Source organism: Oryzias latipes, chromosome 2 (assembly GCF_053564925.1).
Source record: "Oryzias latipes strain Hd-rR chromosome 2, Olatipes_Hd-rR_3.1".
Lineage (NCBI taxonomy): Eukaryota > Metazoa > Chordata > Actinopteri > Beloniformes > Adrianichthyidae > Oryzias > Oryzias latipes.
The window spans coordinates 11,183,668-11,732,944 of record NC_136238.1 but is presented as its reverse complement, the minus strand read 5'-3'; the positions used below and the strand labels follow the sequence as shown (position 1 = coordinate 11,732,944).

The window sequence follows — 549,277 nt, the reverse complement described above, 5'->3', positions numbered from 1 at the left end:
AGGTCTCCCTTGAAAAAGAGCTGTAGTCTCAATGGAATTTCCTGGTAAAATAAAATAAATAAGAATCATCTTTCTCATAAACTTCATGAGCTCAGAGTAAATTACATCGGCCGTCTGGAGAAGCAGGCATGTGTGGAATCCCTGTAATTATCTGCGAAACCTTGACCGATTGTTGCGAAAAAAAGCAGCGACTCACTCCAATCTTCTCCGCAAAGTCATTCTGAGCCAAACAAAGTCAGCCGCTTTGCTGAGGTGCTTTGCAGAAGCAGGAAGAAAATACCACTTTACCCTTCACCTCCAAACACACAGTGTCACCCCCTCATCGCTTATTCACACACATCAGCAGCGGAAGATGAGGGTCAGGGACACGCGGGACCAAAGGGAGACATTGTGGAGAGCCGCTGGCCCTTCGGAAACAAACCCGGCGCATGTGATGCACAAACAGCAATGAAAGAAAGCTATCAGAAGAAGCAGCTGGATTGGTTGTGACAAGGCACTGATGGGATAGAAAGCTGCCACCAATATAGAAAGCCCTGCCATCAGCACTTCTGTGCCTTCAGGTAATGGGCAAATAACACAAATTCATTTCCTGGCTGATGCACTTACAGTGACAGTGAGGCAGTGATTTCTGTGAGAGTGCTTTCCTTTGTTACCTCGCTGTGCAACATGGGTTTGTCCAACCAAAAAGGTAAAAAAGAAAAAGGAAAAAGCCAGCTGCACCACTCAAACACAGTAGATAAACTACTTCTTGTCTTTCGCCTCATACATTAACCATGCCACAGGAATGGGAGAAAAAAAGTATGTTTCTTTCTAAACAAAACCTCCGCGGCTCTAAATCAAATAGCTGGGATTCACTTTTTGCCTCGGCAGATGGAAGTGAAGCTCTTTTCCGATCTGCTTCAACCAGCCGAGCCTCACTCAATTACCCGGTGGCATTTTGTGACCTTGCGCAAGACAGTAATGACCTGGCCATGTTGCCGAGCGCTTCTCCCCCCCTTTTTTTTTTCTCTTCCTTCCTTTTTTAAAGGGTACGGCAAGCCTCCATCGTGGCAGGAGTTGATTGATGCCTCAGGGGGGTGACCTCATGTTAACCACGAGGATGACAGAAAATCCATTCTTAAATCTCCATTTCAACACCTCATCTGGGTCTGAAGACACTGCCGTTCGCCTCACAGAATTCAGTTTAGACTTTTCTAAAAACCACTCAGCAAAGTAAAATCCCTTCTGTTTCAAAGGTAAATGCCAGATTGCAAACTAAAATGGTGTTCAATACTTGCTTAAGGTCTGAAAATATACAACCCACTAATTGCTTCCGGTAACCACGCTTACTGCTGCGTTCACATGTGAGGCATGTTCAAGAATGCGCTAAAAGCTGGATGGGGATTCTTCTTTTTTGATTTCCTTTTTCTACTGTGTAACCCTTGTGCTATCTTAGATGACCCCACCCTTCCATTGACGTGTTCTCCCTACCATGACAAAGGTGGATAAAGGTGGAAAGATTTCATGTAATCCATGGACACCAGTGAAGATCACAAATCATTGAAGAAAAAAGATTCAGCGCACTGTCTAGTGGGTCTAGATGACCCAACTCCCAACGTTAAAGTGCCTAGGATAGCACAAGGGTTAATAGAGCATGTCCACCACCTACAGTTGGAACAGGCCTAGTGCAAAATACCAAAGCGGTAAAAATCTGGTAAATCTTGCTCCAGGCTTATTCTTTCACTGTTCTAATCCGATATTTGAATTCTGGCCAGGTAAAAAACTGCAATTATAAATTTCTCCTCCATGATCAATTTTACAGTTGGCACTTTCGTGGATTAAAAAGGGACGGCATCCATACGTCGCTGCCAAATCCCAGTCCCTGATTGGTAAAAGTTTGACCTGATTTAAATTTCAACACCCTTTCAATGGTTGTGTACGTGGAGCACGAAAATGGTCTTGAAATGTAGCGACGTGCAAGAGCTTAAAGGCGGAAGCCCGAGATGCACATTTACATAGACTTTTCATTAGGGCTACTTATTGCCAAACATTGCTTAAGACTGAAGCAACCAAGAAGGTACTCTTTCAAAAGATTTCGGTTGGGTGTTATTGTAAATATGATAATTCGGCGAATGATTCTAACATGGCTAACGTTGGAATGTCAAAGTTGTAGATTTACTGTTAATAAAGTCTGACTGACAGGCAGACGTTTCTCTGACTCTCGTCTCGCATCATGGGCCTCATAGTTTGGTGCATCTTATATACAGTGGTGGACAATATTGTTGGTACCCCTCAGTTAAAGAAAGGAAGTCCTTAATGCTCACTGAAATGACTTAAAATGTTCAAAAGTAACAATAAATTAGCATTTATTGAAAATTAAATAATCAAAATCAGCCATTACTTTTGAGTTGTTGATTAAAAGAATTATTAAAAAAATCAAAAACTAATGAAATAGGGCTGGACAAAAATGATGGTACCCATAAGTTAATATTTTGTTGCACAACCTTTTGAGGAAATCACTGCAATTAAACGGTTTCTGTATTTGTCAATGAGCCTTCTGCACCTGTCCTCAGGTATTTTGGCCCACTCCTCATGAGCAAACTGCTCCAGTTGTCTCAGGTTTGACGGGTGTCTTCTCAATGGCAAATGGCATGTTTCAGCTCCTTCCACAGATGTTCAATGGGATTCAGATCTGGGCTCATAGATGGCCACTTCAGAATAGTCCAATGCTTTTCTCTTAGCCATTCTTGGGGTTTTTTGGCTGTGCGTTTTGGATCGTTGTCCTGTTGGAAGACCCATGACCATTTTTGAGTCTACCAACTTAGAGCTGATGTGCCTTACCAAAAAGCTCCAGTTTTGTCTCATCTGTCCAAAGGACATTTTCCCAGAAGCTTTGTGGCTTGTCAACATGCATTTTTGCAAATTCCAGTTTGCCTTTGTATGATTTCCTTTCAACAGTGGTGTCCTCCTTGGTCGTCTCCCATGAAGTCCACTATGGTTCAAACAACGACGAATGGTCGACGAATGATCTGACACATATGTACCTTGATCTAGGAGTTGACCTTTAATGTCTTTGGAGGTTGTTCTGGGGTCTTTGGAAACAGTTCCAACTATCCGTCTCCTCAATTTGTCATCAATTTTCCTCTTCCAGCCACGTCCAGGGAGGTTGGCTACTGTCCCGTGGGTCTTAAACTTCTGAATAATATGTGCCACTGTCATCACAGGAACTTCAAGCTGCTTAGAGATGGTTTTATAACCTTTACCTTTACGATGTTTGTCCATGATTTTGTTTCTACTGTCCTGGGACAATTTTCACCTTTGCTTTCTGTTGTCCATGTTCAGTGTGGTACACACCTTTCACCAAACAGCAACGTGACTATTTGTCTCCCTTTAAATAGGCAGACTGATTGATTATGGGTTTGAAAACAGCTGTGATGTCAATTAAAGGACATACCTGGGTTCATCATGACCCCATAGGCAATTAGTTCTCAGTCTTTTATGGAGGTACCATCATTTTTGTCCAGCCCTATTTAATTAGTTTTTAAAATATTTCTGTTAATCAACAACTCAAAAGTAATGGCTGATTTTGATTTTTTTAATTTTCAATAAATTTTAATTTATTGTTACTTTTGAACGTTTCAAGTCATTTCAGTGAGCATTGTGGACTTACTTCTTTAACTGAGGGGTACCAACAAGTTTGTCCACCACTGTATAATATAAGTGTGGAAATAGAAGTTCGGCAATGGCACCTTGTAACTCAGTGCGCCCTATAGTGCGAGAAATGTTGTTACAGCTGCATTGTTGCAAAAACTGCTTGATTATTGGCATATCCAAAACAATCACTGATTTATTTTAATTTTATTGGATCCTACCTTTGCCTAGTTGGTTGACCCAACTGATCCCGTCCAATCCAAGTTTTTGTTTTAAGGTGGGCGGAGCAAACCTCATTGAATCCCACTTGAGTTTTCATTTTTTGGTCATCAGAATCCAGTGAGTGACGTATGGAGGATTGCTTAACGCTTGAATGTCAATTTCAACCACATGTAGCATGTCATTAAAGTCCGAATTGTCTAGATTGGACACTATGTGGATGTTAAAGGAAATGGGTGACTTTGTTGGCCCTTGTGTTTACTTGGTGACTTGACCTTAGCCAATTTATTTGTTGAACAAGCTTCAATCTAGAAGTCTGGGATTTAACTTGCTTCTGACCAGTCTTCTTGTTTTTATTGCTCTGAAGTACCATAAAAGCATGATGCTACTACCACCATGCATTTCAACTAAAAAAACTTTTTTAATGCTCTAAAAAAGGTGGTTAAAGTATAAACTACAGTGTGCTAAAAATGCAGAAAAAAAAGTCAACTGGAGGTCAAGTTATTAACGCGTTTCACTCACTAAAAAACAAAAACTAAATGATGTGTACAAAACTCAAATGATTACAGTTAGGTTCATAATTACTTGCCAAATGAGTTTTTCTCAGTCAGACCACATTAAGGACTGTCGGATGCTCCCTTCGTCACATTACTGCACTCCAAATAGCTGCAGGCAACGTTCAAGTCAAAGCTAATGCCTTTATTGGAGGTGACGGCGACAGTAGATTGTCATTAAGGCGCATGCATGTGGCAGATGCTTACAGTACCAAGCCGAGTGCTGATATGTTTAATGAAGTGCGCCGGATGGACTCCATAATTCAAATGTCAGGTGCTTTAGTGTCAATCTGAGATTAAATTGCTGGGATGCTGCTCGATCTGTAGCTGTCAGGTTGGCGGGGCTACACTGACACCCTGAGGTTTCTGCATCACTCTTTCAGAACACACAGGAAGCCCGTTTTCCTATCAAAATGTATTTAATGTGAACAAATGTCACAATCTGAACACTTTTAATTAATTTAAGAACGGAATCATGTAAAATTTAGAAGACAATGAGATTACATGGGGCTTAAATCCAATCAAAACTGATGACATTAATTTATAGACACATAAAGGCACTATCAACACTCTCCCGTCTGCAGAGCACTTTAGTAGGATATCGTTTTCAGCTTCCCGGTGGGGAAAATGCCACTGTTCATTTAATTTGGAGCTCCCCGCGACGCTCCCCTCACGGGGGCACAAACAAAAGAGGCTCGGAGAAGAGCGGAAACTCAGATTTCATTAAATCAGTGGGAAACCAGAGAGCAATCACCGCTCAAGGCGGTTCCCTTTTTCTCACCCAGAGACGCAGAAATGAAGGAAAATGTGGGATTGATGGCATTATTTTGAGCACGAGTGAGGGATAATGCAGGAAAAGTCTAGTTATTTAGAGCCATGCATCACACATATCTGTCACCTTCTGTGGGGTTATAATGAAAAATAATAGAATTGTTTCTAACTGATGTCAGAGAATAGAACATAAAAACAAAGCAATATGTTTGTAAAGGAAGCAATTCAACTTATGAGAGGTAAAAACTACACATTTATGTCCTCTGCTTCTTTGTAATCACCTTTTTACTGCAAACATAAACAGCCTCAAATTCCAAACTTGAAGGAGTTTGTTAAATCTTGTATTCTCACTAAGTGAAGGTTTATTTTGGTTTTGCAGCTTGCTCCGACTGTCACTGGATGTGACAGCAGGCTGTGGAGCCCCCTGTGCTCCGCTGTGACACTCTGTCCACTCGCATCAGCAGCACCCAGCCCGTACGCCGGCTTGTCACGGTTCCGCCTCTAACCACCTGCCCAAGAACGGAGGAGGGAAAAAAAAAGCCTGGCAACACCTGGTCGCATCAGAAAACATCAGCAGCTAAACAGCCGCCGTTTTATGTGTCACAGGACAATAAGAATTCCACTTTCTGGGTGCAGAAATCCCAAAGAATTCAAGATTTTCCTGGGTAATTGTGGCATTGCTCACACATTTGAAAGGGTAGGGGCTTTCCAATTTTTTTCTTAAGATGTAGGAGGCCACCCCTTTAAAAAAAGGTTTTAAAAAGACAACAAGCGAAAGGGTTAGGAATGATTTTAAAACTACTAAATCTATTGTTTTGCTTCACTGATTGCTTCCTAAAGGCATCTTAGAATAAAATAGGAACGCAGGTGGCCCATACAACATTTTGAGATCGTAGACCTTTAACTCTCTAACGCAATTAACAGATGGTTGTGTAGAAACTTTTACAAAATCATTGACAATCTGCTGATTCTGTCGCACAGAAAAGTGGCTTTGCGTCAATATGCAACACTTTATATATTATATATTATATTGGTGGTGGGTTACATATCAGTGAAAAGCCGGGTCAGAATCGGCTGATTCACGCTGATCACATAAATTGTCAAAGATTTGCGGTATCTTCTGTGTTAAATGGTTAAGGATCATATAGACTGAGTTGCAACGTGACTTCCTGTTTAAAGCACATTTAAAGACCCCTCCAATCATGTTTCGATCTATTTATCGCAAAACGTTCCTAGTGGTCTTTTATTTACCATCATGGCATTTTCGCCAAAATCATAAAACCTGTGTTGTTTAATAGGACGCAGTTCCTGCAGAGCGTCAGAAACTCCCCTCTGTGTTGCATGCATTTCCTACCGTTGTGCAACCCCGCCCCCTCTTTCCCATCCCGTTCCTGAGTGCCCTCTGTTTACATGCTTTTTTGCTAGCTTACAGCCCATCACCCCCAACCTAACGTTAGCAGTGCAACAAAAATGGCAAGCAATATTAGGGGTTGTCCAGCCGTTCGTCTTTGAGCTAGATACCAACTCAGACGAGGAAAATGAAAACGTACATGGTTGCATCAAAGTGGGGCGGATCGGGAAGCTTGTGGCCCGCCCAAAGTATTTTCCACGTCACAAATACGATCGTTTTCAAATCGCACTTTTTCCTCTGGTCCTGATTCACCGTAACTTGAATAAAACAATCCCCAGAAATGCAATTTTATGCTTAACTTTCTTTGTACATGTCATGTGTCATCAGAACAATAACACAAAAACATGTTAAAAATCCCCAAAACGCCAGTTTAATCTAATTAAGTCTTTACAGGTAAGTCAGCTATCAATTTAGATCGGGACTTAGTGACCCCTCTCCCCTCGAATTCCAAACAGGAAGTACCTGCAGACGCCTAAATCCATAGCCTTATATGGAAAAATAAACAGGTGTTTCGATCTATCAGTCAGAATAACCATTCTTGCTCTGATAGCTTTTTTTCTTAACATATTCTTGCTAATCCTTTCTTTTTTTTTTGTATTTTTTCTTTAGTGCAAGTTAGGCAAGATATTAGGCACCAGACCAATCATCTGCCCTAAAGCATCACATCCCGAGGTTAAAAACCTCTAACGATACACACCGTGCTTGCTATTTGGTCATGCCTGTCGGCATCATTTCGTGATGCTTGGTGAAATGCAGGTCAGAGAATCTTCTCTGTGACAACAGAGACAATTCATGGAACATAAGTCTCTAATTTGCTGGTTCCAAATGAAGGGAGAACCACAGCAACGAGACAAAGCAGATGAAAACCTCAGCATAGTAGCAGCGGAAAACAAGTTTTCAACAAAAAAAAATCATAAAAGAGCAATTTTAACTATTGATATGATATGATTTTAGGACGATATATTCATAGAAGCAATATATTTATCGAACACTTTCATGCTTGCGATTAAGTCACAATAAAAGCCATCAAAACATGTAAATCTGTAAGATGCTTAGGTCCTCCACAGAAAGCATTTGGCCAGTGACTCAGCTAATCTGCTGGCTCAGTTTCACCAGTGAACATCCTCCGAGTTCTGAGCTGCAGTCTCGTAAATTTCAAAAAATGAGGCCAACACTCCCTGACTTAATCCTGATTGTCTTCAGGGAAATGAGCCACCCTGACAACTCTGAAAGTGAGAGATATTCAGCTGAAGTTTGTGGATCCAATGTTCCCCGGGGGTAGAAAGAGCGGTTTGGCTTTTTGTTCTGCCTGGAACTACACAGAACGTGCAAATCAAGAAAGCACCTCGAAGAGCCTAAAGCGACTGACTGATTGCTTTCAACATGAAAAGACCACAGCTGAACACCGTTAGCAAATATTTTGAAAACGCTACATTAAAAAAAAAGTACATTTTGTGACATTCTGCCTTCTGTTTTCAACCGCCATCCAAACCCCGCCTGCTTATGTTCTCTCCTGTAACAGGTGTTCATTCACAGCTTTGACTGTGTCTGCCCAGATTCCCTAAACACAAATTAACTTTAGATTAATTGCAAACACAATACCGTTTTTGCATTATCACCAATCTCATTGTTGAGAATGAGCTTTCTAATCCTGCTGCAAGCTGTCCAATTCTGGTAGCTGCAATAAAAGATTCTCCGCAAATACATCTGGCGTTAAAAGGATTACAAAACAGCATCATTCTTTTTTGTAAAAGATTTGTCAATCCCAGAACATGCGTTGAGCCTTAGTCACATGCACTGGCTTCAGGGGGTTGATCTGTATGGGTGCTGCCGTTTTGGGGTTTTCCGGGCCTGTGGAGATTTGGAAAGAGAACATTTTAAATGGTGCACAGGTGAGACTTGCAGTTCCCTTGAGGATCGTATGGCCACCTCATGGGACAGCTGGATCGCAAAGGATTCGTACAGCAAATACAAGCTGAACGGCACTTATGACATATGGGTGACGCTGCTGTACAACCGCCTTACGCCACACTCTGGTCATTAGTAAGGTGGGGGTACTTGTGTGCATTAACTCGTACAATAAATGCCCGGGGGACGCCTGTAGGATGCCCACACAAATTACACATTGAGCGCCTAGATTTTCTTAAACAGTCAGGATGCATGCAAGGAGCGTTCTGGTGGCGTATGCAAGGACTCCCTTAACAGTCAACAGTTCAAATATCTACAAGTAAATTGGATCTCCGTTGTTACTCCAAAAGTTAGAAGTTAAAGTTTAGAAAATCCATTTACTTTTTCACCATTTTTGGAAAAACAATCCCAATACATTTTCATTATGAGGGAAAATATGCAACAGTGATGTTTCAGTTTAAGACAAAGATTACCTCACCACACATAACCCTACCAGGTTGTTCCGGAAGCTGCTAAGAAATCCTGAGCTCAATGTGCAGCACAGAATTCAAACAATTGTTCATTTGCATTTAAACTCCAATGAGGAAACATGGTTTTTATCTGCATCACAAAGGGAAGAGAAGATGTTCATTTTCTCCCTTACACCATCGCACACAAACTGGTAAGCATCAAGGGCATAGTATTCAATAACTGAGGGTAAAGTGTGTATAGTCGTGCAGCCATGCTACCAAAAGGACTGTCTGTGCAACTGTGCCTCTGCACGGGGAGAGGGAATGTCATGTTTACACAATCTGACAAGCAAATCTATAGCAAAGGGAACAAAGAAGGGCGCAGCCATTGAAGTCTGCAGCTTCTGAGTTGAAAAAGATAAGTTGTGTTTAAAACGCATCATGGATATGACATTTCTGGGTCTTCACCAGCATGGAAAAATCAATCAGAAAAGTCATATCACAACTACTCGCTGTCTTTTTTCCATCCTACTCTGGACCAGAGCTAGAAGAACTCCTCTGTGGAAACTAATCAATAAATTACAACAACGCAATTTTGTTGTTTTAATGACAATAAAATAAGAATGAATCTTGAATCTTGAATCTAAAACAGTAGTCATAAGAGTATCAACACTGGACTAAAACTCGATTATTAAAGGGTTAAACAACTATTTCTCTATTTTGTCAAGTTTAATTAATTCTTTTATTTTTATTTTTATAATAACATATTGCTTAATCCACGCAATCCCATGCAAATCCCCCAAACGCTGGCTCTCCTCGGAGCCAAAGCTGAAATTGAACAGGAAATACACAGATACAGCAATTTTGATGATAAAACTGATTGAAATGATTGGAATTATACATGTAAATTGTGTATATAGCACAGGTTAGACGACACATTTATTTTATTATTAGTATACATTTCATGACTGCCTCACCTGCCAGTGCCAGTGCGTCTCTGATATGCTCTGTACTAATGACAAAACTTTAATCTCTTTTTTATTTTTATTTCAGCTCTGTAAAGCACTTTAAACACAAACTTTTTCGTGATTACATCGAATGCGTAAAGAAAACCCAGAGCTGTAAACATTTTTTCTCAGTTTGCGTCAGATGAGGTCAAGACTTAAGTCAAATGTGAAGCCAGTGTGTTGAGACAAAGAAATGTTGTTTTAGACTATGTGGCTGGGGTGTGAAGAAGGCAGCTGGATGAAGACAACCATGTGAGATATTGTTATGGATTTTCTTTCATGTTAATAAGAACAGATGATACCATTTTTTATGCTGACCAAGATCCCTCGGCATTTCTAGATGGTGGTCTGAAACAGCATGCAGCATATTAAATCAATTTAATCAGTTTAGTCAGTTTTTTCATTTAGTCAGTTTATTTTGCGAGTGCTAAATCTATTGGACTGCACTGTTTGCACAAAGTAATGAAAGACAGAACAGACTTTTTATGACAAACAAAGGCTGTCCTTCTGATTATTGATGACATGAATTTAATTGAGCTTGAAAAGAGTGTTTGAGTGGAGCTAAATCTGGTATTTTACAATATATAGGAGGCCAGACGCAGAGGAAAAACTAAACTCAACAGTCTTTAAAAACTCGAACCCACATAATTTTGTTAATTCGCCCTTCAGAAAACATAGGACTGTAATATTTCTCTTTATACGCCTCTGTCCAGGTTTTCCAGGTGTAGCAACCAGAAGGACAACGGGACATCGGAAAATGAATGGGTCAAACTGACATCCAGATCAAAGCTAGCAGACAAAGATCTTTCTTTAGGGCAGCACCAAAGGATGACGAAAGAAAGAATTAAAAATGTATGTAATGACAAGGCGGTCACGTTCACAATTAAATCTTTGCTTTGCTCAGAACACTCCGGGTTTTTGGTTAGTCCGACTTCTGAGGCAATGTTTATATCTTGATGCACTCCTCTGGCACGTTGGCCGTATTGTACTTTGTTGCATTTTGCTTCTGTGCACTTCTGTGTACTTCTGTGCTCGTCATAGTTTGTCCATAACGAACACCATGTTCGAGCACAAGGGTGTCCATCAATACACCTGGCATCAGGACACCCTAGGCAGGAGGTCAATGATCGACTTTGTAGTTGTTTCAGGCGACCTTTGGCCCTGTGTTTTGGACACTCAGGTGAAAAGAGGGGCGGAGCTGTCCACCGATCACTACCTGGTGGTGAGTTGGATTCACTGGCGGGGAAGGAGGCCGGAAAGACTTGGAAGACCCAAACGTACTGTGAGGGTCTGCTGGGAACGTCTGGCTGAGCCCTCCGTCAGGGAAGTCTTTAACTCCCACATCCGGGAGAACTTCAAACAGGTACCGGGGGAGGTTGGGGACATTGAGTCCGAGTGGACCATGTTTCCCACCTCCATTGTCTCTGCTGCTGCTCGGAGCTGTGGTTGCAAGGTCTCTGGTGCCTGTCGCGGCGGTAACCCCCGAACCCGGTGGTGGAGACCGGAAGTAAGGGATGCCGTTAAGCTGAAGAAGGAGTCCTACCTGGCCTGGCTGGCCTGCGGGACTCCAGAGGCAGCTGACAGATACCGGCAGTCTAAGCGAGCTGCGGCCCGAACTGTTGCGGAGGCGAAAACTCGGTCCTGGGAGGAGTTCGGTGAGGCCATGGAGAAGGACTATCGGTTGGCCTCGAAGAAATTCTGGCAAACCATCCGGCGACTCAGGAGGGGAAAGCAGTTCTCCACAGGCACCGTTTTCAGTGCAGGTGGGGAGCTGTTGACTTCGACTGGGGACATTGTCGGGCGGTGGAAGGAGTACTTCGAGGATCTCCTCAATCCCACTGACACGCCTTCTTTTGAAGAGTGAGGACTTTGGGGTGGGGCTGTCTATTACCCGGGCTGAAGTCACTGAGGTAGTCAACGAGCTCCTCGGTGGCAAGGCCCCGGGGGTGGATGAAGTCCGCCCTGAGCACCTCAAGTCTCTGGATGCTGTGGGAGTGTCTTGGCTGACACGTCTCTGCAGCATCGCGTGGCGGTCGGGAACCGTACCACTGGACTGGCAGACAGGGGTGGTGGTTCCCCTCTTTAAGAAGGGAGACCGGAGGGTGTGTTCCAACCATAGGGGAATTACACTCCTCAGCCTCCCTGGGAAAGTCTATGCCAGGGTACTGGAGAGGAGAGTTGAACCTCGGATTCAGGAACAACAGTGCGGTTTCCGTCCTGGTCGTCGAACAGTGGACCAGCTCTACACCCTATCTAGGGTGCTGGAGGGATTGTGGGAGTTCGCTCATCCAGTCCATATGTGTTTTGTGGATTTGGAGAAGGCGTTCGACCGCGTCCCCCGTGGCATCCTGTGGGGGGTGCTCTGGGAGAATGGGGTCCGGGGAGCCTTAGTGAGGGCTGTCCGGTCTCTGTATGACCGGAGTAGGAGCTTGGTCCGCATAGCCGGCAGTAAGTCAGACCTGTTCCCGGTCCACGTTGGACTCCGGCAGGGCTGCCCTTTATCACCGGTTCTGTTCATAGTTTTTATGGACAGAATTTCTAGGCGCAGCCAGGGGCCGGAAGGGATCTGGTTTGGGGACCACAGGATTTCCTCTTTGCTTTTTGCAGATGATGTAGTCCTGTTGGCTTCATCAAACCGGAGCCTCCAGCGTGCATTAGGGCGGTTTGTGGCCGAGTGTGAAGCGGCTGGGATGAGGGTCAGCACCGCTAAATCTGAGGCCATGGTCCTTGACCGGAGAAAGGTAGTTTGCCATCTCTCGGTGGGTGGAGTGTCCTTGCCCCAGGTGGAGGAGTTTAAATACCTTGGGGTCTTGTTCACGAGTGAGGGAAGATCGGAGCGTGAGATTGACAGGCGGATCGGAGCGGCATCCGTAGTTATGCGGTCGCTCTATCGGTCCGTCGTGGTGAAGAGAGAGCTGAGCCGAAAAGCAAAGCTCTCAATTTACCGGTCGATCTTCGTTCCAATACTCACCTATGGTCATGAGCTATGGGTCATGATCGAAAGAACGAGGTCCCAAATACAAGCGGCTGAAATGAGCTTCCTCCGTAGGGTGGCTGGGCGCTCCCTTAGAGATAGGGTGAGAAGCTCGTCGGAGTAGAACCGCTTCTCCTCCACATCGAAAGGAGCCAGCTGAGGTGGCTCGGGCATCTAGTCCGGTTGCCCCCTGGACGCCTCCCTGGAGAGGTGTTCAGGGCATGTCCCACTGGGCGGAGGCCCCGGGGAAGACCCAGGACACGCTGGAGAGACTACGTCTCTCGGCTGGCCCGGGAACGTCTCGGGGTCCCCCCAGAGGAGCTGGAGGAAGTGGCTGGGGTGAGGGAAGTCTGGGCATCTCTGCTCAGTCTGCTGCCCCCGCGATCCGGTCCCGGATAAGCGGAGGAAGATGGATGGATGGATGGATGCATTTTGCTTAAAAATTCAGAAAAATACCTGTTAATTGAAAGGGTAAAATCGTAAAAAAACAAAACTGATAACTTAGGTCTTACACAATACGCATTTATTTGTTTACTATCTAGTCAATTTAACTTGTCAAACTTGAAATGAGACACAAACACGAAACAAGTTAAATTTTATAGAGACAAAATGATTTGTGATCCCTCTGGGAGCCGTCACCTTAACGTGGTGGAAGGGTTTGAGAGCTTGGCTGATTCCAGGTGCTGATTTGTCTGGGACTAATGAGCCTGCTAGGGTCTCCCTTGGCAGACAGACCCTAGGTGACGAGCCAAAACAAGAGCGGTTCATAACCCCTTCACGAAAGGAAATAACTGAGATCCAGTTAGGTTGCCCGGACTGCCATCAGCAGAGATCCACTCTGGAGCCGGGTCTGAGGTTCAGGATAACCTGGTGGACGGGAGTCACAAGCCCTGGTTGGGTCTAGCCAAAAATGGCAACGCGGGATCACTCCCTCAAGGGCTCACCACTTCCAGGAAAACTCAAAAGGGGTCAGTGTGGTTTGGGTGGCAGTCCCCGATCATGGAACTTGAGCTTGTGCGGGACTTTGAAAGTCTCACCTCCACACACAGGAGGTTGGACTCTGCCACTTTGGAGTTGCTTATGGTGAGAGGTGGCGGGCTTGTGTAGGCTTACTCGTGAGCCCTCAGGTCAGCTTCTAAATGTTGGAGTTCACCTTGGTGGACGAAAGGGGTCGTGTCCTCCGCCATCGCATGGTGGATACACTGGAGGAAATAAGTATTTGATCCCTTGCTGGTTTTGAAAGTTTGCCAAATAAATGTATCTTTGTTCTTCACTGCCTCTCCATTTGCAAAATGTCAACAGGACCTGCACCCTTGAGAACATGTCATTCAACTACAGAAAGCTTCCTGACACATGCTGGGCATGTAGATGGGAAGCCCTGAAGGCCCTCAATAAGGTGATGGAGACTGTGGTGTAGATCATCACTGATCCAACAGTCCAAGAGCCTCCAGACACTGCAGCTGGTGATGTAAGAAAGTACGGTACCTTAATGCCATAGATGTTACTGCACTTGCCTCTGATGCACTGCAGAACCAGGGTATTGACCTGTCCATGACACTGTTGTTGGTAGAGTGATGGATACTTTGTCCAATCTTAGAACAGATGAATAGTTTTCCAAACTGTTCCACAATGCCACAGATTAAGCAGAGACGTCTGGGATTAGTAGTTCTACTTTCCCCTCTGGACAGAGAAGGCAGAGGAAGGTTCCCAAAAAGTAAAAACACAGATCTGCTGCAGCCACAGAGAGCCACTCCTTCATTTCAGTATAGACCTTTCATTGGAAGTGGTCGCTTGAGCTGGACCGGTGTGACCATAGCAACAGATTTCTTTGTCTAACCCTTTTACTTAACAAAAGAGCTTGGATACTAAATAGAACAAATTTGTTTTTTTTAGAAGTTAATTTGGAGTTTTTAGTCACAGAAGAAAATGTGTTTAGAAATGAATTAATTTTAGTATGTGCCCAATAATGTCAAATACTGGCAGTAGATAAAAGCTTGAGTCACAAACATTTGAAATTTATGTTTATAGCTCTTTTTTTTTTAATTCAGAAATGTACCATGCGTCCACCGGCTGCTATTACATCCATAAATTCAAGATGGCGAAGCACCGTTTTCAGAGGAAGTTTGTTTTTTAGGATGTTTAAGTACCTCACACCCCCCAATAACCCACATTTCCCTTGTATCTCTACTTCTTCCTTTAGAACTCCGCCAGTGTCAGACCGAGCTGAAAGGAAAGACATATGGAGAGGAAGGGAAAATGTGTGTTTAGAGAGGAACACATCCTGAACGGGGATAAACTCATCCACAAAAAATGCAGTTTGAGCAACAACAACAAAAGAAAATCTCTTTTTTTTAATCCACAGGAACAGATTTAGTTTCTTTCCAGGCAAACCCTAAAAGGTCAGCAAAGAATGTGTCAAAGCAAATAATTGAATCAATATTTTACCCGTACAGTTTAAAGACGATTACTATGCATCAGAGGTTTTGGTCTCGTCATTGGATAAATGGCATACTTTATTTTCCCCCTGAACAACTATTGATCACATGCTTCGGCAGACATCATTTCATGCGGAATGTGGCCAGACAGCTGGATTTGATCCCAGGAAGTAGACGCCCTGATTCCTGTAACACCCATTTATTTCTCTTAATGGAGTCCCTCAGGTCTCTGTCGGGTCTTCTCTTAGAGGATAGCGCCGAACATTAAAGATAATCAATCAGTTATTAAACACTTAAGGTTTGTCTGTGATCCATTAAGGTAAAAGCAAGGTTTGATGCAGCCTGAGCATGAAATTAAATTGATTCTAGAGTTGGGAGTGGAGCAATAAGGCTTCAAGTGGAAAAGCTAATTGACCAGAATAAAAAAAAAAAATTTTTTTTCCTCTAGAAAGTCTTGCTTTAGCCAAAAATCGTTAAAATAAGTTTTTTTGCACCACTGGGTTTTGTCAATAAAACCAGTCTACTAAACTGATGACGGTTAGAAACGTTTAGAAGTGCAGACATGCAGAGGGAGGTGGATGACACAAGAAGAGGGTTGTCTGGTCCTATAGATCCACGTGGACTTGAGGGACATGCAGATGAACAGATGGTTGTGTTGGTCCATTAGCGTAGCTTTACAGTAGAAAAGCCATTAGCTACTCTAGAGTAACAGCTGTGGTGGAGTAAGGCTAAATGTTAAATATGTACAAGCTCATTATGTGTGTTTGTGTCTAAAATTGCAGCAAAATGTGTCCTTTGAAGAAACTGTGTCTGATTGCTTCAATACTTTGCTGCTGTTGCTTTTAAAAGTTGCTGCTAGCTAGAGGTCATGAAACCAGTCGCAGCCCCACCTATTGGTCTGTAGTGGTGCAGCTTGTAGAGCTCATCCATTACCTCAGTAGGAAGGAACCATTGTTTTTTAGTGAGGTTTGATTGATCTGTCAATGACTTGCATGATTGCAAAGTTTATTGCCGCTTCCCCGTAGTTTGTTTTCAAAAGAATGGTAAGTTCTAAAAAAAAAAAAAAAAAAAAAAACACGGTTTAAATATTTGCACCCATTGAACCTCTGGTTGTCCAAACTGGACAGAGACCCAATTTGGTCCTTATTTAATTTTTCAATTTTAATTTCTTCATTTTAAACACAAATTAAACCCAACACAAGAGTTGAGAATAGACAGATATAACAAGGCAGTGTGCTTGAAAAGGACTGGGTAGAGAAATCCCCCTTTTTACAACACCTGATGTGGTGCAAATTTATATTTACAGTTTTTTTTATCCAAAACATTCATTATCTTGTTATTTTAGCTCTGCTGAAAATTTTATAAAAACAGATAATAATAATACAACGATTTCTGGCCACATTTTGACGGCGCCGGTTGACAGCAACCGCGGGTTTTCATCTGGCCCTGATCCATTATGATTTGATTAAAGAAGTACTAAGAAAGGCAGTTTTAATCCTCTACTCTTTTATATTTAACCTCCATCAGAACATGTTTAAAGCACCAAAAGCACAACTTTCATTGGAGTGAGTCTTTAAACCAACACAATTATTTACTGGCCTCATTAGGGACATTCTTTGGGGACTTTTTAAATGTCTTAAATCAAAGCGGCATATATAAAATTAATTTTAAATACTGGCAGCTGTAAATGGTCCGTAAAGATAACTGTTTAAAATATAATGAATTGATATGACTGGAACTGGAGAACTTGTCCAACCTTTTCAACACTGTAATAAGTACTCTATAAAAATGATTATATTTTAAAGCTACATAGATTATTCTATAAAAAATTATTTATAAATAAAGAAGCGGCTTGCTAATGTAATTAATATTGATGAGGAAAAGGGGGTGAGTTTATATAAATTTATTTTTTCTTCTCACTCCTTTTTTCTTTTTTTTATTTTATTTTATTTTATTGATTTATTTCAAGCATTGTAGTCAAAGCAATAAAGAATTTACACATATTTATCAAACTCATTACAGAAATGATGAAATGCATAGATTAAAAATACAGAAAATAAAACAAAAATGTCACTTAAATAACATTTGCTTAATTAAATACAGTGATAATTAACTGAGGTATAAGTAGAGTTTGATTTATTGCTTGAAAAGGAGTGGGAAGAAGCAAGCTTATATAATCCCACCCCTACTGAGTTCATTCATTTGATAGTTTTACAGTGTTTTAAATCCGTTTCTGATCAGATAGATTCTCTTGAAGTAACAAAATCCAGTGCCTAGAAATGATTTATGATCTTAAGAAAACATTCATTCATGATTTCAGTAAACAGTAACGGTACCGATATGTAATAATCACTGAATATCATTAGAACACATGATCACATTAAACTAATTATTATTGCTACACATTGCAGATCAAGTAAACAAAATCAATAACTTATTGATTGTAATTTAAACATTTCATTAATCATTATTACACATTACAATGTAACACTCATTGGTTGTAATTAAAAGAGCTTTGATTATTTCACCACAATCAAGTTCACACATGTATTTGGAATTATTCAAACACCTGTTGATCCTTAAATCCTCTTATCTTCATATCCTGAAATAAGAGTTTCTTTATACATTTTCTTGAATATTTGAATATTTGAACATTGTTTGAGCTCATTACTTAAACCGTTCCAAAGTTTAGTGCCGCACACCGACACACAGAAACTTTTCTTTGTGGTTCTTATCAATTTGATCTTGAAGTTCCTACATCCCCTCAGTCTGTAGCCTCCTTCATTTTCTAAGAACTGTTTTTGGATATTGAATGGTAACGATTTCCAACTGGCTCTGTATAAAAGTTGCGCAGTGTAAAATCCACGAGGTCATGCAGTTTTAAAAGTATTGATTGATAAAATAGATTGTTTCGAATATGTATAGTTGTATAATTGTTCATAACATATGTGTTCATTTTTTTTTTCTGTTAGTGTTTATAATAAAGTTATTTTTCTTTATTTTCTCTTTTTTTCAGATGTATGTTTTTTATATATATTGAAAATAAACTTGTTTCCATTCCATTCCATAAAAACCACAGAAACTGTAAAGAAAAAAAGAAAAAAGGCCATTTTTGTCAGCTAATCACTTCCAGCAGTCAATCCTTTGACATATATTTTAGATGATTGAATTTTCTCAGATCTGCTGATGTCCTCATCCCCAGAGCCTGCCAGAAAGGCCTGAATGAGTGTCGGTGGTTTCATTATCTGAAAACCATGAAAGAATTCAGTCCAGAATCCACACATAAATGCTTGAATTTAATCCATCTGGCCTGAGGGAGTGCTTTGTTTATCACCTGTTCTCGCTGAAAGATTTGCCCACAGGGTTCTGTATTAATCGAGTGCTGATTAAATGATGCAAGATGTTCCCTTTTCCCTTTGCTGAGCCGTGTCATAAATTTGCAGATGGTCGGGGCAAATCCCAAGAGTTTGCCTGGAAATGAGCAGAATGACAGCGGAGGTGCAATCCACCCTTCATTTAACTGCATTACAGTGCCGGGGCCCCACCTCCAGGGGACTTTGAATCATTTGTAACCTCGTTGAGTTCTGATTGCTGTTGGCTGTGGAGCTCTTCAGGGAGGACTAACCGGCAGATGTGCCGGGGGTTCTGGGTACTGGGATGTTTTTACACTGAGAGAAGCCTTCAATTTACTCCCAATTATTATCTCTAATGATTTTGGTTTGCCAGTTTCTGACGTTCAATCAACAATTTGCTAGGTTCGCATGTCCCATAATCTCCCATAATCCTTTGCAGTCAGAAGACCCAAAAAAACTGTTTTATGCATACGTGTCTGCTGTTGCCAAAAAAATCTGCCTTAAAAAGAAGACATCGCTCACCTTTGTGTTCAGTTATAAAGAAAAGCCTTGATATATTTTTGCCTCACTGGTGGCATCAACAGAGGATGGAGCACAAAGGAGTTGTACCCTTTTGTCTGTTTCACCTTGAACTAAGCGAGTACTGGTGGCAAATGGAGCTTAAAAGCTTCTGGGGAGGTTTTTAAGGTAGAAGATGAACTCGTCGCCCAGCAAGCTGCTGGGTCCTATCCAGTGCAACACGCAAAACTGTCTGAGGAGGGTTTCTAAGAACAAAAAAAAAGAAAAACCCTTCCATCTGTGATCCATCCTCAATCTGCAGCGTTGCTTGGAGATGACTGATAGGTGGAGAGTGCAGAGGCTGCACACTGCTGATAAGGGAGGTTTACACAACCTTGTGGACTCACCTCTAATCTCAGCGCCCAGTTTGATTCCAGAGGTTTATTTGTGTTGGTATCTTGGGCCACCAAACGTCGACTTCTTTCTCTTTGGAGTACGGATGCACAGATTTTATCGTGTCCGCTTTCAATAAAGGAGAGCAAAGACAAGAGATATTGAGCTTAACCTTTGAACCTTGAGACTGTAATAAATTAACAATCAAAGCCAAATAGTTGTGTTTATGTAGCCACAATTGTGACTTGATCAATGGGTCAATCAAAGGAAGTTATCAACTGACGTGAACATTCCTGTCCATAAGTCCTGGCAGTATAGCTCATCCCTCTTTTTAGTGTTTGTTTTGCTTCCTTTTTACAAAAGGTTGTGCAAATTACCTCTAAATAAAACTAGAAACTATTGAAAAAATAAAATATATAGGCTTATTCAAAACAAAGTCTGAAATACATATATCTTATTTTTCGCACTGTAGAGCGCACCGGAATGTAAAACACATTAAGGCAGACAAAAGAGTCAGAGATTAGTCCGTCAGTCAGTCACAATTTATTAACTGTGATGACAGAACATGCCTGTAACACGCTACATGTAAGATGCGTTGGCATATTCACAATACTTGTGACTTCCAGTGTTGCTTGTACCATATAAAAACCAAACTGATACAGCGGAAACGTTAAATGTGACTACACTAACTTTGTGACATAAAAAAACACACACACACAATCAGGCACCACAACACGTTAGCCGCATTACCGTATTCATATCTAGGGGGGAATCAGACTTGAAATATAGTTACATTTATTTTTCATTACATTTAGTTACATTTATAAGTTATATCTGGCCCTTTCGAGAACAACCACTAAGCTGATGTGTCTGTTTTGGTGGGTGAAACGAAGCCGGCTCTAGGTCGACGTCATGAAATGGGCGGCACCCACAAGGAGCGAAAGGCGGAGCCTCAGAGTCGTTAATAAACTGCCAAAACAACTAATATTTCATTTAAAATCTTCAAAGGCAACATATTATCATATCTACAGATATAGTTTACTCTAAGAGGCTCAAGAAAAGCATAAGATCTGATAAGTGTTGGTAATATTTCTCTAAATGTTTATGCTAATGACGGCAATTATGATGCATCTCCCCTGGATGGCACAACACCAGAAGAGTCTTCTTCTTTTTTTTTGTCCTCTGTGTGACGCTAAGCCTCCTGCCTCCTCGACAGAGACTATATGAGAATCTCTTCTGCTTGAATACATTACGGCGCATTACAACAGAAAAGAGCCACAGCAGGGATGTAATTGTGATTTAATAGCTTAAGACAGGAGATGGAGGCTTGATTAAGCAGCTAATCATGAACTTTTTTTTTTAATGCACAAATACTAGGTTTTAGTTCACCTTTGGTTGTTTACAAAACAACTGAATTTAGTATTTAAACAAAAAAACCGTGGGGTTAAAACGTTCATAAAATTTATAGCTCATCAAAGACAAAAGTTTTTATTTGTTTTTTTTTTAAAAAAGACAGTTTTTAAGGTAAATTGAGTTGTGGCTGAATAAAACAGACGCCCTGCAGGGATTCAGCTGAACACCAGGAGGGGTTGGCAACCGATCAGCTTCTTTGGCTCACTGTAGCATCAATGGCACAGTGGGGGGGGTGTGGGATGGGGGGGGGGGCATGCTAATCAAGGCAGGTGGGAGTCCTGCGAGCTTCTTCTTCAATAGCTGAAGTAAAAACACACGCAGCAGGTGGGGAGTCGCTCTCCGTTTCTTTAGAGCGTCACGCATGTAAATGATTTCGAGGAGCTCTGTGGCGTCTGTGATGCTGACTGTAGATCAGCTGTAACAGGCTCTGAGGCAGAGTCGACTGCAACCACATGGAATTAGCCCGAACCCGAGTGCCAGGGACAGGGACAAGAAAACAGAGGCAGCTGAGGGTAATAGTTAAGGGCAGGAAGGGGCAAATGGTAAAATATGGTCAGATTATATGCTCATTTGTCTTGTCAAAAAAGAAAAGAAAGGAATATGTAGGGGTTAGAGCAGTTACCTCTGAAGCAAACGGTTGTGGGGTTTGAGAGGGTTTTACATGTCTAGTAACAACAACTGGATGGCTCAGTTGTAGAAACCAGGGCTCACGCTATGCTTGTAGCCACAAGGAAGGCCCGAATCTTGGCCCCCCCCCGTGCCGGTCCCCAGCCCAGATAAAGTACGGGGTTGAGTCAGGCGTAAAAATCTCTGCCCAAACCCCCTGTGCGAATCAATGAAAGCTGCAGGGATGTGCCGAAAGGTGACCGAAACGTATTGACTAATGGTGTAATCACAAGCATGAAATTGTACCTTGAATTTGAACAGACTTGATTTCAAGCGTTACTTCATCTTGAACATGCGATGAGTTAGCATGTGTTGCTAACATTAGCAAAAACGACCAAAATCTCAAATAATTATTGGACTTTATACGTAAATGAATCAAGTCTAATTTGAATTAGATTTCTAACAGAACAGTGAATTCTTGAATTCTGGGGTGTCCAAACTTTTTGCAAAGGGAGCCAGATATGGTGTTTTAAAAACATACGAGATGAAATGAATTATTGAATGCTTTTTTTTAATGGGTTACTTTTCATTTCTGTACATAGAACATAAACAAACTTCAATACAAATTACTGTGAATTTCTGACTTTCTTAAAAATGCTGGGGGGGTCGCATATTATTGATTTTATGACAAGAGCTGGCATGCCGGTAGAGATGTAAACGCGGGCCACATTTGGCCTACGGGACAGACTTTGGACGTGCCTGCTTTCATTCATCAACTTTTTCACACTGACGATGTCACCAGTGGCGACTAATGACCCACACACTTTGACCTAATGTAAAGTGCAGTAGAAGACAGTTACAGTAGTCATAAGAATGCTAACGCTGCCTTGTAATAGGATTACAGTCCCACTCCGGTCATCCTTTGATCTATTTTTAAATTGTTCCCAGTGGTCTTTTAATTATGATGATGCCGTTTTTAGCCTAAATAAAAAAACTTGCATTGTTTTCAAGGACATAGTTTCTGCAGAGCGGCGTAGGGTGTAACAATGCGCTAAAATCTCAATTCGATTAGATTCAGAGTTTCATAGGGCTCGGTTCGATACGTTTCGGTTCGGTACTGCTGTTTAACAAATATGCCTGATATGAACTGCTATTTTATGAACTATTATTTTATTGTGTATGTTTTGCTGCCGGACTCCAGAATTTCTCCCTTGGGAGTTTAATAAAGTTTTTATCTATCTATCTAGATAGATATATAGATAGACCCTCAGAGCCGCCAGAGCGGGTTGATAATAGAACCAGCCTCTGTTCTTTTGGAGGAAAACTTTTTTAACCCGGCGAACTAAGCAACACATTCTGAACGCGCGCTCACACACACACTTGCGCTGCACGCTCTGCCCCCCCTCCTTCCTACAGGCGCGCGAGTGCAGAAACCATTGAGAGTCTCGGCGGAATACCGCAAGTAAAATTAGTACCACCTCGGCGCAAAGTTAATACATTTGGGGGGAAAAAATAAACAAACAAAAAAACAGAAACGGTACAAACGTGAACTGAACTGAAATGGCCATACCAAAGCAGTTCGGTCCAACTACATGTACAGTTACACCCCTACTAAGAAATGCAATTTTGTGCCTAATTTTCTTTAAATATGTCAGACATATGCCAAAAGAACATGGCAAGAACATCAAAACACCGTTTTCATTGGAGTGGCTCTTTATGGCCATGTTCAAATCAGGACGGGTTGGTCATCTAGCCACATTGTGCAAACAAAAGGCAAAATATTTCAGACTGTCATTCAGTTTTGTTTATCTCAACGCAAAGCCAACATTTATTTGCAGACAATATTGCTTGAAACAAGCTGTGACCAATGAGGAAAATGGAGATAAAGAAAATCGTCTTGTCCTGGCTTCACAGAACTTTAGTCAAATGTCAACCGAGTTGCCTCGTTGCCTTCCATCTTTATTTGTTCTAAGAACCTTACAAACCAAATGCAGGAGAACACTATAATATTTACCATAACAAGAAGGACAGAAATGAAGTCCTGGAAAAGTTAAGACTGCTGAAGTCATTGATTCCATGGAGCAAATAGAAGCCAAATTAAACCCAACAGATTGTTCAGAAATGTATGGCTCCAAAATGAGTCACATTTAGCTTCATATTTCAGCTGTATGATAGCCAGATGTCCAACATGACCATGAATTTGAACACATTTGTGTGGGACATTCAGACTTTAGGATAGACTTTATGCTTGAAAAATGACAGACAAACGAACTGATTGTTTATTGATCTCACAAAGATCCTTAGATATTACGTTTTTATTTGAGGCAGGCGCCCTGGACGCCCTAACATGCGTTGAATTAGTCAACATCCTGTAAAGCCCCCGCCCCTGCCAATTGAAAACGCCAAAGCAGGGAGCAGATGGCAAAAAACGTCGAGCTGCAGAAGGTCAGTGGTCTGCATGTCGCCCAGGGTAAAGATGGGACATATGGGAAACCAGATTGGGAAATAAAAAAGGGAGGACCGAACAGGAAAACGTTGTCAAAGTAAGAGCTTTGCATTTCAAGCTTTTTATTTTTATTTTTTTTAACGCCAAAGCCATGGAAACATTCGAATCCACCTCTCCTGCTGGCGAACAACACGAAACGGTGTTTTTCCCCACCAAAGAGTTCCACTGAGACGCATGAAAGGGGCTTTTTTTAAATTATTTTCCCTCTCTCCGTGGCTCCCACAGTCCCACTCCGAACACAAAACCCCCATGGAGAGAGGCACCAATCCAACAAGTTTGGCTGAAATGTGAGCTGATATCTTGATTGCAGGAACACTGGGGTGGGAAAGAGCTTTTCCACTGGTGTATGCAGTCCCTCACCTGCAGGAACAGTCGCTAAGCAGAAACAGAGCCACAGGGGAGCTTGTTTCAGGGAAAAAACAGAAAACTCCAATTTTGGGGTTGGTTCCTAAAGGATTTCACCACATTAAAAAAAAAAAAAATGTTTCCATTGTATTTGGCAAGAAAATGCGATGGGTGTTCATAAACAGCAGGAAGGACGGAATGACACAGCGAGAATAAAACAATGCAGAATTCTAAGGAGTATGGTGTCATTATTCGTCGGACATTTTTTAAATTATTTTATGTTTGAATTTATGATTTTTATCAAGTGTGCACAAAGCAGCAATTTTTAAGACATAATTAATCTTAAAAAAAGCATAAAAAGCTTTTAAATCAATGATATAAACCTTCAAATGATGCTGCAAAACTTTTAGGGATTTTTTAAAGTGTAATAGGCAGATAGATAACCGACATGTCAGATTTGGTGGAAAATAAACATAGTTTTTGTTAAACCACTTACAAAAAAGTAGTGAAATTTTGAAAAGTTGTTCCAAAAATTGCACTAAAAGTTATCAGAACTTGACAAAAGTGTCTTCTTCCAACACATTGAAAGCCATTTTCATCACAAATGCATTCAAAACTTGCTTTAGCGCCACTTCATTGATTGGATCTTTTCTACTTATCTTGTTACATTAACATCTCTAAACAATACTGGCAACTATGTACATACAAACACCACTTGCAACTATTGAGATTAACTTGTTCCAACGCTACAAAACATTTGTGTTTCATTCTACTTCACTAAATGTAGAATAAATGATTTCGTCTTGCAAAATAATACAACTGAAGTAAAGTAAAAGATAACATTGAAATATTTATAGATTAAAAGTATAATGGAGAAAAAAAAATCATGTTTTTTTCTCACAGTGAGACAGAAAACCAAAAGTTAGACACTTCCTTAACATAAAACAACATAAATTAGGGAAAAAGTCTAAATATTATTTAAAATTCTGTTAATATAAACTATTTTCCGTTTTTTTATGTCTTTACACCAAATATTAAAGAAACAGGCAATAAAAGTTGTAAAAAAAAGGTATTTGCAATTACATTTTTCCCTTACTTTAGTAAAAATGTAAATTAATATCTGTTTTTGTTGGTTTTTATAATACAGCAGATGCCTGTCAATTAGAATCCAACATTTTGACGATAAAAAAGCATTATTTGTTCGCCACCAATTGATAAATAAACAAACATTTAGAGCCTTTTAGGAAAACAAAAGTGCAAAAAAGGCTTGAAAAGGAAGAAATTCTAAGTGGCCTTTCCTCCTTGTGTCAGCATTTGGGATTAAGTCGCACCACTTCAGTCAGAACGAACTGAAAGCTGGTCATAAAGCCCAAGCTGTCTGAGCGTCTCAGATTCAGAACTGTTCCTCTCTTCATCCTCTTTTCTCAAGACCTTCTGCGTGAGCCCAGCGCCAGCTTTTTCAGTGAAAAAAGAAACAAGAAAAAAAAGCCCATTGTTTCACATTTAGCCAGTCTGTGTGTTACAGCTGTGTGTGACCGATTGTGTGAGGCAGGAGGACGGAGGAGGAAACAATGAGCCACCAGTTTAGACCTATTGATCTACACTGGCTTGTCTGTGTCCGTCCCATCTGGTCTTACAGGAAAATAGGGAAACAAGGGGGTGGCAGTGGGGTATCAGATTGAAATGCAGAGTGTGAGAACGCCCCGATCCCCCCCCCCCCCCAACAACTCCACATTCACCAGCATAAACAACAGAGTTCTGCTGCCTCCTCGTCTGAGCATATTTCTTAATCCGAATGGAGAAAGACTTTCCTTTGGTCCTCCTGTCAAAGCCTGTTAGCATCGATAAATGTCATGTCGCTTCTCCTGCTTTGCACTGAAAAGCAGGGGGGAAAAGGCTTAATATTAAAACTATCTATCAAAACTGTGCAAATAAGTGAAGGTTTAAGAGCTCTATGGACAAAGCAGTCAAAGGGAAAAAATCGAATCAAGCGTCAACATATCCTTGCAGGTTTACACGCCAAAGCACCCAGTTTGTCACCTGTCAGATTAGGGGTGCAGCAGGCAGGTGTAAACAGAAAAAAAGGACATTTAAGGTTGAAATATATCTTTCTGTGAAGCATTTTATGGCTTTGGGGGGATGAGCTGTCATAGTGCGATACTATACCGCTTCACAAGATAAATTATGAGTGGCGTGACGCCTCATTTCTCACACATAAATACTACAGTTGTGTTCCAGTCCTAAAAATGTCTCTACTAGCTATCCAGCTAGCAGTGACACACCATGCTAGCAGCTAAATGGCGCAAAACACTTGAAATTTAAAAAATGTGGCATGTTCTTGAGATGTGTCGTTGAATTTTTCATGACATTTTTTACAATTCGACAAGCTAACTTCTAATGTATGCTACATTTCACATTTTTCTTAACATATTGATTAAACTTCCCAGAACGATGTATCAAATTTACTCACATAGCAGCTTCATGAAGTAAAAAAAAAACCTTTAAGGAGGACTTCTTCTTGAGATTTAAACCTGTATTGGCTTCACAGCTTTATTTAAGGTAGCCCTAACATTTTCCCCAACAAGTGTTTAATATTAGCTCCTCCTTCTTTTGTATTTTTGGGACTTGGGTCTTACATTTACAAATATTGACTCAACAGGAAGATGAAAAAAATCAAGACTCGTATAATTTTTGTAAACCTAAACAAGACTTTTACGGTAGTTTTGTTTTTTCTTGTCTTTTTTTCTGGGACCATATACAAAAATGTGTTATTTTAAATAAAAGAAATGTTTTGTAGATAGTTGAGCTACAAGCTAATTTAATTTCCCAGCATGCCAACACAACGGGGGGAAAAAAGATCAATGTTTTAAAGAAACCTAAATGCAAAATAGTTTTTCTAAATATAGATATTTTTTTTAACCTTGGCAATTATATTGACAGAGTTTGAACACAGCTTGCAGAGGACCAAAAACATTCACCTATTTAATTTATTTTTTAATAAACGTATTAAAACGGTATAAAACGTATTCCCATTTTGTTGCTATAAGAAGAAATGTAATGTAAAAAAAGAAAAACGAATGCTACCATTGGGAGGGCTAAAAGGCTGACACCAGTTAAGTAGTGCTGTTAGAAGCTTATAGGATTGTTAAATTTAAAATTAAAAATGAATAGATAAATACATAAATAAATAAAGTATGTAATTCAGAAAGATTTACTTTAAAGTTAGTGTCAGAATTGATAACTTTGTTATGCTAGCTACAGCTACAAAAAAAACTCATAAGAGAATATATAATGCAACTAAACCATATCTATGGTAACTGATAAAATTGTAAACCTTTTGATTTTCATTGTTTTTAATATTGTTTCAAAAAACACAATAAAATAAAAATAAAAGTACCGGTAACAATCCTTTCAAAATAAAGGTTTCATTTTGAGCCAAAGCGAGGCGAATTTAAGTCCAGCATAACTGCTGCAATTTCAGAAACCAGCCTTGAGACAACAGTGGAAATAATATCCAAACTTAATGGATAAACTCATTTCACCTCCACAGACACGTTTGGCACGTCTGTACAAAATCAGACGTTATGCAGTTCACGCAGTCCTGCCAGGCTGCAGAAATACTGACTATATGCAAAGACTGTCAGCTAATGACAGAAAAGGTGAGGCCTTTCAGAGATTTGGTTGAGGTTGAGGTGTCAGCAGCTACAGAAAACTGTTGAAAAACATTTTCTTAATTTGCAAATAATAAAAAATGGATTTATGAAATTGTATTATTGTACATGAAGTAGGGACGGGGTTTACTCTGCAGCAACAGTCTCTTCTGCCGCTCTGCAGAAACTATGTGCGGACAGGTTTTTTGATTTTCCCCTAAAAATGACAATCCTAATTAAAAAACCATTGGGGACACTTTTATGATAGATGATAGATGGGTTACAAAACATATGTTCTATTTGGCAAATTTTAGACAGATTGAAAAAAAGCATCAAAAGATTTCATTGTTCAGCTAAAGAAGGAAAAGGAGAACTTTTTACAAACATCTTTTTTGACAAACACCCACAGGTTGAGCGTTCTGTCATCAGTTCCATTTGTTTTATAGACCCGACAGTCCTGTTTTCCTGCCGCTGACAGCCTAATACATCTCTGGGCTTATGCACGTGATGAAATCACCGGGTGATTTATTGGGTCGCCGGGCGAGGAAAGGCAGTTTCCATGCTCAGCAGCCCGGGGGAATTCTCCACGGCCTTCTCGCCTCTTTCTGCTTTTGGTGATACGGACTCTTCATCAGCAGACAAGTCTTTGCAGTCCTTTGTGTTGAATTCAGATCCTACAAAAATCTGATTTTCCCTGATATGTCAAGATAGTCGAGGACTCTTGTCCGTCTGAAATAAAGCAACAACTAAGTCAAGCAATTACTTCTTTATTCAAAGCTGTAATATGACTTTATATCATTTCCATGGTCAATGATTTAACCGAAAAAAAACTAGACTCCCCTCTTCAGTGAAAGAATGATTTAGGAATTACCTTGACATTTTGCCTTAAGTTTAGTTTTAATGGACCCTTAATTGAAAAATATATCTATAAAGTGTCATTAATCTACATTAACTAAGAAACACACACAGGCTCTAATCAAAGAAAGAGACAAAGATGTTTTCCTAATAATTTAATAGTCAGGTAAATTTTTTCAGTTTTTAGCCAAAACTCAGAAGATCCTAGTAGAATCAGAAGAAATCCAATTAGACAAAACATATTTCTTTTTACAACTCTTTCAGGTCCTCAAATGATGCATGTACTTCTACCTTTAGTCACATGTTTTCTCCCACTTTTGTTGAAGGATTATACCACAACAGCAAAGAATCCAGAGAAAAATCCGTTCCGAAAAACAGAAAAATCACAACACTAACTCTTCATTTCCTCTGCATTTATTCTAAAGGGAAAATATATAATTCAATAAATATTTTGGCAACACCATTGGCAAAGACAAATGCACAGACAGGGGGGGGGGGGACCACACATTTTGAAGAGGGGAATGGTGGCGCTGCAGAGTGAGGCAGCTGACCAAGCCAACGTTTGAATCTTATTTTGAAAAGTGCATCAATGAGTGATATTTGAACAGCTTAATTGCACCAAAACTCAAAGAAAAGAGTCTAGAAAAAGCCTTAAAAGAAAAATGGAAAAAAAAGGATTTACATTGAGAGAACAGTTCATTTTTTAGTATTCAAGGGGGAAACAACAAAAACAAAAAAGAAAAGACAATCACAGAAAACGGTCCATTTCATCCGTTTCAAATCCATGTGCATTGAATTAAACTTCACCGACTGAAATACAAACGTTGCTTGGAGATCTGCAGCTGGTGAGCTAAACTGTTGGTGCAAACGCCAAGAGTTTAAGCACAAATCCAGAAAATTTAGCGTCAAAGAGCCGATTCTGCCCTTCGAGGAACAGCCAAGCCGGCGGCACGGCAGTAATCCACCACAGTGCAGGGCGTCCCAGATTCTCCCAAATATTTTTTTTTTTTTCCATTTTTACTCAATGACCCATAAAGACGTCGAGTTGACAAACGTGCAAGCGGAAACGTCTCCTCAGAAAGGTTGGACTGGAAGCAGCCCTGGAGGTGTACAGAGGACGGGCGTCTGCACCACCACCACCACCACCACCACCACCACCCAACCGTCTACATCTGGACCAATCCACTTCCAGGGAAGCCATAGGCACAACAATGTTAAAATTCCAACACCAGTGAGCCCTTTGCTGTTAGTGCCAACATCAGCAGCATCGGTGGACAGATTTAAACTCATGTGTAGAAAAAGATCATTGGGGCACATTAAGGCCGTCCATGTTCATGGTAGGGGTAGGGGGGGGGGGGGGGGGGCCCTCTTTGGAGTCAAAACTGTCCTCGGGTAGAAAGCCGACACAGAACGTCAGGGTTGGATCCATCAGGATGAAGCTAAAGTAAGACGAACACTTTCACATTTTACAGACACGACGGGGAACTCGTCATCCGGCAGACGTGGGAGCAGAAGGAGGCGCAGGGAGGCGTGCGCCCCCGGCGGTGGGAGGTTCAGTTCCAAACCACAGTGATAAGTTGTTGAAAACTCTCTCGGATCAGAAAGCCTATGAGCAGCCAAAGAGAAATCTCCCCCCGTCTCTGAATCCAGACGTGGAAGCTTCCGGCGATGACATCACTGCTCCTCATTTCCTGTTGGAGGAAAGCCTCGGCGGCATCCGCCTCCCGCTGACTGACAGCTTCCTTCCGGGTGTGAGGAGCGGGACGCGTCGATTGCAGTGAGGCAAGTTTCCCTGGTGCACAACTTCCAGGTACAAGAGTCAAAGCTTTTTAAACCCCCAACTTCAGACAAATAAGGGACGAATGGCATGCAGGCTCCGCCCCCTTGCTTCCTGCTTGCACCGACAACCATCCTCGCCTGTAAACTGAGTCACATGACTGAGCAGCTTTTGGCTTTGTCCTTCCGCAGATCCGAGGCGACGGCCGCCAGGTCGGGCCTGCCGGGCATGTGCGAAATGCGCTTGTTGGCGCGCGCCGTCTTGCTGCGCTTCACGTTCTTGTTGCTTTTGTTGATGCAGGCCAGCGTGGCCACATGGAAAATGTCCCTGACGCTGTTTTCCGACTGCTGGGCCGAACACTCGATGTACGGCGCCGAGATCTGCTTCGCCATGCTGGAACCCTGAGGACGAGGTCAACGCATGACATCACAAAAAGCTACCGGACGACTCGGAAACAGAAAGGGGAGGAGTTATACCTGGTCGTAAGAAACCGGTGTCTGTCGGTGGGTGGAGAGCTCCACCAGTGTGCTCAGGTCAGTCCGCAGGTCCGACTTGCAGCCGACGAGCAGCATCTTTGTGTTGGGACAAAACTCCTGGATTTCTCCTTTCCACTGTTGAAAACAACAAAAGTTTGAACTTCAGACTCACACAGATCCTCCTTTGATCGATTGCAAAGGGGGTGGTCCTTTAACTCCAATTAGGACGTTATTAAGACATAGTTTCATTAGAAATTTGCTTCCAAAGTGTGGGCGGGACCGTTTGTGTGGAGCCACCCCGCCCCCACTTCCCCTCCTGCTAGCTTATAGCTTAGAGCCAGATGTCACAAACGCGGCCAATTCCAAGCGGCATTTTGTCGTCTGCTCCCAATTCTCAACGATTTGAATAAAGAAATGGTCAAAAGTGTAATTTTGAGCTCTTTTCTTAAATGTGTCCTCCATGATGAGAAAATTCCACACAAAAAAAGGTTATTTTCATCGGAGCGGAGCTTTAACATCTCCAAGACGAAACACTAATCGGTGAAATCTAATGATCTCAGAATTTAAGTGGAATTCATTATTTAGGTCACCTGCCCTCTAAGTACCGGGGTTAAAGCCGGCCCTTCCTCTTTTGAACCCCAGGGGGGGGCAAATAATCGCCCCAGTTTCCTCCCGGACAACAATAAACGCTCTGTAATCAATGGCATTTCCTTGTGGGATCTAATCCGGAGCTAATGCTCCTCCGGGACGGATCCAGTTTGGCGGCACGTGAGGAGGATAGCCTGTGGGGTCAAACGCCAGCGGCTGAGATCTGCAGCTCGCCGCATTCGATTAAAGACAATCTTCAAACAAGGCTCCTCATTGCCGCTTTGCACGCGGATGACGCAGGTTTTCAAACCCCCCCATCTGATCACTGGGTGCAAACTAAGATGATGCCGTATCGAGTTTGAGCTGCAAACAGTTCCGTCCCTCCGCGTCCCTCCCAGTTTTCTGTTGAGGCGGCAAATCGTGATCAGAGCGAGACGTCTGCACAACATCAATCAGTTTGAATTGAAAACCCGTCAGATTCCTGGAAAAATCCTTTTGAATCTTTTCCAGAAGCACCTAAAGGGGTCAGAGGTCATGCAGGGTCAACCATGGGGGGGGGGGGGGGGGGGGGGGGGGGGGCAAATACTTCCTCCTGTCATGAGGACTGATCACAAGACATCTCCAGATGTCAAAGCAAACATCACAAAGTCGTTTCTGCTTTAGCCAAAACCTTTCAAACAGTATTCCCATCCTGGAAGTTCTGATAGGAATCCTGTAATCGGCCCCTTAGACACCATCCAAATCTGTGTTTGAAACTCCGTTCTATCGGAAAAAAACAAAAAAGAGGGGCAACGGGCGAACAGAAGCCAACCTTTTTCAAGACGCTGTCGAGCGTTTCTGGCCGGCTGATGTCAAAGCAGATGAGGACGGCGTCCGAGTCGGGGTAGGAGAGGGGCCGGACGTTGTCGTAGTACGGAGACCCTGAAACCAAAACAGTAAAAACAGGTCATCCTTTCAGGTTTATGCAGGAAAACAAAAACAAAAAATAAGGTTTTTTAACTTTAGAAACGAGAAAAACAGCAAACATGTTTGACTTATGATTGCAGTTTAGCCACCAAGCAAGAAAACCAGAACGTTAGAAGAAAAATGTGCTGACTGCAGCAGGAGAAGTTGTTAGGAGGAAGGAGGGGGTTAGATCCTCAAATTGAAAGCATGTGAGGGAGACGCCCACCTCTCCTCCACATTGCAACATCTCCGGAGAGGAAGGGAAGGGAAGGGAAGGAAAGGGGGGGGGGCGCTAGCGTCACCTCCAGGTGGATCAGATGACGATGGGGTGAAGCCAGATGCTGAAAAATGCGGGGAATTTTGGCGTCTAGAAGGTTCCTCAGGGAAAACCTTACTCTAAACACGGCTGCAGCGAGAAACCAGGAATGTAGGAAGTCTGGAAAAGTCGGCGAGTCTAAACTAAACAGTCTGGATGAGAGACGACAGTCGACGTTCTACAGCGACAGGAAGACGAGGCTGAAGCTTCCTTCATCTGTAACCAGCAGACATAACCTCCACGACTGGTCGGGAAAAGGAGGGTTTCCAATTCAAAGTCACAAGAAAAGATCCACAAAAAAGTCAAAACTGCTAAATGATAGGAGTTCATCATGTTGGAGATGCTGGAAACATTTTCCAGATTAACTGGTTCCTCCAGAGCCGGTTTGATTCAAAATTCCCATTATTCATCTGCCGCAGAACGCTAAAGGAGCTGCAGCTGTTTCTTCTTGTCCAACCTATCGATAATCTGTTTTTGATTCTTTCTGCTGTTTAAACAGCATCAGATTCGGCCGTGCAGCAGAAAGGATCTCTGCTTTACATCATAGGCCAGTTTTTCACTGAAAATAAGGAATTAATCCTATCCGGATGCATCATCAGGATTTTGAGGTCTAGTTTTGTACACCTATAGGTGAATGTGGTTTTATATTGTTTAACAAAGACGAGCTTTATTTCTGCTTAAACCTACAGTTTAAAAAAATATATTTGTCTCAAAAAGTTTGAACTTAAATGTCTACCCTGCCTCAAACTAATTAAGTTTGTAACAAAAACAAAAGCATCAATGTATAAACTCCCTTGCTCTATAAGAAATGTTAGCATTTGTACAGAAATAAAAAAAATAAAAAAAACATTTTCAAGCAAAAATGGCCACATTTTTATGGCATTTATTATTTTTTACGGTCAAACTTGTCTCAAAGTTAAAATCTCTTTTGAAAACCTTAATGTTTAACATCGCAAAGGGTTAGCATCAAGTTGTACATTTGTGCTGTTCAACATTTCGGCCCAATGGGGGCGCTGTTGAGCACAAAAGAGTTAACCCTACAACACCAGAGATAACACACACTGTTAATACACCGCAACTTTTTGACCGTCTGAGTGTTGCTGCTTTTCTCTGTGTCGGAATCAGCCGATTTACGTCGATTGGGTAAATCAAGCTCCGCCCCGATTTAGTGTTGCGCATCAGCTGCTTTACTCCACTTCAGAATGACGTTAATTGCGTTGTAGAGTTGTTATAGTTGAAGGAATGTCAACACAGTTTATTCCAACAGGGTTAAATAAAAGTTTTTGCTTTGACCCAGTAAAGTTGATGTCGTACAGGCATTAAAAAATAATAATCTTGATCTAGTCGAACTAAACTCGTTAGATTTGCGATGTTGCTTTTCTGGTGTAGCACCTTGGCACAACCTCCACTGTTATATAGACAATGAATAATAAAAATGTAGATTTTACGTTTGTATATTTGAAGCTTTTAATGTTTTCTTAGCTGAGAAAAATAGACACTTTTATGGTCGTAAGATTTGTTTTGGAATTTCGAGTTCCTCTACTTTTTTCCCCCCGTCGAAAAGCCAGTACATGAACCATCACTGACAATGCTGGAAATGCAGAATTCTAGTTACTATTGTGCCAATAAATCATACCCACAATGCCTTTCAAGTCTAGGTGCTCCTAAGTTTTTGCTGCTTGTTTCCACATCGAATTCGTGCAAAAACATGTTGCAACTGTAATTCCTGCAAACTCCCGTTGATTTATTTTGTGGAAGATCCAGTCTAAGCTTCAAAGCCCTGGCATGTCTGCACACACTGCACTCAGTTTACATGGAGCCGAGACACGGCAATCACATGTTTTAAGGTCGCAGAGACAAAGACAGGAAAAGATGCATCAGGGATTGCTGCAGAATGTTGGCTACGTTTATGGATTTCAAGGAATTTTTAACAAGGAGCAGTCATTTCTGGTACTGTTACGACATGACAGCAGAGACCGGGCTGAGGTCATCGTCCTGTCAAATGGCAAGATGGAAAGGAAATCCCAGAGATAACACACAGAAAGACCCGGTGACCCCCCCCCCCCCCCCCATCTAATTAGCTCCTGTCATTGTTCTCGTAGGATCTCTAAATCTAGAAAGACAAACCCCCTTTTTTCCCCAAACTCCCACCTTCTCCCAGGAATAAATGGGCCTGCATTGTTCTACGTCCTGAAGGAACAACCGGACCAAACACGCTCCTGAAGAACCAGCAGCTGGCTTTCAGTGAGCCGAGATTCATTCACGACTTAATCCGAGATGATATTGCTGCAGCAATTCCCAGACGGGAAAAGTGTTCCTCAGCCCACGCAGAGATGAAATGAAGCGGCCGTCTGAAGGTATGGCAACAAGTGGGCGGGGTTTCAACGCACAGCCAGCACACTGCGTGGAAGCAGACACACGCACACACAGAGTCACGGAGAAGAACGAGTGCAAAGCATTCCTCTCAGACGAACTGCCAAGGACAAGAAGCAATTTTGTCTAGGATAAAACGGAGGCTGTTGCCATGGTTACGCCTGCAGCTGTAGAGAACTCCTTCATGTATTTTACTAAATTCAGGCAAAAATGTCTAAGCACGATGCCACTCTCCAAACGGATGGACGTGACGCGCCTGAACCAGCTAAAGGGCAGGTTGAACCGGAACAGCTGGAACATTCTAGTCATTTTGTGAGGTGCATCTCCAGACAGAGTCCCTGCAGTCTGCTTCCAAACGCAAATGCAACCTAAAAGAAAACTAGGTTCTGCAGTTCCCCATGTGACCACTAGAGGCCGGCTTTAAGAACGGAATGATTTACCCCAATTTCCCCATTTTAACCCTTGTGCTATCCTATGACCCCACCCTTACATTGACGTGTTCTCCCTACCATGACAAAGGTGGAAAGATGTCATGTAATCCATGGACACCAGTGAAGATCACAAATCATTGAAGAAAAAAGGTTCAGTCACTGTCTAGTGGGTCTAGATGACCCAACTCCCAACGTTAAAGTGCCTAGGATGGTAAATGGTAAATGGCGCATACTTATATAGCGCTTTCTACCTTCTTACGAAGGCCCAAAGCGCTTTACAGTCACAGGATAGCACAGGGGTTAAAAAAAAAGTCATAAATTAAACCAAAGTCAAAACTTGTATCTATACTGATGTTTTTTTTTAATTTCATTTGGCAAACTTCAGAAATCCCCCAGTAAAAACGAGGAAGTCAAGTTTCCACCAGCACTGCATTTTATGCAGAGTCATGGTACCATGTCTAATGCTACGTTCACATGGGGCTCGGTGTACAAGCGGACACTCCCAATCAAAAGTCTATGTAAATGCACGCATATGAGCGTTTCAGGCTTCTGTGTTCAAAACGCTTACGTTCACGCATCGCTATACAAGTTTTTTAAGTCAGTTTTCGGGCCATTGAAGCCGTTTAATCAGTTGAACTTTGACCAATCAGGGACTCTGATATGGTGGTGATGCAGCCTATAGATGGTGACCTTTCCAAAGCACGGAAATACCAACAGTTTGAGCATGGATCATGGAGGAAAATTTGATCCTTGTGGTTTGCACCCGGCCGCAAATGAGTCACTGAGTCTTTCATATATGGGATCTGAGCTGTGAAATAAAAAACGACTTCCATACTTTAAAAAGATTCATCCATTGAAATCGTCACTTTTTACAACTTTAAATGGTTCAAAAAAATGTCATAAAAAGGTCTCCAAGACTATACAAAGGCCAGCAAATCAACTTAGGGAAGATTAACCCCATTTCAGGTAAAATATTTGCGTATAAGTGAGTTCAGTGAGAACTTGTACACATAAGGTCCGTTTCTTGGTAGACAAGAATAGAAAAAAGGCTTCATTGCAAAGATCAGACGGTTTGTTTTCAGACGGGTTTTTGTGTCAGGTGTCACATCGACCCTAAACTTTCCACGACATCAGCGAGCAGGAAGTCTAATCTCACTGGATTCCCTTCAGTCGACGCATTTCATCCACCCCACTACCGGTCGACAAATTCCACCGTGATCCAATTTCCAGCCTTGGAAACGAGCTCGGCCTTCAGTGATCCGTGCTGCTCCTTTCACAGGCCGAGGATCAGGGTCCGCCGCGCACAATGGGGGTCTTTGTAAAGAAAGACGAAGGAACCTTAACTGAGGAATGCCAGACATGCGGCTCCAATTCGCTAAGACCCAGAAATGTGATCCAACGCAACAATGGTCGCCATAACAGACGTGGAGGAGCTCATCGGAGGGCACCAACAACTCAAACTGATCCAAAATAGCGGCAGCAGAAGGAGGAGTGCCCCTAAAGTGGATCATACCAACATGTCTATGGGTTCCATCGAAACCCTGAAATGACAAATGAAACTGTTTTAAGGTGCTTGACAGGACTAGCTTGTGAGTGTTCCCAGGAAAACTGTGTCGGATCGTTTCCAGAGGGCACGGCACCTTTGAGAAATCAATTCCTGTGGTTGCTGAGCTGCTGATGGGGTTTTATCGCAACATTTATGCTCTGAGGCTTTGGAAACTCTCCTAAAACGAGCAACAAGGAACTCCAATTACAGCCGAAGTACCGATTCACATCAGCATGTTTTCCAGGAAAATCCAAAAAAATAAATAAAAAAACTCTTTTAGCTCTCAGATTGCTCAAACAATAAGTTGCAAAACCCAAAAAGAAACCCTCACATCTGACTGTAGGAACATCTGCTTTGGATCAACATCCCTGCAGCGTCAAACACAGACCAGCATTCTGACAAAACCAGCATTTCAAACTCTGAAAGTCCAAACGCGTCGGCACGGTTACGACAGAGTCTATGGAAACAACAGTAAAGCATAAACAGGGAAGAGTTGTGCAACGAGTCAAACTATTATAGACATTTCAAAACTGGCAAACACTGACTCACATTTAGCCTCCCCTCAGAGCTGGATGATGCATTTAGGATCAGATTTAGCATAGATCTATAGAAACTTTGCTGCCTATTCCCTTTAAAACATAAAGACATACAGTTTAGAGAGGAAATTATTTGGCTACATCTCCTGTTTCCATGTCAACAAAAGAGTGGCAAGGCAAGAAGAATTAACCATTTATCAATTATCCCGTTTCCATGGCAACAAGAAACGCAAGCTTTTGTTTGTTTTTTTTTGCAAAAGTTTCTATTCACTTTCAAGATGCAGAAAACTTCTATTGAAAAAAGGTATGAGTGTAAATGAAGGAGGCATGAATAAGAGCCGCCTCATCATTCATTATGGAACCTATTTCCAAGGTCGCACAAAATGTAAAAGAACAATTTTACGGTTTAGGCATCTTAAACTGAAAGAAATAAGGAAGATACAATACGAGTCAGTGATTTCATCTTTTAGAAAATATATTTCTAAAAATTGCCAACTTGAGATACGACCACCAAGTCTTTCGAGATCAAAGAATTTGGCGTTAAAATCAAAGGAATAGCACCCTCAAGTGTGACATTTGCAAGTCAACATTTAAAGAAGTCCTATCGATAGGACTTTTTTGACGTTTCATTTAATATAGAGGTCTAGGCGTTAAAAAAAAAAAAAAAAAAAAAAAAAAAAACTCTAGTGGTTGCTTTGTGAAATACACCAATTTCGATTTAAACAGACTTCACTCCGGAAGTCAAACTGTGACGTTTTAAATAAAAAAATATTTTTACGTTAAAGTCAACAAAAGAGTGCCGAGTTGAACCAGAAGCGAACCTCATTTCAGAGTCTACACTGAGCAGCAAGACAAAATGAGCAACACTTGTCAAGTTTATCCGGCAATAACCACGTCAGGCTGTTCTTTACAGCTAGCGTCGACCGTTCCCGTTAACTAAAGGTCATAAATAATGAAGCTAATTTCAGCGTCTCGCATGCCAGCTGGAAGGACCTTCATCTGATGCATCTCCTGTGATCAACAGTAACGAGCCTGTTGGGCGTTTGCTAACTTTCCCTTCGGTCAGGAGGGGGCCTGAGGGTTGGTGCTCCTGTCCTGTTCAACCCCGGCGCCGTTGCTGCTGGTTGGGGCGTGCAAACATGAGTCAAAGTCCTCCTCGCCCTGCTATGACACCCCCTCCCCTCAGACAAATGGAGGGTCCAACAACTGGCAGGCGTTTACACTAAATGACGCAAATACCAAAACACACCACACCGCAACAAAGGATAGGTGCAGTTCCCGGCCTTGCTCAACCCTTCCCCCTCCCACAAGATTCGACACTGGAAACCAGCACCCATCAATCAAGGGGTGGTAGGGTTCTCTGTGCTTTGGGGGGGGGGGCCCTCGTGTGAAACTCATGAGCCGGTTCCCGTGTTCCAAGTTATTCCGACGCAATGTTTGGAATTCCAGACCAGGAACCCACAACAGCTGGCGGCCAACTTCTCCCCACCCATCCCTCTCTCCCACACGGTCACACCACATGCCTCTGCACACTTGCAGTGTGTGCCTCCATGGCGGCCAAACCTCTGTGATTCCAGACAAACACAGTGGAGATAAACACCTCTGGATCCCAGCAGTTTTAGGGGTGTTTTTTTTCTGGGGAAGGGGGGGTGCACAAACCTTAGATAAAAGGGCAAAAAGTGAACCAGTCAATGAAAAGTTGCACATTCTCAGAAAAGTGAGAAGAATTCCCCAAAATGAGTTGGAATACCAGCTGGGCCAAGTTTTTTGGTTTTGGTTCCTAGAGTCAGATCCGATGAATCATCCACTGAAATGTTTTTAATGCAAATAATCCAAAAATGGAGGTTTAAAAAAAAAAGAAAAATTGCATTTATTTTGTAAAACTCCCAGCATCCTCCACTAAAATGAGTCAGGGATTCATTTGATTATTGATAATTTAAAAAAAAAAAAACAATAAAGTTTGGTGTTTTAAATGTTTACCTGAAGTGTCCCACAAGCTGAGCTCGATCCTCTGGGTGTCGATCTCAAAACTGGCCGTGTAGTTTTCAAACACTGTGGGAACGTAACTCTGAAGGAAAAACACACAGAATTTGACGTTTTCCCCGTGATGCGTTCACGGGATCTTCGTGCCGTGAGTCTGCGGCGTCTCACCTCCGGGAAGCAGTCCTTGGCGAACACGTGAAGCAGCGCGGTCTTCCCGCACTGGCTGTCCCCCACCACCACTATCTTGCACTTCACACTCTGACTCGCATCCATGCTGGACTTCAGAGAGGACTTCTGGCCGGAGCGTCTCTCCTTCATTGAGTTACGATCACGGGAAATGGGTCCACAGCTGGGGGCCGTCTGTCAGCGGGGGAACTCCCTCCTCGCTGGCCTGGGAGACTGTCGGTGTCCGCGGGTATCTCCGTCTGTTCAGAGCCGGTAGAAACGCTTCGGTCTGGCTTTATACCGCCGCACGAGCCAATCAGAGAGGCGCTCTCCTGAACATGCCCCGCCCATCTGCGTCACTGCTGGGTTTGGAGCCCCCGTTGGAGGGAAAAACTCAAATTTGTAATGATATAAATATAAAATAAATAAAATGTGTGATTAAGACGAATGCTGACGTTTGGCTGAAGCTCTGACCAAAATATAGATATTCACTAAAACCAGGAGGTAACTTGTTTATGCCAAATAAGACATTGAATTAGCATTTTGCAAGTCGTGCAAACATAAAATAAATAAATAAAATAACCTACATAAAAGTACTGGCTGCTCTCGAACATTTGGCCAAATGCGAGACAAAGTTAATTTTGTTGATTTCCTTTGAGTATGGAAGAGGATAAGGAACATAATGGAAATAAAGTGGTGAGAAATTCTGAATTCTTTAAAAATGCTCAATTTAATTTCAGAATTCCAACCTAATCTTGGAATATTGATTTTAATCTTAAAATTCTGACTTAAAATTTAGCATTATAATTTTTTGTCTTTAAAATTCTAATTTAAAGACTTCAGGCTGCCATTGCCAACAAAGGGATTTCAACCAAATATTAGTAATGACCATTTTGTTTTCAGTTATTTCATTTGTCCAATTACTTACGAGCCCATGAAATGAAAGGATTGTGTTTAAAAAATGGCTTAGCTCCTGACTGTATATTACCCATGGTGCACTAAATAATTTTTTTATTTTATTAAATATGAGTCATTTTCCTGAGTTCTTTTCCAACCTGGAAGTAATAGACTCGATCTCTGAAGCACCGCCTCTCGCTCCGTGTGGGTTCCGCCCATTTCATGACATCATCCTACAACCGGCCTGGGCAGCCTGTCTGCATTTCGCCCGTAAACGTTTTGCAAATTAAATATTGAATTCTGAGGAAAAGAAGTCCAAATTTTGAGATTAAAGTCTGGACCTCAGAATTCTGTTTTTGTCCTGACTTTTTTTCCTAACAATTTTAACCCTAATCCTGAAATTCTGACTGTTTGTATTCCAAGATTAGAGTAGGAAACCTTGGAAACCAAATCAAAATTGTGAGAATTAAACTTAACAATCGGAGTCAACAATTCTAAGATTCTGACTTTAATTCTGTTTTTTTAAATTTAATTTCCAACTTTGATCTCCAAATTTGAAGAAAAAAAGTCAAAAATTTGAATCAAATCCCAGAACACAACATGTTTGAATTCTGAGATGAAAGCTATGATTCTTTAAAGGAAAAAAAAAATCTACTAATGCCTTTTTTTGTTCCCTATGGCTGTAATATTCTTTTGTATTTAAGCTTGGATTGAAAATATGGATTTCATGACAACAAAGTAAAAACAAATAAAAATAGTTTTGAAAAAGGCCAGGATGATAAAGTTGCAAAGGAAGTTTAAAACTTGATTTCTACCCTACCTACCGCATTAAAAAAGGGTTCTGTTGAAGAGTTAAAGCTGAAGCTACAGTTCTGATTTTTGAGATAATTTAGCATCAACTGTTCTTCTGTTGGTTTAAAAGTAGTTTTTTGATTTAAGGCCTAAAAAAAAAATCAAAATTAGACTTGAATAAGTCAAAAATGAACTTGATGAAAGCGACTTCTTGAGTTTCTCACGTGCGTCTGGATAAACCGTTTTCATTTGATCAGCTTAAGTTGTTCAATACTTTGTGTACAAACAGCAATTTCAGACCTGCATCACTAAATAACCCTCACTGTAAATGGTTCTTAAAGGCCGCAGCAGACGGAGAATTGAGCAGAAAAACAGTCGGACAGCATCCTCTCGCTCTACTTTCTGCCCTGCAGGAAAACAAAAGACCCACATGCAGTTTTCTTTTTGTTTCACTGCACAATCTATGAGCATGAACTTGGAGAACAATTAGAGCCAAAATAGGCAGACATCTCCAAATGGTGTTATTGGCAACCTATATGCACATCATCCCGAGTGTGAATAGAGACAGTTTTTCTTTTGTGAAATCCTTAAAATTTATTGGTATATTTGAGAAAACAACAGTTTTGGCCTCTATGACGTGATTAGACTTCAGGAGTTGCTGGCAGGCTTTTTTTTTTTTACAGTGAAACAGCTCCACCCTGCAGGCTGTGTAGTGGGAGTCCCGTCTGTTGTGAGGGAGCCTTGCCTTCAGGCCCTAATCCTGGGGAAAGGGAAGAGGGGCGGTGGGGGGATTTTACACTCTCACTCTGATACTTGGCTGGAATCTCTGTACCATATGCATTTGGCCTCATTCCAACTGATGGCATCACAGGGATCGTACCTGGTTTCGCGTGCAGAAGAGCGCCTCTCGGGCCGGAAAAGGGACTCCTACTTCTGTCCGTATGGGCACCAAGAAAGAGCTCACCAAAGCGCCCCGACAGAATCTCGCTCTCCATCCCAGCTTTGCTCAGCTTGTGCGACAGCGTGCTGCACAAAGTCCTGGCTGCTCTCAAACATTTGGTGGAAACCGAGACAACGACACACATACAAAGTGTAAATCTGTAGGGATGCAAGCAAAATATCCATCAATTTTCCAAACACGCTTACCGTATTTCACAAACTATTTGGCACACTGGACTATACACTCAAAAAAATATTCCGTAGATTTACCGAAAACCCTTGCGTCAAGCAGTTGCAGGCGACCACATTAAGTGATTGTTGTGAAGCGTGCTTGTATAGTATGAGCTAAGGAATCCCACAAGGATAAATATTCTAGTATTCTACTTAAGAGTGTAGCGTAATGTCTTGCCGAAATTGCTGAGTAATGCAAAATATTAAATGTATTAAGCAATATTTATGCCTGCATTTTTATAATATGTGAAAAATCAAAATAGCTTTGAAAAATCTCAAAATTCAAATTCAAATTCAAATTAATTTTATTTATAAAGCACCTTTTATGTCAAACAGACAGCTCAAAGTGCTTTCCATAAAAAACAAACAAGAATACAATAAAAACAAACCCCACATATGAAATAAAATCATTAAATAAGCCACTCATAATAAAACACACAAAAACAAGCACAAGTAAAAGAGAAATGACAGAGCTTAAGAAAAGATGCACTTTAGGAAAAGGAAAAACGGCCATAGTTTATTTTTTTTTGTGTAAGGCTCATCGTCAATAAATTGTCTATTTTCGAACGTATGCCGAATAGGCCCAACCAACCATAAAGCTACGTTCACGCCACCCTCGCCAACACGGCTTCAAGCAACCACTTTCAATGAAAAGTCTATAAAAGCAACTGTCTCTGACACACCTCCCTTCCTTCCTCTTCTTCTTTTCCGTCCAGTCCAACAAAAAACAAAAGGATACAAATGTAATCAATATCAATAAAGTTTAGCCTAAATTACAAAAGGGGTTTATTCAAATATGCACCTTGTGTGAAGATCCAGAACCCTCTATTGTAACAGTAAAATATGTCCAACACAAGAGGGTTTCAGCTCCTATCCGTCTGCTCAGCTGTTGGACAGAACAAGTTCAAAAAATAAAAATAAAATGCGCATTTCGGGCTTCCGCTTTCAACGCTCTCACGATCATGTGTGGCTACGCAAGTTTCTACAAGCATTTTAGGGCTCTGCGTACAAAACGTGCTGCCATTGAACGCGCTTTTGTTGAAGGTTGAACTTCGACCAATCAGGGACTCCGATTTTGAAGTCGTATACGGATGACGTTTCCTTTAATTCACGTCAGTGCCAGCCATTTGAAAATTGATCGTGGGGGAGGAAATAACAATTGAAGTTTGTGCCTGGACGGAATTCTATGAAGTCTTTCAGGAGTAGAGCTGTGAAAGAAAAATCCTGCAGCAAGATTTGCACCGCTTTGACATTTCACACCAAGTCTCTCCCAACTGTAGGAGGCGGACGTGCAATAGGAAATGGCAAAACAAGAAGAAGAAGAAGAATAAAAAGGAGCCCTTCCCTGCTTGTCTGGTGTGAACACCATGGGCTATTCGCGCATCACAGAATCCTGATAATCCATTTTACGGGAAAAAGCATGGACATCAAACGGCTCGTGGAACTGTAGTGCTGCAAACGCTGTATTCCCTGAACAGAAATGAGGGATCCACCTGTTTCTGCACTGCTGTCAGTTCCCTGCACAGTCGCTGCATTTACCCCACAGAAACAGACAATTGGAGGCAATTGTCTGTTTCTGCTCTGTTTTTTTGGGGCTCCTCGTGTCATTGTGAGGGGTTTCAGATGCTGAACCTCGATTGCGCTCTCTGTTCCTCCTGTATAAAACGACCCTTTGCTGTTTGTCACAGACAATAAGAGGAACTGCGTGGTGACAGTCTTTTATTTGTGTTTGCAGCAGCTAAAGTTGAAGAATCCGATGAATAAAATAGTGACAACCACATTTAAACTAAGCTTCCTTCCAGCATTTCCAGCAAACCTTAAATCAGCAGCAGTTATTTTGTTTCCACTGCTGTAAATCACATTCATTACTCATGATGAAAATACCTCGGAGACGTAAGACTGGACTTTCCTTTGATAAAACAACCTTTCAGTCGTGTCCAGGAGGTCTGGGTCAGCGAACGTCACTCTATTTCTGAAAGGTTCTCAATGCCGTAGGATTTGCCGTTTTAACGCAAACGTTCGCTTGGAAATGAAGACAAAGCAGATGGGAGGAAGGTGAGTCAGACATGACAGAAAGAACTCGTCAGGTGGTTCCTGCCAGTGTAGGTCGGTGGGTCCGAGTCCCTCAAGCTGCCCCAGAGTCATCTCTGTCTGCATCTATTCAGTCAGCGGAGCGCTGACATTTACCGCTGCAGTGAACGCAGCACCTTAAAAGGGGGATGGAAATACAAGTATGAATGAAGAGATGCACCCAACTATTTACTTGATGTCGATTAAAAATCAGGTTGCACCACGACCAAAGTTTGTTTTCTCAGTTCACTTCATTTGACAATTCCTCTAAATTGATATGGATCAACCAAAAACTGTATGTTTCTTCTGAAAAAACAATTTTATTTCAACTTATTTTCATTTTTACTCCACTTTAGACATGAGAATAAAGACCTATGTTTTCAGTTTTTCCTTCTTGGGTCTTCAGCAAGAGTTCTAGTTAGTTTTCATAAACTCTGAACCAAACTCAACACTGTGAATTTATCAGTATCAGGCAAATGCGGCCAGATTATAGAAAAAACAATAACAAATAAATGATGTAAAGTTTGAAAAAGAGTTTGCAACTTTGTCTTGTCATGTAAACTTGTGGGAAGATGTTGAGTAACTAGAAGGTACAATTACCCAATGGTACATACTGGGATCTCTCGTTTTTTGTTTTGTTTTTTAAATAAAAATGATAAAGATTTATACGCTTAAAAAATAACTTGTAATACGTGAAACCCTTCACTACGTACTTTTCTTTCTCGCTTAAACTCTCAAAGTTCCAACTTTTAGTGATGAGTGAGAGTGGTTACTAACTCGAATCAGTCAATGGCTCCAACATGCCGACGTTGGACGTCCGAACTGGCGACTGAATTGACTTCATTTCGTTGGAGCCAGAAGTTAGCCAGTGTTCTATGGGTGACGTCACACTGACTACCAGTTCTCGTATCCAGTCAGTGAATTTAACCAAAGATCTGCTGACGATCAAAGAGTTATGTAGATGTGGAAGCTGAATACAGTCTGTACAGGAGACACCTTACAGAGTAGATTGATTGGTGGTCTGCAGCCAATCAGGACATAGCACACAATGTGCTTTAAAATAAAAAAGAAAAGAAACCACAAAAGGTGAACCAGGAGACAGCGGATTCCTATATTTAGACAACTTTAAACTACCACTAATTTTCTAGTTAGTTCCTATAGGACTGCATAATGTTTTCCAGGTGATATAGTCCTCTCTCAAAAGCGCAATGTGAAACCACAACAAACCAGATTAAATTTTTCATCATTTCCCACCAAAAAATAAACCTAAAAAAGCAAACGTTTCTGTTATTATCCATTTCTGTTCATAGTGAGGTTTAGGAGTCCTGCTATGGAGCCTTGTTGTAGAGCTGAGAGCAGCAGGGGGGTCACAGCATGCAAGCGTTCCAGTTTGGGGTTCAGGAGATGCTATTTCACACTAGCTGAGCTGCAGCTGACCTTCCTGACACGTGTGTGTTGGTTTCTGTGTCATCATGTCCACATTTATTTCCCTGTGAAGAACAAACGCTAGAGGCCAAGGTCATCCTCCTTATCCGCAGAAGGTAATGTGAGTCCATCAAGGCAACATCATTAAAATACTAATTTATTATAATATAGACGGCCATTAACTGTTGGCACTTAGAGTGGTTAGAAGTGTCCAGATTTCCATCCCTGCCGGGCGCATTAACCTATGAATGACAGCAGCGCCTTGATTTGTCATGGAAGTGTAGAACATCCAGTTAAAATCATGGAACCTTTTAGGATAAGTTGGAAATGTAAGGGGTTAAGTTAAAAACAAAAGGCTTAAAATGAAAAATAAAGTTATATTGATTGTAAGGAATATGTGTCAAAATAAAATTCAATACGGGAATTCTTTGTAAGGTTTCTAACCTTCATAGTCATAGAAATGTGGTTTACTTCATGTTGTATTCTCATTTTGCTTACATTAGATCTATGCCGCAGTACGTTTTCACAACAGACTTGGTGTGATGAGGGTAAATCCAAGACGACTCTGTGTTTGTTCCCGATTCTGCAAGCTCTTTTTCATCATGTCAAGTCTTGGTTTCCAACAAAACCAAGACTTGACATGAAAAAAATCCAAAGGAAGGTTTTTAAATGTATTCACCTAATCAAACCAAATCTGTCACAGTGTCCTGATCTGAACATGTGAGATTTTTCCAGGATGAAGTGAGGTTTTCTCCACACAGGATGCTATACGTTAAAGCTTCTTTTTTGTTTTGATGTCCTAATTTCCAATAGCCACCTATTCCTAATGTCCAAAGAACTAAATGTCTTGTTTTCACTGAGCGGTCCGGTCCACTTTAGAATGGTCCAGGAAATTTAGGTGAGAATTTCCACTCAAAGTTCTAGTCAGCAAGCTTCATAGTCTGAGGCCTTATACAGAAAGAAAGTGAAAAATAACTCATTTCCTTTCAATTTTTCCTACACCACATGTTAACAATTTCTTTAAGGCAGGAAATCTTTTGAAACAAAAACAAAACATCCCTGCTTCACATCTCTGTATTCTAAATGTGATCTAGTACACGTCAACTGTGTCATGCCTGGTGTTTTCCAGCCATCAATTCATGTGGAAGTTCCTGCTTTGATCTTTCAAGGGATGTTGAAAGATTTTTTGTTTTTAGTTTAAATGTGAGTATTATTGCTGTGATGTCATGTTTACTTTTATCTGTTGGGAGACGCAGGTTTGGATGGTGAGGGATGTTTGCTGAGTGGTGCGATCATCAGAAGTCGTCATGAAGAAAGACGTTTCACCTTCTGTTCTCTATAAAGGCCTGTAAAAGTCCACTATGTCAACTGTAGTAGGCTGCTGGATGTGCGTTAAAAAGGGATATACCACAGGATAACTGCACGGTGAAAAAAGAATCATCATTTGGACAAAAACAAGGGGTAAGAGATGAACTTTCTCTCTGAACTGATGCTTTATTCAACCCATCGGGACGATCAGCATATATATATCGCTTCATATCGCCGGTTGTACGGCGCTATGAATCCAAATTGGGAAAAATCAAGTCCTTGATTCTTGTTTTTTTCCAATTTGGAACGAATTTTCAACAAAAAGCGGACTATTTGTTACGTGGTGTGGCACCACCGCTGCAGTCAAGATTCGGCGATATAAAGCGATGGATTGAATAAAGCATCAGTTGAGAGGGAAAGTTCACCTCCTACCGGTGTCACGGTTTCTGTTTCTTTGCCCTTGTGGTTTGTTTCCTTTTTGTTCTGTGATGTTTTGAGTTTCACTTCCTGTTTTATTTTGTAGGGTTTCCTGTTTCCTTGTTGTTTTGAGTTTTACCTTGCCCCATCAGTCCTGAGTGTTTCCACCTGTGTCTTGTTGCCTTGTATGTATTTAAGTCCTGTCTTTCCCTTCCTCCTGTGCTGGTCCATATTGTATTCTTCCCCGGTTTCGAGCTTAGTGCATTTTTAGAGTGTTTCGAGTTTCTAGCCTGCCGTATGCAGTGGTTTTGGTTTTGTCTTTAGTTTTGTTATTAAAACCCCGTTCTCCTGCAACCTCCTGCCTCCTCTCCGTCTCTGCGCTTGGGTACTTCCCTTACCCCCCCCCCCCCCCCCCCCCCTTTACAACCGGTTGCTTTTGTCCAAATGATGAAGCTAAAGGTTGTTTTAAAGAAGCCAGTGCAGTGATACAAAACACTTAAGCTAGGTGACCGGAACGTCTTTTTTCACCGTGCGGTTATCCTGTGGTATATGTAAGGGTTAATGGCCGACGAAGTGTGCGTTATTACCTTTTAACGCACGTCGAGGAAGCCTGAACCGTCCGACGCGATAAAAAGTAATAACGCACACTTCGAAGGCCATTAACCAGCTTATACCATGGTCACTTGCAAACGCAATACATATTAACCAGTTTTTAGTCCTTTATTCTTGTTTTATTTCCGATTTGGATCGCTTTTCTCACAAAAAGCGGACTATTTGTTATGTGATGCGGTGCATCGCCGCTGCAGTCAAGATTCGGCGATGTATATATGCTGATCTTTCTGATGGGTTGAATAAAGCATCAGTTCAGAGAGAAAGTTCTCCTCTTACCGCTTGTTTTTGTCCAAATGATGAAGCAAAAGGTCGTTTTAAAGAAGCCAGCCCAGTGATACAATAATTTAAGCTAGGTGACCGAAACTTCTTTTTTCACCGTGTGGTTATCAGGTTTTGACGCACACCCAGCAGCCAATCAGAATCGAGTATTCACCTGGACCATGGTATAAAAATAAATAGCCAACACATGAAATCCGTGAGGTACAACTTTAGAGGTTTTAAGGCTGAAAAGCCTCACTGCACACTTTATACACGTTTCTCAAACAGACACGAACATTTTCACGCTTTTCTCTCCAGTTTAGACTATCAAAGTTCTGACCTTCATCAAAAAATGACTGAAAATGAAAATTAAAATTGTGATCAAAGATTCCGTTAAATGTGGCAAATTGAACGCATTCTTTACAGGAGACACAGCGCGGAGGGGATTGATTGACAAGCTCAACAACCAATCAGAATGCAGAACATAGTGCACTTAAGAAAAAAGAAAAATGTTTGCAAAACATCAAGACCGCATGAGGTGAAGCACAACCTAGCAGAGAAACGCTGTTCATACAGTGGGTTTGTATGAAAAGTTGTGGTCATTCCTAATGAGATAGGGGTCTTAGAAATGCAAATAGGAAATGAATGGATACATGGGGTTAACCCTGTTGACATTCCTTCGTAACGGAAGACGAAGCAGAGAAAACCTTTCCAGTCAGGAAGTGCCCACACAATCAACGTAAACCAGCGGATTCTTTTGTGGACAAGAGCGGCTTGGCGCTGATTTCCACAGAATCAGCTAATTCTCGTTGATTGCGTAAATGGTAGATGAGTCTGTGCTATTTAGATGTTGCTGACAACATTTTCAGTGTTCACGGGTTAAAGGTGCCCCCCCCCCCCCCCCCTTTTAGTTCATCGTGAAGCTGCAAAACTCCACAGAGGAATTGACATTTCACCAAATAGTCTACTAATACTCAAACATCCTGTAAAACTAAAGCTTCTCCATAAAGGTGAACCGGCTGAATAATGCATCTCTAATAAGCTCTTTTTACTAACACATGGAATCCTCCTTTAATAAACAATTAGCTAAATGCCCTCTGATGAAGGTGCGCTCTCTAAAGGAAGACAGGCTGCAGACTCGATGGCCAGCTCACACAGATGGATGCACACAGCGTGCATCGAGCCTGCCCAACGACCGCCGTCAGTCGTTTGGTCCGTTCAAGCATGGCAACACTCTGCTGCCGTGAGGCGGGGAGCGTGCTCAGTCTGCGTGTTCACGTTCCAAGCAGGAATCACTCCAGCGATGACCTGATTCTTCAGGGAAGCAGAAGCTGAGTGTGTACATGAAGGTGGGCCTTCAGGGTTAATGACACACGAAATTATGCTTTTATTAGCATAAACCGCACAATGGAAAATTATCACATCTCTGGGATACAAGACAGGACCAAATACGGATTGGGTTCTTATGAAGATTGAAGGAAAAATATGAAATTCCCATGTCGGGTTGTGATGTTATCATGATTTATAAATGTGCACAACTAGCTTATAGCAGCTAATCAAGATGAAAAATGAGAAATGAAACGTTACATGTTTATTATGGTATTAGAAAATAATAAAATTGTTGTTTTTCTCTTGCTCTAGCCAGAGTCAGACGTTCTTATTGGTCCTCCTGTGTGACTCCCAAGGCTTCCCCTGTCCTGTCCTGTCCTTTGCCTTTGATGACCCATGAGGGGAAGTGGAGGTCTATGTGTACACCCCAGCTTTCTTAGAGGGACGTCGAAGATGTTTTCTTATTGAAACGTTTGATAATCACAGTTTTGACAATTGGGCTCTGGGTGTTTCTGTTTTTTCTGGCCAGAGGCCGGTGGAGGTTTTGTGGTCGGTTAAGAAGTCAGAACTCAGAGAAAAAAAGCCTCAATGCCTTACGCGCCCAACAGGGCAGAACGCGTACAGACAATAGCTAACAGCCTGGAAGAAAGAACACTGCTCAGGTTCTTTGGGCATAAAATAAGTAAGACCGCTCAAGGACGCATAGCTGGTAGACAGAAAACAAGTCTCCTAGTGCCAAGAACTACTATCTAATCAGACACTCCCTAGCTGAGGCTACCAAAAAATCCCCCACTCAAGTGGAGGAAGATGCTGGTCTTGGTTTCCTCTGCCTTCTTCACTCTGGTTTTGCCTAAACCCCCCCTACCCCCGTACAGATGTGTTTTTCTCCTTTCCTTCCACATGTATTTCTTTCCCCTGCTATGCAATTTCTTGTTGCAATGACAATAAAGGGAATTCAGAGCCAAAAACCTGACTAAAGCAAATAATGTAGTCTTAAGAGCAGCCTTTTAGAGTTGGTGCTGACAGGAGCCTCTCGTGTTGGTTCATCCACATATCACTGAGCTGCCACAGTGGGCTGTTGGTGAAAAAACATTCTTAAAACAACAATTTGAACCAAAATCACATCAGCTTTATGCAATTTCATAAAATCTGCACAAACTTTTGGCAAAACCTGAGCTAAAACTTGGATGGCACCGGTATTTTTGAAACCCAAACAACACTTTGATTTGTCAGATTTTGGTTTTATGGCTCACCAACACCATATAAGGCTGTCTCGTGTTTCTAGGGACTTTTCCACTCTCACAAAGTCAACAGAGAAAACTTTGAGCTTCATAATGAAACTTTAAGACACTTTTGCTGCCAACAACAGCAACCAGACAAGAAACAAGCCTTAAAAGTGTCTGGAATGATCTTTGACTTTAAATGTTTTGGGTCATTTTCTTCAAAGACCTGGGGCCTCATTTATAAAACTTTGCGTAGGATTTGCGTCAGAAGTGGCGTACGGATGAAACATAGGACGCACAGATTCGGATTTATAAAACCGTGTGCATGCACATCCTACGCATCTTTCCCTTAATAAATAACAACCAATTCTAAATGCAGCGCAGCTTTTGCGGCTTCATGACACGCCCATAGTTGCTCATAAATAGTCTGTGAAACGCCCACAAATGAATATTCATTGATTGGGAAACCATGGCAAACACCGAGAGGAAATCAAAAAAACACTGGTGTCAAGCCAGCCCTCTCTCATCGAACGGCTGTCAAGTGAGCCCTCTCGTAAAAACAGTGTGCCGCTTCCTTGCGTGCATTACGGTAACAGCAAAAAGTACTATTTTTTAAAAGTAAAAACATAGTGTAAAAACCTTCATTACATTTATATGTATAAAAAGCACGCCCCCCCCATAAAATATATATCTATACATATATTTAAAAGTCTGAGTTATTTCAAAATAAAACGCAATTAAAATCATGACTTGAATAGTAGCTATAATATTCACATGTCTAAGAAAAAAACTGCTAGTTTTCAGAGAGTCATTTCACTTCTCACTGATAGAGTTCCACCTAGTGATGTCACATAATAAGTTTCAGACAGATCTGATGTGGAATTTCAAAATAAAACCCAATTGAAATCTGCTAAAAATGTGTTTTTGCCAAATGTTCAAATGTGTCTTAGAAAAAAACTGCTAGTTTTCAGGGAGTCATTTCCCTTCTCACTGATAGTGTCCCACCTGGTGATGTCATTAAATAAGTTTCAGAGGGACCGTTTCTGTTGTAATTTTCGTTTGATTTTATGTTTGTTTCACTGCTGATCGATCAAACGGGTGTTCGTGTTGGCTGTTAATTGTAAGACTTGCTTTGTGAAGTCTTCATGTTATTTCTGAGAGGCAGTATTGTCATTTTCACTTTCACGTGTTTCTTCCATCTGCCGACGGTGTCGCCGTTTCTCATTTCACCCGTTTTTGTGCGTATGCCTGGGTCAGAGCTTGCGTGAAGGACCGCACATTTTCCCGTCAAGTTTGCTTTTTATGAATATCAACTATTGCGTAGAGAGTGGCGTACGCCTTCTTTTGTGCGTACGCAACGTTTATAAATGAGGCCCCTGAAGTTGTTACACACTAGTTAAACCAGGGAATGCGTCCTTTACTGGAATATTTTCTGAATTAGCTGCAGGAGCAGCAAAAGTAGCGGATAGCCTTTGGTTTCCACCTTGACCTTTTCCATTTTGGACCCAAAACCAGTTCTTGAGAACCTTACACCCATCGGCTAGCATCCTGTCGTATCTTTTTGACCATTGCTGGTTTGGTTTTAACTGAAAATGTTTTGCTTAGAGGTAACTTGATGGCTAAAAACATTCACTTAAGCTATAGTTAATGTATTACTAAAACTAAAAGTTAGAACAAAAACACACTGAGACATATAGTTTAACCGTACAGTACGATCATAACATACATTCTTGTGATGTAAGTTGTCGTTTTTTTCCTTTAGCCTCTTTATTAATAAACTTAATGTAGGAAACTTCTTTTTTTCTTGATAAAATAGACTCATCTAGGTCTGACAGTCGCCTCATCTGGAACCCAAACCGCCCTCATCTCGTCCTGATTGTCGGAAACGTGCGGCTGCTGTGCGCGGATGTGGTTCTTTTCACACGCAGGACCCACCACAGCTCGTTTGATGAGCGCAGCGACGCGACCTGCGGATCTGTGTGATGTGCAGATGAGGACGAAGGCAGCGGGGAAACGGCGTTGTCAGGCCTTTGAGATGGCAGCGCTGCGGCGGGGGGGACTTCAATGACAACACGGAAATCTGCCGTCAGATCTCAGACCCACAAAGGAGAGATAATGCAATATGAATGTCAGCCAAAGGGTCTTCAATTTGAATAATTACCAACTGATTTCACTGGTTGACGTGATAGTAAAGCTCATATTTAGCGTCTGTTTCGACATTTATTCTGGAAATTACATTTACCTCTTAGCCAGTATGAAAAGGTGAACGTGTAGAAGACTATTTTCTATACCTGGGATGTCCTGTGAGGGAAGGAAATGGCATCTATAATTAAAAGATATTCTCTTCAATCCCCCCCAAAATATCATAAATTAGATTTAAGATTAAACTAAATCAGCTTAGCTCTATTAAGAAGAAAAAAAAAGGCCTTCATATCCCTTTTTTCTGGCTAAAAATAGCAAACAACCAGGGCATGGCTCTGGCCCACATATGAGTTTCAGCAGACCTACATGAAAGAGCTGAAAGTTTCTGCAGGGCATTTGCTCTGCAGAAACTGCAGCTCAGTGTTTACAACTGATAACTGACGTCGCATTATAACTCTTTGTGTTGCACTTCCTTTGTTTGACAGCCCAAATATTGACCTGGAGCTGCTGGCGGTTTATTTTTTTAGGCGTCGGAAACAAGTTCATCAAAACAAAATCGGCATAACGGCACAGTTTAGTCGTTATTAGAGTCGTGTCTTTGCTTTTCGCAGCCTGAAGCCAAAGAAGAGTTTCCCCTTCAAGCTCAAAGTCAAAATTCTGCTAATTTCTATTTATGTTACTGCATTCATTATGTCCTCATTCTTGTTGTTATGAATTAATTATCGTCCTCATTAATACGCTTGACTTTCAATAAAGCTGCAGAAATGTGTGTGGGGGGGTGTTTGGTGTGTTTAAAAATGTATAAAGTTTCTACATTTTTTGACCAGTTAACGGCTTATAAATGAATAATTGAAATGTATGTTTATTACTTTAAAAAAACTACTTTTGTCCCATTTTGTTCTTCTTTAATATGTCTTTTTGTGACAATATCGAAGTAAGCTGCCCACCGTAGGGGTGAGAATTCCTCACAAATCGTTGATTTATAGTTTAGTTCATTTGTGAATTAATTGAAACGAAAGATCATTTCTGCACATTCTTTTGGTCTGCTTTCACACTTCAGTAGATAAAAGCGTTTTAAAACATTAAAATCTTTAACATTTTCAGCTCCAAACTGAAGGGAAAGGCAAAACCAACTGGATATTTAAAACTAAGAACCGGACGTGTGCCTGAGATTGTAAATGATTTATTTATTTGTGATGACAAAAGAATACAAAAATACTTCTGTAGCTTATGTACAAGTGCATGTTTAGAAATAATATCTTTTAATTGTAACTAGTTACTTTTACTTTAGGGCAAATACGTTACTAATTAAGTTACTTTTTGATGAAGTAGAGAGTAACTATAGCTCATTACTTTTGTCAAAGTGGTTTTGAATTTTGCTTTGTTCGTTTTTTTGTTGCAGTTAAAACAGCTGAATATTAGATTTGCTGTAGCTGTAACTGTTGTAGCAAAAGTATCGTCAGCTACTCACAGTATATATGTTGCAATGATCAGTTCTTTTTTTTTCCTCTAAAAATATTTGTACCCCTGGATGACTTTGATAACTTCCTGTTTAGTTTCTGTACCAACTATTTTGGCAACTGCTAACATCTGTGCGAATTTTCCACACAATACATAAAAATTGAACAATGAGGAGGTAAACATGAGTGGAGGAATCTTTTTTTTTTTTTTTCTAGTTTAAAACAGGTTCACAATCATCAAAATGATTTGTGGGATGCATGAAATTGAACAACAAAACCAGGAGGACCAATCACAGCTGCAGTTAGCCTGAAGCTAGTAGATTAATGTGAGGGAACAGGGGCGGAGCTAGAACATTTTGAACTAAACGGATCAAAAACACGTTTTCCCCCTTTTTTTTTTTTTAGTGTTGTCAATATCAAAACAACAGTTCTTTTAGCTGACGTACTATTACTAATGATTAAAGAATCTTGATTTGTTAATCTTTGTCAATAATGATACTAATATTGACTCAAGAATTGGGGGCAGCAGCCCCCCGTCCCCCCCTTAGCTCCGCTCCTGAATGGAAAAGGAAGAAAAAGATTCCAGTTTCTTCTCGTCGTTCCTGTATGTTGAGATGTTTTGGGATATTATCACAAACTTACCTCCAGTTTTTACAAATCTGTAAAATCAAACAATAGAACAAAGAGCTGTAAAAAACATTGCTGAATTCTTCTATTTACTTTTTTTTTTAATGCCTAGTGTTGAATGACACTTATAAAAGTTTTTTTTGGGGTGGGTGCTGCACTTTGCAAATTAAATTACAAAATTAATATGACTCTAAATAGCAAAGAAAACACAGAGCAGACGACTTAATGCCATTAAAAGTATTTCACGGTCCCTAAAATTCCATAAATACTGTGGATGTTCCACAGTGTGTCCATGTGAAAGAAGGAGCAGACAGGAGCACGCTCTCCTGGTTCCTGCAGAGGGTGGACCTCCCCACCGTCACTTGGTTGCGAAATAACTCTGCAGTGAATTACGAGCTACATCTTCCTGTCACTGGTTCTGGCGTGGATCAAAGCGGTCGGGCTGACGTGCAAATTATGAGTGCGTCTGACTCCAAGCCGTAGAGGCAGGTTGTTTTACGGCCTGATATCAAAGGCCGGCAGCATTTTTAGTCGTTCATAACAGTCCACAGAAGACAAGCCCTTCCTGGAGATAATGAATGTTTTTGGCAAAAAAAGAAAATGTTTCTCTAAATTTGACGATGAAATGTTTGATCATAACTGTACTTCTTTCCTCTGTCTTTCTTTTGTGTTTGCCATTTGTGATTGCATCTTCCTTTTCTTCTACAGACGCTCTAGTGAGTCTACGTTGTTTCTCTGTTGCTTTGCTGCTTAGGTGATTCATTTCTTCCTTCCTCTTAAGCAGAGGATCCCCTGATTTATTTTATTTCCCTTCTTCCTTGTTCAGCTTGCGTCCACTGTTCCGGAGTCTTCCTATTTTTCTGTATTTTTCCTGAATTTGGTTCTGCTGGATTCAGAACCGTCCAGAGGAAATGTTGTTCCACAATTGCTCTTTCATCTACTCAGTGTGGGGATTTTATCACTCGGAAGAAATGTTATAAATTTCTGGCTGAAACTATTTCAGATGACTAAGTTGAACTGGATTGTAAAGATCTGGAGTTTACTTTGAAGTGGATCAAGGCAATCCTTAATATTTTAGTGACTACAATGTGTTGTTCTGAACAAGTAACTATTGTGGTATCCATCCATCCATCCATCCGTCTGTCCATCCATCCAGCAGCAGTCTAAGCAGAGATGCCCAGACTTCCCTCACCCCGGCCACTTCCTCCAGCTCCTCTGGGGAGAACCCCGAGGCGTTCCCTGGCCAGCCAAGAGACGTAGTCTCTCCAGCGTGTTCTGGGTCTTCCCCGCAGCCTCCATCCAGTGGAACATGCCCGAAACACCTTCGCAGGGAGGCGTCCAGGAGGCATTCGGACCAGATGCCCGAGGCACCTCAACTGGCTCCTCTCGATGTGGAGGAGAGGCGGCTCTACTCCGAGCTCTCTCAGTTCAACCGCTTGTATTTGGGACCACGTTCTTTCGGTTATGAACCATAGGTGAATAGTGGAACAAATATCGACCAGTAAATGGAGAGGTTTGCTTTCTGGCTCAGCTCTCTCTTCACCACAACGGAACAGTACAGTGACTACATAACGGCGGACGCTGCATCAATCCACATGTCAATCTCCGACCTTCCCTCATTCCCAACATATTTATACTCCCCCACCTGGGGCAGGAGCACTCCACCCACCAAGAGATGGCAAACTACCTTTCTCCGGTCAAGAACCATGGTCTCAGATTAAGCTGTGCTGACCCTCATCCCAGCCGCTTCACACTCTGCTGCAAACTGCCCCAATGCATGCTGGGGGTCCTGGCTCCATAAAGCCAACAGGACAACATCATCTGCAAAGAGGAGAGAGGAAATCCTGTGGAGTCCAACATGCACCGGGAACGAGTCCGACTTACTGCTGGCCATGAAAACCAAACTCCTGCTCCAATTATCCAGAGACCGGACAGTCCTAAGCAAGGGTCCCTTTTGGTAATTAAAGGAAAAGCAGCACTAGAGACAATTATCACCAAAACAGTTGATAAAGACAAATATATGAGAAAGGATTGCAAAAAAGCGAATGAAGAGCTGCATCATTCAAAAAATGCAACCTTAAATACTAGGAAATATTAAAAATGTGTTATTGAACCAAAAAATGTTAAAACCCTTTTTTTCTAAGTGCTTTTACTCATATTTATCTACAATAGGTGCCAAGCTAACCTTGTAAATTATCAATTTGGCTTGAATTTAATTGTGGCATTTGCAAAGAATTGTGGGATTGGATTATCTGGTGTTTCTTCACTTTTTTTATTCACTGATCCCGACTGTCTTTGTCAGCAGAGGTGTTTAGTTATTTCATTTAGTTATTTCATTTTGATTCAAAAAATGGGGAATGAGACAGATTTTTGTTTTTTTCCTTCCGGTCACGTCTCAAAACAGATTCATAGTCTGGAATATGAGATCAAAACTTCGTAGGCAAAAATCACTCTGAGTGGCATCATTTACTTGATGCTTAGGCCAAAAAAAAGCAGCAGATTTAAAGAAAGAAAGTTTCCATGGTCTTAATTTTTATTTGGGGTTGTTAAACATTTCTCTTTTAGGCTAAAACCTTTATTGGAGTTTTAGCGTGTAATAAAAGAAAAAACAAATGCACTAGACTGTCCAAGCATCCCCTCCTGGGAAGGTCGCCCGGTTGGAGGTGCGATTGTGTCAAAAGCTGTGCCTCCGATAACGCAGCGTTCAGATGAGCAGTTCCCCTCTGGGGGTTTCCTCACAGACTGTTGAAAGGTGTAGCGGGGGTCACTCTGGGGCATTTGGGATGGAGTCAGTGTGATTCTGAGGTTGGACGGAGGTGGGGGGGGGGTTCACACCAGGTTCTCTTTGATCTGCTGAAACGCCTCGAGGACGGAGCAGCCTTCTCTGAGGTGGTGGTGGTGAAGGGCGGAGCAGGTGGGGAGAAGGAGGCCATTAAATGGGGGGCTCCTCATGGGGGAATGCAGAGCATAGCGGCACACGCTTGAGACGGAAAAATAAAACACGTTGACTTCATCTGATAGTTCATCTGATAAGATCTCAGATTTAATGACAAAGATCTGGTCCGGTTGAGGAACAGTTCATCAGCTAATAAAGATTTCAAAAGCCCATGTTGTGTCATGGTGCCTCTGTCAGACTCCTCCCCCTCCCCTCTCTGCTTGGGTCCTGATGCGACACAGCTGCGACCACTTACCTCATCACCTGCCTGCCTACTGAAGGAGCTCCAGGATCAGCATTCTTCGCCAGTCCGTTGCCCCTGATGGTGGTCAACATGATCGTCACGTTCTTTGCGCTTGTTTCAAGCCTGTGCCTAAAATCTTGCTCTTACCTCTCTCCAGGAATTCATTCCCACGAGTGGTCGCCTGAGTCTGCAGCCTTTCCAGAACACAGCCTCGTCATTGCCTCCTGTCAAGCCACGAGCCTTCAGCCCTTCACGAGCCGCGGTCGCAACCACCAGTGACGTCACGAGCCGACGTAAACCCTGCATCTTTGTCGTGGGTCGTCCCGGAGTCTGCCGCTTCACTAACAACCCTCTAAACCAAGATCTGAATATTAAACCCTTTTCAAACCATTACAGAACTCACCTGCGTCTTCTTCTGGGTCTCCTGGGTCCGTTTAGTTCCGTTAGCCATGACATGTTGAGGGATTTTCTGAATATTTGTTTGTCGATGAAGAAACCCAGGAAAAAGCTCAAATAAAATCATAAGAGAGATAAAATCATGCAGAAAAGTGGATTAAATATAAAGAATTTATTAATTTGCAAAAGCATATTAAAGACCCACACAAATTGTGTTTTTAACGTGTTCTTCTGGCATTTTCCTGATGATGGAGGACATAAATAAAAAATTAAGCATAAAATGTAATTTCTGAGCAGTTCTTTATTCAAACTGTTGTGATTCGGGAGCAGATTGCAAAATTTTTTTTGGATAAAGATCCTATTTGTGATGTAGAACCTACAATCTGCAGGCCACAAGCTTCCAGCTCTGCTCCACAATGGAGAGGGGAAAGGGGGGCGGGGTTGCTCTGTGCTAACGGTACCGCCCACAACTCAAAAGTGAATTTCGAATGAACTATTGCTGCTCTGCAGAAACTATATACTAGAAAACAACAGCTTGTTTCTGTTCTGGGCTAATGATTAGAATGCGTTTTTAAGTTAACCCTTTTACAATTACACTCAATAAAAAAAACAATAATAAAAAAAATCTTTAGCGTTAGCGTTGACATTCTTAAGACTAGCACAACTTTCCAATCGTTGGAGCAATGATGTCATTTCACGGAGAAAAGCGCCTTAACACCATGATGCAACATTTAAACCATTGAGGATTTGTGGTATATCAAATAACTTGAGTTATTTAGCTGTCGCCGGCGACAGCTCTGGTGTTAAAGGGTTAAAGGTAAAGAAGGTTGATGTTCATCTGCACAAAACCACCTGAATCTAACAAAGGTTGAGCACTCGTTGTTGCAAAAAATAGAAATGTTTTAGCATTTGAAACCATTTTAAGCCATTTTTACATTTTAAACAACCAAAATGGGTTTTGAACCTGCAATCTGCAAGTTTCTGGATGAATTTAAACGCTGGTTATTAGTAGCTTATAAGTAACCTACGATAGGTTACTTCCTATAAAGTAATATCATATGTTGTAGATCTGTGTTGAGGCCTTTTCTACTTTAAGACTCTACTATAAATCTGTGTTTTTGTCCTGGCTGCACTGTGTGATCAAATATTGTTTTGCAGAGAGATTCGAGGCGTTCCCTGCTGTTGCTTTGAAACCCAAAAAACAGCTTCTAGCATAGTTTGTATTTGAATTAGCCAGCGACCCTCCAGCAATAGAGATGCAGGCCTTTTGAACTGATAATAAAGTCTCTGTCTTGACTCTGGAGGGGCGGGGTTTCCAAAAATAACAGCAGGTTTGGATCCATTCGATCATGATCCTTTTTTAATTGTCCGCCGTCTTTCCATCATTTGTGTCAAAGACCCTTTGCCTTCAAGTCTAGGCCTTCCTGGTTGATGGTTTGATTTCAAACACAGAACCCAATCAGTTTGAAAGCCGTCGTGCCTGAAGGGCTTCAGATCAGACGTCCAGCATTGATTTTTTGCTCTTTCGTCTGAGCAGAACAGAAGTCAGCGGCTTCTCTGAGTTTTTATGACACACAACAAACAGGAACTGCGTTTATTTTTCCACTTGTTTCTAAATTAAATTTCATCTAAGTTTATAATACAGCGTGCTTTGAACTGTTCTCTTCTGTTCCTCATTGGGGGGTTAATTTCATTAAAAATATATTTGAAAGAGCTTTGATTAAATTATGCTTTTAAATAAGTCTTTTATGACATAATTAACATTTTTAAGGTTTATGTTAAAAGTTTGAAGCAAGTTTAAACAAATTGGTGTAAATGATACTCAATGAAATGTCTTTTTTTTATTATTTATCATTTTTGCAAGACAAATACTAATAAAGAAGACTTGATCTGTAATAATTGGATATTTCTGTCATTTAGGCGATAACCTAAAGTGTTCTGAAGGACCTAAATCTGGAACTCGAACCTCCAACTTCTGCCACCATCTTCAGCCCCAGACCATTTGTCCTCCCCATCTTTCTACGGAGGCCCTGATGTGCGAATCACAACAAATCACTCAACGCAAAAAAATACTAAATATCACAACAACAATTTAAAAAATCAAAACAAAATTCTGAAAACCGTTATGGATAAAAAAAAACAATTTACAAAAACCTAAAGTCATTTTCAGAAATCAAAATGAAAACTATGAAAATATGAAAACTAATGAGGAAGGCACTATGAGACATCAATGATTGGATGATGACGTTGAAGTAAAATTTAGCCCAAAACTGTGGAAGAGTTTATTGAGCAATCACCAAACGTTTGCAGTGGGTGTGGCCAGAAATCCACACAATTAAATCAAATCAAATCAATCTTTGTTTATAAAAGCGCAAGCTCGAAGCGCCTTACATTTAAAAACAAACACAAACACAGGTATTACAATGAAAACCGCAACCCACTTTTTACCCTCGCCCTCAGTTAACATACAACCCATGACCCCACAAACAATGAATACTTCTAAAAGAAATATCAGAATATATCGCCATGCTGGTCAACAAACATCATCCAACTAATGAAAACTACCGTATCTAGTTTTTTAACATTTGATTTCTGAAAATGTACTTTTGTTTTCTAAAATGTTTCCATGCTTCATTCTTTTTTAGAATAGTGCTTTTTTTGGGGGGGGAGGGGGGGGGATTACATTTTGTTTTTGGAAAATGTAACTTTTTTAAATCATTTGTTTTGCTTTTCAATTTGTCTTCAGGATCGTTCATCTGTTTTTGCATCGAGTCATTTGATGTTTTGCACCTTGGGGGCCACCGTACCTTTGTCTGCTGCAGACGTCGGCCAGCAGCAGACCTTGGCAGAAAGTGGCGTGTCCAACAGCGGGGACGTCTTTTCATCGCCATATTCAGGTCTGCTTTTGGATTTGGCCAACGAGGGATGAGAAGCTTTTTTTTTTTTTCCTTCAGACGTTTTACTGAAACGCTTCAGGTCTTCTTTTTAGTGCTGCGACCCATTTCTGGCAGAGCACTTAAAGTGGTGAAAATGTCCCAAGAAAAGCCTCAAAGTCTCCATTTTCCTCAGCTTACCAGTGTCTCACATTGACAGTTTCAGCCCCTCCCTCATTAAAACAAAGAGTTTATTCATTTTATGTTCCACATAAAAGTCTTTTTTATTTTCACTGTCAAAACAAATGCAGTATGGGAGGAGAAGCTGATGACGACATCACGCAGCGCACATGTGACATAGTTGCAAAGGGGCGGCAGAGACTTGGTGGTCTGAGGGCGCAGCTGGGAGGGGGAAATGTCACTTAAGTCTCTGGTTTGGGGTCTGGCTCCACTTACAGGGCTCCCATAAACTCAATAATGTTGTGCAGATGGAGACGCTTCGGCCGTGAGCACATAATATAGCAGGCGCGGTATGCGGGGAATGCTTTTGATCTGGGCTTTATGCAGCGGAGGGACGCTTTGATGATTTCTGCTGACATTTCCAGGAGACTTTAAAGACTGGAGAGCGCCTAATCAAATCCGTGTGCTTTCTCCATGTTCCAGGTTAGGTAGCATGAATGCGGTCGGCCTCTCCTGACACTTTTTTTTATTGCCTGGAGCTGAGGAGACTACAGGTCTAGGTTCTTTCGATATAAATAAAGGAGGTTTGTTTTATTCTTTCCATTTTTTTTACAATATTTTAAACTGCCACATTCTGATCTGAGAGGCCTTTTTCTGATTCTGCTTCAACGTGTCCTGCAGGGATTCATAAAAAGGCCTCAAAGCCATTTGATGACCTCAACTTGCTTCCTTTTTTTAAATGAAATTATATTCATTTGGCTGGAAAATCGCTGAAATGTCACTCCACCTTTTGCCTCGTTTACCATTTTGCAATCTGCAGAAATGCAAATGTGAGCCCTTTCAGCTTCCTCAACACTTCCCCGCAGCCATCAGCTCTCGCTCTGCAGCCGCAGCGCGTCCTCCTTCCCTCATTTACAACTGTTGCATATGCAGAAAGTGAAGATTCATTTAGCAGTTTGGGAGGAGGGGAGCCATTAAGATGTTGCAATTTCATATTCCGGACGTCGCTGCACTGCAAAGTGGACCCTCAATCAAATGAGTTTCTGCATCAGCTCTTCTTCAGAATTGAAATGCGACGCATTCAAAAGCTGCTTGGGCATGTTGCAGTTCTGGAGAGGAGTTCCTTTTTGGTTTTGTTAGCTTTGGATCTCAATTGCTGCCATGTTTCATGAAAAAACAGCCAATGAAAGCAGCCTAACGTTTGCGTTGTCATAGAGGATTTGAAGCGATCCCTTTGTGAAAATAGTTTGTGCGAAAGAAATTGGAATTATCTGATATGTTCCTTCTTGAAACCCATTTTTTTAATAAAAGGCACAAAAAAAGGAGAAACTACCTCATTAGGATATCAAAAGTATATATCTGGAATAAAATATCCTCAAACATCTATGAAATGCTGTTCTGCTGCTCCTGATTGCTATTGATAAAATGATACATTTTTGAATCTTTAAGAGAAAAATGATTGGAGTTTATCCTTGAAAAATTCCAGAAACATTGTGGTCTTTAACCTACGGTACCTCGTTGTTTACGTTCTGAAGCCTTCTGAAGCAGAGAAAAGCAGCTTTTGACATAACATAGTTGAGATATTTGAACACTTGATGCGCGGCTAAAGACGCTGCACCCACGGCCGACACTCAAATTGCCTCAAAGGACCTCCAATCGCGTCTGTACATTGACATGACATTGAAACTGGACGCCCCTTACACTTGATACGTTGCCGGTGACACCTAAATAAGACACGCTCTCTGACCTACGGTAACTGTCATGCCATCAACGTGAATCAATTGATTTTGACGCAGAGAAATGCGGCTTTACACTGACACGTTATACTTTAATGTACTTTTCTACACGTCAGAAACAGCTGATTTATGTTCATTGGGTAAACACTTCACTACCGTCAAGTGTTGCATGTCAGTGCAAAGCTGCTTCTCTCAGCTTTCAGAATCCGTTGGAACTACTTTAATTGCGTGAACGGTTGAAGAGTTGTAGTTGTAGAAGGAATGTCAACTCTGGAGCTAAAGCTCCAGTATTAAAGGGTTAAAGAAGCAGGAATTTTAGTAAAGCTGCATCCACTTTTACCCGCAAATCTAAAACCAGAACCGCCCAATCTGGCAACCCTGTTGGCCGGGAGAATTTACATTAATGAATATGAAATTTGGCCAAAATGAGCAAGAGATTTAAAAGTAAACCAGAGTCCTTTTGTAGATTTTTTGAAATTAGACATCTTTGAAACAAGACATCTTTCCAGGATAAAACAAAACAAGAATCAATTTTATCATTAATGAAATCACACTTCTTCTGCTGAAACACTTTAACTTTAGGACAATACCAGAAGAGATGGATGACTGTTTCAGGAGAATTGCAGCCAAAACTACAGAGTGTATCAATGTTTAATCTATTTCTATTTTGAACAAACATTTTAGCTGGGTGAATTCTGTAAGCAATTTATAAATGGCTTGTAAAGATCACCCCATATTTGGTCACGCTTTAGATTGGGGGGGCTGCAAAAAATTCAATAAACTGTTAATATATTTATTAATCCCATACAAGCAATTTATAATTAGCTTGTGAATAGGATTAACGAATGCTAATAAATGTCTTTATAAGCAGCTTGTTAATGTCTTATAAGTAGTTTATTAAGGAATATGTTAATGTATTTATAAACAGTTTGTTTAAACTTGTGAGTTGTAAGACATTTACAAATGCTATGCTTAATGTACTTATAAGCAATTTACTAAAACATTACTAATGCTTGTTAATGTCTTATAAATAGTTTATTAAGGACTTTTATTATAAAGCGTTAACGCTTTAGTTATGTCACATTATGAGCGATGTTGAAGTAGAAAAAGAGAAAAAAGCATTTCGAAGGATTGATTTTTAATTTTATTTTTGAGTCAATTGATGCAGTTACATTGTGAAAAACAAAAAAGCATTTCTGTTATTCCATTTTAATTGTAAAATCAGATATTTCCATTTAAATTTTGCTACACATTTACCAGAGAACTTTTTGAAAATGAAATGTCAAATACTAATTCTTTATTATTTTAATTAAGTGACAGAATAAGCGGTGTTGAAGTAGAAAAAGAAAAACTATTTTGGCGGAATGACTTTTCCTTTTAATTTTGATTCAACAAACGCAGCTTCATTTTAAAAAAGGAAGGTTTTGACTTTTATTTTTAATTATGCTACCGAAACGCTTCCATACTTTACAGAGTTTGCATCCGTGATGTAAAAAAACCAACAATTTTAAACTTTTCCTTCACTTTTTGCCTCAACAAATGTTGACCAGACCATCCCCTTCACCAGGCAGAGGCGACATCCGATCGTTTGAAGTCAACAAGCTTTCTTTGAAACAAAACGTTCAATATTTGTATTGAAAGACACCTAATCTTTATGTGGGCAGATTTGAAAACAACCCAGTGTGACCTCCACACGTTTGTTTACATGTTTGTCAGCTCTTCCGTGATCAAACACTCGTCACCTTCAGCGGCTGAACGATTTCTAAACTACAAACATACTTGACATGTACAGCTGGCACCATCTCATGTTTTTCTCTCCTCCTTCCATACTCAAACCTCCATTCCACTGAGGAGGGAAGGAATGGAGGACTTTGGAGGTTTTACTTAAACAGGGAGTCCTTTTTTTTAAATGCAATCTTCTTCCTAGATATGTACATTTTTTTCATGATGAAAGAGGATTTCCTGGATTTTCATTCTAATCATGACAGACAGTTTTTTTATAAAATGAATACTCAGCAGCTTCTAACGTGGCGCCGTTTCAGTAATGATTTCACGCTGTGACCTTTCACAAAGTCACAGATTTTACCCTCACCCTCGAGTCCTGTCATGGTCACCAAAGTATGAGTTATGACAGACATAAAATTACTATTTCAGGGGTTTCTCTCACATCTGTACGCAGTTACATTAGGACGGTACAACAAAAGCCCATGAGAGCCCCTTAAAGTAGCCCCTTATGCAGTGGTACGGCCAAGCTAGTTGTTACTCTGCTTTACCCGATATGGTACACACTGACCGTAAAGAAAGATGGGTAACAGGTGTGGTTCCTGCTTTCAACTGAGCTGAGGAAGAAATATAAGCCAAATATGACCAAACCGGACACTGGCCTTTCCAAAATTGGCCCGTAGGCGAGGCAAACAAAGCAAATAAGGAGGATATTCTTGGGTCACAGAACTCTGGTCTTTTTTTTTAATCAATCAATTCAATGTTTGATCTGTAGAACACTTATAAAAGCAGAGGCAACCAAAGTGCTGAACATACAATCAAACACACTAAACAACATCATAGAATAAAGCAATAATAACAATAAAACAATAAAATCAACAAGCTGGCCCACTAGATCTACGCGCTGGAGTTAAAAGCCTGAGTAAAAAGATACGTTTTTAAAAGGGACTTAAATAAACTGGCAAACCTCACAGAAAGAAATCTTTCAGTGTTTGGGAGCTACAGCTGTAAAGGCTCTGTCTCCCCGAGTCACAAGACAAGTCCTGGGAACCACTGAAAGCATTTGATCTTCAGATCTCAGGACTCGACGTGGACGATAAAGATGGAAAAGTTCAGAAAGATACTGACGTGCAAGACCATTCAAACATTTAAAAACCAGTTTCTGTCTAGTTGTTGTCTTTTCCACCTGTTTTGTTCACAAAAATGCATTTGTTTTTAAGGGGCGTCTGACAGAACTTGGTAGTTCCACCTTAAATGTTTTCTTTTCTCAAATGAGTGTGAAATGGTAGCTCTAATTTTAAAGCGACTTTTATGTGGCGAGCTCAGAAACCTGCGGCGACGAGGTTCAACAGGCAATCACAAACCCTCCTCACACCCCGCTGGCTGCGAGCTTTTTAAGACGGTCAGAGAAGAGGCCGATAATTAAACAGACGCTTCCTGGATGGAAAGGGAGACGGAGCAGCTGGGGAGTTAAGATGTGAGGAAACAAGGCGCAGGAGATGCTGGAAGGACAATTTCGCCATAATGCAGTTGATGCCACAGAGTCAGGGCTTTTAAGTTTTAACTCTTCAGTGTCCGTCTGTGAGACCATCAGGGGGATAAGGCACAAGTATGCAGGGAGGAGCGGTACCAGTTGATCAACCGGAAACATGATTGCAGGGAACGTGACACGTGACAACACGCTTAGGCACCACATTGATATGTAGCAGCACCTGATGAGAGGTTTCTGTGCCTCTTCACTCTGTCACGTCTGGCAAATTTGGAAAAATTTCTTTAAGATGCTAGCAGGGGAATCATTAGCATAATGAAAAACAGACCCAAAAAAAACTGTTAGCGTGGTGAAAATACAGTGTTAGCACACTGTAGCACATCAATTTCCCCATTTGAAGGTTTTCAATATTAGCAAAAAACATGACTTAACAGAGAAATTTGACATTTTGTCTATGTCTTGGTGGCGCAGTGATTAGCGCTCTTGCCTCACAGGAAGAAGGCCCCCGGTTCAATTCCCGGCGTGGTGACCTGAACCAGAGCAGACCTTTCTGTGTGGAGTTTGCATGTTCTCCCCGTGCATGTGTGGGTTTTCTCCGGCTTCGTTGGTTCATCTGAATTGTGTGAATGTGGACACTGTGACAGATTGGGGACCTGTCCATGGTGCCCCCTGCTTTTGCCCACAAGTGGCTGGGATAGGCTCCAGCAGCCCTGTGACCCCGAAAGGGAATAAAACGGAAGAAGATGAGTGAAAGACTCAGATCGTTAAAAAGCTATTTAATTTTAATTTAAAGAGTACACTTACCTTATTGAACACCTTGCTAATTCTGACCCAAGAACACACAAATTCAGCGAAGGACCACAATGTGATCACATCAAAAGTAATAAGACTCAAAAGTCCTGTTTTCACTGAGCGGTCCGCTGTTTTGAGCATTTCCATTATAAAATAGACTCATTGAGCCAGACTGGACTGTGCCACTTTTGGCCCCTCATTGGTTGTAGGCCTATAGTAAAATGGAACGGACTGGTCAGGGCAGAGCTACTGCTGAAACCCGTCCCCAAATACATCTCTGACCTTTTTTATAGATTTGACACGTCAAACAGAAAATGCTACGGCTTTACGCATGGTGCTAATTTTGGCATTCGCCTACTATTTTTAGCTGTTTTGACCAGAATGATTGATTGTGGACACAAAATCAAGAACCATTCACTGCCGGATCTCAAGAAAAAAAAAACCCTAATGCTTTTAATTGACTCCTCAGAGTGGCGTCTTCTCTTTGAAGAAGAAGGAAGGGCTTCAGGATTTGTGTGGAGAATTTTTTAACGACCCGTTTTCTGAAATGAAAAGTGACAGCCACAATCAACCGCTCAGTAGGATTGATTCAAATAGGTAAATTCATTGGCCTCATGTTTTATTATGATAGATCAGAACTTGTGTTTTGGAGTTTGCCGTCTCGTTATTTCCCAACAGCTAGCGCACAATAAGGAAGGAAAACATTTTACTGGTTTGTTTCCTGTCATTTCTCTCTCTCTGTCTTTCCATTCTACAGAGCAGCACAACAATGGGGGCGTGGGGGGGTTATATCTTTCTCTTCCTCCTCCTTCTGGCAGGGTGATGATCTGTAAAGGGAATCATTAAGACTTAATTTGTGACTGTGACGTACACACACACACACATTGCCTGGAGAGGTCCATCCATCACCGGCAACCACATTCATCACTGAGGAGCGGCGGCGATGCAGAGACTTCCTGCCTCTGTGGATGACCTCTGACCTTCAGCATGCGGGGAATCACCACAATCTTGTGTCGTGGGGCGGCGGCGTCTACGGAGCGGTTAGGACGCAGCGGGGGGAACGGGATGGAATTGTTATTTGTGTTTTATTGCGGTCATTTATATCCCTTTATGACAGATTTGTCTTCACTTGTGGGACGTTTTTCTGCATTTTGTCGTTTCTCACCTTCAATTTGTTCTTCCTATTTTGACTTTTGGTCTTTTCTTTTCCATTTCCTCTAGTTTTAGCCTCCATGAATGTTCTTTTAAATCCTTTTTGGGGTTTAAATTGTTTCTTACTGCAGTTTTGCATTTATGGTTTAAACCTGGCAGTCATCCTCTCCATTCCTTCCTCTGCCAGGGCAGCAGGTTTTCAGACTCCTGTCCCTTTTTATCCTGCTTTTTTTCCATCTAGCTATTATTCTTCTAGTGCTATTAGCTGGTTTTCATGCTACGGCATCTTTTGAAATTGCAGTTTCCTTTAAGAAAACTAAAGAATTAGGTGTTTGTTGTCATCGCAAGCTTATTTAAAAGGAAAAATGTAGATTTTTGTACGTCTGTATTCCACGATTAGCTATAGCTAAAAAAAAAAAGTTCATTTTTATTTGAGCAATTAAAGTCAATTTTGGACAAATAGATCAATGAAATCACATACTAATATTAGTATGAATTATTGCTTTGTTTAACTGAAGTCCAGAGTACACCACCTTTTCGTCTGAGCTCATATCATGATGCTGCCAATTGTTTCTGCTTTAAATAAATGTCGCATTGGTGGGTGGGGTGAGTACCTTATAGATAATTATGTATATTTGAAGTTTTTTACACATACTTATGCAAACCTCTTGTGTATTTGAGACCAATCCACAACTTAAATGATTATTTCATCATCTTGTATATTCCTTTTTCCGTTTCAGGGCAAACAGAATAAAGAGGGAGGGTGGATGTTAATAGAGGGCAGGACCAAAGAAAGGGTCACAGATGGAAAAAAAGAAACAATTTGTTACAAAATTTGGATTTTTATTTTCATAAAATGACACATTTGTGTTAATGTAACTTATCAGGGTTTTATTTGAATAGTATTTTCATTTGATGTGATACTGTATTCATCAAACACAGTAAGAAACTGAACCAAATGACAGAAAAATATCAGTTTAATTAGAAGTCTGTGAGCTAAATGTGACTTTTTGTCATTCAAACGTGATGTTGATGTTACTCCTCTCAGATTAGAGTTTCGCACGACTTCCTGTCGTTTTGGGAACATGACACTCACTATTGTTGTTTTTTTTTTAAGTAAACAGTATTGTGCATGTAACCTCCATTCTATATTGTCATAAATATTACTAGTTGTTGTTAGATTAGATTATTAATCCCACGAATGGGAAATTTCCTTGTCACAGTAGCATGTAGTTTGGCACAAGTATGTACAGACAGTAATTAACAAATACACATTTTTGAAACAATATATACAAAAATAACAGTCTTCTGAAATAATAAACAGGGAAAGAGATGTGCAGGAATATAGTCATCTGTATATTTACATTTTTTGTACAGTGGAATACAAAACTAAAACTAAAATTATTTGCCTAGGCTGAGGTTGAACAGCCTGATGGCAGCTGGGATGAAGGACCTGCAGTAGCGTTCCTTTTTGCATCATGGGTGCAGCAGTCTGCCATTGAAGGAGCTGCTGAGGTCTGAAATAGTCTGATACAGTGGGTGAGAGGGGTTGTCCATGATTGATGTCAGCTTGGCTAACATCCTCTTCTCACCCACCTCCTCCATGGAGTCCAGGGAGCAGTCCAGGACAGAGCCGGCCCGTCTGACCAGCTTGTTCAGTCTCTTCCTGTCTCTCTCCGAGCTTCTGCTGCTCCAGCAGACTACTGCATAAAAGGATGGCTGAAGCTACCACAGAGTCATAGAAAGTTAATCTATTATAATTTATTACATCGTCATGTTGCTGGCTCAGAATTATGATGCACAACCTGAATCATGTTACTTTTACCCTGCAGAAATAGAATAAAAAACCTAAAGTGACTAAAGCATTATTTAACATTCAGGTTCAGGGGCACAGCGACAAAAACTGACAGGTAATGGTTTATTATTTGGTAGACATTGGAGACACGATAAAGAGCAAAAATAAAATGACAAACACTCTAAGCCTGTTGGAAATACAGTACGTGGAAAAATGTCTGAGAATGTAAACCATTAATTTTTCTTAACTGATTTAGTGAGCGACCTTGGGAGCATTTCGGCCAGTCAACTCAGGCAGGCTTTTGCTTAGGCCACTCCCCTAGGGCGAGTCAGTTAATCAAATCACCTGTGCAGCATCCTATTTAAGTCCAGGTGTGTAAGTTGTTCATCCTTCTTTACTGCAGCACTGCGTTCTTTGCCCCACCCTCCTCCCCGGCCTCCACCTGTGAGCTCCATTAGGGGTAGTTATTACCCAAAAGTTTATGGAAATTTGTCTCATGGAATTGCACAGTCTTATGCCAAACTAAAGGAATGTGAAATGCCAACTAAAAGAATGTGTAATGCCAATCAAAAAGGAATGAGAAATGGCAACTTAGAGGAATGTGAAATGCTAACTTAGAGGAATGTGAAATGCTAACTTACAGGGATGGGAAATGTTTACTTGGAGGAATGGAAAATGTTTACTTGGAGGAATGCGAAATGCTTACTTGGAGGAATGCGAAATGCTAACTTGGAGGAATGCGAAATGCTAACTTGGAGGAATGCGAAATGCTAACTTGGAGGAATGTGAAATGCTAACTTGGAGGAATGCAAAATGCTAACTTGGAGGAATGCAAAATGCTAACTTAGAGAAATGTGAAATGCTAACTTAGAGAAATGTGAAATGCTAACTTAGAGGAATGTGAAATGCTAACTTACAGGAATGGGAAATGTTTACTTGGAGGAATGGGAAATGTTTACTTGGAGGAATGCAAAATGCTTACTTGGAGGAATGCAAAATGCTTACTTGGAGGAATGCGAAATGCTTACTTGGAGGAATGCGAAATGCTAACTTGGAGGAATGCGAAATAATAACTTGGAGGAATGCAAAATGCTAACTTAGAGGAATATGAATGCTAACTTAGAGGAATGTGAATGCTAACTTAAAGGAATTTGAATGCTAACTTAAAGAAAAGTGAATGCTAACTTAGAGGAAAGTGAATGCTAACATAAAGGAATGTCAAAGAATGTGAAAGCAAAAAAGAATGTGAAAGCAAAACTAAAAGATGTGAAAATAAATATTATTACTACTGCATGAGTTGTCTGACTGAAATTATTTAACGTCAGGCACAGTGAGAGTTTTGGTGCTCACAGGAAGCTTGATTGGGGGAAGAACTTTCCTCAGTCTATAAAAATTACCAGAATAACTTTGGAAAAAATCAAGAGATAAAACAAACAGAAAAGCTTTGTGCTTCATAGAGGCACATTACAACAGGACAGGTATACATTTTGTTTAAAAAAAATGAAATTTTTGTAAAAAACAATACCCAACAGGAAACTAGGCTCAGTAATGGCAAACTAAAAAGTGATGTAGCATGAGCAGAAAATATTATTTATGTCATCTTTACTGTGTTAATGCCTTCAGGTCACTCAGCTTTAAATAACCACAATTTGTACGGAAATTGAACCTGTGTGGAGAACAGTCTAGACTGCACTCAAAGGATCTGGAATACACCAACAATCAGAAACTAAATGGCTTAATTAAATGATTTCTTTAACCTTCTGTGTAAAGACAATACTAAAAGTAAAACGTTCCTGTTATCATTTACTTTTTTAATGCGGTCCAACCAACAGAAAAGAGTTGGATCCACAGAAACTATAGCTCATATTAAAGCAATAAATTACACCATCATCTGCATATTGAGGTACATAATCATGTTCAATTTAAGTACCTTGTTCTCATTTAGTCTGTGAATGTTTTTTTCTGAAGTGCTCGTATGTTTCAGCCCCACCTGAGACTCAGATTTGATCCCTGGATTGGAAGTACCCTTGATGTTCAGGAGCGTTCCGTGTCCGGGTGACGCGGAGGCCATTTTTTTTCCCTGAAAGACTCGTCATTTTAGGTGACCTCTCATGAAAGCCACACATTCAAAACGCTAATTACGCCTGGTTCATGATGGGTGCACGTGAGTGTGATGGAGAGCCTGTCACAGAAAAAAAATATTCATGCTTTCTGCTCGTTGACCCTCTTTTATGCCCCCCCCTCCACCCAAATAATGGGGGAAGGTTAAGACGTATCAAAGGGACAGCCTGTGAGGGAGGAGGCGGACCTGTGATGAAGGGTCTCTCCTGCAGAATCCCACCGTCCTTCTGGATGCTTTTGTTGTGATCAAGAGCTTCCCCTAACAACGCCCATCGCTGCAGGTCTCCAACCTCCTCTGTTACGTTCCTATGGTAACGAGCGGGAGAGGTGGCGTGGGTTCATTGTGGCGCAGCTTGTTTTTTTTTTGTTTTTTTTAAACAAACGGAATCAATTAGTGGATCTGCTGAACGACATGATCTGAAAGGTAAATCCCTCAACCAGGCAGTATCGAACATCACTTCTGCAGATCTGATAACACAGTGTGAGGAGATATGGGGGTTGTAATGGGACATCAATCGCTCGTCTTCCAGTCCTCACCCTGTTTGCCAAACCCATCCTCCATAATTGCTTCACTTCAACGCCTCGCTCCTTAAGAAGAAAGGCTCTTACTGCCCCCTGCTGTTCAGTTTGGGTACTTCCTGTCAAAGAATTAGGTTTTAACAACAAAAAAAATCCCTGCTCACTTGAGGTGATCAGAAGAGTTGGTCCACCACAGGAACTGGTTCTAAAGAGGTTCTGATTAACTAAATATCCAGAAATGTCATTTGTATTTTGTCCTCCAAAAACAAACGGAACAGGAAGGATGGTGAAGCCGGGCCGATGACTTTAATAGAAGATTCCTCGAGCAGGTAAAGAACATTTTGGTACAGGAAGGCTGCGTCCTCGCAGAATTTAGTCAGTTGTCTCTTAGAGCGCAGCTGCGTTTGGTCCAGAGAGATTTCATAAACTCTCAGGTTGGCGTGCTCAGACGTTATGAGAGTCTGGAGGTCCTTGGCGGCGTCTTTCCTCGATGACTCCTTGTCCCTCAGACGTATCCGCACCAGGCCGTTTCCCTCCACGTGCTCCTCCCAGACGTCCAAACCCGTCAGGCATCTGTCCAAGTGCTCTTTATGGAAGTTTTTAATGTACTTGAATGTGTACTCATCCACCCAAATGTCGTCTACGTCATCTGAGCGCCGCCCTCCGGCGCCTTTCGGGTCCCTCATTGGCGAACGGCCCCTCTCAGATGGCACGGGGCTGCTTGGCACTTTGGAATGTCCTTTGGTCCCGGCTGAAGGAGCATTGGTGAGTTTCTTTGGTTTTACTGACATTTCTTGCTCAGCAAAAAAGGACGCCGTCCTCGTCATAGTTTCTGCTCCTACCACCTCCCTACGGCTGGAGGGTAATCCATCCGTTCTACAGTTTGTGGACATTTCAAGCCTCCTATGAGCAGTCAGCTGTTCCACCACCTCCCCCACTGCACCCAAAGTCTCATCAGGAACTTGTAGCTTTGAGGAAAAGTTTGGGATGTTAACGTTTGAGTTGATACTAGCGCTTTGGGCTAAGGGTTTAAGGCTGTTGGCCCTCGCGGTGAGGTCTTCTCTCAGAGCCCTGACCGCATAGAAAGGCCCCTCAATGCTGACCTTACTCTGCTGGGGCAAACGCTGGAATCGTATCGATCTGTAAGTAGACTTAAGACGCGCTATCAACGAAGCGGGATCGTCAAAAACGGAGAGATCCACCGTGGCGCTGTTGACGTACAGAAACACCTGCAACACACAAACACAGCTGTGACCGCTCGGCCTCTAGGGACGGCGGCGGCAGATGTTTTTAACTCACGTCTGTGCTGAAGGGAAACACGGTGAGGGTGTAGACAGCAGGAAACTCCTCATCCTCCATCACTTGCTGTTCCTTTTCCACCACCTTTGCTGCATCTGCCAAAAGTTGGCACAAGTTTTCCTCAGTCTCAAACAGACTCCCAGTGACAACGCACACACGCAGGAAGGAAAAAAAACAAACAAAAAACTCTACGGATAACATGAAGAAAACAATTCACACAGCTCAGTGTACAAGTGGTCACCATGACGACACAAAAAGAAACAAACTGTGACAGAACTGCCTAATAAAATACACTAGATACAGTCTAATTGCATTTTATTGCATCAATTCAACAGTTTGTAAACTGAACACAGTATTTAACATGAGAGAGGCTGCATATTTCCGATTAAAAAAACACCAAGAATGTTTTGGTATCGCCTCCTAGTGGTGGGCAGAGCTATTATTTAGTAGTAATTGTTTTAAAATTGAATTATAATATTGGGACTTTGCCATAGTTTTGACAGAATAAACTATAAAGACAATTAATAGTAGAGCAAGACATAGAAATATTGTTTAGTTTTGGTTTATGCACTTTTACTTTAACATTTTGGAGTGTAAGCCCATTGAGATGACAGTTGTTAATATTGTGCTATATAAATAAAATAGAATTAATGATTCAAATGTAGTTGTAGGGCAAAAATATGCAAGATGTGTGAAGGAAAACTAAATCATGAAAAAGTTATCGTTTCTTTACTTTTCAAAACTTCACCGTTTTGCACAATATTATCTGCACAATCAATGGTGCATTCAAATCTAATTTCTAGTTTTACAGACGAAATTATCATCACTGAGGTGGTTTCTTCTTGTTAATATAAAAATGTTTGATGAAATGACTGTTAATGTGATTTTTATCAGTTTTTCTAAAGATTTTTGCTACACTTAAAGTTTTAGCTAAAATGCTAATTTTCCTATTTGTGACGTCACAACGCCCTGCAAATCTGAACTGTTATTTCGGTTCCGGCTCTAGATATCGATGAGTTAATTTCGATGTTCTTAAGTTTAGACTATTATTTTCTTAAATATATTTGTAAAACATTCGTTTTTACGTACACCTACTTAGTTTTCGTGTTAGCCGCGTGCTAGCTTACCTTCAGCTCGATCAAAAGTGACGAACGCGACTCCGTCCATGTCGGTGGGGTAGGTCACCCCCTCCACGTCCCCCCCTGCACTCCGTCGGCGGCTCTGGAAGTGGATAGTCAGCTTGTCGGCCATTCTACTGGGGGGTAGCGGTGCTGGGACACCGGATACGACCACCGTCCGGCGGCCATCCAACCACTGCTGCGCCCCCGCCATGACCGTGGTCCTCGAGCACGTCAAACGCCTCAACTCCGAGGAACCGCGCTTTTTTTTTCTCTTCTCCGCACGTGCGCCGTTGCTACAAACATTCGCCAGAGGTTTCACTTTCTATTTAAGCTGCAGTAACTACCACTGTCCGCTAGATGTCTCTGTTTCACCAGTTGTCATTGATACTTATAGGTTTATGACAAAATCTCCACAAAATATTGTTTTTGCTTAAAACTAGTTTAATAGATTTTTTAAAGAAATAACTAGTTATTTTTAAACCTGAAAAAATGCTGTCAGTCTGTGTGCAAACATTTAATTTAAAGAAAAAACGAAAAAAAAAAAAGAGAACAATTCACAGTATCCAATCACCCCACCCACCAAACAAAAAAGAGGAAGTGACATTGCATTTTTCTTGTGCATATAAACATTTTAATTTAATATATAAAACAAAGTGGCCTGGCCGAGTGCAACAAACAGGTATGAGGGGGTTAATAAAAGAAAATCCAGACCCGGTCCGACACCAATCAAATCTTCACGTTGATCGTCATTTCAGTGCAAATGCAACATTCACTGTGTTCAATGGTGACTTAAATAATTCAGGTAGTATATCCATTATTCAGTGTTTCGTGGTGCAGCTGCAGGATGGTTTCACCCGACAGGAGAGGGCTGCTTTGGATGCATCCCGTCTACGTTTGCTTGGTGCCGTCACCGCAGTGAGACGCAACTGAACTCCAGAACACAAAAGGTAGATTGTTGAGGGGGGGGGCGGGGCCTTTCAAAGCTCTCTGCACAAACTTTTTGGCCGGTGAAAAAAAAAAAAAAAAGAAACTAAAACAAAACTAAAAGTAAACATTCATTTTCAAACGTCTGCTCCCTTGTGGACAGAGACAGATCAGAGACAGATCTTAGCAGCGATGAGCCGGCCCGGTTGCAGCGGCGCGGCTCTCCTTTGTGTCTGCTTCTGAAATGAAAGGCAGCCCGGGGCCTGCTGTGAGTGTTGCGTTGGGAGGGGAGCGCGGCGGGCCGAGGATCTCCGCTGATGGTCCGAGGGCTCCTTCCGATCGATTCGCCCCCCCTTTTGTGCAGCGCTGCCAGGGGCCGCCGGGAGTCAGAGCAGCTGACCCCCCCCCCCTCCTCTCCGGAGGAGGTGTCACTTCCAGGAAGTGACTGCTCACTGCAGACACACATCACAGCGTCAATACAACAGTCGTCACGGGTGAGAGGAGTCAGAGCTGCGCCATCGGGAGGCTGAGATAACACGCGGCTGTTGGCTTTGAAGCTTAAAAATCCTTACTTGGACTTAGTTCTCGCTATAATAAAAAGTGATTATCAAGGAGGAATTGTTGACACCTGAACATCGCAAAGACCTTTGAAGTAATCAGCAGGTTTCGGTGGAGAAAGCAGGTGTGAACACTGCCTGGTCTGGATTTTATTCTGATTACGTCCACAAACCCAAAGGAAGGAAAAAGAAAAAAAACGTGATTTCACTCCGTCTGCTAAATCTGCCAGCCGACAGCTGGATTTCCGGGTGATGAATCGCTTCGCTGGATGCCAGATTTCACTTTTGGGGTGGAACGGCGGTCAGCTAAGCTCCAGCCTCCCTCCGGCCTTCCCGTTACCCGCTCCACTCACACTGAGATCTGAAGACAAAGGCTTTCTGCTGGCCTTCCTCCCTTGACTGCTTCGCCAAACTCCCAGAGGGCCCTGCAGAGAGGGCGGCGTGCATTCAGGATGGGGTTTGGAGGGGGGGGGAGAGGAGTTCTGGAAAAGGTACCTCTCTCACCTGGTGTTTGGTCACCATGTGAGTGGCGTGGATCAGCGGTCCTCTGATGGAGGGCTTGTACTGAACTGGTTGGCCCAGTAGGGAGTAATGCGCCTCACCTGGAAACAGACATAATTAGCACGACATCCAGCAGAAATTGCACACGTGACCCGTCGACTGTATAGGAAAACTGGACCAAGTGATGTCACCGTAGAAAACTGTTTGCCCCAACTAAATTCTGTTGTCCTTTTTTCGCGATACAGACATATTGGAACTAGACGACGTCTTGGTTCAAGTCAGTCTGATGATACATTCACCACCAGGCATGTGACGCATTTTTATCCTTCCAGATGCTAGTGCGTGTTGGAAAAGGCTTGGTGTGAAACCTTGAGGCAGTCCAAATCTTGCAAATATTTCTCAGCTCTATTCGTATGAAAGACTTGGTGTCACAGAATTCCGTCCGGTTTCTCCTTCATGATCAATTTTCAAATGGTTGGCACTTCCGTAAAATTAAAAGCGGACGCCGTCCATTTGCTACTTCCCATCAGAACTTTGACCTGGTTTCACTTTTGACGTGCGTTTGACGGCCGCGTGTTTTGTTTCGTGAAGGCCGACAATGGTTGTAAAAGCTGGTGTAGCTATGCATGAACGTGAGAGATTTGAATGGAGGAGTCCATAACGCGCCTTCGTACGCATTTACAGAGACTTTTCATTGCAAGTGGTGAACGTAGTTTGAGCCGACGTTTCTGTGACAACCACTCTCATCAATCAGGAGTGAGCTTGTTGGAAGTACACACCACGCGAAATCTGTCCAAACTAGTGAATGTTTGATGTGAGGCATCTGATTAGCCAGCATAATTTGAATAATTTGCACTATAAATAAAATAGGAAAAAAAAATTAATTATAACATGTTAAAAAAGTAGCAGACAAGAATAGTTATTCTGACAAATAGAATTACTGGGTAGTTTTTTCTTCCGACTTCCTGTTTGGAAGTCAGTGTGACTCAGTCCACTTCTCATATACAGTCAATGGCGTGACTCTGACCTTGTCCAGTGTGGCAGAAAGTAGGGGGCAGCTGGTGGGACACCACCGGGAAGCCCTTGATGCTGAGCGGCGGGCACGGCGAAGGCGTGAGCGCGGGGGACGAGGGCAGGCTGCTCTACACACAACACGCCAATGGTGATGAGAGAGCAGGCGAGGAAGAACACAAACACTTTCATTCAGGAAAATAAAAAAAAACCCTAAAACACAGCGTCATTCTGCTGCTCCAGTCGCTGCTTTAATGTAGCCTTCCATCCACATTAGTCCCACTAATGTACCATCACGCCCTGATGCAGACGACCATTTTCTCCTCATTTTCAGGTTTCGGCGGCGCCGGCTTCATTTGCTGAGCCTATTTAGGCCGACATTTAACCCGCCTGGAAGGAGCTGGACTCGAGGCGGCGGTTGGAGCCAAAGTAAATTAGCTCCTAAATTGCTTTCTAGTGGACGTTTTTGGCGCCGCCTTCCTGACGGGCAAGCGCCGTTAATTAACATTTCGGAGGCGCTGGGAGGACGCCTGTCGGGGCTTGTACCTGTGCGTTGCCGTCTGCGGGCGGGGGCATCTCTGCGGGCCTGCGGCCGCGCGGCTGTTCGGGCCCTGGCTGCTTGTGACCGGCAGGCTTCCTCTGGCAGGGGGAGGGGGCTCGGTGCTGCTGGTAGGGGGGCCCCGTCATTTGCAGCATCACCATGCCGCCGGGCGCCGGGGGCAACAGGCCTGCGCGCGCAGACAAAACGGGTTGAAGTGTTTGTTGACATTTTGTAAACGCGGGGAGCTTATTTATTCAAATGAGCTCATCAGCTCATTACTGGCAGTTAAAGCTCCTCTTCAGCACTTTTGCTCGGCTACACACCTCATCAGCGGAAACACCCTTAGCTGCTGACTAAGTACCCTTTAAGTGGAGCGATTGTTAAACTTAACCATTTTCCTACAAAACGAAAAAACAAAAACAAAAATCCCCCCTGCAGTGCTTTAATTACCACATGAATGTCAGTCATCAGCTGAAACTATGGAATATATTTCCATGTATTGATCTGTTTGCTTTCAGTTCAAACAAAGACGAGCCACTGATGAATTGTGGGGGGGGGGACCCTAATTCCAATAAGGAGATAAGGATTAAAATGACAGATTATGAAAGTGTTTTTACCATCTTTTCTGATGATGGAGGGCATCCATAAAGACAATTTAGGTTAAAGTTTATTTATTTTTTGAAATCGTTGTGAATCAAGGGCAGATGGAAAGCTATGGTTTGAAGAAAGAGCTTATTTGGGGACGTAGAAAATATGAATGGTGAAGGGAAGGGGGGCGGGGTTGCTCCACACCAAATGTCCCACCTAAAGAACTCCTGCCAGACACTATGTCAGAGAAAACAACAAAGGTTTTTAAATTTTGGCTAAAAGTGGCATAACTATAATTAAAAGATCACTTTTAGAACCCTTTTATGATTGACCAAAAGATGATCAGAATTGGGCTATAAAAAAAATTATGATTTTATTGTAATCGTATGTAAAGGGCTGATACATCTGTGATCATGTGACCCTTTGATCTTTGTCAAGCTTGTGTGAATCCAGTTTTTCAGCTTGGTACTAATGACTACTTTGCCAAAATCAATCAAACAAACAAAAAGAAAAATTGATGCCATTTAAAAAAAGGGGGTGGGGCATTTTTGGGTCTAAAATTAGGAGCCACAACCCCCCCATCTCAGCCTCCGATCATTAAAACTGCACATTTCTAACCACGTCTGCTTCTTTTCAGTTGTTTTACATGAAAGTGAACGGGATCGATTCTGTAATAAACCCCTAGTGGCGATACAGTGAAGTTCCTTGGCTCCACTTTTTAGCTCCAAAGAGGAAGTGGAAGTGTTGTGTCTCAGCAGAAATCCATCATAGAGAATTTTACTTCAAACGTTTTATTATTTGTAATAAAGTTCCCAGCAGAGAAAGTGTTGTGATAAAAATGTGTCTCATGTGTGTGATGTAGGTGTTGTGTATGACATCATCTTCCTTCTGCAGTTTGACTTCTCACTTACTTCAACGGTGAAGATCAGAGACTGTCTGCTGGTATCTTGTTAGTATCTTGAAAGCGTTTTCTTCCTCATTTTTGGGGTTTATTTTATTTTGACAGTCCTTAGTCAACATGAGCTCCTGACACTTCTAGTTGTCAATCACATATGTTTGTTTGGTCATCACAGTGAATGATTTGGTTGCTTTTTTTTTTTACAAATTCGGATTTCTGGGCTTAAACCTGTTATTATGAGTGCAGTGCATCCACAATGTCACAGCCAGGAGGTTTGTTTAATTCCAATTAAACCAGAGTGAAAGTTTTTAGACAAACACAGAAAAAAAATCACTTTTGCGGTTTGAGTTCAGCAACAGAAAAATAAGTACATTTTCACTAAAACAATCTAAATGAACTTAAACACACATTTTGAGTTAAATGAGGTTCATTAGTCTGTTCCAGATTACTCAGGAGGGCTTGGATATTTAATCCAGATTAAAAATGAATTCATTAGTGTCCTGTTGTTTCTGATGCGGACGGTTCTTGTGAATAAAGGCCTGTTCACACCGGGACGAATTTCGCCGGCGATTTTCGCCGACGTTTAACGCCTCGTGACTAAACAAAGGGCACCAATGTGAGTGTGCACACCGAGGCGAAAAAACGCCAAGCGCCAAAGAAAAACAAACGCCTCGGGTTCGTTTTTTTTTTTTCGACGCGTCGCGTCGAAATCTATTCGACCAATGAGAACGGCGCTTTTGCACACGTGTCTGGAACTTCTGAAGTTACAGTAAAACACAACTTGGGGGCGCTCAAACACAAAACTGCCTTGCTGAGCACACATACCAGCGAAGAAGATAGACGCCAAGTAGCGTCTACATTGCCGCGAAGAAATAATGACGGACATTCTAAAATATCCCCGAACCAAGCACCAGTTGGAGCTACTGATGCTTGAAATATTCATGTTTTCTTTGTATTATTCGGACAAGCGCGTAAATACTTGCTCTCTTCTTCTGAGTGAAAAGCGACTTTAAGAATCGTAAAGTTGCGCAGCGCCACCTTGTGTACAAGAGTATTTCTGTTTACATTAAGCGCCATCTAATGTCAGGGAAGGAAATTGCATGTTCGCTCGGCTCATCGTCAGCGAAAATCGCCTGGGTGTGAACACAAAAAACGTGGCGAAAAACGCTGGCGAATAACGCCTGGCGAATATTCGTCCCGGAGTGTACGGGCCTTAAGGCTCAAACATCTTGTTAAGTCCTAAATTTGAATCTGTGAAAATAATCTGACAGGTGCATGATGGGAAAGGTCGACTGAAAGCAGCGCCGCTCGTACCTGCGTACTGCTGACCGGGATGCTGCTGGGAGATGCAAGGGGAGGAGGTCTGGGAAAACTGGAGCTGCTCCATCACCGGTCCAGGGAGGAAGCTGACAGTGGAGCTGCGAAGGAGGACAAAAGGAATGAAGACTCTGAAAACCTGCAGAGCTCAGGGTGCCCGGTTATCGTCCCGTTCCTCCTTCTGAGGGTTGATTTAATTAAGCAGAAAAAGCTGATAAATGAAAGTTTGGCTGGAACCCTGGAGGAACACGCGCAGACATAAGGCGCATCCGCAGGAGGTGCGAGATCTTAGCGCTGCAGCTGGGCATTAAATGTGAGGCTCTACTTGAAGTCCATCTGGACGGTTGGCGCCGAGCTCCGTGAGCACGCCCCCTGCAAGGACTGGGATCCAGCTGGTGAAGAAGCAGGCTGCAGGTGGACAGTTGGTCCTCGTGGGAGAAGCCGGAGCCGTTCGAAGCGCTGCCGCATAAATCATCCGCCCCGCTAAAGGCGCCGGCTATCACAGCTGGGACGGCGAGAACGTGACCTCTCCCCTCCCGTGTGTGCGTGCATTGTTCTGGAGGAGGCGCTCGCCGCTCGGGACCCTGTAGTCTGCAGTGTCGGCGCTGATTGTACAAATTAATGGCACGTTGTGCTCTCCGTGAACCAGTTCTATCAGTCAGCTATAATGAGCGGCGCTCCGGCACTTCAGCGCAGCAGCAGAGGAGCGCCGCTAAAGCCTCAGCCAGACGCTCAAGATTCCTGGTAATAGCTTCATTTTTTTTTAAACCAATTTTTGTTTCTTGGCTTTAAAAACGGAAGAAACGTCTCAAAAAAACCTGAAATTTAGTTAAGACTGTCCCAATCCAGAAATTGGAACCGATCACATACTTTCTGACACAATCAGACGTTGAATCCCGATCAGGGATCGGATATTTATTTTATTCTCCTTATTACGATCAGTGCTGTGTGTTTCATGAATACTCTTCTACAGGTCTGCCTATCATGAACGGGTGGTGACACTTCACTGCTGTTTGAGCAGGGAGCGCGCTAAAACATTTGGCAAAGTCAGCAAGATTTCCACGGATTGGGACATCCGGGATCAATAAGCCCTTTAATGAACACTTTGAACTGCCAGCAAGCGTCTCTATTCACGATTTTTAAATCGATCCACGATTTAAAAAGCAAAAGATTGTTTTTAAGCTTTTGTTTCCATTTTTAATGAGAATTAGACAAGAAGATGTGAGTGAGAGACGGCCGCCAAGGGACCGTCTAAAAAGTTCAAGCTCTGGGAAAGGATATTAAAAAATAAATTAATAAATTCATCAATATTGCCTTAAATGCTACTGAAAAGAATAAATGGTTCCATTGTCATGAGATAGTCATGAATACTAATCATTCCAGTTCCATGTCTCTAGTTTTTAGGGAGTTTTAATGAAGATAAGAGTTCTATTGTTAAAAAATTTTGAATAGTATCCTAAAGCTACAGTCACCAAACTTTCTCACATGACAAATTATCACCTATTTTTACTAACTGATAGGCTCACGTGTTCATCGTTTTCCCACTGACAAGCGCTCTACCAGTATTTGCTTCTGACAGAACGCAGAAGGAGCAGCGCCGGTCTTGGAAGAGTTGTTCAAAAGAGACAAAAAAGATGAAGATTTCAATGGATTCAGTGATTTGATAGACTAGACACTTAATTCCTCTAGGATTTCATGAAGTTAAAAATGGTTATGGAGGTGAAATGTGCATATATTCAGTTGTTGTTGTTGTTATCTATTCCATTATCTGGTCCAATATGTTGTTAAATAATTTTTTCCCAAAAGTGCGACTTATACTCCAGTGCGACATGTATATGATTTTTTTTGCCTTTATTACGCAGTTTTTGGCATCTGCGACTTATATTCTAGAGCGACTTATAGTCCAGAAACTGCGTTAACTGTTTTTCCCAGTTAATAGTTGCACTATTTTAGCTTGACTGTTGAAGCTACTTCAGAGTTAAATGACAAAAGAAGGTTAATAAAATAAAAATAGGGATCAAACTGGACCTCTATATCTGGCTTTAAAAAAAAAAAAAAGTTTTATTAAAGTATCCGATTGGGACTATCAGCAATGTATTAACAGACCGTAATCAGATGGGGGACCAAAAAAAAACCTGAAAGGGACCATCCCTAAATTTCATCATCCAACACCCCAATGGACAGAATAGTTTGCTTATAACAAAATAATTCGTCATAGCGTCTTATTTTGAAGGACACTGAGACACACAGGAAGAGATATAAGCATACATAAATATAACATTGCTAAAATGTTAACTGCCCTTTAGTATAGACCTTGATCTGGGCTGTACTTACATTTGCGCCATAACAGCAGTCAAAGAATGCGTCAAAGAATACAAAAAGGTTTTAGACAATTCTACCAAATGGTGACACACACACACACACAAACACACACACAAAAAAAAGGTTCTTTCATTTTCAAATTAAAAATTGTGCTGGCTCAATGATGAATTCAGCGACCGGCGTCTTGCTTGGCCCATAACTCCACAGGAGTCGGGCTCTGAATGCGATAATTACGAAGGAAACCGCCCGGATAATAGTCTCACTTTTTACACATATTGAACACTCGCCGCGTAAATTAAAAGGTCAAATTTGAATTTCTGCAAAGCAGCAAACATCGTTTCTGCTCCGGCAGACTGAAGACCACAACTCAGTCCCCCACCCCCACCCCAGAGAATTTTGCCTGACCGCCTCATTTTCCTGCTCACAGCCAGACCCATCAATTACAGTCGGCTCTGGAGGGGTTTGAGGGGAATATGTGGAGCAGTGGTACCTCATGGTGGTGTGCTGGTTTGGGGGCAGCAGGCTGTAGCAGGGCTGCATGCCGGCGACCGGGGTGGGCTGGCAGGACACGAAGATGGGCTGCTGGTACGACTGCTGAGGAACAGAAGCAAAGCGGCTGGTTTCAATAAAGCATCTAACATTTTGAATCCACGTTTGTTTGGTTTCGAGCTCTTAATTTGAACATTTGTTTTCTGAATGAAAAGAATGCTGTAAAACACCTGATAGGACTGCATTGGGGGGTACGGGACCATCATGCCTTGCACCTGGTTGGCCATATTGCTTTGCTGGTTGCCGGTGAGAGCGAGGCCGGGCGCCGCCTGCATGCCCAGTACGGTCTGGTAGCTGGAGGCGGGGTTTGGCATCAGGGCTTGTTGTGCTGAGGAGAGACGAGAGGAAAGGCCTGACATGAAGCGGGATGATGGCAGAACCGGGACGACAAATCAAGACTCTGCAGCCGATTGGGTTCGCGAGAAACCAGAAAGTCAATACATTTGATTTAGCTGGCAGCCGCTTCAACCTGCGGCGCGAGCAGCAATCCACGGGGAACAAAAAAAAAAAAACTCTTCAATGAGACATCTCATTCCAACAGTACTTATTAAAAACCCATTTAGAGAGGGCCGAGACAATTATACTAAAGACGAAGGAAAGACGCGCTCCAAATGGCGGCGCCGGCTCCCGACCGCAGGCGAGAGGCAAATCAGACACTTAAATGTCAAGGTGACAAAAAGAGACATTTGGAAATACTTTCCCTGGTGACACACACACACACACACACACACACACACACACAGACACACAAAGCTAGCAGCTGACAAAAGGAGAGGACGTCCTTTTGTGAAGGTGTCTTTACAGGCGGCTGCTCTGGGAGACAAAAGTACAAGGAGACAATGAAAGAGAGGAACCAGCAGGCTGCGCTATTTTTACCCTCCTTCAGCCAGCGTGTAACGATATCACACGCCATTCCACTCCGGCGGGCTGCGGGCGCGGACGCCCGTAAGGTGATGGAAGTGAGGGGCGGGAAAAGAGACCGGTTCACTGTGAGATTCGTAGCGGCCTCTCAGACAGCGTCCCGGCCCCGCGTCCCGCCCCTTGGACACTTTTTCGCATCAAAGCGTGAACCGATTCTTCCACTGGCGGGCTGGCTTTACCCACAGAGCCTCGGCGCCTTCTGGAGTTAGCACAAAGTCGCACTTTTTCCTCGCCGCTTCCTTCAGAAATAATGGCCGTTCTTCGCCTTTGTGGGTCAGCTTCATTTGTCCGCGTCAGATTCCCGGTCTCCCAGCGGGGGACGCCACATTTGCGGCTTCCAGATGACAGAACTGTGCCGCAGCCATTTCCAGAGACATATGGGCGGCGCCGTGAGCTCGGGCCACAACTGGAAGAAGCTCCGTGCAGTTAAGGAGCGGCGTGCGTGTGTGTGTAACAGCTAACAACCTCAGGTCGTGTCGTGGGAGAGGAAGAAAGGAAAGGGAAACTCAATAAACTGGTGGATGACTCCCAGGGAGACGTCTGAACCGGCACGAGAAACAAAAACACGGTGGAAAAAGAGGAACGTTTGTCCTCGAGTTGAGCCGCGGCGGCCGGCGCCCTTTTGTGAGAAACCAAAGGGAGTCGTCCGAGAGCTCAAAGAGGAAACGTTTTTCCAAATATGAACCATGACAAGACGGCGAGGCCGAGCGTTCCCCCCCGAACAACACGAAGCGGCGGAGACTCTGACTCATTAAAAGCCGCTTTGATTCGTCTGCGGCTGGTTCAAAGCTCCCTCAGATCGTTTGTAGTTTCCGTTCGGAGCGGAACGCGGCGGGAGGAAGGAGAGGAACCCGCTGCCGTTTGCTCTCCAAGCGTGCGACTTTGAACTGGATTTAGACCAATCAAAGGAGCCATTAGGAAGCCGGCGTCTGTGTGGCGCGTGTGGGCTGCTGCCCCTCCGTCCTGACACAAATCGACCGTACCTTGTTGCTGGGGCAGGTTCTGGCTCTGCGGGCAGTTGTAGGGCGGGGGGTTGGTGGGGGGCCGGTAGTGCTGCTGCTGATGGGAGCAGTGTGGATGGTGGCCCGAGGCGCAGTAACACGAGGAAATCTGCTGGAGAAAGCAAAGATTTGTGAAGGGGAACCATCAGGAAAACAAAAATCGGGACGCCATGTCCCAGCACGAGTGTGGGAGGGGTGGGTCACCTGCTGCACCGGCTGCTGGATGTAGGTGTGCTGTTGGAGCAGCGGCTGGTTGAGCGGCGCTGCGGAGAACACCGCCGAGTTGGAGCTGGGGTAGGCGTGGTTGGGGGCTTGCCCCGGGAGTTGGACGGGCACGCCCCCTGATGGGCCCGCCACCATGTAGCCGGTCATCTGCTGCGGCGCGGCCCCCTGCAGGACCATGGGCGACGGGTGGGAGCCGTACATGGGGGGATAGTGCCGGCCTTCTGGGGTAGAGGCGGCGCCGTCCCCGGGCGGCTGCTGCGCCAGAGTCATGTGACTGAACTGGGCACTGAGGACTTCAGGCTGAAGGAAAGACACGTGTGTGGCGTGAAACACGACAAACCTCAACAGCTGGAGCTTTCACTGGATGAAAACTATAACTTTAAAGGTTTGATATTAAGGTGTGGTAAGACAAACGCCATATAAACGCCTCCATTTGACCCCCCACAGAGAACCGCAATGATTTATCAATGACCTCAGCTTAAAATTTTTTGCTGCCATTCTAATGTTTTAACATGGAAACTACCGTTATTTTTAACTCCTATTCAACAAAAAAATCATGCTAAATCCTAATTATTTTCCTTCTCTGAGGCTAAAGGCCAATTTGGTCCAAACACAACAAGGTTTAAACAAACTGCGTCCGATCTGTGTCCACTCTCGAGTGAATTATTCATCCGTGTCAGCGGCGAACGCTGGTCCGGGGGTCGTCTCTGACACGTTGTTGGAAAACTTGTGCTTTCAGTCATGGATTATGCAGCGCTAACATCTGGTGATGAATTAAATATTAATGGAACTTTCCAGAAGCATAATTAGCCGCAGAGGCATGTCTTTCGCTCAAACCAGGTCAGAAATGAGGTTAAGCGGATGCGTGATCTACATATGAGCGCAGAGCCTCCTGCTGAACCTTTTGCTGCAGAAAACCGCCCGGTGATGGGGGCAAAGTGCCTAAAAAGGGTTCAAAGTAGCAGTTCATGACTTTACTGTGCCCAGTTTTCCTTCTTTTGGAGTTTAATTCATTCATAAATCCAGTTTTAACAGGGTAAATGCTAAAACACATCTATCAAAGTGGAGCTCAGACTGCGGAGGTTTTGGATAATTCAAACAAAAGTGATGGAAAATCCTTCAACTACATGATTTAGGTGGAAAGGAAAAACGGAGGAAAGGGGTTCTGTACCACTGTGTATTGTTGGGTAGAACAGACGGGCAGGAACTGAGAAGAGTGAAGAGGAGGAGGAGGAGGAAGAGGATAGGAAATCGTTGGGTGGAAGGTCTCCGAGGACGGCTGGAGAGCAGCGCCGATCGGCTGAGGAGTCAGGAAGATGTAGAAAAGGACAGCAGATGACAAACGGGAAAACGCCGGGAGCTCCGATTGTGAGCTGACGTGGATCGCCCTGAATTCAACCACTTCACTTTTTAACTCTTAAATTGGTCAAATTGTGGGGGGAGGGGCTTGGCGTCAGCAGCCAATCGTGGCAGCTCCAGTCTCAGAGGGTTAGGAAACACTAGCAGATGAATTGAGTCTCCATGACTTAGAGGTTAGTAGTGTGGAGTCTTGAGGTGTTGAGACACTCACCTGGGGGTAAAAGTGTTGCTGGGGCGCAGCAGGGAGTGGCTGCGGTGGGCTTTTCCCTTGCTGCTGGAGCCGGCCGGCGGCCGGGGCAACGCCGGCCGGGTTATAAACCACGGCGCTGCCGTCGGGGTGGACGAAGGGCTTGCCTGAGAAAATGAAAATCATAAATTCAAATGTCCGGTCCTGAAGGCGGAGGACACTCTGCTCTGAGGAGAGCTTCCACCCCAAAAGGAACAACCCTGGACCCTCTGCACGACGGCGTGCTGCGCTCACGATACAACATTTACAGATCCGGCCCATCTGCTGGCTGCATCTCGATCTGTTCGCTTCAGTCTGACGACTCATTTGATAGACAGACAGAGCGAAACCTCGCGCCAAAATGCAGCTCTGCCTCAAACGCATGAATATTCATGGAAACCACAAATAAAGACTTTTCGCTGCATTTTCGTGTCTTAAAACCTAAAGCTGCCTCACGCACCTGTGTGTGGATTGAGCAGAACGCTGCCAGGAGGAATCCCTGAGGCTTCGAGCGGGAACACGTAGTAGTTGGTTGTGTCGGCGGCTGTTGGGTGAGGCGGGAGGCTTTTGGTGGCGTCCAAATGTGCGGCGCCTCTGCTGTCAGCGGCGGGGTGGATCAAGGGAGTGCTGTGGACACCGGGCCTGGACGAGGCCGGCGCCGGGAGAGGCAGCTGGGGGCGGGACAGCGAGCTGGAAGAGGAGCCGACGCTGCTGCAGGACTCGGAACCTGAAGGAAAGGGCAGGAGGCCGAGCGTCAGCTGCAGCCTGACCTTCACAGGAGAACCTCTAGGAGTCTGACAGCAGCATCCTCGGGGTTACTAGGGCTCTTTCCACCCAGTTACATGTCTAAGTGGTCTTCTGTTCTGGCTTCTAGTGGTTTTATTAAACTCAGAACATGGAAAGAGCTAAAACATGATTTTGTCTGAATCCTCGAACCTCACATTAGTTTCCGAAGAAAATTAAAAAGAAATTTCCAGACTATTAAGGGGTCACCGCCCTGAAATCTTTGTAAAAAAACAAAAAAAAACATATTTTATCCCTTAAAGACAGACAAATCCCTTTTTTTCTTTTTTACATTTCTGATGATGACATTTTAAGGAAAACTAAATATTTATTTATTCAAGTCATGAATCAAGAGCAGACAAAAACAAAAAGTTGTTCAAAAAAGATCGTATTTATGATGTTGAGGCTACAATGGGCGGGCTCCAAACTACCTGCTCCGCTCCATTCTGACGGATCCATTTGTGGAGTCTTTGTTTTTCTCGTCGGCGCTTAATTCTGGCTAAAACTGGACGGCTGGATAGCTCCGATTTGGCTCGCCATTTTTGTCGCACCTCTAATGTTAGGTTGGGATTGTGAGGGGCTGTAAGCTAGCGGTAGAGCGTGTAAATGATCTAAATTCCTTCCCTACGCCTACATTTAACCGTCCAAACGGAGAGAGATGGAAAAATTGTGTCTTTGAATTCGGACGGCACCACCCCTTGATGAAATCATCAATATTTGCCGGTCATCTACGTTCATAGCATCGGCTTTAAACCTTTGTAAAGTTCTAAAGTACATGTAGCCTTCTGTGCTTCAGAGCACAGCCACATGAGCGGTACCGCACTTACACCTTAAGAAAAAAACGTTTTTGGACAGCACTGCCCCTTTGAATGCTCTTTCAAATGGAGGAGTAGGGATCAGATTTGACCAAAGACTTCACAGCAATGGGAAGAGGGGGCTGGGTCTCTCCGCGCCACAATTCAAGGGTTTTAACGAACTACAGCCGCTCTGCAGGAACTATGCCCTAGTAAACAACAGCTGTTTTTTGTTTATTTTGACTAAAAACGGCATAAATCATAGTTAAAGACTTAAAGACTTAACGACTGCGGCTTTGACAGAAGCAGCAGAAAGAAAGAAAGAAAGCAGAGCAGGTCAGAGCTCAGCTCTGCCGCAGCCTGCAGAATTTGGGATGTCAGCCACTCGGGTTGCAAATGTTTCATAGTGTGGAGTAAGCAGTTGAGCTAACTTCATCTCAGCTGCACTTTGCTGCACTTACACTTCTACATTATGCAGCAGTGCCTCACTGCTGGCTGTCATTGTTCTGCAGCTGGCAGCGTTCTGTTTATTTGCTCTGCTCTGTTACTTAGTGTTGACAGCAGACCTGCTGCAGGACAGTAAACGTGGTCTGAGAGCCTGTGATAATGGAGGTGCAGGAGGGGACGCTCTTCTTCTCCTTGCCTGTTTTGGATAGCCTCCCGGTGCTCTTGCTGCTGGCCGTGCTGTCCCCTCGGATCAGGCCGGGCGAGATGCCGCTGAAGCTGCTGGCTTTGGTGATGGCGGGCCGCGGGGCGAGCCGGTTGGAGCTGTCAGAGCTGTCGGTGCTACTCCACGGCCGCGGCTCGCCGGGGCGTGGCAGTGTGTCTGTCTCGGAGCTGCTCTGCCTGCTGGCACCGGACTGACCGGCGCGTAACCTGGTGACCAAAGAATTCCCACTGGTCATCTATGATGCAGAATGACCATTTGTATTCGTTTCCTTCAGTGATTTGCATCTCAGCTTTAACCCTTAAGCTCTCTACACTCCAGGCATGTGATGCAGATTTAAGAACACGCTAAGCGCATGTTTAGCCCATGGTGCTAGCTTCAACTTTCAACGAGAGTTCAACGTCTGTGCGTATTTTTACGTAGAGCCCAAAAAAGGTCCTAAAAATTCGACTAGCTATACGTGAACATGAGTCGGAAATGCACGCTTACGTAAACTTTTCATTGAAAGTAGCAGCTTAAGCGCGTGTTGCCGACGGCACCTAAATCGGAGACCCGTCTACGCAAGTCTACGTAATCGCGCGTAAATGATTCTGAGGTCAAAGCTCTCGCATTCGCGCGTCGCTAAGCAACTTTTCAAGTCCCTCTTCGGGCTCCATGTAAAAAAACACGCAGCCACTGAACGCGTGTCAGAAGTTAAACCAGTTGAACTTAGATCAAGCTCCGTACACTCCATGGGTAGCATCTTTTTTCAGACTCGGAAGTGCCAGCTTTTTGGAATCTCATCATGGAGGACGAATTAGTAATTGTGGTTTGGATCAAGATTTTGATGCCGCTTTGACGTTTTGCACCAAGCCACCTCCAGTCCAATCTGAACAGCGTATGCCAAAACCCTGTTCAAGAAATCCCGTTCAGCGCGTTCTTGAAGGCCGTTCGCATGCCTGGTGTGAACCAACATGAGGGTTAACTGGCTCTGAAACGTCATGTCTCTTTCTCAGACGGCAGAAATTTGTCCTCAGATCAGCATAGCTGCTCGAGAGCGATTGAGAAGGGATTCCGATTGGAGCGTTTTTACTACTGAAGCGACGGGGGCGGACCCACCTGAACATTTGGCGCCTCTGCTGGGAACTCAGGCAGGAGTTTTCATCCAGAGCGCTGAAGGGAGGATGGAGACGTTAAAAACTCCAGACTCATTTTTCCTTATTTGCAGAGGAAATTGAAAAAAACAACAAAAGGTTGCACTCACCCTCTGTCGATTATGAAGTGGTCTCCCTGTGGGTGAAAGGAGAAACGACGTCAACTTTCAAACAAAAACCCACATCTTGACTTTAAAGTCGCGTCAGATTTTTTGGAAACCGGCATCAGCGGCTCGTAGCAGGAAATCAACTGAATTTGCACATGAATAGACGTGACACAAAGATTTGTGAAACGCCCCCCCCCCCCCCCCCCCCCTCCCCCGCCGCCCACACAAACAGCTCTCACATCATGTGCGAAAATCCTTTCTCGGGCTCTCTGGTACTCCTCCTCCCTCTCCTCCATCGATTTGCTCCTCTTGTCAGCTTTCAAGCGCATTCGAATCTGGCAAGGACACACGCAGACAGACAGGCTCGTCTTTAGCAGCTATGTCAGGGACGCCAGATTGTCCCACGCTCACAAACATGTCATAAATGAAAGAGACAGCTTGGTGAAGGGTGGGGTGGGTGGGTTTAACTAAAAGAAAAAAAAAGAAAAAAAGACAAATAAAAAAAACCCACCATGCTGTCGTCCCGATCAAAGCTGGAGTTGTCTCGTTTGAGAATGTAACGTTTCTGAAAATCGTCCACCCTGTCATCGCTGATGTGCTCGGAGAATTTCTGATCAGGTCTGTGGAGGAGGAGGAGGAGGAGATGGGGGGGGAAATCACAAAAGCTTCATTTACTGCAGAAGCTGACAGCAGCATATGTTAACCAGCCTCCTCATGGACGGATGGCAGCGCAGCATCCTCCTCCGCCGATGGGATGCCGGCCGACTCACATTCGAGTGTTGGTGGTTTTGTTGATCACCACCGATTTCCCGCTCGGGTCCACCTTGTGGTCCATGCCGAAGTACGCCGCCACGCGGTGCAGCAGCATTCTGTGGTAGGACGTCATGGGGGGGAACTTCCTCTTTTGGCTCCTGCAGAGACAACACCGTTTCTCCTTTTAGGCCAAACCTTTTCATTCGGTAAATGTTTTTTAAGCATCCAATGAAAGGCGTCCGACTTCAAACGACCCGCTTCAGTGTTTGTTGAGCGGAGGCTGAACGTCTTACTCGTTATTGCTGATGAAATCCAGGATGTCCTGTTCCAGCTTCAGTAGCATGATTCGATCCCTGAGGAGAGAAAAAAAAGACAAATCTGAGATCCGGGATTAGCAGAAGATCACGTTTGTTATTGGAACCGTCAAAATGAGCCGATCCAGATAATCTCAGAGCAAATGAATCCCAAAAACTTTAAAGGAGACAAGCGTCAACTCTTTTCTTTCAAATAAATTTTAATGGGGTGTTCCTGTCCTCAAACTGATTTAAACAGAAGTTAAATATGAAAGTTCTAAGAACCTTTTTACTTGTGTTTCACTTTTACCCAATGGCTGTAGAACATAGACAAAACTTGTGGTCGCAGATGTTTTTTATTTAGTTCTGATGCAAAAAGGCACAGACAGTTTGAACAACAAAAAAAAAAAACTGATCTGCACCTGTTTTGATGATCGTATGGAGGCGTGGCTTCTCTTCCACGGCTACACGGAGGAGTGACTTTAGCACATTGTAGCTAACATGTTAAGTCATGAAGTCCCATGACGTTCATTGGTTCAGGACATCACTGTACATGAGAATTGATTCTTAACTGATATAACAAGATAAAGGGAGCAACAGCCTGATTGATGCACCTTCAAGTTAGTTTTACTGTGAAGAAAGTACTTTTCCTCTATTTGAAAAGGAGCTTTTTAACAAAACGTTGTTTTGATATTTTCTGGCCCAAATCTTGTAAAATTGCAGTTAGGAGACACGACAGAAAAACAAATATATTAAAGAAACAAACCCCAATATGCAGGCACACATACATTGAACCCCTTTTAAAGTTCAACCACATAAATAAAAACATTTAAAAAAAATGTAACTTTTTTAAATTTTGTGTTGCAGTTTTACCCTTTTTATTTCCTTCTTTCGGTTACAGTATTTTTGGGCCATAAGATCCAGTGGATTTTAGGAGACATTAAGCAAAACACCCATTTACTTCTATTTGACTACACTACCCAGAATGCCTAGAGACGCCAAGAGTCAGGCAATTGGTCAGAGAGATTGATGGGAAGTTTTGTTGTTCTTCCTATTTAACCTGCAATAATCAGCTTTTGCAAAGAGAAGAAGTTTATTGACAATGACTCAACATAGTTCAGGTGTTAAACAATATTCTCGCTTTTTCAGTTCATTATGTTGAAGCACTGTATGTATCACTCCGCCAGGTAGCTGACTACAGTACCCATGATGCTCCAACAATCCATCAGGGCAGCTTTGTAGTTCATTTAAATCGTACTGAAACATCTGGACAGATTTTGAATTGCTGTGTACCACAGAAAACCAAGTTCCGGGTTAAAACAACCAAAATTCATACATAAAGTATATCCTCGATTTTTCAGAAAACCTTAGAATTTTAAGTGTGCCTTATAGTCCAAAAAATACGTCAAATAAACAGTCTAAAACTGGTTTTCAGGATGGTTTTAATGGAGCAGATTAACGGTTCTTGACGGACAACGAAAAGTCAACCGAAAGCGCGGTAGCTGAGCTCACCTGGGATTGCTTTTCAATGTGTTGACCAGGAATTCGTGGAGATCGATGCCAGTGGAATCGGTGTAGTCCTGACTGGAATCTGAACACAAAGAGACAACCGTCCTGACTCCTCACTTCACAGACACTTCATCCAAAACGTCCCCAAACAGAGGAACACAATTAGCGTTGACAACTTCATTTTTCTAAACGATTCTCTAAACATAAAAACATCCTTAGAAGGACGTTCCACACGGTTACCTCTTCAAATTAACAGTAAATGAGAAGTCAGAGGTGAACACGGTTGTGACGATTCAAGGAAAGAAAGAGGCGAAGACGAAAAGAGAAAAACGGGTGAAAAAAAAAGCAGCAGAAAGGACAGGAGCACCGGTGGGAGTCAGGGGAGGCTGCTCCCCCTCTGTGGGGGTCTGCCTTTTATAATTGGAGGCTGCCTCATCAGTGGTGTTGCTCCACAGAGGAAAGCAGACACCTTTGCAAGCCGGTGGGAATCTGTGTAATTGCTTCGCACCTTGAGCTTTTTCGCAATTAACTGAATCACACCAATTATCAACCCATAATGAGATATCATTGAAAAAAAAAAATGGAGAAGTACTTTTGGACAAAAGTGGAGGAGTCAGAAAGAAACGTCTGGAACCGCATGTCCTCGGTGTGTCCCTATGGGATGCAATCATTGGAGGCCTGTAATTTGCCCGGTGATAAGTATCATTAAAGCATCGGGCTTCGTCTCAGCTTCCGTGATGGCACCGCCAGTCCGTCAGGGTTGGGAAAAAAATAAACTCCCTTCCAGATCGGGAAGCAGAGAAATGTGGACCAACGAGGCCTGAGGCGCTTCTCACAGAAGGTGACACGTTGATGGAAAAGCTTCCACCGTCACCGCCGCCGCAGACACGGTCAAAAGTTTTTCTGACACCAAAACAACATCGGAGGAAACCTTTTGCAGAACAAACGCACCTCCTAATTGACGAAAAAGTCCAATCATAATTTGTGAAAAATCAAAATCTGACACCTCAGAAATAGACATTTAGCTGAACTAGAATGGATTTGACGGTAACGCTGCTTAAGGCACAATGCGATTTGACAAAAAAGAAAAAAATATATACATATCTTTCATCACAATCAGTTCCTATTGGGATTAAGCCAGAAAGGTCAAAGTGTCATTAAAACAATTAGAAAGATTGTTTTTACAATGTTCCATTCAATTGAACATTAAATTCCATTAAAAAAATGTATAAAACCAACTGAAAATATAAAAACCTGCTTTAAAGAAAAATATGATGAATATTTGTTTGTTTTTTTGCTAAACGTTCCCAAGTTTCTCTTAAAAGGCGAAAAGTTTTATTGGAATTTCACATTTTTGTGGATTTTTTTGACAAAAAAAGTCTTTATGAGGCACAAACACTAAATTTTCATGCTGATATAATTGACATTAAAACATTTTTAAGTTTTGCCTTAATGAAGGCAAAAAAATAAAACTTTTTTTTAAACTAAGAAAAAAAGCAAAAGGATTCCCCCCCCCCAATGAAAGGAAACTAAAATGGGTTTGACACCTAGGGGTCTCTGAGGGGTTTCCTTTCGTTTCTCACCTCTTGACAGCATTTTTCGCGGCGCTTTCTCAGGTTTGTGCACCTTGTCACAGCTGCTCTCCTCCTCAGCTTGGTCCTTTGCGCCTCGTTCTTCGTTTTCGAACGTTTTCTGTCAAGTGACAAAAAAAAAAAAAAAACCTAAAACTTGATCTATTCACGAAAACATCATTTTACAACTGTGTCCAAAATCTGAGATTCTGTTTGATGGACAAGATTTTAATTGAAAAGGCGGCTTCAATATGAAGCCTGTGACGGTGCTTCAGGTCTTGGGTTAATTAGACAGTGTCATGTGCAACAGAGGCCCCAGCCTGACACTTAATAAACCCTCCTGTTTTATCACCCGGAGCCGGGTCCCTGCCGGCGATAACGCGCCCAGAAATTCCAGATCACTATGACAATTAATCTTCCAGATTAGCTTGTTTTTATTAAACTATCTGAATAAAACATGAACCTCCGTCTAAAATTAAACATCACAGCACATTTCCTTCCATTATACAAAAACAAAACAGAACGGGTTGGGGGGGGTTACTGTAATCCCTCGCCAACTGTTGGGGAGTTTTTGAAATCGATAGTGTTGGAATCCGGCTGGAAGGACGCGTGATATCTATTTCAGACCGTTTTTAAGTGTGCACGCGGTTTTTCCTCGACTCTAAACTTTCAGATTCTGCTCTGCAGAGCTGAATCTGATTTGCAGAGGTCGGAAGGAAAAGCGGTGCCACCGCCGCCGCGCTGTAAGTGGATTAAACACAGGTCTGCGAACATCAGGGAGGCTGTGAGGGAGAGAAGATGCAACGGGGGTGAGAAGTGTGACCTGGCGGTAGAAGAGACGCTTGTAACCAAAAAGAAGGTCAAGAGTTTGATCCTTGTAACAGCTGTGGAGCAAGATAATGAAATGCCGCGTCTCCCCCGCGCTCCAAACGAGCAGAACGCATGTGAAAATGTAAAATGGAAATGAGGAAGCCACTAATTGCCTGAGCGGGAACCGGCGCAGTGGAAGTGACAGAGTGTTGCTGTGCGTCTTCGTCAAAGCAGCAAAGAAGAGGGAGAGCGTTTCTTCTCTTCCCTTTGGGCTGGAGCGCCGAGGTTCGCCGCTTAATGCCACCCTCGGCACGGAATAGCGCCGCGTTGATGTGCAGCTGTTGTGAGCCGCCTCATTTGTTTCCCGACATCCGTTTACCTCCAGATGAAAGGAGGAACAGCATGAAAAGGATGGTCGTGTGAATGCGTAATGAACGTGCTGTCAGTTGGAGACAAAAAAAAGGTGCGGCGAGTGCTTGGCGGCCCACCCCCGATTTGGAAGTGACAGCCAGGACACAATGAAGGGGCCAGATGCAGATTCTCAGGGAGCCTTTAGAGCCGAGACGGTACAGTCAAGAAGCCAACAATGGGACGTGTTCGTCTTCTGGTGCCTTACCGCGCCCCTCTAGGTGGGTTTGGCACTAAAGAAGTTTCCACTTGCGGGGGGAGGGGGTGCTGGGGTTATTTTCAATTAGAGCGCTCCGCGGCTCTGTGTAGCTGACGTGTGGAAATTGTAATTTCCTCGACATGATTGATGGCAGTAATACAGGCCGTCGTGTGTGTGCAGCCGACGCTGTGGGAATAACACCGCCCTGTGGTCATGGAGCTCAATGCTGACTGGCTGGAACAGATTCACCTGGGGTGGGTGGGTGGGTGTGTGTGTGTGTGCGTGCGAGTGCGTGTGTGTGTGGAAGCACGGCAGGAGTTGTGCAGATTGGTGTGTAATTGAGAACGTTAGTTTGGGGGGTGGGGGTGCCTGGAGGTATGGTGCAAAAGAAAGGTTGACTTAGCAAAGTAATGGCAGCTGGAGCTCTGTCGGTTTGGTTTTTGATGATTGGCGTTTCCAGGGCGCAGTCGGGTAGTTAATCAAAGCCGTCAGAGAAAAAGGTGTTTATAAAGCATCACAGGCTTATCTGCTACACCGTAATGGGATTAAATTATTAGTGCATTTAAGGTCAGTGCTTTTCAAATCACAATGAACAGGCTTTGGCTTTAAAAACAGAACACAAGTGTATCATCTGCGTAAATAGGTTCCACAAGGAAAATTAAATTATTTAACAAATTATTTCTAAAAAGCTTCAGATATGGGTCCAAATAAATTGCAACTTAAAAAGAAATAGGTTTGTAAGACAATCTAAGGTCAGTGCTTTAAAAAACAGAGCATGAGAGCATCATCTGCATAAAGGAGTTTTTAAACACATTAAAAAAATCTATAGAATTGGGTTCTAAAAGAATAAGTAAATATATTGAGTTTTAAATAAAGGGGTTGAAAGACAGTCCAAGGTCAGTGCTTTTAAAGAAAATGAACGGTCTTCAAAGATAAAAAATGAGTGCATCGTCTGCATAAATGAGTTCCAAAATAAAGAAAGAAGCATACAAAAGTATTTCAAAATATGTTCAGAAATGGGCTCAAACAATAAGTACATGAAATGTAACTAAGAATTGAAGAATACTTCAAAGTAAATAATTTGCTAAACAATGACTTTAAATCAGTTGAAAAAAAATCATGAATGTCTTCTAGATTTTGAAGCATTACGGCAGATAATAAAGACGTTAGCTTTGGAGCAATTGACAAATAGGCTAAAAAAGACAAATATCTGGAAATGTATGACATTATTGAAGCTATGATGGGTTTAAGGAGTTATATTTGCAACAATAAGAGTAGTTATGAAACAAATACTAAGGAAATAATATTTCTACCTCTAGCGAAGCGAAATTTGCACCAGCCTACATCATCTGGGAGTATAATAACTTGTGAGAGCATCAGTTAGTGTATTTGACCAAATACAGATGAGAGAAATGAACGGTACTTTTGAAAAGAAAGAAGTACTCAAAATTTAAAGCAAGAGAAATCGAAGGTTTGCAATAAACTCTTTGTTTAGTCGTTGATAAAAAAAAAAAAATTCTTGTAATTATAGGAGGAGAATATGTTTTGGATTTTTTGTATGATATTTAATAATGTGTTTCTCATTAAACAAGAACTCAATGTCAACACTACGTTTGGGAAATAACAGATAAAAACAAAACATATAAATAATCAAAAATAATAACAGATTTGTCAATTGCATATTTGAAGTACAGGACAAGATCGCTGCCAGAATCCTGAAAAACTTTAGCATCCATTAGTTATTATCCATTAACTATTATTTTTCAAAATCAAACTTTTTTGGTTATAAATACATGTCTCCCCTAACTTAGAACAAACTAAATAAAATGTCTAGTGATTTGTGGAATTACTACAATAAAAACTAAAGGAAAGCTCCTTTTAATCTTTAAAAAAAAAAAAAAAAAAAAAAAAAAAAATCAAGAATGCATTTAAAAGTATAGGAAATCTTGTATTTGATTAATCAAAACTCATTTAGTTGTTTTTTTTTAACAGTTAAACTTGCAATAAAAAGTCTGAATAAAGAAGATCTCTTAAGATTTTTGGCAGGTTTCTGTTTCTGCAGACTTGGCTTCTTATCAGAACCTCCATAGTAACCAGTTTAGTAGTGTTTGAGCACAGATTATGGGATGCCACGCTTGCATTAATGCAAAATTAGAGCTCAATAACAGAAGGAAGAACAGCCCAATTAAAGCCCCACCCCTTCTGATTATAATAACTTTCCGTGCACTGATTGTAATGTTCGGATGGAATTGGTTTCCACCAGCAGGTCTAGCACAACACAAGGTCAAAAAACACTCAGGCTGTGGGCGGGGAGCTTTACCTGCGGTGCTGCCGGAGGCTCGGGAATGGGGCAGGGCAAGGATTCTTCGCACACTGCCAAACTCCGCACGAGCTTTAGCCTGGTGCTGGACTAATGTGGGGGGGAGGATGCAGGTAGGTGGGCACAGTTAGAAACCATGCACACACACTCGGACAAAATGCTTCAACATCACAGCGACAAGCCGGAGTGAGACAGGAAAAGAAAAAGCAGCCGGGGAGCACGACCCATTCCTGCAGGCAAATGTTTCCCTTCTCGGCTGGCGCTTTCCAGCGACTGGGCCTTTTAAAAGTTTCAGACATTTCATAAAACTGACAAGTACAATTTCTAATGTTTTTGTCAATAAAATATCAGCGGCGGCGTGCACACCGACGCTGCTGCACCAAACTTCCCATCTCAGCTCCAGAAAAGAGACAAGTCTGAGCATCTGTGTGCAGCATGCAGGTCGAGCAAACCGTACCTTAGAGTGCTTCACCGGCTGGACAGGGGAGATGGGGTTGGGTGGGAAAGGTGGAGAAGCATTTTGAATCATTGTGCAAAAGCTTAAGTGACTCTGAATTCGCGAGAACAGAAATGAACTCCAAATGTCCAACAAAGCAAATCTGAAAGAACAGAACGTGTCACTTCCCTGGAGGAGGGACTCTTTTCTGCAGAGCTGCACAGGATTCTGCAGCGTCCTCCCACAAACAGGCTTCATAACAAACGGAAAGAAAGAAACAAGGTGGCACAGATTTGGATGGGGGGGGGGGGGGGGGGGTGTTCTGCTTCCTTCTGATCCATTTAGCTGTCATGTGAAGCAGGCTCTTAAGGTGATGTTGCTGGAAGCCGGGAGAGGCTGATCAACCATCCGTGCGCTTTATGCACCAGTGCATGTGTGTGTGTGTATGTGTGTGTAAACAGAAGGTTTCTCAGCAGCAGTGGAGGGGGGGAAAGCAGGGCGGGGCACGGCCGGGCGGGGGGGGTTGGGGGGGGGGGGGGGGGGGTTTATCTGGCAGCAGCCTGAATTGTACCGGTGCCCAGCTCTCTGCTTCCTGATTCCCGACATGAACCAACACACGTGTGCGCGCACACACACACACACACACACACACACAGCTTTGTCCTTCCTACCTGTCCTCTAAAATAAAAAAAATAATAAAATCAAAGTGAGCCTGCCCCCCACCCCCCACCTCTCCATTGCGGAGCTCCAGGCCAAATAACACCTATAAAAAATTGAAGAGGGCTTCTGTTTGCCTGCCTGTGACACGCTGCGCCCCGTTCTGTTTCAGGGTAATGTGGACGTAGAGGAGAGGGCGGGGGCGGCCAGGGACCGTGCGCGCACCGCTACACCGGCTAATTGAGCGGCGTGGGGGCCGGAGGGGAGCGAACAATGCCGGCAGGAGATAGAAGAAAAGGGGCGAAAGGAAAGGGCTGAAGTCAGCAGAAGTAGGGCGGCCAGCGGCCACATGTCCTGCTGCAGAGGACACCGCTCCACTCTGGAGGCAGATGGTGCCAAAGTCATTCCGACTTTCCTCTGCCGGAATGCTTTCCCGCATCCCAGCAGATTCCTCACCAACCACCCTCTGCCCCAAACGGACGCCAACAAATACGAATCAACTAGAATAGTGTCATAGAAAAGGGGAAATTAACCCAAAGGAGGTAGGTCCCCACTGTTGCTAGGTGGTTGCCAGGTAACACCTTACCCCTAATTTTTTTGGGGTAAAATTCCAAGATATCTGTCAGCCTTCACTGTTCAGACAGACAGACATGATATCAAAGGACTTTTCTTTGAATCATCCAAACCAATCGATCAATAGATTATCAATGTTTCCTTTTTCTAGTTTTATTTTGCCAACAGTCGGTTTTTTAGTGAATCTAGAGACCCGTAGGCTCTTATTTTAACTCTCTTCATGCAACGTTCCCCCCATGCTGGTGTCCCTCTGCTCGTCAGAGTAACTCAGATGAAGAAGTTGGTAGATAAGCCAGGATTTGAGCTCCGATTATCTGCCTGCCCTACTCGCCGGCGATCCCTGCCTCCAATCACAAGGCCAGATTGGCCTGAATGTTATTTTTAGTTCTTCACGTTTCCAAACTAAACTTCAACTCCTCCATTCAGCACCAGTTTTAGAGAAAATCTCCATTTTCTCACTAACGTTTTTTTTTTGTTGTTGATTGATCTGAACTGAATCCTCCACTTTATTGCCTCAAAATATGGAAATCTTTGCAGGGTTTTCATGGAGGGGGGGTTGAGCTGAAGCACCTGGGAGACTCCTCCTCAGTGTCACGGGTGACAGGAGATCCCCGAGGCGGTTGCTGTTTGACGTCTGCTGTCACCGAATTTTCATGGAAATGAGTGCAGAAAAGAGTCAAAATGTTTGCCGAGGCTGTCAGGCGTCTTCAGCTCCTTCTGGGTCCAGTCAGGTCATTAACCCACTTAGCCCCGAGGCACCCTGTAACCATGGCAACTGCGCCACTCGTGTAGGGAATCAAGTCTGAGCGGGTTAAAACACCGCTTGCAACTGACACTTCATGCTACTGGAGAGCACGGCTAGCTATTGTCTAAGTCTAAGTCTAGTATCTTGGTAACAGAAAACGGCTCTTTTACCTGCTTGTTGCTGCTGCCGTCGTGTTCGTCCCTGCAGCTTTGGCTCGGCTCTGACGCCTCAGAGTTGCTGGCGTTGTCTTTCGCAGATGTCAGCCTTTCAGCCGCCTCGGAAACCTTCATCGTTTCAGTATTTGCAATGTCGGACATTCTCATTGCAAAGTCTCAAAGGAAGACGACGGCAAACTAGAAGAACCTAAAAGACAAAAGGGCATCTTAAGAACAAAATGCAAAAAAATGCCCTAAATTTTACCCCATTAGAGTCAGTAATAACCCAAATAAAAGTATAGATTTGATCAGGTTGTAGCAGTTTTTTTAAAGCCTCTATCGGCACCAGTAGTGTAGGTTTCATGCGAGCTTGTTGAGAGGATTTGCATCATTAGCTCCTCTCCCAGCGAGCCGCACAGTGAAGTTCGGGTCAGAATAGCACAGTTTGGCCCATTAAGCCTTTGCTTTCCTTCTTGCCAAGAGTGTTGGCCAGATTGCAAAGCCGTGTTAGTGACATGACAGGAGAAACAGACCAGTGCACCAAGGTGGCTTCTCAATAAATCACTGTAGGGTTTAGCACTTTGAGTCCAAACACCAGGCACTTTGAAACCTTCAATATTTTTGGTTAAAAGCCCAACGGTAAAAATTCGAATCAGCCAGTCCGTGGGTTTAGATGTAGATTTAGTCCAACTTTACCAGTTTCCGTTGATCTGGGAATGCTTTCCACATGTTTAGAGCTGTTGAGAGGGATGTTTGACCAGTCTTCTACAAGATCTACAACCTAATACCTCATGGCGGAGCTGCTGTTGTGCCCAAAGGCTTCCACTTTATCTAATCACAGAGTGTTGTTGGTGTTTAAAGATATTAAGTTGAAGTATTGCTTTATTCAAATAGTGAATCAGAAGCAGATTTAAAAAATAAAATGCAATTTGACAAAGATTGTATATGTGATGTAGAAAATACAATCGGAGGGCAACAACCTCTCTTCTGGCGCATCCACTTGCAGACAAATGGATCCATGTTTGTCTTCATTTTCCTCGTCTGAGCTTGTTCAAAACTGTATGTCTGCATGGCTCCAATATTGATCGCCATTTCTGTTGCACCAATAATACTAGGTTGGGGGTTTGAGGAAGTGTAAGCTAGCAGTGAGCGTGTGAAAGAGGGCTTTCATCAATGTGAAGTGAGTCTCGCCCAACTCAGAAGCAAATTTTTTAATCAACTACTGTTGCTCTGCAGAGACTACATCCTAGAAAACAATTTTTTTTTTGTTCATTAACAGCAAAATAATAATCAAAAGAAGAATACATCAAAAGATGATCAGAGTGGGTCCTTAAGTGATTGAATGTATACACCTGTGTCCAAGAGACATTGAAACAGCAGAATAGCAGTGCATTTCTTTGTTGCAGGACTGCAAAAAACTATCCTTAAAATCTACCACCTGCGTGTTTTCCAGCTATTCCCGTCCCACTTGCTATTCATTACCTGGATCAGGTGTGTGTAGTCAATCAGAACCTGGAATCACCTGATCCAAGTCATCAGCAGCGAGTCGAGTATGGATTTCTGAAAGCCCTGACAAAAAAACTTAGGGATGCTTTTCCTCACAGCCTCCATTTCCAATTTGCCCTCAAAAGCTTTCTAGTCAGAAGCTGCTGCCACAACAATAAAAGACCCAGACTGTCTACAGGCGGCTCTAATTGTTTGGAAAATTTAGTCAAGCACAACTTGGCCAAGGAACAAGATGCAGAAACATCAGGTATTCCCTAAAGGAAGCTGGACTTGTAAGACGTTGGTGATCACAAGAGAATCCCTGCTACAAACATGCTCATTATAGGGGATTACACTAGAAATAATGTGCTCTATTGGTCGCTGAGATACACTTTTTAAGGAGACAGTTAAGATAATTTGGTTTCACTGGAATTATTTGGACTGAAATTACATTAAAAGTTTTTTTTTAATGTTTTTGCATTCTTTGAAGGGTCCCAAGAAAATTCCGAAATTAATAAAAAAAAAAAAAACACATTAAAAACAAATTATGTTCACTTGCATACAGATGTTTAGACCGGAATGAGCTCAGTTCTGCTAAGCGACGTCCTGGATGTGCCTGTGACTGTTAAACTGAAGGAAACAGGAAACTCATCTAAAAGCAGAAACGTGCTGCTTCATGGTCTTATCCCCCTTCCCCTCCTACTATCACCCTCCTTCCCCCCCTCTTTCTAACGTCCCTCTCTCTTCTTCCCCTCTTTCCTTTTCCGTCCGGTCCAACACCAAAGATCTTCAAACATGTTTGAAATTAATAAAGTTTGGCCTCAATTACAAAAGGGGTTTATTCAGACATACCTTTGGTTTGTCTGAAGATTAATAACCCCTCTTGTTAAAGTAAAATATGTCCAACACAAGAGGCCCTCAGCTCTCATCTGTTTGCCCAGCTGTTGGACAGGACAAGGTAAAAAAAATAAAAATAAAAAAAAAAAAAAATAAAAAAAAAAAAAAAAAAAATAAAAGCAGAAACGTGCTTCTTTTACCGGAGAATGACTCGACAAAAACATTTCCCAAATTTTAAACGTCAAGTTATTGTATAAAAAAGGAGAATTTCAGAGAACATCAAAGATCAGCTGAGAAATGTGTCGTAACTTACAGTAAAAGAGGGCTGGGTTGATACAATCGATTAATTGATCTCAATAGATTAATTTTCTGATCTTCGGTCTTTCCTTTTCCAGGTGACCTAACGCAAAACAGCAGTAAAGCCAAAGTCTGTTAGCTCGATGCTAACGTATAATAGAATTTCCCATAGGACAGCTAATGCTAATGCTCGGGTGACCTAAACATCCGTTGCTGACTAAGTGAATAGCTTTATACACTCACAGACATGGAAACTTTTTTAACAAAGTAACCATTTGTGGTCTAAAGCATCGCTTTTTTGCTAAATCTTCAGGAATAAATTGTAATGCTATGGCGCCAGCGCCACCTAGTGGCTCAACTGAAACGCCCTCCATGAGAGGCAGAACATGATGATCTGCACATTTTTGTTGTAGCTTCTCCTTTTGAGAAATCATGTAACACTGTGCGGTTTTAATCTCATCGGTTTATTCCTTCACTAATAGATTTTACAGTATGTGACCTGTATCAGATTAATATGAATATCTTCAAAACACATGTAGGTTATTATTGTAATTCTTTACAAATATGTCTAAACGTGTAAACCATGTAAATTCAAAATCGAACCGAGTGGTTCGAAACAATAGAAAATAAAAATTTAGGAGTCAAATCGATCCAGGCTTTGCTGAATCGTATCAAATCAGATTATTGGCGATAATCTATTCAGCCCTACTGTAAAATACTTTATGAAGTAAAACAATAACCCGCAGAGAGCAGCCTGAATCGTTATCACAGCATAAACACACGTTACCAACATTATTATTAATGGCTTTTAGTCTGAATGGATTCTTCCAAAATTAGTGCCGCCCGTGTCTGACAACGCGGAGAACCTCTGATGACAAAAGTCGGTGCATTTAAAGCGGGACAAAGAGAAGAGGAGAAGACGCAGCCCCGCGGTAATCAGTCACCGCTTTTCCGCGGCTCTGCCTCGTAGCTTTGCAGCTGTTCGGCTCCAGACAAAAGGCCCGACTGGACAGAACGCAGCGGGGTGCAGCTCGCTTCTGTGAGAAAACAGGTTGGGACTGCAGCCTCTCTTCTGCTGCTAAAAGGGTTTCAAAATGGCTGGAGGGAAAACATTTGCTGTTTCTATCAACTGTCAGCCAAGACACGGAACAATAAGCACTTAAATTCCAACAGGAACTGTTGTTTTTTTTTTTTTTTTTTCTTCTGTGCTTAAATAACATTACCGCCTGTGATCATGGAGCAGAAGTTGCACCTATGGTCACGTCCGTGTAGTGCCACGACCTTCCTTTGCAGAAGTCATAGTGCGAGTTCCTCCCGGTGACTGACTGTTATTATGCAGCTCCACGAGCAGATGCAGCAAAAGGGAGGGCAGACATCTGCTACATGAAAGCCATGATTAATAGGTTAATTAGGAATCCTTAAATTTACTCTGCAAATCAGAACTGGATCCGCATGTGGCGGCGCTGATGGGACTGGCCGTCCAGTGCCTTGGCGTCGTTGGCCGACACCAATCGGCACCCTGTCCTCTTTGATCTTTGGCACATGTAGGTCCAAAGAGGTGGAGCAGCTCTCCACATCATCCTGCTAACCCAACACTGTGAGGCTACAGGGTTAGCTAAAACCTGACGTAGCACTTGCACGCTTGGACTCTGAATTTCAATGACCTGTCAGAGGTTTTGACAAAAGCAACACTGGTATATATATATATATTTTACAATCTGAAGGAAAACAGCTTAATACTCCAGAGTGCCGTGCTCGTCTCTGAATATTTAGTGTCTGTTGTTGACATTTTGATGAGTGAAGTCTCCCGAGTCGCTCAGCTGAAGATTTACAATATTAGACTGATATTTTCCAGAGCCGGGCTCTTGTGATGGATGGCTATTTTGTCTCTCACCAGATCATTCATCCTCCCAAACACATTTTTATCATGGGACATGAGTATTGCTCTAAAATGTGGCTCCAGGACTTTGATGTATTCGTACTTCCCCGTCTGGTCCCTTGCGGCTGAAGTAATTGCAGCTCGAGCCTGCTCAGAATCCGTGATGTTCTGACTGCATAAGATCATCATTTGGTCTTTGGTGTTGTGTTAAGAATCTGGTGAGTCGCGAGGTGGTTCCTTTTAAGTCTGACAGTGTGTATGTTTAAGACTTCTTTAACTTCAGAAAACCGTTCTGTGTTCAAGATTCTGCCAGAAAGGGACAGAGATGTAAAGAGACGATGTTCCTCATCACAAAGTTTGACAGTGTCTCATTAAAAAAAAAAATAGTCAGAGAAATACGGCTTAACCTTTTAACCCCTTCATGCCTGAACTTAATGTCCAATTATATATAAAAAATAAAAAAAAAATTCTGCTCAAGGTGCTGTTAAATTAAGTCAAGGCATGTTGGGAATTATGACATATGACGTAAAGGGGTTATTTTTGGAGACATAGATTTAAACACTCTTTAAACTACTGTATCTAAAACCATTTATGCAATTAACGGAATTGCAAAGAATTCTGGAGCTGACAAAAGCAGCTTTGCGCCAATATGCAACACTTTATTGTAATATAGGCGTTTCTCTCTGCATCACAATCAGATGGTTTACGTCATTGTGTAAACACTTTACTACTGCACAGTTCACATTTACTGCTACAACTAACACTTTACTACGGTAAAGTGTTGCATATTGGCTTTTTTCAGCTTCAGCATCCGTACGATTTGTATGTTAAAACATAAACAGTTGAAGACTAACGATAGTTCAAAAAAACGTCAGCTATGTTCACGCTGCCGTCGGTAAAGCAAGTTAAAGCATCCACTTTCAATGAAAAGTCTATGTAAACGCGTGAAAGCCGCATTTCGGGCTCCTGTGTTAAAAACTCTCGCGCTCACGGTCGCTACGCAAGTTTCTGTGTCCATTTTCGGGCTTTATGTACAAAGCATGGGCCCAACAAACACACGTTTAAAGTTAAACCAGACTGGACTTTGACCAATCTCAGAATTGGATTTGGTATTGACGAATGAATGACGTCCTTTTCAATGAATGGAAGTAACAGCCGTTTGATAATTGACCATGGAGGAGAAATGAATAATTGCAGTTTGTTCCCAGCTGGAATTATAGGACACCAATTACTTCATATATCGGAATGGAGCTGTGAAAGTAAAAGCCTGGAACAAATTCATGAGATTTGCATCGCTTCGACATTTCACACCAAGCCTCTTCCAACTGTAAGTGGTGGACATGCACTAGTAAATAGAAGAAAAAGAAGCCCCTCCCTGCTTGTCTAGTGTGAACAACATATCCCAACATGTGTCACAAGCCCAGTGTGTGTGTAGCATTAAAGGGTTATTGAAATAGAAGCTTCAGCTTTAAAACTTTATAAACAAAAAGGTTTTAAGAAAAGAAAATCTATATTCAGTTATAAAACAAAATGTGCACACATGACCAAATCTGCTCAACCACAAATAGTTGGCTTTCTGTTCTTCGGTGTGTGGAACTGACAGTGGGATAGTTCTGTGGACTCTTTTTGAATTTACACCTTTATCCGGTTTGGTTGACCGTAGAATTTCAACCAAACCAACTGGTAATGCATAAGTTCTAAAAGTTCCTCGCTTGGGGGAGTTTTTCCAAAAGTGAACACCATCAAGGAATTTAAAAAAAAAAAAAAAAAAAAGCAAGAAGATGAAAAAAAAATGGTCTGACAATTATATCTTCATTACCACCCTCAATTCCACCAAACGCCATGGTTCTAATTGGGACAGTTTTCAACCTTTTAGTGATTTACACTTCCTCAACTTTTGAGTGATATTAGTTTTGTCTCTCTTTGCTGAGCTTAAATTCTTATCAGAGTTCACAGACTCTGTACCACACATCAACCAGATCACAGGTGGGATTTCACACCTGAACCGAACATCCCAAAGTGAAAGTACACTTTTTTTTATTTTAAAAAGAGCAAGTTTTTCCAGTTGAGTAAAAATTAAAACACACATTTCATTTGTTTTTTGTATGGCTAGCCTAGTGTGAGACGAATATAGATATTGGTCAACATTTCTAATATATTTCTAGTATGATTGATCGGATCTGTGAAGAAAACTACAACAATAAACAGCATTTGCCATAATTCGTATTAACACGTTCAACAGAGGGTTTTCAAGTTGAAGTGACTGTACACTATTTAACATTTACAATAAAGTAACTCCTTGGTTGTTGTCATATGGCATTATCACGTTATTTAAGTCATCAAACATATTTTAATTGCATTGTTACACACTAAATTTGCATCATCTGGGGATCACAACAATAAAGGTTTTTGCCATAACAATGAAATAAACATTCTACACCAAAAAAATGCAGACTGTTATTTTTAAAAGTGGTCTTTAATTTGTTTAAATCTCAGTTTATGCGCATTTTCTAACTAAGAGTTCAGTCAGCGACTAACAGGAGACGTACTTGTTGCGTAGCCAGTGGTGGTTGTGGCCGGTGATGTCAGAGAGGCGGAGCCTGATGATGCCATCCAAAACGTTGCCCATGCCTGCTTCAGCTGCTCTGCACAGCCAGCGGGGCCCCTGAGACCCTCATGACCCCTGGCGACCTGCGATGGGGAGAGGCGGTGTGTTAGCGCTTGCTGTGCTGGGAGAGGGGACAGGTCAGAGGTCGGATGTGGCGCGTCGCCGAGTTCACGTGGACTGACAGGATGTCAGCGAGTCCAAAGTTTTTTTGACTTGGAGGTAGAGGGCGAGGATTCTGTGCGGAGAGTGTTTATTTCTGGGTCTGTGCGTGCCTTCACACCATAAATAATGGATGAGCCCTGAGACTGGGAGTGAGGCTGAGGCAGCAGGAGAAGGCGCCCCTGCCAGCCTGGTAAAAACCCAAGCATTAGGAATTCGCAGAGCGGCGAGGAAAGACTGCATTTTTCCGCTCAGAAACACTCCGCCACTTGGCGGCACACACATACCGTCGCCAGACATCCTCTGGCAAATTTCTAATAATCTAAACAACACACTAAATCCAGCATTTAGTGGTTAGAAAACTGCCCAAAAATGGGAGCAACTGTGAGTGAATTACCTAATATCTATCCTTCTGCTTTAATGTAAAAATAAACCTAGAAGGATTTAAACAATGACAAAAATGTAAATGAAGGAAAACATTGTGTGACTGGCGGCTTCATCTGAAATGTAATCAGCTGATGATGATGTAACAGACTGATAGGTGACTCAAAAGTGATTCAACGACCGATCTGCTCATCACATCACTTGTGTTTTTCAACAGGCAATTTCTATCAAGCCATTTTGCACGGATTCTTTTTTTTTTTCTAGCTCCTGTAATCTCCATCTTGATGTTTACCCAAAGAGCTTGGGGTTCTGCTCCTATAAAATACAGAAATATATTTCTTTTCAGCTTTAACCCATCGACTTTCACGATGGGAGGCTGGATGTCGTGTAAGGATGCACATCAGTGTTTTCATGTCTTCTCCATGTCTCTTAGATGGTACATGTAAGGAATCATCATGCTCCTTCTCCTATCTGACAGCAGGAATAAAATCCCAACCACAGGAGCTCCTGGCCAACATCTGAGAAGGCATTATGTGGAAGTTCACTGGAGGTGGAAGTGGCGCCCGCGGAGTCCGACCGCCGCTCTGATGAGGGAATGACAGAGCAGACGGTCTGCAGTGACTGTCCCCCAAACGCATCTCCTCACAAGCTCCAGCCCTGCAGGAGACGCACACGATCTAGTGCAGAGGGGAACTTATGATGGGGAGTGGTTCGTTGGAGGTGAAATGATCGCAGAGAGCGCCGTTGCATCCCTTATCTGTTCTGCTCATCAACGCTCAAAATGCATACATCCTTAATAAAGCAAAACGCTTCATGACACTTCATGACAGAATTCTCCACACATACATTCTTGACAGAAATGACCACTCAAATAAAAACCCACTAAAGCACCATCGACTGGACTCAAGCCATTAAACGGTTCTCCAGTTCAAACCAATGACAAACTACTCAATCACCGCGAAGCATGAAAGCGCCGGGGCGATGGCGGCGCGAGCGCACACCTGTCTTGCTCCCAGAGCCTGACCTTTCCCCTCCCACACCTTCGCTGTGCTCAGCTGGCCGTGGATCGGGGCTCTTGTCCGGGTTATAACCAGCTCAAATGGAGGTGAGGGACCCTCAGTCGCTTCGATCTGCCACTCTAGCCGCCGCTCGATTCTCGGCCGAGCGTGAAGTGTCAGGGCGGGGAGCGGGAAAAGAACAAGCTGTCACCTTTGCTCGTTTCCTGCGATCGCGTTGGGGGGGGGGACAGCCGCCATGGATGGAAGAGCAGCACCTTTCTGCGTGGAGTCAATGAACAAATAAAAGAACCATGCTGAAGCGCTTCTCAGAGGGTCAGGAAAAAGAAAAAACAGAAAACTTGCGCTGAGCGATGGAAGATCCTCCACTTAGAGGATCTAAATCTGGGACACATTTTCAAAGGAAACAACATGTTCTGTCACATGCACCTTTTGTGATTTCATTATAAAGCATTAGGAAACAAGCAGCCACATGTTTCTCAGCGTTAGCATCAATTTCAGACTCCCAAACAAAGCCACAGACACATTTGGAGGACGCTGGCTCCTGCAGACTGCATGACACGTGCCCTGATGGAAAAAACCAGTCGTCTATTCCAGTAAATGAAGTCACTAAGCTCCTTCACTGCGATGGTGCCCCTTTCAAAATTGATTTCAGGGGTTTTGCTTAACTAGGCAACTAATGTCCCCGTTTTTTAGAACCGTTTCTGCCATCGCAAAGCGAATAAGAGCCCCTGACTGGGGTGGGATCTAATTAGAGCAGAAGAACGATTAGGGTCTAGCTGATAAAATTACAGCGCTTTCATCCTCCGCTTGCCTCAATTTCAGAGCAACCGAGGTGGCGTCAGTATAAAGAAGTGCATGTAACAGCTCCGACTGATTTAGCAGAGAAAACAGGCATAAATGAGCCCCTAATTGCGCTGCTCGCTCTGCCTTGCGGGTTGCAGACGGCGGTGCAGCGCAGCAGAGGTACAGCCAGCCTTAATAAATTAAATCCACAGCAGATCATGTAGGTAATCCATTATCTATCCCACAAGAGAGCTTCAAGGGAATATCAATCTAGGCAATTAGAGCGGAAAATAATAAACACAGAAAGCAGAATAAACGCAAGGCGTTCTGATTGTCTAGAAACTACAGAGAAGAACACGTTTAAGTCCATTTGGAAGAATCACCTGCAGAACAAACGGGGGAGAACGTGGGGGAGAACAACAGACACAGAAGCCGCTTATTGGACGATCTTAGTTAATTACCCCGAGAAACTCGCCAGGAGATTTCAGAAGCCATTAACGCAGCCCGACGAGATTTGAGGTTTTCTTACTTTAAGGCAGCAAAGGTGACGGATAAAACGCACAAATAGGAAAACAAAAACAGAATTATTTATCATCCGTTATCAGCTTTTGAAAACAACAGCTATTAACAGCAACCAAAAATAGATTAAAGTTTCTGAACCAAACAAAAAAAAAACGAAAGGAAGAAACGATAAAAGGAACGGAAGATGGACGTCTGCTCACAGGACATACCTGTGCGCCTGGCGGCTCTGCCCCCCATCCCTTCTGCTGAGCCACTGTTTAGCGTCCATCGTACAGGAGGCACAATCTGCTGGAGAGCAGGCTGGAGTTCCAGCTCGCTCCTCGGCAGCTGCCTGCTGCCTCCTGTACTCGTGCTCGACTGAGTGCGAGTGGAAGTCGGCGAGAGGGGGAGTGTAAAGGGAGAGTGGGTGTCACAAAGAGAGATAGAGAGGGGTGGAGAGAGAGAGACGGCAGCGAACACGAGTCTACCTGCCACAGCCCATCAAGCCAGCCAAGCCTTGGAGACAGCGCCAAATCAACAGCTGCCCCCCGCGTGATGTCAGAGCCTCAACAGCCAGTCGCTGCAGTCCAGGCCGGCTGGCACTACAGAGCGCCGACTGAACCAAAGTCACTGGCTAAATGGGGCTCTTCATTAGCTACTCTGCTTTAGGATGGAGGTGGGGGCAGCCCGGTGATGGATTGAGGAAGAGGAGAAACGGGCGGGTGAAAGTGGCAAGGAAGAAACGGGCAGTGAGGAGGTGAAAAGAAAGCAGGAGGAGCGCAGCGACGTGTCTGTGGCCAGATAGGTACTCAGAGAGCAGGTGGAGAGTCGATGGGGATGCGGTGGCTGCTGTGCGGCTGAGCTGGTAACTGGGCCACCTTCCCGATGAAGCTGGCACCCCGCTTCCCACACAAACGGAAAGCGGCTCCTACGCCTCAGATTTCACCTTTCAGGCCAACAAAAAAGATGAAATACTGCAATCGTGTGTATTGTTTTGATCCACTCTCTGCATGAGTGTGTGACCAGCCAACACTTTTCCCACCTTGACCACATTTGCATTGCACCACTTGGTGGATTTAACAGGAAATCAATGCAGAAAGCCTCATCAATTTCTAATCTGAACTCCAAACTTCATTAAAAGGCAGAGGGTTGTGTAACTGTACCGACGCATCACCGCGGAAACAACCGACTTTCAAAATTTGCGACCGACGCACCGGCCGCAAACCGCTCCCGCGCCCAGCCCAAGTCTAGCCTGCCATAATGTGATTGTTTTCCTTTATTCAGCCATTCAGACTTTCGCAGCAAACACAGTGGGTGGAAAAGTTCCTGCTGTCACTTAGCAACCGATGCCAGGCTGCGACAAACCACCAGATCCAATCCTGCCTCATAATTGTTCCATTCGTTATGCCAGGTCTCTGTAGAAATTATTTTTGTGCTTTTCTTAATCTCATGAAAAGGTCACCGATTGAACAAACAATTTGTGGACAGGCGGATGAATTATTTAATGGCCAAATATTACAGGAACGAGAGACCCCCCCCCACACACACACCCCCACCGCCCGCCCGGACGCCGATGAATAATTTAGTCCACTGGGCCACATCTTTGGTGAAAGCTATTACACCACAACCTCAGTGTGTGATAATGTCATCAGCTGTAAGTACGACCTAACCTGCATAATGAACGGTCAAAAGAGCACAAGTTGCAACGAGCTGAAACGCTGCCGGGGTGAAAACGTATGGAGAGAAATTAGACTCAGTTAGATTTGTGCGTGCGTAATTCTTGATTTGTGCGTAAATTAGGATTTGTGTATGTATATTCTTGCTTTGTGCGTGCGTAAATTAGGACTTGTGCATAAATTTGGATTTGTGCGTGATTTGTTACTCACATAATACGTTTTGTGTATAAGTTAAAAAAAATATAAAATGAAAAAAATACAAAATGCAATTTACGTATGCACAAATTAATATTACAACAGCTTGAAACTACTTACACACACACACATCTTTAAAAAACACGCATGAATCCCTTGTTACACACACACGAAGCCAAAGTTACGCACGGATCTACCGTGAGACTGTTTTCACGTCTCACAAATTCGTCTGTGAGTGTTGCGTTTAAATACCAGTGGAATGCTCGGTCATTTGACTTTTCCTATTGGCCTTCCCTTCTAAACGTATCCAGACAATGACTCAATCAATACATGAAGACAGTAGATGTTAGTGTTGAACATAGAGGCTACTTACTTCGGGGCGCTGACCACCGAGATGGGCCGCCATTCTTCCCGTGACTCTCTCAGTCTGACTGCCTTTGATTTTTCCGGAAGAAAAAAAACAGTGCCCCCTACTGGTCGTTCATGTTACGCATTTTGTATCAATTCGGTGTCTCGGAGAATAATATACTTTTAATATATATATTAGCGTTTAAAAGTGAACGTCATATTCTCAGATAATAATTTTTATTTTCCTTTAAAGTTTTTTTAAGCCCTGCTACACCCACTGAAGGAAATACGTTTAGAAGGGAAGGCTGATAGGAAAATTCTAATGACCGAGCATTCCACTGGTATTTAAACGCAGCACTTACGGACGAATTTGTGAGACGTGAAAACAGTCTCACGGTAGATCCGTGCGTAACTTTGGCTTCGTGTGTGCGTAACAAGGGATTCATGCGTGTTTTTCAAAGATGTGTGTGTGTAAGTAGTTTCAAGCTGTTGTAATCTTAATTTGTGCATACGCAAATTGAATTTTGTATTTTTTTCATTTTATATTTTTTTAACTTTTACACAAAACGTATTATGTGAGTAAAAAATCACGCACAAATCCAAATTTATGCACAAATCCTAATTTACGCACGCACAAAGCAAGAATATGCATACACAAATCCTAATTTACGCACAAATCAAGAATTACGCACGCACAAATCCGACTGAGTCTAATTTCTCTCCATAAAAACGTGGGGGCAAGCAAATTATTAGGACCTATTTTGAGCCTTGAAAGGCTTCAAAAATAAAGTATAAAGCGCACAGCATGTTGCTCTTCAATAGCACTGCAGACATTAACCCATTAGACCCCCGATAAAGCATATGGACAATGCAGCGTGTATGCACAGAGGCCACTTAAGGCCTAAATGGGTTAACGCATAATCACCAGCTAGAGGGAGCAAAACCGAGATCCACTCTTCACCTGCCAGGCTCCACTAGCCTCGTAATGAAAATTATACAGTCATGATGCCCGGCCTCATTGGTGGCTCGTCGCAGGCTCTCCCCGCCATAAGTGTCAATTTCTGTAAAGTCAATGAGGCGATCCTTGTCTGAGCCAGTGCATCAGTGATAGTGGTTATGGCTCCCTTATTATACTGTTTGAGTTATTGGGTTGTTGATTTATGGCGTTTGACAAGGACAAATTTAGGCCAAGGCAGATTTTAGAGCCCACTTTAAAGACTGAGTTTGTTACTGACTTGGACGCAAACAAACAAAAAGATCTGATATTATTCATAAATATAATGATTAGATATTTGTTCAGGGAAAGAGCAGGTACCACTGCTTTATTAATGACTGCACTTTAAATTCCTGCATTAACTCTTATATCCTGCTTGCTCCAGCCTCTGCTGTGGTCCCTTAAAACTGCGCAACGAAACAAGCCATTTATTCCCACAGCCATGGCCGGCCCTCCCTATACGCGAATTACGCAGCCGCGTAGGGCCCCCGTCATCACCAGGGCCCCGAAGTGGCGAAAAAAATGAAATAAAGAAAGACCCAAATCTGGCAACCCATTTCATAGAATTTCCGTACCAACGTGCGCCCTGAATCTTGTGCAAAAGAAACTTGCCTGCACTTTTGTGATCCCCCCTTCAACACACCTGAACCAATCTGGCAACCCAAATAAGGGCGTCACGCCCCTCTTAGCAACGATTGGTCAACATCATTCCATCTGAACCATACACAGCGTGCATTGACGAGCGCATTTTGTTTCAATAAAGTTGCGAAAAAGAAAAAAAAACGAGCACATTTTATCACACTGATCAAAACGACAAGAGAACTTCATGCCAGAGAGACTTTATCCATCAGGAGCTGAAAAAAGATTAAGAACTTCAACATCAATCTTAAGGTAAGTTTGGAGGATGTTGGAGCCATATTATCCTGCCTTTCTGTGCAGATGCGCAATTTACGTAAATACTAATCGATCCGAGGTGAAGATTGCACATAAACGACCCCGTTTGTCGTCATTTCCAATGGAAAACTGGAAAATAATTCTGATATCCAAGTTTCCAAGATCATGAGGTCGGACATGACCTTCCAAAACGGCTAATAGCAAAGAAAAGTAAATAATGATGATGGTATGGTGGCTGAAAAATGTTTTAACTCATGTCATAATCGTATTGTTTAATTGTTTTGCTAACACATATAGTGCGTTCTGCATTTTCCGGTTTATGTCATTAAAAAACTGCTGTTTATTATAGCAGGTCAGGTAGTCTGACTTTTTCAACATTGAATGTGTCTTAAAATCTTGCATTGGCATAAAATATGGAGAACCAAAACTGCCAAATACAAATAGGAAATAAATGTTCTCATTTATAAATGATAAACAAAATAAATGTACTTATTTTAAAATCATGAACGTAAAATAATAGATAAAGACGTGTATAAATGCTTGTATTTCCATTTATACTCAAATTAGTGTTCACATTTATTATTTATAAATAGGTACATTAATTTCTCATTTGTATTTTGCAGTTTTGATTCTACATAATGATGATGTTTTGCACAGTTCCGTCTCAGCCGACAGTTTCTTCTGCTCTCATAACGTATTGGAGGAGGTGCAGCGTCCACATCCCAAGATGTTCTTGTCATCACTAAGGATGGACTCTCAGGTAATTTTATAGCATGTAAAGTAGCTTGAAAAACAGTGTCTGCATAACCCCTTATATTTATAAACAGCAGCTGAAGAGAATGGAGTCCCAAGTTCTTCATAATTAAATTAATAAATATCACCTCATGCAAATAATCAAACAATAAATCTCTCATAAATGTATAAAAAGATCATGAAATTGTGAAAAACTGGCTTTTTATTGGCTTTATCAGTGATTATTCTATAATAATATTTCTTGTTTTTTAGCTGCAGAAGAAACTTCTGTCACCACATCTACTGTTGAAAGGGAAACATTTGACTGTTTTACTTTTCACTGTTTTCTTTTGTTGAAGTTCTGTATCTTATGTTCCAGAGGCTCCAAGAGAGACTATGGAAGAGGAGCAGACTGGATCCAAAATTCCACCAACCTCCAGTCCAGTTGGTCCAGCTGAATCACCAACCACACTCTCTGATCCAGTAAGAATGGATTTGGTGCAGAGAGGTCCTTTTCAGACTGAGAAAGACTATGACTTTCCAAAATCCCCCTCATTGAGCTGTTGTGTTCTTTATGTTGGATTTTTTTATCGTTATTTGATTTTCTGTTAAGTTGCTGTTTTAAATAAGTTGGAGTTTTGTGAATGTCATTTGTTGAGTGCCTAATGTTACATTAAAAAATATATATCTATATGCCTTTGTCATTCATATTTATTTCTTTGCATTTAAAATTTGTTGTGCACCACTAAATGTGCATCCAACATGCAGGCAATATACTGTATTCAATTCTTCGGCAGCAACAATAATTCACAAATGTATTAATGGAGATATTTCATTTATATTACAACAACAGTTGCGCTTTGTTGGTGCTGCAGATCAGTTAGAGGGCCCACAAATAAAATTTCGCTTAGGGCCCCCAGAAGACCAGGGCCGGCCCTGCCCACAGCAGCTTGATTTTTTTAAATTTATTTTTTTATTTCATGTTCTCAGGATACTTGGGGCTTAAATAACCCCAACATTAAAAAAATCGTATACACAAACGTTTACTGAAGTGCTAAAAATGTGCTTTTAAGGCATGTTTTGTTCGCTATTCCATTGCGCCAATCTCCCTTTACAAACGTAGTAGTTTCACTTTGTCTTCGTTTCTTCGACTCTACAAACCCAAATTACAAATTATAACACATCGACACTCTAGTATATCAATTTATCTTAGATTCGGCTTATGAAAAATATGATTTGAACTGCAATTAAACACTAAAAAACGACACTTATTAGGCCGGTGGAGTTGCATACATTAGCATACTTTCCGCTGCAGCTCAAGACAGTCGAAGCAGGCCTAAATGTTAATTAATTAAGTCCTATTTATATGAAAAGGTTGTTTTTTTTTTCATCAAAACGCCGAATTAAGCTACGACTTTCAGAGTTTAAATGCGCTTTAGATGGAGGTTTGTATTTGAAAAGGCAACTTAATAAGTCGGAGAGCGAGGTTAGTCGGTCGGTGCTAAGCTAACGACTCTTACCTGGCTAACGACCTAAAGCGGCCGGCAAAGGGTGCCGTGACAGCCGCAAAGTCAGGTTTGTCTGCCGACCCAGTGGCTAAAACTGACCGGGTTTTTTTTTTTTCGTGACGGTTGTGCGGGGGTTTTCTGACGTGGGCTTACCGCTTTGTTATAGGTGAACAGCCGTTGATCTGGCGGAGGGTGAAGGAAGCAGCCGCTGTTTGCGGCGGAGTGAAGGAGAGACACAGCGGGGCTGCTCGTGCGTCAGCGCCTCACGCTCGGCACGCGGGCTGTTAAAAATATGTCACGTCTGGACGTAGATTTTTTTTTTGGCGGCTTCTGACGGTGTCGTCATTTGTTTCGCATCGTCCCAGAGCGAAATGAAAGTTATTTCGTTGGTACTTTAAGACATGTTAGTGCAAATGTAGCTAGAATTATAAAGGCTGAGGGAAAGCGACGGAAACTTGAAGTCCCAGGCAGCTTTTTGATGTTTCAGCGGGTAGGAACCTGTTCGTTTTTTACAAACATACCCTCTTCGTGTTAAAACATGGCCGTCATCATAACATTGGCCCTTTAGACTAAAACATTTTTAACAAATCAACCTTTTTGTTATAACTTTACTCATTTTAAGAGCATTTTAAGTTCAAGCATGTGTCTTCTTTAACATTGAACACCACATTTATGAACTTTAACCTCATAGTTTCCTCCTCTTAACTTCTAACTACTTACTAAGCCCTATGTATTTTTGTTTTTGCACTTATTTTCATTGTAGTTGTTAAAATGTAACAGTTTTTCTCCTAATTTTGGTCTCTGCTGCTTTCCGTCAGCCATACAACTTCTTTTGGATGACGTCACAACTTGTTCTGCGTTTAAATTTTTGCGGCATAATCTGATTTCTTTTCTCCAGTATCTCAATAATCTCAATCTTTTTTTTTTTTTTTTTTTTACATATCAATACATACATATTTAAGATTGTCTTTGGCCATGCTAGCAGATATTTAAACTAAGAAAAACTGGCTGGTTTTGCAAAGTATTGCCTAGAAGGTAGGTTTTAACACAGAAAACCTGGACTTTTAAATATTTTTTTAAATTGTATTTTTATGTCTTTGTTTTCAATCGTTTATTTGGCTTCATAATGGACACTAAGAACACTTATTTTTTAAATCTGATTTAAGTAATCATATTTAGAGAGCTTTTTACTTTACATTCAACTATTTTTAATCTACAGCAAGATTCCAAACTTTCTAAAAATGACTTTGTGCTTCTCATATAATCACTGGACATAGACAAATAACCCTGGCCTCAAACTAATTACACTGATTGATGACAGGATTGAGAAAAGATGGCCCTAATTTAAGTTCTCGCTTGATTTTGTGAGATTATACTTTAAGGATGTATTTTGTTTTCTTTCTTTAATCTTTCCCTCTTTTCTGTTTTACATTTTATTGTCATATACAGCTGTAGTTTTTACACCTTTTCAACTTTCATCTGCATATCTGTATAATTAAAGTATTTTTATGGAATAAGTTGATTCCGATTTATATTTTAGTTTATTGTTGGTGTGCACATATGTGCAAAAATATTTTTAAATATGTAAAATTCAGTAGTACAGTATTTCCACAGGTTGAAGATGATAAAGAAAATATTTAGATTTTTGTTTTGTTTGTGGTTCTGGAATTTTGACTCATTGCAGTAAAACTATCAACCCTACAAGGAAAAAGTAAAAATGCTTTTAATTTTTCTGATAGATCTGTGGTGTGCTTTTTATGAAGGATGGTGTCTTCAGTATGGATAACAGCTGATAGCAGTGTTTACATCCGACATTTCTCTGATGGAAGTTCAGACGCTCCAAGGCCGCTTCGGAGTCGCACGCCTGGTTCCACATTGAGTCTGACTTTTAGTTAATATTGCATGAGACATATTAATACCCTTAAAGACCCACTCTGATTAAAAAAACAATTGTGTTCTTGGTGTTTTTAACATGTTCTTGTGACATTTCTCTGACGATGAAGGACATATTTAATGAATATTAAGCTTTACATATTATTTCTGAGTATTTTTTAATTAAAATTGCTGTGAATCAGGAACAGACAATAAAACGATGTTTGAAAAAGCTTGTAGTTCTTATGTACAAACTTCAATTCACTCCCTTCTGATGCATCCATTGCAAATGTTTGTGACATTAGGTTGGGGGTGTGAGGGGCTGTTAGCGAGTGGGTAAGTGCGTAAACAGAGAGCTCATAGTTATGGTTGACGGGGAGAGGGAATGGGGCTGCTTCTTGGTGCCAACAGTCCACAACTCAGAGGGGAATTTTTAATATACTCCTGCTGCTCTGCAGTAACTATGTCCTAAAAAATGACACAGATTTTTGGCTAAAAACGGCATAATCATAAATAAAAACCATTTTGAAAATAGATGAAAGGATGATCGGAGTGGGACTTTAAGAAGCTGGAAAAACGGTCACTTGCTAATAAAAATGTTATTTTTAGTGCAGCAACATCAGTAAAACATGGAGGATGTTTATGTTTGAGTGCATATGAATACAGTTTGATACATTTAACAGGACATCTTTCAATAATACTTCTGAGGGCCAGCCCTCTTGCTGTTTTACATCTTTTCTTGTATGTGTTGGGTGTTTATGAGGTTTTATTTATTTTTATTATTTTTACTATCTTTGCTATTTTGTTGTGTTTGTAGCAGGAAAAGTGCATACAAAATAAAGTTGAACTAAATTAAAATTTTAAATGCTAGAATTTGGGTTTAAGGTGGACATTTTTCTTCCCCGTCTTAGAAATAAATGTCCCCCCCCCCCCTGTTTTATTGTTAATTCTGTCTGTACCCAATTATGAGGATTACTTTGGGAACATTTATTAATGAAGTTTACCTTATTTTTCATTTTAAAAGTCCGATCCGCCCGAGGACCACTCACCGGTCGAGATGGCGGATGATGGCGGATCGAGCTCCTGCCGGGCTGGAAGATGGTCACAGCAACTGTCAGGACTTCCTAACAAGCTCCTGCAGCGTCTGATGCCCTTCCAAAGAGAGGGTGTGGAGTTCGCCTTGTCTCTGAACGGACGGTGAGCATCTCTGCAGCTCAGACACTCTTTGGAACGGGGTTTAGTTTGAAAACTGTTTGTTTTGTCCGTGAAGAGACTTTGTCAGGCTGCCAAACATAAAAAAGTATGTTTTGATGGCTATTTTTACACACCTTGTTACGAATATGTATTTTTTTTTTACATTTAAGAGCAGTTAAGGCGTCTTTCACAAACCCAATCATCTGCTCCCTAAGATTTTCAATCTTTTCAGATGTGTGCTTTAGCTGTTTCACTTAAAACACGATTTAGTCTTTTTAGAGCAAATCTGCAGTAAAGTACATTTAACACAGCACACAACAACACAATTTAAAGATTCTCAGTTCCTCTTTAGCTTAGCAGACATATGAACCGATAACCCCCAGCTGTATTTCACATTTGGATGGTATGAATTTAAATGACAATGACTTGTACCTCTTTGACACTTCTCTTCCCGCTTGAGCTAAATGTGAGCACAGGAAGAGCTTCATATTTGTTTGCAGTGTGGATATTTGTGCGTTTGGAATGAATTCTGTAGCCTGGTAACAGTCATGTATGCCGTACATATGTGTGGGAGGGAAGAAACGTGAGCAAAACATGCAAACCAAGACCGAGCAGCTCTGGCATGCATGCCGATGGAGGTCCAGACCTTAACCCTTTCTGAGACGTTCCATATTTTTACATGAAATCCGTATCAAATCAGGCTTTATTCATACAGCACTTGTCAAACAGCTCAAATGGTTAGCCATAGCAGGAAAAACTTGCCACAATGGCCATTTAAAGAAATGTAAAATAGGAAAACAGATAATTATTATGGGTTTTAAAAAATAAAAGCAAAAACTGACTGTTTAACCAAAAATAAAAGCCATGAGATGTTAAAATGAGATGAGTGTGGCCGGTTTTCATGGTTACTCCCACATTATTTAAGCGTTTTCGACATTTCTTATCAACAAAGGACAGTGGGGGTGACCTTATGGCTTATTTCTTTCACAACCAAAGACGAAGAGTTGCTCTGGAAGTCCCCTCTTCTTCACTCCGGATCAGGTTAAGGAGTTAAAGCTAACTGTGAAACCACAACAACCCAACAGTAAAGTTCCAGTCCATAAAGGCTTTGGTTCAGATCCTGGGCAGCATGTACTTTCTGGTTTGCTTTCTTTAAGTGCTTTGGTCCAACGGTTTCACCTTTACGTAATATAATCCCACTCTGATCATATTTTCAAATCGTTCCCAGTGGTTTTTAAATTATGATTATCACGTTTTTAGCCAAAACCAAAGAACCTGTGTTGTTTTCTTGGACATAGTTTCTGCAGAGCATCAGGAGTTCATCCTCTGAGTTGTGGGAGGGACTGTTTAGGCTCTCTCCTGCTAGCCTACAGCCCCTCACAACCCCAACCTACACTCTAACAAGATAAAAGTTGAACCAACTTCATTGAATCACTTCCAATGGTAACACGTAATTGAATTGAGTTTATTCAACTTTATTTTTTATGTTGATCTAACTTAAATTATTATTATTTTTTTTCCAATTTTGTTTATACAACTTAAATTGACACATTTTTCTGAAGTTTCAACCAATGGGACTTGTAATTCCTATATTAAAGACATGACTGACCCAGCAATGTCTCGCATTACAAGATAGTCTTTAATATTGGGACATACAGTGTTTTACCGCACAAGGGGGTTGGTCATCATCCTCTACCACACTCTAACTCATGGTGCAGAAAGAAATAAACATAATGGTTTAAATTACTAGTTAAAACGGAGTAAAACAGCTAGACAACAAAACACATGGACGAAAACTCACACTTAAACCCCAATCTGCCCAGACAGGCAAAGAAAATTGTATCCCACAATTCCTTGCGCTGCCTTATGTTATGACGTCATGACACATTCACACCAAAGTTTCACCAACTTAATTGAAAAAAGTTGATTGGAAGTGAAATAACTATGTCAGACAGCTAGGTGTTATTCTTAAGTTGAATGAACACAAAAAATGATTTATTTTCATCAAACTAAATAATTCGGTTAGAACAATGTAAAAAATTTTATCTTTCCAACTACAGCCCAAATACTCTTTTTAGAGTGTAACATTAGCGGTACAAAAAAATGGCGACCAAAATTGAAGCTGTCCGGCTGTTATGCTCGGCGTCAGATGCCAGCCTGGACCAAGACATACGTGGATCTATTTCTCTACAAGTGGATGAGCAGTGAGCTTGTATTCCGAAGATTGTAGCTTGTAAGTAACTACTACAACCTGAATGAAGAAATACTCAGAAATGCATTTTTGAAGTCCTTTACATATGAGCTCCATCATCAGAAAAATGCCATAAGAACAGGTTCAAAACGCCAAAAACGGGATGTCCATCATAGTGGGATTTTAATGGCACATTTAAAATTACACAGTTCTCCACAATTCAAAAGCAAGGAAAGTTTTACTATCAGCCATAGAATATAACAGACAGCGATCCATGACCTCCAAACAGAAGAACCTTTAGCCCACATCTCTATACATTTCATGACTCGTGGCCATTTATTTTTTTTTGCTGCACTGCCAGAGTTTCCCTTCAGGCAACAATAAAGTCTTATTGAACCGCATTGACAAGGTTAGAAGGAGACTGGACTGGTTCTATTAAAACAATCGCCAGTTTGTCAGGAATTTCTTTTTGCTGCGTTCAGCAAAAAAACGGCAGAACCAGACCCGAACCGGGCTCCTGTCCTTCGCCACTCGACTTCTCCAGAAGGTCAACGCAGTGGGGAATGCCGGTCTGCAGGGAGCTGGAGCGCTGCAGAGGGACCGTATTGATCCAAGAGCGCTTTCCCTGTTCCACCGGGTCAGAAGTCAATTGGTTCTCGCTGCAGCGTGGGGAAAGCCACCTCGCTCCATTTGCTGCTGAGCTCAGCCCCGGGATGACTTCTGTCTGGAATAAGCAGAAATGTTAATAGCAGGTTTACTTCCTGGACCAGAAGTTTTTTATGTAATTTGGAGCTTTCGTCTGTTGCAGCTTTATCTTTAAAAGCAGTTCCTCAAAGAGGCTGTTAAACACCACTTAGGCTGCACATAGTGCATCAGGTCTTGATGCCCAAATCGGATTTTCTGACTATATCCGTTTTTTTTTTGACGACCCGCTTACATCATATTGTAAAAGTGACCTGTATCCGAATTTTGCATTTACGCTACACAATGCTGAAACTATCAAAGTAGACGTTCCGAGGACTACGTACAGTAGCAGTATTACCGCCTTCCGCGGACCTCCTTCGGACTTTTGTGTGACTGCGGTTGTCATGGAGGCAACGCTGCGACGAAAGGAGGCGTTGCCTTTGGCGCTCCTGGATGATGGAGGAGAAATGATGCGCGGGAGAGGAAAAAGAAGGGCTGCTTGGCCTGCTTATGTGCTCTCTCTGAGTTTTGAATGAGGAAGTGTTTGCAGACTTTGTGCTGTACTAACAGTTTGATCCAAGCAAAGAAATAAACGGCTTCAAGCCTGTTCCAGAGCAACGTATTCCGCTTGATTAGTTACCGTTTGCGTCCTGACAGGGACCGGACTGCAAGTAACAGCGGTTTCCGACTACTGTCTGAAGCCTGAGGCTGAAAGGTAACACGCTGATGGGGCTCCAGCTGTCCTCGAACAGCAAAATCAGCGCACAAAAGCCCCTATAATAAGTCATGTGATCTCAGTAGGTGGTGTCCTGAGTTGACGTCACTGACGTACGACTCGCATTTACTGGGGAATATCCGATTTGTCTGCTTACATGGCACAGGCAAATGCACGTATCCCATTCGTATCCGATTTATTACCACATATGAATGAGGCCTGAATCCGATCTGAGAAAATCAGAATCCATGCGCTTTTTTCCTGTTACACGTTCACCGGTCATATTCGATCTGTGCCACATGAGAGGAAAAAATCGGAATTGGGTCACTTGAACCATGCAGTGTAAATGGGGTCTTAGTCATCCATTCGATTTAGATTTGCTTTATTGTCATTGTGCATAGTACAATGAGATTTAAGCATCGGCATCAGTGCAAATACAGCAGGAAGGGAAAGAAAAATAGTAAAAAACATTGTAATACGATAAAATTCAAACAAACAAACAGTATGTACAAGTGTGCAAATAAAAACTGTAAACTGTAATGAAGAGTGCCGAGACAATTGTGCAAAATTGCGTATGAAAACTGTGTCTAAACGTGTTAAAAGTGCAACAAATTTGTGGTTAATTTCCCCTTTAATAACTCAGAAATACAGTTTTGCTGATTGGCATGAAAGTGGTCTGAGTTTTTTGAAGGATCTCTATATTGATGGTTTGTTTTCGTCATTTGAAAGACAAATATAACTTGCCAAACTCTCACTTTTTTCATTTTTGCAAGCAATAGAATTTGTTGGACGCAACTCTCCAAATTACCCACAACTACCAGAAGAATCTGTCACCGATTCATTATTTTTGAAAGATCCCACGACTAGAGGCGGAATCTCATATTTGTACAATAAACTGAGCCCCCTCAATGGTCATAGCACCTTGCAGCACCTGAGGGAGGCCTGGCAGGAAGAGCTCGGAGTAAACATTTCAGAATAGCTATGGGACCAAGCTTTCGGCTCCACACACACAACCTCCATCTGTACCAGGCATGGCTTAAGCCTGTACACAGACTCCACTCAGGCTCAGGCTGAGGTCGGTTTTTCCTGACGTTGACCTTCTGTGTATATGTTGTGGACAGGCTCCAGCATCTCTGTCGCACATGTTTTGGGGTTGCTCTAAGCCAGGGGTCCCCAAATCCAGGCCTTGACGGGCCGGTGTCCTGCTGGTTTTACAGAAACCCTGCCTGATTTGCTGCTGAGTACCTGAATCAGGTGTGTTCAGCCAATAAGGAGCTTCAACGCCAGGTTGGTTAGAAAACGTGCAGGACACTGGCCCTTGAGCCCTGGATTTGGGGACCCATGCTCTAAGCCACATGTGTCAAACTCAAGGCCCGGGGGCCAAATGTGGCCCGCAAGAGCATAAAAGTTTTAATTTCTTATAATAAAAATAAAAATTGGTGTGAATCCCCAAACTTTTAAAAAGAAATCGGATCGTAGGGTAATTCAGTTCATAAGCTTAGTTTTACGCAGAATCATTCTTTTAAATTTGAAGCAAACACAGCCCCCCCACACACATCCAGTGAGTTTGCAAAAAACATTTACATTTTCTTTTCTTTTTTTTGTAATTTCCACAAATTGTTCTTTTAATCTGTTATTGTTGTTTGGTTTTTTTTTGAAAAAATGTTAAAAACTCAATAAAAAGAAGTTGGAAAAAACAGAATAAATAAAAGTAAATAATTCAGAAATGCTACGTTTTGGTGACAATTTTTCCAACTTCAGGTTGTTTCTGATTTTCTTCAAAGTACTTTGACACATCCAAATTGGGGTTCACCCTCCAGGTGGGTTGGTTACACTTAGTCACTTCAGCAGATGCTTTTATCCAAAGCAATTAACAAGGCAGGGAGATAACGAGCAAACAGGAAGTCAACACATTCTAGGTTAAGCAGTGTGAGAAAAATGTGAAGGATGTCAAGGGCTTTGTGGTTATGATTGGAGGCGAGGCTGCTGTGGGTGAAGAGTTCACTCCACCATTATTGGATCACAAAGATGGAAACATGCTCTTACAGAGGCTGTTTCATGCAAAGAAAACCACATTTTTGCCACAAAATGGGATTTTCTTTGCATTGGTGTGATGAAAAAACCTGACAGCTCTTCCTTTTTGACTTTTTTTTCCCCCTTTAATATATATATGTATATATGTTTTAGACTTCTAGCTCCTAAATTCAGACAGCAGGAAGAGCGCTTCTGCCAGTTTCTCCAACTTCTCTTCAAAATCAATGGCAGAGAGAGTCTCACTTACTTCTTTTAACGTTCAGCCATGCTCAACATTCTTTTTATGTCCGTTCAACAGGTAAGGGGAACCTTGATGCATTTTTCTTGCTGTGTAGCAGAACATTCCGGACGTAATGCTCATAGATTTACTCTTCAGATTCTTTTGTTTCCTTTCGGATAAACTATAAAGCCAAAACCCTTCAGAGCCGACCAAACCACCTGGAAACTAGGCGTTTTTGACTGCCAGGAGGAAGAGAAAGCACAAATAAATACAATGGTCCTCTGACCGTCGAGTATTAACGCTCGCCTTCACCTAGTCGTCCACCACATCTACCCGTCTCTGTGACTTGTGTTTACTTCGTGTTTGAGCTTTTTTTCAAATCTCTTGTTGATGCTCCAAGCACATCTGGTAATTGTTGAGGGTATTGCAAAGCTCACAGATGGCCTGTCATGTGTTAATCAAATGGCCACGCCCACAATCTTCACACAATAAAACTGAATTTAACCATAAAGTAAAGTAAAATTCCCCCATAAACACTAGCAGCTAATGTGTAAGAGGTTAATTTCTGTTTTGGTATTAGACAGATGAATGTCTTGATTACTTAGTTATAAGCAGTGGTTGTTCTGTGGAGTGCTTGGGCTCCACTTTTTCTCTTTTAGTTTAAAAATAGCCTCAAGTAAGTAGTGTTGCTGCTCTGTCTGCACCACAGTTCAGTTTATTTTATGCTCTTAAGCAAGAGCTAAGATCTAAGAAGACCCTAAGAGGAAACAAACTCTTGTGCAGATCAAATCAGCAAAGTGTGAACTCACACTTAAGCTGTTCATAGTGGAACCAATGAAGTCTTTAGGACGTATCTCTACTAAAAATTTGTTTAGGGGACTGCAAGCTTGGGCCCCTGAGCCTCATGTGGCTGGTTTTCCCCTGTGTTTGGACAGTGTTAGTTTTTTAGCACTGATTTATTTTCCAAACCACAATAAAATTAAGGATGCGTCTTATTTGTGTTTGCTGATTGCGTTTGCTGACCTAGCACCGATTTTCTGTAGTTTATGCCGCTCTAAAATCTGTCAAATTTTTAGTACGACTGGTAAACTGTGAAGTCGTACCGCTTGATGGATTTCTGGAGCATTTCGGGTACTGTAGTCAGATTGATTGGGAGCCAGTTTAGCTCGTGCTGGTTTACGGCGCCTTCCGTCCGTGAAACCCGGGTTCGACTCCGGGCCGCTCCCTGTTCCCTTCTCTACCTCTGCCGGTTCCAAGCCCGGTTTGAGAAGGTTGCGTCAGGAAGGGCATCCGGCGTAAAACATTGCCAAATTTACCATGCGACTCGTTCGCTGTGGCGACCCCTGATGGGAGAAGCCGAAAGTGGAAGAAGGAAGTCAGATTGATATGTGCTGTGCTTGAACATGATAAACTAAAAAAGTGAGAGTATTGTGTGTTTTTTTGTTGAGTTATTTTGAGTTAAGTTTGATTTATCTGTTGTGTTCTCTCTGCAAAAGCTGATTATTGCAGATCAAAGAGACAAACATGAAAAACAGCAGTTTGCTATTAAGATTTCCCATTAACTTTGTTGACCAATTGTTCGACTTTTGGCTCCTCAAGGAATTCTGGGTAGTCTAGTGTTTCACATTAAATGTTATTTTTGTTTAGCCTAATGTGCCCTATAACCCTTTGCAACTTATGGTTCAAAAAATGCAATATTTGAGCCTCTGTCACAAAAGTTAAAACCATTTCTGTTCAGAAAAAAAATCTGTTTCTTTTTATATTTATACATTTATAGTCTGTTTTTCCTTTTTTATTTATCATAACTGTAACAATGACATAAACACAAAGCAGTGTTGTGTTTTCTGAAGGACGATGTGAGGCTTTGTGGCTCTTCCAGGATTTTGGTCCCTGAGAAACGGGCCTGAACGGCTATTTTATTGCCGGTGGTTGAAGATCCCCGATCTAGTCCATCAACCACCATTTCCGTGGGAACGTCAGAGTTAGACTTAGAATAATAATGCTAAAGAAATATATACATTCTCCACTTATTTTCTCTTGTGTGTAAAGGGCTGTTCCTGGAAACAGTCCATCACTAAATGGGACCTTTTAAAACTGCAGTTCACACATCGGCAAGTCTATTATACTCATATAAGTGTAGGAAGAAAATTGGCTGACTTCTTAAAGCTTTTGCTCTTGAGGGATTCAGAAACATTTCTCTGGATGTCGGGTCAGCTGCAAACATAACCGGTGCCTCTTAATCTGTCTTTGCGGTTTAAATAATGTAATCTAATCGTATTTTTTAAATGTTCCATGTAAACTTCTTTAGTTTTGTTTCAACCATGCAGCAATAAAATCTGATAGTCTGGTGTTATTTTGTGGAAACAGCTAAACTCTGCCCAAGCAGACACTGTGATTCAACACAACCTTAGACTTACTGGAGTTTTGGGGAGAAACGCAACATCTCTAGAAAATGTAGGATATCCTTGTCTACAAAGGAGCTATAGAAATAAAATAAAAAACAGGCTGACAGCCGGAAGGTAAATGGCAGCCTGTCGTTATAAAACAACTCCCGAGACGCAGCGAACATCATAGACGGATGTTAGATATCTCTGGGCGTAGGAGCATCCGTGGGCGGATTTTTCCCCTTAAATCTTGCAGTGGTTGTGCTTTTCAACATGCAGAATACGAGGAGCACCAAGCTAAATCATCAAATGCTGTTGCAATTCAAATACTTATGGAGGCTGCTGTATCGGCTTGTGTGGGAGGGTGAGCGAATGTTATGGAGTTAAATGGGGAGTGATGTGGGAATGTTGTGGCGCAGTGCCACAATAAAACCCTGTGAATTGTGGTTGATTGAACTACTGAGAAAGTTGAACGGAAGTTTCTTCTGGGTGCACAGTATCAGGGGGTTGTCTAATCATTTGCAGATGAAAGAAATGAGTTTGTGTCCTGCATTACTATCACTTTTGTGGCTGACAGTTAGCATTTCCTCTAATGTAGATGTTCCACATAGGTTGACCTTATATTTTTGGAATTTTGTTTAGTAAAAAAATGAATATACTTGACTCTTAGGTTTAAAGAGAATTTCTCTTTTTGAGGAATTAGCAAATGATAATTTTATCCAATCACCGAATTGAATTACTTATGGGTTTAATCTGTTTCCTTGCATACCTTGCTTCATTTCATCGGTGTTCCCTTGGATAGTGCACTTCAATTGTCAGGTGTTTCCTTGGACAGTACACTTCAATTGTCAGGTGTTTCCTTGGACAGTCCACTTCAATTGCCAGGTGTTTCCTTGGACAGTCCACTTCAATTGCCAGGTGTTTCCTTGGACAGTCCACTTCAATTGCCAGGTGTTTCCTTGGACAGTCCACTTCAATTGCCAGGCTTTCCTTGGACAGTCCACTTCAATTGTCTGGTGTTTCCTTGGTTATGCCACTTCAATTGTCAGGTGTTTCCTTGGACAGTACACTTCAATTGTCAGGTGTTTCCTTGGACAGTCCACTTCAATTGTCAGGTGTTTCCTTGGACAGTACACTGCAATTGCCAGGTGTTTTCTTGGACAGTCCACTTCAATTGTCAGGTGTTTCCTTGGACAGTCCACTTCAATTGCCAGGTGTTTCCTTGGACAGTCCACTTCAATTGCCAGGTGTTTCCTTGGACAGTCCACTTCAATTGTCAGGTGTTTCCTTGGACAGTCCACTTCAATTGTCAGGTGTTTCCTTGGACAGTCCACTTCAATTGCCAGGTGTTTTCTTGGACAGTCCACTTCAATTGCCAGGTGTTTTCTTGGACAGTCCACTTCAATTGTCAGGTGTTTCCTTGGACAGTCCACTTCAATTGCCAGGTGTTTCCTTGGACAGTCCACTTCAATTGCCAGGTGTTTCCTTGGACAGTCCACTTCAATTGTCAGGTGCTTCCTTGGACAGTCCACTTCAATTGTCAGGTGTTTCCTTGGACAGTCCACTTCAATTGCCAGGTGTTTCCTTGGACAGTCCACTTCAATTGTCTGGTGTTTCCTTGGTTATGCCACTTCAATTGTCAGGTGTTTCCTTGGACAGTCCACTTCAATTGTCAGGTGTTTCCTTGGACAGTCCACTTCAATTGTCAGGTGCTTCCTTGGACAGTCCACTTCAATTGTCAGGTGTTTCCTTGGACAGTCCACTTCAATTGCCAGGTGTTTCCTTGGACAGTCCACTTCAATTGTCTGGTGTTTCCTTGGTTATGCCACTTCAATTGTCAGGTGTTTCCTTGGACAGTCCACATCAATTGCCAGGTGTTTCATTGGACAGCCCACTTTAATTGTCGGGTTTTTCCTTCGATTTCCTTGGGTAGTATACTTCAACTGGAGGTGCAACGGATTGCATAATTTAAGGTTTGGATCGTGTCACGGTTCGGATCATTTTTCGGATGACTTAAATGGGAAAAATCTACAATTATACATTTTTTGTAATGCTTCAAAATATAGATTCAATAAAGGATATATGAAGTAGAGCCCTGCGCGGGACTGTTTTATTCATCCCACTCCTGCCCGCGTCCGCCGAATTTCTGACCATTACCGCCCACCCCCGCAACGTATGCGTTACACTCCCGCCCGCACACGCAAAACTCTGAAAATTTATTCCCGCACAATAATAGAGATGCATTGATATAGTGTCTTCTCCCGTCCCGCAGGAAAAAAAAAACACGTACAGTATTTGTATTGATATTTTTTAAAGAGATTCATGAGGTTGTTTGTTTCATTTCCCAGTTTCTCAAAAACAATTGAGAAACTTCTCCAAACGTCAAACTTTCCTTGCTCGTAGCTTCTGTGCTGTAAATCAGCGGTCCCCAACCTTTATTGCGGCACGGACCAAATTAATGTCTGGCAAAATTCTCACGGAGTGGGATATTATTATATGCGACGGACACACACTGCAGCAACGCTGCCATAGAGTCAGAGACACGTGATAAGATGTACTCTGCGCTTTTAATTTGACACGTAAAACATTGTACATCGTACAGGTGTCATCATCCTCTCCCTTTCATGGTGTTAAAAAGAAGTAAACACAACAGGGAGAAATAACTAAGGGTGAAACAACATAACTGCCAGATGAAAGGACCCGTAGGCAAAAAGAAACACCCGTGCTCAACCCTATTTGAGCTGAGTTCTTCAGCCTGTGGAACTCCGACAGCAGACCAAACGTGCATGTGACAGACACTACAGTACAACAAAGTGATATGATATGACCTGCATGAAAACTGTGGTATTTTCTAAACATAACAAAAAACACGAATTATGACATGAGCAACGGCCTCTCTGCCCGCAACACTCTGGTCGCTAATCGCTATGATAACATTTAAACATGCCTTCAAAATAAGTGCATGGAAATCCAACTCACCACAATGCTGAATGGTTCGAGGGAATCTCCCGTTGGGATAAATCCGAATTTTAAGTACGACTCCTGATGCTGTCTATTAAATGTAGCTTTCTTTTTTTGGGAGGCGAATGCTCTTCGTCTGTCTCCTGGCTGGGCCTTTTCCACTTGGCAAAGAAACTTTCCAGACGTTTGTTTTTTATTAATTTTGCTAGTTCCTGCGTTTTATTTTAGCGGTATCCTATCACGTAACCGAGAAGAGCGAATTGGCCTGTATCAAGAGTAACATAGACAGATGTAACAGAGAATCGGGCAATTTTTCAAAATAAAACATCTTTAAGATTCCGAAATAAATAAAACTGAAGTAAAGCAAGTTATTTAATTTTTTCTGCGCGACCCGGAACCAAATAACCCACGGACCGGTACCGGTCCACGACCCAGGGGTTAGACCTCTGCTGTAAATACCTCGTTTGAGGTTCTTTTCAACATCATCTATTGACATCTTCTCCATCATGTCGCAAGGCAACCTCCCTAATCCCGCGGTGTTTGGTTTTAGCCGCCCGCTCCAGTGCGCAGCAAAATACAAGCCCGCGCCCGCGAGATTTGGGTTGGGTCTCAATCCCAATGCAGCCCTCTAGAATGAAGTACTTCAAAATAGGGGTGTGCGGAAAGATCGATTTGGTGATTTATTGCGATATTTGTATCTATTCAAAATGCTGCCAGGACGATATTTATTTAATTATTTATGAGGGTCCTTTAGCGTCTGACTCATTTTCCACTTAAACTTCTGTCCACTAGTTGGCAGCAGAGCACACTGAGCTTCTTTGAGCAGCTCTACACCACATAAAACAACAACAAGATCTCAGCGAGAAGCAGCTTGTTTGTTGTTATATGAGACATGCTCTACTTAGTTTTTACTTAGGATGGTACTGAACCAAGCCAGTATCGTATAAAAGATATGTGTCGTATCGTGGGACGCGTATTTGGCTAGGTATCGTATCGCCAGACTCTTGCTGACACACACACATACTTCAAAACGGTTTCAAAAAGGTTTTGTCAAAATCTGGAACATTTTTACAGACACTTAAAATTGTTCCAACGTCTTGCTTCCATTGGAGAATCATGCTAATACTGAATGCCATTCACAAGCAGAAACAGAAAATCTTTTCACGAATTGAGAAGAATTTTGTTTTCCCTCATTTTGCATAACAACAAAATTCAAAATAAATGTAGGATTTTTGGTGTTTAAAGGAGTTTTTTTCCCTTCAGTTTCTTGCGTTATTGTAGGTCGTGTTAAACAGTCTGCATCCAGATACAACTGAAATTTGCAGCATTGGTTGACAGTGGTTGGTTTTCCAGGACATTTTTGGGGGTTTGTATTTGTGGCCATGTTGTAGCTAAAATGTCATTGTTGTTGCTTATTTGGTGTGTTATCTTAAATTATTGATAGTGGAATTATCTTTTTTTCCGGTTGAAGCTTAAGTTAACTGCTGTGAAACGTTCCAGTGCATTCACTTGTGAGAACTTCAAGCTTCTTGATGTTTGTTAGGAGGAGGCTTTTGTGTTATATTTTGGCTTCAGATCCTACAGTCTGGTTTAGTACATATTACTTTATTACTATATCATATTATTACTTTTTCTATATTGTCAAACAATGGATGATTTGACACCTACAGAGGCTTGATTAAACATTTCTTGCCGTTGCAAGGTTGTTTCACAGCAATCGTTTTGTTTTTGGTAGAACAAGACAGAAGGTAAGTAGTACTTCAATTATGTGATTTGACCATTCCTGTTGTTTTCTAATCAATATGTTGGGTTCAGGGTCACAAATTTAAAATGTCATCTGCATTGTAAGAGACGCTTTACTCTAACAACAAAACAAAAAAAAGATGACATTGGTGTACCCCTGAAATTATAGGCCTTTTAAATTCTTTAGATACTGCTGTTGGAGCAGGTTAACAAGCTGAAGGAAGACTATGGCTGAAGCTCAGCTGACATGATCTGAAGCTGAAAAAGAGGACACAGCAGACAGGCTGAGAGACAAAGAGGTGAAATAGCAATATGTCTTAAAGAACAGTGATGATTCATTTTGAGAACCTGGACACGAGCTGGACTGGACAGTAGCGAGGAGCAAATTGAGCATGAAATGAGTTTGACAGTCTGGGGGAAAACCAGAATGATGAAGAGCAGTAATAGACCACATTCTCAGGGATGAAGGCAGCTATGGGCGAGCAGATCTTTAATGAACTTGCACAAAAGCTTCATGCAGTCTATAAATAGTTGTTTAACTACACTGGGCATACTATTGCATATCTGTGCAAAGATGTAGAATCTGCAATATATTATTTTGGAACTGTTTTGTAGGCAATTGTTAATAAAATGAGTATAATAGGAATAGACGTACAGTTTCCCTCGTTTATCTCAGGAGTTGCGTTCTTTCCAGTGTTTCCATGTGCCTGTCCCTAGTCTGGTCCAATGCAGAGGATTGCGTCAGGAAAGGTTTCCGCCATAAAATTGATGCCAAAATAATGTTTTGATCTCAGGATGATTTGTTGCAGCAACTCTTGAATGGAGTAGAAGAACGGAAAAAAACAAGTAACTTTTATCTGTTACATTTTAAACGGCTGTAAAGCCAATAGCCAAAACTGTATGAATTAGCAGCATTTGCTTTAGTCGCATTCAAATAATTTTGCAGGACTGCAAGGGGGAGGAGGGTCTATTTTAATTTTCGGGCTTGTTTTTAAGTTATTTTAAGTTATTCAGGTTATTTTATTTTTTTTTTTAAATCGTAAAGCACTTTGTTTTATGTTTTAATAGGAAAAGTGCTATATAAATAAAGTCTGTTTTGATTCGATTTGAACACAGTAAAACTCAAGCAAAGTTCTGTATAAACACGCTTACACGCGTGTTTCAGGCTTCCACATTCAAAACTATCGCTCATCTCATTACTATGCAACTTTTTAAGACCATTTTCGGGCTCTACTTCCCAAAACACGTGTCCATTGAAAACGCATTGAAAGTTAACTAAGTTGAACTTTGACCAATCAGGGATTCTCATTTGATATTGACGTATGGAGGGCTCCCTTTTTCATTCACGGAAATGCCGACTGTTTGTAAATTGATAATAATTACAGTTTGTGCTCAGCCGGAATTATATAACAGCAAGTTTTTCACATATTGGAATGAAGCTGGGATAGAAAAAGCCTGAAGCAAAATTCACAATATTTGCCCCGCTTTAACATTTCCCACCAAGCCTGCCCCAGGATTGGCTAGTGACAGTCCAGTGTGAACATCATAGCTGAAAGCTTTAGGTGTGTTCAAGAATACGCATTTGACACACTCAAATATGTGCATCACAATGCCTATGTGAATGTAGCATTGGGCACCAATTCTGCCCACAAATTTAGTACATTTTCCCCATTTGTGCATCTGACATATCAGATTTTCATTTTTGTCTCCAAACAGTCCCAATTAAGTTTCCCAAATCACCAACAACTTACTAACGTGCTTCACATTTGTCCCGTTTTCAGAAAAAAAACCTTAATTGAGAATAGTTTATAATGGGTTTGCTACACTCCTGAGGGGAATTAAGGAACAGTTTGAACATATTAGGAATACTAGCAAAATATTACCGAGAAACTCAAGGACTCTTGTAAGAATTGCAAACCTCTTATATAAATATTGTTTGCAGTGTTCTGCTGATTGTTGAAGCAGAGTGAGATGAGGCTGGTGAGACCATTCCGACTTACCGAGTAGCTTTTAAAAAAGCTATCAGAAATAAAGAGTGATAAAATCAAGTTCTGACTTTGATTCCTGGAAGTGGACTGAAACGCCAGGTTTCATTCAGCCCATCTTAATGTGTTTTAGCAGTAATATAAAAGAGGACAGTTTTTCCTTTTTTCTTTTTGAATATGAACACTTTCTCCTACATTTTTAAGGCTTCTCACTTTTCCTAGTGTAATGGATTTTTAATTATAGAAGGCTATTTGGTGTCTCATAATTATTTATCCAGAGCTTTAATAGGTAACTGGCACTTTTATACACCATCTATCTTGTACACCTATGAAATACATGTTTATAAAGAAGTTCTAAGGCTAGACATTATACATGAATGTTAAACAGAGGAATCATATTTTTGTTTAATTGTTTGAAGTAACAGTTTTTGTTGTTGTACATAATGTTTCTTGGTAAGTGGCATTCTGGTACATTTAAATCCTTTTTATGTACTGTAGAAGACATAGATCCCCTGCAGACACAGAGTGAAGCAAAAATACATTAATGAGGCCATTATGTTCCAGTTTAGTTACACCTACAGCTATATACAATTAATCAGAAAGTGCAGCTCTCCAACACTGCTTAGTGGAAGTTTATTTGTTAGAAATGAGCTTTGGTAATTCATTTGAAATCCTGCATGTGGCTGTCCCTAAAAACTTAACGCATGCAATGAAAAGCCAACATCAGCAAATATAAAAAAGTACAGCTTGCTTCACTGGGGAATCACTCTACAATTAAAAAAAAATACAAGTAAAGAAATAAATATAATTGTTGCTGCTTCGGATATTGTTACAATTTTTTTTATGGTTTCTCATTGTAGTGTTTAACAGATGAAAAATTATTCAATGATTGTTATTGTTTGAAGATTTCCACAAAAGATCCCATCAGGAAAACAGCAGACTTTAATAAAAATTGCATTTAATTTATATTTAAAGGTGTTTCCAGACTTACTCTGGATCCATCAAACAGCTGCAACAGGTTCTTATTTAGTGGTATTGCCTGAAACAAGCACTAACCAGAAAAAAGGAAACACCCTAAGCCCTCATTACAAACACAGGTTTTTGGGTTCATTCAGGCCCTTTTTAGGGTTGTAGAGAGGAGCAGCTGCCTCCTAGGGGAACGTGTGTGTGTCTTGCAGTTCCCTTGAGGCTTTTATGGCCATCTCAAGGGACGTCATTGAAAATGGAAGATATGCTTGTCAAGTGTATGCTGAAATAAATGTAAGGATAATAATGTAAGCTGCAGGCACTTATGACGTAGGGGTGATGCTATCGTAGGGTCCCTTTAAACCCCACTCTAGTCATTAGTAAGGTGCGAGTACTTGCCCCTTACTGACCACACGTGAATGCACTGGGTGTGTATGTCACACAGAAGTGCCTGTTGGTCGCCGTAGCATGTCCACACAAACTCCACTGTGATTGTCTAATGATCTGATTTCTAAGAGTCAGGCTGTAAGCAAGGAACTTGCAAGGACCACACACTTATCACGTGTACAGCACTCACAGGCCCCTTGTATGGTGCCCTCTATTTGGGGGAGGTTGAGAACATGGATAATCTGTGTGACACGCCTGCATCTTTCTTATCCTTGAATGTAGTGTGTTTGCTACAACCTTTCACTTGCAGCATGCCCGTAGATTAAAACGTTTTTGCTCTACAGACTCAAAAGCGGTCTGATATTTGGTACCCTGTATAGGTTTGCCCATCTTTTTGCCCGCAAACTGCTCATATCTAGCCGTAATGGGAAGCTGTGACTAAGTGTGTATTCTGACTGGACACATTTGGTTCTCTGAAAGAGTTTGTTTCCCCTGATAATCCAGAACAAATTTTCAGTCTAAATGGACCCTGGTCCAGGAACAGGAACCGCTTTCTGACCCATCTTTGTCGGTGGTCTTAATTCGTTTCCAATCGGACTGAGCTTTAGTTTGCTCTGAGTTATTGTTTTGATCTCTGATCAACACTTTTTGATGCCATTAGTTGAGATTTGAAACTGGAACTGACAACGTCTTTAAGACATGTTAACCATGAATACCGGGAAAATAGGGTTGCATTTATGCTCCAAAGTTCTTTCTTTCTAAAGCTTTTCTTGACTAGTTTTGAACTGAAAACCTTTTTCTACAGATCGAGAAAATCTGAAATTTAATTTCTTGTAAAAAAAAAAAAAAGTTCAAATGTTTTGTGGCAGCAAAAGCAAAATCATGCAACAAAGCTCTGCTGGATGCTCACTTGTCTGAGATTCTTGGTGTCTCTTCTTGGATTCAAGTTCATCAATTTGAGGCGTCAGGAAATTCTGAGTATTGAGTGAAGCCGTTCATAAGTAAGGCGCCTCCTGAGTGAAGATTTGTTTACCTTCTTCAAAAAGTCAAGGACTCCCACTTGTGGGTCTTTTTAGTCGGGCTTTCAGCCATGTTGCCACTGCATTGTGGGATTTGAAGTGTGTTAGCAAAGCACGCCGGCCTTCTCTAATTGTGATCAGATGATAACATAAATAAAATAACTATATCATAGGTCGTGTCTGACCTTGACTTTGTGCCATACAGAGTCTGTTTTTATTTTTAAAACTAAAAGGTACAATACAAACTACACAGCTAAAGATGGATGGGGTCATGTGACTCATTGGTTTTATTGGATTAATCGGAGGTGGCGCCATCTCTAAATAGTTGTGGTCTTAACAGGATGTGATGTCACTGAAAACGGGTAATAAGCAGGGTCAAAAGCTAGACGGTTGTGTGATCTTTGTTAGTTGTGTCATAAGGTCAGCTGTCAATCAAAAACCATGAACTCTTTCTTAAAATTTTTTATTTTGAGGTCCAGAATAAGAAAAAGAGACACGAAAGGGTTGAAAGATTAACACAGAACAATTAAGAACCAACAGGGAAAAATCATTTCATTTTTAAAATTGGAATTTGGGGTGAAGTGGAACTTCATGTACTGCAGCTGGTCCAAATTGGGTGTTAAATTTGAGGCATTGCTTCTTGGACCAAACATTTTTTTTGAGAAATAGACCTGTAACTAGACCATCCCCTACGATTGAAACCCAACCATGCATTTGACATCAAAGTTTTTACCCAAAGAAAATGTTTTTTTTTTTCCTGGCGCAATGAACCACTCAAGTCATGATATTCTAACAACATTAATAATTAAAAAATCATTCTTTTCCATGTAGCAAATGGACTGTATTCAGAAAGGTATTGGACTCATTGATCTTTGATATAGAATCTACATTTACCCTTTTTTTAAATCTAAAACTGTAAATTGCTAGTATTTGCTGATTAAATGTTCTTTGACTGTAATAATTAAGTAATGGCTAAGCTTTCTTTAATTTTTTTAAAATATATACATTTATATTTTTCATATGTGTCATTTGGGGACATAATTGCCAGCTAGCGATTGACCCTTTATTAATGCCAATTCTGCCTTTTTAAGAGTGCTGCTGGAAAATAAAAATAAAATAAACAAGTGTGGCATTTTTAAGGAAAATCACACTATGAAACAGTTAGCTGGACATTCAAGACAAATGACACCAAGAAAATCACATCATAATTTGTAAATATTAAATATTTTTATGCCTTTGGATTTCTCAATAAACAAATACATTTAAAGTTAGATGCTTCACACCTTTATTATTGCGAAAGGGACTATTTATGTAAAATGATAATCTCTGTCTGCTTCCTGTTTATTCAGTGAATGCGTTTAAAAACCTAATTAAAAAATGCAGTTGATACACAAAGGTGAAGCATCATCATAAATACCAAAAAGGAATAAATCACTTTAGCAAATAATGCTTTAAAGCTGCAAGGAAAACAGAAAGAAAACATGGCACTGAAGAGCAAAAAGAGGGAGGAAGTGCTGAGCAAGTACTAAAGTTGTTTTTTTTTTTGCATTGAACTAAAAGAAGCAAAAGTCGGATTTTCTCCAATTTAATTTCTAAGACGTTGAAGGTGTTTTCCACTGGTTTGTAGAAAATGAACAGCAGCCGTCTAAACTGATGAATGTTTCTGAAAGTCCAATGCATCTGGCGTGCCATGCTGGAGCCAGCCTTCAGCCCGCCTTTTGTCCAGCATCCCACGCCGAGCGCAGAGCATCACAGGTCTGGTCCTCAGGCAAAAGCCCTCAGCTTGGCTGGAGATTGAGGTTAGACACGGGTCCCTGTTACACATCACCATGCAGAGGTCAGAGCCATTAAATCAATGCAGGAAGCTTTAGGGAGAGGAGGGGGGCAGTGGAGCCCACTGCCTGACACCCCGGGACTCGTGTGCTTCAGAGATAACATTAAAAGATGCGGCAGTGGCGTGCGTGCCGTCGTCAGGCAACAGCACTGCAGCACGCTCGCAGTTTCAACCCGTCAAGACGACACTCGGGTTATTTAAAGTAGGATGATTAATGTGTTGAGAAATGGCAAGCACCTGCCCCAGCAGCACCGCCTCCTGGGGTTGTGCGTGGGCGTGTGCGTGGGCAGGTGTAGCGTGAGCTCACATATGTACTCTCACATGCGCTTGCGACGGTGCGTGCACTTTCTTTTCTTATAGCGTGTGGGTATTCTTGCATGTCTTTTGTGTACCCTCTTTTTTTTTTTTTTTTTTTTGACTCACATGGAAGTCCGATGTGTGCGTTTATGCAATGCGCTGACTGGGCTGGTGTGCTGGCAATTAGAAAAACCACCAGTGGCAAGGTGCACATTAATCATGTTCCTATGCTGAAATAGAGAAATGGGGCGGAGATGGGGGGTTGAGGAGGAGGAGGAGGAGGAAGAATAATGAGAGACTTTGTCTGAGGTATTCAGAGCATCTTTGTAGCACTGTGTGCTTTGACGGGATGTTGGAAGCCTTTATAAAGAAGTAAGGTCATAAAAGCAAGTCCAAGCCCACCGGACAGAGACTCAAAGGTGGATCTCTGCATGTTTCCCACAGGGACAACCTCAGCTGAGGACCATTTCATTCATTTCATTGTCCCCTGGTGTTCAGTGCTCAAGCAGCATTTAAATACCATACTTTTCACAAGATAGGGTGCAGCAGATTATAAGACGCACTGTTAATGAATGGTAATTTCATTCATTCATCTTCTTCCGTTTTTTCCCTTTCGGGGTCACGGGGCTGCCGGAGCCTATCCCCGCCACTTATGGGCGAAGGCAGGGGACACCCTGGACAGGTCGCCAGTCTGTCGCACATATCACACACCCATGCAGTCTCACATTCACACCTATGGACAATTTAGAGTAACCAATTAACCTATGAAGCATGTTTTTGGACGGTGGGAGGAAGCCGGAGTCCCCCGGAGAAAACCCACGCATGCACGGGGAGAACATGCAAACTCCACACAGAAAGGTCCCCCATTGTTGTTCTGTTTCAGGTTGTGTCATATATAAGGTGCGCTGAGTCAGCGATGTATCCGTCAGTCAGTCAGAATTCCAACAGCAAGTCCCCGATTGGTCAAAGTTCGACCTGGTTTAGCTGGAAACACACGTGCAATGGCGACGTGATTTGCACGTATAGCCTGAAAACGGCCATAAAAAGTTGCGTGGCCATAAACGTGAGAGTTATGAACGCGGAAATCCGAAAAGCGCGTTCACGTGTGTTTGCATAGACTTTTCATTGAAAGTGGCTGCTTGAGCGCACGTTGCCGAGGGCGGTGTCTACACATCTAAAAGCGCATAAAGTGAGACAGAAGAATCAAAGATATGTTGGTCAAACTTTATTAACTGCATTGATAGTAACTCTAGAAGTTGTTTGTGACTGTCCATACGTTAAGCACGTTAGAAACTTGTTCTTTTCTGCCCGGTCCAACAAAAAACTGTTGCATATATAATTAATAGAAATAAAGTTTAGTCTACATTACAAAAGGGGTTTATTCAAATATACATCTGGTGTGTCAGAAGACTCATAACCCCATTTTGTAAAAGTAATATATGTCCAACACAAGAGGCCTTCAGCTCTTATCTGTTTGCTCAGCTGTTGGACAAGTTAAAAAATTAAAAATAAAAATAAAAAACATTGGAATATTCACAATAACTGTTATTCAAAACCTTGTTTGCAATTCGTAAAAAAAACCAAAAGGACTGACATTAGATTATGACAGAGGGTTGTGTACCTCTCAAAATCGCTTTAACATCTGTAAACGCAATCAAAATGAGTCATATATAAGGTGGGCTTTTTGAAAAAAAAAATGCTTTAAGTGTGTCTCACTGTGCGGAAGATACTGTATATAAGTTACATAGTCAGCTCTGAATTGACTAGGTATAACCGTGTTTGTTGTCCGTATATATCTGTAAATCTGTTTTTGTTGTGATTTTTATAACAGATTCTGGGGGGAAAAAAATCTCTAAACATATGTTAAAAATCAGTTTCAAAACAATATCACAAAAATGATTGCAGTAGATAATTGTTTGATACATAGATTTATGCAGAAAGTGGGTAGATCTCGTCAGGCTTCAATAAAATATTAATGCTGTACTGCTGCAGGCCAAACAATGTTCCAAACACTGAGGAGAGAAGTCCTGTTGAAAATTTTAAATGCTCATTTTTTATCAGCAGTCCTTTAATTGATCAAAAAAACAGTTTTATCAGAGAACAGCACTTTGTGGATCAAAATTTAGAAAAGTTCAACTGGTTTTGAATCAGTAGCTTAACATTCCTGAAGGGTTTGTTCGTCCCAAACTCCCACCTTCCGCTTTTGAATTTGCCCAAATCAAGGACCACAAGTTCCACCAAAGACTACTGAAAGGCTGGTTTGAGAAGGGAGGAATTTGTACATTGTAAATTGAATTGGATGGAATTGCCTTTGTAATTACAACAAGTATGTGTACAACAAAATTGCTCTTTTTTTAAGCTCTTTTTTACATGAATAGAACAGGGGTGGCACTCTGCTTTCATCTGGGCAGAGGGTAGGTGAAGGAGAAAAAAAGACCCCACTAGGTAGGCCCGCACAATAAATCGCAAATTTATCGTTATCACAATATCAAGCTGTGCAATACGCATATAATTGCAATAAATGGTTATCTTAAATGTGCTAAAACAATCTTATGGCAGCTTGAAGTATTTAACGAATCAAAAAAATCCATTTATGCATTTGACCAATCGGATGGAACCATTTGATGTTAGACGTTCGCTTCCTATGTAGACGAGCGTCATTTGAAGTGAAACTTAAGTTATCTTGACTCTTATTTAAATCAAACTGTTGCAGTGAAATGCATGGTTGCAGTGATGTTTTTGGTTGTTTTGCTATATGTTCATGTATCGCAACTTATATCCTTATCACAATATTGATCACTAATATCGCAAATCTAGTTTTCCCTCATCGTGCAGCTCTACCATTAATACAGAAATGAAGAATGGGTAGACATTACATGGGATGGGGGGGTTACTTTTGTACCGTTTCCGCAACCAGTGTGAAGCAATGGATTGTTTTCTTTGCTTCAAAATTCGTTGGGGTTGCTTTATTTGTGTGAACACCTGAAAAGTTACAGTATTTCAAAGAGATCCAGTGTTAAATGGTTAAAGTCTTCTTTCTTTGAAACGTTTCACCACTCATCAGTCTGATGAAGCCACTTAAATGAGCTGTGTAACGCTTCAAAGAAATAAAACTCCAGATGCCATGAAACAAATTCAAGACAATGCCAACCGGATGAATGAGAGCCTTTATTGTTGGTGTCCACTGTCGATGCTAATAAAGAACTAAACTAACCGAGGCATCTGTGACACAAAAGCAAGCAACATTTAGGTCCAAAATTTTTACCCAGTTTGCTTTCCATGTCATTGTTTAGTAATCTTTTAGCCAATGTGCAATGCAATGATTTTACCTGAGCCTTGAAACATTAATTATATAACGGGTATTGCAGTGAGAAACTTACTACTACTGTACTATTGGGTTTCCTTACAACTACAAAAATTGTGTTTTGATGAAAAAAAAAATTGTGTGTTCACACTTACAGCATCTGAAAAACCTCAAAAACAAACCAGCAGAAGTAGGCTGCTGGATCTTTGGGTTCCATGAAGAACAATTGTTACTGAGGTGCCTGCTTTTTGATTTTACGTTTTACGGAGGACATGAAACATTGTACCTGAATGTATAGGTCTAACTAGATGAGCTTTTCCATTGTGTATGAAATTGCTCAAATTGGATTTGTGATAATAAATTCGCTTAATAGAAACATGACAATTTTGAAATAACTCGCACTTGTTGAAAAAAGTATTTGCTCATGGAGTAAGTGGGTTTTGAGGCGTATCGAAAGTGAGATATTTTGCAAAACTGCCATGGAAACACTTGTTGAAGTAAATGACCAACATCCAGAATGCAATGCGCCTGTAGATAGTACCTGGCTGCCTTGGACACTCTACAGCGCGCACAGTTCATCAAACGTTGAGCGTGTCATGTAGAATTGTTGGATCCACAGCTCCTCTGTAAAATCACCAACCACGATTTCTCTAAAATGGCTTCAACCATAGCCGCTTTTACGTGTAAGGATATCGCCGCTCCATGGCCTGAATAAGACTCCGACGTCTCCTATGATAGATGATGATGAGCGCTAGTGCCGTGGCAGAAACTTGAATGCATCTGCTGTAAATCAAGTATTGTTCACATTTGTTGCCATGTTTTTAAATGACTTATTGCGTAAGTTGGTTTGTGTTTATCTGCACAATGATGATTTAATGGCAACAGGGTAACTGCAAAATTGTGTTTTTTGGACATTTCTTGAACCTAGAATAGTTTTGTGCATATGTGTAATGGAAACTTAGCTATTGACATCATAGATGTTTATCTAACTTAAAAATGACATTTCCCAAAATGAAACGCAGTTGTTAGAGTTTTTTCTTTCACCAGGCAAAAGAATAAAACTTGTTCTGGTATACTGGGTCAAAGACTTAAGTATGAACCTGATAATTTAAGGTCTAATGTAAAGAAATCTGCAGGGAGTGGATTTTTTTTTCAATGACATCATTGCATCTTCCAGCAAGGTAATGACCCAAAACGAATGTTTAAAATGGTCCAAAGCCTTTTGAAGGACATCAAAACGAAAGTCCTACAAGTGACCTGCCTGAATCTCAAATCTGTTGAGAGACTCAAGGTTAATGTGTGTACTCTGATATCACAGTTCAAATACATTTGAATGAACGTTCATGGAAGAGTGGTCTAAGATCTGTCAAGAGACACGTACCAGATTAGGTAGGCACATAGACCACAGGCCATTTGAGAGTGTCCAGTGTTGGAGGGGAAAAAAAGGCAAATTTTAGCTTAGTAGGCATTTCTTGTTTCTCCTTTTGGATTGTAAGCTTTAAACCTTTTTAGTCCTTTCCAAGGAAGGTCCTCAGTTTTCTTGGATTTAAAAAAAAAAGGATAATAATTTTGACCTTAATTTATTCGTTCTTGATGCGCCAACCCACATTTTTTTTCCTGTTATTATTCCACTCCTTTTTTCAAGATGGTTTTCACTAATTTACAATTTTGCCCATTTATCTCATTACTATTAATGGTCTCTTAAACATATATACCGGGTAAATAACAGTTTTAAATTTTCTACAGCTAATTAGCAATCCATTTAACATTTAATTTTTAGCTACTTTCAGTTATTGTGCCCTCTTTTTACCCTCTTTAGTAATTAATTAGCCTTTAGTTTTGCCTTGTTCCTCATTACTCAGCTGCTTTTTGCTCTGGTTTAGCAAATTCATATAGTCAAAAATGAGATTGTACTATCTCTTTTTGAATTGGGACTTTATCCACTGTATAGAAGCAAAATTACAGAGCTTGTGACCTGACATGGGTAAAAAAAAGAATTCATTCACTCAAATAACAAATTATTTCACTCCCACGAAATAACAAATTATTTCGTGGGAGTGAAATAATTTGTTATTTCGTGGGAACGAATTACTTAGTTTTTACTCATCAGGTCATGGGCTCCGTACAAATATTTAGCTGCTGAGGATAAAAGTTTGAATAAAAATAAGTGTTTAATGTGTTTTTTCATACGTTGTTTTAGCCGTGTCATGACTGACGAGTAATAGCGGCATTGTTTGGTGTGTTTTGGAACACTGCAATAACCACATCTTTATCTGTTATATCTTTTTATCTAAAATTTAACAACAACATTTCCTAAAGTCTAAGTTATTCTTTTAGATTTAAAGATAAGGGATCCTGTATGTTGAACAATGTCGAATCTGGTATCATAACTTTGGCGTCACCTTTCACGCTCCACTTATTTTGAGGAAGTGGATGGAGCTCAGCTCATAAATATCACGGTCTCCAAAGATGAGATCTGCTGCATCAGACGGAGATATTCAGCATAAATATTGAAAGGCGTGAACAGCACTCACACTGAAGGGAAGTACTGGTGCAGAGCTAAATTACTCATGACAGATTTGCCGTTTGTCCAAGAGCTGGCGCGCAGAAACTGGGTGTGAGATGTGACAGAAGGGGTTCTTTGGACTAAATCCACTCCCGAAACCCTTATGCCCGAGAGTCTGTCTTTATCTGGAAGTCAACGAGCCCCTCTTTGGATAGGAACACCTGGCTGTTGGTTGCCTGAACCCATCTAATGTGTCTCTATTCTCTGTGTTTTACAGATGCATGATTGCTGATGAGGTAAACACACACTGCACTCACTCCTGAAATCTATTTCCCCTGCCAAAAAAAAAAAAAAAATCCATGAACCTGAGACTTCTCTGCATGCCTTCCAAATGAATTTGTCAGCTCTCCGCTGCACTCCCATGTGGCTAATCGCTTCTGACACTGGAATCATTCTGAGACCTTATTACTTTGGAGCCGCACATCAGCTCCGCCGTCATGTGTAATTTGCCACAGAGTCGCCGTGCAGTTGACTTGTTTTTCCTCCCCTTTGCCGTGTGCTGATATTGCTTGGCCCAGATGGGTCTCGGGAAGACGGTGCAGGCCATCGCGGTGGCATATGCCTACAGGCAGGAGTGGCCTCTGCTGGTGGTGGTGCCATCCTCCCTCAAATACCCCTGGATCGAGGAGCTGGAGAGGTGGATCCCGGAGCTGCAGCCTGGAGACATCAATTTGGTGGAGAACAAGAGCCAAACCACGTAGGTCATCACACCCACAACAGAAGCAGCTTTTTTTTTTATTTTCTGTTATCCATTTAGAGATTTCTCCCATCTTCCAACTGCATGATTCCATCTTTACCAAAAGATATTATCACATGGAGTTTAAAACACTTTACCAAGTATATGCTTCCTTTTATACTTTAATGTTGACAAACAGTTAAAAACTCCACTGAGCAGCCCATTAATGAAACCACAAAAGAACATATTGATGGTGACTCTCGGCCCCTCCTAAAATGTTATTATTAAACAATATTGGTCATTGATTTAATTAAATATAAATTCAGGTTTTTTTTAGAAGTTTTATTTAACCATCAAATAGTAAGAAAACCAATTATGCTCAAAGGTTTAACATGATTATTCCAAATATTAAAATCTAAATAAACTTGGGAAAATTACACATATTGGTATATGTATTGAAACATGCATAAAAAAATGAGAATCTCTTGGATTGATATTGACCTTATGTAGGCCTGCACAGTATACACAAATTTATCGTTATCGCGACATCAAGTTGTGCAATATGCATACCGCAAAAGACGGCGAAAATCTCAATAAATGGTTACCTTAAATGTGCTAAAACAAAGTCACGGCAGCTTGAAATATTGAACAAATGAAATAAATCCCTTTATGCGTTTAACCATTTCCATGTCTTTTTGTTTGTTTTTTAGAGTTATGACAACTTTTTTTTTCAGCTATTCCAATAAATTCAGACAGATTTTTTTCTAAATTTCAACTGATTCTAACTTTTGACTAAGCCAAAATTGTAGTTTTAATCCTAGAAGTCTTCGCTTTTTCTCAATATGAGAAAAATCTAAAAATTTCTGACTTTTGTTTTCAAATTCCAACTTTGTCCTCGATATTTTAGATAGACATCAAAGAAATCACTTCCTTTTCTTTACATAAGTAACAGCCAAAAACTGATTTTTAAGTAAAAAAGTTGAATGGAAATGAATTTCCATTGGCGTGTACTCATATATAAGCGGTCACTTTGAAGCTGCTCTCACACTGGCTGAGTTGACTCACATTGAAGCGACCACCTTCACTGAAAGGTCGATGTAAACACACATTAAACCAAATTTCGAGCTTCTGCATCCAGAACGCTTGCAGAACTGGCATTCATTGATCCCACGCTGGAAGTTCTACCTGTTAAACTTCTTTGCTGCTAAAACGTGACAACGCTCAAAGGTGACCAGTCAAGAACTTGGGTTTGGTAGTGACGTGTACCTTGGAAGTTCCAGCTGTTGTAAACATGAGCACGATGGCAAAAATTAAAAATTGTGCTTTTTCTGCCCACACGGAATTATATGACACTAAGGCTTTCATATATCGGAACAGAGCTGTGAAAGAAAAAGCCTGGAGCAAAATCTGCGGGACTTGCACTGCTTCAACATTATACATCAAGCCTCCTCCAACTGTAGTTGGTGGACAAGCGCTAGTAAACATTAACAATAAAAAAACAAAAGTAGAAAAAGTCCCCTCACTGCCGCTTCCTCTGTGTCCGGTCATGAAGCCGCGTACAGGGCATTCTTGCACGCACCATGCTTACATAGACTTTTCATTGAAAGGGGCCGCCAAACACTTAAACCGAAGACGACGCAGCGAGCGTCATAACCGGCCTTTTCGGTGTCTACAGGCAAAAAGCGGGCAAACCTGTATGGGGAATGCTTTAGGTTGTAGAACAATTGGTGAGGCCACAGAGCGAAAATGTGGATGTACTTTTTTTTGTGTGCGTGATTGCTGGTTGTGAAAGGTCATCAAAAACAATTACACAACATGTAAGAGCAAATAAGGGTGAAGTAGGGGAGACTCAGGCGTTTCATGCAGATTTTTTATTTATTCTACCCTTTTCAAAAATGTGTGCACTGCACAGGGGGCCTGTTCGTGATGTTTAGTTACGTGATGTTCCCTGCGAGCAGCCTGACTGTTGAAAATGAGGAATTAAACAATCAGCGCGTAGTTTGTGTGGGAATCCATCGTGTACTTGCGTATCACGTGCACACTACGTCCCACAGTCAGTAAGAGGCCAATACTCACACCTTACTAATGACTAGAATATGGGGTACCATGCAACAGCATCACCCGCACGTCTGAATGGCTGGAACTTTTACTAGCCTTACAAATACTTTACAGTACACTTAACTACACGTATGACAGTGGGACGTTTCATTTTCAGCGATGCCTGGTGAGGTGGCTTTACGAGCCACACCTGTGCCCCATTTTATAAAGTGGCCACGCCTCTCTTTGAACCCCATGGGCCCGGACAACCCAAAAACCCTCAGCACCCCCATGAGGGTGCATGCTATCAGTGCACACAGTGGGGGAAAAAAGTATTTAGTCAACTACCAGTTGTGCAAGTTCTCCCACTTAAAAAGATGAGATAGGCTTGGATGACATCATAGGTATACCTCAACTATGAGGCGTAATATAAGAAAAAAATCCTGAAAATCACTTTGTCTGATTTTTATTTATTTGCAAATTATAGTGGAAAACAAGTATTTGGGTCATCCGCAAACATGTATGATTTCTGGCTCTCACAGTCCTGTAACTTCTTCTGTGAGAGGATCCTCTGTCCTCCACTCCTTATGTGTATTAATAGCACCTGTTTGAACTGGTTATCTCTATAAAAGACACCTGTCCACAACCTCAAACAGACACACTCCAAACTCCACTATGGCCAAGACCAAAGAGCTGTCTAAGGACACCAGAAACCAAATTGTTGACCTGCACCAGACTGGGAAGACTGAATCTGCAATAGATAAGCAGCTTGGTGAGAAGAAATCAACTGTGGGAGCAATTATTAGGGAATGGAAGACATACAAGACCACTGATAATCCCACTCTATCTCGCAAGATCTCACCCTGTGGGGTCAAAATGATCACAAGAACGGTAAGCAAAAATCCCAGAACCACACGGGGGGACCTAGTGAATGACCTGCACAGAGCTGGGACCAAAGGAACCAAGGCAACCATCATTAACTACACCACCAGGGACTCAAACCCTTCCCAATGCCAGACGTGTCACCCTGCTAAACCCAGTACATATGCAAGCCCGTCTACAGTTAGCTAGAGAGCATTTGGATGATCCAGAAGAGGGCTGGGAGAATGTCCTATGTTCAGATGAAACCAAAGTAGAACTTTATGGTAGGACCTCTACTCGTCATGTTTGGTGGAGAAAGAATGCTGAGGTGCATCCAAATAACACCATGCCTACTGTAAAGCACGGGGGTGGAAACATCATGCTTTGGGGCTTTTTTCAGTAAAGGAACCAGAACAACTGATCTGTGTAAAGAACAGAATGAATGGGGGCTTTTATCGTCAGATTTTGGGTGAAAACCTTCCATCAGCAGGGGCATTAAAGATAAAACATGTCTTTCAGCCTCACAACGATCCCAAACACATTGCCCGGGAAACGAAGGAGTGGCTTCATTAGAAGCATTTCAAGGTCCTGGAGTGGCCTAGCCAGTCTCCAGATCTAAACCCCATAGAAAATGTTTGGAGGGTTGCCCAGTGACAACCCTAAAACATCACTGCTCTAGAGGAGATCTGCATGGAGGAATGGACCAAAATACCAGCAACAGTTTGTGAAAACATTGTGAAGACTTACAGAAAATATTTGACTGCTGTCATTTTCAACAACGGATATATAGCAAAGTACTGACTTGAACTTTGTTATTAAAAAAATACTTATTTTCCACCATAGTTTACAAATACATTCTTTAAAAATCAGATTTTCGGGATTTCTTTTCTCATTTTGTCTCTTACAGTTGAGGTACACCTATGATGAAAATTTCAGGCCTCTCTTTCTTTTTAAGTGGGACAACTTGCACAATTTGTGGCTGACGAAATACTTATTTGTCCCATTGTACATGAGAAGATAGTAGCCTCAGTAACTCTGTTGCTCAAGTGTAGCGCCAACATATACTTAAATAGTGAATCAACACTGATACCCTAATTTGATGTTACACAACAGCCCAAAATGTTTTGATTGATTATTTGTATAATTAGTGCCAGATAGATGTATTCCCAGACGTCCACTTCAGCTGGTCCACACATGTTCCAGACATCTCATTGCAAAAGTGAAAGGTTGCCACCGTCCCATCAAGCCCAAGTGGACGTTTTCGCTGATTAACGAGCCGCCGCCTGGCAGCACGCGATACGGCCCGCTCCTGTTTGTGCAGGCAGCAATAATTTGCCCTTAAAGAGATGTAATGAAAACGTGAAAGTGCTCGATGCGGCGCCGAGGAAGGCGGGGGTCGACACATTAATCTGAAAGCGCCCCCTCTGTGTCAGCAGCCAGCAGGGCGAACGTTTGACGGGACTGACAGACGAATCATGTCAAAGCGACGTGTGAGATATTGAACAAGAAAGGACATTTTTCAGGAAAAGAACGTCCTTGAGAGATGCGTCTCATTTCCGCTCTTGTTTGTCATTTGGGATTGAAGTGGATTTTTTTTCTTTTTTTTTTGTGCATCATGGAGTAAAACAGCCATTATCTCAACTTTCCTTTAGTTGGGCTCTTTTTTTTCTTTTTCTTTTTTTGAGTGATGCAAACTTCTATATTTGTGACTTGAAGAAAGGGGGGGGGGGCTCCCCACCTCACATCACAGAGGAGGTGCAAAGAGGTTGTGAACGCCTTGGGGGGAAACGTGTCCTTGAACTGGATGTGTTAATGACTGAATGCAGAGGCAAGAAAAAAAATTATGCAGCTCTCCATCCCAGTATTTTCGTCTTGCTTGTGCTTTTCTGGAACATGAATGACACCTGATTTCAGCGTTTCTCCTCAGAAGTGTGTGTGTGTGTGTGTGTGTGTGTGTGTGTGTGTGTGTGTGTGTGTGTGTGTGTGTGTGTGTGTGTGTGTGTGTGTGTGTGTGTGTGTGTGTGTGTGTGTGTGTGTGTGTGTGTGTGTGTGTGTGTGTGTGTGTGTGCGTTTGTATTTCTACCCTTGTGGGATCCGGGACCTGAAATTTCACCCACCTCGTGGGTACCAATTTTTTCCGTGGGGACCGAAGCTCGGTCCCCACAGGCACAAGCATTGGAATCAATAGAAAAAAGCCTCCTGATATGCCTAGTGCTGTTTTTTTTGCAAAGTAAAATCGGTCCCCTGGAGATGACTTTTCATGACAAGGTGTGTTTCACCATGACACCCTAGTGGTCAGAGAGGGTATAGCAGTGTGTGAAGTTGGACTAATGGGGACAATTTCCTGACAAAGTGTGTACTTTTTTAATATCATATTTTATGATTACAAATGTTGAAATTACTTTTGGACAGTGACAATATTTGTATTGTAAAAAAGATATACTTAGTTGAAACAAATTATGTCATTTTTAAAGCCAGGATAACCAGGCAATTTCTACTCAAATGTCAAAGGTAAAAAAGTGAGGCTTGAGGCCTAGTCCTGAAACAACACCTTTTGGGGTCTTGTGAGGGGAAATGTGATCGTAGGAGCATCACACTTTGTACAGTAGCTAAGGACAAGGTTTTAACCAATACTGGTAAGTTTGGTAGTTCTCACTCTAAGCAGATCTGAGAAATTAAAGAAAACACCTCATCAGGAAAATCTAGGATGAGCTTATTGTAAACGTTTGCGTGTCCCTTGGTGGCCCAGTTTATGCAAGAGACTCAAAACTCTGGATGGTGCATTAGGGTAACAGCCTGATGTAATGCAAGAAGTTTCAGCTCCCCAGGTCAAAGCATTGTTCTGGTAGCCCCCTGTACGCTTGTTTCGGCCTACTCCAATTCAAGTGTGAAATCAAGATTAAAAATGCTTCCCTTTGGCCAACAAAGCCCATCTTTGACTATGTTGTATCATTCATCCCCCTGATGCAAAATAACTTTGTTGTTTGTTGCTAGCATGATGCTAAAGCTAACTATCTAACCAGTCAATCAAGCAATCTAAAATTTGGTGAACTTATTAAGCACCCCATGAGGGGCTCTCATGTGAATTTTCTCCTGTTTTTAAACAATATTGGCCCAAGGGGGCAGCTCCACATACATGAAAAACAGAAGTTCCAGGGTTCACAGTTTCAAAAATATATGTCTGATTGTGGCAAAACAGACGTCTCCCAGTTTGCGAACCACTGTACAACATGTTAAAAATGTGGGTGCACAGAAACCCCTAGATATTTTTCATCCCCAAACTCCTTGGAAGAAAAATCAGGAAGACGTACACAGTTACCCCATTCTGAAAGAAAACAGCAATTCTCAAAATGTTTTTTGATGGATTTTTTCCCCCACAGGCCCATTTGAACCAGTGACCAAAGCCTGGGTTCAAAATTTGAATTTAACTTAAACACTAAAGGTGTTTCTTTCCCTTAACAGAAGGCATTTTGTTAATATCCATCCAAAAAGGGTTTTTTGTGTAGGTACAGAACACCATCCCTCCTAATGCATTAGCATTAGCATAATGCTTATGCTAACGACACACTGCCAGAGCTCCACAACAATATCAGCTCGCTCCAGCATAAGCACCCGGAGGCATTTTACGTGGTTGCAGGAGACTTAAACCATGTAAACCTGACAGACACTTTGTTCAAGTTCCACCAGCATGGGAAATAACACTCTGGACTGTGTCGACATCAACAAAAAAGATGCACACAGAGCTGTCCCCGTCCTCATTTGGGCTTCTCCGATCACATCGCAATCGTGCTGGTTCCTGCTTACTGCCCTTTCCCCAGATGCCAGGCACCAACACAGAGGACCATCACAGTGTAGCCCAATGAGACTGCCCCAGCTAACCAAGACACAGACTGGCAGGTCTTCAGAAGGCAGCTTTGCACTAGGTGGAGGAGCACCTGGAGGATTATACATCAGGTGTCCTCAGGTACATCAGGAAGTGCATGGAGAACTTCACCAGCACGATGACTGTAACGTACTATCCCAACCAGAAACCCTGGCTTAACGCAGAAGTGCAGTCTCTACTGAAAAACAGGAATGCTGCTTTCCAGTCTGGTGACAAGGTAGCACTCAGAGTAGTGAGAAGGGATCTGCACGCTGGGGTGAACAGGGCCAAGCATACCCTCAGAGGATCCAGCAACATTTTACGTCCAATAATCCCCGTAGTATGTGGAAGGGCATTAAGTGCATCACAGACTACAACACCAGAGTTGTTCCGAAGACCCCTTTCTACAAGACGCACTTACAAGACGCACTCAACCTTTTGTACTGCTGCTTTGAGCTTTGAGGACTCCAACCCTGAAGAGTGGAGAGCCTTCCAGTGTGACACCCGCAGAAGTGAGGAAGACCATCCAGAGGATCAATCTTCACAAAGCTTCTGGACCTGACAACATCACTGGACGGGTCCTGACAGACACCAGCTCACAGAGGTGCTAACAGACATTTTCAACACCCCCCTGAAGCAGGCAGTGTTCCCTACCTGCCTGAAGACCGTAACGATCATCCCAAACTCCAAAACATCCTCAGTGACAGGTCTGACGGACTATTGGCCAGTGATCCTAGCTCCAATAGTCATAAAATGTTTTGAAAACTGTTCATGACCCACATCACAGAATCCATTGGTGTTACCAAGGACCTGCACCAATATGCATACAGGTCAAACCGATTCACACAAGATGTCATCCCCTCTGTGGTCCACACAACACTCACCCACCTAGAGAATAAGAACTCGTGTGTTTGCCTGCCCTTTGTGGAGTTCACATCAGCCTTCAACATAATCATCCCAAATACCCTCATCCATAAACTGCACACATAGGACTGTGCTTCACTCTTTGCAACTGGGTCTTGGACTTCCTGAAAGACCATAGTCTGTGAAGATCTGTGACCCCCCCCCCCCCCCCCCCCCCCCCGATCACCCTCAGCACGGGCCTCCCACAGGGCTGTGTGCTAAGCCCCGTCCTGTTCACCTTGCTCACGCATGACTTCACAGCAAGTCACTCCAGCAGTCTGATTGTGAAGTTTGTAGATAATACATCTATACTTGGACGAATCACCAACAACGATGAGTCCAACTACAGGGAGGACGTGGAGCATTAGGAGGGCTGGTGCAGAGACAACAACCTCTGCATCAATGTGAAGAAGACCAAGGAGATGATCGTGGACTTCAGGAAGGACAGACATCCCCCTCCTCCTCCTCTTTACATCGGTGGGGCTGAGGTGGAAGTGGTTTTTAGCCTCAGGTATTTGGGTGTGCACATCTCCAACGACCTCACCTGGAGCACCAACCCATCCTGCCTGGTGAAGAAGGCACATCAGCGCCTCTATTTCCTGATTAGGCTCAAGCGTGCTGTGATTAGAATCTCAGTCCTGTCCACCAATATGTGCATAGTGGAGAGTGTCCTGAGCTCCTCCATCACTGTGTGGCACGGCAACTGTTCTGTGGCAGAGAGAAAAGCTCTGTAACGGCTGGCTAAAGCTGTGCAGAGGACTGTGGTTTCACCTGCAGTCCACCACTGAGATCTACAAATCTGGATGCAGGAAACGAGCCTCCTGCATCCTGAAAGACCCCAGTCAGCCCTTGCACCCTCTGTTCTCCCTGCCCTTCTCAGGCAGGTAGTGACAGAGCATCAAGAGCAGGACCACAAGACTGAGGAACAGTTTCTTCCCAAAAGCAGTGAGACTGGTGGAGATTCGTCGATATTTGTATCGATTTTAAATGCTGTCAGGCTGATAATTATTTAATTATTTATGAACGTCCTGCAGCGTCTAACTCTTGTTTTCCATGTAACCCTTGTGCTATCCTAGGCACTTTAACATTGGGAGTTGGGTCATCTAGACCCACTACACAGTGCTTTGAACCTTTTTTCTTCAATGATTTGTGATCTTCACTGGTGTCCATGGATTACATGAAATCTTTCCACCTTTATCCACCTTTGTCATGGTAGGGAGAAGAGGTCAATGTAAGGGTGGGGTCATCTTAGATAGCACAAGGGTTAAACCTCCGACCGCTAGTTGGCACCTAGCCTCTTTGGGCAGCTGTGATGGTGTGGCTCTACACCCCACCAAACAATGAAAAGATCTCAGTGAGAAGCAACTTGTTTTTATGAGACATGCACCACGTTGACCACAGTCAACGTCACCCCCTAAGACGATGACATCACGGCCAGCGATCCCGTCAAAAAAATTAATGGGCCGAAAATCGTGTATTTCACACACAAAAAGATTAGTCTGAAACTGACGTCGAAATGTTCGTCTTCCCGAGGCCACCAAATCATTAAAGGGTTGCTATGGAGATAAAATCAACAGAAAAGCCGCCATTTTGAAAAATGTGGATTTTTTTAATCATGTGATGACATATAGCTCTCACCAATGGAGCAATGTCTTTTTCTGAGTCAGTTGATGATACTGATCCCTAAGCTAGCACTTTTAGCCACATTAGCATAACTGGCATTGTTAGCTTAATTAACATTTTGAGCAATGTTTTTTTCAGACAGAGGTGATGGTGCTGATCGCTATGCTTGCACTTTTTGCCACATTAGCGTAGCTAGCTTAGTTAGCATAATTAGCATTTTGAGCAATGTGTTTTTCTTAGAGAATTGATGATGGTGATCGCAATGCTAGCACTTTTAGCCATATTGGCATAGCTAGTATAGTTAGCATAATTAGCATATGCAGCTTTGACTAGCCTTGATCAAAGGTGGGTGGTGAGGGCGGTGAGGCTGGGGAGGGCGGTAAGAGCGGCGGTTGTGCTTAGAGTTGGGCTTGGAAGGCAGATTGCGTCTGCTTTACAACGCTATACAACGCTGGTTGCGGCTTTAATTTTTACTTAGGATGGGCACCAAACCCATCCTACCATTGCAACAACACATCATCAGTAGGGTGGATTGGGGACCACAGGATTTCCTCTCTGCTCTGTGCACATGATGTTGTCCTGTTGGCTTCATCGAGCCATGACCTACAGCATGCATTGGGGTGGTTTGTGGCCGAGTGTGAAGCGGCTGGGATGAGGGTCAGCACCGCCAAACCTAAAGCCATAGATCTCGACCGGAGAAAGGTAGTTTGCCATCTCTCGGTGGGTGGAGTGTCGCTGCCCCAGGTGGAGGAGTTTAAACATCTTGGGGTCTTGTTTACGAGTGAGGGAAGATCGGAGTGTAAGATTGATTGGCAGATCAGAGCAGCGTCCGTAGTTATGTGGTCGCTGTATCAGTCTGAAGAGAGAGTTAAGCCAAAGAGCAAAGCTCTTAATTTACTCGTCGATCTTCATTCCAATACTCACTTATGGTCATGAGCTCTGGGTCATGACCCAAAGAACCAGGGCCTGAATACAAGTGGCTGAAATGAGCTTCCTCCGTGGGGTGGCTGAGCGCTCACTTAGAGATGGGGTGAGAAGCTTGGTCACCTGCGGAGAGCTCGGAGTATAACCGCTTCTCCTCCACATTGAAGGAAGCCAGTTGAGGTGGCTCATGCGTGTAGTCCGAATGCTTCCTGGACGCCTCCCTGGGGAGGTGTTCCGGACATGAATCACTGGGCGGAGGCTCCTGCCCTCGTGACCCGATCCCGGATAAGCGGAGGAGGATGGATGGATGGATTGATTGATGGATGGATACATACCGAACCGAAACTCTGTGCCATGTTGCTGCCAGTATCAAATAAAAACACAAACTGGGGATAAGAACGGGTGGAGCAGAGCCTCGGACCAGCAAATGCACGGAGCATCATCCAAAATGCTGTTGGCAAAGCCGGTCAAAGTGCAGACTGTCACGTAAATAAAGGATCTTAGGCACATTAAAGCACTCTCCTTCATCCTGTCATGCTGCCTCATCATCACACTTTTTTTGTTTTCTGGAAAGAATTTATGTTTTTATTTTCCTTTATTTTTGAAGCACCGTTCAGGCTCCTGAACCGTTTAAAAGTAACAAACTAAATTAAGCAACGTTGAAAATAAACAGCATTTATTTCCTCAATCAGCCTTTTAGGGCCTTATTGGTTTAGCAACATCCATTCCATTTTTATTCTTACCATTTTTATTCTTTCTTAAAGAAGAATATTTTGTTTTGGAAATCAAACAATGTTGACTGTGCCCTTTATATATTTTAAGTTACCAAAATAAAAGCACTATGAATTTGCTTGGGTAAGAGCAACTTATATATTATATACAGTTGCAGGGCTTAACATTATGCTAATCAAATAAATTGAATTTTACACTTTTATTCTAATGAAAGATGTATTACTCTTGTTTATCTGCTTATTTAATATAACAATATCCTATTTTCTATTTGCGATTATGTAGGATTTGCTGTGTAAATTAGGGTTCTTAATTACTCTTTCATTTTACCCCCCACCTTAGTAGCTGGCATAACACATGAATTCTTCCCTGTGAGATTATTTAAGTTTGATTTATGCATTTATTTATAAACAAAACAAACTTTTTAATGATCACACAAGTGAATATAGGTGCTGTAGTACAGCTGAGGCACCCATATATTAAATAGTTGCCAGTTCCTGACTTTTCGGGTTCCCACCGTGACTATCCCCCTCCCCCACCAAGACTGAGAGAAGGGGGAGCAGAGCAAAGCCACACCCGTTCAGCTCCTCAGGTGCATGATCGTCTCCCTCTCAGCTCAGGCAGCAGTGCAGACAGCTAACCGACTGGAGTTTCACAACGGGAACGATTTTTCATGGAATCTAGGTAAGTCCCAGCAAAACTTTTTAAAAACAGACACTAAATGACTTTGAGACATATTTAGTCGGTCTAGGCATGCTTTTCTCTGGTGAAAAATGCTCGAGAGCCGAGCACATGGCGATGCTAGCTAGCTCGGTCCTTTGAAGCTAACGCAGCATGTGCTTGTGGGGAAGCTAGCTTTACAAATGATTTAAGGGAGGCTGTTACAGATCCTAAAGACGTTTTAAATTTAATTTATTGAAGTGTGGCCTTAAATGTGTTATTTTTATCTTAAATCCTGGGACTTGACCCCCCCCCCCCTTCCTTCGCGCTGCGGCAAATTTGCTGTTGCCGTTTTTCTGTGCAAAAGTGTGTTGATAATCTTGATGCTCCTACAAAAGCATCTGTAGTCACGTCTGCATGTCTGGGATCATTACATCGTTTAGATATTCTTCGTACCGGGATCAAAGCTGCCGCTGCCGGAGCTCCGTCTGAGTCACGTGACCCAGTCTCACTGTCCCGCATTAACCCGAGAGGGTAAAACTAGAATGGTTAGAGGATCTCATTTTTTTTCCTATTGATGAAATAATAAAATATCAAAGTTTAGGAGGCCCGACGGAAATGTTATGCTTCATCAGTTTGACATTTTCTTACATTAATGTTTGTATGTATGCCTGCTTAGATTAAACATGATGTTCATTGTCTTTGTAAATATGATTTATATATTTTAAAATGATCTTAAAAAGGTCTTAAAGTTTTAAATTTAACATTTTAAAATCTGTTACCATCTTGGCAGTGTTTATGTATTTTTTTTCATTTAAATATGCTTACCAATTTGATTTACTTAGTTTTTGTTTGTTTGTTTTAAAACCAGGATCAGCTCAGTATTTTGTGGTCTTGTTCTTTAGAGCTGAACAAAAAAATGTATAAAACAATGGTGCCCTGTTGTACGGTGGTCAAGTGATTTTGAAAAGTATTTCTGGTTCCAACATTTAGTAATATTGTGATCATGTCTTTTGTTTAAAACTCAGACCCTGCTTACATGTTTTTATACTTTTGCTTCATGGTTGGTTCACAGTGCAGTAGTAAATAATTGAGCAGATTCGGTAATGAGCATGTGTCTAAATACTTTAAATTAAAGGGTTAATTTAAAGTATTTAGACACATGCTCATTATTCAGGAAGGTCCAAAGCTAACGTTCAGTTTGTGAACCTCATCTGCAAAGACCCACTGCTGTGTCATGATTAGGATAATGGTGTATCGTAAACTGTGTTTATATAATAGTTTATTAGGAAGGACATTTTTTTAAGCTGAGTCTGTCTTTCATCTGAGTGTTTAATCAAAAAAACTTTCTGTGTTTGATTCGTAGCAGAACCTGCAGGTTTAAAAAGCGTCTGAAGATGCTTAGGGAGCATCACAAAAGGTGCCAGAAGAGGTACACAGAGGGCCTGAAGACCAAACATCTACCTGTGCAGGTAAAGTTTTTTTTCCACTGTTTTCAGTATAATAAATAAATGGTATTCTACTATTTATTGGGATCAAGTAACTTATATATTGTAGATTTTTTCTTTGTAACAAGATGATTCAAAAAAAGTCACATTGCAAAATAATTTATCCTCTCCTTTTTAATAATGTAATATCTATTAGTTTTAATTAATCAGTTAAATATGTTAAAATGTAGATATGTAATTTATTGAAAAGTTAAATCCAACATGTGATTAAACTTGTGTTGAACAAGTGTATCTTTTAATTTTAAAAAGTACAAATAATGTTTGAAGGAATTGGAACCAGACACCAACACCATTGCCTGTGTCCAAAGAGAAGAGTCAGATGCAGATGAGCCAGAGGTTCCTCCCCTGACAAGAACAGACAGTGTATTTGTAAGTATTTATCATGGAATCCAGCCAATATCAAACACTTTTGTCAATTTTTTATCAATAGGGCTCAGAATCTTTAGCATCAAACTTCACTTTAGACCAGGGGTGGGCAAAATTATTATTTAATTATTTAATTCTCACTCCTCGCATCTGCTCCTGGACCAGGAGCAGATGCGAGGAGTATTAAATAATATGAAATGTGGATGAAAACACTTTTCAAACAAAATTATATTTTAAAACATTTTAGAGTTTTTAAGTGAAATATTTTGTTTTCACTTAAGAGCCAATTACACCAACAGCTTAATGTATGTAGTGAAAAATTAGAGAAATGTTGCATTCATGTGGTGTTTGAATGATCGTAAGAATGAAAAACACCAACTCTTCCAACACCACATGGATGATAGAGCTGAGCCCCCAAACTTTTTCTTGTAAGGGCCACAATAAGTCTTTTTCTTTAAAACTTTAAACTTCTTTTATCTTTCTTTTATTGTGAAGCCCTATAATAAAGTTTTATTAATTCACGATCATTTTCATACAACAAATAACACTATTTATGAAATAAAAAATAACCAAATTACTCTCTCTGCGATTTTCAAAGACAAAAAGTCAGGAAACGATGTCATGATACATTAAAAAGAAAAAAACAATAAATAGTGGACCCCCCCCTCTTCATCTCGCTGAGACTTTGAGGCCTGCAGCTCCTGACACGTCTCACAGTTTGAGCATGTGTGGTGTGTCCTGCACGTCTGTTTCTCATCCAGTAATAAAGAAAAAAGAAAATTGCTATGTCTTCTGCTGCAGCTACGCATATGTCTGTTACCTCTTCACCAGTACAGAGTCCCTCATTTATTGCAGCAAGAGTTTCATTCTAAAAATAACCCGTCACCTGTGAAATCCATGGAGTTTGATTATTTACAGACGTTTTTTTTTATGACAGTAAAACGCCTCACTGACTAATTCTCAAACCTTCATAGAAATTTGGTCCAGGCAGGGTCTTAGAATGAAAACAAAGATTTCTGTAGATCTGAAGAGCTCCGCCTTTCTGTACAGGGAGACACGGAGGAGATTGATTGACAAGGTCTCCAGCCAATCAGGACACAGAACAGGGTGTGCTGTTTAAAAAACGCAGCATAATCGCTCTGAAAGAATGAGCTAAAAAGGGAAAGATGAACTGTTACCTAGAAAGGAAAAACTGTCTTCTGTTCTGTCTGACAGAGATTTTAGAGGGTTTCAAGTTGAAGTACAGACTGCAGAAGGGGGGAAAAAATGTCACGTTCTTGATAATATGGGCAGATAAAAAATAAATAAACATGTGTCTCTGATTTTGTTCAGAGGGCCGGACCAAACATGGAGGCGGGCCGGATTCAGCCCGCGGGAAATAGTTTGCCCACCCCTGCTTTAGACTGAACTCTTAACTTTTATAAAATATTATTTATGAAGTAGTGTATACCAATTTAAAATGAAAAACTTGTTTCTTTTCTCCAGCTCACTAAAGACTACTGTACCAAGCATGCCATCGTTCAAGATTTGTCAGACGTCCCCTCAAGCTGCATAGAAACAACAGGTGATGACGATGAGTACCTCCCACCAAAGATGCAGCACAGTAGTTCTGACGAATCAATAGATTTTCCAACAAAAATTCCATCTAAAAGGAGGCGGGGGAAAGCTCAGAAGTCATACAAAAGGCAAAAGCAGAGTCGTACCCCTTCTGATGACTCTAACCACTCAGAACATGAGGAGCCATCCTTGAACTCGGAAAAGGTTTCTGTATTGAAACTGAAAAAAAAAGGAAATGGTGGTAGAGTCTATAATAAACGACATTATTGTCTTTATTGTCCTGTTAGCTGCTATAAAATGGCAAGACATTTGGTCAGAAAGCACAGCTCCGAGATTGATGTGGCAAAAGCCATAAGTTTTCCTCTAAAATCCAAGCAAAGGAAATTGCATTTGGATCTCATAAGAAACAAGGGGAACCGGGCTCACAATAATGAAGTTCTTAAATCAGGGACAGGAACACTGATTCCAGGTCAGCAGTCGTCTAACCCTGGAAAACCAAGTGACTACATGCACTGCATAAACTGCGAGGCTTTGCTAAAAAGAAAGTGTTTATGGAGGCATATGTCACGATGCAGACTTTCAAAAAAATGCAGTGGACAGAAGCCTGGGAGAAGCCGAATTCAATCGATCTGTGCATTTGCTCAACCTGCCCCAGAGGGTGTGAGCGTTAAAGTTTGGGAGCTGATTAATGCAATGCACCAGGATGAGGTCTCTCAAGTGATAAAGGGGGAAAGAACCATCATAAGGCTGGGAGAGCTTTTATTTTCAAAACACGGACATGACAAGAACAAACACGAATATATACGACAAAAAATGAGAGAAATTGGAAGACTGGTTCTTATTTCTAGAAAAGAGGGAAAACTGCAGGGACTTGAGGATTTCTTCAAGCCGTCAAATTTCAACATAGTTGTTGAGATGGTGAAGAAAGTGTCAGGCTTCAACGAAGACACTAATGCATACAAAACTCCGTCTCTGGCTCTCAAGCTGGGCCACAGCCTGAAGAAGATTTCTGACATTCTAGAATGTGAGACACAAATGTCAGAGTCAATTGATGAGGAGTTTCTGGAGAACATCAAAAGGACTCGAACTTTGTTTGAAAAAAAATGGGATGTGTGCATTTCATCCCGTGCTCTTCAGACTTTAACTGAAGCCAAATGGAATACTCCTCATCTGCTGCCATTCACAGACGACGTCAAGAAAATGCACATCTACATAGATGAATGCAGGAAAGCATCCCAAAATAACATAAAAGACAATCCAAATAAAAAGACCTGGACAAGACTTGCTAATGTCACTTTATGTGAAGTTATTCTCTTTAACCGCAGACGAGAAGGAGAAGTGTCCAAAATGCCTTTGAGTGCATTTACTCTTAGAGACACCGCTGGTGTTCCATCTGACCTGGCGACCAGTCTTACAGAGTTGGAGCAGAAACTCTGTAAACATTTCCAACGCATTGAAATTCGAGGTAAAAGAAACAGAAAGGTTCCAATCTTACTTACACCTGAGATGCTAACGTCAATGGAAACATTGGTTTCTCTTCGCCGCACATGCGGGGTGCCAGACGAGAATCCCTATTTTTTTGCAAGACCTGAAGCGGATACACATCTTAGAGGGTCGGACGCAATAAGAGAAGTTGCCCAGGCGTGTGGAGCAAAGCACCCTGAAACGTTGTCATCGACAAAACTGAGGAAGCAGGTGGCCACGCTATCAACAGTTTTGAACCTAAAGGATAATGAGATGGACACACTGGCAGACTTTCTGGGACATGACATACGAGTACACAGACAATACTACAGATTACCGGAAGGAACGATGCAGTTGGCCAAAGTCAGCAAAGTTCTAGTTGCCATGGAACAAGGCCGACTCTCACAGTTCAAGGGGATGAACATGGATCAAATTCAGATAGATCCAAATGGTAAAGAACATACACTCAAGCACAAAATGTTGTGATTAACAGTATATGTTGACTTTTATTTTTGCTTATTTATGCGTTTTAGAGAAAGTGTCCGAATGTGCAGTCAGTGACGTCTCAGAGACGGAGGGCGATTCATCTTGGTGTTCAGCTGGAGGTGGGTCAACCCCATAATTTTTTTCCTTGTTTCACTTCTAATATTGACAAATAAATGTTCCATTTCAACAGGATCCTCGAGATCCAAGAGGAGCCAGCTGTCAGCTGATGAGGACTCTGATTTAGACGGCCTTCTAAACTCAGGTATTATACATATTAATTACAGGCCTTTTATTTTTATAAAAAAAGAGGGCTCAAGGGTTCCTAAATGTCATATGTCTGTGTGTGTATATATAACAACTTACTCAGTATTTTCAGTCTGAAATTCTGTGTTTATATACTAATTATAAAAAAAAAACGACACAATAAAAGTAAGCAAATATACGTAAGGATGTAGTTTTGTGTGTAGTAATATTTTTATAGTAATGCATAATTATAATAGATGAGGCAGTTTATTATAAAAAGAACAGTGACAAAGGCGTTTCATGCTATGCTGTAAACCGTACTCTGGGGGAGTATGACATTTCCAAAGCACGGCTGGGCGAATGGCGGGCCCTGGCTCGTCTACAGAACCTAAGAGGCGCGTTTGTCCGGAGGACACCGGTGCCTAAGGGGGCTTCGAATCCGTGAGCGGGAACTGCAGGCCCACTGAAGGCCCAGCAGCAGGATGGCTAGGTTAAACAGGGGACATCTTGCTCACGCTTCCTATCAAGGAGGTACACGGGCAGGCCCAGGCCTTAGCAAAAACTCCCATGGGCCAGAATGGCCCCCTGCCAGGGACCCGGCTTGCAGCCTTAGCCTGCAGAGGCTTTTGGCTGGCAGACAGATAGTGAGGATAGTTATTTACTGACAGATTCTTTTTTAAATTTTTGTATTTTTATTTTTTGTTTTTTTTCTGATGGCCTGCAATCTACCCTGCTCATTACGTTGTGATCAATATAATGAACACTCAATTTTAAATTGTTGAACACTTGTTCTATTCTGTTCTTTACAGGGACATCAACATCTTCAACCAAACATCAAATGGAGTCAAGGAGTGAAGACAGTGAATCTGGTATTTCCCCCCATCTAAATTAAATATTTTTATACAAGCGTTCCCAGTTGAGTTTTAATCATGAAATTGACGATTTTAGCCAAAATCACTAAACCTATTTTGCTTTAAAGACAAAAACTAAACCTGAGTGAGAGTAGTGTGATGTCGCACACAGGGGAGCGTCATCTTGCCCTGATAGCTAAAATCTGGCTCAAAACTGTCTGGCCAGATTGATCCAATATAGCTTCTCATTATTTTTGCCCCACTAATGTTAGCGTGAGGCTATAAGCTCTTGCTTGCACATACGGCTATCTGTGACAGGGACGGGAAGGAAGCCAGGTTGTTTTGCACTAACAGGCCCACCCATGAACCAGGATTGTATTTCTAACGAACCACCGCCTCTGGTCTTAAAATATGTCTTACAAAAGCAACACAGCTTTTAAATCTTGGCTAAAAACTTCACAATCATAATTAGATCACTTTTAACAATTTTTACAAAAGAGTCCAGATAAGACGTTTCACCTCTTATCCAAAAGGCTTTGTCAATTCTGACAAAATGCTAACCCCACTACTATGAAAGAAAAAAATGTACAGTCAGGACCATTAATATTTCGACAGAGAGACAGAGAAACGGAATAGAAAATGAATAAATGAATGTGGTAATGTACAGAAACAAGATTAGAATGTGTCTCTGTCCAAATATTTATGGTCCTGACTGTAGTTGAAGCTGGACTTTAAGAGCTGCTTCACAGCGCTTCCATGGCTGTTCTGTATCTGCCATTAGGGCATGGGTCTTTAATATTGACATTTTTCCAATTCAGGGAAGACAAAAGTGCATGATTGTCATTTTAAAATAACCATATTGGTACAATGAACAGGACTCAGAAGACTGAAGAACGGACACGGTAGTGAAAAGTCTAAAAAGCGACCCTTACAAACAGGTATGCTTCCTACATGTTACACTTTAAAAGTTTCTTAAAAATGGCACAAACTATGTTCTAACAACCACTTTTTAAGGGATGTGGGAGGGGGTTGTTTGTTTTTTATTACATTTCTTGCTTCATTGCATATGTAGTTCAAAGATAAAATTTTACTAATAATTGTCATCAAAACTGTCTAAATCAGACTTTGAAACATCTCACTGTTAACATTGAAAGACTTGAGCTTCATGAAATCATCTTATGTCAGCTTTCAATGAAAATGTGAGGTTGTGTGGTTCATTGTTGAGTTTTTAATCAGAATATTTTCAAAAACAGAGCCCATGGTTTCTACACAGCAGAGAGACTCAGGCATCGATACTGCTGAGACGGGTAACTTTGCACAATACATAATCATTTCTAACCACACCAGCAACGTGGCTCTGATACTTTATTTCCTTCTTTCAACACAAGATAAGAAAATCCATTTGTGGGGGCTTCCTTTTCTAATGAACATCTGACATTTAGTTAATACTGTTACAGGTAGTCAGTCGTTTTGCTGAGATTTTGATATATACATAGCAGCATCTCCTTAGTTTTTGTAAATAAGAAATGCTCATTACTTTGAATCAGGTCTAATCACGTCTTGTATGTTAGCGACCTATAACATTTTTTCCTCTTTTTCTAAGGAGCTTCAAAAAGAAGGACCTGGTCTTCAGTGGAGTGCCGAGCAGTGGAAAAGATTTTAGGAACCTACATTGAAGGTGGGAGGGTTCCAGGAAAAAAGGAATGTCTTTCCTGCATAGAAGCTTCGCCGAGGGAGCTGGAAGGACGAACATGGCAGGCAGTCAAGTTTTTTGTTAAGAACAAAATCACAGCACTGAGGCGGGAGAGTTCAAAAAGACGTTAATTTTGTTAGTTAGAATGATTATGTAACTCAACCTTATTTTGTTTTCTTTTCTTTAAACCAGTGCTGGTAAATTTAAGTTCCAAATTTAAGCTTCAGATACATTAACTCATTTATCTTAAAGTGACCTTTTTTTCGGAAGTACTTAATTTTCAGATGAAACGTGTATAGGTCAAAGGTGACCTTTTAATTTCTGAAGCACTTATTTTGTATTTGAAAAATTTGTATAGGTCAAAGGTGACCTTTAATTTATAAAACACTTCATTTTTATTTAAAACACGTAGGTCAAAAGTGACCTTTTAATTTCTGAAGCACTTTATTTTTTATGTAAAACACGTGTATAGGTCAAAGGTGACCTTTTAATTTCTGAAGCACTTCATTTTTATTTAAAACGCGTGTATAGGTCAGAGGTGACCTTTTTTTCTGAAGCTCTTTATTTGTATTTGAAACATTTGTATGGGTGAAAGGTGACGTTTAATTTCTGAAGCACTTCATTTTTATTTAAAACGCGTGTATAGGTCAGAGGTGACCTTTTTTTCTGAAGCTCTTTATTTGTATTTGAAACATTTGTATGGGTGAAAGGTGACCTTTAATTTCTGAAGCACTTAATTTTTATTTAAAACACGTGTATAGATGAAAGGTGAGGTTTAATTTCTGAAGCACTTATTTTGTATTTGAAACATTTGTATAGGTAAAAGGTGACCTTTAATTTATAAAACACTTCATTTTTATTTAAAACACGTACGTAGGTCAAAAGTGACCTTTTAATTTTTGAAGCACTTTATTTTTTATGTAAAACACGTGTATAGGTCAAAAGTGACCTTTTAATTTCTAAAGCACTTATTTTGTATTTGAAACATTTGTATAGGTCAAAGGTGACCTTTAATTTATAAAACACTTCATTTTTATGTAAAACACGTGTATAAGTCAGAGGTGACCTTTTTTTCTGAAGCTCTTTATTTGTATTTGAAACATTTGTATAGGTCAAAGGATACCTTTAATTTCTGAAGCACTTTATTTTTTATGTAAAACACGTGTATAGGTCAAAAGTGACCTTTTAATTTCTGAAGCACTTATTTTGTATTTCAAACATTTGTATAGGTCAAAGGTGACCTTTAATTTATAAAACACTTCATTTTTATGTAAAACACGTGTATAAGTCAGAGGTGACCTTTTTTTCTGAAGCTCTTTATTTGTATTTGAAACATTTGTATAGGTCAAAGGATACCTTTAATTTCTGAAGCACTTTATTTTTTATGTAAAACACGTGTATAGGTCAAAAGTGACCTTTTAATTTCTGAAGCACTTATTTTGTATTTCAAACATTTGTATAGGTCAAAGGTGACCTTTAATTTATAAAACACTTCATTTTTATTTAAAACACATGTATAGGTCAGAGGTGACCTTTAATTTCTGAAGCACTTAATTTTTATTTAAAACACGTGTGTAGGTCAAAAGTGACTTTTTTTCTGAAGCTCTTTATTTTTTATGTTAAACACATGTATAGGTCAAAAGTAACCTTTTAATATCTGAGGCACTTAATTTTTATTTAAAACACGTGTATAGGTGAAAGGTGACGTTTAATTTCTGAAGCACTTATTTTGTATTTGAAACATTTGTATAGGTCAAAGGTGACCTTTAATTTATAAAATACTTCATTTTTATTTAAAACACGTGTATAGTTGAAAGGTGACCTTTTTTTCTGAAGGTCTTTATTTGTATTTGAAACATTTGTCTAGGTCAAAGGTGACCTTTAATGTCTGAAGCACTTAATTTTTATTTAAAACACGTGTATAGGTCAAAGGTGACTTTTTTTTTCCTGAAGCACTTGATTTAATTTTGTAATTTTTTGACAGGTCAAATGTCATTGTTTTTTATAAAGCACTTAATTTAAGTTTAATAGGTCTTTTTTTCTGCTTAAATCTGGGCTTTCGGTGTGGAACTCCAGGTCTTTCGGGTTGACGTCCTTTTGGTTTTTCAGATCCTTTTGCTCCATCACATTCTGATCCGCTGCTCCGGTGATTCCAGCCAGTTAAAAGCAGGAAAGGGAAAATGTGGGGGAGCCCCAATTTTTGTTTTCCACCATCTCCTGCTTCTGATTGACTGAACTCACCTGGCCCAGTAGATCAACATGAAGTAAAAGAAGAAAATCTGTAAAAGAAGCAGGATGTCATCCCTCCAAACCTGGAGTTCAAGAGCCCTGCAGTAAGTGTGTGATAGAATAATTGAGCTCTCAAGGACACTTTATTTTGTCCTACAGCAGTTTATTTTTAATTTTGTAGATTGCTAACTATAAATAAATTGCCCTTGTCTCTTATTTGCTGTTCGCAGTTTCCTTCATAACATACATTTTGTGACAATGAACGATGCCTTGCATGTTTGGTAAATGACTTTATTAGTCAGGAAGTGTAAAATGAGTACTACACTCACAATTGCCTTAGTTACAGAGCTGTTAACCAAAGTTAGAATAACTGCAGTTGTATGGGTGGTCCCCATGGGAAACCAAAATTCAGGTTAATTTTTCATGTTAGTGTTTTCAGTATTTGAAGTGATAACACTCCTTGAAAAAAAATTGCATTATTTTAGCAGTTAAAACCATGTCAGAAAACCTTGTAGAAAAGGTGGATCCCACCAGGAGGGTCCTAGTCAGGGGACCTCACGGGGTAAGAAATACAGGTAGGTGTGTGTGTGTGTGTGTGTGTGTGTGTGAGGGAATTAAGCCTGAGAGATGCTGAGAAGTGTTTTGATTTCTCCCAGATCCTGAAAGTCGCCGGTGTGTTTGTTTGTTTATCTGTAACCTGCGTGTTTGTGTTACGGCGGCACACAGCCGCGCTGAAAAACAGGGAAATTGGGAGGCAGCCAAGGAATTCTTTTGAAGGTGCGAGGAAAAAACGAGCATGAAAACTTGTTTTTTATTACTTGTAAAAAAAAAAATGCTTGGCTTGCTCTGCTGTCAGACCTCAGTCATAGGTCAAGTAAACACAGGTTAGGTGGCATTTTTTTGCATTGTGTCATTAATTTGCATAACTAACCCAAAAATATTCAAATTTAAAGTTATTTTTGCCCAAATAATCTGCATTTGGTCTGACATAGTATTAGTAACTTTAAATAGATGTTAGCAACTGGATTGTGGCAACTATGTTAAAAGAAAAAAAATAAATTATGTCTCACTCCGATTAACCTTTGATCTTTTTTCAAAGCGTTCCCAGTGTTTTTCTAATTAAGATAATGATTTTTTTTTAGCCTAAATAAAAAAACTGTCGACATATTTTCTGCAGAGCTACAGTAATAGTTTTCCTACTTCCCATTGCTGAGAGCTCTCTGTTTACACGCCCTGTCCTGCTAGCTTACAGCCCTTCACACCCCTAACCTAACATCACCTGTGCAATAAGTTTTTTTTGTTTTTTTTTCTGAGCACCAGCCCTCCCAATCCACGAAAACGATTGGGTTCCACATTGTTATGTAGATGAGTGAGGAACAGCCCCTTCCAGGAAGAGTTTGTGCTGCCAGCCCCGCCCACAGGCTAACAGACACACCCACTTTCTCAGCAGAGCTAGCGGTGTTAGGCAAAAACCCTTTCCTTTCAAATGCACAACATCTTTGCAAAAGTTCTGATGTTGTTTGTTTTCACGTATGCCGCCGAGGCCGCATCTAGGTTGACGTCATTAAATGAGCGGCACCCACACAGAGCGAAAGGGGGGGCCTCACATATCGTGTCATCTTACTTCCGGGTGGTAAAATGAACTGCAAAAATAACTCATATTTCATTAAAAATTGTTCTTTTTTGTGACGAAGGTGCTATATTACAATAAGTTTGAGTTATCCAAACGTATAGTTTTGAGCCAGATGCCCACTGGATCTATTTGTCTACAAGTGGATGCATCAGAATGGAGCGGAGCAGAGAGCTTGTAACTCGCCCAGCGTATTTTCGACGTCATAAATATGATCTTTTTCAAAGGGCATGTTTTCATCTACTCCTGATTCACAACAATTTGAATAAAGAAATACTCAGACATGCAATTTTGTGCTTATGATTCTTAATATATGTCCTCCATCATCAAAAGAAATCAAAAAGAATGTGTTAAAAATAACAAAAATTCATTTTGATAGGAGCGGGTCTTTGGGTAAAACATAAAAAGGGTGGGTTATATTAATTCACTTCCTTCCACTCCCTTCCAAGCAATTAATCAAACTTTTCTTTTGTCAATCATTATATTTAATGGAGTCAATGTGTCATGTGTGTGAATATGTATAAGTGAAAATATGGCTATAAATGACAGGAAGCAATAATATTATAAATAGTGTCACTTTGTTATATTTTTCAATTCATTTTATGAATAAATATCGTATTTTGAACATTCGTTTGCAATAAACCAATTAATGAATTTCACATCACTTTATTTAAAACTGTTTTAGTCAAATACAACCGTAAATGGACTAATATTGCAGATACCAAAGGAAAATATTGGAAAAGATTTCATTTTTATGGTGATTACTGGTTCACAAAGTTAAAAATGGTTATAAAACTTAGGAAATGTTGTGTAAACACTACTGGTCTGATCTAACAGGAAGACGGACCAAATTTTACATGTGGTGGATTGACAAGATTCTCTGTTTTTTTTTTTTGTTGTTTTTTTTTTTTTCTCAGGGGGATCTGCAGCTCAAAGGTGACGGTACTGGGTTACGGCCTGCTCACCACAGACGCGCGCCCCCTAGTGGAGGCTCTTACCAGACAGCGCTTCTCTGTGGTGGTGGTGGACGAGTCGCATTACCTCAAATCCCGGAACGCTGCTCGAACAAAAATCCTGGTACCTCTAATTCAGAGTGCGAACCGAGCTATTCTGTTGACCGGAACTCCAGCCCTGGGCCGACCCGAAGAGGTATTATATCCGACAATCTTTGACTGCAAAAAAAGTTGAAATCATACACAATGTTGCCTTCCCTACAGACTTTTTCCCCCCAATTTCTTCTGTCACATTTTTGTGGTTTTTTTTTCTTTTCCTTTTTCCGACTTCTACTGGACGTATTTATATATGCAGCTTGAAAATACAATACAGCAACATTAAAATATCTTTTCAAATCATTCCAAGATGCGTCGGTCTAAAAAATGTCAGTCCAATGAAAAAAAAATACACCTGTCAGAGTTTTAAGAAAGTCTTTAAAACTTTAGAAACTTGAAGAACTTTTGCTTGAGACAACTTAAAAAAAAATAACAAGAAGTTCTGGCTCCTTGGAGACAAAAGAAAATGAAAAAAAATATGACAATTGGCTCAAGATTTCCTCACTGTACTGTTAAAGGATCTGCATTCATTATAATGCACAGGTTTAGGAAGAGGACATTAGCGAGTAGATATCCGAAGAAGGTGTTCCAGTCTGCAGAACAGGTAGAGATCTCCATGGTAACTTGCTCCAGAGCCGAGCGCGCTCAGATCCAACATCCAAAAAGCCAATTAACTCTCCCCGGCGTCAGTCATCCCCAGGAATTCAGCGGTTTTATTTCAATAACCTTTGTAGGAAGAAAAAAAAAAACTTAATTTGCACAACCCTTATATGAACACACACTGTCTGCAATAAATGAGACAAGTAATATAGAAGCGCACGGCGGCGGGAGATCCATTGAATTTAGAAACAATAAGAAGGAGGTTTCACAGGACAACCACGTTAGCAGCTGAGCCATTCCTCCTATAATGATTTATTACAGCATTGTTCTATATTTTATAATGCACAGTCAGCTAAAGATTACTGCCATGTCCCCTCACTATTGAAAGATGCTACAGAAAGGCACAAAAACCCTGTTAACCATTTACTTCATTACTTTAACATTAGTAAAATACTTTTCCTTTTTTGATTGTACAAAAGTTAAATTTATTTTGGCATTTCAGGTCATAAATATTTGTCTTGAACCAACAAACGTATGTTTTCACAGTAAATATTTGCCATTTTTCAATGAATCTGACTAGAAATGCACAAAAATTATCTTTGCAAAATTAAAATAATAGCAGAACATTGCCCCTACACACATCAGTGCAGGTCATTTAAATATTTAAATATATTTAACAAAAGCATCAAAGCCACAACTTTTCATTTTTGTAACAACCTGATCACCTCTACGCAAAGATGTGCGTCACTGCATGAGGCGTATGCTGGTCACACACTGTAAAACATTACCTTTCAACATAAAAATATGAATTAAAGGGCGGCCTTTGAATTTAAAGCCAAAATAACAAACGTGATTTGTTGTGTTAACAAAACCTTTTGCTGTATTAAATAGAAATATCTTGTTGAAACAAAGTACTGGTGTTTTATCCTGATAGAGGTTTGAAAGTCACGTAAGCTTCTTTTGGTTTTGTTATAACTTAAACTCATTTAAAAACTTAAATTGTGTTGAGCAAGGGGTTTCAATCAAATTAAGTTTCACATAAACCTAAAGAAGACTATAAAAGAATAAAAAATTAGAAATACAATAGATGAACACTAAGATTCCTCCATCCATTTTCTGAACCCTAAGCTGGGTGAAGGCAGGGTTCACCTCGGACAGGTTACAAGTTTGTTGCAGGGCCGCGCAATCACACACACGCAATCCTAGGGGCAATTTAGAATAATCAGTCGACTTTTGAAGTGTGGGATGCAACACAAGTGGAATGAACATACGAACTCCAGACAGGATGGTGTGGATTTGGGATTTTAACCAGAGCCTTATCAAAGTAAGTTGAGAGTGCTAGCCGCTGCGCCACCGTCCAGCCCACGGAGTCTGAACTTCATCGAGGCTTCATGATGCCTCTTCTTTGTCTGAGCAAAAAGGGAACATTTTCCCACTTACCGCCATCTAATGGCGGCTAATTAGAAGGGCCATAAGAAGATTGTTAAAAGATTTTAAATCAACTGAACGTAAAAGCTCATATTAACCCTTTTGCTATCTTAGATGACCCCACCCTTACATGGGTGTTCTTTCTACCACGACAAAGGTGGATAAAGGTGGAAAGATTTCATGTAATCCATGGACACCAGTGAAGATCACAAATCATTGAAGAAAAAAGGTTCAGCGCACTGTCTAGTGGGTCTAGATGACCCAACTCCCAACGTTAAAGTGCTGAGGATAGCACCTTGGTTACGAAGTTTTGTTTAGTTGAGACATAGTTGGCTTAAAAATTTAAATCACAATTAAGATTTGAATTACATTACATTAAAACAACAAAAATATGAAAATGCGATTTACAGACTGACCGGTTTTCAGAGTCCCCAGGAAGAAAGCGTCTATTCTTATGCAATTTTCCAAATATGTACGGCCATTACTGAACTTTTTCCTCGGCCGCACGGACCCAGAGGGAAGGGTTAAGGTTAGGATTGCGGGTTACGGTTATGGTTAAACACCAAATGGTTCCGGAGCACGGGTGTTTTGTGCAGCTCGCCTCTCCTCCAGAGGATGGATGAAATGTGGAGAAGCCGTTTCACACGGCCAGGAGCGTGACAGCTCACTGGACTCTGACTTTAAGTATATGTGAGGGTAATGCAGCAGTGTGCATCTTGGCTGCACGTATTACGTGTGGCCAACATGAATTTCCATCCCTTTTTTTTTGTGCTGGCCGTAATTACATGTGAATAGCATCAGCCTAAAACAAAACAGCACGTCTCATAGGTGCCTTTGGCTGTGGCCAGTCTAAGGCACACCTGTGCAATAATCATGTTGTCTAATCAGCATCTTGATACGTCACACCTGTGAGGTGGGTTGGATTATCTCAGCTAAGGAGGCATGCTCACTATCACAGATTTAGGCTCTGTCTGAATTCTTTTCACTACTCACTATATAGTGCACTCCATAGTAGTGCCGTTCGAATCTACAATTCCAAAACCAGTGCCCTAGAAATTTCCCAGAACTCTCTGCAAAAGACTGTTTTCTTTCCGTTTCTTTGTTTTGTTTTGTTGCTCTGTGAACTAAGTTCTTGTAATTTAATTTACTTACGACACTTTTATGTTTTAACTTTGTGATATCGACTACCCCCTACTCGAAACCCCTTAACCCCCCATCTCTGACATCCCACTCTGTTTCTTTCTCTCCTCTTTCGTTTCATTTTTTTGCGTCCGGTCCAACAAGGAATGCCTACAAATATAATTTTCATAAATAAAGCTTAGCCTCAAATACAAAAGGGGTTTATACAAATATACACTCAGTCTGTCTGAAGATCCATAAACCCCAATTGTAACAATAAAATCTGTCCAATACAAGAGGCATTCAGCTCTGATCTGCTTGCTAAGCTGTTCGACAGGACAAGTTAAAAAAAAAGAAACAAAAAGTCTCTGCATAAAACCAGTGTGCATCGGTGCTCACTAGACCGGCGAATATAGACCACAATGCATTGTGTCGTAACAATTTTTGCAGAAAAAAATTGATTTAAATGTGTTTTTTTGATAAACCATCAATGTTTTTATCTTCAGAAGACAATGGACTCATAAATAATCGTCAGAAAACGCTCATATCAATGAGATTTTAACTTCGTGAAATCGATGACATCATATCCGCCGTTAAAAAAAGAAAAAGAAAATTATTGAGCATGGTGTCGGAATTGCTTATAGAATTCAGGGCACTACATAGTGCCACACTATATACTTTTTTTTAGTAGTTAGGGGTTAGGGTGGGAATTCGGACAAAGCCTGAGACAGATTCGTGAATATTTGAGAGAAACTGTTATTGACAGATGGGAGCAAAAACAAAAGTGTTACCTTTATATTTTTGTTCTGTCTATGGACATATATTTGAGTGTGTAAAGAATGGCATCCTGTCTCGGTGAGTACCTGAGGAATGGTGGGTTATTTTTTATTTTTTTAGATTTTGCTGTCGGTGCAGGTTGCAGCGGAATCTGAAAGGATCGAAGGTTTCATCGTCTGCAGCATAAACCCAATAAGCTCTGTCTCTGCCTCATTGCCAGCCTCATGCTGCCATCATCACTCACCGGGGCTTTAACACCGAGCTTGCTCAACCTTCAGTGTGCACTCTGTTTCTTTTCACTTACAAAAGCACCAGTGGGAGGGGCCAAAACCCAAACGTGCTGTTCAACAGATGCTACATTTTTCTTTTGACGCTTTTCTTTTTACTCAAAAAAAACAAGGTCACCAGAAAGTGGTGTTGGACTTGAACCTGAGTGTTTCTTGACTTGCAAAAATGGTTTTCATTGGATAAATATCTGCAAAATCATGCGATTAAAAAAGAAAAAAGAAGTCCCTTTTAATTATGCATCATTTTAATAATAATAATGATAGTAATAATTTTAATTCTCAGTCTCTGTGGTAATGGACTTGCAAATCAATTTGTTTCTCCCATTTTATTGGGGGCAGAGTTTGACCCGGTTAATTGCTGATGACACAAATTGCTACACAGTACTACAACACAGGACAAATAAACTAGGCGAAGGACAGCGGGACCTTGAATAAACTGTAAACATGATGGCAGACTAATCAAAAGCTCCTGCAAGGTTTTTGATTTTTTAAGGGCCAGAGAGACAAACAAACGATTTTTGCAGTTGTTTCGTGCAGCTTTCACAACTAAGAAGGTGAGAGTTTTGGGAATCGAGACAATATGCAGTCACATTTTCACTTGTCCAACCCAAAGTACGGGCCAGGCAGATCAGTTGAGTGTTCTGAGAGTCCTGTCATAAATGTGGCACACACAACAGTCCTTAAACAAGCTCACATAAACAGATGATGATCAGTGTTATTGTTGAAATAATGAATACCGCAGTTGTTTTTCTTCCATAATCAGGAGATTATTTGAATATTCAGGAAGCGTAATACAATAAGAACTCGAGGATTAGCTAATCTTTGCATTAAATTAGCTTTTTGACGTTTTTAACACCATCTTTTTTTAAGGATGTTTTCAGAAAATTAATAGTGTAATACTATGTAGTAAAATAACACTCAGAAAATGATTTTCTCATAATTTCTACTAGATAAAAAATGCTATTTATAAGATACCAGACTATGTGGTCTTTCTATTTAATGTACTAAAATGTGACCTCCCCTGATTATGCTGCACCAAAACTTCCTTTTTGAACATCCCCATAAGCCTTGGTCGCATGCACTCCTGTGGGGGTTGGCCCGTAGTGGTGCTGTGTGTTTTTTGGGCCGTCCTGGACCATGGAAGGTCACACTTCCCTTGAGGCCCCTATGGCAACCTCAAGGGACATCGTGAAAATGGATCTTAACATTGTTGTGTGTGTGTGGTAAGTGTATTGTCAAGCATTTGTAAGGTTAATGTAAGTTACACAAAGTGATGCTGTCGAACGGTGCCCTTATACCACACTTGTTAATGAGGTGCGTGTGCTGGCTCCATTATGACCGCATGCACAGAGTGTGCACGTGATACTTAAGTGTCAGGAGGACACTTGCAGGATGCCCGCACAAAAAAGAAAAAGAAAAATCCATACAACACGCCTGCGCTTTACTTACGTCACACTTACCTACCCTTGCTTGTTGTATAAGTGTTCACTATGACCTCCCGCCTGCATGCACAAACATTTTCACCCTACGGGCTAGCCGAGTGGTCTATGGCCTTGATATTTTGTGCGGGACGTCTTCGTGCCCTGTACAGGTTTGCTCATTATTTTCCCCGCAGACAACCTGTATCTACCTGTAAGGGCAGTTGTGTCTAAGGCCTAAGACGGTGACACGTGTCATTTCATCCAAATTATGTCAATAATGTCTTACCACAGGGGTGTCTATCTAACTCATAATCACAGAGGGCCACATCAGCATAGTTAGTGGCTGTCCTCAAAGGGGCCAGATATAACTTAGACATCTAACTAAATGTAATGAAAAGTAAACGTAATTACTCCTTAACGTTAAATAACTCATTTATTTATTTATTATAACGTTTTAAAGTGACAATTACAGTTGCATAGAAAACATTTGCTTGTTACTCTACCATAAATCCTTTTACATTTGATTCTGTCAGGTTTGGTTATATTGGCAGTGTTTTAAGTCCTAATGTATAGTTGTCCAATCCGATATTTCAAGTCCAATTCCCCCTAGATATGGATAACAATTTTTAATTTTTATTTTAAGAAATTAAAAACTTTTATGCTCTCGCCGGCCACATAAAATGCCATGGAGGGCCACATTTGGCCCGCAGGCCTTGAGTTTGACACGTGTGTCTTGTTTCCTACAGCTTTTTATGCAGATCGACGCCCTCTATCCCAGGAGGTTTGGGACCTGGACAGACTATGCCAAGAAATACTGCAATGCCCATTACAGGTGACCTTTTCTAACAGTTTTCCAACTATGAGGTTTATGTGTCGTGTTTTTCTAATCCTCCATCTATTTCAAATGTAACCCATAGGAAATTTGATTTGATTTACAGTCAGTGGCACAGAACCCTCATATGGAGAGTAAAATAAAATATTGTACTTTTACAAGATCAAATAGTAAAAAAGAAGTAATTCAATAAAATCATTTTTAGACTTCGGTTCTTGCCGTATTAGTTGTTTACCACCGATATTCGTCTTAATGCTAGGATAAGCTAATAATGTTTAGGTTAATTTTGGTTAAAGTGGCCTACTAGCATCCCGCTGGCCTGCAGATGTCCCCCAGTTTTGTTTTTTGTTGTCAGCATGGCGGCTGCAGAACCTTGTGTCAAGGTTATTTCTGCAAACACAAGACAGTATTAACAAAGAGAACAGACGCCAAGAGTCAGGTACGATTTCTCACGAGGAGAGCTGGAAACAGACAACCCTTCTGCTCCAAACCGCTCTTCCTAAGGTTGTCTGTTCCAGCCTCGCACTTTTATTCAGTTCTCCCTAGTTCCATGGTGAGTTATTTATCTATACGTCACAAGGTGGTTGTCAATAATTTTCTGCTGTAATCACAGGAAGTTCTGTCTTTCATCATCAAATTATCACACATTCCAGACACTTCTTTCATTGATGCTGAAGTGATCACTTTTCTGAAATGGCACATGGAAAGATTCTAACACAAACAACTTTAATTATGTAAGAAAAACAGAATATACAAACTATCTTAAAAATACCTTGTTACATTTGGAAAAAAAAAAACGAAGCACATACCCTGATCGTGGCCTCAACCCTAACTTTTGGCTAGTATAGATGCTAATGTTCACAATTTTCCTAGATGCGAACATGATTATCAGGACTGTAATGCACAAGTACTTTATTACCTTTTTTATGTGCAAAAAACTCATAACAATAGGAGAAATGTAGTACTTTTTCTTGCAGAGGTTTTTGGGGGGAAAAAAGTTTGTCAATAGTGTGATTATTAATACTCCTTATTCATGGGCCCTGTCCTTGTCAAAGTGGCCTATTTCTGTCGATCTAACCTACGATTTAATTGTGTCTGTTGGGATGGAGGTGGGGGGGGGGGTCTGTACCTGAGATCGGAGTGGCTCTGAGTTTGTTGTGAGAGCCAGACCACAACCTAAGCCAGGCGTGAAGTGCCAGCTGGCTGCCACTTGCCAGTGACTCTCAGTTACATGTGAGAACAAACACATCAAATGCATTGTTTTGGATGTCTATCAAAGTTGGCAGCGCAGTCAGGGACGAGATTGGCTCCATAAGTGGTAGCACTTTGAATATGATAGCTCTTATCGTGGCTGGGGAATGCCGTTCAGAGCTGCAAACAGACACCAAAAGAGACCGTCCACGGAGAGAAAACACCAGACAGTTCCATCTGAGCACAGACTTCCCCACAGCCTCTTTTTATTAAAGTGGAGTTTTGGAAACAGCAACAGCTGACAAGAAAGGAACATTCTAAAAAGAGGGTTTGTTTTGTTCAAAGTTTAGAATTTAAAAGAAGTTGTTGTTCAAACTTAAGTGTGAAACAACAGATTTCTGGCGATGCCATGAGAAGTTATTTCACACTTTTGGCCAATATGGCAGATGACCAGCCTTTGTAAAGAGGGCCAGTTCTATTCTAACAATCCATTTGGCTGACAAATTGCTAAAGTTGCTGCTTAGTTTTTGGATGTATTTGCTATCTTGGCCCTTGGACAGAATAGTTTTCTTCTCAGCATCATACCTCGAAGCTAGACGCAGATTTCTAACCTGCTCCAACATTTCTGCTGCTGTAACGCTCTGAATACAAAAAAACTGATGGGAAGTAAAGATGTTTCAACCGATCCTTCAGGGCATTTCGACAAGTAAATATGTGGATTTTCATCTGGAGGCTCGGTTGTGTGTATGTGCGGGAAAAATTGATAAACAAACCGACGCGTCAGCAGGCTCAGCTGCCTTTATTTATTTCATTGCAGGTACTTTGGGCCTCGCAGGCAGTGGGACTGCCGCGGGGCGTCCAACCTGGAGGAGCTGCACCGGCGGCTGAGTCAGATTATGATCAGGCGGCTCAAAGCTGACGTCCTCACTCAGCTGCCCCCTAAAATCCGCCAGCGCATCCCTTTTGACCTGCCGAAGGAGGCAGCAAAGGTAAATGTGACAAACAAGCTGTTTTTTTCACTGTAGCTGTAGACAATGGGTTTTCAGTTCTTCTTACTATTTATAAGCTCTCCCTTGCTTTTATGCCCATAAAAAATATCCTTAAAAAAAACACCAAGCTTAACACCAAACTTATGCTTAATCAGAGCTCTAGCTCAAGGGTTGAGGGTCTTTGAATTATCGTAAGTCTTTGACAATTTACGCAATTAACGTAATTCAAAGAGATTCTGAGGCTGAGATAAGCAGCTTTGCACTGATGTGCAACACTTTACAGTAGAGAAGTGTTTAGGGAATGAACGTAACCCATGCTGATGCAGAGAAAAGCAGCCTTGTGGTGATATGCAACCCTTTGCTAAAAGTGTGTGCGTCACAGTCCGTTGGAATGAAATTATGAAAAGATTCAAAGACTTACGGTAGTTCAAAGACTGTTTGTCATTTGCCATCACCAACGGCAGCTCACCGATTAAAGACCCGCTCCAATGAATATTGTGTTTTTGGTGTTATTTACCCGTTCTTGTAGCTTTTTTTCTGATAACGAAGGACAGATCTTAAGAAAACTAAGCCTAAAATGCATCTCTGTGACTATTTATTTATTCAAATCATTGTAAATTAGGAATTGATGAAAAAATCAATGGAGAAAGAGCTTGTGACTTTTGAAAATAGGGAAGGCCAAAAGTTCCCTGTTCTGAGCACAGAGCAATGCGGAGGAGCAGGGAGGCGGGGTTGCTACGTACCAGCGTGTCCCCCCCCCACACACACACACACACAACTTAGAGGCGAATATCTAATGAGTCTGCAGAAACTGCCCTAGAAAACAACCCAGGTTTTGTGAATTTTGGCTAAAAACAGCAAAATCATCATTAAAAGACCACTGAGAACGATGATCGGTGTGGGACTTTAAAGGATGAAACTTTTTTTTTTAATGTGTTTCATGATGCAACAAAATAAACTGTGATTTCTTTTTTTTTTTTTACCACATATAATGGGTTCCAAAAAGGTTTGCTTTACCAAAAAGAGAAAAATGTTGTTCAAATAACTAATAAATTAAGTAATTCTACTTGAATAAAGGCAATTGTTAAGTTTTTATGCTACATAGTTTAGCAGTTTCCTGAATCTTTAATGAAATTATCATTATTTTATTTTATTTTTTTCCACTAAAAAGCAGTTTAATCAAATAGTTCCTGTTGGCTTATTCTTTTTATATTGTCTGGCATTTAGACCACAGTTTTTGTTTATTTCACTATAGTTGACCTCGGAACACCTATGGCCTTAAAAGTGACTTTTCACTTAATTGATTAAACTCAAAAATTACAAAGTTGTAATCTGGAAAATAATTATTTGTGTCAATTTTACTGTCTTGATAAAACTTTTGTATCATTAAAGTAGTCAATGGATCAAAAACCTGCCTCAATAAATAAACTTTTGCTACAATAATAACAATAATCAATAAGATTTGGCAACATTTGAGAGATTTCTGTCATTTCGGTCCTGAACCAGTTTGATTCTGAAAAGGTTTTTCTTTTCTTTTTTTTAGGCATCTAAATTTTCTAACACCTGGTAGAAACACTGCTGGCAGCTTTTGCTTCTTTCTAATCCATCCAACTGTTGGCACTGTTCTGCCTTCAAAGTGCTGTTGAGCTTTTTCCTTCACATTTCTGTTTCTTTGGACTCAAAAAACAACAAAAAAAGAACACTTGCCAACGGAAAAGAAAAACACTTCAGATGTTTCAGAAGTCAAAAAGGTCAGGGAAGATGCTCTGTGCTCTTTCTAGTCCAATATCAGGGAGAAAAGAAAGAGATCTTTAGAAGTTTCATAAATCTTTGGAGCTTTCCAGATTTATTTTTGGGGAATTCCAGACTTCCTTTTGTAGACCTACTTCCTACGTCTCAGGGTCAGGTCAGATTAGAAAAAACTAATAAACACTCCAATATTTGGGTAAACCTTTGTTGTTGGCCATTTGACTAGTTATTATTTAATAGCTTTAATATTTACCATGGACCATTTTTTTGGAATTATTGGGTCGTTCAATACAGAATGTACCATTGTCGTGTGGATGGTAAGTGTTCTGTGAAGTGTTGGTAAGTTGCACGCAGTTCTAATGTATGGATGCTGCCTGTGAGGAAGCACCAAGCGTATTTAACTCCCAATTAAAGTGCCAAATAAGCACTGATCATGTGAACAGCGCTTACGATCTCCTTGCAACGTCCGCAGGATCTGTGTGTGTTTTTGGCTCAATGTGTGATCTACAGCCTTATTTTGTGCCGTACACCTGCAGGTTTGCTCGTTTTTTGCCCCCAGTATGTAACTGTAAGGGTAACCATGCAAGTGATCCAGATTGATCTTGTTTGGTTGCTTCAGAGATTAAATGAGTTTCCCAACTTTGACAACTTGTTTGATCCAACCGGTTTCACCCGGCTAAGAAGTATTGGATCATAGGGTGACAACCTTGAAACCTCAGCCTGGCCAGCACTCAACTTACCCATAAGAATTCATTGAGTGTGGATTCCATTGTTACATACTCTAAAACAGTAGATGATGATATTGTTTTTGTTAGTTTACAAACCTCCAAGAAACAAAAGGATGTTGGAGTTGCTGTCAAGTAGATCAAATACACAAAATCATATTCTCATTTCCTCTACAGCCCATCTTGTAGAGCGGTATTTCCAACCTATAATCCTGTGTTCATCCCTGCCCTGCATGATCTAGTTTTTACCTGTGTGACCCAAAGGACCAGAGAAAGAAGGAAAAGGGGCAGGAGTGGTAATTAGAACCAGGGTTGGGAAACATTGTCAAATAACAGAATGCTATTTGCAGCAATATTTATGCTATGGTTTTACACCATGACAGTCTGAGTAGTTGTCATATCCAATCAATCAATTAATTTTTTAATCCAAGTGATTGCAGCCATTCTTGGTCATTAAGATCATATTCAGTCCAGAACCTTCAATAAAACTAGATAGTCTTTATTAGATTACAATATTGGCCTTTATATATACCAGCAGACTACATTTTTCGATGTAACCCCAACACTGACCAAGCAAAGGACAATGTGATAGGAAAATACTTTCTTCAATTAAAAGAATAGGAAGAAACCTTTGTAAAGCCACACTCAAAGAGGCGACCATCTGGCACCATTGTTGGTGTCTGCTTAACGTTTTCTCCTGACCTTTCACTGGTCCACCTGCAAATAATCTCAGACACTGTACATATTAGCTGTAGGTGAATATAGGATTATGAGGAGGTGTGTCAAAACAATGAGACATCGGTAGCCGTACAAATGTAAATGTATGGGTGATATTGCCCACACCCAATTGCTACTCCCGTCGGTCTCCTTCTTCGGATGGTTGGATCTTTGGCTTTTATTCCCAGTGGAATCCACCAACACGATACACACTCACCCACGAGAGGCTTTTGTTGAATTTTCTATCATCTCAGCAGATGTGAAAAAAACAGCCGAGGCACTTTTTTTTATTCTTTTAGCATTAATTACAAACCCCGGCTTCCTGAATGACACAACAACGAGGGTGTTCCTCCGAAAAAATGATGATCACTGGGTTTTTTTGCCCCGTCCCTCTAAATGTTAAAAGACGTTTTAATTGGGAGTTAAACACGCTTGGTGTTTCCTCACAGCGGCACCAATTAGTTCAGGAAAAGTTCATGTCATGTCTTGCAGTTGGCTGAAACAGCAGCTTCCATTTGTCTTTGCTCAAAAACGCCTGCAGCTGATGCACTTTACAGGTTCTCCTTTTATTGCGGTCGCGGTTTGAAAGCATGAGGTGTTCATGAGAGGAATAGATGGGCAATACATTCTCACTGTTTAAATAGGCGTATTGTAAGCGATGGGAAGGGGGTGTGTAAGGGGGGGGGGGGGGGGGCACTCACCCGCATCCATAGTTATTGTGCTTCCCACTGGCAGGAAAACAGGACAAAAATAGAGCTTTAGAGGCTGGATGGACAGCAGATTCAGCTACACACACCATCCTTTGAAACATATTTTAGGTAACTGACAATATATACTGAAGACCAGGACCACTCACCACCAGTTTATTCCTCCTATCTCATTTTACTCCCTAATGACGGCTTTTATCTTCCACCGCCAGACACTTTTTATGCCCCTCCTGCCCTTTACGTTTCCAGCCCTGGCTTTTTGTTGCTCGGCTGAATATCATCGGGAACGAAGAGCTCGGCCAATCAAGCTTTTCGATGATTAAGAACGCGTGTGAGTGCTGCGATGTACAGTTTTGTTTCGTTTTTTAATTAGAAGAAAAGAAGATTTGACAGACAGCCTCATCGCAGTAACTCTGTTTATGCCGGTGCCGCTTAGCAAAACATCTAAAGTAAAACATGAAGGAAACTCCGCTTTGTGCTCCTGCAGGACGATACTATTTATTCATTCAACCGCCCTTGACTTTGACGAGGTGTGAAGCCACTGAAATGCAAATTTTTTTTCACTAAATGCTTCGAAGCTTTCATGTTCTGCCAAAAATCTTTTCATTCTACCTTTTTCGTCAACACAGAATGCAGTCGGTGGTAAAAGAAGCCGCTGGTAATAACAAGGCTTCTGGTTTTTCCTCGCCATTTCTCTGCTTTTCTCTTCCCCTTTTGGCCCTCCTCCCTCCTTTCATGTATGTGCTTAATCAGGCATGGCCCACCTTCCGTCAGCCCGCCATATGGTTCACAGTTTTGCATCCGTTTCTATGCAGCACTTGAAGAAAGTGTGGGATTCTAACACAATTTGTGCTGTCAGGTGTTGCAGGATCAAACTGAGGGGGTGTTCAACTGCAAAATGATCTCCAGTGACAAAGATGATAGCAGGGTTCAGAGCTCCTGTAAAGGCCTTCGCGTGACATATTACTGTGATGGTTTACACAAGATGAGCACAATTATATCAGGCGCTACATATACACTCCCTGCCCCCCTTTTTGCTGTTGCTATTCAGACACTATGGATTTTGATGTGGAGACATGGCAAGAACAGTTTGCTTTACGTGGAACAAATCACAAAAATAAAAATGGAAAAAAAGAAAATTAGGTAACTTCAAAGGCTTTAAGCTCTTGATCAATTGATATTTTCCCAATTGATCATCAACAAATTACTGATTATTTTCTAGCAGTGCCACCATCTCCTATTGACATTCCAATGTCCAATGAATGTCGAGTTTGAAGATATGTTGTGGTAATTAAACGCAGAATTCCTTTCACTCTTTGAAGACCCACTCCAATAAAAATTGTGCTTTTGATGTTCCTGTGGCCTTTTTCTCATGATGGAGGATATTTAAATTTGTTTAGTCTCGTATAAGCAAAGTGGGTGCTGATCTTGACATTGCAGCGGTACATTTAATACAAATCAATCTGTATGTGCCCCTCCACAGTGTTCAGCCCTTTGAAAAATGATCTGTTGATAGTTTAAATAAAGGTTTACGTCAGACACAGCGGCACCAATGATGAGGTCACTGACACGCACATTAGCTAGATATACAATAATAAAATGGAATGCCAAAACTCAGTGTTTCTGTATGTAGTGAATTTTTTTTACCCCACAGGGACTCTTCCTGAACTCAAAAACTAGCTGCAAACTTTTTCTGCCCAATTGAAAACTTTTGGCGACTTTGACAGGAAGCTTGCTTATTTTCTCACCGGTGCTCGCCTCCAGCTCATGTATTGCAGAGGCCATGGCATTTGTATGGTGGTTCAATCATTACCGTCTTTATGCAAGAAAATGTCCCAGTTATAGTTTTATCGGAGTGTTCACCGCTCTGTCTCAAAGTTCTAAATCCATATTAATTTTTCCTTTCACTGCAAGTGCACCATGCTGTTGCAGCGTTCAAGCCAATTGCAGTTTTACTTTAGGATCCAAAGTTTGGCTTAATATGGCCAGAAACCCCAATTGCAGAGGATCAGGATCCATCTGGTTCATCATCATCTACCAGATTTTAAATTGTTAAATCAAAATTAATTCAATAAAATGGATTAAGAGAGAAAATCCAGAAATCTACCACAAAAAAGGATCATAAATAAATCATAATGGAGAAAAACAAAAAATTGAATTGTGTGATTCTTTTTGTCCTTCTGAAAGGTTTCACTTCCAATATTATGCTGCGTTCACAGTGGATGTGATTCACTTCCTAAATTTACCTGATGTGCCTCCCTTTAGGCGCCCTTTGCTGCTGGACGCTGGTCTAAAAATGTGTTCCTAGACTTGATGCTTCAGAGACGTGTGGGAGAAGCTACCGTCACAGGTTTTTCACCACATAGAAGCATTGAACATTTATAGAATAGGCTTTGTGACATGTTACATGCACAACAAAATTTCAAAAAGTGTCATTTCAGTCGTGTATTAAGAAAAAAGTAAATAACATAACGCAAAGTTATAGTCAATTAAAGCCAAATTTAAACGCAACACAGAAAAATAGGAAACAAAAACATACCCTCATACTAGTCCACTTATTCCACAGCTAGTCCATTTATTTCACATCTAGTTCACTTATTGCACAACTAGTCCATTTATTTCACATTTAGTTCACTTATTGCACAACTAGTCCATTTATTTCACATCTAGTTCACTTATTGCACAACTAGTCCATTTATTTCACATCTAATCCACTTATTGCACAGCTAGTCCACTTATTGCACATTTAGTTCACTTATTGCACAACCAGTCCATTTATTTCACATCTAGTTCACTTGTTGCACAACTAGTCCATTTATTTCACATCTAGTTCACTTATTGCACAACTAGTCCATTTATTTCACATCTAGTTCACTTATTGCACAACTAGTCCATTTATTTCACATCTAATCCACTTATTGCACAGCTAGTCCACTTATTGCACATTTAGTTCACTTATTGCACAACCAGTCCATTTATTTCACATCTAGTTCACTTGTTGCACAACTAGTCCATTTATTTCACATCTAGTTCACTTATTGCACAACTAGTCCATTTATTTCACATCTAATCCACTTATTGCACAGCTAGTCCACTTATTGCACATTTAGTTCACTTATTGCACAACCAGTCCATTTATTTCACATCTAGTTCACTTGTTGCACAACTAGTCCACTTGTTGCACAACTAGTCCACTTATTGCACAGCTAGTCCACTTGTTGCACAATTAGTCCACTTATTGCACAGCTAGTCCACTTATTGCACATTTAGTCCATTTCAGCAACCTTTTATTGTGTGTGCATTTCGGTTTGTTGAGTGTGGTGATCTCATTTACAATGCACGGGTGACACAGATGGCGTCAAAAGATCAAGTAATTTACTTTGATGAGCTCTACAAAAGTGTCGGTAATCACGTCTCAATGTCTGGGTTCATGATATCATTCAAATACTCTCCAAGTATAGTGAGCTTCACTACATGCTGCAGGAGCTTCGTCTGAAAGACGAACACTTTCAGCGTTACTCCTGTCTCTCTGTGACCTAGTTTGATGATTTGCTGTCCACTGATAATCTGAGGAGAAATAGAAGAAACAAATTAAAGCATCTTTTTATTGTTTTCTCAAGTGCAGGAGGAGACTACTCAGCTTCTGTGTTGGTTTTGGACTCCGCCTGTTGATCGCAACATGAATGTGCCACAGGCCAAAGCTAGTTGACACACTACATCACACAATGCCACGACATCCTAAATGTGCTGCTGCCAGACTGCCACACCTGCCCCTTAAATTGCACTGGAGATTAGTTAGGTGGGTGTAGAACTGTCGGGTTCACTTCCCTGGGTATGAAAATTAGCTAATATCCAGTGTGGGTCCTTAAAACCCTACTCCCTATGCCTTGAAATACACGGGGTTGCGTCAGGAAGGGCATCCAGCATAAAAACTTGCTGCCAGACCACCTGTGCGAATCAGTGAAAGCTGATTCTGTGGCGACTCCTAATGCGATAAGCTGAAAGGCGAAAAAAAACAAAAACTGAATACGTTTGTACATTGACTTAACATTGAAACTTGGAGCCCCTGTTGCGCGATTCTTGTTTGGTGTGAACGCTGCTTAAATCTTCGTCCGGCAGCCTTAATTTAATCTAAAACCACACTATGTTGAACATTATTCCACTTGGAAGGAAACACGAAACTTTTAAAAACAAATGTAGTTTTATTGTGAAAAACTTCTGATTAAAAGAATATTAGATTCTGTCTGTACATACTTCCATTTATAGTTCTCAGAAAATAAAATTGCAAATTTTGAATTGCACAAAAAATTTCTACTGGCCTTGCATAAATATCATATCTAGAAGGAATGCATTAAAACTAATTTGTCTGAGATTTTCAATATGCTAAATAATCTTTGCCAGTAGTGATGTAGATAAAATCACTAGGTTTGGGATTGTCTTGTAACTAAAAAAAAGATGGCAAAAGGAGACCGAACTCTGCTTTTATCGTTGGTTTCCTTTGAGCTCAGCTGTTGCAGAACAGAGCAAAACTGAAACTCGCTGTCTCCCTGCTTTTTTTGTTTATGGGCAAAGCCTCGACTTTGCTGCTGTCCGGCGTCCGCCATCCCCACTGCGATCTCGCACCCGCCTTAAATACTTCTCGCCAATCACCTTGAGAGCACGCAAGGTGCCTTTGATTTATTGTACCGACCGAGCAGCTTCTCCATCTTCGACCCCGGCTTGTCACTAGGCGGCTATAATTGGGACTCGCTCATGACCCACCTAGCACAGCAGCTCAGTGGAAAGGGGGGAGCATCCTTGGGAATACTCCATCTCTTCAATTTTTGTACATATTTATTTATTTTCTTTTTCTAGTCTCTTTCCTCAGTTCAAATCCAAGAAGAAAAAAAAGTAGGACACCCAGCAGCTCCATTAATTGTTTTGCCCTTTACATCTCAATAACACAAGATGAGAGAAGGGGCGGATGAAGAACAAACGCATCACCGTCTCCCTCCCTCCCCTTCTGCTTGCAGGAAGCGGCGGCCAGCTTTGCCGAGTGGGAGAGGCTGATGAAGGGCCTGGGATCGGGGGTCGCAGACAACCCCTTCACAGAGGTCATGAGCCTGGTGACTCAGATGTACAAGCAAACCGCCATCGCCAAGGTAATGGGACACCAGGTGGAGTTATGTCTTCCTTTCCCCCAAGGTGTATCATTATACAGTAAAGTACAGCTTTGAAAGATGAGGCAGGAGTTCAAGTATGAGTCTTTCATGTGTTTGCAGGTAAATACCACTGATTATACATGGTTGAGCAGATTTATACTCAATATACTGAGTTGTGTTCAGCCCCGGATGAAACACTTCTAGAAAAGATCAAAGACTTCCTGTTTACTGATCTGTTCAATCAAATCCTACTGTATTTAAATCTATAATCCATACAATTGACATCAATCAACAAAGTTTACATTTCCTTCTGATTTTTGCAGAGGGAAAATTTTCAGGATTTCTATTAATTTTAACGATTTTAGATTTTTTTTGTTCTTTTTTTAAGCCACTTAGCACAGACTTAACATTCAAACCATTCAGAGACATAAAATGCATCAAATCCAGTTACTGAGATTTGTCCTTAGTGGTAACTCGAATGCCAATTTTCCTTCTGTAAACTGTGTTTTTAATTGACGTTTTTATAAAGGAAAAAGGAATAGTCTTTCAGCTCTTTAACACCAGAGTTTTAGCTCCAGTGCTCTTTGAATAACTCTAATTCTTCAACTCTTCAACATATTCTGAGGTGTAGAAAGGTATCTTTGCGCTGATATATGCAACACTTTACATTAGTGATGTGTTTATGCAAATGTCATTCCAAATGCTCAAAAAACTGAACAATGTTGGTCAAAACTGCCCTTACAGTCGGATGCGGGCAAAAAATGGGCAGTCTTGTATGGATCATGCAGGTGGCCTTCACGAATTTTTATGGTTACATCCCTACTGAGCGAAAAATGTTTACGCACATTTTTTGTATGGCCATGCAGCAGGCGATTGATCATAGTAAACACTTAAAATACTTACTGTATACAACGCGCAAGCGTAAGTAACTAGAAGTAGGTAAGACAGAGGCGTGTCATAGGGATTTTTCCTTTTTTCCCCCAACTTTCCCGAACCTTGCACAGGGAGCGCATTAGTGCTGTGATGTGTGCTCCTTAAATGAAAGCTGCCTGTTACAAATTAGGACATTAGATAGTCGGAATGTAGTTTGTCTTGGTATTCTACAGGCGTCCTACGGGCCCTGATGTATCACATGCTTACCCCATACATGCGGCATTCGGGCAAGGTCAGTAAGGGGTCGGTAGTCGCACCGTATGTTATAAGTCCATGCAGCCTTGAGAATACTTCACCATACACCTACTACATGCACAACAATGTATTTTCATGACATCTCTTGAGGTTGCCATTCAAGACACACGTGCGCTCCCCTTAAGATGCAACCACTCCTTTCTACGACCCTCCACCAGCCCAGACCACCCAAAAACCCACAGCAACTACACAGGTCCAACCCCTGTATGGGTGCATTTGACAAAGACATCAAGGCTTAACTAGTCAAATAAACATTTTTGCAAGAGGAAAACCAAAGATGGTTTGTGTACATTTTTAAACACCTCACTAGATTTAAAAACGTTAGAAATAAAGTAACTGTAATAAAAAAAAGGTACAGCTGCATAAATAATTCTCTATATATAATAATTCTGAAAAAATCTATAATGGATAATATAGTGCTTTTAAGCTAAAGGCAATATGCTTAACACGCTGAAGAAAGTGTAGGGAAGACAAAAGTGCTTTAATGATGCTGAACATGGAAAAAAATTTGAAAAAAAATCTGATGCCTTATGAGTTAAAACATTTTTGTGGACGACTATGGCTACGTTCACACTGCAGGGCTTAATGCTCAATTCTGATTTTTTGAAAAAATCCGATTTTTTTTTTTTTTTTTTGCAAGGCCGTTCACATTTCCAATTAAATGCAAATTTTTGTGATCTCCTGTGTGACTGTAAAATGACCCAGAAGTGACCCGCATGCGCAGAGGGAGCAAAAGTGAACGACGTCACTCGTTGTTTGCGGAAGTAGCTAACGTTAACAATGGATGTCAACAACAGTGTTATCAACAGCGGAGCTCTTTTTGCAATATTACATTTATTTTCACACCAGCACAATTAAAATCTTCTCATTTTAAGAAAGCATTGGAGCCAGGATCATCTGTACCCACTGTTGTGGAATGGGGATGTGTATGTGTTGGGGCTGCACGTGCGCGAGAGAGGAGAGAGCACGTGCAGCGAGGTAGGGAATGTGGGGGGGGCAGTGGGGGCGCATTTATGTTGTGTGTTAAGAAGGAAAGAGAGCTAATAAAAGAAGGCTTCCCCCAGAATAAATGCTATGGACTTTTTATTAACCCGCTCTGGAGAATCTGAGGGTCAGAACAGGGAGGTGAACCCTGGAGGAAGATCCGCCTTCGGCCCTGGAGAAGGTCTCCCCCGCGCTTCTGACCACGGTCGGAAAGGGAAAAAAAAAAGGTGATCACGGGAAAGGTTTAACACCACGCTCGGCCATTTCGCTGGATATTTTTTTCAAAAACCGCCCAGGTTTGGCCTGAATAGAGCTGTCACCCCAAATATGAATCAAATCGGTGACCACGCTTCCCTTCCACTGACTGGTCTCAGCAGCATCATCTGCCATGGTTGATGTTTATGTTCTCGTTCCCGCCTACTTCAACGCAAAATTATGACTTTTGTAGCGTATCGATGACGTACGGGTTGGATTCATGTGGCCTGGCCGGTCAGACGGCGGTCGCATTTGAAAAGATCGGATACGTACCGGATTCAGGGCCACCTACCCAAGTAGCCTGGGTCGCATTTGAAAAGATCGGATCACTGTCGTTCAGACTGTCGTGAAAATATCAGATACAGGTCGCATAGGAGCAAAAAAAATCGGAATTGGGTCGTTTCAGCCTGCAGTGTGAACGTAGCCTATGTCCAGCTAAAAATGTGCTGTGCTAAAAATGGCGCCAGATAATAATGACAGATATGCCAATAAAAGGGTGGAGCATCAACACTATAGCAACAGATCTTAGATTTCTATGATAGAACTGCTAGTTTTGAAGAAATGAACTAAACTGAATCTAAAAGTTTTTCATTTAGATTTTTTTCTGTCTTGATAATCCCAGGTATATTTGCAGCTGGATAAAGAAAATAAAAATAAAAAACTGGTTTTAACTATCAATTCTTTATAATCATTCCTTCATCTTGTGTGAAATTATTCTGAGAAGATATTTTAACATTTTATATTTTTGTTTAGTTTAGGGTTCATTGTTTTTGATATTGTAATTTCAATCAAGGCTATTTCATTTTTATTGCCTTGAATCTTCTTTTTATCTTTTCAGCATTAATACCTATTATCTCAGAGAGTTTCATCTTATCAGCACTCTTTCTTTTCTTTCCATAGACTTTCAAGCGGCCGCCTTTTTTTTCCTTGTTAACTAAAGAAAGATGTAAAACTATTAAAGACTCTTCAAAATAATACAATTAAAAGTCTAATCTTATAATTGCAGTATAAAGGAACAGACAGAACAATGGTAATTCCAATGATTCCCATTACATTTAATTAGTTTTCAACATAAACGAATGCTTTTGAGTAAGAAAAAGAACAATGAGAGCGTTGGATTGTTGCTCAAAGGCAGTCTTACATTGTCAGGGAATCTAACCAAGTCTGCTTCCACCTTAAAAGTTTGGATTCAACAGTCGTAAAAATCCCGATTTGTTTCTATTTGAGTGTAACTTTGACCCAAAATCTGTTGACTTTATATAAAATGCTAATTTAAAGATTTAGTTTCAATGATGGATGAACATTAGGAAAATGGTTATTTCAGGTTTTTAAAGAACAGAGGCAACATTTCGACTTTCCCCTCCATGAATACATCACCATGTCTCAGTGGAAGTGCCCACTGTTCACAGATTCAACAGACATGCATTAAACATTACCTCTTTGCTTCCCTCTCATCTATTTAACCATAAGAATACTTTATATCTTAACCACTACAGTTGACACAAGGCCGTCATTTCTGGTCCGTGTTTTAACTATTTCAGTTGAAATGAAATGTAAATAAAGCCAGATTGCAAAATAAAGGTACCAGCTGGATGTTGGTTTTTCAAAATAAGACAAACATGAGACAGAGAATTAGATCTGAAAGCCGTTTTCTAGTTTCTTTGTTCTACTATTATAACTCTACGCAAATAAATGAATGTTTTCATTCTTTTTGCTTTTAGTAAAGTGGTAAAATAAATAAACATAAGAACTCTTTTTGCTATCTTTTTATGAGCTCAGACTTCGTCTTTGCTCGGCTATTTCAAATAAGGGGTTCTTCTGATATAAAGACACGTTTTGTCACGTTTAAAGAATTATTTAGTCGTGCAAAGCAGTGACTCAAAGCTGCTAATTTCAAAACTAAATACAAGACCAGAGGGACTCTCTTTAATTTCTAGAGATTCATTCAGACGTAAATGTAGATGCTAAGTCAGCAGAATGGAATTTAACAACAAAAATAAAAGGTGCTGTGGGAAATTAGGAGACTAATCCACCATCCCCCACACAACAAGTTTAGTCAATTTTACAAACTTTATATTGGTTTTTGTTAAGGTTTTTTTTTCTTTTTAAATAAAAAAAGAGAAGTGACACAACCCAGCAGCTTGTTTGATCCCATTTGCTGTTTCTTCCCATCTTTCCTGGCCCATGATAGGTTGACAGACCTGTCATTCTTCACATTTGAGCCACAAAAAGCTAGCAAGTTTGGAGGGACACGAACAATTGAAGGTCCAATGAAATGTGTGAATGTAAAAGTTTGTCCAAAACTTTCAGAGCTCATCTAATAAACCACTTTTTCATGAATCTACTTTTTCACAGTTGCTCATCACAACTAATTTTATTAATTCATTGAATATTTTGACATAAACCACTATAAAGGTCTATTTTGATCTATTTAGTCTATTTTCATACAAAAGGTTTACTGGATAATAGGGATCATTACATAAATAAAACACTACCCAGAATTCCTAGATGGCTGAAGAGGCAGACGATTGGTCAGAGGAGTTGATGGAAAGTTTTTCCAACAAACTGCAAAAAGTAACACTCTCACTTTTCCCGTTCATTATGTCAAAGCGCAGGATCACTCTGCTAGGCTCCTGACTACCCATAATGCTCCAACACGCCACCTTGTGGTGCAGCTTTTTAGTTTACCAAAGTTGTGCTAAAATATTTTGGCAGATTTTTGAGCGCAGTGCACTGCAAAAAATGTAAGGCCAGTAAACACAATCAAAATTCCCAAATAAGGTGCACCAGAATTTTAAGACGCACCATCAATATTTCATACATTCATTCAATGGTTGATTGGTTTCGTTTGCCACAGCAGTCAAACTCAGTTGTTACCATGACAATGTGTCGCAGCACTTTAAGTATTTAGCATGAAGGACTAAAAATTGATATTTATTTCTTTCGTAAGTGACCTTTATCAGATGATAACAGACTTTGCGGAGGACAGTTCAATCTTCCACGGCGTGCTGGCATTATCTCTTACCCAGAATATGTGTCACCAGTTAACTCTTACCTTCACACTAAGCAACACTTCATGGCACTTTTCGAGTGGTGTGTTTTCCCCCCACAAATTTGTCTTTTTGTTGTGTAACAAAAAGGGGGTTTAATAGCATCATATCCAGGAAAAATGGCAACAGCTATGAAGCTGAAAAATTGGCGTCAAGTTATTGCAAAACAAGTCAATGATTGTATGAGCACTATAATTCTGCACTCTGCTATTCAGTTCATTTCAGTTATCTGACAAGGACAGTAAAGTAAACACAGGGTTAAGACACTCAGTTTTAGATTGTAGAGTTCTAACTAGTCTACATCTACAGTCTCTAAAATGGGGAAGAAAAAGTAACAAAAGCCAGTATATTAAAATGTTAAAAAAAAAATTCATGTACATGCACCCGGCAAAAAAATCATTAAAAACAATTATACATTTATACAGTGAAAGTCAATTTTATAGACTGTTCTTTTTTTCCTGTTGTTCTGTGGAAGTCTTAATGGTTTGACAAGGTCTTCAGGGCAAAAGGAAGCTTGTTGGCCTTTTTTATTGTTTAGGAAGAGAAGGCCGATCATTCTGGAGCAGGTTGACATCAGAGAATATGTCCTCACCACAATTACAGAAGTGCTGCTGGTATTAGATGTGGACATGAGTTTACATCTCTCACTTTTCACACACTATTTACAAACCCTTGGTTTCTATAGAAACAAAAGCAGATCACCTCTCAGGGACATTCAAAGCCATTTAACGAGCTCGGGAATTGCCTAAAATTGCAAAGTCTTGGTAAATTTTTATGTCTCAGGAAATGTCGAGCTGACGGCACGGCATCATTTTGAGACTGCTTTCGCCAGACGCTGACTGGGATCTCGCGGGAAAGCGTTGCCACAGCAACAGGGCCTAATGGTCACCAACGAAAGCACTTAGACAAAGTAGGGAGTTAAAACTGAGGCATTATTTAGTTGCGTCCAGCCTGCCATGATTACACCTCACATCAAAGTTACACGCTGCACTAAAATAGCATCTCTGTGATGTTGTTGCCATGGAAACTTGGGTTGCTGTCTCTCTCCCTCTCAGTTTGAAGAGGTGGTTTATTTAATGAGAGAAATAAGTAGTGTGGGAAGGTGGCTGCAGGCATACAGTACGAAAAAAGCGCCGGGGTCAGAGCCGCTAGAATCCGTACATTTACATTTCCAGTCCGTGAGCGATCCATCCCCCCTCCCCCCTCTAATCCTGACTCTCAGAGAACAGGCGGTTTCTGTCTTTCTTGTGTTTATAAATGAGCAAACAGTTCCTCCAATTAAAGCACCCCCACCACCACCACCACCACCATCATCTTGGTTGTTCGAAGGCGGCCGTTCCTCTCAATTAGTCAAACGCCTTCAGCCATGAGGAGCGCGGCCCCGGGGTTAACAGAGACCGGAGATAACCTCGGAACGCAATCATTGACATGCTGCTCGCTCAACCTGCCTCCGTGATTGGATCTCTTTTGCAATCGGTGTTGTTTGCTGATTGGATTTCTGCTCGGTGTAGCCCAACACCGGACCTCCTTTCATTACAAACTCCCCCCACCCGCCGCCCTCCCTCATGCACCTTAGCGCTGATATCGCCCGGCCAGTCTCATTTCCTGTCCAATCGGTTTTTACAGTTTCTCTACTTCAGAAAAAAAGCTGCTTGCTTTCTTCTTTTTTAGATCATGGAGATGGTGGTGGTGGGGGGGGGTTATAGATTCACACATCTATGTCACTCTGAGGAGCGTGGCGGGCCCTGCCTGCCTGCTCACTCGACGGGCCTCCTGACGACAGAGCTGCCAAAAGCCTTTGGGGTATTTTTGTTGCTTTACCCACCAAGCATCTGCTCCCAATTACCCAGAGAGGACAGCTCTGATGCTGGACTTTAAAGGGAGATAACAGGGCGCTTCAGACAGCCGAGAAGTTTGTGCACTAATTAAACTCAGCGGAAGGAAGCCGGCGAAGCCAAGCCGTCAGTAATGAGGACCTCTCAGATCAGAACAGGGTCAGCGGGCCTGCAGGATAGATTCATTATCAGGCGCAGCGGCTAATTATCAGCAAGGCAAAGCAGAGGTTCTCCCACCAGAGCAGGTGTGATGGCTGCAGAGGTTGTCAGGTCGTTGTGGGGTGTGGTGGATATTAGCGGTTGGATTCACACCACATAGAATGGACTGTCTCCAAAAGGGCCTCGTAAGAGTTGCATTTCTCTGCAAGCAGACCTCAGCGTTTCCCTCGAGTTGGGGGCTATTCTCGGCTGCTTTGTGTCCTGGGGCGCCGAAATGAGCCCAATCTCCATCCTCAATGACACGCTCATGCAGCACTTCCACTCTGAAGAGGGGCAACAGCAACCACACACGGCGAAACGACAGATATCCACAGGGTAAACTTAACTCACAAGCTGCAAGGCTGCCTTGCTTTTTAAAAACCTTTTCTCTGTCAATCAGGGTCAAAGTCTCAGCAGAGCAAGCAGGAGGCTGTTGAATATGGGCTCTGCTGTTTTTAAGGCATTGTTACCACTCCACTTTATAAATAAAACAAGAACAATGGAGAAAAAGGCCAGGCGTGGATGAAAAAGAACAGAAGGAGACCAAATAACTCCAGTATGAAAGCACAGAGAGACTTACTGCATTTATTTAGGGAACTTGGAAAAGAGACTGAAATAGTCCAAACAGTTTAGAATAACCTTTCCTTAGTTGGATTAGTCTATAGTTGGAATTTGGTTAGACAGTAGTCGCTTGTTTATCGAACATGAACATTTTCACACGTTTCTCTCATATTTAATCTAAGGTTCCAACCATCAAACAAAAAGAAGTCCAGTATTATTGAATGAAAACAAAGATCTGCCAGCAATGGTAGATTTATGTAAGTTTTGGTAAGATCCTACACATTCTGTACTGGAGACTCGGCACAGAGAAGATTGATTGACAGTGCTCTACAACCAATCAGCACGCAGAAACAGTGCGCTGTAAAAAGTAAAGAGCGCAAAAAATCTGCGAAACAGCAAGACCCCAAAAGGTAAAGCGCATGATAGAAATTAAAACAGAAAATTTATTTTTTCCCCCCCGTCTATCCACACAAACTTGACATTTTTGCCACTGGTCTATAAATAACTCTTTTCTTGCAAAGACAATTTAGATATTCAATAAAAGTCTTTACACACTTTAAAGCAGTACGTAAATCCAAAATTTAAGAATTTATTGTTGTTTTTTAAGAATTTAAAGGTGTTTCTTGAAAAGCCTGAACAGTCTGAAAATGGAAGAACTTCAATCTGAATCAGCTCAAGTTCTTAGTCATGAAATTCCACCACCATTTTTGATAGCCTTTTTATTGTTAGACGCTAATTTCAAAGCAATGTGGATATTTTTACAACTTAAAATTTTTATAACATTAATAAAGTGTTTTATTTTATTTTATGGGGCATTACTACAATTATTTTCTTGTACTTGTGTTTTTTGCTAATGGAAAAAAGGGGAATAATATAAAAAATAAAAACCTATATGAATTTCTTTCAATTTTTATTGTTCAAAAGTATTGGTAGTTTGAATACATTTTTGTGATTATACCCCATATTTGTATTTTCGTGATTAAAAATGCTACACAACAATCTAAAAGTCAATAGCCGGAGCTCTTTACTTTTTTTCAAAACTTTCATTGTTTTTCTGCTATCTTTTTTAACATTATATCTTAAACAATGAGCAAAAAGCTCCTAAAATGTTCTGAAACGCCTCATTCTGGTGGTTGAGGGTTTCAGAGATTGACCTTTTTTGTTTGTGCTGTCACCAAATCAAATGAGCCCTCCCACCAGTCATATGGGTAAGTTGTGAGTTATTGATTTGCTTTCGCTATCTGTGAGCTGACAAATGCGCCCCGGTCATTGTGTGTGCTGTCTCTTTTCAAAGTCTTGATCCCTGGCATTCAATAGTGATCGATCACCCAGGAAGAATGTTGCGGTGATTAATTGACTTCTTCAGCGATCTTGCCGCTCTCTCTGTATGTGGCCGACCAGTGAAGTGATGGATTCAGTGGCTGTCTGTCATCTGCCCCCCACCCCCACCCCACCCCTCTGTGTTTTGTGTGTGGCCAGGCGGGAGCTGTGAAGGACTACATTAAGATGATGTTGGAGGCGGAGCAGCTGAAGTTCCTGGTGTTCGGGCACCACCTTACCATGCTGCAGGCCTGCACCGAAGCTGCCATCGAGGCCAAGGTAACTGTGGGGAAATCAGCAAGAAAGAGAGCCGTAACAGCACCGTGGTTCGGAAAATACCAAATACCCCGCCTTTTGATGCCGCCAACCAATATCAAGTGTCACCGGTCAACTAAAACCAGAAATCCAGGTTCTCCAAACCTGGGGAAAACAGGCAGAATGGTAGATCTGTAGGAACAGGTATGAGCAGCTCTGCTCTACAAGCTGTTCTTCTTGCTCATATCCTTCCAAACTCATCTTCTCGCTCCTACCGAAGGAGCAAACCGTGTTCCACCCATGTCGCCTCCCTCCAACCATTTTTCTCCTCTTCTAATCCCAGCACTTCTAATGGATGCTAAGGCACGACCCACCTCCTCAGCCATAGCTGTTTAAACACAATACCGGCTTGATTGCATCGACACACCTACAGCTTTGTTTGGACGTCTCACTGTCAGACGAGTAATGACAAAGTGAAAAAGCACAGAGCGTTCCTCTTTGGGAATAATTGGAAAATGGAGTTTTCACCTCCATGTGTTGGGCCTATCATAAAGGAGGGCTCCCATATGGAAATGCAGGTAACGTGTGAGAGTTTACCCAAGTCAAGAGGTGGTAAAACGAATAATTTATGACAAAGATTAGTTTCAAACGTCTCCCTTTGTTGTGTAAAATGTTGTTGCAGATGTGGACTGACGTTCTCACAGCTACTTAACAGTTTAGTACAGTTGTGACTAGGCCTGAACAATAAATCACAAATTTATCGTTATCGCGATATCCAGCTTGTGTAAAACACATATCGCAAAAGTCGGCAAAAATTGCAATAAATGGTCACCTTAAATGTGCTAAAACAATCTTATGGCAGCTTGAAGTATTTAACGAATCAAATAAATCCATTTATGCATTTGACCAATCAGATGGAACCCTTTGATGTTAGATGCTCACCTCCCATGTCGAAGAGGGTCATTTGGAGTATAATATAAGATCTGTTGACTCTTATTTAAACTGTTGCATTGAAATGGAAATTATGTATTTACATGTTTTGCTATTTGTTCATGTTTTTATAAGTTTATATGGTCATCGCAATGTTGATCATTAATATCGCAAATCGTTAGTTTTCCTTACATAGTGATATAATGAGATATTTGTAGAAATCAGTGAGATCCTAGTTGACGTGTAGATTTGGTGCTTCACTCTTGGACTTCTCATGTTTTGTTGCGTCTTAACTCTATTATCCTTTAACACCGGAGCTACAGCTTTGAAATTCTTTCGACTGCCATAACACTTCAACCGTTTAAGCAAATGACGTCGTTCTAACTAGGGGTGTAAGAAAAAATCGATTCGGCAATATATCGCAATACGTCATCTGGCAATACTTGTATCTATTCAAAATGCTGCCATATCGATATTTATTTAATTATTTCTGAGCGTCCTTCAGCGTCTGACTCTTGTCGTCCACTTCACCCTCCGACCGCTAGTTGACAGCAGAGCACACGGAGCCTCTTTGAGCAGCTCTACTCTGCACATGACAACAGGAAGACTGCAGGCAGCTTGTTCTGTTGTTATGAGACATGAACTATTTAGTTTTTACTTGGAATGGATACCAGACAGAAACTCTGAGCCATGTTGCTGCCAGTAAGATATGAAAACGTGGATTGCTGTGCTTTTTAGCGGCTCAGATAAATAAGATAGACAATGAAGCACGGCAGCAGCTAATAGGCTAATGCGCTTAGCATCTGCTAACAAGCTAGCAAAGCGGGCTAAAGTTCTGCAGAACCTCAAAGCAATGGATTCTAGTTTAGGGACCTGATGGATCAGAGGGATGTGTACAATGCTCTGAAAAAGGCTGACATTTTGGTGATCAGCGTTACCAGTTTACTTCCGTGTGTGAGAAGCGTGGCTGCAAAGGTGCAACAGAGCAGATATGTAAACAAAGCACCTTTTTTGTCACATGAAAGCAACTTTCCTTCGTTCTGTCATGCTGTCTCATCATCACACTTTATTGTTTCTGGAAAGAATCAGTGTGTGTCCCCCACCCTTTATATTTAAAGCACCATTCAGGCTCCTGAACTGTTTAAAAGCACCAGAAAAGCTACATTAATGCTGAAAATAAACAGCATTTTATTTCCCCATTAGAAACTTATTGGTTAAGGCTTATTCATTCTTTGTTTTTTCTTACTCTTAAAAATTTATATATTTTTTAAATCAGACAATGTTGACTGTTCCCTTTCTATATTTTAACTTACCAAAATAAAAGCACTATGAATTTGCTTTGGTAAACGCAACTTATATATGAGATACAATTGCTGTGCTTAACATTGTGATCATTAAACCGAATTTGACCATTTTATTACAGTGGAAGACATTAAAATTCAGGTTGAGTTTTTTTCAAAGTCATATTTAAAAAAAACAGAAAGAAAACATGTTTCGGTAAAATATCGGGATACATATCGTATCGCAGGGCGCGTATCGGGATAGGTATCGTATCGCCAGACTCTTGCCAATACACACCCCTAGTTCCAACGGATTCTGAAACAGAGAAAAAGCAGCTTTGGGACTATCAACACTTTATGTTTGTAATGGCTGATATAAAGAGCTTCTTTTCTCCGCATCACATTCAGTTGATTGTTGTTGATCACATAAATGATCAAAGAGTTACGGTTTGTCAAAGAGCTTGTGTCATTAAAGCTTTCGCCGGCGACATCTCTGACGTTACAGGGTGAAAACTGAAGCTGTCGGATGATGAGAACATCGCTTAAGGGTGATGTTGACTCCAAAGACTCCATATTTGTGTTAGGTTTTAAAAAAAGTATGGATTATATAAAGATAATTTTTTGGAGGATTTATTTAAATGTTTCTTCTGGCTGCTGTACTGAATTTAAACATCATACAGCTGATTTTACAATTTCTGTGCTTTGTGTTTGCTTCAGTTCCTCATTTTAAATTCTGTCGGATTGTGATGAAAGCTTTAATAGAAAGTTTCCCTCTGGTTTTGCAGAAGGCTCCACAGAGACCTTTAAAATGACAAAGGACTTTTATTCTGACACCACCAATCACTTTGCAGCAAGACCTGCTTTTTGTGACCGATATTACGTCGCCCACTTTTCAATTCCAGTTAGCATTTTAAAAAAGTCTCACTCCAGAGACTTTTGTTGCTTTTTAGAGGTAACCTAGAAATAGTGAATTCATGCTTCACTTCTCCTTCCTGGCTCAGCAAAGGTAATTGGTCCCATGTTTTGGGTTTATTCTTTCATCCATCGTCCCGCTGTGTTTTTAAGTCAAATCCCAGTCGCAGCATTGATTAACTTTGACAGAGTAATGATGTCTGCGCTCACAAGTTTTGCTTGTACTTTACAGCAGATGTTAGGTGTCATAAATTATTGGTGTCTTTCACTCCTGAGACAAATTTAGGTTTACGATCAGCTCTGATATTTAAATATAAAGAAAAATAAACCTCATCTGAAAAGGACCCCTGACTTCTTCAAGAAAACTCTTTTTCCCTCACTCAGAAAGTAAACTTTACACACCCTGTTTCTCTTTTTTTTTTTTTTTTCTCTAACTCATTACAAGAAAATTAATTCTGTTAGCTTGATGCCAGACCTGTGAAACACTTCAAGTGTGTGTTTGTGCGCGTTGCAGTGGTGGAGAAGTTGTCATGTGAATGCAACGTGACGGCCCAACGTGTGATAACACATCTTTCTCGGAGACACTCGCTTTTTCGATGCGCTCACCAATTAACAGAGATAAGCTATAAAAGGAACGACAGGCAACGCGTGGAGATGACAAGTTACTCTGCTACAATCCCAGCTTTATCAATGTTTCCAGGCCTGTGTCTCACCTGGTGTTAATTTGGCTGAAAGGATTTTTTAATGAGATTTTCCAAGGTTTAAACAAATAATCAAGAGATAAACTTTTCTATTAGAGTGTCTGGTTGATTTGTGATTATTTTTTTTAGCGCAGTTTGGCTTCCCCACAACGCCGTGAAACATATTTATTTTTTCAAACTTTTATGTTTTTTTCTGGAAAAGTCAGACGAGCGTCTGTGTTGTCTCTCAGCAAGCTTCTCCTTCTACTTTCATGCAGCTACAGTGGATGTGGGAGCGGCACAGTGTGAACACGGTTGTCCTACTGACGGCCACTGTGCTGCTCCGCAGGACTGATGGACACGGATCAAAAGAGTGCGGTCGCTGCTGTGCATTAGCGGCTCGGCGAATGTCACGTTGATGTTTGGTTTTAATGAACACCCAACCACCACTGTCTTTGTTTGCTTTCCCATTGTTGCGAAATCCTTTATCGGTCGTTAGAGTGCCCAATTCCTGTTTTCAACAGGGTGGAGACTCAGATATATCAAAAACAGGGCATACAAGCTAATGAAATGCTTTTAAAAGCGGGAGAATAACCCCTCTTTTGTAATATGACGCTTTATTGTAATCCATGGAAGATGTAGCCATCAAGCTACCAAATATTATCCACTCGTTTGCCTAACCCCTTTAAAAAAAATGGAATAAATGAGTTTTAGGTTATAATACATCAGACCTTCATTCACAGTCAGCATTCACCTAAATTCAAAAGGGTTTGAAATGGGTCTGGGGTCCCTGTTCTGCTTCTGTTTGTAACTAGTTACTTCAGCTTGTTATTTGTGGAACACACCTGATCCAGGTAGATGGGCTTGGGGATATTTGGTAAACGGGCAGAACTGTTACGGCGAGGAATGAGGGAAGCACCCAGGCGCAGAGAGGAGGAGGAGGCAGAAGGGTCCAGGAACAGGAGTTTTATTAACAAAGGAGTCCAAAAAATTAAAGTAAACTACTGCAGCTGGCAGGCAAACTCCAAACTCGAAATACTAGACACACTGGAAACAGGGGAACATTAAGACAGACAGGACTTAAATACATAAAGAACAATTGGGACACATGTGGAAACAATGAGGGCAGATGGGGACCAAAAGTAAAACTCGAAAACACGACACAACACAGGAACCTTTCAAAACCTTTCAGACAGCTCCGCTCCAAAACTGCCCGGTACCAGAAATCATTCATACCCAATGCAATAACCCTGTACAACAACTCACTATTCAAAAGATAACCTTTACACATTTTTTTTTCTCTTCTTCTCTATTTTGCACATTTCTTTTGCACATCCCTTTACCTGCACTGTTTTGTAAATAGCTTTTTAAATTATACCACATTTTCCTTGTTCTTGTTTTTTATTTTTATTTTATAATATTCGTAGTCTTTTTTTCCCCTGTCAGTTGTTATGGTAACGAACAAATTTCCCTCGTGTGGGATCAATAAAGTATTTCTGATTCTGAAATAAAACAGGAAATGAACTCAAAACCAGACAGAACAAAAAGAGAACCCAAACACTAAAGCAACGAAACTAAAACCATAACAAAAACAGTGGCCCACGAGGCCTGGACACTGCTAGTAAGAAAGGGACAGACAGAGTCTGACCTTGCCGTCCTGCCACGGCGCCCGCAGTCCCGACTGAGGGATCTGAGCCCACTCAGGCAGCAGTGTTGTCCTGAAGCATGCCCTTCTAGAGTGCTGCCCACAGAGCCCACTTTAGAAATGTCATGCTCCCCCCATTTCCCGGTTTCCAACAGACCCTGAACCGCAATCGTCACTGCTTTCTGTTTTTATAAGAAAACATCAGTTCTAATTACTAGAACAATAGTTATGATACACGCAACAAAGCTTTCTCCTCAAAAAGATTTGTGTACTCTTACTGTGTAGTTTTTGAGTTATCAGTACTTAAACATAGTAATGTTGACTGAATATATATATTAGAACTTTTCAACTTTGAAGTTGAATAAAGTTTTGTGCATATTTCCAGGCATTGTATAGTATATCCTTGTACTACACATTTGTCACAGTCACCTCTCAGAGAGTTGTGTACTTTTACTGTGTAGTTTTTGAATCATTACTGCATAAAGAAAAATAGTTTGCCTTCTCTTGGTGGGTGGAGTGTCCCTGGCCCAGTTTGAGGAGTTTAAATATCTTGGGGTCTTAGGGAGCCGGTTTAGCTCGTGCTGGTTTGCGGCGCCTTCCGTCCGTGAAACCAGGGTTCGAATCCGGGCTGCTCCCTGTTCCCTTCTCTACTTCTGTGCCGGTCCCAAGCCCGGTTGCTTTGAGAGGGTTGCGTCAGGAAGGGCATCCGGCGTAAAACATTGCCAAGTTTACCATGCGACTTGTTCACTGTGGCGACCCCTGATGGGAAAAAGCCGAAGGAGAAAGAAGAAATATCTTAGGGTCTTGTTCACGAGTGAGGGAAGACCGGAGCGTAAGATTGACAGGCAGTTCAGAGCAGCGTCCGTAGTTATGCTGGTCCTTTGTGGTGAAGAGAGAGCTGAGCCAGAAAGCAAAGCTCTCAATTTACCGGTTGATCTTCGTTCCAAGACCCAGGACACACTGGAGAGACTACGTCTCTCGGCTGGCCTGTGAAAGTCTCTGGGTCCCCCCAGAGGAGCTAGAGGAAGTGTCCGGGGTTAGGGAAGTCTTTGCTTAGACTGCTGCCCCCGTGACCCGGTCCCGAATAAGCGGAGGAAGATGGATGGACTACATAAAGATATCAATTTATACGTAAATTACTGTAAAAGTTGTCAACTTAGAAGTTGAATTGGGTTATGGTGCATAAATATCTAACTCTATATAAATATATATATATTTGTAGAATATTTAAATGGAAAACTTGTTAAAGCTTATTAAAACACCCTGTTTTTTTTTTATTTATTTAACCTTTATTTACCCAGGAATGTCCCATTGAGATTTAGAATCTCTTTTTCAAGGCAGTCCTGGCTAGGGAGAAACAATAAATTACATTTACAATAAAAAAAAGGTCAACATTAAAAACATAAAATAAATAAAAATGAGAGCTTCTGTAAAACAGGGACAGCTAAAAATGACTTTAACCCAGATAATTAGAAAAGTAAAAAGGGAACATAGAACTGCAGAACACCAGTGGTGGAAATTCACGCTAACCATCCACCACAACATCCCTCAAACAAAACAAATGAACGTGTACAATAAAGCTACCACAAAAAAAAAAAAAAAACAATTCTAAAGGGTTATTTTGAGTGATTAATTTTCTTAGAAAACAAGTTTTATTTCCTAACAATATGTTAACTGATTGAAGAACTTGGAATTTACACCATTCATAAAATAGACACTAAAAGAACTAGTGTATGTCATTATTCTGTGGAAGAAAGACTTCATTTCCAGGATGAGAGAGGAAGCTGAAGAGTTTTGCGCTGGTTAATGCTGTAATGCTTAAGAAAGTAATAGTTGAACTAAATTCCATTTCAACCTCTCTTTTAATAAGCATTTATGGCTTTTGTTAGGAACGTTATGAAATGCTCTTTTTAGACTGGAATGTTCACAGCGTCCTTGTAGACAGCTTCAGTAAAACTCACTTTGAAGATGGGCAATTTAAGATGTTTCACTTTTTAATGACTTTTTACCAACTAGATGATTTTATAATTACCCATATTTTTCAAACTTCCAGTCAGGTTTTAAGTTGTATAGTTAAGAGGCGGCACTGGTCAAAGTCGTAAATTACTTTAGGTGAATTACAGACAGGAAAAAGCTGTCTGCCTTAGTTTTGGTTGACCACAATTGCAGCCCTTAACACTTAGTAGCTCCAATATTTTTACCCAAACTACATGACATAGTTGGTCTTTCTGGCACTGTTTTTGGCTGGAATAAATCCTATCTTACGCATAGAAATGTTTTTTTCTTTATCTTCAGATGAGTAAAGTCGTAAAATGACGTGGTGTACCACAAGGCTCCATTTAAGGTCCCACTCTTTTTAATTAGCATACGCTTTCACTGAATCATGACATCGAGAGACAAGACATGAAGTTGTTCTGCTTCTGATGTAGTTTTATATACATATTTATGATCGTCTCTCCTTATGAGATAGAGCCTGTGGAAGTCCTCAATGGAATCTGGGATACTGGTACGGATTAGCAAGATTAAAGTATGGATGTCCCAGAACTTGTTGCACATAAACCAGGACAAGAAGTGAAAATTTAATTGTTAGTTCTCAAACATTTCACAATAACATTTTTTGACTCAGCAATGCACTTCAGATTGTATTTGGACACGAATCTTAGTTTTTCTACCACATGTTCAGTACATCACCAAAATGGCTTTAATTGTCTTAGAAACATTGCCAGAGTCAGACAAACTTCAATTGGTTCCAAACTCAGCTACTTGTCTTTTAAGATGCACCAGAAGGAGAGCTCACATCCCTCTGGTTTTAAGGTCCTCAGCCGGCTGTCAGCTCCAGCCCTTTCTATCTTTTAGATAGAAGCTGAATTTCACCGAAATGCTGCTAACTTCTAAAAACCATCTTGAGAGCTTCTGCTGCGATTTTAAACACAAGATAATCGTTTTCTTATACCTGTAAGCTAATGTAGAAGGCGCTTTTATAGATTTTAGTAATTCTACTGAGTACTATTTTTAAACCTTAACATTTTTATGTAGGATTTTTAAACATTAAATTCTATTCAATGCATTTATTTGTTTCATTGAAGGAACTGACTTCATCTTTTTATTACAATAGGTATTTATTTATGAATTGTAGTCTGTATTCTTAACTTATTTTCTTGCATTTTTATGTATTTATTTTTATCTCTAGTGTTTTTTTAACTTCTTTGATTTCGTTAAGGAACAGATGTCAGTGTTCTTATTAATTCTAATTCCTTACATTTGCCTGAGGGGGGGAAGGGTGGAGCTGTGGTTGTGTTGTGATCTTTGGGCTGCTTGGGTCGGGCCCTCTTGGTCCTGGCCCCGTCCTTGGCCCGCGCCTCGGTATCCGGTGCCCAACGACCCCGATGGCTGCCGCCCGGTACGGTGAAGCACGCCTGTCCTCTGGCCTGGAGGCCCTGACATTGGGATCGCCCATGCCCATCGGTGCGGGATGGGACCCATAGGGGGGCCTCTTCCGCACCTGGCTGTGGGTGGGCCCCGTCTGTCCTGGTTTGGCTGGTCAGGCAAGGACATAGTATTATATGTACAAGTATTATAGGACATAGTTTTTGCAGAGCCGCCCGCATTAGTTCAGTAGAAATTTCCCTTTAAGCTGTGGACGCAACCGTTGGTGTGGAGCAACCCCCCCATCCCATTACCCATAACTTGGAGTTCTCTGTTTACATGCTTTCCTTTTACCTTACAGCCCCTCAAATTCACAGCCTATCATAACCGGTGCAACAAAATTGCTGAGCCAGATTCCAGCTCGGATGTTAAAAACAAAGACGTACATGGATCTAGTTGTCTACAAGTGTTGTCTAGTTGTCTACAAGTGTGTACTATCAGCGGAGCAGGGAGCTTGTGGCCCACCCAGTGTAGATTCTACATCACAAACACTATTTTTTCTTCTGCTCATGATTTACAACAGTTTGAATAAATAATAATACTCAGAAATGTAATTTTTAGGTTAGATTTCTGTGTACATATAGGTCTTCCAGCATCAGAAAAATGCTACAAGAACGTGTAAAAAAATACCAAAAACACAATTTTCCTGGGAGTGGGTTTTTAATAGCTGATATTTTGGGCCTTTCTTTTATTAAACTGATTATCTTTTTCTGCTTTTTGTCTTAATTTGACAGGCTGGTTACATTCGAATCGATGGCAGTGTACCAGCATCTGAGCGAAACCAGTTGGTCCACAAGTTCCAGAATGACCCAGAAATCCGCGTTGCCATTCTGAGCATCCAAGCTGCTGGTCAGGTGCTGCATGAAGTCACGTGAATTCAAAAACTGTCATCTGAAAGTAAAAAGAAAAAATGAGAATAAAAATGTACACGTTCTGAAATGCTTTTAATTCCAAAAAACATAATGTTTCAGTTTTATTTTCTGAGTGATAAACGGCTGCAGAAATGTGATCTAGTCAGTACAGTCTCCAAATGACGTGTTCTCCTGGGCTGAAATGTTTTGCTGCAGAGTACGAGTTTTGTTTTTGATGCTAATGTGTGTCCTCTCCAGGGTTTGACCTTCACCGCCGCCAGCCATGTGGTGTTTGCCGAACTGTACTGGAACCCCGGTCACATCAAGCAGGCGGAGGATCGCGCCCACCGCATCGGGCAGACGTCCTCCGTCAACGTGCACTACCTGATCGCCAAGGGCACCTTTGACACCGTCATGTGGTCCATGCTCAACAGGAAGGTACGGCAGGTGACATTGAGGCACACTGGCGCTGGTGATTTATGCAAAGAAGACTCACCTTTGATTCGTGTCCAACCTGCTGTGATTGATACATCAGTGAGGCTACAAAACCAGAAATGTTAGAATTGAGATCTGAATAATCTGTTGAGTCCGTTTTGCTAAGGAACTTGTGAACTTGTGTGTTCAAATGAAGTGTCCTTTGACCTCCAGGAAACTGTGACTGGCAGCACTCTAAATGGGAGGAAGGAATACCTGAAGGCCGACGAGGGGGACAAGGACAAGTGGGAATTCCTCAACTTTGCTGACTTATGGAAGCCAACAGAGATGGTGCTGCCACTGGAGGGAAACTCGGGAAAAGCCAACGATGATATTTTCTTCAGTCATGTGAGTTATAGCTGTTGGTTGTGATCAGTTTGGCTTCAAAAATGTGTCAAACAGTTGATGGCACTGTGGTTTTTGCTACATGTTGGAGGAGCAACATGTTGTTTTAAGCAGCACAATAGTCCACAGAAGCCGCGGTTACATGTGCAAAATATCTTAAACGGATCAATTGTCGGATTAAAATTCAACCGTGTACATTGGATCAGAAAAACTTTTTACGATTAGAACAAAGTTCAAATGAACACACTTTCGGTCGGAATAAATCATTTGGGCATGCGCAGTAGTGTTGAAAATACCGGAAGAGGAAATGATTCCCGTTGTAAACAAACCTAGCTGCCATATACATTCATGCAGCAGCTCGGTAATATACGAGATGATCTTCTAAACGTGCTTTTATTACTGTTATGAATATTATGAAGCGCCTGTTCGCTCATCATTTTATTTTTAATCCGTGTGGTCAGTACTTCTTTTTTGTGGAAGAACGGAGCTGGAAGAAGTCAGGGCTAACATGCGCTAACAACATTAGCCTTGTTTAAAGAACACAAAATCCATGCAGGAAATGCCTCAATCTGCATCCTGGCTGCACGTAAATATGTGGGAATAACTTCAGCCTGTATTTTGTCGGGACACGACTGGAAACACAAATCCACGTGATTGTTTGAACGGTTTCTAAGAACTGAGCGGCATTTCTGCTTTGAAAAGCTCACACGCCCCAAAGCCGCTGTATGAGCTGAAAGTCCGAGCTCTGCTCGGACACACGGTTATCCTGAGTCCGGCAGCCGCTGACCCAGAGCGGCGGGACGGATCGAGTCCGAAGTCTCCCACACATAAGACAACAACAAAACGCACACGTAAAAAGCGTCCTCCCTTCCCCTTAAACACACTTTAATAAATCCGGCTGCTCTGCGCAGAGACACAGTTCGCTCGGTCCACCGGCACCCGAGCCCGGACCACGCTGGGTCCAGACGTCACGGGGCACGAAGCGTCCTCCCCCCCATCCCCCTCGTGAGGGGTGTAAGAGAGGGGAGAGTGGAAGAGCCAGCGGGGTGAGGGCGGGGCGAGGGCGGGGCGAGGGCGGGGCAAAGGTGGGGCGGCGCTTCACACCGGGCCTCTGCGGAGCAGCCGGTCGGTCCTGTTTGAGCTCCAAAGCTTTCTCTGGAGCAAAACACCGTCTATGCATGATGTAAAACCAGAGCAGTAGTGACACATGATCAGAATGAACCGTTTACATGAACAACGATCGGATCAACAATCAGCATAACCCACCTATCTCGATTGGAAAGAAAATTTGATCCAAACGAGTCTGATCAGGGCAGAGTATTCCGACCGGCGTTTACATGACGCATTTTTCTTCCGGTCAGGCGTTCTTTCCGATTATTTTTGTCCATGTAAACGCAGCCACGCCTCCACCATCACCAAGTATGAATGAAGAGTGAATGAATAATGCACACAGTGGAAACGATTTGAGCGTCTGGAAAAGCACAGATAAATCCAATGCATTATTATTATTATTATTACGGTAAAAGAAATATGTTTTCTATTTAGGCTACTTATTTGGTCATTTCTATCAACAGATTATGACATCACAGAAGTTTGAGCCTCTAATGCTCATGTGTCAAACTCAAGGCCCGGGGGCCATATGTGGCCCTCCATGTCATTTTATTTGGCCTGCGAGAGCATAAAAGTTTTTAATTTTTTAAAATAAAAATAAAAAGTTGTGTGTATTTATTCATATCTAAGGGGAATCAGACTTGAAATATCAGATTGGGCAACTATACATTAGGACTTAAACTCTGTCAATATAACCTAACCTGACAGAAATGTAAAATTTAAATGTAAAAGGATTTATGCCAGAGGAACAAGCAAACATATGTTTTCTATGTAACTGTAATTGTCACTTTAAAAAGTTATAATAAATAAATAAATAAATGAGTTATTTAACATTCAGGAGTAGTGACATATATTTTCCATTACATTTAGTTACATGTATAAGTTATATCTGGCCCCTTTTAGGACATATGCTGATGTGGCCCTCAGTGAAAATGAGTTTGACACCCCTGCTCTAATAGCTGTCTGTGGTTGTCTGGGCTCTGCAAAGCTTGATGACGAGCTAAATCAGGTGTTTTTTAAGCAGCAATCCTAAAACAGATGAGACACAGAACATTGACGGTTGTTGGAACATACCCAATAAGGCGGGGATTGGGCCAGGAATTTGAGGGTCAAATTCAGCATTTTTGAAATCCTAACAAATCACCTAATAATGCAAAATAATATACACTGAAACCAAGCTCTAATGCTACGTTCACACTGGAAATCTGACGCCTAAAATCGTTTGGCATTCAAGCAGTCATAGGTTCACCTGTTATATAGATATAAACCATGCATTGTGTTCTAACGCAATGCATTGTGGTCTATATCTGCCTATTAAAATGTGGGTTTACGGGAGTTTGAATACAATTTATTGAAGGCGATCACTCAAACGCCAGTTATTTTGTTCGTAGCCTAACCTTGGAGATAAAATGATAGGAAAATGAAGTTCAGATTTTCCATTTGGTATTTTCCCACTGAAGTCTGCTCCATTCTGTTTCTAGTGAGCCAACTAAAGGAAACAAACATGTTCCGACTTTATTAGAAACATATCTCTTTACTTTTATAGATCCTGCAACCTTTGAATATTTATTTATTTTTAATTATTTTGTTTATTTTCTTAATATAGATTTTTTTATTCTTTTGAGTGTAAGTAAAAATTAAGTTCAGATGTTTCAAATCTACTCTTTATCTACTGATTGCGCAAAAAGTTTGGTGTATCATGTTCTCAGTGGAATTATCTTGCCTTATTTTTTCATTATTGTCTTTAAACATGAAAGGTTTTGGAAGTAAAAATGTTGCAACTTTATTGGTAACATTTCCTCATTTCTCCCCCCTTTGCGGGCCTTCTGCTTTCAAAATTGTAGTTATTTTTTATTTCTTTTGTGCAAATCTGCTTGATATAGATTGTAAAAATTGTTAGTCTAAAAAACCATCTTGTGAACAAAAGAGAAAACATTTTTATTTTGCTGTTTTATCATTTTGGTGCAATGAAAAAGAGGAGCATATGGTAAAGTACGATGGCACAGATTTCACCATAAACTGTTTTTTTGTCTCGTAAAAAATATAAATGATTTCAGTTTCAATTTAAGGAAGTTTAAATTGATATAAAATTGGGAAATTACTTTTTCCTGCTACTTTTCAAAAGAAAATTGCCTTTGATTTCTCATTCCGAACAAAAGATTCTGACTGTTTTGTTGAGTGGAGGTTGATGGGTTGTGCCCGCGGGGGTAAAACTGCAGCAGTCTTTATTTTTAGAAGAATTTGTGGGTGCGTCATCAGATCTGTGATTGTTTGCAGGAATCTGGAAGATTTCTGTGGTGCTGTAAATGGTTTCAAGCTGATTAAAAATGCGTACATCATTTTTGAAAGTTAGCTGCTGACCCTTTTGAGGTTTTACTGTGTTCACATGAAGGTTTCAGTCAGAAGATTTTTTATGGTTTCTTGTGTTGTTGGTCGGTTTTGTTGTGTTTTTTTTTTCTTCCCAGAGTTGCCAGGAAACATCCTCCTCAGAAAACATTGCTATATCTGCTGGCAGAGTGGAGTGGCTGGGTTGTAAAGTGACAACAAATGGAAATGTTTTTTTTTTGTCATGGGTGCTCTTCCTCTTGACAGCTGGACCAACGAATTCTCTGTTTTTTCGCAGTTTGAGAAAGAGAAGCAGCATGACATTCGTTCCTTCTTCTCCCCGAGCGCCAACAAGGATAAGAAGAGGAGGAGAAGGGAGGACGGAGAGGCGTCTTCCATCCCCTCAGAGGTGAACTGTGACGACGAGGACAGCAACTCTTTACCCCTCGACCAAGACTTTTCCCCACAGTTGAAAAGACTGCGAACGCCTCGACCCAGAGCGAGTCCTCTGTCGCGGGCGGGATTAAGGAGTCCTGCGGTCTCAATGGTGGCCCCTCGGAAGCCGTCAGAAACTGACGTGGTGTCGACGTGGAACTGTGGGGCCTGCACCTACTCGAACAGCGGCCTGCTGCCTTATTGCGAGATGTGCGAGTTCCCACGCTCAGCCTCGGCCCCCAAAACAGGTAAAACGGCTCGTCCTCCTCTGTAATTTGTCCTTTCTGGATTCCTGTTTTTGGATTAAATTACCTCTTTATTTTATTTTTTTTTAAAAAGAGGCAGTAATTGACAAAAACAAAATGTAAGGCTATATATGTCCAAATTATCTCACTACTCTATCTCCTAAATTGACATTTGGGGCGGGAATATCACACTACTTCTATTTTCAAATGGCAAATGTGACGTCAACCTTTTGCCGAAGTTAAAGTCTGAACATTTTACAGAGATTATTTATCATTAAACTGTATTCTGGGGATGAAACTTAAAGGATTCTAAAAAAAATACATTTACATATATTTATTTCAAATGTTAAATAGTTCAAACACAATACATGGTGGTCTCTAGCCACCAATCTAGTGAACGTTGATGCTCACTGGAGACTTCTGGGAAATATCCAGGGCACTGGATTTTGAATTTGTAGATTAAGACACGAGGACTAAATGACGAATGCCCCATGTAGTGCACTCTAAATAATGAGTGGACACAACCTTAGTGTCAAATTATTAAGACGGTTTTGATGGTAAAAGACTTTTTCCATCCTCCCTTTCCATCCTCAATGGTCAAAAAGTATTTTTTATGTGGACGTTACGCCCACTAATAATCACAAATACTCACAAACTACAGTATTTCTCCGTTGCATAAAAAAAAGAAAATATAAAAAATAAAAAATGATAATAAAACAATGGCCTATGAGTTTTGTTTTTAAAACAATGTTTGGGGATCTAATACAGCTCCTTGTAGAACATCAAAATCATTTTTTACACAGAATAAAGGTTATTTGAAATATAAGATTTAATTTCCAAATGTTTAAAATACTCTAATTTTAAAGTAAAGACATAACAGTAAATGCAGAAAGCGCTGTTTGCCCTTTTTAAGAACAAATTTGAAATCTAAAACCTTTAAATACCGGAGCTTTCCCCGGGGTTAGGAAACAACATATTCTTTGAAATATTGTAAGTCTCCCACCGTTCACTCAATTAATGTAATTCCAACTTATTCTGATGAGGAAGCATCTTTGTGTCAATATGCCTAAATATTGGCGCAAGCTGTTATTTCTTGATTCAGAATCTATTGGAACTATGTTAGTCTTGTTTCCAGTTATGGTAATTCAAAAACGTCAGCTCCACTGTTGTATTTGTTTGCACGCCCTTATGAAACAGTTGTTTTTTAAATTATTTTTTGTACAATCTCCCTTTTAGTACCGCTTACTACAGTACTCCATCAGTACTTTGGTAAAGTACTGGTAAAATGCTTTGTTTGTGTAACAATATAACTACCTCTCCTATCCTACAGTGCTTTTTATTTTCCAAATAACATTTTGTGATCAGGTGTGTTTATAAAATTTCCTTTTAAGATCCATGAATATTTTCCTTATTGCAGGTTGGATTTAATCAAAAGAAAGTCCAGCCCCCATCCGAGACTCACTTGAAATGAAGAACCTGAAGCTCTAAATCCATCCGTTGCTTCATTTTCCCTTCCTGTCAATATCAATCGCAGACGTCTGTTGACAATACTTTTCAACGGCGTTACAGAACCCAGCAGATGAAGATAGGGAAAGAATGAGGCAGGCCTCGCCAGAGTCTGAAATAGATCCGCTGGGAGAATATTGTCCCTCTCTCTCCCTGCAGATGACAAGGACACAGTATAATTCTCACCTGTCAAGCTGGGAGAGCGCGAGCAGGCGCCTGCTGTTGCTGCAAACGTCTCCTGGAAAGTTGGGAAAAGTTGAGCTGGCTCCAGGTGATATCTCTGACAGCCTATGATTGTATCTCGCAAAAGAGTAGGGGAGGGAAGTCGTAATGACCCGGCAGACTGCAGGTCCACCTTAAATGTCTGAGATGCATCAAATCTGTTGAGAGATGACTGGGGAGGAGGAAAAAAAATCCCTCAGCTCGGCTGTTGTTCAAAACATAATTTCTACCAATATTAATGCAGGTCAGGACACAAACTGCAACCAGGATTTTTTCACCCGACTGAAACGAGAGGTGAAAATCAGCCATTTAATTCCAAAAAACAAGCTGCAAAAGGAAGAAAGAGTTATTGTAATTATGTCTCAGTTATGATTGCCTCAGAAACAGATCAACTGTTGAGGCTAAATGTACAAAAATCTTTCTCTAATAATTAGGTCAAGGCTGATTCTTCTGTGTTTCATGTTGAGATTAAACCTGCTTACAGCAATTCAAACATCAAAAATACAAGTCTTTTTTGTTTAAACGAGAGAAAAGAAAAGATCATTTTGCTTGTTTAGTTCATTAAAATTCACATAATGGCTATTTGGTAAAACAAAAATAAATAATTAATTCTAATATTATTGGAATAAAGTAGTTTTTTTAATAACTGATAATGATCCGAACAATTTTGTTCAGTGATTAAAACAAATACAGACTTTTGCAGCTGCTTTTATTTTGATTATAATTTCCAAATAAATGTAACGAAAAGTGCCCCGAAAACTTCCGTCATGAAGCTTGTTTGTTCAAAGACAAAAACGATCAGATGCAGTTCCCTTGGCAACCACCGGAGGTTGTTTGTTTCGCTCGTTGGCTTAAATTCACAAAACAGAAAAGTAAAAATACTTACAGCTTTGATTAAAAATAATGGTCATGTGTGGTTTCATCAGAAAATGTTTTTTATCAGAAATTGGCCTCTGAGTTGTGGGTGGGGCCGTCGGTGCGGAGTAAGCCCGCCCCCACTTCCCATCATCCCTTTAACACTCTGTCCTGCTGGCTCAGAGCCCGTCACACCCATTGACTGTATATTATAACTGGACAAATCATGTGTGACGTCACCCATAGAAAATGCCTTGCTTCTGGTTCCGACCAAATGAAGTCAATTCAGTCGCCATTTTTCATCGCCATGTTGGAACCTGACGTCTTCAGTAAGCTGGGATTGGTCCGTCTTCACTTCTATAGCAACCACTCTCTCCAATAAGGAGCTAGTCTTTTAGAAGGCCACACCCTTTCCACTAAAAGCTGGCTCGGGAGAATCTGTCAATCAAACTCTTCGAACTTTCGACCCAAGTCCACCTACTTTTATTGAGGCATCTGATTGTTTCAGTTAAAACGTAAAAAAAATTTAAGTATTAGCAGGAACATGTTAATAAGAGGTAGTAGAGCGGGGATAGATATTCGGACGAATATAATGACTAAGTAATAGTTGTTGATTTCTCTGTAAACGTCTATGGGTGCAGTGTAAGGGGGGTCGAACTCTGATCGGATGATTGCAGCTTTGATTCCCGCCTTGCACGCCCATGTGTCGAAGTGTCCTTGGGCAAGACACTGAACCCCACCTTGCCTCTGGTTGAAGGTTGGTGCCAAAGTTCGGCAGCGGAGCCGCCATCAGTGTGTGAATGTGTGTGTGACTGGGTCTGTGACTGTAAAGCCCTTTGGTAAAAACCGCTCTACAAGTATACACCATTTACCATTCACTACTATAGTGAGTTTACACTACTCACTTTTTCAAATGGCATTTTTTCGTCTTTTCCCAAATTATTTTATTAAAAAATACACAGAAACGCAATTTTAATCAAAAATATTCCTTTACATGTGTCCTCCACCATAAGAAAAATGCTACAAGAACAGGTTAAAAACACCGTTTTTTTTATTGGAATGGGTCTTTCAAGTGATGCTGTCGATGCCTTGTAAAGGCATTTAAGAAAAATACTAGTTCTTTCTTCTTTTGCTTGCAGCTAACAGACTATAATAAGAAATGGTCTTTTACATAACAAAACTGAATCTTAAAAAAGTAAAACAATTTTTTCTAAAAAAAAGTTGTATTTTCTGTCTTAAAAGAAAAATAATCTGTTGTTTTCATTAAAAAACATTTATTAGTGAATAGAATTTGTTTCTCCAAATTATATATCATGGTTAGATTATTTTTCTTACCTCATTGGCAAACCTTTTGCTTTTTTTCATATATTAAGAATTTTTTTACTTCTATTTGCAGATGAAGTCGTAATTCTCTATTAAAAGTGTTCTTTGTAATATCAGAGTAACACTTGAATTATCTTGAATTGCAGCTTTTGCAGTTAGTTTACAAAACTATTGATTTGTTTCATTTATTATTTCAACTACAACGACCAGAAAATCCCCCAAATCCACTTTTAAGAGTCTCCACTCTTAACCGTATACATTTATAGTAGTATAGTATTTTGCAAAAGTTTGTTATTTGTTGTGTAAACGCGTCGCGTGGCCACTTCCAGAGATATCATGGAATCCACAAGGCAATTATAAAAACGACTCCAGGGCTTTCTTGACATTTTTGTAACAATGGAGCATTGATTAAAAAAATAACAGCAGAGAAAGAAGTGATATCGAGGCTTATTACAACACAAACGTCTGACCCGCCATTCTTCTGCTTCACTCACATTTTATCATCTGGCAGTTTTTTTTTTTTTATTATAAGAGCCAGTGTCTAACAAAGGCGTGTTAAATAATATTAACAAAGAAATCTAAGAGAAAAAATAAAATAGCATTTATCGTTTGTCACAGTGATGTTTTTAAGCAGTCAACCAAACACGACTAATTATCTAAATGCCAGATGTCTCAGACATTTACATGCTTACTGCTGAATTAGCTTTGTTTAGATTTAAAATGATTGCTCATAATGCAGCGGTTTTCTCTTTCTGTCCTTCATTAATGACGGAGCTTACATATACAGCAAATAGTACATGTGCTAAAGGTTTGTTTACAGCTGCGTCCGCTGAATGTGAAGCTAATGCACTTCAAATGCGCTCAATACTAACGGCCTGTATTTCAGCTTTAGCTCAGCTCAAAAACACACACCCACACACTTTAGGAAGTAAAAAAAAAAATCTGAATTCACACGCACCACTGTGTTTCATGTTCAGCTGCAGCAGATGCTTGATGACTGCTCAGCAATCACACTCTGTTCTTCGTCGCCTCTCTGCATTCACAGCAGCAGCCCATGTCAGCTCGCGAGACAGAAAATTTAACAACCTGCTAAATTTGTAAATGACAGACTGTGCTGAGAAATAAAAACTGTATTTATAGAGATATCTCTCGGCTTGCCACCGCTATCTTCAGCTCGTGGGAATGTAAGGAAGTAGTCAGGTGGAGCCTAATTGTGTGACATGAAAAGTGGTGTCCCTTCAAGGGCAACGAGTTTTCAGAGTGACGAGATCGAAGTAAGGGAAGAATCCCCCCCCAGTGCTTTTTAAAGAAGAGCACATGCATGGAAATACGTATTCATCTGTTTTCAGGATAAAATAGTTTATTAGCACCCTTAAATGCTTTAACAATAAACAAATAATTGACTTTTAATTTAAGGATAAATGCATTTTAATACAAAATCCTCCAGCGTCGTTATATAAATGCTAAACTACACGCTAACTGAAGGAATCTTGAAAAAAAGCACTGTATAGAAAAATAAACGACATCTTTTTCACAGCAGAATAAATGCCATTGTCGCATATACCCTTCTCGTTTAGATGAACGCTGTCTGAAAATGGGCAAACCTGTACGGGGCTCGCACCAAATGGCAAGGTTGTAGGCCATTCTGTGAGCCCGTAGAGCAAAAGTGTGCAGTTTCTCTATGGGCAAGCTGCGAAGTCGTAGCGAACACATATACAACACACACGGGTAAGTAATGGTAAAGTCGCTATGACGCAAACGTGTCTTAACAAATTTTCATTTTTATAACCCCCCCAAAAAATCCTGTGCCACGGGAAAGTTCTGTTCATTTAGTAATTGCCTGCTCCTTGTATACCCATGCTGGTTTGCCCGTAGGGACCCTGTATCTAGCCGTAAGGGCTGTTTGGACTAAGGCTTAATAGTGTCGGTGTGTGTATCTTACATTACCTTTTTGTATACTTCACATGACACTTACAACACGCATGACAATTGTATGTGTCATTTTCAATTAACCTCAAGTGAATTGCAAGACACATCTGCAGTCCCCTTAAAATGTTCCTTGAACCGGCCCCTCCTCTCCACAAACCTCCACAGACCCAGGCAACCCAAAAACCTGCAGGACGCATACAGGTCACCCACTACATGGGCGCATGTGACTCTACCTTAAATGCTTTGCAGGAGTCCCACAAGGCTCTTTTCTGGGACACCTAATTTACCTGTCTCAAAATTTTCACAGCTCAGTGTATGTTGATGATGGTGTGACCTATTTACCAATTAAGGCATCACTTATTTACTAGGGGTGTAACAATTCATTTGAACAACAATTCGATTCATATCATAATTTGTGGCTGACTATAGGATTCAGCCACAAATTAGAGATTGAATCATTTTGAACAATCCGATTCGATCCGATTCACTAATCTAAAATCGACACAGGACATTTTTAGCAAAAAATTCAACCAATGACTGAAAGATAAATTCATGTGTACTGAAGTACAGGTGAAGTTATTCATATTCCTTATATTTCTTGTAAGGTAATCACGTGTAAATAAAACATGTGTACAAACAGGTAGAGAGAATTAATGGGAAATCCATTCTCATTTTAGTTTAATAAAGCTCAGCTCATTGTTGTTCTTCCACATCAAAATAATACATACGTAACATTCTACCACATGGTCACGTCTTTGCAAAATTCAAAGTGTTTCCACACATTAGACTACAGTGATGGCTTTGGTCATTTCTTGCTGCTATCACATGTGTGTTGGGGTTAGTGTTGTGATGGAACTTGATCGTTTTTACAATCTAGTAAAGTAAACCTACAGTGCCTCAATCCAATTGTATTGTTTTCAATACTGGTTATAGATTGTTTCATTTCATTTTGAAGCATTTTTTTATTGGTATAAGTCGATTAGATTCAATTCAATTAACAACTTGCCTCACACAAATCAACCTGGTTGAACAAATTGATTCATCAATTAATCAATTACTCGTTACACCCCTATTGTTTACACAATAATACATACATGTATAATAATAAAATTATAGATACATAATAATGGGAGCCAGTTTAGCTCGTGCTGGTTTGCGGCGCCTTCCGTCCGTGGAACCAGGGTTCGAATCCGGGCTGCTCCCTATTCCCCTCTCTGCTTCTGTGCCGGTCCCAAGCCCGGATGAATTGAGAGGGTTGTGTCAGGAAGGGCATCCGGCGTAAAACATTGCCAAGTTAACCATGCGACTCCTCCTCGAAAGAGAGGTTGTTTCGCTGTGGCGACCCCTGATGGGAAAAGCCGAAGGAGGAAGATAGATACATAACAATAATAGATAAATGCATGCATTGGAAGCATTGTAACCATAGTGGCACTACCACAAGAGCTGTCAACTTGTGTTTGACTCATAAATGAAAAGCAAAATAAATTTGACTAAGTTTGCCCAAAGGTGAAATATTTAAAGTTAGACATTAAATATTGACTCATTCCGCATTATGTTGCATCTGTAAAACTTGTGATCTCATGAGTCTCAGCACACTGTTGTGTTCTTTCTTTCAACACGTAAACAAAACATGAAGGGGCTTTTAGTACATTTGTAACTCCTATGAGCCCAGCTGACACACATTTAAAGCAGTTCCACTTTAGCAGTTATACTCAGAATGTGTTTTGACCTTATCAACCCAATAAAATGGTAAGCAGTGCACCATTTTTCTCTCTTTTTGTTACGTCAACCTTAACAGTAAAGCACAGTAATAACTGTTGAAAAATAAGGCTTTGGCTTTAAAATGTGTTTTAGTAGAACTTGTTTCCTAAATTCCGCCCATTTGCTTTGAATCATACTACCAATGTGTATTTTTCTCCAGCAAACCCACTTTTTTTTCCCCCTCCAATTTTCACGTCAGAGTAAAATGAGTGTTGTGTGAAGGACTTTCTTCTGGTCTGTCACAGTGATGCAGAGCCTTCCCAACTTCTTTTACCTTTTTGCCTGGTTCCTGTTGCCCGACATTTTACCTTTGGGTTTGAGCTCAAATGCATTCATAAGCATGTCTCCTTTTTACGCCCATATTTGGATGACGTTAAAACCCTTGATGTCACATTTTACTGGTTTGCAAGATTGGATATTACTCCGGTACCAAAACCAAAGAACCTGTACCTTGAAATGTTTTACTTCTCCTAATTACAGCTGTTTCTACTTTTTCTATTTCTTTTTATGTATATTCTATGTCAACATAGTTTAAAATCCTAAGTCTTTTTATTTTTTAAACTGCCAAGATTACGGTGTAGCAGAAATGGTGACATGTTAACCTGGAGTTGACCTGCATGGATGCAGTTTCTCTGCTGTCTTACCGCTTTTGGATCAGCATGTTGACTTCTAGAAAATATAGCCAATCTTAAGGAAAACAAACAAGAAATAACAGCATAAAAGTTCCTCCATTACTGTTTTCTTTTATATTACTGAAAGTGTATTTAAAAGTGCCAATTTCTGTATTAATTTAATGGGAACCTTTGTTGGATTCTTTGGCCACATTAGAAAGATGCTCCATGATTACATTTTCTGACACAAGTATATGAATTTTCATGTCTAGATCATGTTAAGTCTTAATTCAAAGGTCCAAATTGATTTTTTTTTTTGACAAGTCCCAATTCATACAGTAAATTCAAAACATCCTTTTAACATCATCTCCTGGGAAAAAAAAATAATTGTGCATTTCCTCAACAAAAAGGTAAAGAAAAAAAGAAAACAAATGGGTAAGAAAATTTTTCAAGTCTACCTGTCTTTTTATGTCTTATAAAAAAAACATTGTAGTTTGTGGATGTTGCTCTTTAAAATGCCATAGTTTCTTGTCATTGTCACATTTGACATTTTCAGTCTTTGCATCCCCAGTTCTCAGGCTGCAAATCAAACATAAAGGCCCTGGGTGGATTGGTGTTGGCTGGCTTAAAGTAAAGTGTTTTGTCTTTGGGGTTAGGTTATATATTTATGTCATCGGTATTGAGGGAGAATTTCTGTCTCTCTTGTCCTTTTATCGTATATTTAATCTCTGTCAGTCTTGTCTATTCCATCAAACAGGATTAATTTAAAAACCAAAGTGTTCAAGGTCAGGTGCAGTTTACCAATGAACCACAAGGGTTGGTAACACAAACGAGTCAGTCCTCTTGTTAATAATGTTGTTGTTTGAAAGCTCAGTTAGCTAAGTCAAGCAGTTTCTTGCTTGTTTGGTCTAGAAACCACATTAATGTGATTAGTTTTGTCGAAAAAGGCAAGATTAAAATTTGTTTTTTCTGGAGCCAGATCAGTTTACAAGACGACCACTAGGCTGATTTTATACAAGCAAGTCACTTCAGTCTAAGAATGGGCTGATATCCAACTGAGGTGAACACCCCTCTTTTTAGTATTTCACAAAAAAAGTTAAAACCTTTTTCCAACTGAGGGACCACAGTGAACAAGAGGAAAAGACCACAAAAAAACAAAATTAAATACAAGATCCATCCATCCATCATTCCATCCATCTATCCATCCATGTAGCCCTCCATCCAACTATACATTTAACCCTTCATCTAACTGTACAATAAACCATTTAAACTTCCATCCATCCATTTAACCATCTATCCATCTAATCATCCTACCATCAATTTTTCCATTTAACCATGGATCTAACTAAACATCCATCCATCCATTCAACTAATCAGCCATCCATCTATCTAACAATAAATCTATCCAACTATCCATCAATCTAACCATCCATCCCTCCATTTATGCATCTATCAATTCTGCTATCAATCTATTTCACCATCTATCCATCCAACCATGCATCAATCCATTTATCTATCTGTAAATTCACCTAACCATTCATCCAACCAACCAAACATCTAACCATCCATCCCTCCATTCATCCATCTATCAATTCTGCTATTAATCTATTTTCCCATCTATCCATCCAACCATGCATCAATCCATTTATCCATCAATTTATCTGTCTGTAAATTCACCTAACCATTCGTCCAACCATCCATCCATCCATCTATCCATCCATCCATCCATCCATCCATCCATCCATCCATCCATCCATCCATCCATCCATCCATCCATCCATCCATCCATCCAAAAGGACAATCGGTCAATGCATCTAAACATCCATCACCATTAAACCAATAGGGTTGGTTACATAAACCAGTCAGTCCTCATCTAAATATTTTTGTTGTTTTGTGGCTCATTAAGGTAAAATAAACAGTTTCTAGTTTCGCTTAGTTACCACATTAATATGGTTAAGTAATGACTTTAACTTCCAAAAAGATTGTAAAGTGATCTTCATAAACACATGATAAATATACTGGACAAACATTGATGATAATGCCATGTGACCACTTGTGTGCTTTTTTTATCCAATGGAGAAAACAGAGTAGTTCGATCTTATTACCTGGTAATTGTGATTTCCCAGACTGTATTCATCAAATGAGGAAAATTTTGGAACTACTTTCCAAGCCAATCACAGCATCTCACTTTGAAGAGCACCGATCAGTTTATACTGGGATTAATAACTGCTGGACTGAGATTGATTGATCCCCTGTGAAACTGGAACGCAGTCCAGGTCCAGGTGTTAAACAATAACATCACATGTTAACTATGTACAGATTGAATCACCGTAGGGCTATATTGTAATTACTGCAGGCCTGTTTTTAATCAAACTGTCATGGGTTATTACTGCGCTTCCTTCGGCTGAAAGAGTTTGGCATCCGAGTCAGGTTGGTCCAAACTGTGCCTGTTGTTAACTCAGCCCGACAGCATTAGTGCAAGTGGTGAGTCTGTGGAGTTTCTGTGTTTGCTGCTTTCTTTTTTGGGGGGTGAAAGCGTGGGTGCGCTTCCGTCTTTCAACTCTTTTACAGGCAATTTATCTTACAGCACCTACTGTGAGAGATGGATGGAGGAAGAGGGTAATTTGCTTATCTCTTGGCTCTTTTCTTCACTCAGTGAGCTCTGATTTTTTTCATATTGACTTTTAACAGAAGTCAAGTTCAGGAGATTAGTAGTGCAAAGAAGATGAGAAACACCAGCTTTCATTTTTATGTCTTTGCCACATTAATGCAGATGTTTGACCACCTACAAAATCCTTTATTGTTTCAAGATCCTTGTTAAATCTCAAACCTAAGTTGTTGTTGTTTTTTCAGTTTGCTCGTGTTGGTTTGAGTTGTTTCCTCCCTCTTATCAAACCAGATGTAGTGAAGTCCTGATGGTTGGGACAACAGTGGGTTGCCTTCCAAAGTCCAGGCTTGTCCCTGCAGGATTTTTTTCCCGTTAACATCTTCCTCGGCAGGGACCACTTAACACAAATTGAGCTGTCTCACTTTGGCCTTGCTTTGCTTGTTAGCTAAGGGGGCCAGCAGCGGACCAGGAGCCCGGAGACTCGCGTGACATTTGAGGAAGCCGACTCGAGCTGGCCTTTTAAAGAAACAAGCCACAGAAAGGCGGGGTCGCTAATTAGCCCTCTGCGTCGTTGAGTTTCACAACTTCCTGTCTTGTTAGATTTGCTCCTCAGTTTTGACAAATAATGTGAAAAGATGCGACTCTGATGAAACCAGGAATGAACTTAGAGGAAGCCGTGGCCTTTGTTTTTAGATTCTTTGAAAAAAATACCACATCTATGCAAACAAGAAAAGATGATTTTAAACTATTATAAAAGGATTGATGAATATAACAGCAGTCAAGACAAATGGATTCTAGTTTCAGCAGGTGTTAGCATTTGGAAAATAAAACCACAAATAATGTTTGTAAAGCTTTTAAAAATACAAATTTTCTGCACAAAGGACACAAAAAATAAAAGGCATTGACAATTCAAAGTATCTCCTTATTCCCTACATAGTTGCTCATCGTCAATTTGGTAATCATCAATTTACTGATTTTCAACCTTTTAGAAAACAGAATCATTTTTATAATTGGCCCTAAATAAAAACAATTTTAGTCCCAGATAAAGGCTGGATTGAAAACTCATTTCACTAACGCCAAATCCGTTTACAAGGCAAGTACTAGGCAAATGTCAAACAATGAAGTCACTTTAGAACAGAAGCAAAACACCAACTAATAGATATCTAAAAAATATTGAAACTACTTTTGAACTGAGGGATCACAGTAAAAAAGAGATAAAGCCCCCAAAACAGAAATACAAGATCCATCCAATCCAGCACTCCATCTATACATTATACATCTATAACTATACATTAATCTATTTAACCATTCAACCATCAATCTTTCCATCCAACCATGCAACAGACCAAATACCCATCCATTCAACTATCCAATCATCTATCCAGCCATCTATCCATCTAACAATAAAATCCCTCCAGGAATCTTTCTAACCATCTATTTGTCAATTCATCCATCCAGCCATCTATCAATTCTGCTGTCAATCTATTCAATATTCAACCGTCCATTTATCTAACCATTCATCCATCCAACCATACCATCAATCCATTTTTCCATCTCTATCTGTAAATGTCTTTAAACATCCATCCAACCAACCATCTATCCACCCAAACAACTGTCTATTCATCCAATCATCTAACCATCCATTTATCCATTGAACCATCCGTCACTTAATCTAAATATTCACCTAACCATATATCACTCCATTTTTCTATCTACCAATTCATTTTACTATCGTCAAATGAATCTAACCATCCGACCCCACCCGCCATGCTTATAGTGTTTAGACCAATGGGTAAATTTGGGCTTCACTCAATTAAATTAAATTTTATTTGTATAGCCCAAATTCACAACATGGGCTTCTTATCAGTAATTGAAAAAGTTGAACATAAAATCAAAAGGATCATGAATGCATAGAATTCAATAGGAAAATATTAAATAGAACTAACAAACTGACTAAACTAAACTGGCATCCCTGCCCTTAGACCCCCCTTCGCAGTAAGGAAAAACTCTTTAAAAAAAAAAAAAAACGGATTCCGGAAAAAACGAAGAAACCTCAGGGCTGTACAGATGAAGGAGGTATCCTCCCCCAGGATGGACAGGCGATTTACCAGAACTCTTAGAGAAGAATTAACTTATCTAACTCTACAACTACATATTTAAAGTCCAGCAGACGACCTTCATCCAGATGGAGTTGGGGGGACGGCGGGGGGCGCTAGTCGAGCCGGAGACGGGATCCACAACCAGGTGTAGGAGCAGTAGTAGAGGCAAGCCAGAAACGAGGTACTCGATCAGGTACAGGTGCACGGATGAGCCAACTGGAATCTGGAAGCACTCCCACTACCCTCCTAGGGAGTGGGAAAGGGGGAGAGTACATGAATCGCACTGCACTAAACAGAGGGTAGTGTAAATGATGAATAATAATAAAGAATAGAGGAGAGAAGGAAGGTAGAAGTAGATGAGAAAAGAGGACAAAACCCCAGTGCACCATAGCTACCACAGCTTCAAAATTACTAGGAGCCTACTTACAACTAGTTGTTATTGTTATTAAGTTTAATTTAAACACATTAACATTAAGTAAAATAATCTCTGAATACTAGCTATTCTGACGATAATCCTGTCCAAAGAGGAATGTTTTAAGTCTCACTTTGAATGTAGAATCTGTGTCGGCCTCTCTTACATGGGCTGGGAGCTTATTCCATAAAACAGGGGCTTTGCGGCTAAATTCTCTACCTCCAACTGTAGTTTTACACCCATAAAATTGTACAGAAAAAGCATGATTGTGTTGCTGGATCATGTGTTAAATCATCCTCCTTTTGGCTTCTTTGTTTTTTCAACACAAAAGCACATTTTTGAGGTAGGATTTCTCTAATGTCTGGATTTAAAAGGGGGGTGTTTACTTCAGCCTCCCCATAGAGAGTGGTGCATAAATAAAGAATCTCAGAAACAATTGCACAGTGGGCCTGCAAACAAGTCCCCTCCCTTCAAGGCGCTGTACGCTGATGCTTCAGAGTCCACCGTTGGCTTTCGGCCATTATGAGCTGTGGGAATACCGTCGGCTGCTCACTGCCGGGTCCTGCTGCAATCCCAGGCAATTATTCTGCTAAAGTTCCACTACATGTGATGTTGGTGAGCAATTACCACAACAAAAGGACACAATGATCCTTTTCATCAGGTTAATATCGGAGGGTTGGCAGATGTTCGTCATGCTCATCAGAGCCAATGTGCTGCATAGGAAGCATCTTTTGGCCTAACAGTCCACTGGAGGTTTATAGCTGTGGTTTGCAGCACGTTCTATTCTTGCTGTATTTATATCACAGTCTTCTTAAGAGGAGAACTGAAAAGGTTCCTGCCTGTCTCTTCCTTCTGCACGTCCTTTGAACTTGTCAGAGAAAGACATATGATTCCCCCTGTAATAACATCACTAATGAGCCGTATTGAGTTTTACTCTCATGTCAGCAGTCATTTTCTCACACTCTCTGGATGATGGATATCTCGCCGGGGAATTAAATTCTTCAAAGTCTGATTGCATCGTGCCACTCAGCCCGAAGAGTCACCCCCCTCCATCTCTGCCTCCCCAGATCCGCCACCACCCGCAGCGACCGATCCAGGCCCGGACCGCCCGCCCGGCTCCGGCCAGGAGCGGCAGGGGAAAGTCAAACAGGAGGAGGAGGGATCTCCTAAAGACAAACAGAAAGTAGGAGAAGCGGAGGAAGAGGACGAACAGAGGCTCAAAGGCAAACATTCATCCGGAGAGAGAGTTGACGGCAGTGGGGACCTCCCCCCTGACCACACACACGGTAATCCCACCTGCAATCTCTGCCTTTTCATATCTAGGGAAATTGGCTGCTGCTGCACTGTCACCTGCCCATATAATGCTGTTTAATATCATCATTTCATCCAATAAGGGACTATATCTCCTCCATATGGGGCTTAGCATTATTATTTTTATTTTCTTAGTATCTTGAAGTAATTGCCTTTTTCTTCACTTTGCATTGGAAGACTTAGGGGGATATTGAGCCCCCACCCCACCCTCCACCCTCCTGCCCAATATCTGCTGACCCGCTTTGAGGTTTCTATCATTGTCCAGCCGCCTCTGATTAGCTTCTTTTTTGATTTCATTTGGCCCCGTTGGATAAGACACACAAGTTTGCAGCTGCTCATCCTTGAAGTGCGACCCGCTTTGTCTGTCCACGCCAGCTTCAAACCCGCGACTCTCCGATGGGGGGGGGGAAGAAACAAATTCCCAATTACACAGCGGGTAATATTGCAAATTAAGACCTCTGCGTTTGAGTACCGCTGTCTCACAGGGATAGCAATAAATTGCACTAATTACAAAGAACTAATTACTGCATCTGCAATATGAAGACCTTAAAAAAATATGCCAGGCTTGCAGAGTCTAAGAAAAGACCTGGTTGTTGCCCTGGATAGCCTGCCGATGTCAGGGGTCCAGCGATGAAGGACCATGCTGGGCTTCGTTTAGGTCCGAAAAGGAAACTATTGAGCCGAATAACGATGTGGCTTGCGCCCCCTTATGGCCCACGCTTGAAATGCACCAAGTCCCCCCTCCCCGCCCTCACCCTCCTACTTCTAGACAAAAAGCACAAAAGGTGTTTGAAAAAACTCACTTTTTTTGAAAAAGAAACGCCACTATTCTTTCGGACTCAAGGGGAGAGATAAAAGCTTCACTGTCGATCAGAAATGGCAGCACTAAAGAGGCGCTGCAGGATGTTAGCTAAGCCCCCCCCCACTTGCCCTTTAGACTTGCTCTTGTCCGCTAATATCTATCTATAGTCCTGTGTTAAAAGAAAAAGAAAAAAAATTTCTACATTTATCAAGGAGCATCTTCATTGACACAAACGACTGTTGCAACAGATGGTGAGGTTCCCACAGAGCTCTGATCTCATTAAGGCACTGACTCAGATGAACTGGATTCTCCTCCTCAGTTTTCAGGAAACCATCTATAATTTGTTCCTTAAGCCTTTAACACCAGAGATGTTGCTGTTGACGCCTTTACAACACACGCCCTTTGAACTACCGTGCCTCCGATCATTTCCCCAATCAACAGGAATCAGCGGATTCTGATGCAGAGATAAGCAGCTTTTCATATCAGCTTTGCAACGGTAAACTAATGTAAAGTGTTGCACAATGGCGCAAAGCCGCTTTTATCTGCGACAAAATCAGCTGGAATTACGTGAATTTGCGTTAACAGCGGATTAGTTCGTGTAAGCAAAAGAATGTCCTGAAAGTAAGGTAAGTTAAATGTAAATGGAAGAAAAATGATCATATTAAACTGGAAAAATATCAAAGCACCAACAATAATAAATGGAAAAATAAACTAAAACATGCTTATGTAATGGAAAAACTGACTGTTTCCCTTCATATAGAGTAGATGTGTTTAACGAGAAATGCAGTGGCATAAAGAATATCAAAACTATACATTTTGTCCAGATGATGAAGCTAAAGGTTGTCTTAAAGAAGCCGGCACAGTGATACAAAAGATTTAAGATACGTGACCAGAACTTCTTTTTGGGCCGTGCGGTTAACACTGTGCGTTATCACTTTTTATCGCACGCCCAGCAGCCAATCAGAATCGAGTATTCACCCGGACCATGGTATAAAAGGTGATAATGGACAGTGATAATGTATACCTTAAAAAAAAAGTTCCAATTTGTTGTATCCAAGATGTTTCCTCTGCCAGAATTTGTTTTTCCTGTCTCTGGCATTGTTAATTTGTTTCTAGCACTCATATTTTGCCCCAAAAAGCGTGAAAAGAAGGTGGACGTTTATGATATACTTTATTCTGCTTCTTCCGGGAGTTTATTGTTATATTTGCATTTTTTTCCACATATTCTACATAAAACGACTGCTTTTTTTGTAAGAAAAATCGACTTTTGTTACGAAACACGATTTATGAAAGTGACTTTGTTATGTAAGTATTTAACAACAGACAGTTAATAAATAGTTGTTGCTTTTACTGCAAATTTTTGGGGGGCATAGATTCCGGCAGGCTGGATCATCTGCCTGACAGAATCTGTGCCCCCTGTCGTTGATTTACATCAAATATGTGGGGAAAACTGTGTCAAAAATGACAATAACCTCCCTCAAGACCCAGAATAAAGTATATGGTAAAAATCCACCTTTTTTTTAACGCTTTCTGTGGCAAAACATGAGGACGACGAAACAAATCAACCGTAACTTTCCGTAGCATTTCAATCAAATTGACTTTTTTTTTTCTTCTCGTTGCCTTAAAAATCTGTAGCCCAAAACCATAGAGAAATGTTTCCAGGCCAGAAGGTTTCAGTTGTTTGGGTTGGGGGTGGGACATAAATATAAAAAATATAGTTGCCCACTTACCCTTATGGATGATCATTTATCTTCTAGCCAACTCTGATCCACCAGAGGACTGGAAGCCTCATATCTCTCTTCTGAAGTCAACAGATCTTGTTTTGCTGAACTCTCTCATCCACCAACCCCCAAACATTCACAGTTTTGGGGTTACAGCCCCAAATACCCTTTACCTCAGAGAGAACTTTTTCTTTCATCCTTCAGACCTTTTACAGCTGTTTTAGCATCAACATTTAGCATAGACTGAAAAAATGTTCATCCGGTTTCAGAATTTTTCTTTATGCAGTGCTTTGTGTCCTAAAACATGTAAAGTGTTACAGTTGTTTAATATTTTATATTTGTCGCACAATTTTCTTTTAAATTTGACCTGATTTTTTTCAAATCAAAATAAAAAAAAGTTGAAATGCTGCTTTTTTTGTTATTATTTTTTAAATCAATTTATATATCTGTTATTTGTTTCTATAGATTTTTTTTAATTGGATGACACAAAGATTCTAGTAAGAGATACTTTCAAGTTCCTTATTTTAAGTCAAAGTCGAGTCCAAAGTCTTTTCATTTTATTTCAACTCAAGTCTTATAACATATTGTAAAAAATAATATTTCAGTGTCACAAATTCCTAGGTGGCCAGTTTAGCTCGTGCTGGTTTGCGGCGCCTTCCGTCCGTGAAACAAGGGTTCGAATCCGGGCTGCTCCCTATTCCCTTCTCTGCTGCTGTGCCGGTCCCTAGCCCGGTTGGATTGAGAGGGTTGTGTCAGGAAGGGCATCTGGCGTAAAACTTTGCCAAGTTAACCATGCGACTCATCCTCGAGGGGGGGTTGTTTCGCTGTGGCGACCCCTGATGGGAGAAGCTGAAAGTGAAAGAAGATTTTCACAAATTTCTATTGAATTAACTTGTAGAGATAATAAGACGGGTAGTTTAGTCTGTCTACTTTTGCTAATCAAAAACATTGAAAAGTGAGCTTTTGTTTTTGTTCTTTAGCAAAAAAATAAGAATAAACAAGTCTCAAGTCCAAAGTCTGCTTGTCCTTAAGCAGTAAGTTAATGCATGACAGATTCAACCAGTTTAGTTTGAAATAATAGAACACAATAATTAGGGTGAAATATGAACTTAGCTAATTTAAATATATGAATATTTGACTTTCTTCTTACAGTAGAACAGTGATTTAAAAACATGCCTTAGTTTGTGGACTATAGGGCACACTTCAAAATCAACAGTGCGTCTTAAGTATTCTGGTTGTGCTTACTATCCTGGAACTGATTTTTGGAGGTATGCAGTGCTAGATTCTGAGTAGTGTAGACATATCACATCACAAGACTTTTACCTAATATTCTTTTTTTATCTGATGCGGCTTTAGGTCTAGAAAAAAAGATATTGTTTTTAGCTAAAATACTGCAATGTTGTCCCTAGCAGTGAAATGACATTGAATCATATCCTCCTACTATGTGATTGACAGTGGGTATTGAGTTTAAATACTTTTTTTTTAATAACATGGTCTTCGAAACTGAGGCCAAACAACTTCTGTTTCCTCTTTGTGTCTGTCCATTGCATGCTTTCCCAGACATCTTGTGATTGTTTTTTTCCAAGAGGATTTTCTGAACTCTTGTTATCTTTCATGTTTTTTAAAAACAGGAATGGCTTTTTCTTTGCATGCAATTATCCATCCATCCATTTTCCAAACCTCCCCAATTCCTTCAAGGTCAGGGGTTGCTGGAGCCTATCCTAGCTACTGTTGGGCGAAGGTTAGATACACCCTGAATGGTTTACTGCCAAATGAATTAATAAGAATACAGAATAAGTCTAGATTCAGACTGTCGTCAAGCAGACTTTTATGTTCCGGCCAACAGCTTGTAAAGTAAGCCATGTGACTAAAGATGTGTTCAGTCATTGGCCAGGAATTACAAGTTCGGGGCAAAGCATTGAGAGAAAAAATAAAGAAAGCCCTGCGCTTTGCAGCCCTTTCCTATTTCACCAACCAGTTTTGAACGTCTATATCAGCGTAACACTGTTACTGAAGAGTTGGCGATCGGTACGCTGATAAGTGTTTATGACATATAGATTTGTTGGGAAAACAGCGAGACGCAAATTGCATCACGTTAAAAGTTCTTTTAATGAGCCTGCATTCATCCAACCACATTTTAATGAGTTGTTGGGTCTCGTCATCTCTCCACTGTACTGTTTACATCTCTTAATGGCCGGCTACAGTGGCTGTCTTGGTTCAGGTGTTCTGTTCCAAGCACGGACCCTATCCAGACTGAGGAAACTCAGAGCGAACCGAAGCTCAGCCTGATTAGAGATGAACCGAGACTACCGCGATAGATGGGTCCACGAGTGGTTCCTGGTCATGGACCAGAGGCTAATTGGGTCTGTTCAGACAGAAAATTTGTGCCAGATTATCTAGGGACACAAACTCTGGTTCCCTGTAGGAAAACCAAATGTGTCCGGTCTGAATTAAAATTGAAGTAAAGGAAATAAATTAAAAATATTTTGGACAGGTTTTAAATTTCTCAGATCTGCTTCCTTGAGATTATTGCTGATGCATTTCCGTCTATGTCATGGGGCAGTTATGCCTACCGGCTGGTGATTCATTCAGTTTCCAAAATAGAAGGGATTAGGTGGTAATTTGTATTAAATGTAACATCAGTAATAATGCTTTTCATTGGATTATTTCTAAGAAACATTGACCTAGCCTTACCTTATGGCTAATGTGGAAGAGCACCTGCTGGGATGACTTTGTGTCATAAAATAAAAAAAGTCTACTCGGTCAGTTATCGCTTGGTCAAGTTGTTGGTTTGGTGCTTTTGCCAGTCAGTCCTCACCAGCGTGGGTCTAATACCAGTCACAGTGGTTGTCCAATAAAAGTGACCTATGGGGTCAGGAGCGGTGCCTAATGATTTTTCTCTACCTGCCTGTTGTTTCCAGAAGGCAAACTGCAGCGCGGTCGGCCGCCCCCGCCTCTTGATTGCTCTGAGATTACTTTCCACGCAGCACCGACAGGCAATCACTCCTCCTCCACCTCTCCGTCTTCCTCCTTCCTCACTGTCTGTCGCTCCATCTATCTGCATGGTGTGATCGTTTTCGCCCGTTTGCGTCGTTTTTTTTAGTTCCAGCGCCGCAGCTCCATATGTCCTTGCAGTTGAAGAGAGAATCATTTTCTCTTTTCCATATCTGTTTTTTTTCTTTTCTTTTCTCGACGCTGCAGATGAGATGACTCAGTCCAATTAGGCATTGTTTTCTCCTCCTTGCAGTAAAATAACAGATAAATCCCTTGGGGTGTTTTGAAGCCACTGTTCATACTGTGTAAGTGACAGTCTAATAAGACGGCTTTGTAAGATGAATTGCCCCCATCGTATAAATGGCCCATTTAATGCAGCTGGCGCATTCCGCTAGTGTGAACAGAGGAAGGGGGGCAGGAAAAAAAAAATGCTTACGGCAAATATAGGGTGCGCATTGCAGAGCTGTTAGGTTTCATTACAGATGTGGAAGGACAGAAGGATAAATGGGATTTGGCAAGATGTCCTAAAAACATTTTTATCCCAGGTTTCTAGCTCTGCGAACCGCCCCCTCCATCTTCCTCTTTGGGTATTTTCAGACACAAAGTGGCTAAAGTCAGGCCTAGATCGGAACACGGCGTGCCCGCTTTGGTGAAATTGCACCCACAACGGCGGAAAATATGACGGAGACGGATGCCGACTTTGCACAGGACGGGTCAAGGAGAGGAGACTGGTCGTTAGGATAATATCATCTGAAAGCAAACCAAAAAAAAATTTAAGTTGTCGTAAATTTCGTAAAAACTTTATTAGTACCGCACTCAAACAAAACAACAAAGGAAGCGACAATCAGTTTGTTTGTGACAGATACATCATTATAGAAGTAGTGTTGCACAGCTGTGACAGTTTTTATGATTTGGCACAACCTCGATGACAATTTAAATGACTTCAAAGCTTTTTTTCTTTTTTTTTTCCTCATTTTTATGCTCCAGTGATTTGAAGGAAAAAGTAAGGGAGGCAAAGTCTTTGTAGCACTTATCTTTCAGTTAACCCTCTTAGTCTTTCAGTGTACAAGCTGATGCTGTCTAATAACCACCTGAGATCGGCGGCAGATACTTATTCAGTGGCTGTTGTCACACACATCAGCCTGTGTTGGTATTTTTCCCCATTAGCGGGCGGGTTGACTGCGCACACACATGCACAGCCCGCCACGGCAGACAACTGGCCATGCAAAGTGATTTAAGACGAGTATTATCAGAGTGTTATAGGTCATTGTCTAAATGAAGCGTGGTCGAACGGCGGCGGTCTCATTTCCACTGCCTGACCTTTTCTTGGTAGATGCTGGCAGGATGGGCGAGCTACACAGCTGACATTAATGACCTGCTCTCTTTCTTGTCTTCCTGTGTTTCTCTCCATCCCAGTCTGTCATTTTATCACTCATTTTTCCTCCTCTCTATCTCTCTCTTTTCATCTATTTTTTGCTCAACGAATCCTTGAGTGGACTTGAGAAAAATGAATTGGACAGTGTCTTTTTTGCAGCGGCAAAGCAATTTGCTTTGATAAAACGCTCCTTTTGCCTTAGCTACTAAGATTTTTGTTTAAAAATGTAAAAAAAAAAAAAAAAAAAAAGGCATAGAGATAAAAAAAGAGTTCATTCATTTTAAGGTAAGGTTTAATAATTAACCTCTCCTTTAATATCTTTTTCTAGATGCTAACAAATCTGTTAACCCTTTAATACCTGATGAACCGACGACAACACGCTTTTTGAAGTGTCTTAACTCTTTGACCGTTTACGCACATAAGCTTTGGTTGTGTCCAAATTCTTTCCCCACTATATAATTTATTCGCCATTTTGTAGTGCTGTCCGAATCTACAATTCCAAAATCCAGTGCCCTAAAAATTTCCCAGAAGTCTCTGCGAAGAACCACTGTGCATCGATGCTCACTAGATCAGCGAATATAGACCACAATGCATTGCGTCGGGACAATTTTTGCCAAAAAAATTTATTTAAATGTATTTTTTATTTGAACCATCAATGTTTTCATCTTCAGAAGACAGAAGATTCATAAATAATCGTTGCATTTGATGTATTGGTAATGCTGGTTTGAAGGGTTGTGGGGGCTGTAAGCTAGTGGGAGACCATGTAAACAAAAGGGATGATGGGAAATGAAGAGAGGCTTACTCTGCACTGACAGTCCCGCCCACAACTTAGAGGTGAATTTCTAAAGATCTACTTCCACTCTGCAAAAAATTTTCTAATAGATTTTTGATTTGATTTTTGGCTAAAATTGGCATAACGATCAAATAAAAGACCACTGGGAACACTTCTAGAATAGATCAAAGGATGATCGGAGTGTGACTTAAACAAAATAGGCCAAGAAAAATATTGCAATTAAATACATTTTAATTAAGCACTTTAATAAATCTTAAGCTTGTATGATACAAATGTATATTAGCTTTATTTTACTCTAAATATATTGAAATTGAATCTCACTATTTTACCTGTCCAATAAAAATGTTTTTAAATTAAAATGGTATAGATAATTCAGCTTTAATGCATTTCAATTAAAGTTTTTTGTATTTTGCTTTTTTTTATTATGAGGCTAACCCTTTAGTTTTTTTCTTGTAAATATAAATTGGATAAAGTTATATTGACTTACTGGTTTGTACTAGCTTTTTTATGTTGGTTTTTGCCCATTGAACGTTGCTTTTTTGTGTGAATAAATCCATGTGCAACCCAAGTTGTTTACAACTCCTTTATAATATGTTCAACAAAATATATATGAGTTTTGGGTTGTTTTCTTTCATATAACTAAGGTAGTACAGGTTCTAACAATAAACTAACAAATATGAGGTCTAGGTAACACAAAAAAGTCTAAAAGAACACACACTTTTTTAGAATTAAACTTTTTTTTTGTAGTTGTAGAAGGAAAACCCTCTATGCAATATTTAACTCAAAATATTTTTTTACAGAATAAATAAACTAAAGTGTCAAAATAGAAGAGAACTTTAAAACTGCTGACAGATGAGGCCTTTGATTGGAAATAGGAAAGACTAGTTTGCCACACTGTTGAGGGGAAATATTGTGTGTAGCGTCATTTGACGAATGTAGTTTAGATCACAAAAGTTCGTGAGCAATTGTAACTAAAATATTGGTCAAAATAAATTAGAATTTAGTGATATTGTAATTACTCAGAACAAATAAATAGTAAACATTAATTGAATTGAGGAATAAACATGTCCTGCCCTTTTATACAATCATAAACTGCAAGTGCTTTGGGATGTGGGAGGGTCGAACAGCAGCACCCACTGCTTTTTGAAATAAAAAATAAAAACATGACCACAATATGTGCTGCACATCACAGTTGCTAAAAGTCTTTGGGAATAGAAAATGTTTCTAAAAATATTACTGGTGCTTGAAAATGAAAGGTGCATTAGGAATAGCTTGCTAATAGTTCTTCAGGAAAATCAGCAAGTAAGCAGCACTACTATAATTGTAAAAGACGATGGTAAAATCTGTGATAGCGTCTTAGATCGTCAACATTAGTGATGCTTTTTTTGTAATGAAAACCAAATGGCGAAGCAGTGCTTAGACCTATAGACTTTGGTTTGTCACGTCCACTGATGTTGACTTTACTTCGTATGAAAAAAAAATTAGCTGAGTGGAATCTTCCATTCCATCTTTTTTTTCTCAAATGCAATAAAAATATGGTAGTGTCTCCAAATATCTTCAAGCAAATGTAACATTTTCTCAATAATCTGGTCGGTGTAATAAATATCAAAAGCTGCGAGAGTTGAATGTTTCTGCTATTCATTGAATTACTAAAGAGCAAACAGAGCAGAGAGGATGCAGGGAAATTCAATAATGAGCCAATAATATATGCTCAGTGAGATATTAGTCAGTCTCTTCTTCTCTCCCTGCAGACTGCAGAGCCGTGGCGTGTTTGTTTTCTGCTTCTGATGCTAATGGCGATGATGAGGGCAGGGGTGGAGATGACGCCAGCACCACCCAACCCGTCTACCCAGGACTTCGGTTCTGCGCCAGCCAGTACACAGACCGAATATATCTATACTCTAAGGTACCGACTCTCGTCTGTTTGTTTGATTTTGCATATTGAGTTTTAGCTCATAAAGGGGCTGGAGATGATTCACAGAATCATTTTCCCTGACATTTGTTTTCTGCATAGGTTGTGCATGGAAAGTGTGATCATTGTGTGCTTGCCGCCTACAGTTCACACTGAAAGTTTTCAGATTCTCCAAGACTAGAAAGCCTTTCACTCGATTAGCCTTTTTTCTTTTTAAAAGAAAACAATCTCCCTACAAGTTTACAAGTTCCCACATCAAATCTACAAGCTGGTCCATTTGGACACATTTTGACCTTGATACAGAGCCCATGGAGCTGCAGCGAGCGAGCCCGCTAAGTCAGCCCGCCATCCAGGCTGACCGTACCTGGGCAGGTGGAGCTCGCTATGCCGACCCGCCGGCATTCGACTGCCCTGCAGATGGTGAGCCGCCGTTGGTGTCGTTGTAGTTGGCAGGATCACTCCAGCTCCATAGGCTTAGGATGTTTTTCTTCTTTTCATCAATAATAAAAAGATCCTCCAGTATTTTTATTTTTCCCCTCCAAATGCTCAAAATGGGCCACAGACAGACAGACGTAATGTTTATAATGGCCTTCAGGCACAGCTCCGGCACCGGGAGAGACTCTGAAAAAACTCTCAACACTTGTTTGTCCTTTGGACAGCATGCCAACGCTGTTGGGAAAAAAAGAAACAACAATGTCTCCATCTACTGAGGATGTTTTAACATCAAGCAGCCGATTGAAAGCACAAATCACTCATCGCATCTGATTTGGCCGTAAACATCTCATGTTGCTTCATCTCCGAAGACAAAGTAAAAATCTCCAGAATAATAAATCAGGTCAGAAAAAGACCTGAAAGAACTTAAATTTCTCTGTCTGTAGTCCTCAAAGAAAGACGCCTTCATCACAGAGGGGTCAACCGCTCTAATCTAACATAACAGCATAGAGAAAATAAAAACCCTTAAGGGAGAATTCACTTTTCACTTTTTTTTATTCATTTTTACCTGAGATGGATTTAGCCTCTTTAGTAAAGGATAAATTATTCTGTTAAGCATTTTGTGTCTAGTTCAAATGTTTATTTAAATAAAATCTTTGCACTTACTCTTTTTTTTATTTATTAATTTGCTTTTTTGGTTTTAAGCTGCTTCTTGAAAAATTCTTGCAGTTAATGTACATCAGGACTCCTCATTACCATAAATAGACAAATGTGAAACTCTTAAATAAAAACAACCATTTTTGACAGAAAACCCCACAAAAAACGAATAAATGCATTTATTAATTTTCGCTTGTATTAGTTTTAAAGTATTTATTCTTTATCATAAATTTCTCTTTTTTTTGTAATCACATAGAAACTATGGGACTACAACAGCCCCTCCCACATCCCAAAGGTTAGCCTGAGTAGTTAGACTCCCAAACTTCCTTGGTGCATATTTGGAAACCTTCAAAATGAATCCATATTTCTTTCCCATGTTATTATTTATCATTTCAATTAAGAATAAGGAGGTTACCGTTGAAGTCAATAAAATCCTTGTTTTTTTTATCTAAACAATGAAGGAAACACACAGCTCCTGGATGAATTTTCTCATTTGAATGTTGTTTATGTTTAGCAAAAGTGCTGTGACATAAATAGGCTCAAAGTTTTTCACATCCCCAAAGAATGCACCTGCTACACATTAATTAACACAAAACCTTTGTCAGATACTTTAATGATATCACACTTGGAAAAGCTGTTTACACCTCTTCATTCTCTCCTTCCCATCCTTCCTCGACTGCCACAGCTGTTGTTTTTTAGCTTCCTATTAATATAATTCGTCTGATTTTTGGATTACAGTTTGTTGCTATTCTCCTATTGAATCGGATGTAAAAACAATCCATTTATTGCATCTTCAAGGTTGCATGAGTAACTTTAGACCCGGTTTTATCCCTGGACTCTCATGTCGGGTCACTCGTTCGCTCTTGTTTTTATCATCTAAAAAACATTGCAAAATTGAGTCCAGTCGTGTCCCGTTCTGAGATGGAGATGCTCATTCACAGTTTTATATCCTCCCGTCTCGACTATTGCAACTCCATCTTCACATGTTTAAGTAAAAAATCTCTAGAACGGCTCCAGATTGTCCAAAACGCTGCTGCTAGGCTTTTAACCAAGTCATCCAAGTTTTCACACATCACCCCGTTGTTAATGCAGCTGCACTGGCTCCCCATCCACTACAGAGTGCATTTTAAAATCCTGGTCTTAACATACAGAGCTCTTAATGACCAAGCACCAGTCTACATAAAAGACCTGGTGCAGCCATACACTCCCAGCAGGTCACTGAGGTCATGTGACCAGGGTCTGCTGGCTGTTAAGAGAACCCGTTTAAAGACTAAAGGAGACAGAGCCTTTGCCACGGTGGCCCCATCCCTCTGGAACTCTCTTCCTCTCAGCCTCAGATCTGTGGACTCAGTGTTTTCTTTTAAAAAGCAGCTAAAAACATATCTTTTTAAAATAGCTTTTTCTTAATTTCTTTTTAACATGTGTTTTTACTGTGTTTTATTGTTGTTTTATCGTGTTGTACTGTGAAGCACTTTGTGATTTTTATCTGGAAAGGTGCTATACAAATAAAGTTTATTATTATTATATTATTATTATGAGTGGTCAAACCAGAGGAACTGGAAGGACTCCAGTTAGGTTGAGCTTTTTTTGTTGCACTAGCGTAAAAGGATAAATTGATGACTTTGTAAAAACGGTCACCGTGTTGCACCATGGGTGGATTTTGCAAATTAGATAGATGTGTGAAACACTGAAGTCTATTACAGCTCAAATGTCCAATTTAATTGAATCAATTTCCCTTTTGCATGATCATGATTCTGTTCTGCTCTATTTGACTTCACATGGAGAGAAATATAAGAAAATTATGCAGGATATGGTAGACTCTTATTTCTTCAAAGAAAACTTGGCTAAATCAGTGGATTGCCTCTTCGATAGTACTGGTACCTTTGCCGTTGACTGTTAATCTCCATCCCCACCTCCCTTAGCAACACGCTCAAGGCCACTTCCAATGAAAAGTCTTTACCACGTATATGCGGGTTTCGAGCTTCCACATTCAATCTCTCACGTTCACAAGTTCCTACCCAAGTTTCTATGATCATTTCGGCCTCTACAAACACAACAGGCGGCCGTTGAGCACTGGAAGTTGCAACCAGGTTGAATTTTGATCAAACGGGAACTCGGATTTGGTAGTTGACGACCCTTTTAATTCAAAGAAGTGAAATCAAGATTTGCGGTTTGTGCCCGACCGGAATTCGATGACACAAAGTCACTCATATATCGGAATTAAGCTGTGAAAGAAAAAGCTTGGAGCAAAATTCACGAGATTTGCACCACGCTGACATTTTCACTCTTATAACTGTAGGTGGCGACATGCACTAGTAAACTTTAGAAAGGGAAAAAAGAAGCCCCTCCCCGCTTGTTTAGTGTGAAGACCATGGGTTAAACGTACGTCACATGCCTGGGGTATTTGTATCTTTCTGTGCACGAGAAAGGAAGCAGCAGGGGCTTAGATGTTTGTCAAATCGGCAATAAATGCATCTTTTGGAACCTCCTGATCTGTCTGTGCTTCAGGAATCAAGCTTTTATTGTGGAGATGTTTCCTGTGAGTTCAGAGACTGGAAACACATTTCTTTTCGGATTCTGACACCCCTTACATTCAGAAAACCCTACAAAGCATAAGGAAAACGTGTCATTAAAATAACAGTTCAATCTGCATAAAGTCTTTGCTGGATCAAACTTTCCAAACCATGTTGAACCTGGACCAGAGTCCTCTGCGAGTGTCATTAGACGCACAACCGTTCAGACCCTTGCAGCATTTGCGCGATTGCTTGGCTCACCTCAATCACCTCAGTATTTAAACCGCTCATTGTGTGGCAAAGAGAGGTCGTGAGTGTCATCTCCTCCCAGGCGGGGCACGCAGCCTGGATTACCATATTCATTGAAGAAGGGGGGAGCGGGGGGGGAAGAGTCATTCCTGAAATAATTTGAAGATTTTTCTTTGTGGTAAAAACTTTCAAATGTACAGTTTTTCAGCGCCACAAATGAGCAGTTAGCTGCTGGAGTGGGGCTTTGAAGTGCTGGAAGGCATTCACCCATAATGGCAATTATGTCCAGAGCTGAGGTTTCCCATTCTGTGAGTAAAAATGTTCTATTAGCTTCGTTCATAATGGAACCTTCGAGTGCTGCCTACGTTCATCAGATTAACCCAAAGCGGGGCTTAACCCCAGTGCGGCTCTGGTGGTTCTCCTGAACCATTCTTGACTCTACAGACATGAACACGGACCTCAGTATTGATCGCGTTGTGAGACTTGACACCCTTTTGTTTCATTCATGAGGGATAAAATTCTTTCCCCTCTAAAGCATCTATGAGACAAGATGGTTTTACATCGCAGCGGGAAAAGTCCTCAAGCGAGTCACAGATGGAATATTTCCCTGACGGCAATAGACAAGTGTCATGTACGAGTGGCTGAGGCGATAAGCCATGGAGATAAATGTCCCCCGTTGTCGTTTAAATGATAAACTGGAGGAATTCTGCCTGGGAAGCTGTCACATTGGGATAATCCTATACCAGGCGTAAAATTCACTCAGGGGGCCACTCGTGACTCTATCAGATGGATATTTGTCACTGGGGCTTAAATGAGAAATATTGAGCGTATTAGGAATTTTATGTCCATTTTCTGCACATCAAAGTGTTGTTTTATTCAAGGAATCACCGTCTCTGCTCTTCAGAGAGCGGGTGCTTTGTCTCCTGTCAACCTGGCGGTTTTCTGAGCTAAGCAGACTTTCCTGCATTTTGTCACATGTGACAGTCTCACAATTTGGTCCAGATATAAAGCATGTGGATTTTTGACAGCGCAGAGATGCATACTGCCTCAATTGGACAGACAAATGAGTCACCTCAGTCTCTGTAAGCATAAATTAGCTGACATCATTCTGACTGATAATACTGTAAACACAGTAGGTATGAAATATTTTATTTGCAGCACAGCTTGGTGGTTTGATATTGATGCAACTCGAAGCTAAAACCTGACGAGACAGTGGCTTTGAAAGGCGAGAAAACGTTTTTGGAGACAAATACATATAATATTTATAAAACTGCTTTAACTAAACGACTGAAAAACTTTCAACTGTATGGTTTGCTGAAAAAAATCTTTACGCATAGACTGCAAAGGCTGCCAAACATCTCCAACCTACCTGAAAAAAGCATACATACTGCAGCTTTACTGTGGTAGAGTTGCTTTTTTAAATGGGGCAGCTGTGGCACTTGACCTGATTAGAGGTTTGGTTCCCGCTCTACCTGCACATGTTCTTGGGCAAGACACTTCCCACACTAGCCTGGCTAGCACCGGTATATGTTAGCATCACTGTATAAATATGTAAATGGTTGAATAGAACTATGACTTTAAAGCGTTTTTGGGGCTTATGGAAGGTAGAAAAGCATTACAAAACATAAAAAAAGGGTATTTACTATATTTGCCTGACTATAGAGCTCAATAAAACAAAACATTACAAACCATAGCATTCCATGAGGCTCTTCAATTCACAAATTAAATCACAGATTTATCATTATCGTGATATCAAGTTGGGCAAAATGCATACCGCAAAAGTCTGCGAAAATTGCAATAAATGGTTACCTTAAATGTGCTCATCAAATTATGCTTTTGACAAATTGGACGGAGCCCTTTTATTTTAGATAGTTCACCTCCTATGTGGACGAGGAACATTTGGAGTATAATTTAAGTTATGTCTACTCTTATTTAAATTAAACTGTTGGTTGCCGTAGTGATCCCAATGATAACTATGGAGCTCATTAGTGATTAAAGTGTGAAATGGAAATGATGTTTTTAGTTGTTTTGCTATTTGTTCATGTATCGCAAGTTATATCATCATTGCCCCCCCGGCGCCGAGAGGCATAGGCGAACTCTGCGTCTGGGCCCCCAGGCCACAGGACAGGCGTGCTTAGCCGTACCAGGCGGCAGCCGTGGGGGCCACCGGGCACCGGACACCGAGACGCGGGCCAAGGACGAAGCCAGGGCCCCGAGAACCCATGAGCCGCCCACCACCCAGCCGGAGCCCAGTCTCTGCAACCCAGCCCTGGCACCCGACCCAAACAACCCAGAGATCACTGCGCAACCACAGCTACCCCCCCCCCCCCCCCCCCACTACTCTACCCTCTACAACCCTCCTCACCTGCCATATTATCCTACCCCTCCACCCATACCCCACCAATGCCCTCCCCACTCTGCGGTGGGGAGGGAGAGCCCCAGAGAATATTAGTATTTTTTAAAGGGCCTAAACTATGCTATTGTTCAGCCTGTATAGTAAACAACAACCATCCATATCATAATATAGTACCTTTGGCACGCAAAGAACACATTTTTTATTAAAGGGCCCATACCATGCAAAATCATTTTTTTGGGGTTGTTGGTGTATTGCAATGTTCATTCCTCATGAAAAGAAACTCCAAAGCTGTATTTTAAACCATGCATTTCTGAGGATTCCCCTAAAAACCTGCTCTCTAAGCACCAGCCCCATTCAGCCTGAGCACATTCTTATTCGCTGACGTAGATAAGTGAGGAACAGCCCCTTCCAAGAAAGGTCTGTGCTGCCAGCTCTGCCCCACTAGGCTAACACACACACACACTTTCTCCGTAGAGCTAGCAGAGGTCGACAAAAACGCTTTCTTTTTTTTTTTTGCACAATATGCACATTCCTTCATGCAAAAGTTTGGATGTTATTTGTTTTCGTGGGCGAGACGCAGAGACGCTGTCGAGGCCGGTTCTAGGTTGACGTCATGAAATTGGCTGCCACCACACGAAGCGAAAGGCGGTGCCTCAGAGATCGAGTTGCTTTACTTCCGGGTAGGAAGATGACTTACATTTTATCACAAAGTTGTTCTTTAGTGTGCCAAGGTAATATATAATCATATACATGGATATTGTTTACCATAAAGGCTTAAAAATAGCTTAAAAAAGGCCCTTAAAGTATTCGTTATTTTCCTGAGCTTTTTTCCATACCATGGACACTCCCAGCGTACAGTAAACTGACCGGCAGTGGGTTCAGTGGTTGAGCAGGTCGTCCAATGATCAAGGGTTGGCAGTTCGATCCTTGCTACCCCCAGTCAACCGTTGTTGTGTCCTTGGGTGAGACACTTCACCCTCCATGCCTCCAGTGTGGCTCTGCTGGTGTGTAAATGTGCATGAATGTCCCGGTGATGGTCAGTAGGCACGAACTGGCAGCCAAGCCTCTGTCATAAATGAATAATGAATAATGGACGTATTGTAAGCGCTTTGAGCGTCTGGAAAAGCGCAGATATATCCAATCCATTAAAAAAGTAACAAATGAAAAAAGTAGCATCTGCTTAATTCACTTGGTTTAGTCTAAAATGACTTCAGACCAGCAAAAGGTTGTGATTTGAGCAACTGTTCACACGGTTGTGATGTTTTACAATTGCCAGATGAGGTGTTCCCACTGTTAAGATCTTCTTTTCTTGCAATAATGGTGTTGTTGTTTGACATTGTTCTATATTTTGTAGAAAAGGTTGATGGACACCTGCACTAAAAATCCCCAACAGCCCCATCTTCTTAACCTGTTTAGTTTACAAACTTTAACATGTAAAATGTGATTCATTTAAATGTTGTGGAATATCTATGGCCATTTTTGGGAAAGATGTACCTCCATGTAGCTCATTACACCGTGATAATTAACATTTGCCGTGCAGTATTGAACCGGTAAATAATTCCACTACACTGTTTACCATCACGCATTAGTACAAGAGTGCTGTGTTCCACTGAGGCTGTAAGCAGTTCCTTAATTAGTGTAGGTGTCATGTTGGGTGAGGAAAAATTCACAGTTACCTCATCATGACCTTAAAGAGCCCATCATCTCGCCGGCGGTGCTAAGTCACCTACATGTCTGGATATAAAGCACCTGCTTTGGGCTAGAGGGCAGAAAACCAAGTGTCAAACGAGGAGACATACATGTTGTGTAGATACTTTCAAAATCGTCGTGAAATGTCCACGCAATTTATAAACAAAAGAATTTAACCTTTACTATTAAATCGATTTATTTGTTTTTTCCTGAGCTTGTTAGCAGAGTGGCTACTGGCTTTTTCTCTGTGGCATCTCATAGAGCTCTAATCCCGCCTTGTGCTTCTACAGCACAACCAGCCACAACTGGCTCCTGTGATATTTATTTATATACCATAATCCAAATAAACAGGAGGGCCTCCGAGCATTGAGGGTACAGCACTGTATCTCCAAATCCACGGGTCGGCCGTTTGCACGTATTAACCTTTTGGCTTTAGGCTTTCTTCTGTGCCCCACCTGTTCTCTTCGTACACAACCTCCAAACCTGATGTTCAAGATAAAATCCAAAATGTGATATTTGCAATGGTCAGCCCGGTAAAAGTCCCTGTTTGGCACAATGTGTGCTTGATTGAAGTTAATGCCAAGGATAAGTGGCTTCTCAGACCTTCTGATTTACTGTAGTTGGTGTTAATGAAGCTATAATAACTGGAAAAAGGATTGTCGTTGTGGTTATATTTTTATGACTACGCTTTTACCTCCAACAATTACAGTTATGGTTACCTATAATTAAAGGAAGGTACAGTCTAGTGGCTGGATGCAAGTTTCTCTCCATGTTCCTCATTACTGTTGCTTAAGCGTGCTCAGTGTCACAAAAGAAGTACCATCTCATGCGTATTTAGAGGAAAAAAACAAGACAAATCACTAATGAGCTCCTTAGTTACCATTGGGATTACCATGGCAACCAATAAAGAAAAAACAGTGCGGCCAGATTAGAGAACTTGAATGTAATTGGATTCAAGTTCTGCAAATGAGTAATTAGAAATTTGATTGCTTGGCTGAAGATATCTAAAATTTTTGTGCAAACTAAAAGTTCACAATAAAACTAATTGCCTGTGAACTCTGCCACCCTGGATATTGAGTTTCTAATTACAGAGTAAAGTTCTCAACCCTGCAGTTGCAAGAACAAATCAGCACCTGTTGTTGTCGGATTTTACATGATAGACACCCTCATCTGAGGGTTCAAGTTTTTTTTTTTCTTTTACCATCGACATTACATCACTTTTGCACTTGCTTGACATGGAAAAACCAAACAGTGAAAATCCAGCCTTCATTTGAAGTTGATATGTTACATTTTTAATGTTTAAAATTACAGCAAAGTGCATAACGGGGCTATAAATTCATCCAGACTTTATGTCAGACTCCTCATAAAATTTATTCTATTTTTTGAACTAGACTAGCCTCCCAGCCTGCGTCCTGACATGGAAAAAATAAAATATATCTTGTTCCCACGAAATAATATTCCGTTACCACAAAATACTTTTTCGTTCCCTCGAAATAAATAATTCGTGCGAACGAAATAATTATTCACGTCATAAGTCCTTCATAAACATGGATATGCTCTCCGTCCTGCCGCAAAAGCTGCTTTCAGCGGTAACTTCCGTGTCTCTGAGACCCACATTCGTTAAAGAAAGGAAAAAGAAAAACAGAAAGGAAAAAGAAAGGAAACAGAAAAACAAGAATGATCCATTTATAATTGTCATAATAAATATAAGAAAAATATCATAAAATTTAGATACCTAGGCTTGCTGCTTCGCCATACGATTCACCGGACTTAGCTCCGCCGCAGAGCTTTTTTACTTGTCATGCCGTCATTCGGGCAGCTGGCTGGCCGGTAGACAGACACCCAGCGGATATTGTAGTTTAGGGTCAGGACACGGGCTCCGTAGTTTGTACACTTAAATTCACCTGCATTTGTGTTGAAATAAGTACAACTCCTTTATTCCGATACAAAAACCCCAAACAGAAAAATTCTTGTGTTTTATACTACATTCACATCTGGCATGTGACGTGGTTTCTTGAACACAGGTTTAGCCCATGAGCGAGCAGGGAGGGCCGTCTTTTTCTTTTTCTACTGTTTGCTAGCCACCCAAACGTCACTATCAAATCCAAGTCTCTGATTGGTCAAAGTCAGACCTCTGTTAACTTTCAGTGCATCTTCAACAGCCGAGCCTTTTATATGTAGAGCCCGATACAGTCCTAGAAAAGGATGTAGCTTTGCTTGAGTGCAAAAGCCCAAAACGCACGTGTACATTCAGTTTTCATTGAAAGTGGTTGCTTGAACACGCGTTGCCAAGAGCGGTATGAATGTAGGACTATAGGATGCGTAGTCCCACGCACTAGCTTGTTTCTGCTAACTTTCTTTCTCACGCATTGACTGTAAATGTAATTAACGCTCTCTTGTGTCTAATAGCAATTGCTCCATTGTTTTTGTTTTTACTGTCTGTCCTCTCAGACAGCAGATGGTAACACTTACTGAGTATGTTTTTTCCCCCAATTTATCGTTTTTGAAGGGAGTTTTCTTCTCCGCAGTCAACCAATTATGTGCTCAGTGTGGAGGATTACACTCAACACTCTTCTCTTAAATCTGTTGGTCACTTATGAAGGAAAAGTAAAAATAATTTAGGCCTGTTAGAATGATCTGATCGAAATAATTTATGTACTTTCTAGTTCAATTAACATGTTGTTAATTGGTGCATTTATAAATAGACTAAATGAAATTAACAAAACGACAGTTGTCTTAACAGATGCTTGTTTTAATTTTAAAGTGATTTTTCTGCCACTTTAAGGTTTTCATATTGTTTAAATCTGAACCGTGTTCTTTTTTTCAATAAGGTAATAAAACCAAATGTTTGAAGTAAGTTATACAACATGTTCTTATGTTGTCAGTCACTTAGAGTGACAATCTACAAATAAACAAGTGTTTATGTCTTTTATGTGGTCGCTGATAAACCAAATGGCAAAATATAGTGGTTTTCCAGGAGAGACTGGTTAAAACAAAAGCAAAGAATCTAGTTAAAAGATTAGTTTGGGTTTTACTTTTTTTATTGCACAACTCTTCATGTTTTCTCTAAAAATTAAAAGCATATTTTTAAATTGGTTGCATTTTTCATGTTATTGTGCTACAAACCTTTTTAAAGACTGAGAAAGAAAAATCTACTTACTGACAAAAAAATGTGTCTGCAAAATGCGATTTAGAGCTGAACTTTATTACAAAATATTTTCTCTATATAAAATTACATTTAACTGTAGTTTGTGTCCAGGTTTTTCTGTGTCCGAACACAAGTTGTGTTCTAATTGACCAAAGAACTATAGATATTTACGAAAAGGGGATTTGCCCTCATTACAAGTTTATATCCTTTTCTACATGAAGCATAGCTGGATTAATAGGAAGGTGGACCACATGGCAAATATATCTGACTATATCAGACTATATCTGACTTCTGACTACCAGCAATGCTAATTTGACCTCTGTAGAGGACATCTCTAAACCTAAATATCTCCCAACCACTGCATTCTATTGAATGAACTCCTTTTGGTATCTCCAGAGGACATTTGGGGCTTTTACGTGATACCAAATTTGAAGGGTTGGGCTCTGGGGAATTTTTATTTTTATTTTAATGGTTTGGCCCAAGAAATTTAGAGGAAAGCTATTTTGACTTGAGAGTTTTTTTCACTGGTAATCAGGAGGATATTTAATTCCACAATTTGCTGTTTTTGTACATCTTTTATATGCAGGGATTGATATATTACCAATTGAGTGAGTGTATTCTTTCATCTTGCAACACTGCAAAAAGTCCAGTTTAATTTTCGTGAGTGGAGTTGCTGTTATCTGGGCTTGAGATGTTGGTGATTAATATTAGCCACGGCTCCTTGGTGATCACTTTGCTTCAGGCTGCCCTCTCCGTCTCCTCATCTTTTAGGACGCAGTGCCGCTGAACCTGAGCTTCATCCCTCTGGACATCAAACTAACCAACTGGGACGACCTGCCGGAGGCCTTCAGCCAACACCAGGAAAATCGAATCCAGGTCTGCCCTTCCCGCCAGGCGGAGTGTGTGTGCATGTTTGTGTGTGTGTGGTGTTGTTGTTCTTCGATATTTGTGAATGTGCGGGGCTGTTCGTGTGGTTTACAAATGCAGATCATTATTTTGTCATCTGTGAGGAACTTTAGATGGAAGTCTGGGTAAAGTCGGCTCTCAGATTGAAAGTTGTTCCGGTATTTATTTATTTTTTTGCTTTTGACTGATGAGAAAGACAAGAAATTTAACACCCAAGCGCTTCCAAAACGTTTAAGTGCGTTTGAGATTCCTCCTCGACTCAAGAGTGCCGTGGAAAGTTGGCTTCCCGTGGGCTGATTCCAGGATTGCCTTAATTTCAGACTAAGATAATTTAGTTTCATATCGCAGTCAGTGGAGATATCTCCTCAAAGGAAATGTGAAGATGAGGCAAAAGGCAGTTTGGGGGTTATTAAACCTACCAGATATGCGAGTGTCGGGGCCATGTGAAAGTAATGACACCATCATGGGCAGGAAGAGCGGCAAGGTGGGTATTACGAACCTGACAGATGGGTGCAGGGTGGACGCCCACTTACCTCCACTAAGGGGGTGAAGAGCGAGGAAGAGTCGATGATGGTGGGAAGCGGGTGGCGCCTCAGGGAGGGGGGAGGGGGGTGTACGCAGCCAAGGAGACGAGCAAAAGAGAACGTGCCGTTTTTATGAGGGTCGTTAAAGGAGACGGATCATCTCCTCAAACGACCTCAACGTATTAAATCCTGCAATCTGCCGCGGCGTTATCAGAGATCCTGACAGACGCCCCACCTGTCGGGTTGTTTATGTTGTTTTGTAAAACCCAAGCGTGAGCTGCATCACATCCCCTGACCCATCATTTATGCCCCGCCCTCCCCCATGTGTCCATCGCAATCAATACAGAGCAAAGCAGTATAATGCCAACTGGAGAGGGGAGGCAGCCCTGCGAGCTCTTCCTACCCCCACTGCAGCGAGACAAGCAAACCAACAAAGTTTTGGGTTGTGTGACGATAGATCACCAAGTGTCAAATCGAAAACATAAAACCTCATTTCTGAGGCAGACTCATTTAGTTTCTGCACATTTTAGAAAGAACAGATCTTTTGAAAATCACATAAAGATAAAAATGATTTGTGTTTGGAAAGAAAACACTTCCAATTCCGTGTTGGTAATTTAGAAAAAGATACGCCACTGTTTTCCATATTGGTTCTTTTCAACTTTTACCAAATATTTACCTCAAGCGGTGAATTCTGAAAGATTTCCCTAATTTTTTCTTTTTTTCTTAATGGTTGGGTCTGCATTTCCACTAAAGCTGACTAAAGTACTCATGCTCAAAACCATAATTGAGAAGGACAAACTATGTGGTCATGTGACTAAGCGACTTACTGTATATCAGTCTGACTTGATGAGATCTGATTTTCATCTCGTTGACTAAAAATTCTTTATAAAAATTAGTTGTGATGAACTCCTGTTTTTGGGGATGCATCCTGTAAAACTGTTTAAGAGCTGATAAATCAACAGATAGCTCCAGAACAAAGCCACACCCCCAAATATTTAAACTAAAATTAAAGTCGTGAAATTTCATCCCCATTATTGATGTTTCTCAGACAACAGAAGGGAAAAATTGTTGAAGTATTTTCCTTGGAAGAGGTTTGAATTGATTCATAAAAAGAATCCTAGTGATAAGTGGATGAACTGGACTAAGTAAATCCCCCCCCCCCCACCTCGCAATCCAAACAGGAAGTGCCCACAGGTTGCAAGAAGCCAAAATTCCCTTTGACTTCTATTGAGAAATAAACCACTATTGCTCAGTCATTCAGTTTTCCCATGTTTTAACATGTTCTTGCTAATTCTACTTTTTTTCATGATACTTTTTCTTAATTGCAAGTCATTCAAGGTACCAACCAATAAGAGGCCTCGATACAAGTATGTTGGCCATCATGTCGACGGTTTATTGACAGATTTCATGAAGCCCACTTTCAAGGGATAAGGGCGTGGACTCACTCCTGAGCTCACTCTGGTTAGAGTGGTTGCTATGGAAACAATGACCCAGACCAATCATACCTTACTGGCGATTTCTGGCTCCAACATGGCGGCTTCTGTATCGTGTAAAATGTCAACTGAATCGACTTTATTTGGTTGTAAGCCATTTTCTGTGGGTGATGTTTTCTTATACAGTCAGTGGTCACATCTGCTCCTAGTGTTGCGGTTGTATTGCCTGACCGGATGCAGCACATCCATTTAACCACTAAACAAATGGGACTCTATTCCTGTAAAAACAAATCTGTTAAATTTACATGAGTGTCTGCTTTAAAACGTTCCCCTTTGTAGCTAAATTTTAGATTTATAATTGTAAAGTAGGTTTGATAACATTTTATAAACCTACCAACTATATCCTTAATATGCAAAATTGCACACAAAAAGGGGTGTGGCCTATTAACCTTGGGTCTGGTAATAAATTTGGTCTAGGCACGAGGATTAAAATTTATAAGGCATTTACTTCTTCTCACACCCTTTGGGATATTTATTTTTCATTTTTTTAGTCTTTTCCTGTTTTTCCTTTTTGTCTGAAATAAAGTGTTATCATATGATACGTCATTACATCATATTAGGTACGTTCAAACATCTGTCAGGCTTGTTTGCTCCACCGTTTTCTCTCATTTAAAAAAAAAAAAAGCAGCAATAGTTGATGTCACAATCTGGCAACAACCAACACTACAATTTTTTTTAATGAATCCAACTCTTTAATGGCCACTGCTTGTTAAAAATGGGGAAAAAATGCTTTTATGAGTTGACTATTCAGCCCTGCTGATGATTTTCTGCTGTGTTTTTGTGTCGACTCCCTTCTAAATAGCAGAAAAAGACCATCAACGACTGAGATTTTACCTAATTGGTCTAACAAGATAAATGCAATTTCTAATCACATAAAGTTGTAAAAATGTAATAGACTTTTTCAATCAAAATGCATCCCTCTTTGAAGATGGACTGAAAGGCTAAAATACTTTAATACATTTTCTTTTTACAAGTCGCATCTTTTCACTGTTATTAACGACAGAATAAAAGACAAAAATGGTTAGTGTGCGATAAAAATGACTTTTACAAATGCAATGCACAGTGAAAATGCTCAATATAGTGTTCAAGCAATCCATTTTCTATTTCAGGTTGTCAAAAAACGCCTGTTTATAATCTTTGGGTTCTCTGTGCTCCTGTCAAGAAGAAAATCCTGAATGTAAAGAGCGTCCTCTCTGATCCAAAAGCACATGAAATCCAGCCGCTCTGCTGTCTTCTGAGTCCTGATCTGAATACAAAGCATCGTTTGCTTGCAGCCTTTTAACGCCAATGACACCTTATTACTGCGGTCTGCAGCAAATCTTTAGCAAAACATTTAGTAAGAAATGTGTGTCTGTGTGTGGGTGTGTGTGTGTGTGTGTGTGTGTGTGTAGTTTGCCTTTTACTTTTTTATATTTCTGCATTTACAAAATTCCTGCGGCAAAAAAGACACATTATACAGGAAAAATTGTCGTTTAGCCCACTAAAAGTGTAGTAAAAAGCCGAATTTTTTGGGGTTTTCCTCTTGAACAATATTTTATTCTGTGGTTATGAATTGAAGTTATTATTAATATTAATATTAAACTTTAATTATTCTATAATAGTTTCCTTAAACAGGAAAAATGTGTTACGTTTGAAGAGATCCTGTTTACCTCGAGTGTCAGAAACTTCAAGAAATCCAGAAAATTTTTATTTTTGTGATTATGAATTTGTTTATAATTAATCTTTGTGTAAAAAATATTAATTATTGATCAGTTGATTTTTTTTTTCCAATAAAGATGTTTTTTTTAAAGATTTTTAAGTATTTTGAAGACCGACTCCAGTCCTCTTCTGATCTATTTTCAAAGTGTTCCCAGTGGTCTTTTAATTATGCTTATGCAGGTTGTAGCCAAAATCAATGCAACTGTGTCGTTTTCTAGGACAAAAAAAAAAATTAAAATTAAAAAAAATCCCGCGGCACACCAGCATCCAAAAATTAAAAAAAAAGGAGAAACTCATAGTCTGTATTGATCTACAGCCCCTCCACAATCTCACATGCATTTTTGAGATAATTGTTACAGAAAAAGCTGGAGACTGCAGCTGTTTTTTTCTAAAAGATGCAATAAAAGTTAAGTTAGAAGATTTAAAAACAGTTTGTGTGTTCGTTAGTTTCAAGACGTTTAACAACAGATCTCCTTTTGCGCTGTCACTCTCACAACCCAATGCATCATGGGAAATGTAGTGCATAAAACGGCCGGAGATCGGTTTTCAGAGCTTCATTGTTTTGTTCACTTGTTCCACGGTCTGATACCGGATTCTGTGGAAAGCTACACCGCTAAAGACGAGCTTTAGCTGGTATTTCTGTTAGAACTGAGCGACTTTACGAGCTAAATCGGGACAAGGAAGTGAAGACTTTAAGCACTTCTGATTGGTCAGACCGATGACATGTGATTAACCCCCCCAACACGGGACTTTTCCAAAATACAGCCGAAGGTGCAGCTGAATCGCGGTACGTCATTCTTATCAAAATGTCTTTAATAAAATAAAATAAACGCAAAGAAAAGGTATTTTACGATCTTTCATATTCCTAACTCCTCAGTGTTTTATCAGGGCCTGTTTGGATGAACAGAGAGCTGAAATCCTGGAGATGGGAAATGTTTTTAGATCAGTTAATGAGGGCAATTTCCCACGGCAGACTTGGCCATCTCCCACGGCAAACTAGTGTGCCGCGGCACACTGGTTGAAAAACACTGTTCTAGGACATAGATTCTGCAGGGCAGCAGAAAGTTAGAAAGCCTAAAAAAACAACCCCAAAAAAATCTCATAGTAGCCATCTTCACGTGACAGTGAAAATAAATGCTCCTTTAAAGAACTATATGGGGTTAAATGGACAATAAGACCCCGGTGCAACCTGCTTTATTGCCTGTGGATTTTCTTTGAATGCCGCTCTGTTGTGTTCATCTATGCGAGGCTGTCTCCTCTTCAATGAGCTATTTTCAGCTTCAAAGTTTAAGAAACACAGTCATCTGACGTCCACATTTTCAATTTACAAAAAAGATGGAGGCCCCGGTGGCTGCATTTTTGAATTGAAATTGAACATCACATCAGGTTTTGTTTCCACCACCACCCCCTCTCCTTCTCTTCTGCAGGTGTTGAAGGTTGTTCAGGAGTGGAGTGGCCTTCCAGCGATGAAGCAGAAGCTGCTTCGACGCAGTGGCCTCCTCTTCCACAGCCCCAGCCTGGGCCTGCAGGAGCTGACCGCCGCGCAGCGGCCCCACTCCAGCACCAAGAGGTCAGACGCGCCTAAACGTTTGTGCTTCCAAGATGAGATGGAATATCAACCAAAAAGAGCATTTTGAGTTGGTTTAAGGCATATAAAGCCCCCCAGAAAATTCAGCTGTATTTCCTGTTAATAGTTTGGTCTCCTATTCTCATCTGGGTTCGTGTCTAGAACCAAATGAAGCCACTTGGCTCTTCAAACTGAAAAAAAATATCCTTTATAATCTGGAGTTGAACCCCGTCTCTCATGTAATCCTCGTGTTCTCAGCTCAACAGTTCAGAGAAACTGTGTTTAGCTTGTTTTCCCCCTGAAGACGATGTCTTAATGCCCTCCGTCAGTATTTATGAAGACTGACACCACGCTAAGCGTTAGTGAATTCTCGTTGCACAGGATTTATAAGCACTAATTGGTATTTATGAACTCTTCCACAAACGTCCTCTTATATTTATCGGCACCGCCTGGTGATGATAAAACACCCAAAAGTGTTTATAGTCGCTGCTTCAAAAGGGAATTTTCAGATGGTGCTTTATGAAGAGAATTAGGCAGTTTTCACTTATGCGCACAGGAGATTCACTTTTTTTAATATAATTTCTTTTCAATATGGTGGAATAGAGGCAGGTTGATCTCCAAGAGTGGCTGTCTGTTTTTTAAAAGAAGACACATTCTGTCCAATAACTCCTTGTGTTAGTACATTAGTTTAAATGGCCTATATCATCTTCTCTTAAGCGTTTCAGAGTAAACTATATTTATATATGTGACAATATCTAACCTTTGGCACACTAAAGAACTTTTTTTTAATGAAATATGAGTTTTTTTCCCACCTCGAAGTTGGACGTTTCGATCTCTGAAGCCTTTCCGCCTTGCCGCCCGATTCATGACGTCAACCTAAAGCCAGTCTCGTCAGCGTGTCTTTGGTTCGCCCACGAAGACAAGCGACATCCGAACTTTTGCAAAGATGGATGTGCATATTGTGCATATCAAATGAAAGCGTTTTTGTTGATCACCGCTAGCTCCGTGGAGAAAGTGTGTGTTGGCCTGGGGGGCGGAGCTGGCAGCGCAGACTCTTCCAGGAAGGGGTGGAACCTCACATTCATTCGCATCAATGTGAGAACTCAACGGTTTTCGTGGATTGGGATGGGCTGGTGCTCAGGGAGGGGGGTTTTACTCAGAGTCTGACGCGGGACCACAATCACACAGCCATACACACTCGCATTCACACTTAGGGACTATTTAGAGTAACCAATGAACCTATGAGGCATGTTTTTGGATGGTCAATGTAATGAGTCCAAATATACAACATACATAAACAAACATTCTGCTTAGTATAAATTTGTGGCTACATTTAATACCTATGATTATTTAATTGTAGGTACAATTTTAGGACCCTCATCGTTAGACTTTATGTATGTATTGAAATTGATTTTGTCTCTTGTATGTCCTACTTTTTTTTATTTGAGTACCCTCCTATAGGTAAAACCCCCTAGTTATAGCCGTTATTTTGGGTCATGGCAAAAAGCTGATAGCTTGAACTGTTGACATACATCAAAGATGCTTTAACTGGTGATTCACCATTTGCATTCTTAACAAGTTTTACAACAAGGGGATTCTTTATTCAGTAGCATTTAGAGAATAATACAAAAATATTAATTCAATTGTATTTTCTATGTCATTATGGTTTTGAACTTTAATTGTTTGATGTTATAAACGAGAATTTTAGGCCAAACCAGCTGAAAATATAAGACTATCCAAAATATTTCAGATAGTAATTGCTCTGAATTGCACCAGGGTTCAGTTGCAACAAACTGAGAGCAGCTTTTTGTATTATTTGTTTAGCTTGTACCGCTATTTGTGTAGACTATTAAGGAAACTAAACTGATGACCAGAAAGAAAAAAACAGCTTACTCCCATCCAGCACTGAAACCACTCTAAACAGCAACACCACTTTATGTCTTAGACCAGCGGTCCCCAACCCCCGGACTGCGGACCTGTACCGGTCCGTGGGTCATTTAGTACCGGGCCGCACAGAAAAAATGAAATAACTTACATGACTTCCGTTTTATTTATTTCGGAATCTGAAAGGTGTTTTATTTAGAAAAATTGCCCGATTCTCTGTTACATCTGTCTATGTTACTCTTGACGCAGGCCAATTAGCTCGTCTCGGTCACGTGATAGGATATCGCTAAAATAAAACCCAGGAACTAGCAAAATAAAATAAAAACAAACGTCTTTGGAAAGTTTCTTTGCCAAGTGGAAAAGGCCCAGCCAGGAGACAGAGGAGGACCCTTCCACTTCCAAAAACAAGAAAGCTACATTTAATAGGCAGCATCCGGAGTTCTACTTAAAATACGGATTTATCCCAACAGGAGAGTCCCTCAAACCATTCAGTATTGTGGTGAGTTGGATTTTCCATGCACTTATTTTGAAGGCATGTTTAAATGTTATAATAATAGCGACCAGTGTTGCGGGCAGAGAGGACGTTGCTCATGTCATAATTTGTGTTTATTGTTATGTTTAGAAAAATACCACAGTTTTCATGCAAGTCATATTATTTTGTTGTACTGTAGTGTTGGTCACGTGCGGGTTGAGCACGGGGTTTTTTTTTGCGTTACGGGTCCTTTCATCTGGCAGTTATGTTGTTTCACCCTTAGTTATTTCTTCCTGTTGTGTTTACTTCTTTTTAGCACCATGAGTTTTGGAATGGGAGAGGATGATGACACCTGTGCGATGTACAATGTTTAGCGTGTCAAAATAAAAGTGCATCGTACGTCTTATCACGTGTCTCTGCCTTTATAGCGTGTGAACGCCACATATAACATACCGGTCTGTGAGAATTTTGCCAGACGTCAAACCGATCCGTGGTGCAATAAAGGTTGGGGACCGCTGTCTTAGACCATGTGTGCCCATTACCAGGCCTTGAGGAATGCCATACTGCTTTTTTTTTTTTAAAGCCTGCTGTCTTTACAGCTTTTATTTGCTATACAAATCTGATCAAAGAAACAAGTAGCTGATAGAGTTGGAAAAATTGGAAAACAAGTCAGACACCACGTCTTATGGACTGGATTAAACTTTAAAAAACAGTTACCCCTCGCTTATATTATAATATTCTGGAGGTCAACCGTTTTAATGCATGTACTCCTTGGATCCTGCAGCCTCATTTACTGCAGTCTAAAACCTTATATCCAACTTTTCAGAAGAAAATGGTTTGTTCTTTTTGTTTGTTACCATGTTGTGTTCCAGCTAAAGGTCAGCTATGGTCAGCAGATCTTTAATCAGTAGCGAGGGAACAAAAATAAGCCTGCCTCATGAAAAAATCAGTGAGATATCATTTAACGAGGCGCTTCCTGTCTTTCGGTTGTTCTGCATTATGATTCGGTGGAAACCGCCAGATGAATTAGTTTCCAGCATTTTGCCAGAAACGAAGTTTTTCGAGACAAAAAGAACGATTTGTAAATGCTAACTGCTCCAGGCATCACAGAGACTGAATGCTATCTGTGTGTGCACGCTCGCGTGGGCATATCAAAGGGAGTTAGCCGAATAGAGGACAGGATGAGCGCTGTGTACATTTGTGTTTTCTGACAAACAAGCATTGTTGCTGGCACACTAATTACAGCTGGCTTGGAGAGAGGCAGGCAGAGTTTGCCAATTACAGGGTAGGGTGGCGCGTGTGAAGGTTTGCATGAGGAAGAGTGTCTCGCAGCTGGGGAACACGTTTGGGTGCATGGACCTAATCAAGGTGTGAGTAGGAGGCAACTGGCTCGACTTGATTTGATACCTGTTTGATTTATCCTATAATCAGAACCAATCAGGCTCCATCCTCTGCTCAGTCAGGGGATTGCCGCTCACGTTCCTCGCTTTGAGACTCTCACTTTTCAAACACTTCAATTTTAATGCGTTTTGCCAACCTTTCAACTGCGCCGGGCGCCACTGTCATGAGCCACTTGGGATTAACAACGCCCGTAGAACTGTTAGGAGGACTTAAATCCAGTTAGCGTCCTGCCTACTGTAAGCAGCTCTCTGGTGGAATTAACTCAACTTTTGCTGTATTGTATTTCATAATTACTGAATAAGCTCAACTGATTATGTGCATCACATTCTGAAGAACTTGTTTGAGTGTTTGGAGCCACAGAAATATTCTTGTTTACATGTTTATGGGGTTATTTAACCACTAGTTAACCACTAAAGGCACAAGGAACCTTTTATATTAAAAAACTTTTATCCCATCTGAGAAAATAACCAATATTTAATATTATATACACTGTATGTCTACCAACCCATACAAAACTCAAGGTTCAGGCCAGGAGTGTCCAATTCCAGGCCACGAGGGCCAGTGTCCTACATGTTTTCCAACCAACCTGTAATTGAAGCTCCTTATTGGCTAAACATACCTGATTCAGGTACTCAACAGCAGATAAGGCAAGATTTCTGGAAAACCAGCTTTGGACATCCCAGGGGTAGGCGGTGCAAAGACCGACCAGCACATAACTAGAAGGTTTAAGATGCTAGCCAGGAAAGCAAATGCACAGGAAACCCCAAAGTCAAAATGGAAAACGCCTCCAGAAGTGGTAGAAAAAGAGAGAACAAAGATCCATTGGGACAGGATGGTAACGTAGAACCAACCAGACATTGTAGTGGTGGATAAAGAATAGAGGGAGGCCATAGTGATGGATGTGCCAGTACCAAGAAATGGCTGCAACAGGAAGAAGGAACACAAGAAACTGGAGAAATAACAGGGAGTCAGAGAAGAACTGGAGAAAGCTTGGAAGGTGAAGGTGACAGTGGTGCCCTGAGACATACATACACTGATGGTGACTTCCTTTAAAATTGCAAGTTAGACACTGGTCTATAGTGATTATAAACCATAGGGTCTTGTGTTTTTTTTTCTTTGATACTGGTTTTACCACAGTTGTTTCAAAGGCAGCAGGGAAAAATCTATCTGAAGAGAATAGCTCATGATATTTAGATTTTCACTCTCGAAGGATCTAAAAAAATAATTTTGAAAGGGATTGTGGGAATTGGATCTATAAATCGTTGGATTAATTTAGGAGAAAACTCAAACAAGTGTTGGAGCTTTAACCAGGTCAAAACTCTCCAGTGCTTCCTTGGATAAAATCCAACCATCATTTCAACAGTTCGAACCTTCAATCAGAAGTATCGGAATCGTGACACTAACAAGAACATATAGCGTGAACTACCTTTATGGTACTAGTCATGACAATAATAAAGGAAATACAAGTTAACATTAACATTTAATGTCTTTTTTACAATTGCGTAAACCTGTACGGGGCGTGCAGGTACCCCACACGACAAAGCAAGGACGTAAACCGTTTGGTGAGCCCGTAGAGTGTAAATATTTATGCACAGCTTTTTTGTGACGGGCTGTACCAAACACTTTCACAACATGTTAGGGTAAAGTAAGAGTGAGAGGAAGGAGTGTTGTGTGAACCGGTCGCTCCCCCTATTTGACCCACCACGTTCTCGGACAATCCAAAAACCCAACAGCACCCAAATGGGTTGACCCCCCCCCCCCCCTACAGATGTATTGACAGTTATGACATAAAAGAGCGCGCTACAGTAATTTAATACTGTTTGATAGTGTAAAAATGTGTGTTTTCTACACTTATCAAATTAAGATTTTAATTTTGAAAGGTTTCTTTGCAAATAAGACAAGTCTCCCAAACCTTTACATGACTCTTTGTTGATCTTAAAATTCCTTTTTCTTTATATTTTTCCTTAGGAGATAAACAGCAATAAATAGATTTTTACTAAAGACATAAGAACAGAAAATAGCTCAACAGGTTTGCAAGTCCTGAAGTCATCTGGCTTCTTTTGGTGACAACTGTTTAGCCTCCTTAAACACATGTTTTTTACACAGGGCACTATCACTGCCTAATATCCTAGCTTACCAGAACCTGGAGCATTACATCTTTATTGCAGTCGCCAGAATGATCTCTTGGGTCTAAATGGATAATAAAAGAGACGTAATCTAAAATGAGATACTAAAGGTTGAGCCATCTCCTGGGGTTTTAGATGGAGATGTTCCCCAAAAAATGGATTTATTCAGACAAAATCAATCTTAGGCTGAGCTTGAGCATCTTAAGGACGAAAGTTGTTTAAAACAATCATAAGTTGAACATAAAAAAAATAAATTTTGTGACTGTAAACTTGAGAAGATACAGCTTTTAATTTAAAGCTGCAAGCTGAGTAAAAAAACCCAAACAGAAGACTCCCAAACTTATGTTTTCTGGGAAAGTAAGGAAGTTTACTTGATCTTTTTGTAACTTTCTCTACTAACCTTAAAAAAGCAAAGGTATGCAAAAATATAATCATGCATGACGGTGCATTTCCTCATACCTGTATACCTTTCCTACAAACATTGCACCTCAGCTCAGACCGATGTGTCTCCTACTGGCAATTACTGAGCAAAAAGCGTATAAAAATGCGGAATGCATTTAAATGAAGTCTAAAAAACAGAGACATCATGAACATCAAACAGAAGAGGTGTTTTCAGAGAGTTATGAATAATGTGATTTTGTATGCTGTTGAGGTAAAACAATTTACACAGCTGAGACGAACAAAGACTGACCTGTTCTCAAAGTCGACGCTAAACCAAGACATCAGTGAGTGCTGCACGCCTCTGATGTCTGCTTCAGCAGGGAGAGATCCAGCAAAAATGAGGAGCAAATGACTTCATCATCTGAGTATTACACTCTGTAACTTCCTGCCAGCACATGCTGGATGACTTTGCTGGCCCAAAAATCAGGTCTTGATTGTCCTTTGGTTTTGCAAGAGTAGCATAAGGGAAAAAAATGTCTGCAAATATGCCACCTGTTGGAAGCAGAAACACAAAAAGGGGCGTATGACTCAATGGCTGTCCAATGCATTTTTAAAAAGTAAGATAAAAATGTGGAAAAAATTCAGGTCATCTCTATGATGCAGCCATCCAAACATTCACAGTTGGCAAAATTTTATTTTTGTCTGTCCATCAACAAGACAATATATGTGTATAAACACATTTAATATGCATGAACTGTGTAATTCTCAAATACACTACCCGGGTAACGAAGGAGTTGCTTTGTAAAAATCATTTCAAGGTCCTGGCGGGGTCTGGCCAGTCTCCCGATCTAAATCCCACAGGAAATCTTTGGAGGGAGTTGAAAGTCTATGTTGCCCAGCGACAGCCCAAAACCGTTGCTGCTCTAGAGGAGATCTGCATGGAGGAATGGACCAAAATACCAGGAATAGTTTGTGAAAACCTTATGAAGACCTCCAGAAAATGTTTGACTGGTGTCATTGCCAAGAAAGGGTATATAACAAACTATTGAATTGAACTATTGTTATCGACTAAATACTTATTTTCCACCATGATTTACCGAAAAATTATTTTAAAATCAGACAGTTATTTTCTGAATTTTGTTCTCATTTTGTCTCTCGTAGTTGAGGTATACCTATGATGAAGATTACAGTCCTCTTATCTTTAAAACTGATTTAAGTGGGAACTTGCACAATTGGTGGCTGACCAAATACTTTTTTGCCCCGCTGTATGAATTATGTATGTCACGCATTTATCACTAAAGACCGAAATGTTATACGTGGGAAATGCACAAAATGTATGTAATGGCTGTGTGACACTGGCTTTTGGTCTGAGTTATGTGACCCTTTGTGGGTGTTTTTTTTTTCTTCATGCGTGCACAGATGTAAAATTTAGAAGTAAATCAAAAAAGCGGTAGATGCATGTTGCAAAATATCTTTTCCGGATAAAAATAGCTTGCTTTAATCTGGGAAACACGTTCATCTGTTGAGCTGTCGGCCTTTTGGCTGCCTATCTGATGCTCTCTGGTTGGTGGTCATGAATTTCAAAGTTTCCTCCAGTACATTTGCCACATATGCTGCAGAAAAAAAGGGCTCTTGCTGCACTAACACGGCGACTGCAGAAGAGCAGCAATCAAATCAGCTTCATTTCAGAACAGCGACTCGTTGGATTGATTTCACTCAGCTGAACACGGATTAGCTTCAGTTTCGAACAGGTGGAGCCCAGTTACTACGTCAGCTACCCAGCAGATGCTCTAAATGATACGGCTCCAACTGCTGCTTCTTTTCAGACCTGCTGAAGTTCAAATGTAGCTTTACAGGGAAAACATCGTCAGACCTCTTTTTTTTCAAATGCATTCTGTCACAGAATTTGACGTAAACAGAGGTTAAAAACAAAGTCTCTTTTCGTTTGCATTTGCCTACACAGAACGGACACTAAATATTTTTGGTTATATATATATATCATTTTTCTTTCAGTTGCCTTCCCCCTTGTCCTGCTTATGCTGAAACTGGATCAAACAGCAGACATGTTAGTCTACAGATGTCCTTTCCTTATTACCGTCCTGGCTGCTTAAAAAGTGCAAATAGCCTTCATATGCACACTCCCAGAGGCACAGTTGGACACCAGAATAGTGGAAGGTATCTCTTTTCATCCGTTCTCTGTGGCGAGACTGTTTGAAGCAGAGGAAGCTCTTGTGTTTGATGAAGACTTACCTTCTTCCTCATCTCCCCACTAATTCCAGAAGAGCATCTTTGATGTTGCTCTCCTTCACCTTCTGCTTCCTTCCGTCCATCTTTCCTCTATTTTTCCTTCTGGCCAGATGGAGGGAGCGAATGTAGCTGCTAAGCCTGCAGGAGCTTTACTCTACTCTACTTTACATCGCAGGGTGTTTCTGTCTTATTAGAACAGTAAAAATGAACTACAGATCATCTTTCCTGTTGACTGAGATGCCCTGAATGAAGTAGTGCTAAAACCCATCTGCACTTTCTTCATTCATTGATTTCTGTTTGAAAGGTGGCTGGTCCTCTGTTAGTCTGCTGGCTGTAAAGTTTCAGCAAAGTCAGTTCAACAATCGACAAAAGTGTCAGAGCAAACGGCTAGAAAATACATTAATAATTGATCTGCACGGCAATTAGCAAACAGCTTAATCACAGGACCCAAACGCAGCTCCCTATCTCACAGTCCATTTCTTTTTGCTCCTAACCTCTCACATTCCTTTATGTTTCATTATCTCACGTTGTGTGACAGCAGTAGCAGTAGTGGGCTGATGGAAACTGTAAGGTCTTCACTGCTGGCCTAAACTTATTCAGCTGTCACATTTGAATGTTTTATCAAAAGAGTTGTTGAGCCCGGAAGTCCGAATCTGTGAATATCTTTCAAACTTTACCGAACTGATATTTTTCTTATTTTCATAGCGACAATGTTAATAAAAAAGGTCCCCTAATTTTTTATTTTCCCCTCTCGGGCTAATGTGCGACAGTTAGCCTTCAAAGTGGGTCACATAGAGACAAAAACACGCGGAAGTGGCTGTCCCTCAGCATAATCTCAGACAGAGCAGGCGAGAAGCTGCCGTTACCGGGAGAATCTTTGAACGATCTTATGAACCCTGAATATAGACGTGATTACCGATGTTTTAGCCCAGTGGAAATTTCAAAATAAAAGCACTTCTGTTGCAGATACACTTGAGTTTTGAGTTATTGTTTTGTGAGTTAAGATAGATAGACAGACAGACACAGACCGACACAGACACAGACAGACAGACAGACACTTTATTAATCCCAAGGCAAAATAAGGTTCCAGTACAACTCGAACAGGAGCGTGTTGTGTTTGAGTTTTTGTGTTGTGTTGTGGGTTAAAGTGTTGTGTTGTGAATTAGTGTTGTGTTGCGAAATCTGAAGTGTTGTGTTGTGAGTTATTGTATTTCGTTGTGAGTTATTGTGTTATGTTGTGAGTTATTGTCTTGTGTTGTAAGTTATTGTGTTGTGTTTTGAATTAAAGTGTTGTGTCGTGAGTTATTGTGTTGTGTTGTGCTGTGCGTTATTATTTTATGTTGTTAGTCATGGTGTTGTTTTGTGAGATGTGTTGTGAGTTAGTGTTGTGTTTTTAATTAAAGTGTTGTGTTGTGAGTTATTGTGTTGTGTTGAAAGTTATTGTGTTTTGTTTTGAAATCAAGTGTTCTGTTGTGAGTTATTGTGTTGTGTTTTGGATTAAGGTGTTCTGTTGTGAGTTGTTGTGTTGTATTTTAAGTTATTGTGTTGTGTTTTAAATTAAACTGTTGTGTTGTGAGTTAAAGTGTTGTTAGTTAAAGTGATGTGAGTCATTGTGTTGTTTTGTGAGTTTGTGTTATGTTGCGAAATCAGAAGTGTTGTGTTGTGACCCTTCTAGGCCACCGTAGTAAACAGTTTATAATCCACATTGAGGACAGAGATGGGTCTAAATGAACTACAGTTAAATGGGTCTTTTCCTTCTTTTGGAATCACTGATATATTGACTTATATTGACACTAAATCATCTTCAAATGGACACGTCATGCTGCTTCAACTAAACCTGCTCCAGACCAGGTTATGTTCAGAGCATGAGTTGCCAGGGGAACTAAGCATACCCTGAAACATACCTCTGTTTTTGGAACCGAAAGCGGTGGTTGTACACTTCTTTAGTTTCAAACTGACCATGGAAGCTAGCATAACCTCCTTTCTGGAAAACCTACCCGGCAAGACCCTCAGCAAAACCACGCAGCACCAGAAGTCACTTTAATGCTAAGAAATAATCTTAATTTATTAGCAACACCATAAAAATGTTGTTAAAAAGAATCCACATATTTATTGTACTTTAAAAGTGTTGAAATTGCATAAAATGCACACATTCACTTTAATTTTTAGTTTTAAGCATATTGTAGCGCAGCTTACCCCAACCCCCGGGCCGCAGACCGGTACCAGTCCGTGGGTCATTTGGTACCGGGATGCACAGAAAGAATAAACATAACATTATGGCTCTCTCGGCCAAAAAGTTTCCCGACCCCTGATTTACATCAACAAACTGGTACCTATCGGATAAATAGGATTTAAACCACTCTGGTCCCGCTAGATCCTCTGGTCCCGATGTCATGCTCTAACCTTTGGAGTAAAATACTGTGGTCGATGGTGTCAAAGGCTGCACTGAGGTTTAATAGGAGCAGGATAGAAAGTAGTCCCTTTTGTGAGGCCAGTAATAAGTCATTAGAGACTAACTACTGCAGTTTCCGTACTGTGGTGAGGTCTAAACCCCGACTGAGAATCTTCTAAGTGGCTATTGTCCTGTAGGTGGCGGTAAAGCTGCTTAACTACAACTCTTTCTAGGATTTTTTTAAATAAAGGGGAGGTTTGATATTGGTCTATAGTTGATCAAGTTTCTAGGAAATAAACTGGGCTTTTTCAGAAGAGGTTTAACAACTGCATATTTAAAAGACTGTGGCACATAACCTGTTTCCAGAGAGGTATTTATTATCGTTAGTATGGATTCATTAATTATGGGGAATGTTTCTTTAAAAGGCCTAGTGGGAATTGGGTCTAAGAGACAAGTTGAGGATTTGGAGTTTGTAATAACTGATGTTATTTCCGCTTGATCCACAGCAGTGAAGCAGTCTAATGTTACAGAGGTTTTTCTATGGATGCCTCCACTTCTACCACTTCAGCCTGCTCTGAGCTGATAGTAGGAATAACTTGATTCAACTTGTGTCTAATATTTGAGATTTTACTATCGGAAAATGTAAGAAAATCATCAGAGCTGAGAGAAACAGGAACACGTGGTTCTACTGAGCTCTGACTGCGAGTTAATCTAGCAATTGTACTAAAAAGATATTTTGGATTATTTCCATTTTCTAATATTAAGGTTGAATAGTACTGGGTTCTAGCTCTACGCAGAGCTTTTTTTTTATCATTTAAGAGGCTATGTTTCCAGATATTCAGAGACTGCTCTGAACCGGAGCGGCGCCATTCTCTTTCCAAGTTGCTTATTTAAGAGAACGTGTTTCAGCATTAAACCATGGTGCTACTCTTGTGTTGTGTTTTGAATTAAAGTGTTGTGTTGTCAGTTATTGTGTTGTGTTGTAAGTTATTGTGTTTTGAACTATTGTGTTGTGTTGTGAGTTAAAGTGTTGTTGTGAGTTATTGTTTTGTTTTGAGTTATTGTGTTGTGTTGTAAGTTATTGTGTTGTGAACTATTGTGTTGTGAGTTAAAGTGTTGTTGTGCGTTACCGTTTTGTGTTGTAAGTTATTATGCTGTGGTGTGAGTTAGTGTTGTGGTGTGAGTTAGTGTTGTGTTGTGAGTTAGTGTTGTGTTGTGAGTTATTATGTTGTCTTGTGAGTTAAAGTGTTGTGTTGTGAGTCATTGTGTTGTTTTGTGAGTTATTGTGTTGTTTTGTGAGTTAAAGTGTTGTGTTGTGAAATCTGAAGTGTTGTGTTGTGACCCTTCTAGGCCACCATAGTAAACAGTTTATGATCCACATTGAGGACAGAGATGGATCTAAATGAACTACAGTTAAATGGGTCTTTTCCTTCTTTTGTAATCACTGATATATCGACTCTTTTCCACGAGGTGGTATTTTGTCCTCTTAATGCTTTCTCTAAAATTTGTGTTAGAAAAGGTCATAATTCCATTTTGAATCTTTGTACCATTCTTAAGGAAAACCGTCTGGCCTTTGTTTGCCTTTAGATCTGAAATGGTTCTCCTTTGGTTATTTCAGGAGTAAGTAACTCATTTTGTTCCTCTGTTATAGCTGTTACATTAATCTTTTTATTTTTAATTCTGGATTTGGTGGGGATGTTTTAAGTTTGGTTGTGTGATTTTCAAAACCACTACAGAAAAGAAAATATGCTTATCAAGCTGTGGTGTGGATTTATTAACAGACTGGATGAAGGTTTAAAGCAAACCAAAAGTTTACATGCATTCAAAAAAACCTTCAATATGTCACTGATGGAACTGTTCAAGGAAAGAAATGATCAATAAATACAAAAACGTCACTTCTGCATAGGGGCTACACAGAATGTAATGTGAATGTAAAACAAGTACAAAACTATAAATAGAAATACGCAGATCATCATGTGTTGTTAAAAAAGGGGTGGGATCAAAAAAGATTTCTCTTCAACCCGCTCCTTTTCAAGCACACGGTCTGGTTTTATCTATATTATTTTTTATTTATTTTTCTTCTTTTTTTATATTTTCCTTTATCCGTCTATTTTAAACTTGTGTTTATTTTCGTTTGTGTTTGAATTGAATAGAAATTGAATTGAATTGAAATACGCAAGGGGCGTATCCATAGTGAGACATCACACTCATGCAACTCAGAGAACTGTAGATTGTGCAAGTAATCTAAAGTTTTGGGGCAGGGTGGTGTGTTCCTATATGTTAATGGTTACTGGTTAAAATGTCTGTGTTTAACCCTCAAACACAATATGAGGGTTAAAAGTTTTTTTCTCCATCAAAGCATCTTATGCGTCTAATGAAGGGGATAACCAGAGCTCCTGGAGAAAACCCAAATCAAAGGGGGGTTCGAGAACGCTGTGTACATTTTTTAAATCTATTGGGTCAGTGTTATTTTTTCTACATTGACGCTTTTATGTACTTCATGGAGTGGAAAACCAGAGCTAAAACTAAAGTAAGGTGGGCCTTACTGTAACCCTAACCCAAATCCTACTTCTAAACCCCAAATATAACCCATACCCCAAGTCCTACTTCTAATATAAACTCCACCCCAAATGCTACTATTAAGCCCCAAACAAACCCCTACCCCAAATCCTATTTTTAAGCCCCAAAATAATTCCAATTACAATCCCTAATGTAATCTATATCCCTTTAAAAAACAAAATTCTAAAATAAACTAGTTAAGCTAACAAAAAAAAAGTCCTACAAATGTGGCTTCCTAATCACTCATTGTTTTTTGGATTTTTCATAAAAGAAAAGGATGCCGTTAAAATTAATGTCGTATTCATAGCTGTTCTTGCTGACCCTTATATTCTCGTCATTGGCTTTAATGGCTAGACCATCTTTGAAAACATAGGTGTAAAAATGATCAGTGAAGGAGGAAACTACTTCGTGGCAAATGACAGAAGCAAGACTATATTTTTCTTCTCTGTCTTTGACAGGAACATAGATCTGTCTATTTGGTCTCAAAGGGCTTCTTGTTTCATTTGTTTCATGCCTTGGCACATACAAGGTAAGTATGTCAGCATCATCAAAACTTATGTCACGTTCCATATCTTTGAAGCAAACGTAACACTTTTGGTTGAGACAGATTTCATTGATGTAGCTGTTAAGAAGGGAGACAAGGCAACTGCTTTGACCAGGAGCTTGTGGAAGGTAAAACATGTGACCCACGTTGTTATTGTCAACTGAAGTGTATGTGCAGGAAGGACACTTGTAGTTGGATCTTATTTGAATATTTGATTGTACTCCACAGTCATCCAGCCAGAGCAGAAAAGGATTCATGAAATCAACAATGTCATTTTGAGCTTCAATTTTTAACGATGGGATTTCTTTACCAATCCGTTTTAAAACTGCTTTCAATTGAGATGGAGCAAAATGTGCTCCTGGGTGGTGGACAGCAGTCAAAAAAACGTCTGCGCTAGCTGGTATCTGTGATATGGCTACCAAAGCTTCTCTGTCCAACGGTTTAATTTTCTTTGTCACAGTTTTTATTTTTGAGACCGCTTGGAGGGAGGAGTTAAACCAACAGTTGTTAAAGCAGTTGGAAAATTTGCAGAAGCCTTTGGTTCTTGTATGTCTCTTAAATGCATGGGAACGATGTTTCCTGGGTAGGTCAGCTGTCGCGCTTTTTACCACTTGAAACTTCTTTTCTGGTCCTTCTCCAGCATTAGTTCGTGTCCTTGTCCAAAACTCATCTTCCATGTAATTCAATGAACTACAATCTGAACTTTCTGTACTTGTCCAGGACTGTGTAGTATTCCAAGCTGCCTGATCCTCGTCCATGTAATTCAATGAACTACAATCTGAACTTTCTGTACTTGTCCAGGACTGTGGAATAGTCCAAACTGCCTGATCATTTTCCATGTGATTCAATGAATTGAAATCTGGCCTTGGTGTACTTGTCAAAAGCTGTGGACTATTGCAAGCTGCCTGAGCGTCTTCCGTGTTATTTAACAAATTAGAATCTGTAGTTACATTGGTTGTCATGTTTATCATTTCAATTTCTGGCTCCATAACATTATCTGAAACTACAGTTCCTGATTCTGTTAACGTTTCTGGAGGGTTGAGTTCTTCTTCGTCATTAGGCAAGTTGGAATCCAAAATTTCTTCAGGTGTCTCTCTTGTCTCGATGATATTAGACTCCATCTCATTGTCCTCAAGAACATCCGGGTCATTAGTAATATTTCTATCAGGTGTTGGGTCTTCCGTGATAGTTAAATTACAAACTGCAGTTTCCTCAGATGTATCATTAATGTTTGGGGGTTCAGACTCCTCCCTGAGCTGTTGGACAGGTCTGGTGTTCCTCTTCCTCCTTGCACGCCTTCTTTTTCTGGCGGGTTTGGTGTCTTCCACTTCAGATTCTGAAGTTACCCCCAAAGTTACCCCAGACTCTTCCAAATTTGATGCTAAAGTTGTCACGTCCCTTTCGGGGGTTTCAGAGTCCACACAAACCTCCTTTATAGATCTAATTTTTCTTCTCTTTGCACGCTTTCTTTTTCTGGCAGGTTTGGTGTCTTCCACTTTAGATTCTGTCTGAACCATCCCAGTCACCTCAGATGTCACGTTTGTGTTTGGGGTAACAGACTCTTCCAAAATCAATGTGAAAGTTGTCATGTACATCTCTGGGGTAACAGACTCTTCCAAGTTTGATGTTAAAGTTGTCACGTCCGTTTCTGGGGTTTTAGATTCCGCCCAAACCTCCTTTACAGGTCTAATGTTCCTTCTCTTTTCAAGCCTTCTTTTATTGGCAGATTTGGTTTCTTTCTTTTCTTCTGGATTACAATCTGCAGTGACTGTAATCGCTTCTGCCAGAGTGGTCATGGACGGACTGTGATCTGTGGTTACCTTGGACTTGTTGTTTTTAGACTTGATCTTAAACAGTTGGAAGAGCCTAGTTTTTAGATTTTTCTTGCTATGGGCCGGACTGTCGTCTGTTGTTGCAGTGGGCACCACAGTTGAGGCTGTCTGTTCAGGACCATTTTTTTTCCTTTTCTTGGTCTTAACACAGCTGAAAAGATTGAAAAATCCTTGGCAACTCATTCTCGCTGCTTAATCTTTAGAAAGTCTTCTCAGCTGAAAGGGAGTTTCGATCCAAGATTAGTCTCTTTCCTGGAGACATCTGGTATATATATGTCTTTTCTGCATTGTGCGTTATGACATCACTGATCTCATAATTATGCGTTATGACATCACTGATCTCATAATTATGCGTTATGACATCACTAATGTCATAGTTATGTGTTATGACATCACTAATGTTATGTAAAGTGATGAGCAATTATATCATGACAGCTCTGATGACATCATTGATCCGATGACGTCATCGATGACATCATTGATCCGATGACATCATTGCTTGTCATTGAATGTGATGCCATCTATATTGAACGTTTTAAGGTTTAAATTGGCAACAGAGGTGTAGGGGCCTGATTCTTTGCTTTATATTTCCTTTTTTTTTCTTTTTTTTTACAACTTTTTCTGTCTTTAACTTGCAATAGAGAGAATAAACTTGAACCTAGATGTACAAAACCAGCACATCTTGTAGCCCTAAGGGTTGGGATTCTTAAAGGGTTTAATGATTTTGAAGGGTGAAATTGTTTTTAACATAAAAATGTTAAAATAAATATAAATAATGTTTTAACGGAGTAAAACTTGCCACTGAGCCATTGGTTTGTACGTGATTTTCATTTCAGCAGAGGAGGAGATTCGTCTTTACACTTCTGATCAATTCACATAAAGACTTTAAACTTGAACAAACAGGGTTTTAATTGCTGGATTCTTTTACCTCTGAGCTTTATAAGTTAAAAGAGTTACTATGATTGGACTTGTGGTTAAAAAACAGTGTCCAGTTGTTTGAAGCAAAGTGGGGGAATCTGTGTCCACAGTCTCAGTGTCTTATTAATGAGCAGCAGCTGCAGATTCTGCCTCACAGACGCACTGGAGTCACCTTTCCCATTCATTCTTCAACTTTCAGTATTATGCACACATACATCTTTCTTCATCATAACAGATTTATAACTACCACAAGCTTTTTGGATATATTTTTGCATTATATCAAACATTTTGATTACATGATGGGCCAATTTAAATGCAGCTATCTTGCACACAACGTTTCGCTTATTCAAACTTTTTGGTTTTATTGCTTAGAATTACCTGTAGTTTAGCATCATTTAGTTTCTTTTTGGTAAAGTTATCAAGTATCTTGGAGGTTTCAGCATCTTAATTGGTCCTTTCTAGTTCTTTTCACGCTTTTGCCAACTTTATTTGCAAACATCCTCAACATTTTGCTTAAGGATCTTTCAAACCCGTCAGTTATTTAGGTGTCAAGCAAACTGCGTCAGCATTTTATCCAAACACCACCAGCAATTTCTTACACATTTATTTTACATGTTTTTGATGCTGGTTTTGCAGAGTGTGAACATGGACATAAGAACTTGTGTAGCATGGTGACTTGTGTAGCATGGCGACTTGCGTAGCATAGCGTGAAAGCAGGGGGTTTTCAATGGTTGCTCAAACGCCCTTTTCAGAGCCCGGTGTGAACGTAGCATTATTCACAGGCATCAAGACAGAGAGTTGAACCATATGGATGCTCTGGGGTTTTGGGTTGTCTGGCCCGTAAAGGGAAGAGAGGCAGTGGTAGTGAGGATCCTCCCACTTCTTGGGGGGTATCAGGGGCAGGTGTGCCCTGTAGTTAGTTTGTGACTCGTATATACCTGAAAATGGAACTTAGAAAGAATACAAAAATCTAATTTAAGTTACACGCACTTATGACGTTTGGTTGAAGCTGACATTTGGGAAGTTTCTGTAGTCATGATTTTAAAAGGGTAAACTGATTTTTTTGGACAATAAATGGCTTCATCTATTCACCAACTATGAGTGTAAGACCAGATATTGTATCATCATATATATTCTCTGAAATTATATTTTTTTCCAGGGTATGTAAACTTATGAGCACAACCGTATTTGATAGATGATGATGACTGATATAAACGTTTGAGCCTCTGAACTTGTTGGCGGGGACAGTTTAACCAGTGGAATTGGCCAAAGTTGCAGGTCAAATCTGCTGTTTAAGGTAAACTATGGGAGAATTGGTTGAATCTGCGGGAAATGGTGAAATTGCATACTGATACTTTCATCTGAGTCGAACGTAAGTCTGAGTAACCTCCTGTATCTTTGATCTGCAATGTTATCCAGCCGTTATTATTCTATGTGTAACGACTTTCTTTCAGCGATGAACTCATGGTAGAGTACTTCTCTTTCGGCCCCCGACCTCTTGAGCTTTGCAGCTTCGCCAGCAATAAAAACTTCTTCAACTTCTCCTTCTAATAGATATATAAGGGAAACCCATTTTTTCACTCCTCGTAAGACCTGTTACACCATCACATGTTAACATCAACTTGATTGCATTAAATACAATCTTTCTAATAAATCTAGTGTGCAACGTAACAAGTGATGTACTTGCTCTTAGTAGTTTGAGTACTGATTGGTAGTGGTTGTAAGCTTAATCAAGGGTGCATTCATTCTGGCAAAAATTTTGGATAGAGCTTCATTAATACCTTTAACACACCAAATTTGACATTGATCGAGAGAAAACCCTAGGACAAGTAGTGTTGCATCATGGTTGCGTTGTACTTTTTGGATGTATTTTCGCATTATGTCAAACATTTTTCTCTTGATTACATGATAGGCCAATTTAAATGCAGCTACCTTGCACACAACGTTTTGCTTTGCATCTGCGGTTCCCAGCCCTCCTTGGGCTTGGACCCCTAACAAGTGGAAGAGAATTGCAATGTGAAAAAGCCATACATGAATGTTCTTTTAAGTAATAAAGAAGTGGGTTCCAGTAGTTAACTAGTAATGAAAAATTGTTGTGTTTAGTTAGTTTAGCCATTTTTTAAGGGATTTAAAGTGCTTTCTAGTAGACTTCCAGTAAATACACACAGCAGGTACAGTATTCTAGGGAAAAAACAAGAGGATTGTGTCCTTGGGGTTTTTCTTAGTGAAGCTGTACAAATGGCAAATCCTGCTTTTGCAGTGGAGAGGAGGAGAAGGATAATTGCTCTGTAGAGACGGTTGGAGTGCTACATCATCCCTCTGTGGAAACCCGTCATGTTTCCTGGGGACAACAGGTGATTGGCCATTTCTCTCTCAAGACCTCTTGAATTTTCCCCACCAGAACAAATATCTCTACTGCTGTTTCCCTGTCGCCGCTGAATTCCTGGGGTCGTTTTAATCCTGGCCAGATTGGCGCAAACCGTCCCAATTTTCTGGCTCTCGCTGCTAGTGTCTGTATCGCGATCGCCATAAAATGCAGCGGCGGAGCAGATGGATTAAATGAAATGATTGACAACCCCTGGGAAGGAATCAGACTGCAGGAGCAGCAATAAAAATGGGCTACAGCTGAAAACAGAAAATAAGCATTGTGACAGAACTTCAAATAAAGAATCAAAAGAGGGATTGGTGCCAAGAAGAAAAGGCCTCCTGCTGGGGTGTCCCAGGATTAAGAGGTCTAGAATGACTCATTTTCCTGATTTGCTACAACGACTACAAATTGCCTATGATATGTACCTGGTGTCATTGCTCCCCAGAGAAGGTTTAACAGCAAATAACTCCACCATCTACCCCTCCTTCACAAATGCTTTCTCCTGCTTCTCAGGTACCTCAGCAGGGATGAGGTTGCTCTGGCCTCCCTGAGCAAAGCCCAGCAGGAAGGAGGCAGCGTCCGGCTGGTCACCAAGGAGAACTTCTTCACTAAGAGGAAGTCTGCGTGTTGGCGAGCAGCAGCCGCTGCAGAGAGGTTGGTTAAAAGGGAGAACCGTGGGTGGGTGCTGAGGGCGGGAAAGGTCATGCCGCCTGCAAGCTTTTAAAGCCTCAAATAGCATCCTTCGTTGTGAAAGCTCTCCACAACTCACACACACAAAAAAAAGAAAAAACCAGCAGCTGCTGAAAGGTGTCTGCTTATCTAACATACACTTCTGATCGCTTCTGTTCAGTTTGGTATGAAAGCACCAAATCACGGCTGAGGCGCTACACTAAAGAGCAAGAATCATCAAACCGACAAAAACTCATTTTTATTTTACCAATTAATCCAAATTCATTTTCATTCATCCATTTCAAGATTTGTCAAGTCCAAACAATCAACAGTCTGAAATGTCTCTTAATTCAAGCCCATCCAAGCGAATTTTCCTATCCAGTCTTGCTTGTGGCTCGAGATGAGGCGTTCAAGGTCTGTGCTTGATGGTGGTTCGCCTCACTCATCCTATGGTTGGCAGTTTGCAGACTATTTTTACTTCCTCTCCCTCAGCTGTCTCCATGGAGATCTGTATGTGTGCCTGGTGGCTGAGGCAAAAGGGCCCGCTGACTGTGTTAGTACAGTAAATATAGACCATAATACAATCTACCCGTTTAGATGCAACAGCCAATTCACCCCCGAGAGGCTTTATTGCCATGGAAACCTAAACACACACACACACACAAACTCAACAACCGCTGTTACACGCAGCACAAAGAGAGTGTAAAGTGCCTGGAGGGTAGTTTTCGGGATTTGTGCTTTTGCTCAACCCGTACCGGTTGGCAGATTTAACATGCCTGTGAAAATATGATGAAATATCAAGCTGCTCTAGTAATGTATCATTTCCTGCAGTTGACTGCAACAACAACAAAAAAGGAAAATCCATTTTTCGGTCAACTTTACAACAATTATTTTGTTGTTACAACAAACCTACCTTTAAGTTTTTTAGTTACTTGGTCATTTTAGATCTTTAGTCTTTACCTCCTCTTCCGTTTAAAGTCCCACCTTAATGAAAATCGGGTTTTTAACATCTTGTGGAATTTTTCTTATGATAGAGGACATGTATAAAGAAAATTAATCTAAAAATTGCATTTCTGTCTTTATTCAACTTGTTATAAATCAGGATAATACTGTTATAAAAAGACTACACTTGTGACGTAGAAAATATGCTGGGCGGGTCATAAGCTCCGCCTCCTTCCGATGCATCACTTGTAGACAAATAGATCCACCTGCAGACAAATAGATCCACTTGTAGACAAATAGATCCATGCACGTCTTTGTTTTCCTCGTCTGAGCTGGATTCTGGCTCTAAACTGGAAAGCTCCAAAATTGTTTGCCATTTTTGGTGCACTATTAGTCTTGGGCGTGGGGTTTGAGTGGTTGTAAGCTAGCGGGAGAGAGTGTAAACAGGAAGTTCTCAGCAACATTGAGGAAAGAGGAAACTATGTCCTAAACTGTCCAATGTCGTAATTAAAAGACCTCTGGGAACGCTTTTGAAATACCTCAAAAAGATAGTCAGAGTGGGATTATAACACATTTTTTTATTAGGAAAATTATTTGACTAATAAAAATAAGCCTAACTTTTAACGAAATATTTTCGAACACAGAATTTTAGCCTTTTAATGTCATGTTTTAAAAACCCTGCAACATAAACACACCAGATGACATAAATAGAGATAATTCCCTTTAGGACGGCTGCTTACGTAACTCGAAACGTTTTACTCTGTGTTGTAGAGTGGAAGCGCAGGAACACAAAGAGTGGAGAAACGAAGACCACAAAAAAACTGAGGCCCATCTTTTTTTTAAATGGGGAACATTTCTGAGAAACAGAATTCAGTCATTATTAGGTAAAGCTTATGGAAAGCTTTTCTTAAATTGCACTTGGATCATCTTTTGATCTGTTGTAGAAGTGTTGCCTGTGGTCTTTTAATTATGATTTTGCTGTTTTTAGCCAAAATAAAAATTTAAAAAAAGTTATTTTCTAGGACATTTTTCTGCAGAGAGGCAGTAGAAATTCACCTGAGTTGTGGGTGGGACTGTTGGTGTGGAGTAAGCCTGCTCTGATTGACCATCATCCCTTTGTCAACACGCTCACCTTACACCCCCAACCCAGCATTACCAGTGCAACAAAAATAGGGAGCAACATTGGAGCTATGCAGCCGTACAGCTCAGACGAGGAAAACAAAGACGTTCATGAATTTAGTCGCCTACAAGTGGATGCATCAGAAAGGGGCGGAGCAGGGAGATTGAGCCCAGACAATGGTAGTTTCTACATAACGACTGCAAGCTTTTTCCAACCCCATGTTTTCATCTGCTCCTGATTCAAAACCCTTTGAATAAATAAATACTTTTTGTGTGTCCCCCATCATCAGAAAAATGCTACAAAAAATGTGAAAAACACCAAAAATACCATTTCAAATAGGGTAAATCTTTAACACATTAATGAAAAACATTGTTAGATGCATAGTTTGGATTTTGTTGAATACTTTGAAAAAAGAGCATTATTACTACAAATAGTTTCCACATTAGTAATGATTTACGCCTAAAAATGTGGTTAAAATATAGTAGTAAAAACGCTAAATTAAAGCCTTTTTTAAAACAAAAAATACAAGGAATTACAAAATTGGTTAAAAATAATCAAAATAATTCACGATTTGCTAATGTATTTTAGGATTATTAAAAACCAAAAAAAGGCATTAAAAAAGTTTAAGGCTTTAGCATGATTTTACTCTCTGTCTGCAAAGAACATTATATAAAACACAACCGGTGTTTGGATGAGGCAAAACCTGCACTCTGGCGGTCGACAGCTGGCCTCCGCGGCGCCGTGTCTTTGCTTTCTGCTGGTATGAAGCATCATAGACGAGCCGGGGTGGTAAACACGAGCATGCTGTGCGCTGTTTGCAGACGGCGAGTCACAGGATTTCTGGGGTTTCCAGCATGGAGTATTTTCGAGGGGTGCAGACATGACGACGTGCTTGTTTTTCCTTTTTCACGCTCTCGGTTAAACTGAGCTAAATGTAAATTAGAGCTACAAAGTTGCACTCCTGAAGAAAAGTTTTGCTTTAATAGTGTTTATTTCTAATATAAATTTATTCAAATAGATGTATTTTTGGGCACACCAATAAATATTCTATTTTCTGCTCTTTTTCATCCTCCTGACTGTGCTGGTGGACGGTTTGTCCCTTGGTACTTCCAATTTTTGGTATCTCCTCAACTTTGAAGCAGTAACGTTTCTTTTTTTTTTAGACGTTTTCTTTGCTATTTCAATGATTGCATTTCCCTCTGTAGTGCTGTCACCGGCCCCTTTGTTCCTCTCCCTGTCTGTCTGAATTGTAAACCAAGGCAAAAAGGAATTTGCTCCATCTGTCCCCTCCGACGGGGCTCTCACACCCTGCTGGGATAACGTGGCGAATGCCCAGATCGGCCGTCCTCTGCCAGAAGGACGAGAATGCACAAACACACACTCCCAAATATTCTGGAAATAAATCAATATCAGGAAAAGAAGCAGAATGGGAAGTTATTTCAGGCTCTGAACTGCACAATGCGTCTGCTGCCTCTGCTTCTGCAGTGGCACACAGATTCCGTTTTATTAGATCAGCAATTATATTGTGTTGTTTGCATTCTCACCGATGCAGAAAGGAAGAAACTCACTTGGTTTTGTGCGGACGGAGTTTAAAGTCTGATGCCCTATAAATGGGTCAGGGTTTTAGGGTTTTGTTGGGACTCAAATTCAGTCTGAAGCATTATCTGTGGATCAAAAAGGGCACAAATGATATGTGTGGCTTTCCTTATGTTGTAAAAACAGGATTTTACCGAGGTTTTAACAGAAAATGTTTCTGCAAGTACATGCTGGACTCAAATCTAATGTCAATGTGGTACAAATCTCAACAAATGTTTTTTTTTTCACAGCTCTATCCTGATACTTAAAAAGACTTGGTGTTATGTAGCGGCAAGCCTGTCCGGCCACAAATTGCTACTATTGATTTCTACCTCCGTGATCAATTTCAAAATAGTAGGCACTTCTGTGAATTAAAAAGGACGCCATCCATACGCCACTACCAAACAGTCGTAGAAACTTGCATAGCTACACGTGAAAGTGAGAGTTTTGGTTAGATTTTCTTAACGTGCATTGCAGAGGGTGGTGTGAAGGTAGCTTTAAAGTTAGTGTTTTTTTAAAAGACTTTCCCCAAAGAAAAATGTGTTTTTTAAAAGTTTCTACAACATTTTTCTAATAATGAGGCACACATATTAAAAAAATTAAGCTTGAAATTGGATTGCTGAGTATTTCTTTATTTAAATTTTTGTGAATCAGGAGCAGGTGAAAAAAATGAGTACCGGTATTTATTTACACAAACATAATCTTGGAAAAGGTTGTATTTGCTCCATTGCGATGCTTCCACTTATGGACGACTAGATCCATGTACGTCTTTGTTTTCCTCTTCTGAGCTGCTATATGGATCAAAACTGGCCGGCTGGATAGCTCCGATATCGCTGGCCATTCTTGTCGCACTGCTTAGGTTAGGTTGGGGGTGTGAGTGACTGTAGGCTAGCAGGAGAGTGTGTAAACAGAGAGCTCTCGGCAACAGTGGGGGGAATGGGTGTAGGGTTGCTCTGCCTCAACGTTCCAACCCACAACTCAGAGGCGAATTTCTAATGAACCTCTGCCGCTCTGCAGAAACTATCTCCTAGAAAACAACCAAGTTTTTTTTTGTTTTTGTTAAAAATAATCATATTTAAAAGACAACTGGGCACGCTTTTACAATGAAAATTAAGAGATGATCGGAGTGGGTTTTAAGTGTAAAACGTTTGCCAATGAACGTTAACATCATTTGATGGTAACACAGAAGAATTGGAAGTGGTGTCCAATATCGGAGAAGAAATGTTTTTTTAAATTGTAGAAATTGAATGTTTTTGAATGATTTTTTGTTCAAACTGCTGCTTTAAAAGGACCCTGTAGGTTGATATAAATATGAATATTTAACCCAATGACCAGAGAATTGTGTTGATTTAAAACAAAAAGAAGAGGTTTTCACAAAGGATGATAGTTTAACTGGTGACAAGTTTTTATTTAAAAGGAATGATGATATGAATGATGATTTAAACATATGCCATCAGGAGGCCTAGCTATGTTGTGGGATTGAAGCTAGCCTCAGTGGAGGGGGGGGCCAAACGACGGACAATGTCCAGACGTCGGGCAATCATGGACAATGTGACACCCCCTCTGCATGAGGCCTTCAGTACGAGGAAAAGCAGCTTCAGCAGCAGACTTTCATCCCAACGCTGCGCCACAGACAAACTTAGAAGTCTTTTGTCCCACAAGCCATCAGACTGCACAACACACTCTTAGCACCAGAGAGCTTTTACTAATTTTTTTTATTGGATCTGAGACTGAAATGTTCTGAGAAAGTTTATTTTAGGTCATTGTTCTTATTTGCTTTTTATCCTTTTATCTATTTATTGTGTTTTTTACTTGTTTTAGGAATGATTGTATTTTATAGGTGTGGGCAGCTGGCCACTTGAAATTATCTACGAGATTAATAAAGTATCCATCCATCCATCCGTCCCTCCCTCCCTCTAGAGGGTTAGGAAGCAGCTGTTTATTTCATCTTCGATTCACACTCAGTTTTTCTTTCTTTTCAGTTCGAATGACGAGCAGCCCAGTGCGGCGACGGACCGGCCGCCGCCAACAGAGGCCGGATACCTCCAGGCCACAGACAGTTGTGGCGTTCCTCTGTGTCTGTCATGCCAGCAGGCCTGCCTCACCACTGGGGGGCCCTGGGACACTCGCTTTTGTAGCAACAAGTAAAAAAAGACACACTGGTTGAGGAGTTTAGCTCAAATAAAACAAAAATTCAACTGTTTAGGTTTGTGAATCTTCTCCTGCTTTCATAAATCCTTTCATCCATAGCTGTGAGAAGGAGTTCCTGTTGCGCTCGAGCCAAACGTACATGCGGTCCCAGGTCCTGGAGGCGGAGAAAGGAGTTTGTCAACATTGCGGCCTCCACGCCCACGATCTGTTCCTGAAGATCCGTGACGCTCCTCCCTCCCAGAGAAAGGAGATGCTGGAAAACACCTGGCTGGCCCAGCTGCCTCTCAAACAGGTGAACCACACTGTTATAACATCGTAGTCATTCTATTCTCAAACCTGTATCAGAGATTCTACCTGACTCTCCACACAGACAAGCTTGTTTATATTTGTAAAAAATGAAGACACAGAAAATCAAAGTCAATTTCAGTCACATTCTGACCCAACTGAAGTGTTTGGCTACTTATGTCAAAATTGAAATGCATCTTTTTGTGCTGTCAAATCAACAACAAAACTATCATTTACTTTTCGCTGCCAATTATAACCGCTTTAATAAATAAATTACCACTAAATGCAGTTTTGTTATGTTTATATCCAATAAGTACTAGTACATCACTTGCTGTGATGTAGATGAAAAGAAAACATAGTTTAGTTTATGTCTATATCACCAGCGACACATCTAAATAACACACGATCTTTGACCCACCTTAGTTCTCTGAATTGACACAATAATTGTAAATTAGTTGATTATAACTGAGAGAATCAAAGCTCCGGTGTTAAAGTTCTAACCTGCTATTGTTTGGCACTGCTGGTTTCCACGTAGGAAAAATAAACTGCATCCACTGCTGTTTTATACCTTCACCAAAAACCCAAACTTTTTCAGCGTCTTCATAGCTTATAATGTTACTTCTGCCAAGCAGCACGACCGAACTCTTTAACACTGGTGCTTTAGCTCACGTTCTTTGATTTGACTAACGTAAAGTGTTGCTTATCGGCGCGAAGCCGTTCGATTCCCGTTGATAAACGATTGAAGAGTTACTGTAGGTCAAAGAGTGTGCGTTATTAGGATTTTGACCCTTAAACCTTGTCCTATGTGAACATATAGCAGCAAATATTTAGTTAAAAATTAGCAAAAATGTTACTCTGTAAGGTTTAAATCATAACATTGACACCTTTTTGAGGTGAGAAAAGATCCATTTAGACCACACATGGTTTACATTTAGTAAACTCCCATTATGAAGGTTTATTTTCACCCACATAAGTTTAAATATCAAAGACCATAAAAAAACACGACATTTCCATCGAGTGTATTGAAGTTCTTGCTTTATCCGTGAACTTTAGTGACATTACCTCATCTGTAACAAACACAGAAAACTTTTGAAGCTTCCTGTTTTCAAGTGAACTAAATTTTATAGAATTAAGTTTAGTAAAATTTTAATACGCAATTTAGCAAACATTTAAGGTGCTACATGGAGAAATAAATATACCTTTTAGATGTTCATTGTACATAAATAAATGTATGTAAATAAATCCCTTCCATCCCACACACACACACACACACACACATTCACAGATAAGCACACACTGTTGATCTGCACTCCATGGGGCCAGCTCCCAGTAAATAGATTGCTGGGCCCATTGATCTTTTTCTTCCTGGTGCCAGGCCTCGACCAGTAAGCCTGTTTGATTTGGTTGGCTGTTATCCTGCAAAGCTAGCCCCCCCCACACCACACACACACACAGAGCGTTCTCCCAGTGCCGTCGGCTGCAGCTTCACCGGCGATCGATGCGCTGAGCTTCAGAGGAAACAAACTGAGCCACATGATAAGATGCTGCAGTGAGAAGCTCTGAGATTCTGGACTCGCTCTTTGGTCCAGACTGGGAGTTCTGGTGTGTGTGTTCCCAGGTGTGGGTATACCAGTCTTTTTGTGTGGAACCACACACATTACAGTACCTCTGAGTGTCTTCTGTGTGCGTTCAAGCCTTTAGGTGTCTGTGATCTTGAGTGTGAGGACCGGGGTCAGGCGCAGAAAGGTGCACGGCTTTGGCACGAAAGCTGACTGACTGACTGAAGTGCGTGTGTGTGAACTCTGCCCCCAAGCGGTCCCGTTCCTTCAATCCGCTGGGATCGATTCCCGCTCGAAGTCTCAACATCGAGACAGAATTCCTCAAAGCAGAAAAATAGATTTTTAGACCTAAACCCTTCTCTTCCTTCTCTTCTCGTTTCCTTTGTCATCTCAATGTATTCTGCATCTATTTAACCCCTTAAATTTAAGTATTTTCTAACTTTGATTTTACAGAGGCTAGGTCATTACCCTTTTAAATATGATTTTATTTTTAAAAAATTTAAAGAGCTTTAGCTCATCGTAGCTTTATTGCAGGTTTTTATTACATTTATGTCCAACAAGTAGAAATTAATTATTAGAAATCAAATTTTTAGTTTGACCTGTTATTGTCATTCACTGCTGATTTCCATCTTTCCATGCAGAAAAAATAAACTGCATCCACTGCTTTTTCCAACCTTCGCTAAAAAAACACACTTATTTAGTATTTTATAGCTGACATTGTTACTTCTACTAAGCACCGCAGCTTAACTCTTTAACACCGAAGCTTTTGCTCCTGTGTTGGCATTCTTTCAATTACTGTAACTCTTCGCAATTAATGTAATTCCAACAGAGTCGAAGTTGCTAAAAAGTATCTTTGCGCTGCCGTGCAGCAGGTAGTGAAGTGTTAACGGAAACCAGCTGATTCTGGCGTTGAGAAAAGCAACTTTGCGCCGATATTCAATACTTTACTCTCTGCGTCTGAATGCGTCAGAATTACCGTTATTTTTTGGACTATTAAGTCGCTCCAGAGTATAAGTCGCAGATGCCAGAAAATGCATAACAAAGTAGAAAAAATCTAATATAAGTTGCTCTTTTGGGAGAAATGTATTCAACAAAATACAGGAACAAGAACAGAAATTCAATTTTCATAGGCAAATTATAATTACGGAATGGACAAAAAAAATAGACTCTACAATACTGTTACACAATACCTGCATTTCCATTGCCTATGAAATTGCACAAATTGGTTTTGCGATAATAAATTTGCCCACTGGAAACATGGAAACTTAATAATTAAAAAAAAAACTTCAATTAAAAAAAAAAGTTTGTGCGCTTGGAGAAGGTTTTTGAGGCTTATCAAAGCTGACATATTTAGCAAAACTGCAAACCCTTTTTTTGAATAGGATGAGTCAGATAGCGATAGCAATGTGCTTCTTGGTAGGAACCGGCCTTTGGCACTGGACACCGGGCGCCACAGGAGGTCCCACAGCATCACGCAGCTCATCAGAAGTTGAGCGTGTCATGTGGAATTGTCAACAGCTCCTTTGTAAAATCAACCAACCGCGATTTCCCAGAATCGCTTCATCCATAGCCGCTCCCACGTGTAAGGAGCTCGCCGCTCCATGGCCTGGATAAGACGTCACCTTTCAAAGAGGACGATGAGTGTCAGTGGCGTGGCAGAAATTTGAATGTATCTGCTGCAAATCTTTGTTTACATCCATCATTCATTAATCCAGATGATAACTATTCTCCGCGATTATCCTCTTCAGCGTATCAGGATATGTCTTCCCGCCTCTGAGTCAGCTGATGCCTTGGTTGGTAGCGAATCAGGAGCCGGTGGAACTATCTGTTGCTCGCTGGGAAATATTCTGTTAAATATTCTTTCGCAGCCGGTGGGGAAGCCGACGGGTTGGCGTGCTCTTCATCTCAGCTCCCCTCCTCAGACATTCCCGCAGCACCACCTTTGGATGCAAAAGTCTCATACAAGCGTATTGAATTGTCTGAGCTTTTGTGATGAACCGAAAGCGTCACGTGACTGTTGCTTTAGGAACCATTGCACCAAGCCCGGCGCATGACTGAATGGCGCCTCTTCTTATACACCTACAGTGCGGTTGCTGCAGTTTACTTATACTCCGAAAAATATGGTAATTGAATAAACCTCTGAAAAGTCATAGTACTTCAAAGGGCATGTATTATTTGCTGTTGCCCACAACAGCTCTATAAAGTCTTTAAACCCCTAAAAAGGAATACGTTTTATGCAGTACTCTACCCATAATGATCCTAGTTCTTTCTAACAAAATGCATTTCTTACTTCATGCTCGATTTCTTGTGATTGGTTTTCTTGTTAGAATTTAAATCTAGCATCTCCTCAGTGTAGAGAAGCAAGTTTGGTTGGGGAAGAATTTGTAAAACCTAAAGAAACGGATTCGATTTAGAAACGAGTTGATTAAAAAAATAAAGCATTTGTCACATCATCTATGGCGTTTTCTGCAGCTCTCGCCTATACGTTTTTTAAATAAAACACTGCCGTTTCAAATGTTAACCTTTAAACAATGTTTATTTACGTAAATGAAGACATTTAGCCCAAAAACTGTCATCAAGATAGGCCTCAGCCTCCCTCATTTTTTTTCTTAACACAACTTCTCAACGTATGAACTTCATTTTTAGCTCGACAGGAAAACTAAACCAGCTGTCAGTCTTGTCAGGGACAGAAATGCAGCTGTTCTTCGTCTGCTTAAAGGCCTGATGGCTGTGAGGTTTATGTCACTGGAAGAAGACCCGTTCGGCCCGAAGATCTCCACGATCTGTCAAACTGTCAGCCGGGTGTTTAGAGTCGCTAAAAGTTTCTTCAGCTGCACAAGTGTTGACATTTTTGACACAATAAAAAAAATATATAACATTTTAACTTTACTTTAAGCCATTTTACATTTAATTTACATGATGCGGTTCAATTTACCAATTCAAATGTCTCCTTTACTCAAACTAATTGGATCTTAAACTTGTAGATTTAACAACAGCTTCCTCACTTGAGATTTTTGAACTCTCAGACAGGAAATGATCTGTTTGCTAAGCTTGTAGCAGTACTAATACAGTTCTATTATTCATTTTAAAGTATCTTTAAGGAGTAAAGAAGGAAAAGCAGTACTAACGGTTCAAAAAAATCACATGTTGACTCCCGATTTGCAATTCTTGACCTTTATCTTCCTCTTCTTTCAAGTACTTCAACTCAGTGGAAGGTTTTGGCGTAACTTAAGAGATCAGCCTGCAAGAACTGGCACTGATGTCATGAGAAACTAGCACATCTCTAAAGTTAGATCGATTTTGCTGAACTTGAGATTATATCATCTTTACTAAATGATGTGGAAACAACTCTGGCTAACTCAGTTTGAAGTGTAACTAAGTGTGAAAAGCCCCGTCCCAAAGGAAGCCACAAAAAGTTGAGTAATTTGGTGATGTATGTCTTTATATTCCCTTTGGTATTTTTAGCCTCATTTCTGCATTCTCCATCAGGCACACTTGCAAACGCTCGCTTAAGAAGTTTCCCTACAGCTGCCCGTTATGTAGGTCATTTCAGTGATTTATCTATCTTGAAGCTCAGAGAGGCGACAGAGGGGTCAGAGGTCATCGTCACTGATTTAGTGCCTTGTAATCTTATGTAAATCTCAGCACTTTAAGACTCAATAAGAAGCTGTTTTTCCTCAACTTTCATCACCCTGGATTTTACAGCGTCTTTCTGAATCTCCCTTTCCTGCGATGCCAAGATTTTTAGTAGTCTCCGCACTCGCCGGCAATGATGTCAGAAGGATTCCAACACGCAGCTGCTATAGTTTTCTTTAAAGAAATGTAACCTAAAGGCTAAAGCAGGCTGAAATTCTTGGCTTAAAACAAACATAACAAGACATAATTGTGACATCCTTTGTAATACGATTGATTGAAAACTTTGCCCCTGCAGTACACTCCAAAAAAAGTTTGCATGCACCCAGTACCCAATGTAAATACATTTTGGGCTTAGTGAATGACACCCCCCACCCCACTGAGAGAAACCGTCAAAAAAACTGAATGGGGCCAAAACCTATAAAAATTTTCAAAGTCTCATTCATTTGAAAATGTTGCAGATTTTTTGCAAATTCTGACAATATTAAGAAAGCTTTTGTTTGAGCAATCTCCATGAAATTTTACGTTCAAGCCACCAGGTTAAGTCTACAACTACAACCAATGTTTTGTTGACATTTGACCCCAGGAAGAGGTCGCCAACTCGAATTTTTCGACAACCTTTAGGCCTACATACTAATTTAAACTCCTCTTAGGAACTTTAATTTGTTGCGTCCAAACTCCTTGAGCATCATTGCTCAAGCAATTTTGGAGTTAGAAGTTGTAGATTTTGAATAGTGTTCGCATGGCGAGCTGGTAAAAGTGGCTTTCCCATGTTGCTTGCACATTTTTTACCTGAATAATGTGAAAATGAAACACATGAGTCCTCAGCTCAAGAATGTGGGCGTGGTTAACAAAAAAGTCCTCAGTTGCCAAGGAAATCTAAAGATTTACTTTTGCCAACTCTTCTAAAAGTTACATTGACCTGTTTGTCAACCCCAGGTGACCGAAAAATCAAACGGTTGCTAGGTGGATGGAGATAAAACCAAAAGAAAAGCCACCATTTTGAAAAAAAAAGCGTGTTTTACTCATCAAGCTGTCACGTGCAGCTCTGACCAAGGTCACAGAGGGGAAGAGTGAGGGGCGGCTACTCGTCCAGCAGACGGGGGTCACATAGAATACTGCTCACGACTGTAATTTTAACTGTATCTGTACACTTTGTCAAAAAGTTTTTTTCTTTTTTTCTTTTTAAAGTTTATCAATGTGTTTTGATTGTTGCGGTTAAAAATAACATTTACCACTCAGAATTTAGTTTTTGCACTGTTTCAGGTTTATCCCTGTGTAATAGAATGATAAAATATCAGTTTTAAAGGGTTGTCACACAAAAAATGGACATCAAGCATTGCCAAAAAAACAGTGTAAAGGTTAAGTATTACGGCAAACTGGGAAGTGTCAAGGAGTCTGTGCCCTCACCAGGGAAGTCTCACATGTCCCAGGAATGGGTGGACCAAAGATCAAGTTTCTAGTATCATTTTATTATTTTTAGAAATTTTTTATTCTTAAGTTTCAGTAATCTCTGAGCATGTTTTTAAGAACTTCCTATGTTTTTCTTTTTCATTTTGTTACACGCACCACAGTTGAAATTAAAAGAAACCCCTCTAATTTATCATGTGTTATGTTTTGATCTATTTTTTATGACAAGTACTTTTTGTTGGGTATATTATATCGGGGGAAAAATAACCAGGCAAAAGTGATGGTGTAACTTTTTATAGGTTCTAGGGTTAAAGAGAGAAGTGATTTGAATATTACATGTATTATCAGTTAAATAACCACCCATAGATGAAAAATTTTAAGAAGCAGTGCAGTATTTGTAATAGCCAATCGTAGTAGCAGAAAGGAAGATTTAACGATTGCCCACATGCTCTTCTTTGACTCTTGTCTTCAGCTGAATGAGATGATCCGGGCTCCGGTGGAGGGGGATTTCTGGCAGGTTGACCACATCCGGCCAGTGTACAGCGGAGGAGGACAGTGCTCCCTGGATAACCTGCAGACGCTCTGCACGGTCTGCCACAAATCTGTACGTGCGCTCTCCCTGCACCTGCAGCTGTCGATGTTCAGAGCCAGAGGCCTCGAGGGGCAAAAGCAATTTGTTTCACGTTTAAGGTGCACGGTAGATGGACCTCTTCTTTATCCCCGTGCAAAAAGAAAGTCCCATCGGTCACGTTGAGGATCATACACGGTGGCAGTAATGCGATACACGATCAAACACATTGATCAAAAGTCATGTCAGCCCCCTCAAAGCTATACATTCCCTTTAATAACATGGCAAGATGCAGCTGTATGACACATTGATGAATAGCGTTTGTTGCGTTTCGTTTTTGGGAGCATTTGTCCTTCTTGAGCTCCCAGACTCAATATTTCATGATTACAGAAGATGCAGTTCTCACAAAATAAAAGAAATAAAGCTTTCAATGTGGCAAAAAATGGGCTTTTCTTCCACACCACCCAGTGTTTCAGTCGGAGTGGGTGTTAGTTTGGAAGCAATCCTTCCCATATAAACGAGCATAAACTGGATGTGGAGCACTGGGCCCACTGATAAGGAGATCCCCTCGCTGTCTGTGCTGCTGCTCAGACGCTTTAATCTAGATGTGCTTCATAATTTGATCTGAGCTGCAAATGCAGATTCACCTTCCTAAACCGGTTTTCGTATTTTGTCTCCGCAGCGGACGGCGCAGCAGGCCAGAGAACGTAGCCAGATGAGGAAGAGTGCTGCTGCTTCCAAGGTTGCGTCAGACATCACCCAATTCTTCTTCAAGAAATGAGAAGATGAAGGTCTTTTGTAGTGTAGGTACAGATTAGGGCTTCTTCGTATCATGAAAACATGTAAGATGTAATATGTTCCAATACTGGGATGACAAAATAGTCATGACATTTTTTAAAGAAATAGCTGTTTTGAGAGGAAAGAAGGTCCATCCAACTTATGATATTTACATATTGTTTATCTCCCCGTTTTGCCTATTTTAACAAAGATAGCCTCTGCTGATGTAATTGGCCATCCTGGTTATGTTTTTTTAGCCAGGTTACCACCTATGTCGGTCAAGTCTGTCTGTGTTTTTATCAAGTTAGCCTTGGCTACTCAAGTTAATTTATACCAGGCAAGTTAGCCTATGCTAGCCTTGTTAGCCTGTGTTCATCAACTTAATCTTTGCCGGTCACATTAGTTTATACGAGTTAAATTTGCCTACGCTATGCAACGTTGACCTGAACTGGTCGAGTTAGCCTGTGTTCACCAAGTTAGCTTTTCCTGGTCACGTTAGCCTATACAAGTCAAGTTTGCCTATGATTGCCAAGTTAGCCTGAACTGGTCGAGGTAGCCTGAATTTGTTATTGTTCATCAAGTTAGCCTTTGGTGGTCATGTTAGCTTAAAAAGTTCATCTATACAATCCACATTAGGCTACATTGGTCAAGTTAGCCTGATCTAGTGGAGTTAACTTGTGTTTATCAAGTTAATCTGTGCTGATCGCAATTGCCTATACAAGTCAGGCTTGCCTATGCTAGGCACATTATCCTAAACTCGTTGGGTTAACCTTGAACTAGTTAAATTACCCTGTGTTTATCAAGTTAGCCTTTTGCTGGTCACGTTACCCTATACCAGCACATTTTGCCTATGCAAGCCACATTAGCCTTTACCAGTCGAGTTAGACTTTGCTAGTCAAGTAATTATGCCACTTTACAAGGGTTGGCATCCACCAAGGTTGACTTTTAAACAGTCGATTTCTCAACAAAACACATTTTTTGTTTCATGTAGCAGCAAAATAGTTGCCCTCAGATAAACCAGCCTTTTATAATGGGCTAAAACATGGTAAATATATTATTAACGGCAATAGTTAGTCATTAAGTAGCTGACCTATATTAACAAAAATTTACCTTTTTTTTTCTCTTTCTGTTTTGATATTGAAATGGCGAGGATTTTGTGATCAACACCCAGAAATAATGTCACTGTCAGACCATAATTCTGCCTACTTCTATACACATATATACAAATTTTTCAACAATATTAGATTAAGTATTTGTTTTGTTCCCATGTTTTCTAACTTGGGCAACCCTAGCGGTTTCATTGTTTTAGGGGAAACTTCTAAACCAAATTGTAGATGCGATTAGGGTTTAGTGTCCAGCCACTGGCGTCCAGATTCCTTCCTGTCTTTCATTCGCTCACGTCACGCTAGTCCTCATTACGGCAAAAAAGTGCAGCTGAGGAGGTTTACCTCAAAGAAAATGTAAATGCAGCCAACTCCCTGTCGTCCCCGAACCGTCACCAACGAGGTGGGTTTGATTTATGACGACCCCCTTTCCTCGCCTCCGGGCTGAAGTGGAGCAGGTTGCTCGGAGAGACGTGGCTTTTTAAAGGTTTTGCAAACTTGGTAAAAAAGAAGCAGGTAAGATGAATGAAGGGGGTGTGAAGATAAAACCAGGTGTCCTCATTGGTGTTTTCAACATGTGGCGCCTTATACGTCTTCCTTTTTTTTTTTGATGGATGCTTGAGAACTCCCTGGTGAAATAAAATGTTCCGTCCCATTGAGCTCTTTTGCTTCTTAAACCACAGTTTGGAATGTAAATACACTGAGATGTTGCTGCTCTCACAGTAGTGCTTCATTTCATTGCCTCAAGTCAGGAACATCATTGTCCACGTGTCTGCGTCCTCTCCAGCTGTGCCTGATGATCTGAGCAGAATGTACCGGCTATGTTTAGAGAGATGGAGAGCCGGGTTACTATGGAAACAAGACTTTGGGTTCAGCCATGTCGGGGATATTGAATGTGTTTCTTTTTGTGTGTGTGCGTGAGGTTACACAATGAGCCAGACATCAGAAGGTCCAATCAATACCGGCAGGCTCCTGTGAAAACGAGGCCTTCGCATTCCTCCACAGCGCAATTCCGCTTCCCCGTTAGGCTCCATCATCGACGCCCCTGTGTCACAATTTGTCCGCCTGTCAGCCGTGTCAAACCCCTAACTCAGCAAATCCCCGCCATTGCCGGGAAAGTTTGAGCTTTTCCCTGACAGCTCCAACTTCCCACAGCCTATCAGCGCGGAGAGGAAGAAGCCACAGCGTCAAACTCTGCGTGAATGCGTAGGTGTGTGTGTATTTCCCCTACGGCTGCTCCAGGTCTCCACTTAATAAGACCGTCGTTCCTCTCCTGTCCAAACCGACAAGCTTTGAGAGTAATGAACATCTCCCATGCAGGCCTCCGACAACAGCAGGTTTCAGTGTCAGTCCCTGTCAGCAGTCAATGACTCTGATCTGCTGCTTTATTGCACCCAAAAGGTATGCAGTAGACGAGAAAATCTAGCTGACTTTGTGTTAGTCATAAATAATCGGTGCGTTTGGATGGGAAGTCATAATGATCCGGTCTGTGGGGCCGTTTGCTTGGGAAAACAGCCCAAAGGACAAACACCACCCCCTGCAGGTGTAATAAAACGGACTCAAACAAATGCCGGACGGCCACCAGGGGTTTGCGTGTTTGCCGTCTGACACGCATATCCCTCCCCGACTTCTCCTCTAAAGCTATCACCGGAACAAATCCAAACTCCTCCGTCAGGAGACTTCAACACCTTTTGCTCCAGAGAACAGAAACACCTTCTTTTTTTTTAACAGGTTTCATAGCAACAGCACGCGCCGCGCATGTCTGACAGCTAAAATTAACCGCGCAAATTTTCAGCGGAAATAAGCACACGCAATTAAATAAAATCACAGGAAACTGACAGGGAGAAGAAAGTGGATAAAATGAAAGTGGAATGCGAAGAAAATGGAGCTAACGCCTTAGAATGTGCAAAGCAGTGCTTGAAATATGAAATTTAGCTCATTAAAACACTGATTTAAATGGTGGAAATCTCCATCATGCTGAGTTTTCATTGAAATGAATCAAATAAACAAAACACACGTGAGAACACCCCCCCCCATTGTTGGGTCTTAAAATGAGGCAAATACAAGCTCAGATTAACAACAATGCGCATTACATCTTGCCAATATTTGCTGAACTAAAACTAAGCCGGCCTGCTTAGCACCCCCATAATGTTCCTGCAGGAATGAAAAACATGCAGGTGGTGGTAATCCCGTGCAGTTGATTGATCTCCATCAGATGGGAGCTCTGCTGTGAACGTTCTGTCAGCTCGGGGCTGTGGGACGTTCTGGTGCCACAAAGAGAAAAGGCGTCTGCAGCAATCTGTAAGAATAAGCTGGAGGTGTCTGTTGAGCTGGGAACGTTGTGAGACGACTCCAACAATGTGGGATCCATCGTTCTTTGGTGATGAGGATCATTCCGAGAGGAAAACATTCAGGGGGTCTGACAGTCTTCGCAGGAGTGGACCCGTTGACTGTATATGAGAACTGGACTGAGTGACCCCTGCCCCCACCCTCACGTTTCCAACAGGAAGTACCCGCTGTAAATCCCACAGAATTTTATAGAGCAGGCATGTCCAAAGTCCGGCCTGTGGGCCAAATGCGATCCTGTCATGAAATAAAAACTGTGCGGTGCAATAAAGTTCATAGTGTCTGTAGTTATTAACTGACTTCTTGGTTCTTCTGTTTTCACACACGGGTTGTGTTTGGACGGACGTCTTGCGTCTTTGTCAGAGTCGTCATCAGATGCTTGTGTGACGAATATAAAAGCAGTTGATTGTGACTTGAGGCGGAGTCACCTGTCAAACTTTGACACTCCTCCCGTTGATGTCCGTTTGCTGCTGGAGGCATGGGAGAGCAGGAAGGCCCCCTCATCCCGGTTCATGGAAGTGTGGGCTCGCTTTCGGATCTCCACCACCTCCATGATCCGATCTGCGGTGTCTGTTGTCTAAAGTGCGGAGGACTTTGGCCTTTTCCCACTCCATGACCTGGTTTTCTTGCTTGCAGTCGTCTGTTACTGCTGATTTGACATTTTCTTGAGATACCTGTTGTTGTCGTGCAGCAAACTGACATCAAAGGGTGGAGTCGCCGGTCATAGTTTGTTTTATATACGTCACACGCAACCATCTGATGACGACTCTGACGAAAACTGAGGACATCCATCAAAACGTGAGGTATGTGTTAAACACAGGGGCGCAACTACCCAATTTTAAAGGGGAATGCAGCCACATTATTAAACCCCCACCCTCCCACACATACAGACATAAATGCACATTATATAACACCCCATCCACCCCTCCTAAAGCTATCTAAAGACCTGCACAACACTGTTATTGTTTAATGTATAAATCTCATTACTTCTTGTCTGATCATACATATGGAAATGGCCCAGCATTATATCCATCAAATATAAGATTACTGTACTACTTACGACAAGCATGATGTCACTGAAGTGAAAACCTCGCCAATACAAGCGTTTTATGAAGCCACTGTGTTCTGATGATCAAAATGTTGATGGTTTATTTAAAAAATTAATTTAAACATGTTATTTTGCTAAATTGTTTAAACACAATGCATTGTGGTCTGTATTTGCCAATCTAGTGAGTCTCCATGCACACTGGTTTTTTGCAAAGACTTCTGGGTAATTTGTAGGGCACTTGATTTTGGAATTGTAGATTCAGACAGCACTACAAAATAGAGAATGTACTAAATAGTTCACGATGTAGTGAGTAGGCTGAGGATTTGGACATAGCCTAATATGCCCTAAATTTGGCGCAATTTTCATTTTGAATATGAAAGAAATTGTGTTTTTCCACCTTCATTAAGGCCCAAAGCGCCTTAAGTCCCATTCACTCATGCACAAGGTGCTAGCCAGATCTCCCTGTACAATGTGGGGTTCAGTGTCTTGCACAAGGACACTTCAATACAACAATCCTTTGACTTTCAGATCAGAGATCATCCACTCTACCTCTTCACCACAGCTCTACTACAATTCATAGCAACCTCAGAAATTGAAAAAAAAAAGAAAAGGCTTTGATCCAGACCCCCATTTGCCACCAGCCTCTAGTGGTTGTTTGAGGAACTGCAGCATTTGGTCGTCCCTGATTGGCTTCAAATACTGAGTTGAAAGGTGGCAGCTTGGACTTCTTCAGAACTAAAGCAAACTGTGAAGTGGTGCTTTGGGGAAAATTGAGTTTTCTTTTTAAACTGAAGCATCATCACCAGATGGCCGGCAAAAAGAAAAAATAAAGGGCTTAACCTTAATTGTTTAGCTGTGGACAAAGCCTCCCGTAAGCAACTGTACAACTTAGCACCTCACTACAGAACTCTGCCTAATTAACTTTAAAAATTCACAGTGGTGGGAAGACATTAAAGCCTCCATGGACTTGAGTCCCTCACTCCTGTGCTTGCTTTTCGTCTTCTTCTTGTATCGTTTTCAAACAAACATTTTTATTTGAACAGCTCAAGTGCATTCTGCTTCTCTGTACATTTCAAAAAGCCCTTAAATATAGGCTGTTTGCTCCGCAAACGCTTCATTTTTCCATGAAGTCGTCTCTCAACTGTCTCTACGAAAAAAAGCAAAAGATAAACTGTCACATTTTTTAACAAGAAGTCGAACAGAAACCAAATTTGACCTTAAATAAATGGTCTCAGCCTGGTGTTTGCTCTCCGGTGCTTTGAATGTGTGTTAAAGGTGAGGACGCTCCAAGAACAGAGAAGGAAAAAGAGCAGTAGTTTTCCTCTGCGTCGCTTCTCATGTAGGTCAGGAACCCTCTGGGGCCTGTAACGTGACTTCTGCGGCTCTGCAGTAAATTGAAAATTAGATTAATATTTCTGTTGCTTGGTTCCATGAGAACTACCTCCATTACAGGGTTTACTTTGGTGCTAAAAGCGCTCGTTGCGAGTTTTAATCTGGCATTTCCTCAGAGGTGAGATGTCTCGCAGCACAGAAAAGCCCCAAAATCTGCTGTTTTATCGAGGGGCGACTTTACGGCGTAGTGTTACAAATCATTCATAATTCAATCTTGATTTGCATTCAGACATTCAGGTGTTATATTTGGCCGCATTCCATCGGTATTCCATTTCAACCTTGCCTGCCCCCATAATCTACTTTGGCCTTTTCAGCTGAAGGAAATGCTTCTACAAACCCAATCTAGTGTGACAGGTGTGATGGAGAAGGGCCAATAAAAGCCTGCGCGCCGCACCGCGTGCGGCCAACGGCTCTCCAATCCGTGGCCGGGATCCCGCTGCGGTTTGATTCCTGGCTGCCACGCTCTCCGCTGTGATCCCTCTGTGTCTGTGACCCTCCCTGCCCTTCAGCGAGGGGACGGGCACGAGGAAAGGCCTCCTCGGTGAAAGGGAAGCAGATACTACCTCGTCTGAAAGAGCAAACGAAGCTTTGTAAGCAACGAGAAGGCTCGTACCTTTCCCCGTGCGGCCTAATAGCACTCCAGAGTGCTCGCTTGGGAAGCAACTCTTGGCTTTAAACAGCCCCAGCCGATGAGAGGCTTTTGTCTTCATTGTCATATTATCTCTTGGGATGGTGATGAGATGATTAATCATTGCTCACTGCAAAGTCGCGCTTTCGGGAGGCTTGCGGGGCTCGTCGGAGCGCGACGCCCTGGGTGGAGGAAAACAGCATTATGTCCCAGGTAATTGGTGGAGGACCATCGCTCAGAAGCAATTTAATTAATCTCATTAAAACAGCCTCTGTGGCTGCGCAGAGGTGTTTCTCGAGGACCGCTGCGACAAAAGGCATTTTCCAAAATGGGCTTATCCATCCTGATGAGTGTCATATACACAGATGATCTCCTGCGAGGGGCTGCAGCTGTAGACAGCAACAGAAAAATCGATACAACAATTGCATGAAAACCTCTGCTGGTTATTTTCAAATGTCATTCGTCCTGGTAGAGGGACGCGCGGCTGTAAAAGGATGCTTTCTCATTGCTCAGCTGGAGATGGCTTTTGTCAAAGTCCAAATTCTATTTATACAAGATGGCTCCCCGGTTGCCTCCCGAGATGCATGGCATGCCGCGGATTAAGACCAAAAAACACAATCAATTCCCCCAGCAGGAGGTGAGGGGAAACGGATAAGATTCTGCGCATAATTCATACAGTCCCCCAATCTGGCATGGATTAATGTTTGTCTTTGGCGGCGGCGTGCTCTGATTTGTGTGTTCGGCGCTCGTTTGGGGTTAAATTGACGCTTCATGTGGCCCATTACAATCCGGCTTTGTTTTGGGGAAAACGGCCTGGACCCGATCGCATTGTTTCGCAAAGCCAGTTAAAGCAATTAGATGTAATCCCATCTATATTTCATCGCGTCTTTGATGTCTGTAAACGCCTCCCCCCCCCCCCCCCCCCCAAAAAAAAAAAAACTGTTGAATTCTTCATGAAACGGGACCATTGCGATAAACAATAAAGGGCTGTGAAGATAAGGAAAGGAAACATCATGGCCGCACGAAGCAAACAGTTTTAACTTTTAAGATGCTACCTGCAATCACCGAGGAGTCTGAGGAAGAAAGCCGCAGTGGGCTGCAGAATTGCCGCTTCCTGCTTTCATGTGTGCCGCGTTGAGGTGACTGAGGTTAAAAATGGAAAGCTGAACAAAACGCCCTCCAACAAGTTCCCCTTTCATGAGCCTTAAAAGACATCTTTTCATCTCCCATTTCATTTGGCGCCCATTGATCAGCCATCCTCTCACAGATTGCTTCCAGACATCTATTCAGCTGCGCCGACGCTGCTCAGCATGCCTCTGTTTCAGAGGTCTTAATGGCAAGGTCTGGCTGTTGTGCTGGAATTAAAAAAACCTGAATTGCAATCACTTAAGTTACAGGGTACTCACGGGGAATCATCTTTGTTGACATTTCAGAGCACAGCCATGCAGGCAGGTCTTCAAATTTGAGGGCTTATCTTACCTTATGCCATTTTTTTATTTTTATTTTATTTTGGCACATGAGCCAGAAAAAGGTCGTGTCAGTCTTGTGACAAGAGTGACAGGTCCGGGGCATCATTACTGGGACGTGGAAGGTCTGCGTAAGCACCTTTGGTCACCTCAGGAGAAAAGATCCCCCGTCGTGCCGCCGCTGGCCTAATGAGCGCAGTCAGGCCCGCGTCTAATGAGGAGAGGGCGATCGTCTCCCACCAGCCCTCTGCTCTGTCGGTACAACATCCCATAATACCTTGAACATGTCGCATGAGCAGCTGAACAGCGGTGGATGTCTTGTCACACATCACTGCAGCCCTGCAGACCCGAGGACAGGAACCTGCCATCAGGCACGAGCCGAGCTGGAATCATTGGGAGCAGGTTTATATTTATCTGCACTTCCACACAGATCGTGTCAGCCCTGCCATCAGGGAGTAAATGCAAGCTTTATGTTGGTGGACGGGATGCTCATGTTCAATTATAAGGTCTCTGTGTGCGTTTGCATGTAAAAAAAAAAAAAAAGATATCCCCATCTCATTTTAACCCAATTTGAGTTAACCCTTAACCCTTGTGTTATCCTAGGCACTTTAACGTTGGGAGTTGGGTCATCTAGACCCACTACACAGTGCCCTGAACCATTTTTCTTCAATAATTTATGATCTTCACTGGTGTCCATGGATTACATAAAATCTTTCCGCCTTTGTCATGGTACGGAGAACACGTCAATGCAAGGGTGGGGTCATCTAAGATAGCACAAGTGTTAAACATCTGATCTTCAGCAGCAGTCCTGACGTCCGTTGAATAACGCTTCAACCGTTTATGGATCAAATTCCGATGGGATCTGAAGTAAACCATGCAACGCATCATAGTTGTCAAGTTTTTACACAATCAATGTAACCCCATATTTGTTATCCTGATCTAGATTCCATCGACGCAAAGCCATTTTTCTCTGTGTCGTAATCCGTTGGAATTGCGTCAATTGCGTAAACGGTGAAAGAGTCGGGACGTATCGTGGTTCAAAGAGCATGTGTTGTTTTGCGGTCACTAGGGACAACTCTAGCGTTAACCCCTTTGTTCCCACTTTGGAGCAATTGTTGACGTCCTTGAACCCTCGTAACTCTTCAACTGTTCACGCGATCAACTTATTCTGAAGCAGAGAAAAGTGGCCGGTCATATTGGATTTGCACTGTTACGCAACACATTATGAATGTAAAGTGCTGCATATCACAAAGCACAGAACTGCTTTTCTCCTCTTCAGAATCTGCTGGAATAACATTGATTACGTAAACAGTCACTGTAGCTAAAAGGATGTAGCTAAGTCTCCACTGTTAAAGGGTTAAAAAAACGTAATCTTTTATAACCATGTCTACAATAACCTTGAAAGAAGGACCTTGCATTTCAGGTCAATAACATCAAACAACCCATAAAACTCAAGCCCCAATGAAAAAGGTAGGAAAATGTCTTCACCTAATCAATTTGTGAGACCAATTATCCAATTATCATGGAAGCCAGATAATTTTTTGTTTTTTAACATGTGCTTTTTGTCCTTTTTGGTCAAAACTCCTTATGATCAAACAAACAGCTCTGATACAAAATAAAAAATGTCATATCGGCAAATTTGTTTAGATGTTGATTTTTTTTTCCCTTACAAGCATAACTCTACATTTTAAATGAATCTTAAAGAAAATTCCGACCCTTTTAATGCCATGAAGGTCACAAGACAAAAACCTCCTGTCAGCATTACGGACTTTTTTCTTGTTTCTCGTAAAAATGTCTTTTTTTTTTCAGATGGGAGGTTTTATATGACATTTCCAGGCTGTTTGGCCTTCTCTCAAAAGTGCAGTGTGTGAACAGATCAAGCCAAATGACGGTGTGAGATTTTTTTGCACAACTGAACCAAGACAACCAGTCTATCCTGGTACTTTTCAGTCTCTCAACAGTAGAAAAACTTTGATTTCTTCTGCGACATGGAATTGTTTCCGTTTAAAAAAGGCTTTTGAAGGACCCACATTCAAATAGGTTTTGACTATTTCATTCCAGAACTGTCATTTTTTTAAATTGATTTTAAACATGTTGATCCAGATTAGTAGCAGAAGTATAGTTTATTGTTCAACCCAGGTTCTGTACGAGCACTTTTCACATGGTTTCATCAAAGTCGAGACAAGTTATTCTCAGGATTTGATGAGTTGGATCTTCAGAATTCATTCTAAGCATTTTAACATATAAAAACTTTTTTTTTTTACAGTAATGGGATATACTCTAGTAGGTGTGGGCCTATGAACTGTATATTTATAGTGTCATTACTGCAAACAAACCATCATCCTCCCGCTGCTGTGCTCTATAATGGGAGGGAAAAGTTCATATTTCCCTCCCATTCATATTTACAAAAACATTGTGTTGTTTTTGTGTATACCTCTTCGTGGATACCTCTTTTCATGTGTCTTTTTTTAAATTAACCTTTCATTTAAAAAAAAAAAAGCTGTATTTGTCTAACTTAACTGCCTACTAGTTATCCTGTCCTAAAGATTGTTTTAGTGCATTTGAAAAGCCTAGAATGTTTTTAGTAGAACTAGTGACACTTTTTGAAGTGAGCACTTCGACTTGGTCTTTACCTGAGCCAACCTAAGCAGGCCCCGGTTGGCTTTAGTTAGCATGCAGCAAAACAGGCTTAACATCTTCCTTGATTAGCTTGACTTATTTTTTCGCATTATAAGGCACACCATAAAGCCTGTTTTTTGTTTTTTCAAAAAAATGAACGCCCGCCTTATAATCCAGAGCGCCTTATATATGGATTAATTCTGTTTACTGATGTTGAAGATATTTTGATAGGTACACAGCGCTCTGTCAAAATGTTTGGTTGGGTGTTCTTATGAATATGCTAACGTGGTTAAGGTGTAGCGGTGTCGGTGGCGTTTTTTTTTTATTACTGACAAGGTTGGGAGTTACAGGTGAATACTCCAATGTGTTACAAACTAGTTCTAGAGTTAGTGTGAACGCCGTAACTTAAGTAAGGGTTAATGGCCGACGAAGCGTGCGGTTACTACTTTTTAATGCACGCCGTGGAAGCCTGAACCGGTTGCTTCCGCGAAGTGCGTTAAAAAGTAGTAACCGCACACTTCGAAGGCCATTAACCCGCTTATACCATGGTCATTTACAAAAAAAAATATTTTTCAATCAGTTTTAGTACTTTATTCTTGTTTTTTGTTCAGTTTAGATCACTTTTTCACAAAAAGCGGACTATTTTTTATGTGTTGCTGCGCGTTGTCATGACTACAAGTTCAGGTGCGGAGCCTGCACTGTAGCGGAAAAATGTAGGATCATATGGTGATCGTCATGATAAAATAATCAAAGCGTCATTGTGCACCTTACCGCTAGTTATTGTCCAGATGATGAAGCAAAGCGTGTTAAAGAAACAAATACACAAGTAGCTTCCAAGATTTTATTATAAGAAATCTCTAACAATAAAGCTGAACATTAGCTGTCAACAACAACAACAAAAACGGTTTTATTAATTAATAAGTTATTTTACATCGAGCCTGTTAACTTTGAACCGAACAAAAAAGTCGGCTTTAGGAAGACAGAATTATTTATTTAAAATTAAATTCAACATTGCCATTAATCGTAAAATTTGACAGAGATACTGGCATGTCCATCATATTGCTGTTCGAAGGACCGATATTTAGTTTTTGTGGACCCTGACCACTGCTTGTGGCGACGTTGCGGGACGACAAAATGTTGCTCCATTCTCTCCTCTCCTGGAGTGACGGAGCCCAGTAAGCCTGCAGGCTGCTTTCACAGCGGTGCCCCGTCACAGACATGATCTGGCGTGATTCCAGACCGGCGTCTGAGAGTCGACCCACAGCCGTGCTCCGCAGGCTGTGGTTTGTGTAAATCTGCGACAGACCCACCTTAAAAAAAACAATCATAAACATGCAGGCGATTTACAAAAGAGGAAGAGAGGTTTGACAAAACAGGGCTATGTAGATGCACAGACCTCTTCACTAATTATTTTTAGCATTGCTCCCAGGTAGTTGACACCCATCGGTTCCCTGGAGTACCAAACCTCAGCTGCTGCAGTGACGAAGCGCTTCGGATGCAGATAAAAAGATTTTGCATCTGGGGGACATTTAGAGATGTATTTCTTGAAACTTTGTATTGGGCACAGAGGATCCCCGGGTCTTGCAAACATAAAACCTCTTAGGTTTTGCTTGTGTGGGTCGTTTGGAGTTTTGTGGTTTTTAGTGTCCGGATTATGTGATAGGCTGAGGTATTCCGCGCCTGCCTCGTCTCTGTGGATGCTGAAAGATGCCATGGTCAGCTCACGGCACCCCTCCCTCCCACGTCGAGCCAAACACAGCTGGATGTCAAACCACACCTTTCTGACGAGGCCGAGGGGCGTGTCGGGAGACAGCTCAGATGAGCATCTGATTTTCTCCAGGTCCGACTCAGGAATACGAGGATGGTGGGAGCTGGTGTCTTTCCCACTCTTTCTGTAGCGCTTCATTATTGCCTTAAAAACCGCATTGCTGCTCTTGAACACGGTGTCGCTGATGATGTTGACGTCTCTTAGGTGGCGATTGATGCCGGCTCTCAAGCTCCTCAGACTGGCAACACTGTACTCTCCTCCTTCCTTAGTGGACTGAACAGACGCATAAAAAAGCCGCAGACTCTCATTGAGAGTGGTGGCAGTGTAGTTTTCAAAGTTAATATCCATGTTTTTTTGAGCCAGGAATTCTCGAAATATATTAACTGCCCATTTCGTGATTTTCTTTGTGTTTACCTCATCCTTGTCATCTTCCAAAAAGTTCAATTCTTCCGGTGACACTTCCTTGTGTCTCCTCTCCCTCTTTTGATGTTCTTGTCTCTCTTTCTCTGTGGCTGCATCCCAGTCATCAAAATTATCAAATTCAACGAACAAGTTAAAAGAAACAACGAAATCACTCATGTCTTTTGCTGTGTTGTTGTAAACTGTGAAATAACGTCTTTTAACGTATGTTTTAAGTTTATTCTAGCGCAGTGATATGTGACCGGAACTTCTTTTTTCACCGTGCGGTTATCAGGTTTAAACGCATACCCAGCAGCCAATCAGAATCGAGTATTCACCCGTACCATGGCATAAGCCTGACTAAATGACCACACGACTGCGTGTGGTGCGTTTAAGAACGTGGTTTCGTGAACTCACATTCAGCCGGTGGTGGTCTCACCAGACACGCATGGAGGGGGCTTTTTATTCTTTTGTTTGTTTACCTTTTACCAGCACCTGTCCGCCACCTACAGTGGAATGAAGCTCTATGTGAAAAACTTGTGTTCCGGACCCATAAGCCGCTAAATTCTGTCCATCGGAAGTGGATGCTTGAACAGGAGCCAGTGTGAATGCAGCTCGACTCTTTTTGCCTCGCTTGATGCACCTTAATGCACGAACGAGGGTCAAACTCAGGCCCGCGGGTCAAATTTGCCCCGCTGTATAATTATAATTGGCCCCCGAGATCATCTCAAATGTCCCTAGAGCTGGACATGCTGGACTGCTAATACTACAAATCCCACAATGCTTTGCTAGCATGTTGGCGCACAATCAAAATTGGCAAGCCCTCCTTTTATCTGTTGACCGTCACTGACAGCCACGCTCCAGTCACATCGGACAATTCATTTCACCCTCCACAAAAGTGGCCAAACGCAAGATGGACAACAGGAGCTTTGAAGGCAGGCAGGAGGCAGATTATCTGTTCACAAATATAAAGGACAGACCTGTTTGTCTTGTGTGCGGAGCTGACGTGGCTGTGACGAAAGGATATAACACCAGAAGACACTAGATGAAAAGGTTGAAACATTACATATCAGTTGGAGTTAATTTTTCAATACATATTGAGTTTACTTCACTGCTTAATTTTGGCTCACTGTGAATCTGAGTTTGACACCCCTGGTCTAAGGGCAGGGATGCCATGTTTAGTTTATCAATCACCTATTGAATTCTATGACTTTATGTTCTTTATGATTCATGATTATTATACAGTTACCGGCTTTAAGCCCATTTAGATGACTATTGTTGTAAATATTGGGCTATATAAATAAATTGAATTGAACCTTATATAATGCCTTATATATGGCATTAAGCTCAAAAATAGATTGTTGCACTTTGAATCCGGTGCGCCTTATAATGCAGAAAATACGGTATTTGTTTTCGGTTAGCTTACACCATCTGCCTGGTGTGGCCACACTAATTGACTGTGACGCGTTTTGGCCACTGCATCTGCCCAACCGCACTGTCTGTGTGGGGTATTTACATTCAGCAGGCCATGTGACGCCTGAAGGATTTGAGACGGAGCTCTTTGTGGGCTTTTGTTTTTCTCTGAACTCCTCGTTGTTTGACCTTTTGGTACATTTACCAGGTTTCAAAGGTTGTTTTCTTGTCTTCAGTGCTTGTGAAAGCAGATAATATTGTTTTAACACCTGAAATGAAAAGTCATTTTATAGAAGTCTGCTCTCTGATGAGTCAAGGATGCAGAAAGTCTAAGTGTTAAGTATTTCCTTAAAAATAACCGTATAAATATAGAAGAAAAAAGCTAATATTTACAGACAAAGTGCAAACTTTTGCACTTTTCTGTTAATAAATCACTCATCTTTGTTGTTTCTTTTTCCTGCCTGGCAAGAAATAGCTGGATGGAATCGTTTAAGGTGGTATTTTGTTCTAAAAAAAATACCTTGGAATGGCTTCTGAGTGCTCGCTTCTTGGCTGTTCACTCAGCCTGTGATGTTCTTTTTGAAGTCTGGTTGGTGGATGCTGGAAGGAAACTGGCTTTTTTTTGTTTTTTGCACCTGTTGGTTTAAAACTATCATTCCCAAGGAACATTTTTAAAGTATTTCACCCACAGTTTTGTGGCTTTATCGTTCATTTTTGCTGTAAAAAACGTTTCTAATGTTCACACACATGAAGAATCTGGGTTTCTCTGTGTTCGTTAACACACTTTCTTTGGACTCTGCTGCCATTCAGCAGCCTTTGAAGGATTTCCAGATCTGGGACGACCGCCACAAGATGGTTAACACCTTGTAGCCGCAATTGTGTTAGAAAAAGAAGTAGAAAAAAGGAAAGTTGACTCACAAAGTTTGGGAAAGTTCAACCTCAGTCTTGGGGTTATTTTCAGAGCTGGAGCACATTTTTGAGCCTTTCTTACCTAGCAACTGAGTTCAGTGTAGTCAGCAGGAAGACATTCCCTTTTTTTTAATTTCTTTAGCAGTCACTTGATGCAACTTCTGTTGGCGTTTTAAGTGGAAGTCGTTGGAAGTCAGTTTTTTTATACGACTTCAAATCCTTTCCATATTAGCGAGCTAATTGTTTTAGCTTCCCGTGCAAAAAAAAAAGAAGACAAAAAAAGAATGAAAAGGCCAAACGGTCTGTCATCACCAGTTCAAAACGCATTTAAATCAAACTCCATCCTCATGCAAAACCAATTACACCTGTGTCAAAAAATCCCCTTGAAACGTATTGATGTGTACGCCTGCATTTAGCTGCTTGAGTGGGCTGTTTTTGGACACTCAACCGTGGACATCTTCACACCCACACTGCTTTTTTATTTCTGTATCCCGTAATGCCAGTTACAGTGTGAGTAGGCTGGTGCAGAAAAGAGGTGGTGGTGGTAGTAGTGGTGGGGGGAGGGATTGGTCATATCAGTGTTCACCACCAGCCCACACAATTTATGCTCTGTGATGATATAAATCTTATTTAATTATGTGGGAGCTGGCAGCTTTCCAGCGTGGAAGAAGAGGAGCGAGGTGTTACCTGCAGAAACGGGAGTTTCCCGCCTGACCATCGGCTCCAGAGGGGTTTATACGCCATCGCCGGCCGAATCTCCCTCTTCATCGGCCGTATTAGTGACTGTATTAGCGGCAGCTCAGTGTGCAGCAGATAAATAACAGCGAATCTGGTGTTTGCTGTCTGGCGCCAGCTGATGGCGGATGATCCATTCGTCATCCAACAGATTGTGGCGGTGAGGACTTCACTCTGACCCGATTTCTGTTCTGTAAGAGAGAAAACTTCTGCAGGAGACATGGCGGCAAAAAAGAAAAGAAAAGAAAAATAGAAAAAAGAAAGTTTGGATCAAAGCCTGTCCTTGTTTGGAGGCAAAGTCGTCCTTACTGTTACAAATGACCACCATCGAAATCCTGAAGCCCAGTAATAAGAATTTAATTCAGATTATTATAGACGTGGTAAATTACACACATTTATTTATATTTACCTCTATTGGCATGTGATATGTTTTTCTATTTCTCTTGTTTTGTTCTTTTATGGATCTTTTAGCAGCTTTTAATGAATGTTTTCAAAGCATTCTATGCTGTTGTTGTTGTTTCTGTGTCTTGTTTAAAGCCTGTAAAATATATAGATTTATGAGTTGAGGTTAAATTTACATTTTTGCTTGAATCTTTTTTTCTTTAATACACCTTTGCATTGTTTGCCTTTGATTTAAGGTCAATTAAAATCATGTATTAACAAGTTTTTTTCACCTAAAGTAAAGTTTTAATAAGACCAGAATGAGGTCATCGCTCCATTCTTTTGTAATTTATGACTGCAGGAAAGATGGATGTTCAAATTCAAATTCAACTTTATTTATACAGCGCTTTTCATGCTACAGAGCATCTCAAAGTGTTTCCCAGAGAAAGAAAAAAACTAAAAATAAGATAAAAAAAATATATAGTAGTTAAAAATAACAAACAAAGTAAACATAATACAAATAAAAAGAAAAATAAATGAATTAATAAAACACACAAAAACCCAACACATACAAATTTCACCATTAATATAAAAAAAATAGTAAAAACTATGTAAAAGCTTTACTAAAAAGATGTTTTTTTTTAAAGTTATGCAAGATAATTGCTCCCTAAATCAAGGGGTCTTCTCCTCCCGGGCCACAGACTGGTACTGGTCTGTGGGTCACATGGTACGGGGCCCCACAGAAAAAAAAAAAAAAAACACTTTCCTGATTTATTTATGATCAGATCCCGAAAAAATGAAAGATTCATAGACTTTGACAAATCAAAATTAATAGACAAACCAGAAGTTTTAGTCGAAATATGTAATTTTTTGCGACAGTTGTTCGCGTGGTGGCACACTACAGGGTGAGCAACTCTAATGTTACAAAGTTTCTGCTAATAAAGATGCAAACACACTAATTATTACTGTGAGTAAATGTAGAAAATACCAGTTCAGAGGGTTGTACCAATTTATGTTGTTTTTTTGTTTTTTTTATCTGCCACACCTTAAAAGCCTGATGAGTCTAAAGCTGGCGTTCAGTTTTTAGGCTCTACTTAAACAGTTAAAGAATGAAAATCGTGTTTTTGGTTTTATTACTATGTTCTTTTTCTGATTATGGAAGACACTTGAAAAGAAAATGAAGAGTAAAATTGCTTTTTTGAGTATAGATGTTCACATTAGGGCTGGGTATCACCACTAAATTCCAGATTCGATTCATTTCACTCGAGCCTGGATAGATATGATTCTTTCGATCCATACGATTAAATTTTGAATTTACCCAGTTTACACATTTAGACATATTTGTATAGAAATACATGAATAATCTATGTATGTTTGTACCATTAATGGTTACTTTTTAAAAAAGTTTCCTCAAAAGAGTGTGAGTCTATAAAGCTGTTCACTTAGTCAGCAATGGATGTTTAGGTCGACCGAGCGTTAGCATTAGCCGTCCTATGGGAAATTCCATTATACGTTAGCATTTAGCTAGCTGACCTTGGGTGCACTGATGTTTTGTGTTAAGTCACCGGATAAGGAAAGTCATAAAAGATCAATCTATACTGAGCTTGGATCGATGAATCAATTTTATATACCCTGCCCTAGTTCAAACCATTTATGAATCAGGACTAGATGAAAAAATGCCATTTGGAAAAAGCTATTAGCAGTGATGTAGGTGCTACAGTCGGCGGGCCACAAGCTCCCTCTCTGTTCTTAGATGACAGGAGTGGCACCCCGGTGTGGTCTTCTGCTGCTGTAGCCCATCTGACCAAAGGTTGGACGTGTTGTTCAGAGATGCTCCTCTGCAGACCTCGGTTGGAACCAACGGTTCTTTGAGTTCCTGTGGTCTTTCTATCAGCTGGAACCAGTGTGGCCATTCTCCTCTTACCTCTGGCATCAACACAGAACTGCTGCTCACTGGATATTTTCTCTTCTTTGGACCATTCTCTGTAAACCCTGGAGATGGTTGTGGGTGGAAATCCCAGTCGATCAGCAGTTTCTGCAATACTGATCAAAGTCACTTCGATCACGTTCCTTCCTCATTCTGATGCTGGGCTTAAACTGCAGCAGATCGTCTGGACCAAGTCTACGTCTGAATTCCCACCCGAACGCCTATATAGCTCACTATATAGTGCGTTCGCCATTTTGTACTGCTGTCCAAATCTACAATTCCAAAATCCAGTGCCCTGGAAATTTCCCAGAAGTCTCTGCGAAAAATTAGTGTGCATCGATGCTCACTAGATCGATGAATATAGACCACAATGCATTGCGTCGGAACATTTTTTACCAAAAATATGTATTTAAATGTATTTTTTTTTATTAAACCATCAACCATTTTTATCTTCAGAAGGTGAACTCAAAATAATCGTCGCAAAACGCTAATTTTAATTAGATTTTAACTTCATGAAATCGATAACGTCGTGTCTGCCGTTAAAAAAAAAAAAAAGTTGTGAGCGTGGAGTCCGAATTGCTTTTAAATTCAGGGCTCTACATAATGCCGCACTATATCGTCTTTTAGTCGTTAGGGGTTAGGGTGGGAATTCAGACACAACCTACGTACATCTAAATGCATTGAGTTGCTGCCATTTGATTGGCTGATTAGGAATTTGGGTTGACGAGCAATTGGACAGATGTGTCTAATGAAGTAGTTTGGAAAAGTCTCTCAGCCGCCATTAAAAATGTTTGGATTTTTGGGGACTTGTTTACAACAAGACAAACAAATAAATAAGTAATATAAGTATCACATTTATAAACCTTGTGCTATCCTAGGCAGTTTAACATTGGGGGTGGGTCATCTAGACCCACTAGACAGTGCTCTGAACCTTTTTTCTTAAATGATTTGTGATCTTCACTGGTGTCCATGGATTACATGAAATCTTTCCACCTTTGTCATGGTAGGGAGAACACGTCAATGTAAGGGTGGGGTCATCTAAGATAGCACAAGGGTTACAGATAGAGCAAAGAGTACTGCCTAGTAATTAGTCTCTTTTAGGATATTGTGTGTAATAAGTCCAGACCAGCAAATATACTTCATAAGGTGTTTATAGAGTCACATGTGCGTCCTTTAAGCTTGACTTCTGAAATGACAGATTGTTCTTTAGTGAAATAATTGAGCAGCTGGTTTAAAGCAAAAATAAGACGGTAATAAGGGGGCATGAATGCGCACAGGAGGAATTATCCTGCAGCAGGTGCATCTTCTGGATATTTCTCACCAACACATGGAGGATTAGCGATGTTACACCCACAAATGCACACATGAGTCACCGCCTTTTACACATGCTTTCTTTTCTTATTAAGGAGATTATTGATGGAAAATTGTGGATGTTTCAGCAGCATTTTTTTTTTGTTTGTTTCTTTTGCTGTTGTGTTTACTCAGCATTACAAGCTGGCAGGCAAAGAAAGAAATGCCCGTCTGGCATGGCGCATAAAAAAAACCTCTAAACAATATTTGAGCATCACACTTAAAGCGTTAACCACTATCAGATCCTACAACGAAAGTCACTGCTTTTACCAGTGCTTCTCCGCTTTCAAATATAAATAAGGCCCTGACAGCGCTCCCCACTGCGTCGACATGCTGCTGCAAACAGATTTCTATGCTGTGTCGACCCAAATCTGGCTCTGGAATGCCTCAACTCCCACCTTTCCAATTCAGTTCTCTCAATAAGCAACTCATCCTCCTCCTCATTCTCCCACTCAGCCTCATAATCCATAATGTTTGGGGTTTTTTTCTCAGTTCCTGACTGGTAGTCAGTCGACAGCGAGCTGCATCTTCCACAGAAACCCGACCATCCAAAACGCTGTTGTTGGGTTTTTTTTAAGTAGCAGGAAGTTTTCGGATGTCTGCTAAGTTCGACCACACATCCATGTGTCCTGTCAGAACAACAGTTCAGGAAGTTACTACTGTCTTTTTGGTTTCATCTTATCTTTCCTGTTTTTTTTTTCTAGCGTGACAGAAACATCAAAGCTCTTCTGAATTTAATTTTTTTTCACACAAAACCCAGTTGGCCTCAATGAATCACTGCTTTTTTAGGTTATCACTCATGAGTCGTTACCATGGAAACCAGTTCGTTTAAGGTGAGCTACCTCTGTTCCACCGGGTGAAAAACTAAACTTGGTAACTTGGTGATTACTTACAAAATAGTATATAGATCGTCTTGTGGCACAGCTGTTGTTTTTGGAGCCAAGCTTTTTGTGATCAGACGCTCTTTTAGTACGTTAAGGACCTATTGTAATGAAAATGGTGTTTTTTGGGTGTCGTTAATACGTTCTTGTAGCATTTTGCCTGATGAAGGACATATATGTGTGTGTGTCTGTTAATGTGTGTGTGTACAAAAATGAAGCTTAAAATTGCATTTCTGAGTATTTCTTTATCTAAATCGTTGTGAATCAGGAGCAGATGAAAAATCGCCGTTTTTATTGCACCGCTAATGTTGGGTTGGGGTTGTGAGGGGCTGTAAGCTAGCGGGAGAGCTCTCAGCAATGGTGAAGGGTAAGAGGGGGCGGGGTTTCTCCAGACCCACAGTCCCACCCACGACTCGGAGGCAAATTTGTAATGAACTCCTGCTGCTCTGCAGACGATGTCTTAGCTTCTCTGGGCTCTTTGATCTTGTCTTTTAGCCGAATAATATTTATCATTGTAATATCTTTTTTTTTTCTGCAATTGATACATCCTTTGAAATGTAAGTAAATGTTCTAAAAGGTTTTTCAAGCATCCTCCAGCTAAATTAAGCTACATGCTAGTTTTACATTTAGCCTTCGGAAACTGCAACAGCATTGAAACTGAAAAAACTCAATTAAAACTTATTTGACATTTGCCTTCATATTTTAACTATAGTTGTGTGTCAAAACAAGAAAATAGGTATAATGGTTTTACTCTCATTGTAAGCCATTCTTTAAGGCTGCAGAGTAATTATTGGGTTGCACTAAGTACCTGCACCTCTTACCTACCCTTCCTTTACTCTGTTGGACCTTTGACTCTGGAGCTTCGACTCCAATGTTGACGTCCTCTGGACTACTGCAACTCTTCAACCGTTTACGCGATGTACGTAATTCTAACGAATTGCAACACTCACCGCAGGTGAGAAAAGCATCCGATGATGTCAAAATTGGGTTTATTGCCTAAACTTTTGGCAAATAACCCAAATGGACCCTTTAGGCCCGAAAGGGTCGAAGAGTTACAGTAGTACAAAGAGATTATGTTATTTACCCTGTTTTTTTTTATTACTGTAATGCATCTGGGAGTTAATGGTACTGAAGCCAAAAAAAAAAGAAACACAACAAAGAAGATAAAATCATATTTAAGTCGCACTTTTCGGAGACATTTATTTAACAAAATACGGGACCAAGAACGCTTGTTTCATCATGAAAGGCAAATCTTAATAAGGGGATAGATAAAAATAACTAATGCTAGAATTAATGCACTCTTAATAAATTTCTATTAGAGATACTAGACAAAAAATGTGGCCACAAAATCCCCCGGTATTCTATAGAACCCATTTCAGGTTCTGAGCTGCCGCTTCTGTCTTTGTGGCTCCACTCAGACTCAGAGCTGCCAAAGAGTTAGGAACAGCTGGGAGAGAAGCTGCTGTCTCACAGTGAAGCAACGTGTACCTGTGAGTTCTGGTCTAACTAGTGGCCGTCCACTGATTTAACAAAGTTTTAATATGGTTCATATTTCAGAAAAACGCTCTAAATTAGTCAAGGAGTCACTTTCACTTGTGACGTCTTGATGGAACATCAATTCAACACAGAGCAGATTGTGCAGCGACAGGAAGTTGGTAAAAGAAGTCCAAAATAAAACACAGAAAATATTTTTGAAAATAATACCATAAACATGAGTCATGTTGATTATGTCTGCAGCACATTGTACAATACATAAGCAGCCTCCAGTGTTTTATTGCTTTGATGTCTTCCAAATCTATGATAAAGTGAACAAACTCATGTTAACAATAGTTTGTTTACATTAAAAAAGCATGATTGTATGACTTTCATCTGCACAAGTATCATAACTGAGTAGTTATCTATTAGTGGTTTATTTTGAAATTTTACTTAATTTCTGTATTGTTTATAAGACGCAAAATAAATGTTTTTGCTGCCCTTTTCCTGGCCCTCTAAGATCCTGTCCACGTCCCTGAGCCTCATGAAACATAGGAGGAAGTGTCCAGAAGGCTGTTTCAGCGTACAGATTAACAATTATTCTGATAACCATAGGCTACAGAGCATGTTAACAAGTCAACTAAACTGGTTGTGTCACTTTAAATCCCTAAATCCATTGAATTCTTCGTCCGACGCTTCTTCTTCTGCGTTGCTGTTGGTAGCAAATACTGATGCACACCCATACAGAGCCCTCTAGTGGTTCTTAGTGGGAAAATAATGATCACATGAGCCTGTTTTTATTTATATAAGTCACACCTGAGTATCAGTCCAACCCTGAACTGTGCAAAAAAAACAAAAAAAAACTTGTACTCCAAAAAATACGGAAGGGGTTACCGGCGACATCTATGGAGGTAAACGGTTAGCATTTTTTTTGATCCGCACCAGAGTCCAAGAACGTGGAATATTCCTGCTACCCCCCCAGGGTGAACGGTAGCAGGGCATTGATGACAAAGGCAATAGTGGAGTATAAACTGAACCATTAGGAGGGAAATAATTATTAGGGGAAGTCTTGCCTTGGTGCTGTGATTGCAGGGTCATTATGCTCTCCCTAATGAAACAAACCAGCGGAGAGCCTCCATCTCGGCTGTAGCCGTTATCATCACCCTTCAGAGAATATAAAAAGGAAAACACTTCAGCGGTGGGCTAATTAAAACCAGAGAGGTCTGGATGAGGAGGCCAAACAACCCACACAGGTGGCGGGCCGTGCCGCGCTGCGCCGGTTGCTGTGTGCGTTTGCGCGCGAGGCGCTGTTGCGCGTCATGTTTGTGCCTTGGTGTGGGTGTTTTGAGGAAGCAATTCATGTCCTTTTATTAATATGGCTTGTGTGGGTGCAGTGTTTGAGGCAGCAGTCTCCCTTTGTGTGTGTGTGTGTGTTGTGATTGTTAAGAGAGGGCTCCCCCATTCATTTTAATGGGTCCAGCCCTCCGCCGCTGTCAGGAAGGGACCCGGCTTTCATCTGACAGGACCCCGCTCAAATAGGCCATCGGTGCTCCATAATTAGTTCAAATGTCGAAGCGGGTGAATTATTGATGATTTGGGACGAGTGGTTTGGGGCGGGGGGGGGGGTACATTTCACATCAACTGTGTTTCTTTTTAAAGGACAGCTGGTGCGGCGAGGGTTCCCACCGCAGACATGAATCTCTGGTGTGGGGGCCACCAGAGGATGCTCTTTCAGCGAGGCGCAGAGATAAACGGGGGCAGTAAAGGGGATAATGACCAAGTTAAAGTGTGGAATCATGTCTCGTTCGCGGGGGAACAGGTGGCAACGATCTATTAGCTTTTTTTTATGCTACCTGGTGAGAAGTCGCAACGCCGGTTAGACACAAAAAGTGAACTGCCCCAGGAAGACGGTCTAATTCCGGCTCCTGTCAATCACCGGGCATAATGGTGCTATAGCGTGCGGTAATAGCAGCTCAGGCCCAGTCATTTCCAGCCCCCTCCAGCTCTACCTCAGGTACTTAGAAGGGTTTCCATCGGCTCCTGATTTTTCAAGAGAGACCTCTCAGACAGAAATGACAATGGACTTTCAATGGCTTATAATTACGCCACTTTCCAGCGCCATTTCCCGGCCATCGTTTGCATTAGGACTCACATGGGCGTGAGTGCGGCACACGCTGCCATCCGCAAAAAAAAAAAAAAACACCCAAAAAAAAGACCCCTTTGATGGACTTCACAGCCGAAATGACCCGAGTGCCGCCACACGTCCTGGACCACCCACCGAACTCTCGCCCCGCCGCCCAGCTATCTGCTAATTGGATGGATGTGGTCCAGAGCTGAAGCTGCTGCGACTGAGGATCGGTAATGAAGAGGCACCTCAGATTCATGAGAGCCCGCATCCTTTCCTTCTTTCCAAGGTTATTCCACACAGTCTGAAAAGAAAAGGAAAAACTGAAAATGATGCTACTGATCTGTTTGAGCGGGAGTCCAAGGACAGGATCGGTGTCATACTGCCATCTAGTGGACTTTTTGGGTTAAAACGTTTTGGTTTATAAAATACTTTTTGGAAGTTTTCAGAAAAATGTAAATAGAAAAGAACAAAAAGAGCCATCTTTGGAGTAATAAAACTTAGTCTAATTACCCTCTTGGACGATGATTTCTTTTTCAGATTGCTTATTATTCTGGGATTTGTTGCTCTTCTCGCCGCAGTAGGCGTTCAGCTCATTCGGTTGGAGAGGCTGCCTAAAATAAAATCATCACCCTCCTACCCGGCATGCGAGCAGGTCCAGATGGTTGAGTTTTCACTGACGTCCTCCCGCTGAATTTCCCTGTTGCCCCCCCCCCCCCCCCCCCCCGGTCTAAAATTAGAAGGTAATACTTGCTGCGACTGCTCGTGGAGATACTTAATTATCGAGAACTCGTGTTCCAGCCTTCCAGTGAACCACGGAGGAGAAAGCTGAACCTCAGAACCAAAAAAAAAAAAAACTAAAAAAAGGGAGTTCTCATCACTATATTGACATTACAAAGTAAAATCCATTCAGTCGCCCCAAAACGCCATGAGGTTCTGAAGGCAAACTATAAAAAAAATGCAGATATTTAGAGGTGGATTCCTCTGTTGCATCTTCAGAAGTAGGAAGGATGAAATAAACATCCGCCTGATTCTGCGGTTCTTTTCATTTCTCACTTCTGTATGCGCGTTCAAAGTCTGAATAGAATCCCTCTAATGAAAAACTGTGTTTTTTGTGGCGTTTTTCTGACGATGGCGGACATTTATTAGGAAATGAAGCTCAATACCTAATTTCTGAGAATTTCTCTATCTGGATCGTTGTGAATCAGGAGCAGACAGAAAAAATAAACGACGTTTGACAAAGATCGAACACGCTGGTGATGCTTCCACCTGTACGTCTTTGTTTTTCCTCGTCCGAGCTGGCATCTGGGTCTAAACTGTACGATAGCATAGCTCCAGAACTGTTCGCCTATTTTGTTAATGTTTGTTAATGTTAATGTAAAGTAGTGGGAGAGAGTGTAAACAGATGGATGACGGGAAGTGGGGGATTCTACACCAACGGTTTAATGAGACAGATTTGAGGTAATCGGTATGATTTGATGTCCTAAAATTGAGATTTTAAGATCCATATGTTAAAAAAAATAAACCACATTGAAATTAATTTTCTTGTTCTATTTTCAGGTTTGTTTGTAGAAGAAAATGAATAAATGTCTGAACTTCAAAACCACGTCAGACGATGCTCCATCTAATCAAGCTAATGTACATCAAAGAGGTGATTCCATAGCAACACGTTTTTTCGTACACGGTGATCCAGTTGGAGATGCTAATCTGCCGAGATTTCCTTCATCCAATGGAGGACGAGACGAGGAAAGTGGCTCTTTTCTTTTTAAAAAACCCTGCAATAGAAATAAAGGAAGAGGCGCAAAGAAGAACCCGTCAAAAGTTCACAAGCGTTCAAAGTAAGCAGCAGGTTTGAATAGAAGAAGACACACAATCTGCTGAAAGATGACAATTATTCCACAATTCTCAGTTAAAATCTGTTTTAATTATTAAGCCAAATGGTGGGAAGAGTGGCGGCAAATGCGAGCTTAAATTTTCTGCTTTTAGACCAGTTCTAAAACGAAGCTAACTCGGATACTCGAGTCATTTGACTACTGAAACACCCGAAGAACCTTTCTGGTGTTCTTATAGATGACATAAAGAAGGTGGAGGGGTTAAAGTCAGCAGTCCAGAGGCATGGAGGGTGTGGAGAAGAAGTGAAGAAGCGAGTGGAGGCAGGTTGTAAATGGGTAGAGAAAAATGTGTGATAGGAGATAGAAGTTGTTGGGCCTAAAGACGGTGAATCTGAGGAGAAGACGGGGAGCAGAGCTGAAGATGCTGAGATTCTCTTTGGGACTGACCAGGATGGAACGGAGGGAGAGGTTTTGGAGATGAAGTCAAGAGAGGCCAGACAAAGACGGTGGATGTTTTGGTAGAAGGATGCCGAGTCCAGAGCTGCCAGGCTAAAGGGCGAGAGGACGACCAAAGAGGAGATTTATGTGGCGACCCCTGAAGGGGAAAGCCGAAAGGAAAATGAAGAAGTTTTCAAAACAGTTCAGGTGGTGCATTTTAGAAAACCTAATTTCATTCAATTTTGGAGAGTTAACTTTTTAGGGCTGACATAAAAAAAACACACACACACACACACAAAATTCCTGTAAAGTCTTGCATATTAGCCAAAAAAATATAGAATTTCAAAATAAAGTTCCACTTATGGGAGAACAGTTCTCCATAGCTGTATATATGTGATGCAATGGAATTATTTTGAATAAAAGTGACAATCTTTGGCAACACAACTACCGGTATTTTCCAAAAAAGTCTTTTTAACGTCCTCAAAGTTTTGTAATGTTTCCGATGACAGAGACTCAAATGGATTCGCTTTGTTCATCATTTCGCTATCATTACCTGTGAACTATTTTGCGTACATGCCTTCAAAATGTAAAAATTCTTACCGTAGATTAGAAATAAGAGCCTTTTTTTTAATTCTTCAAACCACATTTTGACAGCTCAGTTTGCTATATCAGCACATTTTTGGCGACGTGGGTGGAGTCAACGAACGCGGTCAGGCTTCTTTCAGGCCAACCGCCCGTTTTCAGAGCCTTTTTATCCCTTGTGCTATCCTAGGCACTTTACCATTGGGAGTTGGGTCATCTAGACCCACTAGACAGTGCGCTGAACCTTTTTTCTTCAATGATTTGTGATCTTCACTGGTTTCCATGGATTACATGAAATCTTTCCACCTTTATCCACCTTTGTCATGGTAGGGAGAACACGTCAGTGTGAGGGTGGGGTCATCTAAGATAGAACAAGGGTTATGGTGGTCGGTCATTACGGCTGACCCAGTTCAGGTCCACTTTTGCTGTTCTGACATCAGGGGTTCATGGTTTAGCGTCTCCCAGAATGAAGGAAATGCTCTTGCATATGTCAACAGTGTTGAACCAGTGTGTTAGGATGGATTTAAGACCTAATTTTATTAAATTACACCAGGCTTAGTTTAAGAAAATAAATAAAATAAAAAATAAAAGGAAGAGGATTTAAAGGAATTTTTTGATTTTTGTAAAACACAAATCGTATCTTGAACCAAATCGTAGGGGAATCGCAAATCCTAACAGGTACTGATAATAAAAAACAGAGCTAAGTTAATCTTTAAAGACCCTTTGGAGTTCTGCTTGGGAAAGTTCTGTTTGTTTTCTTTAATGCTCTGCGTTCGGATCGGTTTGTGCGGAGAGGACAGATGGAGCGGGCTGTTCTGTCGACAGATCCCAGAACGCCTCGTGATCCAGCCGTCTCCCTGAGCCAGAGAAGCAGAACAATAAAGCCCTGTTCTCGTCTTAAAGTGGAAACAAGGAAAGCTGCTGGAACATCGCAGGAGCAGATTTCCATGATGCAGGCGTAGAAAAAGAAAAGACGGTGCAGATGGTTCCTTCCAGAGTCCTTGTTTTACAAAAAAAAAAACATTTAGAAGTGTTCTGGGAACGTTTGAGTTCTGAATTTGCTTACTCTTTCAATATTGAAGCTCTGAAATGTCAATTTTGCTCAATTAAAAAGTTATTTCCTTTTTTTTTGAGGGTGTTTCAACCAGTCAGACGTTTCATCATAGCACTTTCCCCATCATTTCAAAATAAAAGAGCAGCGTCGGCGTCTTGCAATCAGAAAGAAAATGACTTTAACATCTTTTATTTGGGCTCCGATTACATAAATGTTCATAACACAGCCTGCTTTGGATCTCATAATACAATAAAGTTTAGACTGATCACTGATGCAATAAACAACAGCTTGAATCCGAACTACAGCCCTATGTACACACAAGGAGAGTTTTTTCGGTCTGTTTTTAAGAACATGAATCATACTGAAAAGCGAGTGACTACTTTCAATCACGTTTCTGTCACAGCAGATGCAGCAGCTTGGTTTTCGAGTCTACACGTCACAGTCGTCCCTGCGGTGCTTTTATTCTGAAGGAACAACCCAGTTAAATAGCAGTTCGGCTCGTCTTTGCCGGCACGTGAAGGTGATGCATCTCCACGGATACAGGTAGAAGACTTTTAATCCTAAAAGTTCAAGACCTGAGAGGTTTTTATTTTGTTTGTTTTAGTGGAACAAAAACTTTGAACTTCAAAGGAATAATGAGAATAATGAAATGTTTGCAATCACCAGTTTTCTCTTTCGTGACTTAAACATGCAGACAATCGTTTTCTGTTCAAAGTCGCGGTTTAGATTAATGTTATTTTATTTTAAAACTCGATGTTCGTCGACGCAGATAACTTAAAACAAATAAAATTCTTTAAAATTCTAGAAAAGTCGTCCTAAACGGCGGCGGCGGCTCCGCGGCTACAAGTTCATTCCTTGGGCACTTAGTAGAGAGTCCAGCATGTCAAAAGTGTTTTTGTAGTCGGTGTGCTGGCCGTTGGATATGATCATGCCGTTCGTCCCGTCGTGGTGCTCCATCATCCTCTGGCCGCCCTCAGAGGACGAGGAGTAGTGGGAGGAGCCTCCTTTGGAGGAGCGGCTGCTCTTGGACGAGTGGTGGTGGTGGCCGTCGGCGTGCGGCCTCTTGCGGGACGAGCCGGAAGGGTCGCCGTGGTGGCCGCCCACGGCTCGGGCGGATCCGTTTTCCAGGGCAGCCCTGCCCCCCGCCGTGAGCGAGTACGAGTGTTTGGAGTGGCGGTGGCCTTTGTGCTTGTCTTTGCTCGCCTCCGAGCCGCCGTGGCGCTCCGACGAGACTTTGATTCGCATCTTCAGCTCCTCGCTGGTGGAGGAGCCGCCGTCGGCGTAGGAGGCGGCCGCCCGGGGCTTCTTGGAGCCGGGCTTGTCCCTCCTGCCGTCGTGCTTCTTGTGGTGGTGGTGGGGGGTCGGGGGAATGTACATGTCCGTGCTCGGCTCCTCTTTCACGCCGTTCTGCAGCTCCGCCGCCTGTTTCTCTCTGTACCTTTCCAGAGTCAACACTTTCTGAGAGCGGGAAAAGGCGGCCGCCGCCGCCAGCTGCTGGTGGTCGCCGCCGCCAGCAGCTTTAGGTTTGTGCTTGACCAGCGTGAAGTCTGAGTGGGGGGGCTGGGAGAACTGGTCGCTGAGATTCTGGTACAGGCTGTAGGGCGCCGGGATGCTGTTCAGGCCCGCCATGGCGTCGGGGTCTGAGCTGGAGGAGAAGAAGGAGTTGCTGCCAGGGAGGCCCTCTAAGGACGCCCCCTGGTAGGTGGGCTCCACGGCGGCGCCCTCCGTCTTTGGTTTCTTAGCAGCTTGGATCGCCTGCAGAGCAAAAGCGCAGAGAGACCTGAGCGGGCGGGTCCATCCACACGGCGCCGCGGCGGCGGGAAAAGCCCCATCGCTTACCCTCCAGTTCCGTATCCTCTTCAGTTTGCTGGGCGTCCTCTCCAGGATCTGCAGGAACTCATGGGTGAGTTCTGAAAACCACACAGAGGTTTCTGAGTTTGAAGCCATCAGTTTTGACGATCCATTACAAAACATCCGGGCGAACCTTTCTTATGTTTTCTGCTCCGTTATACAAACAAATTTGATTTTCCGTCTCACGGCTTAAGTGTTTCTATGAGGAGCATCACAGACCAAACTCAGCTTTTTATTTTATTAATTTTATTATACTTTATTTAAATTTTTCTCGGCATTTGACCCAAGTGGTGGTGAGGTGCAGCTGAATCGGGAGGCAGTAGCGCAAAGGGTGATGTTAATTGCCCCCAGTACCATTTCTTTATTCCCCTCCGGGAATCGAACCCTGGATACCAACCGAGCTACCCAGCAACCATGTTAAAACGACTTGCAGAATCTTTGACGGACAAATACTTTTTCTCCTCAATGTATGTAAAGACTAAACAATGAATTGGTTTGAACGAATCCAACCTTAAGTAAAATGCATTAATTGAAAGGATGCTGTGGCTTAAATTGGCCACTAGATGTCACTGTTGATTCTGGGTTGGATTTGTTTACTAGGAAAAAACCGTTATGGAAGGTATTTGGTTTATTTGTTTTTCTTCTGCACACCTTTTGGGGAAAATGATGACAAAATATCTATTATTAAGTGAAATTATTTATTTTATACATTTAAGCAGCAATTTGAAAATAAGAATTGTTAATAAAGTCCAAAAAAGCACAGCGTATCTATCTTTTTTTTTTCTTCAGCTCACACTTTAGTTCTGTTTTGCTTAATTAAAGCTAACTTTATTTAGACACCTGTTAAAAAATAAAAATAAAAAAGACGTCTGTAGGAACATGACGAATCAACGAATTTGAGAAAGAATCAGATCAATTTGTCCAAATCAAACCAACTTCCCAAAGACAGAGGACTCTCACCATCGAGCAGCTGCAGCGTCACGGTTCGGTCCACATATTCCCACCAGTGTTTCCCGTCTGTGGACACGGGGATCTCCCAGTTGGACCATTTACAGGCCAGGTGGATGCAGACGCATGCCACCACCGTGGGCCTGTACTCCAGGCAGAAGGTGGTAAGGTGCAAACTGCAGGGACAGACAGGAAGCAGGAAAACTCCAAGGGTTAAAACACAAACGCCCAACCGGCCTCTACAACAAAAAAAAACACACTTCCTAACATGAAACCACAAGCTCACCTCCTAAAGCCAGAATGTGTCTAGTCACACAAACACTTTGTTATGGAGAAAGGTTTTTCATTTGAAAGAGAATATTTGATCAATTATTGAACAAATATTGTCCTTTTGATGATTAAAAAGAACTAAAGCCCTTTTTTTTTTTAAATGTTTCCATTAAAAATGTTCTTCAACTTTGCTGAAGTTATGTGTGAACTTAAAGAAACAGCGAGTCGTCCTTCAACACAAGCACACAGCAGAAAGAGCACATTTCTATTTCCTGTGATCACTGAACTTTTACAAAATAAGAGTCAAGTCCCACAAAAAGCTGACCCTGTTGGACTTTGGGCGCCTGCACACCAAAACAGAACTCTGTAAACATTGTCGCTGTCCTAACCAATCAGAGCCTCTTTTCTGGTTCAAAGCACCAGTTTGAGGTGAGAGTTCTTGCTCTGTTTTTCCACTCATCAGTTCAATTTCTTGGACTTGATGTTTGCGATTGGAATTCTCTACTCCGACGTGAGCAGACAGTTAACGGTTTTCAGGTCCACTGCAGAAACTCGGCTGGGAGCTTTCCTTGTTTCAATTTTTGGCTTTTATCGTCAATTTGGTGTACAGAAGCTCCCAAAGTCCTCTGTGCTTCATTTTCCCTGAATCCCAAACTACACTGCAAACCTGCCAGTTATGAATATTATGGGATGGTGACACTAAAAGACAAAAACGGTTTTTTAAACATGCATGAACTGACAACATTGAAATGCAATATTTATGTCCTCTGAAGGCAAAGAACACTTCCACCCCCATACTGTAGGTGGCAGTATGCATTTTTCTTAACCAAACGATGTTGAAGATAAAATCTTTAGAGGTTAACAGACGTTTAGTTTTTTTTTTTACTGGTTTACGAAGTAGATTTATGCCTTGCGGGGTGTTTAAGTTACAAAATTGGGCAGCACGCCGATGTTAGCATCCCAGCTTAACCCGAGTACTATAAGTTTGACCGTTGACCGAAGCAAATTCTGACGCAGAGAACAGCAGCCTTGTGCTGAAATGCAACACTTCTTAAGAGTCAAGTACTTACGTAAGCAACGTAAGTGAGCTGATTCGGACGCCGAGAAAAAACGGCTAATGCAAGAGATCGTAAAGTGACGGACAGCGGTGCGAACAAGTCATGAAAAACGACTTCTCTGTGCGCTAGAGTCAGCTAATCCACAATAAACGATTGAAGATTTGCAGCCAAAGAGTGTGTTGTTTAGGGGGTCGCCGGCGACACAATCAACATAATTGATTCTGTCGCAGAATCTTGCGCTGATGTGCAACATTTTTGTTGGTCGATTGTTTCTTTCCTAAAAGCAATTCGGACACCATGCTCACTACGTTTTTTTTAAGGCAAGTGTGATATCATTGATGACATGACATAAATAAGCATTTTGAAGATAAAAATGTTGATGGTTTCTTAAAAATATACATTTTCTTGGCAAAAATTGGTTACCCGCAATGCATTGTGGTCTATATTTGCCAATCTAGTGAGCATGGATGCACAATAAAGACTTCTGGGAAATTTTTAGGGCACTGGATTTTGGAATTGTAGACTTGGAGAGCACGACAAAATGAACAGAATAATTCAGACACAACCTGAATTTTCAAACTCTTCAACCTTTTACTAAAATGAACTTAAGTAAGCTGTGTCAGTATCAGCTGGTTTATACGGATAGTGGCAACACTTTGCTCCAGTAGAGTGATTGTGCGTCAGCGCAACGCTGCCCGTCTTAGCTTCTAGAGTCCGTTGGACTTACATTAACTGCGTCAACCATTGAAGAGTCACGGTAGTTTAAGAAAACATGAAGACTGGAGCTAAAGCGTTGATGTTGAAGGGTTTGGCAAAATCGTACGATCGTCCAAAGCAACGCGATGGCGGCAGCCCAAGGAACATGCCTGTACTTTCATACCGTATCGGGGTCAAACGTACTCGGAGACGGTACGGATCACCCAACTTGAGCAGATCTCAACTTTTTATTATCGCGTTAAAACTTTGTTTGCAGTGTAGCTTGGAGTCTGAAAGCTCCTCTGAGGGCAAAAGGTCAACAAAAAAAGGAAAAGAAAAATGAAAGAACTGTGAACTATACTTACCAAGAACCTCTATAAGTTTAAGAATCTTTAGCCGCAATCTATATTCAGGCTACCGTTTCAGAGTTTTTCTGTGTTTTGTTTTTTAGACACTCCGTACCAAAAAAACCCGGAGAGGTGAACAGCACCACTACATTCAACCCCTATGTGCCAAGAGGGAGCCCTTGTACAATACACCGCACAGCAGCCCGGCCGGTACTTCCCCAAACCGGGGTTCCCGGAGACCAGGCGCCAACAGGGCGTTGGACACAGGAAGGGGGACCCTGCAGGACAGGAAGCCATAGTGTGCCATTACAGTGCAATAATGGGAACAGGAAAATAACCTGTTGGTAGCCATGAAATAGGAAGTCTGAGCCAAATCTCTGCTTGCTGCAAAAGAAGAAGAAGAAGGATTTCAGTTAGATGGCTTTGGACAGTCGTTATAGCAACATCAGAGAAAGTGTAACCCTTTAACGCCACAAACACACGCTCTTCCAACCGCCGCAACGATTTACCCGTTTACCCAATTACCATTATTCTGAATGCTCAGCTGCTTTTCTCCGAGTCGTTTTGAGTTACGGTAGTTGCGCAAACGGTTGATGAAGCACAGCAGACGGACGAACGCCGGAGCTGAAGCTCTGGCGTTAAAGGGTTAACAGAAACACGTGAAACGATAAAAATGAAGGAGAGAAATACCTCGCACTAGCTGGGAACATCTCACAACATCTGTGTGAGGATGATCAACTGTTATTTCAAAACCTGCAGAGGTGGAGATGGGGGGGGAAAAAACTTTTGAGCGCACAAAATTTAAAAAACCAAAAAAGCCCGGGGTGGTCTCATCAGCACAACTCACCTAGCGTTTGCAGCACGATTGACTCCAGAACTACCAGCTCGTGCGCCTGCAGCTGGAACGCCTGAAAGAGCCCGAGAAACAGAGAACGGAGTCAGGAGTTGTCGTCTGACTCCTCGTCCCGCCACATGCGGGAGGAAGGAGGACGACCTAAAACCGCCAGGCTGATAAAACTACCGGAGAGTAGAAGCGGTCGACTGTAAAGACGCAACTTTTGACGACAAAAGATGAGATGATCCTACAATAAAAGAAAATGATTTTCTCACATTTCAAGTTAAAAAATCGATTCAATGAATCTGACTTTGATTCAAAGCGTTGAAGAGAATCTGCTTTAAATTTTCAAAATAAAAGCTCTTTCCAGGTAAACTGGTGATCTTCAGAGTTCAGGCGGTTAAATGGAGCTAGTCTCCGCACCAACAAACGTTTTCCAGACAACAGAAACCAACATGGCTGTGGATCAACGCACAATAACAACAAACACACTTTCTGCTTTTAATCACCAAAGGCTTTTAGGGCTAAAAAAAAAAGCTTTGCTGCGAAAGTGAGCAAAATGTCATTTTAAACAATTCTGAAGGATATAATGAATTACTAATATTTGGAACACAACTAACAATAGTTGATGAAATAAAAGCCTTATTTGTATAGAAATTGGAGAATTTGTTCAATTTTTTCCCTTTTGGGGAGAAAATAAATAAAGATTTGCACAAAAATTAGCCTACAGATCAAGAGGGTAAAAGGCGATAAGAGTCACAATAAAAGTGTGACACAACAATAAAATCAGCATGTTGATCATCAAGAGATTTAAAATGTATAATGACACTGACTGAGACTCTACGCTGTCATTTTTGTGCTTTGCCACAAATCAAATGCAAGAAAACAGCCTAAACACAAAAAGAAATTCCCATCCTCTTTTGATCAATGTTAAAAGTTGTTATACCATGGTCCCGGTTGAATACTCGATTCTGATTGGCTGCTGGGTGTGCGTTAAAACCTGATAACCGCACGGTGAAAAAAGAGGTTCCGGTCAGCTAGCTTAAATGTTTTGTATCACTTCTTTTAAATGACCTTTAGCTTCACCATCTGGACAAAAACAAGCGGTAAGAGGTGAACTTTCTCTCTGAACCCATCGGGACGATCAGCGTATATACATCGCCGAATCTTGACTGCAGGGGTGGTGCCGCGCGACGCAGACTATTTACAAATAGTCCACTTTTTGTGAGAAAAGCGATCCAAATCGGAAAAAAAACAAAAATAAAGGACTAAAAACTGGTTAATATGTATTGCTTTTGTAAGTGACCATGGTATAAGTGGGTTAATGGCCTTCAAAGTGTGCATTATCACTTTTTAGGGCATCCGCTTCGCGTCGGACGGTTCAGGCTTCCACGGCGTGCGTTAAAAAGTAATAACGCACACTTCATCGGCCATTAACCCTTACTTAATTGCGATTAAAAGCTGTTCTCTAAGACAGCATTTTCGTTCACGTTCACACCGCTCTTGGCAACTCCCGTTCAAGAAGCCACTTCCCATGAAAGGTTTATGTAAATGCACATAAAAGCACATATCAGGCTACTGAGTTCAAAACTCACGCGTAGCTACGCAAGATTTTACGACCGTTTTCAGGCTCTGCGTACAAAACGCGTGGTTACTAACTGTGCATTGCCAGTTCAACCAGGTAGAACTTCGACCAATCAAAAATGCTGTACCCTTTTTTTTTTTTTTTTTTAACGGAAGGGCCAACCTGTTGAAAATTTATCATGGCGAAGAAATTAATAATTCCATATTTATCGTACATATATCGGAATAGAGCTGGGAAAGGAAAGCCTGGAGCAAAGATTCACCAAATTTGGACCAAGCCTCTTCCAACTGTAGGTGGCGGATATGCACTAGAAAGTAGAAGAAGAAGAAGAAGAAGAAGAAGAAGAAGAAGAAGAAGAAGAAGAAGAAGAAGAAGAAGAAGAAGAAGAAGAAGAAGAAGAAGAAGAAGAAGAAGAAGAAGAAGAAGAAGAAGAAGAAGAAGAAGAAGAAGAAGAAGAAGAAGAAGAAGAAGAAGAAGAAGAAGAAGAAGAAGAAGAAGAAGAAGAAGAAGAAGAAGAAGAAGAAGAAGAAGAAGAAGAAGAAGAAGAAGAAGAAGAAGACCCTCCCTGGTCGTCCAGGGTTCACATACCCGTATGGTGCAACGGAAATGGTGAGCAATAACAGTGTCGAGCCAAATCCAGCTCGGATTGTGGTTTTGTAGTTTCTACGTCACGCATACGATCTTTTTCACAATTTAAATAAAGAAAAACTCAGGAAGGCTTCATTTTCCTAATATATAGCCACAAGAACATGTGGAAGACCGCACTTCCATCAGAGTGGGTCTCTATGCTCCCCACCTGAGGGTCAGAGGTCACTCTCGACAGTTGTGGTACCCCCCAGATCTGCCAACAGAGGAGCCAGACGGAAGCTTAACTCACACTGCTTTTGGTGTCTAAGGCCGGCTCCTGCGGGTTAATGAAGGCATGGGCCATTTTAATGACGTGCTCCAGCTTCCTGGGCTGCTCTTCCACCTTAGCTGCCAGGAACAGCGTGGTCTGAGAGATGATCTGTGATCCAGGGAGGAAGCGGGTTCACACCAGGACTTCACATTAAAACCCCCACAAACAAACACACACACACACACACACACACACAAGACCCCCAATACTTACATTCCTGTGGAACTTGGTGAAGGAGTGGATCATATAAAACCTATGCATGTAAACTATGGCGGTGTTGATTATTAGCTGGGAGCTGAATGCGCAGTTGAGGAAAATACGTAGACAAACCCATTACGGAAGAGCAGATTGAAGGAAACATGTTGCAAAAAATGATATTGTAATAAATGACGTTTAGGTGCGTAAGGTTTTTTTTTTCCTCCCCTGTTTTGGCGTCGTAGTCAGGAGCTAACAATAGAAAGAGGCCAGACAATGGCTTTACCGACTAGCATTTAGCAAAAGCGAGCGAACATCCACCAAAACAGCTTAAAGTTTAAATAATTACTTTAAGACGAATTGTGGATGACGTCGAATGACGTAATAGTAACATAAAAGCTGAAATCTAATTGGAAGCATGCTGGGAAATCGAGCTTAAAGTGAGCTAGCAGCGCTAGCCGAGCTGTTTACCGGCTAACCAACAAGGATACACGTTGAGCCTCTGGCCGATGTCCTGGATCAGGTTGGCGGCCTGCTGCCGGTAGGACAGTTCCCGGTCGGCCTCGATTCCGCAGCGGCGGGACGGCGTGTTTTCCAGCTGCTCCCGGGTGAAGAGCCATTTCGTAGAGGGTCCCCGGTGCACCGCCATTACGCTCCCGCAGCCGAGCCCGACGGTGCTAGCATCGGGAGGGAGGGAGCGAGGCGGCGGAAACACGCAACGACGGCGAAAAAACCGGTAATGGTGTTTTTTGACAGCGCCCCTAGTGGCCACTTTGTGTAATGCTTTTTTGGGGGGGAGGGTTCCACAAGAGTTTGCGCCAATAAAAGTGAATAATTTATAAATATTTAATTTATTATGATATTTACTTTATTTTTTATCAGTACTTAAACAAATATATAAATATATTTAAGATATAATATTCTCTTAATTTGTGTCTTTCTTGACATTTATACATTACAATACATTTTTTATTAATTATTGTTTTTATTATTAATATTTAATAAATGTTATTAATTATGAAAAATAAAAGGGTCTCTTATTATTTAAATGCTGCCAGATTTTCAAACAATTTTTATGTTTCATTAGGATGATGCTTCCTAAACTTTTACTTTTGTCTTTCTAAATTAGCATAAAATGATTTCAAAATAAAATCCTAGCTGTAAAAAATATTTTAAAGTGTACACAGCATAAGTTAAAAGATATATGAACTACACAATGTCCCACTTGTGACTTTAGAGCTTTCTGGAATAAATGTTACTCTACATTTCTTGTTAATCTCATTTTCTGGAGGATTTGGGTCACAAAGCACTAAATATAATATACAAAAGTGGGATCATAGTATTTTCAATTGAAATCAATTTGGTTTTGACTAATTTGATGCATTTTAATAGATTATCAACACAAATAAAAAAATATGCTCTGTATATGAAATGATATTGTTTATTTTAATAAATAGAAATTTAAGAAAATAGACATAAATAATCAAACCAGGTTAGTTATACAGCCACAATTAAATAGGACAAAAAATACAAGTAAAAAATGCATTTTTTGAACAAGATGATCTTGGATTACACATTTAACATTTTCTTACTAGAATAATAATAATAATAATAATTGATACTTTGTTTATCCCACAATGGGAAAATTCTTCTCCGCATTTGACCCATCCCCTGGGGGAGCAGTGAGCTGCAGCCTAACCGCACCCGGGGGGCAGTAGAGTTAAGGGTTTTGCCTAAGGGCCCTTACTGGGTGATGTTAATGCTCGCCATTGATATGGTAATTGACCCAGTAATTGAAGCGTTTTAGCACTAAATTGACAGAAAACCTGCCCCCCCCCCCCTTCTTAAAAATTAAAATGCATTTTTTGGGATTAGCACTATTTTGACAATTTGCTGTTGTTTTTCTCTACTGGTTGTCCCAAATGTTTTGTGTCAGGAGCCTCATTTCTTTATTTGTTTGCTACAACATATGCATTGTGGCAAAGTATCTCAATCATTATGGGATACTTTTGATTATTATTATGTAGCAGGTGTGTGCCCCATTAGGCTAACAATGTTTATGGAATGTGTCTTTTTCTTTCCTCTCATTTCTGATGCTTTGTTTATTGGTTTTCCTCAACGTTTTGATTCATTTAAATGTGAGTGGTGCAGTACTGAAATGATCCTCTAGATGGCAGCAAGTGACAAAAATGAAGGGTCAGCAGCACCAACTCTATTTTCATGTGATTTGTAGGATTATTATTTATTGTTTGTGATTGCAAAAAGTATTGACATAAATAAGAGGCAGAAAATCTTTATTCCCCTTTTTAGTGACGATGTAAATTTACCATATTTTTCCCAGTACCTTTTTTGAATAATTTCTGCTGGTTCCTTTTTTTTCTAGGAATCCTCAAATGTTCGTAATTAGAGTGCAGGTGTGACTGTAACAGGACGGCTCGGCTTTTTCTGTTATTTGTTACCTGACTCTGCGCACCAAATCATTGAAGCGCACAATCTTTCACTGTCTGTAAACGCGATAGAGGCGCCCCTTCCGGTCAACGCTTTCAAAATAAATTGCTAATTCAACTTTGACAGGACAGATTTGACGTCTGTCAGCGTCGGCGAAAGTCCCCAAAATGTTTTTAAAGATGAATGAAAGTTAGACGCATTAAGAAACAAAGAAATAGCCACGTTTGAACTCTTATTAGATCACTTCTTCTAAAATGGGCATCAGGGTATAGAATGGCTTTTAGTGCAACACAAATAAAATATTCCATTCTATATAAAAACAGTGATATATTTTTTCTAAATAACAAAAAAAAATAATACAAAAAATGTAAAAGTATTAAGTATATAGGTATTAATATTTGATAACTTTACCTGCGACAGTGACTATTAAAAGTCATTGCTTTCTATTAAATATTTAGTTATAGATACAATTTTATACATTTATTTATATATTTGTGTGTCTAAGATGTGTGTCTAAAGCTTTTGTAGAAAAAGCTATTGTAGAATTATGTTTTTAAAACAGCTTTGGATTTGCCCCCTTTTTAATTATTAGTCTTATTATATCAGTTTAATTAAATTGTTATCCAGCATAACAGGATTGTTCTTTAAATACCAAACACAAATGACCTACTTTTCGTTTCAAATGACTTTTTTAAACACATGCAAGAAAGAGCTTACAACTTTTTTTTTTTTTTTTTTTCAAAACAAAGAACTGTGCCTTTATTTTTGAAATCCAAACCCTCAAATTTCCGGTTGCGGCTCGTGCACAGTATGTGATTTGGCGCAGCTGGGATCCCAACTCCACGAGGACTCCCCCCCTCCCCCCTCCCTCTGTGTCTGAGCGGCTCCTCTCAGGCAGGTGAGACATTTTTAGAGACAACATGACCGAACCGCCGCCGAACCGAACCGCCGCCGCCGTGGAGCCCGCGCTGGTGAACGGCCAGAGCGAGCCGACGCAGCCCCAAGAGGAGCAGCGGAAAGCCGAAGCGGAGGGTCCCGGAGAGGGCTTCAAGATGGACCAGGAGATGAAGATCACGGACAGCATAGAGGACCGAGGTGGGTGGTGTCTGCTACCATTGGGACTCACGCGCCACCCAAAAACCGTCCCGAGTTATTATTGCAAAAGCAGACTTTTAATTTATACAATGTTTTTCTACTTGAGCAGAAAATTATTTAAGAAATTCTAATTTATTTTCTACAAAGGCAGACTTTTATTTTATTAATCCTGATTGATAATTTCTACAAAGGGGGACTTTTATTTTATAAAACCAGATTGATAATTTCTACAAAAGCAGAATTATTTTATTTTTTAAATCTAGAAGTTTGGATTAGTTAAAAAAAAGTTTTCATATTATTATGATATTATAAAAAATTTCTAATTAGCTGAAAAAGCTACAAACTAGTCTTGCACAATATACTGCAAATTTATCGTTATCGCAATATCAAGCAGTGCAATATCCATATTGCAAAAGTCAGCAAAAATCGCATTAAATAGTAACCTTTAATGTGCTAAAACAATCTTATGTCAGCATTTAACTAATCAAATAAATCCATTTATGCATTTGACCAATCGGATGGACCAGTTCACGTTGTTGACCAATCAGAAGAGCCCTTTATGTTAGATGTTTGCCTCCTACACCAACAAGGGTCATTTGGAGTATAAATTTTAAACTGTTGCAATGAAATGGTAATGATGTTTTTGGTTGTTTTGCTATTTGTTTATATACCGCAAATTATATCGTTATCGCAATATTGATCACTAATATCGCATATGGCAAGTTTTGCTCATTTCGTGTAGCCCTACTACAAACATCGAAAATCGAAAGAAAAAAAAGGCACTTTGTAATAGCATAGTCATTAAAGTAAAACAATGTATGTGTAGATAAACCATCAAATGTTTTAACTGAAATTTCTTTTTTTTTGCAAAACCCAAAGATGAAGTTGTGTTTCTGTGTGAAATGAACCTTTTTTTTTTGTGGTGAAAATTCCCAAACGTAGACATATTTTTGTCAAATGTTGTGTATTTGTGTTTTGTTGACGTTGTAATAACAAAAGTAACTAAACGTGAGTGGAACTCTGGGCGTCACTTTGCCCTGCGTATCGCCTGCAGGTCTTCTGGAGAGCAGCATGCGCCTAAAGCCTCACGAAGCCCAGAGCTTCCGCAAGAAAGCCCTGTGGGTGTCGTGGGCGTCCATAGTGGCCACCATCATCCTGGCCGTGGCTGCTTTCAGTGAGTAGAATGGGAAATCGCAGACGTTCTTCAGCTGAAGGACAGGTTTGCTTATGAGGGTCACGCCCTGCAGGTCTGTCATCACGCAGCAGCTCGTAAAAATAAAACTCTTCCCATGTTTGTTCTACACTTTCATTGCCCTTCAAAATAAACCGGGGAACTCTTTATAGTTTTAGAACGTGAAGGTATCTGCAAAATCCCAGTTGGAATTGGATCCGTAGATCAGGAAAGACGTCCCTTAGGAGCAGACCACAGATGTCCATTATCTCATCAGCGTGAGCTCACATGACCAAGGATGTGAGCTCGGGACTTCTGACTCACGGTGGCCGCTGACCTGGTGTGTGGGGGGTGGGAAGGGGGTCAGTCACTCTCTGCTCTCGCGTCTGCAACATTCCTGATGGGGAAAAAGATTCAATTTTCCGGTCATGTGACCAGAACGTATCGCAGACTCTGCTGTAAGACTAGACACCCTCCAGGTCTGGAGGGCTTTGGACTGACCTTGGATGGTGGGAAAGTAGCGCTATCGCTTTGCACCTCTTACCTGAGTCGGGTTGGTTGAACTAGTCTAAAAGTAAAGGAGTCGTTTGTTGTTTTATGGCTTAAAAAACGACTAGATAGAAAAAACATGATCGGCAATTAGAAGAAGAGTCTTTTCTACGAACATGGAATCAATCCCAGGATCATGGCAGACCCTTCACCGTATTTAAGAACTAGACTGAGTAACTCGTCCGACTCCCCTAATTAGTTTGCGTTTTCTTTGTAGTTGAAGTTTTTCAAGTGATAATCTGACCAATCAGATGCCCCAAGAAAAGTAAGTGGTCTCGCATAAAACATTTTAAATGTTTGATTGACATGTTTCGTGTAGCCTGCTTTGAAGTGGTAGGGGTGTGGCCTTCCAACAAGCTCACTCCTGATTGGCGGGAGTGGTTCCCATAAAAACATCGACTCAGCCCAACTCGGACCAATCGCTGCTTACTGACGTCTGGGTTCAACATGGTGGCGTCTGTATAGTGAAAAAACGGCTCCTGAATAGACTTCATCTGCCGGAGCCATTCTCTGTGGATGCCGTCAAACTCATTCAGCCAGTTCTCATATACAGTCAATGCGTCGGACACTCCTCAAGCTGGTCGTTACATGTTGAAGAAACTGATATTTTGACAGATTAGCAGTGAGACCCTAAATCAGACCATAGAGGGCTAAAAATTGTATTCGGACTGGACACATTTGGTCCACTTAAATTAACCAGAGTTCGTTTCCTCTAATAATCCGGAACCAATTTTCAGTCTGAATACACCCAAGCACACCCTGGCCCAGGACCTGGAACCACTTTCTGACCCATCTTTCCAGGTGGTCTCGGTTTGTTTCCAATCGGACTGAGCTTCGGTTCCCGATGAATTTCCCCAGTCTAAATAGTTTCCATGCTTGGAGCTGAACACCTAAGCCAAAACGGCCACTGAAGCCGGGCATTATGGGATGTAAACAGAGTGAGAAACACCTTTTAACGTGACACACATTGCTTCTCACTGTTTTCCTCAACAATCTACATGTCGTAGACACTTACCAGTAGCTGCGTTTACATGGACAAAAGTAATCGGAAAGAATGCCTGATCGGAAGAAAAATGCGTCATGTAAACACGCCGTTCAGAATACTCTGCCCCGATCAGACTCGTTCGGATCAAAATTTCTTTCCGATCGAGATAGGTGGGTTATGCCGATTGTTGATCCGATCGTTGTTCATCTAAACGGTTCATTCCGATCGTGCGTCACTACTGCTCTGGTTTAACGTCATGCATAGACGGTGTTTTGCTCCAGAGAAAGCTTTGAAGCTCAAACAGGACCGACTGGCTGCTCTGCGTACGCCCAGAGCAAAGCGCCGCTCCGCTCTCGCCCCTCTGGCTTTTCGCCTCTCCCGTCTCTTACACCCCTCACGAGGGGGGTGGGGAGGAGGAGCGCCTCGTGCCCTGTGATGAGATTGCGGCGTTTCCCGCATGGATTTTATGTTCATCAAACAAGGCTAATGTTGTTAGCGCGTTAGCCATTCCTAGCCTTGGCTTCTTCCAGCTCCGTTCTTCCACAAAAAAGAAGCACTGACCACACGGATTAAAAATAAAATGATGAGCGAACAGGCAATTCATAATATTCGTAACAGTAATAAAAGTACGTATATTACCGAGCTGCTGCATGAATGTATATGGCAGCTAGGTTTGTTTATAACCGGACTCATTTCCTCTTCCGGTATTTCAACACTACTGCTCATGCCCAAACGATTTATTCCGACCGAAAGTGTGACCATGTGAACGTTCGTTCTAATCGTAAAAAGTTTTTCTGATCCCATGTACACGGTGAATTTTAATCCGACCATTGATCCGATCAAGATATTTTGCGCATGTAACCGCGGCTAATATACTTGCTAATCCTAATTTTTTAAATAAAATTTCTTGATGTAGTGCAAGTTCTAGGAATTGTGTCAACACAATAAAACATCTACAGGAGTCATGTGACCCAATCGTTAGTAGGCAGTGACATTGTAAGGTGGAGGAATAACAATGTATATTAGACCTTTTTAGGGAACCTTTACAACAAAGCACATGGATGGGATTCAATCATTAAAAAATACATTGAATTTCCATTGAAGATCCTTGATGGTCGAAGGTATAATTTAACAGAAATGTTATTTTGTGTTAAAAATCTGCCTTCACTGATCTAGAATATATGTTTTTCCTGTTGTGTCTGTTGCTCTCTACTCCATTTACCTGCTTTTCTCCTCTGAACGTTTTTAGTAAGCAGTAAACTCATGAGACGATTGTCTATTCCGGCCTCGTCTCACCTGAACACAAAGCGCCGCGATGCATTTAGATCAGCTGGAAAAACCAGAGAAGGCAGGATCTATAGACCGCCACCCGCTTCATTATCTAGACACAGAAAACACAGTGGTCATGTGACTCTCTAGCTAGTATTGGACTAATTTGATGCTAAGTTCTTAGCTTTATCATTGATGCCCCTCTTTTGCCTCGAAAAAGACACAATTGATCCTCAGTCTTGTAGAAAATTGGCAAAAAACGGTGAAACTGTAGCATAACGCTAAAATAAAAAGGTGACATAGGTGAAACTTCACACCAGAGTTAAGCGTAAGGATGAAAATTTTGCAATTTATTGCAAAATCTTACACTAATTTACATAGAAATGATTTGAGAGCAAGCAAGCAAAACAGGAATGTTGCAGTTCCTCAAATGACCACTAGGGGTGGGTTTCAGTCATTGACTGTATATAGAGAACTAGACTGAGTGTGATGTCACCCATGGAAAATGCCTTGCTTCCGGTTCCAACCAAATGAAGTCAATTTAGTCACCATTTTACCGTTATTTATACCATGGTCTGTTTGAATACTTGATTCTGATTGGTTGCTGGGTGTGGATTAAAACCTGATAACCGCACGGTGAAAAAAGAAGTTTCGGTCACCTAGCTTAAATGTTTTGTATCACTGCGCCGGCTTCTTGAAAACAACCTTTTGCTTCATCATTTGGACAAAAACAAGCGGTACCAAACAAAAAGCAATCCAAATCTGAAAAAAAACAAGAATTAAGAACTAAAACCTGGTTAATATGTATTGGTTTTGTAACTGACCATGGCATAAGCGGGTTAATGGCCTTTTGAAGTATAAGTTATTACTTTTTAACGCATTTCGCGGAAGCAAATGCACGCTTCCACGGTGTGCGTTAAAAAGTAATAAACGCACACTTCGTCGGCCATTAACCCTTACATGTCCGTCGCCAGAATGTCCTCAGTAGGCCGTGATTGGTCTGTCAGTCTACATTTCCATGGTAACCACTCTCTACAATCAGCCACACACCTTCCACCGAAAGCTGATTCTGGAGATTGTGTCAAACGCTTCAAACGTTCGACGTCAGGACACTTTGAGGCATCTGATTGGTCAGTTTACACCTTGAATAACTTTTATTTATTTTTTAATATTGTGAAAAAATGTGGATTAGCAAGAACATGTTAAAAAGAGATAGTAGAGCAAGAATGATTGTTCTGACAAACAGACTGAGTAATAGCTGTTTATTTCTCTATAGCAGCCTATGGGGTTTTGGCTTTTTGGGATCAGCGGGTACTTCCTGTTTGGAACGAGGAATGAGAGGGGAGGAGTCACTCAGACCATTTCTTAATATACAGTCAGCGGTTTCAGTCAGATTTTACACCCGAAATAGAGGTTTGGTGGGAAAAGCTTTTTGGAAATTTGTGCCTTGACCTTTCATTTGTGACTAACTGTGGTAGTGTCATTAAAGACAGCTGTTCAGTTAAACAGTTAAATAGATTGGCAGATTTTAGCTTTACCAGGGCCACTCTGTTACTAGTTTTGGAACAGTGAATTGGGCGGGATAAAGTCCAGTTAAAGTGCAATAACACCTGTTTAGTGTCCTACAGAAAGGATCCATCCATATTAAATGCTAAGTTTTCATTTTTACTCTTTTTGCCTCTACAGTTTTAACATTTTGTTCATTTTCAGACTTCCTTTTCTTTTATTTCCACTTTTTCTTCTTTAGTAAGCTAATTCTTTTTTCAGACTGTTCTCTTTTTCTCACACCAAAACACCTTTGATCTGAAAATCTGTGTCGACTCCACTCCATAAAGTGATAACTCTGCACAGCCCTTTATTTCAGGCTAAAACCATCCCGTCTGGATAACAGCTCTAAGCTTACAAAGGGAGAGATGAAAGCAGCAGCAGCAGAAGTGGTGGGAGGTCCTCAGAGCTGACATGTTGAATACCATTATGATGGACTTCATTAGTATTCAGTGTTTTCCTGTCGGAGCGCTGCAGGCCGTCAAAAACTCACCTCTGCTGCTGCTGTGTCGGCTTGAAATGAGACGAAAGTCCACAGAAGAAAGGAAAACAGTTGCTGCAACTTCAGTAATCTGTTGACGTGAAGACGGGTGCAGCTTTACAGCACAAGACCTCCTAAACCCTTATCCTGACGTCAAAAGGGACGCAGCAAAAAGATTAAAGATCTGGTTTTAAAGCGGTGACTTTGCTCGAGGAGCCGACCCATTTTCTGTTTGACGCGCCAAAACCACAACAAGGACTTCAGCAGTTCCTGTAACTCGTCTATGAACACGAAATAAGTTAAAATTCTGTTAGCGGTCACACACCTAGATGTGTCAAATGTGTTCTCTGCATTGACCCGTCCCCTGGGGGAACAGTAGGCGGCAGACAGTGGCGCGCTCGGGAACCATTTGGTAGTTTAACCCCCCCCCAAAAAAAATCCAATCCCTTATTGCTGAGTGTCAAGCTGGGAGGCATTGGGTCCCGTTTTCAGAGTCTTTGGTATTACTCTTAGATTTGAATTCATGACCTCTCAGGGCGGAGACTCTACTACAAGGCCACTGAGCTGGTCGGTATAAAAACACATTAAACACCTCAGATCTTCTGTGCTCTCGCCCAGCAGGTGAGCATATCTAATGTAGTGTCTCAGATTACCCCCATATGATCCAAACATCACGTAACCATGACAACCCACAGGCCTTAAAGTTGAACTTAAAGCATTCAATTCCAAATGAACAAGACAAACAATGATCACTCCATCACCAAATACGGCTATGTCCGAACACCCACACAAACTACTAAAAAACTATATAGTGCGGCACTCTGTAGTGTCTTGAATATTAAAAGCAATTCGGACACCATGCTCACTACTTTTGACGTCATTGATTTCACAAAGTTAAAATCTAATTAATATGCGCGCTTGGGGAAGATTATTTATGAGTCCCCTGTCTTCTGAAGATAAAAACGTTAATGGTTTATCAAAAAAATAAATAAAAAATGTTAAGACGCAATGCATTGTGGTCTATATTCGCTGATCTAGTGACCATCGATGCACACTGGTTTTTCGCAGAGGCTTCAGGGAAATTTTCTCGGGAACTCGATTTTGGAATTGTAGATTTGGACAGCGTTACAAAATGGCAAACGCACTATATAGTGCCCTATGTAATGCACTATATATTGAGTAGGGAAGGAATTCGGACACAACCTAAAAGACTAGTTCACAGATACGGGAGCGCGCGTTGAATTGTGGGAAATGGCAATGGTGAGGACTTCATAAACGTGTGGAAGTCAACAATAACAGAAGCAAAGGGGCTCGTTTCGGGGCCATTGTTGTGTTTTAAACGTTACAATAGGCGCCAACGTCTTGTAGAATCTATAGAGATGGATTGCAGTATCCATCTAGGAACCTCTTTGGCAACATTTGTAATGGAGTAGCATTAAAATACAGAAGCCGCGGTTACATGTGCAACATTTCTTGATCGGATCAATGGTCGGATTAAAATCCAACTGTGTACATGGGATCAAAAAAACATTTTCGGATTAGAACGAACGTTCACATGGGTCACACTTTCGGTCAGAATAAATCATTTGGGCATGTGCAGTAGTGTTGAAAATACCGGAAGAGGAAATGAGTCCCGTTGTAAACAAACCTAGCTGCCATATACATTCATGCAGCAGCTCAGTAATATACCAGATGATCTTCTAAACGTGCTTTTATTACTGTTATGAATATTGTCGAGTTATTTCTTTTCATTTTCAATGCTGCCCAACTCGAATGGCTCAGGAGACAACGGAGGACGCTGGACAACTCCACTCATTTTAACTTCTTTTTATTTTCAACAAAGAATGGATGAGAGCTTGATAACCTTGAAATAAAACAGAAAATAATAAAACAGATATCAGAAATGTTTGTCAGAAATGTGCTGTTATTTCAAACTTTTGCAAATATTGTACCATTTAACCATTTCACTTGTTGAATAATATTCCCACAAATATCAGACTAGAAATGAAATTGAAATAAACATACCAATGGCGTCACCGAAGTCATCCAAGCATTGAAATGTTTGTTTCTCAGCTTACCATGACTGCCAGACAAAAACCACCATCTCCACCTCAAATCTACTTTCTCTCTGTTCCTTTCCACTTCTTTTTATCCGTGCGCTTGTTCTCCCCCTCTATATCTGTTGCTTTACTTTTAAGTTAGTAAATAGGACCAGATGGCAGTCGTCCTCCGTTGTCTCCTGAGCCATTCGAGTTGGGCACCATTGAAAATGAAAAGAAATAACTCGACAAATATTATGAAGCGTCTGTTCGCTCATCATTTTATTTTTAATCCGTGTGGTCAGTGCTTTTTTTTGTGGAAGAACGGAACTGGAAGAAGGGTTAGGAGTGGCTAACACGCGCTAACAACATTAGCCTTTGATGAACATGAAATCCATGCGGGAAATGCCGCAATCTGCATCTTGGCTGCACGTAAATGTGTGGGAATAACATCAGCCTTTATTTAGTCGGGACAGGACTGGAAACACAAATCCACATGATTGTTTGAACAGTTTCTCAGGTTTCTGCTTTAAAAAGCTCAAACACCGCCCCAAAGCCGCTGTGGGAGCTGGACGTCCGAGCTCTGCTCGATGACACAGTTCTCCTGAGTCCGGCAGCCGCTAACCAAGAGCGGCGGGACGGATCACAGTCTGAAGCCTCCCACACATAACACAACAACCCTAAATGCCCCTATAAGTCCGGCTGCTCTGCTCAGAGACACAGTTCGCCCAGTCCACCGGCACCCGAGCCCGGACCACGCAGGGTCCAGACGTCACAGGGCACGAAGCGCTCCTCCCCCGCACCCCCCTCGTGAGCGGTGTAAGAGAGGGGAGAGGCGAAGAGCCAGCGGGGCGAGGGCGGAGCGAACTGCCTGTCCTGTATGAGCTCCAAAGCTTTCTGTGGAGCAAAACATCGTCTATATATGACGATAAACCAGAGCAGTAGTGACACACGATCAGAATGAACCGTTTACATGAACAAGGATCGGATCAACAATAGGCATAACCCACCTATCTCGATCGGAAAGAAATTTTGATCCGAACGAGTCTGATCGAGGCAAACTATTCCGAATGGCATGATTACACGACGCATTTTTCTTCTGATCAGGCGTTCTTTCCGATTACTTTTGTCCATGTAAACGCAGCTAATGACTTGGTAAAGAACAAACTGTTCAGTGACATTGTTAGGGAGCAATACTGACTTGTACCATCGCTCAAGTTCTAATTACTTTGAAGTATAAAGTATCTAATAGTCTTCTACTCCGTATCAGAAACATATGTCGGTGATCCTGGTGGGCGGCTAAAGCTTCAGACCATTTGAATCAATAACCCGGCTGTCTTTTAGATCTGTGAAAGGATTTGGGAATTGTTTTCTGGCAATGCAGAGAAGTTTATGATCTGTTCAAAAGAAGAATATTCTATGCCTTTAATGAATAAAGTAAACGTCAAAGATAGGCCAAATGCCCAATTTAGCCTTCAACTAGTAGTACAGATAAGAGATTGGCCGTTATAATTTTTTCAGGCCGATACTGATAACCGATATTTCACTTGCAACTGTGGCCGATAGCTGATATTTGCCGATACGAATTTTTAAGTGTCTGGAATAACAACGTTTACATTTCCTTGACCTTTTTAACATACTGCGAGGGATCTCAAAGGAACATTTATCACTTTAAAACTTTGAAAATATATCTAAAAACATTTATACCATTTGACTTTTGGACACAACGGCAAACCATTGCCAGCGATCTGTTAGAAACAACATGTATCGCTATCAAAATAACATTTACCTGGGGCCTGTTTCAGAAAGGAGGTTCAACCAACTCTGAGGTTGAACTTGAACTCTGAGTTGGTCAATCGGGAGATTAACAACTCTGAGTTTTCTGTTTCAGAGTTGCTGATCCGAGTTAGATCAATCAACTCTGAGTGGACTGATTCGAAGGTGAGCGTGCGCACCGCGTCTATAAGAAGCCATTATCAATGGAGCGCAGATATCACGAGTCACCATGGCAACCGTGAAAAAAAGAGGTCTGCGTATTTTTCGCCAGCTGAACTTGACGTGCTGCTGCAGAGTTACAGTGAATATGAGCAGATATTATCGAAGAAAAGCAACACCGCTGCATCTGCAAAACAGAGACAGTTAGCGTGGGAGAACATAGCTGCTCAAATTAATGCCTAAGTTTGCATTTAAATCATTGTTATAAAATATTGACTATAATAACTTTTTAAATAGCGTAAGTTTAAGGAGTGAAATAAAAAATGGCGATATTAAGGTGTTCTTTTGAAGTGTTATTCCTGGTGTAAATGCATGAAATGCTGCATAGTGTACAGAACCAATCTGGGGGGGGAAATGCATTTAACGTCGGTAATGTTTAGAGGACTTTTTTGTTAACCTTCCCCTCTTGCAAACGTTGGTCAGTTTAATATTAATACATGCAATTGTGTTTTTAAAAGTGAACCTTTGTCTACTGTTGAACCTTTCGCTGCGCGAAGACTTCTCCTTTCTTTTCTCTCGTCTTTCCGACCGTGGTCAAAAGCGCAGGGGAGATTTCCTTCAGGGCCGAAGGGAATTCTCCTTCGGGGTTCACTTCCCGTTGGAAACCCTCAACCGCCAGAGCGGATTAAGAATGACTCCAAAACAGTTATTCTGGGAATGACACCTTCTCTTTATTTAACTCAGTGCTCCGTCCTCCGAACACACAATATATTCCACGCACACACCTCCCCTCCTTGCTCACCCCCCCCCCCCCCCCTCTGCACCTGCAATCGCCCCACCCCTTGTCTCTCGTGGATCGCACCCCGCTCAGCACACACACGCTGCAACACTACCCTTGTATTGATCAAGTGGTATAGGTTTATAGGGGATTAAGAAAGTAAGCAGTGCTAGAAAATTGTGTTTCCAAAAAGTAATTGTTACATTAATCTAATTCAATATCCCTGATTTCATTTTCACGTAGATGCAATCCTGCAGGAATTAAAAGAACATGGCAGCAGCTAAAAATGAAAAAGAAAAAATCGAGTCTTCTCAAAATCCTCGTACGAGGTAAATATAATTTTCTACGAATTAATGCAGCCTCCTCGTCTATTGGGTCCTCCAAAAAAGGACAAGCCATTCTTGTCACTTAGACCGTCTCTGTGTGACGGACATGTGGGCAATGAAGGTTAAAGCGAAAAATACCGCTTCGTCTTTAAAAAGGGGAGGGGACCGGCAGAAACTTTGAGTTTGGAGAATAAAACCTGCTCCCGACCAGGTTAGGTTCACAGCATAAGTAACCATGGATACGGACTCCGAGTAGAAGTTAGCTCTCTTTCAGAAACGGGTTTGACTTACTCTGCTTTCTCTGGTTTAACAAACCTCCCATTCTGAAACGGAAAACCCAGGGTTTCCCTGATTTCAGGGTTAATGCACTCAGAGTTTACACTTAACCTCCTTTCTGAAACAGGCCCCTGTAAACAGCCAAGTACTGGTTATGACTGTAAACATTAGCTTCCCAGAGCCAGGGAATTATTAGGAAAAAAATAAAGTGTATCTGAAAGCAGTCTAAAAAATATTGGTAGATTTTTTTTTTTTAATGTCGGGACGATACAGATAAACTGAAATTGTCTAAATATTGGCGGATACCGATACCGCCACCAATCTATTGCCCATTTCTAGTATAGATCTCTAATGTATTGTAGTATTGTAGCATATAGGCCTAATATTGAAACACACAACTGTCATTTAGTAAAAATCACGACTTAGCATAAAAAACTCTCAGGTTCTGTCAGACATGGCAAATTCTCTACATCCATACCTCGGTTTTTCTTTGTCTTCCTTGGTTGGGATGGGAGGGATTTGCCTCCCGTCTGTTGCATAGAAGCGCCATTTATCTGTTAACTGACCTACAAGTGTGGAGACCAGCTGAGTGGCCTCGTGGAAGAGTGTCCGGCCTTGGACTTGAAGGTCGTGAATTCAAATCCACAAGTCACACCAAAGACTCTAAAAATGGGACCCAAAGCCTCGCTGCTTGACAGGAATTTGGGAGGGTTAAATCTCCAAATGGTTCTGTGTCTGCAGCTCACTGCTCCCCCCCAGGAGATGAGTCAAATGCGGAGAGCGAACGTCACACATCTAAGTGTGTGCCTGCTAACGGGACTTTTAACTCTGACAAACCGTGTTTCTGCAGCTAGACCTGTAATTTTGCTTTTGAAAATGCAGCACAGTGGCAAAGTTTTAGCTTAGAGGTCGCCATGTTTGTCTTCATATGAGGCCTCCACCTTTGAATCAGCACATTTTAAAAGAGAAATAGCATAAGCATAAATATTTTAAGCCATTTTTAAAAATATGTACAAAGCAGTTAGCTTTAAAGTCCCTCTCTGATCATCTTTCGATTTTCTTTTAGTTAGGATTATGTTTTTAGCCAAAAAAAAAACCTGTGTTGTTTTCTAAATTTTATAATTCCTTGGATTATCCTTAAATTCTAACAATCCATTTTCGCAACTCCAGCCTTCTTTTTCTTCATTTTCTTAACATTTATACAGACATAGACTCTGAGGGTTTATTCTTTAATTATTTATTGTTCCTATGTGTGATTGTTCCTATGTGTGAATACATGTCACATGTTAATCCAAACATGGAGAGCATAACCTTTGATCTCAAGGATTAAACTCTGATATAAATCAGCATTTTAATGCTTTAAATTTAACGTCCATGAATCTGTAGACGTCCTGTAGAAACACCGAGCTCCATCAGAGATGAATAAAAGCAACTCGGATGCTGGATATTCTGTTTTGCTTCTCTTGTCGGATGCCACTTAGAGTGAGGAAGAGGAGGAGGAGGAGGGAGAGCTCTGCACACTCATGTGTTTGTCTGTATGTGAGCTCCTCCCTGCTGACATCCATCCTGCCTCTTTGGGAGCCAATTATCCACTCCTGGCTTCAGCTTCCTGACACACAGATTCAGAATTTCTTGTTTCTCCTCCTAATGAAGGAGTGAGGAGGAGAGGGGGCGAGGAAGGAGAGGATGAAGGGCAGGAGATGTGTCTGGCGGAATAACTTTACACTCAGATCTGTGCAGAACAGAGATCCGCCTGTTTCTCTTTGCTCCACCAGCTTGTTGACGTTCTCCACCTGTGTATTTAAAGGGGCTTGCTTTACCTCTTTATGAGATTATTCAACTTTCTGTACAAAAGAAACATTTTAAAAAGGCAGAAATCTTTTTTGGTTATTAAAATATTTTAACTTCTCATTTTACCAATGAAAGTTTGACTTTTTTATTGGAATTCCTAACCAAATAAAACTGGTTTTGGAGGGGAAAATAAATACTTAAAACAAAACTTTAATTTAACCCCTTCATGCCATGTGACGGTCATTTCCAACGTACCATTAGGTCCAGGACTCCATTTACCTTGTAGAAAAGCACACGAAACTGTGTACATACACATATATACACACGTGTGTATATATGTGTATGTATATATTGGGATGAGGGATCAAAGTGAGAGCTGTTGTGTGTGTTTGTGTCGGTGTTTGTGTCGGTTATATTTTAACGTTTCTACTTTACTAACTCCAAAGTGGTATTTTAAGCTGTTCACATATTTCTGAGTATTCCTCTAAAAACCTGCGCTCTGAGCAGCAGCCCAGGTCATATATTATCAAGGTCAACTCTGAAAGGCCCTAAGAATAGCACAATAACTTGGGTCAAAATGTGTATTTTCTTTTGTTAGTTCTTCACTCTACCTTACCTTCTTTTCTTATAAATCTAACAGGAGAAGGAATCTCCCCGAAAATGAGACGTGGCGTCTGAAGAAACGAATCCTCTCATTGATTAAGAAATCAATCAATAATGAAGGGAGGAACGCTGGTTCCTTTAGGAGTAAGGGAAGATGAGAAAGTGGAAGTGCTGAGACCCCCTGCTGAGCATTTTCTCTGCCTGCCCCCCCCCCCAGAGAAGCTAAAAATAACAGAAGGGGGGGTTCTGTATTTGTCTCTTGTTTTCTGGTTTAAAGTGTGACTTTTCCTCATCAGGTAAAAAGCTGGAAACCATTTCAGATGATCCGTTACTGCAATCTTTTCTAAAATCCAATGTGTGAATAAGAAGTGTCGTCTCTTTGCAGCCGTCTCCATCATGCGCCACAGCGCCTCCGCCTTTGGATTTGCTGTAAGTCTCATGTGATGTGGAACTAAAAACATGGCTGTTCCTCTGATCCCCCGCGCCGCCCCCGTCTGAAGAGTCTGTGTTCTCGCTCTGCAGTTTGATGCTGTGCTGGACGTGCTCTCCTCCGTCATCGTGTTGTGGCGCTACAGCAACGCGGCCGCCGTCCACTCGGCCCACCGCGAGTACATGTGAGTGCGCCTTTCACCTTTACTGTCATAAAAAAAGAAAGGCTCACACAAACACAACCAGTGAAGATGAGCAGCAGGTCATGAAGAAACGGCCCTCTCATCTGAACTTTGGCTTGGCTTTACTGAAAGCCACCCTGCTCAGACCAGCATGATACAATAAAAAAAACACTTTTCAAAATGGCGGCTTTTCTGTTGGTTTTATCGCCATAGCAACCATTAGTTTTTTTGGTCGCCTGGAGGTGTTTAAGAGGTCTCTGTACGTTTTAGAAGAATCCGCAAAAGTAAATTTTTGGATTTCCCTAGCAACTAAACACATTGGTAGATTTTGTAGTAGTTTTCTGAGCCCCACAAGATATTTCCGCCCCATACATTTTTATTTTGATGGTATCGGCAGCTATCATTTCAACATTTGGGGGTTGTCCACAACACTCAAAATTCATTTTCATCGGGCTCCAGGTGTGTGGAAAATGTTTTTGAGTTTGTGGGGGGGGTGAAATTTTCACTCAAAGGATAGATAGATAGATAGATTTCTCAGGTTTAACAGTGTAAACATTATGAACAAACAGAATAACATCTGCAACCTGCACGACAAAGTAAAATTAAATTAAACAAAATAAATAGATAAGTAAAAAGTACACACAAAAACAACCATTATAAGAACAAAAAACAACGGAAAACAACAACAACTGCGACAATAAGTAAATAAATGATTGAATGAAAAACACCCGTTGCTCCAGTGTGTGAATGCAGTGAGACGGAAGAATTGCAAAAACAATCTGGGTCAGAATAAATGAAATGAATACATTTTTTTTAAAGTGACCACATTTGACCCAATGGGTTAGGGTTAATGACCGACGAAGTGTGCGTTATTACTTTTTAACGCACGCCGTGGAAGCCTGAACCATCTGACGCGAAGCGGAGGACGGTTGCTTCCAAGAAGTGCGTTAAAAAGTGATAATGCACACTTCAAAGGCCATTAACCTGCTTATACCATGGTCACTTACAAAAGTACGGAGCCCTTGTCTTGACATTAAGATATAAAAATATATCTTGTTCCCACAGATTATTATCTCGTTCGCACGAAATACTATTCCGTTCCCACAAGATACTATTGCGTTCCCTCAAAATACTATCGAAATGATTCGAAATGATTAACTCGTGCGAACGCAATAATTATGTCGTTCGAACGCAATAATTAATCCGTTCGAACGCAATAATTATTCACGTCATAAGTCATACACGCGGATATGCTCTCTGTTGTACGCCGGCAAAACTAAGCCGCTTTCAGCGGTAACTTCCGTGTCTCTGTGACCCATATTCGTTCAAAAAAGGAACATGAAAAACAAAAATGATCACTTTATTACCGTCTCAATGAATATAAGAAAAATATCAAAAGATTTATGACAACTAGGCTGCTTTGTCATACGATAGCTCCTGCTAGGCTACCACTAGCTCCGCCGCAGAGCTCTTTGATGTATGCCGGCATTTGGGCAACTGGCTGGTCGGTTGTCAGACAGCTGATATGGTAGTTTAGGGTCGAATAGGAATAATAATATTCAGGACTTGTATTTTATTAACTTTAGCAGTCAGTTGCTTTACATTCGAAGGCTATAAGGATACATGCTAACTGACTAGCCGATCATTTATCCTATTATTAATTTACGTCATAGATTTACAGCAGATATCTTCACATTTCTGTCTGTGTGTGTCTCATTACATTGCATTGAAGACACGGAGGATGTTTAGAGAACAGGTTTATTTATCTTAAAAAGCACAGAAGCATCCATCGTATTCACGTTCATTCACATGATGATGATCTGGTACGCCCTCCGGTCATCTTGCTGCAAAAGCCGCTTCCTGCCGCTACTTCCGTGTCTCTGTGAGCATTCAATAGGGGTAAAAATAAAAGTAAGAATGGTCGATCTGTTATTGTCTCGATGAAAATCTGAAAAATATCATACTAAGCTGGCTGCTCCGCCTAAAGCACTTACCTTTAGCTTGTAGCATAATAACAATAGCAGTACGTCACGTTTCCCAGCATGCTTAGCGGCCAATCATTGGCCAATCACCGTGTCCCTGTGACCAAGGTCTAACAACAAGACCAATGATCCAGATGACCAGATCATCATCATGTGAATGAACGTGAATACGATGGATGCTTCTGTGCTTTTTAAGATAAATAAATCTGTTCTCTAAACATTCTCCGTGTCTTCAATGCAATGTAATGAGACACACACAGACAGAAATGTGAAGGTATCTGCTGTAAATCTATGACGTAAATTAATAACAGGATATGATCAGCTAGTCGGTTAGCGTGTAGCCTTATAGCCTTCGAATGTAAAGCAACTGACTGCTAAAGTTAATAAAATACAAGTCCTGAATATTATTATTCCTATTCGACCCTAAACTACAATATCAGCTGTCTGTCTGTCAACCGACCAGCCAGTTGCCCAAATGCCGGCATACATCAAAGAGCTCTGCGGCGGAACTAGTAGCAGCCTAGCAGGAGCTATCGTAGACAAAGTAGCCTAGTTGTCATAAATCTTTTGATATTTTTCTTATATTCATTGAGACGGTAATAAAGTGATCATTTTTGTTTTTAATGTTCCTTTTTTGAACGAATATGGGTCACAGAGACACGGAAGTTAGCGCTGAAAGCGGCTTAGTTTTGCCGGCGTACAGAGAGCATATCCGCGTGTATGACTTATGACGTGAATAATTATTGCGTTCGAACGGATTAATTATTGCGTTCGCACGAGTTAATCAGTTCGAAGGAACGGAATAGTATTTTGAGGGAACGCAATAGTATCTTGTGGGAACGGAATAGTATTTCGTGCGAACGAGATATTAATCTGTGGGAACAAGATATATTTTTATATCTTAATGTCAGGACACGGGCTCCGTACAAAAGCAATACATATTAACCAGTTTTTATTCCTTAATTCGTGTTTTTTTCCGATTTGGATAGCTTTTCTCACAAAAATCGGACTATACATCACGTGATGCTGCGCATCGTGCCGCACCACTGCTGCAGTCAAGATTCGGCGATTTATATGCTGATCTTTCCGATGGGTTGAATAAAGCATCAGTTCAGAGAGAAAGTTCACCTCTTACCGCTTGTTTTTGTCCAAATGATGAAGCAAAGGGTCGTTTTAAAGAAGCCAGCGCAGTGATACAAAACATTTAAGCTAGCTGACCGAACTTCTTTTTTCACCGTGCGGTTATCAGGTTTTAATGCATACCCAGCAGCCAATCAGAATCGAGTATTCAACCGGACCATGGTATAAGCCTGACTAAATGACCACACGACTGCGTGTGGTGCGTTTAAGAACGTGGTTTCGTGAACTCACATTCAGGCGGTGGTGGTCTCACCAGACACGCATGGAGGGGGCTTTTTATTCTTTTGTTTGTTTACCTTTTACCAGCACCTGTCCGCCACCTACAGGGGAATGAAGCTCTATGTGAAAAACTTGTGTTCCGGACGCATAAGCCCCGAAATAATAATAACAATAATTAAAGCTAGGTGACCGGAACGTCTTTTTTCACCGTGCGGTTATCAGGTTTTAATGCACTCCCAGCAGCCAATCAGAATCGAGTATTCCCCCTGACCATGGTACAACCAGGGTTAAAGTTGAAGGTGTAAAACTCGGCTTAGTGGAGCAGAAACTCCTCCACCCCAGGAGGAGCCGGAGAAGGTGGTCTGGACACCGGAGAATGTCACCTGGACAGATTCCCAGTGTGGAGTTCTGGGGAAAAAACAGATTTCCTCTCAGAGAAACTGAAGGAGAAGCTCTGGGAGTCCTTTCTGTGATCGTTGCCCCAGCAACCTGAGTCCAGAAGAAGCAGAAGAGAACGAATGAGTGGAACTGAATCTCCCTGAACTTTTTAAACATAGGTGAACGTTAGTCGTGACGCATGATCTAATTGAAGACTGAGTTTATTTAAGCAGATGTTTTAGAATCGGCAGTAGAAAAACTCCCTGAAACTAAATCAAATGTTTGCTTTAGGTTGTTGACATGCAAACGTGTTGTTGCAGCAGCTAACCGGCGGTTCTCACTAAAGACCGCAGACGGGTTCCTATCAGTGCTCCTTGACAGCGTGAACCCTCAGGTTTTTCTGCAGCGGCGCTCAGCTGCCGCTGCCGCCGCCAGATCCACAGCTATTCGTCAGGATTTTTCAACCTGTCTGCCTTTTTGATAAAGAAGATGTGGTTGGAAGGGTAATACCCGAGAGATGGCTGGTTGCCACGGTAACATGCCTGAGGTGTCTGAGCCGGACAGGCTTTTGTTTCCAAATGAAAATGTGCTCAACGGCGTTTGGCGTTTATGGAATAGAGCAGAGGCTGGATTTTCTAATCTTCCTGTGGAGTTCTGCTGAGAAGAAAAGCTCCCGTGTGTTTATGTGTGTGTGTGTCCTGCTGAGGACTTCCCAGAGGGATGCTGGGGGTTGCCTTGGTTACCTCATCCAGTCGCGGAGAGCCGGCTTCACTCCGTTAACCATGCATGACCGGGGCATATGCTCTGACAGGCATTGTGTCCCTCCGCACTCTAATTGGATGAAAAATGTCAGACGGATAAACATACGAAGCATCTTTGAGAAACATTCATTAAATGTTCTGCAAACGCAGAAAAAATGTCGTTTTTTTCCCCGAAGTCCTTCGACTTTAAAGGTCCAGATCCGATTGTCTTCCACCTTTTTTTCCCTCAGAGCTTGCGTCATCCTGGGAGTGGTTTTCATCCTGTCTTCCCTGTGCATCCTGGGAAAAGCCATCCATGACCTGGCCACCAAACTACTGCCGGAAGTGGTGAGAGTTGATCAACTAAACCCAAAGGGTTTGTGGTGTAGAAGGTTTTTTTTACTCCACAATAAAAGCACCCTCCTTCTATTCAGTTTACGTGAAAACAGTAAACAACTGCAGGTTCTCTGATTGAATATTTTTATAGACTTAATCACAGCAGACAGTTATTATTTTGAATCTTCTCACACATTCTCTGAAAAAGAAAAATGACAGAGTTTCTCTGTTCTCTATGTATAAAAAAATTGGTCATTTGTGAAAAAAAAGGAAAAAGAGACAAAAGTTGTGGTCTTATGTGAGATTTTCATAGATCTATCACAAATGAACCACGGATAAGCCACGCAAAGAACACGTAAACCAACGTAGGACATGAACCGTGCGTGATTAAGATGCAATTAATTGCTGATTTGTGCGTCAATTACATGATTTTAACATGTGTGCGTTGAATGTGCGATATGAAAGTTATACATTGGTGGTTCATGCGTGAAAAGTCTTTTAAACATACGTGGGACAGTCGTGGAAAGCCAGAAATTTGCGAATGAATCTCACAAAAATCACGCACAATTGCATAAGATTTACGTAATAATTGCGTATGAACTATGGAAAATACGTGTAACCTGCGTAATATTCAACTGACTAATTTTCAAAATGTAATTTTCGCAAAGACCTGTCGGCCGAAACCCTCGACGGAAATCCAAGTATATCACAAAATTCCATACGTGAAAATGCACAAAATGTACGTAGTGGCTATTTGACACGGCCCCTTATCTCCTTTAGCAAAAGACATAACATGCCATCATTTCAGGAAGGAGTGAGGAAACTCTAATCCCACAATCCTTTGCTGGATCAAAGACGTACTTTGATGAAGTCCCATGTAGTTTTTAGGCATGAATTTAGCAGCTTTTGTAGTTTACATGTTGGTAAAATGTTTACAAAATAACTGAACCCAAAGAAGTGATCTCTGTCTTCAGCTTTTATTTTGATCAGTTTCTGATAAAACTGTTAAAAATGAAACTGTAAGCACAGATTTCATGCTGTTGGCATTAGGGGTGTGTGTTGGCAGGAGTCTGGAGATACGATACATATCCCGATATTGTACCGGAACACTTTTTCTGTCTTTTTTTTTTTTAAAGTATGACTTAGAAAAAAACTTTCCTTGTCATAAAATCTATAAAATTCAGTTTATTTAATGTTAACAATGTTTAGCACTGCAAATGTATCTCATGTATAAGTGGCAAAAAATTCATAGTGTTTTTATTTTGGTAACTTCTTTAAAGGGAACAGTCAACATTGTGTGATTTCCACAACAAAATATTTGTCAGTATAAGAAAAAAAATTGAATTAAAGTGCAATAAACAACAAGGTTCTAAAAGTATGATTGAGGAAATAAAGTGCTGTTTATTTTCAATATTAATGTAGCTTCTTCAGTACTTTCAAACAGTTTAGGAGCCTGAATGTTGCTTCAAAAAAAGGGGGGGAAAAACATTAATTCTTTCCAGAATCAAAGTATAATTATGAGGCAGCATGACAGGATGAAGGAGATGCTTTAATGTGGCTAAGATGCTTTATTTACATGACAGTCTGCACCGTAGCACTGCAGCTACGCTTTCTCACACGCTGAAGTGAACACGGATTTCACCGCAGAACTTTGGTCCGCTTTGCTGACAGCATTTTGGCCGATGCTGAGTGCATTAGCTGCTTCAGTGCTTCAGTCGTTTTCATCTGAGCCGCTAAAAAGTACCGCAATTCGCGTTTTTATGTGTTACTGGCAGCAACATGGCACATAGTTTCAGTTCGATACCATCCTAAGTAAAAACTAAGTAGAGCATGTCTCACAACAACAAACAAGCTGCTTCTCGTTGACATCTTGTTGTCGTTTATGTGGTGTAGAGATGCTCAAAGAGGCTCAGTGTGCTCTGCTGCCAACTAGTGGTCGGAGGTGTAAGTGGAAAACAAGAGTCAGACGCTAAAGGACGCTAAAAATAGTTAAATAAATATCGTCGTGGCAGCATCTTGACTAGATCCCCAAAGGAAATATTGTGATATATTGCCAAAACGATGGTTTCCAGCACCATTCCCAATGATGTTTAGTGAAAAACAAAAAGGTAATGGTAGGAGTTATTGTTGAGATTTGAAACACATCCCAGGGCTGCTTGGTCTGAGTCAGATAGTTGTTTACTTTGGAACTTGTTAAAGCTCGTCTGAGCTCTGGAAGACTGGCTTTACTTGCAAGTGAAGTGTGGTGCAGTTCACTACAGTGTAAAAGCAGACAGGACTAAAATGTTGACACGTCAAGCCCAATTCAAATCCAAAGATGTACAAATCACTTGAGATGGAATGTTTTTTCCTGGCCAGCGATTGCGTTGTGAAATGTTTCGTAAAATAAGAAGCTGGTTTCACCGCCTGAAAACTTTTGTCTCAAGGCTGCAGAGTGAAAAGGAACCATGTGGAGCTGGAACATGTTTCTGCATTGCTCTAATGGTGCATGTAGTGCTCATCATTCTTGTTGCAACGCTAATGTTAGCTTGGGGTTATGAGGGGCTGTAAGCTAGCGGGGGAGAGTGTAAAACAAAGGGCTCGTGGTAAATGAGTGCAGGTGTACTTCCATGGCAACGGTCCCGCCCACAAATCAGAGGGGAATTTCTAACTCACTACTGCCGCTCTGCGGAAACTATGTTCCAGTAAACGACCTGAATTTTGGCTACAAAATGCATAATTTTGATTAATAGACTGGGAACACTTTGAAAATAGATCAGTAAGGGTTATTGGCCCACGAAGTATGCATTACACCGCCGTGGAAGCCTGAGGACGGTTGCTTCCATGAAGTGGGTTAAAATGTGATAATGCATACCTCAAAGACCATTAACTCGCTTATTCCATGGTCACTGACAAAAGAAAATAAATATTAACCAGTTTTAGTCCTTAATTCTTGTTTTTTTCCGATTTGGATCACTTATTTCAAGAAAAGCGGACTATTTGTAGGTATTTGTACGTGGTGTGGTGCGTTGTCACGGTAACGTGGCAAGGTGCAGTCAAGATTTGGCGATATAAAGCGATATCTCTATAAATGCTGCTCGTCCTGATGGCTTGAATAAAGCATCAGTTCAGAGAGAAAGTTCACCTCTTACCGCTTTTTTTTGTCCAAATGATGAAGCTAAAAGTTGTCTTAAAGAAGCCGGCGCGGTGATACAGAAGATTTAGGATAGGTGACCGGAACTTCTTTTTGGGGGGTGCGGTTATCACTTTTTAATGCACATCCAGCAGCCAATCCGCATAGAGTATTCACCTTGACCATTGTATAAATAAGAATTAAATGTATATACATATGTGGATTGATGAATAAACAGAATTTAGTCTAGACTCAGTTATTTAATTATAAAAACGCACAAATGCAATACAATAAAAGTTGCAGTGTCAAAATAAAGAAAAAAAAACAATTAATAAAAGGCAGAAATAAAAAAATTACAAAAGTATGAAAAGCGCAGTATATAATGGAGCTAAAAGGACAAAAAGATAAAGAAGCCAACATTCACTTAAAATGTAGAAATATCAAATACTATTAAAAAAACAAGCATTTCACATTTCTGAGAAACTTTTTCTGCATTTCTGATTTAGGACAACAGAAAAATGTTAAATCAAATCAAACTTTACTTGTAGAGCACTTTTTACTGCGCCAGCTACTCAAAGTGCTATGCATAAAAACATAATCACTCATAATCAGACAAATATTTTGTTTAGAACCTGCATAATGCTGGACCCCCCCACCCCCCCCCCACACACACACACATACACACATCCATACATACACACCATGATAACAAGAATGACAAACTGATGAAATGTAGGAACCTGGCTTTGTACGGAAGTAGGTTAACAATGTTTTGGGGACAAGACCCCCACTCAAGTCTACAGAATAAACTACCACAGGACCCCCCCCCCAGACAAAGAGCCAGATCCAGGAGAGATCTGACACCATTCACTGAAAAGGGTCAGTCACTGATGTGGAGGATTCCTCTGAGGAAAACACTGGAGCTACAACAAAAATGTAAAAGGAATCAAATAAAAATGAAAATAAATGTAAAAAAAAATGAATAAATAAGTACATAAATAAACCATAAGAGATGTATAAAATGAATAAATAGATTAAAAAAAAACAATCAATAAATCAATACATACACATATATCAAATTGGTAAAAAGAGAACATAAAAATATTAAATAAGTTCCTAAATGTCAACTAAAAGCGAGATCAAAATGGTAAAAAGGCTCTCTGGGAGGCTGTTCAACAGGAGAGGTCCATTAAACTGAATGAGGCCTCGCCGTATGTTTTGGTTCTGACTTTTGAAGAAACCAAAAGGCCGGTATCAGAGGACCTCAGGGTCTGCGAGGGCTCATACTGTGAAATCATATCGGATAAATATGAAGGCCCGAGACCATAAAAACATGTATAAACCAATAAAATAACTTTAAAATCAATTCTGAAACGCACGGGTAGCCAATGCAGCGATTTTAAAATGGGTGTAATATGTTCCCGCCCCCTGGTCCTCGTCAGCATGCGTGCGGCTGAATTTTGCAGTAGTTGAAGATTCGACATCCTTCTTCTGGGAAGACAAGAGAGCAGGGCATTACAAATCTATATTTTTTTATTTCAATTTGACACCAAATCACCAAAGTCATTAAATTCACTCTCATTACCCAGAATTACTAGAGTATTTTTAGACCCACACACAGATTTAAGCTCCAACCAGTCCGTTCAATTGTCATCCATCCAAAAAAAAAAAACCTCTGAGCGCGCTCACTGCAACAGCTGCTTCACCGGCAGCTGCATGGTTGAACATCTCTGTTGATGTCAAAGCCAGACGTTGAGGCCTAATCAGATTTTTCCGAGGAATTTGGATTTATTTTCAGTCCAGTTTGTCCAACTTTCTGCCAAGGCTTTTGGAATTAGAGGAAGCCGTCTGGTCTTTGGATCTAATAAACGTCCTTTACAGACTCCAGAAGAGAGGAGATCTGCCCGGCCGCCCCCGTCTGGCCCTTTTCTGGTGGATCTTATTGGGAGCTGATGTCAGTCCTGATGCTGGTGAACATGTGAGAAGATTGGACATTTAATGGACTTTAAATGAAGTTTTTCAAGCGTTTGCACCCAGTGATGAACAATCATTGACTGTATATGAAACTGGATTGAGTGAGTGTGACATCACTCATGGAGAAAGGGCTGACTACCGGCCTCAACCAAAGGAAGTCAATTCAGACAACAATTTGTCTTGATACAGAGGTCGACTTGTTGGAACCAGTCATCGTCAGTAAGCAGTGGTTGGTCAGAACCGGTGTGATTCATCGTTTCTGTGGCAACCCCTCTCACCAATCAGGAGTGACCTTGTTGGAAATCCACACCCCTACCACTTGAAATCTGTTGTTAACACATTTACTACAGAAAAAATTACCCGGGGAAAACAAAATTAGTATCAAAAGCATTTTTGAGAAAGTACTTTGTGGATTTGGAGAAGGCGTTCGACCGCGTCCCCCGTGGAGATTTCTGGGAGTATGGGGTCCTTACTGAGGACTGTCTGGTGTCTGTAGTACCGGAGCAGGAGCTTGGTTTGCATAGCCAGTATGTTCCCGGTACACGTTGGACTCCCCTTTATCATCAGTTCTGCTCATAAGCTCGGTCACCCGGAGAGAGCTCGGAGTAGAGCCGCTGCTCCTCCACATCATCGAGAGGAGCCAGTTGAGGTGGCTGGGGCACCTGGTCCGGATGCCTCCTGGACGCCTCCCTGGGGAGACGTTTCGGGCATGTCCCGCTGGGGGGAGGCCCCGGGTAAGACCCAGTTCATGCTTGAGAGACTACGTCTCTTGAGTGGCCTGGGAGCGTCTTATTTGTCTATAGAAGTCAATGGCATGTTGGCCTCTTGGAGCCAGCGGGTACTTCCTGTTTGGAATGTAGGGGGGAGGGGCCCCACTCAGTCCAGTTCATATACAGTCAACGTGCATTATGGGAATTGCTGCTGTGAAGCCGGGAAAACAGACAGATCCAACAACAGCAGAGGATACAAAGACGTCTCAGAGGCGGAGTTAAAGCTGAATTCATGAACAAGAAGAATCAAAAGCTGCTTGGATCTACAAACGGCATCATTTCCCGTCAGATACATGAGTTCCTGGAGGTGTTTGTGATCATCTGGAAGGAAGTCTGAACTCCAAACAGAATCTTCACAGGAGCTGTTGTGCTCGTTCTGATTTCCTTCCATTTCTCCCCGTTGAGTGTGTGAGAATGAGGTGTCGTTTCCACTACAGCATGAAGAATCTCACAACTCTGAGGTGTGAAGATTCACTTCTCTGAAATAACTTTGTCGCCCTAAAGCGAAGCAGTTTCTGTTCCCGCAGGAAACGGACCAAAAGACGCAAAACACCAAGGAAGTTATGGCAGGAAGACCATCGGGGTTTAGACCCCCTTTGGTACAATTTTATTGCACATCCTGCTGTAAACACTGTGTGCAGCGCAGAGCGGTGTCGTCTCCCCCCCCCCCCCCCCCCCCCCACACACACACTCCCCCACATGGAGTGAGGTAAGCAGCTGCTTGAATATGCAGCTTTGATGAGGCGGGAGGTGTTTGCTGTGACACCCCAATGCTCCTCTGTGCCCAATTAATGTCAGCTTCCAGAAGAAAAGCCGTCTGCAGCCACCATGCGGGGGGGGGGGGGGGGGGGGGGGGCATTGTTCTGAGTGACCTCAGGACGTGAGGCGCTCCCACTTCCTCTGGGCTTCTAAATATTTGGTCATCAAGACATGAAATATGACAGATTTCAGGTAAAAGATGGAGTGAAGCTCAAGAGAAACGGCTGTAGCGCCGTCACTTAAACGTTTGTTTGGAACCTAAATGTCAAAGTCTGCATTTATGTTTTCGTCTTGTTGTGAGAGCCGCCTCTAATGCTCCAGTCCAAAGGGGTTTGAACCTTTTTCACATGACGGTTTCTCTCCTAAACGGAGGTCCAGGTATTGGCGTAGTTTAGCTGACAGCCACCAATACGGCAAATATGAAAAGTTATTTTTTCTCATTTCACTCTCACAAAATGAGTTAAATGATAACAACCTAAAACAGTTACTGTCTAATTCTTTATGAACAGATCAAATCAAATCAAACTTTATTTATAAAATAGCGCTTCTCATGCATGTAGTGCAGCTCGAAGCGCTTTAACTTTTAAAACAGAAAACACACAATATTACAGTAAAACCCCAACCCACCCTTTACCCTTTCCCACTCCCCTCCCCTTAAAACAAATGACCGATGGCCCCCACCTACAAAGAATAATGACTATGTAACTTTAAATAAATAAATAACCAAACAACAAGTATGGCTTGGCTCTGCTGTGAGGAAACAGTATTTGGGGATCCTTTCATACCAGGAGCCAGCCCGGCCATGGGAGCATCGCCACAGCGCCCACCCAGACTGGGACAACACTGGGGTCCACTTCACAGCTGTGAAGCTGCAAAGTTAGACTCCAGCTGCCACAGCAAGGGCGACGACCGTGGCAACAACCACCGACCAAGCCGGCAAGCCCTGGAGGAAAAGATGCCCACATGAAACACTGGGGCTAAAATCATGATAAGATACTAAAATTAAAGACAGAAGATGTATATAAAAAAAAATTTGAGAATAAGATGCATAAAATGAAAATAAATACATAAAATAGTATATACTAAAACTAATAGAATATATTAGCAGTTAAAATCAACAAAAAAATGATGATAAATGTGATGATGATGAATGTGTGCAGCTCCAAATGTAAAAAAGAAGGAACTCCAACACAAATCCCTGTGAAACACCAAATCTGATCACTTTTGATCTACTCTCATTTGCAAAGAGGCCGTTTAAACGACCAAAGACGTTTTTAGACGCTGTCTTTTAGCGGCCACACAAGTGATTCGTCCGCTCTCATTCTGCAGAGTCGGTTTTTCCTCAGCTCCTCTTTGATGTCTGGGCTCTCCAGGGCAGCTTTTCATGGCTCCAAGGCCGTGATGTAATATTAATGCAGCCGCAGGGGCGGCCGGCGCTCTGCAGCTCCCGCTCGCCTTTCATCCACTCTCTGGGCTGCAGCCGCTCAGAGCCATCAGCTGGTGTGACTCAAGTGTTTCAGAGGGAAGCCATCGTCAAGGTTACAGAGAAAATAAAGATTGTTTTTCAGAGGGTTGGTCTAAAGAGACGAAAGGGAGGTGTATCAGTTGATGGGGTGGGGGGGGTCTTACAGCTCCTGTGGGACCCCACAGTGTTGGTAACAATAATGTAAAACCTCTAAAGGTCCAGCCAGCACACTCGAGCTATTATGACTTTTATTTTGTAGGATCCAGAGGAAAACAAAGAACCAACAGAAAATATGAACAGGTTTTTATCAAATTGAGTTTATAAGCTGCAAAAATTCAGCGAACCTCATGTCACATGATCTGTAGGTTTTTCCAAATGCTTGATTTAAAGCTTTTTTGAGGATTTAGGCAGAAAATTGTGTTAAATTAAAAAAAACAACAACAACAACCTTGCTGCTCTGTTAATGTCCAGATAAATAAACTGCATCCACTGCTGCCTTTATATAAAAACTCTTACGACACAAAAATAAATGTTTAAAAATGCTTGTTTAGTCCATGGTGTTCACATCGGACAGGAAAGGAGGGGCTTCTTCTTCTTTTTCTACTGTTTACTAGCGCATGTAAACGCATACAGTTGGAGGAGGCGTGACGTGAAATGTTGAAGTGGTGCAAGTGTCACTCCAGGCTTTTCCTTTCTCAGCTCTGTTCCCATATATGAAAGACTTGGCGTCATACAATTCCGGTCCGGCACAACTGGCGAATATTTCCAAATGGTTTGCACTTCCGTGAATTTAGAGGGAAACCTTCCACTCGTCACATGCAAACTTGTAAGACCTGTGTGTGTACTTGGAGCCCCAAAACGCATGTTCATACGCGCATTTACATGGACGTTTCATCAAATGTGTTGTCGAGAGCGGCATGAACTTTTCGATTGAGAAATACTCCAGTGACTATCAGAAGTTGCTTCTTTGTGGACCTGCGTGGTCTGACCTTCAGACCAAATAGGATTATGGGTAGACAATGTACTATAACCACGCAGGGGTTGGATGGGAGAGAACACTGGACCTGTTCTGTCTTCCAGGATGACTTCCTGTTCAGCGTGTCCATCGTGAGCGGCCTGGTGTGCGTCATCCTGGCGGTGATCAAGTTCATGCTGGGCAAAGTCCTCACCAGCCGAGTCCTGGTCACAGACGGTGGGTCGCCGTCCTCCGTGTGTCCGTCCGCAGGACAAAACTCTGCTGCATTGTTTGTTTTTTCTTCCTCCCCTCAGGATTTAACTCTCTGGTGGGCGGGGTCATGGGCTTCTCCATCCTCATCAGCGCCGAGGTGTTCAAGCATGAGCCCAAGGTGTGGTACCTGGATGGAACAATAGGAGTCCTCATGGGCCTCATTATCCTCGCCTACGGAGTCAAGTAAGTGGTAACGGCAGTTTTCCATGCAGATGATCGCAGTCACTTCACCGAAAAGATATGTTTGAAGAGATGAAAATGGTGTTTTGGGTGTTTTTATTGTGTTGTTGTAGCATTTTATGATGAGGGGAGACACATACAAAGAAAATGCAGCTCATAATTACATTTCTGAGTATATCTTTATGTAAATAATGTAATGCTGTGACTCCTGCCGCTCTGCAGAAACCATCCTGGAAAACAGCACATTGGTTCTTTGATTATGGATTAAAAAATAATAATTAAAAGACCACTAGGAACACTTTTTAAATGGCTCAAAAGCTGATGGAAATGAGAATTTATTGGAAAAAACCTGACATTTTCTTTTATCTTATTCAAAAATTGATTAACAACAAAGGGTGGAGTTACCCTCCTAACTCTGCTTTATATCATCTAAAACAGTGTTTTTCAACCAGTGTAGTGTGCCGTGGGAAATTGCCCTCATTAACTGATCTAAAAACATTAACCATCTCCAGGAAATCAGCTCTGTGTTCATCTAAACAGGCCCTGATAAAACACTGAGTAGTGAGGAATGTGAAAGCACATAAAATACTTTTTTCTTTGTGTTTATTTGATTCTATTAAAGACATTTTGATAAGAATGACAGTACCACGATTTAGCTGCAGCTATAACTGTTTTAGGAAAAGTCCCGCCCCTTTAACTGTCTCCACCAATCATTCTTGGAGGCTTAATCACATGTCATCAGTCTGACCAATCAGAAGTGGTTAAAGTCTTCACTTCCTTGTTCTGATTCTGCTCATAAAGTCTCACAGTTCTAATAAAAATAACATCTAAAGCTTGTCTTTAGCGGTGTAGCTTTCCACAGAATCTGGTGTCAGACCGTGGAACAAGTGAACAAAACAATCAAGCTCAGAGACGCCAGCTTGTCTGCATTCGGCGGCTGGTTGCACTACATCTCCCTTGATGCATTGGGTTAAAGTGACAGAGTCTTAGCGCACAATGAGTCATCCTTGTTAAACGTCTTGAAACAACAACGAACACACATCAAACAGTTTTTAAATCTTTTAACTTAACTTTTATTACATTTTTTAGAAAAAACAGCTGCAACTTCCAGCTTTTTCTGACACAATTATCACAAAAATGCATTTGAGATTGTGGAGGGGCTGTAGATCAATAGAGACTATGAGTTTCCCCCTTTTTTTTGACAAGGTCAAAGTGTGTCGTGGCTCAAAAAAGGTTGAAAAACACTGGTCTAGATGATGTCTGATTATCTGCCGAGCACAAAGGTAAAATTTTATGAAATAATTTTTTTCTTACAGCTTTTTGTAGAATCATAAAAAATTCAGACAGAAGAACTGCTGAGTCATTCAAGAATTTTGGATCCTGATGTCAAGAAAAGGCTTATATTTTGGATACTTCATTGCCATGTTGATTTCTAAAAGTTATTTTTTACAAAATATTTGAAGTAATTCATCTTTGTCATGTGCTTTATTGATATTTCAACATTCTTAATTCTGCCTGATAAAAGCTAGGAACCGGATATTGAGAAATCATGCAATAAAATGGTTACGGTAGAACAGGGGTGGGATTATAAAGGTTCGCTTCCTTCCACTCCCTTACAAGCAATATTTATTAATATGACTAATTATCCAAAGTTTGATTAGTTAGTTAGTTGAATGTATTGTTTTTGTGTATTATTCCTATTTGATTGCTTGAAATAAACCATTTCAAATCAAATCAAAAATCAAAGGGCAGAATAAATGACCGTCTGGTAACCGTAAAGGTTTAGATTAAAAAGGTAGAAAAACAGGAGACGTCAACAGTTTTCTGTTGTCGTTTTTATCCGTCCTTTAACCACTAAAAGCCTGACTGTGGAGGAAGACCTCACAGCTAATTAGGTTAACTAGTTACAGTCACATGAGCAGCAACTAGTCAGAGTGAGGCGGGGAAAGCAGATGAAATGTTTCAGTACAAACATGAAGAACCAGTTCAAACTACACCAGAGCAGTGAAGATGTGGATCTGCCACTCAAAGGATTCAAAGAAGTCAACAGATGTGGAGAAACTTTGCTCCAAAAAAGCTTTGAACTTGAACCGGTACTAAAAGTATTCTGCCTGCAATAACTGTCAGGGTCCTGCGACTAATGATGACATCACACTACGGTAACACCGCTAGGACAAACTTCATATCTACGTGGCGTTGCGCTAGGGCTATTGCTCTATATTTTCATTTCACGTTTCATTTTGTAACCTAAAGTTCTTTTCCCTCATAACTACTAATGCCATTTTGAATTTTAAGGAGTGTCTGACATAATTGTTTGTTACACCGAATGAGTAATAGGGAGACACATTGGCAATCTTCTTCTTTCTTCTTTCTCTTTCGGCTTTTCCCATCAGGGGTCGCCACAGCGAATCATCCTTTTCCACCTCACTCTATCATGAACATCTTCTACCCTAACATTAGCCAACTTCATGTCCTCTGTTAAGACATCCATATATCTCCTCTTTGGCCGTCCTCTTGCCCTCCTGCCAGGCAGCTCCATCTCCAACATCCTTCTACCAATATATCCACTATCCCTCCTCTGAACATGTCCAAACCATCTCAGTCTGGCTTCTCTGACTTTGTCGCTAACACAGGCAACATGAGCCGTCCCTCTGATGTACTCGTTCCTTATCCTGTCTAACCTGGTCACTCCTAAGGAGAACCTCAACATCTTCATCTCTGCTACCTCCATCTCAGCCTCTTGTCTCTGTCTCACTGCTACCGTCTCTAACCCATAGAGCAGAGCTGGTCTCACCACTGTCTTGTACACCTTTCCTTTGAGTCTTGCTGACACTCTTCTGTCACACAACACTCCTGACACTTTCCTCCACCCGCTCCAACCTGCCTGCACTCGCCTCTTCACCTCTTTTCCACACTCCCCATCACACTGAACTGAATCTAGCCACAGGGGTTGCAAGCCAGTTGCCTCTGTGCCGGTCCCAAGCCCGGATAAATAGAGAGGGTTGCGTCAGGAAGGGCATCCGGCGTAAAAATTGCCAAAATAACCATGCGAATCATCCACAACACTTTTGGCAATATAAAGCTTTTTTTTTTTCCAACGTGAGTAAATGAATGACTGTGTGAGAAACAGTATTTATTTATGGTGTGCAGTCTGGTTTAATTGGCCCAAATGTCAGTTTCTAACAGTTATGATTGCAGAGTTTATATTTTTTCCTTTTTCAAAACACATTGAAAGCATTAGTATGCTAATTACAAACACACCTTATTTTTTTTGTTCACTTTTTATGTATTATTCAAGTTATTGAAACAAACAACCAAAAAAAAACAAAGAATTAGCACTAAAACAAAAGCTAAATGTCTTGAATCCAATTTTCTGCTCGTCTCCACAGCTGATAGTGAGAAACTCCCACTATATATGTGATATATAGTGGGAAATGTACAAGTCATCCATGTTACTCACGAAAAACGGTATTAGCGTGCAAATTTGGGGACCAATCACTGTCTTAAACATCATCAGACCAACGTACAGCCAATCACATAGTGAGACGTCATCATTAGTTTCTGGACCCGAACAGTTATTGCAGGCCGAATACTTTCTGTTCCTACACCGGTTTGAAGATTTTCCTTCTGAAAGAGGGGGTCACTCAGTCCAAATCTCATGCAAAGTCGACGGCTCCCACACCATCACGCTGCCACCGCCGTGTTTAACTGTTATCACGTGCTGCTCTTTTGTCTCTTGTTGGACATTCGTGAGTCTTTGGAGATTATCTGTTGAGTAACAAAAAAACTGAAACAGCAGAAGTTTAAAAAAAATGTTTTACTTTTTTAAACTCAAGGAAACGTTGACAGTAGGCCAGAGTGCTGCAGGAGTTTGATGCTGCTGAAGCTGTAGAGGCCCAAAACTCCTGAGGCTCCTCCTCCAAAACCCTCAGAGTTGATTCTGACGGAGATCCACTAAGATGACGCGGCGTTCACGCTCGTTTAGATAGAACTTCAATAGAAGCCGTTGGATTTTCAAAGGACTAAAACGTTTCAGTCTCTTCTGCTGCTCCACTGAAGTTTGACTCGTTTTTCTGCCGCAGGCTGCTGCTGGACATGATCCCCAGAGTCCGGCAGACCAGGAACTACGAGCGCTTTGAGTGACGGGATCGGACAAAGAGGAGGAGGAAGGGGTTTGGGAGGAGGGCTGACGGGACTCACGAGGCTCCGCCCCTCCCAGCGTCCGTGTTTCCAGTTGTGTACGTTTACCCGCATCAGCCTCCACGTTTGGAGGAACCTCAGCGGCGCTGCCGTGGAGACGCAGTGGAGGCTGATTTACGCCGCCTGTCACAGCACAGCAGGTCATCTTCCCACGACTCCTGAGGCTCAGCTGGGGCCGTGCGGCGCGGGCGGACGCATCCGTGAATTATTGATGGCTTTTATCTTTTTATGACTTCAGGGAGGATTTATCAATAGAAGACCGTTTAGCAGAAAGGAGGAGCTGCTAAAAATGATTGTCCCAAACTCCCGTGTGACAGCAAAAATGAGCCCAGACCTCCATCTAGTGGCTGGAGGGGTCACTGCACCTTCTGAGTTCTCCTTCAGACCCAAAGGATGACGTTTTTGTGCGTTTGGTGTATGTTTGTCTGATGCTGAAGAACTGCTTCCTTCTGAGTCAATATTTACCCTCTGACTCAGTATTTGGGTGTTCTGGCTCCTCCCACCAGCTGCTGTTTGTTTTGGGACGACTAAAATCAACTTCACCTCCAGCTGTTGACTTTAATCGGCGTGTTTTTAATTGAACTTCCTCCTTACCAAAAAAATTTGATAAAAAGTAGGAAAGTGCGACCTTTGGTTAAAGTCGAAAAGATCTCATACTGTCAAGCACGGGGGTGGAGGTGTCATGGTATGTGCTTTTCTTTGTGGCATTAAAGTGTCATTGTTAACTGAAAAAGACTGTAAATACTTGTATGAAGCTTTTTAATGTAAATGTAAGCTTAAAAACGGCCTAAAGTTGGTAGTTTTGATTGGTTTGGGCTACACGCAGAGTCTAGAATTTGGTTGGGTGACCAATGAGCCAATCAGGAGAGGAACATTTTAAGCTACGTTCACATCGCCCTCGGCACGCACGTTTCAAGCGGCCACTTCCATTGAAATGTGTAAGTCAGTGTTAGCGTACAGTGGGCCACAAAAAGTATTCAGCCACCAATTGTGCAAGTTCTCCCACTCCCAAAAAGATAAGAGGACTGAACTTGTCTTCATAGGTAGACCTCAAATATGAGACAAAATGAGAAAAGAAATCCAGAAAATCAGATTTTTGAAGAATGTCTTTGTAAACGATGGTGGAAATAAGTATTTGGTCAAAAGGAAAGGTTCTGAAATGCTTCTAATGAAGCCACTCCTTCGTTTCCCGGGCGATGTGTTTGGGATCGTTGTGAGGCTGAAAGACCCGGCCATGTTTTATCTTTAATGCCCCTGCTGATGGAAGGTTTTCACCCAAAATCTGACGATAAAAGCCCCCATTCATTCTGTCCTTTACACAGATCAGTTGTTCTGGTTCCTTTGCTGAAAAAAGCCCCAAAGCATGATGCTTCCACCCCCGTGCTTTACAGTAGGCATGGTGTTATTTGGATGCACCTCAGCATTCTTTCTCCACCAAACATGACGAGTAGAGTTCCTACCATAAAGTTCTACTTTGGTTTCATCTGAACATAGGACATTCTCCCAGCCCTCTTCTGGATCATCCAAATGCTCTCTAGCTAACTGTAGACGGGCTTGCATATGTACTGGGTTTAGCAGGGTGACACGTCTGGCATTGGGAAGGGTTTGAGTCCCTGGTGGTGTAGTTAATGATGGTTGCCTTGGTTCCTTTGGTCCCAGCTCTGTGCAGGTCATTCACTAGGTCCCCCCGTGTGGTTCTGGGATTTTTGCTCACCGTTCTTGTGATCATTTTGACCCCACAGGGTGAGATCTTGGGAGATTATCAGTGGTCTTGTATGTCTTTCATTTCCTAATAATTGCTCCCACAGTTGATTTCTTCTCACCAAGCTGCTTATCTATTGCAGATTCAGTCTTCCCAGCCTGGTGCAGGTCAACAATTTGGTTTCTGGTGTCCTTAGACAGCTCTTTGGTCTTGGCCATAGTGGAGTTGGAGTGTGTCTGTTTGAGGTTGTGGACAGGTGTCTTTTATAGAGATAACCAGTTCAAACAGGTGCTATTAATACACATAAGGAGTGGAGGACAGAAGAAGTTACAGGACTGTGAGAGCCAGAAATCTTACATGTTTGCAGATGACCAAATACTTGTTTTCCACCATGACTTACCATTAAATTCATAAAGATCAGACAGATGGAGCTTTGATCAATCAGGGACTCCGATTTGGTATTTACCTATGAATGGCGTCTATTCTTTTAATTCACGGAACTGCCAATCCTCTGACTTATAAAAACAAACAGGAAATCCTTTCAAAGTAAAATGCTGAACACTGCCAGCTGGTGAATAAATGATGCCGACTTGACGTTCAGAAACTTTAAACTCGGGGTGTTCAAACTTTCTGCAGGGAATCGGGGGGGGGGGGGGGGGGGGGGGGGAGGCTATACTATTGTCATCAAATCTTAATCATTTTGAAAAGTGAAGTTTTTAATCTGTGGAGCCAATGTTTTAATTTCTAAAAAAGGTCTTCTGGTGGTTATCTGGTGAACCGATCTGGTTCCAGTACTGAAAACGTTTCCTTTAGTTGTTTTAATGATCAAAGCGTTGATGGATTTAGTCCTACTACAAAAGAAATCCTCACATCGTTGAGAAAAATAAATTAACAATTGTTTTTTTTTCTTTTTTTAAAATGTTGAAATTTCAAAATAAAATAAAGAAAAAATAGATGCTTTTTCTTAACTTAACTGAACAAATACATAAAAGCTAGAAGTTCAATTCAAATTTGAACACTTTCAGCGTCATAAAATGAGTTCTATTGTTATTTACTTTTTTTTAAAAATTGGTTTTCTAAAAGTTTTGATGAAAACGGGCAGAAATGCCAAAATAAATCAGTTTTTAATCCAATTATCTCCGTTTTTATTATTTTCATGCTTTTGTTGTGGTAACTGTAGTTAAATTATCAGAAGAAGTTTGGATTATTAGAGGAAATTCATGTAATATTATTTTCCACACTAAAACACTTAATTTTTGCGGTTGATTGACTTTGTGGCCATCTTGTTCTGACAAATGAGTTGAAGCACAGCGCCCCCTGCTGATGAGAAACAAGTTTAGCCGAAGAACTGCACCATGTCTTTTTTAGAAGTATTGGATGGATCAGATTCCTCTAGTTGTAACAAACGAGCTGTTTCTACTTCATCTGGTCTTATTTTTAATTTTGATGAAGCTGCTTTGTTTCCTCAACTTTAATGGTTAAAAATATAATCATTTGTGTTGCGTTGCTGTAAATCGTCCACTTCTCTGCGACTGGTTTGTGTTGCTATGGTGCTGAAGGAACCACAGCCAGCCGTCCGTCACAGAAAAAAGATTTATTCAAAAATAAAGTCGTGTCCCTCTGACTCCCGGAGGACGGCCACTACAAACTTCCCCGCCCTGCTGCCCATTCCCAAAACGAAGGGATTCTTCCCGCCGGGTCGGGAATCGAACACAGGACCTCGCGCCTGCAAAGGAAAAAGGGGGTTCTGCAAAAGACAAAACATCTTCTGCGTCTTACAGTAGACATTCGGCGCCGAGGCGGGACATGGACGCTTGGTTCTGTACAGCCTTCCACGGAAAATCAAAGCAAATAAGTAACGCGTGTGTGGGGGGGAGGAGGGGCGCTGCAGTAATCTGATTACTCTGCTGTTTTTAGGCCGGCTGTGAAAGAAAAGAAAAAGAAAAAGGCACGACCTGCAGGTGCAAACGAGGAATTTCTCATTCAAAGCTCCTCCCCCTTTTGCTCATTTGTGTGACGAGGAAAAAAAAAAATCATCTTAAATTAAATAAAACCACCCAAAAAAACAAAAAATAACACCCCTCCCTATAAATAAATGCATTCCCAGCAAAAAAAACCACAGCGATAAAGATCTTTATATAAAATAAATACAAAAAGAACCCATATGAACAAATATATTAGTGCATTCTTTCCATGAACTCCTCTGTTTGTTTTCCGGTGAACAATTCCTTCATGGAAAAACGTTTTCATCACAGGAAAAAGATTTACAGCTGATTATTTTTATCTCTCTTCAATTTAAGGACAAACGTCTTCATCGCCCCCCCCCCCCCCCCCCAACCAGGGGGGGAAAAAAAAACAAAAAGAGCCCCCACCTTTCCATATGAATGACAGAACAGATATGTTTGATAGTTACAGTGTGTCTGTGTTGAGGGGGGGGTGAGTCCAGTGCAGACCTACCTAACAGTTCCAGAATAGAAGGGTTTGAGGGGGGAGGGGGGGGCATGGGGTTTTTACAGTCTATCACTTCCCCGCTTCCCCCTTTTTTTTTTATGTCCATTCAAGTAATTTCACGAGGCCTCCTGGACTCCCCCTGCTGGTGACGGAGGTGCAGCTGCAGGAGAGCCTCTCCAGACGGAATAAATACCGGGAGCGGTCCGGAGCTCCGCCCCCCCTCCGCTCATCGCTGCTATAGGCAGTCCTTGCAGAGCGCCACCTGGCCCTTCATGTAGTCGCGGCAGGGGCAGACGCGGCGCAGGCTCTGGTGGGCGCCGGCGCAGCTGAACAGCAGCAGGTCCGACTGCAGGACGCAGTGCTTGCGGGACTCGCTGTAGGCGGGGACCACCGTGTCGGCGCTGGACTCCACCGTCTGGCAGGCCACGCCCCACCTGGCGGGGAGACACAAAGGCGTCAGACCGCTCCGACGGGGCCACGGCGGAGCAGCGGGAGTGCGGCTCACCTGTCCAGGTCCTTGTCCTTGTTCAGGTGCTGGAAGAAGGACGGCTCGCAGATGAGCTGCTGCTCCTGACACACCTGCTTACACGACTGGCCCGGCTCCGCCAGCTTCACCTGGAGGGCGCTGAGGGGCGGCCACATGACCTGACCGTGACAGAAGTCCTGCAACACAGAGCCGCCGTCAAAGTGGCTGTGGTCCCGCGTTCACACAGAGCACGTGACGCGCGTTCAACAACCTGCCGAACTGACCGCCTCGGTTCCGATAAACCAGATAATCCCGCCCGGAAATTAGTAAATTCTCCTTCGTGATCCACTTTCAAATGGTTGGCACATCCGTGTCTTAAGAAGGACGCTACCCATCCGTCGCTACCAAATCAGAGTCTCTCATAGGTCAAAGTTCAACTGGGTTTGACTGAGTTTGCGTTTTTTTTTTCGTACTTACGGACTTAAAAATGCACTTAGTGACGAGCTTTGAACGCGGAAACTTGCGTTTACATCGACTTGTCATTGAAAGCGGTCGCTTGTACCCACATTACTGAGCCTGGCGTGAACGCCGTTTCCATCACGAAAACCTGGGATTAAAAGAAAAAGCCCCCAAAATATGAGCGTGTCCGTCAGTACCTGCTTCTCGATGAAGGCGTTGACCCTCTGCAGCATCCCCTCACAGGTGAACTCGTACGGCAGGTAGGGCTCAATCTGCCGGGAAACAGCGTTTAGTGGTGGAGAACGCCTGCGGCTATGCAGAAAGCTCCTCCCCCTGCTCACCTTCTGGCTCAGGATGGAGCGCAGGGCCCGCTCCACCTCGGCGGGGTTGTCGATGTCCACCGTCCAGACGTGCGGCTGGCCGATGTAGACCTCGGCGTACGGGTGCTGGGAGGTCAGCTCTCTCAGCGTGGGTTTGCCTTTGAAGAAGTCCGTGTTCTTGCTGCTCTTCGGAGGGTTGAATTTGGGGTTGAGGAATGCGCAGCCGTTGGCGATGGCCTCCAAGGGGGCGGGGCCTTCGTAAGGGAAGGACAGGCCTACAAACAACTGCAGAGAACGACAAAAAAACATTTAAGTTAAGGTTCTTTAAAAAAAAATAACTTCAAGTTGAAAAAAACTGCCATTTCTGCTGAGTCATGATGAAGATCAGAGCGGTCTTCCTCGCAGTTTAGGTGATGAAGCTGGTATCAGGCTGGACAGCTTCAATACTGCTCTCCATTTTTTATGTAGCACCACTAATGTTAGGCCGGGGTTATAAGGGGTTGTAGGCCAGCGGCATGTTAATGGATGGATGATAGGAAAGGGGGGCGGGCTTACTCGGCGCCAACAGTCCCGCCTACAACTCTAATGAACTCCAGCTGCTCTGAAGAAAACATGATTTTGATTTAGGCTAAAAATGGCATCATCATGATAAAAACCACTGTCTAATAATGTCAAAGTAAAGGGGGCGGAGTCACTTTAAACGCCGTTTCCGACAAACAACAGAGTTTCAATGTCATTTGTTGTATTTTGTCGTAGGACCTGAAGAAAACGTCAAATCTAAAATGTATAAATAAACGTTTACTTTGGTTAAACAGAAACGTGAGACAGAAAACAAACAGATGAATTCATTAAAAAATAACGTGTTGAACTGGAAACAAATGAGTAAAAGATCAGGTTAATTTCAAAATAAAATCATTGTTGAATGTCTTTCATTTCAGCTCAGAATCTCCTAGAGTCTGAGGTTAGCATGGTCTTGTTGACGTTAGCGACGCTTATAAAATGGAATAAACATCTCTGAGTTATTGTCAATCAAAATACAACTGTTGTTTCTTGTTGTCAGGAGAAAATGATTCAGTCATTTCCAGCTGACCCCAACGTTTCCTTGAAGCAGGACAAATCTTTGCAGCCGCACACTAACACAATGACCACACTGTGTGTGGTCATTGTGTTAGTGTGTGTGTGTGTGTACAAATACACCCCGTCTTCTCTAAACAATGCAGCGTTTCAGCGTCTCACATGACTAATCATGAACTCCCAGGAGATGCAGTGAGAAGAGTCTACCAGCAGGTGGCAGCAGAGCCCCTTTCCCTCCTGTGTGTGTGTTTGTGTGTGTGTGTTTGTGTGTGTGTGCAGGAGTTTGTGTGTCCTCCAGCTGAGGGGCTGCTATTTATAGTGAGGGAGGAAGGAGGATGAGGAGAGTCCTTCCAGGCTGAAGGACTCAGAAGAGCAGCGCTAACGTGATCGATGAGATCAGCTTCTCGTCCTGGACAGGACGCTTCACCAAAGCCTCCATCCACCCGTGATCCACGTTCAGGATTTGAACTCTTTTAAGGGAAAAAAAAACAAAAACACTTCCGCTGAGGCAGCAACTGGTGATGTGAGGTCGTCACAGGTGTGAAGGTCACCTGTCAATCAAACTTTAGCTTCAAGGTTCCACTGATGGAGATGAAAGGAACCAGAGCTGCTGCTATGGAGACGGTAGAGCAAGTAGGTGCTGGTTCAAATCCCAGAAAACCACAGATGGAGGAAAAATGGTGATTGACAAAGCGCTGACTGATGTACAGAATAGTGCGATGGAAGTGACTTGATCTCCAAAGCAGAGAAGCGTTGGTTCAATTCCCCCTCTCTGGTTTTTGTTGTCGTTATTTTTGCCGCTCCTGGACCGTCTTCAGCTCAAAGGAACGAAGAACCGCAGTTCTGCTGTAGACAGATTAGCACAGTGGGAGTGTTTCTGTCTTTGGAGCAGGAGAGCGCAGGTTCAAGTCCCAGTCAGGGACATCAAGGTGTTCAGTCACCTCACAATTCAAGCTGCGGCTAGGAGGAGTCAGGACGCCAGGAAAGGGGGCTTCATCTTTGCCCCCACCCACCCCGAGGAAGGAGGACCAGGAGAAGAGGATCCCAGGAAGACAATGTGCATTCAGATAGATTCAGAATGCAGCTTGGATGTGTGGAGGGTCTGAGCACAGAGACGCAGGGAGGTGAGGGACAGAGATGTGACTGTGTTGTCGAGTTAATAGGTAAGTAAAACTTTTATTTCTAGACTATTAAAGAAGAATAGAGTTGAAAGATTCATGAAAGTATAGCACCATAATACTTGTACTTTTTAGTAGCTGATAGTAGTTCTGATCTAGTTGCTAGCTTCTAGGATGAAAAAAATCCAACCCACCCCCCCCAAAATACTAAACCAACATAATTAGTACACAGTCTAAGTTGGTTTAGCCTCGGTATCAGTCTAGTCTTCTAGGTACCTGTCTCACTACCTGTCACCTGTCTCTGGTATCAACCTTCATCTATCTTATAGCACGGTACAGCCGTTGATCTCCTTGATCGTCCCCCTCAGGGTCAACCAGACTAAAGATGAAGCTGCCCACTTTCCCAGCATCCCTGACTCTTCCTCACCACAAGCACTAGCGGGACTTGAACCCACGCTCTCCTACTTTAGAGGACAGAGACACTCCCACTGCGCTAATGTGTCTACACCAGAAATGTGTTTCTTTGTTGCTTTGAGCCGAAGACGGCCCAACGTGTTTGAAAAATCAACAATCAGGTCTAAAGACACAGACGATGACATCACTTCCTAACTGGGAATCGAACCAGCACTGTCCTGCTTGAAGCACAGAGACACTGCCACCACACTACTCCACCTGCATCAGAGCAGGGATGTTCTGGTCCATGGAGGATCTCACGCCAAGTCAGCCTTTATAGTGTCGGTTTGTTAACCAGTTGGGAATTTAAATGTTAACGTTCAAGTTATGTCACTTCCTGTTTGCTGGTTTTAGTCCTGCACTGCACAGGAAGTGTGACTGTGGTTGGTTCAGCTGCTGCAGCTTTAGTTCATGCTCACTTTTAATGAACGTTGAGTCAAAATGATAAATAGCTCAACGGATCCAACCGGTCCACCGTCATGCGTTTGGTTAGGGGTTCAAACCCCAGACCTTAGCATGAGAACTACAGCATTTGTTTCAAAGTCTTAATTTATTTTTCAGCCTTAAAGGTGATCATGAAGCTACATTTCCTTTTACTTCTCTGTCGGTTCATTTGCCTGACGGTCATTTCCTGCCTCTAACATCCACGTCTCAGATACTTTGGTGGGCTTTGACAGGTTGCATGGTGGGTGGGGTTTAGGGGCGGAGTCTGCTGATCCATGCATGTTCCCAGGACGCAGTGAAAATTGAGATTTATAAACCAATCGTATTAGACACAAAACAGTTTTTTGTCGTTACCGATAAATGTTGGAAACTTTGACTTTTAGATAAATGTTTAAGGAGATTTGGTCTTTTATTTTTATTTTATTTTACTCGCTTCATGTCAGAAGACTTGTTGGACCAAACGTGGGACTTTCTCTTGGAAGAATTGGATGTGACGCCCCGTCAGAGCGAGGACGAGCGCCCGCCTTGATCCCCCGCCTCGCTTTATTTAAGGAAACTGTGTCAGACACCAGTTTTTTCATCTGGTTGTTGAACCTCAAGACGCCAATTATCCGCGGCGGCGTTGTGTTTGCAGGCAGATGACAAACGAACTCTGGAAAGAAAGGTTTGGGTGGCCACACCCCTCCACGTTATTCGTGCTCCATGATGAAGTGCTCAGTATTTAGGCTTAAAAATAGCGCAGAACCTGCTCCAGAACCTGATCTGGTTTCAAACAACGGAGTAATCAAAGCTTCCTGCTCTGCAGAGGAGGAAGAAAAAGCCTGAACAGAAACTGGTGAAACTGGTGTCGGCTGCTTTGTGAGGATCACTGGCACTAGGAAACGTTGCGGTCACATCTCTCTTTGTGGATGTGGACTCAGAAGTTCAGGTTCTGTCCGATCTTTTCCCATCCGTCCACCTTCAGGCATACATTTCTGGCAGAAAAGGGGCTTCGTTTCCCTGCATTTTCACCTTGGTTTCCCGCAGCAGGAACTGCAGGTCCCGGCCGCTCAGGATGCCGTGGTTCTTCACGTAGCTGGGCAGGTGCACGTTGCTGGTGCCGTGCACGGTGCCGTGAACCTCCATGTAGCTGTGGATGATGTCCAGGTACTTCTTTTTGTCCTGGAACAAGCAGAGAGGAAACGCCCTTTAGATTTTCACAGTAAAAGTCATAAAAAAGGCCTGAAACTGGAGCATCAAAGGCAGTTCCTGAGCTCCACCTGATCCTCTGAGGTCAGAAAGACATCAAAGCTGCAGCCTTTGTGTTTCTATGATCTTTGACAAACAAGGAGCTCAGAGAAAAACAGAATCCATTCCTGGAGGTATTGTTTCATAAAGATCAGTACAAATCTGAATGTTACTGTTTCTAAAGCTTTTTTCTTCACTGGATTTTATCTACAGCTTTGATCCCATTTACTACATGTGTTGGTAGAAAACATAAATGTCTGTGTTTGCATGAAAAATAAACAAAAACGGTCAAACGTACAGCGTTTTGTTATGGATCACTCAAGAAATGGGAACTTAGAGTCAAATATACGATAATCTACAGTATATCTTCTGAACTAAACGCTGGGTCTAACAGGTTCTCTTTACTTTAGACGCCGGACTCCTTTAAGAATTTAAAACCCTTATGTGACATTTAGCTCCAACAACAGTGTCCAGAAAGCAGGAAATCTTATTTAATTATTAAAAGTGATTACTGTTACTCAGTTTTTTTTTACAGAACAGTAGGAAATACATTTGTTTATTTAATCTGTTCTGATTTTCCTACAACGCCGACATTTGCATTCAGGCCTGGAATTTTCTTGCAGTTCTTTTGCATTTTTCTCTGCCTCGTTTTTTTTTTTTTTAAATTAGGTTCTTAAGCTTGATAGATATTTCCATAATTCTGCACTGAACAGCTTTTAACAAAACAAACATCTCATTCTGGTTACTTGTAGTGCTTTCAAGCGACAGGCAGCCTTTTTTTTCTTTTCTTTGGAATTTGTGTGACAACGAAGCAATTTCAAGCCTCTTGTTGTCATGGCAACAAATATCCAATTAAAACTCGAAAAGTTGGAATTTTTATTTCCTTTCAAGCTGATTCTTTTTTCTTTGTGGCTATTTCCCACAAAAATTAACAACAACAAAAAAAACCAGAATTTCTTTGTATCTTTATTAAAAAGTAGGTTATGGAATGACACGGTTTTGCGCCCCCTTTGAATTGGCGCCCCGGACAGCCGCCCATACTGCCCGTGCCAGCAGGTTAAACCAGGAGGAGCTTTGACCAATCAGGGACTAGGATTTGGTAGTGCTATTTGAAATCCCAATTTTTTGAAAATTGAACATAGAGGAGAAATGAATATTTGAGGTTTTTGCCCGGCTGGAATTCTATGGCACCAAGTCTTTCATCTATTGGAATAGAGCTTTCAAAGAAAAAGCCTGGAGCAGAGATTTACACTGCTTTGAAATTTCTCACCAAGCCTCTTCCAACTGTGAGTGCATGTGTTGGTAACAGGCAGCATCAGTCCAGTGTAAACGCCATTTGCCGAAAGCGCGTTCAAGCGGACCGTTAAACTCCTTCCTGAAATCACAGTTTCGGTCTATGAAGCTGAAACTCATGGTTTTTGTCGGTTCGGATGGATTTCAAGTGCGTTCCTGTGAGCTCAGAAAAGACCAAAATCCAGATCACAGATCCTTTAATCCTTACAGAAAAGAAAACACAACCAGAACCTGCAGCCTTGCGAGACACGAACAGTTTGGGGGGAGTTTAGCTGGACTCTCAGAAGCTGCAGAACTGCTTTCAGCGACTCTCAGCTCCCTTTGGGGCTTGAATTTCAGGTAGCCGCTCGACTGCGTCCCTGGAGGCCTGGCTATCAGATGCCTCCATCCAGGCAGCTGTAACTAAAGCAGCGCCGTGTGTGTGGCTGTGTGTTCAGCGATGCTCTGATTAGACGCTGCAATCGCAGCCTGTAAATCTTATCATTCAGGAGAGCTAAGGTGTGATTGTGCGTGCTTCCCTGAGCACGTGCTTGCTTCTAGAAACAAACGCCTTCAAACTGAAGAGTCCCTGTAACTTGAGAAAAGACATAAAATACTTTTTTTCACCTTTTTCTCTTAAGTCTGTTTGACCCATCGCTCTCCTTATTTATCTCATTTATTTTAAATTTACCTGCAGCCTTTTGTCTTTAAATTGTGCAACTTTCTTCTCACAACCCGCTAAAGTGAAGCGGCAGTTCCGGCACCAACAGCACGTCATGTGACAACTGGAACGCAAACCCGAACGGCGCCATTTAAGAGCTAAGCAACGTCAATGTGCGATTACTGATTTTAATCGACATTTTTAAGGACGACGATCAGAATCGAGACGAAGTTGACACCTAGCAGCTTCTTCAAATAGTAAAGAGGAGGGTTCTTGTAGGATTTTTCTGACGATGGGGAACATATATATAAAAAATGAAACTTAAAAATCTAAATCGTTGTGAATCAGAAGAAAAAATCCTGCCGCTCTGCAGAAACTATGTCCTAGAAAACAACAGGAGAATCCTAATTTTTAGCAACATAATTGTAGACATGCAGAATTTTAGAACGTTTGGTGGAAAAATGAAAGGTTACTGGTTTTTACAGTGTCGGGCATCGATGCACATTTGCAAATGTCAACATTTTTATTTAGACTTTTGTGTTTCCTGTTTGATTTCTTTATTATTCAAGCACCTGTGTGGTTCAGTGTCAGCTCTTGGCCTCTTTTTTTTTTTTGGTCTCACTTCCTGCTTCAGTAGAACATTCTGCTGCTTCTCGTTCTTTGAGACGTTTCATAAATTGCATCACCCAGTTTTCACTCCTTTTGTCAGCTCGTCTCCTTCATAACGGCTTCGCGCCCGTTAAAACTCCGATCCCTTTGACGCTATTTTGTTCAGATGAATAAATGACACCTTTTTGGCAGAAAGCCAATCCAAACTGAAGCAACGTTTCCCTCTGACGAAATGATTTAAGCGCATTTCATATCCAAACTGTTCAGTCATTTGTCTGCAGACGTCTGAGGAGCAGCAGTGCTTCCTTTTCTGTGCCTGCTGCTAGGCATTGATGAAGAAATTCAGTGGTAATTAGATTTAAACATGCCTTGGCTGTGGGGAGGGGAAATCTACAGGAAGTCATTGAGTGTGTACTTTCTGTGAAATGGGAACACAGAGGGGGACGGCTGCGACCCTTCGGGTCCGCGCAGAGCTTGGCGCTCCGCTGCCAGATGCTTTTTGAACAGCACGGCTGCTGGATTCGCCCACGGAAACAAAGACGTCTGTGTTTGCAGAGGAAAACCCGGAAACCGGAGCGCAGGAGAACAACATCCCGGCTCGGATTTCCTGGGATTCTTAGAAGGCTCGCAGCTCGTTCTGCGGAGCGCTCGCGCTAGAACAAAGACGAAGCAGATCGATGGAGGCGGCCTGGTACAGGAGCTCCTGCCGGGGGAGTTATAAAACTCCTGCTGGAGCTGGCGAGGATGGCTGAAGCGGGAGGAGGAAGAGGAGAGGTTTATGACCTTGTAAATCAGAGAGAATTTGTAAACTCTGGCTCAGAGAGGAAGCAGAGGAGGCGACGGCGGCGGCCTCTCCGTCAGCGGGGGAGAGGAGTGGGCGCCGAGAGCGAGAACACATTTTAAATAACAAATCCCCCTCAAACAATATTACAACTAGAGCTGCACGATAAAAGGGAAACTCGCAATTTGGGATATTAGTGATCAATATTGCGACACATGAACAAATAGCTAAACAACCAAAAACATCATTTCCATTTCACTGCAACACTTTAGAGTCAATATAACTGGAATTATTTACACTCCAAATGACCCTCGTCTACACAGGAGGCGGTTTCAAACATAAAAGGGCTCCATCTGATTGGTCAATGATATAAAGGGATTTATTTTGTTCGTTAAATACTTTAAGCTGCCATAAGGTTGTTTTTAGCACATTTAACCCTTGTGCTATCCTAGGCACTTTAACATTGGGGTCATCTAGACCCACTAGACAGTGCTCTGAACCTTTTTTTCTTCAATGATTTGTGATCTTCACTGGTGTCCATGGATTACATGAAATCTTTCCACCTTTGTCATGGTAGGGAGAACACGTCAATGTAAGGGGGGGGGGTCATCTAAGATAGCACAAGGGGTTGAAGTAACCATTTATTGCAATTTTCACAGACTTATGCCATAGACTTATTGCACAGCTTGATATTGGGATACGATTTATTGTGCCGGCCTCATTACAAATAATTTCTGGCAAATGAAAAAAAATGCAATGATCCACTTTTTCCTCAATTTTCACTAAACATCTAGAGATTTTGTGAAAAGGAGAATTTAATGTAAAAATTCCACAAAATAGTAAAAAAAAAAAAAAGTAAAAAACATTTTTTTACTTTTTTTCGTTCAAATGGTTTTTTACAACATATTTTTCAAAAGTTTAGAGAGTTTTAACATTTTTTTCTTTGACAAAACTCTGAAGTAATTATATTTTATTACAATTTTAGGTACAGATAATGTAGCATAATTATTTTTTTTGTAAATGTTGTAAAAAGGAGAATTTAATTTAAAAAATTCTACAAAATAGTAAAAAAAAATAAACATTTCTTTTTTATACATTTTTTACTTATTTTTCGTTCAAATGGTTCCATTTTTACAAAATATTTTTCAAAAGTTTAGAGAATTTCTACATTTTTTTCTTTTATAAAACTCAGGAGAAATTATATTTTAGTACAATTTTAGGTACAAGTAAAGTAGCATGAATATTTTCTTTAGAGTGTGAACTAACTCACATTTTCCTTCCAATGTGATGTACATTTAAATTCATTTTAAAGGCCTGATTGCTTACATCTTTTTTTATTCTTTTCTATCTAAACTTTTTTTTTTTGATTTAATGTAACCAGAAACATTTTTTTTTAAACTTAAGACTAAAGATGGAATTTGATTTGGGAAAACCTTTAAAGTAAAGTAGATATATAATTTTTTTTTTCATCACAGATTTGCTCCAGTGATTTGAAAAAATGTCTCCGCCTTGGCCTTTTTTTGTTTGTTTGTCACACTTATGCAAAATTAATTGTAAATACTAAACAAAATCACAAGTTTTCTAAGAGATATCACTTCAACGGGACGTCCCAAAAAAGACATTTTCATAAAAAAGAAGTTTACTTCAAGAGTCCTGATGAGCTCAGTGTTTTTTTTCATCCACAAACAGAAAATTAATTATTTCAAAATAGCAATTTGTGTTTAATTGTGTTTGTCTAACATTTACGTTTGTTTAACCCAGGGGTCGGGAACCTTTTTGGCCAAGAGAGCCATAAACGCCACATATTCTGAAATGTAATTTCGAAAGAGCCATACAATAATGTAGTGTCCCTTTCCCACACTGAGGCACGGAGACTTAACCTCTTTTAAAGTTCTTTATTCTGGTTACTGCAGACCGCAACAAACGCCGTTCAATTCATTCAGCAACTCCTGAATCTCTCCCGCCGAGACGAGAGAGCTTCTCCCAACTTTATATTCCCCCCCCTCCCACTCCAGCCCTCCCATTTTCCTTATTCGGCCCATAGCTGAACCCCATTGGTCCAAACTACCTAACAACAGGCTCAGCGACAGAACTGGGGGCCAATCAGATCTCTGCTTGATCGACGCGTTCCATGAACTCCAGAACTTTTAAGGCGGCCCAACACCCATCCAACTCAGTCCGCGACAATTTGTTTAAAACTAAATATACAAGTGAATGTGTGCATTTGATTTAATTTCAACATTTTTAAAGTACAATAAGTCTGAGGATTCTTTTTAATAACATTGTTATTCTGTTGCTACTAAATGATGAGTATTTCTCGTGGTATTTTTGCTGATATGTCTAGTCTGGTTGATACGTGGTGAGTTTCTGCTTCATGCAGGCGTTGAGACTTTAAACGTGATCGTAGGTCTGAATGTTCTGTAGATGTGAGACAGACTGATCACATGCAGACGTGGAGCCAAACACACACTCACACGCTGCAGTGAGTGACGGGCAGCGGGTTTTACGTTTTTACAATCCCTGCGCGATTCACCTGCTGCCTGTCCCCACAACACCTCAGCCCCACCCCCCTGCTTTCTCCCTCACACATCCCGTCCCCGCATCTGCGCGCTCTTTCTCAGAGACGGGAGCGCGCAGTTTTAGGCACGTCAATTCACAGGTTTCCAGCTGGTACAAACTCTGTGAAATAATAGATAATAGTAACTGATAGCGCTGGCGCTGATTTCTCTCTCCAAGCACCGCTACTACTCCGCGCCTCTGGCATCGCATTGCGCCCGAGAAGGACTGGTCTAATGAAAAAAAAAAAAAAAAGTATAATTAAAGATTTGTCTGCGAGCCACATGTGACCATCAAAAGAGCCATATATGGCTCGCGAGCCATAGGTTCCCGACCCCTGGTTTAACCCATTGATGCAAACCACTTAAAATGACCTAAATGTAGCACCAACGTAAAAAGCAAAAACATCCACGAAAATGGAAATATATGCAAGAGGTTAAAGGTGCAACAAAAGTGCAAATGAATAAGATATCCAGGCGGGGCAAAAGCATTGCAGCTTTAAAAAAAAAAAGTCCCCAAAAACAAACTTAAAGTTCTTTTTCTTTAGCTAAATATTGACTTTTAAAGATAAGATCAAACGAGCAGCGCCTCTGCAGATCTTCACAGCAGCTCAAAGGCCGCTGCTAGCGGTTATCATCTGAAACCACGCGATGCAGAAGCAGAAACTCCGATAAGTGGGTTAAACTTTAATCAGGAGGAGACTAATGATAACATTAGAGCTCCGTTTCTGCTAAGCGGAGAGTTGAGTTTCATAAAAACCAGCCTTTTTCCTCCGTTGACAAACCAAATGAGAGGCTCTCAGAGGTTCCTACTCGACTCCTGCAGCCTTCAGGGCAGATCCGTTTGTGGAGAGGAGGCACGGTGACTGCCCGGTAAAAGTCCCGGTTGTCGCTCGGCAGCTGTCTGGGAAGCCCTCAGAGGACTGCGGGGAGGGGGGGGGGGGGGGGGTAAATCTGCCTCCAGAGGTGCTTGGAGTGAAGTCAGGAAACGTTGTTCCACTCCAGCGCCCTGCCAGGCCCACTCAGACGGAACCGACTGAAATCTATTGAGTTTGAGGTTCTGCCAGAGCGACTTTCTGACAGATCGAGCAAAAAAATATAGATATATATATGAAAGAGGTGGGTTTTTCTGTGCTTTTCAAATTTCTCCGACTCACCTATTCTTCAGGTGCGCCTTTAATAAAAATGGAGAAATAATTCGGGTCCTGCTGTTCGCCTGCAGGTATTGGGCTCGTGTCAGAGCCGGGGAGGGGAGGGGAGGGGGCTGCATTCCTGCTGTCCTGCAGTGATGGAAACACCTGTATCCATCACATGCTTCACTGAGCGCAATTATAGACTTCCACATGGAGGCGAACGGTGCAGGGGAGCATCTCAACACCATTTCCATACATCTAAACTCCTGCTCGGTGGTGCGTGCAGCACAGTCTATATTATTTACACGCTGTTTTTCTGAGTGTGCACGTTAGCATCTGCATGAGTCGTTAGCATCACGCCGTCCTCATGAATATGGATTCATCAGCCTCCGTTTCTATGGTGTCTGATGGTTAAAAGCGCACGGCGTTTCCTCGTATTTATTTTTTTGCTCAGTAAAACCGGGACTCCCTTTGACTGATAACACACCTGGGTTAATTTATCACTTCGATTAAGTCGCCGCTGACGTTTAAATTGTTTTCGGTGGTTGATTTTCAACCTCATTATCATCTAAATGTTCAAAGTGCAGATTTATCTTATGGCCCTTTAAGTCAGTCGAGGCCTTTCTGGTTGAAAAGTAACGCTACAGGATGACTGAGCCCCCTCAAAGGAGACCCATCAGGGTTTCCATGTTTTTAAATCAAGAAATTGTACGTTAATATTTACAGTAAAGTTAGTCTAAAGGTCAAAAGTCATGTTTCAAAATGTGACTTTACCAGAAAAATATTCAAATTTGATAAACCAAGTATTGACAAGAGCCTGGCACAGCAGCCAATAGGCTGTTGGTTTTCACTTAGTGAAATTCATAAGTGTGTGTAAAGGATTGTAATCCTAACTAATAAGGATACAAACGTTAAGCTTGCTCTGGTCGACTAACAGTACAGCAGGTCTTTGCCCGCACCTGTCAGTCCCTTTAACTCCGGTGCAGTCGTTTGGAAGGCGTGTGTTCTGTCACCCTGGCCTAACTCTAAGACGTTGTGGTGGTGACAGTCAGCGGAAGCGTCGTGGTTCTGCAATGCACTTGAAGCTCACTTGCACAGATCCAGCCTTTACAACACCCAGCCAGAGTGATGGAGTTCCCCTAACCCAGAACAATCTTCTAAAAGTAAAACCTAGACCTCTGTAATTTGCAAACTCAAAACAGCAAATTATTTATTTGAAAAAAAGGATGAATTTGTGTTAACCCTCTACAGTATCAAAAGAATTATTACTCTCCACTTTGGATGTTCAAAATTAAACAGATTTAGATATAAAACACCAGGTGAAATATTTGACAGTCCGATAACAAGAAACTGAGCAGAGATAAGAAATAACAAAAAATAGATCCAATCTAAAATGGAAAATAAAAAACATGACCAGATAGAAATGAATAACCCAAAACAGTAGGTCCTTTGGCTTCCTCTGATCAACTAACTCCAGACGTTGACAACAGTTTTCTTCCAGACTGGGCTCGAAAAAGTCCGTTAAACGGTTGTAACGGTTAGCTCTGGACGGTTCTTTTCAGCGGGGGGAATCAGACTGGTTGCTAATCCCGAATGGTGTTCAGAAAACAGTGGTGCCAGCCTCCTGAACTTCAGCTGCTCCAGGTTATTTTGTTCAAAAAGTAAAAACTGAAACTGCCCATCCGACAAGTTTCTCTCTTTTTTTATTTTATTTATTTATTTTTTAACTTGTCCTGTCCAACAGCTGGGCAGGCAGATGAGAGCTGAGGGCCTCTTGTGTTGGACATATTTTACTTTAACAACAGGGGTTATTAATCTTCAGACAAACCAAAGGTATGTCTGAATAAACCCCTTTTGTAATTGAGGCCAAACTTTATTAATTTCAATCATGTCTGAAAATCTTTGGTGTTGGACCGGACGGAAAAGGAAAGAAGGGAAGAAGAGAGAGGGATGTTAGAGAGAGAGGGGGGGGGTGATAGTGGGAGGGGGGGGATAAGACCATGAAGCAGCATAGAGCAGACAGGTTTACTGGTTGTTTATCATTACGGTAAGGTTCAATTGTAGTACAAAAAGGGCGGGGCCTGTCCACACACACACTGAAATGTTATCAACACACCTGCTAGCTGCAAAAATGTCCACATGTCAACATGCACACAAAACAGATAGTGTTCACACATGCACACTTATGCCTTAAAACCAACTAGTGTGAAATATTTCATTCAAACTATTAGTGCAAAGTTTCTCTCTTTTTTTGTTTTTCTCTTTTCTGTTTTCAACGTCTCCTTCCGCCTTGGTCCCGCGTCTGACGTCATTTCCGGCCCGCTCGTCACTGTCTGTCACCGTTACATATGTCCTCAGTGGTTGGTTTGTTCACATACCGCAAGTAATATCATCATTGCAATATTGATCACTAATATCGCATATTGCGATTTTTTTCTCACATCGTGCAGCCCTAATGGCGACTGAATCCGCTTCATTTCGCTGGAGCCGGAGGTAGGTGGGCGACGGCACACCCGGCTCCATCCATCTCTAGATACAAAGCTGCTGGGAATTATGTCAAACAATTGAAGAGTTACAGTAGTTCAAATAAAGCTAAAGGTCCAGTGCTAAAGATTTATACAGCTGTTACTATTACCATTCCTGCCAACCAGTTTTCTGTAAATATGCTTGCAAAGTTCACCAGTTGGGAATAGTTTCATCTGCACTTTCTTTTCAAACAAACCCAATGTCTAAAGTACTGAAGTGATTCCTGTCAGGGAAGTATCTGTGGACACAGACAACCGTGGACCACTTCTCTTTACAGTAAGCCAAACGTACATTAGTGTAAAGGTAAACCAGATTAGCATTAGATTAGCCTAACACAATACCACTGTATTGTAGAAACATCTGGCTGAGAGGCAGCTCTGAAATCACCATTAAAACCACAAAATCAGATCAGTCTGAATAAAAAGTTTAATGTTCGACTCCTCTCAACTGAATCGTTAATAAAAAAAAATGAAGCAGCGTTCATGAGCCTGCTGGGGCAGCAGAGTTGGTGCTCCGCACGAGCCGGCCTTTTATGAGTGTGTGGTTTGTCTCAAGCGCTCTGATCCGATGCCAGACTCTCGCAGCGTTCCCTGTCTGGCCTTCCGCCTCATTCTCACCTTCATCTGTGCTGCTTCTTGGCTTCAAAACCTTTTCCCCCCTCAGAAACAGACATTCTGGGTAAAAGCCGCCATCACTCACTCCTGAGGACATTTAATGCGAATGTAGTAAAACAATCGGAGCAGCTCAATGAAAAATGAAATTGCTTTGTGTTATTTTGTCATGAAGCTTCTGCCATCAATCACTGATGGTTTGGTCATTGAGTGCTGACGTTCTGCGATCCTCACGCACAGAACCGGCAGACCACTAAGACGGCTGCTCGTTTCTATTGTGTGATTTTTCTTTTTTTCCAACATGATAAGGGAGAGAAAATACGGCGGGTCGTATTCTGCTGCCTCTCTCTCTCTGCATCCCTGCTCTTGCACATTGGGTTGTCATGGCAGCGGTTCTCTTGGAGGTGGTCTGGACATTTGCATTCAAATCCCCCGTGGCAAACCCCGCCCCTCCGATTGGTTTCCTGGACGTTTAACCCTGCAGGTCTGAGTAGCGAGAAGTGATTCCTGTACTGATAAAGCAGATGTGGGCTGCAGAAGTTACCACAGATTCAAGAAGGGGTTCAGAGTCCTGCATGACACCAGACTCCAACAATCAGATGAGCTTTGAAGAACACCACCCCCAAAACCCCCCATGATCAAATATTTGACATTTAAATTCAGTTATTTACAAGAATCAAATAATCATAAAGTTTTGGGGGTTTCCTATTTTTAAATATTGTTTTCCAAAATAAATGATATATTTCTTTATTAAATTTATTTTTTACATTTTTATATATCATTATAAGTCTAAAATATACTTGGTTTGACATTTTTATGTAGTTTACATTTTTAATATATCTCTTCCAAGTGTGAAATATATTTTATTTAAATTTCAATCTTTTTTTGTTTAGTAATTTTTCAAGTTTCAAACACATTTTTGCACTTTACAATTTTTGTCTTTTTTTATATTTCAAGTTTAAAATATGTCTGTTTTTTATTTTCAGATAATTCTTTTAATTCTCAATGTTCCTTTTCAAGTTTAATTTTTTCAAATGTGATTATGTTCATTTTTGTTCACATTTAAAATATGTTTTTTATATTTTTATTAGTATATTTCTTTTGAGTATGAATGTTTTTTTTAAAACATTTTTTAATTTTTAATATTTCTTTTAAGTTAAAAAATAGTTTTTTATTTTTCATTATATTTTTTAAATTGTAAGTTCAAAATTTGTACTTTTTATTTAAAAAAAAGTTATATTATTTTTATTTTAGTTGCTCTCTTTTTAAAATTTACAATTTCCTTTTTTGTTTACTTTAAGTTGATCCTGATTTAACACCGTAGATTTTAGCGTTTTATATTATAACTATGGAAAGTCCTTCCTCTCCTGGCATCTGATGAATATGATGATATTTCTCTGAGGGGTGGATGAGGGTTCGGGCTGTTCCAAGCACCTGTGGGATGGAGGCGAGCGCTCCACATCTGCATGCAGACCATGCAGGTGAAACATCCTCCGACAGGCTGCAGTCGCTCTGCTCCTGACCGTGTTTTTCTTCCTCTCACCGCCCAGATGTTTCTCTTCTACGGTAAAACTTTCCGAACGCTCAGACCACAAACAAATGTCGTATCGATCTCAGGGGACGATGGTTTGAATCGGAAATGCCTGGCGGGCAGGATATGCAACAGCTTCTGCATCCTGTTTTAGGCTGACAGGGATCTGTGAGCTCACAGGCAACCAAACGTCGTTTCAAAGCAAAACCTCGGAGGAAAAGCTCGGCTTCAAAACTCCGGGAGGAACCTGAGTGATCCAGTCAACCGGTTATCAGTCGGCCTTAAAATGGCCTTTCAATTAAAAGCAAAAAGGTAATGAATACGATTAGGATCCTGATTAGCTGCTAATGCACCGTGCTGTGAGCCGATGGTCTCGTCGTCTGTCTCATTTACAGCTTTACTGAAATCCACAGAACTTGAAGAAGGCAGCAGAAGAACAATCTTCTGGTTTAGAAAAGCAGCAAAAATCTGAGAGTTTTAGCGTCACAACTCATTGTAGACGCCTGGGTATAAATGCGGGTGAATAAAAACTGTTTCCAACTGCATATTTCAAATAAGGAGGACAGAAAAACCTGAAAAGCTAAAATAAAGGAGATTATCATTATTACGATTAAACTGTCTTTCTTTACATTTCCAGGAAAAACTTCAAGCAGGCCTAGTTTTAGAGCTTAACATGGGAAACGAGGTGAAAAGAGGTCAAACCCAAAGGTGTCGTGATCAGAGGCCAAAACTACTGCCATTAGAGCCAATGAGGTCCACTTTAATACTGTAAAAAGGCAGACATACTCAGTGCCAAAGTTGTATTTTTAAAATCAATTATCCTAGGGAATGCCACCAAATAAACAAACGACTACATCTCCATTTATTTTATGGATTTGTTCCAACCATTTCCTCCCAGCTGTTTCTGCCAGAACACATTTTCTGCTGATCAGAGCTCGTCTGAACACCATCAAGTATATATTCTCCTCAGGTTAGTGTCTTTTTTTTCTTGTAACAAGACTTTTAAAATAAATAAAAATGTAAAGTGCTGCCATTTATCTGTAAAAAAAAAGGAGAAAAATGTATTTGATTTGAAGGTAATATGGAAAAAGAAAATATATGTTTAAAATTTAGTCGTGATCATTTCTACTCCTAATGATTAAAAACATATTTTAATTGAAGTAAGTGTATTTATCTAATGGATTGCATGGAAGTATTTTCTCTAAAGTGAGCACGTATTGAATCATGAAGAGTGAAAAATGGTTCAACGTCGCCTGGACGGCTCATTAAAATTCATCATTTCATCTTCTCCGGACCAGAGAGGATCTTACTGATGCAAGACACTCAATGTTTGCTGATTGTTTTTATTTATTGTTTTTATTTATTTTATTTTTATTTATTTAAGATATTAAATCAGAATAGTCCGATCCGTGACAAAACTGTCACGGACCGGACTTACACATGTAGTCGGATAATTATTACAACAATACGACGATGAAGGAGGAACCCTGAGCTTTTACACCTGTACATCGCACAGGTCTGATCATCCTCACCCCTTCCCTCACTCATGGTGCCATAAAGCAGTACTGTCTATTAAATGTAGATTTCTATTTTTTGGGAGTGGAAGGCTCCTCTTCTGTCTCCTGGCTGGGAGTTTTCCCCTTGGCAAATAAATGTTCCAAAGACGTTTGTTTTTTACTCTTTTGGGGACCGCTGCACTAAACGATCGAATCCAGGCAAATCAGACATTTTCAGCGTAAACCACAGTTTGGGGTATAGAACTTGCCATAACACAGACACTGTGACCAAATGTTGGTCCTACTTACCAGTTTTTGTATGAAATGAGTGAAAAAGAGTTGAAAAAGCAAAAAAGCGAGACTTTAAGTTTGTTTTGTTGATGCGTTCTCCATCACTACGGTTAAAACAGAACTACGACTGTTGTTAAAATCGTCATTTCGGCAGGAAATAGGTTTGTAGGCTTTCATTGTGTCGCTTCTCCTACCGTCTCTAAAACATTAAACCTGGTCAACTAAAACTCTGTCATAGCAACACTGTGCTGAGCTCACACTGACAATAACTAAACAGCTGGAAAACATTTGAATAAAATGTAAATGCGGGAGTTTTGTGATAATAAACTGAAACAAGATAGAAATAGACACGTTTCTGCAGAGCGAGATCATCAGAGCTCCAGCTTTTATCCGAGCCCTCACGTAAGACGGCAGTTTGACACGGGGACAACCGTCTGCTGCGTCAAACACGCCCAGAAACGGTTGGATCCCGCCGCCAGGTCAGAATCACACATCAGCCAGGCAATGCTCGGACATCCGAGTCATTTTTATCCGGAAAGCATTAATCCTTTAGTCTCTGTGCTGCAGTGTGAGCATGAATGTGAATATATTAAGACTCCACGGAGTTGCACAAGAGCTACATTTAAGATTCCTGAACATATATTTAAAAAGTTGGGAGCTCTGCAGAGGCACAAATCTTCTCTAGAGTCTCAAAGGGTCAGAAGGGATGTTTGCACATGTTTAAAGATTCATTCCGATGAAGGTTTTGGTGTTTTTCTGAGGATGGAGGAAATATATATATATATGAAGAAAATGAAGTTTTTTTTTTTTTTTTATCCAAATCGGTGTGAATCAGGAGCAGATGAAGAAAAGCCATTTGGAAAAGATCAAACCAGGAGGAAAATGGGGCGGGGCACCAACAGTTCCACCCACGACTCAGAGGTAAATTTCTAAAACTCCTGTCGTTCTGCAGAAACCATGTCCTAAAAAACATTATTTTTTTAATTTAAGCTAAAAAAAGCAAAAACACAGTTAAACAACAGCTAGGAACACTTTCACAATAGATCTAAAGATGACCTGAGTGGGACTTTAGAAAGAGCGCTTGTTTTCTATACATTTCTAAAAGACTCCAGTTTGACTTCCAGAGCCACAAAACGAAAAATGAAAAAAAAAAAAAAAGGACTACAGTACCTTCCAGAAGTTGTCAACCTTCCCGTAGACGAGGGATTGGTTTTGCCGCTTGATGTCGTCGATGTGTCTGATGTCGCTGGCGTTTAGGTGCTGCTCCACCACAAAACCGATGAAGCTGTTGTCTGGTGTGTGAGCTGCAAGACCAGCAAAAACAACTGAGATGAGAATTTTCTTTAAAAAATACTTTAAAAATACTTAAGTATTACTAAAGTACACTTAAGTAATACTGAACTCTTTATTTTTTAACATGAGTTATGTTTAAAGCATTTTCCACTTAGTATGTTGAGTTACTTTGTGTGTGTTTGTTGCAGAAGTTAGCTTGAACAAGTTTGAAAGCAAACAGAAAAAAAAACAAAAATCAAGATTATTTCATGTAAATCAATAATTTTCTCCCCTAAAAGTTTAAGTTACGCAACTTTGTTTTAAATAAGCTATTTTATTGTTTTTCTCCCTTAACATTTTGTAATCACATTTTTGAACCATGACACTATATTTGCTTTATAATGGAAAAAGTTACTTTATCTAAATAAAAAAAAAAAAAATCAATAACAAAAAGTCATGTTTGATAATTAGTTCTATTATTTTTTTCTGATTTAAAAAAAAAGTTAGTTTTACTAAATAAATGATCCTTTTGTCCTATAAAACAAGTTACATTAGATTTTCGGTGTTTTTTTAACACAATTAGTATTTTTTTTTTAAACTTTATGATAATTACATTTCCTTTAAAGCATAAATCATTTTCATTAATTTCACGTTTCATTAATTAATTAAAAAACATTATTTTTTTATTTTAAAAGCACAAATTAAATGATATCAAAATAAAGAAATTGTTACACAATGTTCTCTTTTTTAAACTTTAGTTACATTTTGTAACTTAAAGTTAATAGTAATTGTCTAACATATGTCTACTTTGTTTCTGTTCAGCAAAACGAACAACTTTTAATAAAAACTAAAGAGGAACCAAACAGGAGCCTCGAGGAAATAATCTAACAGTTTTTGACTACAATAAGTGGATTAGTTTGTTTGTATTTGGAATTCATAATTTAAAATGAATCTTAAAAGTGGTTCAAAAGTAATCCATTACTTTTCGAGAGTATTCGCTAACACTTCACAGCAGCTCATGTATTTTCAGTCGAAAAGTCTGCTTTGACTCTCACAAATACATTTTTTTACTGCGAATAAAACAGAAAACTCAAGCGGACGAAGAGTGCAACATGTCGTCGCTTCTATTCCTGCGTATCCGGGGGGATCTCCGGTTACTACGGAAACCACAGGACGAGCGTGTCAAGTGTGGAGACTGAAGCTGGCAGCGCTTCACCTCTCTGCCATCTGTCTTGTAAAACCGAAGCGCAGACGGGGCAGATCTGTTCACAAGTGAACGGCTAGATTCTGTCGTTCGACAGGCGGAGCTGCCGTCAGATCTCCATCTGCAGCGGGGAGGTGGAGCGGTCGGAGTCTGTGGTCAGAGCTCGGCTTTAACCAGAGCTTTGTTGCTTCTGGGGTCACTCAGAGGAGGTGAAATGTGGCTCTGTGTGGCAACGAAAGGGACTTAGCTTAATGATTGTTCAGCAGATATCCAGACGTTTATGTATTTTGTATTGCCTAAATATTTCAGCCTCGACAGATGTGTGCTAGCATATACGTTGAACAGAAAAGGGGGTTTGATGGAACGTGTCCAATAAAATCTGTCGCTCCATGTCGTCACACGCCGCTCTGCTGCAAAGTTAAGACAGCTTTTATTAAAAGCAGCTCCTCACTTCCAGGAAACCAGAATCTCTGGAAACATGTCAGGTTTTCTCCTCTTTTTAGTGAATGGTTGGAGATATTTTTCCAAATACTTTTACTGTTTTAATAAAAGCAGCTCCACTTTCCACTGTGTGTTTCTGTGTAAAGGAATGTGAAAGTGTCAGAGAAAATTCACCTTATTTCCACGCAAAACACTTTTTTTTTTGGAAAGAAACGGGGAAGGAGATCAGTTTGATTTTAGTGGACCTAAAAAACAACTCGTGTTGCCTAATCAGTGAGGGAAAAACATCCCAGTTATGGGCAGGACACACCTGAAACAATCTCAGAAGATAACATAGCTCTGCCGTGACTCGCCCACAAAACCCTCCCCGCTGAAAAATGCTTTGCTGATAAAGATGTGATGAACCTGAAATCCTTCAATGGAAATGCCGTTTGTTTTCTTTCTAAGAAACCAAACAAAAGAAAACAATTTTCCTTTTACTTATAAAATGAAGGAAAATAAAAACAAGCCACCAAAGCTCTGAAATGAAGCTTGGGAAACGGACAGATGCTGCAGATGTGACAGAAGTGGGTGCAAACAGAAGCGGCTGTTAATTACTGCTCAGCTTCTCTTGCTGTTTTGGAAGACCTGCCACTCAAAACATCCCTCAGCTTCATCGCTGTTAGCGAGCAGACGGAAACAGTTTGGTCCAAAGAAGATGAACATCTGTCTCACAAGGAATTTCTTAAGGACATTTTAGATTATTGTTCATTTTTTTAACATCTTAATGACAAAACTATGAAAAAATATGAATAAAAAACTTTCCAGAAAACAAGGTTGTTTTTTTTCCCGGGAGAGAACTTCAAAAGAAAAGTCTCACAGCACAGGTAACTGTGATGGTTTTTCTGGCTGTGGGGGCAGAACCAGACTGACCGGCAGCTCTCCGGGTCAACAAGGCGGGTCTTCAGAAAGCAAACACTCTGCAGTGAAGTTCCACCGCTGCTTATGCTTACTCATCATTAAACATGCGGGAGCATGCGGCCTGAAACGCTGTTTATTCTGTCAATAATTAAAATAAACAATGTTAAACCAAATGTTCTGAGCGTGAGAATGTGATGAACTTTCCCAGCCCAGGTGACCGAACCAGAGCAGCTTCACACCTGGTGGAGGGAAGAAGAAAACAAACGAAAAAAAGGTGTTGCCACGGTGATTAAAGAATGTCAGCGGGTTTATAACCAGAACCGACCCAAAGAGCAGCTTCACAATGCACTTCCTGCTGACAAAACTAAACAATTAAGGGGATTAACATTTCCGGAACACATCTTCTAGTGAAATAATCACCAATTCACTCTCATCTGGACACGTTTCTATTAGAAAAGGATAAATAAACGAAAAAGAGTCTTCACTTGAGGCATGCTTTTTGTTGTAAAGACATGTCCACTTTATGGTTTTTAATGAGACAATTCGATTTTTTGCACAGTTAATTGGGGAAAAAAATTATTTTTATGATCAATTTAATTTTAAATATTTACCAAGCTACTTGATAAAGCTGAATGCATCACTAAACCTCAACCATTGATTATTTATTGTATGCTATTGATTTTATGATTCACGTCATCTTCAATAATCTAAGAAATTCACCCGCAAAATAATTTAAAAATGGAACTTGCTTTAAAAGAAGACATTCATAAGAATTTTATAAGTTTAATACTTGTGTTTGTGTGACTTTGCCTAAAAGAACAAAACATTTGTCATTTATATCTGGAGGACAGTTTTGTAACCATCACCAAAGCCCCAAATACATATTAAATATAAAAGGAAAATTTCAGTTTGTTCATTAAAAACATAATATTTAACTGACATTTTTCATATGCACGATCATTTTTGCATCAAAGGGAATCTGTAGTTATTTTTTGTGTTTTTTATTAAATAAAAAAAACTATTTGACTGGCAGGTTTGGTATTTTAGGACGGAGCGGTTCTGAAGTTCTGAGTTACCTTGATTTCTGATTCAGTGCCGTTCAATTAAATATCTCTTTTTTTTTCATCGTAAAATCTCTCTTTTTGGATTTGGAAAAATATTTTTTCACATATATGTGAAAAATAGGAAAAACATTTGTTAACAAAAATGAAGAAATACTACAAAAAAAACAACAACCTGTATTTAGAATAAAATAAAAGATTTGATGTATTGATATTACATTTTCTAGGTGAAGATGAATTCATTTACAGGTTTTTTTTCCCCCACAGGGGGAAAAGTTTGAGTGCATTCTGTATTCTGGACCAATCTTCAGAGAACTTCAACCTTCAGTCGCTCAAACACACAGAACAAAAAGAGAAGAAAAAAAAGCTCCCTGCAATCTGGACTGAAATAGATGAATGAGGTCAATTTGGCCGCGTCTTGTCTTATTGACCTGAGGCCACACACTTCCAACTCCCACAACAAATGATTTATGGAGCGCAGCCTAATCCTAACAAATGCACCCATACAGTTTCTGAATAAATTACGTTTGTGGCACTTGATTTGACCTCAGCTTCGTCTCCATCTCAGTTGGCTGTGAAAACAGGGTTTTTCCTCTGAAATGGCAGTGGGCTTAACACAACGCCGTCTGGACTGCTCTTCCTCTGACGGGCCGGGTTCAAAGGTTGCTTCGAGCATCCCCGAAGACGGAAAAACACTTGGAGGTGACGCCCCTCTGTGGTTTGGTAGCACCCGGCCGAGCCGCTGTGCACTTGTTCCCCCTGAGATATCATCTAACCCAGCGACTCTCTGCTTGATTTTAGGCGAAGGCCGCCGCGTTTTTCTGAAGGAGGTACCCTCGCCGGCGCACAAAGCTCCTATTCAGCCTCACCTCCCAAACACCAAATGCAGGGATAACATTTCACTTTCTCTTAGACACACTGAAAAGGTCACTACCCCAGGGGGCTGGCTCTCTTTCCCCCTTAAAAACAAACAAAACTAACACACTCTTCTTTCTGCGCTTCCATCAGGAATCTTCCCAGCATGTGTCCACACAGCGATGAAGCGGCAGCCACAACAGAGCCTGACCTCCAGCTCACTAATCTGCTTGATGATGTTGCATTAGTGGGACTGAGCTGGATTTTACAGGGATCTTTCCTGCTTTTAAAATCATTTTCAGGTGGGGTGGGGCGAGGTGAATCGTCACACAGACTTACGGAACATGGTGTTAAACTGCTGCGGGTTGAGGTTCCACTTTCCCCACGGCGTCTTGTGACCCTTAGACTGGGCATAGTGGGCGTGGTTAAACTCAGGCTCCGTGCCAAAGGAGTCCAGGACCCGTAGCATGCACCTGCGGGGTCAAGGACAGGGCGTGGTTCAAAAAGATATACATGTTTTTTTTTAGTTAGTTACAAACAACTGTTGACATAAAACATCATTGCTACTTTGAAAAAAAAAAGTGTTAACGGACAGTTTTCAGCAACTCAGAGTGTGTTCAGGTGGCATCGCCCCCAAACTGAGCCTGTCATGGTACTTCATGTTTTCCAAACCTCAATCCCTGAAATTCTCTGAACAACAGTAACTCCTCTATGCAATTTAAACACATTCTGAAGCTCAGCAAAACACCAAAGCCGTAATACTCCACGTCAGAATCAGTCCGTTTACGTTGACTTCACTAATATCAGCGCATTTCAGCGCAAAGCAGCTTTTCTTTGCTTCGAAAATCGTTGGAATTAAGGTCATTGCGTCTTGGAGTTAAGGTAATTCAAGCTAAAGCCATGGTGTCCTGGTCTTTGATATTTAAGACACGCCCCGTGCGTGTAAAAGCAATGCAAATGTAGGTGTTACATATATCAGTATCACTCAGGTCTACTGGTTTGCTTTCACACTGCGCTTATGAGAGAGGAGCACCAGTCATGTACTTAGACTGTACTTCCACTTCTAGGGTTGACTCACACCAGAGTGATGGTTTAAATACTCTGGTTCTTTTTGTTGTTGTTTTTTCAAGTTAACCTAAACTGTGGTGCGAACCTGAATTTCACACCCGAGTATTTTTAGATGTGAGGCTCTTGGTTCAGCTTCACGTTGAATCAAGGTGTGAAAATGACAGGAAATGTTCAAAGAGAAGCAAAGAAAAACTCTTCACAACACAAAACTGAAGAAGAGGCTCTCACACACAAAAAAAGGTGTCCAATTTCTGACACAGTACAGTCCAAGTGGTGTAAGGAGGATTAAAGAAAGATTCTAATTCAAGTCTTCTTCTTGTTCCTTCCTGGTCAGGAAATATTGTCCCCAAACATTGTTGACCCATTTGGGCCGAGTCCACGGGTCAGCCCTAATGTAAGAGCGGCCTTAGAAGAGCAGCTTGATGCGCCCACTATTATGTAGAGAAGTGAGTTTCAGTACATATTCACTGCTTTGGGTTTCCCACCTGCTTGAGCAAAGTCCACAAGACTATCTGTGGGAAAGCAGCATCAGAGGAGCTGTGGCTTAATTCTTTTTTCTATCATGTAAGGTGAAAACCGTTTAACCGTTGAGGTGGTTCGTGCTGAGAAATCAAAGGAAGAGTGAAGCTGCTAGTGGTGCTGTATGCCCCGCTGGTTCTACCTGCCAACCGCCCCCTTTTTTTTGACACATCCCGACTGGCTAAGCGGCTTCTACATATCGGTCGCCCTCCTCTTCTTTTGCCACACTAGTCAGACCTGCACGAGAAAAATTCATCGGAAGCACTTTTATCACCATAGCAACCATTTTATTTTTTTGTAGCCTGGGGCTGACAAACAGGTCTATGTAACTTTTAGAAGAATCAGCAAGAGTAAATCTTTGGATTTCCATGGCAACGGATGTTTTTTCCAAACCACTCCCGACATTCCTAATCTGTGCGTATTGTATGTCGTATTGTTTCATTCAGCTTGATCCAGGGATTGATGTATTACATTTTTACAACACTACAAAAAAAAAAAAAAAATTCAAGCAACAGGGAAATGCAACTTTTGCACACTAATGCCGTTCAACATCTACAAACTTAACATTTTTTGTCCAGAAGTTACTAACGAGAAGTTATGAGGCAACAGCCTGAAATCCCTAGTAGCTTAAATTTACTAGTATTTAAAAGTTTCCATTATTTAGAAGGTAATAAAAGTTTTGGAAAACTCAAAGGGTCAACGAAACTTTGCTTGATTTTCCCATATTTCATAAAAATGTGAAAATTGCCAAATTTCAGACATTGCCACAACATGGCTGTCAAGTTATAGGTTCTGTGGCCATCTAATTATAATTTCAAAACATTCTTTGGATATTGCTGACACGTGTTTTAGCCTCATAACAAATTTCTGCCCTATTCCTATTTCTGACGGTTTCGCCCGCCCGTGATGGCATTGTGGGGTTTTTTTTCTTGGAGGGGCAAAATTTCCTTTTCATTAGGTACTGGGTGCGTGCAAGTCTCCTCAACTTCTTGAGTATGTGACGGGGGCGAAAATTTTGCTTAAACACAGAATAAGAAAGAAGAATTGCAAAAACAGTAGGGTAACTTGCAGCCGAGCACTGCTGCGAGCCAGAATAATAATGAAAAGGGTTTCCATCTATGCACAAAAAGGCGTTCACGTCCAATGACACACGTAGCTTCAATTAGCTTCAAACGCAGTGATTCAATAACAAGAACAAGCCTCCAAAGTCAGATAGTTGGGTGAGCGAGCATCAGGCCCAACTCAAAGGTCATCGTGTGGGATTAATGATCCACAACCAGAAGAGCGACTCGTAAACTGGTCGCTGACCTTTAACTCCCTCCTCTGCATTCTTTAAGCCACTTGCTGCACTGACCGGCCAGACCACTGAATCGCTCATGTTTGGTGAGTGTCTCCGACAACAGAGACAGACCCGTGGGGGGAAATAACAGAAGTCCAGATACAGGCAGCGCGTCAAACACAGATTTCACCAGGATGAAAACTTTGCGCCGACTCATTTCCTGCTGAGAAAAACAACCGTCATCTGCAGAAATCCTCTCGACAGATGGACCTCTGCAGCTGCAGTACGGCTGCTCCAAGGCCTCTGAGCTCTGGGAGTCGTAACGAGCCAACAAGTGCGCCGACACTTGATGCCTTTCTCAATCCGAGAGGGAAAGCCGCCTTTCAAAGTGGGAGCAGCATTTCTCTATAATTGAATCCACCTGAAGTGCTCCCAAATGAGCAATGCACGATGACGCTTATCGAGCATAACAGGCTTCTTTACCTCCACAACCGGCTCCTCTGAGAAAATAAAACATGAGTCATTAACAGATAAACCAGAAATGGTTCACGCTCTACAAACGCATTCACATACATTTAGCTCACTCTGGAAACGGTGTACAATGCTTCATCTCTGCAATTACACCCATAAAGGGGTTTAGTGTTCTACCAAGGTCGAAGTCTTTCTCAGCCTCTTTATCTTTTGGGTTTGTTAAGGTTTTTCGTTGGAAGTTGGCTAATTTTCCCCTAATTTTCAACCCAGCCTTTGAACCTAAAAAGAACTATAACTGATTTGTATTTTTTCTGGGGTGAGGCATTCACCTTCTGGTTTCCAGTTGTTGAACAAGACGTTATTCATTTGTTTGGTGTAAACATGTCACTGATTCGTCTCCGGAGTTGGCTCCCTCTTTTAGGTTTGCCTTCTTGATGGTTTTTGCAGTGAAACTGAAGCTGACATGGGCGAAATGACTTGGAAATCTTATAATTATTAAACTAGTCATAACTTTTTTTGACGCATTAGAAGAAACAAGACGGCTTTTGAGGAAGCAATAAGACTAAAATTGATGAGTGAAGTTTTACCCGAATGGTAAAAAAGGAGAGCTGTGACAGCAACCACCTGAAAATGATTAGGTCTGTCCTTCATGACATCAGGAAGGTCAAACCTAAACTATTAACCACTCAACTCTTCACGCAGACACTTCCTGTTGTGGCTCCATCATTCCATTAATCAAAAATAGCTACTAATCTACAGAGTAAAGACTCTACAGATGATCATAAAGCTGCGGCAAGACTCATCTTTAAACTGACGAAGATAGACGGATGTCGCACCTTTGTTCAGATCATTGACATCATTGTGTGAGAACTAATGTGACGTCACCCACAGAAAATGGCTTACTTTCAACTCAAACCAAATGAAATCAATTTAGTTGCAATTTATTCACGATACAGACGTCGCCGTGTTGGAGACAATGACTGAACAAGAGAACTGGACCAAGCAAGTGTGACATCATCCGTAGAAAAATTGTTTACTTCTGGCTCCAACAAACCAACATCAATTCAGTCGCCTTTTTTTCCCGCTCTACATGTTGGAGCCAAGCGTCGTCAGTAGCGGATGATTGGTCGGAGTCAACGTTTCTACGGAAACCACGCTCATCAATCAGGAGTGAGTTTCTTGGAAGTCTACACCCCTACCACGTCAAAGTGGGTAACACAAAATCTGTCAAACGTTTCAAAAAGTCAATGTGAGACCACATACTTTTATTAAAGATCAAGACTTTAAAATATCACTAAATGACCATATTCAAATAACAGTTTAAAAAAAAATCTAGGCTGGCTTTGTGTTTTGCAAAGCCTTTTGGATGTTAATGCCTATCTTGTTGGGACAACGACCTCATTGTCTCACTCACATATGATTCAACCAAATGTTATTTTTAGAATGTGTTGTCAAGGGCACACCTTTTCCCATAATACAGGAAGGACAAGAACAAGGAAGTTTATACTGTTATCTGAGCCGACAAGTTGGCCGTCATTTTCTTTGACCAAAAATAACAACTTTCTGTTTTTATACCAACGTGTACTAAGCTGAAATCTCAGTAGGAATTCACAGGTTGTGGACCATTTTGACTCTGAATACTAACATAAAATAAGACTGAAGCTCTAGGCAACAAGAGTAATCCAGTATTCCAATGGTATTCCAGTGTCTGGAGGAACATGAATAGCAAAGAACAGTTTTGACATACAGCCAGAAGTCTGTGGTATTATTAACACACCATAACAAACGGGTTTGACTTGAATGTGAATCAGAGGGGGAAAAAAATGCTCAGAACAAAGAATCTAGACTCTGACATGCAAACGATTGGGGTCAGCTTGTAAATACCTCGCCAGGAGCAAAGATTTGAGGTCACAAAAAACAATAAATGTGACTGCCTTAACTGTAAGTGTCTTCACAGAGAGTAATGTAAACGGGAAGTAGGGACCTGATTAGATTAAACTTTGTGAGGGAAGAGAAATGTCTTTGAGTGCTTTCAAAGAGCACAAAAAGCTTGTGGCTTGAAGAAAACAGACATAAATGCTTCATAAAAGCAGAAGAGACCATCTGAAAGAAGGGGCAGCAAATGCTATTGAAGGTGTGTCCTTGCAGACTACCAGAAACTGGTGACGAGCAGGAAGAGCCGCTCAGACTTATTGTTCCTTGCTTTTCCTTTGAGCCAGAGCTGAGGCCAAACTGTTCCAGACAAACTGGATCTGCCTAATCCACGGTCCTCAAAGGGGAAACGTGAGAGCGGACAATGATCCCCCAAGGGTCTTGTGTGAAACTGTGTTACCGTATGAGCGGAGAATAGACTCTTTGTTGCGACAAGCGCCAAGCAAACATCAAACAAGCAACCCCGGGTAACAGCAGGTACAAAAATATACGTACTGGTAGTGGACCCAGGAAGGTCCCAAAGTCTTCTTGAACTGGGTGAGGCCCACAATGTCGATGTAGATTAGCTCCACCACTCTATCCCCTTGAGTGGGGCAGCTGGATTTGTTCCCCATAACTTTACGCATAATCCTGTGGAGAAAACATAAGACTTCTTAAAGGTACATTCATATAAAGACCATCTCAAATCTAGTAGTGATGATAGCTACATTTATGCCACTATGGTAAAATGACCTTTAGGAAACTTAAATCTAACAGAATTCATTTTAAACTCGATACAAAATATGAATAAACTACATAAAACATTATACATTAAGCATATTTTTAAAGAACAGATTCTAAAAAGAGACCGTTGGTTAAATGTCAAGCCAGAAATTTTTTTTTGTATTTGTTTCTAAATAAAGATCTAATCTAACTATGATTTTTAGTGCCAGTATTCTCCATGTAGGAGTTCCACAAGGCTCAATTTAAGGACTTCTCTCAGTCTTTATCTTTTCTCTTTATTCCGTTCTTTAAAGGGATGGCTCTAATATTGATACAGGAAAAATAATTAAAGGTTTTTGTTTCTGAATCTAGATAAGAAGCTCTAGAAAAGTGAGATAAGGCTGTAAGCTTGAGAGGTTTTTATCTACATGGAGTTCCACAAGGCTGAATTTCAGGTCTTCTCTGTCTTCCACTGTCCTCTGCATTCCATTCCTTGAAAGCAAAGCATTTCTATTCCCTGTCAGGTCTGATGATAGCCAGATATTTGTGTTCCTAAAATTGAAACCTTGTATCCTTCTTTATGTCTCAGATACGCCAAGGTCTGAACGTCACAAAGTTGTTAAAGTATTAAAAAACACAACAGCAGTTGTCGTATTTCAAACCCTAATGTGGTTGATTTAAGTTGAGCTACACATGAGAAGACAACAATCCCAAAAGTTTCAGACTGGTTAGTGGCTTAGACATATTTTAACCAATTAGCTAAGGTGTAGATCTTTATTGCACTGCACCATTGAAGTATTTTACATTTAATTGAGATCCAAAAAGGATATATTTCACTGTTTCTGTGGGCAGGAAAAGCATTTTGTGAATTCACTTATTTTCTGAGGAATATGGTCCAAAAACATTATCGTTACTGACTCTTTGAGCTCAGCCAGCGATGCGGAGATGCGAACGTCGTGACCCAGCAGGTACAGCGTGGTGATGAGGTCGCTCCACTGCACCAGCTCTCCCAACGGACCTCCGCTGAAAGCGTTCTCTGCAATCTTGAAGCCAGACTCTTTGGTGAGCAGACCCAAGTGAACCAGGATCTGACGGAGGATAAACGCAGACATGTCAGACCCTCACGTCAAAGAACCTAGAGCTCAAAAACTTCTTTTCCTGTAACAATTTTCCACCTGAAAAGATTTTCCCAGCAGAATGTGAAAAAAAGTAGGCTTCTTCCTGTAAAATCAGCTCTACTTTACCTCTGCAGGTTGTCAGGTGAACAGCTCTCACGCAGAGAAAAAGTCAAGTAAAATATGAAGAACTCCCAGAGTGGTTTCAACTGCTGAGGGGAACAGGTTGTTCCACAGCAGGGGGAAGCAGTAATGGAGGGCTTTGTTTGAAGTGGCTACTGTACAATTGACTTTTTTTTTTTTTTTTTTAACTCAGCCAGCCTTTGTTGCAGAAATGTCTCATTAACTTTTAATATAAGCTGATTCATATTTTAAATAGATTACCTGATGAAATCAGGAGGAAGCTCAGAAACTTTCAAGAAATTTGATTTCAGAAACGAAAAGTTTAGGGGTACGATCTATAACAGAGGAAGCACAAAATGAAAAAAAGTTTCCGAAAACCCTTATTGGTGGTTAAAAAAAATAAAAAATTGCAGCAGCGCCGGAGAATACGGCGAATTGTTCACAAGTGGATGCTACATAATTCAGGGCTGGCGGCAGAAACCAGCTCACGACACAATGGAATATCCATGTCTGTCTATTCCCACCATCAGATGGGTAAGAAGTACATAGATGTGTGTTTGTGTGTTGGAATTTAGAAGTCCAGTATAATTTGAACCCGACTGCTAAAGGGCTCGTGGGAGATCTGTGGAATCCACTGCTCCCTCCAGCTGCTCGCTCAGACTTGCTGCTTGTTTAGAAATATCAAAAACATCCTCAAGTAAGAACTGTCTCTCTTCTTCAGCTCACCTTCTTTCGCCGCCGTTTAGCCAGGTTCTGCTTGGAAGCCAGAGAGCGGATGGCGCTCACCCACGGCTCGGCCATGCGTTTGATCCTCAGCATCATCCAGCGGAACTCCTCCCGCTGCGACATGGAGCGGTAGAGGCTCTCAAAGCTGGTCCGGATCTCCGCCTAGAGACAGATTCAGCAGATCTCGCCATCACGTTTCATCAGTTAGTGCTGGGTGATACGACCAAAGTTCACATCCCAATGAATGCAACGTAGCAATTTGGTATTGTAAATTCAATTAGTGAGTAGTTTATATACAATGGAAATGGTAGTAGAAACTTGATATTTTTATATTTACAACGTTCTTCCAAGCAAGACAAGTGTTGGCCAGTTTAGCATAAGCCGTTAAAAAGCCGTTTAACTTGTAGCCATCTTTGTAACAGTGACAGAATGTGACTGGACTATTTGATGAGCGATTATGCCGTCATTCAACACTGCTTTTGTTGGAAACAGGAGCTGCCATACTCTACCAATCCCTGTTGTTGGGTCCATATGGGTCAGATGTCCTAACGACATCAATTTGGGTTTTATTGGTTTGCTTAGGATTTATTTGGGACTAAAAAACCTTTTTTACCGTTCTCCGTTGTGTGTGTTGCCATGTCAGGCACATTTTGACATAAGGCAGTGTTGTAAACGACAATGCTTCATATAAAACGGTATACATTTCCTTTCATCCGGAGGATATGCATCGTCATACCACCCAGCCCTAATGCCAGTACATTTAATTAAAGAGATTTGCTTCCATAGACCATTAGTGAAGAAAGAACCACTACTTAAGTAAAGAAAAAAAAGTTCTTAGAATCCATTTGAGGTCAACTGTTGTGCATTTGCTAATCTGTACATCTTCTGCTGAGTCTTGCTCTGTTTTACATTGAGCTGTTTGGTCCACATAGGTGGAGGGGTCTGCTTTCGTCTCTAAGACAATGAGAACAACGGAAATAAACTACCGTTTCCCCACCGGATAATTGCAGGCTTGTTTTCCTTTTAAATGAATCCTAATGTGGTTTATTCCAAAAGTGAACCATAGAAAAAGTAGGTGACGTAAGCAGCAGTAATTTTGAACAAAACATACAAATTTAAAAAATATACTAAAAATACCCTTTGCTGGGGTTTTTTTTGGAATCATGAATCATCAGAAGCAAGTTCAACTAAAGTTGTGGAAATATTCAGAAGAAATGAGCATGTGGCCCCAAATGAAGTCATCCTCTTTTGCATAACTTCATCTAAAAACATGACATCAGATACAGTCAGGACCATAAATGTTTGGACAGAGACACATTTTTTCTAATTTAGTTTATGTCCATTACCACGGTGAATTTTAAATAAAACAAGTCAGATGCCATTGAAGTGCAGACTTTCAGCTTTTATTCCATGGGTTGAACAAAAAGTTTGCATAAAAATGTAAAAGAATTAAAGCATTTTTGAACAAAGGGGGTTTTCAACCAAATATTAGTAACGACCATTTTGTTTTCAGTTATTTCAATGGTCCAACTACTTACGAGCCCATGAAATGAAGGGATTGTGTTTAAAAAATGCTTTAGTTTTTTACATTTTTATGCAATCTTTTTGTTCAACCCATGGAATAAAAGCTGAAAGTCTGCACTTCAATGGCATCTGAGTCGTTTAATTTAAAATTCACTGTGGTAATGAACAGAAAGTAAATTAGAAAGAATGTGTCTCTGTCCAAATATTTATGGTCCTGACTCTATATAATGAGCACACCAATCCACTTTTTCTTAATACATTAATTTAAGATTACAGGAATTAGTAGATTTTAAAACTGCCCAAATCATGTATAAAACATTAATAAATTCTCTGCCAACCAAAATTCAAATTATATTTCAAAACAGAAATGCTGTAAAAAAATATAGCTTGAGAGGAACCAACAAATTATATCAGGCGTTATTTCAGACTTGTATTTCATTTCATGTAAATGTTGATTTGAAATCTAGAAATCTAGATATCTTTACATCTGCAGGTTCTGTAAGTTAAAGGGGTGTGAGAGGGGCCAAGTTACCAACTGCAGTACATAATGGTTCTATGATGACATCAAAAAAAAATTCATTGAAACTTTATTTATAAAAAAAAAAACAACGAAAAGTCTAGAGTACAGAGGCTGGTTAGAAGGAAACCAAGAGCGAGATTTCTAAACAGTTTTTAAACAGTTTAACATTTTTTCTAATTTTCTGTGAAAAAGAAATGTTTATAAAGAGTTGAATCTGTTGTAATAATGGACAAAGTGTAAAAGAAGACGATGCAGGAGTCGCACCTTTTCAAGGAGGGGCTTCAATAAAAGCTGAGAAAAATAAAGGAGACATGTGACAGAGAAGCCACATAAATGCCTAGAATAAATGAGATCTAAATAAGTACTAGAGGCTTTCTAAGTCAATGTCAGTTGGAAGGCTGAGCCTGAACACAATTTAGGAAGACTTTGAGTTGTAGGACTTTTGAGGCGAGATATAGTTTATGATACAAAGACAATGAGAGGACAGAACCCCGTCATTACCAGCTGCTTGGGCGGCTGAGACAAGCTTTATGGAGGACATGAGGTCAGGAAAAAGTACTTCAATCTCCACAACAGAGGGCTCAGTGCTTTCGAGATATCCCCCCTCCCCCCAAAAAAAGATATATGAAAAGTGCCGGGTATTGATTCATCAGCAGCAGAGGGGAAGGTTTTTCACGCCGCTCTGACTCTGGACGACGCAGAGAAAAAGCTCCCACAGAGATCTGCTGCATTGGCAGGGAGAGGGAGAAACCATTATTCCAGATTTTGCCCGAAACTCCCGTCATTCCAGCTCTGCTGTGGGAGGATGTATTTTTGCTTCAAAAGAACCCCCCCCCTCCACAAAAAAAAAACAAAAACAAAACACTCAATAATGGCTGCTGAGTCTCCCCTGCAAAGCTTACACAGCCTCTGGTCACTGATGCGTTTCTCACCTGCCCTCTTTGGTCAGCTTCATCGGCCAGGATTTTGGTCCTCCAAAGGAGCCGAGGACACCAGTTCTCCACCTAAAAAAACAAACAAAACAAAACTATAAACTTCAGAGCACAAACATTGAAATATTTAAATTTGACTTAGTTTTAAAATGCAAGTCAGTGGTTCTTTTGTCGGTCTCAGAGTATAAAACTGCAGCTGCTGGAGTCTCTGCATGACCACAAAGTAACAGAACGCCGCTTCTGATGTCTGCAGAAAACGCAGAATAACCGCTGGACTGTTTGAGAACCCTCTAGTTTGCATAACCTCACTGTTGAACAACAAAACTGTAAAAGGACGTGAACTGCCTCAGGGTAGGGGAAATCATCCACTCTGTGCTAATGGCATTTGAAGTTCTTCCTCAAAGAGCCCTCTTCTTAACACTTGACACCTCAGAGCAGAAGGCTTTGCTGTGAAATCAAGAGGTTAGAACCGTTGAGGTGTGGCCTCCATCGTGGCTTCCCTTATCTTCCTCAATATGACTAACATGGAGTTCAACTCATTGGTTTTGCATGAGGAGCTTCACTATCGCAAATATATTCAAATGGAAACCAACGCAAACGGAACACCAATGCATATCGTCATGGCAACAAAATAATCAAACGTCCAGAGCTCTCCCTTTTCTCTTCTCTTCTCCGTGAACAGAGAGGAGGTTTCTCAGCCTAATGGGTTACCTTGCTTTGCTTCCTAGCCAACGCTTTCAGCTCAGATAAAATATTTACAGCAGGTTTCCGACCTTTTTCCATTCCTGCACAATAAAAATCTTACTTTTACTGAAAATATTTGCTTTTAATGAAACAAAAAAAAAGAAAGAACTCCAGCAGGAAAACAGCAGATGTTGAAATAAGAAAAGTGTCAATCTAGCAAAACATAGTGGCTTATTGTTTTCCTAAAAAGGTCAACGTTTGTAAATCTGTTTAACATACAGACTAATTAATAGACTCAAGTTTTGCGTTAGCATCATCACAATCATTTGTTTATGTATTCATTTACTTATGTCCCCCAAACTTCTCCTGTCCAGCAGCTGAGCAAACAAGAACTGAAGGGCTCTTGTGTTGGACAGATTTTACTATCCCAATAGGTGGCTAAGATTCTTTGGACACATGAGGGGTATATTTGTACAGACTCCTTTTCTATTTGAGGCAATACTTCAAGTTTGGAAACTACTGGATTCTCTTCATCGCATCCGAATCATTCTAGATGCATGTCAAGTTGCTCAGTCCCATGCCAAAAACACATCTACTTTTTTTTAAAGCAGCTGCATATTTGGAATACTTCAAAATAAAAAAAACACATGCATTTAACAGAGAAAAACCAGGAGTCTTCACTATAAATATGGATTTATTGAGACAGTTGTTTCCACACACCATAATATTAATGCATAATATTCAGCAACCGGTCGTGTAATGTTACGAGGATGCTGCTAATAAAGTTGCTCAAGTGGTGCATTCACATCTCTGATTATATTTAGAAAATCACAGTTTTAGTGAAGCTTTTCTTTATGCATTGCACCTTAAAAGTCAGACCAGGTTGAATTTGGCGACTGATTTTTTTAGTTTCCACTTGGACAATTATGGGTTAAGAGAAAACATTTTAAGGGTTTCCACACTAAATCTAGTGTACAAATAGAGTTTAAAGCAGATGCAGTTACTTTACAGAGGATGAAGAGAAACATGACCCTCAAAAGTTAAGAGAAACTGGAAGCTTAAAAGAAAGAAAAAAATCAGACGTTTGTACATGGCGGAGCAAGAAAATATTGTCTGATATTAAACAAGCCTGTGGCCTGAAAAAGGTTGGAGAAGATTGGTTTAACTAATTCTGGCTCAGAGAAACGCGTCTCCCCCTCCTCTTCTGCAGTCCAATATTGTTGCTTTTGTCTGAAATGACTGGACTTTGGATGGGTTTTCATCCAAGGCACGTGAACGTTGGGAGTGGGGTCATTTGGACCCCACAAGACAGTACGGTGAACTTTTTTTTAAATGGTTTTTGATCTTTACTGGTGTCCAGGGCAGACATGAAATCCTGTCCGCCTTTGTCATGGGAGGGATAACACGTCAATGTAAGGGTGGGGTCATCTGGACCCCACAAGATGGCACAAATCAAGAGAACTTCTATCTTCTCACATCAAGTCAGGCTCAGAAAAAAAATCTATCAAATCATCTAAATCATAATTTGGTGTTTTTTGTTTCAAAAGTGAATCTAATCAACATGAACTGGACCGCTACCAAGAACTGATACTTGGGTTAGGATGGATTAGAACAGCGGTCCCCAACCCCCGGTCATTTGTTACCGGGCCGCACAGAAAGAATAAAAAACTTACGTCACTTCCGTTTTATTTATTTCGGAATCTGAAAGATGTTTTACTTTGAAAAATTGCCCCATTCTCTGTTACATCTGTCTATGTCACTGTTGATGCAGGCCAAGGCGCTCTTCTCGGTCACGTGATAGGTTACTGCTAAAATAAAACCCAGGAGCTAGTAAAATGAGTAAAAAACAAATGTCTTTGGAATGTTTCTTTGCCAAGGGGAAAACGCCCAGAAAGGCGACAGAAAAGGAGCCTTCGACTTCCAAAAAAATAAATCTATATTTAATATACAGTACTGCTTTATGGCACCATGAGTGTGGAAAGGGGAGTGGATGATGACACCTGTGCGGTGTATAATGTTATGCGTGTCAAAATAAAAGCACAGAGTTCATCTTGTCACGTCTCTGTTCTTCATTCATCGTAGTTTTGCTACAATAATCATTCGCTTACTTTTATAAGACCGGTCCGTGACAGTTTTGTGTAACGTCACACCAGTCCGTGGCGTTGAAAATGTTGGGGACCACTGGATTAGAAAATCATTTAAAAATAAAAATAAAATTTAAAATGAATATTTAATGATTAAGAGATGCCAAATTCGTTGAAAAGTATGTGAAATATTTGACAATAATTTAAAAAGTGATGCTTAAATATTTAAGAACCTTGTGTACAGAAAGTAACATTTAAAAAAGGAGTTAAATGTGAGCAATTTGCTTAAACACTTCCATATCCATGTCCTCCAGTCAACTGCCTAATTTGGCTTTCATCTGAAATGATCTTTATTTTCTATTTTCCAGCGCTCAGGCGGGAGGGCTGAAAGCATCCTTGAAGGAACATGAGTGCTTACATGCCTCATTAATAATAACTGGTTCCCTCTTTTCTCCTTGTTCCTGGCAAATGTAGAAACTGAGGACGGCTAGAAAAGTCACTTCATATCTTCGCTTGTAGCAAAAAAAAAAAAAAAAGAAAAGACCCACATCTGCTCAAGAAGCCTTTCTTGTCGACTCATCACACTCCCGTCTGCTCTGAAGCACTTTAATTTGCATTTTTAAAGAAATGAAATCCCATTCACTTTTTTCCGCTTTGCTCTTACTTTCACAGTTTCCTTTTTATGTTCTTACAGGTTTTCTTGTCATCATACAGGAAGTTGCTCCTCTTCCTCAGAGGTATTATAGTCTTTTCATTTTTTCCCATTTTACAACAACTTATGCGTTGAATTGTTGCTGTATTCTCCTAAATATTGTTTAGTTATATCATATCAGCACACAGCACATTGATTTTGATTTATTTGAGTTTAAAAAAACAGAAGCCTGAAAGCAGTCAGTGAACTCACCTCGCTGAGGTAAATGAAGAAGGAGCAGGTGGACCCGTCCACGCCGTAGTTGGAATAGCAGGCATCTGAACGCCACATCTCCTTCATCCACTGAGGAAGAGGAGGGAGAGGAAACATGCTTACCCATACTGCTCACGTTTTTTCTTTAAAATCAACTTAATAAAAAAAAGGTACAAAAATTCTTGATATACACTTCCATCAGCAGAGGGGCAGTTTGTACGGACTGATCTATTCTCTGGGGGGGGTTCTGCCATTTTGTAAATATTCCATAAACTATTATGGTTTGTTGTTGTTGTTGACGGTTACAGAGTTCAAAAAGGGTTGAATTAGCTTCACAAAAAGAAAATCTTTGAATCATCGGAACATATTGTCCATTTTCACGAACAGTCATTGATTTGAACCACTCCTGCTTCTACACTATTGATTCTCAAGAATACAGACTTGCGTGGCCCAACACTGACTGGGCTTTATAAAAACCAAACACAGGGCAGCAAAGCTTGAGTGATTTAGATCAAGTGTGACAGAATTGGTTCAAACTGATGAGTTACTCACCTGATCCAATGAAAAAAACACACAAGAGTCTATTAACCTGAGCCAGATTAACCCTTTTAACACCGGAGCTTTAGCTCTAGTGTTAATGCTCTTTGAGTTATCATAACTCGTCGGCTGTTTACACAGTTAATGTAATTTAACGGATTCTGCAGCTTAGCACTGATGTGCAACACTTTACAGTGGTTTAGTGTTTACACAATTAACGTAAACCAGCTGATTCTCCCAAATAGAAAAGCAAATTTGTGCAGGTATGCAACACTTTGCATTCGTAGAGGGTAGCCACGTTTCTCTGTGTAAACAGTAAAAGACTTACAGTAGCTTGAAAGGCGTGTGTTTTTTTTCTTTTTATCTCACCGGCAATATCGCTGGTGTTAAAGGGTTAGGCCACTGATGTGCGACAATATAAGCTATTCAACAGGAAGTCAGGTTCTGACATCTATCAATCAATCAATCTATCGGTGAGAGGCATTTGTAGTATCAACTGAGCATCTTGCTTTGCAATGCATTATGGGATAACTGTTCCCCAGGGTTTATGTGTTTATCTGCATCGCTTAAAGTTGGGGCAGTGTGAGAGTGTGATTTTTAAAATGTTGTGCTTTTTTATGTTGTTTATTTTTTGTATACAAGTCTGTGTATAACATTATGTACAAAAAGTGCAATATAAATAAAGATTGGTTCAAACTGTGACTATAAATCAGGGGTTGACATAGCCCAGAAATTTGCACTGGCCCACAGGGCCAGTAGTTTTTGAAACTTACTGGCCCTGCCTGAAAGTTACTGGCCCGACACCGCGCATAGCGGGACCCGCCGCTCCGCAGGTGCTTGCAACTTTAGGGGGGTCCGAGGGCATGCCCCCCCGGAAACTTTTAATATGGTGCAATTTGGTGCATTCTGGTGACATCACTTATTTCTACACTTTTCAATGACTGAAAATAGACCATATCAAACTTAAATCTGCTCTAGTCTGTTTCAGATGTTTTGAAGAGAGCACTGCAGTGTAGTAGGTAACACTAGTTCAGAAGTTTTCATGGTGCTTCTAACGGCAAATATCGCAATAAATCATAAACCTTAAATGTGTTAAAACAATCTAATGGCAGCTTGAACCATTTAACGAATCAAATAAATCCCTTAATGCATTTGACCAATCGGATGGACGCCTTCACATTGTTGACCAATCAGATGGAGCCCTATTATGTTAGATGTTTGTAACCTATGTCAACGTGGGTCATTTGGAGTATAATTTTTAAACTGGGAATGGTTATTTGGTTATTTTGCTGTTTGTTTATATACCACAAATTATATCGTTATCGCAATTTTAATCTCTGATATGGCATATTGCGAGTTTTCCTCATATTGTGCAGGTCTAACTGAGATCATTCAGCTAACTAGAAATACTTACTGCTTACAGTGTTGTAAAGAAAAACAAAATTAAGTAGTTTAACATTCTACTGCATTTGAGTCTGAGATTCAGGTATTTGGAGTTGCCTTTGATTCTTTGACATTCAACTTAAAGCTTAGTGCATACAGTTTCATCTTCAATGCATTCATTAAATATCTTGCTGTCCATAGTACTAATTCCACCCATTACTCCATCTAACATATTCCTATCTATTCCTGCCATGTCTTCCACATCTCTGACATGCTTCAGTCTCTCTTCAGTGACGGTGTCGGATTTATAATCAAATGTTGTAATAACCCACTGGCTTGTGCCTTCGTTGTTGCTGTTTAACATTGTTTTGTATTGAATTGTTACATTCAATAAAGTTTGAAAAAAAAAAAGTAGTGAGCGCGTGCCGCGTGGTGCTCGGCAGTGAAAGCCGCGCGCGCTCAGGCGGGAGAGAAGGAGAAGTGATCAAAGGTTTCCCATAGAAACCCTTGAAGTCTGAACACAGGACTAGCAGAAAAACTAAATTATGAAGACGAGGTAAATCTACACGTTTTCGCAAAATTTACTTTATTGAAAAAGGTGAAGAATATATAAACCGTTAGATATTTTAGTGGCCCGAGCGGACAAGTGAAAAGTAAAGTCTTGTGGTCCGCACTGCTCGAAAAACAGGACCGGGCCAGCGGACAAATGGCTATGTCGAGCCCTGTAAATTAATTTAAGGTTGGTAAAGGGGTACCGGGGAGTGTTTCAGGAGTTCCATTTCATTTTTTATTGACGATTACTCTGAAAAATAAATGTCTTTTTTACAAAATGATTAAGGGAGCTGGTTTCATTTGATTGGCAGCTGGGTGGACCAATGGGTGGTTTACTCCTTTTTATACCATGGTCTGGGGGAATACTCGATTCTGATTGGCTGCTGGGTGTGCATTAAAACCTGATAACTGCACGGTGAAAAAAGAAGTTCCAGTCACCAAGCTTAAATGTTTCGTAACACTGCATAGCGCCGCATCACGTAACAAATAGTCCACTAATTGTGAGAAAAGCGATCCAAATCAGAAAAAAAAACAAGAATTAAAGACTAAGAACTCTTTAATATGTATTGCTTTTGTAAGTGACCATGGTATTCCATGGCTTTGCGTCGCACGGTGTGCGTTAAAAAGTAATAACGCACACTTCGTCGGCCATTAACCCTTACTTGAAAGTTAAGGTGGACGGAGTAAATTTCAGTCAGTTTGTCCGTCCAATTTCTGGCTTCATTTTCAATGTTAAAAAATAGTATGCATGTCTCTGACATGAAGCAATGAGTTGAAAACTATTTCACATTGTTCAGAATGTTAAGGCGGAAGAGAGAGTAGTTTGATTATAAAATGACATCCAATTAATCCATTTAATTTACACCTCACATGGGTAAATAAGGAAATGTCTTCTAAAACACACGAATGTCCGTCCGTACTGAATGTTGTAAAATAAACAAAAAGAAGAAAGACATCAAAGGCATTGTTTCAGTTTTGTTTCCTCTACTTTGCTTTAAGTCAGAGGCTTGAGAGCATCACGCCGTCTTACAATAACCGGAGGGAGCAGCACTACGAGCTCGCAGACATGAAAGGAAGACTGGGGGAAGATGTCTCGGCAGTGAACGCACCACGACTGTATTGGTCTATTGAACGAAAATGATGGATTTGTCAGATGTTTAACTGCATAAGTTTGCTTTTTTTCATGTTTGAACTGCATAGATCGACCGTCTGCATCTGGTGGAGCAGCCCCACAAAAACACAGTCCAACATGTGTTTCGCTGCTTAAGGATTAACAGGTTATATGTGACTGAAAGTTTAGCTTCATGTCTGTAAAGTGGTTTATGTCTATAAAAGTTAAAGTTTATTAGCCTTTATGGAAGTCCTACAAAAGTTTAAAAAATGAACTGAACTTGTAGAAATCCTCTTGGGTTCATTTAAACTCCTGCAGACTCAATTGGACAATAAATTGGATTTAATTGGACACTTTTTCAGTGCGTATAATCCTAACATAGATCTTCTGTTTTTCATAAAGCTTTATTAGGGTATACACAAACATTGATAGACCGAAACTAAGAAGCTAAAATGCTCGTAAAAGAATTTTCTCTTTGTCAAATGTTCATAATAAAATGTTATTTCTCAAAACAAAACCTTGTTTTATGTGTTTTTGGAGGAGCTGCATTCGAAAACAGCCTTTTTTAATTTTTTACTAAACTCATTTTGCATATTTAAATGGAGTAAGTGTAATCAAGGGCAAACTTTGTTGCTCTGAGTTTTTAAGTCTCTTTCAAATTTAGGCATTAAAATCCCTAAAATAAAATAAAATAAAACAGAATGAAGTTCTGATGCTTTTTCCTGCTCATTTCCTGTTGTTGGCTGGATTTCCAACAACTGAGTCAGGAGAAAGACAAACAGGCTTAAAATACAAAAAAAAAAAACTTCACCTTGAGCTTGCTCTCGCAGTGCGGGAAACCGTCCAAAGGAGGCAGCTCACACCTCTCCTGGGCGCCGGTGAGGAGGTCTGCGAGAACACAGAGAAACAACAGAGACGATCGATGAGACTGAGGCGGTGTGCAAACCTTTCAGGAACTTTTTGTATCATTACTGCAGAACAATGAAGGTGCGCTCATTAAAAATGCACGATCCAAGAGAGAAATAAAGTTTGTGAAAGAGAACAGAAGTCAGAAGTTTCTCATTTCATATGGGCGTTGACCAGTGACTCTAATATATTGTAGCTGACAGCTACCGCCATTTTTTTTAACACATTGCTGTGTTTAGCGTAGACCTATGCTTGAAAGCCGCAGATCTCAATTAAAACACTCTCTTATTTTAGCAGAACTGGGAGTTTTTGCTAACTTTCAAAAATGTTTCCATCAAAAAAATTCAGCAGCATCTCTTTTAGACTGAAGTTTTGGGTAAAAAAAACAAACCAAATAAAAAGCAGTTGACATTTTGTCACTACTTTAACACCCAAGCTGTCACCAGTGCTGGCTAAATAACACATTCTATGAACTACTGCAACACTTTAACCATTTACTGAGTTGATGTAGTTCCAACGGATTCTGACACCGCTAGCTGGTTTATGTTGATTAAGTAAACACTTCACTGCTGTTGCTATTTACGCACAAAGCGGATTTCTCAGCTTCAAAATTACGTTATGTTAATTGCGTGCAAGCTCCTGTGTTAAAGGGTTAACAAAAAACACTCTGCGAACGGGATTTTGTTAATATTTAATATAAAAAAACAAATTTGTAGCAGTAAAAGTCCCAACTATTCAGTTAAATGACTTTGTGTTGTTTTTCTTGATTTAAAAAAAAAATCTAAAAATGAACCCATTCCAATTTAAAACTTTAGACTCTAAATTAACTGAGGAATTTCTCTGTCCTTATTTGCACTCAGCTGTGCAGTTCAGGTCTCTGTTGTTTATCTTGGTTAGCATTTCCTCTATGTGGTGAAAACTCATAAAATGAGGCAACAATCAAACAGCAAAAAAATAAAACATTGCATATTTCATGCTGTTTCTTTTTAAATTGGTGCCGTTTTACCACTGTAAATCTAACCCAGGGGTGGGCAAACTAAAGCCCCGTTTGGTCCGGCCCCCTGAACAATATTAGAAATTTCTTTTATTTTTTTCCAATCTGGCTGCACACTAGGGCTGCACGATATGAAGAAAACTCGCGATATGCGATATCAGTGATTAATATTGCGATAACGATATAATTTGCGGTATATAAACAATTAGCAAAACAACCAAAAACATTATTCCCATTCCATTACAACAGCTTAAAAATTATACTACAAATGACCCTTGTTGACATAGGAGGCGAACATGCAACATAATAGGGCGCCATCCGATTAGTTAACAACGCGAAGGGGTCCATCTGATTGGTCAAATGCAGAAAGGGATTCTTCCAATCCATTAAACACTTCAAGCTGCCATTAGATTGTTTGGCCACATCTAAGGTAACCATTTATTGCAAATTTGCTGTCTTTTGCGATATGCATATTGCACAGCTTGAAATTGCAATAACGATAAATTTGCGGTATATTGTGCAGGCCTACTGCACACGATTGAGACCCACGTAGAATGTGACATTGCTTTTCACCTTTCTACAGTCTGTGCCCTGATCTAAAACCCTCCAACACTCCCAAAAAAATTCTCCAAAAAATAATCAACTAAAACCACAAAAAGTAGGCTAAGCTTGAAGTTAACTGAAAATAACACACTAGACATTCCTCTGACCTGATACCAAACAGACCGTTTACCATTACTGTAATGACGGACAAAATCAACTTAAAGGCTGCTTTATCACATTTGAAATCTCCACCCGTCGCCCGGCTTCCGTTATGCCCATTACTTTGTGGTAACGCATGGCGGGCAGCCAGGCCGGATCACCTTTAGTTGTGACGCAACACTGAAAACCACAAAGAGTGTGCCACCAGTTTAGCCCACAATGACGCACGCAGGTCTAGAAGCAGATGAAACGTCTCTTTTGACCCGTTTTTACTTAATGCCATAAAACAAAAAACAAAAAATCATGCATTTGGAGTCGGGAGGGAGCGGCTTTGAACTCGTCCCTTTTGCTCCCATCATTGCAAACGGATTAACGTTGGGCTTTCATGCCAGCGCTCTTCTGATTCTATAATCTTTTCTGATATCACTATTCATCGACGTCATGGTTACCAACCTTTAAACCAACTTACTGCTTTACAGTGAGGCTATGAGGGAAGCAACAAGTGGAGAAGAAAACAGGAGGAAGGTGGAGGAGATTGTGGAGGTGTTGCTATGAAGTAATTAGCCGCTCCGGCTTCTGTGGGTGGAGGGAGGAGAGGCTCCCTCCTCATGCTTCAGTTTGTTTGGACAGAAATGCTGCAGAGCTGAACATGGTTGAACTTCTCTTTTGCAGTTCCCCTTTTCAGTGTTGTTCTCTCATGTTAGATCGAGTTGTACTCTAAAGCTTACTGACACAATTTGGCTTGAGTTAAAGAGATAAAAATATGGTGCCATGCTGCAAAAAAGAACACAAGGCAAAGCCTCAACAGTAATACAGAAAGCAACCGCTCTCCTCTCATTGATTCAGTCATTTTCAGGTGAAAGAAAATGGGCCTTTTTTTTTTCTATAACCCATGGCTACTTCTAAATTTTCACTCATAGCTTGACTACAATAATCCAGCTTAACCTCTTAATGACCTGGTGTCCACATGTGTGGACTTCACAGGCCAGTGTTTACTAGTGGAAGCAGTTCAAATACTTGCTAATAAAACTGTTAGGCTTCAGGCATATATGGACTGCTAAGGTGTGTGACAAAGTTGATCTTTGCAGCTGTGTCAACTGAAACAGAGTTTCCACATCCTTGACTTTTGGTCAACAATAAAGAAAACAATAACTGGGACCAGGTTTAACTTGGTCCCCAATCGATCGATAATATTAATAAAGCTGTCAACAAGTAATACATCCAATCAAACATGCTAAAGGGTGTTTTACCTGTAAGGGGTACAATTCCTCGAGTAAATAAGACTTTAAAATAAGACTGACTGAGCGGAGAGAGGATGCAGAGGGGGTTTCCAAGGGCAGCAATAGTTGAGGAAACAGTTTTTTAGGGAAAATGGAGAAACTGAATATTTTTTCTTGACGACGAAGAAGGATGAAGACTTCTTTGAGCTTTGAAAGCTTGGTAGTTGTTGAGTAAATGATTGGTGTTTCATCCTTCAAACATCCCCTGATAAGTCTGCCAACCCACCAAATGAGCAGCTAAGAAGCTGTCAAGAGCCACCAGGCAAATCTGAGATTTAATCAAGCAGAAGCTTCTGCTGAAGAAGAGCTAAATCTAAATCCCTTCCTAATCGGAGCGAACTATTTAACCCCCCCCCAAAAAAAAAAAAAAATCACACCCGCGAGGTCCAGCTCAGATTTGTTTCCTCGAAGTAACGGCCTGATTTCCCGACAAATCCTGGGCTGTTGAGTTGTAAAGCTGGGGTCATGACTCAAGCCGTTTCTTCTAACAAGGAAATGTTGCATCTTAAGACGGTGACACAGTTATGTGCACTGGACAAAGCAGCAAAGAGAGAAGCAAACAGACCTTTTTCAAATACTGTTCTTACAATACCAGAAGGGGTTTAAAAGAGCAAACAAAAGTCAAGGCACAGCCTTCTTCAATAAACGCAGCTCATAAGAGCAGGGGTTGTGTTAAAATGATGAAGGAAAAGACGACTGATGTGCAGGAAAAGTGGCACGGAGATGCAATATTTCAAGGGTAAAAACATGTTTGTCTACTGTCACGGCTACAAAACCCAATGCTGGTCATTGGATAGTCCTGAAATAGCACTATCTGAAAGAGTATATGAGATACTACTTACTTTCACCTCTCAAACCCCATGAGGTAATATGACATTTGACAATTGAATAGAGGACGTCTGGTATACGTCAGTATCTTGTTCCCCTTTTACCATCCGTCCCACTCTCTTTGGTTTCATTCTCAGGCTCTAAAACCTCTCAGGGAAAGGCCAAGCGTCAATGCTGTCATTTTTATTTTCAGTGGAGCCAAAGTAAGTGGCTTTATATTCTAAGACCATTTATACCAGATACCTAAAGAAGGATGTGATGTGTGGTGCATTCAGTCTTTTAAAAGCAAAGCCAGACAGTAGAAATCAATTTAACGGTGGAAAAAAATGAGCTTTTGTTCCAAACATCTTTCAATCAATACGCTTAGACTCTTTATTTGATGCACAAGATGTGAGAATCTCGAATGGTAATAAAAAATTTAAGCACAAATGAGCAGTTGCAGAAGCATTTCTTGTATGATAAAAGGTGAAGATAGAATCAAGTTGATGTTAGGCTTCCTGTGGTTAAACTCTGTTCAAATACTGGATTTCCAGATGAACAGCAGATGAAAACATTCTATTAGAGTATGGCTTAGTCTCAACCGCCCTTATGGGCCCGACTGCAGGCAAAAAATGGGCAAACCTGTATAGGTGGCCCGCACCAAATATCAAGTTCATAGACTGCCCTTTGAGCCCGTGGAACAAACATGTTCATGCACATTTTTTTCTATGGGTAAGCTGCTAGCAACAGGTCATAATAAACACTTCTACAACACACAAGGGTATAGTTAGGGTGAAGTAGGTGAGATGTAGGCGTGTCATACAGATTTGTCCTTTTTTGGACTCCCCATCCACCTCTTTTGGACTGTTCGAGTGGGCCATAAGTGCGGTTCACGTCAAACATGCGTGTCGCTTGCGCGCCCAGTACAGGTTCAATGACAACTCAGAGCTAGCTGTAAGGGAAGTTGTGACTGAGAGTGGTGCGGAGGTAGAGCGGTCAACTACTGATCGGAAGGTCTAAGGTTCGGTTTCCGCCCTGCCCACCCATCTGTCGAAGTGTTCTTTGGCAAGACACTGAACCCCATGTTGCACCAGGTGGTTATCGGTTGGTGCCAGAGATGGGCAGCTGAGCCACCATCGGTGTGTGAATGTGTGTGTGACTCTGGGACAGTGAAGCACTTTGGGCCTTCTAAGAAGGTAGTAAGGAGCTATTTAAGCACACGCAATTTAACATTTTTGTTTTACAAATGGCTAGAATGTGGCACAAGGGTACCATACAACAGCATCACGTCATGCGAACGTCATAAGTCTGTGCATCTTACATTAACCTTACAAATACTTCACATCACACTTTTCGGATTCCATTTTTAACGACCCTCAAGGGAACTGCAAGACACACTTGCAGGCCTTGAACCAACCGCTCCTCCCTACGACCCTCCAACCCAACAGCCCGCCACATCTGTACAAGTCAACCCCCATCTGGGGGCATGTGACTACAGCTTTAATAAGACTTTTAAGTTGTTTTTCATTATTTGCAGTAAAAAAAAGTTGAATGATACATTGGGTTCGTTAAAGCTGCTTTAAGGGACAACAGACCAGGAGAGTCCTGTAGACCCAAACGGAACAGAATTCTCAAAAAAAAAAAAAAAAAGTTAATATAGTTTGGATTTCACACTGCACTTTTGAGACTGCACCAAGCAGCTTTGACAGTATCATGTTATGTCAGCTGCTTGTTTGATGATTGCGGAGGGCCCTTTAAAAATAAATCGATCTTACATTGTTGCAACAATGTCGAGTCACGATTAAAAAAAGTAAATAAATTAAGCACAGCTTTATTTGTCTGTAGCCCAACCCACTACCAGTAAGTAGAAAGCAGCATAATCTTATCGTGAAGGGATTCCTCAACCAACTGCCATGTGTTTGGAGCTAGTCTAGATAGAATTGAAACTGTCAGGTCCACACAGCTGTTCTACAGAAAAGTCCTTGAGGCAAAAAATAAAAAAACGTGTTCTAAAAATTCCCCAATCTCACATCTACATATCAGCTTCCTCCTGCTTCCTGTGAGCCGTTTGCCTATAATCAACCCGTCCCTTCTTTCATTTGAGCAATCGGATAGGCCTGCTGTTCCCTCCTGAGTTTTCCAGGAGGACGATGCAGATTCTACAGCAAAAGAGGTGGGAGAACAGAGCACCGCCAGAAACCCCTGATTAGCTTTCATCATTGCACAGCTATGATCATGTTCCCTGGTGGTTTCAAATAATGGTGGAAAGCTGCTGCTTCAGACTTCAGACTTCTAGAAGGCTTAAGACCAACCTCAATAAATTGAAGTGTTTTTATGTATGCATTTGAATGTAATTTAAATTTGCAATTTTTCTTTAACTACAATGTATTTATTTTTTGTATTCATTGCAGTTCCCATTTATTTAACTTTTATTTGTCAAGGAAATGCTTTATGAATATAGTTGGATTTTATTTTGCCAGACTTCGTTAAACCAAAAAACGTATTTAAAATAAAACACGTGAACAAAAGTGTGAAGCCAGCACTTCTGTTTGTAGAAACACATTTCCTCTGCACAGATCACGAGCTGTAGCTTGACGGCAGACGCTGCAGTAAGCTGACGGTTTCAATACCATCACATAAGAAAAATATCTAAATGTGGAAACGGTGTGCTTTAAAGCTGGAGTCGCACTAGAAGAAAAAAAAAACAAAAATGTTATTTTCCAAAGCACGTGCTAAATCCACAATGTGTTTTTGATATTCAATCATCGCTGGAGCCCCAACGAAAACTTTCAACACTAAAGCGATTCGAGACAAAGACACTCAGTCTGCACACATGTTGGACTCAGTTGTGTCTTCCATTCTACTTCTGCCTCCTTCATTAAGTCCAACCTTTGTTTTTGTTCCTCGAAACTGCTCAAGTGGAAATATTTTACATGTACTCCCACAAGTTAGGGGTTGGTTTTCCTAGAAGTACAAAATCTAATCTGGCTATTTGAGGAACAGGAAATTAAAGCAGTCATCTGCATTTGCTTAATTTTAACTGAATAAACCAAAACAAATATTAAGGGGGATTTCAATATGAAAAACAGTTTCTAGTTTGAATTCCGAGTAGTTTTAGTAACTCCTCTTTTTTTTGTGGGTGAATACTTAGTAGAGAATATGATCTACCATTGCAAGATGGCTGGAGTTCATCTCTACTGAGCCTGAAAATCAGAAGAAGCTTGTTGAGGTAGTGCTCTGCCCAAGAGGTTATGGGTTATGATTGTGTTCAACCAGGAGGAGGACCAACTTTTTGAGGTACACAGATTACACTACACTGTATGCAATTGACATAAAACAACTGCTTCTGATGCAGAGAAAAGCAGTTGTGCGTAACGGTGCAGAGCTCCTTTTCCCCGCTTTAGAATCCGTTGGAATGTTGATTACGTTAACAGTTGAAGACTTATGGTAGTTCAAAGAAGAGCGCGAGTTTTAAAGTGAAGGAATTTAATTACAGATATTCGAAATGCAAACTTGACAAATAGGTTGGTTAAAACCAATTTTGGGCTCTTTTAGACCTAAGGAGTAGCCACTCAAGAACTAAAGAGGTCTGATCCACACAAGAATTTGAATCCACAGATTGTTCGCTTCACTTGGCAGGTGAAAAAGCTCACACAAATTTTGCTGAAAACCTAATAAGTAAACCTCGGTCTGCTTGAGACCACAGTCTCTGTTCACTAGCAAAGGAACTTTGGTGTGATTCACTTCAGTCAATGTGCTCCACAAAATGAGACAAAGAGCAGAACCAAACCAAAGGTAGGACATCACTGTAGCGTTGCATGAAAAATATGGAAAATTATTGTTTATTTAAGTCATCGTTTCACTTTCACACTGCACTTTTGAGAGTGAATCAAACGTCTTGCAGTAAAACATGCTTCTGTTTTCGATGAGTTCACCGTTGTGTTAAGCACAGCAAATATAAATATCTATAAAAGACATTGTTGACAACCCATTGATATGCATGGTTCTGTATAAAACAGCAGAACTGGATTCCATGTTACGTATTAAAGACATTCAAATGCTTCTTGATTATTGGAAAACTGCTTTGCCAACATTTTTGTGGTCTTGTGAATCTTTTCCAAATTCTATTTTTATGAAGTGCTACCATGTGAAAACAGGAAGGACACGATAAGATTCTAGCCGACAGACTCCAGCAGCACTCAATAAGATAGACAGTGTCCTCTTTTTTTTTTTTTGCTTGTTTACCGGACTGAATCTGGGGTAGCACATATGGGAGAGATCTCCAGGGTCCTGTATGTAACACACCCCAGTGTACACGTTTTGCTGCCATGGACGCGCTCGTAGCTGCAGCAAATAAACCCATCTGCGTCCGTCACTGCAATAGGAGGTGGAGCCATTCAGTGTGGAGACATCGAAGTGGGTTTTAGCAAATTTTAACCCACATTGTGACAATTATTAGCTTGCATTGATTGCCACAAAGAAAACAGAGTGTTTCATGTTATAATGACAACATTAACTATAAATGCAGTGTTATTTCAGCTCTTTCTGCTGGTTAATAAGAGTAAGGGTTTTCTGTAAATGAAGTAGGTGGGATCTCAGCACCTTCATGCTTAAAGAGGCTGTGGTGTCCTTTGTTCCAATTGATCTGTACTGAGAGTAAAGGGGCCTCGCAGAACGTAATGGCGACAGCTTTGAGCTGAGGTTTCTGTTTGACAATAGGAGCTGGAATAGAAACACTTAAGCTACAATAAATTAGGGGGAAAAAAATACAAACTGCACATACTTTAAATGTTACAACTGCCTTAAAACATTTAATGATTACAAGTGTGTTTGGAAAAAATGGTTCTGCAGACTTTGTTGAATTGAACCAAAAAAAAAAGCGCAGCGCTAACATCCAACACTTTACTAACCTAAAGCTGATCTTCTCTGCATCAGAATCTGTTGGAATTACATAAATTACACAAATGGTTGAAGAGCTACAGCACATAATTTATTTTCCTGTCTGGTGTTGAAGGGTTAGTTCGTCATACTGGATCATCAACAATACAGCGCTGTTACAAAAGCTGCATGTTTGTTGGTGGCGCAAACCAAAACAAATCGTTATCAAATGTACAAAGAAGAAACCTGTTTAAATAATAATAATCGAATGGATATGTCTGCGCTTTTCCAGACATTAAAAGCGCTTTCAATGCGTATCAAATATTAATTTAATCCTCATTCATACTTGGTGATGGTAACCTACTGACCAAGGCGTGGCTGCCAGTACAGCCCCTTTGACAATCCTGGGACATTCACACACATTCAAACACTTGTGGAGCCACTCTGGAGGCATGGAGGGTGAAGTGTCTTGCCTAAAGACACAACAACAGTTGGCTGGTGGGAGTGGGGATCAAACAGCTGATCCTTTGATTATTGGCCGACTAGGGCTGCACGATATGAGGAAAACTGGTGATATTCGATATTAGTGATTAATATTGCGATAACGATAACATTTGCGGTAAAATAACCAAAACATCATACCTTTTTCATTGCAACAGTTTCAAAATTACACTCCAAATGACCCTCGTCGACATAGGAGGCAAACATCTAACATAAAGGGCTCCATCTGATTGGTCAACAACGTGAAGGGGTCCATCTAATTGGTGTAATGCATAAATGGATTTATTTGATTTGTTGAATACTTCAAGCTGCCATAAGATTGTTTTAGCACATTTAAGTTAACCATTTATTGCAATTTTCGGTGTCTTTTGCGGTATGCATATTGCACTGCTTGATATCGCGATAACGATAAATTTGCGGTATATAGTGCTGGCCTTTGGTACAGTCAGGGGAAACACGCCCGTCCTTGTATGGACTATAATTTTTTATGACAAATTATAGTCCATGTTCAAGCAAGAGACTTTTTTTGAACTTTTCCTTGACTTCAATTACTAAAGATTGGTGCTTTGAGCTTTCTTTTTTTTCACTTCAAATCTTTTCCTCTTTGGGTTTTTCAGGAATTATTGTGAACCACACCAGGATTCAAAACCCAAACTTAGATGGACCATTCAACTTTTTTGTTTGTATCAAAGTTCGGATTAATTTTCACACCGCTTTGAACGAAGCGCCGATCCAAAGAAACAAACTCTGGTGTGGAACGCACAAGACTTCCTGTTGAAAGTCGAGATAACAGAAGATAAGACAAACTGGATCCAGTTCCTTTTGCAAAGTTAGAAAGTATTTTAGTGCTAGCTTTAGTCTTGGTCGCCATTGGTTACAGCTAAAACAAACTGAGGTGAGTTCAGGGCAGAAAGAGAACAGAGTTCACAGAAAAAGAAGGAAGCATTTCACACCCTCACTGATGACAAACAAAACAAGCAGGCCACATTTTTGTGAGATAACTACTCACAGGACAAAGACAGCGACCCACATGTACACAGAAGCTGCAGATACAAGAGTGAATTGGCAAAAGCTTTAGATACACGTCAGCATAAAACGCAGTGGGAAGCTCAGACACGATTATGTAACTCTTGATAAACTGGTCCATGAACTGCTGGTTGTTTGAGAGGCGACCTTTCAAACAGTTTAGTTTGACCTCCAGTTCAACTTGTGTCCCTTTTCCCACCGAGCGGGTCAAAGCCTGAGCGCCATTCCTGACCCAGGCGGCACCCATAATTCTTAGAATATGGGGCCGCTTACTGGTTTAACAACCAACCAACACCTGCCAACATCTGGGTTGGAGTACAGTGAGAAAGTATTTGCGCAGCTCCAGGAGCTAACAGCCTTTTTTAATGAGGATCCAGCTCCCACACTCCTCGGTACCTCCCACGTTTCTGGTCTTTAAAATTGTTGACGAAATGTCTTTACCTCTTTACTGGTGTTTTTTTTTGTTGTTGTTTGTCTGTTGTTTAATTAGCAGAACATAAAAAAAGGCACAGAAGACAGAAGCAGATGTAAAACCTATGAAAAGTCTATAACATTTTAGCCTACCACTGTTTTTCCTGAACCATGCCAGAACACAAAGACACTATTAGAATCAAATTCCTCTCAACTGAGCTGCCTGAAGTCCTTTCAGTAAAGGTCATCCGTTTCTAAAACAAGGATCTTTTTAGACATATGGAGAAACTGCTGATGGATTACCACACTGGAGGCATCCATTTTACCACAGAAAAGGTGGGCCTACATTTCAATTAGTTAACTTGCTTCATTGGAGATACTAGTGAATGATGGAGCAACTCTACAGTCAAATGAAAGCCTATTCGGTGTTAGAAAAAAATAGAATGAGATCAAACTGGTTTTGTCTCGTGTGGTTAGTATGGGTGCGTGTTGTTTATTTTGACGAGAACTTTGAAAACAAGTTTCCGGAAATTTCTCAGATTTGATCTCTATTAAGTATTGTAAAGTTATTGAAGCAAACATTTGTTTGCTATAAATCTTTATGCCAAAATCTGAATTTTCTTGCGTCTGTGCACCTTCAAAATGCTTTTAATTACATCATCTAGTTTACCAAGTTAATAATAATCAAATAAACTTTGTAAATTAGTTTGAGGTAGCTAAAATGCTAAATGCTTAACCGTTTTTACAAATGTAGTTTGAGTTGCTATTTTTTTTTTGCAGTAATTGTAAAACAATGTTTTAAATAAATGTCATTTTACTAATAATTTAATTCTGTTTCATGGTTTTGAGACTTGACCCAGAACACTTTGAATCAGAGGATATTATTTCCTAATAAGGCCAGTTTATTATCAAAGCCGTTGGAAAAGTATAAACAAAACTGAAAACGGGTGCAGAATTTGAAAAAAATTAACACGGCTAAAAACATGGAAGAATATTGTGTTGGTTTTGGGATATGCACATTTAATGTAGCAAAAAGATTCAAACACTTAATCAAACCTCTAAAGATTTACATGGTTTTTCCATTCATTTACTTAAAAAAAACTCATTTTAAGACTCCAACATAACTTCAAATAACAGAAAATCTTATTGAAATCAATTTTTTTTAATCACAACAGGTGTAGTTTTGACAGAGCGGCAGCTATACTGTTTTTATTTCCCCCAACAAAGTTACAAAAGTCAATCCGATGGATATGTTTGGAGCTGAAAGGACAAATATAATTTTTTCGTTAATTTAAGGTTTAAAATTGTCGCATTTGGACCACCAAGAACCCGAAAAAGCAAAGTGCCTGAGATTTGTTCCAACTTTTGATTCTGCTACATTTAGATTAAACTTCTTGTAAATCAGGCCAAAAACATGTTGGGGAGCTCAGCTCTCGGCCTGCAACAGACAGAAGAAGGCTGAAAAGGATCGGCGTGGAAACCGTGAAGTCCCAGTTCTGCAGCTCAGCTCCATCTTGATAGCAGCTCCATAAAGGACGGGCGTGTTTCCCCTGACTGTACCGATTCTTATCTGTGTAATTGGTTTCCAGTCAGGGAGGAGCTGGGCTGCAGAAAGGTGGCGGCACTGCCAGCTGCCCGCTCCAAGACAGGAGACGCGCTCCAAAAGACAGCGTGGAGTGCTCGGGCCTTCAGATGGCTGCCAAAAGAGGCGGCAGCCCGAGCTGCATTCAGGACCCCAACCTCTTTGAGAGTACAGCTCCAGGACTCAGCACGAGATTTATACAAGATTATTAACTCGCTTCTGTTCACAAAATGCCAACTGTCCATAACAGTAAATACTTGGAATGATTAAAAGCCACCAATAGACCAGAATAAAGAAAAGGGAAGGATGACCAACACATATAGGTACACCAATAGAGAAATCAGCCTATGATAGGAGAGAGAAAATATTGTACGTCCCTTTTTTACACTCATAATCTAAAAAAAAAATCCCAAAAGAGCTTTCACTGCTATGCTTTTTACTCCCCAGCTAACCATCACCACTTCCTGTTTCCTTCAAACAAAGTGAGAGAGGCGACATGAATCTCTGTGACAATAACAGTTGTTTTCATGTGACATTTACAGTAAAATGTCTGGTATTTTGCAATTTCTCACCTTAATCCTCACCTCAAACAGAATAAATCCATCTCTTCTTAAGAAAAAAGTACAGTTTTGCCTGTTTATTAAATAAAAATACACATTAAACATTTTTTTTTAATGGGAATAATTCTTAAGGAGAAAGCAGGCAGAAAAATAAAAGAGGACTTTCTGGGTCATGCAGAAGGCCTTTCTGAACGCCGTCCAAACACGCCGATTCCACAGGGCTACCGCAGTGACCGCAAATTTGTACCAGTGGTTCTGAACCGCCATCTGCAGAGCATGCCAACAAACAGCCACAACTGCATTTCTTTGTGTCAGCCAACGGCCGTGTTCTGAATATCAAGTAAATAAGAACAACAGTATCACGCTTTTACATTGCTAATCTGCTTAGTTTCTCCCCAGTAGTACGGCACAGAAAAGCTGCTGCTGCTGCTAAAGGACTCGCTTTCAGATGATTCGATGCAGTCATGTGCAACGTTTGGTCTGCGTCTTTAATTTCAAAATGGTTGTAAAAGGTTTAGCGCTGACAACACAACTTTCAGCTTTTTTATTTTCAGTTGATATTCTACAGATTTGATGCGGTCCTTCAGGGTTGTCATAGTAACGATTGATGACTATCATACTGTGGTTGAAATCAGGTTATTTCGTCTCAATTGCCTCTTGGAAAGTTGTTCCAGAAGCTGTTCAGCTCTCTGTTGTGTTTCTGAAGTGGTTTTAACTCCGTCTTGATAAGTCACTTTTTTAAACTGTCAATATTCTTCCTTGTTGGTTTTGTGGTTTTTTAATAAACAAGAAAACTCTACAAAATAGGGTCTGAACTCCTGCTCTGGATTATTTTATCAGCAGATGCAATTTACCCTCCTAAATACTAAAGGAGTTAGTATGTACCTATATGTTTTTGTAAATAAAGGTAATTTTTCTTCTCAGATAAACCTAGAAGACATTTGATCACCTACTATTTTTGGTCAACAAAGAATAAAAGATTGGAAACCAAAGTTAAAGTACAAATCCCAACGTAACTTGGGTTTGAATGCACTTAAGATTGTTGTGCTTTTCAAGAAGGACAAATTCCAATCTTGACGTCCTCTACATGTATTAATGCATTAACTGTTTAACCTGACTGTTAAACACCCAGAAATACACAACTTTTCAAACTTGCCGCAGAAAATACCAGAGATGTTGCCAGCGACTGTAAAATAAGACGAGATCAAAATAGGGTCTCCCTCCTTGACCATTCAACGCAATTAACGCAATTCTAGAAGAGTCTGACAGAGGAAAGCAGTTTTGCGTTCATATGCAGACATTTACTCCTGTAGCAAATGGTTGCATAATGGTGCAAAACTGCTTTTCTCCGCTTCGGAATCAGGTGAAATTAACGCTAATGGCGTTGAAAAGTCACGGTAGTTCAAAATACAGGAGCTAAAATTCTGGGAAAAAATATAAAAAAAGGGGTTCAAGTCTAGTTCCAAAAAAAAAAAGTACCTCTTTTTTGAGACATGAAGCCATTTCTGTTTAATGGTGTACAACAACAAAGCATGACCATAAACACAGCGAGTAGAATTGTGCGCCTTACCAGCCACATTGACCTTTTCTGCGTTGGAGGATCCCGGAGTGGCCGTGCTTGTGCCGTTGGTCAGGTTGCCCCCTGTGCCGTTGAAAATGTTGTCCACCTTGGACTCCAGTCTGCCCAGCCTCAGCATGATATTATCCAGCAGCACAGCCAGGGTCTTCTTCAAATCTGCAAGCAGGCAATAACAGCTGTCCTTATTTCTATCCCAATCACATAAAAAGGTCAGTTTAGGTCACTGAAAGTGACGTGTTAAACGCAGAACGTTTACCCCCTAGTTTAGTGGGTTTGCACATCTCTTTGCAGGCCTGATGTGTTAAATCCACGACTGCGAGAGTCTAAACCCAAAGGAAAATTAAGAAAAACATGACTGAGTCTGTATAGGATCAGCACTGGTAGGTCTGGTAACACTAGTCAAAACTTGATCCATGTCTGATCAAACATGCATGGAAGCAAGGCTCTTCTGCACATATAAAGGACAAAAAGTATCTCTGTTCATGGGTATGTGAAGAACAGCTGATGGATGAAGAAAAATCTTCATACTAGGGGTATATATTGTGAAAAGCTCACAGTGTCGGCGCTACGATGGCATTCTTTGGCCTTTTTCCCTGTGGTATTTGTCAAAATGTTTTTACCTGCAGCAGCTGCTGCCATGACATTCAAACAGAAATGCTAAACTCCTTAATGCTGCATGGCTAATGACAGAAAATGGGAGCTAATGTGTTGGTTTTGGCTGCTAAGAGCTATGTGATACCCTAAAAATACTTAAAAAGAAAAATACAACAGACTAAAAATTCATCCACAGATTTAATCTCTTACCGTTGGACAGCAATTACTCCTAGTCTATTGTCATTCGGCAAACCAGTGAAGGTGGAAAATGTGTTAATCTCTTTTATGCACAACTGGAATCTGAGATGATGGTGAAAGAGCGGTGCTGCTTTAGTTTTTTTTTTTTTTTTATCATTTTCTATTATGACAGTAAAAAATTAAGCTAAGTACTGATTGGTTGGGTTTTTGGCCCTTAAACACCGGAGCTTTAGCTCCAGTGTTAAGCTGTTTATATAAATACTGTGCAAACTACGGAGGTTAATAAATAAGTTTGGGGCAGAACTAACGTTTATTTTCTGTTTCTTCTATCCCTATTTTTCAGTTGCACATTTGTGTCTGCCACATGTTCTTGTAGTAATGTTTTTTAAGTGATCATGTTCTTTGCACTAGTTTGTCGTTCATTAATGTGAGTTGTAAAGCTGTTTTATCTTCTTCTCGCATGATACTAGTGTGTGTTCTAGAAGTTCAATTCACAAGTTTAAACACAAGTTTAGCTTGTAAGTAGTTTGAATCAAATGAATAAATAAAAAATCTCTGGACTTTGATTTACTTCCAGGATCCAAGCTCGATTTTCCAATTTGAAGACACCATGATAGTAAGCTTGTAGCGCTCAGTAGTTAGAGTCTTAAGCAATGTTCACATCGCCCCCTACAACACGCGTTCAAGCAACCACTTCCACTGAAAAATCTATGTAAACGGGGTAAATGCACATTTTTGGGCTTTTGCATTTAAAACTCCCACATTTACGCGTAGCTACTCAGTTTTCTACGATAATTTTTTTTGAGCTCTTCTTTCAATACGCGCGGCAACTGGACACGCTTTGAAATGAAACCAGGTTAATCTTTGACCAATCAGGTACTTGGATTTGGTAATGACGTATAGATGCCGTAGCTTTTAACTCACGGAAGTAAACATTGCTTGAAAATTGAACATTGAGCAGAAATTAATAATCGTGGTCTTTGCTCGGCCAGAATTCTATGACCCCAAGTCTTTTGGATATCCTGCGAGAGATAAAGCCTGGAGCAAGTTTCGTAAAATTTGTTCATTTCGCACCAAGCCTCTTCCAACTGTAGGTGGCAGACATGCGCTAGCAAACAGTAGAGAAAGAAGAAGAAGAAGAATTCCCTCCCTGCTAGTCCAATGTGAACACTATGGGCTAAATGCCCGTTCAAAAAACCAATTTTTAGCATTACATGTCTGGTGTGTCCGTAGCTTAAAATTATTTATTGCAAAATTACTGCAAAAAGCAAGCGGACCAAAAGGCCAGCAACTAGTGAAATCAAGAAGATAAAAAAAAAAACACTTGGCTAATTATATGACATGACATTCATTAAGATCCAGCAGAAACAGCTACCCGAGCTTAATGCATTAGTTTCAGTTAGCTACACACACAAAAAAGCGTTTTCAGGTTTTAATCCTGAAAGATTGTTTTTGACAGACATTTAACTAAAATAATAACAAAAAAGGTCTGTATTTGAAAATCTGTGATAAAAGTAATAAACCCTAATATGCAGAAACATTTACCAAAAACTCTACAAACTAAATAAATAAAAAAGCATCAAAATCAATTAATTTAAAGCCCAAACTGTCTGATCTGATTCATTTACTACAGCAAATCTAAACCACATTTCTGTTCTGCTGAATTATTCTACTAATGTGGAATAAAAGCAGAAAAGCTGCTTTCTAAAATAATCAGTAGACCGGTCTGCATTAATTTAGGCATTAACTGCAGCCCTACATGCGTGATTAGAGGAACAGCTCTACGTGACAGTCAGGTTCCTACGATAAGACATGGTTCGATATCATGGAAGTGGTTTGGTTCATTCAAGTTCCTCAAACCACAGTATCAAAATAACTAGCACGACTGTGGCAACCACAATTTTTTCATTGCTTGGAGCAAAAGCACAAGGATTTGGCTGTAAGAGGAAGTAGGAGCTGTAATAATCCTAAGGCCAAAAGCTAACAAATACTTTAAATGTGTAAAATAAAAACCACATCCACAGTACCATAACCTAATAAATAAAGATCTCCACAAATAATGCATCAAGACTCAGCGGCCAAACATTTTTGCCTCTAGAAATTCAGTCAAACTGAACCACAGCCAATCTGTACCTACTTATTTGTGATTAAATCATGCACTTTTATTTCTGCATTGATGATATTAATTCAAAAAGAAGAGCTTTTATGAAGAAAATATCTTGAATACACAAAAACAAAGATCCTTCCAGCAGGAAGAGATTTAATTACACTGTTCATGGTGTTTCTGCCAAACACTAAACTGATTTGATTTTAATTTACGAGCAAACACTGTCGGTTAATTATTTCCATCCAGAACCACTTTTGTTTACCAATTAGAGAATCTAGTGTTTAATATAGAACTTTTATCAATAAAACGTCACATTTTTAGATAGAACATTTTTTAAATAAAATGTTTTGACTGAAAAAAATACAAGAATTTGTCTTAAAATCCAATTGTTTCCTATTTCTACATGAACAATTTGATTATAGATTTGTTTTTTAATGTTCTGAATCCATTTTGGAATTATATCCTCATTCTGATGCCAAAGTGTTTAATTAGTGAAGCCGATTTTTATATGTGGATGAATGTTTTTTTATTTTTGAGTAGTCATATGGACAATAAAAGCAATGTTCCTTCTTTGCTTCCAATGCGGTTCTCCTGATTTTCTTGTGTCATGGTTGCTGTGCTGTTGCATTATCTTTATTCATTTATTTATTTTGTGTTTTTGTGATGCTTAGTTCCTGTTACTTGCTGCAGAACCCCAGTACAGATTGTGCAAAAAGAGTTCTTAAGAAAATAGGTTAGGTTGAACTTTTTGTGGGGAGTCTTCGTGCGCTAATGGAGCGGGACACTAAATCCACTACTACTAAAACAGAAAATAGGTTTTGCTGTAGGATCTAACAGAAAGGAACTCCACATGAAAACAGTTTCAGGGTATTTTTCCCACGTCTCCCATGACAGCAGCTTCTGCATCTTTCAATATAATAAAGCAGAAACACACGCGCCCTTCCGACCCGTGAGAGGACAAAGAGGATTAGATCAGCAGTATATGTAAGCTCATGGTACACCACTCTTAATTCTGATATCTGCAGCGAAGAGCACGAAGCCCACAATGGGAGCTGACCTGCGCGTTGGCCCGGCGTGGACTTAGAGGGGCCGAACCAGTCTGGTTTCAGTAAAAAAGACTTTTGGGACAAAGCAAAGAGGTCCCTAGGATCACTAACCAGGATCGAGATTCGTTTGCATGCAGCTCAATGCAAAACTGTAACAAACACAGAGACGTCGCTAGTGCTGTTTTTTTTTTCCTTTGCATCCTCCCGTATCTCATTTAGGTTTCCCAGAGAGCTGCTTTAATCTTTAAAAGCTTTAATGCATCATGTTGTTTCCCTGGGAATTAGAAAACAATCAATTCCAATCTCAGGTTCCCACAGAAGCCTCTCATAGGGTTGCACGGCCGGGGTATTGCCACACAAATACTTCATCGATCTGGTTTCTGGACCTTACAGTATTTCATTGTGCTGCAGCTATATTTACATTCAATCTTCCAGAGCGTCTCTTTCCATCGTGTGAGTTCAGGAAGAACCATTAAACCCAGTTAAAGATGTAAATAGTGGGACATAAATGTTACTTTTATGCCACAAGATTTCCATGTTTTATCCTTCACCATAAGAAGGATCTGGATCTGGATAACAGATCTTTACCCTTGTTAAAAAAGCTAGCTAGTTATCCTAAATTGTTCAGTTTGACTTTAAGATTGAAGCTCTTTTTTAAGATTAAAGTAACTAGCCAATTTAAGCGTGTGAGCACTGGGTGGCTTGTTGTCATGTAAATGGTCCGAATTCTTCATGTCAGCTTTGCACCGATATGTACGACGGAGTTTTAGGGCCACGGTGAGGAAAAAAAATTCTGTCCACCGTGGCGAGATTAAAGTCGTCATGTCGACTTTAATCTCGTCATGACGAGAAAAAAAGAAAGAAAAAAAAACGACGAGAAAAAAAAAAAAATCGACACAAAGTTTCGAGAAAAACTCGTCTTGTCGAGATAAAAGTCTAAATAAAGTTTCGACATTAAGGTCGCAATGTTGCGCGAGAGAAAAAAAACTCGTAAATTTACGAGATTATTGTGGAAGTGAGCATGCAGAGCAGCAGGTGAACGCCGTGCAGCAGCAGAGCAGACCGACTCAACTTTGTTGAACAGGTAATCTGAATGTTCATTGATAACGTTCCAAATGTCTGGAGGCTCATTTGTTTGATTTACGATTCATTAAAGTTTTATTTATTGATGGTTGGTTTGCAGGATCTCTGCAGCCCGATGAAGCCATCGGGTGTCCTTGCAGCTGTTTGCTTGAATCCTTTCTTCCTCCACCAAAGACAAGATCTCTATGTTTGTGTGATTCTTCCGTCTGAGGAGGAGAAGCACTTTTTGCCTTTTTCAACGTTGTAATGCTAATGTAACAGACTATTTTCATTCATCTTTGTTTTTTAATTGATCAAACGGGTCGCTTCATCTGCAGCAGTGCGCGTATGTAACACTGTTTACTTCCGCATTGGTGTTAGGATGACAGATTCATGACGTAATGTGACAGATGAACTTCAGGGTTTGTGAATGAAAAGGAGAATAAAGGCTGCAGCGGTCCTCTACACCCAAACGTGTCTCCGCGCTCCTTATTTTACACATGAAAGTCCGCTTTACTGACGCCGAACCCCGGAAAGACTGCTACACGGGAAATAATCTGATTTTGAGTCATCAAAAGGCTCAGAATCTCTTTGTTTTAAACCTATAATCCGGAAATAAAGCTTCACAAAAGGCTCCACATATTTCATCTTCAAACTAGGCTCCGATAAACAGACAACTTCGGTGTTTTCTCCTTGTTAATCTATGAATTTTTTCCCGTAAATTTACGAATTTTTATCTCCCAAAAAATTACTTTTTTTTGGGTGGCCATAAAACTCTGTCGTAAACTCTTAAATACAAAGCCACTAGCTCACTAACATTAGCCATAACACTGAATACTCCTGAAAGACTCAGCTTCACTTCTCTCGCGCAACATTGCGATTTTAATCTCGAAACTTTATTTCGACTTTTATCTCGACACGACAAGTTTTTTCTCGAAACTTTGTGTCGAGTTTTTTCTCGTCATTTTTTTGTCGAGTTTTTTCTCGTCATGACGAGATTAAAGTCGACATGACGACTTTAATCTCGTCATGTTGGCCTGAATTTTTTTTCCTCACCGTGGCCCTAAAACTCCGTCGTAGATATGCAACACATTCTTAAAGTTAAGAGTTGCATAATGAAGCAAAGCTGCTTTATTGTGGATCGTAAAAGGGGAGGAAAGCTGAAATTGCGTTACTTGTGCAAGCAGCTGTTTAAGGGGTATTAAGGGGTTAAAAAAAAAAGTTAGCAAAAACCAGTCAAGTCAACAAACGACCACAAAGTGGTGCGTAATGTGGCTCGATTTCACCACAAAAAGAAACAGCTTCTGTTCCTGCATTTTATTTCCATTACAACTGATAGGTCTGTTTTAGTTAAGCAAGGGGCGTGGCTTTATTTGATTGAAAGGTGACGGTCAAGCTTAGCCTTCTCTGATAGCTAGTTTGTTTTACAGTTTGCTTATTTCAAAAACCAAACTAGATTAAAATGTTGTAGCTTGTGAGTAAGTGGAGTCAGATCGAACAAATTCAGGGTGATGAGAAGCAATGGTAAAACTACAAAACAATGAAGCAGGTCTACAGGGTGTTGTATAAAATCTACGATGCAAAAGACACATGCAAAGGCTGATTTACAACCTTCATAGTAATAAAGTTGTAGGTCTCAAACTGTCTGCCGAACGCTGCTGTTCTCGTCGGAAAATAATCAGAAAGTCTACAAGTTAACATTCGAGCTGCATAAAAAGGCAGTGGAAGACTCACCATAGGCCGTCATGGTCCCAACGTATGGACCATCCATGACGCTTTGGTTCTCCTCTGCCAGCGCTTTGATGTAGCGCTTGCTGAGGTCCAGAATCTGCTGCCGCAGCACGGCGCTGCTCTCGTGGCTGGCCCGCTGCTGGATGGTGAAGTGCAGCAGCATCATGCCCCAGATGAACCCGAAGCTGACTAGGAATAAGCCCAGCTTCTGTGACGACAGCTTCCACAGGAAGACCGACGCCATGCTGAGCGTCCAGGGAGCGGGACGGATTGATGTGACTGATTTAACCAAGGGGAGCGGAGGAAGAGGAGGTGGGGAGGAGGACTGGGGGAGGATCAGGACAGCAGGGGAGGCATGGCTCCGTAGTCGTCCTAGCTGCTTTGGTTGTCGGGCGCTGGCGTACAGCTCATTTGCCTCACCGGCTGGACTTCCTCCTGTAGCTCATTCTGGTCACTCAGTGGCATCTCAGAGGGCCGATCCCGCCTGCTGCATCCTGGAAGGAGGAATTAGAGCTTAGCTGAGCACAGATAATGAGGGAGTTCCCTCAGGCAGAGCCGCATGCACTGAACATGATTACAACAAAAGCACAGATAAATGAGTCAGCGCCCGAAATGTTTCAGCGCCCAACTCGATAACCCGCAGATCCAAATTACAGCTCATGCTATTCAAATATAATCTAATAGAAAATAGGATTTCACTGCTATTGAGGGGACACTGCTCAGGAAAGCAATGAAAAAACTAACATAGCAGCTCCATGGCTGAGAGCCACACAGAACCGAACCGCTAGAACAACCTCAGCGTTCTTCTGCTTTGATATTTCAGGAAAACATCCAGCAAACGACCTTCTGGATGAAACGAGACAGTTATTCCAGCAAGACTGAATGATGAATGCGCCCACAGTGTTTTCCAGACGCTCCGGGAAAGCAAACGCCAATTTATTCTCGTTGAAGATCAAAATTTCAGGAGGTAAAATGAAATTGATGAGGCGTATTAGTCAAGCTTCACTGCGGTTATCCAGAATAAGCAATCCTTTTTTTTAAGTATCCAATAAATCTCTTGTTTTATCCAAGCAAAAAGACAAAAATGAAAGGAGTCGGCTGTGGAAGCCAAAACAGTGAAATGTTGTTGTTTATGAATAAAATATCATTTATTTGCACATAAAACAACAAACCTTTGGTAGACGACGAACTGCAAAAACACCAAAATCAAATCAACATTGAAAATCTGTGTTTAAACAAACTGTAATGAAATGTAGGCAAGATAAGAAGAGTGTAAAAGCAAATCATATTGAAATAAAAGCTAAAGTAGAAATAAACGCCAACACATCTCATCGACTTAGAGTGGAAATCATTATCTTAAATCACCATCAACTCTTTTTTTAACTAGATAAAACCCAGAGAGATTTATTGCCATCTTTTAATTCATGATAAATGTGGCTTTAAGCAAGTTTAACGGGCTGAACTTGTCGTCAAATATATCCACCAGAGCTGCTAAAAGCTCAGTGTGACAACACCAGTAGACGTTCAAAACAGGTTCATGATGGAAACATTAGTCTTTGTTTACCATACGTCGTTTGTTATTTGCTAGACAGCGTTGCAGTGAGTAAGATCAGCAATCCCTGGCTTCTAAGAAAACAATCAGCTAACGCAGCAGAAAAAACTAAAGCATTTGTGGAAGCGTTTGACCCGAGTGTTTACATGTTTATGGAATCCTGGCAGCAGATATATGAGCCCTGAAGGCAGCGTGGAGCACAGTTCCTTCAGCTTTACTCTAACCTGGATTCTCTCTGGTGTCAAAAGCAGCATAGGATTAAAGACCCAAATGGGTTTTTAACATTTTCCTGTGGCATTTTTCTTATGTTGGAGGATATATATTAAGAAAAAAATCCAATTTCTGAGTATTTTTTATTCAAATCGTCGTGAATTAGGAGCAACTGTTGGAAAAAAGGGCTTTTTTGTGACGTAAAATACTAAATCCTGGGCGGGCCCTGCTCCGCTCCGATGCATCCACTTGTAGACTAGTAGATTCATGCACGTCTTCGTTTTCCTCGTCTAAGCTGGGGAAGGTACCATAACCATTCGGCCAGGAACAGCCGTTCGGGGACGACTGGTGCTGACGTCACATTATGTGATTGGCTGTCCGTTGGTCCGATGACATATCTGATAGTGATTGGTCTGAACACATTACAATACTACCATAGAAGAAGATATTATGCGGTCCGTTGTAAACAAACTGAGATCCGACATGGAGCGAAATTATCTTCTAAACGAGCTTTTATTATTGTTATGATTATTATTAAGTGCATTTGTATTTGAACGGACTGCTGCCCGAACCCTTTTCCGGACCACATATTATAAAAAAGCACCTTCCCTCCCTGCAAACATGAAGCCATGAGACTCAAGCTGCTCTGATCAGAGACACGGTTCGCTTGTGTGGAGCAACCGGTTCATTCTAACTGCTACAGACCTTTTTACAAAGTGGGTTGTGGCAAAAGATCTCTTTAAAAACCACAAAGAATAATGTCAGACACAACTTATGAGGGAAAAGAACTTTATGTTACAAAAGGAAACGTGAAATGAAATGACAAACGCTATGTAGTTTGTCCAAATAGGGCTACCGTAGTGTGACGTTATCCTCAGTCCAAAGGACCCCGAACGGTTATTGCAGGCCGAATGGTTATGGTACTTACACTGGCATATAGCTCAAAACTGTACTGTTGTTATTCTGACAAATAGAATGAATGAAAAGGAGTTGTTTATTTCTCAATTCATTTTTACTACTTTCATTGCCCCAGTAATTATAGGTTGGGGGTGTGAGGTAAGCTAGTGTGAGACAGTGACAGAGTGCTCTCAGCAACGGGGAGGGGGGTGGCTCTTTGCCGACACTCCCACCCACAACTCAGGCAAATTTCTAGTGAATTACTACCACTCTGTAGAAACTATGTCCTAGATTTCTACTAGAAATGGCATTATCATCACAAAAAGACCCCTGGGACCACATTGAAAATAGATGAAAATGTGATGGGACTTAAATTAAAAGTGCAAATGCTTTAGCAGGAAACAGAAGCATAAAACCCCAGTTTCTACCCAAACATGTTGAATGTTGACTGAAGAGACAAATTTAACCAGGTCGGGTTTGTGTTGTGAGCCAGTGTTTTAACAGAAACATTCTGTTAACAAACCAATTGCAAATAATCCCATATTCAGTCTGGAAACCTGGAGCATTCGACTGCAGTATGAGGCACTCATGCTCGCTTTTGTTTCTGCTGCTTGAGCTCAACAGTGCAAGTAACAAAGGCTGGCTTTGAGAAGCGCAAAAACAAAAAAAAAGTACTCATGAGACAGAGTGGGGCAGCCCCGCAGCACCTCTGAAGCTGTTAAATAGCTCAACAAGTCTTAACTGACAACCTCTGGGCAATCCATGCAAAGCTTATTAAACGTCTGCAGCTGCAGGCATAAAGTGATCACAACCAGCAAAAGAAGAAGAAGAAAAAAGAAATCGCGCCACCGCGCCAAAAGGAAAGGATCTTCTCTCATCTGCATTCAGCGGATGTGGCTGTAAATGAGGGTAAGTGTGGGGAGGGGACATCTTGGTTTGCAGCTTTTGCTCTTCACAAACTGGCTCTAACCAGGTCAGTCCGCAGCTCATTGATGTATACCTTATAAGTGCAAAACCACATACACACAAAAAAAAACAGTGAGAGACATCGAAAGATAACGCCACACTAACACCTCTCTTCATCTTGCATCCGTCAGATTCATAAATAGGTCAGGGGCGACTGCAAGCAGCTTCCAACTGGAGACTGGAGCTGCTTTTATACACATCATGGCTGCTCAAATAAAGGCATGCGTTCAGCCTGTGTGGACCAAAGAGCTCCTTCCACTCTTTATCGCTGTGTGCGCACGATACGATGTGAAAAAAAAAAAAAGAGCCACCAGAGAGCTCTGGTCTGAACCCACACCCCAATACGACTGCTAGGAGGATTTAACAACCTTTGTTTGGTTTATTCCCTAAAAGTAACTAAGGTAAAGACAGAAAAGGATGAAACTGAATGACATTAATAAAGAAAATCATCGTGATTGGCTCTTACAAGAGACTGAGAAAGCAGAAAATCGTGAATGAATGCGAGAAAAACGGGTGAACGGTGAGCGACTTCTTCTATGATAGAAAACTCTAAACGTAATTCGCCAATAGAAAATCAGACATACACAAAGCAAGACATGAAAACCACCAAATTGTGACCAGTGGTAGGTAATGAAAAGTACAGTATAAACTGGTAGAGATGGCCATACCCACCATGGGCTTTCTAACTCTTTATAATATCCCAATCTTTGCACAAAAAAGAAAAAAGCTATAAGCACTAAGCTTCATCTATCGGCCTACCCTCAAGCACTCCCAGATGGAAATGCCTAATGAAAATGTCACAGGGATTATGGGTGAACGATGACACTGCATCTCTGTCAGAAATATAATAATATTGGGCTTAAAGATCCTTCTACCACAGTCCTGATCCAGAAGCTTTCACCTTTGTTCTGCCATAAATTGAGAGTGTTGAGGGCGGGCCAGATGGCCGACCCTGTCCGTCCGTCCATTCCTTCCACATCTGTGACTACAGCTGAAAATAACCTCCTTTCAAAACATAGCTTAGGGGATACAAGCTCAAGGAGGTGCGAAGTCATTCCAACGACTTACTCCAGGTTTAAAAAAAGGAGAGCCAAACCCCCCCCCCCAAGAGCCGGAAAAATACAAGCCCTGCTCTAGCATCAATTATGGATCGGCTTTCAAACTGCTATCCATTTGTCCGCAAATATAAATAGATGAGCGACTGCTAATGGCCAGGTGACTGCAGAGCTCTGGGGTGGTGACAAGCAACAGCCAGGAATTTGAAAGTTAAAGCCACTTACTTTTGCATGATGCACACTGAGAGCATTGTTCTCTGCTCTCAGCAGGAAAGGCTTTTAAACCAGGACTTATCAAAGCTCGGAAGAGGAACCTCCATCCAACTGTTGACCCTCCAGCATTTCTCCTGGATTTGGCTCATTTTACAGTCCATTCTGAGGCTTTTAGATGTTAACAAATCTCCTGCTTTTGTGACTAGGTTTAAGCTCCAAGATTAGTTTCCTTAAAAAGAGCTTTCTTTTTTAAAGTCATATTTGTCGATATACAAGATTGCAAATTTTGAGCCAGAGACGGTTTGATGTCAAAAATGAAAAAAAAACAGCTATAGACTTCTTGCTTTTATGCTATTTAAAAAAATGCTCTCTACATTAGCGACACCCACTTTACATATATGACCAAGAGCTGGTGTAAGAAAAATACACATAAAAATATGTAATATCCACTTCCTGTATATGAGAACTGGACCAGGTGAGTGTGACGTCAGCCATAGGAAATGACTTACTGTCGATCAAAATGAAGTAAATTCAGTCGCCATTTTTTGTAATGCGCCATGTTGGAGCCAGAAATCATCGAAAGGCTGTGATTGGTCTAACTCGGGCTGAGTCATCATTTCTATGGCAACCACTCTCAGGAGTGAACTTATTGAAGTCCACATCCCTACACGCAATCGGTCAAATGTTGCAAAAGTTTGACGTTAGACCAAATACTTTTATTGAGGTGTCTGATTGACCAGTTTATAACTTGCAATTATAAAAAAAAAAAAATCATAAAAAACCATTGGGATTAGAAAAGAACATGTTAAAAAAAGTAGCAGAGCAATAATGGTTATCCTGACAGATGGAATGAAAAAATAATAGATTATTTTGCAATAAAAGTCTATAGAAGGTTTCTTGGAGCCAGTGGATACAAGGGGCACACGAAGCTTCTTCTCACATGGCCTTTTGTGTAAGAACTAACTTCTTGCAGAGTACGATTCACGTTCAAAAGCACATAGGATTTTCCCTTATGCACTCTTATTAACCTTATAAGAATGTTTTACATCATAAAGATACAAATCCATGGGCTGCACGGTGGCGCAGTGGTTAGCGCTCTTGCCTCACAGCAAGAAGGCCCCTGGTTCAAGTCCCGGCTGGGGGACATGAAAAATACATCAATTGATACAATACATCAACACCTTTCTGTGTGGAGTTTGCATGTTCTCCCCGTGCAGGGCTCCAGACTGCGAGCAATTGGTCGCATTTTGCGACCAAAATTTGAGAGTGTGCGACTGAATTTTACATCCAGTCACACATGCGCGACCAGTAAATTTGCTTCCCCCACCCTTCGTATTTTTTATACATTAAACGTGGAAGGGGCACGTCAATGATCAATGAAATAATCAATGAGACGCAAGCGCACACGGACGCAGGCAGACACACACACTCGCGCACATACTCATGAAACGCGAGCACGTACACTCTCGCATGATGCCTGTGTGCGAGGCGGCCACTGCGTGTGAGAAGAATAGGGACAGCCACTGACTGGCTAAAATGCGTGTAGGGGGAGGGGCCTAGAGATAATCGAGTGCGCGTAAACATCTGTGGGAAGGAAACGGAGAGACAAATATCAAAACCTGATATGTGCGTCTGAGCTATGAGCAAGCGAACTATTGATTCGTTCTTCCCACCTGCGGCTAGTGTACCAGTGCCAGAGTGTACAGCAGGGGTCTCAAACTCGCGGCCCGCAGGCTATTTGCGGCCCCCAAGATGATATTTTGCGGTCCCCGCCTTAATATGAAGGTTTAATGTTACTGCAGCCCGCCAGTTTTAATGAATGACACTTTTTCATTGTCGTGCGCGAAGCTGACCAACCAATCACAGTGGGGTAAATGACTCTTGGGGGCGGGACAATGACAGGGCTTGAAAGCAGGAAACCTGACAGCTCCCTCCCCGGACCACATTAAGAAGTTCCTTACTTTCCTTTAGAACGTATTTATTCGCTCGTAATTTTCTAAATACATGCAGTCCGTGCTGAACTTTTCTCTGGGCCGCACAGAACCGGAGGAAGGTTTAGGTTTTGGTTACGGTTACGGCGGCGCATAAAACGGTCCTGCGCAGTTGTTACGGCAGCACACCGCTCCCGCGGGAGTCGGGTCAGCTGAGGAGAATAAATGTCCCACACCTACATGAGAGACAGCTAACGGGGCTTGAACTTTAAACACGTGCGAGCAAAAACAACATTAGTTTTAGACACACTGAAAATACGTGGGGAAAATGCAACGATCGACGTGTTTGAGATGAACCAGCACCTCGCCTGGATCGTTGGGGAGACCGGGGGGGGGGGGGGGGGGCTGTGAGATGAAAGCGAATCTGCAGCAAGACTGAAGGAGGACAGGAAATTGGAGTTGTCCTTAACATTCAATTTAGTTTTAATATTCTTCTCCCCCTTAGTATGATCTGTGTTATTATATATTTTATGATTATTTTAATGTTTTGTGATGTATGTAGCCTTTTTTTAATGAATTGGTATTTTAAATTATTTTAATTAATCACTCCACTACAAAAACCATCAGGACACATGTCCCATAATGCATTGTTTTGTAGTCTGTAGAGCAGCTTTCAGTCAGTTCAGTTTCCAGCTGTGTCCGGGTAGGTTTGCCCCTTGCTCCCACCCCTTTCTCGATTGACAGTTGATGTTGGAGCAAAAACAAAAATATATGTCACACACCAGGTGATCTGCGCAGCGTTGAGTTCACCTGGGTGATCTCAAACACGCTTATTGTGCATCTTGGCTGCACCTATTTGGTGTCACAAAGATAAATTTGTACTGTCATGACAGCGATGCTTTTGTTTTGTTGCATCTTCAAAAGTGCAGAATAAAATGTGACACTGAATTTGAAACAGCACATTGTAATTTCTGCATCTATTATTAAAGTATTTATTAGTAATACAGTGGAAATTAGTAGATTTGGTTAGAATGTTGATTTACGGTATGCGCCCCTAAATTTTCTGGTTGCGCCCCTAAAATTTTCAGTTAGGGGCCACTGTGCTCCTAGTGAAAAAAGTTAGTCTTGAGCCCTGCCGTGTATGCGTGGGTTTTCTCCGGGATATCCGGCTTCCTCCCACTGTCCAAAAACATGCTTCATAGGTTAATTGGCAACTCTAAATTGTCCATAGGTGTGAGTGTGAGAGTGCATGGGTGTGTGATTGTGGACGATCTACCCTGCGACAGACTGGCGACCTGTCCAGGGCATCCCCTGCCTACGCCCAAGTAGCCGGGATAGGTTCCGGCAGCCCCGTGACCCCGAAAAGGACAAAGCGGTACAGAAAATGAATGAATGAATGAAGATACAAATCCTTTTTTTTATTTTTTAGTAAGACACATTTATGTAAAACTAATTAAACAGGCAGAACATGTTATTTATAATGCTATATTTTTCAGTTCTTTTTAATTTCACATACTAAGCCTAAATTTTCTTCAGGTAAAGTCTTCAACAAAATCCTGAAGATGAGATAGATGAATAATCAGATCAACTCTCTCAGCTAAAACAGAAACCTTCAACACCACCATCATGTTAAGAACTAATCTCATGAGTCCAGGAGTTTATGGTTAAGTATTATCTAAGTTCTTCATCTTGTCCACATCCACCTCATCCAGACAAACACTGTCCTAGTTTACCGGTTGTTGCGCCAAAAGAGATGCGATTCTGATGATATAGTCCTGCTGCCATGGAGACCGCAGTGACTCTGCATCTTAATGGGCTTCTTCACATAAGCCCCACTTCTTAATTATTCATTAGGCCCTCCAGAGAAGCAGGCCATGCTGCAGCTTCGCCACCTCGCTGGTGTGAATCCAGCGTGTAACCGGATACGAGCAGGTGCAGCGCAGATGGAGAGGAGCTCTACCTGGAGCTGTGTTTATCTTAAGTGGGGAGATCAGACTTCTGCTCTTTTGATTTTAAGCCACAAAGAGCTCTTTAGGGAAGATCGCTTCAGGATAAAACTCATAAAAATGTGCATTAATTTTGGTTGTTTGTTTTTTTTAACTCCAACTCCTGCTGTTATTCATAAACAGGCATATCAGTGATTCAGTTTTAAAATATTCTCAAATTTTGGGTTGATGAAGTGTTACTAAAGAAAACAAAGATTAAGTTCTTGACTTCGTATCACTCTTGTTAACTGAGGAGATAAATTAAAGGAGATGTCACTAAAGTGAGCAGGAAGCTTTGTCACCAGAGGAAGGAAAGCTCTTGTTGGCAACAAAATAAGCCCAAGCTGATTTCCATACGATGGAAATACACACGACACAAAACAACACAGTAAATGTGACACAGACTATCAAATTATAAACCAAAGTTTATAATTATAAATCAAAAATATTTTAGGAAATCACCAGAAAGTCGAGAGAAAATGATCTAATTAAATGATAATAATGCAGATCACAGAGTGGCTTAATAAAGAATAATTTCAGACTTCTGGGCTACATATAGGGCGGAGATTAAAAACTGAATGATCATTATTATTTATTATTCACTTAATTTTATTATCATCTGTGTGCTCAAATGTGCTCCCGAAACTTTGTGTGTGTGTGGGGGGCAATTTACTGCACGGACAATGCCCCTGTCCACAGCAGAGAGCTCAGGGTATAAACACTAATAAAGCCTTTATGGTTTTCTGTTAAGAATACATGGAAAAACATCATAACCAATGTGTTCATATAAACAAAATGGTAATGCTTTATAATAGGAGTCCTTAATAATCTAGATGCAAGTCATTAACAAGAACTTTTAATGTGATTATAAGCCTTTATAGGACATTTATAAACGCAGCTTGTAGCATTTGGAGATGTCTTACTAATGCCTTAAAAAGTTAAAAAAGTTAAAGCCGAAACTAGGTCAATCGCATTTCTTGATTTATTTGTTTTTAATCAATAAGGTGCTAAATTACTAATAGATAGCTACACCGTAGGTAAAATATAATTTGATTTATTTTTGGTTTAATCTTAATTATAATGTATAAAATGGCATTATTGATTTGTTTTCTCTACTGCATATTTAATATCCTGCTTTTCTTAAGCCTTTTAAAGTAAACTACAGTACAGACCAAAAGTTTGGACACACCTTCCCATTCATTTGAATGGGAAGGTGTGTCCAAACTTTTGGTCTGTACTGTATATCCATATACATATAATAATATATTAACTTTGGCTCACTAAAGAACAATTTTTTTGATTAAATAAGTTATTTTCACAGCTCATTTTGCTACTTTGAAGTGAGACGACTCGACCTTTGAGGCCTTTTGCTCCTTGTCGGTGCCGCCCATTTCATGACCTTTCATGACAACCTGAAGTCGGCCTCGACAGTGTGTCTATGTTTTCAAAAAAAACAGACACTAGAATTGCTTCAAAAATGGATGTGCATACTGTACGTAAAAAAATAAAAGCGTTTTGACGATTTTTCACCGCTAGCTCCGTGGATAAAGTGGGCGTGTGTGTTAGCCTGGGGGCAATGCTGGCAATACAGACTTCCAGGAAGGGGCTGTTCCTCACTTTGTGAAGTCCATGTTTATAAGCGATCTTTTGAATACTTGAGCATCAGTCATCTTCCACTTGATATTTATGGCTGCATGTAAAATCTGAGCCAGCGTTGTGGTACTTTTGGTAATTTTTCTCAAGAGGATCCCAATTGCCAAGTGTGATGAATATTTTTGACTGTTTAACTCTGCCTTCATGTAAACGTTTAACTTAATAGCGATTCAGAGGAAAGTTATCTGAATAATGAATAGGCTCTGAGCAGCAGCCGACTCGTGTTGATCCACAAATCTGATTCATAATGGAAGGCTCTTTAGCAAGAGTCATATGAATTAATATTATATTGATGATCAATAACCTGTGCATGAAAGAGAACGGAATCCAATCAAATCTTAAGTTGCGTTCAGACCACTCTCCGCAACGCATGTTAAAGTGACCGCTTCCAATAAAGCGTTCACTCATAGCTGCACAATCATTTTCACGCTCTACGTACAAAAAGCAAGGCCATTAATCATACATTGAAAGTCAAACCAAATTGAACTTTGACCGATCAGGAACTCTGATTTGACAGTGACGTATGGATGGCGTCTTTGACATCCAAAAAACAGTCTCAGGAACTGGACAGCACCGGGCCGTGACATGATACATGCCTACTGGCTAGAGAAACTCACAGAACTCCATGAACACCTGGCAGCACAAATGAACCAGCTGCTAAGAGATGGGAATCACCCCGAGTGGCTAACGGAGGGCGAACGATCCTGATCCAGACGGATCCCTCAAAGGGTGCACTACCATCAAAGTACCGGCCAATAACCAGTCACTCCATAATATGGAAGCTCATGTCAGGCACATGGTAAATGGCGTATATTTATATAGCGACTTTTCTACCTACAAGGCCCAAAGCGCTTTACAGTCACAGACCCATTCACCCAGTCACACACACATTCACACACTGGTGGATGGATCAATACATGAGCAAACCCACAGAAGGTGCATTGGTAGATTCAAGAAGAGCCAAACACCAACTCCTGGTCGCTCAAGACTGCAGTTTACCACACACTAACCTGTGCACAGCCTGGATTGATTACAAAAAGCCTATGACTCAATGCAACAGACATGGATCACTGAATGCTTGGAGTTTTTCAACATCAATGGTACTCTAAGAGCCTTCATAGGAAATTCAATGAAGCTGTGGAAAACCACCCTTGAAGCCAATGGGAAGCCACTTGCACAAGTGTCCATCAAATGTGAAATATACCAAGGTGATGCTCTGTCCCCACTGCTGCTCTGCATAGGTTTGAACCCCCTGAGTCAAATAATCAATTAGACTGGCTATGGATACCGACTCAGAAATGGGGCCACCATCAGTCACCTCCTCTACATGGATGACATCAAGCTATATGCTAAGAGTGAGCGTGACATTGACTCCCTGATCCACACCACCAAAATCTACAGCACTGACATTGGGATGTCAGGAACCAGCCCTGAGCACCAGAGTAATAGAGGTTCAGATCTGCCACACCAGACAAGACCCAAAGTGTAGGCTGTGCAAAGAGGCACCTGAAACAATCGTGCACATAACTGCAGGGTGTAAGATGTTGGCAGGGAAAGCATACATGGAGCGCCACAACTAAGTGGCTGGAATAATACACAGGAACCCGTTTACAGAATATGAACTGGAAACCCCAAATTCAAAATGGGAAACACCTCCAAAAGTGGTAGAGAATGAGAGGGAAAAGATCCTGTGGGCAGATACAGACTGACAGGATGGTAATGGCAAACCAACCAATATATACCTTTCATATATCAGAATAGAGCTGTGAAAGAAAAACGCCTGGAGTAAGATTGACCAGATTTGCACCACTTCCATAAAAATGGGAAAAATGTATAACCTGGAGCTTTTATAAACATAAAAATGACTACTCTGCTTACTTTTTGGTCTTTATTTCCAAAACCAAAACAGCAGTGTCTCATGAAGCCAAAACCCTGCCATGTTCCCTTGTCTTCATTACAAAGTGCACAGATTCTCGACATGTTTAACCTGTTACAACATGACAAGCCATGCGAGCGGAAACCAGAGCACACGAAACCCAAGCGCTGCAGGGATGGCAGCAGGACCCTGATAGGATGAAGCAATTTAACTCTGTGTAAAATCCTTCAAATACAAACTTACCCTGAGATAAGAAACACGAACAGACAAGGTGACCTTTAGAACAGGGTGTTTTTAATAGATGAGATAACGGAGATACTGGAGACAAATAAGCACATAAACTGTACACTAAGCATGGTGGTGAAAGGATGATGAGTTTGGTTTTGCGTAGTAATAAAATTGGCAGTGCTTCGGGGTTTGATACTCAATTTTTTGGCTCAACTTTCCTTAAAAGGTTGCCATGACGTCAACCCTCAGTCAATTCCACCAGAATTACCCCAGAGGGATAAATGAGGCAACAACGCAGACAGTGCCACGCAAACATAGACAAGCTTAACAGAGATTGAGATTAAGGTGAGCGAAAACATTTTCACATAAAGCTGCTCAAACAAAGTCAAAGGAGTTCCAACAGATGAGGCTCCTTCACTGAATGTATATGGGAACTGGACCATTAACCCTTGTGCTATCCTATGACCCCACCCTCACATTACCCTACCACGACAAAGGTGGATAAAGGTGGAAAGATTTCATGTAATCCATGGATACCAGTGAAGATCACAAATCATTGAAGAAAAAAGGTTCAGCGCACTGTCTAGTGGGTCTAGATGACCCAACTCCCAATGTTAAAGTGCCTAGGATAACACAAGGGTTACGGAGCGAATTCAACCATCTCCGCACCTCTCCAGCATCTTCGCTCTTGTCCCGATTAAAACAATCCGTCTCGTTGGTTCTTTTTGGTCAATCATTTATCGTGTTTGCCCATTATGTACATTGTCATTTAGAGGGTTAGATGATAACCCAGCATACGGGACAATCAACGGACTGTGTTGCTCTCAGGTGCAAGGTGTGTGCATAATTAAACCGTGCTGGACGCTTGTGCACCCAATCAAGCCACACACAAAAAAAACGACACGCCCACCACTCACTGTGTCTATCAATAGACAAAAGTTATACATCCAAAACTTAACACAACACAGTTCTTAAATAAATGTATACCATGGTCCGGGTGAATACCTGATTCTGATTGGCTGTAGATTTAAAAGGTAATAAATGCACACCTAAAAAAGAAGTTCCGGTCACGTAGCTTTAATGTTCTGTATCACTGCGCCGGCTTCTTTAAAAAAAACTTTTCTTCATCATCTTAACAAAAACAGGCGGTAAGAGGTGAACTTTCTCTCTGAACTGATGCTTTATTTAACGCATAGTGATGACCAGCAGAGATATCGCTTTGCCGCTGCAGTCGAGTTTGGTGCCGGCTCAGCCAGATGAGTGCGACAACACGAAGCACCACGTAACAAATAGTCCGCTTTTTTGTGAAAGAAGCTATCTAAACTGAAAAAACAAGAAGAATAAAGTACTAAAAACTGATTGAATTTTTATTTATTTTGTAATTGACCATGGTATGAGATGGATAATGGCAACGTAAAGCAACAAATAAATCCTAATAGTAACATTCATCAAAAATATATCTCACTGGCACCTTCAGATCAAGTGAGTGTGACCTCACCCACAGATAAAGGTTTACCATACTTCCTTCCGACTCCAACCACTCTCAAAGTCAATTCAGTCACCTTTTTTGTTTTATTTCGATACAGACGCTGCCATGTTGTAGCCAGTAAGCAGGGATTGGTCCAAATCGGTTAGAGTTTCTATGGCAACCATTCTCGTCAATAAGGAGTCAGACTATTGCAGCACCCCAACCTCTTGAAAGTTCGAGAGTTCAAGACCACATATTTTTTTGATTGGTCAGTTTATATCTTAAAAACTTTCACATCAGGAAAAAAATAAAAAAAAATTAGGATTAGCAAAAATATGTTTTTAAAAAAATGTAAGCAGAGCAAGAATAGTGATTTTGACAAATAGAATGACTGACTAATAAACGTTTATTTCTCTATAGAAGTCTAAGGGATTTTGACTTCTTGGAACCAGAGGTTCCTCTTGTTTGGGACGCGAGGGAGGAGGGGCCACTCAGTCCAGTTCTCATTTACAGTCAATGGACACTTCTTATATGAGGGTCAGGGGGAGCTTATATAACAGGATACGCCGACATAACAAAGTGATACCAGCATGTCTGTTCTGTTGGGCCGTCCATAAACTGCATTTTAAATCCCTAAAACCTCAGCACTTTACGATTAAATCCCAACACTTTGCCTAAAAGCGTTCTAATCCTTCATTTGCTTCTTTTTTTTCTTTTTCCAGGAGATACAAATCCTTTAAAACCTTTTTGAAGACTTTAAGAGCAGAAAAATTAAACAAAATGCAGCCAAACACCAGAGGTCCTGCATGCAGGTGTGACCTGACTCATCTTTTTATAACCTTCTCGATAACAAGGATACCGACTCTGCTATTGAATTATTAATCACTAAAGCAATATGAGATTTTGCAACACAAAAAGTCTGGTAGGCAACTCAACAGCAGCTTAATTACCTGTGAAACAGGGAGCTCTGTAAAATCTCACATTTGGCCACACTTAAAGGATTGAGCTGTCTACCGTTTTGGTTACCGGGGAAGCAAATCTCTCCGTTCTGGATTGAGGACTTCATTTGTCTGGATGATGTGAGAACCGTTAGGGTGCTTTCATGCTGAGCTGTTTGGTCCGCATTGGAGTTCCAATTCCGTTGATAATCAAAAGACTTACGTCACATAATAAGCACAAAGACTAAAAGACTTTTCTTCTTGCGTCTTTTTTCGTCACACTCTCCAGATCGATAGACGTTACCGTGAAACATGTACAGGTTTTGCTGCAGTTTGGGGTTCACTAACAAAAGTATGTAAAACCAGACAACCAAAATAAAGAGTGAGATGTTTCCCCGGTCGTTTAAACTATGCAAACTGTACGCTTCCAGTAGATGGTCTAAAGCAGAGAAATGTATCAAAACCAGGTAATTTACCTAAATTACCTATAACAAATTTGAACACAGCTAATAAAAAAAACATTTAAAAATTAGCTTGTGGGCAGCCAGAGCTGACTAACTCTGGTTCTTAGAATCCAAAACCCCACCTCTTCTCCCACCCTGCTTGCTGCTGATTGGCTAACTATGGTGATTACACATTCTAATTGGCAGGACCCACCTGATTTAGGAAATCCTCAGAGAGAGCAAGAAAACAGCAAAACATTTTTCTGTATTATTTTTGGTGGTAGCCAGTCTTTACCCTTCCTTTCATTTGCAGATGCAGCTAGGACCTCTCCAAAAAGAGCAATGTGAAAGCAACTCAAAAAGTAATGCTCATTGTATTCCTCATCCAATCCGACAGGCTATCAGTCTGAAAAGGTAGCTAGCACAAAATAAACAAATATTTGCATAAAGGTAAAAACCAGTCGTGGGCAACACTAGCTCTTTGAACTACTGTAACTATTTGACCATTTATACAAGTAAAGCCCCACTCCAATAAAAATAGTCTTGTTGGTGTTTTTTTAAACACGTTCTTGTTGTGAATCAGGAGCAGACGAAAAAATGTGGTGTATTTTACGTAGCAAATAAGCTGGGTGGACCACAAGCTTTCTACTACAACTAGATCCAGGTATGACTTCGTTTTCCAAGTTGGCTCAAAACTCTACGACTGGATGGCTCAGATATTGCTCACGGTTTTTGTTGCACCTGTGATGTTAGGTTGCAGGATGTAAGGGGCTGTAAGCTAGCGGGAAAGCATGTAAACAGAGTTCTCAGCAATGGGGAGGGAAGGGGTGTTCAACACCATGTGTCCCCGCCCACAACTCTGAGGCAAATTTCTAATGGACTACTGCTGCTCTACAGAATCTCTGTGAACAGCACAGGTGTTATTTGGATTTTGGCTAAAATTGGCAAAATCATGATCAAAAGAACCACTGGAGACACTTTGAAAATCGATCCATAGATGATCGGAGTGGGACTTTAGTGTAATTGCAACCGATTCTGAAGCGGAAAAAAAGCAGCTTTGCGCAAAACTGGTTTTTCTGTGCGTCAAAATGAGCTTTTTTTACGTCAACTGTGCAAAGACTCTACTACTATAAAGTGCTGCATATCAGCAAAAAGCTGCTTTTCTCAACTTCAGAATCCGTTGGAATTACATTAATTGTGTAAACGCTTGAAGAGTTACAATAATTCAAAGAGCATCAGTACTAAAGCTAAGGCAGTGATAAAGATATTTCTAGCTTAAACCAACTATAACTACTTTGTTTTAGGATTGTTCCATTGATCCATTTTTTTTCTTTATTTTTAAAAACACAAACATGGTTCGTCTCTTCCGAAACATGGCTGATTCATATTCTCTTGGGAGCTCGAAGGTTTTGGAAACAGGTACCTTTGTGGGTTCGTCTGTAAACGTGTGCGCTTGCACTGTCAGAGCAGAAGCCCTTTAATCACGGAGAAAGCCGCCCCGTTTCATTTTTCCTGCATCCGCCTGATCCCTCCATTTTCATTCCCCGCCTGCCTCAGAGGCCACCGATGCAGACCCCCACCCCCTGTCTCCCTCATCGGCTAGGTCCACCGACGATTCCTCGCCAGTGAAGCATGCATCTGAGGCAAAGCTCCTTTTCCTCAGGATTTATAATCCCAAAGACTCCAGGAAAAGAAGAAGAAAAAAAAGCATCTGAAAGAGCTCTTTATAAAGCTGAGGGCAGTTGCAGTGGATGCTCAGTCACAGCTCAGGGTTTCCTGCTGCAGGACCACTATTAGAGGAGATTTGCATGAGATAGAGAAAACTTAACATCATTAGAGGCATGGTAACGAGCTCTTCAAGGACACACACGGTGTCATTTGGATAATGCATGATAATGACCATTAAATCATTTTATAACCCGATTACAGGCTTCACGATGCTAAAAAAAAACACCCAACACATAGAAATGTGCTGAATTAAACTGATGACACTTCCTTTAGAATCCTGCTTTATAACATCTTACAAATGATGCCCTCCAAGGATTCAGCTCCAACTAAATACTCCCCCAGAAAATAGACCCCAGCACCACCTCCAGGGGAGAAATTAACAGCCTCGGTAACATCATCTGTGGGACCTGAGTGGGGAAAAACACGCCTGGTTTCTCTGCTTCCCCGCCTGGTTTCTGACCCAGCTGTCAGGGAGGAAAAAGCTCTCGGGGAGACGCGGAAGAATACAGAAAAACATCGTTAACTAATAACACCCCCTTAAAAAACTGATTCTCGTATAATTATGAAAAGCGGATGAACACCAGAACCGGTCCGGACCCGTTCGTAAGCTAGCCAACGAGGTCGAGTAAAATAACAAAAAGACCCCCACCCCTGCTCGCTGCGGCGTCCTGATAAAACTGACCGTGAATAAAAAAAATAATAGGAGCTAGCATTAGCTTCGAGGCTACATAACCCAACAGGTTCGCGGTCCTAACGAACCCCACCGCTAGCCCACCACGGCACGAGCGCCCCGTCTCGCGCGGTTCGGGCTCTCCTAGCCAGCAGCTCCGCACATTTCCCAAGAAGAACATCACACCGCAAGCGACAAGCCGTTCACCCCCTCCGCCCCGCCCGCCAAACGGGCAGAGCGGCGGAGCGAACTCCGCTGCGGCAGGTCCGGCGACACTTACCTGCGGAGGAGCCACCGTCGGTTGTCCGCGGGGAGGTGTTCCAGGAAAGACTGAGGTGGAAACGCCGCGAACAGCCGCGACTGAGGGCGCGAGCGCAGACTATACAAGCACGAGCCCCAGCGCTCGCTCTGCCCACACCATGACCGCTTAGGGACCGTCTGCGTGTTCCACATCTGCAAAAAACGTACAAAAAGTAATTCCTAAATTCCAATACAGGGTCATTTAATATTGTTAATTGTAATAAATAACAGAAGCTTTTAATTTAGTATAACACATTAAAACATATTTTTATTTTTTTCAAGAATTGTTTTTTTTCTCACAAAGTTTGTACAAAATAGTTGTCAGAAGATCCCTAAACTATTTTCCTTTATTTCTTTTGAAATTAATGACAAATTTACTTTATTTTTCCTTTTTTTTCTCCCGTTGTATGCATGTAAAACATGTGTCTATTCCACTGCAAAGCTTTCATAGCATAAAGCATAAGTAATCATGGGAGCATTTAGTCTAAATAAGCATTTGCTAATTTCTTTATTTTATATTTTTGCTAATTTTTGCATTTTTTAGGAAATCGTGACAATTGTTTTCATTAGCTTCATTTTTATGGCCACTGTTCTAAGAGACAAACGGAAATTTCCCCTCAGTGCTGCTGCAATTCATGACAAACTAAAGTTGTGTGTTTTCTGCCATCTAGTGGCTGTTAGGAGTCACTACAATAATAGAACCCACGTTTGCTCATGTGTGTTAGTGGCTGTTAAACTATTTACATACAGTTTAAAATACATTTTTTAAATCTTTCTTTAACTCTTAAATGAGTGAAGCCAGGATCTACTTTGAATAGATCTATGCAATGATCTCAAGACAGTAAAAAAAGCTTTATCCTTTCCATAAAAAAAGCACTTTATTTGCTTTCTTTTTGGGTGATCACATCTACAGAATGTTTTGTACACATTTATTTAATGAAATTAGTGATAAAAACTCACAAGTCACTAACACTTTTGGGGTCAAGATCTTTAAATGTGGGTAAATTTCAAGTTTATGAAGCAACAAGGCAGCTCAACATCACCCAAACTCTTATTCTGTATTTCAAAAAGACAAAACCTTTTTAATCAAACCACATTAGTTTTTTTTTTGTTTATTTAAATAAGTTTACTGATTTTAGGACAGTAGTTGGGTTGGCCCCCTTATGGCTTTCAATGTTTTATTTATGTATACAATTTGAAAGAAACACAAAGGATAAAGATGCTCATCCAGCCATAAAATCTTATTGAAACGACAGATTCGTAATTTATTCTTGTAGGTTTTGCATGATAACACACACAAACACACAAATCATGCATCGACAATACAATTTCCAACACAAAAAAACCTAAAGCTGTTAAATATCAGACTCTGAGAAAAAAAAAAGTGTTTTATTTGAATCCATACATGGACAAGAGTATGCACAACAGATTCATGGTTCTAATCAAAGTATGACTGTGGTTGTTCATGATTTACAGACTGATTAGATTTCTGTCCCACAGTAACATTTTTTTATGTTTGAGCGCACACAATTTACTGTACAAAGATAAAAGTGGTGGGCAGAAGGCTTCATTCCCTTTAAGGCACTCACGAGAAGCAAGACACGCAACAGAGAGCTGCGACGTACTCTCTACTTTGTTTCTTATTGCTTCTTTAGCAGATGGATGTGTACAGTTTTGGACAACAAAACTGACATTTTGAGTAAAGGACTAACAGTGATTCATGACTTTGAAAAGACAATTTAAAGCTTTCCAGTGTTTCAAATTGAATCACTGTAGAATTAACCAATGCCCTGTTTCAAAGAAAGGCAAACATGTCACCGCTTTGGCTTTAAATTTCCCTCTAAAATACCCTCCTAGTGACTCCTGCACATAAAACAAGCTTCATGCACATCAATTGTTCACCCGTTTGAAAGAAAAGTGAGCGTCAACGACGGAACATTTAGCATCCACTCAAAAATCATTTTCTATGAACGAGCCAATGTGGCAAAAATCGTATTTCCTCCTAAATAGAATCATTTAACTACATAAAGTTGTTTTAATTATTGGTCTAGTCAGAGTTGGTGCTTGAAGTTAGATTTATTACATCCAGCAAACCCCAAAATTTTGAAGTCATATTTGTACCCTGACAAGGCTAGCTATCCGAAACAACAGCTAGCTAAAACAGCACTAGTAAAATTCCGGCGACACACACACACGCTCTCTGATCTACCATAATTCTACGACCGTTTACGCAGTGAACGTATTATTTCCGAATGGAATTGACGCGGAGAAAAAAAAACACATTTGCACCAATGTGCAACATTCGACATAAAGTTTACTAACTTTACGTAAAGTTTACTAACTTTACGTAAAGTTTACTAGCTTTACGTAAAGTTTACTAACTTTGCGTAAAGTTAACTAACTTTACGTAAAGTTTACTAGCTTTACGTAAAGTTTACTAACTGTACGTCAGTGAATGTGAATTTCTCTCTGCGTCATTTGCTTATGGCATCAACACTTCACCGCTGTAGAGGGTCGCATATCTCGGCAAAGCTGCTTTCCTCAGCTTGACAGTTGTGATAATTGCGTAAACAGTTAAAGAGTGATAGTAAAGGTTAACAAAGCAAACTAGCAAATGAACGTGAGCGTGTTTCCACTAAAACCTCTGTCAAGATCTTTAGAAACTAGTTTTTAATTTCCTGTTACAAATGATTCAACTGTTTTCCCAACAAAACGTTTTGTTTGATATATGAGTGCTTTGTTATAAAGTCATCCCACTCGATTAGGTTGCTATCAACTAGACGTCTCATTGTTAAAGCGTCAGAAGTGTTCGCTTAATTTTTCTGTTTTTTTTGTTTTATTTTTTTGTTAAAAAAATGGTACCTTTCAAACAGCTGAGGCCTTTTGGATTAAACAAAGTTTGTTTTCTTTTCCTAAAAATAACATTTTTTTCAAAAAGCTATAAATCAACTGCAGCAACAAGGACGATTAAAAAAACAGAAAAAACTGTCTGTTTTCTCCTTCTTCACCACACTTTAGCATCTTTAGATCATTAGAAATACGACAAACGTCAAACATAACATTCTTTGACTTCATTCAAAATGTAAAACAATAAACAAAAAGGTACTGCAGTGCTTGCTTCTGTGGCGTTCATTACTTTCCTAGCCTCTTGGCTACATCTCTGTAGGCTAGCTCAATTTCTTCATCAGCAGGACAGGTGTTGATGAACTCATCTCGCTCGTAGGCGTTGCCAAGGTAACGCCAAACCCCTTTGAGATCAGATGGGATTTCGTAATTTCTGTATTTCTTTGCCACCACCTTTCAAAAAGAGAAAAAAGGATATATTTATAGATAAAATAAAGTTGGGATTTCAAATGAACCAGATGTAAACAGCAAAGCTCGTTACCTTGAGGACATGAAGTTTGGGAAGAAGGTTGCAGTCGGCGAGTGTCAGCTCGTCTCCGTCCAGGTATTTGCGGGTGGAGGGTTCCTCGTGGTGCCGCCCCTTCTGAACTTCCTCGGGAACCGGACTCATCAAGTACTCGTCTAGCTTCATCAGAGCTTTGTTCAGAGCCTGCTCCAGAGCTGGAAAGGAACCAAGGCCTTTCAGGTCAAACGTTCTGGTCATAATCTAGGCCGTAATGAGTCAGAGGTGGCCTTTTTCTCACCTCGGTTTTTATCGGGTCTGGTGTTTTTGACGTATGCTGAAAACTTGGCAAAAATGTCGATCCCTGCTGTGTTGGAGTCACGGTTCTTCGGGGCAAGTTTGGGATACCTGGAGGACAGAAGATAAACAATAATAATGGATTAGATTTATCTGCGCTTTTCCAGACGCTCAGAGCGCTTACAATGTGTCCATAATTAGCAGTATTGCAGTCAATGACGCCAACAGACTGAACAAGCTGATCAGGAAAGAGGGTTCTGTCATTGGCAGCAAACAGGAAACATTTGAAGCAGTGATGGAGAGGAGGTCACTGAACAGACTCCTTTCAATCATGGACAACCCAGAGCATCCTCTCCACCCTGTTCTGGACAAACAGCGGAGCTCCTTCTCTAGGAGGCTCAGACAACTCCGCTCCAAAACTGCCCGGTACCAGAAATCCTTCATATCCAATGCAATAACCCTGTTCAATAACTCACAATGCCAAAGATAACCTTTGCACATTTTTATTATCTATTTATTTATTTTCTATTTTGCACATTTCTTTTGCACATCTTTTTACCTGCACTGTTCTGTAAATAGCTTTTTAAATTATACTACCTTGTCGTTTGCATTTATGCTACATTTTCTTTGTTCTTGTTTTTTTACATTATTCTTAGTCTTTTTTTCCTCTCTGCTGTCAGTTGCTATGGTGACAAACAAATTTCCCACGTGTGGGATCAATAAAGTATTTCTGATTCTGATTATTCATTCCCTCCTGGTTCATACTTGGTGATGGTAGGGGCGTGGCTGCCAGTTTGCGCCTAGGGCCCCTCTGACCATCACCAGGACATTCATGCACATTCACACACCAGCGGGGATCGAACCGCCAACCTGCTCAACCGCCTGAACCAGTGGCGCCCAATAGCAGCAGCATTTCACGGTGCTTGCATATAAAGGTGTGCTAGCCTTACTTTGGCGGAGCAAGCATCTGCTCCAGGTATTCCTCTATTTTGTTAACGTCAGTAAGAACCTCCTCCTTGAAGGTCAGGAATGGCGGGTTTGTCCCCGGGGCCAAGTTGTGGAGATCAGCAGGTTTCCTGATGAGAAAAGAACTTCGTATGAATACCAGCTTTATTATCAGTTTTGGTGAACAAAGAAATCGTCGCCAAGACTTGATGCTATTTGTTTTGTTTGTTGACCAATCAGGACACAAACATGTGACAAATAGGGTGGATATGAGGGTAACTGGGCAGTTAGCAGAGCTGGCTGTTACAGCAGTCGCCAAATAAAAGGCTTGTTGGACGGCTGTGGCCATGATATTGTTGTTGTTGTTTTTTTTGTACTTTTGGTGTGTTTTCCGTCTCTGTTCTGTTTTCTGCTGCAGTGGGAGGTTCTCTTTTTTATTTTCTTGCCCTCCTAAAAAGGGTTCAGTAAATATAACAGAAAAATGTGCGTATGAATTCATAGTAAAATTGTTGTGAAGAGTATTTGAGTTCACTGCAACACATTTTGTACGTACTAATCCAACAGGAGCCTTTGTGTCAATTGAACTACGAGCTTAAATTAGTTTAAATAATCGCAATTTATGTATAGAATTTAATTCAATTTTATTGGAAACAAAGATGGGTGATATAGTTCTTTGTTGACCCCGCAATGATACCCCTAGTGGGGGCAAGTCATTACCCAAAAATAGCTTGTTGAGAAGATAAGACGGAGAACTGAGTGTAGTTTTAGGCATCTGTTTGCATTAAGTTTTGAACTAATGCCATAATAACGATTCAGAGTTGAAATGAAAGAACCCCTAATGAAGTGACCTCTTTAACCCTAGTGCTATCTTAGATGACCCCACCCATACATTGACGTGTTCTCCCTACCATGACAAAGGTGGATAAAGGTGGAAAGATTTCATGTAATCCATGGACACCAGTGAGGTTCACAAATCATTGAAGATAAAAGGTTTAGCGCACTGTCTAGTGGGTCTAGATGACCCCACTCCCAATGGTAAAGTGCCTAGGATAGCACAAGGTTTAAAATTGAGGCTCTGGTGACAAACTTGCATATACATTTATGGTAGCTAATAGCTCGTAAGGCTAATAAAGAATGGAATGACCTAAGAATTCTTCAGTGAAAATGTACGTGTGTATCTAAGCAGTACAGTCTGATGGAGGTGAAACTGAAACAGTGGATGATTTCAAATACAGACCTCTTCAGGTCCACAGTGGTGACGTTGAAGACCACCCCTTTTAGCCAGAGAATCATGAAGAGGCGTTGAGAAAAGGGGCAGTTTCCGATGGCCTCTCCATCACTCCCAGCCTGCAAACGCACAAACACAATCAGACACTGAACAGTTTTGTCCTGTGTAGAAATCTACACACTGCCTCAACAAAGACACATCTGATACACACAGTCCATAATGGATGCTTTACCAGCTCAGCAATCATCAATCCAGATTATAAAACAACGATTAGAACTGTTTGTTTTGGTCTTTTTTAGTGGGGGTGTGTGTGTCATGTGATCAAGCAAGCTGTAACTGGACACTGTAATGAGAAACAGAGTCAACATGAATAATCCACGGTGCTTCCATTAGCCGCCTCACTGCCCATTTCAACCTGGAAATCTAACACACTCTACTCAACTAAAGCAATTCTTCCATGATATACAGAGCTTTTGAAATCAACCTAAACGTTTTATAACCTTAGGTTTTGGTTTTTCAGTCCAAATTGGTAGTGAGGTTCTGTATATTTTTCAGGTTTAAAAATAAATCAAAAATGACCACTTATTCTGCTGTTTGTTCAATGCAGTGTCATACAAATGCTAATTCTGCAAGCTATATTACATAAATGTTTTTTTACTTTGATATAGGAATTTGAATTACTACAATATTTGTGAATATTTACCAATATTTAGGGGAAAAAAGACATTTCTATATGTACAGATGCAAAAAAAAGGCCAAATTCTTTTTAGACTTTGTAGATTTTTGTCTTTTCACTATCTGATGAAACAAATAGAGTTTTCTTTTAGGTAATTATTGTTCTCTCATTACTTAACAAAAGCCTACATTAGCTAATTGGCAGAAACATCAATTTGTGATTCACAAACAAGTTGAATCTCTTGGAATATGAGTTCAAACATGTTTTATGAGAAATTGACAGTTTTTTATTACTTAATTACTTATTGAATTCCTTTAAAAAAGTACCGTAAACACTTTTGTTTAGCCTGTCACTTTAGCTAAACTAATTAGCTCAATTGCAATAAAAACACATTGAAGAATTTTAAAGCACTGCTTGGCAGAAATATATCACGTATAAACATTTAAAACTACGAACAAACAGTTACAAAAAGAAAAACATTAAAAAAGGAAAAAGATTATTCAACTGAGCAAAAACATAACAAAAAAGTGGAGATAAGTTCCCAATTTTGCTTTTAACCCTTTAGCCAATGTTATTTAACCATTTTATAAACAAAATAATTAAACCACTTCATAAAAATACTTGTTGGGAAATGAAATGCTGTTAATTGTATGGTAATTTAAGATATTTGTAACCTGAGAAAAACCCATTTTTAGCTAAAAGGCCTTTTGGACGCATTAAATACACTGTCAGTAAAATTTTATCGGAATCATTCAACAATAAAATGTTTTTTTAATTGGCAACAAAAATCAAAACAATTATATTTGTGGAGTGAAACTGTTAAAAAAAAGGTATGAAAGCCACTCACTACAAAGAGCATAACTATTGTAAAATAATGGAGTGGTAATTAAATTATTCATTTCCTATAAAGGTAGTTTTTTTTTAAATAAATTGCTTAAATTAAATCATGCCAAAGATGATGCCAGTTAAGCTGAACAAAAATCATATATTCACACTTTTTCTTAAAATCCCCCCTCAGGGTATTTCAGACCATTTGCCCCTTAGAGCACACGTAGGCATGATTGTGCTGTATTGTCTCATTAGACTATTTAAAGCTGCTGCTTCCAGCACTGAGAGATGTCCAGTAATAATTCAGCAGGGGGAGAGAAACAGACAGATTGTCCGTGCACGTGGGTGTCAGGTTAACACATGGAAAATCGTCTACCAACAACAACAGCGTGGCATGCACACGCTTAAAGGGGCTGCTCCAACACTGACAGCTGTTTTCCAACTTGTTCCTCAACTTTTTCTTGGCAAATTTCATTTCATTTCACAGAAAACAAAACGTTTGGAGTGAAATATGAAGCCGTAGGTTAAGTTTGTGATTTAAAGGTGGGATGGGAGCGGATTGAACACAAAGGCACAAAGAGCTTGATAACCCCACCTTGACAAATAGCTCAATGTCTGGGTCCCTGTCCTCCTCGCCAACGGTATCCGTCATGGTCAGCAAAAAACCCGGTTTGCTTGTGCGTCTCTCCCCCCACAGATGTGGTGTTGGTTGGGTTTGTGAGGCAGTTGGTGCTGCAGGTCCGTTCGGTGAGGCAGCCTCTGTCCCACAGCAGCTCTGCCCGTGTCAGCTGAGGACTAATGCCAGGCAGTGTGACAAGAAGAGCTGGGTGGTGGGGGGTGAGGTTCAATTTGAACCCAAGGCCTCAGCGCTGGTCCATGACTAGGCTGACCAAAAATAACCCCTGCTCACGGGGCAGGGCTGGGGTGTCAGTGAAAGAACTTCAACCGCAGAGAGGGAAAGTTTGTGGTCTCAAACTTCCCTTCTCCATGAACAACAGACACATTTCCTGAACCACGCAGGTAGATTTGAAATTTTAAAGATATTTCTGAGTTATTGTCAATATTTTATAGTTGTATTTTGTGCTAACACAGAAATATCCTCATTTGTTGTATTTTTCCCTTTTATTTTGTGTTTGAAAGAGGGAAAAAAGTACCAATGGCTTTATTATTATTTTTTAAAAAGAAACAGAAATAATATGTTTTCTAATGTCATTCTGTTCCCCTTTCACTGTTACACAAAAAGGTGTGTGTATTGTTTTAATTTTTTGTAACTGTTTTGTGGTAAGTAAATAAATAAAGAAATATGTTTTACTCTGGTTATTAAACATTCAGACAAAATTTAGACTACAAAAAACTGATGAATTTCAATAATATTTGACAAACTTTGGCCAAATCTACAACACTAATTTAAAATAAATTTCAAGAAAAAAACACAAGGAGTTTGAATTTTTTAAATTAATGAAAAATAAATATAAATGTGTAAATGGTCAAATTTCCCAATGTTATGTTTGAAATTAGGGTAGTTAAAAACTGTCGACTGCAGGTCTAGAAACAGCTGGAACAGGGGCAACATGTGTCTTAAAAAGGCAAAAAGAAAAATTCAAAGCAATTAATTTGGACAAATGTTATTAACTAAATAAATGAGGTCTGCAACATGGTTAGATGTACAGTAGAAGAAATCCACTGTAGATGTCTGCAGAACACCTTTGACAACTCTATTTTATGTCTACCAATAGTGTTCTGAAAGATACCTGCATATAGAGGTCTACTGTAGACATCTACAGTAGATGTCTACAGTGGATGTAGTCATCTATTGTAGATGTCTACAGTGGATGTCTACATCTACAGTGGATGTCTACATCTACAGTAGATGTATACAGTAGATGTAGTCATCTATTGTAGATGTCTACAGTGGATGTCTACATCTACAGTGGATGTCTACATCTACAGTAGATGTATACAGTAGATGTAGTCATCTATTGTAGATGTCTACAGTGGATGTCTACATCTACAGTGGATGTCTACATCTACAGTAGATGTATACAGTAGATGTAGTCATCTATTGTAGATGTCTACAGTGGATGTCTACATCTACAGTGGATGTCTACATCTACAGTAGATGTATACAGTAGATGTAGTCATCTATTGTAGATGTCTACAGTGGATGTCTACATCTACAGTGGATGTCTACATCTACAGTAGATGTATACAGTAGATGTAGTCATCTATTGTAGATGTCTACAGTGGATGTCTACATCTACAGTGGATGTCTACATCTACAGTAGATGTATACAGTAGATGTAGTCATCTATTGTAGATGTCTACAGTGGATGTTTACATCTACAGTAGATGTCTAAAGTAAATGTAGACATCCACAGTAGACATCTATTATAGATGTCTACAGTGGATGTCTACATCTACAGTGGATGTCTACATCTACAGTAGATGTCTACAGTAGATGTAGTCATACATTGTAGATGTCTACAGTGGATGTCTTCATCTACAGTAGATGTCTACAGTAGATGTAGTCATACATTGTAGATGTCTACAGTGGATGTCTACATCTACAGTAGATGACTGCAGTAGATGGTTAAATCTACAGTAGATGTAGCCATCTACTGTAGATAAACTGTATATTAGCTATCTAATAGACAATCAAGACATCCTGTGCCTAATGGGAAATTCTAAAGGGCCTTTATCATACAAAATCAACTTCAATGTTAATTTTTCACAAAAAACAACCTCAGAGTGGTATTTTGATCCTTTCATGCATTTCTAAGCATTCCTCTAAAAATCTGCACTCTGAGCACCAACCCCCTCCAATCCAAGAAAAAAACTGTGTTCTCACATTGTGATGTATGAAAGGTCCCTCATCGGAAAAGTCTGCGCTGCCAGCACCGCCCTCAGGCTAACACCCACTTCTTCCGTGGAGCTAGCGGTGATCGGTAAGAACACTTATTTTATTTGCACAATATGCACATCCATCTTTGCAAAAGTTCGGATGTTGTTCGTTTATGTGGGCGAAATGCAGACAAGCGCTGAAATGGACTCCAGTTTAACGTCATGAAATGGGCAATACCCACAAGGAGTGAAAGGCAGTGACCTCAGAGATCGAGTTGTGGAGTCGGGTTGGAGCCGAGAAAATAATTCATCTTTCTTGAAAATGTCATTCTTTAGTGGTAATATATAAATAAAAAGGTAATATATGATGATATATATAGATATAGTTTACTCTGAAAGGCTCAAGAAAAGCACGGTATAGGTAATTTAAAGGATTTGTTAATGTCAGAAGATTTAAAGAAGTAGAAGGAATCTCTGTATGTAAGGGGACCAAAGATACCCGCTGGATGTCCGTTGAATTCATCAAAAATGTGACACTTAGACATTCTTAAAAATACATCCAGAAACTTCTGTGGGTTAACACAATCCTACCAATTAATCATATAATTTTAAAGTTGTTTCTTTAATTGCACTAATCTTCCAATACTAATCCTTAAGTTGGTGGAGTTTCACAAGGTCTTGAAAAACACAAAAGTGAAGGAAATTCAGATAAAAATAAAAGATTTCTCGTATAAATTGGCCACAAGAAAGCATTGTGTTTTTGTTGAAGAGAAACGATGCATGACTTTTAGTCCCATGTGAATGTGTGAGTAAATGGGTAAATATGTTGCTAAAAAGCATTATATGTGATGACAATTTGTTTACCATTTAGAATCTAGCAGAAAAGCATAGTAGTGGGAGTGTCCTGACATGGGATAGGGTCTTTAGAGGTAATAGAACTTTATATTTATCAAAAATTTGCTCCTTTTCATTCATCTTCTTCTTCTGCCGTTTTATCCCTTTTGGGGTCACGGGGCTATCCCGGCCACTTGAGGGTGAAGGCAGGCGACACCCTGAACAGTTTGCCAGTCTGTCACAGGGCTACAATCACACTCACACTCACAATTCAGAGTTGCCATTTGACCTATGAAGCAGGTTTTTGGACAGTGAGAGGAAGCCAGAGAGAGTCCACGAAAGCACGAACATGCAAACTCCACACAGAAAGGTCCCCCATCTGTGTTCTGCTTCAGGTCCCCCAGCCGGGACGTGAACCCGGGACCTTCTTGCTGTGAGGCAGGAGCGCTAACCACTGCACGCATTTTATGCGATATTTGTATTTTAGTTAAATTTTAGAAAATAAAAAACTCATTATTATTTATTGAGCAGGAGGAAGAGTACAGCTAAAGTTTAGTGATAAAACTGTGAAAAGAGTGGAAAAACACAGAAAGTGGAAATTCTAACATGGGGATTCAGCCTGAATAGCATTCTTGGTACAATAAGAAAGTAAAATGTATATATACATCATATATGTAAAAACTTGGAGCATTACGTTTCTTTTCACCATTTGATAAAAATTTCTAAGTTCTAAGTCTACATTCAGGCTTTTTCGTCCTTAATATATTCGTGTAAATTGCCACAAGGAATTGAAAAACTATTTTTAAACAATTCCACCACCTAGTGGTCTTTCTTCATATCACTAATGAATAAACAGCACAAAGTGACACATCATTCAGATCCTGATGCAAATGTATTAACTAATATAACATTTTCATTTGTGTTAGGATACATTTAAAACTAAATTTCTAAAAAAAAAAAATTCAAACCATATATTTAAAATATAATATATATAAATGTCTAGATCAAGTTTATATAATTTTTGAAAAAACCTTTCGTGTGTCCATCAAGCAGAAACCTTTTTGACATTATTTTTCAGTATTCGTCAATATTTTATTATTGTAGTAGATTTACCATTTGTAAATAGTATAAATATCAGAGAGTGGGGGACTGAACACAGGCCTGTTTAGAATGACTTAATCTATTATATAATAAATAATCATTATTTTGTTGTTTTCCCATTTAAAAATATTATTTGAAAATTTCAATTGTGTCATTAAATTAAAAAAACAACCCAAGTCAGAATAAAATAAAAATAAATGTATCTGCATATGCTAAAACAAAAAATTTAAGCTTAAGTGCCAAAAAAGTCATTTATGACATTTGACAAATGAAATGTCATAAATAATGTGTAGATATTGAAGCATGTATTGAAGTATAGTTTAATGTCTCGCGCAACATTTGCAGTAATAAAACAAAAAAAATCAGATTATTTAAAATGTCCTTTCAAGATGTTCTGAGGGCCTGCAAAGTCCTTCCCTTCAGCTTCATGACTGTCTAAAGTCAATATGTGTGAAGCAAATAAAACCATAAAGAAGATTGGAGTGGAAACCAGGTCGAAACTGAAGATAGGTTTAAAAAAAATGGCTCATCAGCCTCAGTTTCCAAAGTTCATCTGGCATAAAAAGTGAAAAAAAAGGACAGAAGTTTCAACAGTTTGATGACTACAGAATATTCTCTTCCTCACCAAGATAAATACAAAATATTCATTAAAATAGTTGGGGTTTTATTATTAAAAGCTTTTTCTATACATTAATATTCTTTTTTCATTCAACACAAGGATTCACTAATTTAACAAAAGCTTTTATTTGTCTTAGGAGTTCTGATTGAATTATTTATTGAGCTTTCACAGTGGGAAACATTACATGTAATATTTAAAATGAGCTGTTTTTGATATACTGTTATCAAAAAGAATAAAAAGCTTGTGTAAGTTTAAATTAAGTCCTGGCTCTGACCATTTCCCTTTTGTATGCCTACATTAGAAAAAAACGGCTTTACAAAAAAAGCATTTTATTAAATAACATAATGGCAGTTCTAAGCCAACATGAATATATTTTAATACCCCACTACACCAGTGAATGGGAATATGATTTTTTTACCGTTTATCTTTTTATAGAATGAATCTTTACAAAAAGTAAAGATTGTTCGAAATGCTACATCAGCAAAAAGTTATTTTTGGAGCTTCAATTGGTCTAATAATAGGCGTCTTAAGTGACATTAATTAGTAAGTGTCGAGATAAAAGCCACCTGTAAACCTTTGACTTCCAGATTGAAGCACATTTGAAAATAAGAAACAATCACTGGATCTTAGTGCAGTTCATCAAGCATCCACTGGGGGGCTGACTGAACGCTTCGCTTCAAAATTAGAGTACGGATTTAAAACAAAACTGTTACTACCTTACCTAAATGCCCTTTATATTTATCATAATTGATGTCAGGTAGTCCTGCACGATATGAGGAAAACTCAAATTTGCAATTTTAGTGATCAATATTGTGATGACAATATAACTTGCGATACATAAACAAATAGGAAAACAACTAATTACATTCTTTCCATTTCACTCTAACAGTTTAATTTAATTACGAGTCAACATTACTTAAATTACACTCCAAACGCTCCTCGTCGACATAGGAGGCGGTCATCAAACATCAAAGGGCTCCATCCGATTGGTCAATGACTTACAAGAGTACATCCGATTGGTCAAATGCATAAAGGGATTTATCTGATTTGTTAAAAACTTCGAGCTGCCATAAGATTGTTTTTAGCACATTTAAGGTTACCATTTGTCGCAACCTTTGCAGACTTTTGCGATATGCGTATTGCACAGCTTGATATAGAGATAATGATAAATTTGTGATTTATTGTGCAGGCCTACTGTCAGGTGATATTTTTTTTGTACCTCACTATTATGTTTATGGGTTATTGATTCAATATCGTTTAAATACTAAATACTTCTTTTGTTTTAAATTATTAGGTTAGACTTCAATGGACGCCAATAAACCTCCTAGACGTGCTGACAGCTAAAAAGAAAAAAAAATCTCTCACTGGTCCCATAATTTAGCCAAGAGTCACATGTCTTGAACCATTTTACACTTAAAAAAATGTTTGCAACGATTTGTTTTTATGTGCAGATTTAGGTCAATTTATAATGTTGTAGAAAGGACTTCCATTAAGTTTCACCTGCGAGACACATTTGTTGTAAAGCACTATGGGCCTTCGAGGAAGTTAGAAAAAACTACATAAGTATACGCCATTTACCATTTCAAGGAAAAGTTTGGTCAAAATGACATTTGTTGTGTACCTCAACATCTTAGAGTGTTTCAGCCATTAATCACAATATACCCTAATCTGAGGTAGGCCCACCAAAGGTTGATCAAGCCTTAGTTGGGTCATTTTTTTCCATGTGATGTCACTTTTCCTAAGCCACAGCCAATGGCTTGTCCTCTCAGCGGTGCTGGTTTAAGCTAGAATTCTTGTGTAACGCTGTCGCTTTTGTTAACTATTGAAATAGTTGTGGACTTGTTGGCTTCTCTTTGCCTGAAAGTGTCTCTTCCACAAACGACAGACTTTGATCTCTCACTTTAGGACCCTACTCACTTATATGGCAGTAATATACGTGTGTGTAGTGGAAAGTATAAAATTTATGGCGCTTGTACTGTCCACCGCAGCTGAACTTTAGAGTGGAAGTTGCAGATTATGTAACAGATTCACACTTCGTGATAGTAACCTTTTAACGGTTAGATGGATAACCGAGTGCTGAAAAGAAAAAAAAATCGGAACAGGAAAATCCAGAGATCGCTCATAAAGCCACTTCCTGTTGCAAAGCAGTGCGCTAAAACGTCCATCTCTGTATGGGTGAAGGCCCACAATTGCATTTCATTCTCCATACTAACACAACAGGTGAGTTTTGCATTGCTGTTGCACGCACACCACACCCAGCTTTTGTTGTGCTGAGAACTTCCGCTTGAAACTCTCCCACGCCTTCATCTGTTACGTAACACTCAAGCGAATCCACACTTTTACAACTTTAACCAATTGGCTTGACTTAAACTAGAAAGGCTAAATTACTACTTTAAATTTGGTTGGTGGACTGTGTATCTTTGTAGCTATCTACCCTCCTTTCTAGTCTGCTATCTGAATTGGTAAATAGGTACAAGTTCAGCTAGCTAGCTGGCTCCCAATCTGGTTTGATAACTAAACTGTAGTTTAGTTATGTAACGATTTAGTTTGGTAGTTACATGGATAAAAAAAACTGTAGAAGTTGTTTTAGCTAAATTGATGTAAGATCTACCAATGTAGCTAGCAAGCTAACTAGAAAAATAGTTAGCTAGTACTCACAAAAGTATTCAGAACAATCTTGTTAGCTCAGCTTTTGCTATATTTAGAAGCACTGTATAATTTCCTGGCACTACAAACACACATGTTCACAAGCATAAACTCCTAAAAACCACAACGTTGCGGTGGGACAGTCTGCTAAAAATTCAGTGTAAACTTATCAACTTTGTCACATTTCTTGGTTCAAACCCGATACATTTTTATTTTTGGCTTTATGCTGCTAGAATGCTTGCTTCATACCTTGACGTAAAGTGTGACCTTCAAATCATCTCCTTGACGTTCTGGCTCCTCTTTTTCGGACGCTGACGATGAAGATGAGGAAGAAGATGAGGATCGACGTGAGGAGTGCTCCCCATCCACCTCTGGAAACCCACTGTCCCAGTTCAACTCCTTGGAGTTCCCTTCGACTGCCCCCTTTTCTTCTTCAGTGTCTTTTGTGCTCTCTTTGTCGCTGCTGTCGCTGCTGTCACTGCTGTCGCTGTCCTCGCTTTCTTCTTTCTTTTTGTCTTCCTTCTCATCTTCGTCGCTCTGTTTTTTGGCCTCTATCTCCTCCTTGCTGCTTTTCTCCAACGCCTCATTCTCGTCGCTGTCTGAGGAGGATGAGGAAGAGGATGAAGATGAGGATGAGGATGAGCTGCCCCGTCGCTCCTCTGCCAAAAGAGCGGGTGCTGGCAAGGCAGGGGGCTCAGGTATCTCTGTGCCGTTTGATCCGGAGTTCTCGTAAATATTTGAGATTTCCTCATACTCCGATTCATGCGGCATCTCGTACGGGTTGTCATTCTGGTAGGGGTTCTGTGGGGTTTCATACACGTGATCCATCGTCAGTGAAGAAGGCGAGAGGACTGGATCCGGCTTCACAGCAGAGCGACTGAAATGTCAAGAGCGGCTCCCTTATCAAGAAGCAACACAGGACTTTGTACAGGGATGGGTGATCGCAAGGAAAACACTGATCTTCAGCGCATTTTATGGCTGTGGATGAGTGAAGGGCCACATCTTCATAAAGTCACTTATCATCAAAACCCCTGACCCAAAGGAGATCACTCCAGCTTCAGTCATGGTTCCTCCCAGTTGAATGTCAAACATCATCATGATGCTTTTCGTCAGGGCCGAGAAGAACAGATGCAACCATGGAGTCCGCTGGTGGCTAAAAGTCCTAAAAATGTGTAACTTTTTTGTTTAAATAAAGTTTCAGATGTGCGTAGTACTCAAGGAAATATTAAAAAAAAAAGATCAAAATAAACGTGAAATACACAAAAAATAAATCATACATTTAAAAAAAAAAGTAATTTTATTATCTCAATTTAAGCTAAAACCCAAGCAGAAAATTCAAAATAAAATGTTTATCTATAAATAAAATAAAACCTTAAAAAATCATATCTTTGATTATAAAAACTGTCCGACAATGTGGTGCCAAAAAATTACATTTTTTAGGGGAAAAAAAATCATATATCGTTGAAGCAGAATTATAGTAAAAGTATAATTTAAATGAATATTTGAAGTCATAAAATATTGTATTATTTTTGCTAATAAATAGTTTTTTAAAGTAAGTAAATAAAGATTACCTAATTACAAATAAGGATCTAGTTTCGTCCCATCTGAAGTCCGTTTGATTGGCTGTTTGACCTGTCAGTTAAATCCGAGTAAAGATTCCACACTTAACATTGAAAACTAAGTTTCAATGTCAAAATAAAAGCATTTTCTTTTAAACTTTATCATAAAACGAGATTATACGACGGTATAGACTAAATTTTAATCGTTGAGACATATAAAACTCGACTTAAAGGAAAAACGTGTATAAATTCCGAAAAACAAATACGCAATTTATTTGACTTAATATGTGCGCGCCACGTATTTTGAAATTCGATACCGGAAGTGGCCAAAGCGATTCAGTTTATGTTGACGTCTTTTTATTTCAAAATGCGTGGATTCAGTGCTGGTGGATCGATGAGGTCGTTGTCGTAGTAGTCGGGAAAGTTAATGTCACCGGCGTCGTGAGGGTGATGCCCACCTGTGCGCCCCCCAACAGGTAACGCCGCCATCATCACAGCTAGCTTAACAGCAAAAAGACCGAGCAAAGTAACCGATGCTATTGTTCGGGCTAACTACTAAGAAACATGACTTTACTCTCAAAATTGTCAATCAAATTGCTCGGTTAAAATTCAACAAACAATTGTTTGACATCAGTTGATCAGCTATAGTCTCTTTTGGTTAGTTTGATTATCTTTCCTTTTGTTATCTTACCAGGATGACTTCCTGGTTTGGTTTTTCAAAATGTATGGAAATTTCAATGAAAATGCGACTACAATTTTTTGTTTTTTATAATTGTGTATCAAAAAGAGAGTGGGATTTCTTTTTAAAGTGTTTTTGCTGATACTGAAGCGAGAAATGATGGTTCTTTTTATTTAAAAAACAGAACGAAGTGATGAAAATAAAGTGTAAATTGTCTGTTTTCAGATGGTTTTACGGAAGTCTTAGTTTTTCACAGTTTTATAAACAAATGATAGAAACTTCAAAAAATATATATTTTTGTAGTCGCTAAAATACAAAATATCTTTTTTTATTTATTTGCTAAATGAGTGAAGAAATTATATTTAAAAAATCTGATTTTTAAAAAATGTGGATAACCTAAAAGACCTGATGTAACCTAGAGTTGCTACTAAACATAACGTTCTTGGGTGCATTGTAAGAGAAAAGTAGCAGAACTGGTTTATTCCCCCCCCCCCCCAAATGCCAATGCAACTTATCAGAATTTGAATTATGCCTCATTCAGCCTCTAACTAAACAGGTTCTAGTTGTTTCATATAAACAGTGGTTTCAGAGAAAGCCGTTTTTCTAGGTAATATCATGAGAGACCATCTGATGGTTTGTTATGAGCTGCTTGGTATTTCCTTAATGTGGTTTTGAACGGAAACTTTCACACCCTCTGATAAAAAACGAACTAAAAAGAGCAAAGGGAAGATTTGCATAAAAAATGGTTTGGGTTTTGTTGACTGATTTTTATTTATTTTTTGACATTTTCATCATTTCTGTTCAGAAACGACACCTGATCTAGTATTTCGTCTTTGCCGTGCTTTCAGGATGTTGCTTGAAATACTTGTGGGCTTCCTGTGCGGCGTTTCCGCCACAGAAAAAGACATGGTTCCCCCTCTGCCGCTGTTGCTGGTGTCCTTTGACGGCTTCCGAGCTGACTACTTGAACCGGTTCCCCATGCAGAACCTCAAACTCCTATACAGTGAGGGCGTCTTGGTGGAGGAGCTCACGAACGTCTTCATCACCAAGACTTTTCCCAACCACTACAGCTTAGTGAGTTTTGTTTATGCTGTCAATGTTTATATGAAGAAATCCTTCTTGTATTATTTGAAAACACCCTGATTGGTTCTTGGTAGGTTACAGGGCTGTTCGCAGAGTCCCACGGCATTTTGGCCTCCAATATGTTCGACCCCATCAGCCACAAGCACTTTAACATCAAGAATGACACCGACCCGGCGTGGTGGAGCGAGGCGGAGCCCCTTTGGCTCACCGCTCTCGACTCCGGCTACAAGACGGCGGCTGTTATGTGGCCCGGCTCTGATGTGCTGATCGGCAACCGCACGGCCACACACTTCTTCCCATACAACTCTGATATAACCTTCCAGGAACGATTGGGGAACGTGACAAGCTGGATGTTGGGAAACGGAACGGTAGGTCTGCAGCATTTATTCGTTTCTCCACCTTCAAGGAGAAATGCTTAGTTGCTGTTTGGCGTCATGCAATGTTTGTTCGCCAGGAGCCAGGAGTGATGTTTACAGCTCTTTACTGGGAGGAACCGGACCGATCGGGTCACTTTTTTGGGCCTGACAACACCACGGCAATGGCTAAAGTGTTGAAGGAGGTAGGATCATTCACTAAATGTATAGTCGTTACAACAATATAGTCAGTAGCACAAATTTAAACGCATTTCATATGTTAAAAGTAAAGTGCTTAGCCGTTTAACTTTTTGTGGTTGTTGCAACCAAAGGTTTTCAACTACTGACACCTCAATGGTATTGTTTCAAAGTTGACAACTCAAGAAAAAGATAAAGCTTTGTAGCACACAACAGCATTGAAAATAACAAATCTGATTATCTGAAGAGGTCTGCCATTCTTCCCATTTAAAAGATAGCATAAAAACTGCAGCAGGAGTTTCATGGTATGGGTTTCCGTTCACATCAGGTTAGTCTCACCAAGTCTCAAGCAAAAGTTTGACCAAAATGACGCAAATGGCAACAATACAACCAGTACACCACTTTTCCACACTATAAAAGGCGCACAATTTTTTTTTTTCAGTAGTGCGAAAAACACGGTACGTAAAAAATGTGGAGGTCCTGTCTCCGTCCAAAACCATTAAGGTAGCCTCAAGTTATATTACAGGGTTTGAAGCTTGATTATTGGTTTTAAATAGTTTATCTTAAAGAAAAGAAAGTGTGTGTGTGTATATAAGTCATTACAGACTAGACCAGCACATATGATGTGGAGTTCCCTAAGGTCTTGAGTCCCCTATTTCTTTATTTTTTAAATATCATTAGCATGAGACTGTAGTCTTGTACCAATGGAATGTACCATCAATTGCTTTGATCTACCCAATTTGACATCAGTTGGTGGTGGATGTATGCTAAAAATGGAGCTGGTGCAAGGTTCTCGGGATACATTTGTGTTTGGTCGCTCCACATTGAGAGTTTCTCCCCAAAAGACTTTGTATAGAAGCTGAAGATGTTACGGCTACAACAAAGGACCAATTTAATCTGAAAATGTATTATTTTCATCCAACGTTTATAAAATGTTCAAGTCTTTCCTGGGAAATGACGCAGAGCTTTCCTTCACCAGGTTGACGATAACATCGGCCTGCTGGTGTCAGAGCTGAAGCGAACCGGCCTCTGGGGACACGTGAACCTCATAATAACCAGCGACCACGGCATGGCTCAATGCTCCAACGACCGCCTCATCCGTTTGGACGACTGCCTCCACCCCGACAACTACACACTGGTGGACCTCACACCTGTGGCAGCCCTCATTCCAAATGGAGGTATCTGTGCTCTGCCTTCTTCTGTTTGGTGGCATAACTGTTAACAAAAAACTATGTGAAATTTCCATTGTAGTGTTTTTGTTGCTTTAAAAAGGTTGTCTGTTTGCATTGGAGATCCAGAGGCTGTGTTCGATCTACTGAAGAAGTGCCACCCCCACATGACTGCATACTTGAAAAAGGCCATTCCTGATAGGCTACACTACCGGAACAATGAGCGCATCCAACCGCTTCTACTGATTGCAGATGAGGGTTGGACCATAGTGCAGCGCGGGAACAAGCTGCCGCGAAGTAAGTCTTTAATACAACTTAACTCTACGTATCGAAGAGTTCTCGAGGAACCAGCACAGAACCCCTCTCCTGATCTTTTTCTTTCTCAGTGGGTGATCATGGCTACGACAACTCCCTACACAGCATGCACCCCTTTCTGGCAGCAGTGGGGCCGAGTTTCCATAAGGGTGTCCAGATGAAAAGTTTACAGAGCGTGGACGTTTACCCGCTAATGTGCAGCCTGTTGTCTGTGCCCCCGGGACCAAACAACGGCTCGCTAAACCATTCCCGGTGCCTGCTGGCCCATGAGAGCTGCTGGACTCTCTCCCAAGCGATTGTCCTGGTGGTGGGCGTCCTGCTGGTACTCACTCTGATCACTGGTAGGTTCAAACAGTTTAGAGTTCCTCTTTTCTCAAAAGGCTTTAAAGATGGAGCCAAGTTTCTTAGGTGGCGTTTGACCACAATCCTTAAAAGTCTGATTTTACTTTTATGCCTGACATTTTATGGTTCTGTTAGATTGAAGATTTGTCTAAAAAGTGTCCTTCCTAAAATCCAAGTGGCTTCCAATGGAAACTAAATGCTTTAAGATGAAGGTACTTTTTTTTTTAGCTAACGTGTTACTTTGCCACACATTCCGAATACTTAATTCAGGCATTTTCCTGTCTAAAAAAAGTTTAGGATAAAAAAAATACATCAATAAGGTTGTAGCTGGAAACCCTAACATTAAAACTGCTCCTGGAAATTATCTACAAGTTTATTTTGGAGCAGTATAATTAAAGTTAAAGTCCCATTATCTGTCACTCACCTCTATGTGTTAAATGTGTTCTCCACATTTGACCTGTCCTCTGGGGGGGTGGTGAGCTGCAGACACAGCCGACCGCGGCTCTGTCTAAACCCCAATCCAACCCCTTTAATGCTGAGACACCTCAAACAAGAATGATTGTTTTTGTTTATGAGCCATTCAGTTTGGGTCGTTATGCCCAGGCGCCCGGTGCTGGCGACAGTTGGAGCGGATGAAAAGAAGTCCGTTAAAAGCCTTTTTACAGCTTTTAGCTCCAGTGTTTACATTCTTTTGTCTACCGTAGCTTTTCGACCGTCACCGCATTTAACGTAATTCCTGCGGATTCTGAAGCAGAGATTCTACAATGGAATGATCCTAAACAAAATCTAGTGCAGGGGGTCGGCAACCCATGGCTCCGGAGCCACATGTGGCTCTTTCATCCATCTGTTGTGGCTCCCTGTGACTTTGGAAAATAATGAATATTTTATAATAATTAAATTTTATTTTAGTTTGTTCATTTTTCATGGCATTTCAAAGGCGCTGATGGCTCCGGACGAAGCGCGAGCCACGTAAAAAACAGCTTCGTAATGAGCTCGTATTTATCGGGCGAGACCTGCAGAGCTGATAGCAGGAGGAGACACGCGGGGCGGCTTCAATAAACACTCCGATCTTCTGCCGGGAACTTGACGTGCCGTGGGGCAGAGACCAACTCGCTGATGACAGAGTTCGCGCCAGTGTTGCCAGATAGAGTCACAGTTTTACAGCCGAAAAGTCATCTGAAAATCGCCAGACCCAGCCAAAAACCGCCCAACACAGCTTTTGTTGATGTTTTTTGTCGTACTGGACTGATAAAATAAAAGATTTTTCTAAATAAAAGATAGTTCAGACTAATAATAAAATGTGTACAATATTGAATATTTCTTCAGCGGGCCGCCTTCTTTCATTCATTTGCTTAACCCGCTCTATCCCCGCTATAACCTGCGTCCAGCTCTGTCATCCTTGTGCTGCGCTGGAGCGCCCCGACTATCGTATTTTGCGCTCTCTGTGTAGGACACACTGAGGAGCGCGGGGGAAACAAATCTCACCTGCAGAGGATGTGAACAGGTGAACAGGTAGAGAGGAAAAGCAGGTAAAGAGGCGGAGGAGGGGCTTTGGCTTCAGACTCTGTCAGAGAGATGCAAACACGGGCGTCAGATTGAGACGCAGCTTTCCCTGCAGGAGTTGATGTCTCTGGGATGATTTTATGAACTCACACATGGAAACATGATTACCAAGTAGAACTCTTCAAAATAATAAACCTGATCTCTCCACATTCTCCGTGTCTACCATGCATTGATAAACACATCGCTCCATGCAGCGATCAGACCAGAACCAGTAGCTCCTCCCACACGCGGCCGCGGTATCATCCTTTAAAGAACATAATGTGCATTTGCAGCGACGTATGCTTCAGACGATGTCCGATTGGCCAATCTACATGTCAATCAAGTCCCGTACTTCTCAGTGAGGATTTTGGTGGATTTTAAAGAAGTACTTTTTTTTTTTTTTTTTTTAATCTTTTCTGGCCCGCGATCTACACTCATGTTATTGAAAATCGACGTAATGAGCACCTTTGAATAATATATACATGCATAATATATATAATGATATAAAAACGGGTTGTGGCTCCGGGTGCTTTCTTTTTTATTAAGGGCGGTCCCAAATGGCTCTTTGAGTAAAAAAGGTTGCCGACCCCTGATCTTGTGGAAAAAGAGAGTCTGTAGATATTTAACAAAGGATGGAAGGTCAACAAAACTACTCATTTAAGAGTAAATTGCAGGGTGTTTTTCATAAAATGCCACTGAAGTTCAGGTCCTGCGACAAAATTACAGCACTGAGATAAATGAATTCAGGTTCAGATGATCCTTTGGGGGGGGTGGGGGGTGTATATTACCTCAAATCGTGATCCATAATGGAGTTAATCTTAACACTCAGGAATAGTTTCTGCGCTAAAGTTTCTTCGTATGGCTTTTACTGTTGGATTCTTTTATGTCCCTTTCACAAGTTTTCCTAAATCATCACCTGTATGTTATATGGTCAGAATTTGGTAGTTTACCAAAATAAAACAAGGGTCAGAATCAGATAGTAAATACAACTAAAATAACTTCAGGTATGCATTGTTTTTGTGTTTTTCCTCTGTGTGCCCTGGTACCAAGGGATCCACAGTGGCTAGAGACCCCTGCCTGTCTATGTTTCAACATCTACAAAAACTGGTTGTGTGTAACAATATGTACCCACTAATGATACACCTCTCTCCTCACAGCTCTGTTCCCTCTGATGAGCTCCGACCTCTCCTCGCTCCAGCGGCGGTTTCAGAGGCTGCACTCGTGCAACAACGATGATGACGACGACTCTTTGTTGGAGTAAACCTTGTGTTGCCCACAGCGATGGGTAATTCACGCACCTTGCAGCCTTCTTTGTTGACTGGATCGTGCACGGAAACGCTGCAGGTCCAAGCCTCAGGTCTGCTTCCTTTCTACAACAAAAACAGGTGTTATCCTGGAAGATGCTATTTTTGTTGATGTTACCACTGAAAGGGTTGTTTTTTTGGGTTTCTTTTTGACTGGTGTTGCTTTTTGTGGAATCTTTCTTTTGTGTCAGTAGAGGGAGCCAACAGCCTATTGAAGTCCTGCACATCCTGATAGCTTTTGGATTCTCATCAATGTATTTCTGCAGCTGTGCAGCTACAGGATTTATTTTTCTAATGGCTAGAGGGACTCAACCAAAACCCGAAATCTGAGTTTTTAGCAATATTTGTTGGTTAAATAAAAAAAAAAATCAAGTTATCAGGCTTCACAGGTGTTGATTTAGACATGAACTTCCTGCCGTTGAGGCTGTGTTTGTACCCCAATGCTTACAGAGATTACCGGTACCTCGACTGTGATGAATGTTTTTACTTTGATTTTACCAAATCTTAGTGGATGCCTAAGATAACTTCAAAAAGGAAATTTTATACTAAATATTGACACTTTTTAAGCACTTTTCTGCATTTGTTTGATATCAGTGTTCAGATTGTGGATCCAGAACGTCAGTTTTTTACATTTTCTCATAATCAGGTAAATACGTGGGGTTTAAGACGTCATCAGTGAACTTACTACTTTGATTGTCTGTTTCTTTCAAATGTGTCTAAGGCGTTTTCCTCCTAACCTGCTGGTTTAAAAAAAAAAATCCCTTTGGTGCGTCTCACTTACCTCCTAAAAATGGATAAGACGTTCCGTCCAACGGTAACCTGCTGGTCTTTAAGTCCCGGACGTCTTTGAGCTGCTAAATAATCCAAAATGAAATTGGTTTTTTTCACAAGCAAACATAAAAATACATCAAAGACAGGTTTTATTTTCACATAAAAGTAATTCCTTGTTGGTTTTTAATCTGGTCATTGGAAATGTTGACAGCATTATCAGTAGTTGTTGGATATTACCAAAAGTCTTGGATCGTACTTTTGTAGGCATTTTTAAAGCCTTAAAGGTCTTTTCTTCTCTTCATTTTTTAATGTTTTGCTTCTTTTTTGTGCTAAAAAGAAGTAAATTCTCCTGAATACAACTTAAAGGTCATGGATTTCCAAAAAAAACGTGAATCCCATTTAGTTGTAGTGTGAAGAACAAGAAGCTTCTTTGGCTTTTTCTCCAAAGTTTGATCAAGTTTTTATCGACTATAGAGTAAACTTTTGAATCACCCACCATATTGGCTCGACCCAGATCGCTGTTGACATTTACTTTACAAACATTTTCTGTTCTCTTTTCCTCTCTAGCGCCTGTGAGGTGTGAAAATGTCCAGGCTTTCCTAAATCCAGCTTTCTCACCATCATTACCGGTCACTACAAGCACCTTTGGTTTGGTCCAGACTGAAGAAGTCAGTCACTATGTGAAGACTATGCTTTATGTTGATTCTGATGCAAAACTGTCCTCATGTCTTTGTACTTAAATTAAAGCAGCTTTATTTATGTTTTGTCCTTAAAGTTGCTGTTTTTTTCTCTTTAGAATGTGTCAGGACCATGCAAACACATTTTCGGGGCTGATTTCATGTCTTTACTAAAATGTTTGAAAACTGTGAATAAAAGTAAATTTCTGCTCCTAGTTTTTTTTTGGTTTTCTAGAAAAAGTGGTGAAAATGAAGAGCGACACACATTTGGAAAAATTACATCATTTTCCTTTATGATTTACTTTTTTTTTCCATCATAGCAGTCACAACATTACAACGTAATAAAATGATAAATATATAAAATCAAACAGACAGAATACATTTCTGTATCGTGTTCAACTGTACATGTTTTCATTGAAATGTTAAAACTTCTATTTCTTTGCAGTCTGTTATATTGTAAATCTTTGTATTTTCACAGATAAATAGATTTTTTTCTTTCTTTTTTTTGGTGTAATTTTCAGGAAGTATTGTAAGAAAAATAACACATTTTCTAATGATGACAAACAGCCATCAAAAATACGCAACTTTTCCCGGAAACGCCAAACTAAACCTAGACACGACGATCGGACTAACTGGAGATGCACAACACGACCTCTCTTATGTCTGCTCTCTGATTGGTCAGTTATTTGGTGTAAAGTACAGAAACCCACGTGCCCAACATCCCGCAGGAAAACAAAGGATAAAAAAATTCCTGAATGCATAGAGCTGCTCAATATTCAGAAAACAATCATCTACAAACTTACTGCTTTATATTTGTTCATAAAGGAATTATCTATGCAGAATCTGCTAGTGTAAGCATTTTTACAATGTCATCCTTATGTCATCCTTGTTAAAATAACTTGTACGGAAGCAACAAGATGGGAACATTTTAAAACACTAGTCATTTTATTTCATAAAATTCCTCCCAAATATATGTCAAATGTTCTACTTTTGCAGAATTTTTAATGGGGATTTATTGATGAGACATAATAAAAAATCTACTTAAAAATGTGTACAATTAGGACGTTTACAGTCCTTTTTAACAAATAAAACAAAGGTTACGGTAAAACATTGGTGCGTAGAGCCAAATTACATTAAAAACCCTTTTCCCCATTTTGTTTAATGCACTTCCATACATTAAAAAGTCAAGTTTGGAATTTACTCTGCTGTTGACCACAAATCCCAAAAGTAGCTAATTAAAGAGCTTTAAAAACGCCTAAAAATATCTTCTTTTTTTTGGTAAAATGTCTCGAAAACTATTTTGAATTAATCTTGGTTTAGTTTGTGAGGACAGGAATGGGAATTAGAAATTTCAGCTGCACCAATGTAAATTTGTCCCAGTTTTTGCTTTTTTAAATTTTTTAAATTTGATTCTAAGTCACTGCAATACTAATACCAATTCAGTGTGACAGCAGTAATAAACTTTACCTGATGAGCTTAATTTGTCTTTATTAGTTTAAGAACTGCATCAAAGGGGTTTGCATAAACTAAACACTAAAACACAAAAGAAAGGAGGGTCTGAAATAACTTCTAGCTCTTCGAACTACGGCAACCTTTCGAACGTTTACACAAGTAATGCCATTTCAACAGATTCCGAAGCGTCAGAATCTGGTATTTTACATTAATTTTGCAGAGTTACTGCACTACTACTGCTGTAAAGTGTTGCACATCAGCAAAAAGCTGCTTTTCTCAGCTTCAGGGTCTGTTGGATTTATGTAAATTGCGTAAACAGTTGAAGAGTTACGGTAATTCAAAGGACGACAAACCGGAGCTAAAGCTCTGGTGTTAAAGGGTTCAAATAGTCACAAGCTGCAGTCCCCGAATGAGCGCTAGCTTAGCATACGCATCAGATATTTTACACTTTTGGTTTTTCCCCCGCATGTTTTAAAAAGCGCATTTAAAAAAAAGTAGATGCTTAAATTGTTCCATTTATTATATTTTTCAACTGTAGGCGACTTCTTTCACTTTTATTTTTCATTATCCTAATCAGGTTTAGGTTGTCTGTATCGCCCTCTATTGGCCAAACCTTGTAAAGACCAATCTGGTTTGAGATACAGTTAATTAAAAAAATGTTCATCTTGAATAATGGCAATGGCGCGTTTCTGATCTATTGTGCAGCCCTGTTTTGTTTTTTAAAGAGATAAAAAATAAAGTTAAGTTGTCTGGCCAATCTCAAACTTCCCCTTAGCTATAAAGTCTAATATTAGTCCGCTAACACTTAGGACGACACGACGGCACAGATTCCTACAAAACCACAGTTTTCAGTGGAGCTGTATTTTCTTCTCTTGTCATTACATTCGCGCTATTTATAAAGAACGTTACCAACATGTCAAAGAGTCATCAAACCCGTGGAACAATGACAAGAAAATAAAAGATACTATTGCACATCAACTTTGCTAAAACTAATAGGCCCCTCCCCCTCCCCAAGCAGAAGTATAAAAGACTCAGACAAAACAAAAAGTACATCCTACCGGTAAAGGTTTAGCTTTTGACCCTTCCCTGTGCTTTTAGTGTCCAAACCTGAGTCCAAACAGCTAATCCTCTCCCCCTAACGTTAGTGATTGACTCCGCAAATTTATTTTGAAAAGAAAGAATTTCTTATGGACTCCGGTCTGGTAGAAATTGGTCTGAGATCAGAAACAACAAATGCCTCAAGCTCTGCAAGACCGCGATGAGTGCCAACACTTCCCTGGCTTTAAACCAAGCGTACAAAGCGCTAGTAACACAACACCTTTCATTCACGCACACAAACCCACCCCAGCGGCCTTGTCTACTTCGTAGACCCCGACAGTGGAATATTTTTCTATATCTCAAGAAACAAAGACTTTGATAATAAGATGCACATTCCTATATCGGGAGACTGAATTCGTCCTCGACAAAATACATGTCAGATCGTTTCCATCCTCCTGACAAATAAATCTATATGGTAACAGATAAATTAGATCAGTAAATCCAGAATAAAATAGATGCAAAGGTTTCACTTTTTTTTCTGGACTTAAAACATCACATTTGAAACCCACTCAAGGAAGTAACACGAGAACAAACAGCAGTCATTTTTCCTCATGTTTTCTAAGCACAGAGCCATCCTTCTTTTTGAACTACCTTGCATAGCTGTGGAAGTGTAGCCATACAATACAGACAGAGCCTCCAGTTGATTTGATCTCGAGTGCATTCCGGCTAAGGCTCTGGTTTCCTGGTTGGAGAAGAAGCTCGTCATTTGCAGTCAGTAAATTCAACTGCAAACCCGACCTTTTGTTTTTTTTTTTTAACTGCTTGGCAACAAAATAAACTCAATGATGGTACCTGAACTTTGAACCCCAACACAACATATGAATACTTCTATACACACGAAAAAAAACCAAATATTTGGTTGAGTCTGACCTGATTTGACTGTTTTAAACCTGATCTGATGTTAGTTGGAGTTCTGAATGCAAAGGAGGGCCGTTGTTTGGAGCAAAATATGGATAAAAGCTTTAAAGCTCAAAAGATCTCCCCCTAAATAACCCAGAACACAACTCTGCAGAACCCATTCATGTGTGCACCCCTACGTGTGCAACATTCATGCAAAGCAATTTGACACCAACACAAATGGCACATATTGGGGTTTTTGTTCCTGATCCGTGCTGCATGTGCAGCGCATGTCCGGATCCGGGAGAACAAGAAAGCAGCACCACCCTCCTCATGACTCGAGGGACATCTGCTGAGATGAGAAGGCATTGTTATGTCCTCAGGTGAGAGAAAGAAAGTGGTGCACTTTTTCTCACATTCTCTACAACCATTCAAATTACAGTATTTGTTCGTCCATTTGAATGTGAAACAATATATTTGGCTAATTTTTTCCTAACTACACATTAAAAAACACATCCTGTTCCACTCAGTAGCACCATGTGAATATTGTTCCCAAATTATAAAGGGGTTAAGGGCTTATTGGACGTGATGTGAGTGTGAGGTAACGCCCCAGACTGTTACAACTCTTCGTGTGTGTCGCCTTATGCATCTCCCTGCTGGAAAAACCTGTGTGTGTTTGTGTGTGTGTGTACATTAAGCACACCTCCCTGCGTCGGAAACTTGCATAGCTTCTGCAGGACAGGAAGAGCGGTCGTCCCTTTTGGACGGAGCCTTTGGCACAGCCTCGGTTGTCAACTGAAGGCAAGTGCTCAAGTTGCACCACTGGATTCAAAGAGACAACCTGCCCTTATTGCACCATTAGTACAAGTGTGTTTTTATGTTTGCACCATATAAAGTGGGGTTAGCAGCCAATTGACTCTGTGGCTTTAGAGCGTTGCACCATGTAATCAGCTGCTTGGGTTGTATTTTCTCAACAGCTAAATCAATCTGCCGGATTGCAGCTAATAAATTGTTTGCTTTGCTGCTTGGCTAGCACCAGGAAATAAAAGCTTAAGCCTCTTGTCTTTGAGCTTAGGAGGATACTTAGACATTTTTAGATGTTTTGTCCTTCTAGCAAAAATTGTATTAGCAGTTATTCTGAGAAGACCTAAATTAATCTGTCAAACTGCCTTTTTTTAAGTCAAAAGCTGGTTTAACTCTGATCTTCAATTTCTTTTATTCATTGCAAGTTTGTATTATTTAAATGTCCAGAAGCCAAACGTTCAGATAATCTACCATTTAACTGTAAATATGGCCAATTTGTCATTGAATTGTGCAATGTTGCATTCATTTCACTAGTAAAACTATTATTTCTTAGTTTTCTTCAATATTATTACCAGAGTTTGTGAGAGTTTAGATAAAATTCTCCCTAATTTTGGCTTTGTTTCAGCAGAATTTTTCAGTTTTAGCTACTTTACTGGAGTCTAAATACTGCTTTTTATGTCATTAGGGCCTCAACCCTCATTTATCTCAACTGTCTTTCATTTATTCTGTCTTTATCTTAAAGTTTTTATGAGGTAACCACAGAGTAAGCCGAATAAGAGCAGACATAAATAAAGAGAATAGGACTTTATCTGCTGTTGTGGTTTCACTGTTGCGCTTGTGAGTTGATCTGGAAGCTGTAATGTTGCTTCATATCATTTGTAGGAGGGAAAGACAAAAAGGAATAGAGGAAGAAAGAATTTTGAAGTTTAACTTTCAAAATAAAACTCCAGCTGCTAATTCTACTTAATGTTACCCACAAGTAAGCTGTTGACCTTATCAGTAAGTGTTTTGAGTTGTGGGTGGAACTTGCAAAAATGCTTATGTAGTCTTACCAATTATGGTCACAAGGTTTGGGCCAATCCAGCATCTCTTCTTTCTGAATTGGCACGAGGTGTAAAATCCTCATTTATGTTGATCACACTTGATCAAAATGCTCAAAAAATGTCAAAGTATCCTCTGTGCTTACCTCATCATGATCTTCTGTGTTGCTCTTGGTGATTGTGGTTAGAAAATCAACATAAAGAAGCTTGTATGTGTTTGTGCGCGTATTCCCTAACTGTGCCAAATGCGATGACTCATGGTTGAGTTTCACCTGCTCATTTACCGACATACCTGGAGTAAAGGTGTGAAAAGCAGGACACCTTTATCCGACAACTACATCATATATATATATATATAGAGAGAGAGAGACAGGGAGAGGGAGAGAAAGAGAAGAGAGAGATACGTATATGTTGTGATACGTTTTTCGTTGTGCCCGGAGCAGCAAGGTAGCGATTGACAGGCCAGTGACTGATGTATTGGCTGGTTTGTTGTTGCCTGCCAATGCAACAGCTTGATTTGGAGGGATAAACAAACTGAAAATAAATAAATAATGAGCCACACATCACAGCTTCACTGTGGGTGGCTTTTGGAGGAGAGAACACAAGTCATCTGGACGGTTGTAATGAATAAATTCCACAAATGTTTCATAGTTGCTGGCAGCAGTCTGACAGTGTTGGACCAACATGACCAAAAGATCACATTAAGACATTATATGATTAAGATACAGGTCAACATGTTTGATTTTTTTCTTTTAAATCCTTAAACATCTTCATTTGGATTGGGAATTACTTACATGGCAGCCCATTTACCTCCTCTGTTAGCATTACAGGAAAAAATGGAGAACTGATAGACCGATGGCACACAGAACACACAAATCAGCATGTTCTGAGGGGTTTCTGAAGGGGTTTAGAAGCAACAGAAATTGTATCACTTGTTCAGTTAAGTTTGAACCGATAAGTGTCATCTGAGCGCGTCAAATACCGCAGTTAAGACTTATGAGTGGCTTAAACCAATAACCTCACAAATAGTTTATCCTGTAGCTTGAATATTAATTTTAAATTATAATTGTGTATTTATCTTGCTTGCATTTCTTTAGCAAAAATAATTCTACTAGCATTTAAAAGGCTTATTTTTTATGAAATACAGAGTTGTGTCAGGAAGGGCATCCAGCGTAAAAACTCTACCAAACCACCTGTGCGGTTTAGTGAAAGCTGATTCGACGAACGGTAAGCAACAACAACATTATACCCTTTGAGCTAATGTTGCTAGCTTCTAGCTAACATTTTGGAAAACTTTAATTTTATTCATGTTTTTGCTTTAAGGAATAAACACCAAGTTCTATTAACCTATGAAAATATTGTTTATGGACAATATAGAAACTTTTGTTTCTTTCTATTTTATTTTCGAAAAAGCTTCAAAAACTAGTAACTTGGAAAATCAAGATAAACTAGGATTAAACAACAACAAATCCTATCATCTTATCAATTTAACTTACTTTGCTGTTTTTTATTGTTTTTGTTAACTAGCTACCTTTACACTTTAGCTAGCACCTGGATGCAATTTTTTCTTTGCAATTTTGTTAATAAAAATGTGTGGCCTTTTTCCAGTTTAAGTTATTCAATATAATCCTTCTGATGGACTTATCCAAAAAAATTGTTTGGAATCAAAGGTTGGCATAATATGGAAGGAACGTTTTTTGCCCATTAGCTGCTAGCTAGGTATCCATTTTAACTGTGTAAAAACCTTGGACCAAATTATAAGAATATATAGATAATTTTGAAAGATTTGGCAAATAAAAAAAAATGTTATAGTTATTAGAAATATTATATAAAATCATTTTTTAATTTAGCGCCAATTCACAACAAATTCAGTCTCAAGCACTACACACTTTAACATCCAATTCAGTCCAGAATATTCCAATAATGCTGGATTTTCTTAATTCTATCTTAATGGATTTATAAGTGACTACATAAGGGTTTTATATTAACTTTAACTCGATCTCCATCTTTCCTGTCATGCTTTCCCACTCTGCAGCTAACCCTTTCCAGCTAACTCTTCAAAATGGTCCCTCGTAGTGTTTTCTTCACTAAAACTAACAGAAACACAAAGTGAAGCACCCGTTCTGTACATGTATTATATATACATACTAATTTCTGACTATTTTAATAGGTTTTACAATCCACTATTGGTAAAAGTGACTCCTTGTGTCACGTTGCTGTATTCCTCTCAGACTTGTAAACAATGGCAACATAAAGGGTGTGATCCAGTGTGGATGTACATTTGTGTTGCTCCTCATTTTTTTATTTCTTTTTTTCTTTGCGACATAGAGAGCTTGTGCTAGATTTCAAAGGAGATCAGCAGAAAGGTGGAGCAAAGAAAAGGACAGATAGAAAGGCAGTAAAAGTTGCTCGCTAAGCTGTGGGGGGTAGAAATGTGCGCATGGTTGTGTGTGTGCTTACGCAAAGACGAGACAAGTCGTTTGTGCTCACATCAAGTCGGACGTTTGACCATAAATCTTCAAGAACATTCACATATCGTATTTTTTATGGTGCTTATGTGCTAAAGTATACATGTGTGTTGGTGTCAAAGTGAGGACTCGTACTGCAACAGTTCGTACAGCAAAGGTCCGTCACGGTATCGGATGCCCACGGCGCCTGGCGTTATGTACTGCAGGATGTTTATAGTCCTACGCAGGCGCCTGTCCACGTAGTGAGCGTCCCACGCCGGGTAGCGCTTCCTGGGCATGTCGATTTTTATAAGCGGACCCTCTGGTTTGGAGGTGGTGGGAGTAGACCTCACCTGGAAGACGGGAAGACACGTCTCAGCCACATCTTCATCCGTCTGTGACTTGACCATGTGGGCTGGGGTGGGCGGGGCAGTGGGTGGGGCAGATGGGGGCAGGGGGAGCCCCCAAAGCAGCTGGGCACAGCAGGAGGAGGCTGGACTCGGCTGGAGGTGGGCAGTGGCGGGATGCAGGAAACCGTAGTACAGGAGCATGATCAAGACGCCACCGATAAACGTGAAGTAGACACCGCACAGAGCTGGAACCGCGTAGGAGTCGGTCAGAACTGGATCCCTGTAGGCATACCTGCAGGGTGTCAGACACAAGGGCGTTAACTGAACTCATTAAACAAGCACTTTAATAAAAACCATAAACCTAAATTCCTTAAATTAATCTTTGAATAAAGAAATCCAATCAAGACAGACTCTTTCAATTCTTTCAACAGTTGGTAGACGTAGGATGTAACACATATTAATGCCTTACATCCTCCAATTTGGTCATTCTATCATTAGTGTTGGGCTAACATGCATCCAAATGGACCAGATGAAGAAAACAGCCAAAACTTTTGTTAATTAATTAGTCCCTAAAGTTCTATTAAGTAGCACAACTTTGGACCTGGCCACCTTTGTTGGTTTAGCAGGTAAAACAAATTAAAATGGATCCAATTCATAGTGAACTCACCACAGCCCTGTGAGAATGGTGTTCTCTGCCAACACTATGATGTAGTACACTACCATCCTGTAACGCGTCCGTCCCTCCTTTACATTAAACCAGCAGAAGATGTAGACAATGCCAACCACCATGTTGAAGAGCACCTCCTCCCACTTGGACATGCAGAAGTCTGTGCCTCCATGAACCACCCAGAAAGCCATGGCGCACCAGTGGAGCACCACGAAGATCCCGAAGTAAATGTGGAAAAGAGAGGCGAAGAGAGCCAGTGAGAGGACCCGGGATGAGATGGTTAGAAGGCGCCAGAAGAGGTGCAGGAGCGCGCCGCGATAGCTCATACTGCGCTGGTCATCTCGAGAGTCCCGCAGCAGTTTGTGGTAGGAGGCCAGAACCCAAGCAAGGGACAGGAGGGAGGCCAGCGAAGATATGCCTACGGATTTAAGGAAAGACCAGGGTTTTGTAACCCACAACAGTACATGTCTGGGTTGATCGTGCATATCTACGTCAGCTGTGACTCATGGTACGTTCACACCATCTTCTGCAACACGCACTCAAGCGACCACTTCTAATGGAAAGTCTATATAACGCACATAAATACGCAGTTTTTATTTTGAGTCATATGCCTTAAAAAACATTGAAAATTGTTCCGGTACAGTCTTGGGATGTAGCGTGATACATATCATATCGTGAAACACGTATTGTGATATGTATGGCATCGCCAGGCTCTTGCCACTACACACCCAGTGCCAATAGTTTGAAATTAAATCATTAAGGAAAAATGAATAATTGCGTTGGTGCCCGGACAGAATTCTATGACACCAAGTCTTACGTATTTTGGAATAGAGCTGTGAAAGAAACAGCACCAATTTGGCATTTCAAGCCATCCTCTCCCAACCGTGAGTACATGTGCTGGCATTCAGTAGCGACGATCCAGTGTCAACATGGTATCCTAAAGGCACGTACACACGTTCAGCGCATTCTTGAATGCACATTATATGTGCGGTGTGTATGTAGCATAAGACATGGATGAAATTCTGTGGTAGTGAAAAAGGAAACTTTTTGTAGCTCTGCTCATTTTTTGGTTCTGTTGACAATTTGCCTAAAAGACTCAATTTTTGGTTAACTTTTATTCACCCACCAGGAGGTAAAACGTTTGACTGTTTTTAAATAAAGTATAATAACCTCCCCAAGATTAAAAAAAAAAGCTCTTCATTTTTCATATTCTCTACAAAATCCTTTTTTGTAGCTCATAAAACACCAACTACATTAGCACTACATGTTTATGACTCATTGAGGGGGTTTTGAGTAATACTGTGAGCCGTAAAACAAGCTGGCGTGTGGCACGATACAAACATTTGGTAATCACTCATAGTGGTATGAGTCTCACAGATGAGGTTATTTTTAATGCCCCAGCTGCCTTGGTGGCTGGCTGGATGATGCATTTCTTGGATGGAGGAGGAAGAAGCTTCAATCTTTGAATACTTGAAGAAACTTCTCAATGCAGGAAACAAAACAACTGAAGCATCAGAGAACAATGGACAAAGTAATTGGCCGCTTGACAGCGAAGGCGGAAGAAGCTTTTTGGGTCTATCAGAAAACACGGAGCTCCACCTACACTGAAGGGTCTCGGCTCGGTTTTCCTGGATCATGATGCAGAGCTGCAGCACCAGCTGAGGTGCAGACTCCAGGAACGCCTCCAACAGACGCAGCATGTTGACGTCCGCGTACTCGAACATCATGGCCCAGTACCACCGCCGCTGGTGCTCCTTCTGCCGACGGGACATCAGGCCCAGATACAGTGTCCTGATGTATCTGCAGGGGGTTCAGAAATAAGAGCAGAGAGTTTTCTTTAACTCAAATGAACACTGACTTAACAGCATGGATCAATGACATCCAATCTGGAACTTGTCATTGGGATATTTTGGTTGTGACTTGGCTGAATGGATTACAATTGAATTATGTAACTTCTACAAATCTGTAGTGACAACTCTATTTTCTGACAATCTGCTGAACAAAACAATTGACTAATCGGGGAACGTATTCAACAGATGGCTCAACAATGAGTAAACAAAGACTGTGAGCCAAATATAGTAGAGTATGGTGGATGAGCCTGCCACTAATGCTTATTTCGTTTTTGGTTTTTTTTAAGACTAGATGCAGTTATTTTAGCAGGAACTATGTCTGCTTTTTTGGGACATGATAGTGTTTTCATCAAAATCTTAAATTTAGACAAAACCTTCCTATTAATTTTTCTCTCACCTAAATCTGGAACAGTTACTATAGGTTTAGTATATTTATGTGCAAATGTTTGGTTCAAAGTTTTTTTTACTATCTTTATTAAATCTGTATTTCTGTGCCTCTTGTTTATTATGTTTTAAATATATATAACAATATGATCAAATTAAAAAAGATATTTAAAAATGAACCCAAACGTGATTAAGTGGTGTGATTGTAATGATCATGCTTTCTGACTGAACTTTTAATGCTAACATGGGATTGGCGTGTCTTCAGTCTTGCACAGTTGCTATGATTTTATTTGGCCATTAGGTGTCACTACTTTGTCTTAAACTGATTAAAAACGTCTTTTTGGGGAGAATTACTGACTAACAAAACTTTAACATCAAAATGGAAACAAAAGTTACTGGAGCCAGACATAGACCTTCAAGGGATCACTAGATGGGGTTGTTATTCAAGTGGGTCAATTTGTAACTGCAAGGCAATGAATGGCCAAAACGTTTTAACAAAATAAAACATTAAGTCTGATTTCAAATCCTTTTCGCACTGCTGTGCTTACACTTTTTATGCTATTGTGGAAGACGTTCTAGCATCTGTAAAAAATAGATGGGACTACTGCGGTCATGCTCCAATCTATACTAGCATTAGCACAAGTGATATTTAATAGTTACCTCAACTAAAATATCAGAAAAATGCATTTGTTTTTATAGGTTCTATGTTAAAAAATTATATAAACAAACAGGATGAATGATCTTTGACATACAAAATAGAAGTTTGAACAATAACATTAAGGCCTGAAGTTGGATTGCCAATTAACTAATACTTTTCTTCAACATGTTTTTTTTTTTAAAGAAGGAGAAAAAAGAGGATTGAGCAAGACGAGGTAAAAGCAGGGCTTTTTATTTTTTGTTGAACTTTTAAAGATGGAAGTCAATTGGAGATTGCTCTCATCTGAAACCAAACCCTAGTGGTCATTTGATGAACGGCAACACTTGTTACTGCCTGGTTGGATGCAGTTTTGGAAAATGATCCCACAATTAACAATAAAAATAACTGCGGATTGAATCGCACATTTAGCTAACAACTTTGGGATAACTACTTGCTATTAACCTGCATTAACCATAAAAAATGAAATAAACTACTGCCTTGTTGAATCTTAGCAACTGTTTTAAGAAGGAAAAATCCAGACTAATTGCTGGCCTCCATTTCATATATGGATTCCTGGATGAGGGAAACTGCAGTGCATGCGTGTAAGGCGTGAGCAGCGGTTTTAATTAAGCTATTTTTAATGAGCATTGAGAAGGCTTGTATCCACGAGTGCAAAGACATTCAGGCTTTTGCGCACTGGCCTTTTTCTTCATGCACACAGTCCTGCATTATGCACAGTGTGATTATTATGGCCGGCCATGTTGAAACACGTGTGCTTGTTACACACGACATAAATTTTGCAGCATCCATAGGAAAATGCTCACTTAAGAAGTTTCAAAGCCGAAGTGATGGAGGATTATGCTCCTGAGAGGGAAATGCACTGAAACAGTGCCTGTCCTTGACTCAAGAGCTAAGAAGGATGAAGACATGTTTGGCCTTTCAAAAATCTGAAACACGAATCTGACAGCAGCTCAAAGTCACACGACGTTCCGATCCAAACCCAGCTCCTCACCACCCTCCCTCCACCGTTCTCCTTTCCCTCTTGCTTTCAACTACTTTCCCCTCCCCCCTTACTCTCATTGTACACTGGATATACACCCCCCCAACCCACCAAATAGACGCTCATATCCTCCCCCTCTCCACTGTTTTACCATGTCTAAGCGATCTGTCTCAATCAGGCCATACCATTTCTCCAGCTGCACCACCTTCCCCAGCTGTACCACTTTCTCAGCGTGGAAGAGTCCATTCTAAACTCTAAAGGGGAGTTAAGGTGCGTGCGGGGAGTTGGACTTCACAACCCAGGCAGAGGACCGGAAACTGTTCAGTTCCGTCCAACCAGAGATGACTACAGAAGAAAGGACTTTGTGTCTCTCACTTGTTTTCCCCAACCAGGGCTTTTAGCACTACAATTAGCACCTAGCCCTTCCAACCATGTGCTGGTATGTGTGTGTGTCATGCTGGTAGGGGGGCATAGACAGTAAGTAGGAAAGCAAGAGTGTTGCCAGAAGCGCAGATGCTTTTCTCTTTGTACTCTCCATGCACGCTGACACTCGCAGGAAGAGCCGTGACACCGTTTTTCCAACGGTCACACACGCTGACGTGTCAACACGCACACACTTTGACCGTAAGGACCAGACTGTGCCCACACAACTACACACTACTCATGCACACCTCCATTAAACAGTCTATGCAAGCGTGTACATGTGCGCCATTCGGGGTTTCAGCGCTCAAACTTTTCGCCTCGCTATGCAATTTAGTACAACCGTTTTCAGACTGTTCGTACAAAACGCAAGGCTAGGTTGAACTTTGATCAATCGTGAACTCTGATTTGGATGGCATCCTTTTTAATTCACAGAAGTGCCAACCATTTAAAAATTGATCATGGAGGAGAAATTAATAATTGTAGTTTGTGCCCGGACAGAATTCTATGACACCAAGTCTTTCATATATCAGAATGGAACTGTGTAAGACAACGCCAGGAGACAGATTTGCCAGATTTGGAGTGCATTCAACATTTTGCACCAAGCCTCTTCCAACTGTAGGTGGCCGGCATGCACTAATGTACATGTGCAATGTGCAAGAAAAAGAAGCCCCTCCCTTCTTGTCAAGTGTCAACACCATGGGCTAAACCCACGTTCAAGAATGTGTTTCACATGTCTGGTGTAAACGTAGCATGAGTCCGTAGTTTACGATTCTACGTTGAGTCAACACAAGATCCATTTAAGGGTCATCAAATCTACTGTACCATGTTCAAACCTTGATGTGCTCAATCTTGATGTACTTGAAACTTTCATCTATTTTTGCGATTAATCTTCTCTCTTTACCATCTCAGACTGACCTCTTTAGCCTGTAAACGTTTCAAATGGAACATTTACGTCTATGCTAGAACAGTAACTACAAACTAGAGTCACGTAGTCATCTCTTAAGATGTGTGCTAGATTATAACTGTCCATCCCTCATGACTCCCTGCTTGGCTAAACTCACATCAATGGTCTGGTCCTGATGCTTGACTGGTTTGAACCCCCCAAAAAAAATTTTGGGCCCTTTTAACTCCTGTTTACCATTCACCAATACATAAAGAAGGCTTGGGTGCCAAGATATAGGCATCCTAATTTGAATTTCCTTTACATAAATCAATGTTTAAAAATAATGGGCACTATTGATATAGATTTTGACAATTTTTATGTCTTTCCTACAGATGGCAACACGTATGAACAAAAATCTACATTTAAGTGAACAGTCGTTTTTTCTTCAATGCAAAACACAATATAACAGTTTGGCAGTCCTGTGCCATTTGACTTAAATTTTGTTCAAAGTAATAGTGCTAAAATACATGACGATAACTAGAAAATAACATCTTAACCTTTTTACATTTATTTACTCTAATTGATTTTTCTTTGTTCATGTTGCAATCCAGTGGTTTAAGCCTTTTGTTTGACAATTTAAACCCGGTAATTCTATCATCTACCTATGGATTAATGATCTACATTTGAGTTTCTTGTTGTATATTTGTATTGATAAAAAAATTCAAATAGTACACATCGTTTTTCTAACCCCAACTTCAAGCTAGCATCAGACAAGAAACCTCTTCAGCTGGAGAAACATTGCTATTCATTTAAAAGTTGCCCAAAGACACCAGTAATAGAAGACAAAGTATCTGGATTATTTGGTGGTTGTTTTGATGAAGGGTTGCTATGAGGTTTGAAAAACTGCTGAAAATAACAACAATGACGCATAACTACGCAAGTTTCTACAACCATTTTTCGTATGTACAAAACATGCGGCCATTGAACGCACGTTGAATGTTAAACCAGGTCAAATTTTGACGTTTAATCCACAGTAGTGCCAACCTTTGTAAATTGATCATGGAGGAGAAATTAATAATTGAGGTTTGTGCCCAGCTGGAATTATAGGACATCAAGTCTTTTGAATATTGAAATGGGGCTGGGAAAGAAAAAGCCTGGAGCATGATTTAGGAGATTAGCACCGCTTTGACATGTCACACCAAGCCTTCTCCAACTGTAGGTGGGCACATGCGCTAGTTAACAGTAGAAAAAGAATAATCCCCTCCCTGCTTGTCCAGTGTGAACACCAATGGGCTACATGCACATTCAAGAACGCAAGTTTATTAGCACATTCTACGTCACATGCCCAATGTGTCCATAGCTACAAAAAGACAACGTAGGTTAAAAATAGTTAAAACTTTTCTTTGATTTGCATAACTTGTTTCACCTGCTAAAGTTAACCTCTATTTAAAGCTCTGCTCTAAATCAAACCAGAACCTAAACAGGTTATTCTGAGGGTCCAAATAAGAACATGTTATACAGTGGCCGGTGCGCTGTCTATGGTGCTGAAATGTATTCACCACATAAAAATACTATAATTTATGAGTTTTTTATATAAGATTAACTTTTTAAAGTTAAGCGTCCACCTGTTACAAGTGGAGTAGACCATAGCATGAGCTACTGTTTTCTTCTGAATATAGTATTTTCAGACTGCAGTGAGTTATTAAGTTTTCATGAGATGGCACAAAATCCACTAAAGCTGCAGCTCTTCGCTGAGTTCATCAGTGAATGTGGATCAATGAATGTCTGCTGCCATTCCCACAGAGTTACTCACACTGGAGGTCCTGTCCGGTCAGGAAGACCCCTAACGAACCTGACTTGGGGGGGGGGGGGGGGGGGGTTGTGTGCGTGGCAGCTTTGTGTTCCCTCACCTCCACACCTGCCCCAGCTGGAGGATGTGAATGGTGGCCTGCCACAGCCAGATGGAGGCCAGTTGCAGTCGGTCCTTCCCGGGATACAGGCACCCCAGAGTCACCGTGCCCCGCTTAGTCAGCCCCTCCACATCCCCGAGCCCCCCGCCGGTGTAGTCCTGCACGAACCAGCGGAAACTCAGAATCTGCACCAGCACCGACGGAACCAACACGAAAAAGAGGGTCAGGCCGAACCAGAGGTAGTCCTGCCTCTGGTAGTAGTCCACTGCCAGGCACAGGTCTGTGCCAATGTCCCAGAAGAAGACGAGGAGGGCGAGGATGATCCAGAGGCAGTCCAGCCACAGCTGCTCGCGGGGAGGGCAGTGGGTCTCCCGGACTCCGATCCCTCCGACTGGCTGGCCCCCACCGAGCAGGGAGCCGAGGCAGGCTGAGCGGCAGCCCCAGTAGCAGGCGGAGGTGCGGCAGCACTGGCAGATGTGGATGGCGGCGGAGTCCAGCGGCTCCTCCGCGTCGACATCATACAGCTGGGCGAACCCGCCGCACCCCGCAGCTTTTCCGCCGTCCGACTGCGCGGCCATGTTTCCCTTCCCGCTCCTGCCCTCCCGTGAAAAACACGACAACCGCACCGTTTTGCTTGCTCGCGGGACGCGGACACCACGTCACTACCTAGATACCTGCCGACCCTTTCCCTCACGCGCCGCGCCGACTGCTGTGTCTCTTTCCCGCCCAGGGCGCGAGGAGCCATCAGAGCCGGCGGCCGCGCCACCGCGGCTTCCCTTTTGCCTCGCGCGCCCGAGACACCGCCCCCGGGCCAGCAGCGGAACCGGTTTTTTCTGCTAGTCCAGCGTCCAGACCTGCGCGCGCGGTCATCTGCACGAGCAAGGGGGGCTATGACGTCATACAGCTCTTGCTGTGATAGGAATTGAGAGAGCGGAGAGACAAACTGAGGGATTCAGTGGAAATGTAAATGACAGAGAAAGAGTGTTGGTTCACGAGCTGAAGAAGAAACATGGATATTAAAGTATGAGGGAAAAATGTATACAGTTTATGAGATATAAAAACCGAGTGTATACAGACAGCGTGTGAGTGTTAAAGTGTTAGAAAAATGAGAACAAGAGTCTCAGAAAAGATTGAGTAAATGAGTGTGAGAGCATGATTAGGACATGTTAAAAACTAGAATGTCAAAGCGATTTTTTTTATTAATCACTTACTGTAATACAGACAGTGAAACTCGTGTTTTATATTGAATGTCTACACTTAGCTGGAAAAGTATTTATTACTTTTTTTTCATTAGGACAATTTTAGTCTTTTGATTACAACAAACTAAAATGTAGTCTTACTCCAATTATCTTTTGATCATTATCAAATTGTTCCCAGTGGTCTTGTAATTACTATTATGGTGTTTTATTGGCAAAATCAAAGGACTTAAGAAGTTCTTAAAAAATTCACCTCTAAATTTTGGGAGGGACTTTTGGCAAGGAGTAAGCCCTTCCTCATTTCCCATCATCCATTTGTTTACACTTTTGCTCACTAGCTTACAGTCTCTTACAACCCCAACATACAACATTAGTGGTGTAACAAGAATAGCGAGCAATTTTGAAGCTATGCAGACGCTTTTGAGCCAGATGCCAGCTCCGACGAAGGGAAATGAAAACGTACAAGGATCTAACCGTCTAACCGAGGACGGGAGCTCTGCGCGCCCGCAGCCCACCTTTTATGCAACACGCAAAACAGATGGACATTTTGACAGTGACTTGTGCCTTCCGAAACCGCTTTAACTTCAGTAACCACAACCAGAATTAATCCATACATAAGGCGCTCCAGATTATAAGGCGCATTGTTGTTTTAAAAGAAATTTGCCTTATTGTGCTGAAAATACGGTACTTAAGAATTTCCTGGAAGATGATTGCATTGAAGGTACCAACAGCAGCAGATAACACGGCACTTCCAACCATCTATAGAAACTTCACTCTGGACTAAAAGCAACTTGGATGGATTTTGTGCATCTACACTCTTCGTTCAGACTGCAAACCTTCATTTTAATATGAAAAGTAAATTTACTTTAATTTGCAAAGTGGACTTTGGACCAATGAGCAATACTACAGTTCATTTTCCTTAGTAAGACACCTCTAACAAGAGAAGTGCAACATTTGTAGACTGTGCCTGAATTGTAATGTTAATGTTACAGCCAAATTCTTGAACAGATTTTGTTTAACAATCCCGACAATTTTGATTACTGAAGGAACTTTTCCAACCACGCTTTCTCCTTCCACTCAATTTTCTATTACTATGCTTGGAAACAGCACTCTGTCAACAACCAGCTTGTTTATAGATTACCTTTTGGAACTCCCTCCATGTGAAGGGTATCGATGACTATCTTCAGAACATCTGACAAGTAAGTAGTTGCTCACAGCCCTCTCTTCTTGTCTGTTCACTTTCTCTGACACTACGCCCCCTACTGGATAAAAACTTCACAGATTCTTTAAATTAATTAAGTAGCAATAAAGAAACGACATGCCACAATAACCACCATCCTTTTTTCCTCCTTTCCCTTTCCCATCACTCTATAATCCCCTCTAGTTGGCTCACCAAAGCCTCATGCTTGTGCCAGCCTAATCATCCACAACACACGCTGTGTGTTAATCTTGTTTGGAAAGACGGAATAGAATTGGTTGGGAAGGAGGAATGTGGAAAAACTGGAATGACAGCTTAGATCGAGGAAGATTGGATATGGGAAAGAGTGGAAGGAATGAGTGGAAGATTCCTGAAGGGAAGGAAATGCTTGCAGGAGTGAGATGAGAAAGAGAAAAGGGCGGGACTTGCAATTCAGTAAGAAACATGTTTCTTTAATAAGGAACCAGAAGGAAGTGTGGGAATTAGGGATCTCCCCTGGTTCCTCAGCTGCCCTCATTTAACCGCATTCCCCCATCACTTTCTCCTTTTCCACGCAAGCTTGTCCACTTTCCCTCCCCTCGTCCACCGGAGATCAGCCTCTGTTGTCATGACAACCAACTGAGAGACTCAAGGACACGGGAGAGTTAGTAGATGGTCAAAGAGTTTCCTGCACGCCACAGTGGCATCAGCACACAAACTTCTGTCTGTTTTCCTAGAAAAACCGACTTCAGCCATTGTAATAAGTTTTTCTTTCAAACAAGCATTAGTAAACAAAATAAAACATAAATTAAAAATAAAACGGATGGAGATAAATTGGAATAACAAAAATTGCAAGGAGGGTTAAATTGCAGGGCTGGTTTATTTCTTGTTGTTCAGGAGGGGGGGAAAAATCACTGTAATTGGAGCTGTGATGACAATGTAATTAGTACGATAGAATCACAACCAAAAAGGTTTTACTTGAGAAGAATTCAGAGATGCAGAGGTCTGGATCCACACTAACAATGCAGAAAATACTGGAATGATCCAGCATTTGGAGATCTTCCAGCAGAACACAATGTTTGGGAGGAGAAATGAAGACATCAGCCTAAAGGCTGTAGATGGAGACTGACAGTGGTTCAAAACAGCACAAACCCTTAATAAAAGTTAGGAAAGTATCTAAAAATTGTAAGAGCAACATAACAGAACATCTATCTAAAATAATATTGCACCAGTTGAAATACATATAAGTCTTCCAATTAACGTTTTTTGGTCAGAGAAGAAATCACTATGTTTTGTATAATTTCGCATAGGAACGACTTACATGTGATTTTTTTTCAAATAAATAACAACCACTAGAGGGCGCTCTAGGTGTATATATCAATATTTGCTACTGACAGCAATACAGAGGAAGAAGTGCGGCTGAGTCTAAAGTCTGACTTGAATTGTTCCAAAGTGACACAAATGAGGAAATATTCAATGGATTTATAGATTAGAAGAGTTCAGTTGGCTTGTTAGTTGTTGTGTTTTTTATGGTTATTTAAATAATTGTTCAATAATTGTCTCATAAAGCTAAATAAGCATCAATGCGTTACGGTAGTAAAACATGCATAACCAGTCTATTGTTAACTATTCTGTTGTGATTTGATCCCATATTTTGTTAAATAAATTTCCCCTAAAAGAGCAACTTATCCTTCAGAGCGACCTAAAGTCCAAAAATATATACTTGAATAAAATTCAAAATTGTTAAAATAAAATGCTCATGGACTGACTGAACCAGTCTTTAGTTTGTGGAGTAAGACAGACAAAAAATGAAAATAAATTACAACATTTGGTGTCATCATAAAAATTATTATTCATAATACAACACAAGTTCTTCCCAATTTTCAGAATGATTAAAATTTGACACCTTTCCTTTTGTTTTTGGGGACATTTTTTTTGTTACACATCACACCTGAAACCTTCCTTCTTCACATTTTTCCCAGATTATCTTTTGCTCTGGACTGTTCTTCACTTAATTGTTCTACTTGAGTTCCTCTCATTCGCACAAAGAAACTCCGTCTTGTTCCGCCTCCAACTCTGCAGATCTAACTAAAACTTACAGCATCATCTGCAAACATCCAGACATTCCTGTCTAACCTCATCTGTTAGTCTCAATCACCTCAGCAAACAAGAAGATGGTCTTTGGTTCAGTTCCACCTCCACCTTGAATTGCTGTCACCCCAACAGAACATCTTACCACTGTCTGAAAGATCTCACACATGTCCTGAAAAACTCCAACGTTCTTCTCTGCCAATCCAGACATCCTCATACAAACCAAAGCTTCTCTTTGTATCCTATCATAGACTTTTCTAGATCTATAACGACACAATGGAGAATCTTGTCTGTCATTTTCCAGAAGTATACTCAGGGCAAGCACTGCATTTACAGTTCTCAATCATTTAGTTGCTGAGAAATGCTCTCGCCTGGCCTCATTCAAGCTTCCACTGCTCTTTCCCATAACTTTGTTGCGTGACTCATCAGATTGTTCATCTGTACTTTCCAAAACTCTGCTCGTCTCTTTTGTTCTTAAAAAATGGGCACGAGAACACTTCTCCTCCATCCCTCAGGCATCGCCTCACTCTTCATGATCTAGTTAAGCAGACAAGATGTCTGATTGTATTTTTTTTTTTTCAAAAGACAACAGCTAAATAAAAGAGCATAAATCTGAAGAAAATCCTTTTTTTCCTATGTACTTCACACAAAAATAATTCCTTTCCAGCTTCAGGGATTTGGTGGCCTTACATGATTCTCATCCCTGAGCCAACACCCTCCATCCGGAACAACTCATCCCCGTGTCACTGAGCTATCTCTTCCAGCAGTGTATCACTGCTGCAGATGCTCTGACTTATCATCAGCTCAGGCTCACATAATTACAGACATTTTAAAGGCTACTTTCATAATTATGTTGCAGAATATGCTAAAAAAATTTACATATTGATGAAGTAATGAACCATTTTTCTCGTAGTATAAATTTAATTCGTAGCGAAGCAGCATTTCAATTTTTAACGCTGGTTTTTTTATTTTAGAGCCCCGAATGTCCTTCTGAAAGGCCAGCCTGGTTGCTGCAAGAAAATAAAGACCTTTTAGGAACGTAATAAACATGATGTGTGTTTGTGTAAGGGAACACAATGAAGCTGCGAAAATATGCTTTTAAAAAGTGGAAGTTTACATAGTAAAAATTAGTTTGTGTCGTTAAGATAGGACGGGGGGAAGAGGGGGGGGGGGGGTCATTTACTGAAAGATTCAGAAAATTACAGTGGAGCTGAAAATAACTAGATGCAAATCATTTTCCTTTCAGAGCCCTGAATGAGCAATCTGCTCTTCCAGGGTTTTATAACTGATAATGAGAGGAGCCATTTAAGTGTCGAGGCAGGAAAACGAACAAGAGTCTATCTGCTAGAGATCCTCCGACTGCATAATGTATAAATTCCGATGTTGTTTTGGACCGGATAGTTGGCTGTGTCAATGAGGACAGCAGCTTGACTTTGTGGTAGATGAAACAAAGACAATCCTCTAAAATGAGCTTGAAACACCCAAATGTTGAATTTAGTAATGTTGGAGTATAACTGCATTGGTGACAATGTCCTAAAGACCCACTTCGATCATCTGTCGTATTATTTTAAAAGTAATTCCAGTGGTCTTTTAATAATGAAGATGGCGCTTTTGGTCAAAGAAAAGCTGTGTTGTTTTCTAGGACATCATTTCTGCAGAGTGGCAGGAGTTCATTAGAAATTCACCTGAGTTGTGGGCGCAACCGTTGGTGTGGAGCGACCTCGCCACCCTTCCTCAGAGTTTAGAGCGGGGAGCTTGTGGCCTGCCTTTCCCAAATAAGCTCCTTTTCTAACTACATTTATTCTTCTGCACTTGATTCACATCAATATGAATAAAGAAATACTCAGAAATACAATTTTAAGCTTAATTGTCTTTAAATATGTCCTACATTACAAGAAAAGGCCACAAGAACATGTTAGAAACACCAAAAACACAGAATTCATCAGAGTGGGTCTTTAAGGTTTTAGGCACCGACGGATGCTGTGAGATTGTTTCCATTTTTAACCATGTAATTATAGAAACCTGTATCAGAAGGGTCAATCTGTCAACTCCACTCAATAAAAGCATTTAAAATGATTTAAACTGGTATGGGAAATGTCCAACACACACTCATCAAAAAAATCTATAACTGCGATGGGCAGCCAGCTGACTAATCAGGTTTATCAGCTGTGTAGCCTTTAGAAAATCACCCAACAGGGAGGTTAAATGCATAAAACTAGTTAAAGAAGTTTAACATTAGACTCTACAGAAATGGAAGAATGTAATTTAATAAATCCAGATGTGCCCTAATCTAGAGTGATGAGTGCATCAGTTGGAGCACAAGTAATGCATCTCTTAAGCCTGAAGTTGACAATAGCAGTCTGTAAGGGGAGAACTGGGATCTGGTCAGGTTCAGCAACATTACAAATTTTTCCATCCATCAATCCATTCATCGATTTTCTTCTGCTCATCTGGGACCGGCATGCGGTAGCAGTAGTTTAAGTACTGTAAGGATGCCAAGAAATTCCTTTTTCTGGCCCCTTCCTTCAACTCCACTAGGATAATCCTGAGGGGTTCCCAGGCCAGTGTATCCTGGGTCTCCCCAAAGGTCTCGCCCAGTTTGACATACCTGGAACACCTTCCCAGGGAGGCGTCCTAAAGGCATCCAGACTCTAGACATGGAGGAGCAATAGGGTTGTGCCAATGGACGATACCATTGTCCTCCATCGTGATGTCAGTCAGCCATCACGATGGAGAGACACCATTGGGATGCCACGCCCCCGCCACGCTCCGAGTCGACACCATAAACCGCGGTTACATGAGCAAAATATCTTGATCAGATCAATGGTCAGAATAGAATTCAACCGTACATGGGCCCAGAAAAACGTTTTCTGATTATGGCAAACGTTCACATGGGGTCACACTTCATTTTGCCTTTAACGTCAAAGTGGATGCTAACAACTGGATGCTAACCTTTGCCACGTCCGGCTTGGATGGATAACTACACCAAATTAAAACAACACTGCCTAGTCATTTTTTAAATTATGATAGTTAACATAAATCCACAGTGTCTGCAACTTTTGTATTAACTTTTGTATACATATTATCAATGTATGGTAAACAGTCAAGGGTCAGTCGCCGCTTATTAGGCGAAGCAGCTTCTGGTCCATGGGAACAAATGTCTCAATAAACATCTTTCTAGTTAGTTTTGTCTGTGAATAGTAGCTTTATATTTCTATGACGTTAAAGGCACTTCTTCGTTAATAAAAATGTCCAAACACATTTGTTTGTTTGTTTTTTATTAGCTTTTTAGCCTTAAACATTTAACTTAGCGGTCTGAGGAGCTGCTTTAAGTCACATGATGCATCAAGTCTGAAGAAGCCGGCAGTTTTCCAAAATAAAACTTCATTCAGAATCAGAAAATAAACAAATCGCCAAAAATCTAAATGAGTGTAGGCATTTCTTTTCTGTGTGCGGCCAGGTGATTGGGAACCACTGCTTCATGGGACAACACAAGCCTAAATAATTTGAAATACCAACCCAAACATGTTGGATGACCACAATTTTTTTAATCAAATCTTTGTCTTGTTGTCTCACCTCAAAATTAAGCCCCTACCCTCCACTCGCATAAATTAAGGCCAACCAGGAATTTTTGAATTTCCTCTGATCCCCACTAGAGTCAGGTTGAAAAAAAGGAGCAATCATCTAATTCAGTGTTTTTCAACCTTTTTTGAGCCACGGCACACTTTAACCTTGAAAAAAAACCCGCGGCACACCAGCATCCAAAAAAATAGATAAAAAAAAAAAAAAAGCTCAGTCTGTATTGATCTACAGCCGCTCCGCAATCTCACATGCATTTTTGTGATAATTGTTGCAGAAAACCCTGGAAGCTGCAGCTGTTTTTTCTAAAAGATTTATTAAAAATTAAGTCAAAAGATTCAAAAACTGTTTGATGTGTGTTCGTTGTTTTAAGACATTGAGAGGAGAGACTCATTGTGCGCTAAGACAGTCACTTTACTGCATCATGGGAGATGTAGTGCCCGTAATCCGCCGACCGCAGAAAGACCAGCGTCTTTGAGCTTCATGGTTTTGTCCACTTGTTCCAGTCTGATACCAGATTCTGTGGAAAGCTACACCGCTAAAGACGTGCTTTAGCTGGTATTTTTGTTAGAACAGAGACTTTTTTGCGCTAAATCGAAACAAGGAAGTGAATACTCAAACCACTTCTGATTGGTCAGACTGATGACATGTGATTAAGCCTTCAAGAATGATTGGTGGAGACAGTTAAAGGGGCAGGACTTTTCCTTACACACTTATAGCTGCAGCTAAATCGCGCTATCCCGTTATTCTTATCAAAATATCTTTAAAAGAATCATATAAACACAAAAAAAAATATTTAATGATATTTCATATTCTTAACTTCTCAGTGTTTTATCAGGGCCTGTTTGGATGAACAAAGAGCTGATTTCCTGGAGATGGTAATTGCTTTTAGATCAGTTAATGAGGGCAATTTCTCACGGCACACTTGACCATCTCCCACGGCACACTAGTGTGCCGCGGCACACTGGTTGAAAAACACTGATCTAATTGACCACAATGTTAAAAAAAACATTTGATGTTACACTTTAAAATTAACATCTGTCTAGCAAGGGCTCAAAATTCCAATTTGTGTGTTATTTTATTGTTTTCTGTTCCTGACAGGAGTGTTTATCTTTGTGTGATGGTGATATTGGGGGTAAATTGGGAATTTTGGATTTGATCAGAGCTGAGATTTGTGCAACATTGAGGGCAAGTTTTGTTTTTTGTTTTTTAATCGATAGGTAGGTAAGCAAATGGCAGAACTCAAAAAACTTTACTTTGACCCACCGTGATACAAAATTAAAATGCAACTTTTTGAGTTGGGCAGATTAAATATTTTTTAAATGTTCATTACTTTGTATTGTACTTGAACATCTTTAATTAATTGATATGTCTGTCAGAATTCTGCATTTTCTACCTAGATTATCATATTAATTTTGTTTAACTTTACAAATATTTAACAGTCTGCATTGTATTAAAAAGTTTGACACAAAAAGAGTTTATGGAAATCTTATGTGCTCAAACATTTTCGAATAATTTTACACCCGAAAGTTCAAGCAAACTTGCATTTATTTCAGTTTTGAAGCAGAAACGTGGGTTTGGCGACAAGCAGAGATCTGTGGAGGAGCTACATGTTGACTTATCCCACCTCCTACATGCACAGCTCAGGCGTTAGCTTGACTCAGAAAGGTTAACACCCAACTGCCCATCACATGTCAGATATCATAAGTGATCAGTGTTAGCTGTTCAATGAGTAATACAGTGAATCACAGCAGAGAGGCTTCCAGAAAAGTGAATCTATGCCGAGTTCTGGGGGTGTCGTGTCCCTGACAGCGATTAGCCAACAGGTGTCGGAGAGACGGCAGTGGGAGTCTGGAGGAGTGATGAAACGTATCAGACTCCACAATCTGCTGTGGTGTAAATATTTTCCCGCCGCCGAGAATCTGTGGGACCCTGCGAGGCTGAAAAGCGCATTTGAAAGGAATTTCACTGTCAGAGGTCTTTCTTTATACCAAGCCAACACTTTCGAAGCTGACTGAGCCGAATCTTTCTCCGGAGGTTTCCGTTTGATCCTTTTGTTGCTCACCTTTGGTGCCCATAAAACAAGTTGGCCATAAACTCCTGCTTTATGCACTCCTCTTCTTCCTCTATCTCAAAGGTGTATATGTGAACTTTGACTCCTGAAACTTAACAAAACAAAGCAAGCGTCCTAGAGAGACATTTCCTTTAAGGAGCAGCTTTTGGTAGAAAAGACAGACCAATCAGGATCAGAGAAGACTGTCTGCGATGGATGAATGGGAAGTAAGTTTATACCAATGTGAGGCTATGAGTATTGGTGAATAAACCAAAGACTTTTTAGGAAATTGGTAAGTAGCATGACTGTCAGAGACTTCAGCTTCAAAACCTCTAAAGTAGAGGTCCAAAACCCCCGGGCTGTGGACCGGTACCAGTATGTGGGTAACTTGGTACTAGGCTGGAGGGAAAAAAAAGAATGACATAACTTTCATTATTTCTTCTTTGTTTATTATGTGATTCTCCCTATGCCTATCTATGACTTGACCTTGACGTAGGTTGGTAGGTTGGTAGTTGGTCACGTGTTTTAAATGCATCCGCTACTTTCTTAAAGCGGCTGCTCTGGCTGCCATCATTACCACTATATCATAAACCTCAAGCTAGTAAAATTACTAAAAAAAAACATCTTTGGGAAAGTTCATTGTTCAGAAAATATTCATCAAGAAAAAAAGAAGAGCCTTCAACTTCAAATGAAAAAGAAAGCTGCATTTAACAGATGGAACCAGGAGTCCTTTTCTCAAAATATGGATTATTAGCCATGGTTGTTCCAAGCCCGTACTGCATAATATGCAACAACCAATTCTAAAATTTCACAAAGAGGCTGCTAATAAAGTAAAGATGTTTTATATTTTATTTAAAAAACACCCATTTTAAGGACTATTTCATTTTGTCCTATTTATCTGTCACATCTTAGTTAGACAAAGTTAGACAAGGCTCAATGTGGCGTCTGTTTTTTAGCTTCTGCTTTGATGGTAAAGTCAAGGACAAAACATGTTAATCACTATGAAAATGATCCCACATGAAGGCTCGTGTAACAAACTTTTTTCGAAAATGTCAGAGGAAACTGGAAATTTAAAAAAAAATGAATTTAAACTTTTGTTTCGTACATGCCAGTCCGTGAATCTATTGTCTGACATTAAAGGGTCTACATGTATGTCATGCAAGATTAATTTTCTGAGCTTTTAAGTGTATAATAATGTTAATTTCCCACAATGTTTTGATTTGTTCACGCAGTTCTGAGTATTCCTCTAATAACCTGTGCTCTTAGCACCAGCCCCTCCCACACACGAAAGCTAGAGGGTTCTTACAAGCTTATGTAGACCAGTGAGAACAGCCCCTTCCTGGAAGAGTCACTTTCCCTTTATATGCCGATATGTCGAGTACGTCCATCTTTGGAAAAGTTTGGATGTTGTTTGTTTTCATGAGTGAGACGCAGACATGCTGCTGATGCCGACTCTAGGTTGACGTCATAAAATGGGCGGCACCCAAAAGAAACGAAAGGCGGTGCCTCAGAGATCAAGTTGTTTTACTCCCAGGCTAGAAAAGAGTTCAGGAAAATAACTAACGTTTAATAAAAAATGTGTTATTTTGTGTGGCAAAGGTAATATATTATCATATATATGTATATTGTTTACCAGTGTTAAGAATTGCACGCCACAGGCCCTTTAAACCAGTCCTTGACCCAAAAACCGTTTAGGTCCACTGCTCTAAAGAAAGATAAACCAAAGGTCTCAGACTATATAGATTTCAATGCATTTGTGTCTCTTTGCGGTGTCGGTTAGAACACAGTGGACTCTGAATGCAGTTTCCACAGCTATAGGTGCAGATTGATTCTTGGATTTTTTCACATCCATTTATATAAAATGTCCAGAAGTGGGACGTACAAGGGGTGTGTGTTTATGTGTGTGGTCTAAAAGGAAGGAAAGAACACCACTTAGTATAAAATTGAGTAAATGATGCTATTAATAGCTGCACAGTGGTGCAGTGGTTAGCGCTCTTGCCTAACAGAAAGAAGGTTCAAGTCCTGGCTGGGGGACATGAAACAGAACACCATTGGAGGACCTCTGTGTGGAGTTTGCATGTTCTCCCCGTGCATGCGTGGGTTTTTTCCGGGGACTTCGGCTTCCTCCCAGCGTCCAAAACCATGCTTCATAGGTTAATTGGTTACTCTATATTGATTATTAATGTAAGTGTGCACGAGTGTGTGAATGGCGACCTGTCCAGAACGTCCCCTGCCTTCGCCCACGAATAGCCTGGGATAGGCTCCGGCAGCTCCATGACCCCGAGAGGGACAAAACTAAATTAAGATGAATGAATGGATGAATAATTATAATAAAGTAAACTACTACAAATAAAATAAATCCCAAATGATTGGCCAAAAGCATTTAGCAAATTTAAGGTATAACAATGAACTCTAACGCCATCTCTTGGCAGATAATTTAACTATATAGGCACATTAGCTAACATTATGTTAACAATGTACAACTACAATACAAAAACGCAATTTTGAGAACATATTAAGACCCTTGTTTCAAGAAACATTTATTATTTTTTTGTCTTGTAAGAAAAAAATTATTTTCAAGTTTTTCAACAGCAAAATAAGCTTACGTTTAGAAAAAAGGAAATGACTATTGGCATGTTAATTTCTAAAATATGTGTGGCCTGTGCCTGTACTTTAGTCTTGGTCGCATTTATTTTGAAGGCTGAAAAATGTGTGCCTAATATAGCCACACTTCAAATATTCGCTGTACCACTTGGTAACCTTTTAAGTTATTTAACCCCTTAAAATACGTGCGGCCAAAAACGTTGAGTTAAGTTTCGACTTACTTAAAATACGTCCGGGAAATCCAGCAATGTGCCTCTTGGCCGCACATATTACATGAATTTTCATAAGTTTTTCTGCTTAGTTGCACTTAAAGTAAAATCACACCTTAAGAAAAACATGTCCCAGTGACTAGAATTTTTTTTCTTAAAATAACAATTCTTGGTAAGACCATTTTCTTCAACCCACTGACAGATATTTTTGCTTATTTAACGATAATTTTACTCATTTTAAGAACTTTTGACTTTTCTCAGGGGGGTGTTATTGCACTACACATGCATGGTTCCAACATTTACATGTATGCACTTACGACTTTGAAGAAAATCCTCATAATAATCATCAATTACATTTAACTTTAGCGGATGAAGAAATATGAACCTTATGTATGCTAATTATTATGCTAATCAAGTTAGCTAACAGAAAAACAACATTAGGAGGGCATTCCTCACTAAAACATGTTATAAACTTACATTTTGTCAATGAAGCAGGTCGTAACATCCACTCATATGTGTAGGTAACACTTCAGAAGTTAGAAAAATACGTAAACTTAAGTTAGTGGCAGACTGTGTTACTTGCTGCTTCTCTTTTGAACTGGCCACTCCGATTAACGATCTGTCCTCTACACCTTACGTGCAAGCAGGCGGAGGGTATCCTTCCGCGCAGGTAAAAAGTCCCGGTCTTTCCAAAAACCTCAAACTTTAAAACAGACAAATATGCTGACAACCAGAGCAGAAAAACAAGCAAAAAATTATTTTTTGTTGTTTTGAGTTAATTGTAATCTTTATTATGTATATATCATGGCCAACTCATAGAAGAAATGTAAGTTTGTGGATCCTAATTGAATAGTTGCAGGCAGCTGTGACTGTTTCCAGGAGAACCTGTGTGGGTACCGGATGTTCTCGGGTTGCCGTATGTTCTCGGGGTCCTTCGGGGTCCTTCGACCAATGATGACGTCACACTATTTGATTGGCTGTAAGTTGCCACGACCAATGAGTTAACGTCGCTAAGTTTTTTTAAAACTTTATTCACAATTGCGGTATCATACATTAACAATGACATTAACGTTAACAACGAACAATAACAATGTAATCAATATTGCCTCGAAGATCAGTCACCATTGCCAAACAAAATATTAACATAGAAAATAAAGAATAGAGGGGGAAAAAAAGAAACAATGAACATAACACACAAATAAATAAAAACATAAGTAAAATAAAATAAAGGAACATAGAAAAAATCTAAATAGTCTAATACTAGTTAAGTTAGGGGTACTCGTGAAGTTTGTACTTCTGAACAAAACTAAGCAATTTCAAGCCATTCTTCTTTTTCATATAATGAACTGATTGAAAGTAAAAACAGAGCTCTTTATTAAATGTTATAAAAAGTGGTTTGGTCTTCAAAACTTGACCTCACCAAGATGGCGGTGCTCTCCTCGTGATGTCTCCTCTAGTGATATAACTCATTGGAAGGACCCCCGAAGGACCCGAGAACATCCGGCAACCCGAGAACATCCGGTACCCACACCTGCATGGAACAAATCAAGAGCGAACACAGAAACCCCCTTGTCTTGTCCCTTTTCAACATGTTCTGTCAAGGGACACCACAACAAATCAGTCTGCACGGATTCACAAACTTGGTTTGGCAGAGATTTTTACGCCGGATGCCTATCCTGATGCAACCCTATATTTTATCTGGGCTGGGGACTGGCACAGGCAGACCCAGACCCAGGCATCCTTGTGGCTACATAGTTAGGCAGTAGCGGGAAGGGTCCTGCCCAAGGACCCACACTGGTTGAAGTTCATCGCACCCCCTGGCAAATAACCCCATACCCCTCCAACGAGTTTCTTAAATGGTCCATATCAAGTAAAATCAACATTTTTTAGCATTCCTCTAAAACCCTGTTCTCTGAGCACCAGCGCCTCCCAACCCACGAAAACACACGTGTTCTCACATTGTTACATGAGTAAGTGAAGCACCATCCCTTTTCAGTAAGTGTCTCTGCTGCCAGCCCCGCCCCCAGGCTAACACGCAAACACACACACACAAATTCTCTGCGGAGCTAGCAGTGATTTGCTTTCATTTTATGTGCACTATATGCACATCCATCCTAGCAAAAGTTTGGATGTTTTCTGTTTTCGTGGGCAAAACGCAGACACGCTGCCGAAGCCAACTCTAGGTTGACATCATGAACTGGGCGGCACCCATTTTTGGAATCTTTGGTTGTACTCACAACCTTTCCATCCTGGTGCAGACACTCTTACACAAAGCCACTGACCGGAGGTGGAACTGAATCTACGATATTCCAATGAGTGGTTGACCGCTAAACCTCTACAACATGGCTGCCAGTAACAAAACAAACAGGATCTCTAAAAACATCACAGCAACAGTCAAACATTGTGGTGGTGTAGTGCTAAAACCATGAGTGAACATAGCAACAACAAATGACTCAAATTTAACAAAGAAAAATAAAAGTCAACCTATATCGTAGAGGGCACCAGAAATGACTTTGTGACCTTTGGGTTGACCTTGAAGAAAGGGAGACTGTGATGTCAAACCCCTATGGAACCAGTCTAAAACCAAGAATCTTTTCCCTTTTTTGGTTACAGTCTCCAGACTATGAACCATCTCTTCCTGTTTCGGAGAAGTCCAATCCTTTTACTAGGGACATCGATCGAGCATCCCCCAGCGGCATTGTGGGAATGTTAGAGGCCTGTGACGCCCAGATGTTTCGACAGGATAGAGGGACAAACTACCAGGTACAAAATAAGAGTCTGATAGACAGAAATGGTTCCGGAAGAGTTTTAACGAAACATCATTTTTAGAGGCTTTTTGATGAACAAGTGGTGACGACTTTAACCGAAGTTGCTAAAAGGGTGGAGCTCATTCTTAAGGTATTTCCCTACTCATTTTCCACTCAACCATACTTCTGCTTAATCTACCATAAACTGGTGTTTTCTGTTTCTCCAGGATCCTCAGGATAGTCTTGTTGTGTTGAGCGGCTGCGGCACCTCAGGTCGACTGGCTTTCTTCATGGCGGTAAAAGTTGCTCTTAAATGTTGTGTTCACAGCAGAGGTTTAACCAAGTAAACAGTTTTCTTGCATTTTATATCAACTTGTGTTTTTTGTGCTCTTGATAGTCAAGATTCAACGAAGCACTGAAGCAGCTGAACCGCACGTTGGTGTACTCTTACATCATCGCTGGAGGAGACAGGTTTGTCTGAAAAGGTCCCATGTTTATCAACCAGGTTAGAAATGCAACTCAGCTTCTCCTACTGCCTGAACAAGGAGCGGTTGTGATAACATAGATTAGAGACTAAACGTTTACTTTAAGAGGACACTAATGACATGCAGTCAGGGAAGGCCTTGCTGGAACTAGAATGGCACCACTCTGCCCTTCATTGTTTGCTTGATTGATGAAACTTTGATTTGTTTTTTTGTCACTTTGCTGACAAAAACCTCTTCCTTTACCTACACTAGGGGACTAACACACAAAAGCACTGGATTGTGCCCCCCTGTGTTTGCATTAAATGCAATAAAACCAAACTGATCAAGTAAAATAAAAGTGCCCATTAAATATTATAAATATTAAAAGTTTAACCTTTGTTTTTTAAACTTGCAGAATATTCACATGTATTTATGTGCTTCCTCCCCAAATGCACAAACCTTCATAAAAGGGTTGACGTGTACCATTGCTGTGTCTCCATTGTTATGTCAACAGAACATAAATACATTTATTATACATCGTGGTGACTTTGTTCAACCTGTTCATTACTGTTTTTCATTATCTTTTAAAGAAACTTCGTGAAATGACAAAGAAAGTCCTTTAAAGAACTTTTAGTGGACACTCATGACATGACAGGTACTACATTGGAGAAGTACTGCCTGAGTTAACAGCAAAAATTAGCTTAAGTCTTGATTTGGACAAGCACATTTGGATTAAAACCAAATAAGGAATACTGCCTCTCTGGACAACTGTCTCCATGAGTCGGAAGAAGAAAAGTGCCATAAAGAAGAGTGCCAAAAAAGTTTAAAAGATTTTTTATGTAAAAATAAATGTTGAACAAATGTTTAATGTTATTTTTAAAGGTAAACTAATTTACCAAGCACAACAGTAATGCTGATCTTAGGTGAATTTTTTTTCTATTTCAGATCAACTTATATTAAATGGATTAAAGCTTCAAATTTTATATTTAAATAAACAAACATCACAGTGGGTCAAACTTTCAAACTATTTTGTTGACTCCTTCATTTTGACTTTCCAGGACCATGAATAGTCAAGAACAAACTTGCCTTCTTTTTTCATCTCCCTTGTGAAGCACAGCGGTGGCAGAATCAGTGCGTTTCTCGCGTAGATTAGGGTTGAGCGATGTCCCTTAAATTGGCCGTTGACGATGTTTGCTGTCAACCATCGGGATGGACGATGACATCGTCGGGGGGGGGGGGGGGGGTTGGGGGGTATTTTTACATTTTTCGTTCGTTCGTTCTTATATAACTGCTATTCGTTTTTTTTTGCTTTTTTCATTTTATTTCCCAACTAATGACTAATCCGCGATGATCCAGTATAAACTGAGGGAAGTGACTTTAACAAAAAAAGTAACAAACAAAATAGAAAAGAAGTAGTCCGCTCCCGCACTTCACTAGTGAAGTGGACCGGCGGAGCGCGGACTTACAGCTTTGTGTTTGATGGGAGGGGGGGGGTACATGAGCGGTATGTGAGGGAGATTTAAGACTGCGATCCGTCCCGCAGCTCTAGGGGTACAAGCAACCGAACTCAGAACCGGGTCTAAAAGTGTGTGTCTGAGCACAGCTCGGATTGTCAGCACATACAGCGGTTTGAGCTTCAAAGCAGAAATGTCGCTCAGTCCTTAGAAAACATTCAAACAATCACGCGGATTTGTGTTTCCAGTCGTGTCCCGACTAATAAAGGCTGATGTTATTCTTACATGTTTACGTGCAGCCAGGATGCAGCACCACCCAAAGCTAAAATTGTTAGCCCGTGTTAGCATACTGCTAATCCTGGCTTCGTTCAGAAAAAGCACTGACCACACGGATTAAAATTCAAATGATGAGCGAACAGGTGTTTCATAATAAGCGTAACATTATTAAAAGCACTTTTAGAAGATCATCTTGTATTTTACCGAGCAGACATGTCAATATATATAGCCGCTCGGCGCTGTTTAACATTGTTTTGTATTGAATTGTTACATTCAATAAAGTTTGAAAAAAAAAGCCGCTCGGCGGAATCTATATCCTTCCGGTTTTCAAACCCTACTGCGCATGTGCGAAAGATTTATTCCGACCGAAAGTGTGACCTTAGTGAACAATTGTTATATTCTGAAAACGTTTTTCTGGGCCCATGTACACGGTTGGATTCTAATCCGACCATTGATCCAGTCAAGATATTTTGTACATGTAACCGCGGCTTATGGTGTCGACGCGCAACGTGGGGGGGGGCGTGGCATCACGATGGTGGTCTCTCCATCGGGATGTCAGTCACCCATCACGATGGACGATGATATCGGCACAACCCTAGCGTAGATGTCAAAAGCTGAGCCACAAACTGAAGTTGAAGCAAAACTCGCCCGCAGTACAATCATTGAGCGTGATCCTGGAACAACCACGGGAAACCAAACAGTCAAACACAAAAAAATAAAACAAGCCTCTACACTTTCGAGTTCTGGTTTAAATGTCAGTTTGGGGGGGATGTGACAACAAATACAAACATATGGTTGAAAAAAACTAGAGCAACTCTGGGTTGGGAATTAGGCCAAACATTGATTTTTGTTATGCAGCATCACCGTTTTTTCTTCTTTTTAGGAAGCTATAAAGCGTGATTAGTCAGATCAAACAAATCCCTCTAAATGACAGAAAGGGGCTTCAGGCCCTTTAGAACTCTGTGGAACAAAGAGCTCTCATTTGCAGGAGGATTTTTTTTTCCTACCACTTATTTTATTTTTCTTCAGTGCTCTGCTTTCCTCCCAAGAAGCTCCAGAGGACGACCCTGAGCTGGGCATGCTCAGTCTGCAGAAGGTCAGATTAGCTGAAATGGGTGTCAGATGAATGGTTTGAAGGCTTTTTTATGACTTCGTTTGGCTTTTTTTTTTTTTCAGGTTTGTGAAGCTAAAAAGAAAGTCCTGTTCATTGGCGTCTCCTGTGGATTATCTGTAAGACGGCCAGAGAAAGCATCAGTAAATGTAGGTGGTTCTGGTGACAATGAGACATAATGAGTTCCACCTCTGGTTCTGTAGGCTCCTTTTGTTGCAGGTCAACTGGACTTCTGTCTGCAGCATCCTGAAGTCTACACTCCTGTGCTGTTGGGCTTTAACCCCACACATCAGGCCAGGTACTGAAAAAACAAAAGCATCAGGCTGTGACTTCTGTTAGTTTATAAGTTAAACATGTTTGGCTGTGCAGGGATGAACCAATTCCAGGCTGCATATTCACGTTCCACAGTGTGGCTCAGAGGTTGCAGGAGCTCTCACAAAGGAGGAAAGCTTTCCTCATTAACCCTGCCGTCGGGGTGCGTTCCTCGGCACATAATGTCCCATAATGTCCCATTCTCCCGGGGACTGCTCAGGTTGCATCTGTGTCAAGGCTCCAAACCATCACTGACTCAGCGTGTGTGTCTGCTCAGCCGGAAGCCATCAGCGGCTCCTCCAGGATGAAGGGAGGCAGCGCCACTAAGATTGTCCTGGAGGTCGTCTTGTCTGCCGCTCACGCCGCCGCTTTCTCACACAAATCTGTCGCAAGCGAGTACGTACAACGACAGCGCTGAGAGACAGTTTGGAGAGGCTGATGAATTTGTTGTGCTTTGGAATGAAGACATAACCTTTACCCCAAGGTCAGATTTTTGTTCAGTTCAAAAAGATCCAAAAACCCAACAGACTGGCCTGCATCTGCACAGAGATGAGACCAAAGTGTTACACAAGTGTAGAAAAACATTCAACTTCAACTCTTACATAGTGTTAAGCATAGCAGAGAAAGTTTCTTCTTTTATATCCCTGAGGCATAGGATTAACTTCTATTTCAGTCAGACAACTCATGCAGTAAAAATATTTATTTTCCATATTTCTCTTAGTTTGGCATGAGGCTCCGTTCAGTCACATAAGACAAAGAAAACTTTTGGGTATAAAGCTACCCCTAACAGAGCTCCCAGGTGGAAGCCGGGGAGGAGGGTGGGGTGAAGACGCGGAGCTCGCAGAAGGAAGAGAAGGAATACAGCACACCTGGAACTTAATTAGGACGTTAAACAGGAGAGTTGATTAGACTGAACCGGGAAGAGTAACCAGGAAACGCACTGCTCGAGTTGCCTGCCTGAAATACTCCCAGGGTCGTTCATTTCACTGAAAACTTTTAAAGGAAAAGTGTTTTTTTGTTTTGGGTGACTTGGATCAGTTGTTCTTTAAAAGTTTTTTTGAATTGCTCTGTAGTTTTAAGCATATTTAGTTTTTGCACTGCAAAATAAAACAGGGCTTTAAAGGCCAGAAATCCAGATGAAGATACTTAAGAAAGAAAGTCTGAACAAACCTTTACAACTTCAGATGCAAAAGGCTTGACGGAACCTATTTTTTCTGCAATGGTGCACCACAGGGTGCGTCCTTGGGCCCCCCGTAGATATAATCATCTCATCTATTTTTTTTTACATGTTTTTTATTTGCACTGATGGTTTTTAATCATATGACCTGTTTTAGATCCCATTGGTGCACTGTATATCGTCCTCTGTACATCCCAGAAATGCCCTTATATGGAAATAGAGGTGGTATTCTTCTGCGCTTACAATTACCAGTATTGAGTTAAAACTTATTTAATATTTAAAAAAATTAATGTGCTAATGTGAAGACATTGTTGCTTCTAAAGATGCCATTAATACAGAGAAGACTTTAAGACTTTTCTCATCAGATCCATACAAAAAGATGTGATACCAAACTGTTGAAGGAGTCCAAATGTTTGAATGCCAAAGTCTAAATTCAACTCTCAACCAAAGAACACCTCAAAACCCTAAATTTTACAAAACACAAATGTTTATATTAAATTAAATGAACACAAAACACATGATTTCAGAAAGGAGGACTCAACAAATCAAAGAAAAAAAATTGACAGATTTTGCAAAGTGACGGAACTGAATCAACAATTGAAACGTTGAGATATGAAACTTTTCAATCATTCCTCATGTCCTCACTATTGTCCTTTATTTTATTTGAAACCAGAAGAACCTCTTGAGAGTTATTTATCATCATATAATAAAGTCAATAATATCTTAGACAACCAAACCAAAGACGCTTTACGTTTATGCGAGAGTCTCTGCAATATCCATGAAAACTCTGCTAAAATATCTAAAAAGAAAAGTAAAAACCTTAAAATTTGAATATCTAATCTTGAAAAGAAAGCTCCACACAATATGGAACTGAAATAAGATCAACTATAACTTTAAACAGGAATATTAAATGAGAATATAAAAATAATCTCATAAATCTTTGTAAATTGAGTTGAAATCTCAGCTCCTTTTCAGCGTGAGAGTCTCAGACACATCCCTGATCTCTTAATGGACTTTGCTGACCTCTAGAGGTCTATAAAAGAATAGCAGCTGTGAGGGGATTTCTTCAATTAATTTTTTAGATTACAGAAATTGTGTTGTTGTTACAATTAGATGAAAAAAATTCTGTTATGTGTTCCCCCATAGATGTATTCTGCAGCACATGAGGGAATATGAGCGAGCAGTGGAGGTGACCTATCAGCAGAAAGAAGGCATAGCTGCCGTGGTGGAAGCAGCTGGACGCAGGTACGAAATCCAACTTCACCCCTGTAACCTGTGTTTGCTGTAGTCAGGATGATCTTCTACCCATCAGTTTACTGAATGAGGGCAGCGTTTGTTACCTGGGCTGGGGCCCCATGGCAATTCTGGGTCTCATCGACGCCAGCGAGTGTAACCCCACATTTGGAGCAGGTGAGGTGAAAAGGCGATGGATGGGGTTCACCTTTACACAGCAGGGCTTCATTTCATGCACGATCACTTGTTTTGTAGACTATACAGACATCAGAGGATTCATCAGGGGTGGATACAAAGACCTGAACAACAATGAAGGTCCTTTATCTTCTCTGGTACGTGACGGAAAACAATGAATGAAGCTTTGACTGCATCAGGCGAGAAAGAATTACCGCATCACAGCTAAATTATAGACAATATTTAGTTGAATATTTTCTCAATGTATATTGAACATGATGATTACTTTGTATCAAGGGCAACCTTCAAAATAAGTTATTACTGTCTACGTATGTCTTCGTACATCATGAAAATTAGGATAATTAAGATTTGACACAATTGTGTGAAAAATCCATAGCTGAAAGCACAAACCATGATGCGTCTACTTCTGTGCTTAACACTGGGAACATTTCTCTTTTTTATCTTTTCCCTTCCTCTTATCCTTATTGGCATCACAAATACATGTATATTTTGGACTCATCAAGCCACATAAACTTGAATTTGAAAAATTGTTTCCTGCATTTTCACCCTGCCCAGGAAAAATGTCCAGAAGGTTTACTTAAAGACTAGTAAAATATGCATCTGTTTAGTTTTGTACAGGTCCATTTTTCTTGGAAAATACCAAAGATCTTTATGAATTAAAAGTAACTTTAAACTAAATATGCAGTTTCTTTAAAAACCTGTCCCTCAGGGCCCAGAGTTCTGCATAGGACACGAGGATTTCCTCCAACATGTTCTGCCCGGCCTCGCTGACAAAGACACTGTTCTGCTTATCTATTCTCAATCTGGTGAGACAACTTTCAGTGTTTGGATTTCCTCCAGATCCGATCAGCTGTGGTTCTGACAGCTTATATCTGCAGACGATCTCCATGAGGTGCTGAACTTAGGGAGAAGAGTGAGAGAAAAGACACCTAACCTCCACGCTGTTCATCACCGCACTGACTCAGACTCTGCAGAAACCCCGCAACAAGTATCTCATCCTTTTTTTTAAAAATCTTTGAGGCTATTAGCTTCTTTTTTTAGTTGGATCGTTTTTTTGTTTCCCCAAATTCCTTCATTTTATGTCAGTGCACACGTATATCAGGAAGTGGAATAGTTGTTGCTTTTTAGAGAAGTTCCAGAAATGCTGATTTTCTCCTATGCAGATTTATGAAAACATCAAGGCTCCATAAGAAAACTCTTGAGTTCTATAATTCTCATGTGTTATTCATGACTATTGTAGTGATTGGAGGGTCCAGAATCTGGACTGGGCATGGGGGCAAAACTGAAGTATTTATTAAATAAACATTAGACATGACAAGACCAAGGGAGCAACAAAAAAGGTGACAAAGCAGATGAGCTGACAAGGAAAAGCAAACACTACTACAGGCTGAGGACAAATAACGGGAAACAACAGAAAAACCAAACCAAACAGGACAATTCTCACCGTACCCCTCCCCAAATGGCAGAAACCAGATGACCCATCAGACTACAACAACCCCTGCACCCCAGCAGCAGTGAGAGTTCACATGGAGATCCATTATTCAGGGGCAAATTAAATAACTGTCTTCAGGAACAGACACATGAGGAAGAGTGACCCTCCTTATATACCTGACGTGGCACGGGGACAGCTGCGATTGCAGAAAAGACTTATGTTGGGCCCAAGGTGCTATGGCCATATTATCAGGAACTGATAGCAAACATTTAACAAAGAAACTTAAACATGACAAAAACCCATGAAGAACCAAAAAGAGGACAAAGCAGACGACCTGACAATGAAGAACTGAAGAGCAGACACTTATACACACTGTGAACCATTGACAAATCAAGACAGCTCTGGATGATGGGCAACCTAAACCTGGTGTGACTGACGGAGGGGCAAATGGCAAACAGAACCTGAACAAAACTAATAACACAACTGAAAAATCTAAACTAAACTACTCAATCCTCACAGCTGTTGCTCTGAGTTTTTGGGCCTGAGCTAATCTAATCTGATTCTTAGCTGGTGAAATTACATATTATTAGTATTCCTACTTGATCGTACATACATACAAAAACTTGTGGTTTTTTTTTCTTGGGTAAACATCATATCATCTAATTGTTCATTTCACAATTTTTTCATTTTCTATCAAATTTGCGCATTTTTTGTCATGTTCCTGTTTTTTTTAACAATACCTATCAGTTTGGTGTAAACCATCACCCAAATGTAATTCACATTCAAAATATTTTGATTCCTATTGAATCTGTATCCATCTTCTATGAGTGTTTTTCAAATTTTACAGCCTGCAATACCTTTTTGACTTGCCTTGGTGTGACTGGTTACTGACTTACAGCATCTCCTGGTTCCAGATAATATTTCAAAAGTCTCACTTTTGATCCTATGTTCTGCAGATCTCCATAAATGAGCTTTGTTCATCCACACTTGACTTCCTGTGGTGCGGTAGCACACCTGCTACAGGGAACTTCCTACATCAGGTACAGAGCCATCATGGACACACACAGCACTTTAACTGCTAACTAAAGCGTGACCAGTACCAGCTAAGCCTCATTTACTCTCCTTGTCGGGGTCTGCCACCTTTACTTGCAGCTCATTTTCAGTCATATCATAAAACCAGTGTTTTATACATGAACTTATTTTGCATGGACTTTTGTTTTTTCTTTTGTTTTTGACGTTTCCTGTTATTTATTCACTCTAAAATAAAATAAATCTTGTATCTTTTTGGCAGTGGGAGCTGTCCACCAAGCTAGTGCTGAATGCTGTCAGCACTGGCGCTCACATACTTAAAGGGAAAGTTTATCGAAACCACATGATCGATTTGCAGGTGACCAACTCCAAACTCTACCGCAGAGCCACACGTTTACTCCAGGTACATAAAGCCGTAGCACACATGGGACTAGAATGAACCTTCGTGCATAAAAACAGCCTCATGTCCTCACAACAGCTTGTTTTTTTAACATCTACTCTGTTTACAGCTACAATGAACCGCTCATTTGTTTCTAGACATTGTCAGGCCGGGCTGAATCCGAATGTGAGGAGGCCCTTCTGAAGGCCATATATGGAGCGGACAAACTGATGAAGGACATCATATCTAGTGACATCACTGCACACACACAGGTTGCCAGAAATGCCAAGAAGGTAAGGAGAAGATTTAGATAAACAGGGACAATGAATGAGATACATACCATGTGTCTTCTGTGCAGGTGGTTCCTTCGGCTCTGGTCTCTTTGCTGACTGGTTGCGCTTTAAAAGAAGTGGAGTCTTGTTTGGAGCAGAGACGAGTACTCAGGGATGCTTTGGAGGAGTTGTTACCTTAACAGGAGTCCAGTTTGATGTGTTATCTGTTGTTACAGGTGACATTACATCTGTAGATGTTGAGATGCATCAATAAAAAAGGACAATTTGATCCCAATCAGGGACTAGGACTCAACGTCTTTTTGAAAAGTTTGATATTCTGAAATGTTTGCATTTACATTCTCTTGTCATCATTAACTGGTTGATTTGAAATGTTCAACATAGTCAAGGTGATTAGAAGGATACTTTGGCACAAATGAAGTTCTGACTTCTTGTTGTGTTTGACCCACATTTGCTAACCATGAAGCTCCTGAGCCATTGAGGCTCTGGCAGACCCCTTTAAGTGTGTTGTGGTATACACACACATGTTCGCAGAAGTGGGGTAAGTTGGTACAGAGAGCCTGGGTGTCCAATTCCACCTGGGTCAAAGCCAGATGAAAGGCTGGTTGAGATCTTTAGGACCCTCAATGTTGGACCAGTTGAATAAAGACCTCCCAACCGGGCTCGGCAGCTTCTGTCCTGCAAGTAATGATCAACACTCAACCGTTCAGCTGCTAAAAAATCCAAAGACTGATTGGAAAAGTAAAAAACAGAAAAGTCAACCATCAACGACAGAAGAAGAGCTTGCAGGATCAAATTCAGAATTCTGTACTTCAAATGCCCTCATTTTAGGGCAGCAACATCTTTCTGTCACATTTAGGCGGCCCGGTTAGCACTTTGAATGCTTTTTCTGGCGCCATCAGTGTGTGATTGTGTGTATGTGTGTGGATGAGGAAACGGGACTTGTGACAGTAAAGCGCCTTGGGTCTAAAATTGGGCTGTACAGAAAAGGGCTATACAAGTATCTGCCATTAGTATGTACACAATAACATCTTATGCTTGTGCTGTGCAGCTCCCATTACTGACATAACTTCCTCTATGACAGGATTTAACCTGCTTAAATCTGGCTTTAATTCCAACACCTCATCTAAATTTGCAACAGTTATGAAACTGGGACTTTTCATTGCTGATGCTCTAGAGAGAGAACGCTCTGCCATATCATGTGATGTAAGTCAACCTCAATCTCTACTTGCTCAACACAATCACAGGTATGAGATTAGCGTGACGTGTGTGTGTATCTTGAGAACGCTTGAGCAGCTTTCGAAACACCTTTAGTGCAGAGCTAAATGCATTCGGACGGGGCGGGGCAGAGTCTCAGGGAAGGTCAAGTGCACCTTGGGTCTTGATCAGAGAGGTTAAGTGTATAACTCTCAAGAGTTATCTGTGTTGAGTTAAAAAGACAGTCAAGGGTTGTAAACCTTTTGATTGGAGAAAACCAAAGCGAGAGACGAAAAGGTGAATGAGGAATTATTAGTTTGTGTGGATCCTGTTCCAAAGGGCTAAATTGTTGATGTTCCATGTTCATGACCAAAGGACAAGTCCATCCTAAAGGGTAGGTTGAAGGTCTCAAAGTCTGGCTCATAGTGATCACCAATTGCATGTCGAGTGCTGCTATCAATGCATTACGGGCACCTTCCCATAGACTTGTTTTTAACATCCCCCTGAAGAGACAAGCCTTTGGCGTAGACCTTGGGTGTAATGGAAAACTGCAATCTCTTGGTTAAATAGGTAAAACCTTCAAGTCTTGTCCTTTAAATACACAGTGCATGTGACGCGTATTCAAAAACATGCTAAATTAGCATGCTTGAACCCTGCTTGGTCAAAGTTAAACTGTTTAAACTTTCAACGTTTGTTCATTTGCTTTGCGTTTTAAACACAGAGCCCTGAAACTGACTTAAAAACTTCTGTAGCTAAGTATGAACGTAAGAGTTTTGAACGCGTACGCTAGAGAAGTGCGTTTACATAGACTTTCATTGGAAGTGGTAGCTTAAACCCGGATTTCTGAGCCCGGTGTGAATGTAGCGTCAGATAAGTCAGAGAGTTGATGACAAAAACGACATTTGGGGTTGTTGTCTCTTAACCAGTTTCTAGCTAAGTGGTGGAATATTAGTGGATAGATTGTACAAAATCTGATGTCAGAAGTCAGAGATCTGTCTCCCCCTCTGGTCACCAACGGAAACCATCTCCAGAGTTCTAGCCACACTTCCTGGATGCTGCACACCTGACTCTCATTCACTCAATCAACCACAACACTGCACTGTGCTGAGCTCAGTGTGAAGTATTGCTGACAGAGCGTCATATCTGGACCTGATCTTCTGTTTCTGGTTCTGTTTGCCAGCCGCCTGCTGCAACTCTCGCCTGGATTTTGACCAACCTGTCTCTCCTCTGATGAACTCATGCCTGTTATTGCCTGCCTGACCCTGATTTAACGTTGTGGATTTTTAGCTGGGCTAATACACCAGCTGCATTTGGACCCAGCTGTTTGCCTGTTCTTGTGACAGTTTATAACCTAACCTGTCTTAAATACGTTTATTTCCTTTCTTGTATATGGTCTGGACTATTTTCCTTAAAGGTTACTTGACCCCCATAGAACACAGATGGCTTCCTGCTCCAACTGTTTTGCTTTCTACCATTTTTTGCACATTGTTTTCTTCTCACGATTGTATCTGTACAATCTCCATTCTGCCTAAAACGCAAAAAGAGGTTTGAGCTGTAACAAAAAGTCTTGCTAATAAAGTTCTGCTAGACTTTTCAACCATAAAACCCATTAGCGTACCAACACGTAACCTTAACATCTTGGCCATACCACCGAAATAGCTTGAAGTGAGTAGAAAGACGGTTCTTACAAATTAAAAAAAAGAGAGTAAAGGTAAAAAAAGGAAAAGTGAAAATATTTAGCTGTTTATTTATGTATGTGTCATTACAGTTATATCCAGCAAATGACAATCACAGCTAAACAAACCAACAGCAGTGTAGGCACATTCCCCCATTGTCTCTTTGGTCACATTTTTTGCCTCGTCCTGAATGTTCAGACCACATGCTGAACATCTGAGGAGTACCTCTGCCTTAAATCTATGTTGAAAGCTCAGCCAAACTCTCAGCTTCAGAGGAGAGAAATGAAAGAAAATTCCGTTACAGGAAACCTGATTATCATGTTTTTCCTAGTGTCATCGATTGTGTCCAGTTTCTTAGCAAATCCTTCCACTAAAGAAGATGTTGGGAAAACAAAGATAAAGCAGCAATTTCGCTCTCGCCCTCATAAGGCATCAATAAACTTGAACGCTCCTTAAACAGAAAATACCAAAGATCTGTCAACACTTTTATGGGAACTCTGAAGCCAAACTCCCTGCATGAAGATAAAAGGACAAGAAAGGAGGAGTAGCCTGTTCCCAAAATTACTTTTAGGTAATGAGATTACAATACAGGGTTTTGGAGATTCTGGCAGCTCTTCTAGCACGCCACAGATTTAAGCAGATAATTAAGTAATGGCTTGGAGATGACCTGTCCTGAGAGTACAGCCATTACCTCCTGAGAGGAAACAACACAAACACAAGTCAATCAATCAACAGATAACGCGTCATTGAGTTAATAAATATATTAGTGGCTATATGATTGAATACAATTTTAGAAACTGAGTTTACATAAAATATAAGTCTTAAACTTTCTTCATTCTTTTTTTTCTTGAGCGTTGGCTCCTTTTCTACTCTTTTTAGTCCAATCTCAGCAGCGTTTGAAAATGGAAACGTGAATTGTGTAAGTCACTAAACACCATGACTTCAGTGATGTTTATGAACAACTAAGTAAACAATTTGATTGAAAATGAGTGAAAGGGCAACCAAATGACCACAAAATATTGTTACTTTGAAAAATCTGGGGGAAAAACTCCCATCTCTTAAGAATTGTGGTCTTCCTTTCCCAGCAATCACCTGATCACCGGACTATTTAATGTTCGGCCAAAAAGGTAATGTGTCTCTGCCCAAATGTCGCCTCTTTCTCCCCATTGACTGTATATGAGAACTGGACCGAGTAAGTGTGATGTCACCCATAGAAAATGGCTTCATTTATTCAGGCTCCAGCCAAATGAAGTCCATTCACATTTCTTCGTGATACGGACGCCGCCATGTTGGAGCCAGACGACATCAGTAAGCAGGGATTGGTCGGAGTCATTCCAATCAGGGGTGAGCTGGTTGGAAGGCCCCACAACTAGAGAATATGTGGATCAAACGTTTCAAATGTTCGACCTAGGACCGGCTATTTTTATTAAGACATCTGATTGGCCAGTTTATAACTTGATTTAATGGCAGTACAGAAGAAAATTAGGATTACCAAGAAGATGTTAAAATGGTTATTGACAAATATGGATGAGTAACAGCTGTTTATTTCTCTCCAGATGTCTATAGGATTTTGGCTTCCTCCAGTTCTCATATCTAGTCAAAGGTCTGCCCTCTATCTGGGGGTCTTCCCAGATACTCCTGGAACCAATGCCCCCTAAAAGATTGCGTTGCCTCTGCCGTTTGCCCAGTGGTGTCCTGCCTGCTCAGAGCTTCTGGGAATCTGCTCAGTGCTGCCCCCTTCAGTCTGGAGGATTCGGTCCCATCCCTGCCAGCCTTGTCATCCACCTGTGTGCCATTCCAAGAGTGAAGAGCTAGTAAAGCTTTGTTCTTCTCACCCATCTGCCTGTTTTTGCCCCCTGGGGATTCAGTCCTTCCTAAGCTGTTGGTAAAAAAACAATGAAGTCTGTCTCCAAGATTTCTTTGGGATTTCACCAAAACAGTCATTTTACCACAACAGTATATTTCTTGAATAATTACCCAAAATACTCAAAAAATATAATTGGCTAAATATAATAAAGCGGTACTTCAAGTTCCAGGTTTCAACAGTATCTGATGGAAAAATCCGTCACACTCCAGATCTGGACGGATAAAGTGCTTCAAGTGTTCAGGTGAGTCTTAAATCCAAAGAGAATGAGTCTTGTTGTTGTTAAAATCCTGACATGTTTTCCTGTGTTGGGTGGTTTAGGAGTCATCAGATTCCTGACCGTCTTTGGCTGGCGGATGATTTCTCTTGTTGCCAACGGGAATTTCCTGATGGTTGTCGACCTCCTCCATTGAGCCGGGCTGGGACTCCACAGAGGTTTTGGTCATTTGATGCAAAAGAGCTTCATCCTTTTTTTTCTTTCCGCAGGCCTGCTCTTCGCTCTCTTCCTCTGGCTTGAACTCCTCCACGAGGTCCTCACTAGCATCCTCCTCCTTGTCCTCTTCGTCACGTCCGGATTCCTCTGCACCGGTGTCGCTCTGCTGTTTACTGTCGTCCGAGTCTTCGGCGTCGGCCTCCTCTCCCTCGGTCACACAGCTAGCCGGATTCACACAAGACTTCTGCGTGTTAGAATACGGAGAACTGATGAGTTTTCCTTACTATCTTTTCATTGCCTTTCAAACACACAGTTAAAACATACAAGAAAAAAGCATAAGGAACAGTTAAAATAGGTTTACAACGCAAAGTTCTTATCTTATAATTCAACAATTCCATCACATGTATTTCCTCCACAGTTTTTCCCCATTTCTGCTGGCAAATCTGTCTTGTACCATTGTCTTTTGATTGTTTTATTGTCTACAGCTTGGAAGATTCTGACTAAATATCTGTCTTTTTGGAGTACATTTTCTGATATATTGTCCAGATACAGAGATAAGCATGTCTTTGGTATATTGTAGCCCAGGACCTTGGTTATAATCTGGTGAATGTTCTTCCAACAGGGCAAGACCAAAAAATATGGGAATAATCTGCATTTATGTCTCCACATTTTCTCCAACATGAATGGGGAACCGAAGTATGCTAGTTTGTGATTTTTGGTGTTTTAAAATATCTACTTGTGTTTTTCCAACAATGCAGTCTCTTATCCGTGATGAAGCGGATGTGAACTGATGAGTTTTCATGCTTTCACCTCCTTTGATGAAGCAGTAGGTAAAAGCAGAGGCCCATTAAAGGAAGTTCCAAACAAATAAGTTTGTTCAGACAGCCTAAGTGGATAGAGAGATTAGCTTTTCCCACAGGCTTAACCCTAAGTCTCCAGGCTGCAGTAGGTCAGATTCCTCTTTAGACGACTTTAACCCTCCATTTGGTTGATATTAAGACACGTGATGCTGTTTTATTACAAAAACCCAGAATTCTCAAACCAGGTCTGCAGTGCTATGCGTTTCGCCACGTTTCTTACTTTTCGCTTTGACAGTGAAGATACTGTGTTTTTGACTGCAATAGCTTTTACTTTATTTAAATGTTTTATTCCAAATTTGTCAACACACATCTTTAAAAAAAGCTTCCAGGATCTATAAAACTAGGTTGACTTTGTTAAGTTGTTCGTCTCAAAGTTTGTTTACTAGCATATATGTTTCTCTCCTTGTGCCTTATCATGATTAAAACAAATAGGCTGAGGGTGGATATCAAAAGTGTTTTTTGTCATTTGTAGTTAGTACATAAAATGCTTTATGTGGTCTCACATTGTTTTCTATTTTTTTAAGGACTGACACAAAATAATTAAGATATTAAAATGATGAAACAAAACCTATCAAATGTTGCAGTACCACCAAACACCACTAAACCCAGGTAGCAGAAGGGAGCAACTTCCCATTGACTCTGATGTTAAAAAGTCAGATTATACAGCAAAATAAACCGATGTATTCATAAGAATTTTTACCAAGTATGCTGCTTTTTAGCTGTTCATTTTCCCAGGTTAACCAGCCCATTCCACTTCAGGCTTTTATGCTGCTTAGAATCCACATTAATCCATTCATTCGTCAAACTATAAAGAGGTGTAACACGTTTGAGGGTCATCCATTCGTAAAAATGATAAAGAAACAGTGAAAAAAAAAATTCTAAAAAGTTATTTGAAAAACTACTACTTTATCTTGAAAATTTAGTTATTTTTGCTTTCCTCCTCAAGAAAAAATGTGTTTACATTAAGTTACTTAAAATGAACAAAGATAGAACTGTAATTTGTAAAATTATTACATTTCTCAGCAGAAAACAAAATGTGTTTTTGCATGTAAACTACAGTTTTTTTTAGAAAGAGAATGGATCCACGGATCTGAGAAATTTGCAGGTTGTCAAAACAAAGATCAGTTAAGATTTTAAAGTATCTATTAATTAAACTCAGGAATACAGATTTTATTTACTTTTTGTAATAAGAAGTATTTTGTTTGAGTTTAGCTCCTAAAGAATTTCTCGTTGTCAAATATTTTCGGTCTTTACCTTCACTGAGGCTCTATCCTCCTCAGACACCTCTTCTTGCTCTTCACTATCTCCTCCATCTTCAGGTGACTCCGCCTCCCCAGTTCCATCCTCCCCATCATCTTCATCTTCTGCTTCTGCAGAGGTGCTGACGTTTTCCTCCTTTCCATCCTCCAGCAAAGTGGATTCTTCATTTTCTGCATTTTTTGTGGGACTGTCATCTTCAGGTTCTTCATCGCAAGATGTTGCATTTTTGACCGTCTCCTTGTCATCGTCCTCCTCTTCTTCTCCAGTTCCTGTATTGCCATCGTTTTCCCCAGTATCCCCCTCTCCTGTTTCCTCACCATTGTCGGTGCAGGTGCTCGCTTCTTCAGCCTCCTCTTCATCCTCGGCAGAATGACATGTGCATTCTGCTGGATCCTCATCTTCTGCATGTTCGGATGTCTCCTCTTGCCCACTTGTCTCTTCCTCTTGCTGCATCTCTTTTTCAGTTTCTTCTTCAGCCTCCTCTTCATCTTCCTCTGGAATAGTCTCTTCTAATACAACGTTTGCTTTGATATCTTCTTTGGTTTCATACTCTTCTTCCTCTTCAACTACCTCCAGATTCCCCCCTTCCTGGTCTGCAGCCATACTTTCATCATCCTTTTCTGCAGGTTGCAGAGCTTTTACTGGTGCAGGCAGGGGGGTTTTCTTCATCTGTAGTATCTTGAGCAGGTCAAACTCCATCATCACAGGCGCATCGGCCGCCAAAGGATTCTTCTTGAATGGCCGAGTTGCCATTTTTTTGAGGACACAAGCGTCACAGGGGCAGTATTCGTCCTCGCTTCTCTGATCGCTGAACTCACCGGCCGTCTCTTCGTCACTGACAGAGTCAGCAGTCTTCACCGACTGGTTCTTCATCACCTGCAGAGAAAATCCCTTGGTGTTAGCATCACAATTAAGGTGTGTCATTGTAGGAGTCAGGAGGATTCACCTTCAGCATGCGCCGCCTCCTCTCCGTCATGGTGGACTCTCGTGATAGGTTGGCCAACTGGGGTGGGCGAGGCGACCTGCCGCCTCTTCCGGCTCGACCTTGGATCTTCTTTATTTCGCGCTTGATGCTGTCCTGGATGCGCCGGCTCACTTCGTCCCTCAGCTCGGAGATCATGGTGTCCAGAATGAGGCTGTCGTCCAAGTCCCAGCGGACTTTAAACTCTGCCATGGCATCACTGTAGTGGTTTATGAACTGCTTCTCCAGCTTGGAAAGAAGGTTAAGTACCCACACCGGGTCGGGGTCTTGGGACTGTCTTTTGGATAATGGTGGCCGCGTGGCACTCTGGGAATCATCCAGAGTCTCTTTCTCTGTATCAGTTGCAGATTTGGAGCTATCGTTGGTAGAGTTCTTGTCTGATGATGATGGGTTTTCATTGCTTTTCGGGCTGTCTAGACTGTCAGGATCGGGGCTTTGCTCTTCATTCTTTGCCGGTTCTTCTGCTGTGTCTTTATTAGGAGTTTCTTCGGGTTTGTCTCTGGACTCTACGTTTTCCTCTTCCTCTTCCTCTTCTATGATCTTCCCTGGTGCCTCATCCTCAATCTGGGTTGCTGCAGCTTGATCCCCTCCCTGGTTTCCATTGTCCTTTGCTGACCCACCGGAGCCGCTGCTCATTCCCACCCCAGATGAAGACCTTGGTGGGGTCACCTGTTCGGGGGGTGCGCCCTTTGCCTTTTTTTCCCCACCATCCATGGGCTCAGTGAGCCAGAGTGACTGGAGGATGGACATGATCTCATCGTACTGCTGCTTGCGCTCCTTCTGATTGCTGCTGTTCACGGCTGGCTCAAGGAGTTGGAGCTGGGCCAGACAGTCCAAAAGCCCTCTGGCTGAAAAACTCAGTCTACGACCATAAACTGGAGACACCTTCACAACAGGAAATGATACACGCATAATATATGTTAGCAGCAGATAAAGTTCAGATATAATTTACATACAAGAATTTTTTTTTACTACAACTGGAGTTGAGTGTGGTCATTGCTAGGTGGGTTTTGAAGACCAGACAAGTTCTATCAACACAAGAACCTGGTATTTAAACCATGTCTTACAATTGTATCTCTATAACTTCAAAGCTCTGGGAGTGAAATATTTTCTAATGCTGTACTTTTACTTTCCTACAATGTTGTCAAAAACTAGAATCAATTTCATCACATAGAATACATATGTAAGACCTATAGAGGATATTGCAGCTGTGATTGCTTTTAGGTTGAAATAGTTCCATGGTTTCCGTTTAAATAGGCAGGAAACACTACAAAATATTACATTTTCATCAGATTTAACTGTAACCCTATATATCACATCATATTTGATACAGGCATTTCTGTGTTTCATTGATGAAATGTGCTGGTCTACTGATAAGAAAAGTCCGTGCTTTACCTCAGGTAGACTCCGACAGCGACCCAGAGAGGAGCCTAACAGCACTTTCATCACTGCCGCAGAAGACTGCCAGTTCTTGGACAAAGAAGCCCTCTTTGAGTCACCTGAAGGTGGACCTGGACCCTTCTCCCCTTCTGCTGCTTGACATTCTCCATCTTTGTCGTGTTCCTCTTCAACACCGTTGTCCCCGTTTTCTCTTTCATCCTCAGGGCTGACCTCCTCTTTTACTGTCTCTTCTCCAAGTGTCTCTTCTATCTTCTGTAGTGTCTGATCTTCCTCTTCATAGTGTAACTCGCTGCTTAATGCAAGCATGCTGCTATCAACAGGGATACTGCGTAGCCAGTCGGAAACAACCTCATTGGGGGAGGCATTGGGGAGACAGGCTGGAGTCAGTTCTAGCATACCGTCTGGATCCTTTGAATCCCTTCTACTTGGGCACCTCTCGCTTGTCTCACTCCTTGGTTTGCTTCTGCTGGATTCTGATGGTTGCCTGTGTTGACGCGCAGTGGCCATGCTTTCCTTCAGCAGGTCAGCAGCAGACAAAGATTTAGACAGGGTGCTTTCACTGCCTGCATCTACTTTGCTGCCTGGTCTAGAGTTATGTAGAGGACAAGGACTTGATGATTTTCCGTGAATGTCTTTCCCATGTGATGAGGATTTATTGATGCTACCATCCTCACTTTTTGTGTTGTGACTCTTGATAGTTATCAAATCGTCTGATTTAACTCCATCCTTTTTTTCTTTACTCTGCTTTGGAGCATCTTTGGACTCCGACTGCATAGATGCTGCTGTTTGAGGTCTGCGACTACATGAACTTTGAGAGTTTACAGTAGACGATCTGGCCTCACTGTTTGGTCTACTGTCCTGGTCCTGTTTTTCACTGGCACTTGCAGGAGATTTATTCCGAACTTTAGCACTTCCAGATATTGAAGCTGAGGTCTTTGTATCCTTTTTGCTTGTGGTTGATATAGACTTTACACTCTCTGTCTCAGGTGTCCGATCTGCTGCTTTGGCATCACAGCTACAGCAGGACTTCTTAGATTGGTTGCTTTTTATCGTAACCTTACTGCTTGGTCTTTCTGCTTCTTGTTCCTCACCATACCCACCTTCTCTGGGGACTTCAATAGTTGGAATATCAACTCCCGAGGGATTGTGGGAGGAATTTGAAATTCTGTTATTACCATTAGACTTTTGGGACACTGTGGAGCCAGCTCTTCCAACACCTTCAGAGTTTTTAGGGACTGTTCTACTTCTGCTTTTGACCTTGCTGTCATTGTTGCTATGAAAGGATGCATTGGACTTGCCACTGTCGGAATCTGCTGTATCATGGTCCTCTGGTAGCCCAAGAGAGACAGATCCAGATGAGGTACGACTCAAGGGTTGTGCTGTACTTCCCGATCCTTTTCTTAGTCTCTTTGGTGAGGTTGAGACAGTGCTGACTGCTTGCTCAAAGACCTCACTTATCCCATTGTCTGTTTCCCCATCTTCCTTTTCTGTCTTTTCTTGCTTTGAGGCTGCTGAACAGCAACATTTGGATCTCCCAGACTTAGTGGAACTTATGGAGTGAACTGACAAGGCACTGGTCCCTCTTGTCTCCCCAGCATTGGGGTTTGGCAGCGACTGTTGTGCCGGGGACCAAGACCTTCTCGAGGATAAATCTTGATCTTTGGGTGAATAACTTCGTGAGGCTGTTCTTCTTCTCGGTGAGAGGGTTTGGCCATGAGATGAATTACTTTTTGGTGCACTATTGTCCACGTGTTCTCCTGCATCTGGCGTTTCAACAACAGAAATCTCAGCAGGTCTTTTATGATTGGACTTATGCGAGAAAGCAGACGAAACACTTGATTTTCCTGACAAGTTACTTGCTGGCCTCTCTTTTGAGATGTTCTCCTCAAAATCAACTTCTTCTGGTGTTTTAATAGTGACAATATTTGAACTTGAAAGATTTTTGTTGGAAATTCCAGACTTGAGACTTTGGCTTTCTAAATGCTCTTCCATTTCCTTCTCCTCTGGATTTATCTCGACTGATGGAACCTCAGCATCATTGAGATCTGTTGCGCTGTGGTTAGACCTCCTAGACTTGGTGGAGGTGTGTGATCTCACTGAAGTAGCACTGTGTGATCTATCCACTTCTGCCTTTGAATGGTGAGTCTTTGCTGAAGAAGCTGATTTACATGATAGCGAACTGCCAGATTTGTCTGACATCCCACTTTCAGGCCTCTGCTGTGCTTCTGCTTCTAAAGCTTGGCTTTCTTCAGGCTCCTTTCCTATGTTTAATGTTGGAGATGACATTTTTTCGATGTCAGTACACTTGGATGACTTTGTAGATTTGATGGACAATTTACCAGACATTTGACTTGTTGCCCTTTGTTCTACATCTTTGTCTATTTTTGATTGGGCAGGTACTGAATATTTAGAGGATCCATGAGAACGGTCAGATAAATTTGACTTCCATGACATCACACTTGCCGTCCTTTCTTGTACCTCTTTTTCTTCCTTCTTGTCAGTTACGTCTTCCATAGGTTTTTCTCCTTTTATCTCACTGGATGATGTTACTTTTGCACAGTGACTAAAAGTAGTATTATGGGATGTTCTAGACTTAGAGAGATCGGATTTGGAGGACTTCTGTGAGAGGACACTACCAGCTTTTTGAGAAATGGTGGAACCGTTCGACTTGACAGAAAGACTACTAGAAGCTCTTTTGTCTGCTTCTTCTTCAGCAGGTTGATTGTTTGACAGACAGCTAGACTTATGGGACTTGACTGAAGCTCCTGATTTGTTGCTTACAGAGCTAACTGGTCTTTCTGTGATGTTTTCTCCTTCTGCTTCATCTCTAGGGAGGACAATGGCAGCTTCAGAGGAGCATTTGGACTTGTGGGACTTTCTAGACAGGTTGGATTGAGATGATAATGCCCTGGGACTTCTTTCTTCTGCTTTGCCGGATGCAGCACTAGAGATGTTATGGCAGTCAGACCTGTGGGACTTGTTGCTTTTGGCTGAAGAGGGACTGAGAGACCCTTCCTCTCTGTCATGGCCATCATTTTCGCTCTCTTTATCAGGAGAAGGGGATTCAGGTGGAGAACAAGTTCTATCAGACATCTTTGATGCTCTGTTGTTGGAATTATAACCAACCCCACGTTTGCAGCCACCACAATGTGGGCAAACGCTGGCTTCTGATGACTTGTGGGAACTTGCTGAGAGTCTTTTGTTACTAGATCGTCCACTACCAGGCCTCATTACCTCTTCCTCCTTCACAGCTGCCACCTCCTCAAGCTTTGGAGTTCTAGACTGGCTTCTATTAGAAGTGGAGCTTCGTTCTACCTCATCTGCTCCAACTTTGGAAAGTGGAGAAGCTGCTCCACAGTGACAGGAAGAAGCTGCTGACCCTGCCCCACTTCTTTTATCCCCATTTTCAATATGGCTTCTGCTTTTCGTAGAATTGCCCATTTTGGCTGAGACAACGCTTGTGTTTTCATTCTGTTGAGGTGTTGGGGATGGAGATGGTTCCTCTCTATGGCAGCACTGGGAGGCGCTGGGTGGAAGGTCTTCATCTTCATCATCTTGATCCTCTTTCAGTGACTGAAGAATACGAGAGGAGCTACTAACTGCTGACAATGAGCGATTGTCATCCTCTCCTGTCATAAGATCACCCTCGACAGACTTCCCACTGAGCGGTCGTAGGCTGGTGTCCATAGCAACCAGTTCAGTCCGACTGCAACACCTGCTTACCTTACAGACTTCGACCTGAGTGTCTCCATCTGGTGCCAGCTCCACTCTGTGTTCAACTTCCTCGGTCATGCACATCTCTTGCTGGACCAGTTGGCTCTGCTCTGACCCTGAGCCGTCTGGAGGCTTGGAATGGTGCGCTCTGCAGCGAATCACCCTCCTGGAGCTGCATGAGGAGGAGGAGCTGGAGGAGCATGTGCGTCTCATTGTAGGGGGGTTGGATGCACGTGGAGGAGGAATGGGAGCATGTTTGAGGCTATGAGCTGGGTTTTCCCACATATCGAACTTTTGTTCCTCTTTGTGGTAACAACAGGGGCAGTGGTTTCCCAAAGCACACTGAAGAGATTGGCTGGAGATGTCCACACCCTCACAAGACCCAGAATCCGGGTCAGAACAGCTTTCTGATTGACCCTGTTGCAGGTAATGTTGCTGGGCTTGGCTAAGAGGGCAGCTTTCTGTGGTCAGTGATGGGGACTTTTTAATTTGTGTGGACCACTGGATGGTTTCATCATTTTGGAGGTGAAACCGCACCCTCATCTCCAGCGAGAGAGTCCCATCTTTGTTGACGAGAACGCGCTTCTCAATGTCATCGTTCATGATGGCTGGTTTTCCCTGGGAGTAGATCCCGAACGACTTTTCAGAGGACATAGAGAAACGGGTTGAGCGATTGGAAGAGTCAGAGCGAGGGTGGATAATGCTCTTCTTGGTTTCCAGACCAAAGTTAACTGAAAAGAAGCACAAAATAAAATTAGGCTGAAATTAACTGGTTTTTGGCTACATTCACACCGAACATGATTTGAGCGTCAAGGGTGTCAAGTTCCAATGTGGAGTTAATGTACTGACGTGATCATAGGTGCTGGGGCGTGATTTGAGCATCGGGTGCAGTGCTCTGGCAGCAGTTTCAGGCGCCGCGTAAAGAGTAGAGGCTTATATTTTTTCAGGAATCCAAATGGGAGGGTAGTCATCTATAACACAAATTGACGCAAGTACCACTGAAAGCGGCCGTCATTCAGCCGCAGCTCCTGCAGTAGATGGTGAAGTTCAGTGTACTGGGAGAGCCTCAGAATGATCTCATGAACCCAGACGTGGAGATGTGTTTACCAATGCTTTAGTAGAGCTCTTCACAATATATACATGAGATATACAGTAGCGATGAGGCTAAAACCTTTAGGTCTAGGGACCCATTTTTGGACAAGTGTTGAGAAAAGAATTTGACACACAAATTACATTTGGTGTGAACGCATTAGTTCTGCTTTGTGCTCCTTAACTTTGGTAATTAAAGACTGACCATTTTTCTTGCTCTCATTGCCTTCGTCATACTCGCTGGCTCTAGACTGAGCTCCGTGCGGAGGAGACCTTACTCCTTGGGTAGCGGGAGACCGAGCCCCATTGCCAGGAGTTCGAGGACCGAGACCTGGAGACTTGCTGGTGAGACCGGGCAGCTTTTCGTCTGACGTTTTCCGGATGTAATTGATGAGCATTGGACTGAAAGCTTCCCGGCCGACACACACCAGCACACCGGGGCAAGTCATCAGGCTCTGCACGCTGTCGATCTGCAAACAAACATACAGGGTGAGGGCTTTTACCAAAACTGTGGGCTGGATGTTGAAATAGAAGCAGCTGTTACCCTGCGCCCCTCTGCTGTGTACAGCTTACGGACATGAAACGCCATCACCTCTGACGCCTCATCTAAAAACGCTTTCAGGCTTCTGATGGACCTCCTATTCAGCACAATGCTTCTCCTCAACCCGGGCTCACTGTTTTTCACAAGCAGGATCCGTCGCGGCCTGTATGGTATGCGCATGTGACCGGGCGGAGTCGCGGGTAAGGCTTCGGGCCGCTGGGGCCGCCGGTTGTGATGATGCCAAGCGCCCTGGTGTTTGCCGACCAGCTCCATATTGATTGGCTTAACGTGCCGCCGGTCAGAGCAGAGGTAGCAGCCGCCGTCCTGGAGCTGCTCCAGGTGTTTGATGGTGTGGGTCCCTCTGGGGGTGGTCACGACCCGCACTCCAAAAGGGAGGGGCACCTAAACACGATACGAAGAAGCGTGGCTGTTAAAGAGACCTGTCGAGATGAAAACTTTGGCATCTTTTAGGAACACGCAGAGCTAATCCTCATAAAGAGGATAAGGTAAAAGTGCAGCACAGGCATCCAGGGATGCATCTTCAAAGCAGAGCTCCGACCCCCACTGACCTTTTGGGAAAGGTCATCCAGCAAGGCGTCAAAACATTTGAAGCTGCGCTTGTGGATGGCCATCCTGACGCCCCCGAACTGGCTGTCCCCACTTTTGTAGAAGGTGATCCGTTTGGCCGGTGGCGCTGCGATCACATGGGAGTGGTGGGAATAGGTCGTAGGGAGAGGTGCATGTTTAGGTGGATGCTTGGAGTCCCACAAGATGGTTTGGGCCGAATGCATGCTCTGATCTCACAGGCACCTGCGAGGCAGAGGCAAAAACACACAGAAATGATAAAAAGAACACATCTCAGTTCCTTCTCCATTTGTTCTTTATCATCAAAGTCTCAAGTCCTAATCAGGAGGTGGAACTTAGGATTCGGGACATCCACTTACAGGTCGACCTGACGCATCACATGTTTGGCACAAACACTTACTAAATCCTGTAAAGCCAACTTCAGTAAAGAATCAACAGGAAACTTCTTTTTTTTTTTAATTAAGATGTTTTTTAAACCCTTTGATGAAAAAAAAGCATTAAATAGTATAAATTATGATTTGGTAACTTTTTGCTCACAACAATTGAGTTTAAGATGCAAAAATATTGATGAGTGTTCAGGAAAAACACCTTATTAACCTTCTTCCACTTTCGGCTTCTCCCATCAGGGGTCGCCACAGCGAACAAGTCGCATGGTAAATTTGGCAATGTTTTACGCCGGATGCCCTTCCTGACGCAACCTTCTCTAACCGGGCTTGGAACCGGCAGAGGTAGAGAAGGGAACAGGGAACAGCCTGGAGTCGAACCCGGGTTTCACGGACGGAAGGCGCCGCAAACCAGCAGGAGCTAAACTGGCTCCCCAAAAAAACACCTTATTAACCCAACATCTCAAATTTGATCCAAACTTTTTTTAAATATTGTTTTTGATTTATAAGTAATTCAATATCAACAAATTTTCTATTATTTCAATAGAGAATTTAATCATTTAAAAATGCAAATTACAATGGATAAGTTAGTCTCAACATAAGATAAAAAAATTAGCAAAATGTTTTCCCGCCAAATGTATTGACGGAGGCAGCCATTTTGAATTGATTAGGAAAAGCTATTCTACTGCCCCCGGTGGAATGATGAGAAACTACAACACAGAAAACATCAACTAAGGCAGTGGTTCCCAAACTAGGGGGCGCGGCCCCTAGGGGGGGGCGCGGATGTATTGCAGGGGGGGGCGCGATGGAGTTTAGAAACAAAGGATTTGTATGTTTGTGTCAGTGTGGGGGGGCTCAAAAATATTCTAATCTTCCGAAAGGGGGGCCCTGCAGAAAAAGTTTAGGAACCACTGAACTAAGGTACATACAATGGCTTTTTAAGGAAGGTTTTAATCATGTTAATGAGATCATTGTCTCAGAAATTGAAATATCAAATATAACATGAATAATTATGGGTTAAAACAGCTTTTTTGTTAGCAAAAAATATAAAAATAAAATGTTTTACACTGAAAAAACACTACATCTCAGAAAATGTAGCTAGTTTCTAGTCTAAATATCTTTTATATTAGAGATAAGACAAAGACTAGTTTACGGGTGACTTTTTACTAAGCTGTAGAAACCTATTTTAAGACAATAAATCTTGAGTATTTTGTTGAGTCATTTGATTTTTCCAAACATCGTATTCAAAGTCACATCTCTAAGGAAACAATTTTTTAAGCAGATGTTCTATTGTTTGATTTACAGAAACTACAAATTTTAATTTGACTAATAATTTACACAACATTTTTAAGACAAATTTATCTTAAAATTCTAGCACATTAAAATAAAATAGTTTATATTTGGGGTGGAAATGTGTAATTATAGCACCTTTAAATTAAAAAAAAACAAACTATTTTTTGAGCACCACACTTATTTTAAGATGTAATATTTCCTATTATCAGAGAAATACACCTAGATATGAGTTTTTTTTTCATTTTACATTATATTTTTAGGCAACATTCTGTAGCATTTTAATATTTTTAAGAAAGACATTTATTTTAAGACAATATTTCCAATTATCAGAGCAATATCTAAATAAGAGAGTTTACAGCTAATTTTAAGATTTATTTCCTTGTAAAAGGGCAGGACATCGCAACTTATTTCACAGAATCTTTCAACTAGTTAAATTTACATCTTTTTCCCTCAGAACAAGAGAAAAACATCTTATATTCTATATGTCTGAGACATTTTTTTTTTCAGTGCATCATTAAAGGTGAAGCTCTAATACATATTTTGTGTTCTAAAAACGTGACCACAAGAACTTAAAAGAGTCCATTCGGGACCACAAAATTCTCTATAGCGTTCTTTTTTTTTTTTTTTTTTTTTGAGAAAAACTGTTATGTGTTATAAAAACCCAAATGCATGTGAATCCGAACAGCTATATTAAGTGAAGTGACCTCGTGCACGTCTACAAATCCTATTTAGAGGAAGCGCAAAAAAGTGTCCTGATGCAGAAGAGCCGTCGTAAACCAGCTTGTGTAACAACGCCCTTAAATAAACAGATTCATTTAGCTTAAATGTAAAGTTTTGTAGCATTTTTTAACCTTGCAGATGCTTCTCCTAAATCCTAAATCTCCTAAATCTAAAAGTCAAAGACAAACACGGAAACGTCGTCCATGCTAAACCTCCAACATTTCAGGTTCAAAGGTGAAAAGTATCAGCAGGCTTAGCAAGCTTTTAAGTCCTTAAGGCTGGACTTGAAGCTAAAAGACGACCCGTACCTGAACACGGACCTGATGTGACTCCAGACTTTACCTTTACAGCACAAAAACAAGTGAACCCATGTAAAAATTCACGCGATTCACTTCAATCCCCACACGATTTCATATTTTGGCTAATTTATGGTAGAGATTGACAAGTTGGGTCAAACTTTTGACAAATAAAAATGCAAAACATTTTCCAACAAAGCAAAGCTGCAGCTTAGCAACACTAAAAATATGAAAATCTGTAAAGTTTTAGCCATTTTCATGGTGTTTTGGCTTAAATATCAAATAATTAGACATTTATTTTATAGATTAAATGATGGATAAACCGATAAATTGAAGCAAAAGATGAGACATTTCAAAGCAGTTTCACATCAGATACTTTTAATTTCCTTAAAGTTGAAAAACTTTATAAGACCTTTTTTTTTAAAAAAAGAACAGTAAAAAAGCTGCCAGTTGCGTTTATACCATAGCTTTAGATTTAAGAAAGCAGCTCTTTAAAATAAAAGGTAATTATTAGTACATTAAAACATCCATTTAGCATTTATTTTAGAAAGAGCATCACAACGCCAAAGACTCCCATGTTTAGGACTACTTCTGAACTATTTTTGGACTACTTGAAATCAGTTTTGGCTCTCACCTTTTTAGGAAACATGATCCAACGAGATGTGGAAGAAGCCCTGAGAGGAAAGCGGGTTTGGTTTTTTTTTCCGCTGATGGTCTGACTGTTGGGGTCAGACCAGCAGCTGGTGGGAGAGCAGAGGCGGATGGGGGACCAGCACAGCCAGGGACCGTGGGGTAAAATGGCAGTAGGCGATCAGGCGCGAAGAGGGGCGGGGAGGATGGAGCGAGGACAAATGAGGAGAGAGGAGGGGCGAGGCTAATGATAGAAAGAAAAGCCTTCTTAACGACCCTGTGTGATATCGGCCAGCACCAAACCGGGAGGATAGCAGCAGGACAACCTCTGACCCGAACCATATTAACTCCACATGCACTCTGTGAGGACAGTGGGGAAGAAAACTCGTCTCATCAGGGCTTCATATTCATTTTTGCGTTGCACAACTTGTAGTTTCTTTGGCTGGTTTTGAACCCGCAGCAACGCCGTCTCCAGAAAAGCAGATTACAGGCAGAAATCCTGACAGCACGAGCTGTGAGGAGCTAATCGCACCGGAAACCATGGCAACCCAACAGTAAAAGTGAAGATCTTACGTCTGCACACCTTCATGCACACCACCCCACCACCATGCAGCGCAGATGATCGCTTCCATAGATTATTCTACAGAATGACATCATTTCCTGTTCAATTTATGTAAAACTGTCCAACTCTGTTATTCTCTTTTAAAGAGTTCCCAGTGGTCTTTTAATTATGAATATGCTGTTTTACAGCAAAAACAAAATAAAAATCACAAAACGGGATTGTTTCTGCAGAGCGGCAGTAACCCCGCCCACACTTCCCATCATCTGTCTGTCTATCTGTCCCCTCACAAACCCAAGCTAACATAAGCAATGCAACAAAACTGGTGAGCAACATCTAAGCTAACCAGCTGAAAAGTAAACCAGATTCCAGCTCAGACAAAATAAAATAAAGAAAATAAAGACGATCATGGAACTATTTGTCTACAAGTGGATACATCAGAATGGAGCAGAGCAGGGAGCTTGTGGCCCACCCGGCATATTTTAACGTTACAAATATGATCTCTTTTGCATACAGCATTTTTTTCTGATTCTTAACTATTTACACATAGAAATACTCAGAAATGTAATTTTGAGCTTAATTTTATATATAACTGTGCTCCATCCTGATTTAAAAAAAAGCCTCAAGAACACGTTAAACACACGATTTAGTTCAGGGTGGGTTTTGGTAATTAAACCCCTCAAACCTCACCAAACATTTCTTTTAACCCTTGTGCTATCTTAGATGACCCCACCCCCTTACACTGACGTGTGTTCTCCCTACCATGACAAAGGTGGATAAAGGTGGAAAGATTTCATGTAATCCATGGACACCAGTGAAGATCACAAATCATTGAAGAAAAAAGGTTCAGAGCACTGTCTAGTGGGTCTAGATGACCCAACTCCCAACGTTAAAGTGTCTAGGATAGCACAAGGGTTACACAGCAGCTGGATGTTTCTGAAGTCTCCAGCAGAGGGCGCTGTTCTCTTAGGTGACGCTAACGAATGACCGATTGAAGAAGGATAACATCTACTGTATTAAAACGCCTTTTGGGTCATTTATATTTAATGTTTTGGGGTTTATTTATTTTTAATTTTTAAAATATTTCCACTAATAGGCTGTAAAAAGTCCAAGTTATATTATTTTTATTTTGTAAAAAAAATTATAATCATTTAAAAAAAGAGAATAAATCATAATATATAGAGCTATTTTTTGGATCTACCATTTATTTATTGAATAAAATTTTAAAAAAGAAAAATTTAAAAGATCCTCACAAACAAAAATGATTTTTTTTGCATCAGAAACTGTTTTTTTGCCGTTTCTTTAAAACCACAACAGTGTGCTGAATCTTTTCTAAAACTGAAACGGAAAAAGACTTTTGAAACAAACAGACAGTTTTCCTATTTGTATAAACACAAATGTGCAACTCAATTCAATTTGTATTTATATAACTCAATACAACTCATTAAAGATATGACTTTATAAGCTGTTCAGTTACAAAATAAAACATTTTTATTTTACCCCAATTATTACGTTTTTTATGTTGGTTTTGTCCCACTTAGAGAGTTACAAACGGATTTTTTTTATTCAACTACCTGGATTTTTACGTTATATTTTAAGAATCTTTAAGTTATCTCATTTCCTTCACAGGTTTTGGATATCCAACAGGCGAAGAATTGTTTATAGTTGTAAATATATATTAGCTAGCTTTAATTATTTATTTTGAATTATTTTAAAACATGAAATATTCTGTTTAATTGTTTAAATGTTTTACTTGGCTAATGAAATTTTGTGGGGTTGTTTACTGTAGTTCGTCTATTTGTGGGTCTTTTGTTTAAAAATCTCTAAATCATTCTCTATAAAATGTCACTAGAAGTTATTTTCCTTAGATAAACAAGAATATGTGTCATAACAAATAGCAAAAGGTCACTAAGAAGAAAAAGTTTTTTTTACTCCAATCACCTTTAGAAGTGTTCCCAGTGGACTTTTAATTATGGTTATGCCGTAAATCATCCTGTCGTTTTTTTGGGACATAGCTTCTGCAGAGTAGCATCAAAAATTTGCCTCTGAGTTGTGGGTGGGGCTGCTGGGATAGAACAACCCCGCCCCCCTTCCCCTTTCCGTAGCTCAGAGCAGCCAGTGTATTTTCTACGTCACAAATAACATCGTTTTTTTTTTTGTTTTTTTCAAATATCTCCTCCTGAAACACAATGACGTGAACAAAGAAATCCTCAGAATGTTCCTAATAAATAATCAGACAAATGCCACAAGAACATGTTGAAAACATTGGCGTGGGTCCTTAAGTTAGGCGCTGTGGCGAGGAAAAAAAGATTTTCAGTCGAAAGCATCTTCATCCTCATCGTTTGAGCGTCCTTGAAGGACATCATTTTGCGTAACTCAGAATGAAGTCATTCTCCATGTCCTCAATATGTTTCTGCTTCACGGCTTTGATGGGAGGCAGAGGAGGAGCAGGTGGGCCCGGGAGGCGCGGGGTAGACAGGAGGTCGGGGTTGGGTAGCTCTGGCGTTGACAGGAGCGAGGCAGCCTGTCCCTGTCTTCCCCAATGGACAAATCCAGGAGTGATGCTGCTCAAGAGCACCCAGGCAGACAATCCGCTGCCTTGGAAACCCCATTGGCCCATCATTTATTTATTTATATTTTTTCTACAAATGGATGCAAATTCAAGAGGTGTTGCAGCATCACCGGTTCAGTGGGACATTGGGAAGAAGCAGCAGATGACAGATTAGACTCTGTGTGGCCTAGATCTGCAGGTTCACTTTCTTCTTCTGCTGTCACTCATTCCATAAGCAGGTGACTCACCTCCATACTTCATGCTGTGTTCCAATAAGCACATTAACAATCTTCATCTCCACACAAAGTCGTCATCATCAATTATGTCTGTTGGCTTAAATACGCGGTTTTTGTTTGTAAATAAAGAAACAAAAGAGTTTAATCTCACCAGAACCGATGCATGATGGGAAAACAAACAAACAGATTCCGAACAGAAAAAGATTTTTGAACTTGAAACAAAAAATAAAAGTCCCGATGCTCCAAAGGCGGCGGTCCTGAATCGCGTGGAACGCTCCTGTGAACACTCACGGGCTCTCCTGGACTGTCCTGTTGCGCATGCTCACAATTTACCATAGCTTACCGGAAGTTTGAAGTTTTACACTTTCAAAATAATGTCGTTTCATTCATTTTCACTTTGTTCAATTTAGACTACAATAACACAAACACAGTAAAAAAAAAAGACAGATCTGAAAATGAACAACAAGAAAATATATCACTTAAAAAAATCATAAATACATAATGAGAAATTCAATTATCCTCCATCTTGTTGAAAACTGTGATCACCATCATTGTGAAATACTTTCTGCCAGAGATTACTGTGCTTGACAGCTTTAAGGAGTAGAAATAGTGTGAACATTAACAGTTCCACTATAAAAAGTTTTGCTTTAATTTTTCTTTTACACTAAATAAGATTAGTTACAGTAGACTGGTGCTTTTTTTCCCCTTTTTTTAAAGCTATACATACCTAAGATTCTTTTGCAGTGTGTTATTTCTCATTTATTTGTATCATGTTTTTTCATTCTATCACAGACAACTTTTATTTCCTAAATAGACACACAATTAATAATATTAATAATACAAAAGCCAAAAAGTTAAAAATGCTATATATCAAATTCTTTGACCCTATTCTTTGTGGCAACTACTTTACTATTTTTTTAATACATAAATGTACGCAGAAACACCTGCCTATCAGATTTGGAGTAAATTTTACCTTAAAAAATAATATGGGGTACATAAATAAATAAAATAAAATACCATTTTTATAACCCTTATATTTACACTTTGGCGTTTTTTCCAGATTTAATTAACAAGTAGAACAGACAATTCAGATTCTTGCTTTTAATTTGAAAATATCGAGCAGGAAACAGCATTTTAATTTGACCAACTTTACACAAGGTGTCTGTATCTTCGCGAGAGGAGAAATAGTGATAATAGAGCGGTGGGATTATAAGGATTATAGCTGCTTGAGCCATCTGTGGCCTCAGACTAATAAACATTAGTGTTTGGATAAGCCTGATTAACAGGAAGTTAGTAAGTAGAACCTCGCGGCTCCTTTTCATTATGACACCTCTTTTTGTAACAAAACAGTCCGAATTGTGAGACTAAAGATAAACAAGATATTAAATAATACAATTTTTTATTGCAGGAATCATAAACCAGTATTGAATTCCTTCACGCGACATAAACTATGCGTGAGACGTAACGGTGACGTACGCCCCGCCTTCGCGTCCGTTTCCAATGGCAACCACTCCCTGGCACCACCATGGAAACCCTTACAAATATTGAAATGGCAGCTATAGCGAAACTTGAGGTAGGACCGAACCAGATTAACCGCAGAAAGTTTTCATGGGTTGTTTATAACTCAAAAAAGTAAAATTTCACTCTTCCGGGTGCTATTCCGCCAGCACAAATAGATCCAAACTTAAAAGCCACGCGGCGGTTGCTAAGCAACCACCAAGACTCGCCGCTTTCCGTAGATTGGCGATTTACGGAACCCTCTCGGCAGAAGAACTGTCACTTTAATAATACATCTTGAACTGTTTTTCATATCAAATACCTTACGTATAAACAAACTTTTACCGAATTAACCATGACGCGGAGGGATACAATCTGCTGTTTCTTACATCCGCGTTCATAGAACTGACTTTAAAATATACGACTTTATTTTTAATTCCTTAAACTTATAGGGGATAACCATACTTAAGAATAAAACACCTAACCTGTTGATAATTAGACTATTTTTAATTTTTCATCCTGCAATTCACGATTTCTAAAAGTTGTAAAAGTTTTCACATGAATTATCCTGTAAAAAATCAGATTAACTACTTTTTTATTCTGATTTGTTTCCTCGTCTGAGCCGGCATTTGGCTCAAAACTGAACGGCAGGATAGCTACAACATTACTTACTATTTCTTTATTTATTTTTGCACCACTAATGTTAGCTAGGGGGTGTGAGGGGCTGTAAGCCAGCAGGAGACTGTAAACAGAGAGCTCTCAGCAACAAGAGGGGAAGGGGGGAGGGGTATCTTCCCACCCACTACACAGAGGAGAATTTCTGATGAATTCCTCCCGCCCTGCAGAAACTACGTCCTAGTAAAAACGATGCAGGTTTTTAAATTTAAGCTGAAAACAATGAGGGGGGTGGGCCTTTATATCAATACTCTGTGTTTCCAGAGGGATGCTGGCGTACACAGGCTCAGCAGTCACTTCCTGTGGTCCGAGTTCAATGACGAGAGGCAAACCTTTCATCAGGAGTTTGTGTACGACGCCGCCATGTTGGCTATCGACTCTGGCTTCAGCCCTGCCAACGTGACCCAGTCTGCCATGTTGGCCAGAGACATCTACCCACAACTGGAGGGTCAGCGCCGACCACAGCTCCACAATAACTAAGTCCTTAAGTCCTGCCTTGAAATAGAAAGGACTTCGAGTCATCTGTGAATGATTGGTTCCCTTTGTGGCCTGCAGAAACAATAAGCATGAGGTGGTGTTATTCCAGGTTACCTGCTTCTTTGTGGGATCTGTCTGAAATGTTATGTTTTGCTCTTGACCAGAACTCGACTTGAACAAGTTCCTGACCCTCCTGAAGGGTGCGCTGAGGAGGTGTTTACCAAGCCTGACCCCAGTCCAGCAGCATAAATTCATCCAGTACTTTACGGACTTCTGGGTGGAGAGGAGGAAGCTTTTTAAGGCGGCGGTGGGAGGGGCGACCACTCAGACCGTGCAGCGGCTTCAGCTGGAGGTGGAGCTGCCGCCCATCCCCTGCCCCTTGGTGCAGGTGAGGACCACCTGAGTTGAAGAGTCTGGTATCCAGGCAGCGATGAGTGAGAGTCGGTTACCATGGTAACGGGACACTGTTTGCTTTTCATTTCTTTTGTCACTGTGCTTCAGGGCAGTGAGGTCCTAAGCGAACCCGACCCACAGCTCACCTCCTCTCAGCTGTCGGAGGAGGAGGAGGAGGAGGAGGTGCTGAAGGCTCTCCAGGACCAGCAGGTCACTTTAGGGGAGGCTGGCGTGCCAAAAGGTCTTCAACGGAGCAAACGAGCAGCTCAAAAGCGGCTTTAGAAAATCGAAATTGTTTTTTTTTTTTTTTAGCTGCTCTGAAGGATTCCCTGAAATGTTCTGCAGATTACATGATTGTGTGATGATCTGTGCTTTTGTATAGTTACATAACAGCTCTTGATTATATAAACAGACTCCTACGCTCAATACGCAGATTACCAAACAGCCAAAATAAAAACATTTAAAAAAAAGTCTACGACTTTGTCCAATTTGTATTTGTTTGGGTTCACATGAAGAAATTTGAAAAGTCGTTTTCAATTTCTTTTTAGAGTCACAAAAGCAGTATCCGCCGTTTTTAAGTAGAAAAAAAATCATCCTTTACCTTAAAATTTTTTTTTTTTTCTTTCCCAAAAGCTTTTGATGAAGTTTTATTTTGTAAAAATCATCAAAAACCTGCAGCTGCATCCAAAATGTACTGCTAAATGACCACAAGGTGGAGCTCACGGTTTCAAATGTTCGTGTCTGCCAACACTTGGGTTTTTAAATCACACATTAGTTACTGTGAATCCATTGTGAAGCACAGCTTGTGAATTTTTTCTTTTTTTACTACCTGTTTCTTATGAATGTCACATCACTCTCAGCCCAGTGAATTTCGTTGTGTTTCTGTAAAAAAAACAATGATTTTTTTCAGTTTTCAGTTGAAAAGTTCACCGGCTGCGCTTGACGCTGACCTTCAGCTCCTCCTGGTTCTCCCAGGCGAGCTCCTGTATGGGAGGTGAGGCTGCTGGAGCCTCCAGGAGCTGCAGACGGGCCCCCGATTCTGGCATCTGGGCAGCAGAAGGCGAGAACGGCCAGCGAGCGCTGATCAATATTTTATTACTAAGAGAGAAAAAAGAGAGCACAGATGTAAATCCTGAGAAAATATGTGTCGGCACAGATTGGCAGATTGACCTGATTGGACCACTGGATGAACATCTGGATGGAGGCCTGGTACCCAAAAAAGAAATATAGGAGGAGCTTTTCCACAATTTGTTAATTCAAAATATCCAAAAGTTTACTTAAAAGTCATTTATTTACATCCTTTTCTACTGTAAATATAAAAAAAAAAACACTCAGATTTTAAAAATTTAGTGAAAAACAGACGATAAGAACCGTAAAGAGTGAGCATCGTTTGACCTCCTAAACAAGAATCCTGCAGACAAACGAACATTTTCAAACAAACCTTTTTTGACTCAGAAACTTACCGCTTTTTTGCTTTGGTAAGATTTTTGCAGAAAAGCTGGAATTTTGGGCTAAAGTCCCACTCTGATGAAAATGATGTCTTTTGGTGTTTTTTTGTGCCACTGCTCTGATGGTGGAGGACATTTATAAAGACCATTAAGTTTGAATGAAGTATGTCTTTTTGCAGATTGTTGTGAATCTGAAGCAGATAAAATGTTGATGGCAAAATAAAACAAAAACTTTTTATGTAGAAAACACGTCACAAGCTCTCTGCACTTCAACTGCTCGCCATTTTTGTTGCACTGGTAATGCTTGTTTGGGGGTGTGAGGGGCTGTAAACTAGTGTTAGACCATGTAAACAGTGAGATTATGGGTGACGGGAAAGGGGCGGAGTTGCTCTTCCTAGTGAACTACTGCCGCTCTGCAGCAAATATGTCCTAGACAATGACACAGGTTTTTTTGATTTTGGCTAAATGATTAAAGGTAAAAAAAAAAATACCCAACATGCAATGCTGCAGGACCTCAATATCTACTATAGGACAGAGAAAAACTCTGTGACACTTATTTTTTATTTATTTAACCGGATCGTTTTGTTCTTGTTTTTACTGTGAGGTTTATTTTACTTGGGAAAAGTCTGTGAAAGTGAATTATTGGGTTTAAAAACCATGACTTTGAAATGACATTTTATTAGTCGCTGTGGAAAAAAAGCACGTGTGAAATGAAGAATCACTTCAAGTTTAGTTCATCAAAGCCAACTGGGAGTTATTAAAAATCCAGAATTGACTGTAGGAGAACACAGTCGGGCTGCAGAAAGGTCTGTGTTCATGCAAACGCCATAAAATGAATGGCACAAATAGCCTTGGGTAATTAAGATGGAGCCCGGTGTCAGATTCAGCCTCGCCCCTGCTAATTACCAACAAATGATTTATTCTGTGATGATTCAGAGTCTCCCGCCGCCGCAGTTTGGAATGGCAGACAGCTGCGCACATCTGCAGTCAACAACACTTTTGTTGTGGATAAATCATTTGATTATGTCGCCAGCAGGAATGACGGAAAAGAATGAACAAGTTTCTCTTTGCATCTGTTCTCCTGCAGCTTATTGATTCTTGTTTGTGTTTCTAATAAATGATTTGTTCTGCCCCATTTTTAAAACAAAAATAAGCAACAGTTTTAATAGTTGAAACCTTTTTGTCCTTTTCATTAAAAAATGTATGAACCAAAAGACATTTCTAGCGTCTGGAAGTACATTTTTTTTTTTTCCAACCTGACATAGCAGGAGATATTTTAAAGAAAATGCTCTTTACATACTTTCCTTTATTAAGTTAATTGTCTGTGAATGGCCACTAGAGGGCAGTAAATACCAAGAAATGCCTCAAATTTCTAATTTGCACCACACAGCAGCTGCAAAGCAATTGATTGTTTTGAATTACATGAAAATCCATGACATAATTTCTAAATAAACTACATTTTTTGTTATTTTTAGGAGGACATTATACCAATAAAGTGTTAGAACAAAGTGTGCGTTATCCCTGAGCTGTGTATCTTTTGTTAAAATGAACTGTGAGGGATTTATCCATCAGGAGTGTCTACCTCCACACCACCAACGCCTGGATATGAACCAATTCTTCTTGTGGATTCATTTCAAGCTCGGCAGAACGGGCAACAATAGATGATTCATGTCTTATTGTTCATTCGCTTAAATAGCCTCTGTTGTTTTTGCCAGTTTGGAAGGCGGCCAGATATCTGAATATGTTCCCATATTCCTGCCTTGTTTTTGCTCATTGTTGCTTTGTGTAAACACTGGAAATGATGGACCTGGAGGAAAAATGGGAAGCTTTTCTTTCCCTTTTTCAATCGCCGCATGAAAAAGAAGACGCTCTTTGTTTACGGGCGAAGCAAAAGTGGAAATGATTGGTTGCAGACGCACTCGGCTTTTGAACCCGCGGACTGCACAATGAAGTGATGGTCTATGGTATCATTATGCACGTTGCTGAAACAAAGCGGCCTGATGATAAACGATTGGCTGTCCCAGAATGGATCTGCAGCACATCCAGAAGTTGTGGACGCTCAATCTTTGGGGAGTCGCTGGCGAAAAAACATGCTGTTCAGTACAGCTAACCCATAAATGAGAGATGAATTCAATTATATTGAAATGTTGGATTTTTCACCAAAGCAAAAATTACATCTGGAGAGAGAAAATGTGTTCAAGACATTGGAACTGAGGTTTCTGTTTGAAATATGAAGACGCATCAGTGGTTTAAGATGACTTTTGCTGGGAAGGTGTTCGTCCAAACCCCCCGAAATGTTGCTTTTTGTAAAATAATCCATAAAAACGGATAGAAATAAACTCTCCATTACTGGGACTTTAGGATTTCTGGCAATAAAAACCAAGATGGAAGCTGGAATAACATAAAAAAATATCTCCAGATGAGGATTGGTTTGGGTTTTGTTTCTGTCCCACCAAAACAATAAAAACATCTGAATGTCAATCAAAGCTGGTGATTCTCACACTCCGATCATCTTTAATCTATTGTCAAAGCATTCCCAGTGCTATTATACTTATTATTATTATCCTGTTTTTAGCCAAAATCAGAACATAGTTTCCAAAGAGTGGCAGTAGTTCATCAGAAATGTACTTTAAAGCCTAAACTTCTGTATAGATGTCCTCCGTCATCAGAAAAATCCCTCAAGAAAATGTAAAAAACAACATTTTTATCTGAGTGGGTCTATAAAGTTTCACATCCTGACCGAGCAAAGCAGAAACTGCAGGTGTGGGGATTTTAGATGATCGTAATTTAGGAAACTTGCTATTTACTCCCCATATTATGCAGATAATATTAATAAAAGGCCTTCAATTGAGGGTTTTTCTCATCTTTTGTTGACAAAATGTTAAAACTTTTCACCTTTCTAGATATAAATTGGACATATTTGTGCTTTCTCTGTTATCAATCCACCAAAAAACAATGCAAACCTTCTTTATTTCCAGCTTTGAGTCTATTTTATAGATAGATAGATAGATAGATAGATAGATAGATAGATAGATAGATAGATAGATAGATAGATAGATAGATAGATAGATAGATAGATAGATAGATAGATAGATAGATAGATAGATAGATAGATAGATAGATAGATAGATAGATAGATAGATAGATAGATAGACAACTTTATTTATCCATTTGGGAGGTTCCCACATGGAAATTGACATCTCCATCGCATACAGCACTGGTTGACATACATTTTAGAGACTTTAGGGACTTTAAAGACCCACTCCGATGAAAATGATGTATTAAATATTTTCTTGTGGCATTTTTCTGAGGATGAAGGACACATGTAAAGAAAACTGTGCTTAGAAAATGGATTTTGTGAGAATTTCTGTATTCAGATTATTATGAATCACAAGCAGACAAAAAAATGCAATTGGAAAAAGTATTTGTGACGTAGAAAATACACTAGGCCAGTCAGAAAGTCGCTGTTCTAAGCTCTCAGCAATGGGAAGGGGGGGGGGGGGGGGATTGCTACAAAGACAATGTCCTAGAAAAAAACAAAGGTTCTTGATTTAGGCTAAAAACGGCATAGGTCTAGTATTAGGACACACCAGACCTCTAGTAACGCTTCAGAAACAGATCAAAAGACGATCAGTGAATGTTTTAGGCCAATCATCCCAATCTGGACAGACCAGAATAATAAAATCATGTGTCTCTCTGGAAACCAGGATGAGACGCTGTCTTTAAATTAATGATGAGGTCTGACCTCCTAAAGGTCATCTCATGAACTGGCAGGAGGGGGTTCATTTGTGGCAATAAAACATCCCAGCAGTGAAAGCTCACCTTGTCCGCGGATCCACCCAACATTAAGCCAGGTCCCTCCTAATTCAGCATCATGACTCTAATGGGATTGCACCCGGGCCAATTTATCGCCACCAGGGAATTGAGGTTACATACAGTGGGCGAGGGGTTAATTGTGAACAACTGAAGAGGTCACAGGCCTGTGTGTGTGCGTGTGTGTGTGTGTGTGTGTGTGTGTGTTGAGCAGGGCCGGACCTTTGCAAACGGTGGGGTGGATTAAAACCAGCATCCTTGGGAGAAGATTTATCCGCAGCTTGTGACACAGCGACAAATAGCGCTGATAGGTGGAGGCCTCTCGCAGCAGAGTCCGGCCCGGATGACAAATGGCCCGCGGGCTTGCGGGTAAAATAGGATGCCAGAGCGTCTTCACTTATCACTGAGTCAGGTCCTTCCTCCATCCAATCCTCTCCTGACACCCAGCTGGGACTTATTCGCCTCTCGGTTTCGTCCCTGCTTCTCCTTTCTCTCCTATCTGTCTCACTTCCACCCTCTTGCCTCTCCTCCGCTCCTCGCCAGTATCTCCCCGGCCCTCTCAGCCTCCCATATTATGCTGCCAGATAAGAGAGGGGCCCGACTGACAGGGACCCCAAATTAATTTACAAGCAATGATGCCGTTGCCGGGCTGATAGAACAGTCTCTGTACAATATGAAGGGACGGGGCGTGATGCTTTGAGGCACAGAGGAGCCTGGCGCTATCTTTGTAATTATAGGAGGAGACTTTGATCCTCCTCGCTCCTTCTGCCTCTCTTGGCTTTTTTTTTTTTGGTGATAAATGTGGCAGGAATAGCCCAGCAGACGAATTGGAGTTCGATGCACGGCAATGAAGAAATCAGCCGGGTTCTTTCTCAAGGATCTTCTGCTGCATAAATGTTAGAGATTGCTCCCCTTCTTCTACAATCATGGTTCCATCCATGACACACCAACAACAAAACTCTACCGGGATGCCATTTCATAAATCAAATCAAACTTTATTTATAAATTCTCATACATTGCACAACTCGAGGCGCTTTAACATTTTGAATGAAAAAAAACAAAACAAATGTTACAATAAAAAGCCAACCCACCCTTCACCCTTCCCACTCCCATACGACCCATGACCCATGAAGAAAAAACAGGGAGAAGCTGAAAAAATGCAGTTTGTAGAAAGGTCTTATTTGTTTGATGGAAAATACGCAGGCAAATTCCCTGCTCTGCTCCATTCTGATCATCCACTGGCAGACAAATGGATCCATGAACGTCTTTGTTTTCCTCGTCTGAGCTGGAATCTGGTTCTAAACTGGACGGCTGGAGAGCTACAATATCGTTCGCCATTTTGGTGGCTCTGCTTGGAGCTGTAAGCTAGCAGGAGACCGTGTATGAATGACGGATGAAGGGAAGTAGTCAGCAGTCCCGGCTACAACTCAGAGGTGAATGTCTAGTGAACTTTCACCGCTCTGCAGAAACTATGTCTTAAAAACAACAACACGCTTTTCGGTTTTGGTGTAAAAACGGCATCATCATAATTAAAAGATCACTCGGAACAAAAGATGATCGGAGCGAAACTGTAAACATATTTTTCTGGCTCACATTTATTATCAATAGGATTATTCATATAGATAATTATGATCTTCCAGGGGGACGAGGTGAAGTTTAAATTTCATAATTTTGGTTTCACTCTCCTTACTTAACCCTTCAACACCCGACTTAAAGCTCCGGCGTTGATGTTCTTCGAATTACTGCAACTCTTCAACCGTTTAAGCAATGATCCTCATTCCAACAGATTATGAAGCAGAGGAAAGCTGTTTAGCGCTGACATGTAACATGCTAACCCTTTAACACCGGAGCCGTCGCCGGCTAACTCTTTGACGTCTGCAACCTGAAGCTCAGCAGCCAGATGTGTTACTTCCTCCCCTCCACTGTGGCTCTATGGCAAAAGAATGAAACCAAAATGACATTATTTTCAAAAGTAAGAGTTATTTATTTAGCACAGATTTTGTTTAACTTGGTCAGGTATATGAGTTGATTACTGAGGCGCATTCATAAGATGCTGGCATCACACTGAATCAAGAGGCAAAGACTTCAAACTTTGGCACAGTGTTTGTGAGCTTTGTTTGTGTTTG

At 40.8% G+C, this 549,277-nt stretch overlaps 14 protein-coding genes and 2 long non-coding RNA genes across 72 annotated transcripts; 7 read left to right on the top strand and 9 right to left on the bottom strand.

Annotated features, from left to right (window-relative positions):
* Window positions 1-29,117: 29,117 nt before the first annotated feature.
* rnd3a (Rho family GTPase 3a) lies at window positions 29,118-40,396 on the bottom strand. Its single transcript, XM_023965423.2, has 5 exons — window positions 40,117-40,396; window positions 39,946-40,033; window positions 32,630-32,739; window positions 31,231-31,365; window positions 29,118-31,155 (listed from the first exon to the last, which is right to left on the bottom strand). Exons 1-5 carry the CDS (start codon window positions 40,264-40,266, stop codon window positions 30,907-30,909), a joined length of 732 nt encoding a protein of 243 aa, XP_023821191.1. The 5' UTR covers window positions 40,267-40,396; the 3' UTR covers window positions 29,118-30,906.
* A 30,872-nt stretch (window positions 40,397-71,268) lies between these two features.
* LOC105355813 (uncharacterized) lies at window positions 71,269-76,561 on the bottom strand. Its single transcript, XM_011484628.4, has 3 exons — window positions 76,224-76,561; window positions 75,097-75,191; window positions 71,269-75,026 (listed from the first exon to the last, which is right to left on the bottom strand). Exons 1-3 carry the CDS (start codon window positions 76,426-76,428, stop codon window positions 74,022-74,024), a joined length of 1,305 nt encoding a protein of 434 aa, XP_011482930.1. The 5' UTR covers window positions 76,429-76,561; the 3' UTR covers window positions 71,269-74,021.
* A 264-nt stretch (window positions 76,562-76,825) lies between these two features.
* On the bottom strand, window positions 76,826-119,664 carry r3hdm1 (R3H domain containing 1). Of its 37 annotated transcripts, none has more exons than XR_002875142.2 (27): window positions 113,253-113,440; window positions 110,118-110,259; window positions 103,086-103,278; window positions 100,962-100,979; window positions 100,505-100,594; window positions 96,780-96,888; window positions 95,200-95,278; window positions 93,688-93,747; window positions 93,412-93,552; window positions 93,153-93,261; window positions 92,881-92,976; window positions 92,645-92,670; window positions 92,500-92,553; window positions 91,378-91,610; window positions 89,618-89,884; window positions 89,143-89,285; window positions 88,744-88,872; window positions 87,552-87,872; window positions 87,330-87,459; window positions 85,596-85,753; window positions 85,367-85,470; window positions 82,552-82,655; window positions 79,757-79,938; window positions 79,227-79,336; window positions 78,203-78,300; window positions 78,052-78,123; window positions 76,826-77,593 (listed from the first exon to the last, which is right to left on the bottom strand). XR_002875142.2 is itself a non-coding variant. In XM_023965437.2 (27 exons), exons 3-27 carry the CDS (start codon window positions 103,236-103,238, stop codon window positions 77,591-77,593), a joined length of 2,994 nt encoding a protein of 997 aa, XP_023821205.2. In that variant the 5' UTR covers window positions 103,239-103,278; window positions 110,118-110,259; window positions 119,523-119,664; the 3' UTR covers window positions 76,826-77,590. The 37 variants fall into 37 exon arrangements, 30 of the variants coding, with proteins under 30 accessions (XP_023821205.2, XP_023821218.1, XP_023821210.2 ...); XR_013647942.1 differs by having other exon boundaries at window positions 85,367-85,467; XR_013647940.1 differs by having other exon boundaries at window positions 87,330-87,456.
* On the top strand, window positions 117,012-118,422 carry LOC144984367 (uncharacterized). Its single transcript, XR_013647994.1, has 3 exons — window positions 117,012-117,126; window positions 117,787-117,889; window positions 118,241-118,422. It is a non-coding gene; the product is annotated as an uncharacterized LOC144984367 (long non-coding RNA).
* Window positions 119,316-315,975, top strand: zranb3 (zinc finger, RAN-binding domain containing 3). Of its 6 annotated transcripts, XM_078932237.1 has the most exons (23): window positions 119,681-119,859; window positions 122,266-122,438; window positions 147,943-147,961; window positions 148,244-148,422; window positions 172,945-173,176; window positions 179,455-179,540; window positions 181,549-181,720; window positions 190,631-190,759; window positions 200,310-200,429; window positions 210,013-210,132; window positions 210,388-210,567; window positions 210,778-210,951; window positions 214,682-215,066; window positions 229,457-229,675; window positions 239,137-239,291; window positions 251,113-251,217; window positions 256,390-256,532; window positions 276,167-276,307; window positions 281,942-282,103; window positions 282,210-282,402; window positions 289,470-289,601; window positions 290,248-290,368; window positions 315,866-315,975. In XM_078932237.1, the coding sequence occupies exons 1-22, from the start codon at window positions 119,848-119,850 to the stop codon at window positions 290,344-290,346; spliced, it is 3,330 nt and encodes a 1,109-aa protein (XP_078788363.1). In that variant the 5' UTR covers window positions 119,681-119,847; the 3' UTR covers window positions 290,347-290,368; window positions 315,866-315,975. The 6 variants fall into 6 exon arrangements, with proteins under 6 accessions (XP_020564305.1, XP_078788363.1, XP_020564302.1 ...); XM_020708646.3 differs by lacking the exons at window positions 119,681-119,859; window positions 315,866-315,975 and adding an exon at window positions 119,316-119,436 and having other exon boundaries at window positions 290,248-292,104; XM_020708643.3 differs by lacking the exon at window positions 315,866-315,975 and having other exon boundaries at window positions 290,248-292,104.
* LOC105355818 (uncharacterized) lies at window positions 156,232-170,613 on the top strand. 10 transcript variants are annotated; one of them, XM_011484647.3, is made up of 11 exons: window positions 156,232-160,024; window positions 161,367-161,472; window positions 161,776-161,877; window positions 163,360-164,896; window positions 164,993-165,346; window positions 165,429-165,500; window positions 165,572-165,643; window positions 166,434-166,493; window positions 167,351-167,413; window positions 167,729-167,782; window positions 168,079-170,613. In XM_011484647.3, exons 1-11 carry the CDS (start codon window positions 160,014-160,016, stop codon window positions 168,297-168,299), a joined length of 2,652 nt encoding a protein of 883 aa, XP_011482949.2. In that variant the 5' UTR covers window positions 156,232-160,013; the 3' UTR covers window positions 168,300-170,613. The 10 variants fall into 10 exon arrangements, with proteins under 10 accessions (XP_011482949.2, XP_023821252.1, XP_078788581.1 ...); XM_023965484.2 differs by having other exon boundaries at window positions 161,370-161,472; window positions 163,360-165,346; XM_078932455.1 differs by having other exon boundaries at window positions 161,776-161,871; window positions 163,360-165,346.
* Window positions 262,816-263,848, bottom strand: LOC144984368 (uncharacterized). The gene is made up of 2 exons (XR_013647996.1): window positions 263,572-263,848; window positions 262,816-263,345 (listed from the first exon to the last, which is right to left on the bottom strand). It is a non-coding gene; the product is annotated as an uncharacterized LOC144984368 (long non-coding RNA).
* A 2,409-nt stretch (window positions 315,976-318,384) lies between the features above and the next one.
* ccnt2b (cyclin T2b) lies at window positions 318,385-327,635 on the bottom strand. Its single transcript, XM_023965494.2, has 9 exons — window positions 327,386-327,635; window positions 326,913-326,994; window positions 326,679-326,807; window positions 324,229-324,289; window positions 324,072-324,134; window positions 323,720-323,765; window positions 321,023-321,186; window positions 320,051-320,121; window positions 318,385-319,966 (listed from the first exon to the last, which is right to left on the bottom strand). The coding sequence occupies exons 1-9, from the start codon at window positions 327,541-327,543 to the stop codon at window positions 319,052-319,054; spliced, it is 1,689 nt and encodes a 562-aa protein (XP_023821262.1). The 5' UTR covers window positions 327,544-327,635; the 3' UTR covers window positions 318,385-319,051.
* Window positions 327,636-330,091: 2,456 nt separating this feature from the next.
* LOC101167936 (transmembrane protein 163a) lies at window positions 330,092-364,012 on the top strand. The gene is made up of 8 exons (XM_004066573.5): window positions 330,092-330,437; window positions 331,492-331,611; window positions 344,571-344,614; window positions 344,708-344,799; window positions 349,507-349,603; window positions 358,752-358,863; window positions 358,941-359,082; window positions 363,162-364,012. Exons 1-8 carry the CDS (start codon window positions 330,263-330,265, stop codon window positions 363,220-363,222), a joined length of 843 nt encoding a protein of 280 aa, XP_004066621.1. The 5' UTR covers window positions 330,092-330,262; the 3' UTR covers window positions 363,223-364,012.
* A 2,548-nt stretch (window positions 364,013-366,560) lies between these two features.
* Window positions 366,561-450,588, bottom strand: mgat5 (alpha-1,6-mannosylglycoprotein 6-beta-N-acetylglucosaminyltransferase). Its single transcript, XM_004066574.5, has 16 exons — window positions 450,416-450,588; window positions 432,326-432,816; window positions 425,576-425,740; window positions 411,170-411,246; window positions 406,776-406,865; window positions 403,104-403,175; window positions 400,128-400,289; window positions 399,082-399,251; window positions 397,957-398,091; window positions 392,532-392,665; window positions 387,630-387,763; window positions 372,778-372,927; window positions 368,699-368,962; window positions 368,555-368,629; window positions 367,938-368,095; window positions 366,561-367,866 (listed from the first exon to the last, which is right to left on the bottom strand). The coding sequence occupies exons 2-16, from the start codon at window positions 432,564-432,566 to the stop codon at window positions 367,668-367,670; spliced, it is 2,226 nt and encodes a 741-aa protein (XP_004066622.1). The 5' UTR covers window positions 432,567-432,816; window positions 450,416-450,588; the 3' UTR covers window positions 366,561-367,667.
* Window positions 450,589-451,674: 1,086 nt separating this feature from the next.
* clic5a (chloride intracellular channel 5a) lies at window positions 451,675-466,716 on the bottom strand. 2 transcript variants are annotated; one of them, XM_011484691.4, is made up of 6 exons: window positions 466,046-466,716; window positions 456,261-456,370; window positions 455,029-455,154; window positions 454,083-454,189; window positions 453,821-453,999; window positions 451,675-453,732 (listed from the first exon to the last, which is right to left on the bottom strand). In XM_011484691.4, exons 1-6 carry the CDS (start codon window positions 466,622-466,624, stop codon window positions 453,568-453,570), a joined length of 1,266 nt encoding a protein of 421 aa, XP_011482993.1. In that variant the 5' UTR covers window positions 466,625-466,716; the 3' UTR covers window positions 451,675-453,567. The 2 variants fall into 2 exon arrangements, with proteins under 2 accessions (XP_011482993.1, XP_004066623.1); XM_004066575.5 differs by lacking the exon at window positions 466,046-466,716 and adding an exon at window positions 458,351-458,684.
* Window positions 466,717-467,669: 953 nt separating this feature from the next.
* On the top strand, window positions 467,670-476,003 carry enpp4 (ectonucleotide pyrophosphatase/phosphodiesterase 4). 3 transcript variants are annotated; one of them, XM_004066576.5, is made up of 9 exons: window positions 467,670-467,831; window positions 468,883-469,108; window positions 469,192-469,485; window positions 469,572-469,676; window positions 470,648-470,846; window positions 470,961-471,134; window positions 471,224-471,493; window positions 474,194-474,321; window positions 475,679-476,003. In XM_004066576.5, exons 1-8 carry the CDS (start codon window positions 467,806-467,808, stop codon window positions 474,295-474,297), a joined length of 1,398 nt encoding a protein of 465 aa, XP_004066624.3. In that variant the 5' UTR covers window positions 467,670-467,805; the 3' UTR covers window positions 474,298-474,321; window positions 475,679-476,003. The 3 variants fall into 3 exon arrangements, 1 of the variants encoding a protein (XP_004066624.3); XR_910160.4 differs by having other exon boundaries at window positions 467,671-467,831; window positions 474,194-474,393; XR_013647977.1 differs by having other exon boundaries at window positions 467,671-467,831; window positions 474,194-474,421.
* Window positions 476,004-483,324: 7,321 nt separating this feature from the next.
* xkr6a (XK, Kell blood group complex subunit-related family, member 6a) lies at window positions 483,325-492,472 on the bottom strand. The gene is made up of 4 exons (XM_004066577.5): window positions 491,571-492,472; window positions 486,087-486,283; window positions 484,484-484,901; window positions 483,325-484,108 (listed from the first exon to the last, which is right to left on the bottom strand). The coding sequence occupies exons 1-4, from the start codon at window positions 492,146-492,148 to the stop codon at window positions 483,604-483,606; spliced, it is 1,698 nt and encodes a 565-aa protein (XP_004066625.1). The 5' UTR covers window positions 492,149-492,472; the 3' UTR covers window positions 483,325-483,603.
* A 9,280-nt stretch (window positions 492,473-501,752) lies between these two features.
* Window positions 501,753-516,855, top strand: gckr (glucokinase (hexokinase 4) regulator). 2 transcript variants are annotated; one of them, XM_011484715.4, is made up of 19 exons: window positions 501,753-501,893; window positions 507,093-507,242; window positions 507,309-507,377; window positions 507,454-507,522; window positions 507,624-507,697; window positions 510,450-510,516; window positions 510,597-510,650; window positions 510,735-510,829; window positions 510,901-511,006; window positions 511,121-511,239; window positions 513,167-513,265; window positions 513,333-513,430; window positions 513,509-513,585; window positions 514,158-514,254; window positions 514,327-514,436; window positions 515,837-515,920; window positions 516,172-516,312; window positions 516,447-516,581; window positions 516,647-516,855. In XM_011484715.4, exons 1-19 carry the CDS (start codon window positions 501,879-501,881, stop codon window positions 516,758-516,760), a joined length of 1,773 nt encoding a protein of 590 aa, XP_011483017.1. In that variant the 5' UTR covers window positions 501,753-501,878; the 3' UTR covers window positions 516,761-516,855. The 2 variants fall into 2 exon arrangements, with proteins under 2 accessions (XP_011483017.1, XP_020564377.1); XM_020708718.3 differs by lacking the exon at window positions 516,647-516,855 and having other exon boundaries at window positions 516,419-516,560.
* A 2,647-nt stretch (window positions 516,856-519,502) lies between these two features.
* rp1l1a (rp1 like 1a) lies at window positions 519,503-539,168 on the bottom strand. 3 transcript variants are annotated; one of them, XM_020708732.3, is made up of 8 exons: window positions 539,000-539,168; window positions 532,165-532,405; window positions 531,599-531,997; window positions 531,260-531,524; window positions 526,246-530,696; window positions 524,815-525,735; window positions 523,863-524,744; window positions 519,503-521,992 (listed from the first exon to the last, which is right to left on the bottom strand). In XM_020708732.3, the coding sequence occupies exons 2-8, from the start codon at window positions 532,384-532,386 to the stop codon at window positions 521,633-521,635; spliced, it is 7,500 nt and encodes a 2,499-aa protein (XP_020564391.1). In that variant the 5' UTR covers window positions 532,387-532,405; window positions 539,000-539,168; the 3' UTR covers window positions 519,503-521,632. The 3 variants fall into 3 exon arrangements, with proteins under 3 accessions (XP_020564391.1, XP_011483035.1, XP_078788334.1); XM_011484733.4 differs by lacking the exon at window positions 539,000-539,168 and adding an exon at window positions 535,507-535,663; XM_078932208.1 differs by having other exon boundaries at window positions 521,935-522,046.
* Window positions 539,169-539,992: 824 nt separating this feature from the next.
* Window positions 539,993-542,361, top strand: c2h8orf74 (chromosome 2 C8orf74 homolog). Its single transcript, XM_004066578.5, has 5 exons — window positions 539,993-540,141; window positions 540,257-540,421; window positions 541,285-541,468; window positions 541,662-541,885; window positions 541,999-542,361. The coding sequence occupies exons 2-5, from the start codon at window positions 540,374-540,376 to the stop codon at window positions 542,170-542,172; spliced, it is 630 nt and encodes a 209-aa protein (XP_004066626.1). The 5' UTR covers window positions 539,993-540,141; window positions 540,257-540,373; the 3' UTR covers window positions 542,173-542,361.
* The last annotated feature ends 6,916 nt before the right edge of the window (window positions 542,362-549,277 follow it).

What these genes read in the sequence shown, in the direction of transcription:
- rnd3a (XM_023965423.2), bottom strand. Translation starts at nt 40,266, where the DNA reads ATGAAGGAGAGACGCTCCGGCCAGAAGTCCTCTCTGAAGTCCAGCATG. An exon ending in CAGCTTGTGGGACACTTCAG is followed by an intron (nt 32,740 to 39,945) that starts GTAAACATTTAA and finishes TTTTGGTTTCAG; the next exon opens with GGTCTCCGTACTACGACAAC. An exon ending in CACCGGTTTCTTACGACCAG is followed by an intron (nt 31,156 to 31,230) that starts GTATAACTCCTC and finishes CCTCGTCCTCAG; the next exon opens with GGTTCCAGCATGGCGAAGCA.
- LOC105355813 (XM_011484628.4), bottom strand. Translation starts at nt 76,428, where the DNA reads ATGGCGGGGGCGCAGCAGTGGTTGGATGGCCGCCGGACGGTGGTCGTA. An exon ending in CACTTTTGATCGAGCTGAAG is followed by an intron (nt 75,192 to 76,223) that starts GTAAGCTAGCAC and finishes AACTTTTGGCAG; the next exon opens with ATGCAGCAAAGGTGGTGGAA. An exon ending in TGTTTCCCTTCAGCACAGAC is followed by an intron (nt 75,027 to 75,096) that starts GTGAGTTAAAAA and finishes TGTGTGTTGCAG; the next exon opens with GTGTTTCTGTACGTCAACAG.
- r3hdm1 (XM_023965437.2), bottom strand. Translation starts at nt 103,238, where the DNA reads ATGAGAATGTCCGACATTGCAAATACTGAAACGATGAAGGTTTCCGAG. An exon ending in CGGGAGGCTATCCAAAACAG is followed by an intron (nt 89,885 to 91,377) that starts GCAAGGAGAAGA and finishes CCTTTCCTTCAG; the next exon opens with GTTCCGAGTCCTGCAGCAGC. An exon ending in TCCAGCAGCCGGTGCAGCAG is followed by an intron (nt 87,460 to 87,551) that starts GTGACCCACCCC and finishes TGCTTTCTCCAG; the next exon opens with CAGATTTCCTCGTGTTACTG.
- zranb3 (XM_078932237.1), top strand. An exon ending in TGCCGAAGGAGGCAGCAAAG is followed by an intron (nt 181,721 to 190,630) that starts GTAAATGTGACA and finishes TTCTGCTTGCAG; the next exon opens with GAAGCGGCGGCCAGCTTTGC. An exon ending in GCATCCAAGCTGCTGGTCAG is followed by an intron (nt 210,133 to 210,387) that starts GTGCTGCATGAA and finishes TGTCCTCTCCAG; the next exon opens with GGTTTGACCTTCACCGCCGC.
- LOC105355818 (XM_023965480.2), top strand. An exon ending in CAAGAACAGACAGTGTATTT is followed by an intron (nt 161,878 to 163,359) that starts GTAAGTATTTAT and finishes TCTTTTCTCCAG; the next exon opens with CTCACTAAAGACTACTGTAC. An exon ending in AAAGCGACCCTTACAAACAG is followed by an intron (nt 167,414 to 167,728) that starts GTATGCTTCCTA and finishes TTTCAAAAACAG; the next exon opens with AGCCCATGGTTTCTACACAG.
- ccnt2b (XM_023965494.2), bottom strand. Translation starts at nt 327,543, where the DNA reads ATGGCGGTGCACCGGGGACCCTCTACGAAATGGCTCTTCACCCGGGAG. An exon ending in ATCGGCCAGAGGCTCAACGT is followed by an intron (nt 326,995 to 327,385) that starts GTATCCTTGTTG and finishes CTGCGCATTCAG; the next exon opens with CTCCCAGCTAATAATCAACA. An exon ending in GACGCTGCAGCTGCTCGATG is followed by an intron (nt 320,122 to 321,022) that starts GTGAGAGTCCTC and finishes TGTGGTTTTCAG; the next exon opens with AACTCACCCATGAGTTCCTG.
- LOC101167936 (XM_004066573.5), top strand. Translation starts at nt 330,263, where the DNA reads ATGACCGAACCGCCGCCGAACCGAACCGCCGCCGCCGTGGAGCCCGCG. An exon ending in CCTCCGCCTTTGGATTTGCT is followed by an intron (nt 344,615 to 344,707) that starts GTAAGTCTCATG and finishes CTCGCTCTGCAG; the next exon opens with TTTGATGCTGTGCTGGACGT. An exon ending in CCGAGTCCTGGTCACAGACG is followed by an intron (nt 358,864 to 358,940) that starts GTGGGTCGCCGT and finishes TCCTCCCCTCAG; the next exon opens with GATTTAACTCTCTGGTGGGC.
- mgat5 (XM_004066574.5), bottom strand. Translation starts at nt 432,566, where the DNA reads ATGGCGTCGGTCTTCCTGTGGAAGCTGTCGTCACAGAAGCTGGGCTTA. An exon ending in ACTGCGAGAGCAAGCTCAAG is followed by an intron (nt 406,866 to 411,169) that starts GTGAAGTTTTTT and finishes CCTCTTCCTCAG; the next exon opens with TGGATGAAGGAGATGTGGCG. An exon ending in TCTTCATTTACCTCAGCGAG is followed by an intron (nt 403,176 to 406,775) that starts GTGAGTTCACTG and finishes TTGTTTTTTTAG; the next exon opens with GTGGAGAACTGGTGTCCTCG.
- clic5a (XM_011484691.4), bottom strand. Translation starts at nt 466,624, where the DNA reads ATGGATCACGTGTATGAAACCCCACAGAACCCCTACCAGAATGACAAC. An exon ending in CAGATGCTTGCTCCGCCAAA is followed by an intron (nt 454,190 to 455,028) that starts GTAAGGCTAGCA and finishes TCTGTCCTCCAG; the next exon opens with GTATCCCAAACTTGCCCCGA. An exon ending in CAGACCCGATAAAAACCGAG is followed by an intron (nt 454,000 to 454,082) that starts GTGAGAAAAAGG and finishes GTTCCTTTCCAG; the next exon opens with CTCTGGAGCAGGCTCTGAAC.
- enpp4 (XM_004066576.5), top strand. Translation starts at nt 467,806, where the DNA reads ATGCCCACCTGTGCGCCCCCCAACAG. An exon ending in TGGCTAAAGTGTTGAAGGAG is followed by an intron (nt 469,677 to 470,647) that starts GTAGGATCATTC and finishes TTCCTTCACCAG; the next exon opens with GTTGACGATAACATCGGCCT. An exon ending in AGCCCTCATTCCAAATGGAG is followed by an intron (nt 470,847 to 470,960) that starts GTATCTGTGCTC and finishes TTTGCATTGGAG; the next exon opens with ATCCAGAGGCTGTGTTCGAT.
- xkr6a (XM_004066577.5), bottom strand. Translation starts at nt 492,148, where the DNA reads ATGGCCGCGCAGTCGGACGGCGGAAAAGCTGCGGGGTGCGGCGGGTTC. An exon ending in CAGCTGGGGCAGGTGTGGAG is followed by an intron (nt 486,284 to 491,570) that starts GTGAGGGAACAC and finishes AACCCCCTGCAG; the next exon opens with ATACATCAGGACACTGTATC. An exon ending in CCGAGCCGAGACCCTTCAGT is followed by an intron (nt 484,902 to 486,086) that starts GTAGGTGGAGCT and finishes TTAAATCCGTAG; the next exon opens with GCATATCTTCGCTGGCCTCC.
- gckr (XM_011484715.4), top strand. An exon ending in GCATGCTCAGTCTGCAGAAG is followed by an intron (nt 510,517 to 510,596) that starts GTCAGATTAGCT and finishes TTTTTTTTTCAG; the next exon opens with GTTTGTGAAGCTAAAAAGAA. An exon ending in CACAAATCTGTCGCAAGCGA is followed by an intron (nt 511,240 to 513,166) that starts GTACGTACAACG and finishes GTTCCCCCATAG; the next exon opens with ATGTATTCTGCAGCACATGA.
- rp1l1a (XM_020708732.3), bottom strand. Translation starts at nt 532,386, where the DNA reads ATGCATTCGGCCCAAACCATCTTGTGGGACTCCAAGCATCCACCTAAA. An exon ending in GCTGTCGGAGTCTACCTGAG is followed by an intron (nt 525,736 to 526,245) that starts GTAAAGCACGGA and finishes CCTGTTGTGAAG; the next exon opens with GTGTCTCCAGTTTATGGTCG. An exon ending in GGAGGCGGCGCATGCTGAAG is followed by an intron (nt 524,745 to 524,814) that starts GTGAATCCTCCT and finishes TTTTCTCTGCAG; the next exon opens with GTGATGAAGAACCAGTCGGT.
- c2h8orf74 (XM_004066578.5), top strand. Translation starts at nt 540,374, where the DNA reads ATGGAAACCCTTACAAATATTGAAATGGCAGCTATAGCGAAACTTGAG. An exon ending in CAGCTATAGCGAAACTTGAG is followed by an intron (nt 540,422 to 541,284) that starts GTAGGACCGAAC and finishes CTGTGTTTCCAG; the next exon opens with AGGGATGCTGGCGTACACAG. An exon ending in CATCTACCCACAACTGGAGG is followed by an intron (nt 541,469 to 541,661) that starts GTCAGCGCCGAC and finishes GCTCTTGACCAG; the next exon opens with AACTCGACTTGAACAAGTTC.